The 576,716-nt window shown below is 43.5% G+C and overlaps 1 protein-coding gene across 2 annotated transcripts; it reads left to right on the plus strand.

Annotated features, from left to right (window-relative positions):
• The first annotated feature begins 19,531 nt into the window (after positions 1-19,531).
• Positions 19,532-482,020, plus strand: LOC126202910 (serine/threonine-protein kinase NLK). Of its 2 annotated transcripts, none has more exons than XR_007540200.1 (10): positions 19,532-20,427; positions 278,919-279,048; positions 319,120-319,175; positions 410,690-410,796; positions 432,517-432,602; positions 432,684-432,893; positions 436,978-437,166; positions 467,629-467,830; positions 475,120-475,334; positions 475,740-482,020. XR_007540200.1 is itself a non-coding variant. In XM_049936993.1 (10 exons), the coding sequence occupies exons 1-10, from the start codon at positions 20,198-20,200 to the stop codon at positions 475,792-475,794; spliced, it is 1,359 nt and encodes a 452-aa protein (XP_049792950.1). In that variant the 5' UTR covers positions 19,532-20,197; the 3' UTR covers positions 475,795-482,020. The 2 variants fall into 2 exon arrangements, 1 of the variants encoding a protein (XP_049792950.1); XM_049936993.1 differs by having other exon boundaries at positions 475,120-475,213.
• Positions 482,021-576,716: the final 94,696 nt, after the last annotated feature.

The following is a 576,716-nucleotide window of genomic DNA, read 5'->3' on the forward strand; positions in this document are numbered from 1 at the left end:
ACAATGTATTTACCTTAATAGTGTTCAAGGGTCATAATATATATAGCAGTTCATGACATCCAATAATACAAATTTACTCTCTCTGATGGACACACGTCCAGATCGTCCGCTTTCAAAAATCCGCCATCTCACTTCCCCACATCCACCACTGCTGGCGGCTCACCTCCAACAGCACAACGCTATGCGCTGTTAACAGCCAACTGCCCAACACTACAATGGCAGACAACAATGCAAACTAGCCACAGACTGCACACAGCACAGCCAGTGATTTTCGTACAGAGCGCTACGTGGCGTTACCAATAATAAAACGTAAACAGCCTACTTACATAGCCGCCATGCTCCCCACAAAAAGTTTTACAAATTGTTTTGGGCGCTGGCCAATACATATTTGTTAAAATGTTTTCACAATTACAATAACAAAGAAATCAAATGCACACACTTATTGATACAATGTTGGTCAAAAGCTAAATTTTTCTCACAGTCCATAAAGACAGTCCTGATCATCCATCATAGCAAAATTGCAGTTTTTTTTTCTCAAAGTCTGAGCAGTAAAAGAAAATGCACATGGAAGTAGTGGATTTCCAATCAGTCTTGAAGAAGTAGTGTTGTCCTTCCAACGGAAAGGCAGTGCTGACTCTTGACATGCAGACAGGTAATGGGCCATAACAGAGCAAACCCACAGCAGAGTCATTCGACGTTTTGAAGAATATTGGTAGGTAGGTCATCACAGAGCAGACCCACTGTAGTCCTGGTAGAGAGTATGGTATTGGTGGGCCACCAGAGGTGCAGAACAACTGCAGTCCTTGTAGAAATAGTGGTATTGGTGGATCATCAAAGGTGCAGACCCACTTCAGTCCTTGTAGAGACGGCCAGCAGCTATCTGTTGCGACTGTGCAGGTGCACAATCACCATCGAAGAGTCTTGCGGAGAATATTGCAAGTCCATAAACCACCACTTGTGCACTCACAAACCTTTTGGTATGTCCTTAGAACCAGCAATGCTGTTAACCAGTCCCTTGCTGAATTATTAACACACGAGCAAACACTAACAGTCCCAACTTCTCACATATTGTTCATTACTATGACCAACAGAAACGCGTGCAGTGAAATGTAACTTAATTTGAAGAACTGGTGTCTATACAATTATAAATTTACAACATAAGAATACAATTACAAAGCTACAAAATACATCATTAAAGAACATAATAGTACAGATAACATTTGTAGTAATACAGGCTTTACAAAAGAATAGAAATAAACATATACATCAGTGTTACATGAATTATGACATAAGTAAATATATAAAATAATGAGAATAGTTTTCGAAACATTAATTTCACACATGAGCATTGAAACAGAACAGAACTAATAATGTCTATACATCTTTATAAGGTAAAGAACATATTATTAATGCAAATTATATTTGAGGATAACAGTATTCCGCATCATAGTGAATGTAGCTTAGTAGTAGAAAAATTCTACAACATAAATCGTATTAGCTAAACACATAAAGACAGGAAAAACACAAATACACAAGAGTACACAAACACATAGCATAATAACACAGGAGGAAAGTCAGGGTTTGATTTCAGTGTAATATTTGGCACTGCAGTCCAACCCAAAACATCATTCCATAGATCTTTCGTCTTATTTCAACATTTGTCTCCACCAAAAACATCCTATCCAAGCATGCTTTCTGTATTTATATGTTCACATATTTCTTACATCATTATTTTCCATTATCTTACCTCATCATTTATTTCCAAGAAAATCCTACCTAAACCTGTTGTCCCTAAACCTGTTGTCCCTAAACCCTATTTTTTTGTTCATATCCTCTTTCAAAATACTTTTTTGGCCAAACCATTTTCTTATAGCTTCTCAATGCATTTCTACCAATTCATCACAACTCGTTCTCTTATATAGCCTACCCCATCTTAAGCTAACTTAAATCTACAGAGCTCAGATGCTAAACTAAGGGACGAGGCAATGCAGCAGCATAAAACAATTAACACAAACAGCAATGACAAAAAATGGAAATTGTCAAAGCAAGCAGCAGTAAATCTAAATTAACAGAGCAAATGCAAAATTACAACTAATATGAGCCAATGTGCAGCAACAAGAAAAATAAATCAGTAGTAAAATTGGCTTAACAGAGTAATACAAAGTGACATTCTGTAGCACTATGCCTGGCAAACAGCAGCAGCAAATGCTATAACTTGTACCTAAACATGACAAAGCTCAAGCAGAAAAAATACTACAGTAAAAATGGCCATGTTTAATACCTATGTCACATTTTAACACTAGAGTGATGCATCACGATAACTTACTCTAGCAGACAAGTTACCAAATCGTAAAAAATCATTTATGCAATTCCTGTGAAGGGCAATGTCTATTTGTGTTCCCTTTTTTTAAGAAAGTAGATCATAAAATTATTGTTTATGGGCTCCGGAAAGGCTCAAAATCATGAAAAGTTCAATTTTTACTTTTTTGCGTTTTCTGAATCTGCAGACTATTACCTTTTAATAGATATATAATTTATTCAATTCCGAAGACTACAACTATTTTTAAATTTTTTTTGAAATGTGTTCTACATGGGCGTGACCCACTGTGGCGCTGTTAAACTGCTGTCAAATGGTGTTATTATTAACGTCCGTGTTCATCAGGTACATTTTAGTGATGTGAGATAAAGTATAAAACCTATTTTCAGAGACTTAGCAGCACCGGAACTGTTGAAAAAGTGTATTCACAGAAAAACTCAAAACCCCAATGAAAGTGTAAATAGTGTTATATGGTCGAGAATCCCCAAGACTATATTTGTTGGAATAGAAACACTTCACTTTGGTGTGTATGATGCTGTTGCGACTTTCAATGATGGCAACATTGTAAGGTGCAAGGTATTTAGAAATATGGGAATGAAGATAGGTTCTAACATGGTATGAGCGATGCTTGCTTTAGACAAGGAACGCCTTCGGGCTGCAGACAGGGCTGTAAAGACTCTAGAAACACAAGCAAGAGTAAACAGTAGGAGGAACAAGAGGAAGCTGGAGGAGGAGTTTGCAGAGGATGAAGATAATCCATCCTATGGACCTGGAATGCACTAAAAAGTTAATCCAATCTTTGTCGCTCGATTCCCAAAACTTTTATTTTCTCATACTAATTACATGTTTTCTAAGGATCTTCCAAACATATTTGTTTCAGACTTTCAGTAAATGTTACACAGTACCTTCTGCATAATTTAACATAGCCTTTTTCCAAAAAACTGTATATTTTTGAATATATAAATAAAAAATTGCAAAAAAATGTTGTGAATTTTCATTACAATTGAAAAAAAATCATCTTTAATAACTGAACTAAAATTTTGTGAAATCCCTGTGTTAAGTTGTAGCCCATATTCCAATAAATAATCTGTAAAAAGTTCAACTTCCTACCTCAAATACTTTGTGAGGAAAGATGTAATTTATAAGCGTTATTTTAACATTGCAAGTATAGGGCGTTCCGGAGCCCCTTAATAGATCTGTAGACAGAAAATATTTACATTAGTACATCTATTAAATTTTATATTAACGAATGCTGCAGTGCAGCTAGACACTAGATATTAAACAAAATGAGCAATCTCTCAACTAGAAAGACAATAGATGTAAAATGTTTCTCATCATTTCATTAGGCATTTTAGTAAATATCATAAATTAACAGCTCCAAAGTGTAATCATATGTTTCCAAGTTTGAGCGTGTCGTATTTGCGATGCTTTCTACTAAAGAATGTCAATAGCGAGGATAATGATCTCTTTTTTTCCACCTGTGCCTCTGAAAGGCACACACTAATGCTTTTTCACGGCGACTGTTGCGCAGCTGGGTGCCCACGACGTGTTACATGAAGGTGGTCCCTTAACTTTCTTACCGAAATATTTACGACACCAGTTTGCACTTCAGTGACAGTCTCATATAAAAATTTCACAGGTTGAGAATTTGCGTTGCAAATCTGTAGAAACAAAAGCCTATAAATATAACAGTGTCCAAAAAATATTCGTCGCAATTGTGATACATTCACGCATTTACACACATTTCATAGCTCTTAAAGTACGATTCTTGGTTTCCAACATCCTTTTTCACAAGTCAGAGTCCCTAACCACTACTCATTATTCCTTAGCTTATTGCACATATACATATTCGTCGACACTTCTTCAATATTTCATCATAATAACTATGTAGCATATTCAAATTCCTCATATAGCATCAGCTTATTGATAATAAACATACCTCAACAGCATAATACACATTGTCATCATAATAATATCATCATAAAAACTCAGCCAAATCTCAAAAACGTCGTAGTTTTCTGCAATAATTTCAAAACCTAACGAAAATTCTCTGCTCATTTCAATAGTGTCATCTACCTCAAACGTACTTTAAAAATCATTATCCCATACCAAATACATCATTCAAAGCTCTCATGATATCACAATGGTTCCGAAAAAATAGGAACAGTTCACAAAGTACAGACAAAATACAATTTCATAAGTGTAAATTTATCCAACTGTGTAATTGCATAAACACGTGTCACTAACATAGTAAAAAAAATGTTTGTTTCTCTGTTAAATAGTCAGGTAGCTGTGTAATTCTGTGTTGGAGAAATATGGTACCAATGTGTAAAGTTGTATAAGCAAATACCATATTAGCTAGGGCTCCTTGTGCTTGCCAAACACATGGTACACAAAGTAAGCGTGTACCCCCCTGAGGATTAATTTAATTATACCCTCAGTTGTTACAGATTACAGCAATGGAATGAAATGTATCATGGAAAACTTTCTTTGTAATTAAAAAAATCTTTAAAAATAAATGTTTTAAGCACAAAATTAATCACTCAAATGCATGTCCTGTAGCGCTAAATGTGCGTCTTGCTGTAAGATAATTCTGTAGAAGTGTCGTAGTTATCGTCCTCTGTAAGCAAAGTTCTGCTGAAGTCAATGTACTCACCTCATCATAAACGAAAGTGAAATGCTTTGCGTATAGATATTGTAGTTATTACGTACCTTACCGTCATCAAGAAAGTACTTAATGAAACGTATTGTTGTGCTGCGGAAAAGGCTGTCACATTGTGGCTATACCACAAAAGTTACTACTAAAACATGTTTTACTTTCCAGAATAATACAGAAAACGGTGCAGATATAAAACAGAAACTCCACAAAAGCAACATTGTAAATTGTCACTCATTAGTAGCGTCCTGATAAAGTCGTGTAGCTGTCACATGAACTAACCACTGTGTCATCTGGTATCCCACAGAAAATACTTTAAATCCGGAATGTATTTTCAAGTAAACCAAAATGTTGCATTAAAATCTCATTGGCAGTACCAGTATATGTTCTAAGTATGTAAACCTTATAGTAGTTACGTAATCGTGCAACTAACAAGCAAGAATGTACACACAAAATAACACTGTGACGTCTGTTCACTATAACAATGCATTCGTAATTTCTGTTTAAATAAGTTCTCTTGGTTCTTGACTGGATATTTAATTTCAAACATTGTTGCATGTTAACAGATTCTAAGTCTGACAAAGCATACTAGTAATGTAAAGTGAAACATTTTATAGCAAAGACTAAGTTAAAAAGCAGATTATCTCTTAATAAACGGTTTTACATGTGAAATGTGGTGCAATCCTTTACTCTTCATAGTACTCAGAGTTTCAACTTGAACGCAATTGTCATGCGGTATACGTCGCTAAAGAATACTGGATTTTTTTTTTCAAGGTTAGCGTCTATGTTATTTTTCTCTGAGCCAGCCGGCGCGCGGCTGCCTACGGTGTGAGTCATTGTCTGCCTCTTTGTTGGCGCGCGTCGTTATTAGGATTAGGAGACCTAGCTTCTACAAATTCACCTTGTCGAGAGGGCCCCAGCCCTGTTTGAATCCCGCAAGTTCTGATGAAATTCAGGTCTGTCGTTATGATTATATCGTCTGTCGTCATGTCGGTAGTTCCTATAGTTTCTTTCTTTGTCGGTTAAGTGGTGGAGAATTTCTCCCTAAATTATCACTGTACGGTGGACCATTGCGTCTGAAGTTATTCTGTCTCCCGTGATAATAATTATTTTGGTTCCCATATTGTCTGTTTCTCTGATTGTCTCTGTGATAGCCATTATTGCGGAGAGGTGATCTTTCCCTGTAATTCTTACTACTGTGCCAACAGTTGTTATACGGGTGGTGTCTGTTTTGGTCAGGATTTACATTGTAAGAATAGCCTTGTCGTGTCCAGTTATTATTTCTTTCCTCTCGGAATTGTGACAGATGTGACCTGCAATTGTTGTGTTCCTGTTTTCGCATCTCGCGATTGTCAGTGTCGATTTCCAATTCTTGTAAGAGTCCCTGAAAAGCTTCAATGTCGTCTTTGCAACGTCCTGCCAAATAATATGTCGTAAATGTTCAGGTAATTTGATTAAGCAATTGCGGATGAGTTCTGAGGGGCTGTATGGGTTTGACAGGTACTGATTCTTGTGCAACATGTCTTCAAAATATTTCACAAGACTGAAAAATTCAGATTGTTCGAAATGTTTCATCATTATGGTGCTATCGTTTACTCGGTCTTGTGTAGCTTGAGATCAATATGCTGAGAGGAAGGCATGATAAAATTCTCCTTCACTGTGGCAATCGTGAATGACCGATCGCATTCTTACAGCTGGTTCATTCTCTAAATAGCCACACATAAATTCTAATCTGTGCTCTAATGACCAGTTGGGAGGAAAACAATGAGAGAATTGATGGAGCCACGCTTGTGGATGAATGTCGTTGCCGGAATTCTTAAATGTTTTGAATTTACGTGTAGTAATAAACAGCTTATAGTCAAAATCATCATGTCGGCGAGTCGCATATCGGTCATTGTTACTTCGTTTCGGCGGTTCGATCTCAAAATTCGGTATACCTTGCCAATTTCTTTCATAATTTCCGAAGTACCCCGTGTTGTTATTTTGTGGCTGTTCCGTATTTCTATGTCCCTCTTCCCGCATTGGAGCGCGAGTGTCCTCTGAAATACGTAATTCTTGTATTACCTGTGTCAACTAATCTTGTACTTCCCGGATTTCTCTTTGGCGTTGCGTATTAATTTGATTCTGATTTTGTTTGAATTTCCTAATTTGTTCGCACCCTTCTGTGTCATTAAAGACTGCCGGTTTTGTGTCATTCAGATTATCATCTACCTTCGTAGATAAATTATTTAGCTGATCCGAAAGTTCAACTACTTTCTCTGATAATGAACTAATTTCCTCCATGTGTCTTTCTGAACCTTTTTTCAGAGTATCTACTGTGTCCTTTAAGTTTTCCTGCGTTTTTGCAAGTTGCGTAACCGAATCGGTAGGTGCAACTGAGTCAATTTTAGGTTCCAAGGTCTCATGATTTTCATGAACAATAGTTTGCAGTTCTGTTATGGCTGCTTCGTGATTCTGTAATGCATTTTCATGCCGCGAAAAAATAGGTTGAAAATGCTCACAAATTTGTGTTTTTACGTCATTACAGACTTTTTGACATTTCGATTCAATGTTATGTAACTCAGTAGTTAAATCTTCACGTGTTTGTTCAAGTGTGGTGTCTAACTTCCGAAGATTTTGTTCCATTGTGTCTAACTTTTGAAGCTTTTGCTGTGTTGTCTCTGATTTTGTTCCATTTGTTGCATTAATTGCAATAATAATGTATTAGTGTCTGGAATCTGTTTCTCTATGCTTTTTGGCAGTGCATTTTCACCGGCAACATTCACATTTTGACAAGCAGAAAATGCGTCTTGACTCAACGGTGAGGACCCAAAACCTGAATCTACAGTATTTGCGAGATTGTGTCCTGTCATTTTTCACACGCCATTATTGTCACAATATTTCACACGATAACACAGAAAAGCACAATTTGAAGAGCAAAAATAAGAGAACACATTAACATAGCACTGAAAATAATATCTAGTTAATTGCAAGCGCAGCTGCGAAATAATTGGTGCAAATCTACATGCATGCCACAACTGTTTTACTGTACAACAATGAAAGACTGCAACTACAAAGGAGATTCTCTCTACAATTATGCGCTAGCAATAAACAAAAGCTACACTAATTACACAAACTACAAGAAAAAATCAGAAGATTCCAGTGAGGTATCCTCGGCTAAGGGTCGACATATGAAACGTCCCCTTAGAAAAATTTATGAATTACTGTGCTGATAAACCTCTTACATTATTTGATTTTCAAACAACTGAGCAAAACTGAACGTACTCAGACATTACTCTCTTTACTTATTCTGATCAACGCTAAACTGACACACAATATTTTTAGCGCAACGCAAAATGACTTTCAATAATCCCTACAAAATTATGCCCCTGACTAACATTAACTTATACCTTTCATGAATCACTTACCTCACAAAAAATCTTCGTTACTCGAACTACTGCAATACAGCGAGCGCCACTACTGCCAGCTAAAGAAAAGATTCAAACTACTGATAGGCATAGTTAGCAAATGAAAGATTTTGATAGAGAACAAACAATCTATTTACCTTAATAGTGTTCAAAGGTCATAATATATATAGCAGTTCATGACATCCAATAATACAAATTTACTCTTTCTGATGGACACACGTCCAGATCGTCCGCTTTCAAAAATCCGCCATCTCACTTCCCCACATCCACCACTGCTGGCGGCTCACCTCCAACTGCACAACGCTATGCGCTGTTAACAGCCAACTGCCCAACACTGCAATGGCAGACAACAATGCAAACTAGCCACAGACTGCACACAGCACAGCCAGTGATTTTCGTACAGAGCGCTACGTGGCGTTGCCAATAATAAAACCTAAACAGCCTACTTACAACACCAGGGAGGCGTACGTGAATGGACCGCAAGTAGAGGTGGTAAAGGGAAGGACTCCAGTTCGGAGAGAGATATGACCGCATGCGAACCGCAGTTGTTAGCCCCAATCTGGGCCGCCGATGCGGGAGATGGACTGCCACGGGCGGGAAAAGGAGACTGTAATTCGGATGCTCAGGGGCACTATGAATGTGTGCTGGGTAACTGGCGAGCAGTTGCGCACATCTGATCTGCAGTGGAGGGACACCAGCCTCTACCAGTACACCGGTCAATGGACTCGTTCTAAAAGCTAGAGTCGCTAATCGAACCCCATAGTGGTGCACTTGGTCGAGCAAATGCAATGCTGAAGGCATTGCCGAACCATAAACCGCACTCCCATAGTCAATTGAGGATTGCACAAGGGTTCTGTAGAGCTGCAGCAGCGTACAGCGATCTGCACCCCAATTGGTGTTGCTCAGGCAATGGAGGGCATTGAGGTGCTGCCAGCACTTCTGCTTAAGCTGACGAAGATGAGGGAGCCAAGTCAGTTGAGTGTCAAAAACCAGTCCTAGGAAATGGTATGTCTCCATTACAGTGAGTGGATCGTCATTGAGATAAAGTGTGGGTCCGGATGAACGGTAGGAGGCCGACAGAACTGCATGACACACGACTTTGCGACTGAAAACTGGAAGCCTTGGGCTAGAGCCCATGACTACGCCTTGTGGGTGGCTCCCTGGAGGCGCCGCTCAGCAGCTCAGCAACAACAATTCTGGAGCAGCAGTACGAAGTGCAGAAGTCATCTGCATACAGAGAAGGTGAGACGGACGGCCCGACAGCCACTGCTAGACCATTAATGGCCACTGAAACTACACAGAGACTCAATACAGACCCCTGTGGGACTCCATTCTCCTGGATATGGAAACTACTGAAACTACAGAGAGAAACTACAGAGAGACTCAATACAGACCCCTGTGGGACTCCATTCTCCTGGATATGGATGGAACTATGGGAGTCACCAACTTGGACACGGAACGTATGGAGTGACAGGAAGTTTTGGATAAAAATCGGGAGTAGTCCCCGTAGATCCCACTCGTACAATGTGTCAGGGATATGACTTCGCCAAGTCATGTTGTGTGATTTACTTAAGTCAAAAAAGACAGCTATCAGGTGTTGTCATCTGGAAAAGGCTGTTCTGGTGGCAGACTCAATGGACACAATATTATCAGTGGTAGAGCGACCCTGGCGGAAGCTGCCCTGACATGGAGCCAGCAAGCTACACTACTCCAGGACCTAACCCAAACGCCGACATACCATACGTTCCAGCAGCTTACAAAGAACGTTGGTGAGGCTAATGGGCCGGTAGCTGTCCACACCAACAAGCGGGTTTTTACGGTATTTGAGGACCGGAAGGATGGTGCTCTCCCGCCATCGCACCAGAACCGGTTGAAGATGACGCGAAGATGTCGCTTGTAGTCAGATGAGAGATGTTTAATCATCTGGTTGTGGATTCGATCAGGCCCAGGAGCTGTGTCGACGAAATGTGCAAGGGCACTGAGGAGCTCCCACGCTGTAAATGGGGAAGTTATAGTACTCACTGTGGCGCGAAGTGAATAAGAAGACGTTCCCTTCCAGCCGCCGTTTGAGTGTGCGAAAGGCTGCGAGTAATTCTTCGACGCAGAGGCTCGAGCAAAGTGCTCAACAAAGTGTTCGGCAATCGCGTTGCGTCGGTACATAACCGCCATTTATGGTAATACCGGGGACAGCTGTTGTGGCTTGGTACCCGAAAAGATGTTTGATCTTTGCCCAGACTTGGGAAGGTAACGTGTGGCACCCAGTGGTGGAGGAGTATCTCTCCCAACACTCCTCCTTCCGTTGTTTGATAAGGTAGTGAGCACGTGCACGCAGCCGTTTAAAGGCTGGGACGTGCTCCAGGGAAGGGTGCCTCTTATGACGCTGTAGAGCTCGCCGACACTCCGTAATTGGTTCAGCTACTTCCGACGACCACCAAGGGACTGCCTTACGTCTCACGCACCCTAAAGAGCGAGGGATCACGTTTTCTGCCGCACAAACAATGGTGCTAGTCACCTGCTCATCGATTTTACCATGTGGGGGAGATTCAGCGGTGAGAGCAGAGGTGAAGGTTCCCCAGTCCATCTTGTTTAAAGCCCATCTGGGCAGGTGTCCGCGTGCCTGACGCTGGGGCAGTGACAAAATGGTTCAAATGGCTCTGAGCACTATGGGACTTAACATCTATAGTCATCAGTCCCCTAGAACTTGAACTACTTAAACCTAACTAACCCAAGGACATCACGCAACACCCAGTCATCACGAGGCAGAGAAAATCCCTGACCCCACCAGGAATCGAACCCGGGAACCCGGGCGTGGGAGGGGCAGTGACAGGAAGATGGGGAAGTGGTCACTACCAGACTTGTCATCATGTGCTCTCCAATGGCTAGATGGGAGGAGTCCTGGCCTGCAAATTGATAAATCAATGGCCGAGTAACTACCATGAGCCACGTGTGGCGGCTCCAGTATTTAAGAGGCAGAGGTCGAATTGCGACTGTAAAGTTTCGACATCACTGCCTCGGCCAGTAAGCACGGTACCACCCCACACGGGGTTATGGGCATAAAATCTCTCAGAAGTAGGAAAGGTTTAGGGAGTTTATCAATCAGTGCAGCTAATACATTCAGGGGTACTGCACCATCTGGAGGAAGATATACATTGCAGACAGTTATTTCCTCAGTCGTCCTTATTCTGACAGCCACAGCTTCAAGAGGGGTTTGAAGGGGCACATGTTCACTACATACCGAGTTTAGGACATAAACGCAAACTCCACCTGCCACTCGCTTATAGTCGCTACGATTCCTGTAATATCCTTTATAGCAGTGGAGGGCAGGGGTCCGCATTGCTGGGAACCAGGTTTCCTGGAGGGCAATCCAGATAGCAGGTGTAAAGCTTAACAGTTGCTGTAGCTCAGCCAGGCGGTGGAAAAAACTGCCGCAGTTCCACTGGAGGATGACATCGTGAGAGTGGGAAGACAGCCTGGCAGTGGAAGAAAGCGCTGCAGTTCCACTGGAGGATACCATCGTGAGACTGGGAAGGCATGGAACATTCAGTGAGCCAGTTTACGCCTCAGAGTCACCTGCTGCCACCGATTTGTTGCCTGAGCAGTCTATATCCATGGTGTCTGAGGGTCTGGCGAGAATGTCCTCAGCGGACGCTAAAATACCCATCCCAACCTCAGCTGCAGAGTTTGTAGGTAGCGGTGGTGAGAGTGCCATCGCAATTTCCTTGGTCTTCGGGATTTTCGTTTTGGATTTCTCTCGCTGCTCCTTTGGTTTCCCTGGCTGGGAGGACTTCACTGAATCTGTCTCCGGGACTGAAGATGAGCGTGAAGCCCTACGAATAGCTGCTTTTGGGCTCTTCAGCCATTGGCAGATATTGTCTTTCCCACTAGACGAAACCTGGGAAGGGAGTGACCCAAGGGACCCCTTCCTAGCGAGAGAACCTGAAGAAGACTTACGCTTCTCCGGATTAGAAGTGGAGATGGATGTCCCTGATGGTTGCGGGGGTGTTGCTCCCAAAGTAGGTGGTGCAAGAGAAAGAGGGAGGGATATGCCCCCCCCCCCCCACCATCAAGGGGGCAGGTGTAGTCTTCCGGCTCTGAGAGGTGACTTGGGTTGGCGGAGCTGATGGTGCCAGAACTGTAAGACGGCGGTGTAAGACGATGTCATATGCACAGGATGCATTAGTTCAAATTTTCTCTTAGCCTCAGTGTAGTTCAGTCGGTCCAGGGCCTTGTACTCCATGATTTTCCTTTCTGTCTGGAAAATCCTGCAGTCAGGCGAGCAAGGCAAATGGTGCTATCCACAGTTGACACAGATGGGAGGCGGGGCATATGGAGTATTGGGATGTAATGGGCGTCTGCAGTCTCGGCATGTGATGCTGGAAGTACAGTGGGAAGACATATGGCGGAACTTCCAGCACTTAAAGCACCGCATTGGGCGAGGGATATTGGGCTTTACATCACACCGGTAGACCATCACCTTGACCTTCTCGGGCAATGTATCACCCTCAAAGGCCAAAATGAAGGCACCAGTAGCAACCTGACTATCCTTCGGACCCCCGTGGACACGCTGGACGAAATGTACACCTCGCAGCTTTAAATTGGAGCGCAGCTCATCGTCGGACTCCAAAAGAAGGTTTCTGTGAAATATGATACCCTGGACCATATTTAAGCTGATATGGGGCGTGGTGGCTGCGGAAACTTCCCCAGCTTGTCACAAGCGAGTAACTCCTGAACTGGGCAGAGGATGCTGTTTTTATCAAGACTGACAAAGATCTCATTTTGGACAAGCCCTCCACCTCCCTTAAGTTATCCTCTAAATGATCAACAAAAAACTGAGGCTTCATCGTCATGAAAGATTCCCAATCAGCTCTCGAACATACAAGGTACCAGGGTGAATAAGATATGCTGCCATCCTTAGCCTGATGTTCCTCCCACGGTGTGGCCAGGGAGGGGAACGATTTTGGGCCGTACTTCTGTGCGTTGAACTGACTTTGTGATCGCTTAGAGACTGCTGGTGTTTCACCACCAGCAAGAGATGGACTATACTTCATCACGTGTCATCTGCCCTGATGCCACCCAATCCGAACCAGGGGCTCTCCCCACAGACGCCACCCAGCTGCAGCAAAGGCCACCTGGCAGGATGGCCATTGCCGGGAGTCCCAATGCCCCAGGAGGATGGGTCTCTTCCCCTTGGCATACGTGGGGAGTTAATGGCGCAGGCATCAATAGAGCGATCCCTGTGTGGTCAGGGGGCTACAACCAACAGGGTACATGGCGGCCCTACAACAATGGACTAGCTACCGTGCTGGATATCAGGTGCAAAGAAGTCCATGGTCATTGTCGACCCAGAAATCGGCACTGCATAGTGCATGGTGGAAAGGAAGGTGCCCTCGCCCAAGAGATGGAGAATGGGTAGGACTGCAATGCGACGATGAGGAAGTGGGCTAAAGATCTCATTGCACGATGGACACGATGCACCTTGTAAGGCGCCCTTCCCCAGTTGGCTCGCTCTTCGGGAAAATTTTGAAGAATGGAGGTCAAACCCTACAGGGGACCTTTACATAAAGGCCGAAAAGTGTGAAAATCCTTTTAGTCGCCTCGTACGGCATGCAGGGATACCTCGGGCCTATTCTAAGCCCCGGACCTGCAGGGGGTTATGCATGACATTTGTACAATATTTACTTCTTGTGCAATGAATACTTGCAAGTGTTCCCGAACTTTATGTACAACCTGTATAATTGTGTCCGACCGTATAGCAATGGAAGCAACAGCTGTCATCATTGGCATAAGGAGCACAAGGCCTAAACTTTATTTACATGCAACATCCAACTGTTGTATTGCAATGTGCATGTGAAAAGTAGGCATTATGATAGTTGTTCACATGCAACATACACTGCAAATTTTCTTTTTTCGTAAGTTGTAACAAAACAGCTACATGTCAATCGTACTACATTACAAAATTAAATGCTGTAATATCTGAGATAAAATGGGAATGCACAGTATATTTCCGTGGTGTAATCAGGTTCAGGGATTTTAAACAACCACTTCTCCAGTCTGTTGTCTTATTGTATTAAGAGTATCATAGATGGTTGTATTGATATGGCTTACAAGCACAGTCAGGGGGGGGGGGGGGAGTCGTTGAGTCACTAAAATTGCCACTCTTTAACTAATATAACAGACCTAGTCTGTTTCGACAGATATCATGACACAAGGACTAAATTGTATAGGTTGGAAAACTACGTAGGACTTTCGGTATGTTTTGGAAGGCGACAGGCGACTGTGAGTATTACCCTGACAGAAAACACTAACTGTTAAGACTTCCACTTGACTACCTCACCCATGTGTCTGCTAAAATTGATTTTGCCCTTTGTGTTTCTTATTGACATTCTGCATTACAGATTATCACATTTATCAGAATCTACATGAACTTGGATGTTGTAATAATATTAATGAAGTGGTGGCCCTGTCATTATTTTAGTCAATTGTTGATGGTGATTAACATATTAACACGGACTAATCTTTTATAAAATTTATGGCATAAATTTATTGATTAAAAATAGGACAACAAACACCTGTTAAGCTTGACGACAGACAAACGTGAACTGGTGGCAATACAAATATGCCACAAACAGTCAACACTCACCTGGATGGCGGCTGACTTGCACAGAGCAAGGTTGAACTTTCTCCTTCGATCGAGACACGGATAATGCGGACTGAAATTATCTAACACTGAATAGGCTTTGATGGATTTATTCTGCACAGAAGTTGTACTACATTTGTGCAGCTGAAAACAAGTAGCGAGACTGTAGTATCCTCGTCGCCACTGTAGAGTATTGTACCTTAGGAAGCCAGGGACAGGGTGTTGTTTTGCGTCGCCAGTATCCTCTTTCTACAACACACATGCACACGTGGATTAATATGGCTCTTTATTTACATGAAGCTGCTGTTTAACTTTAGTACAGTCCATGTTCGTGGTACAAGCTCATCAGTAATTGTCCCCTTGCAGACAATATCGGTAATCCCGCTACAGTCACAATTCTGATGCTATGTACTGTCGTAGCCGGTGAGGTGAACTGAGCACGCACTGCAACTCACTGACAGACACCAACTGGAGTGTGAGGGCGGCGGTGGCGTGTGCCTCTGGCCTGTCACGTGATAGCCGCACTCGGTCCCGCACCTACTGTCGATCTTCGCGCTGCACATTTGCCGACTGGTGTGCTGCAAACAGCTTATGCCAACTCCGAGACTGTGACCCTGTTTGCCCTAACAAACTGGAGCAGCAGTACAGTACTCCTCTTCTCGATGTGCCACACTGTCTCAGGTGACGGTTGTGGTTCGAGCGTCTGCAGCGTGCTGACGTGCGGCACCTGTAATTCGCGACTGCAGGCACGAAATGCGCAAAGTAGCGAATGGCGATCGGTTAGGTGAATCGCAATTGCTCTCCAATGAAGTGCTGAAATCTCAGCAGATTCCATCATATGACACTCCTATTCACCGGCCATACCGTGAACCAATTTGACTCACTTCTATGGCAGTGTGCACAGTGAGATCAAATGTGAAGGCGGCAGACCTGTCGCGAATAAGATTGCCCTCGGCCTAGCGAGTTGTTCGAGAGGACTGAGGTCTAAACTGTCGGTACAGCGGAGTCACCACCACAAGCTCCTCCGACGAGACAAGTGCTACTGTAAAGTCACGGTCAGGACGTGTGTCCCGAGTGCAACCTACTCCTGACAAAAGTCGAGACCAGAATCCTCTCGAGACTAGAGTCTAAATCAAAGGACGAAGTTATTCCTCTCCTCACTTCCCATCAAACCTCGGTAAACTCTACAAAAGTATACGCACAACTGCCCCCACAAGAGTTTTGTACCAATCGAAAGACTCTGACAACTCCATTTCTCACCTCTAACACATCTACATCTACATTTATACTCCGCAAGCCACCCAACGGTGTGTGGCGGAGGGCACTTTACATGCCACTGTCATTACCTCCCTTTCCTGTTCCAGTCGCGTATGGTTCGCGGGAAGAACGACTGTCTGAAAGCCTCCGTGCGCGCTCGAATCTCTCTAATTTTACATTCGTGATCTCCTCGGGAGGTATAAGTACGGGGAAGCAATATATTCGATACCTCATCCAGAAACGCACCCTCTCGAAACCTGGACAGCGAGCTACACCGCGATGCAGAGTGCCTCTCTTGCTGAGTCTGCCACTTGAGTTTGCTAAACATCTCCGTAACGCTATCACGCTTACCAAATAACCCGGTGACGAAACGCGCCGCTCTTCTTTGGATCTTCTCTATCTCCTCTGTCAACCCGACCTGCTATGGATCCCACACTGACGAGCAATACACAAGTATAGGTCGAACCAGTATTTTGTTAGCCAGCTCCTTTGTTGATGGACTACATTTTCTAAGGACTCTCCCAATGAATCTCAACCTGGCACCCGCCTTACCAACAATTAATTTTATATGATAATTCCACTTCAAATCGTTCCGTACGCATACTCCCAGATATTTTACAGGAGTAACTGCTACCAGTGTTTGTTCCGCTATCATATAATCATACAATAAGGGATCCTTCTTTCTATGTATCCGCAATACATTACATTTGTCTATGTTAAGGGACAGTTGCCACTCCCTGCACCAAGTGCCTACCCGCTGCGGATCTTCCTGCATTTCGCTACAATTTTCTAATGCTGCAACTTCTCTGTATACTACAGCATCATCCGCGAAAAGCCGCATGGAACTTCCGACACTATCTACTAGGTCATTTATATATATTGTGAAAAGCAATGGTCCCATAACCCTCCCCTGTTGCAAGCCAGAGGTTACTTTAACGTCTATAGACGTCTCTCCATTGAGAACAACATGCTGTGTTCTGTTTGCTGGAAACTCATCAATCCAGCCACACAGCTGATCTGATATTCCGTAGGCTCTTACTTTGTTTATCAGGCGACTGTGCGGAACTGTATCGAACGCCTTCCGGAAGTCAAGGAAAATGGCATCTACCTGGGAGCCTGCATCTAATATTTTCTGAGTCTCATGAACAAATAAAGCGAGTTGGGACTCACACGATCGCTGTTTCCGGAATCCATGTTGATTCCTACAGAGTCGATTCTGGGTTTCCAGAAATGGCATGATACGCGAGCAAAAAACATGTTCTAAAATTCTACAATAGATCGATGTCAGATATATAGGCCTATAGTTTTGAGCATCTGCTCGACGACCCCTCTTGAAAACTGCAACTACCTGTGCTCTTTTCCAATCATTTGGAACCTTCCATTCCTCTAGAGACTTGCGGTACACGGTTTTAGAAGAGGGGCAAGTTCTTTCGCGTAGAATCGAATTGGTATCCCGTCAGGTCCAGTGGACTTGACTCTGCACTACTCCTTGGCCAATCGTAATCAAAGTTTACATGTTGTTCTCTTTTCAGGAGAAGCAGCCAAACCGTTACTCGCATATTGCAACGGTCACTTTAGGCAGTCTGTTTTGAGTTTCCGTATAGCTCTAAAGTAATCAACGCATTTTTCATGGAGATCATTATATGGACAGCCCGAATATTACCCCGTGTAAGCCCAGGGGACATAGCTAACGTAAGAGAAGTGTCCCAATACAGATCGTTTCAGAGTCGCCATAAATGTTACATTCCTTCTAAAATTGTTTTGATGGCCTGAGGCTTCCCAAAAAACTCTGCGGACAGAGGGACGACGCCACCTTATGGCTCCCCCATTAGCGTCCGGTCCACGGTGACTATACAAACACGGGAAATTTTAAGGCCGCCATCCCTCTTCAGAAAGGAAGTTTGCGACAATGTCATAATACGTTGGCCGGGCGACCTAGGATTACTCTCGCGCTCCTGCTGCTATGGCAAGGGGCGCCCAACATGGAGGTCTAGGTAGGCAGTTTTTCCGCCTCTTTGACCAAACGCATTGTCAGCACACCAGTGCGAGAAATTCTTGGGCCCAGCATTCTATCCCCTGAAAGTGCTTCGAGAGGATCCTTTCCCTAATAGCTGCACGTGGCTTTCAATCCCCAAACGCCAAATGCAAGATTTACTGTTAAATGACCAAACTGCCTGCTTGTTCTCATCTCTAGAAAATACTATTCGAAGGAGAGCCACCATAAAGATCCCGCATGCATTAACAATGTACATGCTCCCATCACTGCTTGCTCATGCTGGTAACTTCCAGTTGTCTTACAAAAATGATGTCTTGGGTGTAAAATCAACATTAAATGGTACCCTTGAATATGGAGCATAGTGAGAGAGTGACTAGTCCTCTCTCAAGGTGACACAAGGAAAGTATTACATCCCAGAAAACGGATAGTTATCCACCCACTTCTAGAGGTGTACTGGAATTCTGAGGGCGGGAGAGAGGGACAAGGTGTCCAATTCGCCCCCCCCCCCCTCCTTCCTACCCCGCCGCTACCGCATTTGCCTCCGTAGACGCCTATGCTTGCAGGATCTCTTTAGAAATCAAAGGCAGAATAGCTGTAAGGAATAGCAGTAAATCGGCTACGACAGCTTTCATCAGACATATTTTATTTTGCTAATATTTACATATATCAGATTGACCTTTATTTTTCCTGAATTCAGCATAGTGAGAAATATTCAGAGGCAATGTGTTATAGCAAAAGCGTGTTAGGGTCAATAATTCTGAAAAGGACTTTAATAATATTGTTTAAAATTAATTTTGCTCCTGAGTAAACTGCATAGTGCCCAGCAGTTTGTCGTCCTTGTGAAAGAGCGCAATTGTTCATCTTTAATACGAGTTAGAGCGACACTAAGTGAAGAGCTACAGTTAAAGCTTTAAGATAATTTTCAGATTAACTTCCGGTAACATGGATCCAAAACAAGAATGATATCGTTATCGTTGTCTTTGCCACAACTGGAACATAGTAATAATACTACAGCAATTTATGCAGAGTTCAGTGACGTGCTTTGAACTGCGGACCAGATTAATATTTAGTGATTGCAGTATATCAGGTATTTCCTGAAGAAAGAAAACTGCACATTACCCGTAAGTACGCTTTCCTCTGTGGATTTCAATTTGGCGCCGAAGCCGCTAGGAGCGCTAGTGCGCATGCGGAATCACGTGACTAGCTTTGTGCAGCTGTTTGTTCGCTTTGGCTTCGCTGCAGTCGTTGGATTCCCTTTGTCTGGAGGGACGCAGTGCTTGGGGAGGTTGCGTGTTGCTGCGAGTGTTGTGATGGTGCATTACTGACAAGTGTGTGATGGGTAGAAAGTTCTCAAAAACGATAACTTTTGCGACGTTACCCATATTAATGTGTGTATTTTTCGTTCTGGAGAGTTCTAACAATACGAGAGAAGATTCGCATGAATGAAGGACTCAGACATGAAAGCAAGGGCAAGACTTCGACGAATACCGTGTTAAAATTAATAGAGTAGTGAGTAGCAATATTTTGTGTCACGTATTGGTGAAATTAATGTTCGTGGTTTAACGACAGATGGAGTGAAGTGATATATATGTATATGAATTGAAAAAGCAAGACAGGAAAAGGAATGAGACAACGTGCAAAGAGGCTGCTGCAACACATGTTTCGTGCCGTTTACGTGGAATCGTACGTCTTTGTACTTCAGGAGACGACGTTGAGGACTCAGCGTATTATCCAGATGTGGCTGTGATATTGAAAATCTTTTCTCTCTTTCTCCGCCAGTTGACAACACCAAGAACAGAAAAATTCGTTCAAGAATTTAATTCTGAAGTTATTCGAGCGATTAAAGGATTTCATCGACGTACGAAGACAACCGACAAAAGACCATTCTCGGGACGGATGTTTCTGACCCGTGTTCGATAGCAACTTCATGGCTGTAGTTGGTCCCAGCAGACACTCCAGAGTGTCCATGTCCGTGTCGATGCCGCTCATGCCTGGCGGGGGAGGAGGGGGAGGACACCAACAAGCCATATTAGCAGCTGCCCAGCCTTATTACCACCCACAACATTCTCACCAAACGCCAGCAACGCCTGCACATTCTCACACACAGGATGTGCAACCGGATAGACCAATCGGTTATGGAGCTTTCGGAGTCGTTTGGTAAGTACATTTTACATAATGAGATTATTGACAATTGCTGCGATCAATTTCATTGCTTTCCCTTAATACTGTATTAATTATTCATGAGGAATCCATCCCTCTAAATATCTTTGGTGTGGTTGTTAAAGACATGGCTGTAAAAGCGGGCTGTGAGATGATGCAAAACATGACATTATTTGCATATGGTTCTCAAAATTTTGACATTTGATTTTAATAAGTTAATATTTGTGATGCATTTACGTTGTCTCTTAGCCAAAACCAATTGGCGGAATTTGTTTTTGCTTTTAATATTGATAGTAAACATGTCTCCCAGATCATGTATTGTTTAGATTAAAAACAAGACATTGAAATTGCTTGAATTAAGTTATTCGTTGAAAATAGAAATTTTAATTTTGTGCGTAGAGATTTGCTTCTAATTAAAGTGTAGAGTGAAAAAATGGCGTGTTATTTGTAAAGTTCGCTTTCTGTTTTTCTCATTCACCAAAATTACGTATAATGTTCAAACTATAGATGAATGGTCGTGGCTGTGCGACAATTTGCAAAATTGCAATTAACTGCAAATAACAAAGAGTTGGGCGTTGAAGATATGCTGTGTACATTTCTTTTGTCTAGTTGTGTAATTTCCTTAAGTAATGGAATTCTCTATAGCGAAATCAGATTATTCGCTTACGATATGTATAAAAACTTAACAAGGCTCCAATGACTTGTTAAGAAAGAAAGCAAGCCTTAGCGTTGAATGTCGTGCTCATTGTGGAAGCTGTAGTTAGGATACTATTACTCCCAACATACATAGAGTTAAGGATTTATTTGGAAATATGTTTATATCTCTAACCGAATTATCAGTAAACTTAACTACGATAAGTGTTTAGTGCCTTCGTTGATGTATTTGGTTGGATCTCATGAATAAGGTGCTTACGTTACTACATTATGATTGATATGTTTTACGACGGCAGTTTTGTTACTAACAAACATGTGCCAATTGCTCGGCATCATTCTTGTCAGAGAATTTTTACTTAGACTGTGACGTGTTTCAATTTGGGTGAACCATAATTAGTGCGTTGTTGGTAATTACTGAGATCTACTTTCGTTTGTTTACGTGGGCCTATCATGGGTGGCAAAGGTTGACTGGTTGCAGTTCGTCAGTAGAAGTTGGCTACAAAACTGACACTAGAATGTTGTGTATTTGTGTTCAGATATCGTAATTTCCTCGAGCGTTTACAGTTGTGTTTCTGGTCATTCTACTTCTGTGTAAGTCATGATCATTCTTTGATGTTTATTAGGTGCTCATTGGATGTCTTAGCAATGCAGCGAATTGTCATATTGCAGACTGAAGACCCATCTTATTTTCTTTTAGTGGCAGTTTTCCGCAACAACTATATAATTGTATCATTTAAAACGCTTTTTATGTGCTGTATACAATTCACATATAGGCCTAACTTTTCATGTAAAATGCAAGTGCGTTAATAGTTGGGTATGTCTCAGTGATGACTGAAATCCTTGTAACAGATTGAAAGTTGTACTTTTTCCATTGTTTTTCTTGATTTTAACATGTTTAAATCGGAAGTTGTGTATTGTGGTTGATACTATAGGGTCATGTACTTGTCACTGTCGTTGCCATCATATATTTGTTTCGTTTCTTCATTTGTTTCGTTAAGGGTGCCAGTGTTATCAAATTTATGTTCACTTTTCCGGCTCCATGTTTGCGTGTTTTATTATTATTATTATTATTATTATTAAGAAGAAGACGGATGGGGTTTGTGAGACTGTTAGGAATTTTATTTACTCTGCTGTTCTGTGAGTAACAACTGGTGAGCTGTTTGACAAGTTCACTTTAACATTTAAGAGTAATTTCTTCTCCGCCATTGTTTTGGAAATGATAGTTTTCTTGTAAAATTAGCATGTTTATTTTATTATTTGTTCCAATCATTTGAATGCCATTTTTATTGTTGGTCTGAGATTCATATCTCTTGAATGCCCTACAAATGTCACTTCGTTCATTCTGTATTTCCAAGCTGTGATATATTGGCTGTAGTTGAAGTTAACTTTACTGCTGCTTTGTCCCATGTACACCCTACCACATCTATTGCATTGTTATAGATATGTTCCTCCTTTCTGGTAGATGCCTTTGTTGTTGTTCTTAGTAGGCTTTGTATTTCTGCACAGTACTACCTGTGTGAAAGCCATGTTTTCTTGTCTTTTGAAAACGTCTGTTTTCTTTTATGCATGAGTTTGTTTCTGTATGTCATTGTGTACCACTGCAAGTCTTCCTTTTTGTTAGGAGTGCATTGTGCTGTTCTTTCCTTGTGTTAGCTTGTATGTGTTGTCATGTTGTGTTTTTATTTGTAAATGAGTGTGTTGTGTCATTAGTTCTAGTAAATTGAGTATTTCATTAATGTGTTTATTTGGAAGTTGGCTGTTGGAAATTAAAAAAAAAAACACCAGCAGGCAAAATTGTCCATGTCTTCTTCAGTCCACTTTCACCAGCCTTTCCTTGTTGCTTTGACTGTCATTTTGACTCCCGTGTGTAGTGATGGATCCAGGTTCCATCAGCAGTCACTACCTGCACAAAGAGTTGTGCCCGCTTCGTCTTCAGTGCTTATCCATCAATTTTCACTAAGCCAAAAAATGTTATTCAATAATGGTTCAGACTCTGCATGACCTTCATTCAATTCCGTTTTGATTTGTAAAGCAATCGAGTAATTCAAATGAAAATGTATAGTAACATGCAACATTTGGTTTTCTCCATTCTCAACACTGACTAGTTCACATGGTTCTCAGCAGTGAACTATATGCTGTACATTGTTGAAATTCTTTATACGATGCCACAGCAAAAATGTTCCAATCTCTCATGGAAATTCACCAGATGTATTTCTATGTAGAATGACAAAAGGGTAGCTGTATCTGGAATTTTTACATCTTTTATGAGTTTTATTAACTGTGTGGTTTCCTTTATAGTTCTGTCATATTCTGCTTTATAGTTTTTCAAACAGTGATTCTAAAATGGGTTCTGTAAAAGTTTGTTAGTGGGACTTTGGGAGAAGTTTACAATGGGTCCTGACAGAAATGTTCTGATTACGGAGTTTCGGTTGGCATCAGAGGATGGCTGCAGTGGGATTTTTTATTTTTTTATTAATTTCCTTTTTTCGCTGTCCTCTAGTGTGATTTTGTGGTCTGATTGTTGGGTCTGATTCTGTTTTGATAATATTTTGTGAAATTACTTTCTTGTGTTATGTCAATGTGTTCATAAAACTACTGTAATTCCTTTCCCTGCTTTTGACAATGTTTTCAGTTTAGTCTCTCCTGCTGAGTTGTGTTGTTATGGTCTTAAATCCAGAGACCGGTTTGATGCAGCTCTCCATGCTACCCTATCCTGTGAATGCTTCTTTATCTCCAAGTAACTACTGCAACCTACATACCTCTGAATCTGCTTAGTATATTCATCTCTTGTTCTCCCTCTATGATTTGTACCTTCCACGTGTCCCTCGAGTACTAAATTAGTGATCTGTTCATGTCTCAGTATGTGTACTACCAATCGATCCCTTCTTTTCGTCAGGTTGTACCACAAATTCCTCTTCTCCACAATGCTATTCAGTACCTCCTCCTCATTTGTCATGTGATCCACCCATCTATTCTTCACCATTCTTCTGTAGCACCACATTTCGAAAGCTTCTATTCTCCTCCTGTCTAAACTATTTATCATCCATGTTTTGCTTCCATTCATGGCTGCACTCCATACAAATACTTTCAGAAAAGACTTCCTGACACTTCAATCTACACATGATGTTAGCAAATTTCTCTTCTTCAGAAAGTCTTTCCTTGCCGTAGCCAGTCTACATTTTATATTCTCACTACTTCGACAGTTGTCAGCCGTGGTGGCTGAGCAGTTGTAGGCGCTTCAGTCCAGAACCACATGGCTGCTACGGTCGCAGGTTCGAATCCTGCCTCGGGCATGGGTGTGTGTGCCATCCTTAGGGTAGTTAGGTTTAAGTAATTCTAAGTTCTAGGGGACTGATGACCTCAGATATTACGTCCCATAGTGCTCAATGCCATTTGAACAATTTTTACTTCGACAATCTCAGTTATTTTGCTCCCCAAATAGCAAAACTCATCTACTTTAAGTATCTCATTTCCTAATCTAACACCCTCAGCATCACCTGATTTAATTCGAATACATCCCATTATCTTTGTTTTGCCTTTGTTGATGTTCTTCATCTTATATCCTCCTTTCAAGACGAATGTCCATTCTGTGCAACTGCTCTTCCTGGTCCTCTGCTGCCTGTGACAGAATTAAAGTGTCATCGGTGAACCTCAAAGTTTTTATTTCTTCTCCATGCATTTTAATTCCTGCTCTGAATTTTTCTTTTGTTTCCTGTACTGCTTGCTCGATATATAGATTGAATAACATCGGGGAGAGGCTACAGCCCTGTCTCACTCCCTTCCCAACCACTGCTTCCCTTTCATGTCCCTCGACTCATAACTGCCATCTGGTTTCTGAACAAATTGTAAATAGCCTTTTGCTCCCAGTATTTTACCCCCTGCCACCTTCAGAATTTGAAAGAGAGTATTCCGGTCAACATTGTCAAAAGCTTTCTGTAAGTCTACAAATGCTAGAAATGTAAGTTTGCCTTTCCTTAACCTATATTCTAAGATATGTCGTAGAGTCAGTATTGCGTCACCTGTTCCAATATTTCTACAGAATCCAAACTGATCTTCCCCGAGGTCTGCTTCTACCAGTTTTTTCATTCGCCTCTCAAGAATTCACATAGTGTTTTGCAACTGTGACTTTTTAAACTGCTGGTTTGGTAATTTTTACACTTGTCAACGCCTTCTTTCTGTAGCATTGGAATAATTATATTCTTCTTGAAGTCTGAGGGTATTTCGCCTGTATCATACATCTTGCTCAGCAGATGGTAGACTTTTGTCAGGGCTGGCTCCACCAAGGCTGTCAGTAGTTCTAATAGAATGTTATCTACTCCCAGGACTTTTTTTCGACTTAGGTCTTTCAGTGCTCTGTCAAACTCTTCACGCAGTTTCGTATCTCCTATTTCATCTTCATCTACGTCCTCTTCCATTTCCATAATTTTGGCCTCAAATGTATCGCCCTTGTATAGCCTCTATATATTCCTTCCATCTTTCTGCTTTCCCTTCTTTGCGTATGAATGGTTTTCCATCTGAGCTCTTGATATTCTAACAGGAGGTTCTCTTTTCTCCAAAGGTCTTTAACATACCTATAGGCAGTGTCTGTCTAACCCCTAGTGATATATGCCTCTCCATCCTTATATTCCTCCTTGCTTAGCCATTTTGCACTTCCAGTTGATCTCATTTTTGAGACATTTGTATTCCTTTTTGCCTGCATCATTTACTGCATTTTTATATTTTCTCCTTTCATAAATTAAATTCAGTATCTCTTCTGTTGCCCAAGGATTTCTGCTAGCTCTTATCTTTTTACCTGCTTGATCCTCTGCTGCCTTCACCATTCCTAATCTCTCAAAGTTTCCCATTCTTTTTCCACTGTATTTCTTTTCCCCATTCTTGCCAGTCGTTCCCTAATGCTCTTTCTGAAACTCTCTCAAATCTTTTGTTCATTCAGTTTATCCAGGTCTCATCTCCTTAAATTCCTACCTGTTTTCAGTTTCTTCAGTTTTAATGTACAATTCACCAATAAATTGTGGTCAGAGTCCACATCTGCCCCTGGAAATGCCTTACAATTTAAAACCTGGTGTCTAAATCTCTGTATGACCATGATATATATTTTTAAAAAATCTCCTAGTGTCTGCAGGCATCTTCCACGTATACAACCTCCTTTCACGATTCTTAAATCAAGTTTTAGCGATGATTAAATTATGCTCTGTGCAGAATTCTACCAGGCAGCTTTCTCTTTCGCTCCTTACTCCCAGTCCATATTCGCCTACTACTTTTCCTTCTCTTCCATTTCCTACTATTGAATTCTAGTCCCCCATGACTATTATCTGAATAATTTCTTTTATCGTATCATACATTTCTTCAGTCTCTTCTTCATCTGTGGAGTTAGTTGGCATATGAACTATTACTACTGTCGTAGCTGTGGGTTTCGTGTCCATCTCGGCTACAATAATGCTTTCACTATGCTGTTCGTAGTAGCTTATCTGCACTCCTATTTTTTTATTCAGTATTAAACCTATTCCTGCATTACTCCTATTTTGATATCTGTATCACTGAGGCACGCAAGCCATCCTACCAACGTCATTGTCCACGATTCATGTGTGTACTGCTGAGTATTGTGTGTTATGTGTTCTGTCTTTGTTGTTGTCATTCAGCATTTTCATGTCTATTGTAATTTTGTTGTGTTATGTGTCACCAATTTAGTATTGGAGACTATTGAAATTTGGGATCTCTGATGTCATCACGGTGGTGGACGGCGCTACGTCACGCATATTCAGTATTGTGACCATGTCACTTATTACATCCCCAAAGATTAACAGTGTGTAGTATTTAACTCCTGCAGTAAAATGAAAGTAATGGCAAAACTGCTGGAGGTAGGGGATTTTGGGTGGGAACAAACTAAATATTACAGTAACAACCACAACAGGGTTGCGTACCAGTATTCACTCAAAAATGGTGTACACTAAATCATCAACGATCACCCGAATCTAAAAACGCGGACAACCACCCCATTCATAGCATAGATATCTCATGACCTATGTAACTCAAACAAAGACAGTGATACCGGCAACCCACAAACTCGATAGCACAAATTCACTTGACCTATTTAGCTCAAACTAAGCTCCACCATGACAACTCAAAACCATCAGAACTAAGTATTACTAAAACCTAACAAGACCAAAATAACAACAATACACTATATGATACCCACCACTATAAATGAATAAATGGGTAGTTCCATGTCAGTTTAACACAGAAAAGTAATATTTTCAACCTGACCATCTGATTTCTTTCAAATTTGTTGCATCCAATGATACAGATAGCGAGATTGACAGTTACAAATTTGCAGAGTATATGGCAATTGTGAAGTAAGTTACATGTCTGCAAAGTTTCGAAATTGTGTAGAATTTTATAAGATTTTTCATATTCAAGGTCATTGATCCGAAACTTTGATCTTGAATACCTCAAAACGTCTCACCTTCAATTTCTTTTAAAAACAATGTATTGTATTTTTACATTATGCTACTATATAGATGATAAATATCAAGATGGCACAGCAAGGGCATCATGCCCAAAAATTTGTCAAAAGTGCAAGAGGTAGCACATAATATGAAACAAGTTATTAAAAAATACTGTTCATAAGTGATGTGCAAAAATATTGTTTATATGATTATGTTGGTATTATGGTCCACTTACAGTGTAGCTTCAATTAAAAGGCTGTAAAATGGGGTTACATATTGTTTCAGATATCTCCAATTTGTTAGTGTTCAGTAGATCTTGTGGAGAGAGAGAGAGACTGTCCTTTGGCAGGTGTCACTGGACCCAGTATTTTAAGGACGTCATAGTCAGTTACGGCAGGAATAAGAAGTAATGGAGATGGTTCATACGGATTTAAGAAGTAGTGTACTTCATTTGTTTCTTCATTATTTTGTAAGTTTTGTGCAACTCACCAGTGTTATACATACAGGCAATAAATATATTTACATCTATTAAGAGCATTTCTACCACATAGCAATCACCGACTCCTCTTTGCTCACGAAAGAAGCAGAATATGTCTTTGTTTTTGGTATACTTTTGTTAATAGATATTACACAGTGAGTACTATAGATACCTGCCATTGTATTTGCATTCTTGAAATGTTTCTTGAGCTCGGCAGTGTCTTAATCATCATGGGAAACTGACTTACAACTGAAAACACATGAAGGAATAATAATAATAATTATTATTGTTATTATTATTATTCTATTGGGCAGCACATCCACCTGAAGAGTAGTAAAAAGGCTTTGGAATTGGAAAGCAAGTATTAATTTTATCTGTGTTGAGAAAAAGCTGAAATCATTAAAATTGATCAAAGCTCTTGACCCTGATGGAATACCTGTCAGATTCTATACTGAATTGGCCCCCCTTCTAACCACAATCTCTTGTAGAGCCCTGAACAAAGAACTGTACCCATTTCTTGGAAATATGCACAGGTCGCACCTGTCTACAAGAAGGGCAGTGGATGACATCAATTTGTAATAGAAGCTTCGAATGTACTCAAAGCTCAAACATAATGAAGTATTTCAAATGGAATGACTTCCTCCATGCCAGCCAGCATCGATCACGTGAAACCCAACTTGCACTTTTCCCGCATGGTGTACTGAAAGCTTTGGATCAAGGCAATCGGGCAGCTGCAGTATTTCTCGATTTCCGAAAAGCATTTGATTCAGTACCACACCTACGCTTATTGTCAAAAGTATGATCTTATGGGATATCAAGTGATATTTGTGACTGGATTGGGGGCTTTTCGGTGGGGAGGACACGGCACGTTATCTTGGACAGAGCGTCACTGTCAGTGTAGAAGTAACTTCGGTTGTGCCCCAGGGAAGAGTATTGGGACCCTTGGTGTTAAAGTTGTATGTTCATGACCTTGCAGGCAATATTAATAATATCCTTTTTTTTTTAATTTTTTTTGCAGACAATGCAGTAATCTGTAATGAATTACAATATGAAAGAAGCTGCATAAATATTCAGTCAGATCTTGATAAGATTTCAACATGGTGTGGACATGGCTACGTGCTCTAAATGTTCAGAAATTTAAAATTGTGCAGTTCACAGAACAAAACAGCTTATCCTGTGACTGTAGTACCAGTGAGCCACTGTTAGAATCGACCATCTCATACAAATACCCGAGTGTAACACTTTGCAGAGAGATGAAACGGAATGATCACATAGGTCAAGTTGTGGGTAAAGCAGGTGGTAGACTTCCATTTATTGGTAGAATGCTGGGGATGTACAATCAGTCTACAAAGGAGATTGTTCACAAATCACTCGTGCAAAAGGTTCTAGAATATTGCTCAAGTTTGTGGGACCTATATCAGATAGAAATTACACGGAGAAGGGCAGCGCGAATGGTCACAGGTTTTCTTATCCATGGAAGAGTGTCACAGGGATACTGAAGGAACTGGACTGGAAGACTCCTGAAGGTAAATGTAAACTATTCTGAGAAAGTCTATTAAGGGGCTCCGGAAAGGCTCAAAATCATGAAAAGTTCAATTTTTACTTTTTTGTCGTTTTCTGAATCTGCAGACTATTACCTTTTAATAGATATATAATTTATTCAATTCCGAAGACTACAACTATTTATAAATTTTTTTTGAAATGTGTTCTACATGGGCGTGACCCACTGTGACGCTGTTAAACTGCTGTCAAATGGTGTTATTATTAACGTCCGTGTTCATCAGGTACATTTTAGTGATGTGAGATAAAGTATGTGTTGTGGCTAACCTGTGATGGTTCAATATATATCGCTGGTGTGATTGTCGATTGTTTCATGTTTATTTACTCTGTCGTTATCTCGAAAATATTCGTAATTCTGTTTCTTGAGTCTCTGTTTTGTTGAAGTATAATAATGAGTAAAATTAAAGTTATTAGAAATCCTCTGAAGGCTTTTAAGAAAAGGAGAAATGTTGGAAAGCCAAAGGTATGTGTTATTATTGTAAACAATAAAGACGATAACCAAGTGAGTGAGCCTAACCTCTCAAGTACACCTGCCCATAGCAGTCAAAGTGGGAAAGAAAATACTTCACAGAAGAAGCTTGGTTCAATGAGTGAAAACTATGAATGTTTTATGGGCGAATCGGATGTGAATGAAATATTTGATATGTCGGTTCTCAAAGAAATTTTTTCAAACTGTGTAAGATGTATTCATTGTAGTGAAGTTGGTCTGGAACTCTCCATAATAAAGCACGTAGGACTTGCTAGTGAAATACAACTGAAATGTGATAAGTGTTCATACATGACCACCTTTTGGAACAGTGTTGCAGTAACTGCAACTGAAGAAAATGGTAGCAAAATCTACGAACACAACATTAGATTTGTTTATTCCTTGCGTTCAGTTGGTAAGGGTGCTACTGCAGGTGCAATTTTCTGTGGCATCATGAATCTTCCAAATCCCCCAACCAAGTTTACGACCTATAATAAATTAATAGGGTCTAAAGTAGAAGATGTCTGTATAGAATCTATGAAGAACGCTGTGGAAGAGGCAGTAATGGTAACAGAGATTTGACTGCAGCGTTCGATGGTACCTGGCATAAACGGGGACACACATCTCTTCATCGTGTAGTATCTGCCACCAGTATGTATACAGGGAAAGTTTTAGATGTAGCAGTAATATCAAAGTATTGTAGATGTCCACAAAAATATAAAGGTACACATGAAAATAATTGCAAAGCTAACTATAGTGGCAGTAGTGGAGGAATGGAAGTGGCTGGTGTTGCCAGTATATTCCAGCATTCTGAGGCGTGTGATAAAGTGTGAAATGTTAATTACCTTGGTGACTGTGATTCTTAAAGTTTCAAACATGTTCAAGGACTGAAGCCCTATGGTGATGATGTTGTAGTGCAGAAATTTGAGTGTATTGGACACGTACAGAAGCGAATGGGAACAAGACTTCGGCGACTGAAAGCTTCGTACAAAAAACAAAAACTCAGTGATGGTAAAGGGTTGGATGGGAAGGGAAGGTTAACTGACAGTGTAATTGACAAAATACAGAACTACTATGGAATGGCTATTAGGCAAAATACACAAAGTGTCGACGAAATGAAGAAGGCTGTTTGGGCTCTTTTTTTTTCACACTTCTTCAACCGATGAAAATCCCCAACATAGCTTGTGTCCCAAAGAAGAAGACAGTTGGTGTAAATATAACAGAGGATTGCTAACTGGTGAAGTGTACACTCATAAGCATAGTCTGCCTCGTGCAATAATGGAGGTGATGAAACCTATTTTCAGAGACTTAGCAGCACCTGAAGTGTTGGAAAAAAAAGTGTATTCATGGAAAAACTCAAAACCCCAATGAAAGTGTAAATAGTGTTATATGGTCGAGAATCCCCAAGACTGTATTTGTTGGAATAGAAACACTTCACTTTGGTGTGTATGATGCTGTTGCGACTTTCAATGATGGCAACATTGTAAGGTGCAAGGTATTTAGAAATATGGGAATGAAGATAGGTTCTAACATGGTACGAGCGATGCTCGCTTTAGACAAGGAACCCCTTCGGGCTGCAGACAGGGCTGTAAAGAGTCTAGAAATACAAGCAAGAGTAAACAGGAGGAGGAACAAGAGGAAGCTGGAGGAGGAGTTTGCAGAGGATGAAGATAATCCATCCTATGGACCTGGAATGCACTAAAAAGTTAATCCAATCTTTGTCGCTCGATTCCCAAAACTTTTATTTTCTCATGCTAATTACATGTTTTCTAAGGATCTTCCAAACATATTTGTTTCAAACTTCCAGTAAATGTTACACAGTACCTTCTGCATAATTTAACACAGCCTTTTTCCAAAAAACTGTTTATTTTTGAATATATAAATAAAAAATTGCAAAAAAATGTGAATTTTCATTACAATTGAAAAAAATTCATCTTTAATAACTGAACTAAAATTTTGTAAAATCCCTGTGTTAAGTTGTAGCCCATATTCCAATAAATAATCTGTAAAAAGTTCAACTTCCTACCTCAAATACTTTGTGAGGAAAGATGTAATTTATAAGCATTATTTTAACATTGCAAGTATAGGGCGTTCCGGAGCCCCTTAATAGAGTTTCAAGAACTAGCTTTAAATGGGATTGTGAGGATAAGGTTAGAATAATTACTGCATGCACAGAGGCGTTCAAATAATCATTCTTCCACGCTGCCAATGTGAATAGAACAGTAAGAAACCGTAACGGCTGGCATAGTGAGATGTACCGTCAACTGTCCTTGTCACTTTGGTTTTCAGAGTGTAGATGTAGAAAGTGACATTTTAAGAATTTGACGAAATTGTGCTGGAAAGAACATACACAGACTGTATCGTGCTGAAAGCAGGTATTTCCACGTAGGACACACGGTGCATTTCATTAGTATGTGTGTGTCTAGTAAGTTACGGATGGTGAATTGTAACCTGTGTATTATTCCAGTGAAATCTATAATTCATTCTGAAAGGTGAAGGAGTAATTTTCTCCAAAACAAAAACAAGATGTTCATTTACTTAGTCCTTCTTTAGTGATTTTAAAGATCTGGGATTCCTGAAGGGTGATACACGAGTGTGGCAGGAGCTGTTGTAAACTTGACGCAAACACGTCAGCGAAATTGTCCGTCAGTTGTTTTTTTTTAAAGTGTCTAGAACTACCTTGCATGTAATTAAAAATCACTCGTATGTAATTCCATTGGTGCAGTTCGTAACTATCAGTTAAAACAGATAGTCAGTCTGCCTTGGCAATGGACCTAAGAAACATGCTGAAGTGCAGATTGCGTGTATCAAATGCTGCACAGTGTGTTACGGTGGTAACGCTTGTTCTTTACACTTCATTAGTTCTTTCAGTTTGCACCCTTCAAACTGTGGTTTGAGATTCACGAACAGCACGGGTCACACTGGCGTAGGCAAGAACACCGTGCTTTGGCCACGTCAGACAAAATTTTGAGAGTCCTCTATTTACATCTGGTTATGTGTCTTTGAAATACTCATTGTACGATTGTGCAGCCGTAGCTGCTTCTGCTTATGTACTGCAATTCCTTTTTCTTTCAGAGACACAGAGTCGTCGCTTCCTGGAATGACACGGCTCACGTAACGATTGCAGTAGAATTCGTGTATACTTTGAACAGTTTTTGCATAACGTATCTTATTTGGATTTGGTGTCACCGGTGTACGATGTTCTACTGCTATAGGTTTTGATCTTAGTGTTGTGTAATCTGAAGTGAAAAATTCTTTCAACGTTTTCCTCGTACTCCAGCTCTTTGGAACTACTGCCAAATTTTGTGTTTTGTCACATATATATTTTGTATTGTGAAACTTATCTTTCAGCCGGCATTAAGATTTCTTTTTCTCCATTTCTTTTTCCATTTATGCTACTTAAGTTGCTCCAACACTGTGGCAGCCTTTTTCAATATATGCTTTGGGTAAGATTCCTCGTACTGTAGCCTCATTTTCCTTCACGCGAGATTAACCTAAAACCTGAAGGCTAGTATTTAAACAATCCAATATCAGATCTGATCCTGTTCGATTGTCACTTATCATCTCTACGAATACCTTACCGCAGCTGAGGCAACACCTGCAGGGGTTGATAGGTTTTGCGATATTTGCTTTCTGCATTTGCTGCAAATTTTCCCACCTAGCAATACGTGAGGACACTTGTTTACCTTCCACGTCCCGAACATTCCTCGAATTCTTCTGTACTCACGTGTGACCTCCTCCTTACAGTGGAACGGGTCGACAGAAGTGGCCGATCCCACGCGTCGGCTTTGACCCGTGACGTAAGGGTGTTGTCGTGTGTGACGTCATGACGGCGCAGAGTTTGGTTTGAGTGTGGCTGTCTCCAGTTCTGTTTTATCTTATTTTATTTACTTTTCTGATCTGTTCGTTCTATCTCGTGAGATTTTTTTTTTTAATTTTAAAAACACTTTTTACTTATTTTAATTATCTGTTTCCTCCAATTTCTGTTTTAGTTTATTATATTTATCTTTCTGATCTGTTCGTTCTATCCCGTGAGATTTTTTTAAAAAAAGACAAAAAACACCAATCAGCTACTGAAGCATCTTTATCTTCTATGGGTTGCAGGGGTTAAGACACCCCTGGGGAGGTGGGTGGGTATTCGTGCATGGCTGTCTTCACTTACACGTTGTAGCTACGCAAGGCGTCTAAATTTGTTTATATTTAGTTTGCCCCCCACCCAAAACACCCCATTTCCAGCGCTTCTCCCGTTAGTGTAATTAGGCTTCTTGTGGAGAGTGTGTGTGTTTGTTTTTTGTTTCCGCCATATTTGTGACGTCATGGGTCAAAGCAGAGGGGCGGGATCGGACGCTTCCGTATTTCCAGTGGAACACAACAGTACAATTTTGACTTTAAATCCATTATTTTTTTTTAAAAACTACTACCAAACACTACTTCACAGCACATGTACATTGCAGTTTGAATAAACAGTCAAATGATGGTTGGTTGAAATAAGTGTATCTGATTTTTCATTCCCATCAAGAAATTTTCACCAGATTACCAAACTGATAACACCTGTTATTGTCTGCTGTTCCAGATTTTAAAAACAAACTGGACACTTAGGTGCTTACTGCATTTTGTTAGTGTAGTGATGCAGATTAAATAAATGTTTGGTCATGATGCCTTTGGTGTGCCATCTTGATATTTACCATGTATATAGCAGCATGCTGTAGCAGTACTTTTTCAAAAAAGTTGAGCGCCCCACAAACTTACTATAGTCATAGTCATCGGTGACCTTGAATGTGAAAATTCTATGAAACCCACCACATTGCATATCGTTGTAAAGCTCTATTTATTAACTTTTCGGTGATGTACATTTCATTGCTGTGTCTGGATTAGGACTAGAATTATAGTTACTTATGTTTAGACAGATACATGTAAAAATTCACACAGTCTCCATAACTTTGGAGACCTGTATCTTTTTCCACAATTCTCGTATGCCTCTGCAAATATCATTTTGCTCAATAGATCATAATGATTTGGAAACGGTCATCACAAATTCACATCGCAAATTAATTTGTACATATGGTTACATTCTGAACATTTCTCTCTCTCTCTCTCTCTCTCTCTCTCTCTCTCTCTCCCCAAAAAGAAAAAAACAGTTTACAGATGTGAGTTACTAATTCCTACCAATCACCTTTTACACATTATAATAATAGAAATTCTTCTGCAGATTTGAAGGAGTTGTCAAGGAGAAACTTTCTCAGTTTGTTATCAAATTTTACTTTGCTGATAATCATCGTATTGTGTTGCATTTCTTCATATGTCCATACTTGGTTCAAAAATGGACAAGGAATTCCGCCTTATGCAAGACATCTTTTTTTCTGTTTTGTTTCAACCAGACATGTTTCAACACTTTTTGTACTATCTTCAGTGGGTTATTTTTTATTTTCTAACGTAGATGATGCATTTATTTTGGTAGCTATTCTGCTACACAATCTACATCTTCCCACGGTTTTGATATTGTGGTGCTTTCTCATATGTTGTTTGGTGAAGTGAATGTGGTGATTTCGTAACACATCCACAACAACATGTAATGACGGCAAAAATTCTGCCTACGTTTTGAAAAATTGGAGAAGGTGCAGTGTTAAGCGACCATAGGTCACAAAATCGGCCTTTTCACTTTGCCAGCAACATATGAGAAAGCACCACAATAAGAAATCGGTGAGAAGTTGTAGAGTGTGTAGCAGAATAGCCACAAAATAAATGTCCAATAGCATCATGTAAGTTAGAAAATAAAAAATAACCCACTGAAGATAGCACAAAAAGTGCTGAAACATGACTGGGTGAAACAAAACAGAAAAAAAGGTGTCTTGCGTAAGGTATTTTGCTGTTTGTCAGACATTTTATCTCACTGGGTAAATAATCAAAAATTATTGCAACATTCTGCACAACTTTTTGTGCTAGAGACAACCTTAGTGTGTAGTAATGAATGTCATTTTTCCTTCTGTGTTGTAATTTTGTACCTCATCATTCCTCTTTAACTGTAGTGGATTATTTACAACAAACTTCATGAGGGAATAAATATACTGTGAAGCAGTAGTCGGAATGCCCAACTCCTTAAACAGGTGTCCACAAAACGCTATTCTCACAGCACATTTTTGCACAGTGGAAACTTTCTTGAAGACGAGTTACTGCAGAATGTTATTCTATATGGCATTATTGAAGGAAGATATGTCAACTCATTGATTTGTCTCTCCCCGAGATTTTCAATAATTCTAAATACAAATGTAGCTGAACTAAGTCATTTTAGGAGCTCCAAAATTTGTTTTCTCCAATTCAAATTCTCGTCTGTATGGACCCAGAGAATTTTGAAGTTTCCACTGTATTTACTCTTTCCTCATCATATGTTCCACTTTTCACTGGTGTAGTACCTCTAGATGTGCCGAACTGAATATGTCATGTCATTTAAAATTAGAGGATGAGACCATTCGCAAAAAATCAGTTGGTCGCACTTTTAAGAACTTTATCATTTCTTTTGTGTGTGTGTGTGTGTGTGTGTGTGTGTGTGTGTGTGTGTGTGTGTGTGTGTGTGCGCGCGCGCTCTGCAAAAAGAACTAATTCTGAAACTTTCTGGCGGATTAAAACTGTGTGCCGGACCAAGATACAAACTCGGGACCTTTGCCTTTTGCGGGCAAGTGCTCTACCATCTGAGCTAGCCAAGCACGACTCACGCCCCGTCCTCACAGCTTTATTTCTACCAGTATCTCGTCTCCTACCTTCCAAACTTCACAGGTGCTCTCCTGCGAACCTTGCAGAACTAGCACTCCCGGAAGAAAGGATATTGTGGAGCACTTGGGGAGTGCCAGTTCTGCAAGGTTCGCACTAGAGCACCTGTGAAGTTTGGAAGGTAGGAGACGAGATCTGGTAGAAATAAAGCTGTGAGGACTGGGCGTGAGTCGTGCTTGGGTAGCTCAGATGGTAGAGCACTTGCCCGCAAAAGGCAAAGGTCCAGAGGTAGAGTCTCAGTCCGGCACACAATTTTAATCTGCCAGGAAGTTTCATATCAGCGCACACTCTGCTGCAGAGTGAAGATCTGATTCTAGAACTAATTCTGTTTGTTGTATACTACATGGAAGAATAGTTTACATATATGAGGAACAGTAGTGGACCTAAGATTGATCCATGGGGGAGCCCCATACTTGATTTCTCCCCAGTCAGAATTATGACTCTGGACTATTTTTGCTTGAATTTCTAAGTATAACTTTCTGCTGTCTTTTGTTTAGGTATGATATTATCCATTGGTCGGCTATAAAATCAATCCCGTAAAATGTTAATTTATCTAGGAGAATACTGTGATTCCCACAGTCAGATGCCTTCGAGAGGTCGCAGAAAACACCAACCGGTGCTAATTTATTATTTAATGCTCGTTTGAGAAGCAGAGACATCTAACACACTGCGTCACGAGGCCATATAACAAGAGAAATTTAATTGTACCAGCCATGTCATCTTCCATAGCAGCAACCATCGAACGACTAATGAATTTCGTCGGAAGACCCATACCCAGTACCAAAGGAAAAACCAAAAAGTTAACTTTCAAACAGTTAACAGCACTATTAACAAAAAAATTCAAAACCGAAAGCAAACCAGCAGCCAATAACTCCAGTCCGTTTAAAATTGCTTGATAATTGACGTCTGTCACTTTGCTCTGCGGTGTCGTCACATCGATAACCGCTGTTAAAGGCGACAGACCATAAGTGCTTTCAGCTGTTGATGTAACGCGGAGCTGCTGCCGTCGTGTATGCTCTGTCCGCGGCTGATTTTCGCTGACTCGGTTGCGGCAGACAATGCGTTTTGTAGCCCCGAATACACTCCCGTACTAACCTAACTACCTCTTGATGTGCAATGTATCCGAGAAAGCGGCGGTCAGTAAACCTGCGGCAGAACTATTAATGACGCTCGCTTTGCTGACGGCGATCGAAGCTGACCTGTACGAGTAAAGTCGAGGCAGAAAACATTTCAGTTTTAACGCGGAAAACGAACTGCAACAAGGACTGATGCGGTACCGAGGGCTGAGCAGTCCTGGTTGGAACTCCTTTACAGTTTATAGGCGACACAGGCAGATTCCAAACGTTAAAAGGAACAAAAATAAGAGCAAATAAAAAAGTCAGTGTGATGAAAATGGTGCGACAAAAGATTAAAAATAAAAAAAATTGCATTGAAACCAGTTAATTGGAGATAATAGTAATGAGAATTTTTGACAAAAGATTGAAAAGCAAAATAGATAACCACTTGCAGCGATCATTTGCTCCCTTGAGAAGTTCGGTTTCACGCCATGTCGTACGAAGTTTACCTATTGTAAGCCGATCTCTGTGATGGTGATAATTGAATATGTGATGCCAAAAGGCGTTTGTCCGAAATAATCCAATAATCTGTGTGTCATTTTGTTCCCATCGTTTGGTGCGTTTTGTTTTGGGTGTGTTTATCGTGTGTGGTGAAATACGAAGTTAAAGGGGCCGGACTCGGGATTCGGTATCCAAACAGCAAGAAAGAAAGCCAGACAAGGAATTGGAAGTGAACTGACCTTTTGTTCAAGGTGGCAGTTTAGTTTCGGGCGCGACGCTGAGCCTCCAGACTGGAGACCAAAACGTGAAGTGGCAGCTATCAAGTAATTTTAATCAGACAAACTTTCAAAACACCGAGTAACACACAGGTGTAAGTCGAATGCTGCACTAACATCATTCACAAACAACGGAGACACACAAACATCCCATACTAGAGTGCGCCACCCGTTACTCCAACACGCCCTCTGAAAACACAATGTATTTCCAACATGCCGCGCCTGTGTTACATCACACAACACAGTAATGTCACGAGTCAAAGTCGTCTATTGGTATTACAGATTCCGATTGAGCTAAAAATTGTAAAGGGAGCCGAATATACGTGCAGTAAGAAGACTAGGACGTACGCTGCGGTACTTATTTGGAGATAAAGAGGCTCGCACAGGAGAGACCAACATGAATAGCTGCAGTAAACAGTTTACTGAACTGAAGACGATATATGCCCATAGAATTGAAGTCATGCATTTTAGAACTCACGATGACTGGGCATTTTGCTTCTTGTTCTTCTTGTTTTGTTCTCTCCTCACCCCATTGTCCATGTCAGTTTTCTTCTTCTGTCTTCTCGCAGTAGAAAAGCTTGCGATTGTAATACAGCGTTTGTGTGCAGTCTTCAACTACTTTTGTATTCACATTGTACGTACGTACCTCAATACTTTTCTAATAGCTCCCATTTTTTGTTGTTTAGTTGTGTGCTTGAGATTTATCGCTGTGGTTTAAAATTAGTGGTGTGTGAGGATTCGTTGTTTATGTTTTGTGTGCATGTATATGTTTGTTGTATTCGACGCATTTTTCTTCTGTTTCCCTCATGGCAGTGTATGTGTAGCTCTCGACCTTGTGAAACAGATAAGAAAGAAAAGAAAACAGTGTTATTGGCAAATTTTAGATGTGTTTTTACGTTGCTCAGCAAGTGAAGGGGTTCGGTATTAGACTTGACCACATTCTGTGCTGCTTTTTGACCACTGGTTTAGCTGTTTTTGTTCCTTACATCGATGTAGTTTGGTACGAGATCATCAGATTGACAAATATTGTCAGACAGTTTAACAGACGTTAACATTTAGTCGTTAGGAGGCCAGCAGCGAGTGACCAAAGTGGTGTTATAACAGGCATAGAATAACTCTTACACTATTTTAATAGCAGCCTGGTGGAGAAAATACAAATGACAAAATGTAGAGGAAAATATCTTCGCATTTTCCAGTAATTGAAAGGGAGCTACCGATTTTGGTGTAATAGTGCCGAATTATGTCTGAGTCTTGGCTACAGAACAATAGAAATTGTTTGGCCAAGGCACTATCTCCAAATTATGTTAAGTAGACACGGAGGTAATGAGTCTAAAAAAAACTCCACGGATTTATAAGTGTACACGGTAGAGAAGAAAGGAACGCACTCGATTTGGATATATGATTTTCTACCACCGCAAGCACAATCTACTAGAATTTCCGACCCGTCGTTGAGTGGACTCGTGCTCAGTGTTTCGCTGCACTGTGACACGACCGACCGAGCGTCCCACCTCCGTGTTTTCACGCGCCGCTTTACTTTATTGGCGCGATTACAGTGAATTATTACTTTTTGTTTTTATTTAATCGAATTGTTGTGTTTTTCACAAACTGCATCACGTCCTAAGCTTTTCACGCTAATTAAGGTCGTATACGTAGAGTTTTTTCCGAATGTACTTCGAACCAAAAAGCGATTATGGTAGCTGGAGTTCAAAATTTTTGTTAATCGTGCCTTTTGCGACTGTGCGGAGATATTTCCACAGCAATTGTGATCCCCTGACAAATATTTCTTTGTACCTAACCGAGAAGTGAAGTACAGATTTCCAAAACATTGGCTTTAAAAATTTTAATTCCGTACCGCTTTCATTAGGGGTTGAATTTCCAGAAACACTGAAGCACGTATGTTTTCGTTTCTAACCGAGAAGTCAAAAAAACTTGTCATAGACGTAGCCTTTAAAAATTCTTTAGTAGTTCTTTATTAATTATTTATTTTTGGAAAACTTTCACCCGCTATTTTACCCCTTTATTGATTGAATTTCCAAAACTGCTGAAACACGGTTTTTTTTTCCGACCGAGAAACGAAAGACCAATTTTCATAGGTGTAACTTCAAAATTGCTTTAATAGCGATATTAAAAATTTCACTCCCTTCGGGTTGGAATTTCGTAAAGTTCCTTCATAAACGTCGCCTACAGTATAAGATACACACCTCCGGGTTTCGAGTTTGTATCCTTAGCGGTTTGGGCTAGGCGATGATGGGTCAGTCAGGGGCCATTTATACATATTACTACGTTTATATAGACTATCTTCCGTTGCAGCATTCGACTTACGCATGACTGTTTTGCGCTGGTTGAAGACAGAGGAAACACACCGAAATTTTGTTTGCGTGAATGAAGTATAAAATAAAAAAAACTGGGTGGTACATTTTTTTTCAAGTAATTTATTTCCTAAGTCAAGGAACTCACCCACCGTCACAGTATATGACCTGATTTCAGATACAAGTTCCTGGCACAGGCCGCTTTCGCAGCGCGATGCGTGCTCGGGGGCGACGAACATCAAATACAATCCACTTATAACGTGACTGAGTGTGCCGTCCCCTAATCAATAAAAGTTTGAGTTTCACCATTTAACATGAATTTCGAGAAAGAGTTTAATTGCATTCGACATAAGTACCAAAACATCAAATTGGCTCTTGATGCAAAGTGGACGATCTCGGAATTAAATTTTTGCAACGTGCTGATTTAATTACGGGAGATAATTCTATTTACGGTAGAATATTTGTTTTGACATTTGTCTGGCTTTGAATTGCGTAGATAGCTTTATTGAAGTGCTTTGGATTTTTACGCCAGAGGAAGGTGAGATGTGTCGCGTTTATTCCGTGGACAGAGGAGAGAGCGCTTTTGCTTTATTCTGTTTTGTTGGGCGAAGACGTGTGCGTGAATCAATAATTCGTCTTGGTGATTTGTCCGTATTATTTCTAGGGAAAAGTGCTACATTGTGTACTTGGTACATTAATCCAGTTCTGTCGTGTGATAACCTCGATGAGAGTAGTTTAAAGTCACAGAGAGAACACAAATAACACTTCGGTATAGGACGCGCTCAGACGCATTGTGCGCGTTTGACCTTGCCGAATAAATTGAAAACACGCAGATTCTAATAGCCGCGCGATTGACAAAAGTGTGGTCCGTAAATAATTAGCGGCGATTTAAAGACTCACCCGTGCTAGGTATTAAAATATTGATTGCAGTTTTATTTCACAAGGATCAATACACCGCAGTTCGACATATTCAATGTTGTTCGATTTTCTCAACGTAAAACCAATCTTTTGAACCTCGAATGTCTGTACATTACATACCTGTCAGAATTTTGTCACGCTTACGGAAACTCTACGTGCCGTTCCTCCCTCGCTCCTTCCCTGAGACGACCTAGCCGGAAGACAAGACACGACGCCAAGCGGTTAATTGTGCACGGTGTTGACAGCAACGATTGGACAATGTCAACAACACATTACCATCATTGAAAGTAATGTATGCACTATTTTGGAACAACCTATGGTACGGAGGAAGAAAAGTGTCAGGCTGCATTTCATTAATAGAATTCTTAGGTAGAGTCAGCTTCCCAAAGAGACAAGTAGATTTAAAAAAGAGCTCAGATAGTGCTTTTCTGGGAAGTATCACATGTAGACGATAGACATTTCTTCAGAGTAAAACAAAACAGTTAAAAAAAGCTTAGTAAAAGTTACATTTCGTGTTACTGTCAAAGATGCGTTTTGTAAGTTAATATGTCCAATTTCCGACAGGTGCAATTGGTCTTTGTGTTTCAGCTGTCACCTTTAGGATACTCTCTGCTTAAAAAAAAAAAAAAAAAATCTGATTCCATAAGCAGCACATGCGCCATACTGTTCACTGAATTGCTTGCAATTGGGACAGTTCAACCAGGGGCTCCAGCTGATAGTCTCAGATTTGACTGAAATTCAGTACACTAATTCTACCATGAGTGGAACAGTCGCGTACAAAGTATTAGTTTCCCCTGCCAATTAGTTCCAGAATTATGACTTGTGAAAGAAGGTCGCGTGACCTGGAAATTGCAGCCCGCATCTGGCAATCTATCCTCAGACCCAACTTCAGGTCTTAATAACTGTGGAACTATTCCGCACAGTCCAGTGAAATTTTTACAACCCAGTGACATCCATTTAGAGAACACACTCCATGAATCAAAACACCAACAACATATTTCTGAGGGAAAATAAAAAATTCCAAACTGTGATTAAAAAAATGAAATACGTTAAAAGGTACATATTGTAGGTGCCCTCTATGCCAAATGTAATTCACTCAAAAAGGGTATAATTTTTTTTTTTTTGTGGTAAGCTTAATGTGGCCTAAACACACACAGAACTCATCATGCCCATATCATTCACAAAAACTGAGTTACATGCACACAAAAATACAAAAATTTGAAAAATTACCTGAAAAACATGGATTTTCAAAGTGTGGTAGCACAAAAGGGACAAGTGGTATCCAAGCCAAATTTCACACACTGCATAAGTAGACCATAATGCTATATAGGCCTATCTCAAAATTTAAGAATGTTATTGCAAGACATTTGTGTACAATGCAAGTTGACAGATGTATTTGGTGATGTGGCCATTGTTCCACAACATAATTTTGTAAAAACATATTGTAAACTGTTCTGCCTCTTCTTCTCCTCTCCCACAACTGTTTAACCACTAAGCAACAACATATAGACAAATTAACACAACCTATCATTGATGTTTACTGCACCTTAACTGCTAAAAACCAGTCGATCGTGCTTCGAACAGAAATTCTCCCACACTTTAGCTACTGTACTCTGTACATTGAGTGGCAAATTGTACTGTCTTCCTGACACTGTGGTAGGAACAGGAACAGTCATAAGAATGTGTCTAAAGGAATCCAACACCTGTCTGCCAAATGTGGCCAATGAAATAATCTTGCTGGTCCTGCTGGTGCCATGAAGTTCACCTGCTTCACAGCACTCTGCAACACATCCTAAGTACCATTTGTCATCATAAACATCAATAACATAGCAACCAGGTTGTATGTTGCAGCTTTTGCTTCTGAATCCTGAGTCAGACACACTGTGAACACACATGTTGTGCATGAACCCATAGTTATAACCGGACAGTCTGCTCATCTGCACATTGTCAGAGTCCGCTGGAGAGAAGTGATGATGGCTCCTCGTGCCTGCTACAGTTTTAACGTGTTCTAGTCTGCTTTTTAGCAACTCTTCGACTGATTTCACCTCATCTTTCGAAGCGTAGAATGATTGTATGCCAGAGATATTTTTCTGTACCAGGTAAATAATTGAAGAGGTGTTAGAATGTGACATTCTGTAGGGTGCTGCAGACTAGCTCGTGATGACGTGCACTTAATGGTAGCACCGATACCATCACATACATTTTTACCACGACTTGTGAAAAAATTCCATTCTGCATGAATCTGAAAATCGTGGTAATGAGTGCATAAATTTTTGAGATTGTTACAGTTTCTGTAGGCTACTGACTAGCTGCCCCATCACTGAAGTATTTCGCAAAATGTTCGTGAGGCAGCTTGTTTTTCACATATGCCGTGACAGTGCGAATGTGGGCATGAACTGCAATGGTATCACGAATTAAACAGTCACTAAAAATGCACAGGTTCGTGACAGACACATCACCTGATTCATCTCGATAGTAAATAGCAAATGGGTGGAGAGTTGCTTGACTGTTGTCCCAATAATATCCTTGGATGGCATCTTGAACTATAAATGCATAATTTTCAGAAAAGTCTAGTATTAGGCGTACTATAATTTCATCTTGTTTCAAATTATCCTTACAAAACTGGGGATAAGCTGATTGTGCTGTTGCTGTGAAGCTGTGTATGGTCCATTTGTCCATTTTTTGACAACACATTTCAATAAAATCTTCCACTGTACTTTGCTTTGTTTCAAGACTTGTGTGCAATCCATGTGTGTCCATCGTGCATTAGAAACAAGTTCATCATCATCCATAAGGAGTTCACCGTACAGTTTGTTGTTCATGTGTTCTGCAAGATTTGCCTTACCAGGACACTTTTCACACCTGTGTATAATGCACTGGTAGGAACTGATGTCACACACTAGCAGCTTCACTGCACCTTTGTAATCCAGACCAGAATCCTTTATAGCAGCAATCATCAGCCTAGCGTTTTGATGGGTCTCACATACACAAACATTGTGTGTGCCCCTTGCACTTACAGGCACAACCCATTTTGGCCGAAGATTGAAAAAAGGTGATAAACCTACTTTGGTATTGGGATACTTTCCCTTGAATTCTACATATAGTTCTGATATGTTGCATAGCAACAGTCTTTTTTGCATCTGTACACATACATTTCCCATTTTCACCGTTACATAGTCTTTTTTTTTTTTTTTTCAGGCATTATTTGGCTGTAGTCATTTTGGGTTGCTTTTATTTTCCTGGCTTGCTTCACCATATATGTAGGAACACTGAATTCCTTTGCAGTGTAGTCAACAGACCAGCTGGAAGGTGCAAGGGTAAGAATAGCTACTTTTTTTTCTGACGTGTGGATATGGCACATTTTTCTTCCAAATCGTGCCTCAATTTTGTCCAAATCACAGCATTTCTGGCATGAATCCTGTTCCTTTGGAGCAGATAGTTTTTCCTCTTCCTCCATTACTGTGTCACCTAATTTGTGTTAAATTCCATTTGAGCTTCTTGTAGTTTTCTTCTACCATAGCTAGGCCTGTTTCTCTTTCCCAGCTTTGTGTGTCTTCATGGGAGACAAACCGACAGCAGTCACTGAAGTATTTAATTGGTCATCCGCTGTGGTTGTAGGTGGCCGATACTCTTCGTCACTGTCATGTAAATTATCAGAATATTCTTCATTTTTTAGCAGTGTAACACACCTGGAACATAACTTTTGTCCTGGTTTCACGTTAAGTCCCATGCACTGATTCACTTTCAGTACTGATTTTATATCAATTACTCTGAGGCTACACTTCACTGTCTCCTTATGAATCCAAAATTGATCAAAACAACTTCTTTGTAGGAAAAAATACTTATCCAGAAACACTTTCGTATGATAATAACAAACACTAAAGTTTCCTGAACATCTTGCACCCACAGGGTGCCCGATTCATCCAGATCGTACAGTACAAAGCGAATGCCACATTTTGTTCCGTATGTTGTTTTATGGCATTCAGATGCTTGTGCTCTACCAATACTGCAACTTGTTTGAACTAAAGCACCACTAGTACACTGTTCTGCCTCCATACTGACTTTCATCTACATCTACATTTATACTCCGCAAGCCACCCAACGGTGTGTGGCGGAGGGCACTTTACGTGCCACTGTCATTACCTCCCTTTCCTGTTCCAGTCGCGTATGGTTCGCGGGAAGAAAGACTGTCTGAAAGCCTCCGTGCGTGCTCTAATCTCTCTAATTTTACATTCGTGATCTCTTCGGGAGGTATAAGTAGGGGGAAGCAATATATTCGATACCTCATCCAGAAACGCACCCTCTCGAAACCTGGCGAGCAAGCTACACCGCGATGCAGAGCCCCTCTCTTGCAGAGTCTGCCACTTGAGTTTGTTAAACATCTCCGTAACGCTATCACGGTTACCAAATAACCCTGTGACGAAACGCGCCGCTCTTCTTTGGATCTTCTCTACCTCCTCCGTCAACCCGATCTGGTACGGATCCCACACTGATGAGCAATACTCAAGTATAGGTCGAACGAGTGTTTTGTAAGCCACCTCCTTTGTTGATGGACTACATTTTCTAAGCACTCTCCCAATGAATCTCAACCTGGTACCCGCCTTACCAACAATTAATTTTATATGATCATTCCACTTCAAATCGTTCCGCACGCATACTCCCAGATATTTTACAGAAGTAACTGCTCCCAGTGCTTGTTCCTCTATCATATAATCATACAATAAAGGATCCTTCTTTCTATGTATCCGCAATACATTACATTTGTCTATGTTAAGGGACAGTTGCCACTCCCTGCACCAAGTGCCTATCCGCTGCAGATCTTCCTGCATTTCGCTACAATTTTCTAATGCTGCAACTTCTCTGTATACTACAGCATCATCCGCGAAAAGCCGCATGGAACTTCAGCCACTATCTACTAGGTCATTTATATATATTGTGAAAAGCAATGGTCCCATAACACTCCCCTGTGGCGCGCCAGAGGTTACTTTAACGTCTGTAGACGTCTCTCCATTGATAACAACATGCTGTGTTCTGTTTGCTAAAAACTCTTCAATCCAGCCACACAGCTGGTCTGATATTCCGTAGGCTCTTTGTTTATCAGGCGACAGTGCGGAACTGTATCGAACGCCTTCCGGAAGTCAAGGAAAATAGCATCTACCTGGGAGCCTGTATCTAATATTTTCTGGGTCTCATGAACAAATAAAGCGAGTTGGGTCTCACACGATCGCTTTTTCCGGAATCCATGTTGATTCCTACATAGTAGATTCTGGGTTTCCAAAAACGACATGATACTCGAGCAAAAAACATGTTCTAAAATTCTACAACAGATCGACGTCAGAGATATAGGTCTATAGTTTTGCGCATCTGCTCGACGACCCTTCTTGAATACTGGGACTTCCTGTGCTCTTTTCCAATCATTTGGAACCCTCCGTTCCTCTGGAGACTTGCGGTACACGGCTGTTAGAAGGGGGGCAAGTTCTTTCGCGTACTCTGTGCAGAATCGAATGGGTATCCCGTCAGGTCCAGTGGACTTTCCTCTGTTGAGTGATTCCAGTTGCTTTTCTATTCCTTGGACACTTATTTCGATGTCAGCCATTTTTTCGTTTGTGCGAGGATTTAGAGAAGGAACTGCAGTGCGGTCTTCCTATGTGAAACAGCTTTGGAAAAAGGTGTTTGGTATTTCAGCTTTACACGTGTCATCCTCTGTTTCAATGCCATCATCATCTCGGAGTGTCTGGATATGCCGTTTCGAGCCACTTACTGATTTAACGTAAGACCAGAACTTCCTAGGATTTTCTGTCAAGTCGGTACATAGAATTTTACTTTCGAATTCACTGAACGCTTCATGCATAGCCCTCCTTACGCTAACTTTGGCATCGTTTAGCTTCTGTTTGTCTGAGAGGTTTTGACTGCGTTTAAACTTGAGTGAAGCTCTCTTTGCTTTCGCAGTAGTTTCCTAACTTCGTTGTTGTATCACGGTGGGTTTTTCCCGTCCCTCACAGTTCTACTCGGCAAGTACCTGTCTAAAACGCATTTTACGATTGCCTTGAACTTTTTCCATAAACACTCAACATTGCCAGTGTCGGAACAAATTTTCGTTTTGATCTGTTAGGTAGTCTGAAATCTGCCTTCTATTACTCTTGCTAAACAGATAAACCTTCCTCCCTTTTTTTATATTCCTATTAACTTCCATATTCAGGGGTGCTGCAACGGCCTTATGATCACTGATTCCCTGTTCTGCACATACAGAGTCGAAAAGTTCAGGTCTGTTTGTTATCAGTAGGTCCAAGATGTTATCTCCACGAGTCGGTTCTCTGTTTAATTGCTCGAGGTAATTTTCGGATAGTGCACTCAGTATAATGTCACTCGATGCTCTGTCCCTACCACCCGTCCTAAACACCTGAGTGTCCCAGTCTATATCTGGTAAATTGAAATCTCCACCTAAGACTATAACATGCTGAGAAAATTTGTGTGAAATGTATTCCAAATTTTCTCTCAGTTGTTCTGCCACTAATGCTGCTGAGTCGGGAGGTCGGTAAAAGGAGCCAATTATTAACCTAGCTCGGTTGTTGAGTGTAACCTCCACCCATAATAATTCACAGGAACTATCCACTTCTACTTCACTACAGGATAAACTACTACTAACAGCGACGAACAATCCACCACCGGTTGCATGCAATCTATCCTTTCTAAACACCGTCTGTACCTTTGTAAAAATTTCGGCAGAATTTATCTCTGGCTTCAGCCAGCTTTCAGTACCTATAACGATTTCAGCTTCGGTGCTTTCTATCAGCGCTTGAAGTTCCGGTACTTTACCAACGCAGCTTCGACAGTTGACAATTACAATACCGATTGCTGCTTGGTCCCCGCATGTCCTGACTTTGCCCCGCACCCGTTGAGGCTGTTGCCCTTTCTGTACTTGCCCAAGGCCATCTAACCTAAAAAACCGCCCAGCCCACGCCACACAACCCCTGCTACCCGTGTAGCCGCTTGTTGCGTGTAGTACAACACAACAGTACTGACCAGTCTGAACTAGAACCTTAAAAACATGAGTAACCTGTAATTGTTGCTTGTTTCCTTTGTTGTTCCTGCCTAACAATGACTCATTCTGTCCCTGAAAACTACCATTGTTTAACTTTCTGTTGCCTAATGGTTCCCAACAATTGCTGCAGCTTTATCAGAAACAAGCTGTCTGCATTATCACTATTACTTGCTAAATCGTGTTAAAACAAACGTAACCAAATACACCCGCCACCTTTAATTTTACACAAATGCCTTGCAATAACAAGTTGCAATTTTGCCACATATTATATTATGGTCTACTTATGCAGCAGTGTTTGAAATTTGGCTTGGATATCACTTGTCCCTTTTGTGCTACCACACTTAGAAAATCCACGTTTTTCAGGTAATTTTTCAAATTTTTGTATTTCCTTGTGCATGTAACTCTATTTGTGTGACTGATATGGGCAAGATGAGTTCTGTGTGTGTTTAGGCCACATTAAGCTTACCACAATATATATATATATATATATATATATATATATATATATATATATATATATATATCCTTTTTGAGTGTATTATATTTGGCATAGAGGGCACCTACAATATGTACCTTCTAACGTATTACATTTTTTTAATCACATTTTGGAATTTTTTATTTTCCCCATCAGAAATGTGTTGTTGGTGTTTTGATTCATGGCGTGTGTTCTCTAAATGGATGTTACTGAGTTGTAAAAATTTCACTGGAGTGTGTGGAATAGTTCCAAAATTATTAAGACCTGAAGTTGGGTCTGAAGATAGATTGCTGATGCATTTAGGTTTTCCGTGATTTCCCTAAATCGTTTCAGGCAAATGCCGGGATGGTTCCTTTGAAAGGGCACGGCCGATTTCCTTCCCAATCCTTCCCTAACCCGAGCTTGCGCTCCGTCTCTAATGACCTCATTGTCGACGGGACGTTAAACATTAACCACCACCACCACCACCACCACAGAGTTGCAATTTCCGGGTCACGCGACCTTCTTTCACAAGTCATAATTCTGGAACTAATTGGCAGGGGAACTTTTTTTTGTACATGAGTGTTGCACTCTTGGTAGCTTTGGTGTGCTAAATTTCAGCCAAATGTTAGACTATCAGCTGGAACATCAACATTTTCTCAAATTGTTTGAATTGACATGGAAAGACACAATTACGAGAACAGCTCTAAGATCGTGTAAGTATAAATGGGCAGTGGTTTAAGTGAAAGAACGTTTGTAACCAGAATTAAAGTCAAACCACTAGTCTTTTTAAGTAGGTGAATAAACAAAATACAACTATTGTGACTATTATATACTGTTTTACGAATCTTTAGAGTTCTTCTGTAAACGTTGTACTTAAACTTTTATTTGTTGTTGTTTTCAGTCCTGAGACTGGTTTGATGCAGCTCTCCATGCTACTCTACCCAGTGAAAGCTTCATCATCTCCTAGTACCTACTGCAACCTACATCCTTCTGAATCTGATTATTGTATTCATCTCTTGGTCTCCCTGTACGATTTTTACCCTCCACGCTGCCCTCCAATGCTAAATTTGTGATCCATTGATGATGCCTCGGGACATGTCCTATCAATCGATCCCTTCTTCTAGTCAAGTTGTGCCACAAACTTCTCTTCTCCCCAATCCTATTCAATACCTCCTCATTAGTTATGTGATCTACCCATCTAATATTCAGCATTCTTCTGTAGCATTACATTTCGAAAGCTTCTATTCTCTTCTTGTCCAAACTAGGTATCGTCCATGTTTCACTTCCATACATGGCTACACTCCATACAAATACTTTCAGAAACGACTTCCTGACACTTAAATCTATACTCGATGTTAACAAATTTCTCTTCTTCAGAAACGCTTTCCTTGCCATTGCCAGTCTACATTTTATATCCTCTCTACTTTGACCATCATCAGTTCTTTCGCTCCCCAAATAGCAAAACTCATTTACTACTTTAAGCCTCTCATTTCCTAATCTAATTCCCACAGCATCACCCGATTTAATTCGACTACATTCCATTATCCTCGTTTTGCTTTTGTTGATGTTCATCTTATACCCTCCTTTCAAGACACTGTCCATTCCGTTCAGCTGCTTTTCCAGGTCTTCTGCTGTCTCTGACAGAACTACAATGTCATCGGCGAACCTAGTTTTTATTTCTTCTCCATGGATTTTAATACCTACTCCAAATTTTTCTTTTGTTTCCTTTACTGCTTGCTCAATATACAGATTGATTAACATCGGGGAGAGGCTACAACCCTGTCTCACTCTCTTCCCAACCCCTGCTTCCCTTTCATGCCCCTTGACTCTTATAACTGCAATCTGGTTTCTGCACAAACTGTAAATAGCCTTTCGCTCCCTGTATTTTACCCCTGCCACCTTCAGAATTTGAAACAGTATTCCAGTCAACATTGTCAAAAGCTTTCTCTAAGTCTACAAATGATAGAAATGTAGGTTTGCCTTTCCTTAATCTATTTCGTAAGTTAAGTCGTAGGGTCAGTATTGCCCCACGTGTTCCAACATTTCTACGGAATCCAAACTGATCTTCGCCGAGGTCGGCTTGTACTAGTTTATCCATTCGTCTGTAAAGAATACGCGTTATTATTTTCAGCCGTGACTTATTAAACTGATAGTTCGGTAATTTTCACATCTGTCAACACCTGCTTTCTTTGGGATTGGAATTATTATATTTTTCTTGAAGTCTGAGGGTATTTAGACTGTCTCAACATCTTGCTCACCAGATGGGAGAGTTTTGTCAGGACTGGATCTCCCAAGGTTCTCAGTAGTTCTAATGGAATGTTGTCTACTCCTGGGGCCTTGTTTCGACTCAGGTCTTTCAGTGCGTTGTCAAACTCGTCATGCAATATCATACCTCCCATTCCATCTACATCCTCTTCCATTTCCATAATATCGTCCTCAAGTACATCGCCCATGTATAGAGCCCCTATATACTCCTTCCACCTTTCTCCTTTCCCTTCTTTGCTTAGATCTGGGTTTCCATCTGAGCTCTTGATATTCATGCAAGTGGTTCTCTTTTCTCCATAGAATTTTCCTGTAGGCATTATCTGCGAGGGCTATCCACAAAGTACATTACGTTTTGGAATTAAAAATAAAGTATTGGAAATTTTTTTATTGTATACAGATGAAAGCCACACTTAAATACTACTTTTCTACATAGTTGCCATTTAAATTAAGGCACTTATCGTAGCGATGGGCGGGCTTGGAAATTCCTTCGTCGTAAAATTCGGCCGCCTGCGCCTTCAACCACGTGGTTACCTCTTCTTGAAGCTGTGCGTCGTCATTAAAACGCTGCATAGCCAACCATTTCTTCATTGCTGGGAATAAGTGGAAGTCGCTCGGTGCCAGGTCGGGACTGTATGGCGGATGAGGAAACAACTCCCACTTAAAAGATTCGAAACTTCACGAGTGGCATTTGCCGTGTGGGCCCGGGCGTTGTCGTGAATCGGCAAGATCTTTTGAGCCCAACTTTCCCCTGCGCTTGTTTTGTATTGCTCTTCTGAGGTTGTGCAGAGTTTGGCAATACGTTTGAGAGCTTATTGTAGTGCCTCTTTCTAGGAAATCCACAAAAATCACACCTTTTCTGTCCCAAAAGACAGTCGCCATCACCTTCCTTGCCGATATTGTCTGCATGCATTTCTTGGGTTTTTGGGGGGAATTTGTGTGCCCCCACTGCATTGACTGCATTTTTGGCTCGCAGTTCACTTGCTTAACCCATGTTTCGTCACCAGTAACGATGCGATCGAGTAATGAGTCGCCATCTTTCTCGTAAGCGTCCAAAAACGTTAACGCTGCAGCCATTCGCTGATTTTTGTGAATCTCACCTTGCACAAAACTTGTGGTAACCAAGCTTTTAGGTAATGATTTCGTGCAACAAACTTCGTGAAATTTGTCGAAAACTCAGTGTTCCGTTATTGTGAAATTACGGTTTTCACGGACCCCGCCATCGTCTTTTTTGACAAGTTCGGCAGTCACTATGCTGGGTCTTCCACTTCGCTCTTCGTCGTGAACGTTAGTTCGGCCATTTTTAAGTTTTATGACCCATTGACGCACTCCACCTTCAGTGATTATGTTGTCCCCATACACTTCACAAAGCTGCCGATAGATTTCTATCGGTGTACAGTTTTTTTGCAGTCACAAACCTTATTACAGCACGCACTTCACACTTCGCGGCATGTTCAATTAACGCTGACATTTCAAACTGTCACAGTACCTCAACGGAGTACAGCACGAACCTGTCACTAGCACGGCAGGATGCCGACTGAGCGGCGGAATGCCATGACACCAAGATGGCCGCGCTAGCTCCGCCCCTAACGGACACAAACGAAAACGTAATGTACTTCGTGGATAACCCTCGTATCTTACCCTAGTGAGATAAGCCTCTCCATCCTTACATTTGTGCTCTAGCCATCCGTGCTTAGCCATTTTGCACTTCTTGTCGATTTCAGTTTTGAGACGTTGATATTCCTTTTTGCCTGCTTGATTTACTGCATTTTTATATTTTCTCCTTTCATCAATTAAATTTAAAATATCTTCTGTTACCCGAGGATTTCTACTAGCCCTCGTCTTTTTACCTACTTGATCCTCTGGTGTCTTCACTACTTCATGCCACAAAGCTACCCATTCTTCTTCTACTGTATCTCTTTCCCCCATACCTGTCAATTGTTCCCAAATGCTCTCCCTGAAACTCGTTACACCCTCTAGTTCTGTCTGTTTAATCGGGTCCCATCTCCTCAAATTCCCACCTTTTTGCAGTTTCTTCAGTTTTAATCTACAGTTCATAACCAATAGATCGTGGTCAGTCCACATCTTCCCCTGGAAACGTCTTACAATTCAAAACCTGGTTCCTTAATCTCTGTCTTACCATTATATAATCTATCTGAAACCTGTCAGTATCCCCAGGCTTCTTCCATGTATACAATCTTCTTTTAAGATTCTTGAACGCCGGCCGAAGTGGCCGTGCGGTTGAAGGCGCTGCAGTCTGGAACCGCAAGACCGCTACAGTCGCAGGTTCGAATCCTGCCTCGGGCATGGATGTTTGTGATGTCCTTAGGTTAGTTAGGTTTAACTAGTTCTAAGTTCTAGGGGACTAATGACCTCAGCAGTTGAGTCCCATAGTGCTCAGAGCCATTTGAACCATTCTTGAACCAAGTGTTAGCTATGGTTAAGTTATGCTCTGTGCAAAATTCTACGAGGCAGCTTCCTCTTTCATTTCTTTCCCCCCAAACCATATTCACCTACTACGTTTCCTTCTGTCCCTTTTCCTACTATCGAATTCCAGTCACCCATGACTATTAAATTTTCATCTCCCTTCACTACCTGAATAATTTCTTTTATCTCATCATTCACTTCATCAATTTCTTCGTCATCTGCAGAGCTAGTTAGCATATAAACTTGTACTACTGTAGTAGATGTGGGCTTCGTGTCTATCTTGGCCATAATAATGCGTTCACTATGCTGTTTGTAGTAGCTTACCCGCACTCCTATTTTCCTATTCATTATTAAACCTACTCCTGCATTACCCCTATTTGCTTTTGTATTAATACCCTGTATTCACCTTGTTGCTCCTACCACCGAACTTCACTAATTGCCACTATATCTAACTATCCATTTCCCTTTTTAATTTTTTCTCGCTTACCTGCCCGATTAAGGGATCTGACACTCCACGCTCCGATCCGCAGAACGCCAGTTTTCTTTCTCCTGATAACGACGTCCTCTTGAGTAGTCCCCGCCCGGAGATCCGAATGGTGGACTATTTTACCTCTGGGATATTTTACCCAAGAGGACGCCATCATCATTAAACCATACAGTAAAGCTGCATGCCCTCGGGAAAAATTACGGCCGCAGTTTCCCCTTGCTTTCAGCCATTCGCAGTACCAGCACAGCAAGGCCTTTTTGGTTAGTGTTAAAAGGCCAGATCAGTCAATCATCCAGACTGTTGCCCCTGCAACTACTGAAAAGGCTGCTGCCCCTCTTCAGGAACCACACGTTTGTCTCTCCTCTCAACAGATACCCCTCCGTTGTGGTTGCACCTACGGTACGGCTATCTGTATCGCTAAGGCACGAAAGCCTCCCCACCAACGGCAAGGTCCATGGTTCATGGGGGGGGGGGGGCACTTTTATTTAATTTTGTAAGCAATCCATTTCGTAAGGTTGAAGGATAGCCCTTTTTTACTTTTCTTTATTTGCAGCCAGAGATCAGTGCGTGAGTGGAGCAGTTAAAGATCATTTTTCGCTTTCTCTGTTATCGTTCACGAAGTTTAGTCCGCGTGTCGTGTGTATTCTTCACTTGAATTCATTTGCAGCCCTTGTTTAATTCATTAGTACTAACGGATTATTAAATCCCTTTTAAGTATCATGTTCTCAGAGGTTTGCGTGGACTGCTGTTACAGACTTCTTGCGTGAATATCGTAACGTGTTTATTCGTTCCTTGGGTATAGTCTGAAGCGTCACTATTTTGAGTGTATTAGGGTTGCATGAATATTTAGCTTTATTACATATCGTTTATGCTTCATAGAATGCAACGGAGTGGAAAAAAATAGTGAAAAGAATAGTTTTGTTGTTGCAAATGAACTTAGGTCTTCTCGCGTACATTAGGCATCCCAAGGAATCAGTACCAAAAACTACAATAAAGATATAATCACAGTAGTGTGCATATTGTCGTATACTGGTGCCATCTCCAAAAATATTGCAAATGTACACTGAAGAGCCAAAGAAACTGGTACACCCGCTTAATATCGTGTAGGACCCCTGCGAGCACGCACGAGTGCCGCAACACGACGTGGCATGGACTCGACTAATGTCTGAAGTAGTGCTGGAGGGAACTGACACCATGCATCATGCAGGGATGTCCATCAATCCGCAAGAGCACGAGGGGGTGGAAATCTCTTCTGAGCAGCACGTTACAAGGCATCACAGATATGCTCAGTAATGTTCATGTCTGGGGAGTTTATTGGCCAGCGGAAGTGTTGGGGACTTACACACTTACACACCCGTGTAAGTGCCAGAGAAAACCCTTTTTCCCCATTTTGTGTTGCACGTTGTCTTCGGCTGTGTTTCTTGACGAGCACATGCTGTAAGGAGGGGGATGGAACACACACACACACACACACAAGAGAGAGAGAGAGAGTATTTTCATGTTTGATTCGATCAGTGTTTGGGATTCTGCGTTGTCCTGCTATAATTGCCCAAGTCCGTCGGAATGCACAATGGGCTTGAATGGTTGCACGTGATCAGGCAGGATGCTTACGTACGTGTCAACTGTCAGAGTCGTATCTAGACGTATCAGGGGTCCCATATCACCACAACTGCACACGCCTCACACTATTAGAGTCTCCGCCTGCTGACATGCAGGGTCCATAGATTCGTGAGGTTGTCTCCATACCTGTACACGTCCATCCGCTCGATACAATTTGAAAGGAGACTCGTCCGACCAGGCAACATGTTTCCAGTCATCAACAGTCAAATGTCTGTGTTGACGGGCCCAGGCGAGGCGTAAAGCTTCCTGTGATGCAGTCATGAAGGGTACATGAGTGGGCCTTCGGCTCCGAAAACCTTTTCCTTGAAAAGTTCGCACGCTGAAACTTGTTGATGCACCAGCATTGAAATCGCAATAATTTGCGGAAGGGTTGTACTTTTGTGACGTCGAACGATTCTCTGCAGTCGCCGTTGGTCCTGTTCTTGCATGATCTTTTTTGAGCGGCAGCGATGACGGAGATTTGATGTTTTGCTGGAATCCTGATATTGACGGTATACTCGTCAAATGATTGTACGGGAAAATCCCCATTTCATCGCTGCTTCGGATATGCTGTGTCCCATTGCTCGTGCGCCGACTAGAACACCACGTTCAAACTTCCTTAAATCTTGATAATCTGCCATTGCAGCGGCAGGCATCGATCGAACAACTGCGTCACACAATTGCCTTCCCGCGCGGGGCAGCCGCGTGGTCTCGGGCGCCTTGCCACGGTTCGCGCGGCTCCCTCCGTCGGAGGTTATAGTCCTTCCACAGTCGTGTGTGTGTGTGTGTGTGTGTGTGTGTGTGTGTGTGTGTGTGTGTGTGTGTGTGTGTGTTGTCCTTAACGTAAATTAGGTTAGATTAAATAGTTTGTAAGCCTAGGGACTGATGACCTCAGCAATTTGGGTTGTTCGGACGGCTCGTAACTTCAGAACCAGATTTAAGCAGCAGATAAATACGTCCTGAGCGAAGAAACATGGTCCAAAACATTCTGATCGATTTAGTAAACACAGTGTTAATAAGTTTCATTGACAAGCTTCAAAAGCGCACTGGTCCATAGTAGCTAGGTAATTGGCTCCAACTCACAAAAATATGCGTGCATTATAAAAAGATTTGAAAATTACATGAATTATTACATGGTTTATGTAAGAACAACATAAATATGTAAAAATCTAGATTGATAATACCAGTACCTCAATTAGCTATGTAATGTAATTATCGGTATTTAACTGTCACTAAAGCATCTTTAAACTTTAAAGAGGTCTTCCCATTTCTGCTGACACGGGACTGATTTTGTTGTAAAATTTTTCACTGTAGCGAAATCGTGTGCGTGAAAAATATGTGGTTTGCAGTTTAGACAGGAAGCCCTTTCACGTAACTTTATCACAGTCTACAATATTTCCAGTAAGTCCTTAAGAAGTTGGAAACCTCCACCACACACGCGCCATACAATTGGTTACGGAGCTTGATATGTAGATGAAGACGTAAACACAATAACAGTTTTAGTGGAAAGCAGTAGCTGCATCTGTCTGAAATCCAAAGCTTGATAAATCGCATCCGCCTCATGAAACAATGCAAGCTACCGAATCCTGTCGAGTATGTGCATGAAAAGTGTGAATGTCAAAGATAATGAACGAAACAAATTAACTTGAAGAGGGAATCCAATGTGGATTACGCAAGTCTAATTGGCTACCACAGTAGCACTGAATAGAGTCGTTGTCCAGAGGGACGGTTTCATGTAGTGTACCGAGAACACGACCTTTCTAAGAATACAATTCTTTGCTCGTGTATATCGCTCAATCCCCACAGTGACACCATTAAACGGCATAGAACACAACAGCGTCGAAGGACAGTGACTATTCGTCAATACGATACGGGGAGGAGGCGGCAAACCTCGCCTTCCATCAACTGCTTTAGCCTTCCATCTCGCTCGTGTCATTGTGAGGCTGAAAAAGATATTCAATCTGAACCTTCCGTACGCCAGTTGCGGACCTACACGGCTGTGCGCGTCGTGCACGGTACAAGGTGCGAAGTGTAAATCGATTATTAATGATTACATGCAGTATTTGCACAACTACTGTTACTTCTTGTATGTTAGGTTATCAGTTTCGGTATTCTTGCAGCGTTATTTTAAAATAACTCAGATTTCGAAGAAATCCATCGTTGGAACCGTTGACCGTGGCGTCGCACAAAAGTAAAGAAATTTCGAAATGCTGCCAGACCCGACGAGCAGAATTAAATAGAGCCCGCTGGCGGTCACATCTGGTGGTGACGACGGCGTCCCGGGTGACAGGTGGAGGCGTGTTGGTCGGCCCCTACCATCTGATTAAGGCATTAGGTGGTTTCCCTAAGTGAGTTGAGGTGGATTCCTTTGCAAAAGACGTAGCCGATTTTCTTTCCCACCCTTATACTATCCGAGCTTGCGGCAAGTTTATGCTGTCCACTTAAATACAATGTACCTCCTCAGCATTGGTTATGGATAGTCAACTAATGAGGATGGAAGAAATTGGCGAAAGCTGGAGGCTTTGATAACTGTGGGAAAGCAAATGGTGCTGTGGCTGCTTGAGATAATGTGGGCACAGCTAAAGCAAATGGTTTATGTAAATAGACGGTAGATTTTCTTAGTTTATTGAAATGTGAAACTAGCACACTAGTAACGTAGAGCAAGCATTAGTATTTTTTATATTGTTCAGTTTACCAGACCTCGATATCTAAGGGGTCTTTTATAATGTTAAGATGTTTTTGATTGTAAGGAATCCGACACGTAAATCAAGAGCTGTAAGTAGGCCTAACATTTAAATAAAGTATCCTAGAACGAACTAGTACAGACAGTATATAACGAAACGTACTACATTGGGAGCAATCAGTAATACAGAGATATAGTGAAATAATACACTGACGGCCAAAAAAATTCTAACAACAGGAAGGCTTTGTGCAGTATAGACAGCCTGAAGATTGTGTCTATTCAAATTTAGCGCCTGTCGCGGAAGAGTAGCGCTGATAGCGCCACTGTGAGGATGCAAATCAGGTTTGCTTTAAATACAGACTGTAACGATCGTGAGCGTTAGTTAGCTTTGAGATTCGATGTGAGCTGATGTTAGTCGAGAATGCTTTTAAGGCGACAAGGCGCCCGAGTTTGAACGAGGTCGTGTAATAGGGCTACGAGAAGCCGGATGCTCCTCGTGCGGCAGAATGCAGCCAGTGCTGGCAGGAGTGTGCGGTCACACGAAGACCGCGCTCCGGAGCCTCTAGCGAATCGTGCTGTATCTTCAGCAGCAACACTGACACAGCGAACTGTTACAAATCGCTCACTTCAGGGACAGCTCTGTAGCGTGTATTCCACTTATCCCAAACCACCGCGATGTGCGAGAGCTCATCGGAGGGCACGGTGGAGGTCTGTCGTGTTTTCTGATGAAAGCTGGTTGTGCCTCGGCGCCAGTGGGGTCTCGTGTTGTTTAGGAAGAGGGCAGTTGCGGGCCTCCAATCGACCTGTCTGCACGCTAGACACGCTGGAGCTTCGTCTGGGGTGCCATTTCGTATGACTGCACGAGTTCGTTGTTAACGCACGCACGCTCGCTGCAAATTTGTATGTCTGGCGATTCTGCCTGTTGTGCTATGACTCGTGATAAGATTTCCACGGTATGTTTTCCAACAGGATAACGCTCGCCCACATACCGCTGTTCTAACCCTGTTAGAGGCCTGCTCAGTCACCATATCTGTCTTCGAGCGAGCACATAATAGGACATCGTCGGACGACAACTCACAGCGTTAACCGCTCCTGTACTGACCGATCGATTGTAACAGGTGATGTGACTTCTTCTTAGTGGTGCGAGGATTAAATTTTGGCAATTCCCCTGGGTTTTTCTTTGTAAAGGAACATTTGAAAACCGAGTTAAGCATTTCAGTTTTCGCTTTGTTACCCTCGGTTTCACTTCCTGTCTCATTCTCTAGGGACTTAGATGAAAGCGGGCAGTAACGCCGACTCAACTTGCAGGTCTCAGTCAATGCTGTATTTACATGGGTATCAGCGGGCGGTGTGTTGTAGAGTGGCGCATGCACAGTAACAAACTAAACCTCCAGGGTCAGGTGGATCCTGGTATACACTTCTAGGGTTAAAGCTTCTGTATTAGGTGAGAGGCCAAAGTTTAAGTTTTGTTTTGGCGTGGCTTGTCTTGATCTTTCCCGTATTAGGTTATTGTTATGATTTAGGACAGATTTGTCTCGACAATTCGAAATTTTCTGCCTGGACTGTAATAGCAATGAAACTTTCTGTCTTCAGCAGGAGTTGGTAATTGATGTATGTGTTAGTGTCTGAGCTAGGACATTTGGTTGATGCAGTGCATTTCTTCGCGTCATCCACCGCCAGTACGTCCTCGACTATCAAAAAAATCTGCAGTCTAATGGGGCAAATTTTAAAATTTGGCAAACTTTTTTAAATCAGCATTCTGTGGGTGATCGTGTCCCAGCCTGCAGTCAGGCATATAAACACCGTTCCTGTAGTGTTCCATTCTTAACCGTAGATTACTAAGTCCTCGTAAAATTTTCGGGTCCAGTAGGCTACAAAGTAAGACATTTTGTACTTTATTTGGTATGCAACATATTTATGGATATCTGATAATTGTAACTGATTAATGCATTATGTATAAATTGTGACTTCTTTTGAATAAATTTGGAAAAGTACAATTTAGGATAGTTTAATAGCAATATAAAATCCCACCCGCCTCTTTTGTGTTCTAGTATGCTCTGCGCAAAATGAATTCAGACGTTATGACTTGTAGCTGTTACGCCCTTTAAATTCGGTTTAGTGTAGTGCTAAATTGCTCTGGATAGCTTTCGTTAGTTGATGTAGGTTCAGTCTTTCGAACAGCAATGATATGTATGGTCTATAATTCTTAGAATCATGTTGATTATTATCCGATTTCGAAAAGGGCGTTACTGAGACCAGATTTATGGTAATTTAACTGATTTAACCAAATCTTCCGATATGTTCAACTCGGATATCCTCTATTGCTTTAAGAGCCTGTATGTGAGAAGGTCTCGACAGGTCTCTTGTCTTTCATTTGCGCTGCCACTTTCGTTTCTCCCAATTTGGTAATCGGCATTGCATGTCGTTCTTGGGGAGTACCCGTACGATTTCATTACAGCTGACGTTTATTTGCATTGCTGCTTGGGTAAGCTCGTTCGCGAGGCGTTTCGTGAGTGCCCAAGTGTTTAGGCAGTAACTTACCTGTCCGTCAGTTTTTCCACAGTTCCTTCCCTAACTATGAAATACTACAGATAACATTCTGAGTTTTTATGACGGCTTCTTGTGGACGAAGGCATTTTATTCATAGTCATCATAGTATTTCTGTATGTGGGTCGCTAGCTGGTTTGGTAGTAAGAACTTGTATACTCCGTTGTGCGACTGGAACGCCTGGTCCAGCATTTTAATAAATTTCAGCTGGTGCGCTTTTTTGAAATCTCATCTCTGCCTGTACTTATCATTTTGGATAAGTGGGTGTAAAATTTGGCACCTAATTGGGCGGAGCTGTATAGTTTGGATCGATGTGCATACTCATTTACTTACACTGTTGTGCTAAGGTGGGTGTTGACTGTCAAAAAGGGTGTCCGGGTTACATCCCCAGTGGTTAGCACAGACTAACAACTTTTACATTCCTGTCATCCCTATACGACTGTGGTTGTCAAAGTCGCCGATGAACCCAAAATGTGTGTACGGAGGATTATATAAAAACGTTACCATCCACGTGCGGTACTGCTTGACTGAGCACGCTCTAACGTCCAGGTTTACGAAAGTTACACTTCCGTATACGATATGCGGTCTCAGCTACGAATTTCTTCGGCGGTATTGTGGGCACCGTTGCTGAGTCACGCTGTGCGTTGTTTGTATGCAGAACATTTGCTTCACCGACATAGATGACGCAGTTGTTCGTGGCACGATGAAAAACTTGATATAATGACAGAAATAATCGTCAGGACTGGTTCACTTTTGGCATACTGATGCAAATGACTTAATGAAGAAACTGAGTGAGGCCCCTGCGCTGTCTCTGCACTGACTGACCAGTGCCTTATCGTTTGCAGGGGACGCCCGGAAGCTGGTAGTTTGCGGAGGCTTCTCTGCACGTGCAAGCGATTTGAAAACACTTGTGCAAATGCTGGAAGCTCGTAGATACAACTTTCGGATACCGGACATCTCGTTCGACTTGTGAAGTAGTGATGTGTAACGCCAAATGTGCGCTGACAGACATAGAACAGACACTGTCGAATTTTATTTTACTTGTACATTATTTTAGGGTTGTAAGCCGTGGTGATGTGCAGCTTAGTCAGAGATCTAGATTAGTCGAGGAGGTGACAGTTGTCAGTTAACGAAGCCAGAATGTAACGTGAATAACTATTACCAGCTGTTTGGCGCTCATTTGATATATATTGGATTTCGATGTGTGGACGTGAGGGGGCACAGCTGACGGGTGGGAGCGGAAGACACAGGCAGGCGTGTGTGCCAGCAGAGTTGCAACGGCGGGTGTGCGCTGCGGTATTTGGGACCGGAAGCGATGTTGTCGGCCGTAGCGGCAACACGGCGCGCCGGGCCTCGCGGCTGCGGCCGCGGCCGTCGGCGGAAATCGCTTCCCAGCGTCGGACGCGACGGGAAACGCCGACACGAGCAGTGGGCGAGCTTTCTGCGTTTCCGTCGGCCGTCAGTGGAGCACTGTGTGTGCTTGTTCCCTCAATACGGAAAAAATCGCAAAGTTGCACCGACATTTCTGCTTAATAGACTCCAAATTATTGCTCCGATAGGATGGGACTATACAGTTAATGCCTTTGTCGGAGGGCGGACTCGACCGGTAATGGCAATGAAATTACACGTCTTGTGTGAACGGTAAGATATGCAAGTTGGGCAAACACATCGGCATGTAATACGTGACTTCCGATGTAGGTTTCGTGTGTTTCTATGTTGGCTGTAGCTATGTGTTGTCAGCCAAGTCTGCATCAAGTGAGGTGCCGATTAGGTTTACTACTGCTGTAGAATGCTGTGCCGTACATCAACATTTCCTGCGTCACATATCGTAATATTAACCTTCCTGCCACGAGGTAAATTTAAGGACGCATGTTACGAGGCCTTGTCGTACACGACACTTGGCTAAAAAGCTGTTTTCCCTCTTATAAATCGTGTTCGTCTGGTTTACGTACATATTACACACTAGCGCTGTTTTCCGTGCAAACCAAAAGGCGTGTCGGATCCGATACCACAGTGTGGTTGGGAAGTTAATTATAAATCGATCGCTAATGGAGGTCAGTAAGCTGCCAGGTAACGATCGCAACATGTTGCCAGCAACATCTCAAATGTTCAAATGTGTGTCAATTCCTAAGGGACCAAACTGCTGAGATCATCGGTCCCTAGACTTACACACTACTTCAACTAACTTAATCCAACTTTGTGCTGAGAAAACAAACACACACACACACACACACACACACACACACACACACCGATGCCCGAGGAAGGACTCGAAACTCCGGCGGGAGGAACAACGTAATTAGTGACATGGCGCCTCTAACCGCACGGCCAGCCACATCTCTTATTACAAATAATAGTAGCTTGCTTAGTACAATCTTGCTGTCAAGAGTCTCAAAAGCCTTAGACACATCTAAACATATGGCCTTGTCAAGAAAATAAAGTACCGCTTTTGTGAATTTTTAGTATGATTGTGCAGCTATACCACTTCTGAAATGCGACTGTGACACACTTATAAAGGTTGCCGTGACAACATATCTTCTCCACCGAATTCGCAGTACCTTTTACGTCTACTAACTTTACCAATAGAAATTTAAGACCTGATGATTACGTCCTGTAAATGCATACAGCTAGCGCGCGCGCGCCTTTGTGTGTGTGTGTGTGTGTGTGTGTGTGTGTGTGTGTGTGTGTGTTTTGATTTGAAAATGGAGGCAAAATCAGAGGCATGATAATCTTGTTGCTTCGCGGTTATGCAAAGAAGTAATTGCGCATCCGATTTCAGCAGTGCGACACATGTCGCTTGTTGCACAGTGGATAGAGTGCATCCTGCTTGGGGAAAGACTTTGCGACCGGCTGCCATGCTGGAGACAGTTCTGAAAAGTTAATAATCAGTTAATGTCACCACACTTGATTTCTACCCATGATACGTAGTTTTCATCATCGTATATGTGAAGAGTTTGAAAGAGCACTGAATGACCTAAGTCGAAACAAGGCCCCAGGAGTAGACAACATTCCGTCAGAGCTACTGATAGCCTTGGGAGAGCCAGCCCTGACAAGTCTCTACCATCTGGTGGGAAAGATGTAAGAGACAGGCGAAATATCCTCAGACTTCAAGAATAATATAATAATTCCAATCCCAAAGAAAGCAGGTGTCGACAGATGCGAAAATTACCGAACTATCAGTTTATTAAGTCACTACTGCAAAATAATAACGCGAATTCTTTACAGACGTCGGCTCTGTCTGTGCATCATGTAATATCTGTCATCGAATTCTTTGGACGGCGGGCGAAAACCGTATTTCTCTTCCCCGCCACCGACTTTGAAGTAAGAGTGGAAAGGGACACACACACCTCACCCCCTCTTTTCTCGGGTTTGTTCGCCGTCGGTTCTTGGTCAACTGCTAGGCCCCGCACCGTTCATTTGTTCCTCCGCAGGCATTGTTGGCTTGTAATGGATAACTGCATCATGTGCAAACAACCCAACGGAAATAGCAAATGTTGAAGGAAATTACACAAGAGTCTCGTATTTTTCGTTCCAGATGTAAAAAATGTTTCACCAAGAACAGAATTAACGTAAATTAGGTCTAGTCAGTCTAGTCAAAAACATTGTGTAAGCCGGGTACAAAACTTCATTCGGTTTCGTGTCTACGCGAGAGAAGTTTCAAAGCATCAGTGAAACAAGCGTAAAGAAAGTAATATTTGTAGTAGAGCAGATTATGCAATTAAGTCCTCGAGTCGTTGAGTGATCTTACTTGTTAGTCAACCATAAGGGCAGAGAAGTGTCGCGGTATTGCGTACGGGCTACTGAGGCCGGACCACCTGTCTTAAGGGATGCTACCTACCGTTCAAAGTAAATTACTCGAATGATAATTTACACTTTTCCCTGATAATCTTCAAGTCGTTAGTAACGATCGTTTAGAATAGTTCCTCCAAGACATGAAATACATCGTTACGATCGGCGTTTCCTTGACGCAGAAGTTGAACTTGTTAACTTGGGTATAGTCGCAACACTTGTGCAAGCCCGTAGACTGAGACAGAAGCAAGCGGCAGCGGTTCGACCAGTTGCTTGGCTGGTGTGCATACGAGCCACTCACACCGGCTATTTGCTATTTTTTGTAAATTTATGCGGGAAGAAACTCTAAATCAAATTCATTTAAAGGTGTATGCACCCAATATCGTTTTGGTGTTACACACAGTTTTCCCTATTGATGCTGCATAAACCTTTCTAACTGTAGCGTATTGCATTTTGTTCGTTTATTGTGTGTCAACCTCTCTAGCTCTTGTTAGTAGCAAAGGAAACAGAAAATACAAATATTTGTAGCGAAATTTGATCTATAATGAGATTTCTGTCAGTTATCTGTTAACGTTTACACGCTAGTATTGAGACCTAGGACTGACTTGGAACGGTGGTTTTATTATTTTCCGCCGCGCGGTCTGGGGCGTCTTGTCGAGGTTCGCGTGGCTCCCCCCGTCGGAGGTTTGAGTCCTCCCTCGGGCATGGGTGTGTGTGTGTTGTCCGTACCCTAAGTTAGTTTAAGTTAGATTACTTAGTGTGTAAGCTTTAGGGACCGATGACCTCAGCAGTTTCGTTCCATAGAACTTACTACAAATTTCCAAATTTCAATATTTTCCAACAGAAAAATTGAAAGAAAAGAAAGTAATTGCGCTACATAACCCACTTTTCATGTAATGTTGACTCACACATCCCCCCCCCCCCCCAAAAAAAAAAAAAAACATTGCTGATGCATGTAGGCAACTGATTTGTACGCCCTTGTCCAGCTTATTCTAACTGGCTGTCGCATGACGGCTAGTGTGCCACGCGGTGTCTTGTTGAGCGATAAAATATCAGACCGAGATACTTTTTCTTCCCCAGTCGCCTCCCGGGCCTTTCCGATATCAAACTTTTTGCAAAATTTGAGCAACCCTGTCGGATTTTTTTGCGGTTGATGCTGCCGGCGAGTGTGGCGGAGCGGTTCTAGGCGCTACAGTCTGGAATCGCGCGACCACTACGGTCGCAGGTTCGAATGCTGCCTCGGGCATGGATGTGTGTGTGATGTCCTTAGGTTAGTTAGGTTAAAATACTTCTAAGTTCTGGGGGGACGATTGATGATCTCAGATGTTAAGTCCCATAGTGCTCGGAGCCATTTCATATTTTGCTTTTTTTGCAGTCGATGTTATCGTTTGCTGTGTATTAAGGTCATCACACATGAGAACAAACTGCAAAGTAATTTGCACAAAATGTCTGTGTGGCTCGAGAAATGTCGGTTCGCCGTAAACAATAAAAAATGAAATCTTTCTCAAGAATACTGTGCAAGGTTTTTTTTCGGTTGTTTGGCGAATCTCGTGCAAATCTATGGATTGTAAATACTTATGGAATACAATTACGAACAACTTAAATTGCAACGATCACATAGAAAATATGGTGGGTAAGGCGAAACAAAGCGTTTTATTGGGCAAACACTAGAAGATGGAACAAATCTAATAAAGGAACTGCCTACACTACTCTCTCTTCCGTCGGAGTTAGGCTGCGTGGTATGGGTATCTTTAGCAGATAGGCCTGACGGAGGGCGTCAGAGAAATTCAAAGAAGGGCGCGAAATGGCGCGTGGGGGGGGGGGGGGGGGGGAGAGCGTCACACATACGACATGCGAGGCAACCATTAATACAAAGGCGTTCTTATTGCGATCACCGGCTTTCGCCTCCGAATGCGGAAATATTTTGCTGGTTCGCACGTGCATAGGGAGAAATGACGTTCGTAATAAACTAAGATAAATCTGAGCTGGCGGCGGGAAGTACTACGAAGTGCAGCGGGAAGAACTGAAACGCGCCGGAGGCTCGGAGCCGCCCGGTCCAGCGCGGCGGCTGGCCGGTCGATGCCGCCGCACCCCTCCCCTCCCCTCGCAACCCCGCTGCCACCCCCTACCCCAACACCCCCCCCCACCCTAGGCAGTCGATACACGCCCTACGTACGCGCTCTCAAAGCACACCATTCATGCCAGCCGCTCTACTCTCACACTCGTAATTGTAGTGTGGCGTTTTGTTTCGCGAGTATGTCATTAGCTAATGCTAAACTAAGGTGCGAAACTACGAAACTTGAAACTGGTTACTTCGCTTAGCGAGCTCAGTAAGTAAAATGTCGTAGCAAAAAAAGGAATGTAGGTGTCCGAATTTGTACAAACGCCAGTGCGTGGGCGTAACGCGGTTATCACTGTATTGCGGTTTCAGCTTTCTTAGCATTAGTCCGAAACTTCACACTTACTTCGATTGCTGCTTTTCGATGGCTTCTCCACGACTGAGCACCGCAGAACACTAATTACAAACGACCAACTCTTTGTTATTAGCAACCGGAGACGCTTAACGTTAGAGATTGTTTCGCATCTCAGTAGCTGCTATATCTCAGAGTTTCTGATGTCTGCCGCTAATGTAAGGAGCACTTCAAGGAATTAATTTGAGCACGTATAAGCAAGATGATAAAACTGGATTTATGAAACGTACAAACCACTTGTCGCATAGGCTACTCGATAAAATCTGCTATATAGTTTATTAGGGCAGTCAGTGTTAGCCCGTGTAAACAATTTTGATCATAAAAAGGCTTTAACGTAACAGTGATAAATTTATCGTCTTTCTCACTGGCTGCAAGGAAGGGAAAGAAAACCAATGTGCATCAGCAATTTTCTATCAACCAATCGCTTAACTTCTACATGTGTGATGTGCGTCTCTCAGATTCCAGAATAACGTACGATATCTAGATTCTTCTATCGGCAACATTAAATTCTCTTCGGACCATTCCATCGTTCACACAGCTCGTGTCGACAACAGTAGTAGACGAGATAAGAGACGCGAGCCGTGTGCAGTGCCAGGGCTCGAGCAGAGACGACGCGCACTGCCTCTGGCGGTTTGCTAAAAGACCGACAACCAGCGGCACACGAGCGAATGCCCTCTGCTCACGCGCGCCTACCTTTTACGCCAGAGACGTCCCTTGTTCGCTGTTGCAGGTTCAGTTGTCTTCACTTCGGCGTAAAGGGTCCATTAGAATTCGCCATTAAAACTGACTGTATTTTTGTAGTAATGTCTTTGCAGGAAATAATACTATCGGTAGAGTGCGGTTTTCTTGCAGTGGCAGGCTTTAATAGTAATAAAGATCGAGCAGGGTTAGTGTCTGACTTTTGTCTGTTTTGCGAAGCAGCCTCAGTGTCAGTCACACGCGATCATGTCGACTTAAGTCTTGTACTGTTGCAGGAGAGTTGTAAAGGTGGTGTCGGATCAAAAAAGTATCTCGACAACCCGAAGTAACGCGGAATTGATCGCAAGAAGTCGGGAGAGGCGGACCGCCAACATGATAGGGGGCGGGGAGTGTAGAGTTGTAAGCAGATAAGAAGTGAGGCTGAGGAGAGCTCAGTGACTTGGGCTGGTCGTCGGATGTCACCTGAGCATCAGAGACGATTCAGTCCCGTGCTGCTGTCACTGATGTAAACGCTAAGGAACAACCACAGCTGAAGGAAGACCTCGTGGACTGACGGACAGGGCCGTCTGATGTTGCGAAGGACAACAAATAAGTCTGAATAACGAGCATCAAAACCGGTGAATATTGTAATCCCCAAATCCTCGAAAAATAAGCGAAACTGTACCTATTCAAAAAAGCAGATAAAAAGTCACTTGACGCCGTCCTGAGAGACAATCTCCACTCATTCCAAATTAATAATATAAGTGTAGACCAGATGTCGCTTAAATTCAAAGAAATAGTATCGGCAGCAATAAGAGAGATTTATACCAAATAAATCAACAAAAGACGGAGCTGATCCTCCTTAGGACACAAAACTGGTTAGAAAAAATGTTCAAATTGCTCTGAGGCCATCAGTCCCCTATAACTTAGAACTACTTAAACCTAATTAACCTAAGGACATCACACACGTCCATGCCCGAGGCAGGATTCGAACCTGCGACCGTAGCGGTCGCGTAGTTCCAGACTGTAGCGCCAAGAACCGCTCGGCCACCCAGGCCGGCACGGATTAGAACACTGTTGCAGAAACAACGAAACAATCATGCCAAATTTAAACTGACGCAAAATCACCTAGTTTGGCGATATTATACAGAAGTTCGAAATTTTGCGCAGACTTCAGTGCGAGATATTTGTAATAGTTTCCACAACGAAACTTTGTCTCGAAGAAACCTGGCATAAAATCCGATGAGATTCCGGTCGTATGTGAATTACAGGGTGAGGCAGTGAAACGGCACGATTTCGATAGTGGAGGGGGGTTGCGAGAGTGGGGGAAGTGACCTTGGGCGTCTAGAGTGGTGGAAGTTTCAGTAGCCATGGAGCGTTGGTCGAGTGCGCAACGTGCATATGCCGTAAAGGCATATTACAAAAACGCGGATAGTGTCGTTGGTGCTCAACGCGCCTTTCGTCGTGAATTCAACCTGCCGCCACGGGCTCCCGTGCCATCAAGGAAAGCCATTCTCCTTTGGGTTAAAACCTTTGAAGCTACTGCTAGCACAACAAAGAAAAGAGGCGGCAGCACAAAAACAATCCGGACACCCGAGAACATTAATCGTGTGCGCGAAGCGTTGGGACGAAGTCCGCGAAAATCCGCGAGACGGCACAGCGCAGAACTTGGTCTCAGCAATCGATCAGTAAGACGGATTTTGAAGAGTGACCTTCACTATCATCCATACAAAATTCAGGTAGTGCAAGCCCTTAAACCTAATGACTACAATAACCGTATACGCTTTTGCCAGTCAATGCTTAACGTTATTGAACGAAATGAAGAAAGAGTGCATAACTTATGGATGAGTGATGAAGCCCACTTTCATCTTAGTGGGTACGTAAATAAGCAAAACTTCAGATATTGGTCCTCAGATAACCCGCACGAACTTCATGAAAAACCTCTCCATTCTGAAAAAGTAACAGTCTGGTGCGCAATGTCATCTCGTGGAATCGTGGGGCCCTATTTTTTTGAAGATGAAGATGGCAACACAGTGACGGTAAACTCTGGACGTTATGCTGACATGTTGACCATTTTTGGTCTGCCTGGAATTGATCGACATGATCCAGATGCTGAAACACTCTTCCAGCAAGATGGTGCAACAAGCCATACTGCTAATGTCTCAATGGAATTGCTCAGACTTGCATTTCCAGGACGTCTAATCAGCAGGAATGGCGATTTCCCCTGGCCTGCCCGTTCACCAGATCTGACGGCACCAGACTTTTTTCTTTGGGGCTACCTCAAGTGCAAAGTCTTCCAGGAAAATCCACCAAGAACAAAAGAAGACCTGAAGGAGCGAATTCGACAGGAAATTAACAACATTCCAGTACAGATGCTACGAAACGTCATGGGTCAATTTCATCTCAGGCTTAGACAATGTGTGCAAAACCAAGGACGACACCTCACTGACACCATATTTAAAAAATGATTGTTTTTAAGTTAAATCTTTAATTTCCACTCTTGTACTTGAGATCCATGTTCAACTATTATGATTTTACTTGTAAATAAATCTTTGGTGGTTTTACAAAATCGTGCCGTTTCACTGCCTCACCCTGTATATTTAGCGGCAAGAAACAGTCAATGCCTTCGGTGCGCGATAGCAATGGAGATACTATCGAAGACAGTTCTGCCAAATTACAGTTTACTAAAGAAAGCCTTCCGAAATGCCTTCACAGAAGACGAAGTAAATATTCCAGAATTCGAATCGAGAACAGCTGCCAACATGAGTAACGTAGAAGTAAATATCTTCGGAGTAGTGAAGCAACTTAAATCACTTAATAAAAGCAAGTCTTCTGATCCAGACTGTATACCAATTAGGTTCCTTTCAGAGTATGCTGATGCAATAGCTCCATACTTAAGTCATATACAACCGTTCGCTCGACGAAAGATCCGTGCCCAAAGACTGGAAAGTTGCACGGGTCACACCAATATTCAAGAAAGGAAGTAGGAGTAATCCACTAAATTACAGGCCCACACCGTTAACGTCGATATGCAGCAGGATTTTAGAACATATATTGTGTTCTAAGATTATGAATTACCTCGAAGAAAACGGTCTGTTGACACACAGTCAACATGGGTTTAGAAAACATCGTTCCTGTGAAACACAACTCAGCTCGTAGTGAAATTGAGTGCTTATGGAATATCGTCTGAGTTATGTGACTGGATTTGTGATTTCCTGTTAGAGAGGTCACAGTTCGTAGTAATTGATGGAAAGTCATCGAATAAAACAGAAGTGATTTCCGGCGTTCGCCAAGGTAGTGTTATAGGCCCTTTGCTGTTCCTTATCTATACAAACGATTTGGGAGACAATCTGAGCAGCCCATCTTCGGTTGTTTGCGTATTACGATGTCGTTTATCGACTAATAAAGTCATGCGTTTTATTGGCAGGACACTTAGAAAATGTAACAGACCTACTAAGAAGACTGCCTACACTACGCTTGTCCGTCCTCTTTTAGAATACTGCTGCGCGGTGTGGGATCCTTACCAGATAGGACTGACGGAGTACATCGAAAAGCTTCAAAGAAGAGCAGCACGTTTTGTGTCATCGCGAAATACGGGAGAGAGAGTCACAGAAATGATACAGGATTTGGGCTGGACATAATTAAAAGAAAGGCGTTTTTCGTTGCAACAGAATCTTCTCACGAAATTCGAATCACCAACTTTCTCCTCTGAATGCGAAAATATTTTGTTGACACCGACCTACATAGGGAGGAACGATCACCAGGTTAAAATAAGGGAAATCAGAGCTCGTACGGAAAGATGTAGGTGTTTGTTCTATCCGCGCTCTATATGAGATTTGAATGATAGAGGATTGTGAAGGTGGTTCGAAGAACCCTCTGCCAGGCACTTAAATGTGATTTGCCGAGTATCGATGTAGATGTAGATGGTGTGAAGGGCGATGTCAGTGGACAGAGGGTGACTAAGTGGAAACGAATGATTTGGCGTGATGTATCGTCCTATACCGTGTGGCAGTCCGACGGAACAGTTTGGTTGTGACGAATGCCTGTGGAACGATTCTTGCCATCATGTGTCGTGTACGGAGGAGTTGGCGGTAGAGGTGGGGGTGCCTTCCGTTGTATACACTTCATTTGATAATGTTGGTCTCAAGCAACATGGTTTTTCTTATTGTCTCGTGGACGGCCTTCACGAATACGCGCTACTTCTTGTCAGTGTTAACACTGCCTGCACGTTGTTGTTCTAATTGCTCGCTGAGAGGCGAGCAGAAATCGTTTGTAACGGTTAGCTGTGACTAACCTGTATCGTTCTTGTGATTCTTATATGGTTCACGCTGTAGAACTTTGAAAAGATAAGTCTATCTGCAATTTATCTGTAGAAAAATGTTATTGTAATGTGAGGTGTCATTTCTGGTTTATAAGCAAAACTGTAGGAAGGGAAATGACAAAATATACCCATTGCTTCAGAGCAACATTGCCAGTAAAAGTACTTGAAAAATAACGTCACGGCTAATAGGTACGTTTGTTTGCAGCCAAAAAGAATATGAATCCAGTGGGTTTTTATGGAAAAAGGAAGTGTAAAGCCACCATATTTCCTCCTCTGCACTCTTTGCTCTCTGACTGCGATAATTCGAGTTCGGAATTAGATACTCTAGCGGACAATTCTGATGAAGATGCGGATTTCTAGCCTGAAATTTAACAAAGTAATCCCCTGATAGTCGTAGCAGAAACTGATTCTGAAGATGATGAAGTAACAACAGACGAAGTAGTACTACATCACCGTGGCACACCAGGACCCTCCACCTTCACCAAGAGTAAAGCTCCCCCATAAAGCCAGTTCAATTGGGTGAAGCAAGATTTTATGTGTGTGTGTTAAGATCTGTCTCATGAATTACGTGAATCGTTTAGTGAAACTTCTTTACAATACTTCAGAAAACTATTTGACTCTTGAGATAATGATAGTTATTGTTGATCAGACAAACCTATATTCTGTGCAACAGACATCGTCGTCACAGAATACAAATGTAAATGAAATGGAGCAATTAATTGGCACGCTAATTTGCCTACATATACCGATTACATGGCTCAGTCTACTAATATAGAAAAAATCTCCAGTGGTAAGAGTTTGAAGAGTCTTCAGAAACTCCCCAGATACCTTCACTTCTCGAATAATGAGAATTCTGCCAGTTCTAGCGACAGGTTTGTGAAAAGTTAGACCCGCTCTGGATGCCGTAGTAATCAAGTGTCGAAACCTTGCTGCATAAAATGAATATTCAGTATGAAATTACGGTTCCGTATAAAGGTACCATGACTGGCAATCTACGGCAGTATATTCAGAACAAACCCCACAAATGGGTCTTCAAGATTTTTGTACGAGGAGGAGTGTCTGGAATTGTATGCGATTATATTCGATATATCGATAAAGGTACGATTACGAACTTCAGAAAATGAAAAGAAATTTTGAAAATGTGGCAGAGTTGTAATGAATGAAAGATAATAGCTCAGCCGCTCAACTCGAGAGTGTACTTTGACGACTTCTTTTCCACACTTAAACTGTTCATTTTCCTGAAGAATAATCGAACATAGATTCTCCGGGAATAGTGCGTGGGAATCGTATAAAAGATTGCCCACTAGAACCAGCGAAGTCACTACCGAAGCGAGGTCGGGGAAGCTACGATTATAGGTCTGAAGAAAATTCAGGAATCATCATAGTTAGGTGGACAGATAACAAGATAGTGTGTTTAGCAGTTCATTTTGTGGAATAGGACCAGTGGAGGCTGTAAAACGTTGGAATACTATTCAAAAACGAAAGAAAGATGTCCCACGACCGAACGTAGTCAGTTTCTACAATAAGCGTATGGGCGGTGTAACATGGCGGGAATGCTTATCGAGTAGTGCCTCACAAGTTAAAGCGCTGGTAGCTAACAATTTTTGCCTGCCAGTGCACGGTGACAATTGTGATATGAAAATTCCAAGGAAGTCATTTCGATTATACGAGGGCGGTTCAGAAAGTAACCTCCGACTGGTCACAGTGCGGGTTGTGGGGGGAGTAGCGACGCCATCTGTGCGTTCACGCACTCAACAGGTCAGTCGGCATCAAGCCGTGGTCGAGTGAACGTCGTACCTGCGCTAGTTTAGTGTTTGTGGCAGTTTGAAATGTGTGCTGCAATAGAAAACCCCGCCAAATGTGAAGTGCGTGCTGTCATAAGGTTTTTTACAGCCAAAGGATATTCTGCAGCAGCTATTCATCGTGAGCTTTGTGCCGTGTACGGACCGAGAGTTATGAGTGAAGGAGTTGTCCGTGAATGGGTACGTTTATTTAAAAGTGGACGAGAAAACGTTCATGATGAAGAGAGGAGTGGTAGACCATCATTGGTGACTGACGAACTCGTTCAGACAGTTGATGCAAAAGTTCGTGAAAATCGACGTTTCTCAATGTCGGAGTTGTCTACTGGTTTTCCACAGATTTCTAAGACTCTCTTGTACGAGACAGTGACAGCAAGATTGGGTTACCGTAAGTTCTGTGCACGATGGGTGCCCAAAATTCTTACCGACCACCACAAAACTCAAAGAATGGCCTCTGCATTAGACTTTGTCACGTTATGAGGACGAAGGTGAACCATTGTTAAACAGAATCGTGACCGGTGACGAAACCTGGATTAAGTACGTGAACCCTGAGACAAAAGAACAATCAAAGATGTGGGCACATTCAAATTCGCCTACCAAACCAAGAAAAGCCTCGCAAGATTGCCGGCCGAAGTGGCCGTGCGGTTAAAGGCGCTGCAGTCTGGAACCGCAAGACCGCTACGGTCGCAGGTTCGAATCCTGCCTCGGGCATGGATGTTTGTGATGTCCTTAGGTTAGTTAGGTTTAACTAGTTCTAAGTTCTAGGGGACTAATGACCTCAGCAGTTGAGTCCCATAGTGCTCAGAGCCATTTGAACCTCGCAAGATTTTTCTGCCAGAAAACTGATGGCAACGGTGTTTTGGGATGCCAAAGGGGTGTTGTTGGTTGAATTCATGGAACGTGGTACGACCATTAATCAAGACGTGTACTGTGAAACAATAAAAAAGTTACGACGGGCCATACAGAACAAACGCCGTGGTATGCTGACTTCCGGTATCGTTTTTTTTTTTTTTTTTTTTTTTTTTTTCTTTTTTTTCACGATAACGCCCGTCCTCACTCTGCTCGCAGAACAACGGCCCTTCTTGAGTCCTTCAAGTGGGACGTTATCAACCATCCACCTTACAGCCCAGACCTGGCGCCAAGTGATTATCACCTCTTCATGCATTTGAAGAAATGGCTCGGGTCACAGCGGTTTGATGACGACGTAGAGCTCAAAGATGCGGTCACAGGCTGGCTCCAGGCACAAGCGGGTGATTTTTATGCAGAAGGAATTTCAAAGCTTGTGAAGAGATACGATAAGTGCCTCATCGCTATGGAGACTATGTAGAAAAATAGTGCAAAGATGTAGTTGTAAGATGTATATATTAAAATATTTTTATTTAACTTGGTGTATTTTTTTAAATCAACCGGAGGTTACTTTCTGAACGGCCCTCGTACATTGCTAATGCTTTGATGGGTGCAAACAAAAAGAAAGCAGGAAGGTCTAGTAAGGAACACCACCTCCCGAGAAGAGAGCAAACGTTCCAGTGCCTGTTCAAGACGTTAGGTTCGATGGCCTTGACCACTGGCCTATTTATGGATCAAAGGGTCGATGTCGTTATTGCCCAAGATGTTACTCCACAGTTGCGTTTTCTAAGTGCAGTATAGTTCTGATTTGTGCGTTGAAGTTGTTTTAAAGCTTTACATATAAAATGTAATAGATATGTGAAATTATCCAGTGCAGTATAGTTCTGATTTGTGCCTTGAAGAAATTGTTTTAAAGCTTTACATATAAAATGTAATAGATATGTGAAATTATCCATCATTGGTAATCTTCGTTTTCAAATGTTGTGTGTAACAGGAGACTGATATTTTCGTGTATGAAGACAATAATTTGGTTGTGGACACATTTATCACAAATGAACTGAAGTGAACAGAAAGTAATTAGGCATTTTTTTGTGTAATGAATAAATATTACAATTAAAACTTTTGTCTTAATTATAAGTCTATTATCAGGATAAACATGGAAAAAATTCTCTCTACAACTTTTATATTTGCCTAATAAAGGGTTAAGATAATGTCCATTTATTGCGCTAAGAAAAGGTGCGTATGAACACATTTTCACAGCTCTGTAGTACTGCATACCGTAGAGGAACAGTTGGATACGGTGATTGTACCAGCACGACAATGTACCCTGTCATAACACACCATTTACGAGGCAGCTGTTTGTAGACAGTAACGTTACTACCCTGAAACGGGCTGGCCTGCCCGCAGTTCCGACTTGAAACCAGTGGAACATGTTCAGGAAGAGTTCCAACGTCCAACATGACAAATTCCTCCACACACTGAGTCGCCAAGCAGAGTTGAAGCCGCGAGAAAGGTGCAGAGTGGACACACAGCACACACCCGTATTATACATATATTAGCCTGTGTGCCAGTGCTCTGAGAAACTAGTGGGCACGTTCCGTGTTTTGCCACACTTCTCACACTTCGCAGTTTTGTTACCAGTGAAGATGGCATACTGGGTGATCGCCGGTATTCCTTCGTGTGTGGCTTATCGGGAGTCGAATATTCAATGGTGTTATACTTTCTGTGTAACCTTGCGCTTTCTCCATCCTGGACGCGCAAGGAAAATTATGACCGTTCTAGGTGCGATCAACGGCAATTGAGGCCAAACACAGATACCCCAGTTATGTGCAATGGTAATTTTAATTAATGGCCCTAGCTAAAATGTTCGTCTGACTGCGTTAAAATTAACTGCACATGATCTCAAGTTTTTGCACTATTCGTGATTACTTCTGCTTCGGATACTATTAAATACAGTCGGAACCGGTTATGACGACATCGAGTGTATCGACGTTGGCGCATAGCTTGAAAGGTAAGCCCCAGCCCGCGTGGTATAAAGCGAATGGCGGCAGTTACTCTGTCCCGCTGCCTGCCGCGCTGTCTGTTCGCACGGCCCGTCCCCTCAACCCCTCTTTCTTCTCTTCTCGTAGGTACGCGTACTTGTAATTGCAAACTGACCAGTTACCAGCGGGCGGCGAATTCCGTCGCTGTGTTGCATCACCACTGTTCCGATTGACTGAAACCAAGGCGTCCAATTCCTGCTTGCGCCGCTCTCTCTCTCTCTCTCTCTCTCTCTCTCTCTCTCTCTCTCTCTCTGTGTGTGTGTGTGTGTGTGTGTGTGTGTGTGTGTGTAATTCACTCGGATCCTGTGTGGCACTCAGTTCAACACTCAGCTGACGGATTGCTGTATATCAATTTATCAATTTTTTTTCACGTCTTAGGATATACATCTTTTGTGGCTGAAAGACGGTGTATATCCCTGTCTTACGAGAGGTCAAATCTTATCAGAGGCAATAATTACAATAATTATTCTTTTCTGTTGTACACCTTATATGACTACGCTCTCGCTTCGCAGACACTTAATCCAGCATATACTTCTAGAGTCCGTAAGATACAATCAGTGTATTGCGGCGGTTCACTGGGAAGTCCAGACTCGAAAAGTAGAAGTATTTTTTACCACGCAGCTTTTCTTTTTTCTCACCCTTGGCAGTATTAATGTAGAAAATGCTAGTGTCCACTGAATTGGAGTCCACGTCAAACAGGCGAGATAAATTGTCGAAAGGCATACGCATGGTCTCTGTAATCTGTTAAAAATACGGGGGTGCGGAACATACACTCATGCTCATAAATTAAGGATAATTGCAGAATGTGGTGCCACACAACGTGGCACAGCTCAACACACACGACACCGACCCACGGTATTGGTGATAAGTTGAGAAAACCGTCCCGAAACACATGGGCTACAAAACGCCACTGTTTCCTGCGCATGTACCCCGACATCAATATGGGATGTGATCACCATGCACACGTACACAGGGCGCACAACGGGTTGGCCTACTCTGGATCAGGTGGTCGAGCAGCTGCTGGGGTGTAGCCTCCCATTCTTGCACCAGTGCCTGTCGGAGCTCCAGAAGTGTCCTAGGCGTTTGAAGACGTGCAGCGATACGTCGACCGAAAGCATCCCAGACGTGCTCGATGGGGTTTAGGTCTGGAGAACAGGCAGGTCACTCCATTCGCCTGATATCTTCTGTTTCAAGGTACTCCTCCACGATGGCAAAAATGGTTCAAATGGCTCTGAGCACTATGGGACTCAACTGCTGAGGTCATTAGTCCCCTAGAACTTAGAACTACTTAAACCTAACTAACCTAAGGACATCACACACATCCATGCCCGAGGCAGGATTCGAACCTGCGACCGTAGCGGTCGCGCGTTTCCAGACTGTAGCGCCAGAACCGCTCGGCCACCAGCGGCCGGCTCCACGATGGCAGCTCGGTGGGGCCGTGCGTTATCATCCACCTGGGACCACTGTTCCAATGACCATGTACTGTGTTCTTGACACCAGGCTTTACGGGCTCTCCTGTCACCAGAGATCAGTGGATTGCACTTTTCAGGCCTCTGAGCGAATAAACCATGTCTGTTCAGTCGTCTGTAGACTCTGTCTGGAGACAACTGTTCCAGTGGCTGCGGTTAGGTCCCGAGCAAGGCTACCTGCAGTACTCGGTGGCCGTCTGCAGGCACTGATGGTCTTCTGGTGGTGTTGTACACTGCGGACGTCCCGTACTGTAGCGCCTGGACAGGTTTCCTGTCTGCTGGAATCGTTGCCATAATCTTGAGATCACACTCTGTGGCACACAGAGGGCCCGTGCTACGACCTGCTGTGTTTGACCAGCCTCCAGTCTCCCTAGTATTCTACCCCTCATAACATCATCAATACGGGTTCTTTGAGCCATTTTCAACACACAGTCACCATTAGCACGTCTGAAAACGTTTGCACACTTACTCGCTGCACCGTACTCAGACATGCACCAACACATCTCTGCGTATGTGGACTGCTGCCAGCACCACCGTGCGACGACCGCAGGTCAAATGCACCGCATAGTCATCATACCCCGAGGTGATTTAAACCCGCAAACCGCCCTCCAGATCACCATGTATCGGCATTATCCTTAATTTATGAGCATGAGTGTAGTTGCCACGTCTCGCACAGAACACGTTCCATTCAACGCACCTATACTTGCAAACTATTCTGTGTCGGGATATCAATTTCTTCTCGAAGAGCTATCCTGTGTTTTAATTTTACTCTTGTTTGCGGCTATAATAATTTAGAACGATATAAGGACAGTTCACGAAAATGCATTTCCTGACGACGTTACTGAATTTTCCACATGCTGCAACCTTTTTTGTTATTGAATTTAGCTGAACACACTATGCAAACGGAATCTTAAGAATAGATTTGAAATTCATCTGCTGCAAACTGAAACTCCAAGATGTGATAATCTGAGTGCGAGAGAGCTGCCTGTGTAAAATTCGCACTCTCGCGACAAGCCGTCATAGTCTTTATATTATACACGCTCGTACTCATAGGACGTAATTCTTAGTCGTAATTTCTAAGTTTTAAGTTACCGTTGCGGTCTTCAGTCCGAAGACTGATTTCCTGCAGCTCTCAAAGTTAGTGAGTCGTGTGAGAGCTTCTTCAATTCCCCATAATTACTTAAACCTGCGCCCAGCTGAACTTGGTTACTTCATACGTACATAAAAGTATGTGGCTGAAAAGTCCCACTGTGTTTATAATATCTTCACTTAAAATATCTTCATCGTACGGGACAATTCGTGAGACAAATTAGCTTTTGCGAAATAGGTAGCCTCTAAACTTCTTATAGACTGGAACTTGAATCATATCGCGTTAACCCACACGTGTTAAAATATTCCGGTCTACTATGCCGTGTTAAAATATTCCGGTCTACTATGCCGTGCTAGGGCGAATTCTTAGTTGAAGCGCAACGCTTCGTCCCCGCCTACGGAGGACGTCGTCAAGAGGTGACTTGGCTTTTTCCAAGCCCCTACGCACACACTCGCTGTCAGTCGGTGACGAGAGAAGGGGTTGCATCGGACGTTCCAAAAAACTACACCTCTCGAAGACGTCCTCCACAGACGGCGACGAAACGTTGCGCTTCAACTAGGAATTCGCCCTACCACGCATAATAGCCCGGAATATTTTGTAACGAGTGTGACGCTTTATTTATTATCGTGCGGGTAGTGTATAATCAACAAAAGGAAATTGACCGTCGACATCAGTTTATACATTGGTTACCACAAATTGGCCACGTCCAGTGCATTGTGTCGCTCTCATGAGGTCTCGAGATGCATGTGGCTGGAGATCCACTCTGTAGTAGATGGTGGTGATTCTGCCAGCACCACGCATGTAAAAAAAACTGACTCTACAGGAAAGGCCCATTTCTTTAGGCTGATCTTGGCATCTCGTGGTACAAGAGCGTAGTCTGACGAGAGCCACCCACGTGGTGCACTTTTCTGAATCACCGAGAGGGAGCTCTTCCAGCCCATTTCTGCAAATGTTGAGCAAGCAGTACGGGAAACAAAAGAAAAATACGGAGTGGGAATTAAAAACCATGGAGAAGAAATAAAAACTTTGAAGTTTGCCGATGACATTGTAATGCTGTCAGAGACAGCAAAGGATCTGGAAGAGCAGCTGAACGGATTGGGCAGTGTCTTAAAAGGAGGATATAAGATGAACATCAACAAAAGCGAAACGAGGATAATGGAATGTAGTCGAATTAAATCGGGTGATGCTGAGGGAATTAGATTAGGAAATGAGAGACTTGAAGTAGTAGATGAGTTTTGCTATTTGGGGAACGAAAGAACTGATGATGGTCGAAGTAGAGAGGATGTAAAATGTATGTTGGCAATGCCAAGGAAAGCGTTTATGAAGAGAATTTTGTTAACATCGAGTGTAGAATTGTCAGGAAGTCGTTTCTGAAAGTATTTGTATGGAGTGTAGCCATGTACGGAAGTGAAACATGGACGATAAATAGTTTGGACAAGAAGAGAATAGAAGCTTTCGAAATGTGGCGCTACAGAAGAATGCTGAATATTAGATGGGTAGATCACATAACTAATGAGGAGGTACTGAATATGATTGGGGAGGGGTTTGTGGCACAACTTGACTAGAAGAAGGGATCGGTTGGTAGGACATGTTCTGAGGCATCAAGAGATCACCAATTTAGTATTGGAGGGCAGCGTGGAGGGTAAAAATCGTAGAGGGAGACCAAGAGATGAATACACTAAGCAGATTCAGAAGGATGTAGGTTGCTGTAGGTACTGGGAGATGATGAAGCTTGCACGGGATAGGGTAGCATGGTGAACTGCATCAAACCAGTCACAGGACTGAAGACCACAACAACAATACAAAACTAAATAAAGTAACTTTATTTTTTTACAAGAATAGGTTGTATGTGAAGATAAGTTTTGAAAAAAAAAATGTTACAACAACGAATCAAAACATATACACGCGAGTCTGCGGTGACACGAGGAATGTTAAGTCTGATTACATTTTCCATCCAGGTCCGCTGCAACATGTTCGAAGGAATGGTGTCAGTGACTTCCACAGTCCGAGTATGGAGGTCTTGAATGTCCGGCACTGCAGTAGGGAACACCCTATCCTTGACGTAGCCCCACAGAAAAAAAATCCAACGGTGTGATGTTAGGAGAATGTGGACGCAAATTAACGCCGCCCCTCGTCCAATCCAGGGTCCTGGAAATGTTGCATTAAGAGGTTCTCGAACATCCAGCGACCAGTGAGGTGGAGCATCATCTTGCTGAATCCAAACCTGGGGAAATAAATAGTTTAGATACGTCGTTCCCGTGACAGTTGTCACAGATGAGACCACACCAAACGTTCACTTTAGGGCCATCTCGTACTTTTTCCCTGACACTTTGTGGAATCTGCGACCCCCAAATTAGAACGTTATGCTTTTTCACAGTTCCAGAGACCTGGAATGTGGCGTCGGCAGAAAACATTGCACTTGACAGGAACGCAGGATTCCGGTCGATTCGGTTAAGCATTCCACTTGCAAATTCGTTTCGTCGCTGCTTGCCGTCAGGCTTTACGGCCTACAGTATCTGCACCTTGTATGAATACAGACGCAACCGCTTTCTGAGGACTTTACGAACAGTTGCTCGAGGCATCTGAAGTTCCCTTGAAGCTTGAACATATTTTCGTGGACTTATTTGGAATGTTGTGCGGATATTCTGAACTTGTTGCTCAGAGGCGCGCCGACCTCCTCCATACCCTTTTGCAATGTTGCCAGTTTTCATAAACTGAATGTACCATGCTTTTGTGCTCTGGCGTCTGGTGCTGCTTTCCTGTAAACACCCCGAACTGCCTTTGCACCATAACAATGGATTTAAACTCTGCCTACCAAGGCACAGTTTTTGACTTCTCCTGAAATGACACCATTCCGCTTCTACGGACAATAATTTAACAACGAAAGTGCGCCATGTGTTGGAAATAATTTATCCAGCAACTTTAAGTTCTTCTGCACCCAACGGACAAGTCAGACATTAAACAAAAAAGATTTACTATTTTTAAATTGTCTCACAAAATAGGTGTAACGCGCTGCCATTTTTAATTTGCCGAAAAGAATATAGTTAAGCTTATAACAGTGCTTTTTACCGATAATTGCAGGCTGTAGGAGATTGCCAGTGATAGAAATTCTGAAGAAATACGAAACAAAGCTGATTGATGACTCGCGGTATATTTTCTTTTTAAATTGAATTTAGATCTTAATTCTCCGTCGGGCGCAATCGGCCCGACAGGCACAGACGAAGTGTTTTTCTTCGCTTCTCCCCAGTTAGTCAGCGTGGGATTTCCCCGCCATTAGTACCTTCCCATCTTCAGGCGCTGTTTACAACCCCCCCCCCCCACCACCACCACCACCACACCACACCACACCACCACCACCACCACTAGCACTAGTTTTCGCGCGACGTTTGTGGAGAGCAAATGTCACGTTAGTGGCCTCTCAAGCTCATTGCGCCTGAATATGTCTCCCTTACGGAAGTGTGCATTTTCGGTTCTTTTTCATCAGAGTTGTTATATTGCTTAGTTGGTGAATGAGTAATGTGAATTCTGTGAATATTTTGTAAAAATATATAGTACAGTGATCTCGACTTTCCAGGCACATTGCGCCTGAATACGTCATTATCCGGCTGTTCTTTCTCCAGATTCTCCGCAGATATGACTCGGAATTTTTACAAGTTGTCTACCCACGTCATCTCGAAAACATACGGGTTTGGCTGATGTGAAATGGCGAGGAAGACCCCATGCTCTCTCAGGATCTTGGTGATGAGAGTGACATTAATTCACAGGACGACGTGGAAGAACGCGAAGGCGATTCTGCAACCGAGCAAGTTGGTGAGGATACTGCTGAAGATGAAGAAGGAAGAGACAACAAAACAAGGAACTTTTATTTCGGAAGAGATAACACTACCGTGTAGGTCAAAAAGCCATCTGGAAAAGACATCGTATGGGATGTCACAACATCGTGACTCGCCTTCCATGGAGTCAGAGGAAATGCTAAGAACGCTAAAAGTGCAGTTGAATGTTGGGGTAACTTATTTACTGACGACATCCTTGACACCGTCGTCAAATACATAAATCAACACGTTAACACAGTCAAGCATCGTTCCTCCAGAGAGACATCAGGTGCATATAGAGGGAATCGTCATAATCTGGAGGAGCTAAAGGCGACGGCGTTGAAAAATGCAACCTCGTGATGACTCTCAAACGGTTTAAGAGTCTGACACGTTGCCTCCGTTTTGACGACCGAACTACCGAAGCCCAATCGAAAGAGTTTGACCAGTTGGGAATAACATCACAATAGTCATATGTCCTGGTTTTCGTTCAAATGGTTGAAATGGCTCTGAGCACTATGGGAATTAACATCTGAGGTCATCAGTCCCCTAGAACTTAGAACTACTTAAATCTAACCAACATAAGGACATCACACACATCCATGCCCGAGGCGGGATTCGCCCCTGCGACCGTATAAGTCGCGCGGTTCCAGACTGAAGCGCCTAGAACCGCTCACCCTCTGCGGCCGGCTCCTGGTTTTCGTGATAGATGTGTTTTTCAGCAGTACATACCCTCATAACTGTATAATTATGGAATTAAATATTTTCCTCTTGTCGATGCTATGCACAGAGAACATAGAGATCTACGTTGGGCTACAGCAAGCGGGTCCTTTCTGTGTCAGCGACAAACCAACCGAAGTTGTAAGAGAATGTATTTGGATCCGGTCGAAATATCACTGCTGAATACTGGTTTTCTGATTTAGACGTCATGGAGTATTTAAAGACAAAAAAGCTGTCAGAAAAAATAAGACAGTTACCATAAGATTTTGTTGATCTAGAAGGGAAGACACAATACAGCAGTATGTTTGGCTTTAATGATGAGAAGGTTTTGGTTTCATACATACCGCGCCAGAACAGAAGTGTAATTCTTGTATCTTCGCTTCACAATGGCAATGCCATTGATTCTCATTTTTGCAATTCAGCAAAAGGTGGCGTAGATACCGCAGATCAAATGTGTGCTGCTTACAGTGTGAGCAGAAACACAAAGCACTGGCCAGTGATAATTTCCTCCACAATACTGAATGTGTGTGATGTCAAGTCGCAGGTTATTTACGTTGGAAATCAACTGGAGAAAAAATCTCTAGCACTTCAGCTTGTCCTTGGAGAGCTACGCAGAAAAAGTACGAAGAAGATTGGAATCCTCTCCAGCTTGCGAAGTCCACTCAAAAAATTTAACCGCTCAGAAGACAGATAGAAATCAGTAGCTCTTCGACATCACAAAAGGCGCATGTACAGAAATGGGTCGCAGAAAGATGTCAAACCAGGAACGTAAAAACGGCCACAACGCGATCTGCTTATCCCATGCAAGTATGGGCTGCCAACTTTGCTTCTGTGTCCGCCAGTGCATTTCTGCTGGCAATTCTGAATGAGTGTCAAAGATACCAGCACCAAAAAGTAGTCACTTAAAAGGGGAGTTTTTTGCATAAATTTACTGTTTGGTAAAGTTTATGTACTGAAAACTGTAACTCTTTAGTGGTTGATTCAAAATTTCTGTCATTCATATTTTATTTCGTTTGTTACATAATTTTTTTAGCATCCGTTTTCACATAATCTGTTTCTACACGTTCCCATGAAAGCCACTGATTACGTTCAGGTTACTAAACTTGAAACTATGAGATAATACCCGATTTCAAAATCTGTGCCTGACAGGCTCATTGCGTCCGAACGAGGGAGTCCCAGACGTGCGCCGGACGGAAGATTAAGAATACTAATTTTCATCTGCTCCAACCTCACTCAGCTCTGTCGGGGATGTGCCTGTTGAGGGAATTTATCTTATCGGTTTGGAAGAAAGAAGTATAGTGATACACACTACACGAATTCATTATTGCATCAGTTATAATGGGAACAGAGGGATGGTTTTTTTTATGTTATTAAGAGAGAGTTCCCGAAGTGAAGTGAACGTTTCTTATTTATTGTCATATCTTTGTTAAAATACGGTGCTGCTTTGTTGGACCGGACACATCAAACATCCATCTGAATCTGCGTGCAACGAACGATGCTACAAGACAGCAAGGCAGCTGAAACTGCGGTATAGTGCAAGCGGCCAGCGTAGTGACGCGGCCGCTACGGGTCTGAACGTAAGCCTCACTGCGCCACGTGCTTCGGAGCTGTCAGTACAGGGTGATCAAAAATCAGTGTAAATTTGAAAACTTAATAAACCACCGAATAATGTAGATAGAGAAGTAAAAATTGACACACATGCTTGGAATGACATGAGGTTTTATTAGAACCGACAAAAAACAAAGTTCACAAAATGTCAGACAGATGGCGCTGGACAGCAAAACTGCTACCGTGAGGGGTGAGAGGTACGCCGATATGTTTACGGAATCGCATCATCCCCAGCCTGGCTGATAAACACCTGCTGGAACGTACGATGTTTATGCAGGATGGCGCTCCACCACGTATTGCTAGACGCGTGAAAGATCTCTTGCGCGCGTCGTTTGGTGATGATAGTGTGCTCAGCCACCACTTTCGTCATTCTTGGCCTCCCAGGTCCCCAGACCTCAGTCCGTGCGATTATTGGCTTTGGGGTTACCTGAAGTCGCAAGTGTATCGTGATCGACCGACATCTCTAGGGATGCTGAAAGACAACATCCGACGCCAATGCTTCACCGTAACGCCGGACATGCTTTACGGTGCTGTTCACAACATTATTCCTCGACTGCAGCTATTGTTGAGGAATGGTGGTGGACATATTGAGAATTTCCTGTAAAGAACATCATCTTTGCTTTGTCTTACTTTGTTATGCTAATTATTGCTATTATGATCAGATAAAGCGCCATCTGTTGCACATTTTTTGAACGTTTGTACTTTTTCGGTTCCAATAAATCCCCATGTCATTCCAAGCATGTGTGTCAATTTGTACCTCTCTATCCACGCTATTCCGTGATTTATTCAGTTTTCAAATTTGTACGGGCTTTATGATCACCCGGTACATTAGTCGGCTTGCTGAGAGAAAGGGCAGTGATGAGAAGAGCGTTCAGAATTAAGCGAGGGACAGGGACGAAGCGGTAAGTCAGCGGTGTACGTAGTGGAACGAAACGCGTCTCTGGCGGGTCATTTTGCGAACGTGTGTGCCCGTGAACGCTCCCACTGGGATAACGCACCTCGTACCTGTCTGTACCTCTCGCGGACTAAAGCTGCATCAGCAGTATCAGAGGGATATACGAAAGTTGCAGCCAGCTGGAAACTACCTGTTCGCTACGTCACGGCCTACCTGCGCCCCGAGTCTTCGCCCGCGGCGGGGCAGTGGGGTGGTGCGCGTCCCTACCCCAGCCGCACCTACACCGGCAGGCAGGTGACACGCGTCCTACTGTCGGAGGAACAGCAACAGCGCCACAAATTGACGGCACAACGGCCTACTGTATTCCCTCTGACATTGCTATATTCACAGTAAGTACCTGCAGCAAGTCCTAATGTGTATGAATTCCTAAGGTTCAAATGGCTCTGAGCAGTATGGGACTCAACTGCTGAGGCCATAAGTCCCGTAGAACTTAGAACTACTTAAACCTAACTAACCTAAGGACAACACACACATCCATGCCCGAGGCAGGATTCGAACCTGCGACCGTAGCGGTCGCGCGGTTCCAGACTGAAGCGCCTAGAAGCGCTCGGCCACAGCGGCGGGTCCACCTTCACACTATTTATCTACTGTTCCACTCCCGAACAGCGCGGGTAACACGAACACCAATGTCAAATTCTTGTCGGGTTTCCAGCCGGACCAAACTGTCATCTGAGCACAATATTTCAGCGGTCCATCTGCCCACAATCATCAGGTGAGAAAAGCTACGCTCTTATCGGCCAGGTGGACCGCAGAAATATTGTGATCAGATGAGTTTGGTCCGGCTGGAAACCCGACAAGAATTTGATATAGCTAATACGCCGACAAAGTCTACATAGTCACGAACACCAATGTTTTTCTGGACGATCTATGATTTCTGTTATTGTATTACGATGATTATTTCTCCCTATGTACGTCTGTCCTCCGTCAGTCCCATCTGGTAAGAACCCCGTGCATCACAGCAGCAATACTCTTAACAGGGGACGGAGAGTCTCTGTAGTAGATCTGTCGTGGCAGTAAAACAGTGTTGTGGGGAAAGCAAACCAAAGACTATCTGTTTGATCGTAGCTATTAAAGTAGTTCGTTACTTTTTTCCGTAGATACTTAGTTGAAAGGACAGCCTTTGGATTTTCGCGATTTACCGTGTATCCCAAAATTTAACGAATTGCTTTTAGTACTCACGGGGATGACCTAACACTTTTCCTTATTTAGAGTCCGTTGCCACTTGTGGCGCCATGCCGATACTTCGTCCACATCATTTTTCAATTTGTTGTGCTATTATGATGACTGTACTACTCGATAAACGACAGCATCGTCAGCAAACAATTTAAGAGAGCTGCAGAGATTGTCACGTAAATCGATAATAAAGATAAGGGACAGCAGAAGGCCTATAACATTTCTTTGGGGTTGTTGTTGTTGTGGTCTTCAGTCCTGCAGCTCTCCATGCTACTCTATCCTGTGCAAGCTTCTTCATCTCCCAGTACCTACTGCTACCTACATCCTTCTGAATCTGCTTAGTGTATTGATCTCTTGGTCTCCCTCTACGATTTTTACCCTCCACGCTGACCTCCAATGCTAAATTTGTGATCCCTTGATGCCTCAAATCATGTCCTACCAACCGGTCCCTTCTTCTAGTCAAGTTGTGCCACAAACTTCTCTTCTCCCCAACCCTATTCAATACCTCCTCATTAGTTACGTGATCTACCCACCTTATCTTCAGCATTCTTCTGTAGCGCCACATTTCGAAAGCTTCTATTCTCTTCTTGTCCACACTAGTTATCGTCCATGTTTCACATCCATACATGGCTACACTCCATACAAATACTTTCAGAAACGACTTCCTGACACTTAAATCTATACTCGATGTTAACAAATTTCTCTTCTTCAGAAACGATTTCCTTGCCATTGTCAGTCTACATTTTATATCCTCTCTACTTCGACCATCATCAGTTATTTTGCTCCCTAAATAGCAAAACTCCTTTACTACTTTAAGTGTCTCATTTCCTAATCTAATCCCCTCAGCATCACCCGATTTAATTCGACTACATTCCATTATCCTCGTTTGGCTTTTGTTGATGTTCATCTTATACCCAACTTTCAAGACACTGTCCATTCCGTTCAACTGCTCTTCCAAGTCCTTTGCTGTCTCTGACAGAATTACAATGTCATCGGCGAACCTCGAAGTTTTTACTTCTTCTCCATGAATTTTAATACCTACTCCGAATTTTTCTTTTGTTTCCTTTACTGCTTGCTCAATATACAGATTGAATAACATCGGGGAGAGGCTACAACCCTGTCTCACTCCTTTCCCAACCACTGCTTCCCTTTCATGCCCCTCGACTCTTATAACTGCCATCTGGTTTCTGTACAAATTGTAAATAGCCTTTCGCTCCCTGTATTTTACCCCTGCCACCTTCAGAATTTGAAAGAGAGTATTCCAGTTAACGTTGTCAAAAGCTTTCTCTAAGTCTACAAATGCTAGAAACGTAGGTTTGCCTTTTCTTAATCTTTCTTCTAAGATAAGTCGTAAGGTTAGTATTGCCTCACGTGTTCTGACATTTCTACGGAATCCAAACTGATCTTCCCCGAGGTCCGCTTCTACCAGTTTTTCCATTCGTCTGTAAAGAACTCGCATTAGTATTTTGCAGCTGTAACTTATTAAACTGATAGTTCGGTAATTTTCACATCTGTCAACACGTGCTTTCTTTGGGATTGGAATTATTATATTCTTCTTGAAGTCTGTGGGTATTTCGCCTGTCTCATACATCTTGCTCACCAGATGGTAGAGTTTTGTCATGACTGGCTCTCCCAAGGCCATCAGTAGTTCTAATGGATTGTTGTCTACTCCCAGGGCCTTGTTTCGACTAAGGTGTTTCAGTGCTCTGTCAAACTCTTCACGCAGTATCTTATCTCCCATTTCATCTTCATTTACATCCTCTTCCATTTCCATAATATTGTCCTCAAGTACTTCGCCCTTGTATAAACCCTCTATATACTCCTTCCACCTTTCTGTCTTCCCTTCTTTGCTTAGAACTGGGTTGCCATCTGAGCTCTTGATATTCATACAAGTGGTTCTCTGCTCTCCAAAGGTCTCTTTAATTTTCCTGTAGGCAGTATCTATCTTACCCCTAGTGAGACAAGCCTCTACATCCTTACATTTGTCCTCTAGCCATGCCTGCTTAGCCATTTTGCACTTCCTGTCGATCTCATTTTTGAGACGTTTGTATTCCTTTTTGCCTGCTTCATTTACTGCATTTTTATATTTTCTCCTTTCATCAATTAAATTCAATATTTCTTCTGTTACCCAAGGATTTCTATTAGCCCTCGTCTTTTTACCTACTTGATCCTCTGCTGCCTTCACTACTTGGTCCCTCAGAGCTACCCATTGTTCTTCTACTGTAATTCTTTCCCCCATTCCTGTCAATTGTTCCCTTATGCTCTCCCTGAAACTCTGTACAACCTCTGGTTCTTTCAGTTTATCCAGGTCCCATCTCCTTAAATTCCCACCTTTTTGCAGTTTCTTCAGTTTCAATTTGCAGTTCATAACCAATAGATTGTGGTCAGAATCCACATCTGCACCTGGAAATGTCTTACAATTTAAAACCTGGTTCCTAAATCTCTGTCTTACCATTATATAATCTATCTGATACCTATTAGTATCTCCAGGATTCTTCCAGGTATACAACCTTCTTTTATGATTCTTGAACCAAGTGTTAGCTATGATTAAGTTATGCTCTGTGCAAAATTCTACAAGGCGGCTTCCTCTTTCATTTCTTCCCCCCAATCCATATTCACCTACTATGTTTCCTTCTCTCCCTTTTCCTACTGACGAATTCCAGTCACCCATGACTATTAAATTTTCGTCTCCCTTCACTACCTGAATAATTTCTTTTATCTCGCCATACATTTCATCAATTTCTTCATCTGCAGAGCTAGTTGGCATATAAACTTGTACTACTGTAGTAGGCATGGGCTTTGTGTCTATCTTGGCCACAATAATGCGTTCACTATGCTGTTTGTAGTAGCTTACCCGCACTCCTATTTGTTTATTCATTATTAAACCTACTCCTACATTACCCCTATTTGATTTTGTATTTATAACCCTGTATTCACCTGACCAAAAGTCTTGTTCCTCCTGCCACCGAACTTAATTCCCACTATATCTAACTTTAACCTATCCATTTCCCTTCTTAAATTTTCTAACCTACCTGCCCGATTAAGGGATCTGACATTCCACGCTCCGATCCGTAGAATGCCAGTTTTCTTTCTCCTGATAACGACGTCCTCTTGAGTAGTCCCCACCCGGAGATCCGAATGGGGGACTATTTTGCCTCCGGAATATTTTACCCAAGAGGACGCCATCATCATTTAGTCATACAGTAAAGCTGCATGTCCCCTTGCTTTCAGCCGTTCGCAGTACCAGCACAGCAAGGCCGGTTTGGTTAATGTTACAAGGCCAGATCAGTCAATCATCCAGACTGTTGCCCCTGCAACTACTGAAAAGGCTGCTGCCCCTCTTCAGGAACCACATGTTTGTCTGGCCTCTCAACAGATACCCCTCCGTTGTGGTTGCACCTGCGGTATGGCCATCTGTATCGCTGAGGCACGCAAGCCTCCCCACCAACTGCAAGGTCCATGGTTCTGCGTCAGTTGCTGCGACCTTTCTGACAATCACGAATTCAGTCGCTCAACTGAGACGATACGCCGAAGGTACGCAGTTTAATTAGACAGTATCAAATCCTTCTAGAATCGATTTGATCTCCACTGTCGATAGTAATCAGTAATTGATGCGAACATGAGCTAGTTGTGTTTCACATAAAAAATATATTTTCTGAATCCGTGCTGTGTGTCAATGGATCATTTTCTTGGAGGTAATCCAGTATGTTCGAACACAGTATAATTATTTTCGAAAATCGTACTGTAAATCGACGTCCGTGGCATAGGATTACTCCTGTTTCCTTCCTTGAGTATTAGTGCTATCTGCATGTAGCTTTCCCATACGGATCTTTCGTCGAGCGACTTGTTGTATATGATCGCTAAATGTGGAGCTATTAGATTGGCGCACGTAATTCGTATGCAGTTTCACGTTGGCAGCAGTTACTAAGTTAAAAGTACTAGTAGCGTTACATGATGAATCTGGGAATATGCTACAGCGCCCTACGGTGACTGTCGGTCCGTAATGATAGGGAGGACAGTATAGATCAATTACAGCGTCCACTGAGGCGTTTAACCAGTTATTCCTTCCGCGTTCCATACGTGGATGGAGCGTTAAGAAACCTAAATAACTGGTACATTGGCAGTACCGTCTGCTATGCACTTCCCAGTGGTTTGGACAGTATAGGTGTAGATGTAGAATTATTGTTATAAAGAAAACTGTCTTTATGTTTTCAATTCACATACAGAGGACGCGCTTACACTGCGCTAGGAGTGGGAGAAGAAGCTACGTACAACGTGACACCCATGCAGGATGAACCAGAACTCCTGCGACAAAATTTGAGAGATTGTCCAGGGAGTGTACGGCCGCGTGGTCTCTGGAGGCTAGTTACAAAACAGCAATGTCATTATGAGTAACAGGTTTTATTACAATAATTGTCTTTGTGTGAAAATACTGTCACAACAGTGAAAAAATGCTGTAGGCTAATATGCTGTCACCAAAACTTACTGACATGAACGGATCCGGTTATTCGTAGGCGCCTGTCTACAGATGCGTAAGTGCTGTTCTGGGGGAAAACAGCTGAGCGTACTGTCTGTCTGTCGGTTGTCGTCGTCGTCGTGCCGCCTTTCCATTGCGTTCGAGTGAACTCACGAGACGCATATCTGCCGAAACCCATCACTTGCTAACGTACACCTAACACTTCCGCAAAAGCAACACGACACGGTGCACAACAGTACTGAGGACCGAGAGTTAGTAGGTCAGCGGAGTGTACAGTCAGCGAACGGGACAAGACACACAGCGCACACCGACGGCGCTAGTGCCGTACAGGGGTAGACAAGCCGAATCGAGTGTAATTACTCTGCAATGAGAGAACTGGAGAGCACCGGTCTCTCGTACCCAAATACTCGGTAAAATATCTCTCTACAACCTCCGAAATTTGGTCGTCGTAGTTCTAGTTGACTGTGTATACGTGCAAAATATCCATTTCGTTGGATTGTCAACGGATCTTAAGCGCATTAAATACACAACATGCCGATTTACTGGTGTAGCCTGTAATTTATTATACTGTATGCTTTGTCGAGTAGAGGAAATACGATATTTGAAATCCGTGTCTGTAATTCGTTGTTAATGTATTTTCTTGAAAATCTGGTCGTACGTTGAAAAATTTTATTGGGTCCGACAGAAAATAAAAAGTTATAACGACTTGAGATTGTAAAAATTTAGGCGCTACAGTTGTTGCTCGAGCATCTCCAGCTCCCGCCATCAGCGCGCCCCGCACGTAAGGGCGCAGCAGGGTGGGCGCTCGCTCCTTGTACCTGGCGGGCAGGTCGCGGGGGATTAGTGGACCCTTCCTGGACCTTTTCTCCGTGCAAATTTCACTGGGCGCATTGTACAGGACGGCAGGGCTTTGTGCTGGGGGAGGAAGCTCGGCTACCTGTGGCGGCGATGTTGGGTGCGGGTGCGGGGTGCAGGCCGCGGCCGCCGCGCTCACGCTTCTCCACGATGACAGAGCCGAGGCGCACGGCCTGCGCTCTTCTAAAACCATTCTACGGCCACTATTCCATTCAAAAGAATGTTTGCTTACAGCTTTATGCGCCACGTTCAAGTCGATGTGCCCATCATTTCGTTAATGGTCAGTCATTATGATGTTTGCACGTAAATAAGACACTGCGTCAAGTCAGAAAAAGCTCGCAATAAAAAATAGTTGCCGCTATCATTTTGCGCTTGATACATATTACGTAATCCATTAACGCGTATGACATTTAACTAAGGTTTTGAATTTTTTTTCAGACTTGGGTGGAGGACACTGTCTCTCACCAGTCTCGAGAAAACTGACCTGACGTAGCACACATTTTCGATCGCGCCGCGCCAGCGATAATGCCACAGTGAAGTGTACGCAGCATTCCTTGTTGTTGTTGTTGTTGTTGTTGTGGTCTTCAGTCCTGAGACTGTTTTATGCAGCTCTCCATTGTACTCTATCCTGTGCAATCTTCATCTCCCGTTACCTACTGCAGCCTACATCTGCTTAGTGTATTCATCTCTTGGTCTCCCTCTACGATTTTTACCCCCCACGCTGCCCTCCAGTACTAAACTGGTGATCCCTTGATGCCTCAGAACATGTCCTACCAACCGATCCCTTCTTCTACTCAAGTTGTGCCACAAACCCCTCCCCAATCCTATTGAGTACCTCATTAGTTATGTGATCTACCCATCTAATCTTCAGCATTCTTCGGTAGCGCCACATTTCGAAAGCTTCTATTCTCTTCTTGTCCAAACTACTTATCGTCCATGTTTCACTTCCGTACATGGCTACACTCCATACAAATACTTTCAGAAACGACTTCCTGACACTTAAATCTATACTCGATGTTAACAAATTTCTCTTCTTCAGAAACGATTTCCTTGCCATTGTCAGTCTACATTTTATATCCTCTCTACTTCGACCATCATCAGTTATTTTGCTCCCTCAATAGCAAAACTCCTTTACTACTTTAAGTGTCTCATTTCCTAATCTAATCCCCTCAGCATCACCCGATTTAATTCGACTACATTCCATTATCCTCGTTTTGCTTTTGTTGATGTTCATCTTATACCCTCCTTTCAAGACACTGTCCATTCCGTTCAACTGCTCTTCCAAGTCCGTTGCTGTCTCTGACAGAATTACAATGTCATCGGCGAACCTCAGAGTTTTTATTTCTTCTCCATGGATTTTAATATGTACTCCGAACTTTTCTTTCATTTCCTTTACTGCTTGCTCGATATACAGATTGAATAGCATCGGGGAGAGGCTACAACCCCGTCTCACTCCCTTCCCAACCGCTGCATCCCTTTCATGTCCCTCGACTCTTATAACTGCCATCTGGTTTCTGTACAAATTGTAAATAGCCTTTCGCTCCCTGTATTTTACCCCTGCCACCTTTAGAATTTGAAAGAGAGTATTCCAGTCAACATTGTCAAAAGCTTTCTCTAAGTCTACAAATGCTAGAAATATAGATTCGCCTTTCCTTAACCTATATTCTAAGATACGTCATAAAGTCACTATTGCGTCACCTGTTCAAACATTTCTACGGAATCCAAACTGATCTTCCCCGAGGTCGGCTTCTACCAGTTTTTCCATTCGTTTGTAAAGAATTCGCGTTAGTAATGGAATGTTGTCTACTCCCGGGGCCGTGTTTCGACTCAGGTATTTCAGTGCTCTGTCAAACTCTTCACGCAGTATCATATCTCCCATTTGATCTTCATCTACCTCCTCTTCCATTTCCATAACATTGTCCTCAAGAACATCGCCCTTGTATAGACCCTCCATATACTCCTTCCACCTTTCTGCTTTCCCTTCTTTGCTTAGAACTGGGTTTTCATCTGAGCTCTTGATATTCATGCAAGTGGTTCTCTTTTCTCCGAAGGTCTCTTTAATTTTTCTGTAGGTATTCCTTATAATTCACAAACGGTTTGAGATATTTTGGCAAACAATAGCACACAATGAGGAGAGTATTTGCCATGTGGTTGGTACGCAGAACTTCATTCACTACCGTGTTATTCAGTTAACTGCAGCCTTTTCCGGTGAACAATGTAATAACTGCCATCGATAGTTGGTGAAACGAGAAATGTTTTTTTTGGAACAACATAAGTGAAGTCGTTACACGTTTATTTTTGTACAGAGGATGTACCTCTACCATCAGCTATTGACCATCGTCAAATACATAAATCAACACGTTAACACTGTCAAGCATCGTTCCTCCAGAGAGACATCAGGTGCATATAGAGGGAATCGTCATAATCTGGAGGAGCTAAAGGCGACGGCGTTGAAAAATTCAACCTCGTGATGACTCGCAAACGGTTTAAGAGTCTGACACGTTGCCTCCGTTTTGACGACCGAACTACCGGAGCCCAATCGAAAGAATTTGACCAGTTGGGAATAACATCACAATAGTCATATGTCCTGGTTTTCGTTCAAATGGTTGAAATGGCTCTGAGCACTATGGGAATTAACATCTGAAGTCATCAGTCCCCTAGCACTTAGTCCTACTTAAACCTAACTAACATAAGGACATCACACACATCCATGCCGAACCTTCGAACGTAGCAGCAGCGCGGTTCCGGACCGAAGCGCCTAGAACCGCTCGACCACAACGGCCGGTGGAAAAGAAGCCAGTTTTAACACGGCAATGACATAAATGTATAGGTTTGACTAAAAATTCCCCACTCGTGACGCTTCTCTCAAAGCTACAAATTGGTTAACGACGTATTTTGCCCCTTTTTTTGCATTTTCAGTTGAATTCTTTTTAGATGCTAAACAAAGCGGAGGCGACATTAGATCGTTTGGAATAGTCACCGTGCAAGTGTCGGCGTGGAGGGGCTGCACTTATTACTTGTAGAAAATGTGAGCGTAGGCTTCAGTTTCGAGCGGCCTTCCCCTGTAGCGCTCGTCATTTCCCTGCAGCCCCCGCCACCGGCCAGTTTGTTCTGCGCGCAGTTTACAGTAGGCAGCTCATACGAAAACATTCCTGTGCGCCGGTTTGGCGCACGTGTGAGAGATAAAGATATGCTGTTACCTTCTCGGGTGAATGTGTGCGTAACTGCAAGCCACGGGCATTAGTTTTCACACACTTTGGTGCCTGCATTGCGTGTCTGCAGTGTCCATACCTGTGCTCCTCTAAATCGGCAGAAAGCGCCGTCCGCCTGCGGATCTGTGCTAGGCCACCGTTGCCCGCTGCTAGTTACAGTTGACAAGGGGACGTTACGGGCCTGACCCCTCTTACTTCATACTTAAAGGACTTGGAGGTTGTTCAGTACATGGTGCTCGCTGTTTCAGCCAGTGGGACGGAAAGCTATTTTCCGTATGGGTCCCCAACATTACAGGAATGCAGGATTTACGTTGTTCTCGTTGTTAGTGTCACGGGACGGCGACGCAGGAGGAACTCGGACGCAGAGGACCAGGGACATGCAGCGGGAACGGCTTGCACGTCAGCCTCATCTGCAAATCACAGCAGAGGGTTCGTCGAACCACCTTCACAGCAGTTGTCTGTTATTCCAATCTCGAACAGCCCGCGAGAAAAAACGTATGTAGGTCGGGGTCTACAAAGTATTTTCGCATTCGGAAGAGAAAGTTGGTGATTGAAGTTTCGTGAGAAGATTGCGCCGCAGCGAAAAGCGCCTTTTTGTTAATGATGTCCACATTCAATCGTTTATCTTGTCGTGACACACTCTCCCCTATTTGAGGGTAATACAAGACGTGCTGCTCTTCTTTGACTTTCTCGATGTACTCCGTTAATCCTCCAAAAGAGAACGGACAAGCGAACTGTAGGCAGTTTGTCTAGTAGATCTGTCGCATGTTCTGTCAAGCCAAGTGTAGGCAGTCTCTCTAGTAGATCTGTTACAATTTCTGCCAATAAAACGCCGTATTTGGTTCGCCTTCTCCGCAACATCCTGTCTGTTCTTTCCTCTGTACATTGTTTGTAATTATAAATTCTAGGTATTTACTTGAATTTGCGGCCTTTAGATTTGATTGATTTATCGTGTAACCCAAGTTCAACAGATTCATTTTAGCACTAATTGTGGATGACCTCACACTTTTCGTTATGTAGAATGAATCATCAATTTTCGCACCACAGAGATATCTTTTCAAAATCGTTTTGCAATTTGTTTTGATCTTCTGATGACTTCACTAGACGATAAACAACAGCGTCATCTGCAAACAACCTGTGACGGATGCTCAGATCGTCTCCTAAATCGTTTATATGGATAAGGAACAACAGAGGCCCTTGGGGAACGCCAGATATCACCTCTGTTTTACTCGATGACTTTCCGTACGAAATGTGACCTCTCTGATGATAGGAAATCGAGAATCCAGTCGCATAACTGAGACGATATTCCATAAGCGCGGAATTTGATCACGAGCCTCGTGAGGCACGGTATCGAAAGCCTATTGTAAATCTAGAAATATAGGATATAGGATCAGTTTGAAATCCCTTGTCAATAGCACTCAACACCTCGTGTGAGTAAAGAGCTGGTTGTCATTTTTTTCTGTTTTCCGTCTTTCTCTTAGTTCCTTTAAATTCGTGGAGGTATGTGCCGTCTATCCGACTAATTGAAGGCAGTTTGTTTATTGCCATAGGCGTTTCTCTTCATTTATTTGGGAAGCATCATCAGTGGCCTGTAATACATTTTCCTTTTATACATATGTATTTATATATGTATTATGTGGTAGATATAATATGCTGCTATTACGTTTTGTCGTGTCACGATTTCCAGCGCTGTTAACTCATGTGTGTGGTCCTGGAGATGTATTCGTTAATTTCCATACTCCAGCTGGTCGATTTCTGGCGTTCTTTCACCCACATTTGTGACATCGCATGTATCACTTCCACTTTCCATTTTTGTGATCAGCATATGTGTGTTTACGGTGTGTAGTGTTGCCAACTGTTGTGTGTGTGTTTGTGTTTGTGTTGTGGTTTGATATTTCTCATTTGCTGTGTGTGTGTGTGTGTGTGTGTGTGTGTGTGTGTGTGTGTGTGTTTGTATTTTGATGTGTGTAAATGTTCTTTTTTAATACATATATAATTATTTATGTGTGTTTGGGGGGGGGGGGCGGAGGGAGGAAAGAGATTCAGTAATTATTTATCCTGGTTACATTTCGGTTTGTTATTGTTTTGGTGACTAGCATGATCAGAGTGTTAATGCTTATATGGATTTGGTCGTTGAGTACCTTCTTTTTCGTTGCAGTGGCTGTTTGTATGGAGTTTTCTTGCAGTGTCAGGAGCTTTTTGGTGTGATTATTCACTCTGATAACTGTCATGTCACATTCCATGTTGTATGGTTCATGTCCATGTTTTTTCAGGTGTACGGCGAAGGTGGAATGGCTATTTTCATATTTCCAGCTTCTTACACGTTCTTTATAGCTAGTTTCGAAGTTCATGCTTGCCATCCCTAGATATACTGATTTACATTCTTGGCACTCTAGCTGGTATACAGGGCGAGTCACCTAACGTTACCGCTGGATATATTTCGTAAACCATATCAAATACTGACGAATCGATTCCACAGACCGAACGTGAGGAGAGGGGCTAGTGTATTTGGTTAATACAAACCATAAAAAAACGCACGGAAGTATGTTTTTAACACAAACCTACGGTTTTTTAAATGGAACCCCGTTAGTTTTGTTAGCACATCTGAACATATAAACAAATACGTAATCAGTGCCGTTTGTTGCATTGTAAAATGTTAATTACATCAGGAGATATTGTAACCTAAAGTTGATGCTTGAGTACCACTCCTCCGCTGTTCGATCGTGTGTATCGGAGAGCACCGAATTACGTAGGGATCCGAAGGGAACGGTGATGGACCTTAGGTACAGATGAGACTGGAACAGCACATTACGTCCACATGCTAACACCTTTTCATTGGTCTTTTTCACTGACGCACATGTACATTACCATGAGGGGTGAAGTACACGTACACACGTGGTTTCCGTTTTCAATTACGGAGTGGAATAGAGTGTGTCCCGACATGTCAAGCCAATAGATGTTCGATGTGGTGCCCATCATTTGCTGCACACAATTGCAATCTCTGGCGTAATGAATGTCGTACACGCCGCAGTACATCTGGTGTAATGTCGCCGCAGGCTGCCACAATACGTTGTTTCACATCCTCTGGGGTTGTAGGCACATCACGGTACACATTCTCCTTTAACGTACCCCACAGAAAGAAGTCCAGAGGTGTAAGATCAGGAGAACGGGCTGGCCAATTTATGCGTCCTCCACGTCCTATGAAACGCCCGTCGAACGTGTACCTCACCCCTCATGGTAATGTACATGTGCGTCAGTGAAAAAGACCAATAAAAAGGTGTTAGCAAGTGGACGTAACGTGCTGTTCCAGTCTCTTTTGTACCTAAGGTCCATCACCGTTCCCTTCGGATCCCTACGTAATTCGGTGCTCTCCGATACACACGACCGAACAGCGGTGGAGTGGTACTCAAGCGTCAACTTTAGGTTACAGTATCTCCGGATGTAATTAACATTTTACAATGCAACAAACGGCACTGATTACGTATTTGTTTATATGTCCAGATGTGCTAACAAAACTAACGGGGTTCCATTTAAAAAAAACGTAGGTTTGTGTTAAAAAACATACTTCCGTGCATTTTTTTATCGTTTGTATTAACCAATTACACTAGCCACTCTTCTCACGTTCGGTCTGTGGAATCGATTCGTCAGTATTTGATGTGGTTTACCAAATATATCCAGCGGTAACGTTAGGTGACTCACCCTGTATACCTGCTCCTTGGTCTTCATCTGGTTTGTGTGTTTGTAAATGTGATGGGAGTGTGTTCCTTGTTCTGGAAACTATGTAATACCAGTTTCTCTAGTATATTTGCTATCTTTTGTGTTACTTTGTGTTTGTAAGGGTGCACAATTTTTTTTCTGTTATTCGTGTCATGAGTGTTATTGTTTTGTGTTTCCGTTGTGTTTGGCAGTTATAATATTTTCTAAATCCGTGTTGACTGTGTATCAATATACCAGTCTCTGGGGTTATTCATAATGACCGAGCGCAGTATATGTTCCATAATCCTTCTGCATATGGACTTAAATGATGTGAGCCTTCAATTTTGTGGATTACTCCTGTTGCATTTCTTGAATATTGGTGTCCCTTTGCATCTTTCAAGTCTTTGGATACGGATCTTTCGTCTAGCGAGCGGCTATATGTGATTGTTAGGTATGGAGCATAGCCTGAAAGGAACCTAATTGGTATTACAGTCTGGACCGGAAGACTTGCTTTTGTTAAGAGATGTGAGTTGCTTCACTTCTCCGATGATATTTACTTCTAGCAGCTGCTCTTGATTCGATTTCTGGAATATTTACGTTGTCTCCTTTGGCAAAGGAATTTCAGAAGGCTGTATTTAGTAACTCTGTGTTAGCAGCACCGTCGTTGATAGTATTTCCAGTGCTATCGCGCGAAGAAGGCTTTGATTTTTCTATCGTTATTATACTTGGACATTTTGCGCTCTCAATTTGGCATGCTTTTTTCGTTGTTTCTGCAATAGTGTTCTGACCTGTTTGTGTACCATGGCGGATCAGCTCCGTAGTTTGTTAATTTATTTGCTATAAATCTCTCAGTTGCTGTCGATAGTATTTCTGTGAATTCATGCCTCATCTGATCTACACTTACAGCGTTAATTTCGAAGGATTGGAGATTATGTTTCAGTGAATTTGTATCTGCGTTTTTGAATAGGTATGTGTGTATTCTTTTTTAGGATTTTTGAGTTACGGTATTCAGTCTGCTACAACCGTGTGTTCACTACTCCCTGCACCCGTTTGGATGCTCGTTATTAGCTCTTGATTATTTGTCGCTAAGAGGTCAAACGTGTTTTCACGACCGTTTACTATTCCAATGGCCTGATAAGAAAATTTCTCAAAATAATTTTCAGAGAATGCGTTTATCACAATTTCGGATGATATTTTATGCGTACTTACGAATTTAAACATATATTTGGGCAACATATCGAGGGTATATCGAAGTCACCACCAACTACAATTGTATGAGTCGAATGTATGTTTGAACTAAGACTCAAGTTTTCTTTGAACCTTTCGGCAATTGTATGATCTGAGTTGCGATTTCGGTAAAAGAATGGAGAACTACCTCACACTGATCTTTAGGTCACTTGTTTACTTCGTAACACTTTTGAAGAAAACCGAATTAGTGGCCTGTCGTTCTAAATTACTTGGTCACCAAGATAACTAGATTTGAATGCGTATGATTTCTGGCCGTGAGGATACCTGAAGAACAATGTTTAGCAACGGGACACTGACATACACTGGAGGTTGAAGATGAGCATTAGGAGGGAAGTAGTAAACATCTTACCTGAGATGCTTCAGGCAACAGCAAAGCCATCTCTTGTGCGGTCCCTGGCTGTCGTGGATGCAGATGGTCGTCATATTGAGCAACGTTTGTAACCTGGCACGTAAGCTTGGTATGCTGTTAACAAATGTGGAAATTAAAATGTTTCTCTCAATGGTTTATACGTTATTTATCTGCCGCTTATACTTAAAAATGTTTCCACAAAATTTCATTGTCCTAAGATAACTGACTTTTCACGGGGGCCCTCCCAAGTAGCGATAGTTTAATTATAACCACCCTCTACACAACTTCTATAGTTTACTAACGTTGCCGTCACTACAAACCTGCCAGCGTTTACGGTTTATTCGTAAAATTGCAGCATTGTACGGTTTTACGGCTGGGCGGTGTCATTTTATGACATCGCAGAAAAAATTTGAAACATTAACATTCGATAATAACCCCACTTCTGTACAATAGATTGTTTGCGTGGGTCGAAGGCAAGTCCACGATAGTCGAAATGTCGTTCTCTGATGTGAACGGTACTTTTAACAGTGTGATGTTTGTGTCGTCATTGGAAATGAACTTAAAGCTGGGGTAATAGTTCTTGCACATGAATCTTACGTGTCGGAAGGCTCTGCTCCGCAAATCCTTTGTTCCGCTCCGTTCAGCCTGTTGTGATTTAAGCCATATTCTTTGGCCTCGTCGGGACTAATTGCATTCGTTGCACGCCTGTGTGTTTTTTCCCATGTGTATATGCTTTGTTCACGATGTTGGGGTCGTGTTCATTTAATGGGTTAAGGCTTCGTGTTTGCTTTTAACATATTTCAATGATTTGTTTGACTGCCTTCAGTGTTTGTTATAATTTTATGTGACGGTCACTGATCTAGGTTGATTTCGATGTTTCAGTACAAGTCGAGACATTCTTGTGGGACATTTTCATACGCTATATTCCTATTGTAGGATTCGTGAATAAACCCAACAAGACACAGTACTTACAGACATTTAAAGAATCATATTCTGTTTAACTTCCGTACATACTAAAATCAAGAAAGAAAGAAAAATTTGCCTAATGCACGGTATGATGGAAGAAGCAATTTAAGTAATCATGCTAAGTGCGATAAACACGTAAATTATGTTAAATCGAAGCAGATCTACACGTTTCTTAGCAAAGTCCGGCGACGTCGGCAGTGACGTAATTAGGGCCGGGAACCTGTTTACTTACGTTTTGCTGGAACACAACGTGCCCTCAAGTGCGGCTTATCATGCTGGTGTTTTATTTAACCCTGTCAGACCTGGTGGTCACAGTTGTGTACATAAAGTTTGTTCACTAATATTTCGCTGACAAGAAATGTCAGGTGCATCAAAACTCTCTTTGCACATTTGTGTAGGTTTATTTTAGCCATGCTCCAGCAGCTGCTGCTCTCTTGTGAGCAGTCAGTGAACTATGTAGTCAAATGTACTCTCTGGTGTTGTGTCTCTGTGGGAAGCCATTACTCGTTGACTTTATTGCTGTAATAGTCACATTGTGGGTTTTGTTAATGACTTTTTTGTGTGGTTTCCTTCTGTTGGAAGCATTAGACTTTCTTTCAGTGGAATTTTCAGCAATTTCATTCAGTTCATATTTGTTATGTATCAGGTAAACTTAATGTACACAACAGTGCGTTAATGGTGTAAAATAGGAAACGTAACCCTAAAATTTGCCTCAGATGTATTTGCATGGCGATGGTAGTTATGTGTGGTATTTTTTCAGTAATTTCAGTACCAGCAGCAAGGAGGAGAATAACTGACCAGTACATATGATTTTATTTTATATTTCTGGCATCTGACTTACAAATATGGATAAGGAATATCTTTCTGTGGAGAAAGATTGGGACTTGATTATGGACATAATTGAAAATGGTGACGTTTCTGACATTAGTTTGAGTGGAGATGAGGATGACAGTGTACCACTTATTGAAAGGCAAGCTCCACAAATAGTGAAACGTTTTGGAGCAGATAAAGTGGGCGTGAATGATGTGTGTAGAAACACCATATCTGAAGATGAAGATGACGGAGACGTGGTGCATGCTGAAATGAACTTTTTATGCAATGAAAACAACCCAGGATTAAATAACCTGTGTGGCAATATAATGGTGACACCTAAAGAATCCATAAACTGGAAACGCAAGCCTCTAAGTACCATGGCAGAAACATACAAAGCTCCAAATCTGTCTTGTGTTCTCCAATACAATACTTCAAAAGATATATACCAGATGATTTGTTCACTAGCATGACAGCACATACTAATATTTATGCATTACAACAAGGCAAATCCTCATTCAAGCAGACAACTCAAGAACTAGAGGTGCTATTTGGTTTGCATATACTGACTGGCGCTTTGAAATTTCCCAGATTACGAATGTATTGGGATACAAGCCTGAAGGTAAATGTGTTTTGGGAAAACATGTCACGAGACAGATTTTTAGAATTGCAAACAAATTTACACGCGGTGAACAATCTCAAGAAGCCACCTGAAAATAAAGATAAATTTTACAAAGTCAGGCCAGTTTACACAGCCATTCGAAAACGCTGCAGTGAACGTCCTATAGAAGAGAATGTTTGTGTGGACGAAGGAATTATTCCTTTCACTGGGAAGTTTTCTGCAAAGCAGTATGTCAAGGGGAAACCAAGTCCATGGGGAATCAGTCTTCATGTTGTGTGGCAAGAGTGGAATAGTGCATGATTTCCTTTTTTATCAAGATGCTACAACTGAACTAGATACCACATGCTGTAAAAAAATTTGGATTAGATCCTGCTGTTTATTTAGTATTTTCTGTTCCACTCTCAAAAGGTAAAGGTCATAAATTATACTTTGACAACTTCTTTTCATCTGATCATATGTTTCAAGTTCTGAAATCTCAAGGCATCAATGCAGCAGGTACTGTCTGTCAAATCAGATTTGGAAAGAACTTGCCTTTTTCAGATGATAAAACAATAATGAAACAAACCAGAGGCTACTGTGAGGAAATGACTAGTGCTGTTGACATTACCATGTGTAAGTGGTTAGACAATAGGCCAGTTGTATTGTGTTCAAACTTTGTTGGTAAAGGCTCAGTGGATGAAGTCAAGTGTTTGGACCAAAAGCACCATAAATATGTGAAAGTAGAAAGACCTGAAATAGTGAAAAGATATAATCATGCAATGGGTGGTGTGGATCTATTTGATCAATTGATAAGCTACTACAGAGTTTTCATCAGATCTCGAACATGGCCTTTGCGTATGATTTTCCACGCTGTTGACTTTGCCATCGTGCAAAGTTGGTTGGAACACAGACGAGATGCAGACAACCTGTCTATCGCAAAGAAGCAGCAAATGGACCTTCTTTCCTTTCGTATCAGGGTAGCAGATGGAGTGACACTGTGCCAAAAGAAAGTGACTGGAAAGAAGAGGGGGCGTCCGTATGATGGACTGGCTTCAGACATGAGTCATACCGAGAAAAATAGAATTACGACCAACTACAGAGACACAGTTTGATTCCATTGACCATTTGCCTTTGCATGATGTAGGAGCTCCAAGTCGCTGCAAATTTCCAAAATGTACAGGGCGTTGAAGTGCAGACAATGTAAAGTACATTTGTGTCTCCAAAAGGACAGAAATTGTTTTTTGCAGTTTCATACTAAACATTAAAATCAGGTGTTGACCATTGTTGTTTAAACAAGAATGTAATATGGAATAATTTTTGTTTCCTCTGTTTTAAAGTGAAATAAAGAGTGGCATAATTGATCCATACTGTTAACCTCCTTAATGTATGACATGAAGCTCGAGACCTGATGAACACATTTGTGTACATTAAATATCTAGAAAAGTAGAGATGATACGAAATTTTTTCTTAGAAAAATGTTGTCAGGAGACTCACCGGAATGCAAAAATTATGTCAGACGTTTTTTCTAGAAGTAAATAAATAATCGGGTCTGAAAGGGTTAAGATATTTTCCACGCCAGAAGTTGTAAAGAAATTCAGCTGTGGTCGCACGAAAACGGCATACATTGTAAATAAAGTGGCAAGAAATGCATCATATCTACATCTACATGCATACTCTGCAAATCACATTTAAGAGCCTGGCAGAGGGTTCATTGAACAACCTTCACAATTCTCTATTAATCCAATCACATATAGCACATGGAAAGAACGAACACCTATATCTTTCTGTGAATGCTCCGATTTCCCTTATTTTGTCGTGGTGATAGATTCTCCCTGTGTCAACAACATATTTTTGAAATTGGGAGGAGAAAGTTGGTGATTGGAATTTCGTGAGAAGATTCCGTCGCAACGAAAAACGCATTTCTTTTAGTGATGTCCAGCCCACATCCTGTATCATTTCAGTAACACTCTCTCCCATATTTTCTGATAATACAAAATGTGATGCCCTGCCTTCTTTGAACTTTTTTGATGTACTCGTGTCAGTTCTATCTGGTAAGGATCCCACACCACACAACGGTATACTAAACAACGACGGTGTAATGTAGGCAGTCTCCTTAGTAGATGTTACATTTTCTAAATGTCCTGCCAATAAAACGCAGTCTTTGGTTAGTCTTCCACACAACATTTTCTATGTGTTCCTTTCAATTTAAATTGTTCGTAATTGTAATTCCTAGGTATTTAGTTGAATTTATGGTCTTTATATTTATCTGTTGAGAGGCCAGACAAACGTGTGGTTACTGAAGAGGGGCAGCAGCCTTTTCAGTAGTTGCAGAGGCAACAGTCTGGATGATTGACTGATCTGTCCTTGTAACACTAACCAAAACAGTCTTGTGCTGGTACTGTGAACGACTGAAAGCAAGGGGAAACTAGAGCCGTAATTTTTCCCGAGGGCATGCAGTTTTAATGTATGGTTAAATGATGATGGTGTCCTCTTGGGTAAAATATTCCGGAGGTAAAATAGTCCCCCATTTGGATCTCCGGGCGGGGACTACTCAGGAGCATATTATTATCAGGAGAAAGAAAACTGGTGTTCTATGGATCAGAGCGTGGAATATCAGATCCCTTAATCAGGCAGGTAGGTTAGAAAATTTAAAAAGGGAAATGGATAGGTTAAAGTTAGATATAGTGGAAATTAGTGAAGTTTGATGGCATGAGGAACAAGATTTCCGGTCAGGTGAACACAGGTTTATAAATACAAAGTCAAATTGGGATAACGCAGGAGTAGGTTTAATAATGAATAGGAAAATAGGAATGCAGGTAAGCACGTACAAACAGCATAGTGAATGCATTATTGTGGCCAAGATAGATATGAAGCCCACGCCTACCACACTAGTACAAATTTATATGCCAACTAGCTCTGCATATGATAAAGAAATTATTCAGATAGTGAAGGGAGACAAAAATGTAATAGTTATGGGTGACTAGAACTCGATAGTAGGAAAAGGAAGAGAAGGAAACGTAGTAGTTGAATACGGAATGGGGTTAAGGAATGAAAGAGGAAGCCGCTTGGTAGAATTTAGCACAGAGCATAACTTAATCATAGCTAACACTTGGTTCAAGAATAATAAAAGAAGGTTGTATACATGGAAGAAGCCTGGAGATACTGGAAGGTCTCAGATTATATAATGGTAAGACAGAGATTCAGGAACCAGTTTTAAATTGGAAGACATTTCCAGGCGCAGATGTGGACTCTGACCACAATCTATTGGTTATGAACTGTAAATTGAAACTGAATAAACTGTAAAAAGGTGGGAATTTGAGAAGATGGGAAGTTGTTAAGTGCCTTCGAAGCGAACCATTTTATTTGTCAACGGATGGAAGCAGTGATACGAAAGCCAAAAGTTGTACCCCGCTGTTAACATTCTGTGATATTCCGCGGGAAAAAGTGGTGACCATTGTGCTATTCGTGCCAGCGTTAAACGGGGACTCAGCATTGCGCAACGTAGGTAACCTGATGTTGTCACAGCTGAAGTCTCACAACATACCTACTGAAAACCGTGTAGCTTCCTACTGCGGCAAAGTTCAACTAGCTGTTGCCTTCGTAGGTTGCATTTGCCACCAGGTTAATGTAGCAGCTGAAAAAGGTGCTGGAAAATTGACACTTAAAGTGGATGAGATCCTTCTTGATATATTTTATTTCTCAGAGAAAAGTGTCAAGAGAAAAGAACGGTGTCAGAATTTTCAGAACTTCCGTAATAAAGAGGCAAAGAAAATTCTGAAGCATATATGTACTTGTTTACTAGGCAGATGTATTGATAGACTACTAGACCGGTGGGATCCGCTTTTTTCTTTCTTCAAGGAGGAAGTAATATTATGTACCCAAAACATTTCCACCGCCTTGACATGTTTCAGACTAGCTAGAGTTGAACAAAGTGGATCCAAAGAGTATCGCAAGAAGAGATTCCTTTATTCTGCTACTACACATGCCCCTAAAAGAGTAGAATATTCTTCCAAATGTGACAAAGCCATCGTAAAAAGTAAGACTTCTGCTATAATACGCGAGGGAGCATTGTTTATGTTGCTGTCCTCGGACTTGAACAAGACCTTTTGTACTTCGCTTCATGTGTGCTCGGCTTTGCTGTTCTTGTATTTGACAATTTGAATGTTGCTTCCCAACATTTTATTAGAACTTCTAATGGATTTGCTGAAGCAGTTGTTCACCAAGTTTGTTAAGCCCAAAATTGTCAAAATCTCCTTTTCGCCTGAATTGAGTACAATTTGATTGAAAATCAAAGAAGTGATGATAAGTTAGTTATTGGCATTCAGACTTGGAACATAGTGAATGATCTCCAGGATACAGAGAAATCCCTTTTCTTTTCATCAGTGATAAACCACTTTTGTACTGCATAGTTTTCTTACATTCGTTTTTCCTTGGAAAAGTTTCTTGTCATGTTATGGAAGGAAGAAGGTGGTGAATGAGCTTCAGAGGCAGTACATGACACTTTGCTTGCAAATCACGATGCTGCAGGTGATTCCAGTTGGACACAAGTACGTGGAGCCGGTGGACAGAATTTCTAGAGTAATGCTCTCTGTTCTCGTCCTACCCCATAGTGTACAATGTGAATGCGTTTTCATCCTTATGAAGAAAAATAGAATAGATTTCAGATTAGCCATATCCAGTGAATCTTTGGAGTCTTTCTATTGTGACGATCAGAGGTTCTGGTCCATGCTATCACAAAACTGTGAGTGTGAGTCGAACTAGAATGTGATGTGCAATGTGTATTGTATCATTTCTTGCCTCTGTTACGTTAAACAAGATTTATTGTGTAAAGCGTTTTTCAGCGATTGCATACTGCTTAATTTATCAAGGAAGTCCTGTTATGTACGCTCCAAACTAATATTCACCGCGCCTGCTGCTGTTTAACATGGATTTCTTCGTGTCATGGTCATCTACAGATCATTGGCCTATAATGTAAGTAGATGTGAGTTTATTGAAGCATTTGAAGTATATTATATTCGTCAAGCCGGCGTATGTCGAAAATCATTAGATTTTCATGTCGCGCGTGAAATTTTCGGATAGCTGTTTTCAAAAGCTGGCAGATGTGGTCTCAAGCTAAGTGCACAGCGTAATAGCCTTGTAATCAAGTCACTGGTTCGAACATCGCTGGTAAAAACTATCATTTAAATTCCAACGTTATTAACATACGGAAATCTCAACGTTGTAGTTGTTGCGTGGGGGTATTCAGTCCAGAGACTGGTCTGATGCATCTCTGCATGCTACTCTTATCATGTGCAAGCTTCTTCATCTCCGAGTAACTACTGCAACCTATATCTTATGAATCTGCTTAGTGTATTCATCTCTTGGTCTCCCTATACGATTTTTACTTTCCACGCTTCCCTCCAATACTAAATTGGTGATCCCTTGATGCCCCAGAACGTGTCCTACCAACCGATCCCTTCTTTTAGTGAGGTTATGCTACAAATTCCTCTTCTCCCCAATTCTATTCAGTACCTCCTCATTATGGAGTAATAATTTAAAGAAAAACATCTTTTTAATTACTGGTCATATGAAAAGAAAATAAAAATTTGATACAAACGTGCGAAATTCCATTTTGTTTAGTGTGAAAAGTATGTACATCAATAATACTGTTCAGTTTCTGGAAAGAAGTGTTATTCTTTATTCGATGCTTCGCATTTTCGTAGCAAATTAGAATTCATTGTGGATACTGAAATTTTTATTCGAATAGTAATCTAGTATATATCCAATAGCAGCGGACAAACCCGGCGTTGCCCGGATATTTATTTGTAGCCCGTGCCACGCAGCGTCTGGCCTTGCGTCTATGCATTGTTCTCAAAATGTGTTGCGAATGGAGTTAGCAGCAACCGAACCATGCGCGATGCGGCAGTTCCTCACGCGTCTCATTGTTTATGACGCCATATTACCTGAACTCAGCGTCGCATAATGATGCTATTTTGCAACTACTTTCAGTAGCATATGTGCATGCTCTCTAAAATGTTTGCGGGAAAGTGCTGGTCGATAAACACTTCCCCTTTCATTATTTTTTGAGTGTTGTTAGCGAGAAAAAATTTAATAGAGATTTGAAATTATGTGTAAAATTTGTTGCAAGTTGCTAAGAGCTCTCGTTCTCAAATACTGGATTAATACAGTCTGGAATTACACGCGGCCTAGGCTGTGCTTCTTTTTCACACCCATCCCGACACCTTTGATACGCAGTTGGTTCTTAACGCCACAGTGAGTGTCGCCTGACAGTAAGGTATGTGTGTACAAAGTTTGCTTAAAATCGGTCGTGTGGTTTCACACACAGCCAGGTAGTTGCAGCTGGAGCTCAAGTCTAGAAACGTCACAGTGTAATAATAAAGAACGTAGTCAGTGCTGCAGGCATTGGGAAACATCCACCACCGACAACACAAAAACCAAAAGTCAGTGCCTAGGTTCAGCAGACCCCAACAAAGCGTCACACATAATAGCACTGTCCCCGGTTGGACAGAGCTTAAATGGTGAACAGTTTCAAAAATAGTGCAGCTTTTGGTTTACCTGAGCCATCAGTTGCCGATATTATGTTACGGAAACTGTCATTTAGGTTGACCTAAGTGACTCATATAAAGCGAATGGTCCTGCGAACTGGACAATAAATGAATTCCTTCGCTATCGTATCCCTAACGAAGCTCATGCAGCACACAATCTTCTGAGGTACTTGAATAATGGTTTGTCTTTCAGAGTCATGAGGAATGTCGAGAAACAACGAAGGATATTTTAGCATATTCTCGAAGCAAAGCTAGTTATTGTGTCGCTTGTTTATTGTTGAGTGGAGTCTCACAATTTGCAAAATCGAACGAGGGATTTAATGACTGCAAAAACGATTAGTCCCGATTAACTGCTAACGAAAATTCAGCTGAATATAGGAAATGTGTGTTAACTTTAAAAGCTAGAGGACAAATCGCGGGGAGATTAGACAGACAAGAAACTAACATCTCAAGACAGGGGTAAATTATTGGAGGTATGTGTTAAAACGAGTTGGTTCTTTGGTCAGTACTTTTCCATACAAGACCTATCCTTTCACCAGACCTTTGGGTTTGCGTCAACACGTGGCGAAAAACTTCGAGGCGGCACTACAATTTTTATAGCTTCAAAAAACTTTATAGCTTAAAAAAACTTTATACCTCAAAAGGAAAAGGGAACTGATGATATCTTCTTTTTCAAGTATGTGAACGGTATATCAGTTCTGGCAAAGTATGTTGAAGAGAAGGAAACTGAATGTAATCCATCATACGAGACACCTCCGGCGTGCAGCTCACTCCCGTGACATAGCAAGGTAGTGTGCAGCAGAGTGTTCCGCTTGAGCGGCTTGATTTCTTCCCTTTGTTGCAATGAATTTACACTTTCGTCTCTGCTTCGACGAGCCGCTGGGATATTTTACAGTCAGAATTAGTCTATTCTCCTGAAAAAGGGCTTTAGAAACACGCTGGTCAGGGCGTCAACATGCCTGGTATAATCGCAGTGCCAATATCACATCGGAAGTTATTCGGGATGATGAAACTCAAAAGGCTTCTACGATGCGAGGCGATGGGAATGATGAGCAGTCTTCAGAGTCTGGAAACTTCCGATATTAAAGAGATTTAATGCTCGAAATGAATTGTTGCGAAGTGTTTATACCAATATTGTGACTGCAGTAAAGTTGTTTGCTTGAATACGTTCGAGAGAATCGCTCTACGTACGACACAAGTGAGAACGCTCGTAACGAAAAGAGTAAGGTTAAGGTAAATCGTACAAGAGAGCCACGGAAAGGAAACCGTCATAAAACTGAAAGTAGACGATACAACCGAGATTTCTCTGGAAAATACTTCTCCGCCTATTATAGGCAGAATGATATTTGAATTGAAGAAAATAGAAAAAAAAAACACTGGAAGAGTTTTATAACAATTTTGAGCTCCCAAGTAATTTTCCTCGGCGAGACAACTGTGAACTGTTGAAACTTGCTATAAAACTGCAACAGCCTTACAAAGACGAATCGCAAGAATTTTTGAGTGATAAGGTTATGAGTTTTAAATCGTTAGTGAAGAGAAACGAAATAAAATAGCTTTTCTCTGAGTACTTTGTATAAAGTGTTGCGTGAAAACCAGTTCGAGAACTGTTGCGTAATTCGGAGATTGCACTACGAATATTTTTGTCAACCTGTTGTTTTGTGGAGCGCACTTTGTCACGCCTCAAAAGACACGAGAATTATTTGCGGTTGTCATTGTCGCAGGATCAAGTCAACAGTCTTGCCGTCCTCTCCGCGAATTGTAACACAACACAGCAACTACACTGTGAAGATATGTACGACGACTTTGCTGCAAAGAAAGCGCGCCGTAAACAGCCTCATTCGAGTGTGTCGAGTTCAATACGCATGTATTTATAATACTAACAAGCAAGCAGAGGTCTTATTTTAAGGTACGTACAGACAGATGTAAGTTACATTTATGTCGAAACGAGGGGACGAAGTATAATTATCTGCCTAGTGGCGTCCCTGCCTGTAAGTAGATATTGGCAGGTGTTGTCCAGTGCATCGACCACCTCGTGAGAATCAGCACTAGAGCGAGCCAGTAATTTTACTAGTGTGCCTCGGGCCCAGTGCTAAAGTCGCACGGTGTGACAGTCCTTCATCTCGGAAGGACAGTGTTACTGGCAGAGTTGCGTAGAATTCAGATGACACTCGAAGGCGTAATTCGCTGAACACACAGATGAAATATGTCAAATGTATGTGAGAAAGACGTGCGACATACGCGTATCCGAGCGAAGCCGCGGTGAAAAAGATAGTTAAGAGAAAAACGTTATTTTTCTTTATTAACAATTACAATTCAGTATGTGTTGGCAATATTTCCTTTGTTTGTTAAATGTAAAATTTACGTAATAGGTGAAGAAATATTGTGCTAGCAAGGTTCGAAACACGGACTTTACATTTACAATGCCGTTAGGGTGCACATTCAGCTGCCAGCGAATACGCTGATAAGCCAGTGATCGGAAACTGCACCGTATAGCTAAGTGGTAGAAGTTTGTAGCAGTCCCAGGGAAGTTGCCATCGGTCTACAGTGGCTGTGCTGGGGACACGTGACCGTCCGTGTGGACGACGGTGCCGGCAGCGTTTCTGTGAGAAAAGTGTCTTCTCGCTTCGTTCCGAGCGTGCGTGCCGTCACAATCTGGCAGTGATTAAACTCGAGATAGATTCTACACAGGGACAGCACGCTAGCCGATACTACGTGCACCGTCCGTGTGGCATTACACCGTTTTTCAGTGACCGCGGAGAACGGATGCCTGCGGTGTTAGCGTGCAGGCTTGGCACACTGAACAGAATCTACGTACATGTAATGTCGGTGAGCTATCCCGTGTTAGTGAAGCAGACTGGTGCGGCCAGCTGCGCCTGCGCTTGCGCCTGCGCCTGCGCTCTGCCCCTCTGGCCGCACCTGCGCCACCGGGCACGCCCGCCAGCCGCTGTTCTGCCGGCACCTCGGCCCGTGTGAGCGGCGCGGCGCGACGTGAGCGCGGCGCGGTCCGGCCACTCTGCCCGTCCCGGGTGCGAGATTGCGATACGCGAGAAATAATCATTTTCCGATTTCCCTGCTGCAAGAAATGCCGTATGTTGACGAAGAAACGCTGCATCAACTCCTCGAGTAGAGTCTCCTTTTCGTTTAAAAAATTAAACACCACTAATGTCCGTTTTGCCCCTTTTATTCACTATATAACACTTCTCCTTCGATTCTTATAAATTCACATCACAGCTTGACGATGAAGTCTCTATCTCGGTATTATTCGTAGTTATTGTGATAATTTCTCGACAAACTGTAGCATAAAATTTGAAGGATTAGCAGTGAAACATGTGGTCGCTGGCTACTTAACGTTTGGGTTTATTTTATGTGATGCACTGCTGCGTACGAAACGTAGCTAACATATCGAAATAGTTTTTAAACGTGAAACGAAACGAAAGCCATATCTCACTACAGTAAGGAGAAAACACAAGTTGAAGTACGAGCGCACCACGTACAAGTAGCCTGCATCTCAGTCATCAAGTTTCCGCTGTGAGCAGCACAGTACATTCGCTGTGGACACAACGAAACAAGCTTTCAACGGGAATCTTTTAGCTGATCAAATGCTGAACAAGCGACAAAGAAGTGAAACTAATGCTATATATTTAGAAAAGCATATTCTGGAGATTTTCACAGTTGAAGAATTGAAATGTCAATCTTCGCCATTCAAGGAGTACGCCTGAATGCTACCTAAAACGATTGATTATATCGTGGACCGTATAAAACCTGTTGTGCTGCGACCTATCTCTGTTGAAGAACGGTTGATTGTGACTTTGAGGTAAGAGAACAGATAAATAGGAAATCATTTATTTATTCCCATAACAATTCACATGTATGTACTTACTCTTCTACAGTTCTTAAAGTTTACAAAGGTCTGAATGATCATGCTGCGGCTCTTGTGGTGTATTTCTTTCTGCTTTCTTAAGTGTTTATTTAACGGTGGTAATCTTCTCGTGAATGGTAATGTCGACTTGAACAAAGGTCGTCTTCGTCACTGATATCTTTTTGATCTTATAACTTTGCCCCTAATCGCAGAACTGCGTGTAGCCCGTCTCTCACTGCTCGGGAGATCTGCTTGTTCAGCTCCGTGACCCTGAAGTTGAGGCTAATCAGCAGTAGTGCCAGTGACAGTCCCAAAACTTGCCCAGCTGAGAGGCATTCTGTGTGTCCGGAGCAGCAGCACATGTCGAGGCCAGGACATCGCAAGGCTCATCTCGTTCAATCTTCTCTCTCTCTCCTCCCCCCCCCCCCATTTTTCCACTCTTAAAATTTTTTAAAAAATAGCTTGGAATCAAAATGTGGCAAAGTGCCTGTATATAACAGTTCACTGTCAGCGTCAGATCCAGAACGAAGTTTTGGTGTTTTTTTTTTTTTTTTTTTTCAAATTCTTCTGTGAACGTGTCCCTTAAAATTTTCCCTTTTTTTTCTTGTCGTGTGTTCCGCAATAAAAATGCAGTACCTACTGCAACCTACATCCTTCTGCATCTGCTTAGTGTATTCATCTCTTGGTCTCCCTCTACGATTTTTACCCTCCACGTTGCCCTCCAATACCAAATTGGTGATCCCTTGATGCCTCAGAACACGTCATACCAGCCGATCCCTTCTTCTAGTCAAGTTATGCCACAAACCCCTCCCCAATCATATTCAGTACCTCCTCATTAGTTATGTGATCTACCCATCTAATATTCAGCATTCTTCTGTAGCGCCACATTTCGAAAGCTTCTATTCTCTTCTTGTCCACACTAGTATTCGTCCATGTTTCACTTCATACATGGCTACACTCCATACAAATACTTTCAGAAACGACTTCCTGACACTTAAATCTATACTCGATGTTAACAAGTTTCTCTTCTTCAGAAACGATTTCCTTGCCATTGCCAGTCTACATTTTATATCCTCTCTTCTTCGACCATCATCAGTTATTTTCTCCTTTACTACTTTAAGTGTCTCATTTCCTAATCTAATTCCCTCAGCATCACCCAACTTAATTTGACTACATTCCATTATCCTCGTTTTGCTTTTGTTGATGTTCATCTTATATCCTCCTTTCAAGACACTGTCCATTCCGTTCAACTGCTCTTCCAAGTATTTTGCTGTCTCTGACAGAATTACAATGTCATCGGCGAACCTCCAAGTTTTTACTTCTTCTCCATGAATTTTAATACCTACTCCGAATTTTTCTTTTGTTTCCTTTACTGCTTGCTCAATATACAGATTGAATAACATCGGGGAGAGGCTACAACCCTGTCTCACTCCTTTCCCAACCACTGCTTCCCTTTCATGCCCCTCGACTCTTATAACTGCCATCTGGTTTCTGTACAAATTGTAAATAGCCTTTCGCTCCCTGTATTTTACCCCTGCCACCTTCAGAATTTGAAAGAGAGTATTCCAGTTAACATTGTCAAAAGCTTTCTCTAAGTCTACAAATGTTAGAAACGTAGGTTTGCCTTTTCTTAATCTTTCTTCTAAGATAAGTCGTAAGGTTAGTATTGCCTCACGTGTTCCAACATTTCTACGGAATCCAAACTGATCTTCCCCGAGGTCCGCTTCTACCAGTTTTTCCATTCGTCTGTAAAGAATTCGCGTTAGTATTTTGCAGCTGTGACTTATTAAACTGATTGTTCGGTAATTTTCACATGTGCCAACACCTGCTTTCTTTGGGAATGGAATTATTATATTCTTCTTGAAGTCTGAGGGTATTTCGCCCGTCTCATACATCTTGCTCACCAGATGGTAGAGTTTTGTCAGGACTGGCTCTCCCAAGGCCATCAGTAGTTCTAATGGAATGTTGTCTACTCCCGGGGCCGTGTTTCGACTCAGGTATTTCAGTGCTCTGTCAAACTCTTCACGCAGTATCTTATCTCCCATTTCGTCTTCATCTACATCCTCTTCCATTTCCATAATATTGTCCTCAAGTACTTCGCCCTTGTATAAACCCTCTATATACTCCTTCCACCTTTCTGTCTTCCCTTCTTTGCTTAGAACTGGGTTGCCATCTGAGCTCTTGATATTCATACAAGTAGTTCTCCTCTCTCCAAAGGTCTCTTTAATTTTCCTGTAGGCAGTATCTATCTTACCCCTAGTGAGACAAGCCTCTACATCCTTACCTTTGTCCTCTAGCCATCCCTGCTTAGCCATTTTGCACTTCCTGTCGATCTCATTTTTGAGACGTTTGTATTCCTTTTTGCCTGCTTCATTTACTGCATTTTTATATTTTCTCCTTTCATCAATTAAATTCAATATTTCTTCTGTTACCCAAGCATTTCTATTAGCCCTCGTCTTTTTACCTACTTGATCCTCTACTGCCTTCACTACTTGGTCCCTCAGAGCTACCCATTCTTCTTCTACTGTATTTCTTTCCCCCATTCCTGTCAATTGTTCCCTTATGCTCTCCCTGAAACTCTGTACAACCTCTGGTTCTTTCAGTTTATCCAGGTCCCATCTCCTTAAATTCCCACCTTTTTGCAGTTTCTTCAGTTTCAATCTGCAGTTCATAACCAATAGATTGTGATCAGAATCCACATCTGCCCCTGGAAATGTCTTACAATTTAAAACCTGGTTCCTAAATCTCTGTCTTACCATTATATAATCTATCTGATACCTATTAGTATCTCCAGGATTCTTCCAGGTATACAACCTTCTTTTATGATTCTTGAACCAAGTGTTAGCTATGATTAAGTTATGCTCTGTGCAAAATTCTACAAGGCGGCTTCCTCTTTCATTTCTTCCCCCCAATCCATATTCACCTACTATGTTTCCTTCTCTCCCTTTTCCTACTGACGAATTCCAGTCACCCATGACTATTAAATTTTTGTCTCCCTTCACTACCTGAGTAATATCTTTTATCTCGTCATACATTTCATCAATTTCTTCATCATCTGCAGAGCTATTCGGCATATAAACTTGTACTACTGTAGTAGGCATGGGCTTTGTGTCTATCTTGGCCACAATAATGCGTTCACTATGCTGTTTGTAGTAGCTTACCCGCACTCCTATTTTTTTATTCATTATTAAACCTACTCCTGCATTACCCCTATTTGATTTTGTATTTATAACCCTGTTAGAAACATAACAATAATAAAAGTAATTGCGTGTATCTTTAACAATTCTCCATTCAGTGTCGAACTCTGCAAATTGTTGATTCATTGTTTCGAATTAATGACGGACGGTATATTCCCGATCAGTGAAAATGGAACGCTGTTCATATGCCGCACCGTACGAGCTGAGCGTGCAGGAGATAAAATTAGCATAAAACTATACGTGCTGTTGATACGTCCTTGGAAAATAAAACGGCTGTTTAACGGTACAATAACTGATGACGTGCTGCATAGCATCATTCTGCCATTAGCCGCGTCCTTCGTGCATATTTGATCTATCGTATTTATTGTCGCGTTTCCAGCGAATCACAGTCCGTCACTCCGAATGACTGCTCGTTGACGCTCTATTTCAACAGATAACGGCAGGATGTCGCTCTGAATACTAACGTGACTGTAATTCCGAGCTCGTTGGATTATTATCACCAAATGTGAGAGACAGGTTATAGAAATAATGATTTCTTTTTTGACTTTGGATACATAGCATGAAGTACAACAGAAACGTTGTTCAGTTTAGAAGCTGTTGGTTTTTCGAAGCTTATTGAAAACAATAAGAAGAAATTAATACCCGTTTTCATTCATTCCAGGTATTTAGCCACGGATGTACAGTTCCACCGACTCGCTTTTTCTGTCAAAATTTAAAAGTTTCAAGAACGGCTTTTTCCACAATCTTAAAAAGTGAGCGGTCATTGCCCCCCTTGCGATATGCAAAGGAAATTAGAAGACTAAAGATACGTAAAGAAGAATTTTTGCCAGTATGCACTATCAGGTGCCCACGTTTCTTCGTAGGGGATGCAACATTTCCTCTAAAGGAATGTTTAATGAGGCCTTTTCCAGAAAGGAGAAAGGTTTTGGGCTAGATGACGCCAAATACAGATACAGCTATCGCGTATTTCGGGCAAGAATGGTTGCAGAATATTCATTTGGTTATATAACAGCGAAATTTAGAATTCTGTAAGAAGCTAGAGCTAGCAGTGTAGAAAATGCCGTATATTTTGTGAAGGCTATAACTTTATTGAAGTTAAAATCTTCTGGGTTATTAGGCCGCGTCATGTTTCTTCTAAAATGATCGACGTTTCGAGCCCTCTGTTGGGATCTCCCTCAGGATATTCTGCTGTCCACTACTGCTAGAACACCAGTAGTGGACACCAGAAGATCCTGTGGAATGAGGAAGATCCCAGCAGAGGGGTCGAAACGTCGATCATTTTAGAAGAAACATGACGCGGCCTAATAACCCAGAAGATTTTAACTTCAGTGACAACGGCCACGAAAGCCTGCAGACTTACATATAACTTTATTGTACGACGTCATCCATTATCTCAAGCGAATAAATGAGGCTGAGGCAATTTTCCAGGATGTGTACCGAAGTATACCTAAAACAGCACATGACAACTGATAGAAGAAATATAATGCTTCATCGCGAGCAGCTGTGCTAAAGTTGTATTTCGAACATAATCCTATACAAAGAATGTAAACCGTGCTACTTAATAAATGTGTTAACTGTACTTACTTGTAGTACCCGTTATTTTGGCAAGTGGGGGCAAATTTTAAATTTGCGTTCCTAACAAAACCCTGTATAAAGAACGCAGACAACAATGCTTAACAGCTGTGTGGTGTGCAGAAACTCCTTCCGGTTTACGATACGGTACGGTACTAAACGGTTATCGTAATTGGTAAGATTTCAGACATTACTCCGTAACAGGTGATTGCATCGTGCGCCAATACCCGGAGATTAGTGTTAATATTATTTGCAACGTCTTAAATGTACTACACGAACACCAAAATTCCCAGCACACTACCCTGGGTCACACCTACAATTGTCGATGACCGTCCACCCAACAGGACCATCTGTGTTCTCCCTTGCAAAAAATCCCCAGTCCAGTCACAAATTTCGCTCGATGATATTCGTCTACAGCTATTGACATTTGTCACGTTATGCTATAGAGCTGTGTGGAAACGTTGATATGTAGTAGTTTAGTAATCTTTGTATATGTATCGTGTGATGCGAGAACTCTTTAATATATGCCATACGATAAATAACAAATGCAGATGCGCTGTACTTCTGCGGGATTGCACACGCTTCCAAACGCCCCCTCGGTTTTTAATGTCTGGCTTCCCTAGCCTTTATCAATATACGTTGCAGATTTCAACCCGCCCAGACGCATATTGCTAATGCAGTAATCGTGCAACTTCTCATTTTGGTTGTGTATAAGCGAATTACGTAGCACGTGTATATATTTAGGTGAAGAGTCCGTAACAGATTCTTTCGAATGCAGACATTTTCTTAGTTTGAAGTGATTCCTTCTACACATCTACACCTATACTCAGCAATGCACTGCGACTTGCTTGGCAGAGGATACGTGCTCCTGTACCAGTTATTGGAGTTTTTTTTTCTCCATTCCTTTCACGTATGGAGCGCAGAAAGAATGTTTGAATGCCTCCTTGCGTACTGCAGTTGATCTAGTCTCGAAACTTCCTGAGAGATTAAAACTGTGAGGAGGACCGAGACTCGAACAGGGAACGTTTGCATTTCGCGGGCAAGTGCTGTATCGACTGAGCTACCCGAGCACGACTCACGGCCCGCCCTCACAGCTTCAGTTCCGCTAGTACCTCTCTCCTTACCTTCCAAACTTGACAATCTGGAGACACCCAGCGGGCTGTGGCTAACCCGTGTCCCCGCAGTATCCTTTCTTCCGGGACTGCTAGTCTCGCGAGTTTCGCCGGAGAACTGGTGTGAAGTTTGGAAGGTAGGAGATGGCTTACTGGTGGAAGTGAAGCTGTGAGCCGATGAAGCACTCGGCTGCGAAAGGCGAGGCTCCCAATTCCGAGTCTCGGTTCGCGACACAGTTTATATCTGCGAGGAAGTTCCGGTGCGGAGTGAGATTGCCATTCTGTAATGTGATCTTGTCCTCACGACTCGCATATTGTCGCGAGGCGTCTGGTGAGGTGCTGTCCCAGTCCGACGTACTGCTCCGTAGACTTCCTCTCGAACGTCTGCAAGCGGCCGTGGCTGACTGCTAGGCTCTGCTCCACCTACATCCGTTTTTGTGTACCACTATTCAGTGGCCCAAAGCCATCTGGTTACCTTCGGAAACTGTAAGTCCGACCACTGGGTTGGCAACGATCACTGCAACCAGTCATAGTCGGCGACCGGATTAGACAACACAGGAACACGGTGTCAGAATCAAAGAGGGCCAAGGCATACACGAGAACTACATTTCAGATTTCTGTGGACCAAAACGCAGTTCATTCTTCTTGTAATAATCATCGCCAAGTCCGCTTCGTTCTCTACACAACCAGTTGCTCCATACTCTGTTACGTGACTCGTTAGTTAACTTCATCACCAATCTCGAAAACCAGCACTAGATTGCGACATTTCCTACGCAAGCCTCCCTGACTACTGTTTCCACCGCCACCTCGACGACAGAGGACTGAACTCACCTCCTGCTCCCTCCCAGTGCCACCGACCGACTCCTCGATTTCCAGCTGCTCACAGATCCACGACATTCCTTTTCACTTGCAGACGTTTCGCAGACTCATCCTCCAGGGCAGAAAGTAGGCCCTGCGATTTGCCCTCGCCTCCTCACAGTCGTACTGTAAAGTGAGACGTGCCTGCCGACACTCTCAAGAGGTTCTGCCCGAAGGATACCAGGAAACGCCATTCTGTAGGGAACACACTCGCATTGGTAGACCACACAGTTGGGCCAGACCACCACCCGCTAGCCGGCGTACGAGAAGCCAAACCTTTTATCTCCGGGCTGGAGAATTGCCACAGTCCCGCGGACACTGGCACTCAATAATAGCGACAGGCATTCGCCGACCGTCGCGGCCCGCCTTTCATCCGATACAGTTGTAGTACACCGAGCAGACAAAAGCCATGGAATGGCGATAGGGTCTCGTACTCGTGTTATAAAAGGGCAATGCGTTGGCGGAGCTGTCATTTGTAACCAAATACACGACGGCCGATGACACGACCAACCATCCGCCGCCCCGCACCAATCTCCCTCCGTCGGACAGGTCACGTGTGTTAACCCGACTTCACTGCTGCTGCGCCCCGACTGCACTGCTGGTCCGTCTCCAACTGACTGCCTGACACACGACGACCCGGAAATACTATCGGTCGCTCCAGAGATGGTACGACAGTGCACATATCGATACGCGCTGCTGCTGCCGCTCACGGGAAGTAAGGCAGGAAGTTAGTGACGCAAGTAAATGGAATAAGAAAACGAGGTGGCCATACTGTAATAGAAGATGACAAACAATAAATGGGATGAACTGGAGCCGTGCGCGGCTCAGTGTTACTGTAAAGGTCTCGAGAGAGACACGTCCGGGCCGAGCGTGGGACGAGTGACGGCCGCGCTGCGGTCCGTTCCTGCAGGGGCCACACACGACCGGGCAGCGTCCCACGTTCTGTTGTTCCTTGTAGCGACTCGGACGCGGTCATCTGTGTTTCTGTTTGTGAAAGCTGTAAAATATGTTCACTAATTTTCGTAATGGTGAAGTAGGACTTATAGAGACGAAGAGGAAAAAGAACGAAGGCAAACAGGAAGAAGAAAATTGTGGATCCACAGTGCCTGGAAAACAAGACCACTACAGGGAGAGTTTCGAACATTATCATCTCATAGATGAGGAGACTAAGTTTTATGAATATTTTAGGATGACGCAGCTCACCTTCTGTGAACTTTTAAAGGAACTAGAACCAAGACTCAGAAGATACGACACTTTCTGGAGAGTATCAGTTTCACCCCAAGAGCGACTGGCTGTTTTTTAAGGTAGGTTAAAGAAAAGTACACAGAACACACATAAATATGAAGTTTTAAGGACAGCGTTTTTATTTTATTACTTAAGTAATTGAAAGATAAATACATAAGTTAGTAAATAATACAGTTAAATTTCTACTACCCTAAGAAAAACAAATGAGGAATATTCAGTGAATTAGTTTCTGAAGCTGACGAGAATGCAGGGGAACTTGGAGGATGATCGCTTTGGTTATTTATATAAGAATTGTGGGAATCCCTTTGCAGATCCAAAAGCTGCTGTGTAGGTTCTCTTGACTCGTTTTCCACAGGTGAAGGATATGGTGTTGAAACAGATTTTGCTGAGGAATTGGAGGATGATGGAGTGAATTGATGGACTGATACGTCATTCATGAGTTGCTTCAGTTCAACGTCTTGTAAAATTGAAAAAATCCTGTTTTAGCTTGATGAAAAACTCTGTCTTTGTACTCGATATTCCTGTAGTTTTCACTTCCCTGGTCGTAAAGAACAGGAAACTTATGAACTTGTTCTATTAGTCGTTCCACATCCGTGTTTTGTACACAGAACAGTCTTGCGCAGTTGCTCAGCTCACGAGACAATTCTACCGTCAGGCCGTGTCCGTCACGTGACAAATTAGACACGCCGAATCCCGCCCGGCCCGTTGACGTTCCCCGTGCACGGCCCGGCCAAGTGGGGCCCGCCACGCTACATTTGTTTTAATGGTGTATTTCGTTGTCCGGGTGACGGCCGATACTCTGACGTGTCACGGCCCGGACATGTGTGTCCCGACCTTAAGTGTCGCTCGGCGGTAACAGTGCGCCATGAGGTGCAGTAGTAACGGACGCTACACAACACGAAATACCGCGACGCGTAAGTGAAAGCCGACTGGAGGGGGGGGGGGGGAATAAAAATAATAAAAAAATATCGGACTTAGTGGTACGCGAACCTGCAACTTTTGGCATTGCAGCTCGTTGCCATACCCGCTTTGCTACTACTACTTTCATGCTGCGAGTGCTTGTTTCTCGGTAATTATAATCGAGAGACACGCAGACTGACTTCGTTGGTAGCCTTATGATGCGGGCGTAAGCCGTAAATGCGTGAAATTTTGAAAGATTTCTATTGTCGGGCTCCACAAAATTCCTTTTCATTTGTTCAAGTGGCTCTGAGAACTATGCGACTTAACTTGTGAGGTCATCAGTCGCCTAGAACGTAGAACTAATTAAATCCAACTAACCTAAGGACATCACACACATCCATGCCCGTGGCAGGATTCGAACCTGCGACCGTAGCGGTCGCTTGGCTCCAGACTGTTGCGCCTAAAACATCACGGCCACTCCGGCCGGCTCCTTTTCATTGTTAAAAGCGTTTCGATAATTAATAAGTAACCCTTTTGTGGAAATAAGTAGGTGAAGTCACTAGTAATTTCATGTGATATACGTAAGCAGAACCGACGTTTTGAAATTTGATAATTTTTAAACACTTAATTACGTAAAAATAACAGGCATTTAGTGAGAATATTGACCGAAAAATGTTTTTTTTTTCTAATGTTATAATCATTCACAGTAACAACAGGAGAAACTGTATTTCTAAGAAAGGAAAACTGTTATGAACTCCCTTTCAGCTCGGATGCGTCTTTGTGATTCTTAAGTAAAACATAATCAGTAAATCCGAACTAAAACCTCTTAATAATTCTAAAAAAAACCTGTGGCTGTAATCAGATCGCACCGAATCGAACGAGTGGCCATAAAGAAACGTAACCACCTCTCGTTACTGTTGACGGAAAATCTGCGGCAGGACCGATAGGTAACAGGTCTCAGAAGCTTACAGAATAGCAACTTCGGATAAAGAACCGAAAATGCCGTCACTAACGAGGATAACAGACTACACCGACCGATGTGAACGATACTCAATAGGGATCCTGGACAGGGATAAGATGGGGAGTCTCGAGACGTACGGTTCTAACGTTGCGGTGTGTTTGGCTAGCGTAGGCTGAGCCACACTGGGTGCGGATAAGAGTGCTAGTTTTCCCGCTTACGTGTAGCATTGTAAAATTACTAGTCTCCCTGTGGTTATCTGGTTTCTCCGTATCCTGACAGGAACACGTAGACATACTTTTATTATCTTCTCTGTTATCGTTAATTCATTGCCTTAAATTATTTTAGGATTAAAACCTGAGCGTGTAAGAACACGAGACAAGGCAGGAAACCAGTTAGAGAATTCGCCACGTGTGTCGGCGTCGCCTGGTCGGAGAATTGCAGGTAACGGCGTGCAGGTAGTGCCTGCCTGGAAATGTTGCAGGATCCATCGGACATGTCCGTGGCCCGTCGCGAAAATGCGGTCGTACGTGGCCGGGTGGTGGCAGGCAGGCAGGGGAGGACAGGAACAGCAACAGCAGGCACGGCAGGATGTGCCAGGGCGGGGGCCGCAGCGACGCAGCCTTCTGCAAGAGCACGGCAAAACCTAAACTTGATGCAGAAGCTACCAGGTACACCGACCCGGCAAAAGTGACAGTCAAAATATCTGCATGACCACACACGCAAAGCGCAGAACACACTAGAGGCATTTCCTAATAAGCGCGGCTGAGATCAGTCCACGGAGCTGTGTAAAACGATGACAACAAATTACCATTTATCATCAGGTACAACCCTCTGCAGTGACATAACTAAAACAATGGTCAACCTCAATTGAGGTTGACGCGTACCTTAGTGCCAAAATTTTTTTATATTGTACTATTTATTTGTTTTTACCACAGGTATGTCTCATGGTAAAAACAAATAAATAGTACAATATAAAAAAATTGGCACTAACGTATGCGTTTTGTTTTTTATATTGTACTATTTATTTGTTTTTACCACAGGTATGTCTGATGCAAACCCCCCCCCATGAATCATGGACCTTGCCGTTGGTGGGGAGGCTTACATGCCTCAGCGATACAGATAGCCGTACCGTAGGTGCAACCACAACGGAGGGGTATCTGTTGAGAGGCCAGACAAACGTGTGGTTCCTGAAGAGGGGCAGCAGCCTTTTCAGTAGTTGCAGGGGCAACAGTCTCGATGATTGACTGATCTGGCCTTGCTGTGCTGGTACTGCGAACGGCTGAAAGCAAGGGGAAACTACAGCCGTAATTTTTCCAGAGGGCATGCAGCTTTACTGTATGGAGTAGCATGGAGAGCTGCTTCAAACCGGTCTCAGGACTGAAGACAACAACAACAACAACAACGTCTCATGGCGACGTGTGGAAACGCGTCACTAGATTAATTTGCTACCCAGACTGTTCACAAAACATTGCGTGCCAATGCTGAACGGAACGGCCGTGTGCCTCGTAGTTGGAAGCACTTCTCCACGAAGTGAAGAAAATGTGCAAATACCGACAAACGGCGTGTAAAAGGAACCTGCCAACGCTCTCCAAGCAATAGGGCGAAGACTTCTTAAAACACTACTGGAGGCCAATGGATTTCACGTTGCAGGCAGAGGCGTTACGGAAATGATGAAATTAATTTCTGTCACACACTACACATCATTATTCTGTACGAAAGCGATTTATTTGCAAGAGATTTGTTGCGCCACCGACGAAACTTGTTACGAAGAGGAGAGGGAGAATGCCGTACTTCCAAAAATATTTGCAATTGCTATGTTTGTACCCATCGCTCTGCATGCTGTAAAGTGCAGTTAATTACAGTACGGGAGAACAAAACAGAAAAGTTTAGGGCGGACGTAATTGCAGCACATGGAACGTCACCTAACACCCGCAAGCCGTGAACGAACTGTAGCTATCCAGCACGACTTGTGGAGCAGCAAAGCGAGAGGGGCGGGCGTAGCTGCCAGTGTACGCAGGCCACACTCCCCACTCTGCACGTGGTCACGAGCGTGTGCTGCCGTCCGGTCTGCTTGCTTGTCCACGACAACAATATCCGCCGGGTTTGCCCACTGCAAAGCCGGCAGCCGGACGGTACGCCAGGTTCTCTGTTGGACATGTCGGAACATGGCTGCGTGTCCACGAGCCGGCAGCTGCGCCGGGAGAGTTTAGTCGCGCCTGGAGCCGTCATTCGTGCTACCTGTTGAGTTTCAAGATGAATGCTGAACTGAACATTGATTGTGAAGTTTTGATTGCGTTCGTGGAGGAACGACCAGTCCCGTGGCATAAGACAACCGAAGAATATAACGATAGACGACTGACTTTGGAAGCGTGGAAGGATGTGTGTACATAACTTAAAGAAGATTTTAAAACGCTCGGAGATAGGAAAGAAATGATATAGGTATGTAGTTTAACTTCATCTCAAATTTATTTTGTTTCATTTTCATTACACACCATATTCCTTGTCTCTTTACTATTGTTTGTTCCACATAAAATATGAATACATTAGGTGAACCTACCTTCCCACGGAATTTTCCCATTTTCAGAAACAAGGTAATTAACGAACTGATTTCTGATGGTGTTCGCTGACACGCCACCTCGTACTGCTTGTGTACGTGGCAGTTCTCACAGGTCAGGGTCCACATCTGTAGTCGTATCTGCACGCAGACCATTAAGACTCTCTTCTTTATTCGTGAAATTTTGTAGGACAGTACAAGCAAGCCTTTACTATGTCAGTCGCAAAAGCAGTGGAGACATTTAAAGGTTGGTGAAAAATCCTCCATTTAGTGGCCATTATGCCAAAGGCACACTCTACAAATTGTCTTGCTTTGCTTAAACGATAGTTAAAAATACTCTTAATGATATCAAGATCTCGCCCACCACAGGGACGAAGTAAATTATTATGCAATGCAAACGCATCATCTGCAACGAAAACATTAGGCAATTCCCCTGGATTATTTTGGTTTACCCTAGGATGAGGTAGGTTCAGTGTGTTTGTCTGCAACTTTTTCCATAAAGAAGTTTTGAAAGAAACACTTGAGTCACAATCTACACCATAATCACAGACATCCACATAAATAAAATTATAATTTATATCCACTACCGCCATCATGACTAACGAATATAATAGCCTTTATAATTGGAAAAACATTGATCCACTTTCTTGTGGTTTGATAACTCTGATATGCTGGCCATCAATGGCCCCTACGCAGTTTGGAAATTTTGCAGTATTTTCAAACTGACGCGGTATATTCAGCCAGTCATTTTCCTCCAGAATGGGCGTATATGTGTTATGCAATAACAACCACAACTTTATACAAACCTCACGTACAATTCTAGTAATTGTTATTATTCCCAGTCTGAAACTGTAATGGAGATCGGTGAAACTATTTTCTGTTGCAAGGTACCTGAAATGAGAAAAAACATATGGCTTTGATTCACTCCGGCTTTGTGTGCATTTTTTTTTTCGTGAAAGATGGTAGTAAAAAAATAGGCAAACATAAGAGATAATTGGATGAAATGCCACAGGAAATTAAACGAAGGAAATAAGAGCGGTTCTGGAGCAAGCAAGAAGCGGAAATACGTCTTTTATGAGCAGTTTCATTTTCTTAAAAAAAAAGAAAAAAAGCAGACAGGCGAGAAACTTCATCAAATATGCCGGATAATAGTGACGACGTAAACCCCGCTGACAAGTTAAAGAAAAGCCGCAGAAAAACTAAACAGCTACAAATGAGTTGAACAGAAACATGATGACTATCATTGACGCCTCTATTGAGCAAGGCCACAGTAGAAGTATGTCTTATTTTAGGGGGATTGCCCCAACTGTAGATAAATTTAACGATGGTGGTATCGTAGACTACCAGTACGAAGCCATGAAACTTATAAAAGGAATTAGGTCGAAACCACAATACAGAAACATGCATCAGCAATCTGCCCAAGATTCGTGGAACTATGCCTCGCAGGAACACCAAACTTTTGGTGGTACATCATCGTACCATACACCAAGGTCAATTCAAGATAGCAACTATCGGCGTACACCTCTGCAGAACACTGGTTGGTTGGTTTTGGGGAAGGAGACCAGACAGCGTGGTCATCGGTCTCATCGGATTAGGGAAGGATGGGGAAGGAAGTCGGCCGTGCCCTTTCAGAGGAACCATCCCGGCATTTGCCTGGAGTGATTTAGGGAAATCACGGAAAACCTAAATCAGGATGGACGGACGCGGGATTGACCCGTCGTCCGCCCGAATGCGAGTCCAGTGTCTAACCACTGAGCCACCCCGCTCGGTGCAGAACACTATCAAGTATCAACTTGTACAAGGCCACCTAATGAAGACATGTCATTTCCGAGACATTTGATTTTTGAAACTAATTCTAAATCGAACATTGTTTCTTTCATCTTAATGGAAATAAGAAAACCCTATTCACTGTCATTGTACTTCGTTTATCAAGAGCGTTTTTGAATTATGTTAATTTTTGATACAGCAAATTAATAGTTTCTAATAAGTAAATTTCAATTGTGTACTTACCTCAGTGTCACTGCAAGCATTTCGGTAGCAGATATGAAGTTTCGCATTTTGGTGTCTTCATGTTGCCAAATGAATTTGTAAAATTGACAGTAATTTGTCAAACGTTGTTTTTGACATCCTGTAAAAATTAAAGTGCTTAGAGTCGTCCTGTCGTAGTTTTTCATGTAGCGTACTGAAGGCACCAAATTTAAATCGATCTTGCTGCACAGGATGCACCCAATACTTCCTACGACGACGCTGTTTCTTTTTGTAACAATAATATAGCCCAACGAGAGTGCAAAGGTCGCTGTTATCCATCCTACTGCTGCGTTGCACACAACTCGACTCCGGCGCCGTCTCCGTGGACAAGGGAGAAACGCCGGTCCGGCGAATATTCTTGTCGTGGACAAGGGGCCTAAGGGCGCGTACGCCATAGCCCAACCCATACAGGCTGTGGATTTGGCCGACCAGATTGTTGGTCGGCAGCGCATTGACGTTCAGCTGTCATCCTCACCAAACCGAAGGGCTGAGATCGCAGTTGGCTCTGATAACTTGTCGATGTCCCATTTTGTTAGAGTTTTAATAACAGATTCGCCAGCCGATGTTATGAGGGAAGAAGAGGATTTAGCGGTCGTCGCATGTACAGCATTTATTTTGCTGCAAGCGCCTGATCAGCAAAAAAAGTAGAAGAAGAAACGACGTAGAGAGCAGTGTGGTGGGACAAAATTAATGTGTGACCTTAAAGCGTAATTCGAATATGGATTATTTCATCATTTCCTATTTTTTTTATTTTGTATTTATTTATTGCGAATGACAGCTACAGATTTCGAATTATTATTGAATTATGCAAGCTCTAAAATTGCCAAAGATAACATCTCTTTTAGGAGAACTGTACCAGCAGTGAAAAGATTTTCATAAGTTTTTTTTTCCCACATCGTGCACATTATTTTCTAACAACTAACTTATTTCCCTCGAAGCGGTGTTTTTTTTCAATCGCTGTTCGTAGGGTCCCATAAACATTGCCGTTCACGATAAAATCTCAGCTTCTATGCTCTCTGTGTTCCTCTCACTACGCCCAATTTTTTAGACGATAGATGCATACCCGTTCAACAGACGCAGCAAATCGCTACTGAACCAATGCACTTCCTACCTGTGGTCCACACTAAGAGGTGGATCCCAGGCCCGAATCACCGTTCCATGTTACCGCCGGCAGTCCGAACCGACCGACGCCAACACCTTCGTTGGTTCCAGCTGGCGCCTGTACAAATTTCGGCCAACGAAGCGATTGGTTGAACTTTGTTGGCCTAGTCCATCGCGTCCTCCTCTGAAACAGTAATTATTTCATCCCCTCCACCACCTACTTTCCGTTTCTTCCTCAGCACGTCTCGGAGCCAAAACGGACCACGATATCAATTTAAATCTCTCATTTTTGCGACTATGAGTTTCAGTTATTATTTCTTTACTTTCTAAGACGTTAAGTCTGGTTAAAAATGGAAAGTGACGCGGACCTTGATCAAGCGTCACTTCCTTTCTGTACGGTATATGTTATATTGCATTTAGGAACTTTCGGGTAATTGAACATGTATCAATAATTACAGATTTCTGTAGTTGTATATATAAGTTTGGATGTAGCTGTATTGCATTGATGTACTGGTGGATATTGTGTGGTATGACTACTGTAGTTGATAGTATAATTGGTATAATGTCAACTTTATCCTGATGCCACATGTCTTTGACTTCCTCAGCCAGTTGGATGTATTTTTCAATTTTTTCTCCTGTTTTCTTTTGTATATTTGTTGTATTGGGTATGGATATTTCGATTAGTTGTGTTAATTTCTTCTTTTTATTGGTGAGTATGATGTCAGGTTTGTTATGTGGCGTTGTTTTATCTGTTATAATGGTTCTGTTCCAGTATAATTTGTATTCATCATTCTCCAGTACATTTTGTGGTGCATACTTGTATGTAGGAACTTGTTGTTTTAAAAGTTTATGTTGTAAGGCAAGCTGTTGATGTATTATTTTTGCGACATTGTCATGTCTTCTGGGGTATTCTGTATTTGCTAGTATTGTACATCCGCTTGTGATGTGATCTACTGTTTCTATTTGTTGTTTACAAAGTCTGCATTTATCTGTTGTGGTGTTAGGATCTTTAATAATATGCTTGCTGTAATACCTGGTGTTTATTGTTTGATCCTGTATTGCAATCATGAATCCTTCTGTCTGACTGTATATATTGCCTTTTCTTAGCCATGTGTTGGATGCGTCTTGATCGATGTGTGGCTGTGTTAGATGATACGGGTGCTTGCCATGTAGTGCCTTCCCCTTCCAATTTACTTTCTTCGTATTTGTTGATGTTATGTGATCTAAAGGGTTGTAGAAGTGGTTATGAAATTGCAGTGGAGTAGCCGATGTATTTATATGAGTGATTGCTTTGTGTATTTTGCTAGTTTCTGCTCGTTCTAGAAAGAATTTTCTTAAATTGTCTACCTGTCCATAATGTAGGTTTTTTATGTCGATGAATCCCCTTCCTCCTTCCTTTCTGCTTAATGTGAACCTTTCTGTTGCTGAATGTATGTGATGTATTCTATATTTGTGGCATTGTGAATGTGTAAGTGTATTTAGTGCTTCTAGGTCTGTGTTACTCCATTTCACTACTCCAAATGAGTAGGTCAATATTGGTATAGCATAAGTATTTATAGCTTTTGTCTTGTTTCTTGCTGTCAATTCTGTTTTCAGTATTTTTGTTAGTCTTTGTCTATATTTTTCTTTTAGTTCTTCTTTAATATTTGTATTATCTATTCCTATCTTTTGTCTGTATCCTAGGTATTTATAGGCATCTGTTTTTTCCATCGCTTCTATGGAGTCACTGTGGTTATTCAATATGTAATCTTCTTGTTTAGTGTGTTTTCCCTTGACTATGCTATTTTTCTTACATTTTTCTGTTCCAAAAGCCATATTTATATCATTGCTGAATACTTCTGTTATCTTTAGTAATTGGTTGAGTTGTTGATTGGTTGCTGCCAGTAGTTTTAGATCATCCATGTATAGCAAATGTGTGATTTTGTGTGGGTATGTTCCAGTAATATTATATCCATAATTTGTATTATTTAGCATGTTGGATAGTGGGTTCAGAGCAAGACAGAACCAGAAAGGACTTAATGACTCTCCTTGGTATATTCCACGCTTAATCTGTATTGGCTGTGATGTGATATTATCTGAATTTGTTTGGATATTAAGTGTGGTTTTCCAGTTTTTCATTACTATGTTTAGAAACTGTATCAATTTAGGATCTACTTTGTATATTTCCAATATTTGTAGTAACCATGAGTGGGGTACACTATCAAAAGCTATTCGGTAATCAATGTATGCATAGTGTAGCGACCTTTGTTTGGTTTTAGCTTGATATGTCACCTCTGCATCTATTATCAGTTGTTCTTTACATCCTCGTGCTCCTTTGCAACAGCCGTTTTGTTCTTCATTTATAATTTTGTTCTGTGTTGTATGTGTCATTAACTTCTGCGTAATGACTGAAGTTAATATTTTGTATATTGTTGGTAGGCATGTTATGGGGCGATATTTAGCTGGGTTTGCTGTGTCTGCTTGATCTTTAGGTTTCAGATAAGTTATTCCATGTGTAAGTGTATCAGGGAATATGTATGGGTCTGCAATGTAACAGTTAAATAATTTAGTTAGATGTGAATGTGTTGAGGTGAACTTCTTTAGCCAGAAATTTGCTATTTTATCATTTCCAGGGGCTTTCCAATTGTGAGTAGAATTAATTGCTCGGGTGACTTCATGTTGCAAAATTATCACTTCAGGCATTTGTGGTATCATCTTGTATGAGTCTGTTTCTGCTTGTATCCACCGTGCATGCCTGTTATGTTGTACCGGGTTTGACCATATGTTGCTCCAGAAGTGTTCCATGTCTGTTATGTTTGGTGGATTGTCTATTTTTATGTGTGTGTTATCTATTGTTTGGTAAAATTTCTTTTGGTTTGTGTTGAATGTTTGGTTTTGTTTCCTTCTATTTTCACTTTGTTTGTGTCTTCTAAGTCGTTTGGCCAATGCTTGTAATTTCTGCTTCTTTTCATCTAATTGCTCTATTGCTTCTTGTTGTGAGATTTTACCTAACCTTTTTCGTTTTTTGTCTGATATTTCATTTCTTATAAATTGTGTTAGCTGTCCGATGTCTTTTCTCAGTTTTTCTATTCTGATCTGTAGCCTGTGTTGCCATGCTGGTTTTGTGGGTTTCTTCTGTGTGTTGGTTGGTTCTGATCTCTGCCTAGTGTGTATATTTAGTGTAGTGAGTGCTCCTACATAAACCAGTAGTTGTAACTCTTCCATAGTTGTGTATTTATTTATTTTGTTGTGTATGATTGTGTTGATAGTTTTTATTGTTGTTTCGACTTGTGGGCTATTTGGTGGTCTATGCAAGAATGGTCTAATGTCTGTATTTGTGTCTTTGTATTCTATATATGTCAACTGAAATTTTTCTTCTATATCTAACATATGTGTCACTTCATGTTCTATTTGTGCTTGTGCTGGTGGCTGTCTTAAGATTTCGTTTTCCCCTGATTGTTTAATTGATGCGTGTTGTTCTTTGTTTGTTTGCTCTGGGATGTTTGAGTCCATTACTGTATTTTCTTCTTCTTCTAATTGCACATTATTTTGTTCCAGTATTTGTTGTACTTGTTGTTTGATGTTTTCTAATTCTGACTGGGGTATCCCGTTATTTTTTATTATTACACGGATCTGATCAGCTAGTCGCTGTTCTGTTAAAAATTTTAATTCCGGGTATCTGGTAATAAATGTTGTGTATACTTGTGATCTGTATCCAGTTGTGTTGGTTCCTAGGTTTGTTGCTTGGTAATAACAGAATATGAGGTGTCGATTAACTTCATCTGACCATCTCATCCTCTGTCTTTGTTTTCCTTCTAGGGTGGTTGCAGGAAGCATATCCTGCAAAACACCTCTATTTGGATTTAAATCATTTTCCAGTTGGCTAGCAGTGTCGTTACCATTGTGGGCGGGCATAGGGTTCAAGCGTCGTCCCCGACCGTGACAGCGCTTGTCCGAGGCTTCTTTAGTTCTGTCCTGAACCAAGTAATCACACTAAAAGGGGGGTTAGCCCTATTAGTAGTGGTTTGTTCTTTTCGTCGCCTTTTACGACTGGCAGAACATACCGCAGGCCTATTCTTTTCCCGGGCCTCCACGGGGTTATTATTATTATTATTATTATTATTGCTCTTCAAGCACATCACAGTTCAACTTTTTTTTTAATTATCATATCCTTGCTATTATCCAAAGACGGTGAAATTCAACAATTGCAAATAGTTTACATATAACCACGGCTGTGTGTGTCTGCAGTTATTGAACTGGGAAAATATGTATATTTTTCCACATTTTTTGTTTGTTTGTTTTTTACAAATTAGTTCACCAGTTAGTTACTTGGAAGTTTCAATTTTTCCATCTACATTGCTTCTAAATCATTAAGACACTTTTAATACGTGAAATTTCACGAGGTACAAATGATTAGAGGACAATATTGAACCTTTTAATGCGGATTTAAAAACTAATTTTTAGACTGATAATCCAAAAGGAAATAAACAAGAGTAAAAATGCACGTGTTTCAAAATTCGGAAATTTTATGACATTTACTCATTTGGCCTGACGTGCGTGCTTGTACTTTGACGAAAACAGATGCAGTCTTTGTTGGATCTTCGAAACCGACACTCGCAGATCATCTGCCACATGCTGTCGAAACCTCTCGGTTAACGCCACTGCCGAAAATGTTATGCGAAGGGCAATAACACGTCCACTACGGTTCTTGATAAATTAGGCCAATCATTCCGAGACCGCACTCAGATATTTTCAAGAGACTTCGATTTTAAATCATTTCGAAATGTACTGTCACTTGACAGTTATATTAGCTCCTCACATTTTTGGATGCAGTCGTTATTAGTTGAAGGTTCTGGAAATTTGTCCTCTAATTGTTCGGGATGTACTACATCCATTTTACAGATTTTTACCTACATCCAACTCATTTTCCTTCACGAAATTGTCCAGGCAAAGTAACAACTCGCAGCTCCATCTCCGTTTTTCAAAGTCAGTCTTTCCTTAAACGCAAGCACTTTTTCCCTTAGAAAGATGTTACTATTTCGGCCTTGAAATGATAAGTTACGATCATTGAATTTCTGAAAAACATCTGCCAAATAGTACAATATTAGAAACCAATTTTCGTTCAGAATCAGAGCAGTGAGTGTGGGACTGCTGTTCAGTAGGAAAACACGAAGTTCATTCTTCAGATCAACAAAGCGACGAAGAATTACCGCGAGACAAGCAACGTACATCCGTGTGCAATAGAAGCGAATCGTGAGTAGAAGCCATGTACTCGCAAAAACGGAAAATCAGCCACCGTTTAAAGCTCGTGCTTTCACAAAATTTACTACACCGACTGTAGCGATCAGCACTTTATTGAATTCCGATTGTACGACTTTATATGCCAGTGCCTCGTTTCGTATCATACATTGCGTGAATTTTACGATACAGCACACACTCACTCGAGCACCTTTTTAGCTCCAATAAATGCTATGATGTCGCCGCATTGATACGTGTACCAATACAATTTATCCACGACAGTTTATTGTCAACGAAAAAGGGATTGACAAGAGATAAAACATCTTCGCCTAAAGTCTCCCCTTCCAGAGGTTTACTGGATAGACAGCGCTCGTGCATTTAATTTTCCTTAAAAACAACAACAACAACTGGGCAAGATTTCCTATATCGGTACTGTTGTGAAGCTGCAGGGCGAATTTTCAGCTGTTATGAAGGCGTGGTACCAGTTAACTGGCCATGTCAGGCGCTATTGTATCAATACGGCGGCCACGGTATCACCTGAGAGCGGTGTCGACTGCGGAATCTCGCCAAGTATTTCTTAGTGCAGTTTGACGGCTGCGGTAAGAAGTAATTTCTGACGAGGGTGCTTGAATGCTCGTAGGGCTTCATTAGGAACTGATACCTATTGTTTGAGGGAGCTGACATTTTCTCTTCATTGTTGCTCATGATGCTAAAAAAGTTCTATGGGTTTACTCACTTTGTCTGAATGTTTTGCCTCCAGGTATCTCTTTCAGGCTAAAATCAAAAGAACACTACTGATGTCAGACGATCAACTTCATATTCACACACTTTCGTTTTGCATTTAGAACTGACGTTGGTGATAAGAAGAGAGCAAGACGTAGAAGGAGAATGGGCATTAATTAAACTCGAATATCTTTCCTCTTTAGAACTGCGTACCTTGGATGAATGGCTACCATGGGATGTCTTGTTAGCACTGAGGAGCTGCCATTTATTCGTGACAGCTGTGCCACTTGCTTCACTTTATTATAAATACGGTTGTATACTTCCACATGCACTAGGGTTCAACTTCTAGTTAGACTTCGGAAGCGTGACTCAAATCGAATGAACAGTGACAATGGCGGTGATGAACACTCACGCTGCACGTTGTCAAGCGCCTGCTTATTGTAGTAGCTGACCCTGAGGTTTCCTGCTGGTCAGAAAGACAGCTTCCTAACTTGTTTACGGAAATGACAGTGTGACGCTAGCAGTATTTGTCTTTTCCTCGCATAATATGAAATGTAAGTATTCCCCCGCCCCCGTTACTCTCTGCGCCCGCCGCTTTGAGGACGGCCGGTCTAGTGTGCAAATGTTCTACTGTCGTCTCGAATAGACAACTGTTGCACTTAACCTATCACATTTTAAATGTAAAGATAATCGTACAGGTAAAAAAAGACCCAATTTTCGTTCAGTATGAAATAACACTTAATTACAGTATTACAAAAACTGTTACATATGACGATGTTTGTGTGGAAGCGAGAGTGGGACAAAAAGACAATGAAGAGAGGAGAGCACGAGCAGTAGAGGGGACAAGAGGGCAGCAAAACACGAGGTCTAATTGGAAATGAAAATATTTGTAATGAGAGGAAACTGAAGACAGAGCAAGGTGGAGACATTTGAAAAGAAAAGCCAGAGGGACTGAGAGGCACGGGCGGGGCTAGGAAAACGCGGACGTAAATCTCGTGAAGAAAACGGTACGGGTTAGAGGTATTCAAAGCCGTCTTTATTCCGAAGAATAACACGTACATGAGATACAGATAAATAGGTGTACATACCACGCCGTACCTCCACCGGAGTGAAGGCTTACAAGGGCGCAACACTTCAATGTATAGAGATAGAATAATAAACATAACTTTAATAACAAAACAAAACACAGAAACAAGAAGAGAAGGAATAAAGACAGGTTATTGCTCCTGTGAAATACCCCAGGAGTCAGGGTAGAAGAGAACCAGCGCTCTATCCAACGCCAGAGGTAGCATATAATAGGCTCAATCGTCCGCCGTGTTTTCCCCAACTCAGAATTTCGTCGATGTTTGCGTTAACCTATTGACGCAATTCTTACCAATATTTCTTGTAAAATATTTGATATGGATGTATCATGTGTGCCGAACAGTAAGTAATATGTGTCGAGGTATTTGGAATACCGTTTTCATATAGCAGAAGAATTGAAAGGTAACATTACACAGCCGTAGAAATGTGGACTCGGCGCTTTTGTGATAGTTCGTATATACTAAATGTAATGAGTTAAGAAATCGATACCAATGTCTTCAAAAATGGCTGTTATGCGGTAACGATCTGTGCCTATTTATTAATTTTTGCCCGTATATGGGCACTTGCGAAGCTGATCTTTATTTATAAACGGTGGGTAGGTACTTTAAGAAATGTGGCATTTTTATCGTACAGGAGGGTTGTTGGTTGTTGAGTTGTAGTCATAACTTTATTCTTCGAAGGTTACTTTACTTTCGCAGGTTCTCTCGCAATGACCAATCCTCTATAAAATATCTTAATTGTCAATCGTACTGCCATACCTGTGCAAGAAATGAGGTTAAGTATTATTCAGTTCGTGTATGATAACGAGTTTTAAGTACGGCACAATAAATATACCTCTTCACTTTGCCACTTACGAAAATGTCTCAAGAATCGAACATTTATGACACAAACTGCTTCAGTATAGTTTTCGACTGTGAGTTTAATGCAACTGTATACAGCTGATTTCGTGTTCATAAGTAGTCAGTGGAGCACCATGTCACTATCTTTTATCTTTGCGGCAATTTATGGCCCATATTTTTCTTCGTTCGAGGTCGCTTGGAAGTCTACACATGCGGTTATTGGTGCAGCCGAGCAGCCGTCCAGGAAACGTGGCGGACAGTGGAACCCGGGTTATAAGAGTCTCAGACGCAGACGAAGGCTAGCATGGGGCTTTACTGTCAGCAGAGTAGCTGCGGTCGCTGCCTTTCTTGTCAGATACTCGTCTGACGCGACATGTCAGTCCATTAACCACAAGTTAATACGTTTTTGCGTTTCGCCAGGTACACCACTTCACGTTAAGAGTTAGTTGTCATTTCTTGCGCCGCACCGATAATCGTATTTTGTGTAGGTCCGTCCGCACACAACAATTTTTGGCGGTCTTTTGCTAATAGTTTACGCGTGAGACTGATTTTGTATTCGTTATTTAATGACTGTATAACGCGAGAAATAAAATATCCGTTTCCTGAAGCACATCCGAAATGAATGGCGTATCTGCGAATGTTCCTCCGTCCTATCTGTCAAAAAGTTGTCGCGCAGTTTAATGCGCGGCTGTATATCCCGCAGAACGTACTTTATTCAGTAGGTTTCGGTGTGTTGTAGTACTGAAAACAAGGAGTATAGAACATCTAAGGAGAAGTTACCAATAGCGCCACGCGTCTTATGTTAGTGTGTGTGTGTGTGTGTGTGTGTGTGTGTGTGTGTGTGTGACAAGGCGGGCGGCCGACTACAGCGGCTGGGAAGCTTCCGTCTGATAGAGGGGCGGAGTGTTAGGGCGAGCAGTCGTCTCTAGCCGAGCACGGGCGAGCACCGAGGTGGTGACGCCAGTGGCCACACCGGTACAACGGGCTGAATGTCGCGGAACTCAAACCGCCACACCAGAGTGCGACAGCGATTAAGAAATATTTTCCCAAAAATACGTAAGCTGCACGAAGCGGATGAAAGTGTCTGTGCTTCCACAGCCCACAGCCTCTCCAGCACGGTAGCAGAGCGCAGTATGTTGCATCGACGGGGAACGCCGTCCTGCGTAAATCGACGTCGAGGCTATTAGTGACGGCGAGCCACCTCGGGAATAGGAGGAGGATTGCGAAGCAGATCGGCGAGAGAAACCTTTCTGACATCCGAACAAAGAGTGCAACTCCCTTGTGAAGTGGTGTGAGAGCCGAGCGGTTGTCCTCCGGCCGCCACGTCGCGCGCCGTCGCTAGGCCTCGCTTTCCCCGGGCACACTTGTTTTGTCTTTTGCGCGTGCTGATGAGAGCCCTTGTTCCCGTACCTTGCGCACGAAGGGGATTTCGCTTTTGTTCCGCGATGCGGGAAAAATTTAAGACATCCGACGACGCCGTTCGAAAGTAAGTTTCTGTGACGAGCGTGTAGCTCGAGCTGCGTCAGTCGCCAAAGTTTCTGTAGTAGAAACACCCGCAGTCAAAATCCCACAAACATACGAACGCTATTCACTAACGCGTGTTAATGAAGAAGGAAACGTTCTGTTACGTGATTTAGATGTGTCTGGAGTTAGCTTTTACCGCTTATCCACACCCATCATTGTGATTTCAAATAAAAGAAATGGGCATACCTTTACCTACATTTTGAATGAAGTAATGAGTCATCAATAACTTAAAGACGATAAATAATCAGATGTTGACACACCTCCCCCCCAAAAAAAATCACGAAGTGCCAAAGAAACTGGTATGGACATGCATATTCAAATACAGAGATATGTAAACAGGCAGAACACGGCGCTGCGGTCGCCAACGCATATATAAAATAAGTGTCTGGCGCAGTTGTTAGATCGGTTATCAAGATTTAGGTGAGTTTGAACGTAATGTTATAGTCGGCGCACGAGCGATAGGACACAGCATCTCCGAGGTAGCGATGAAGTGGGGATTTTCCCGTACGATCATTGCGCGAATGTACCGCGAATATCAGGAATCTGGTAAAACATCAATCTCCGACATCGCTGCGGCCAGAAAAAGTTCCTACAAGAACGGGACCAGCGAAGACTGAAGAGAAGTCCAACCCTTCCGCAAATTGCTGCAGATTTTAATGCTGGGCCATTGACAAAAGTCACCGTGCGAACCATTCAATGAAACATCATGGATATCGGCTCGGAGCTGAAGGCCCTCTCGAGTACCATTGATGATAGCACAGCACAAAGCTTCTCTCCTCGCCTGGGCCCATCGACACCGACATTGGACTGTTGATGACTGGAAACATGTTGCCTGGTTGCGTTTCAAATTGTATCGAGTGGATGGACGTGTACAAGTATGGAGACTACGACACAAATCTGTGGACCCCACATGACAGCAGGGGACTGCTCAAACTGGCGGAGGCTCTTTAATAGTGTGGGGCGAGTACAGTTGAAGTGATACAGGACCCCAATATGTCTAGATACGACAAGTGACAGGTACGTAAGTATCGTCTCTGATCACGTGCATTCATTCGTGTCCATTGTGCATTCCGACGGACTTAGGCAATTCCAGCAGGACAGTGTGACACCCCATACATCCAGAATTGCTACAGAGTGGCTCCAGAAAAACTCTTCAAACACTTCCACTGGCCAATAAACTCCCCAGACACGAACATTGTTGAGCACATCTGGGATGCCTTGCAATGTGCTGTTCATATGAGATCTCCACCTCCTCGTATTCTTACGGTTTTATGGACAGCCCTGCAGGATTTGTGGTGTTAATTTCCTCCAACACTACTTCAGACATTAGTCAAGTCCATGCCACATTCCGTTGCAGTACTTCTGCATGCTCACTGGTGCCTATGCAATATTAGGTGTACCCGTTTCTTTGTGTGTGTGTGTGTGTGTGTGTGTGTGTGTGTGTGTGTGTGTGTGTGCGCGCGCGCGCGCTGAGATAGGAAAACCACGTTTTTTCAGCTCCTGACATATAGGCTGCCCTGCACGACAGGCATGTTGTGCTGGAGTTGTATCGACCTGCTTTGTATGGCTGTCTACCTGTCAGGAGCAAAAAATTGTCTTAAAGTTCATAACAGTAGGCTGTCCTGCACAACTGGACATGTGCGTGTGGGTGTGGTATCAGGCTGCTTCATAGGAGCTACATGTGTGGTTAGCTATATCTGGGGAAGCTTCAGACAGATAGAGGAAGCGATGGAAAATGAGAGGAGGATGGAAGGGAGTGGACAGATATTGGGTGGAAGGAGTGAGGAACAGAAAGAGGGGTGAGGGGAGATGGAGAAGGACAGGGAGGAGGATGAATAGGGAATGAATAAGTTGAAAAGGGGGGCAAGAGTTAGGGAGAGGTAGGCCGGAGGAGATGGGCACAGAGAGGGGGGAGGAAATTATGGAGACGGGGGGAAGAAGGGAATAGGGGGAAGGAGGAAATGGCCAGAGAGGTGGGAAGGAGATGGGTAGAGAGGGAGGCGAGAGGAAGGGGGCGAGGTTGCGATGGGTAGAGGCGGGAGAAGGAGAAGATGGGTACAGAGAGGGAGGAGGTGGTGTACTCTATTTGTCGATCACACATCTGGGCGAAGCTGGGGAGAAAAGCGGAACTTTGTCAATACAAATTAGTGCCACTTTTCCCTGATTCGACAGCATGTTAAGTCTTAGTGCACATGCTTGACTAATGGCGAGGTTTCTCAGTGACAGTAAGTAGTTTGGAAGATAATGGATTGTTTTCACATTTAAAGTAAACAGACTTTACAAAAATGATCGTTTTTTTGTGTGTGGCGAAAGGAACGTTACGGCAAGTGAGAGAAGTAGAAATTCCTCTTTTTCATATGAAAATGTCAGTTTATAAGGGAATCGAAATAGAGAAGTAGGTACATCTTACTCATATTTGCTACAAAATATTTTTCAAGTAATTCACTTGCTGCTACAAGAAGATGTCGCCCGAATCGGACGAAGAAAACAGATTTGAATTTCATCGGCCGCCGTCCAATGCCGGAAACGTGAAGCGATAAAAGCAGTGTGCCTGGACACTTACCAACGGGTTTGGTAAAATCTGCTGTGTTTGATAGGTGTCCATCGTCGGCCGGAATCAGCAGACGTTTAACGTCCTGCTGACGACTGGGTAACAGTGGGGTAGGAAATCGCCCGTTTCTTTTTAAAGCAGCCATCCCGACATTCGTCTAGGCAACCGCTGAAATTGACGAAATACGAAGCACCGCTAAAGTTGTCCAGGTCTCACAGAGCGCATCTCGTTCTGTGCCTGCGGCGTGTCTTCTTCGAGCTGCGCAGTACGGAGTCAGCCAGCCAACACAGGCTCAGTCTGCCCACCCAGATTTAGATTTCACGTGGTTTTCCAGAATCCCTTCAGATACGTGCCAGTGTGGCTACTTTAGAAAGCCGCGTTGCCATGATCCGACAGCAAGTTAAATCTTAAAGGAGGAAAAACGAGCTGGGAATGATTGTCGGTAGTAGTTTGTTTCCGCCGGTAAGCAGTTATAACGAGATAAATAAAGTAGACCTCTGATAGCTGTGAAAGTGAGCCTCTAGGTAGTGGTGGAAGAATTGATTGACCTGACCTCGGAGCTAGGTACGTGCAGCTAGAGGAAGTTTTCGACAGACGTGAGGACTGCCGTGGGTTCACGTTTTTGTATCCCGGCTGCCAGCAAATATCAGGCACAAGATTATTTTTTTTAAGTTTTTGGGCACTGACAAAGTAAAAATTTAACACCAATGCTCATATTAAACAGGTTTGTAAATTTTCTAGTTCTTTGACAGCTATTAGCTGCTAAGTGACATCAATGCTTCACTCGGAATATCACAGCAGCCGTGTACAATACGAAAAAGGATAGTGGATTTTTTTTTTTGGTGTAGTGCTGCGTGTACACAGAGTAACCTAGAAGTGACAGTGTGAGCAGTGGCGCCAGCTTTTTCTGCCTCGGGCTACGTTCTTCCACATTCCTTTACACCGGGGGCACGGCAGTGTGGCCTCCCGTGGCCAGCCGACGCTCCTTTGCTATATTCGGTACTCGGTACGCGCCCCTCCCCGTCTTACCCCGCTCCAGTTGCCGGCCGCCTACTTTTGTCGCGCCACGCTTTCTACACTTGGCAGCACAAAAAATGTCCTTGCCTGAAATTTGAGCTACCCGCCGTTTTACACAGGAACCGGACAGACTGGGAGATCTGCTCATAAAAGTAAAGAAATGCTTGTAATTGTGAGCGTAGTTGAAGGATGAACACCTTTTTGACGTGACTACATCTTTTGTATGTTTTTCTGCGGCTACAAATTTTATTATCCATTGTAATCATAGTGCACGTGAGCCGCTTTTTTATATTTTTCTTTTGCATTTTTTATTTTTCTATTTATTGCTCGTTTGCAAATGGTACGCCGTAAGATCGTAAATGCTGTTTTTCAAATAACGATCTTTTTGCGTACTGCAAGTGAGACGTGCTAGAAACCGGTAGCAAAAAATAACAAAAATGAAAAATGCAGCTCTGATGAACTATCATTACAGCGCATTTCTACCTTTTAGACACTAACAGGGGGAGACCTGTTAATCACAGATTTTGATTAGTCTCAGGTATATTGTGGAGGGCCGGTCCAGAGTACGTGACATTATGTCAGACAGAAGTAGTAAATTTAATTCCTCAATTCCAGAGAGGTCATTCTCTACAATCTTTCACAACTTTTGTGAGAGAGTAGCTGCATATCGTCGGAAGCTTTCATAAACAACAAATTGTTGAATGAGAAGAATTATCTGTTGTAGCGGGAAATAAATTCACGTGCATCTATTCAGTTAACATGTGCTATATCTATAGATAATACCAGCACATTACATTTGCGGAAAATAATTTTGTGCCTTCGTGGAACAGATCTGGATGTGAAGGAAGATTCCGCAGAGGCTCGTGTGGGCTGTTAAACAAGCTGCAGACATTCACCACCACCACCACCACCACCACCATCAGAAAGGCCTCCCGTAGACTTCTAAATGCGTTCCGGTCTTCAGTGCTATTGCTCCGTGTTATCCTCCCATATTTTCTGAAGCCGTCAACTCACGTACTATTGCACGGTTGTCTCCGTCTTGTAACTTCCCCAGACGCTTCCGTGCATTGCTCTGCAAGGAACCCTCACACCATTCTCACACGTATATCTGGTATTTTTGCAGAGCATCCTTGCGGTGTCTTCAGATTGTGTGCAACCATTACTTTCCAGGAAAATAAACTGTCCCTCGGAGAGTTGTAATTGTAAAATTACGAAAACTGTTAAAAAGAGGGCGTTCTGGGATGGCATAGTTGGTAACGCAGTGATTCCGACAGTCAGGCGAATATGACGATCTCAGGTAGGCACACAATTTTAACTCGCCGGCAGATAATCTGCTCGCAGTGAAATAAGTAATCGTAAATTAGACGCTGTCGGCGCTCGTCTTTTCACAGTGAGACACTCATTCGCTATCGCTGACAAGTGACAGCTAGGAAAAAACGGTGTGTGCACGATTATACGAGATGGATGTTGTGAGACTGTATTTACTATTTGCGTAGAAGGGATAATCATTTATCGCCGGATTGCCCCGCACAGATGAGGCAACTTAGACAGACGACGGAGGAAAGCACAGCACAGCACAGCGTGTTTACTTAGCTGTTTTAGTAGTGCTATTTATTTTGTTGTAAGAATTTGCGTATTTTTTCGTCGTTGGTGTTGAGCGACTTGCACTTGCCGTATTAAAGTATTACGTTACCTGATTGTGAGCTGTGGTAGCCGCCCGGCCACTGCGAGTACGCCACCTGAGGCGGGCGAGTGCCCTGCAGTCCACAGCGCCCTCAGACTCACGTCCTGGCCGATCGCCGCTTACCTGTCGCTCACTGGCCGACAATGGCAGAGGAAGGCCCGACAATGGCTGTACGTATCAGCCAGCTGGAACTGTGCCCAATCCTCCTCAAGGGCCCGGACGAGTGCAGAGGGTGCGAATGGTGGAGCACGTCTTACGAATAAGGGCAAGTCGGGATAGAAGGCCAATGTCCGTTCTGTTCGCCTGTCGGGGGCGTCTCGTCCGAAATGTGGAGGAAGCTCTCGATTGAGCGCTCTGGATGCACCCGGCTGCAAATCGTGGTCCGCCGGGGTGGAACCGGAGCTGTCCTCTGATTTGGAGCCAAGTGGAAGATACAAACCAGAGGCTCGGACGGTTCTGCGACGGCATCGGATTCAAATTTCTCCACCTTCGTCCGCTATCGGGTGAAAATGTGTCGTCGTCGTTCCCGCTGCACTACACGTAGGAAGCGGCAACTGGGCCACTACAGTAGCCAACGTCTGGCCTGCACGTATCGTTGTGTTAGATAGGGCAATCCCTCCATAGGCATTCCAGACAGTGTAGCATCCGTCACAGAATCCGGAGAAAGAAAATGTTATTATTTAACTGCAGGAGCGTCTGTGGACAAGTCCAGTCATACAGTGCGAGACTCAAGTGATTAGAACGGGCAATAGTGACGGGGAATCGTGTGAAATTGTTTTAAATGTCTCATCAGAAAATTAGCTTGAGCAGTTTACCAGAGAACCAACTCGTGAAGGTAACGTCCTAGATCTGCTGGTAACGATCATAAGGCCACTACACCATCACTGAACACGGATATAAATAGGAAACAGAGGCAGAAAGACCTATCTGCTTAGCAAAAAGCAAAGAGAGACAGATTTCTGATTGCCTAAGCTATCTTCATGAAAATTTCATCTCCACCACCAACAACGTTCACTATCAATGGACAAAGTTCAAGAGTATTGTACAATGCGCTGAACACAGGTATGGCCGAGCAGAACTTTGTGAGGGATGGAAAATACCCGCTGTACACACAGCCATGTTATAAAGCTGCTGCGGGAACAGAGAGATTTACTGCAAACACAGACAAACAAACACAGCTGGGACAGCCATGCGTGAAGCGTATAATTCTGTCTAGCGACGGGTGTACGTCCTCGGTATCTGAACCCATTATTATAAAAATGGCGTGCTGTTTTGACTTTCATTAAATATACACACTTCAAAAAAGGTTTTGCATCACCTCGGAACCTGCACAGATCAACATAAAAGCCGGCTGTTGTGGCCGAGCGGTTCTAGGCACTTCAGTCTGGAACTGCACGACCGCTACGGTCGCAGGTTCGAATCCTGCCTCGGGCATGGATGTGTGTGATGTCCTAAGGTTAGTTAGGTTTAAGTAGTTCTAAGTCCTAGGGGACTGATGACCTCAGAAGTTAAGTCCCATAGTGCTCAGAGCCATTTGAACCATCAACATAAAAATCATTTCCGCCCTTTTTATTGCTCATGAAAACCACCCATTCCTTGTACCACTATACATTTCTGTACACACTGTTACCTCTGATACCCAGCTGTATTCGTCGAGCCATACTAACCACTGTTGGTCCAGATCGTCCCACTACTCAACGGCGACTCGATGTAGAACCTTCAGAATGGTTGATGGGTCACGTCGGCTATAAACAGCCCTTTTCAATCCATCCTAGGCATGTTAGACAGTATTCATATCCGGAGAACATGCTGGTCACTCTAGTCCAGCGATGTAGTTATCCTGAAGGAAGTCATTCACAACATGTGCACGACGGAGGCGCGAATTGGCGTCCATGGAGACGAATGCCTCGCCAATATGCTGCTGATATGGTTGCACTATCGGTCGGAGGGTGGCATTCACCTATCGTACAGCCTTTACGGCGCCTTCCATGACCACCAGCGGCGTACGTCGGTCCCACATAATGCCACCCAAAACAGCACAGAACGTCCACCTCGCTGCTCGCTGGAAAGTGTGTCTAAGGCGTTCAGCCTGGCTGGGTTGCCTCCAAACACGTCTCCGACGATTGTCTGGTTGAAGGCATATGCGACATTCATCGGTGAGGACAACATGATGCCTATCCTGAGCGGTCCATTCGGCATGTTGTCGGGCCATCTGTAACGCGCTGCATGGTGTCGAAGTTGCAAAGATGGACGTCGGGACAGTAGTTGCGCATCATGCAGCCTATTGCGCACACTTGGAGTCGTAACACGGCGTCCTGTGGCTGCACGAAAAGCATTATTCAACATGGTGGCGCTGCTGTCAGGGTTCCTCCGTGCCCATAATCCGTAGGTAGCGGTCATCCACTGCAGTAGTAGCCCTTGGGTGGTCTGAGCGTGGCATGTCATCGACAGTTCCTTTCTTTCTGTATCTCCTCCATGTCCGAACAACATCGCTTTGGTTCACTCCGAGGCGCCTGGATACTTCCCTTGTTGAGTGTCCTTCCTGTCACAAAGTAACAATACGGACGCGATCGAACCGCGGTATTGACTGTCTAGGCATGGTTGAACTACAGACAACAAGAGCCGTGTACCTCCTTCCTGGTTGCATGGGTTGTTTGCATCTTTGGACGGGTTTAGTGACATCTCTGAACAGTCAAATGGTCTGTTTCTGTGATTAAATATCCACAGTCACCGTGTATCTTCAGGAGTTCGGGAACCGAGGTGATGCAATAGTTTTTTTTCATGTGTGTACCTTAACGTGTCTCATTTAGCTACCTATATTCGTCATTGGTTTGAAGCTGAAGTGGGGTGAAATGACATACTTGGCGCCTCTGCGTCAAATTATCCCAACAAGCAAGGCCTATATAAAACTGTAGTTCCACTTTGCCGCTTTGCTTAAGACCAGTAATACGTCGATAATTGTGAGTGTTAATTTTGCAGAGATAGGCGTAACAAAAAAAAAAAGTATTTTAGCGTAACAGGAAAGGGCTTACCTCTTAGAAACTACAGATCAGATATTAGAAGAAACAAAACACACACTTTTGCTTCTTATGCCGACAGAGGGCCAGTGACGGTTGCCGCATTGTGTATGGTTATTTGCGCACCTGACCACCAGATTGCCGCACCTATCAGATAAAAACTAGCTCTCACAGTTGAAGATATGTTGACATGCGTCATCTTACCCGCTGTGTGACAAATTGCCCAACACCTGTACTTAAAGTTTATTCATTTAAATAATAAACCTTAAATACTCGAAAATGCTGTTTTTGTAGGTTATTTATGAGGCAGTTTCCCCTGGCAGGGCCCGGCTAGCTCGTGCTACTGTGAACACGGGGAGTTTGCCATGTAACACCGACAGTTCGTGTAGTTGTTTGATATGTGGCAACAGCGCCGTATCGAGTAGAGAGACGTCGATAGTGGACATCTACACTGGTACTCCGTAAGCCGAGGCTGCCCAGGTACCCTTCTGTATCCGCCAGAATTCGTTTAATTTGGACTCTGTGGTGGTTACACGGTGCACGAAAGGGCTGGAGCCGCGTGCGTTCGGATTTGATTGTACTCGTAGAGTTGTCGACGTGGCTCTCTCTCTCCACTGTGTACGTCCGCTTGTAACGTCACCCACTGCAGCACCGCATAAACGTACCCGTGACGGATCGTGCAGCCCTTCTCTGAAAGAATTTTATGTTTCTTCTATTACTCTAAACATGGTAAGGGTCAGAGATCGACAAAGGAAACTGAAAAATGTGTCGGAGGGGAAGCCTCGTAACGAACCACGTCTGCGCGGAATTGCAGTCTGTTAGGGTCCTGCTAGTAACTTTGTGGGGCTGACATTTGCGTTCCCCGCAGCCAGGCGTATACTGTTCGTTCCATGTTGACACTCGCTTCTGGGGCCCCCGTAGCCGTAGTGTAACGATACCGGTGTTTTACGTCTACTTCGGCTCGCCTGCGGATGCCCTCCTCGACTTTATCCAAAAAGTCGTTCCTGTGTAACGTGGTGGAGAGCAGGGAAGGTATTTTGAGGAGAGGGTGGGTAAGGTAAGGTAAGAGCAGCGCCCCTGTCGATCGTCGGCCATTGCCACTCGGCGCACGTGTGCCGTGCAGCGGACAGAGTCACGTCCACAGGCCGGTATCACGGCAGCTACCGACAGTCGGAAATATTCGACAACCCCTGTTGATTAAAATCGTTACAGCATGCCGGCGCTGTTCGCTGTGTCCCGGCGGGGGTTAGAGTCCTCCCTCGGGCATGGGTGTGTGCGTGTGTAAGCTTAGGGACTGGTGACGTTAGCAGTTAAGTCGCATAAGATTTCACACACATCTGTCAGCTGTGGACTACAAGAGCTCCTTAACTTCACATCGACCATCGGTGTCCGATCGTGTGCGTTGGTCGCGTGAATAACCGTAAACATCGTTGCGAGATTGATTTGGGCATATCGCAAGACGTCCATAATTCGTGGTGTGTGTGTAGGCGAAAATTCTATAGGAATCCAAATTACTTTTAAAAATTCGTTCTTGTTGTAACTGTTTCGTTAGACCCTAGTTAAAACTTAGTTAAAACTAAGCATTAATTTGTCAAAATATAAGTCGAACAGCCTCCTACGAAACTTGTTGTCAGGCATGCACGTGTGTACGTGAGCATCCGCCAGTGGTGGCAGTATGTTTGCTGAGACGACGCTCTGTACACAGGTGGAAGCGGGTTGCAACTCACACGTCAGCCGAGGCGGCGTACCATGGTCAGAAGAACGCGGAGTAATGCGAGGGGGCGATTCTTGCCTGCTAGACGGAATGTTGGAGATAGATAATGAAGATCCGAGTGGAAGCAAGCTCTCAATAACAGTCGCGGGCAGTGTCAAATCAGTAACAGAGCATCGAGCAGTAGAGCACTGGAGTGTCGGAAGAGCCGGCAGTATTGAGGGCAGCCGCTATTGATGGAGAGCAGTAGGAAAACAGGGCGATGAAAACTGATGGATGAGCTGGATAGTCTTGCAACAGAGATAGCCTTTTTTCGTGTCTAATAGCAGTGTGTCGGATTTCATTTGCTATTAGGAGCAAGTACCTGCATAGTCCTTTCTCCTCTGAATTGGGCCCAGGGGCCATTGATTAGTACTGGGGCCGAGTAGAAAGCACATCAAGTGGCAACGCTTGCACCTGTCCCTGAGCTAGGCACCCTAGGTACTGCATTTAATAGTGCTAGGTGGGTCTCGTCTCTTGATAGCGGGAAGCCGATGTGTAACAGGTGAAAGGAGTTTCAACAGTAAAAGTGAGGCTAATGGATGTATGTTTAGGGATTTGTTGGTCAGGCACCTTGCATATAAATATGTTCAGCGGTAAATAAACGTGTTGAAACAGTGCACATCGTATTGCTAATCCTCTTCCGCTCCCCCGACACCAACCCTAAAAAACATCCCTCCCGATTAGGGGGGAACACAACGGAACAATATCGTTGGTAACGTGCTGACAGCACCACACTGGTCGCACCAACTCTATACTAGTAGCAGCGCCGGGACGCGACAAATGTGGGACGTTAGCGGCGGTAGCCACAGCTGGTGTCAAGCAGGCTGTTTGGAATTGTTTCCGGAGCACGTTACGTGTACTCGGCCCATTACTTTCGCTCTGTCGATATCTAGACGCGAAGATGGTTCCCTGTTGTCGGCGCGCAACACCTTTATTGCAAGCGTGGGTCTCGTTTTGAACGGTTTGCAAGAAGAAGGATCACCTGTGGTCTCTTCAGAGGGATAGTGTACCTGAAATGACTCGTGGCGGAAGTAAACTGTCGGCAGTCTGCGACAAGCTTCAGGCAGCATTAGACACGGGAGGACCAGGTTTCAGATCTCCGGAGAGCCATCCAAATTTAGGGTCGCAGTAGACAAATGTGAGGCCGCCTCGGCCAGTTGTCTGAGTCTCTGGTGACACGCGGGCAGTCGCGCCTCTGCTGCCACCACGTCTCCGTCAACACTGCGGCAATATTGCCGGTGTTGTACGAGGACAATACCTGTCTCTTGACACTGTCTGTAAATGCTTTCTTGTAGCTGTCACTTTTGTTTCCCTCTTTCTCACCAACAGCGCTGCAATCACATGTCAGAACGAAAATAATACCGTTTCGCTGTTGTCGCGTGCTTATATCTAGACACGTGTTCTATCGTCGTTTGCTGCCGTGAATTTGTTGTGTACAGCAGTGGAAAAAATGTGCAAACGAGAGAACTAGAACCAGAGCTGTGGAACGTCGAAAGTAAGGGCGGGCGAGCGCGCTCGTAAAATTCCCAAGTCTTCGAACCTAAGCCAAGTGAGAGGCGAAAAAAAGTGCATAGGAAGAGTGGAAGAGCACGTGCCTCTTCATCCACAAGGTGTGCGTTTTATGCAGTGAATTTCATACTGTTTCGAAATGTACCTGAAGCAGGAATTAAGTGTGTAGGTGAAGGAAATAAATAAAAATAAAAATTGTATTCTTATTTCAAACTTCCCGTAATGAAATCTTTCAGCCCTTCTACCAAAGCATTGCATATTTCTTGCAACATGAGGTTCATTGGTGATTAGTGAACTTTAAAGCGGTACATCAAACTTGTGTCCGAATCAGCAGTAGCTAAAAGCCGAAGCTGTTGCTTGTGAGAGTTACTCGAAATCTCGTTTCGACGTTCTAGTGAAATAAGATATTACAGTAACTGCGCTATTCTGAATTACGATGCGAAGTTCCTTCGGACGTGCGTTCGTGTCCAAAGGAACAGGTACTGCGGCGACTACAGCCGTTTTGAAATATATTAAATGCATTCGCAGACGCGAATACGGACAACCGTCCGCTGTGGAATGGAATGACGACAGTGGAAACAGGTGCCGTACCCGGCTTTCCCTCTTATCGCAGCGCTGGCCTCGCCTCACCGTTACGCTATTCGTGCGCGACTCACTGCAAGACGCCAGCTTCCACAACCTGCAGTTATACGTCATTTCATTGTCGTCGTTCCATTCCACATCGCATGGTCGTCCGTATTCGCAGTTGCGAATACATCTGATGCATTGTGTTCTGGTAAAATTCCGGAACAGGTGTGCCTCCAGCACCAGTCCTCAAGTTAAATTTTCTGAAGCATTGTGCATAACTAAAACAGAACGCTTTGACAGAGCTCTGTTTCTCTTGTTCGCAGTAAGTAGAGTCCTTCTGCCGGCCGGTGTGGCCGAGCGGTTCTAGGCGCTTCAGTCTGGAATCGCGCCACCGCTACGGTCGCAGGTTCGAATCCTGCCTCGGGCATGGATGTGTGTGATGTCCTTAGGTTAGTTAGGTTTAAGTAGTTGTAAGTTCTAGGGGTATCTGCTGACCTCAGATGTAAGTCCCATAGTGCTTAGAGCCATTAAAACCATTTGATAGAAAAAGCGGTGGCAGAAATAAAGGTTCAGGGATGGGATTAAAGTTCAGTGTGAAAGAATATCACTGAAAAGATTCGCTGATGACATTGACATCCTCAGTGAAAGTGAAGAGGAATTAGAGGACCTGTTGAACGGAATGAACAGTTCTAGAGCACTTGCCCGCGAAAGGCAAAGGTCCCGACTTCGAGTCTCGGTCCAGCACACAGTTTTAATCTGCCAGGAAGTTTCAGCGTTTGACACCATTAGAAAGGAGCGCTGAATCTTGCCGAGAATCAGACAAAAGAAACGTAGTTAGTCGTTGCAGATTATGTACCGAAGTTGATGGTTGTCGAATTTACTCTGCTGCAATGAAACCAGAGATTCGGTTTACAGTATTTGAAAGTATTCTGCTGTCAATAAAAGTGTCTGAAAGAACAGTGTCCTGGTGTTTTATTTAACCTGTCCAGTGTATAAAAAGTGCATAGTGCTGTAGAAACTTTATTTCATACTTCCCGCTATATGTTCCTTTTATCATAAGCTTCAGAATTCCATCTTCTACAATGTCTCAAATTCTTAGAACGCCCCTCTGTCACAACCTTTACGTCAGCGGGCTGCGCACAGCATCGCACTCCACACAAGCAGCTCTGCTTGAAATGGATCGCATTCCGTGACACTTCTCCAGCGATGCGCTCTATGGTCGTCAGTCGGTCCTCTTCGTGACGCGCGCAGTCATTGTCTCGCCCTCCCCTCATTAAGAGTTCATCGAGTATGGGTGTCGCACTTGCCCAGGTTTTCAAGTCCGTGACAAATCACGTAGCTTTTCTGTTCAGTTTTCCCTTCCAGTTAATCCTGTCTGGCAAGCATCACAATAGAGCAACAGTACTCGAGATTTGACTGAATTAAAGGTTTCAAGTATTCCTCTGTACATAAACTTTACAGGCATTCTTCCGATGAATCTGAATCTAACGTCGTCTCGCCAGAAGTCGCGATGAATCTACGGGTTCTGTAGGCAAAGCGAGTCGCTAGGGATACGTGTGTGTCGCTACGTTCGGTTACAGTCAGTCAGCTGTGACAGTATTTATACCGTGTGCACACGTTTCTGCATTTCGCAATTTTTTTTCCGGTGTCGTCGTATAGCGTCGTTATTGAGGTTACAAGCTGGCGGTTTTGCGGTGCCGTGTGAGTCACAGTAACAAACACGCGCCGAGAAAGGAATCCGCTTTGCAAGCTAGCCGCAGTGGCGCGGCTGTAATACTGTTAGCGGGACGAAACCCGGGGCTTAGACAGGACGCCGAGTAATTGTGTTCCGCGTCAGAGAGGGAGAGAGACAGGAGGGTTACTGTCGCTCGTTCTGAGCCTTCAATAACAAACTTACAGTGCGGTGCGTTACTTGTATTAATGACTATCCGCGGTCAGCCATATCAGTAACGCAGCGAGACGAGCCACTTTACATGCTATACAGAAAAATGATCGGTTTCCATGTGAATTCCCACGTCTCCCAAAGATTCACGTCGTCCTGTGGCAAGCGTTTTTAAATTCTGCTAAGAGTCTTGATTTGTTTTACTCCAGCCTCTAGAGACGGAGAAATCTTAAATCATTGACGAGTAACGAACCAGTTCTATCCTGTCTTACACACTCTCGAATGTTACAATGTTCTCTCTTGCTTGCTGTCAAAGGAACCAGTTGTGTTGTCTCGAACCTACAAAGCGCTGACTTCTCCATATTGTTAACAGACTCTTTTATTTGAAATTCGCTGTAATCGGAAGACATTACATTCAGAATTCCACGTCTGTTGCGCCCTACAGGAATTTAAACAAATTCTTACTGGGTGTACAGTCACGTTGTCATATATAATACTTACGAGTATTACAAAACTAAAGTAAAAGACGTCTCATCCGTGCTTCGGTGAAGAACAATGTCGTGTTTGGTATTTTATTTGATGGCGCGGCGGAATACTTCGTACTGGGCCTGAATTGGCACCTAGTTTGTTGAGCGTTTCTGGCAACAAGAACTAAAATGCAGGTCCAGCAGTTAACATCGAAGGCACAAGAGATCTCACCGCTTTTATAGACAATTTCCCTTAATTTCGCTATGACGGAACAACGAATCATCGAAGAAAATTCTACGTAGCGATTTAGTTTAGGTTTTGAGATGCGATGTCACGTAACAGGTAATGCAATAATGGTTCCTACTTGAGAATAACAGCTAAGCGGTATTAACTCGAACGCGACACAGGCTTGTGAGATAAGGAACACTTTTGGACGTCAAAGTAGAGAGCGAGTAATAGCATCGCGATTGACAGAAGCCGACAGTTCACTAGAAGACTGACTGGCTGCTTCCCAGGAAAGTTTGGATGAAGGGCAACAGGCAGATTCCGAAAAGTGTTTGACACCGTGGCCCATTGCGGGCTTTTACAGAAGGTACGAGCATATGGGATAGGTTTACATGTATGTGAGTGGTTCGAAGACTTCTTAAGTAATAGAACCCTGTATGTTGTCCTAGACGGCGAGTGTGCCGCAGGGAAACGTGATACAACTGCTGCTGTTCTCTGTATACGTATATGATTTGGCGGACAGGGTGGGCAGCAATCTGCCGCTGTTTCCTGATGATGTCGTGGTGCAAGGTAAAGAGTTGAAGGTGAGCGACTGAAGGAAGATACAACACTGATTAGACAAAATTTTCAGTTGGTGTGATGAATGGCAGGTGCCTCTAACTGTAGGAAAATGTAAGTTAATGCGGATGAGTTTAAATAACTGGGCGTAACAGGGGTATATGAAATATATGAGAATTGTGTTAGTAAAGGCGAATGGTCGACCTCTGTTTATTGGGAGATTTTAGGAAAGTACGGTTCATTCGTAGAGGAGACGGCATACAACACGCTAGTGCGACCTGTTGTCTAGTACTGCTGGATTGTTTGGACTCCGCAACAGGTCGAATTAAAGGAAGACGTCGAAGCAGTTCAGAGGCAGGCTGCTAGGTTTGTTACTGGTAAGTTCGAACAACACGTAAATGTTAGGGGGATGCTTCGGGAGCCCTAATGGGAATCGGTAGAGGAAAGACGACGTTCTTTTCGAGGAACGCTTTTCAGAAAATTTAGGGAACCGGCATTTGGAGCTGACTGCACAACGGTTCTGTTGTCTCCAACTTACATTGCGCGTAAGGACGACGAAGGTAAGATACGAGAAATTAGGCGTCATATGGAGGCCTGTAGGGAGTCGTTTATCCCTCGTTCCTTTTGCGATTGGAACAGGAGAGGAATGACTAGTTGTGGTACGGGATACCCTCTGCCGTGCGGCGAATTGTGGGGTATAGACGTACGTGTAGATCTAAATGTAGACATTCGAACGATCTACTAGTTCCATACACCACAGTGCAGTAGTATTTTAAGGGGAATTGGCTTATCGCGACAATGACTAGGGCGACTAAGAATGTTTTGTACCATGTTAACCCTAAGATCACATTTGGAACACAGCGTCTCGTGTAAATGTTTAGGGGTAACAAAGGGATACAAGATGAAATGGAACGAGCGCATAAAGTTATGGGGAATGGAATACTGGAGATTTTTGGAAAAATTTGGGAAATTGCCACTGCAAAGGAAATAATGGCACGAAAGACGTCAACCGAATAATTCCAGAATTGCAGTATTTATCGGCTAGGTATGACAATAGCCGCCATAGGGACGGTAATAGCTGCGTGTAGACCGTACGGAAACGAACGTCTCTGGAGTCGATAGTTGGTGGGTGTGGCACCGGGGGGGGGGGGGGGGGGGCGCTGTTCTCGCGGGTAAACGTGCAGCAGCTGTGCGGTCGCAGCAAGGACCGTCAGAATAACGTGAAGGAGGGAGGCCGGAGAGCGCAGGGTGACAGTAAGAGCGGACGGGTTGAAATTATCGATGGCTACGTTTCCGGCCTTGCAGCAGACGTCGATGCGCCGGCCACGTGCGCATTGCCACCTAAATTTAGCGCCGCCTGTAAGCTGGGCGCCAGGGGTTAGTGCTCGCTCGCCGGGCTGCCCGTGTGTGCTTGTGTGTGTGTGTGCGCGCGCGCGGCGCCTCAAGTTCAAGGCGCGTGACCGCTGAGTGGCGCCATTTCAAACGATTACGACGAAATGTAAATTTGACCTCAAGGTTTTCGTTTGAATATTGTTGTTATTACGAGGACAAATCAAAAGGTGAGCTATACTTCCAAGTTAGGTCATTTATTAAACCACATACACGTAGGCAACATGGCTATGACAACATACAATGTGTTCACTTTTCCACACAGTTCCGAATAGACTGTAAACTTTTCTTGGAATAGGAAACGAATTTCTCGATTCCTGATATGTAGAAATCAGCTCTAGTGCTATGTAACCACCCGGCTTTCACTCGTCTCCACCGAGATCCTCTTTCAACGTGATAATCGCATGGCGCTGGGTCTGGACAGTTTGGAGGATGTTGCCATACGTCCCACTTCGGCAGTTTTGACTTTTGGCGGGCCGAGCGTGGTGTTGCATTATCGTGCAGTAAAGTTAAGCGGGCGCTGAGTTTTCACCTCACTTTTCTTTAATTGCCTTACGCAACCGGTGCAACGTTTCTCAGTGCGAAGCACAGATGATTGTCGTGCCTTTCGACATAAATTTCACGTGCACCACATCCTCTATCTAAAAGAACACTGTAGCCGTCACCTTTCGTGCTAAAAGTTGGACCTCGGCCTTCTTTCGTTGTTGTGATGTGGTGTGGTGTGTGTGTACCCATTCCTCGTTTCGAGGTTGAAGTGCTGGACACACGGTTCAGTGCCCGTGGTGGTTCGCCGCAGAAATTCGTTGCCGTTACAGACATGCCAGTGACGATTGGAAACGCCGGTGAGCAGTTGTGGGGCCCATCTGGCACACAGTTTGCGATGCTGGTGAACAAGAGAGAACACCCTGCCAACTCGAAATATTCAGCGTGTTCGAAATTTCCTGCAGTTTTATGTGGCGATCCTGTCTAATGATCGCATCTACGCGGCCAACGTCTGCAACGATACTGGACATTGCGGGCCTCCCCTCGCCGCGATATTCGTCGACGAGATCCGTGCGTCCGGCGTAAAATTGCTTACATCACTTTACAGTACCTAGGCGAGAGATTGCACGCTCACCAAATACAGTAGTGATTTGACGACGAATGTCCGTGCAACTGATACGTTTAGCCCACAGAAATGTGATCGATGAACTCACCTCCGGTTTGGAGCAAACATCCACTTGAGCGTGTCGGACAGACACATTTGCCGCAGTGACTGTGGTTCTGAAGGTTGGTTTTCCTTTTGAGGCTGTCTGAAAACTAGTCGTCGTGTTGGTTCCTCGAAGCTTACAAGATTTTTGAAGTATTGTGCTAGTAACTCACAGTCGTCTTTGTCGTTGGTAATCAGGTTATCTGTCGAATCTTTGTAGTGTAGACTCATCGGCTTGTAACTTATTTCTTCTTTGAAAACTTTTCACAAGTCCCAAGTGGTGTTCTGTCTGAAATTTGCATCTATTTTCTGTAATCGTTTTTGTGATATTTCCGTTTCTCTATTCGAATAATTTTTTATGTCTATTTCTGAACTCATTTAATTGGTACCAGTTCCTTTCCTTTTTGCACGAGTTCCATTTTTCAAAGCAGACGCTCTGTGGCTTCATCACATATTTTATTCCACCACCGATATTTCCTTCTTCGTGGTTGTTCTAGTTGTTTCACCATTTCTGTCATCTCTTCTCTGATTTCATCCCAGTTTCTCATCGTCTTTGTGTGAAGCTTTTTAATGAATTCGTTCCTGTTATCTAACAGAAATTTTTTGTCAACTTTTTTTTACGTCTTTTATTTTCGGGCTTGGTTTTTAAGTTGAAATTTGGCTTCGATTTCTGTTAAAAAGTGGTCCGAATCTATGTCTAGTCCTCTTGTGACACGTACGTTCGTAACTTCACTATTTTGTTTGGTTATTGCCACATGATGCAGTCGATATGAGCCTAAATGTGTGTTAGAAGAAGACCAGGGCTTTTGCTCGGTAATTTCGTGAAAAAGGTTGACATTAGTTTTAAGTCAAATTGTCTGCAGAAGTTGATGAGCCTTTCTCCATTGTTACTGTGCGTTTGTGTCCGGGAAAATTTCCTACTATTGATTTGTATTTTCTCTGCATTACATTAATAAAACAAACACACTGGAGGGACGGACGAAAAAGACAGTACGAACATGTGCCCGAAAATGAACTGGGTGCGTGCAACGGCAACAGATCGTCTCCGAACACAGAATAAAGTTGCCGTGGCATCCACGTCAGAACAGATGTTGAAAGTGGCCACGGGATTAGAACCCGGTCCTCCAAATCTGGCGTACGCACTTTCCGCTTCTCCCTGCACGTTCGTCTGTCTAGCAAATGCAAATGTTGTGCGATGTGGTCAGCGTCCGCGAGGCTACTCGTTCCGTTGTAGCCGTGCTGCCCCTCGACCGTTTCCATCTGATCGGCCGTGAATACCGGGCCATTGTGCTGCTGTCTGTGACACAGCCTGCAGCACACACGTGGTCAGAGAAACTGTAAGTCGTCAGCGCCGTCTACCGTGGTAAATGGAAGTGAGCGGTTGGCGTCATTGGCCGGGGCGGGTCCGGCCGCCTCGGTGCAGGTCTTATTACATTCGATGCCACATTGGGCAACCTGCGCGCCGGATAGGGATAAAATGACGATGAAGACAGGACGGCAGTCCATCACGCTGACCATTCAGCTATCGGGGCAGACATCTACCGTAGTAACGATGCGTCTCCGGACAGATGTTCGTAGGATCCTTTTTCCTCCATTTCTGTCAGGAATCCGCCTGTGCAGTTTGTCGGTTTTATTAACCCTTTGAGTGCTGCGGCTGGCCGTGGCCGTGTCAAGCCTGCCCTCGGGGCCCCTCCTAACCTGTGTACCTGCGCTGGCAGCCACTTCCGCGCACTGCTGTGTGTGCCTGAGCTCCCCACTCGGCCGTCCTCGCCGGTCGTCACAGTCTTGCATTAGTGCGATCGCCGACGTTACCAGTAAACGCAGGGTATCTGGATTGGATACTTATTTCATAGCTTTGAATCTGGAGATGAATTGCTCGACAGACCTAATGTACACTGAAACTGCTTACGCTGCTAACATGTAACTCCTCATCAGAGGCTTCCTTTCATTTGCAATTAGTTCTTGAGAATCGTTGTAATGTCTCAGTATACATCTGTGTTTTATTTGGCATACTGATATTTAATTATCAGATTTTTGCACGCATCCGGCTGTTGTGGCCGAGCGGTTCTAGGCGCTTCAGTCCGGAACCACGCGGCTGCTACGGTCGCAGGTTCGAATCCTGCCTCGGGCATGGATGTGTGTGATGTGCTTAGGTTAGTTAGGGTTAAGTAGTTCTAAGTTCTATGGGACTGATGACAGATGTTAAGTCCCATAGTGCCTAGAGGCTTTTGTGTGTGTGTGTGTGTGTGTGTGTGTGTGTGTGTGTGTGTGTGTGTACGCAACGAGAGCATTAACCCAATAAATTATCGCCAAGGAAACTTCAAAATCAGAAATTCAATTCTGAATTCTTTTTATATGGGACGCAGGTCTTATTGTACAGTAGAAATAAACTATGATTTATAACTTCAGTTTAAGAATTATAAAAGGAAATACTCAAGTTTTTAAACTACCTAATTAAATGTGAAATTTAATTCCTAATGACGTTTTCTGCTTCAGAAACAGGCGAGTGTGTACAACTGACCAACGTGTGCCGAGACGCCCTTTCCAAGTGTAGGCCTAGAATTTTTTCACAAATCCAGCGTCCTGGAAAAATAGGACAGTAATCCGTTACTGAATACTACTAGAAAATTGTAGCCTGGGTTGCGATAAAAGATATTTATTTAAGCGGCTACTAATTTCGGGCGAAGCCCATTTTCAAACAACCGTGTCAAAAACGAATGTGATAAACACATTATAGCTGTTAATAAAACCATAGAATATCGATAGCTATCCATCTTCTATGGTTTTATTAACAGCTATAATGTGGTTGTCACAGTCTTTATTTTACATGGTGGTTTGAAAATAGGGTTTGCTCGGAACTAGTCGCCGCTTAAATAAATATCTTTTACCACAACCCAGGCTACAATTTTGTAGTTATAATAATGCTAGAATTTTTTCTTTAATTAATGATATTTACACTAAGTTTAAGGTTTAACTTCTACCAAGAAGTTATGGAAGAAGCCATAAATTTGTACTAAGTTTTTATTTTTGCACCTTCCGTTTGAACATGTGAAGCATCCAGTCTGTGTTTGTCAGTACAGACTGGATGTTTCACATGTTCGTACATAAGGTGTTTGTTAGCAAATTATTTCATCTGGAGAGGCTCTTCAAGTTCAGATAATTCGCTGATATATATAATTTCTTTGTGGACAGTTGTATTTCCCATCCTTCTTTCTCATCCGGGCTTTGGACCGGCAATGGCGAAGTTAAAAATATTTTTCTTTAATTTTTGTGATTATTTTAATTTTTTAATTTCTAAGTAATTTTTTCAGAAGTAAGGGCTTCTTTTCATCTTCCAGCTGTAGCAACTTGGCTAAAAGTTCTTCTTTGTGTGGCATGTTTCAAAACATGGGTCAACGCACAAATGTACATTGCATGTTTTGCATTCATATTTCGTTTCTCGACGCACATTATGTTTCGACGGGACTGCACATCTACGCCTTAGTCCGCGTTTCGTGGACTGGTCGCGTGGAATGACATGTGGAAAGTGTCTCCCAGTAAAGCGAAGAGGATTCTCGTCATCACAGCGTCTTCCTTTCCTCTCCCTTCTCCGTTCTGTAGCCAATTTTTCCACAAGTTCTCGTACCAGACATAAATGAAAATCTGCTAATGATATTTTGCTCCCGGTCACCTATCTGTGAAGAGTGTGAGCATTCAGTACACAAAACATGTCGGAGTGGTCTACTGCTGCCATGTTTGCATTGTAATCAACAAACACATTGCGGCTTCATTACTTTTTCGCCAATCGTCCTGTTTGTCTTTCTCGTGTCACGCCTTTCTGTAGTGTTGCAGGTAGTCAGAATGAACACTTCTCTCTTGTCGCACCACTTGATGGCAAGCATTGCGTCAGTTGACATAACTTCTCGCTTCAGTTTCTTTTGTAGCTTCGGAAAGTTGCGTCTGTTCCCACGTACAGAACCGCATGCTGCAGTTCTGTGGTTGTGAAGCCAGAGGAGCAAGGCTGGACTTAAAATACCAATTGTCGACATACAGAGTATGTCCACGTTCAAGGTATGGCTTCATTAGTGTTGCCACAATATCCCCGTATTATGGACTTTTAGTTTGTGTTGTTGTGCCTGTGTATACAGTGAAATCCAAGACATATCCAGTTTTACAGTCGCACAACACGAATGTTTAGATTCCAAATCTACTTCGTCTCGAATGAATGTATTGTTTAAAAGATAAGCGACCTTCGAACAATAATAGGCTTCCATTGACACAGAGTTTTCTGTATGGATTAAATGCACTGCGGAACTCCACACGAACTGTATCAGTTATTTTCCTAATTTTAAACAAACTGTCATATCCACGATTGGTCGAGTTGTCACTAAAATGCAACATTCTCAAAAGTAACATAAAGCGGTCACGGGACATAACTTCACCAAAAATAGGAGTACTCAGAAGTACATCTCTGGACCAACATTCCTTTATTCTCAACTTTTTAACACGAGCCATGAGAAGCCAAATACCAATGAAGCTATAAATTTGCTCAAAACCTGTAACTTTCCAGGTGGGTAGTAGAGAACGAAGTGATTCCGACGTATTTGCCATGGTAAAAGTAAAAAATGGGTTCGTTTCAAGTGCTGTAAATTTCAACAGATCTGATAGAAATAGCATTAAAAAGGACAGAACGTTTGAATCAGGCGCTAGCTGGGAATGATGTCCTGAAGATGAGTCATCAAATGCATGAACTGCTGGACTGAAATCTCGTTTTTGCTAACCAAATTTCTCATTCTCACTATGGCGTGGCCTTTTACGTATCGATTCGTCTTCACTTTCAGAATCTGAAGAACTGTCCTGGCGAGCTCTACTAGGTGAAGTACGTGGAGGTGTATTGCTACGAGATTCTTCTGATGAATCTTCATCTTCACTACATTAATTGAAGATGCCACACTGACTGTCACTGTCACTTCTTGTCAGTATCTCTTCGTCAGTGCAACGACGCCGATGTGCCATTTGTCTGTGGAACTCAAAAGTGACAGCACTCTAAAAATCCTGATGTACAGCAGATAGCTAAACGACACCACACAAGCAGTATGCAGAAGATCACACGAACCAGCTAGCACGAATGTTGAGCTGAGCTTTTCCCAGATAGCAGGGCCAGCGGCACACAGCAGTAAGTAGTGAACATCCATCCCAGGGAGTGCACGGGACAAAAGAACTTGCGACGGGCCGGCATGCATCCGTGAGCGGCTATTGACGTCCGCAGACCCACAGGCAGTGGAACCGGCTGCGGTATAAGCCGTCATTAGGACTCGAGTACCGGCCAGACCGCGCGGCGAATGCCGTCTGCAGGGCCCACGGGAAAGCCCACTTCAGCAGGCCCCGCGGTAAGGTGGAGCGCCGCGGCATATCACGTCTGCAGTACTCAAAGGGTTAATGTTCACACGTAGACAATTGTCGCTCACGTGATCGAATTAAGAGATAGGACGTGCAGCGTCATTGTCTTCAGACAGGTGCACGATGAAGCGGAAACCGATGCCCAGTGGGGGAGGACGCATCCAGCGCTGGTACCGTTGTCTGTTGCGGGACGGAATAGCCGCTGTGGAGCGCTTACGGTTCCTTCTGATAACCACACGGGAAACGCGAGCAGTGGAAAAGCAGAAGCGGTCACAAAGTACTTTCTACGGCTGAGAAAGCTGAAATCGAAACAGTTTTACCACGAATTCTGTGCCGGCCGGGGTGACCGAGCGGTTCTAGGCGCTACTGTCTGGAACCGCGCGACCGCTACGGTCGCAGGTTCGAATCCTGCCTCGGGCATGGACGTGTGTGATGTCCTTAGGTTTAAGTAGTTCTAAGTTCTAGGGGACTGATGACCTCAGCAGTTAAGTCCATAGTGCTCAGAGCCATTTTTGAACGAATTCTGTCGCGTCGAAGGAATGCGATATTGCCGCAACGTAAGTCAAGAGCGCTTTCTTCTAACCTTAATCCTGTAGTACCTGAATAAATTTCTAGATAAAAGGTAAAAATCAGAATCGTTGTGCTTCAGAGGTACCCGAAAAACACTGGAGGATGCAGCAATTGTGAGAAGCGGCAGTAGCTTCACGCAGAATCGGCACTTACCGGCACTGGCGCTCAAAAACAGTTAAGATTCTAATTATTAGGACAGCGTCGGTACGATGCGATTTCGCGACACTGGGCATTAAGGGATTATGTAAAGAATTTGCGCAGAAACACAAAAATAGAGCGCCTCAGGTGGTGCCGCAGCAAATTCCACTCGCAAAGGTAGCTCTTTCCGGCTGCCTTACAGTTCCAGAACTAATGCTCGTACTTTTTGTAGCCTGCGTGTAGAGACGTGGTGGAAGCGAATGAGAAGGCGACGATCCAGGATGGAAATCTATCGCTGCGACTAGAGCATTATGTCGAGTTGACGGTACTCTGCCGCTGCCTCGTCTCCTTCGGTACGAATCTTGCGGGAGCCCCTCGCCCTTCAGCTACCTTACCCGCCGACTCACGAGAGCTCGGTGCAGCTCGCCATCTTCATACCAAACTCAATGCTAAGCCGGCAATAACCCAACCAACAAACGTTGCCACGTAAATGGACGAGCTTTCTGCCGTGCTCCCATGGTCGGATTAAAAAGCTCAGGTGCAATACAGCACCAAACGCCGTATTGACATATTACGATATATTGATAATTTTTCACTTATGAACCGTCTGACAGCAACTGAACAAAACACAATTTTAGTGCCATACGCGTTTCGCCACACACGCACACGCACACGCACACGCACACACACGCACACGCACAAATGCATACACGAACAGATGACAGATACTTCAACAATTACACTCGAAAGTTTGGCAATAACATTTGATCTTTGGATGAAACATCTGACAGTCGGCAACAGAAACCAAAACATCGCACCGAAACATCAGTTCATAGTGCTGTGAAATGTGGGGAAAAGCCTCAAATTGACATTTATAAGAAGAAGAACAGCACCAAAAATTCAACAGGAGCGTAATATGTAGGAAATCGTTCACGCAACCTGTAAGTACAGTTCAAAACATTACTACCTAGTAGGAAATACGAACCACCAGAACTGTTTATAACCTATAGTACAGTGACCAAAATGTAAATTAAATAGCACTGATGATGCCTTGCAGAAAATAAAGGCGAAACGCGTATGACACTAAAATTGTGTTTTATTCAGTTGCTGTCAGACGGCCATAAGTAAAAATTATCACTATACCGTAATACCACACGCAGCTGAGGAAGACATGACTACAAAAGTTGAAATCGTATTGACATAGTTCCTTTTCCGTCCAGCTATATAGAAACTGAACAGAAAACAAGGGTAGCGTCGCAACTTACATGTACCACTCTGAATGAATGCTCAATCCATCAAAGGATTTCCCATCTAGCAATCACTGTACACTTTCTTTTACGTGTTACGGCGCTCTTAACCATTCTTGTAATGTCACACACAGCAGGAAGAGCGCCAAGCATTATTATTATTATTATTATTATTATTATTATTATTATTATTATTTCGAGTTGTAACCGCAACCTTTGCCTTAGTTTACGAAATTTTCCTGCCGCGTTTTGTGAGATGTTTATAATCTATGTAAATTAATTAATAAACTTGTTTAAGTAGTACGATTAAATAGATTTCGATTTTGTAATATTATCTACAATCTACGACAAAATGTAGTGAAATTGTAGTCTCGTATATTTGAGTGTAAAATTCGCGTACCCTGTGAAGCTGGAATTGACATTGATTTTGTTATTTGTTTCAGGTAAGTGTCGACACCAGCAGGCCACTATCTTGAGCTCAGTAAGTAGGCAGTGCGTGCTGGCGTGCAGGCGGCGAGTATCGCTTGGGTGTGCACGAGAAGTGTCGTGTGTGTGTGTGTGTGTGTGTGTGTGTGTGTGTGTGCGCGCGCAGCAGCAGCGGAGCATCAAACACGTGTCGCACGGGAAGCTGCAGCGTCGTTTACCGGAGAGCAAACGGCAGATGTGGGTGGCAGCGCGTCGTGGGATGCCGGCGCTCCACACACACAATTTACGTGCCGTCACCGATTCGTGTGGCACAAGCCCATCGGAAGTCGTCGTGACTTTCTCGCAGCTCGCCTTGCCGATAAAGACGCTTTTCATTCCGTTTCCGTTCGTGACGCGTTTTGACCGAGGTGTCACATGAACGCAGTCCAACTATCAGCTTAGTAAAATAAAGTTGCCCTCAACCCGATGATGATGATTTACGATGCTCGGTCCTGTTGCAGTAGCCTATTTTACTGTATTCAAAATATGGTTCGCATTGTTGTTGTTCTAATTAATTATAATACTCGGATAACATTCATGGTCAATATTCTCAAACAATATGTTATTTTTATGTAATTAAAGCTTAAAAATCATTAAATATCGAGATTTGGTCACGTGATGGAAAACGCTCTGCTATTGGTTGAAGCCCCGGTGACGTCACATACTCAGAGTAAGGTGAAGTTTACGTGTGCTGTAGGAGTTTTTACGTACTTTTTTCGCAAACGGTTTAGCTGTTTTAGTGATGGAAAACGCAAGTACAACTTTTAAGTAACAATACGAGGTGCACTCAAGTTCTAAAGGCCTCCGATTTTTTTTCTAATTAACTACTCACCCGAAATCGATGAAGCTGGCGTTACTTCTCGACGTAATCGCCCTGCAGACGTACACATTTTTCACAACGCTGACGCCATGTTTCCATGGCAGCGGCGAAGGTTTCTTTAGGAGTCTGTTTTGACCACTGGAAAATCGCTGAGGCAATAGCAGCACGGCTGGTCAGTGTGCGGCCACAGAGAGTGTCTTTCATTGTTGGAAAAAGCCAAAAGTCACTAGGAGCCAGGTCAGGTGAGTAGGGAGCATGAGGAATCACTTCAAAGTTATCACGAAGAAACTGTTGCGTAACGTGCGGGTGCGTTGTCTTGGTGAAACAGCACACGCGCAGCCCTTCCCGGACGTTTTTGTTGCAGTGCAGGAAGGAATTTGTTCTTCAAAACGTTTTCGTAGGATGCACCTGTTACCGTAGTGCCATTTGGAACGCAATGGGTAAGGATTACGCCCTCGCTCTCCCAAAACATGGACACCATCATTTTTTCAGCACTGGCGGTTTCCCGAAATTTTTTTGGTGGCGGTGAATCTGTGTGCTTCCATTGAGCTGACTGGCGCTTTGTTTCTGGATTGAAAAATGGCATCCACGTCTCATCCATTGTCACAACCGACGAAAAGAAAGTCCCATTCATGCTATCGTTGCGCGTGAACATTGCTTGGCAACATGCCACACGGGCAGCCGTGTGGTCGTCCGTCAGCATTCGTGGCACCCACTTGGATGACCCTTTTCGCATTTTCAGGTCGTCATGCAGGATTGTGTGCACAGAAATGCCAACTCTGGAGGCGATCTGTTCAACAGCCATTCGGCGATCCCCCCAAACAATTCTCTCCACTTTCCCGATCATATCGTCAGACCGGCTTGTGCGAGCCCGAGGTTGTTTTGGTTTGTTGTCACACGATGTTCTGCCTTCATTAAACTGTCCCACCCATGAATGCACTTTCGACACATCTATAACTCCATCACCACATGTCTCCTTCAACTGTCGATGAATTTCAATTGGTTTCACACCACGCAAATCCAGGAAACGAATGATTGCACGCTGTTCAAGTAAGAAAAATGTCGCCATTTTAAGTATTTAAAACAGTTCTCATTCTCGCCGCTGGCGGTAAAATTCCATCAGCCGTACGGTGCTGCCATCTCTGGGACGTATTGACAACGAACGCTGCCTCATTTTAAAACAATGCGCATGTTTCTATCTCTTTCCAGTCCGGAGAAAAAAAAAATCGGAGGCCTTAGAACTTGAATGCACCTCGTACAGAGGAATTTTTGTGAACACTGACAGTGGAGACCTTGCGAAAGTTGATGCATCTATGCTGCACTCATTTAGAGCGGCGATATATGCAACGATAGACTTCCTTTTCCTTCCTACATCATTCGGCCCTCTCAAAATGGGGGAATTGTAGAAATTTTGCAAATGAGACCGTATATTCTAACTAGATTGTCGGCCATTAGTCACGAGCTACTACCCAAAGTATAATAAAGTTATTCTAAGCAGATCTTAGTGCCGATTGCGGCTCTACAAGACACTCGGCTTAGGTACTTGGTGGCGCAAGGGATAGCGCTACTGACCACACATACAGAGATCACACGTTCGGATACTGGAACAGTTACATATTTTTAAACGTTTTTTGCAAGACCTGATTGTAGCAGTTGTTTGTGTGGTGGGATGTATTACATATAGCTCCACATTAATCTTAGTGTGAGAAATGCACAAGAGGATAAATGCACTTAACCCGCGAACAAACAGTTTACTTTTTTGGAAAGTATTCCTCATAGTGAAGATACCACCATACGCACACGGTAAAACGAGATGTAGGACGAGGTGGTTTTGTATTCGCAGAGATACAAAGCATGTACAACAAGCAGGTAACACAAACGTAAGGACTGTGATGTTTGTGAGCGGAAACTCACGTCAGTTTCTGGAGCAGGCTTACTTAATCTTTATGTAAGATGATGAAACTTCAAGAAGTCTAGCTGGACAGTGCGAAGATAAAAAAAGTTTCTAATAAAGTAAAAAGTGTGGGAGGTTCCATTTACTAGAAAATATATTTTATACGTGACGTGTGTGAACAGCGATTGAACACGTAAGCGCGTGTAAACGCCAAGGAAAACACAATAATACTCTGTTTCGGTATGGTGAAATCTTGTAGTTATGACTTGATTTTCATTTTAGAGGAGTGTCGAGTCGTTTTTCAAACATTTAAATATTCTTTTTGACTTGTTTGAGCCAGCGTTCTATCACTGTACCGCTCTAACACCTCAGCTACCGAGTAATTTGCGCGTGGTTCGGTAAAACGAAAATTTCATTAAATGACGCTACTGTGGTTTGTAACAGGGGGAAGGCACATCTCGCAGGTAAATTAATGTTAACTTCAGAGTGCGAGATATTTTTAATTGACTTAGTGAACTTGTACGAGGATGAGGTTGCACTTTTCCGGTACAGTGCAACCATTGTTTGCGAATCTTCTCAACCTCTGTAACACTCAAAAAAAATTTTTTCAGGGGTTTTTACATATGTTTGTACAGTGTGGTACTACATACCATTTGTAACTCATTTTCCGTAACGTTAATTCCAAAACAAGGCACCAGTGTAAATTAGCTTTGTGGTAGTAGGGGCAACGAGATAGCCAGTGAAGTCACAAGCATCACATCACTCGAATGGAGCGTTTTAGCCGGATTTAAAATTACTTGAATTTCATTTACGTTTTTATAAAAGATTACTGAAATCAAAGAGGAAAACAAGCGTGGTAGGAGCATAAAATGACATAATTAATCATTTAAGACAAGTTCCAGAAAACAGTAAAATACCCTATTGCTACGGCCTTGGCTTCCTTTGACGCTTGACCGGATCTGCACATCTTCACGGCCGACTATAGAGGGACAAAACACGGTTCAACTTAGTACTTTTAGCCTTAACAAGTGATTGCCTCAGGTGAAAGAATTGATAGATCACAGAGAAAACTCACAGCACGTAGGCACGTGTACTTATTCCTGATTGTTAAAACAAACCGTACTGCAACTACCAGTAGGGAACAATCTGATACGAAGAGCTTATTCCTGATTGTTAAAACAAACCGTACTGCAACTACCAGTAGGGAACAATCTGATACGAAGAGACTAAAATGCCTCTTACCGGTAGTATTGCCGAATTGGTGGCCAGAGCATAATTCTTGTTTCATCATGGAGAAGAAAAACAGCAACAGCCCTTACCCTTGTTCAGATTTCGTCAAACGAGGATACAAAGTACAAGTCATATTGGTTGAAAAGTAAATGAACTTTCGTATGTATAATGTAGGAAAAATTTTACACTACTGGCCATTAAAATTGCTACACCAAGAAGAAATGCAGATGATAAACGGGTATTCATTGGACAATATATTATACTAGAACTGACATGTGATTACATTTTCACGCAATTTGGGTGCATAGATCCTGAGAAATCAGTACCCAGAACAACCACCTCTGGCCGTAATAACGGACTTGATACGTGTGGGCATTGAGTCAAACAGAACTTGGATGGCGTGTACAGGTACAGCTGCTCATGCAGCTTCAACACGATACCACAGTTCATCAAGAGTAGTGACTGGCGTATTGTGACGAGCCAGTTGCTCGGCCACCATTGACCAGACGTTTTCAGTTGGTGAGAGATCTGGAGAGTGTGCTGGCCAGGGCAGCAGTCGAACATTTTCTGTATACAGAAAGGCCCGTACAGGTCCTGCAACATGCGGTCGTACATTATCCTGCTGAAATGTAGGATTTCGCAGGGATCGAAGCCACGGGTCGTAACACATCTGAAATGTAACGTCCACCGTTGAAAGTGCCGTCAATGCGAACAAGAGGTGATCGAGACTTGTAACCAATGGCACCCCAAACCATCACGCCGGGTGATACGCCAGTATGGCGATAACGAATACACGCTTCCAATGTCCGTTCACCGCGATGTCGCCAAACACGGATGCGACCATGATGATGCTGTAAAGAGAAACTGGATTCATCCGAAAAAATGACGTTTTGCCATTCGTGCACCCAGGTTCGTCTTTGAGTACACCACCGCAGGCGCTCCTGTCTGTGATGCAGCGTCAGGGGTAACCGCAGCCGTGGTCTCAGAGCTGATAGTCTATGTTGCTGCAAACGTCGTCGAACTGTTCGTGCAGATTGTTGTTTTCTTGCAAACGTCCCCACCTGTTGACTCAGGGATCGAGACGTGGCTACACGATCCGTTACAGCCGTGCGGATGAGTGTCATCTCGACTGGTAGTGATACGAGGCCGTCGGGATCCAGCACGGCGTTCCGTATTACCCTCCTGAACCCACCGATTCCATATTCTCCTAACAGTCATTGGATCTCGACCAACGCGAGCAGCAATGTCGCGATACGATAAACCGCAATCGCGATAGGCTGCAATCCGACCTTTATCAAAGTCGGAAACGTGATGGTACGCATTTCTCCTCATTACACGAGGCATCACAACAACGTTTCAGGAGGTGTATGAGAAATCGGTTGGAAACTTTCCTCATGTCAGCACGTTGTAGGTGTCGCCACCGGCGCCAACTTTGTATGAATGCTCTGAAGTGCTAATCATTTGCATACCACAGCATCTTCTCCCTGTCGGTTAAATTTCGCGTCTGGAACACGTAATCTTCGTGGTGTAGCAATTTTAATGGCCGGTAGTGTATATCTCGTCAATGGTATGCCATTGCGTTCATGGATAGTTAGCTCTGTCCCACGAGTACTGTGACGTTCCATGCAGGACCTCTTTTTTTTAAAAAAAGAGACAAATCTCCCAACTTCAGGAACTGAAGTATGGCTTTCGGTGCAAGTTTTTCTGTGTCGCTCAGTTTATTACTCCATAGAAGCCACTTGGAAAATGGATCGTAAGCGAAGTTACACAAACCGATAGTGTTCAGTGACTGCTAGCGTTACAAGAGGAGCGATGTGTACGGGAACTTGTAAAACTTTTCCGGCGATGTAACAGGAAGATTTATATGAAGACGCGGAGCAATTGATTGAGCACGAGTCGGTATACAGTTTTTAAATACTTTTATTATGATATACTAAGTAGAGGCAATGTAAAGAAAAGTGTAAGTACTGCTAGACTCGAACAGACTGATGCATCAGAATGAGTACCCGAGCTGATATAAAAGCACATAAACTGGTGACCATTGATATAGCAGATCTGAAGGATGTCTCAACATAAGCTTTCTCAGTAACGAAGAAAACAATGCACTTGTAGCAGAAACTTAATCATTAACTGACATTAACAAGAAACTAGGCAATAGGCCACGAAATTACTCACTTCTCATATCAGCATTAAACTCACAAGCATGACTAATAGATTTAAAGAAACCTTTGAAACACAGCAATCCGCAGAGTGAAAAGCTAATAATTCTAGTCAGTGCATTAGAAAGACTCTGTAAAGAGAATCGTGGCGTCGAGCACTCAGCAAGTTAGTCTTAGCCAAATGACTGTACATTCAAATGGCTCTGAGCACTATGGGACTCAACATCTTAGGTCATAAGTCCCCTAGAACTTAGAACTACTTAAACCTAACTAACCTAAGGACATCACACACACCCATGCCCGAGGCAGGATTCGAACCTGCGACCGTAGCAGTCCCGCGGTTCCGGACTGCAGCGCCAGAACCGCTAGACCACCGCGGCCGGCTGACTGTACATTCCGGCGGACACTTTGAAGTGCACTACTTTCAACATTCATGACAGGTAAGTGAAACGGGTGCCCCGAGTACTTCACGAATTGGACCTAACAGAATGGGTATACACTAAAGCAGTACCCGAAGGCTTAAAAGACACAACATATCGTCCCTTATTCTCTGCGTGGTGACAAGAGTCAGATATTCGCACCAGTCGTGTCTCACGAAAGTTCACAGCTGCCGACACGTCTTAACTTTTCCAATATGACGTGCGTCCACCACTTGCAAGTCTGTAGGCCGATACAGTGCCCCACCGGTCGGGGGCTAATGCACGCCTCACCGCCACACACGGCTCTCGTAGCTGTTCCCTACGGACGGGTTGGGGCGTGTGATTCCGGAGACCGGCAGCAGGACGGGCCCACCGCGCCGAACACTGTCCGCTCGAGTTCGCTGCCACCCGCCTCAGCGCCGGCGCACACCGCCAACTCCATCCTCACAGGAGGAAGACACGGCACTGTGGCCGCCTGAAGTCTTCTCTAATTTGCCTTCCCTAATTGTTACACGTAAGGGCACTGTAACTTCTTTTTTTCGTACTTAAGTTGTCGCATTCGTGTATTCTAATGTCATTTCGGATGTACGTGTGCAATTACGAGGCCGGAAAAGGAAACAAAATCCGCGTCGCCACTTCTCGCTGATATCACCCACCCAGAACGTGACGAGAGGCTGGGGCGTGCACGTACCAGCCGGAGCTGGATTTGGTGGAGTTCTTGTAATCGGCCGACAGCGGGAGCCTGTGTAAGGCTGCGTTCACAGTGGCATCGACAACGGTCGTCAGACATCGTCCGATAACAATGGCAGACACCCTGGTGGTCGTAGCGCGTCCGTTCTCCTTCAAGTTTTTCACAGGGCCAAGGAGGTTGCTTTAGTTTAAGTTAGCTCAGAATCTATTCCACGTATGAAGGTAGGTTGACCCCTTATCGTGGGGTGGATACCACGACGCCTATGTGTTTGAAGACGAGCGGCTTCTGCTTTTAGAGAGACGCCGAATGCATGCGAATCAGCTTTCCTGTCTCGCGAAAAAACGTGGCGAGTACTTACACTCTGTCCTTAGTTACGGGAAACGGTCTGTAACATACTCGATATAATTCGTGGTGGCCTTCAAAAGCAAGTTATAAACACTCTGTTTCGCTATATTTTAGCACTCGAGTGAAAGATAAGTATGAAGTGTAGCATAAGACACTTTGAAAACCTAGAACACTTTAAAGTGGAAATATGTACCGTACACTACATTTGCAAACCAGTTGATATTAACAAAATCACTACCCTACTGGCATAAAACGCCAGTAAGCAGTCACAATAATTTGTAGACGACAAATGACAACCTACCATAAAAAAGATCCAGTACAGTAGCTATAAGCATATAAGATACGCCACCCTTTTGACTAGAACAAATTAATTTTTGAGGTTATAATCTATGCCTAAAATTTCCAATAAAGATTTTCCCTATTTGAGGTTTCTAACAAACCTGCGGCTTCAGTCCACCAGATCCTGATTACGATATTTTCATATTCAGGATGTCGCAAACTCGCTCTTCCTCTGATTAAACTTATTTGCGAGAACGTCCGTCAATTTGACCGCAGAAAGCAAACTGATTTGAATTTCACCGATTGTCGTCCGCAGTCCATACGTTTGGGGGATAATTGGGCTATAGTGTGACCGCGCACATGGTGGCGTGCTCATTTGACGAGTGTGCGGCGTCTTCGGCTGTTGTCAGTCGGCGGTAGAATCCACCGCGACTGCCGGCCGACTCTGATGCTGCAACGACGGCGGAGGTTTGGCCCGCGGCCGTCGCCCGCCTGCCGCTTCTATCGATTGCCGGCGCCGCCGGCTCGTGACGTAGCCCTGCCTCTAATGATGAGCCCCAGCGCGCCGTGGAGCCGCGGTGTCCACTGTGCCCTTCTTTTCGTCGTTCGTCCTTTACTTCTCTATAACGTGTGTGTGTGTTGTGTGATTTGCTGTGCATCGCCCAGTGGATAATGGTGCCCTGCCGTAACTCGCATGCAGCCAGTCCCACAGTTGTTATTCGATGAACGGTTCCTAGTATCGGAAAGAGAATTTCGCCACAGGACAGTTTGCAGACAGGTGCGGAACCCTGCTACTCTTCATTCGCGTCGACGGAGATATTGATTTTTTAAAAATGGAATAGTTAGTATACCTTTTTAATGAACGAACGTTCTCAAAAAGACGTTTGCATTGGTATGAAATTATTAGTGTTGGCGTTCGCACGCGAGAAATGAGACGAAATTGAGAGGTGAAGCGGCCGGAGCGAACTGCACGTTTCTTCTCGCCTCTAGTCTGTACGGGGGCCTCTTGAAGCTGTTATGGAGGTCATCCACACTGTGACGAGGTCCGCTGCAGTATGGCGGTCGCAACCAACAAGGCTGGGTTTGCTTCTCACGCATTCAGTAGAGCTTCTACGTGCCGGTTTCAGCGTACGCGAAATTCAGTTACATCCGAGTTACTGGCTTCAATTTAGCAGGGGTGTTAGGCATTACACGAAAGACGGTCTAGTCTCTGTCAAGTTTACTTGTCCTACTGTGGTAGCCGTAAAGCTATATGCGTGAGGTGCACCTATCAGAATCGAGGACATAGTGCAGACAGGCTGGTTTCTTAAAAAAAAAAAAAAAACAAAAAAAAAACAAAAAAAAAGGTTTTCCATGTCACCTGCATTTCCTTTTGATTGACAGGCACTTCACCTTCTGCTCCCCATGCGCCCTTCCCCTACCCCATCCCCCATCGCTGCTACAGGCACACTTTCAGGTCTAAGTTATTGGGATAGGCCCCCTCTCACTCTTATCAGTTTGATTAACTACTTAATTAAATTGATCAGTTAATTAACCTCTGGTGGGAAATGCCACAGCCCCCTGGCCAGAAGTTCAAATTCCAACAGGACAATGCAACCTCTACTAACCTAAGAAAATGGCGGGGACTTAAGTCATCCAATCGCCACCTCTTCCTAGGAATTGGCAGGAAAAAGATTCAGTTGATCGATCATTTGGAGGGTATTCGATTTTAGTGTATGGAATATTGTTTAAACAATTCAGACATTGTGTGGAATATATGGAAAGGGTATATTGTTTATTTATAAAAAATTCAGTTTGTGGGGGGGGGGGGTTGATTTCTCTTGCTCATCATTCTCTGCTGTTTGGGAATATCTAGGTCTTGCAAGAAGCAATTACATGGGGCAAACCTAATGTTCGGCACTGCACTCTGGGTGTCTTAACCTAATGTTTGGCCCTTTGTCTGCACTTAACCTATTGTTCTGTTGAGTGGTTTTCCATGTCACTGCACTTAAACTATTGTTCCGCCATTGATACGAAGTTAAGTAATTAGTAATGTCCCCTCACCATTTTCTGGTACACCCTTCGAATTTCACATGCTTTTCAGTGCCATTCTTCATTGTCACCCACAACCTTAAATTATTGTACTGCATTTTACATAAAAATTATTCAAATCAACTTAGTGTTCTGCACTTAACCTGCTGTTATGCTCCATGTCACCCACCCACGCACTCCCTCCCATTAACTACTGTAATGCTAACATTTGTTGATATAAAAAACCACTGTATTTCTGAAAAGAAAAGAAAAGTAACTTCTTGTGCCTCGTACGTGCAATTACATTTATCCACTATTACGATTCGCAGAACGCGGGCTAAGTATCGTGTCCCTGTTACTCCTCATTGATGCTCTCGAAGTCTGCGACCGACCAGAGATGGGCGGCTGTGACAGCGGGCGCTGGAGATGTGGCGCTGCCCGCTCTTTCCGTTGTCGCGAGGATCAGCGCTTTCTTTATGCCGTTCCGCGACTCTTCGCCGGTTGGTGTGTAGTCGATGCTTTAGGACTGCAGTTTCAAAATGCGGACGCTTGTCTCTTCTCGCGAGCGAAAAGGTCAACAATCTGTAGAGGTATTAGTGTACAATAGAAGTTATGAAGGTTAAGTAATCTAAAGACTACTTAGGCCCAAGCCGCTGACGAAACAAAACCGTGTTTGACCAGCAGATTCGCAAGACTCGTATATGAGGTATTACTTGTCTGAAGCAATGCTAACACGTGCAGTACCTACAGGATTAATTCCCAGAATACGAGTTACTGTGTTGTACGTTCACAGTATCCAGACTTGCCAAGGGAAATACCTGGACACTGCAGTCGTCCAATATCAAAAATATCAGTGATTCGTTGAGGTGATGCAACAAGAGTGTCCGCCGCTGACATGTTAGCTGTGTATCTCGGCGCAGAAGGTTAATTCAGGTGAGGAAATATCGACCGTGAACGTGACGTGCGGTTCGTCAGTTTGCGGGTTACAAAAGTGCAAGACGTTTGGCATAGAGTTTGCACTGCGGAAGCAAATGTCGAGAGGTTGGCAGTGTCTATCCTTGTTGGGGCTGCAGGCTTCGCGAAGTAATGGACCTCTGTAACGAACGTCTTCACAGAGGACTCGACGTTAAAATCTTTCATGTACTCTAGCCATTTTTCAACGTTAACACGTTTTAGCATGGATGTGCTGCTAGTATAAAGTTGAAGAGAACGATAGTCCATTGAAAAGAGAATTACCTAGTCAGAATACCACACGTGTTCTTTCCTTTTGGTTAATCTGTAACGAACATGTTCACATCTGCCGACAGTGTTTTTGTTTTGTTGATAATACTATGATCTTGTTTAATCTCTTTGCGAGCCACGACTGTTTTAAAATACGTGGGCGTAATATTATATTCTTCTTTAAAAGTGCGAAGAAACAATTTCTCTTCCACGTTCCCGCTGTGACTGATACAGTGTCCTTAGCTATGGCAAAATGCGGTCTTACAGACTCTTCTTACGACTACAGATTTGGTGTTTTGTTTCCTTCCAAATTAGAGTCTTTGCTGTTGTGCATCACGTAATCTAAAATTAGTGTGCAGTTGGACTTCAACGAACGGTTTGTAAAGAAGCTGGAGGCGCGGAAGTTGTTTGAATAGTAGTTCCTTCAAAAATGTTAGAAACACTCTGCCGTCATACTCACCGTGCTAATCTCTCGTGCTGTGTCTGTATAGATTTCTGTCAAAAGTTCCCCTAGTAATTTTGGTCGATTCGTACAGCACGAATGCAAAAGGTCCATCATGTAGTGCAGTTAAATCGTCATTAAGCGGTGTGTATACTCGTCGTATGTGACGTAACGGTCGGTTGCATTCCGCCCCCGGCTGTCGGTCTCGCCGGGTGAGTGCCTTGCCGGCAGCCTGTGGTGTTTCCCGCCTACGGTGAAAGCTGCAGCGACCTCGTCGGCTCGTTTGCCCTCCGGACGGCTCGCAGAACGCGTCCCGCGCTAATTCTTTCCCACGCTGGCCGCTCACGCCTTTCCAAAGCGCTCTGCGCCTAGTCGCCCTTGTCTAGGTTTTTCGCCGAATTATCTTTGGGCCAAGGAAATCGCATCAGCAAAGCGGTATACCGCTGAAACTGTGCAGTGCCAGGTGAGCGGCCACCAGCTCTGCACGTGAGCCCGCCTTGCGCGAGGCTATCTTTACCTCCACTCTTCCCTCCATTGCCATGTATTGACGATTCCCCGAGGCTGTCACATGCAACCAATCTCCCCTTACATTCAACTTGTGCCACCAATCTTGTTTTCTCTGATTCCATTCAGCACCTGCTCATTAGTTACGCGACGATCCCATCATCTTCAGCATTCACATTTCACTTCCATACAAGGCTACACTGCAGACAAATCTCTTCAGAAAAAACTACTTAACAATTAAATCTATACTCGATGTTAACTTCTCTTTATCAGAAAGGCTTTCCTTCCCATTGCACGTCTACGTCTTGTCTCCTCCCTGCTTCGCCCGTCGACGTTTATTTTTCTGCCCAAATAAAAGAACTCATCTGCTACTTAAAGTGTATCGTTCCCTAGTCTAATTCCCTCAGTATCACTTGATTTAATTCGACTACAGTACATTATCCTTGTTTTACGTTTATTGATGTTCACATTATAACCTCTTTTGAAAACGCTATATACTCCCTTTTCAGCTCTTCTTCAAAGTCCTTTGCCGTCTCTCACAGAACTACAATGCCATCGACGAGCCTAATATTGTATTTCTTCTTCTTCCTTAAATTTAATTGCCTTTCTAAATTTCTCCGTGGTTTCCTTCGACTATTTATAACTGCAGTATCGTTTCTGTATAGGTTATATTTTATCCCGGCTACCTTCCGAATTTCAAAGAGTGTATTCCAGTCAACACAGTCGAAAACTTTGCCTACGTCAACAGGCTTTATGGATAGCTTGTAAGATAAGTCGTAAGCTCGGAATTGCTTCGTGTTTCCACATCTCTCAAGAATCCCAACTGATCTTCCCCTATATTGGTTTCGACCAGTTATACATCTACATCTACATTTATACTCCGCAAGCCACCCAACGGTGTGTGGCGGAGGCCACTTTACGTGCCACTGTCATTACCTCCCTTTTCTGTTCCAGTCGCGTATGGTCCGCGGGAAGAACGACTGCCGGAAAGCCTCCGTGCGCGCTCTAATCTCTCTAATTTTACATTCGTGATCTCTTCGGGAGGTATAAGTAGGGGGAAGCAATATATTCGATAAGTCATCCAGAAACGCACCCTCTCGAAACCTGGCGAGCAAGCTACACCGCGATGCAGAGCGCCTCTCTTGCAGAGTCTGCCACTTGAGTTTGCTAAACATCTCCGTAACGCTATCGCGGTTACCAAATAACCCTGTTTCCATTACTCTGTTTAATAACTCTTGTTAGTATTCTGCAACTTTATTACATTCTTCTTAAAGTCTTGAAGGTATTCCGCCTATCTTCGTATATCTTGCATACAAGATGGTTGACTCTCGCAAGTATCTCATTAATTCCGGTGGGACGTCATGTGTTCTAAGCGACATTTTTCCATTTGCGTCTTTCAGTGCTCTGTCAAACTCTTCCCGCAATATTATATCTCTCCTCTCGTCTTCATTTACTTCCTTTTGTGGTTTTATAATATTGTAGCTCTTTTCTTCCCTTGTGCAGCGCTTATATATATTCCTTCTACCTTTCAGCTGTCCCTTCTTCGTTCAGTACTGGCTTGCCACCTGACCTCTAGATATTCATCCTGCAGCTTCTCTTTGTTTTTACAACAGGCTGTCTTTAGTGTAATGCTGCATTCTTCTACAACTTTGTATATTGTCTACTGATTTCCGCTTTGCCTTTTCATATTTTCCGTCAATCTAATCTTGCAGAGGTCAGCATTTCTGTGTTTCCTCCTACTCAGTTTACAACTCAATCAAAACGATGTGACTCCTCATAAACTGTGTCTGTCAATTATGACGACTCTGATACATTGATTAGTAGCTAACTTTCACACAAATTAAAATTAACACATTGAAAAAAAGTTTGTGAAGTCGAGACAAGTCTTGACAAATACTTATTCACATTTAAATTGCAAATCAGCTGTGAAATACCAGAAAAATCGAGTTGCAGTGCGACGGTACTTGCCAGTGGAAACATTTTGCAGCTGCGAATGTTCTGTAGACGTTGACTGCTCGTTATTACACGTTTCTACCGATATCGAAATAAATGCCCTGCACTCCTTTCTCAACAAATGCATTAATCACTGATAAAAAAACTGTAGTAGCATTTGGTTGCGTCACCGCCACTATAGTCTGGCGATGCATGTCCCTAGACCGAATCTGTGATTAGATATCATCATCTTAGCATTGCTGACTCCCGTTCCGCGGGCCTGGAAGATGGTGCGGTTCTTAAAAAGCGGTTTTGTGCAACATCATTTTGGTCTCTCGGGTCAGATACGCTCGACAGTATTGCTGTAAGGCAGTGAATGGGATGAGATCTCTCTTCCAACCATATTTAACTGATTTCAGTGTGCGAATCCAAGAATAATAAAGATTCACGTGACAACGCGGCCGTCAAATGGCGATGTTTTGACGCTGGACGGAACGCTAGCGTAACGTGTCGCCGCTGAGGCTGAGCAGTGAAAATAGTCCTACAAAAATCCTCGGTGTGGTATCAGCTAGCAAGGACTAGCGGTGGGAGCGCGGGTATCAACGGCAAAAGCGAAATCCGTGACGCACGTTCTTCACAAAAGACGGACGGTAAGTTGAAACATTACAGTCTGCGGAAGGAAAAATGCCGAGTCGCCGTGCAACCTTTGCAAACCAATGAAATAAAGGGGAGACGAGCGGCGCTCAATAGCTAAGGATGCGAGAACAGAATAGTCTGCGCCGGTGTGTGGGGGAGCTGGATTACGAACATACATTGTCAAGGATCGTTTTAATATTACGGTTTCAATATTATATCGCGTCGTGCTGTTTCCAAATAAAAGATATCTCGACACATTCGCGAAAAGAGACGTTTTATGACGAAAGTTTTATTCCGTACGGTGCTAAAATTTGTGATGACGATCTGCCTGTGTTGTGAGTGCGTCTTGCTGTGGGCCGTATTATCTCGGCCGCGGACTGAGTGGGGGCGCTCGGCTCAACACTGGGCCGCCATCCAGTCCTGGCGAGTCCTCCACTGTCCACTGAGAGAGCTGGCCAGCGGCGCTTCGTAATCGTAATTACAGCAAACGTCTGCGTATCACAGTTGCTACCTCTTTGCCCTAAATTATTTTTCTGTTACTGTAGATTGTACTGCATTGTCCCGACACCAAACCGTTTATTATTATCATGTACTGTCGTGGTATTACGGTTTGAAGAAAGTCCATTCCCCTTATGGCGTGGACATTTGTTACCGCAAAAACGGAAACATACACTACTGGCCATTAAAATTGCTACACCAAGAAGAAATACAGATGATAAATAACAAACATATTATACTAGAACTGACATGTGATTACATTTTCAGGCAATTTCCGTGCATACATCCTGAGAAAATAACGGCCTTGATACGCCTGGGCATTGAGCCAAACAGAGCTTGGATGGCGTGTACAGGTACAGCTGCCCATGTAGCTTCAACACGATACCACAGTTCATCAAGTGAGTGGCGTATTGTGACGAGCCAGTTGCTCGGCCACCATTGACCAGACGTTTTCAGTTGATGAGAGATCTCGAGAATGTGCTGGCCAGGGCAGTAGTCGAACATTTTCTGCGCCCAGAAAGGCCCGTACATGGCCTGCAACATGCGGTCGTGCATTATCCCGCTGAAATGTTGGGTTTCGCAGGGATCGAATGAAGGGTAGAGCCACGGGTCGTAACACATGTGTAATGTAACGTCGACTGTTCAAAGTGCCGTCGATGCGAACAAGAGGTGACCGAGGCGTGTAACCAATGGCTCCCCATACCACCACGCCGGGTAATACGCCAGTATGGCTATGACGAAAACGCGCTTCCAATGTCCGTTCACCGCGATGTCGCCAAACACGGATGCGACATCATGATGCTGTAAACACAACCTGGATTCATCCGAAAAAATGACGTTTTGCCATTCGTGCACTCAGGTTTGGCGTTGAGTGCACCATCGCAGGAGCTCCTGTCTGTGATGCAGCGTCAAGGGTAACCGCAGCCGTGGTCTCAGAGCTGATAGTCTATGTTGCTGCAAACGTCGTCGAACTGTTCGTGCAGATTGTTGTTTTCTTGCAAACGTCCCGATCTGTTGACTCAGGGATCGAGACGTTGACTGCACGATCCGTTACAGCCGTGCGGATGAGTGTCATCTCGACTGCTAGTGATACGAGGCCGTTGGGATCCAGCACGGATTTCCGTATTACCCTCCAGAACCCACCGATTCCATATTCTGCTAACAGTCATTGGATCTCGACCAACGGGAGCAGCAATGTCGGGATACGATAAACCGCAATCGCGATAGGCTACAATCCGTCCTTTATCAAAGTCGGAAACGTGATGGTACGCATTTCTCCTCATTACACGAGGCATCACAACAACGTTTCACCAGGCAACGCCGGTCAACTGCTGTTTGTGTATGAGAAATCGATTGGAAACTTTCCTCATATCAGCACGTTGTAGGTGCCGCCACCGGCGCCAACCTTGTGTGAATGCTGTGAGAAGCTAATCATTTGCATATCATAGCATCTTCTTCCTGTCGGTTAAATTTCACGTGTGTAGCACGTCATCTTCGTCATGTAGCAATTTTAATGGCCAGTAGTGTATTTTGTGTTTTGCAGAGGGCCCAGGCTATACAGGATGAGTCAAGAAGGACTTTGCAACTTTGGAACGATATAGACATTTATTGCGATAGCTTAGAGAATCTGTAGAGGCGTCATTTTGTGGCGATTGTGGCGAAGAACCGCAAGTTTGATTCACGTAGTGCATCAGTACACCATTCTGCCACCAGGAGCGCCAGCGTAGTGCACGGTTGAAATAGTTGCTTTCACTGGTGCAGACCGTGCTCGCTTTGTGTTTGGGTTTCATGAAATGAACTCTACAACAACTGTTTGGAGTAAATTTTGCCCAGAATACGATAAGGAACCTCGGAGAAGGCCTAGAATTTACTCTTGGCACAAGAAATTTATTGAGACAGGTTGTGCCCTTAGCAAATTCAGAGTGTACAGACCTTGCTTCTTCGTGGAGAAAACTGTCACTGATAATGTGTATCTGGATATGCTTGAAAATGTTTCAATTGCACAGAGCGATGGTTTACCACTAGCAAGGCGGTGCACCACCTTATTTCCTCCATAATCGTTCGTTTTCCAGGTCAGCGGATTAGTCGTGAAGGGCCAATCGCATGGCGACCACGCTGCCCAGACAGACTTGACGCTGCTGGATTCCTTCCTGTGGGGTTTCATTGAAGACCTTTTGTATGTTCCTCCCATTCCAAACAACTTAGCCGACCTCAAAAATCGAATCTACGTTGCCGTTGCACAAGATACGCTCGATTCTACGCCACGAGTGTGGGAAGATACTGATTAGCGGTGTCAGGTTTTGCCACATCACAAACTGTAGTCAGATCGAACCAAAATGACACTGTAGCATTGCCGGCCGGTGTGGCTGAGCGGTTCTAGGCGCTTCAGTCCGGAACGCGCTGCTGCTACGGTCGCAGGTTCGAATCCTGTCTCGGACTTGGATGAGTGTGATGTCCTCAGTTAGTTAGGTTAAAGTAGATCTAAGTCTAGAGGATTGCTGACCTCAGATGTTTACCTAGCGAGGTGGCGCAGCCGGCCGAAGTGGCCGTGCGGTTAAAGGCGCTGCAGTCTGGAACCGCAAGACCGCTACGGTCGCAGGTTCGAATCCTGCCTCGGGCATGGATGTTTGTGATGTCCTTAGGTTAGTTAGGTTTAACTAGTTCTAAGTTCTAGGGGACTAATGACCTCAGCAGTTGAGTCCCATAGTGGTCAGAACCATTTGAACTATATGATTTAACAGTTCCGCAGTACTTTTTGACTCACAGTGTATAATGTGTCTGTTGTGCTTTACCAAACTAAAGAGCGAGCGTGCTTAGACAGCAGCAGTTGCTCATAGGATTAGCATTAGATTGAGCGTTACTGCGCGGCCTACGACCGACACGGCACAGTGGGGGCACCGAGGCATCCGCCGAGCCGCTGTTGACGCAGCGCTCGCTCGCCGGCTGATAAGTGGGGGCCAAGGCCTCTCTCGGAATCGAAGCTCGTGCCGCACTGCTGCGACACACTCTAAAGACACACCACTCACTGTCTTTTGTTTGTGCGTCTGCGTTTGTGGAACGAAAATAACGGGATTAGAAAAGCCAATTTATCTTTGCGCTCGCAGGAAAATAAATTCACTTCTCTAAGGACATCGGCGATAAAAATTTCCAGACCCTTTGTAAAGATGCCCGTCCCATATGTGCCTTAGAGGGCTGTTCGAAACGCAGTTGCGTGAAATTAAAACGAAAAATTGCGCTGTTGGTAAAACGTGAGAAGAGTGCGCCTGCGCCGGCTGGGGCCGCAGGTTGGCGTGCCGCTGCCGTAGAGCGACGTGGCCGCTAGGTGCACAGGCGCCGTAGGGCGAGTGCTCCACACTGGCACGTGACCATCAGAAAAGATCCACTCTCACCGCTGCTTCGGTTAGTATCTAAAAAGAATTCAACGAGAGGGGCAAAATGTGTCCGTTCTCAGAGAAGCGTCACGAGTGGCGAATTCTGAGTAAAACTTATCTCGTTGCCAGGTTAAAATTTGCATCTTCTACTAAAACACAGCGGAGTTTACGCGATGTCGTCTCACTAACACGTTGGGCAGGAAGCAATTGTGAGAGAATTGTGAAGCAGTGGTTTAGTAAGTGACGAACCGAGGAACAGGAAGGTCAGTAGCTTACGATAAGAGCACATCCTCGGTACAAAAATAAACGTATAACGACTTCACTTATGTTGTTCCAAAACTCATCGCATTTCTCGTTTCAGCAGCTATCGATGGCACTTAAAAATTACATTGTCCACCGAAAAAGGCTGCAGTTAAAGGAATAATCACGCTAGCGAATGAAGTTTTGCATACCAACCACATGGCAAATACTCTCCTCATCGTGTGCTATCGTTTGCCAAAATATCTCAACAGTTTGTGAATCGTAAGGAATGCTGCGTATACTTCACTGTGCCATTATCGCCGGCGCGGCGCTATCGCAAATGTGTGCTACGTCAGGTCAGTTTTCTCGAGACTGGTGAGAGACAGTGTCCTCCACCCAAGCCTGAAGAAAAATTCAAAACCTTAGCTAAATGCCATACGCATTACTGGATTACGTAATATGCAGCAAGCGCAAAATGATAGCGACAACTATTTCTTATTGCAAACTTTTTCGGTCTTGACTTATTTACGTGCAAACTTCAAAATGGCTGTGACCATTAACGAAATGATAGGCGCATCGACTTGAAGCTGACGTATAAAGCTATAAGTAACGCAAAAATGATTTTTTTAATCGAATAGTGGCCGTAAAATGATTCTAGAAAGAGCGCGTGGCGCGCCCCTCGACTCTGTCATCGGCGACCGGTGGAAAGGGGGCGGAACACTGCCGGGTTGTGGCAGCGTGTGCTGTGCTTTGCGGCTACCGTAGTCGTGCGGCGTAGCCTACTTATTTTGTTTGCGTGTCGCTTGCGCGCTGGCATTCAGTCTACGGCCAGTGCTACCCAGATCGCGAAGAAAAGTGCAATTCCAGGAACTGATTACAGAGTTACTGATTACTCTCCACGTTCATTTGAAGACAGATGTAGCTTATTTATATGCATTCGACATTTTTTAATAGCAAACGTCGCGCTGCATCACTCGTTTCCGAGCACAAAGGCCTCGTGGTATCCATCCCACCTTTGGAGGTTAAAATCTAATGTAGAATAGGCCTGACCACCTCGACCCTGCTACAAACTGACGGAGGATATCGGACACACTGCGACCGAGCTGTCGGGCGGCCTCTGGCGACGGCGTCTGACGATCGTTTTCTGTGGCCCAGAGAACGCAGCCTTAGCAGGGCAGCGGCCTACAGCAGAACTGACACATCGCTACAGGGACCGCCGATCTCTTCTGCTGGTGTAAGGGCGGTAATCGAAATCTGTCGTGGACCAGGATTGGTCGCTTCACTTCTTTCTTTCTTTCTTTTTTTTTTTTTTTCAAAATAAGAAGAGGAAAGAACGAGAAACGCGCAGCACGATGCATTCGGTGACGGTTGCCGCGCAGTCGCTTGTCGGCGTTAGCGGGGTGTCGGTACGGCGTAGTTCAGGCCCGGTCTCTAGCGGCGTTACATGCGACCACAGTTGAGAACACCCGCCGCCTAATTTGCCGTGTCAAAAAGTGTCCACGTTATACCATCTCTCGAGCTTTAGCTGACAAACAAACGTACACGTTTCTTTGTTGTAAATTGCTAGGTGCCACGGCGAAGTACTACTACGTGTATTTCAACCGTGCACAGTCTGCATGGCCCCAGATCAATGAACGCATTGTTGCCTCGGTATACTTCTTATTTTACTAACAGGTTCTTACGCAATTTATCTTTCCAAATTGGGCTTCGCCATATGACGTTTAATACCAATAACTGAAACTTGGTTGCATTCTCGGTATTTATATGCAGAGAAAAAGCTGTGTCAAGTCCTTCTGAGAAAATAGTTCATCCGGATACAATTCACTGTAAAATAGAGTCTGTCAAGAAGCCTCGCATTTTCGCATGTCAGGCAGATTTCGCATCTATTGCGCATTATCGCAAAACGCGAATTTTTCCACACCCTACCTATCTGGTAACGGCGTCACAGCACAGTGCAGCAGTACTGTAGCTGAGGACGGCCAAGCGGAGCGCACTCTCTTTAGTACACCTGAGTGTTGTCAACAAAACGCCTTCCGTTTACTTGAACTGTCAGCCTTTAGATATATGTGCGATTTATCGTCTAACTTAAATTTAAAGGATTTGTTTTGGTACTCACGTGGATGACGTCACAATTCCTTTCAGAGTCTACTGCATCTTTTCCCACTATATACATATCTTGTTTAAATCGTTTAGCAGTTGGATGCGATCATCTGATGTTTTTACAGAACGGTAAATGTAAGCATCATCTGCAAATAATCAAAGCGGGCTGTTCAGAACGTCTCCTAAATCGTACATGTAGAGCAAGAACAGCAGAGGATCTAGAAATCTTCCTTTTGGGACGCCAGGTACTACCACTGTTTTACTCGATGACTTTCCGTCGGTTGGTATGAACTATGACCTTTCTGACAGGAAATTACGAATCCAGGGGCGCAATTGAGACTATACTCCATAGGCACGCAGTTTGATTAGACGGTGGTTGTGGAGGACATCTGGAAATACAAAAATATGGAGCAAACACCCCCGGTCGATAATATTAATTACTTTGTGAGAATAAAGAGCTGACTGTGTTTCAAAAATTTTCTGAATCCCTACTGACTGTGTGTTGGTAAAGCTTTTCCTTAGAGGTAAAGTATAATGTTCCAATTGTGTATATTTTCCAAAACCCTACTGCAAATGGACGTTGGCGGTATAGGTCTGTAATTCTGCAGATTACTCTTATTTTCCTTCTTTGGTATTGGTGTGACGTGTGCAACATTTCAGTCTTTAGTTACGGATCTTTCGATGACCGAGCGGTTGTATACTATACTTGCTAAGTACGGAGCTATTGTACCAGCGTACACTCTACTGCGCAGTGAAGACGTCTTGCCTGTGGACATATGACCATATTCTCTTCGGGTTTGTCAGATTTCTAGACAGAGTTTCGTTATGGAACTGTTAAAAACATTTCGCATTGAAGTCCGAGCTCAATTTCGAGCGTAAGTAAAACATCACCAGTACTGGAGATTTTGCGCTCTTGTAAATTTGGCAAACTTTTTTTTTTCATTTTTCCTGCAATAGTATTCTGACCTCTTTCGTGTCCAGTGGGACATCAGGACCATCTCTTATTAATTAACCAGCTACCAAACCCAGTATTTCCCGCAGATTCATTTTCTGTTAGAAACGAAAACAAAAAATTAACTGTGTGTAGTGTGATATCGAAGAAATTTAATTCCCATACATTCGTGGAAGCATCTTTCAAACTATGAAAGTGTCGTACAAATAAATATGCACAATATACAAGTGTATGAGTACGGTGTCCCGGTCAGTTTCTCTGCGCTGGACGCAGCTGCTTCGCGTGTCCACAGCGCCATTTTGTGAACGTCTCTTTGTCGACGCCCCTTCGCCGCTCTGTAGACGGCCATTGTTTGCGCTTACAACCGTTTGCCCTTCACAGTTGAAAGCTGTCGTAAGGGCTGCCAGATATCAGGGATTTCCTTAACTTGACTGTAGGAGTGTGTTAGTAGTAAAGAATAAATGTGTTAAAACTTAATGCGTTTTTTCACGCGTCTTAGTGTTAACCCTAGGACGCCCAAGCCTTTTTTTCTAACTTGGATGCCTGGGGGGGGGGGGTTTGGCGAGCCCACAGGTATTAAATAAGTTTACTGACGAAAAATTACAACTTTCAAAATGGTTTATGTATTTTAACTAAGGCATCGGTTTATAAATGTTGTTAATTGTTATAAATATTGGATTGAGTGAATAAAAAATTTGCATATTGCAAATACAAAATACAGATATGTTCATAGACAATAGACTACTCTGAGTACTCAACTTCAGGACAAGAGACACACTCCACAATTTTTTCTGAATGTGTTTTTTTCTGAATGTGTGTACACTCTGTGCACGATACTGTTTTGGTTTACTTAGATTGTTGTACTTCTGCTTCTTTGTTTTAGCTTTTCCCACACAAATATGGCACCGACCTTTCCCTGCAGGAGGCTGACGTTCTTCTGTTGTCACTTCTTTGATTTTCTTTTGTAGAATAGTCTCCATTGATTGAACAATTTGGTTAGATAACCCTCTTGCATTGGCACTTCTTTCTTCACTAGTTGTATCCCAGCTTGCAAAAGATAAAGTTTCCGTTTGTTGTGTTTCTTTTCATTCCATCTTGGATGTTGCTGGATGTATGTGGTGGTTGAATTGATAGCGCAGATGTCGATGAGAGAGTAAAATACAGATAGAGGCCATCTCTTTGTTCCCCTCTTGCAGGTGTACATACGCGCCATTTGATCAATGGTATCAATTCCACTTTTAGTGGAATTATAATATGCATTTATCTCGGTTTTATTCTTCTCTCCTGCAACAGTGCCTTTTATCTTGGTGCACTGTTGCCAAACATCAGTAAGTTTTCACTTGGTTTCGTTTTTGCTGTGTAGGACACCAACGTTACTGGAGGCCTGCGTGTTGGGAACTGCACTAACTCACTGCAAGTTTACAAGATAAATAACAGCTGACGACATCAACAATCACTTCCTCTGAAAGTAAACCGATTGTTGTGAATATCAAGAATACCAACCAACAAGAAACTAACTTGCATTGTTGTAGAGATGATAAATACGAAATCCTACTAAGGGAAATTTTCTATAGCATGGAAGCCTAGGGGGGGGGGGGTTGTTGGACCCATAATAAGTTTATTTTTTCTTTCAAAGTAGGAATTTTCTGTAAAGTATATTGACACTAACGTTTCATAAAATAACCAACAAACAATAACTCAGAGGGAATATGTAGTATGAAAGTTACTTGGGCAAAAGCAGGGGACATGAAAAAAATTGTGGGTTCAACGAACCCCCCTCCCCCCCTTAGGCGTCCTAGGGTTAATAATATCTCGTGAACTCCTTAGGCGTCCTAGGGTTCATAATATCTCGTGAACTATGTATGGTACCATGTAGGCGCATTTAGCGGCATATGTCAATGCTGTCTGCGAAATTTATTGCCAGACCCACAAAAAAGATAAATTTAACCGTCTTGCTAGCGGCAGTTTTTCACATCGTATCTCCTGAATTATGATATGTAAGTGGCTTGTAACTTCCCCCTCCCAGCTCCCAGCGATTGTATATGTGTACCAAGTTTGGCTGAAATCGGCCCAACAATTTAGGAGTAGATGTCGAAAACACATACATGTTACGTATGTATACAGGGTGAATCACCTTAAACTACCACCGCAGATATCTCGGATATAGAAAGTACTACTGAGTGCGACTTTCACAGAGTGGATTGATAGTCAGGGGCTCGTATTGTTGGCCAATCAACTGATTGTAATAATGCTTAGAAAGTCTTGTGAAAACATACACTTTCTTAAATGGAACAATAAACAATAACAAACTCAAAATAGGGTAAATCAGAATGGCGGTGGTGTTTGTTTCTGAAATATCGTATTTTGAAAAGTTTCCACACAGACACTGCTGTATGCCGTTCAACCTGCGGAGTTGCTAGGTACGATGTTGTTATGTTTGCTTACAGTGTGCTTGCGTGTTGCTTGAGGAGGGCAGTGCGACTTCCTAGTCAGTTGTGTATGGCACTCCAGGCAACAGGTCGTGAGTTGACGATGGGATTTACCAATGCGGAAGAAGCCGAAGTGCTGAGAGTGTAGGAAGAACACAGATCGTTCATGTATGATGTATGTGATAAGATATTCCAATAGACAGGAACCGTCTTCGCTCTTATTTATGGCTCTGAGCACTGTGGGACTTATCATCTGAGGCCTTCACTCCCCTAGACTTACAACTACTTAAACGTAACTAACCTAAGGACATCACACACATCGATGCCCGAGGCAGGGTTCGAACCTGCGACCGTAGCAGCAGCGCGGTTCCAGACTGAAGCGCCTAGAACCGCTCGGCCACAGCGGCCGGCACTTATAAATCAAGCGCTTCTTCAGTTACAGGAAAATGGCAATGTAGCACCTGCACAATGAAACGGAAGGCAACAACTGACGACACAAGTCAGGGAAATTGATGTTCTTGCTGCAGCTGCAGTTGATCTGCGCGTTAGCCCCCGGATAATCGCAGGAGAAAAGAACACGAATTAGGCAGCTGTCCTACTAATTCTCCATCGGTATAGATTCCAGACCTACCACGTTTCTCTCCATCAAGAGCTGCACGGAAACAATTAAGAGATCGCGTGGGTATTAAGACAGAATACTTCAGATGTATCATGGACATTGTTTAGTGGTGGTGCCACATTTACGAATCGTGGCCATGTAAACAGCCGAAATACACTTTGTGGTCAAAAGTATCCGGACATTCCAAAAAACACAAGTTTTTTATATTAGGTGCATTGTGCTGCTAGCTACTGCCAGGTACTCCATATTAGCGACCTCCGTAGTCATTAGAGAGCAGAGTAGGCCGCTCCGCGGAACTCACGGGCTTCGAGCGTGGTCAGGTGATTCGGTGTGACTTAATTCATGCGTCTGTACGCGAGATTTCCACACTCCTAAACATCCCTAGCTCCACTGTTTCCCATGTGACAGTGAAGTGGAAACGTGAAGGGACACGTACAGCACAGAAGCGTACAGGCCGACCTCGTCTGTTGACTGACACCGACTGCCGACGGTTGAAGAGGGTCGTAATGTGTAATAGGCAGACATCTATCCAGACCATCACACAGGAATTCCAAACTGTGTCATGATCCGCTACAAGTACTTTGACAGTTAGGCGGGAGGTGAGAAAACTTGGATTTCATGGTCGAGCGGCTGCTCATAAGCCACACATCACGCCGTTAAATGCCAAACGACGCCTCGCTTGGTGTAAGTAGCGTAAACATAGGACGATTGAACAGTGGAGAAACGTTGTGTGGAGTGACGAATCACGGTACACAATGTGGCGATCCGACGGCAGGGTGTGGGTATGGCGGAAACCCGGTGAACGTCATCTGCCAGCGTGTGTAGTGCCAACAATAAAATCCGGAGGCGGTAGTGTCATGGTGTGGTCGTGTTTTTTATGGAGGGGGCTTGCACCCCTTGTAGTTTTGCGTGGCACTATCAGAGCACAGGCCTACATTGATGTTTTAAGCTTCCCTCTGTTGAAGAGCAGTTCGGGGATGGCAATTGCATCTTTCAGCACGATCGAGCACCTGTTCACAATGCACGGCCTATGGCGGAGACAATAACATCCCTGTAATGGACTGGCCTGAATAGAGTCCTGACCTGAATCTTATAGAACACCTTTGGGATATTTTGGAGCGCCGACTTCGTACCAGGCCTCACCTACCCACATCGATACTTCTCCCCAGTGTAGCAGTCCGTGAAGAGTGGGCTGCCATTCCCCAAGAAACCTTCCAGCACCTGTTGGAAGGTATGCCTGCGAGAGTGGAAGCTGTAATCAAGGCTAAGGGTGGGCCAACACCATTACCGATGAGTGCGCCACGAACTTGTAAGTCATTTTCAGCCAGTTGTCCGGATACTTTTGATCACATGGTGGAATGTTATCGTTCATAGAGTGTAAACGTGTGAGTGGGATAATGAACCATCAGCTCAAGGGCCCATTTTTCGTAGACGAAACACTGAACGCTCAGAAGTATCGCAGCCTCGTAACAGACCTCCTTCCACGGATGCTAGAAAACGTTCCTCTGCAGGTTAGGAGCAACCTGTGTTACCAACATGATAGCAGTCCAGGCATGTCTTTCCAAACCGCTGGATTGGACGCAGAAAACCTGTACTTTGTCCGGTCAGTTCACCGGATTTGTCGCCTGTAGACTTTTATCTGTGGGGTAAGCTGAAAGATGCTGTCTTCAAGGACATACCAACTGCAGCCTATAATATGCAACGACGTATTACTGCAACCTGTTCGGACATCCCCGCTGAAATGCTAGCACGTGTGAGCAGTCGCTGGAACACAACCTGTGAGGGGCAGCTGTCGGGACACACGAGATAATCCACATAACTAGTGTATGCACATGTGTTGTTCTTCAGCGTGTGCGAACACTGTACAAGTGTCAGTGTGGGAACTTTTCAAAGTGCAATATCTCGTAAACGACTCACTAGAATTCTGCAATGAACACCGCTAAGATTCTAACTTATCCTAAGCTTAGGTTTTTAGTACCAATAGGCATTGTTGCATTTAAAAAACTGTAATAATACTTACAAAGTGTATTTCTTGCGTAACAAATAATCTGTTGATTGGCTAACATTACGAGCCTCTGACTACCAGGGCAAGGGTTAGGACACACACACACACACACACACACACACACACACACACACACAGATTGGTATCTGTTCTAGCTTCCAGCGGCTAGTGGGCAGCGTCTGTTTACCAAGTTGGTGCGGCTGCTACAAATATGTTTTGATCTCAACAGTCACGTCTTTAACATTTGTGATCTCCAAAAGAGATCACCACGACCATCTTCAACTGAAAAAAGTCATGAGGGAACAACAGGCAAAACCAACCCAGTAAATATACTGGACTTTCCTGGTTCGGATTCTGAGGGACTGAACATCATGAGAAGGAGAACCATCGGAGCTTTTCGAAACGTCTTCGCAAACACTACACTGGCACGCTCAACACAAGTAGGCAAGGAAACAGCTTACGTCTATTCTGGAAAAATTCGCATCAAAATCTTTGCGATTCAACAGACGCGTTTCAGAGACGAAAATCACTTCAACACAGTAAACTACAGGATATGCAAAGAACAACATCGACAACGCTTGGCACACCATTTGCAATTCACAAATAGTCATAGACAACACCAAGACTTCTATCCAATATCAGAAAGAATCTCTACAACAACCTTCAAATCAGGAAACAAAAGATACATAATCATCAATGAACATACACCGACAAACGATCTCAATAGAAAGAAATCACGACAAGTCGAAAACTTTCGGGATGACACGGAAGAAATAAATAAAATGCCAGAAAGACATGTTAAAATTGTAGTATGAGACTTCAGTGCACAACTAGGCAAGAAGAAGGCGTACAAGCAAATCACAGGCCCTTACACAGCACACAAACGCACCAACAAGAACGGAGAACATCTCACGCTTTACTGTCACAATTTTAGCGTAAAAATAATGTCAAAGCAATTTCAAAAGCAATTTCAAAAGCCAAAACAAAAACTGACAAGATGGAAGACGCCCAGAAATGTATGGGTAGAACTTCAAATCGCGTAGCCCACACAAGCAAAAATAAAAGGGAAATTCTGAATGTGGACACACGCAAAGGATTCTTGAGTCCGACCATCACGTGATACAAGTGAAAATTAGGCCAGTCCCAAGAAACACAAAGACAACACAGATAAAATTATAAGACCGAACCCAGAATACTTCAAGATAAACAAAGACAAAATCATTGAAGAGGTTAGTCAAAGGTCAGCAAGAAATTGGACGGACCTCGCGAAGACAATTCAGGATGCTATGGGTTGGGGCACTGAACGTAGAATCCAGGCGTGCAAAACAGAACAAATGAGACACATTAAGATTTTCACGAAGTCCAGAAACAAGCCTGGAAAGATATTAGAATAGGGAAGGACTTACGACAAGAGTAGACTAAATTAAATCTAGGACTTCAAGAAAATAACACGAGAAATTTCTACAGAATTTTCAGGGAAAAAAACTCTCCACGAAAACAATACCAAAGCCAGTTTCAAAGCTGCCTTCAATAACAGACAGAATAAATTATAAATCAACTGAAAAACAACTCGAAAGAATAAACCACAGCAAAGAAAATCCGTGAAATTGTTACAGAAATATGGAATGTAGAGAACATTCTACAGTAATGGTAGTGTGAGTTGATTCACCCACGCCACAAAAAGAGTGACAAGATAGACCGAGGTATCTCAGTATTAACGGTCACTAGAAAATTCTCTCAAAGGAGTTACTCAGCAGAGTAGAACCACAAGCTGATAAAAAGATTAGTGAATACCTAGGAATCTTCTTGTATTGAACAAATTTGGAACGTGTGAAAGCTCACAAAGGTGAGACAGACGAACAGCACCGGAGTACATTCGTGGACTTTAAGAAGGCCTACGACTCCACAGACAGACAATGGAATAGACTGGAAAATTTGGACAGTACATAAATGAAGTTTCTGCAAAAACACGTCTACAGATATCGTATGAGAAGGCGCAATACTTAGAAAGAAAGAACAACAAAGCCATGTTCAAAAAATACGGAAAGGTTAACATAGTGGAAAAATTCAAATACACTCCTGGAAATTGAAATAAGAACACCGTGAATTCATTGTCCCAGGAAGGGGAAACTTTATTGACACATTCCTGGGGTCAGATACATCACATGATCACACTGACAGAACCACAGGCACATAGACACAGGCAACAGAGCATGCACAATGTCGGCACTAGTACAGTGTATATCCACCTTTCGCAGCAATGCAGGCTGCTATTCTCCCATGGAGACGATCGTAGAGATGCTGGATGTAGTCCTGTGGAACGGCTTGCCATGCCATTTCCACCTGGCGCCTCGGTTGGACCAGCGTTCGTGCTGGACGTGCAGACCGCGTGAGACGACGCTTCATCCAGTCCCAAACATGCTCAATGGGGGACAGATCCGGAGATCTTGCTGGCCAGGGTAGTTGACTTACACCTTCTAGAGCACGTTGGGTGGCACGGGATACATGCGGACGTGCATTGTCCTGTTGGAACAGCAAGTTCCCTTGCCGGTCTAGGAATGGTAGAACGATGGGTTCGATGACGGTTTGGATGTACCGTGCACTATTCAGTGTCCCCTCGAAGATCACCAGTGGTGTACGGCCAGTGTAGGAGATCGCTCCCCACACCATGATGCCGGGTGTTGGCCCTGTGTGCCTCGGTCGTATGCAGTCCTGATTGTGGCGCTCACCTGCACGGCGCCAAACACGCATACGACCATCATTGGCACCAAGGCAGAAGCGACTCTCATCGCTGAAGACGACACGTCTCCATTCGTCCCTCCATTCACGCCTGTCGCGACACCACTGGAGGCGGGCTGCACGATGTTGGGGCGTGAGCGGAAGACGGCCTAACGGTGTGCGGGACCGTAGCCCAGCTTCATGGAGACGGTTGCGAATGGTCCTCGCCGATACCCCAGGAGCAACAGTGTCCCTAATTTGCTGGGAAGTGGCGGTGCGGTCCCCTACGGCACTGCGTAGGATCCTACGGTCTTGGCGTGCATCCGTGCGTCGCTGCGGTCCGGTCCCAGGTCGACGGGCACGTGCACCTTCCGGCGACCACTGGCGACAACATCGATGTACTGTGGAGACCTCACGCCCCACGTGTTGAGCAATTCGGCGGTACGTCCACCCGGCCTCCCGCATGCCCACTATACGCCTTCGCTCAAAGTCCGTCAACTGCACATACGGTTCACGTCCACGCTGTCGCGGCATGCTACCAGTGTTAAAGACTGCGATGGAGCTCCGTATGCCACGGCAAACTGGCTGACACTGACGGCGGCGGTGCACAAATGCTGCGCAGCTAGCGCCATTCGACGGCCAACACCGCGGTTCCTGGTGTGTCCGCTGTGCCGTGCGTGTGATCGATCATTGCTTGTACAGCCCTCTCGCAGTGTCCGGAGCAAGTATGGTGGGTCTGACACACCGGTGTCAATGTGTTCTTTTTTCCATTTCCAGGAGTGTATATTGGGAATAGGCCTCTATATAAAAATAAGAGGATCAGGCAAGGCCAATGTAAAGAATAGAAAAACTTCTGAATGCGTGCAAACTGACATGGACGCACCAAAATTAAGGAAATATTTAAAGAAAGGTGAACTCAGGTACTACAGTATAGTTGTACTATCAGAAGCACTCTACACATCAGAAACGACCACAATCAGAGCATCAGGCATGACAGAGACACAACAAATAGAACATAAAATCCTCAGAAAATTTTTAGAGCAGTACACAGAGATGGTATATGGATGAAGAGACCTAACAAAGAATTATATGAACATACAGACAGGCTCACAGACATGATCAGAAAACGCCGACTAACATTCTATGTTCACATGTCTAGAATGAAAAACAGGAGACTCACAAAGAGGATTTTTTTGATGTAGTAAATAGTTAAATAAAAAAAACCAATTGCTTTCAAGAAATAGAAGAAGATTTAAAACCAGCGGGGATCAGTATAGAAATGATAAATGAAAGAGAGAAATTCAGAAACAAAGAACACGAAATTTGAAGTAAAATAAAGGAAGAAATCAGGCAAAATGTGGACAAAGCAAAGGAAACAGGAACACAGCGAAAGAATGAAGAGGTTTTGGGAAGAGTGAAAGAAGGAATCAAGAAAAAATGAATAATCGTGTAACATTCTGGTTAATCGCTGTCCTGGAGCAAAATTGTGTAGTAATAATACTCAAGTGACAAAAGTCACAGGTTATCTCCTAATATCGCATTTCGAAGCTCCTTTTATACAGTGTAGGGCCGCAACTCGCCGTATCGTGGACTGAGCAATTCGTTGGATGTCCGCTGCTTCTATAGCCCTCCACAACTGCGAAAGTGTTGGCCGGTGCTGGATTTTGTGCACTAAATGGCCTCCCTTAGATGTTGGCCGATCTGGGTGGCCATATCATTCGCTCGAATTGTTCCTCAAACCAGTCGCGAACAATTCCGGCCCGGTGACACGAGGCGTTTCATCCGTAACAATTGTATCGTTGTTTGGTCTCCAGGTAGCAGAACCTAACCATATCCAGTGAATTATGTGTTCAGTTTTACCAGAGGACCCAGTATATTCCGTGCAAACATAGCCCACACTATTATGGAGACACCACCAGCTTTCACAGTGCCTTCTTGGAAATTTGGGTCATGGCTTTGTGCCACCATACCGTCGGCTCTTACCAACTAAAATCGTTGCTCGACTGGCCAGGCCACGTCGAGGGTCCAGCCGGGAGAGGCGCTGCAGGCGATGTCGCTAAGGCACTCGCGTCGATCGTATGTTGCGGCAGCGCCTCCTAACAGATACGGTTATCTTACGTCCCACATAGATCTCTGCGGTTATTTGACGCAATATTGCTTGTCTTTCAACACAGACAACGCCATCCAAACGCTGCCGGTCTCCGTCGTTAAGTGAAGGCCGTCGGCCACAGCTTTGCCCGTGGTGAGAGAGAACCCCTGAAATTTGATATTCTCGGCACACTCTTGACACTGTAGATCTCGGAACATTGAATTCGCTAACGATTCCCGAAAAGGAATCTCCCATGGGTCTAGCTCCAACTACCGTTCCGCGTTCAGGGTCTGTCAATTGCTGTGGTGGGGCCATAATCATGTTGGAGACTTCTTCACATCAATCACCTGAGCGAACTGTAGTTGAATAATTTCAAATGAGGCTCAAGTTTTCTTTGAACCACAGGAACTGAGTCATCTGAGCCGGAACTAATTACTAATGCATCCTGGTTGTCAAGTAAACGGCCGGCCGCGGTGGTCTCGCGGTTCTAGGCGCGCAGTCTGGAACCGTGCGACTGCTACAGTCGCAGGTTCGAATCCTGCCTCGGGCATGGATGTGTGTGATGTCCTTGGGTTATTTAGGTTTAAGTAGTTCTAAGTTCTAGGGGACTGATAACCACACCAGTTGAGTCCCATAGTGCTCAGAGCCATTTGAACCATTTTTTTGTCAAGTAAAACCTCTACCCATACTAACTGCCAGGAACTATCCGCTTCTATTTCACTACAAGGTAAACTACTTCGAACAGTAATAAACACTCCAACACCAGCTGTGTTCAATCTGTCCTTCCTGAACACCGTTGGGTCCTTTGTAAAAATTTCGTCATTCGCCAGGTTTCAGTATCTGTAACAAGCTGAACTTGAGTGCTTTCATCAGTGCTCGATTCTGTCCCAAATGCCGCAAGTCGAGGAATCTGCAGCTCCGTGCTGTCGACGATGCTACAGATGGAGGGCTCTGCGTTCACCTCGCAAGCGAGACTGGCTGTCTTGGCGAATCCAGCCTGCCGCCCAAACCCAGCCAAAGCGACACACACCCTCCGTACGGACAGGAGCCTCCACCTGCAGTTGAGTGCACCCTGTGCTCCTCATTTCACGCCACATCTTGAATGACTCCCTCCCTCCAATATGCTCACCTCCTTAGCAGTCGTATCCCGAAGGCGCTCAAACAGCACTTAGCACTGGTACTTCCAATGACTGCGGGCCGAGAGGCTCTCAAAGATAGCGAGGTTGCAGGGATAAGATACGGGGAGCAAAAGTTTATGTGCACTGTGTACAGAAAACGAGCATCGAATGCCGTCAGAGGGAAACAGTATTCAAGAACGGAATAATAACCCGATGTTAATTACATTTTTAGAAAATCTTTTCTGAACATATTTCGCTGGGGTGAAAACTGATACGGGAGTGCAGATGGGACGATAAAGAGTTCAAACAAATGGGAATGTAAGATTTTGAAGGTTGGAGTTACAAGAGAATGCTGAAGACAACTTAATAACTTATAAAGATTCTGAATGTAATGGACGAGAAAAATGCATGGCACAAGTTCATGAAGGAAGGGATGCTGGGACATTAAGCTGTAGACAACTCTGTAATGAAGGGAAGTGGGGGGAGGGGGGTTAAGATTTGTAGAAGAAGGCATGTTTACAGTAAGCAGCTTCTGACGAGTGCACACGTGATCAAAGAGAGTGCACAGGGTAGAACAGCGCGGAGAACTGGACGAGACGAGTCTCTGTACTGACAGCGACAGCACAAGTCCATAGCAGTGATGTCGTCAGGAGTGGTTCACAGCGTAACGGAAACATTGCTCGCGCACCGGTCTTGTCGATCGAGGTTATGCGAGTTGTGCTGAACAGTTTCATGTGGGTAGACTCACCTCGAGAGCGATACGCCACTGAAGATAACCGCACTAGTGTACGACTCGCCAAGAGAAGTGGCCTTCTAAAAGTTACAAGTGGTGACTAGATCTCGATTTGTGTTGTTAGACTTGGGCGTCGTATCCGTGCTGCGAGGCCGGGTGGAGCAGACAGCTGCGGCTCAGGTAACGAGGACGAGAAGGCGACGCTTCCGTCGGGTTTCCCATTTGTGCGACTGGAGAAATTTTGGCGACAGACATTTGCCACAGAGCAGCGAAACGCGTTTTCGAGTCCTTCGGACGATTTGAGCCTGTTACTGTGAGGAGGTAATGGAGTGCCCATTGAGCTGTGAGCTGCACGTGTGCGGCGCCGGGCTGGCCAGTGCGAGGGGGAGCACGGAGGCTAGAGCGACGCAGGCCCGCCACGGAGGCGCTCTCGTAAGCGCTCCAGGGGCAAAGAAAGTGAGGGGTCTGGCACACTGCCAAAGCTGGACGCGCAGGCTGTACAGACGCCTATGGGAGGGGTACGCGCACACCGAGCGCCGTGCTGTGCGGCAGCTCCAGCGTCGCCACATCACGTGTCACACTGTTCTTCGCCCTTATATTAAGCTGGAGTGAATAAAACTGGTGAGAGCTGCGGGTACTGTGCAGAAGTGCCCTAGTAGATTCCGTGTACGGCAATTTTGAGTTTGGTTTGCTCGCTCTCCTGGATGCTTTGTACCTCAGATCCTCATACTCATTCAGATGTTGCAACTGCGAGCAAAACTCTTAAACGCTTGTCTTTGTCGTCGTCATTGAGCTTCTGCACTAGCTCCAATTTGAATGGTTTCGTAGACAGATTCTGTCGCAGGACTTTCCACACTGTCATTGGAGCCATTTCGAGTTCGCGGGGTGCACTACGCACCGATTTCTTTCGACTCCTTATGAATGTCTCTCGTACGCGTTCCACATTCACTTCACTCACGCTGGGACGTCCGCTTTTCTTTGCCGGGCACAAGCAACCCGTCGTAACGAATTTGTTGTCAGTGGTAAATGGCGTTCCTTGTTGGTGGCCTCTTACGTTACTAGGTTCTAAACATCCGTTGAACAGCTGTAGTACACTTGTTTTGGTCGAACTCCCAACACACAGAAAACTCTCTTCGCTCGTGAACTCGTCATGTTTGCGACTAGCGCTGACTGTCGGTAAATTACCAAACTACGCTGTGGCGGTATACATAAAAAAAACTTTGAGGGTTTCTCTTCAAAATGACATGTATGATATCTGTACAGTGTTTGGTTCTTGTGCAATAATTGAAAGTGTTTCCGGATTTCTGTATACTCTCACAATACAACACCGTCGTAAATGGTTTTCAAGTTGTAAATGACACATCCTGGCTTAACACTCGAAAGATTTCTTTTCATTCCTGTCACTTTGCATCGAGAAATTCATTGTTTCTGAGACACTGTTGCGATTGTGACTAGTAGATGTGTTGAAACTACGCTGTGTCGCTTAGCATCTGAAATGATTTGTTGCAGGTAGTTTGACGAAAATTGTCACATAACTTCATCAGTAAAAATTACATGTTTCTAGCAGCTGACGTGAATGGAAAATGACTCGTTCGTATGTAATTAAATGGCTGCTACCTGTCAAGTGCGCTTTTAACTGGCCGTGGACGTACGGAGCTGTGAATACTTTTACAATGATTACTTGTGCAGAGGAATAAAGTGAGAATTTAATTATATTACGGGACTTTGCTCCTTCGGCGACTTTCTTTTCTGTCCGCCACGCCCTGAGTGAGTCGTAACTGCTGTACAGTGGTCTCGGTCAATTAGTGATCACACGAAGTGACCTAAACTTTATCAGACGATGGCATTGTAAGGCTTAGTTTTGTTTCAAATAATGCGCACATGCACAAGATTGGGTGCGTAGGTCATCCGCAACTGAGAGGCACGATAATTAATTTAGAGAGATCCGCTCCAGTTGTGGTGATAGTTATTTAAACCACGACCGGTTTCGGGATTTTTTTAAATTCCATCTTGAGTTGCAGAGTGGTACTGTATTTGGTAACACACAACGTGCAGTCTGGCCAGTGGGTGCAAGAGCCCTAGTCACTGGAGACAGCTGCCACGGTGCCTTCGATCACTGCCACAGGCCCCGCGGGAGCCCGACTTGTCGCTTATAACAGTGGATTTCCGCATTCGCTGTAACGCCTACCCCCTCGCCTCTGTTCTGGTTATAATTTTTTTTTGTCACCACGTCACGTGACCGCAACACTACGAGTGGCACCGTCATTGTATAGTCGTATGAAATGGGACGTTTTGTTCCCTGTACCGTACAGTACTTATTTTCAAAACATGCCCATTCCTTTTCAAAGTAAAACAAAGCGCAACTGCGCGACGAGCTCGGATCATTCGGCAGGTGGCTGGCAACCGGTCGGTAAGACGTCGCCGACGACTTGCTGCCGAATCGCGTCGTCTGCGGATCCCTAACCAGCGCCCGGGGCCGGCGCCGAGGGCCAGTCGCCGCCAGTATCCTCTTCTTGCAGAAAAAAATGTTCCGACGCGTCGTCAGTCTCTGGTAATAATTTCCTGTAAACCCCACACTCGGGCAAAACTAAATAATGTCGAACAAGCTGGAGGGAGCATAGGTATTTTCGAGTACGTGTGTACAAGGAGGGAATTGGTAAGGAAGTAAAGTTAACGTTTGGAGCATGGTTGCTCCAGTCAGCCGACAGGCTGCAAATCGCTGTAGAGTGCAAACTGCCCGTAGCGCATTTTTCGCGCCCCATTGACGGGATAACGCCTTCTGGTCCCACTCCCACCCCTGTTGTAACAGGGCGCACCGAGGAATGTTCCGTTGCGTGCTGCTCCCATTATTTCTTTTTAAGTTAGTGTTTTCCAGACGACTAAAACACCGCCTTCATTCGGCCCGCCGGCAGTACGGCATTGGAGGCGGAGCAGTCAGGTAGCCCTGCACAGCTGTCTTCTGCACGAGGCGGGTTGTGGAAGTTAGTTTTTTGTTATACGCTGTGTGCTGTTGCATTTAATTCACTGCACTGACTGGCGCCTCTACACATTTCAGTGTGGCGCATGGCACGTTCTCGGCCATAGATCTGTCGTTGTGCAGCCCAGGGCTTGTACCATCGGTCCACTGGAGAGTCCACGAGGACTTGTGTGTTAGTGACCATTTTCCCATCTTCCTTTCACTCCCACAGCGTCGCTCCCTTGAACGCTTGCCTAGATGGGCATTTAGCAAGGCAAACTGGGACACGTTCTCCTCTGCTGCCACTGTTGAATCTCTCCCCCACGGTAACATCGATGTGGCGGTTGAGACACTGACTGCAGCGATTGTTTCCGCTGCGGAACGTACTATTCCTCGTTCGTTAGGGTGCCCCCGGCGAAAGTCAGTGCCTTGGTGGTCTCCAGAGGTCGCTGCAGCCATTAAAGAACGTCGGCGGGCTCTTCAGCGACATAAGCGGCACCAGTCTATGGAGAACCTCATTTTATTCAAACGTCTCCGTGCTCAGGTCCGGAGGCTTATCAAACGGCGGAAACAGGAGTGCTGGGAGAGGTACGTTTCCAACATTGGTTCCCGTACTTCGCCCTCCCAGGTGTGGCTGAAGATTCGGCGCATCTTTGGACTGCAGCACTCTACAGGTGTCCCAGGGCTTACCATCAACGGGGCGATATCCACCGATGCCGATGCAATCGCCGAGCATTTCGCACGGCACTATGTTCGGGCCTCTGCGTCGGGGAATTACCCGCCTGCGTTTCGCGCGCTCAAACGCCGGGAGGAAGGCAAACGGCTTTCTTTTGCTTCTCGCCACCCTGAGGCATATAACGCCCCATTTATTTTGTGGGAACTCCAAAGCGCCCTGGCACAGTGCCCCGATACAGCCTCTGGGCCAGATGGCGCCCACAATCAGATGCTCAAACACCTGTCCCCGGACTGTCAGCGATGTGTTCTTGCCATCTTCAACCGCATATGGGGCGATGGTGTCTTTCCGTCGCAGTGGCGAGTAAGTACCATCATTCCGGTGCTGAAACCTCGTAAGGACCCGCTTCATGTGGATAGCTATCGGCCCATCAGCGTGACAAATACTCTGTGCAAGCTACTGGAACGTATGGTGAGTCGACGGCTGTGTTGGCTGCTCGAGTCTCGGGGTATTCTGGCTCCGTGCCAGAGCGGCTTCCGTCAGGGCCGTTCCACTGCCGATACTTTGGTCTTCCTTGAGTCTGCAATCCGCACTGCTTTTTCCAGGCGCCAACACGTCGTCTCCGTCTTTTTCGACCTCTCCAGAGCATATGACACGACGTGGCGGCACCATATTCTCGCCACGTTTCACGGGTGGGGTCTCCGGGGGCTCTCTCCCCATTTTTATTCAGAATTTTTTATCTGTTCCGACATCCCCGTTTTAATTGGCACATCCCATAGTTCACTTCATATCCAGGAGAACGGCGTTCCACAGGGCTCTGTATTGAGCGTGCCCCTTTTCCTTGTGGCCATTAATGGCCTTGCAGCAGCAGTAGGGTCGTCTGTCTCACCCACGTTATATGCTGACGATTTCTGCATCTTTTTCAGCTCCTCCACCATTGGTGTTGCAGAACGTAGTTTGCAGGGAGCCATACGCAAGGCGCAGGCGTGGGCCCTAGCCCATGGGTTTCAATTTTCTCCTGCGAAGACTTGTGTTATGCACTTTTGTCGGCATCGAACTGTCCATACGCACCATGAGCTTTATCTTCAGGATGCCATGCTCAGGGTTGTTGACACTTACCGTTTTCTGGGATTGCTGTTCGATGCCCGGCTTACTTGGCTTCCACATATTCGTCAGCGCAAGCGTCAGTGCTGGCAGCATCTGAATGCCCTCCGCTGCCTCAGCAACACAACAGATCGTAAAACGCTGCTGCGGCTCTACAAAGTCTTCGTGCTGTCCCGACTCGACTATGGGAGTGTGGCTTATGGCTCAGCGTCGTCTTCAGCGTTGCAACTGCTGGACCCCATTCACCACTGTGGGGTTCGACAGGCTACAGGAGCATTCCGCACCAGTCCTGTTAATAGCCTACTTGCTGAGGCTGGGGTTCCTCCGCTCCACATTCGGCGTCTACAACTCTTAGCCAACTATGCTGCCCACGTTCGTTGTTCGCCTCGTCACCCTAACTACCGTCTCCTTTTCGCTAATGCGGCAGTCCATACCCGACACCGGCGGCCTCGATCGGGCCATAGCATTGGGATCCGTGTTGGGTCACTCCTTAGCGACCTCGAGTCTTTGCCTCTTCCATCTGCTTTTCAGGTCCACCCACATACCCCTTGGCGTATTCGTCGGCCGCAGCTTCGGCTGGACCTCTCACAATGGCAAAAGGATTTAGTTCCTCCTGCAGTCTTGCGCCGCCAATTTCTTGCTCTCCTAGACGCATCCCGTGACTCGGAGTTATCTATACCGATGTCTGTGTGGGGTACGCTTATGCGGACTATGTAGACCATCGCTCCTTGCCGGAAGGCTGCAGTGTTTACACCGCAGAGCTAACAGCCATTTTTCGTGCCCTTGAGCGTATTCGTACCAGCACTGGCGAGTCTTTTGTCATTTGCAGTGACTCTCTCAGTAGTCTACAGGCTCTTGACCAGTGTTACCCACGCCATCCCATTGTTGTTGCCATCCAGGAGTCCGTTCATGCTCTTGAAAAGCGTCAACGTTCAGTGGTGTTCATATGGACCCCGGGACACGTTGGGATAGCGGGAAACGAACACGCCGACAAGTTAGCTAAAGAAGCCACCCGCAAACTGCCGTTGGAGATCGGCCTCCCGGCAACTGATCTCCAATCGGTGTTACGCCGTCGGGTCTTTGGGTTGTGGGCAGACGAATGGCGCACTCTGTCTGTACCCAACAAGCTGCGGCGTGTAAAGGAGACCACGACTGTTTGGGGTTCCTCCATGCGGGCCTCTCGCAGGGATTCTGTTATTCTCTGTAGGCTCCGCATTGGTCACTCTTGGCTGACGCATGGTCATCTGCTGCGTCGAGAGGACCCCCCTCATTGTCGCTGTGGTGAAACCATGACGGTGGCCCATATATTGTTGGAATGTCCTCTTTTAACCGCCCTCAGGCGAACTTTTAATCTCCTGGGTGATTTATCATCTCTTTTAGGTGACGATGTCTCTATGGGAGATCGTGTTTTAAGTTTTATTCGAGCAAGTGGCTTTTATAGGTCCCTCTAATTTTATTGCTTCACCCTCTTTTGTGCTGTATCTTTTACTTAGTTTTGTGTTGTAATTCGACTCCACCTTAATCTTTTAGGCTGGAGGTTTTTACGTGTTGCAGAGTGGCTGGCTCATCCTATTATTTTCGTGATCAGCCAGCCACAGTCCTCTGCTGTGCAGTTTTAATTCCTTCTGCCTTTGTTCTCTATGTTGTTTTTGTTGCTGTGCTCCGTTTTCCGTGTTGTCTTACCATTGACCATGGGGCTTTTCTTCCCCCGGAATTTTTATTTTAGTGCTTCGCCTGACTGGTGGATGGTTTCTTTAAACCAACCAACCAACCTTCACTGCACTGACAATGCTACCATTGCCTTGTCAAGTTCAGACCCAAAGTACGGATTTGATTGAAAACTCTTCTCAGTGTCCGTGCTGTCAGAACACGAACTCATTAGTGCGTGACAGAACATAATGAAAATTATCAAAAGTGGTATAAAAACAAGCGCGCGATTCCATACTTCATTTTTTAGCTTTGTTAAACCTTTTAAAAGTATTAGTTTGAATGAGGCGTTTCTTTTGTGACGCGCCGGAACCTGGATTGGAGGTACAGTAGCAGGACAAGGCTCATTCGTCGACGGAACCATTAAAGTGCGAGGCGGCAGCGTCGACCCGGAAACTCGGCTAAAGTGGTTTACCGCGCAATATGCTTCGAGGAACGACGGCTAGGCAAAGCCCATATTGCAGAGACGAGGTGTGGTTGCTCCTTCACCGTTCTAGACTACGTGCTGTTTTAAAAATAAAAAATACTGTTTCTGCAGTAGTGACACCAAGAAATATTCGACCACTCTTATCACAGCCAATGTGTGGTAACTTGGGCGATTGCAATACTTTTTCGAAGGATAAAGTCTGAGAAAGATTGACTGAGGGACTCGAGGTGGCGCAGCAGTTGACGCTGCTCCGTGCGCGGATTCAGAATCCCGCCAGGCCGTCACATTACGGTTCTCCCTGACTTCCTTCCCTAAAAGAAGCCCAGTGGCGCGACGTTTCGTTTCGAAACGGCGAAGGCGATCACCTCTGTTACCCTCGCTTAGTCGGAACTTGTACCCGCGTGCTGTACCCGTGATCACGTCGTCGTCGACGCGACGAAGAGCACAGTCAGCGCACGTGCACCTGCTAGTGGGAAGGGAACTACATCAGTCTGCTGTCACTGCTGTGTTCGTACAGTTTTATTCTTCCGAGTCTTTTTCCAGTTCCTTTTTACAGTGCAACAGAGTTTGGTCCATAATCTAGGGTAAATCCAAGATGACATTTTCAACTTAATACATACATTAATAAAAGTTTTGCATCACCTCGGTTGTGAGAGTTCCGGAACCTCTACAGATAATTGGAGTAAAAATCAACATAAACATCGTTTCCGCCTTTTTTATTGCCCATGGAAACCACAAATTGCATGTTTGTACTACCATACAGCGAGACCTTCGGAGGTGGTGGTCCAGATTGCTGTACACACCGGTGCCCAGTAGCATGTCCTCTTGCATTGATGCGTGCCTGTATTCGTCGTGGCATACTATTCAGAAGTTCATCGAGGCACTGTTGGTCCAGATTGTCCTACTCCTCAACGACGATTCGGCGCAGATCCCTCACAGTGGTTGGTGGGTCACGTCGTCCATAAACAGCCATTTTCAATCTATCCCAGGCAAGTTCGATAGGATTCTTGTCTAGGGAACATGCTGGCCACTCGTCGAGCGATGGGTCACGTCGTCCATAAACAGCCATTTTCAATCTATCCCAGGCAGGTTCGATAGGATTCTTATCTAGGGAACATGCTGGCCACTCGTCGAGCGATGTCTTTATCCTGAAGGAAGTCATTCACAACATGTGCACGACGGGGGCGCGAATTGTCGTCCATGCAGACGAATGCCTCGCCAATATGCTGCCGGTATGATTGCACTGTCAGTCGGAGGGTGGCATTCACGTATCGTACAGCCTTTACGGCGCCTTCCATGACCACCAGCGGCGTCCGTCGGCCCCACATAATTCCACCCGAAAACAGCAGAGAACGTCCACCTTGAGGCACTCGCTGGACAGTGTGTCTAAATACTTCATCCTGACTGGGTTGCCTCCAAACAGGTCTCTGACAATTGTCTGGTTGAAGGCATATGCGACACTCATCGGTGTAGAGAACGTGATGCCAATCCTGAGCGGTCCATTCTGCATGTTTGTTGGGCCCATCTATACCGCGCTGCATGGTGTCGTGGTTGCAAAGATGAACCTCTCCACGGACATCGGGAGTGAAGTTGCGCACATGCAGCCTATTGAGCACACATTGAGTCCTAACACGACGTCCTGTGGCTGCACGAAAAGGGTTATTCAAAATGGTGGCGTTGTGTCAGGGTTTCTCCGAGCGATAATCCGTAGCTAGCCGTCATTCACTCCAGAAGTAGAACTTGGGAGGCCTGAGCGAGGCATGTCATCGACAGTTCCTGTCTCTCTGTATCTCCTCCATGTCCCAATAACATCGCTTTGGTTCTTTCCGACACGCCTGGATACTTCCCTTGTTGAGAGTCCTTCTTGCGGACGCTATTGAACCGCAGTTTTGACCGTCTAGGCACGGTTGAACTACAGACAACATGAGCCGTGTACCTCCTGCCTGGTGGAATGACAGGAAGTGATCAGCTGTCGAACTCCCTCCGCCTAATAGGCGCTGCCCATGCATGGTGGTTTACATCTTCGGGCAGGTTTGCTGTGACACATCTGAACAGTCAAGGGGACTGTGTCTGTGATACAGTATCCACAGTTAACGTCTGTCTTCAGGAGTTCTGGGAACCGCGGTGATGCGAAACTTTTTTTGATGTGTTTTTCGCAGACTTGGTTACATATAGCTAGTCCGTCGGTGATAGTTGCGTATGGAAGACAGACGAACAATAAAACTACAGGTCTGGACTTTTTTTGGACGTGACAAAGTAGTTCTTCCTGAAGGTAAGACCCAAAGAGCGACACTTACTGCGTTCTACGTTCCGTGCCGTGTGCTCAAATGGCTCTGAGCACTATGGGCCTTAACATCTGGGGTCGTAAGTCCCCTAGAACTTAGAACTACTTAACCGTAACTAACCTAAGGACATCACACACATCCATGCCCGAGGCAGGATTCGAACCTGCGACCGTAGCAGTCGCGCGATTTCGGACTGAAACGGCTAGAACCACTCGGCCACCGCGGCCGGCGTGCCGGGTGTACTGTGTAGCCATATTACCTCTGTAAACGACGTCTTTTGTTCATATTCACGCGTAGGACGAAAAAATAAGGTTAACTTGGTTGCCTGTACGCTTCGGCTACTGACGCGAACGCAGATGACCGTTCCTCTTGCGCCTTAGGGTGCCGCCACGAGAACGCTTCGGCGTCGACCAGCAGGTAGTCGAATGAAAGGAGAGGAGGAGTTAGTTGTCAGTTTTGTTGTATTTAGCCGTCCTGGTGGCTGGCAGTGCTCGGGGCTCCTTCCACTCCAGCGTGTGTCTTACGAAACAGTCGAACAGTGTGAGTGCCTCAGCGTACTCTTACAGTTCATTAGTGACTTTTCCTAGGCTGCACGAGGTGATTCAAAGTGATGGCGACCTCGCGGGAACTGCGTAATCCTGCGAACTGCGGCCCGCTGAGGCCATTTTCTCTGGTCGTGTTGCACATCCACGTGTCCGGTCGTCTGATTTGTGTTTTTGCAAATTTTGGGTTACCGTCAGTAGAGTGGGATGGAAGATTATCCGATTTTCAGAATTCAACAGCCGCCGTACTGATTATAAATGTAAGCCGGCGACTCACTGACTAAACACACTTTTCGCTACCGCACTCGGTTATTTGTTTGGTGTTGTAATTTCCTCTTAAACCACCTCACCTGATACGTACATCACTAGATTAATTCCATTTTTTTAATCTGTCGATGTAACCGTTCTCGCAGTAAGCTGCGGGAATACTTGGGTTCTGGTTTTTGATAATCAGTGCCATAAGCCACTATCGGAAGAAACAAAGTGCGGAGCCAGCTGTGTTCCTGTTAAACGTGACTCTGCGGCATTCCGAGGACGCCGAGAGATAGCCGCCGCTGGTGCGTTTATCGCCAGTTCCGACATCTGCTGGCCAGTGTGTCTGCGCGTCGCACGCGCCTCACGTGCTGCCGCCGACGTCATCACGTCATCCACGTTACGCCGCCCGTCTCGAAGACGAGAGGTTCAGTCGACGAAAAAGTACTAAACTGTAATATTTTAGTAAAGTCAAAATTTCTGATTTACACGGTAACCATCTTTTACGCAACGGCAGTATATGGAGAGGTTCCCTTACATATGCCTCTCACCATCAGAAGTACGAAAGCTGACGAGTATGCATCCGCATCCGAGAGAGTGCTAAAAGTAGGCATCTACAAGTCTGTCGGATAGTGCGGCACAGTGTGACATCTCTCGTCTGTTGGATAGTGCGGCACAGTGTGACATCTCTCTTGTGGCGCTGGTGGTACACATTTCTGGCAGCAGACCCAACATGCGACAGTAACTCCACCGACGTTTCCCAGAATTGCCGTTCTCATTTGTGGCCGACCATTAACCGGATGAGGAGTAGAAGTAAATGTCGGAAAAGAAAAGGTTCCACCCCGTGTTAATCGTGTCAACTCCCAAAACAGCTGCCTGCACTGAAACGACGCCCGTCGAAGGCGTGTGCTGCGCTTTCGTGTCACTTGCAGACCAGATACTACGATGTATACTTGTTTGATAGATGTGAGTGTCGACATGTTCGACGCACCAGCATATAAAGGTGTCTCAGCTGAAACGTTTAGCGAAACTGACGTACCTCAGCAAGAATGTCCACGGAGATTCGAAGAACTTCCTGTGTATCTCGTTGATTTAAAGGTTGAAAAAGGTGAATGTTGCACGTTTATAGGACTGCATACGGCACGAGAAAATTGTCGTCACAAATACACGGCAGTTTATGGAATCCGATACGATACGACGAGCCATACGCATACAGCAACGGTGTGAAAATGGCAGTCCTCTGGTTCCCGAGTCTCCCGGCGTTACATTGCTTTTACTTATCGACAGACTCAACTAGTGAGGCCCGTGAGTTTAACACTCAGCCCGAAGAATGAAGAAAGCATTCCCCCTTTCGCGTGGAAGGACCGTAAACCTGGGGTATGGGCTACAAGCTTTCCGAATTTGTAGCCCGTCAAGGAATTCAGCGGTCCCACTTTGTAACGGCGCGCCTCGTCGTTTCGTTGTATTATTAGGACTAGCTGTAGTAGTCCGTAGAAATGATGTAAAATTGTACTGCACGTGGAGAAAACGTGCTACGGCTGGGAAGACTGAGATTTTTCTCCGTAGCCGCTTGACGTCATTCTCACGGCGCAAAGTGCCTTATGCATAATTCACTGCGGCTGCGGAAGGGGACGGCTGAGCTGCCGTAGGTGAGCCGCGGCTCGGGCGGCCCGTGTCCGCACTGCAGGCTGTCTGCTGCTGTGGGTGCGGGTGAAAAGTTGCAGCCAGCGGCTGTGTTATCGATACGGGAGTGTCATACGATACGCTGCAGCTGATAAGCAGTAGGTTATCAGTGGGCTTTCTAGCCGAAATAACAGTCTTACCACGTCCGGTGTCGGGTTACAGGCTACAGCTCCTTGCAGACCGCCACTTTGCCCCCTTTCCCTCTCCCCTCCTCGGGAAACCCCCACACCTTAGGCAGTTCTACGATTTATGTTCGTATAGGTAAAGACTGGCGGCGCTACGCTTTCAACTATCTAGTTTCAACTACCCACTTCAACTATACAAAAGGCAACATAAAGATCATCGTACGTCGGAGACGTTTCAGATTTTTGGCAGGGTAGCGAATAACAACAAACATTCTTGTACAAAAACTTTTATTGATTTTGCATAAATCACCTTTCTTCATTCTTGTTTAGTATAGTTTTAATAACATCTGAATAAACCCGCATCCGAATCAGATCTTCCATTCTCTAGACAGTAGTTTGAGGCATACAAAGAAGGTATACTCTCGAATTCTACTACATACCTACGACGCGCATCTAGAAAGTAAGTTTCACGATATTGTTTCCTTTAAAGTAGACGTATTTAGCCGGGAAAATAGCACATGCGCAATAGATGAATGATGTGAGAATGAAATACCGCGGGACTGCTACGGTCGCAGGTTCGAATCCTGCCTCGGGCATGGGTGTGTGTGATGTCCTTAGGTTAGTTAGGTTTAAGTAGTTCTGAGTTCTAGGGGACTTACGACCTAAGATGTTGAGTCCCATAGTGCTCAGAGCCATTTGAACCATTTTGAGAATGAAATACCGGCCGAAGAGGTGCGCCCGGTGCAGCTGCGCCCTAAATGGCGCCTCTTATTCGTTCTCCCACCGGCTGCGAGATGCGGTCAGTGATAAGGTTCCGTAATGCACAAAACAACGCCCATCGAAATTCATTGGCGGGTCTACAGGCAGAACATCGTGAGCAAACAGATGGTGCGTCGGTGGTGTAGCCTTTTTTGGAAGGTCGTCAAAGCGTCCACGATGAAGAGCGCAGTGGGGCTTCACGATTACGGAGCTCAGCAGCCATTTTCCGCAGATACCGCGGTCCCTGTTGCACGAAATTGTTACTGAGAACCTGCTCTTCGGGAAATTGTGTGCCAGGTGGATGCAGAAAAACCAAAACCAAACTCATCGGAGCAGCAATGACATTTCTGCAGCGTTATCGTGGCGACTGGATCGTCACGTGCGATGAGACGTAAATTTCTCCCTTGACCCCGGAAACCGAGCAGCAGTCGATGCGTTGGCGTGACGGTGGATCTCCGGACGAGACGAAATTCAGACTGTGTCGGCGCAGAAAGCGATGTGGACGGTGTTCTGCTCATCGACTTCCTGTCGAGAGGTGAAACAGCCAACGCTGACCGTTACTGTAACACCGCGACGTGGGCCGCTTGTGTGTGCCGTGTTGCTCCGTGACAGTGCCCGTGGCCCTACCGCTCTGCGCACGGCAACTGTGTTTGCACAAGTTCGGCTGCGAGCTGTCTGATCATCCAGCGTATAGTCCTCACCTTGCTCCCAGCTCTTTTCATCTTTTCGTGCACCTCGAGAAATTCCTGTCCTCTGCCAGCATTTTGACGACGAAGAGCTGAAGACGACTGTCACACGCTGGTCCCATTCACAAGCGGCAGACCTCTAAGAGACTGGAAAACAGAACCTGATCCCTCGATATTACAAGTGTCTCAAATCTTTGGGTGACTGTGTCGAGAAATAGCTCAGTGCTGCACCAGTTGCCAATAAAATCTTTCATGTAACTATGTTATCTTTGGCTTTTTTATTTTTTTAATAGGAAAACTTAGTTTCATGCACCTCTCAAATATCTGCCTTACAGGGTTAACAGTTATCGCTGTTCCTTCCTACGGTTGCGCTACACTAGAGTGTTCGAGGGTCTCTCTTACTTCCTCCGTGACACTGCTGTAAAAGCCCTCCAAGACGAGTGTTCGGGGATGTCCCTTCCTCCGTGACACTGCTGTAAAAGCGCTCCACGTCATCTGTATGCTCGGAGCTCTTCTGCTACGCATTCTTGTGCAATTTCTGTATGGAATTGAAAGTTTACAATTTTGCAAACTAGTCTACACTGAGTGTAGACATTCCGTACGCAAAGAGCTGTTCTGATGTTGGAGCACAGAGTCAAGTTCACCACATTTATACACAATGTAACCATTTTTAAACCATCCAAATGGGAATGGAGATGTATAAAAAATTGTCGTGCATCTTCTAGTGTAGTAAACGTTCTCGAGTTCATTGTTTTTGGCCAGCACTCCAGCATTTCACCAGTTTCTATTGCTGATTACTGTAAATGTAGATATTTTATATTCCCAAGTTGTAGCGAGATTTCTCCATACACTATGTTTAAAGCAGTATGTAAAAAAAAAGATTGCTTGCACATGTGCAATAGCTACTTTTTGTCCAGCAGTAGTTTATATTATTCGTTTAGGACAGTTGTCTTCCCGATATACTCCAGTCTTCGTTTCTTGGTTTCGGTGCTCTCCCTTGCCAGTTTTCTTTTTCGTGCACAGAGGACAGTACTTACGGGAGTAGTTGTCTTAATAGAAAATGGTTTAAGTCTGTTCGACAATTGCTATTTTTCCTTAAGACTTGTGGAATAACACTGTTTGTGGGAACCAGACCTAATTCGACAATGTGTGTATTTGATGCAACTGTGGAGAGGAATGTGCTACACTTAGAAAAAACTGTTTCTCCTGTTTGATATTGTTTCTCCTGTTTTCATATAACACTTCTATCGACTTCTCTGGAGTCAGTATTAACAATCTTCACGTAGTTGACAGGTAGATAATTAAAACTATGCACACACGACATAACCTAGAAGGTTATAAGATCAATAAGAAACTGCAACAATGAAAATAGGCGTTGCAAACGATGGTACGGATTCCACAGAAAACTTTTTACCCATTTCTGTTGCTAACTTGCTCCACGCCAAGTTATCACAACTGCCTCCGAATATGACATCATAGTGTAATTGAATAGATACAAGCTTTTTCCGATAAGTTGGACGAAAAAGATCGTCTTCAAACAGTCCTCTTCTGTGAACGACGTCTTTCCAACTCGGAAGCACACACGTGTGTGGATGCCTCGGCTTGTATTGTATTAGCAGCGTACGAAGAAGAGAAACACGGGCCAGCTCCGCATAGCGCGGCGCGCGGTCCTAGCGTCGTGTGTGTGTGTGTGTGTGTGTGTGTGTGTGTGTGTGTGTGTGTGTGTGTGTGTGTGTGTCGGGGGAGGGGGGGGGAGGTCGTTGCAGAGTTACGGTTCTCCTTCCTGCGTTAAAAACAATTTCGATTTGTTAGCTGCATTTATGAGGCAGCAGTATATGCTCTAAATTGGACCGAACGTAACCTGGCTAGTGACTACAGTTTTCATCGCAAACTTTTCCAAATATGCACGGTGTTTTACTGGCAACAATAGTAAAAAGAAAACTAGTTCATTACCAAGCTGTGATATTACACTATACGATGGGAAAAAACTTTTTGAAGCCGAGTAATTTCCTCGAATGAGAGACTGCATTGCGGACAAAGCACATGAAACCCAAAACTGTGGTTTCTAACGTTTCGCGCTACGAACAGAAATTTTATTCAGAAAATAGCTACAGATACGGGTATAGCTTTGCTTAGTCTACGTAAAACAATTTTTTGACGGACTTGGGATGACTCGAAATATCCGTTCCAGTGTACTGGACGGTACGAGCTGCACGGACGTATCGCTGTGGTCACAGTGTGAACCGGCGGAGTCGCTTCCTTTATGTTTGGTGTGGGTTGCTCCTGCACGGCATCGCCTCGCTGTGGACCGCAACCCAACAGCCGGTGGACGGGTCTGCCGCGGCGCTCCGGAGCGCGCGCGGGCAACGGCCACCGGCGGAACCTTCCAGAGTATTCTGATATAATAGCTCCGTACTTAGTAATCACATACAACCACTCGCTCATCGAAAGATAGTTACCTAAAGACTGGAAAGTTTCACTAGTCACACCAGTACCCAACGCTGAATTACAGACCCATATCGCTAACGTCGTTTTGGAACATACACTGTATGCGAACGTTATAAACTACCTCTAAGGAAACGCGCTACAAAATCATAGTTAGTACTGATTCAGAAAACATCGTTCGTTTGAAACACAATGAGCTATTTATTCTGATAGAGTAATGAGTGTTATCGGCGGGGGATGTTAAGTTGATTCCATATTTCTGGATTTCCAGAGCGAAGTCTAATCAAATTGCGTGCATATAGCGTATCGTCTCAGTTGTGCGACTGGCTTCGTGATTTCTTGTTAGAAAGGTCACATAGTTCTTACTAACTGATGGGAAGTCATCGAGTAAAACAGTAGTAGTATCTGGAGTTCCAAAAGGAACTGTAATAGGTCCTCTGCTGTTCTTGATCTACGTGCACGGTTTAGGAGACAATCCGAGCAGCCCACTTAGATTGTTGACATTTACCGTTGTGTAAAGTCATCCGATAGTGACAGTGAATTGCAAAGTGATTTAGGCAGGATATCGGTATGCTGCGAAAAGCGGCAATTGACTCTAAAAAAATGAAGTGTGAAGTCAACCAACCACGTAAGTACTAATTAAAATGAAAAGGTACGTCGATGACACTTCCGTTGTGTGGAGCCATGGTGAAGAACAGCTCGGTGACTTCCTAAGACACTTGAACAGCCTCCATGCCAACATAAAATTTACCATGGAAGTAGAAAACGACAAAAAAAAAACTGCCATATCTAGATTTGCTGGTCACAAGGGACACAGCGTGTATCGAAAACTGACACACACGGACCTATAAGTGCACAAACTATCAAACCACCACCCGAGCCAGAACAGAGTCATGATTAATACGATCGTACCGCGAGCAGGACGAATATGTGAGCCGCAGCACCTCAGACGCGAAATGCAACATCTGGAAAAGTGTCCTGAGGAGCAATGGGTACTCCACAAGTTATATTAGAAGAGTAACAGAGCCAAACACTCGGAGAAGTATGGAATCATACGGTCATACATTCCCAGAGTGACGGACAGAATCGGCCGTATACTGCGCAAACACGGCGTAAAGACTATTTTCAAACCGACAAGGAAGATCAAATAGTGTCTTAGATCGGCAAAGGAGAAGAGAGACCCATTTGCAGTGTCTGGAATACACCGTATACCATGCATACGCGGAAAAGTTTATGACGATCAATCGACGCCGAGATCAAAGAACATAAGTGACATTGCAGGTTGGGGCAGGTGGAGAAGTCGGCCGTGGCAGAGTGAGACCGATCACGTAATGAAATTCGCCGACACGGAAGTTCTGGCTGTAGAGAAGCACGCGCTTGTTCAGAGAAGCTGTAGCAATACAAAAACACGCGAACAGTTTCAACAAGAAAGAGGAAAGCCTTAAGGTAAGCGGACGTTGCCGCTCCAGGTACATATAGTCTGCGGCCGCGAGTTCGGCTCCAGTTCACCACCGTCAATGGAGGGTGAAGCTTTGACAATGCCAGCCACTCGTGCTGGCGATACGTCAGTAGAATAATTAGATGAACGTCGGCCGAAGAACCCGAGACAGAAGCCAATAGGCTGTTTGTCAACAAGTGGCCACGAAAGCCTTAACAATTTTGTAAAATGAAAAGTGTGAAGTCAACCACACGAGTACTAAATGGATCCTTTAAATTTCGGTTACAGGATAAATCACACAAGTCTAAAGGCTGCCAATTCAACCAAATACTCTGACGAAAAAAATCGTAACACCAACAAGGAGTTGTGCGACATAAACAAAAGTCGGTAGCCGTGTTTCTACACTTCAAAGATGATATCTGTTCTCATTTAGGCCATTCGTATAAGAGTGGCGCTAGTAGTGCCACTGTGAGGATGCTTCAAATTGACGTTGGACGTGCTGTTGTGATGTAAGTCAAGAATGTCTTTAAGGCGACAAAGAGACACCGAGTTTGAACGAGATCGTGGCTATTAGAAGCTCGATGTTCCTTCTGCGATGCTGCAGAAAGACTCGGCAGAAATGAAGCCACATTACGTGGTTGCTGGCAGCTGTGGTCACGGGAATGTACGCTCGCACGGAAGCTGGGAACCGGACGGCCACGTGGCACTACCGAGAGGGAAGACAATCGTATTCGGCGAATGGGTCTGTCGCATCGTACTGTATCTGCAGCAGCAGTTGGCACTGCACTAACACAGGGAACTGCTACAAATCGGTTGCTTCGAGGACAGCTCCGACCCAGAAGCCGTGTATTGTGCGTCCAGTTACCCCAAGCTTCAGTGGTATGAAGCGAGACCTCATTGGACGTCAGGGTAGAGGCGTGTTGTGCTTCCTGATGAACGCTGGTTCTGTTTTGGTGCCAGTGATGACCGTGTGTCGGCCTGCGACCAACCTGTCTGTGTGCTAGGCACACTGGAGCTATTGTCTGAGGTGCAGGAGCATTCTCGTTGTTATCCCGTGCACCCTGACTGCAAAATTGTATTGTGCTGCCATTCGTGAAGAACATTCCGAGGGGTGTTTTCCCGAACAGGATAATGCTCGCCCACATACCGCTGTTGTAACCCAACATGCTCTACAGAGTGTCAACATGTTGCCATGGCCTGCTCGATTACCAGATCTGTCTCCAATCGAGCACGTACGGGACGTCGTCGTATGACAACTAGCGCCATCCACAAACAGCATTAACCGTCCCCATATTGACCGAGCAAGTACAACAGGCACGTAACTCCATCCCACAAACCGACACACGGCACCTGTGCAACACGATTCAACATTCTGGTGGTTACACCAGTTATTAATATACCAGCATTTCCATTTGCAATGACATATCTCGCGCTTATATTAACCTGTGATCTTGAAATGTCAACTTAAATACATTACCTAGACAAATGTATGCGCCGAAATTTCGTTACTCCAATTACTTTGTTTTGCGACTTGTTTTTCCCTTTAGTGTAGTCAGGGGTTACTATTAGGAATAACTTAAATTGGAACGATCACATGGAGAATGTTGTGGGGAAACGAAAGCAGAGACTGAGATTTATTGGAAGAACACTCAGAAAAGGCAAAAGGGATACCGTAGAACTTGCCTACATTACGCTTGTACGCCCTCTTCTGTAGTACCGCTGTGCGATATGGGATCCGGATCAGCTTGGGCTAGCATCGAAAAAGGTCGAAGATGGATAGCTCGTTTTGTGTTGTCTAGAAATACGGGAGAGAGTGCCACGGGTATCCTACCCAAATTGTGGTGGCAATTCGTTTTTCGTTGCGGCAGGATCTTCTCACGAGATTTCGATCACCAGCTTTCTCGTCAGTGTGGAGAATATTTTGTTGGTACCCTACCCTGCTACTTAGGGAGAAATGATCATCGTGATAAAAAGCAGAAAATCAGAGCGCGCCCAGAAAGTTTTGAGTGTTTCTTTCTCTTGCGCGCTCTTCGAGAGTGGAACGGTAGAACATTAGCGTGAAGGTGTTTTGATGAACCCTCTGGCAGGCGCTTAATTGTAATTGTCAACTGTAGAACAATCGTGTAGCTGTAGATTAAACTAAAAATGTAAGCATTGTCACGCAAAGACTGAATTGTACATTGCCACTAGTTAAAAAATCGCGTCTAGGCTAAGAAGGAGAATTTTTGCAGTAGGACACAACAAAATTGCAGAAGTATTTCATCGCAGCAGTATCTTCTTCTCTGTTAAAGGTAAGCACACGTGTCCACCATGTTGTTCGTAGTCTAGCACACGGTGTAACATGTCACAAATGATTGAAACAGATCAGAAAAAGATTTCCTGAATCGTTAATACTCCTTTTACAATACAGGCCAGAAAAGAGAAGTTAGTTGGAGAACCAGTCGTAGCTGTGCGACGACTGGTGTAGGCCTGAAACCGTATGCGGCGAAAGGAATCACTCACTCGAGAACAGTGTGGGTGACTGAACTTGAGCCGCGGAAGCAATCTGTGACATTAGACGAGGCGACTCGTCTTGATTTATGACAGAACGACGGTAGACACGCGCGAATAAATACGTGAGGCGATAACGGACGATTCGCGGAAGCTACTCTTTTACGTTACTTTTTCAAACATTTCCTGGTGTTTGTTAGACGACCCTACAGAAAACAGTCAGTCGCTGCAAGATTAGATTGTCTCGCTGGCCACGAGGTGTCACCGTATCGTGGGAGTAATCAATATGAGAAGTGGCATCTCAGTGGTTAGTGACTCGCGGACGATAGGCCTATAGCCCCATCTCGTCGAAACTTTATCGTGTTCAGACGTCAGTGCCCCCGCAGAGAAGGAATGAGGAAATTTCAACCATTGCGACATACAGCTCGGCGTCGACACTGACTGGCCAGTCGTTTCTGTTTTAAAAAAATAGCCCAACAGGTACAGTCAGCGGACCAGTAGGTGGGTGGTTGCGTCCGAGCAATATCGGAAATGAAAGTTACTCGTAAGAATTGTCAGAAACGCGTCATCCCCGTCGATGCCGTTCAGTGATGTTGCGCCTATGTACCTTGTCTCTCTCTAGCCACTTGCAGCTCGTAAGGATGAAACTGTAAATTCTGTTTCACAGTCAGCTGCCGAGACGGGGGAGGGTTTTGTAGTAGTTCCCTGCATTGGCGACGGACAGGTCGCTGTGGGCTTCGTTGCAGAGCTGCACGATCTCGTCGGACATTTTCCGGCTTTCGATATGACGCTTCAGGTCCCTTACGTCCCACGACAATGATTTAGCCACGCTAGTATCGTCCTTTTGTGTGGAATACGAAAATGACGGTCTCCGCTTACTCGTCACCCGTGCTTTCCCTCAGTTTCTACCCCATCATCTCAATATGCGCCTCCGAAAAAGCAGCTTGGACTTTGCGCCTGCGTACCAAACTGTTGCTCGTCCACGTTTCGAACGTCACTTCTCCAATAATCGACGACGACATTGCCATTTGGGATCGGCGAGCAGCGTGTGCTGTAATCACTCGGTGTCGGGCGTGCACAACCCCGTCCACGGTTACTGCAGGGCCCTAGTGTAATTTCAGATTTGTTGCAGTACAAGAGAGATTGCATTCCTGCATATGTTTTTAATGCGATATTTTTTTGTATTTTAAATGAGCACCACAACTGTAGCTGTCTTCCGGATGGTTCTAAAGAGGGGGGGACTCCGTTGGTTGCTGTGTTGTTTTCGTGTATCGTGTCCTCGAGACTTTTCTGTCTTCGACGCGGAATTGTAACCGATCTTGCGGGCACTGAAGCAGATGAGACGTTCTTCGAGTGCTAAATCTTTCCCTGTAGCGATTCTCTGAGTGTCTAGAACGCTTGCACGCAGCACGTAAAACAGTCCAGAATATCCAGCACGATCTCCTCCGACTCTAACGGCTGGGGAAGTAAGAGCCTTTCTGCTGGGTACCAGGGCACACGGGTCTTGCGAGGAACGAAAGGTCGGATGTAGCAACCGAGGAGGCGTGTCGTGATGGTCACTTATTTATGAGCGCCATCTCCTCGCGTTCAGGTACAGTGTGAGCGTCCGGAAGTGACAGAGAATACGCTGTGTCTCGTCAAGTCCACAACGCGGCCGTGGCGTACCTCTTTCCAGCCACGCAGGCGGGGCGAGGTCCTTCGTGCTCGTCTTCGCATACGCCACAGCCCTGTGACGCACGGCTTCCTCTTCTGACGCAACAACCCACCAGTGTGGGTGTTCGTGGCGGACAGATGACTGTGCGCCCCTTGTTACTAGACTGTGTTTCATTTTCGGGACACAGAGCAGCGGAAGATGTGCCCTCTATCTTAAATAACATTGAAACGAATCTGGTTAGAGTTTTAAGGGTCTCTCATCTGTCCAACTTGTTTCCGCAAATTTTAGGGAGATGGTCTTAATGTGTTCACAGGATGACTGGCACCTCCACTGGCTGGTTGGGGGGGGGGGGGGGCGCTAGTACTCACGGATGTACCTCTTTTTTAGTCTAATATCAGTGTCCAAAACTCACAAGATTCTCACAACAATAAATTAAATAATAATGTTACCATTTTTCACCAAAATATTCCGGGATTGAAGAATAAAGTAGATGAGCTACTGGTTTGTTTAGATGACATTGTGTCTGATATGGAAAAGGTAAATATCAGTGGTAGTAAACTAGCTGCACATATGAGTAGAGAGAATAAGGTGAGAGGAGGAGTTGCCATGTATGTCAAAAGTTATCACTCTGTAAAAAGCTTCGATACAAAAAATTTTTGTCTAGAACAATATATAGAAACATGTGCCTGTCAACTTAAACTGAAGGAGGGCTCTTCTGTAATTGTAACAGTATATAGGTCCCTTTCAGGAAACATTCATTTATTCCTGCAAAACTTGAATGCCTTGTTGCGCTGTCTGTCAGATAGGGGAAAGCAAATTATTATTTGTGGGAACTTCAGTGTTAATTCACTGGAAGAGTGTAATAGGAAGAATGACCTGGAAGTCTTCCTCGGTTCTTTCAATTTGACATCTGACATTAATTTTCCTACTCGGGCAGTAAAGGACAGCAGCACATTGATATGTAACACTTTCATAGACCAAGATAAGTTTAAGAACATAAATTCTTGTCCTGTTGAGAATGGCCTTTCTGATCGTGGTGCTCAGCTAGTTACAGTATATGACATAGCTCCATTCAGTAATTCAAAACTACCCTCCAAAGTTGTGCGTTCAGTTAATGACTCAACAATTAGAATTTTCAGGGGAAAATCTTCAGCAGGTAGACTGGTATGAGGTGTACAAGGAACCCGATGCTAATTTAAAATATAACTTATTTCATGATAAACTTGTAAGAGAATTTGAAAACTGTTTCCCCAGGGAAGTAGTTAAATCTAATTATAAGAAACCATGTAAAAACCCTTGGCTTACTAAAGTAATAAAAATATCTTGTAACCACAAAAGGGAACTTTATCTAACAACAAGAAAGAGTAATGACCCAGAAACAGCCAAATATTATACAAACTACTGTGCTACATTGAGAAAGGTTATTAAAAAGTCCAGAAGCATGTGCATCATGTCTGAGATTAATACCTCTGATAACAAAATCAAAAAAATTTGGAATATTATTACAAGGGAGACAGGGCAACCAAGAGTACAGGATGACTGCATTACCATCAAAGCGAATGGAAACTTGACAAACAACAAGCTGGAAGTCGAAAACATTTTGAATAATCATTTTTTAAATGTTGTAGAGAAAATAGGATGTAAATGTTCATTAAAAGAAGCAAGGCAGTTAATGGAAGAGGCCTCACCCACGCAATTTGAGCACAATTGAAATTCCACCCAACTCTCCTTCTGAAATTAGGAAGATAATAAATTCTCTCAAGAATAAAAGCTCACATGGAATTGATGGCATTTCCAGCAGGATAATAAAAGCTTGTTCCCAAGAGATAAGTGGGATTCTTAGCCACATACGTAATAGCTCTCTGAAACAGGGTATTTTCCCAGATAGACTGAAGTATGCCATTGTTAAACCACTGCATGAAAAAGGAGATACGTCTTATGTCACAAACTACCGCCCAATCTCTCTTCTGACTGCCTTATCAAAAAATCTTGAAAACGTAATGTATTGTACAGTAGCTTCACACCTTTGTAAAAATAAAGTTTTAACAAAATGGTTTTAGGTTCTTAGCATTATGGGACTTAACTTCTGTGGTCTTCAGCCCCTATAACTTAGAACAACTTAAACCTAACTAACCTATGGACATCACACACATCCATGCCCGAGGCAGGATTCGAATCTGCGACCGTTGGTCGCGCGGTTCCAGACTAGCTCCTATAACTTAACAAAATGCCAGTTTGGTTTCCAGAAAGGTTTTTCAACGGAAAATGCTATATATACCTTCACTAATAAGATATTAAATGCTCTGAGTAACCGGAAGTTACCCGTTGGGATTTTTTGTGATCTCTCAAAGGCTTTTGATTGTGTAAATCATGGAACACTTCTAGATAAGCTCAAGTACTATGGTATGAATGGGACAGCGCTCAAATGGTTTAAATCATACCTAACTGGAAGACTGCAGAAAGTTGAAATAAGCAGTTCACATAATATGCAAAAAAAAACTGGTGATTTCTCAAACTGAGGAACAAGCAAGGATGGAGTGCCGCAAGGTTAGGTCTTGGCTCCTCTGCTGTTCTTAATATATGTTAATGACTTGCCATTCTATATTCACGAGGATGCATAGCTGGTACTTTTTGCCGATGATACAAGTATAGCTATCACACCCAAGAGACAAGAATTAACTGATGAAATTGTAAACGACGTTTTTCTGAAAATCATTAAGTGGTTCTGTGCAAATGGGCTCTCATTAAACTTTGACAAAACACAGTATGTACAGTTCCATACAATAAATGGAATGACACCATTAATAAATATAGACTTCGATCAGAAATCGGTAGTTAAGGTAGAATATTGAAAATTTCCAGGTGTATGCATTGATGAGGGGTTGAACTGGAAAAAACACACTGAAGATATGCTGAAACGTTTGAGTTCAGCTACTTATGCTGTTAGGGTCACCGCAAATTTTGGCGATATACGTCTTAGTAAATTAGCTTACCACGCTTATTTTCATTCTCTGCTTTCGTATGGCATTTATATTCTGGGGTAACTCCTCACTGAGTAAAAGAGTGTTCATTGCACAAAAGCGTGTAATCAGAATAATTGCTGGAGCTGATCCAAGATCATCCAGCAGACACTTACTTAAAGAGCTAGGGATCTTCACTGTAGTCTCCCAATATATATATATTCACTTATTAACAATCCGAACGAATTCAAAAGTAATAGCAGTGTACATGGCTACGACACTAGGAGAAAGGATGATGTTCACTGTTCAAGGTTAAATCTAACTTTTGCTCAGAAGGGGGTAAATTATGCTGCCACGAAAGTCTTTGGTCACTTACCTAATAGCATCAAAAGTCTGACATAGCCATATACCATTTAAAAGGAAATTAAAAGAATTTCTGAATGGCGCCTCCTTCTACTCATTAGATGAAGTTTTGGATATAATAAGTGGGGATTTTCCCAACCCCCACAAAAAAAAATATTAAGTGTCATTTAATATTTTGTGCAATGTAATATGTTGTATAGACACCTTTTGTTAACCTGACACATCATAACGAAGTGTCGTGTCGTATTCATGATCTACGGAGCAAGTACTAATATAATCTCATCTTTCACATTCCCTGTGCCTTTCGTGTAGCCCTTCTGTGGTTATACTTCTGTTTGACTCCCACTTGTAGCACTTTTCGCTCTTGTGCCTCGTATTAAGGCCTTTGAGATAGTGATTGTCTGGGTTAACGCGAGTGAATGAGTGTCATTTCATACGTTTCCCCCTCACTATATAACAACAATAATAATCCTTTTACTCACATTCGTTTCTTTTAGTGTGTGTAAGGGGGTTGAACCCCCGTAAGCTCTCCACACACACACACACACACACACACACACACACACACACACACACACGAAATAACATTGTTGAATTGCATTTTTGGCAGCGTCTTAGGGTGTGCTCAGTTGGACCAGCTGGACGGGCGCTTGGCGTGGTGCGTGAGCTGCTGGAGGGAGGCGAGCGGCAGGTGTCTGGCGGCGAGCAGCTGGCAGCTGCAGCCGGCAGCTGGTGGCCGCAGCCGCAGCCGGCAGCTGCGCGGCGTGGGCCGCGGGCAGCTGTGCGGCCGGTCGATGAGCGTGCGACCAGCAACAAGTCACACTCAAACCAGTTAATCGTAATTGAAAGGCGAGACTGTTTAAGAAATAAAGCGCGACATTCTTCGTATGCAGGAATAATTTCCTTTTTTGAAGAAACTTGGTAATTAAGACCAGTATTGACCGGTTGAGCACACTGCCTCGGTCGTAGCCGTTTAGTCACGGTCAGAAATAAATTGCGACAAAGACGAACTTGGCCGGAGACGAAAAGTCAGAGTAGCCGTTCCGAAACGTGGCGCTCACGCTAGAAAATGTCGCTAACCGCGGAGCAAATTATTTTCTGTGTAATGGAAAAAGTAGTAACAGTATCGGACTAAACAGGAAATTACTCATTCGTTTATCGAAGATTAGAATGTTGTTCATCTGTATTGAATGGAGATAACTACACGCTTAAAAAAAAGAGGGAAAGCCTTATGCATACAAACAGTGGCAAGTTACGAACCACTCGCCAATTCTGTGCACAGGAACAGGGCTGTAGTCAGTGTGATGTGTTAGAGAAGTTTCGAAAATGATTCGGTATGCGGTACGGTAATGTTCTGCGAGGGAGCAGTTACCGCGTGTTCCCACAATACAATGACCTAGTTGATCAGTTTCGGACGCACATTAGCGTGAACGAGACTGTTTGACATATTTTCTTCAAACTTCCACCTTCTACTTCATATGCACTGAAATCTACATCTTATTACGAATTACAAAATTAAAGGTCCCCCTAATTTTACCGCGATGGCAAAATCGAAACAGCTGATTCCACGCAGATTGCACGCACGTAAATGAACGGACGCGGGTAAATAGATATTTGTTGTAGGTAACAAGGTACGTAGACCTAAGCTGTAAAAGTCTACGGCAGAAACGTGTGTTGGGAAACTGTTTTCCCGGTGCCGGGAGCCCGCACGCAGGTAGGCAGGACAGGGCAGGGCAGGTGTGCTAGGAGGAACAAAGAGCGCCGGCCTTGGCGGCACCTGTGGAATGCCTGCCAGCTAGGCAACCGGCGGCGCGCGCAGCCCGGACGGATTTTTTGCCGCCGCTTCGGCCCGGGGCGCGGGCCGCGGACAACGCACTGCTCCGGCCGCCGTTTCTGCTTCTCACTTCGTCCGTGAGGTCGCTTCCCAGCAGTTCGGCCGTTCTCTCGAGAGCGGTGCAGCTGGTTTCCTCCACGATCTCGGTGCGCCTCTCGTATTTCTCCCCTCTACTGCCCATTCGATGGTACTTTTATTGATACCGTGGTCGTCCCAAGTGTCCCTTTTGCGTCGAATTACCTTTAGGGCACAACTGGAAGGCCGTTAGGTTTTTCTGCTTCTCCGAGTGTCCGTGTTTCACATCCGCACAGCAGTACGTGCAAAACAAATGTCTAATCACTGTGCAGGAGACGGGGTTCCCCCACTTGGCAGACATCGTGACTTTACCCCCCCCCCCTCCCTTAGTCACCATAAAACACTAACTGTGAACATATGGCAATGGAACGAAGTGCGATATAGCAGGCACCGTGTGGGCTCTCCCGCGTATGTGTCTGTCGTCAGGACCCCGCCACGAAAGCCACAACAGCTCAGTGTCCTAGTTACAGATGGCGGTACTAAATATCACCGACCACAGATCGGATATCGGCATCTTTTGATGTCGTGGGCCCCAAACATAGCATCAGGTGGCGGCAAATTCCAGACTCACTTCCTGTCTCTCTCGCTCCCAAGAACCCACTCCGTGCTTGTTTGTGGGAGCCGACGTCCCCAGAATACTGAATTCCTATTGGCTAATGCTGGAGACAAAGGGAAAGCTGACGCAATTCCGATATCAAAAATAGTGAAATAATCTGTTTGCACTATCTTGTCAAATTAATTATTTAACAATTTACTGGAGGCTAATAAATCGCTTAAAACATTCACTTCACATTGCAGTGATCCTTCTTTGAAATAAAAACGTTTTCAACGTTTGAATGTCACACGCAAACAATTTGCAAATCAAGTAATGGAATTCGCGTCACTAATAGATCGTAGCGCTACATATATCCGAGGTCTTGCACACGCTTCCACTAAACATCTAAACATCTCTGGTGAAGAGAAATCCTGATGATCATACGAGTCGCGCGCCGGCTGCAAGGTGATCCCCGCCTGCACCGGCAGGGGGGGGGGGGGAGAGAGAGAGAGAGAGAGAGAGAGAGAGAGAGAGAGAGAGAGAGAGACCCATAGCCGCGTCGCGCCATGCTCATCTGAACCGAACGCGTGCGTGCACGCAATAAGGCTGTCGGAAACAATAAATTGATCAATCGGGAATTTAACGTCACCATTGGGTTTTTAAAGTACCGTAGCTATCCCAAATTGACTCTCTCTGTTACATTCGGCAGGCGAGAGGAAGTTCTACTGCGTGATGGAATAGAGACAGCAGCAAATACCACTGCGATGTATTGAGAAGCACTAAACACGATACACTTAAACTACGGTCCAGTCCGTAGCAGTAATCTGTCGGGACTAGATGTCGGAGACAGCTGGAAACACTCGCAGATCATTGCACGTACAGAGGTCAGTGAAAAAGTACCTCCGCGGCTGCAGTCGCACACGTGGACGCCACGTATGCCAGAGTGCAGCACCCCTGACCACGGACGGCATCCGGGGACGATTGGAGTGGTAGCAATTCCAGCGGGAATGTCAATCATTGTGAATCTTCTCTCACGTAACACGCACACGTCCGCTTCTGTCGCGGCCACCCAGCACGCTGGTCACTCCGCCAGCCCTCGCTGCCGCGGGCAAAATCGGGCAGCTGGCGCATACTTTGTACGCGCCAAAGGATGAGCTAATCCGGCCGCCTCCTCGTCACCGCCCTTGCAGGCAGCCGCGGTGCGCTGCCAAACACGCAGCTGCAGCTCGGACGTATACAAAACAATCCCACCCCCACATAGACCCGCCAATTTAAGCAATCTACTTTATCCAATCCGAGGCAGCGATATTGTTGACCATACACCTCGAATTTCTCAGGCGAAATGTAGATTCCTCCCGTTTATACGAGTCATTTTCGAAAATAGAAGAAATGGGTCAATACACTCGTTTCCACGACGCCGAAGTACAGTTACTTTTTTGTGAAAATCCTATATAGGACTGTGGCATAGGCTATATTCCTTCTAAGTATTCTTTCATCAAGTAGAAAAATATCCTTCCTTATCTGTCACGTCACGCATCACAGGACTAAAATGTGAAACTTGTTTTCAGCTGATGACGGAGTGCTAAGATCTGCCACTGTCACAGGACGCCCCCTCACTTTAGAACTTTCTCTTAAGGTAACCAAATGTCTCGCCACATGCGAAGTCTGTTTAGGTAACAGCACGGAGAAGTAGATATAAGCTTTATACTATGTATCACTTTATAAGTTCGGTAACACATCTGATTTTATTACGATAGTTTCTATCGCTGTATAGGTGGACGATTGAAATAGCGTTAAAAGATATCGGCGCAATGAAAAAAACACCAAGTGAAAAATCATATCCGTGTTGCCCTAGCCATCGCCTACATCCGCAGGCGACATGCCACTGATCTCAAATTGATAGACCAATTAATTAAATTGATCATGAGAGTCACTTGGCATGGCGAGTAATTTTTCTTTTTCAGTTGTCGGATTACACTCGCCAGATAGTTCAAATGGGAATCCTTGTAGGGAAGACGATGTTCTTTTCGAGGAACAATATTGACAACCGACATTTGAAGCTGACCATAGAAGGATTCTGCCACCGGCAACATACATTACACGTAAGGATCGCGCTATTAAAAACTCGATCACAATGACTATGTTACCGTCACCATGCATAAAAAGCGGTGTTGGTTCTACAGGCACACACAAGAATCGCTTATAGTGTAACGCTTTATGGTAGAAATGCTGTCAGCGATTTGGAATCAAGTATCTCCATTCAGCCAGATGCTTGCGACGGATCCTATGGAGACGTCTTTTAATGATTACAGCCACTGGCAAATAATATTCGTGTCCCTCTCATATCTCGTAACGAGTCACCTTTTTCGCACCTATCTGCTACAATTAGTCTGTATGCATTTTGTAACTGTTTCTCAGTCTCTGCCTCGCCATCGCTGCAGCTTTGCGCATGTGATTGTTCCAGTAAAGTCGGAACGCGTTACATCCACCACTTTCCGCAACCCGTGTAGAAACAGATTTAGCTGAGTTAATGCAACAGGACCGTGTTTTGAGCACTCGGTGGAATTGGAAGATGCTGTCGTAGCTCCGCCAGTTGTGTACGATGTGTAAGGTCAGCGTCAAAAGAGCCTGCTGCTGCCACACGGGGTAGTGCAAACACTTACAGTGGTGTTTCTTATCGGCTCGTACAGGCACTGCAGTCTGAAGCAGACACTCACACTACCATCGTTATTCTGTACCAACCAACAGAGAAAAGTTACTAACTATAAAAAGCTCTGCTAACTTCATCGGACAGAGAACTCGATAAGATTTTTAGGGTCCCTGTTTTGTTGTTTGATACATAGATTTTTTTCTGCTGTAACACACTATGTACACCGCCATACATTTTGTTTTCGCCACGACTGAAAGAGGTCTGTGTTATATTCTAAACTGACATAAACACTTTTCAATCCATTGGCTCCCACAGAAAACTGGACATCGCACGGTGTAAATCGTTTTGCTGGTGCTACCACAACACAAGCACACACGCTGGATGACTGAAATAAAAGACAGCCACAACATAGGGCGTTTCCAAACTGCTGTCCGAAGCTGATAGACGACCTCTACATTTAAACTCATAACGGACAGTTGATGGCTGGATGCTCCATTTCGATTGATTCCTCATATTGCAGCCATGTACGGGATCCCTGTTTCAGTGCTGGAATGTGTTGCCCCTCCACTCTTTCTCCATCTCAAACTAGGGATGTCATTCACTCGTTATGTGGTAATCAACAGTATACCAGTGGACGGATGGGATTGAGAAGACACAGTTGATAGTGCGATCAATTTTAGCAATTTTACCAAGTTTTTTACCCGACCAGTGACACGGCAGCACGCTTCCCAGTTTCTGAATCATTGCTAAAACGCCCCTCCTGTACTTTGCGAGTACCATTGCGAATGTAGATAGATAACTGGCAGTACGTCCGTTTATTGTTAAATCTCGGAACACATACATCGACGTATAGCGGACAGTGATCTACGTGTTTCAGGCGTGGTGCGTAATTTACGTTCTTTCTGTATGCGGAGGGGAGTCACAGGGCATTCTCGCATTCTTAGGATATCGCATTGTCTTCGACCGACCCTCGCTGCCGCACTGTCACCGATTTAATCCAGAGCCGGCTAAAAGTAGACCGCTACATTCCGCGTCTCGTGAAGGGGGAGAGCCGAGCCGGTAACTGCTCACACGGACGGCAGTTCAGTATTAACAGGTTCTGCCACATTCTTATGAACATGCTTCCTCTGTAATAGTTAATAAGGGGAAGTTAGCGTATTGAGGCGGAGAACACGAGGCGGTGCAGTCGGCGGCTGTTGGCGTGCGAATAACGCTGCGCCTACACGGGCTACCCCTTAAATTACTTCTGCGTCCGGCCTACCGAGAAATCCTCAGCCCAGTCGCCCCACTCGTAATCGTAATAAATGGCGCAGTGTTTCTGAGTCAGATACTTTTCGAAAGTCGTGAAACACTATCCGCAGGATCTACCCGCAGCGAAAAGCCGTGCGAAAAGAGCACAAGTCGGGTTAAACGTGGTCGCCTCTCGGAATCCGTGCCGCGTGACACGGAGGAGCTCATTCTCTTCTCTGTGTCCTACAACAGATGCACGTAGAATCTAATACGGATAACAGGAAGCCCTGGAGGGTTCTGTAGTTTTAGGAGTTTAGCTCTTTCTCAACGCCACTGACACTTACCTCAGTCATCTCTGCAGCGGTGCACCAAGTGTTTGGCAAGTGGTCTCAACTAGAGTCACAGTACTTCCACGCGATGCTGTCCACAGATAAATGGTTTGAAATCATCTTTGAGATGTCACAACTGCATCTCTGTGTAAAGAATAAAATATGTAAATCGTTTTGCTCGTTTTAGTTCCCCTCGGTACTTTGGTAATCATTGATGCTACAACTGCGTCGTGGTCACCGATAAGAGTGTGGGTGAGATCCTCAGAGACGTCGGATCTACGTGTTTGTTGGCAGTAGATATAATATATTTGCAGCACGAGTGGAATGTGCCCAATGTCACAGTGTGAGGACAGCTTCCAGAGGAGAAGCGCGAGACTCCAGGCGAGGCTCCTGCAGCGCAGCGTGCACGCCGAGTAGGGGCGTCGGCTGGCTGGCTGGCTGGCTGGCTGGCTGGCTGGCTGGCTGGCTGGCTGGCTGGCTGGCCGGCCGCTGGAGCTGCAGCGAGAGCCGGCCAAACTCGCCCCATCTGTCCACTTGGCTCCCGTTGCTTGTCTCACGTAATACGTTTAATGCAAGTAAATGCTTTGCAATACGAGCACTGGCCGTTTCCCTTTCTGTCGTGTAATTTCCAGCTTATTATGTAGACTTATTGAAAAACTGTGGCAGAAACAATGTGACTAGTATTGATTTGCTGACTTATGAACTGGGAGAAAATATTAGGAGATCTTATATCACCTTTTGCTGATGATGCAGTTATCTGTAATGAAGTACTCTCTGAAAGAAGTTGCACAGATATTCAGTCAGGTCTTGGTAAGATTGTCAACTTTAAAAATGTTCGGAAAGGTAAAATTGTGCACTACACAAAACGAAAGAACATAATATCCTACGACTGTAATATGAGTTAATCACTGTTGGAATCGCACAACTCGTACGAATACCTGGGTGTAACTGGTCGCTTCGACTCCACAAGCCACCACCTGGTTGTAACACTTCGTAGGGATACGAAATGGAATGAGGACGCGGGTTACGGCAGATGGTGGACTCGGGTTTAATGTCAGAATACTGGGGAAGGGCAGTCACTCCAAATTTCCTCGTGCGACAAGTTCTAGGATATTGCTAAAGTGTGTAGGACCCGTACCCACTAGAACTAACAGGGGATACTGAAGGGCAGCACGAATTGTAACAATTTGTTTCATCCGTGGGAGAGTGTTACAGTGATGCTAAAGAAACTGAACTGCAAGATTCTCGAAGGTAGACATAAACTATCGTGAGAAATTTCCAAGAGCCGGCTCTAAATGACTGGTCTAGGAATATACGACAGTTCTCTACGTATCGCTCACACAGGGACCGCGAGGATAAGATTAGAGCAATTGCGGCACGTACAGAGGAATCCGTACGTGAGTGGAACGGGAAGGAACCCTAATAACTGGTACGACGGGGAGTAGCCTCTGCGATGCACCTCACGTAGATGTAGATAGTCGCACTGCTGTTAAGGATTTCTGTCGAGGCAGCACGGCCCTAGTCTCGCGATACTCGAACCTCCTGCGGTGGGAATGCAGGTCGGCGTCGTGGACGTCTGTGCGGCGCGGCGCGGTGGGCCTGTCGGAGGCATTTCACTCGGCACGTGGCCCCCGCGAGTGACCAGATTCACACAAGAAATGTTTGCCGGAGTCTAGTCTCTGTGAGCTGCAGCCAGTGGCCGACTAGGTTTCCAACCAACTGCTCATTCTCTGTACAGGTGCGCTGTCGGCCTTCGCCTAGGGCAGTATTCTATGCTGACGTGTTTCTCGCCGACCGAACGCGTCACTGTCTGTCCGAAAATACGACCGTCATCTGGAAGCGTTGTTTAAGGCCGACAACAGAGACACTATCACAGCTCCCGTGCTCTCTCATAATTCGGGTGGCGCGACTCTCGCTCGGAAGGCGACGGTGCGTGGCAGAGAGTGCGGAGTGTCGGCCGACCGCGGCTGGCTGACAGGCCGACAGCCGGGAGAAGAGAAGGCACGGGTAAGCGAAACGTGGCAGTGGGCTGCCGCCGGCCGCGCCTCGTCTCCCAGCGGCGAAAACTTCGCACTCCGGTCATTGCGTACAGCAGTCAGCGGAAAAGACTTTTTCTTTTCTCTCACGAACACTGCGATGCCGTCCAAGCTGAGAAATTAATTCTCTCGTGTTGGTAACATTCGTGCAAGTCGTCTGGTTAAAATAATTCGCGGCGAAACGTAACTACAACTACTTCTATCGGTTCGCGCACCGGCCGCCTGGGCATTCTCTCCTTTCCGCTTCCATCTGTGGTAGTAAGTGCAAACAAACGTGTAGGCCGCAGTTGGAACGTACTCCCTTGCGACCCGTGTGAAGAAGACACCGTGGCTATAGCAAATATTCAATAGAGAGGTGGGGGGAGGGGGGGGGAGGCGGCTTACGAAGCACTGCACACAGTTCCGAAGTAGGTACATGTCGCCGGGCACAGCTGCCGGCTGGAGACCGGTGTAAGTGGGGTGACGCCGCCGCCCTGTGAGACGCGCCAGTTGACCCCGCTTTGTTACACGAATATCCGGCGTCGCCACCTCGCCTCTGCTCTCGGCTAACAGGGGGACCGTAGCGACTTCCCCTCGCCGGCAGGGTGTGTCAGGGACGACTAGGGCTTCAACACATGTAAACAAGAAGACGCAACCCTAGATCGCTTTGGAACTAAATCGAGTTTCAAAGTCTTAGGCGTGCTTTGTATTCAGGGAGTCGGCAGCTGCGCGAGTAGGCGCTCAGTTTGGTAATCGAAAAAACGATGCACACGGACAACTTGACTGCTTATTACACGTGTCGTATATCGTCTTACCTGTGTCTACGATCAGTATCGTCTCGATTCGTGCAGTCCTTCATATGTTATAGATTGTATTTTTCCAGATGTAGATACAATAATATACATAAATTGACTGCATCTATTTGAAAGTTCTCGTGTGTCCTTTTCGTATTTCCGGTCTCCGTCAGAATTTTCTTTCTTAATGTTTTAGGATAAAGAAAGGAAAAATAATACACGAATCTTCAAATTTTGATAATTTGCGCAGTCGTAATAAATATGTTGCTATAATTACGTGGGAATAAAAAACGAACTACCGGTAGCAAGTTTCGGCCCACAGACTTCGCGCTTATAAAACTCGGCTGCGGACTCGTAGAATACTCGCGATCCAACAAAGTAAATAAGCACGCGTAACATTTTCAAACTCGATTATCTCTCGAAAACGGTTGAGAGCTGCGTCTTCCTGATTACATACGTCGAAGTCGTATTCGCGCCCTACACACCCTGTCAGTACGGATCAAATCGGTGAGGGGAGGGTCGTGCGGTCTTGTCTGTTGTCAAAGTGTATGCACTGTAAACAGCAGATTTAGCGCTTATCGGTCACGTGTGTGCAACAGCTATCGCCTGCTGCTCGGCGGTTGCCTTTCGTAGTCGGTTACAAGGGACTTAGATAAGCGAGCGGGCGAGTCACTCTTAAGTCTCTCATTCGCGGATCCGACGAGCGTGGACGATCGTGAGTTCGCATCACCAGCAAATCGCCACTTTGGTACAGGACCTCCCCCTGTAACTCTCGAGGGACCTACCAACAATAACGTCCGAGAAGAATGTGACTCTGCAGAAAGTCTGAGGAACTGCCTTTGGTGCAGCAAGCACTGTGCAGATGATTTGACGCGAGCCCCTGTCTAGAGGAGAATTCCGCAATGGCGTCTTGAGTTCTGTTTTCTGTAGCCAGATAAATTTCCTGTGGAACGTCCTACAGTACCACCAAATACGGGACTGCTGTAAATGAATTTCATTTCTCTTAACACTGACTTTATGAAAGAAAAAAAAAGTAACGTAACCCATCGTTAAACTCACCTTCCTTTTCATTTTTGGGCAGGTGAGAGGTGCTGACGCAGCATGTGCAACACGCTATCTAACAGTTGTGTTCAGTTACTGTCTAAAGCAGCTGTACGTCGTACAGTTTCTGTTTTCCGACCTTAATACATGGGCGCACTAAAAGGGTGGTAATTGACGGACTCGTGCAGACTGGAATTTCTTTAGCATCACGATTTTAGGTAGCGCAGTATATAAATTGTGGACCCGCCAGGTTAGCCGAGGCTGCTAATGCGCTGCTTCCTGGACTCGGGCAGGCGCGCCGGCCCTGCATCGAATCCGCTGGTAGCTCCAGTATCGAGTATCGTGTACGTGCCGTTTAGTATTGAGAACAGGAGGACGCACAGATCACAGTGACGTCACGTCGTAAGGGAAGAAGGTGCCTCGTCCGCTCCTTATTTTGCGTCATTCATATTGTGGCCGGTTGGTCGAAGGCTGACAAGGATCACCAATGTATTTTTACAGCTATATTGCGTTAGGGAAAATTTTTAAACGTCGCCTACATTCCCGTGGACAAGCGATTGCATCAAATATCAACAAATAGTTAGTCGATTTGCGAGAGACACCATTTAATGAATTTTAACTCTCCGTTGGTAATGTATTTAAACTAGAAACGGCTGAGGTGGAACTGTGGCAGGCCGTGCTGCCGCCACCTGTACGTGCTTGCTGGCTCCAGAGGAGTCTTCCGTACTAGCCGTCGTCACGTGATGGCCGCTGTGACGTCACGTTTTGGTGCGTATTTTGAACTGGATTTCCGTGTAGCCTTACATGCTATCGACAGTAATCCCGCTGGTTTATGCAGAAAGTAATCTGTTAATCTCTGCGCGGGATTTAAAGTAGCTTTTAAAGTATTATTAACAACACGATATATGGAGACAAGTGCAGGACCTAGTTACGCTCCCGATTTTGAAGATGTGGAAAGTAAAGGGAATACGGAACAACATATTCCTCTCGTCCGTATCACTGTTGTGAACTTGGCTAATGAATTGAGGGACCCAGTGAATGTGATAAGATAGTGTGTGGCGGTCTTTTCGTTGAGGGACGTGATTTGAGAAATCGAGGCTTGCTATGAAAAGTATTTTATTAATCTTTAAGATATTCTGTTTGGCTTGCTACTCAGATGGATGAGCTAATTGTAAGGGATTAGGCGAAATTGGGTACGTAGATTTCGCTGGGAATCATTCCGTTGAATTTAGGGACAAAAAAAAAAAAAAAACAGGCCGTATCCGTGTGTCGCTCTGCCGTCGCACTCTACGAATGTAAAACACAGGCGACAATTGTGACGGAATTGTCACTTTCTCTCGCCCCGGCGAAAAAAAGTAAAGTTTGTGTTAACTGGCATTTTCTCTTCGCGGTAGACGCGCAGAGACACATTCTTATCTGTAATGAAGTTCGGATAGGAGTCAGTGTGTTATTTTTATGCGTTTTAAATTAAGATTTATTTCATGTTGTGAAATAGTTGTTAGCTACACGTGTGTTTTTCGGCCAAACGACTAGACCGTGGGCTGTGGTGTTGCGTGCTGTTACTGCCTGTACTACAGCGCGTCACCCTGAATCGCACCTCAGAACGTTACCTCGTATTTAGTTTCCGGTCGCCGTTCCGTTCTCGAACTTAATGTCTTTCGCGGTCCTGTTATGCAGTGCCGGGCGTGCCTCGTTGCGATGTGCGCGAACAGTGTCAACTCTTCTCTTCTTTACTCAGCTTCAGGCACATTAATGGGTGAACACATGTATCTGAGTTTGTAGCTCGTGACGGATTACAACACTGTGTGTATTCCTTTCTCACCACCATCTTTCGTCAGCCTGAGAGGAAAAGGGTGGAACACGTTATTTCGAAGAAGCCCATCTTACATTGCAGCTGTTAAAATGTATGCACGGGATCGGTGTGATATTTAAGTGAAGCAGTGTATAGTTGCTAGACCGATGACGTTTTGCCGGTACCCGCGCGGCAGTACTGGCACTCTTCTGGAAGAAGCTACGAGCGCTGCTCGCTGTTCGGTCTGCAGACTGACTAGTCGGAGGAGGAGGAGGAGGAGACGCAGGCCACCTCGTCTGCTGAGCGCGGCGCCACCCTCAGCTCACTACGCCCAGCTGGTTCCACTCTGTTACCGTTCAACTTGGTCGCTCGGCCTACAAGAAATCCGTGCCTTTCACCATCCCTAGGCGAGGGTGTAACGTGCAATTATCGCGGAACTAGGCACCCGCCCCGGCTTCGCTGTTACAGTCGGACCACTTGTCCGAAGCCCGATATCGAAAACATGCAGTGTTTCCCGAGAGTAGCCTTTACATATAGAAAGATAAACGCGGCGCCGGACTTGACGTAGAAACAGCTTTATAACGTATCACAAGGCAAAAAGATAACACATTACCGCGCCTAATACGGTGTAGCGAAACTGTAGGCATTCATAACAGCTTCCAGTCGTATGCAAACGGATGAGTTTAATTACAGGTCCTTCTTAATTTGGAAGTGCATGGCGATCACGTAATCTTCTCTGCAAAGTAGACCACAAGGGCTCAATAATGTTGCGATCTGGTGACTATCGTGGCCGGGGGAGATAATGGCAATTTGTCCTCGTGCTCGCAGAACGAGTCGTGGAGGATGCGAGCTCGGTGTCGTCTCGGAGCACGGCACCACGGTTGTACCGTGGGATGGACCCGGTCACCCAGTGCGCGGCACTAGTGCGACCTCGGAGAGTAACCGTGGAGCCCACGGAACACCACGATGTGGCTGCTCGAATCGCCATCGAAGCCCCGCCGTGTTCCACTCGTCCAGAAGCCCGAAACAGTGTGAAACGTTTGCAGTTCGCCCTGCAGTCCCGTGCCGACGGTCTGCCGCCGCGTTGTTTTGGTGCTGGCAGAGTTCGCGAGTGCGACCGTCAGTTTTGCAGTGACTTTTACAGTCGTCGTCGCCACAATCCTCTTACATCGCCGTCTGTGACGATCACTTGACACACACACACACACACACTTCCGTCCGCGTTGTGGCGTAGCGGATTATACTTTTCTACATTCCTCGTGTTATGACTTTCTTCCCACGCTGCGTGGTTCTTCAGTGGAGCGAGGAACAGATGCCGTTCACGAGCAGAGAATTCGGGTACTGATTGTTTGTGCATTTACATCAAATAGTAAAAATAATACCGAGCTTTGTTACTGTAGTTGCAGCGTGAGTTGCTAACAGTAGATTTCAGTATAGAAATATATCTGTAGATAGAAAATATTTATAAGTCTGTCGCCCTTCAGTACAATGTTTGTTCAGGTGGTGTCGAGCTCCGGTCACAATAAAAGCCTGTAAATGTTATTCAACTGGGAAAGAGAGAGAGAGAGCGGAGAGCGGGGGCGGGAGAGAGACTCTCGTCTGAGTGGCGGCGGTCTGGCCCACCCGGCGGCGCGCGATCTGTCAGTGCGGCCTCCCGGATAGCGACCGGTACCGCACCTCGTAAGCGGTGTAAACCTTCCGTGCGGTTCTCCTCGAAACGCCCAACACTCCGGCTCCCTCTGTTACGGAAGCGCCCACCACACGGGCACCGGCAGTTCGCCGACGTACGAATTACCCGAGTTCGGACGTAATGCAGCGCCCGCGACCACACAGAACGTTATTCGACTGACACTTCGAGCGCACAGCGCAGGTGCCGTTCCCGGTCGAATAAAGCGGCGCGACGTGTGCGGGCTCGGCTGGCATCGCCATTTTTGCTCGAGTACGCACTTCTCGCGGTGTTTGCGTATTTTTGTCCGTGCGCATTCAACTTAGTCGAACCAGTAATTGTCAGTATGCTGTTCTGCTTCATCCTTTGCCAGTCTGACATTTCCGAGCGCAAAACATTATCGGCCAGAGCACATAACGAGCGGATTAGGCGCGAAATTGAGACGTGCTTATTAACGGCGCGGGTTTACAGAGTGAACGAATTATGAAGTAAGCCAGGCCGGAGTCGGGGCGCATACGTGAGACGGTAGCCGAGCAGCGGCGTGGTAATCTGTCCAAATGATTCCCAGGGCGATAGAGCACTGAAAGGGTTAAACATTTTCACGATTAATTTCGAGGAAATGAAAACAAAATGTGATTAATTTGTTACACGTGCGCGGGAGAGACGCGTCGTGTGTCGAATGAAAGAGACACCACATAATTCTCTTGGATATCTAGTCGCTCCTCATTGGAAAAACAGACACAAAACAAAAAACCAGAGCTCCTTTCGAGGAACGTGTGCCCCAAACATTGATCGAGCGTTTTCCAACACGCAGCTTGGCTTAATCGATACGGCGGTGGCGGTGGTGAATCATATGCCACAGGATATCCCGCTGACCGAAGAATGGGCTGAATTTCACGATGACCATTGTGACCAGTGGGTTGCATCTTGTGTCTTCTCGCTACGAGTCTAGCAGCACGTAATGCAGCTAAGATAAAATGTAGCACGAGGTGGATACCGCAAGCACAACTCGGTTGAAGAGCACGATTTGATTTACCCAAGTATGTTCCAGTAAGGTGGAGAATTGTTCCGTTATGAAGTTAACGGTCAGTATAAGTATTACAGCACCTCGGTGAATCGCAGACCTCATTCGCGTACAGGCTGTTTCAAAATGAATATCGGAGTTTTAGGGCAAAAGCACTTCTCCTTCAGGCGACAAGTGGCCAACTGGACCATCCGACCGCCGTGAGAATGCGCGTAGGAGGGGCGTGCGGTCAGCTCACCGCTCTCCCGGTCGTTATGATTGTTTCCTTTGATCGGAGCCGCCACTATTCGGTCGGGTAGCACCTCAGTTGGCATCACGAGGCTGAGTGCACCCCGAAAAACGGCAACAGCTCGTGGCGGCCCCGATGGTCACCTATCCAAGTGCCGGCCACGCCGGACAGCGCTTAACTTCGGGGGATCCAACCAGTGTATCCACTGCGGTAAGGCCGTTGCAAGTACGCTAGAGAAAAAAACTTTTATTTTAGGCAGCGCATCGGATGCTAATTGCATTGCACCATCCAGAGAGTGGTTCTGCCTGTTTTCCAGTTACAGAGCAGACAGACAGAATCATTCTAGCGACAGAGAACATTTCTACATCAGCAGACCCGCTGTTAGGTCTCCTGCTCCAGGTCTGCCTGCGCAGGTCAGAACGTTCGACTTGCACAAAAAATATGCAGATCATGTAGTACAACATGGACGAACATATTTCGATCACACACAGGCAAGCAGTAAATGCTGTGTGCACGTTAAACACCCAGATACCCGAGACACAAAATGGATATTTTAGAACATAATACAACAGATGCTGGCAGAAATCGGGTGCTTACAAGAACAGTATCTTAGAAATTGGCTACTACTTTATGTCTACCAACACATGTTGCCATAATTACAGACCGAAATGACTCTACGGCTGCCACAGGAAATTTTAAATTCGACTTAGAGGGTGGAGCAGATAAAAATGGCCTGGAAACCAGAGGCTACAAAGAAACATAGTAGATGAAAGCAAATACAGCACTAACCTCACTGTATCTGATGTTGAACGTGACCACCATTCGCCTCCTGGCAGTTTTGGGCCTTGGTCAGCAAGTTGCTGAAGACGGATCGAAGCTGGGCCACAGGTATTGCTGCAGTTGTTGAAGAGTGTGAGGATTATTGCGATACGTCATACACTCGAGGGCTCCCCACACAAAGTAATCGCATACTGACAGATCGGGTGGCCGGGGTGGCCAGCTACGGCCACGACCAGATTGACCTCTGCTAATATGTCTGTTAGGCGTCAAGATTGTGTACATGTGCTCCAAGGTTCGGCCGGCTGTATGGGCAGTACCTCTATACTGTTGAAAGTTGCTGGAGGTCTTTTTCTCATCTGTTAATGCTGCCACAGATGGATTCAAAATGTTGGCAATGTAACGCCCCGAAGACAGCGTACGAAAAAAAGGAGACGGGACCGGCAATGCGGCGTGCGCCACTGCACACCAAACCTCAACCTCCAGGTCGTGCAACGGTGTTACGTGGAAGTTGTGCGGATTCTGTGATTCTGTGATTTGACGTAACTACTCAGGTAAATCCAGGCTATAAAGAATAGATCCACGGTCAAGCCATTCATTGTTATTTCAGTAAACAGCCACTCACAAAACTGGAGGCGCTGAGGAACATCTGCTGAGTTTAATGCACGAACAACAGAGATTCGGTAGGAATGCGTGTGCAGATCCCGGTTCTATGCCTGTCTCGTATGACGCGTCGGGTCGATTTGGCAAGACTGGAGCATTTTATGGTGAACTGTACCCACATTTTCTTGTGTGCGGCCACGTTTCGGAATATATTTTGACTCCGTCAAAACAGATCCTATCTGATGATATTTTCGGACTAAGCGTTGCATGGCTCTCTGTGACACGGTTAAACTTCTCAGCAGACAACTGACCACTCCGATTGCACGACTCTTCACAGCGAACACCCGCTGCTCCACTGCGAGCGTGACGGCGGCCTCCGCTCCGCTCCGTTCACACTGGCACAGCCCGCACTTGGCTGTCGACCGGTGTGGATCACGTGGTCTGCTTGTATACATACATTCGCTTCCAATCGTGTCAACTCGTCCAGCCATTAAGAAAACACAATTATACAATCAGCGTTGAGTGGGAACGCTACGTGGGCGATTGCATCCATGTACGGCCAGCACAGCCGTCAAGTACAACCTTACCGCAGATATATCAGAGGCCTAGCAGTGTGTGCCAGAGGCAAAAAATTAGTGATAAGTGCTGGCATTACTTGGACATTCACCCTCTGGAGATGATATAGGATGCATAACCATCTACCTAATACGTGAAACACAATTACATGTAACGAACGCAGCTGGAGGTATGCTAGCGTATGCAGAGTTTGATGGTACGACCAGTAATATCCACTTAGCGCTAGGAAATAATGCAGCAGTGGCATATGTAACAAACTACAACGTACATGACATTATAACCAGTAGTGACCACACTGTCATTGCATACACTAACACACACACTCAAAACGTAACTACTAAAACACAGATTAGACACTTACTGCTCCACAAAGCAGACTGGAACAAACTAACGGAAATAATCCAACGACACGACCTAGAAAACATCAATGGAGGTAACGGTTGCAGAGCACCCAAACTAACACACAACATGCTCAGAACACATCAATACCGACTGCAAAGAAGGCAAAACGCTCACCAGTATCGTGGACCAACGAACTCCAGAGATTCAAACAAGATGCCAGACGACGCGAAAATTGTATCAAAGGGTGACACTAGATAGAGACAAACCCATAAGACTTGAGCCTTATAGGCATGCACGAGACATACTGTATAAGGCAGCCCCTATGCAACACACGTAAGCGACAGTGGGAACGATTTATAACAACACAAACAGAGCAAAATACATGGGGCTAACCGTATAAAATACTGAAGAGAAGATAGAAACCCCACTAGTTCTGGGAACGCTAAGGCAAGATGACAAGGGGATGCAGGAATACAGCGGAGTTTGTGACGTCATCGGTGCAGGCAGTGTGTATCCTACAACGCTGAGAGAAGACCTACACACTCCATACGACACCGCAACTGTCACCCGTCCTTTCGCGCAAGACCAGGTTGCGCTAGCAATTCGATCTCAAAAACAAAGAAGCATCTGGACCTGATGGCATTCGCCCGGAAACATTGAGAAAAACTAGCACAGCAGATCAGCCTGTTCCTAACAACGTTACACGTGGGTAAGGTACCTGCAGTATGGAAAACCTCCAAAGCAGTCATTATTAAGAAACCGTAAGACAATTATACTTCAGATCCGAAGCCCTACAGGCGAATGTGCGTAATAAACTCTCTAGCAAAGATTCAGGAAAAGCAATTGTGTAACCGTTTGCAAACGCATGAGCCAACATCAGTTCGGCTTCAGAACCGGCAAATCCATGGGTGATGCAACAAACCGTGCACTACACATTGTTAATACTGCAACACAGAAACACGCCAAGACAGTAATGATTCACATTGCCGGGTATGGCCTGCAATGTTTCAGAAGTTAAGACATCGGTAGGTACAGCAATCACTGTACAGCAGTGGGTGCCCTTATGGCCAGACCTGGGACATAACAATCGAACCCTTCTTACTACTTCTAGTTGGGGGTGATAGGTCAGTCAGAATTGTTGCCTACGCGGATGACCTATAAGTTGTTGTAACCGCAAACAACAAAAACCAGTGAAATATTCAAACAATTACGCAGTGCTGTCACAACAACAAACACAGGATAGCTCAAAACAAAACAACATACATATTACTGAAAGGACCACTCCAAAGGAAAGCTTCAGTTAAAGTAAGAGACACAAATATCAAGCAAGTACATCTTGTGGTACACATCGTTGAGAAACTGAATTTCACGAACACACAAGGCAACAACAGTCACGGTGTTCAGGTTCGCAGCTAGCACGCTGGTCACCAGCAAAGCATCACTCAGACGAGGGCAGAGAAGTGTTCTATTTACGCTATAGGGAGCCTCAGGGGATGCACTGCGTGTGGTGCTGGGGGTATGGCCCGTAGATATAGAGCTGCAAGGAGACTTGGTAAAGTACACTCTACAACCGACACAGACTTGTCGCTTTAAAAGTTGGCGTTTCGGTACATGGCAGGGAGAGTGGGATGTAGTCGTAAGGTACGTAAACTGCACGACTTCTTCTTTGACACAATGGAGCGGCCGAGAATGAAACATATCGCCCAGCCGCGGTTAATAGGACACGGACCTTACCACGCGTACGTAAACTGCTCGATTCCGAGACAAACGCCTTCGTACACGTGCGGGAAGAAGGTTCTCCAGAACACACTGTCTTCTTCTGCGGGCAATACGCATACACTACACTTTCAGTGCTCAGAAACATACATACATATATGCATAGCAATAAGATACGAAGAACAATGGCCACTAATAAACGCAGTAACAAACAGTATTTCAAAAACAACACATGAAGAGTACCTGCGGACAGAACATCAGAGACGTTTCTGTATGCAACGTAACAATCTCCGCCGGAGGGTGGACAGTGACAATGAGGAGGATGAGGAGGAGGAAGAAGACACCTGGATCCATCAAGCAGGCATAACATATCATTCAAAAAATACAAAATTGTTAAGGCTTTCGTGGCCACTTGTTGACAAACTGCCTATTGGCTTCTGTCTCGGGTTCTTCGGCCGACGTTCATCTAATGATTTTTCTGACGTTTCGCCAGCACGAGTGGCTGGCATTGTCAAAGCTTCACCCTCCATTGCCGGTGGTGAACTGGAGGCGAGCTCGTGGCCGCAGACTATATGTACCTGGCGCGCCAACGTCCGAGGGCTTCTCCGCGGTCATTTCCGGTGCGGTTCTCCTCTTGCTACCTGCGACGGTCGTTCGCTGCAGTACGGGAAGCCAGGATCCGTTTACCTTAAGGCTTTCCTCTTTCTTGTTGAAACTGTTCGCGTGTTTTTGGATTTCTACAGCTTCTCTGAACAAGCGCGTGATAGTGCTTCTCTACAGCCAGAACTTCCGTGTCGGCGAATTTTATTACGTGGTCGGTCTCATTCAGTGCGTGCTCTGCCACGGCCGATTTCTCCACCTGCCCCAACCTGCAATGTCGCTTATGCTCTTTGATCCTGGTGTTAATGGATCGTCCAGTCATTCCGACATAAACTTTTCCGCATGTGCAAGGTATACGGTATATTCCCGACATTGCAAGTGGGTCTCTTTTCTCCTTCGCCGATCTAAGACACTCTTTGATCTTCCTTGTCGGTTTGAAAATCGTCTTTACGCCGTGTTTGCGCAATATACGGCCGATTCTGTCCGTCACTCTGGGAATGTATGGCAGAAAGGCCGTACCCGACATTTCTTTTTCTGGTTCCTTACTTCGCCGAGTGTTTAGCTCTGTTACACTTCGAATGTAATTTGTGGAGTACCCATTGCTCCTCAGAACAGTTTCCAGGTGTTGCATTTCTCGTTTGAGGTGTTGCGGCTCACATATTCGTCCTGCTCTCGTTACGAGCGTACTAATCATGCCTCTTTTCTGGCTCGGGTGGTGGTTTGACAGTTTGTGGAGGTATCGGTCCGTGTGTGTCGGTTTTCGATACACGCTGTGTCCCAGGTTTTCGCCGTCCCTTGTGACCAGCACATCTAGAAATGGCAGTTTCCTGTCCTTTTCTACCTCCATGGTAAATGTTATGTTGGCATGGAGGCTGTTCAAGTGTCTCAGGAATTCACCCAGCTGTTCTTCACCATGGCTCCACACCACGAAAGTATCATCGACGTACCTGTACCACACCTTAGGTTTGCAAGTCGCCGAGTCCAGTGCCTGTGCTTCGAATTGTTCCATGAAGAAGTTGGCCACCACTGGACTGAGAGGACTACCCATGGCGACGCCTTCCAGCTGTTCGTAGAAATCGCCATTCCACGTGAAATAGCTCGTGGTGAGACATGCATGGAAGAGCTTTTTGATGTCTTGCGGGAACATGGAACCGATGTGCTCCAGAGCGTCGCTGAGTGGCACTTTTGTAAATAACGAAAGAACATCAAAACTGACCAGGATGTCGTTTGGCGCAAGTTTCAGTTTCTTCAGCTTCTCAATGAAATGTCCTGAGTCCTTAATGTATGTGTCGGTCTTTCCCACGTGTGGCTGGAGCAGAGAGGCCAAGTGTTTCGCCAGTTTATACGTTGGTGAGCCAGGAGCGCTAACGATCGGTCTCAGTGAACATTGTTCTTATGGATCTTGGGTAATCCATACAGCCGAGGTGGTAGGGCTTCTGTGTTGCGCAGGTTTCTCTGTATGTCCGCCGGCAGAGAAGACGCCTTGATTAATCGATTCGTATTCCGAGTGATACGCTGCGTCGGATCTGCGCTTAGTTTTCGGTACGTCGTCGGATCTAATAGGTCTCGGATCTTTTGTTCATAATCTTCGGTCTTCATTACGACGGTCGCTTTCCCCTTATCGGCAGGCAGTACCAATATACTCTTGTCGGCGTTGAGATTCTTAATGGCTTGTACCTCTTCTTTCTTCAGGTTGCAAGCTGGTGGTTTTGCTCGGCGCGGTATCCTGGCTGTTTCAGTGCGTATTTCCTCTGCCCTTTCACAAGGAAGGGTCCGAATGGCTGCTTCGGTGTTGGCAATGATGTCCTCCATAGGTGCAGATGTCTATTCGAAAATTGATCGACTTTTTGTCGACTCCAATAAAAATCATCGAAATACATTATTTCAGTGACGCCTCAGCTGCACAATGACAAAATTCTAACAATTGTTATAATTTGTGTAGCCAGAAAAACTATTTAATCATCTATATGGAATAACACGTTTTTGGCACAACCAAGCAATTGCCTATTCTCGCAAGCTTACAAAGGCCATCAACAAATCAGTTATTGTCGCCAAAATATGTATTCAAGTTTTGCAACCAAAATATGCGCGACATCAAATTATGTAATATATAATGAACAAAAATAAGAAACAATATGGGGGAACGTCATCAATTTGCAGCATTTGACTCGAGCGTAATTCGTATCAGCAAAGTTTCCAATGACACAATAAACTTTGTTGCCGAGGTATCTAGCGAGGCCATGCTAAGTGTGGAGTTACTAGCTGACCGCTGCACTGCCTTTATGTAAGGTAACGAGTGCTGTGGCAACGGAACAAAAGAAGCACAGGCGAAAAACAACACTAAATCTTTCCATTCGAGTTGATTCCGGTTTTTTATTTATTTTTTTATTTGCTGAGTTCTCTGACGTCAACAAAGTATTTTCGCACTCGGAGAGAAAGTTGGCGATTGAAATTTTGTGAATAGATGGTGCCGCAACGAAATACGCCTTTGTTTTAATGACTGCCACGACAACTCGCGTACCGATCCGGGACGGCTGTTTGGCGAATGTACAAAGCGAGTTGCCCTTCAAGGCTTTTCGTTCTCCTCCGTCAGCCTATATGCAGAGGACCCCGTCCGGCGGAATAATACTCCAGAATAGGATGGACGGGCGTAGTTAAACTGTACGAAGTGTGATTATAAAGTAACGAGATTTTTTTTTATTTCGCGGCCTTTATTACATCCTATATTCATTTTATTTTTTTATTTTTTTATTTTATTATTATTTTTTAATCCTGTTGCTACACATTTTCCTGACGTACTTTTCCATGTTCAGCTGTTTTGAATCTTCAGTTTATTGTTGACTGTCAAAAAGGTTGTAAGTGTTTTCGGTTGCCCGGCGAATTTTTACGTGGGAAAAAGATGAATCGAAGGATTTGCATTAAATTTTGCTCGAAAAATGGAATAAAATTCAGACCACATTGGAAATGTTGACTGTGGCTTTTGGAGACTGTGCTATGAGCAAGCCGTGTCGACGTTTCAGAGACGACGGGCCTAGACGCCCCAGCATAGATGTCGCTCAGGGACCAAATTGTGCGCCGTTTGCGTGAAGCAGTCCGAAGAAAAGGATCAGAATTGTGGCAAAACTACTGGCGGAAACTGCATCACGATAATGCTTCCGGTCACACGCCAACGCTTGTTAGTGATTTTATGGCAAAAAACAAAATCTTTACGTTGCACTAGCCACCGTATTCTCCGGAATTGTTTCTAATCCCCAAGTGGAAGACGACGACGAAAGGACGTCGTTTTAGCACCACTGACCTGACGAAAACAAAAACGCTGAAGCTGACACCATAACGAACAGTGAGTTCCCGATGTGCTACCGAGAGTGAAAAAAGCGCTGGCACAACTGTGAAATATCTGCGGTGGAGTACTTCGAAGGGATCAAAGTCGAAGTTCACGAATAAATAACAATTCTTTAAGGGAAATAAAAAAAATTGGCGCTATTTTTCGGTCACAGCGCCGAGGTGAGCGGGTCGCGGCGAGCGCCGACTGCGCGCCGAGTTCCGCTCGCGGAAGTGTCGGCCGTGGGCCGCGAGCTCATTTTCGATAAAGAAAAGTTCCTACATATGAAGAAGAACGGTATCTGGTGCTGTGACATTACAGCACGACATGCCCAGAGTCACATCCCCACACTCAGTTGATCGTTAGCGTTTCGGACTTTGTACAAAGCTCGAAGCACTGGAGCGTCGTGCCGAAGTAGTAGAGCATTATCTGCTCTACGCCACTTTTGATGTCAAGTTGATATGTTAAATAATTAAACTGATCAACTAAACCACCCCTCCCCTTAAACTATTGTTCTACGTATCCCTTTTCTCTGGGAAAAGGGGCACTTGTTCGGTCCTGAGCCATTTTTCCCCCTCCTGGAAGGGATTCCCCTGACCTTCCCGACTTACCGTCCCCCTCCCTCATTTGCAAATTGACGGTAAAAGGACTCGGTCTGTCACGACGCGAAATTCAAATTGAATTCTTTATTTAATCAGTCTGCGGGAGACGGGGCTCCTCTCCGATGCGATTAGGTCAAAACCCGTCGGTTCCCCGGAAATATTGAAGCACTGTCGATTGATCGCTCACATATTTGGTAGGAACTATCTGATCAAATTGATCTACTGCACGGAATAAAGCAATTTGCGGGAAAAACACAGGTCGTATCCGAGGTCTCGTATGCACTGACGCACGATTACACGAGCACCCTGCTCTGTGGCCGGAGAAGACTGCCGGTCGCGTCTGCTGGGCTGCGTACCCCGGTGTTAGCGCCTTCACCGTACAGACACTGTCATTTTTGTCGCCAGTCTTCTGATTGGTTTGATGCAGCCCGCCACGAATTCCTCTCCTGTGCCAACCTCATCATCTCAGAATAGCACTTGCAACCTACGCCCTCAATTATCTTCTTCTACTGTTCTTGCCCTCTACGGCTCCCTGTAGTACCGACGAAGTTATTCCTGCTCCTTTCCACATATTCCTTTCCTGTCCGGTTCTGTGCAGAACCTCCTCATTGCCTACTTTATCGGTCCGTATGCGTACTGAGCTCCCAGAGAGCGCTACCTCCTGCGACAGGAGACGCGAGCTCCTTTTCTTGTGGTCACACCACATAGCCGCGGGCCTCACTGTTTGCCACGGCCTCCTATGCCGGGGAATTTCCACCTCGAGTGTCTACCTGCACCTCAAACCAGCAGACAGAGTTACTACTGAGCTCACAATTTGCAGGAGCAATTTTCGTATATTTAAACACTTGGCATCTCTCTCTGTAATTGATCGTGCAAATGGAATTAAATTCTGATCACGCACTCGAAATACTCGAAAAAATACTGAGCTACGCGGGGGTAGTTAGAATCTCCCCAGCATTACCTGTCTGTTTTGAGTAACTAAAACGGTAGCGTGTAGCAGATGACTAATTAAATAGATCACACATAATACAACACAGAGTTCACGGCACTGAATATACCGAAAGTCTTCAATTACAGAACGTTGCTGCACCAACAAGTCGTAAAAAATATATCGTGCACGAAAAATATTCGCGTATCGGAGCTACCCGTAAGCGTCACATCTGGACAGTGCAGCGATCGCAGAGTACAAGTCGCCTTCCTTAGATATTTGCTACCTGGGAAACCACCTCTCTTCTCTCACAAGTGGCTACTTCCTGTGTGTGCGTGAACCGACGTCTCCAAACACGGAGATGGACGTTTTCGTCCCTCCTCAGATTGCTGTGTTCTTATTGGGTAATGCAGGGAACAAAGGGAGAGCTTACGGAAATCCGACGTAAACATTGGCGATCAGTAGTCCATTTGCACTACCCTATCAACTTCATCTTTCAACAATTTACAGGAATCGAACAGATCGCTTAAAATACTCACCACCGTCTTACGATTATGCTGCTTATTTGCAGCGATTGAGAATCACATGCGAATATTGTACAAATCGAGGAATTAAATTTCCAGCACAATCCATCGTAGTGCCAAATATATCTCACATCTTGTATGCACTAACGTTTCAGAGCACAGGAAGCCACTACACGTATCTCGCGAGGAAAACCCTGGGATCGCGAAGCGCGCACCGTCCGCCAACTGCCGGAGAGCCGCACCACGCGCTCACAGGCGTCGGGCGCCTCCCAGTCAACCGGCCAGTCTACACTCGACGTATTGAATCTTCTCAAATTTCCACCTAGAACTCGGAGAATAGACGCATCACACGCAATTGCGAACTGTATGCAACACATACTGAATATTAGTTCGCTATTCAGCCGCCTGGACTGCGACGCGGGTAGGGCAACTGCACGCTCTTACCCTGCCTGTCCGGATCGGGAGGCTCAGTGGCAGGTCGTGCCTTAAGCTGCAAATGTCCATTCGTTCCGGCCACCAGCTACCTCTGCCACGCGCCGTTCTGGGAAACCGACCACATACTTATCACTGTAAGTACAATTAAATATTATCATTGCAGCGTCAATCTCGCGACATTCGGCAGTGGGAGAAGTGTCGGGCATACGTACCTCCTACTGACGACTGTGGCTCTGAAAATATCAAGTTCCCATGTAAATCTGTATCGTTCTTATGACTGGACATAATTTTCGACGTAAAATCTTTCGTGCCACTTACGGCTATCGGTGTGCGGAAATCACAGTTTTCCACGTCAAATCTGTACCTCCATTACGACCGGACATAATCGCACCCACATCATTTTCTTTTCACGTGTCGGCACACTGACTGCAGTAACTTAACACTCCAACAAATACACATTTCAGACGAGCAATGCAGTTATCTTTTATGTGTACAGCGTCCAAAAAAACTAAGGTATGTCCACACTCACATTGGCTAGGTGTCTTAATTCTCCTCAGGTCTAGGAAATTATTCCACATTTAAGTCTTCCAGCCAGTCAGTTTCGAGAATAGACTGCACGTATTTTCAATCAGTAAACAAGAGTTCTAAAGCACAGGCGTCTGGCATTGTTAATTAACAGCACTCCTAGGGACGAAAGGATTGGAAAGACGTCATCTTCACAGGTTTGTGTACTGTAATAAACATTGCAGTCGATAGTGCGACAAAGAACGTGTGAGGATCTGCTTGGGAGAGCCGATGAGACGACTTTCTGTGTAGCCGTCTAGCTGTATTGCTTCCCTTGTTGGTACGCTATTGCAGATCCAGTAGGACCTTTGCATTGCTATATCGTGCAGCTGTTTATAAAATGAGTGTACACTGAAGCGCCAGAGGAACTGGTATAGGCATGCATATTCAAATACAAAGATACGGCCGGCCGCGGTGGCCGAGCGGTTGTTGGCGGTTCAGTCCGGAACCACGCGGCTGCTATGGTCGCAGGTTCGAATCCTGCCTCGGGCATGGATGTGTGTGATGTCCTTACTTTAGTTAGGTTTAAGTAGTTCTAACTTCTAGCGGACTGATGACCTCAGATGCTGAGTCCCATAGTGCTTACAGCCATTTGAACCAATTTTACGAAGATACGTAAACAGACAGGTCGGCATCACCTATATAAAACAAGTGTCTGGTGCAGTTGTTAGTTCAGCTACTGCTGCTACAATCTCGGACATTACTGCGGCCAGAAAAAGATTTTGGAAGAACGAGACTAACGACGACTGAAGAGAATCGTTCAACGTGACAGAAGTGCAGCCCTTCCGCAAATTGCTGCAGATTTCAAGGCTAGGCCATCAACAAGTCTCAGCGTCCGATCCGTTCAACGAAACATCATGTTATCGGCTTTCGGAGCCGAAGGCCTACTCGTGTACCCTTCATATCTACACGACACAAAGCTTTACGCCTCGCCAGGGCCCGTCAACACCGACATTGGACTGTTGATAACTGTGAACATGTTGCCTGGTCGGACAAGTCTCATTTCAAATTATATCGAGAGGATGAACGTGTATGGGTATGGGGACACCTCATGAACCCATGGATCCTGCATGTCAGCAGGCAACTGTTTAATGTTCTGGAGCTTCTGTAATAGTGCGGGGCGTTTGCAGCTGGAGTGAACGGGACCCCTGATACTTCAGTGGTACAGAGTGGCCCTGGGAACACTCTTCTGAATTTAAACACTTCCGCTAGCTACCAACTCTCCTGACACGAACGTTATTGAGCATATATGGAGTCAGCACTACTTCAGACATTATACTTACATGGATATGCTGTCAGTTCTTTCGGACATGTCCGAAAGAACAGACACCATTGATGACCTGCAGCCGTCGAGAACGAAATTAGAATTAATTTAATACCTTCAGCTGCTGACGGGCGTTGATATACATCAAAGAGGACAGGTGAAAATGTGTGCCCCGACCGGGACTCGAACCCGGGATCTCCTGCTTACATGGCAGACACTATCCATCTGAGCCACCGAGGGCACGGAGGATAGCGCGACTGCAGGGACTATCTCGCACACGCCTCCCGCGAGGCCCACATTCTCACCCTGTATGTCCACAAACTACATTCGTAGTGTTCCTACCCAACACACTCATTACTCGTCATGTCCCGTAAGAGTTCGGGGAATGTGTGTGCATCTGCACAGGAGGAGGAGGTCATGGCCGGTATTGCCAGAACTATATACTTATATGGATGTGGTGTCTGTTCTTTCTGACATTTTACCTATTTTGTGTCATTCCTGCTCATGTGGACAGTTTGTTCCACACGTCCGATGTATACATGCTTTCTGCAGTACCTTTCCCACTGACACAGCAGTTATTGGCACCCGAGGTTTTTGTGCTGTGCCAGTCGGCCTACTTCGCTGGCCGTAGTGGGGGCCTTCGACGGTTCCTTCTGGCTCGCCTTGTACGCCGTCTAATATGTGTCAGCTCAGGTGTCCACAGCATCTTTTTTTAATGGTTTGATGGGAGCTTTGGAGATAGATTCGAGTTGCGCGTCTTATTTTATTTCTTGTAGAACTCGAGTCCCTAGATCTGTACTGCCTGTCATTCTGTTGACACAGGACACGTTTTCATGCAATTGCTCCAGTTTGATTTCTTAACTTTAAATTTTTGTGTAGTAACTTGATCGATATTGTGTTTGTCGTGAATTGTGACTGCAATTATGTTGCGATGGCTGCTGGTCAATCCTGAGTAGTGTGCATTCGAATACGTTGTTTAAAGCCGTTCTGTTTGTTAGAGCGCAGCTGCACGGGCTTTGTTGCGCTATGCCTCGGATTGCCCCGCGCGATTCGCCACTAACACATAAACCTCTTAATAAGATCTTTTGAATCGTACCGCCTGTGCGCCTGCTAACCCTGGGTACATGTGTTGCACTTGGGTCTGCTGTTATCGACACGTTTTCGCTGCGGTCGTAGCTGTCTGCTTGTCTGATTTTTTTTCATTTTTCAGTAAAGCTCCTGGATGCACATCAGGCTGTTTCCATGTCATTCTAAATGCACATCCTAATATATTGTTAAATAAAAGTGACCTAAATGAAAATTAATCTTGAAATTTAGAAACTGATTACTCTTCAAACTGATATTCTGGCTGCCTTCTTACAAAAACAATCACACCTTGACTGCGTCATCAACAATATGGGTACAATACAGCTTTCCCACGATACGATTGTGTAATGTTTTACAGGAAGTAATATAAAATATTACGTATGTCCCACATACACACTCTCATTCATGAACTTCATGCTACGAAATGCGAAATAATTTAAGTTTTTGAAAATTAAAATTCCAATTAAATGATTATACACATTGAGAACTTTGGTTATGATTTTAATTGATAACAAAAGACAAACGGTTATTGTTCTTAACTGAATTTTATACCCCAAGTGTCGGCTTTTTGGTTTTTAGGTAATTTTCTCAATCTCCGAAACTATAATAGTTCGAAAGCTGTAATTTTTATGAGATCTTGTACTGAAAAACAAAAAGTAGTATACCAAGTTTGAAAACAATTGGTTAATATTTACTCTGATTTATTTAGACTCGTAGGGGGTGTGAATATACGGTCGTACCAGGTGACACGGTAGCCCGTGCGCACGGCCACATACCGCCAGTTGCGCGGCGATTCATAGCTGAGGCGTTATCCTGCAGCTTCCTCACAGCCGCCGTATCTTTATAGGCCAGGCGCAAATTGAGACGCGTATAGCGCGCGTGGCGCGACGCAGTTTTGTAACTTCACAGGGTCAAATGGGACCGCGCAAATCGCCACATGGGACGTGACACGCGCCTGCGCCAGTCCACGCGGCGTTGTGGTCGGAGCACAGTTGTCGCCCCGCGCGCCGCTCGAGTACTGCTGGAGGAGGGACGGGCAAGGCGGGGAGCGGGAAGGCGGTCCTGTCTTGTGCTCACTTCGGCATGCCGCAGTGGAAGTACTGCCCGTCCGAGAAATATGGCCTTACTGTATACTGAATTTTGTTATCACTGAGTAATGTTTCGTTTTTCGCCGTTTAAACGCTCCATCTCTCTTCGTTTGCACATAATAATTTTCAGTTACATATATCCGTACAGCTCTTTTGTTCTGTTTATTCTTTTGTCAAGAACAATGCACAGCTCAATAACTGGGATTATATCTTCTGCCCCCACAATGTTTTCAGATCGTAGGAAGGGACAGAAGATTCATCGTGAAGCTAGAGAATAAGGAAGTAAGGAATATTATAAAATCACGTGATATAGGAGCAAAGCAACAAAGTAAAACAGGGTTATCTACTTGTTGCCTGTTATGCTGACGTATCTCTACGATCTGTTGCAAAAAGTCGAAAAGGCGTAATTTCCATAGTACTGACAGCCTTGGGAGGGCGCCAGTCCTGACAAAACTCTACCATCTGGTGAGCAAAATGTATGAGACAGGTGAAATACCCTCAGACTTCAAAAAGAATGTAATAATTCCAATCCCAAAGAATGCAGGTGTTCACAGATGTGAAAATTACCGAACTATCAGTTTAATAAGTCACTGCTGCAAAATACTAACGCGAATTCTTTACAGACGAATGGAAAAACTAGTAGAAGCTGACCTCGGGGAAGATCAGTTTGGATTCCGTAGAAATACTGGAACACATGAGGCAATACTGACCTTACGAGTTATCTTACAACAAAGATTAAGGAATGGCAAACCTACGTTTCAAGCATTTGTAGACTTAGAGAAAGCTTTTGACAATGTTGATTGGAATACTGTCTTTCAAATTCTGAAAGACGGTACAGGGAGCGAAAGGCTATTTACAATTTGTACAGGAACCAGGTATAAGAGTCGAGTGGCATGAAAGCAGGGCAGTGGCTGGGAAGGGAGTAAGACAGGGTTGTAGCCTCTCCCCGATGTTATTCAATCTGTATATTGGGCAAGAAGTAAAAGAAACAAAAGAAAAATTCGGAATAGGAATTAAAATCCATGGAGAAGAAATAAAAACTTCGAGGTTCGCCGATGACATTGTAATTCTGTCAGAGACAGCAAAAGACTTGGAAAAGAGTTCAACGGAATGAACAGTGTCTTGAAAGGAGGGTATAAGATGAACATCAACAAAAGCAAAACGAGGATAATGGAATGTAGTCGAATTAAATCGGGTGATGCTGTGGGAATTAGATTAGGAAATGAGAGGCTTAAAGTAGTAAATGAGTTTTGCTATTTGGGGAGCGAAAGAACTGATGATGGTCGAAGTAGAGAGGATATAAAATGTAGACTGGCAATGGCAAGGAAAGCGTTTCTGAAGAAGAGAAAATTGTTAACATGAGTATAGATTTGTCAGGAAGTCTTTTTCTGAAAGTATTTGTATGGGGTGTAACTATTTATGGAAGTGAAACATGGACGATAAATACTTCAGAGGAGAAGAGACTAGAAGCTATCGAAATGTGGTGCTATAGAAGAATGCTGAAGATTAGATGGGTAGATCACATAACTAAGGAGGAGGTATTGAATAGAATTTGGAGAGAAGAGGAGTTTGTGGCACAACTTGACTAGAAGAAGAGATCGGTTGGTAGGACATGTTCTGAGGCATCAAGGGATCACCAATTTAGTGTTGGAGGGCAAGTGGAGGGTAAAAATCGTAGAGGGAGACCAAGACGTGAATACACCAAGCAGATTCAGAAGGATGTGGGTTGCAGTAGGTACTGGGAGATGAAGGAGCTTGCACAGGATAGAGTAGCATCGAGACCTGCATCAAACCAGTCTCAGGACTGAAGACAACAACAACATGAGCCCTTTGTGCATCTGGAAAAAATCGTCAAAGGAATGAAGTACATAAGTGTGAGTGTCGTTACTTGGGTATCGATGTAATAAGAGACATTACATGTGGACATCACATTTCCACTGCAAGGCGCAAGCTAGAAACAGTCGAAAAGCACAAATAACAATGTTTAAATTGTCTCGCCGTGTTGAGAAAAAGCATTTCAATTGTTGCATACACATTATCAGCATTAATAAACTCATTACACAACAGGCTACACAAATGAAAATAAAATGTTCGAAATTATTACGAAAGTAGGCGTATCCTGAAAGAGTGTGGTAATTAGATATATTTAATTTGTTGAAATGTATTGCTGACAAAGGCAGCTCTACTTCCATGACAACGTTTTCCCTAGTCCCGCTCACAGGACACACATGGCTAGCTACCGCATTCCTTTCTCGCGCATTATGCTCAGCTGCTGACAATGCACTGACCACTATGTTGTGGGACAGATCAATTGTTTATTTTTCTCAGTAACAACTATTTAATTCGCGAATCACACAGTCAGTTTGGCAAGCCGCAGGTGAGAAACCAGCGTCTTGCGTATCATTCCACCTGAAGGGAATGGTCGTCGTTATTTTAATACTGCTCAGATCAGGAGAAGGAATAAAATGCTTTGGTAAGTTTCCATTCCATTCGTACAGTGTTAAAAACACGATGGTCACGGGGATTCCACCAAAATCACAACAGAATTGGCAGTTTACTTTTGTGTGAATTGCTAACCTTTTCTCACTCGAAGAAGCATCACCATTTATTAGTAGCCGGCCGAAGTGGCCGTGCGGTTAAAGGCGCTGCAGTCTGGAGCCGCAAGACCGCTACGGTCGCAGGTTCGAATCCTGCCTCGGGCATGGATGTTTGTGATGTCCTTAGGTTAGTTAGGTTTAACTAGCTCTAAGTTCTAGGGGACTAATGACCTCAGCAGTTGAGTCCCATAGTGCTCAGAGCCATTTGAACCATTTATGAGTAGCGGCCACATTTCTCTTGTTGACAGGTTTAATTGTACTTAGCCAAAACAAGTAATTGACGATCAAAATAGCTCAATAGCTTACGAAAAACCTCATACTGTCGGTTTGCAGTAACATAAGAGAAGAAATTTCATGTTTATTTTCATACTAGGAGACTCTTGTTTCACTAGCTGTCGATAACTCTTAAATTACAGTGACTGGAGTGAAAAAAATAAAAAGGAAAGTATAACTACTGGATAAGAAAGTTCCGTATGTTTACGAATTGGCGAAATACTCTCCTCCTTGTGTAGTATGATACGCAAAACTCTCGTTTGGATGTCTCTAGCGGTTTAGGAGATGTGAGAGATGTTGTGGATATTTCATCCTCGCTGGCGTCAGATCGGGAGTGAGCGCGCTACGTAGGATCCATTTTCTCGAGGTCGGAGGCAGATAGAGGCTTCCAGCCAAGTCTAAAGAAAAATTCAGTATGTTGGCTAAATTTCATACGCACCAACATATGGTATAATACGCACCAAACGCAAACTCATAGCGACCCCTATTTTTCATGCAAACATTTCGAATTTTGCGTAGCGTCTTACTAAAATGTGTATACCACAATAAGTATAACCATTAGCGAGATTGCCGGCCGTAGTGGCCGAGCGGTTCTAGGCGCTACAGTCTGGAACCGCGAGACCGCTACGGTCGCAGGTTCGAATCCTGCCTCGGGCATGGATGTGTGTGATGTCCTTAGGTTAGTTAGTTTCAAGTAGTTCTAAGTTCTAGTGAACTGATGACCTCAGAAGTTAAGTCCCATAGTGCTCAGAGCCATTTCAACCATTAGCGAGATAATGGGCACTTCGCCACGAAGCAAGGTAAAAATGAAATATTTGTACTGAATAGTTTCTGTAAAATCGTTTGAGAAAGATTACAGTATGCGCGCGCTTCGTTGCTGTCGGCCCCGAGCGTCGCCAACAGGCGCGTGCGAAGTTCGTGTACGCGTCTCAATATACATGCGTTGGACCCGCGCGACTCGTGCGTCGAGCTGTACTGTCTTCTCAACCTCACACGTGCTGTACGCGTCTCAATTTGCGCTTAACCTTACTGCAGTAAATGTTATGTCTTAATAACTTGCGACGTCACAGTGATGTACATGTACAGACAAACAGATGATTGCAATTCCAGAAAAAATGGATGGTTCGTACAAGCAGTTGCTCGGCTTGTGATTGAGGTGGTGGATGTTCTCGTACCAGATTCTGTTCAAGTGGCACGTTGGATCGTCAACATCCCGAGCTGGTTGGAGGGTCCTCCCCGTAATGCTCTACCTTACTGGCCACAGTAGGGTTTGGCGAGGACGAAGACGAGCAGCAGAATCTGTCGCTGTGTGCGGGCGGGCATTACCTTGCTGAAGTGTAAGCATAGGAACGGTAACAAACCGAGGCGTAGAATGTCGCAGACTTACCGCTGTGCTGCAAGGATACGAAATGAAATGGCACCTCAGACACATCTCCTGTTTGTCAGGTTGGTATCCTGGAGCTGTCTTCGGCCTCGAGTGGAACAGAATTGTCTTCAGTGATGAGCCAGAGACGCGCCGGACAGCCAACAGGCACACGACTGCTTGCTAGCCGGTAACCTTTACCTTGCGGCTGTCCATATCGCTTGTTAGCGAGATGCTTGGAGTGCGTGAAGTAAAAGCTACGCTGACGACAATAACGGTGGTTCGTTCGCACAAAAATTGTGGTAATTGACAACGAGAAAGCAGCCGACGTATCGATTCACCCCTTTAATATTGTAACAAAAAAAGAAACAGAGACGTTAGGTGAAGCAGTGGAATTAATTTCCTAACACTATTACACCTAATATTATCGCTCGTGAAGCAGTTACAATGATTTGTATGCTCAAGGTCCCAGAAAGCTGAGCGTCCCAAAACGGCTGAAGTGAGTGCCCGCTTAAAATCGCCACTTACAATTCCCGCAACTTTACAGTCCGAGTAGGGTGGTTTCGTCTATAGGATGCTGGAAAAATCCAGTCGTCTACAAAGGAGATTTGCTGGACCCGTACTATGTAACTCAGGTGTGAGGGCTCCATACCATATAAGACTTATCAGCGGACATTGAAAGTACGATGAGGGCGACGTCAGTCGTCGCACATTTACTTGAGTGTGGAAAAGAGTCGCGGAGATACAGAAAAACCAAAGGTGGAAGATGTCTTCGACGTTTCAAGTACCCTGTAGTTCAAATGTGTGTTAAATCTTATGGGACTTAAGCGCTAAGGCCATCAGTCCCTAAGCTTGCACACGACTTAACCTAAATTATCGCCGGCCGGAGTGGCCGAGCGGTTCTAGCCTCTACAGTCTGGAACCGCGCGACAGCTACGGTCGCAGGTTGGAATCCTGCCTCGGGCGTGGATGTGTGTGATGTCCTTAGGTTAGTTAGGTTTAAGTAGTTCTAAGTTCTAGGGGACTGATGACCTCAGAAGTTAGTCCCATAGTGCTCAGAGCCATTTGAACCTAAATTATCCTAAGGACAAACACACACACACAAACCCATCCCGAAAGAGGACTCGAACCTGCGCCGGGACCAGCCGCACAGTCCATGACTGCAGCGCCTTACACCGCTCGGCTAATCCGGGCGGCAACCTCGTAGTAAAAGTGTGGAATATGGGAGTATACCAAAGCTGGCTGCGTGCCGATCTGGCAGAGATTGATGTGTAAGTACCGCTTGCACAGTGATATTCCTTAATCATTGTTCCCGCGCTCCATAGCTTCATATGTGGTACAATGGGAACAATGGCATGTGTTAGTGTGCTACAGCAAACTGGAAATATCGCACTAAAATTGTGCCATTTCGCTTTGAATGCGAGCTGGAAATCGCACTAAAATTTCGTCATTTCTCTTTCAATGTGTGTGCTGGTATGGAAACAAGGTGTACAAAACATGTTTTGTAGCGGTCTCTCCGCAGTGTAGTGCTGAAATGTTCAGCTGCGCTACGAACAAGTTAGAGAAGGGACGCAGTTCGTTCTCGACAGCGCATGCGCTGATGTGACATCGTCCCTTCTGACACCCATATCGGTGTTTGTGTTTAGCTTGTTGTGCAAGCGTACAGTGACAGCTCTGAGGTCGAGTGGTTTTGTGCGTGGACTGGTAATTTGTCGGCCCGAGTTCGATTCCTGCTGTTAAAAACAGATTTTTTTGTTTTAATTTATCCCTAGCATTGTTATATCCTCGTAAGTCAAAACACTATAGGCAAAGGTGGTAAAAAAAAAGGTTAGTATATCAGGAAATTTAGCATGAAAACATTTTCTGTAGATGATCTGCAGTAGAGAGCAGAGGCCCTTTTCCAGTGGATCTTTGAAGAGGAAATCGAAATTTAAAGGGTTTGGCAGCTATAATCCTTTATTTTATTTTTATTTACTTCAAACTTAAATCATACAACAAAGAGGTTTGGGACAAGGGTCACCAATTTGGCGTATGTAACAATTAAAAATTAAAGTATTTGAAGTATTTTGATCAGCATCTTATCTGTCCACAACCAATCCATTAGCTCAAATATTCAAACACTCATGAAAAATCTAGAAGATTACCTGCAACAACCAAAGAAATTGAAGAAATTATTTAAACATTATCAAACTAATGGAGAAGGCTGTATTACAGCAGAACTTTTGAAATGGTCTCTGCGAAAAATAAAAAATGAGCTAAAGTTAACCAGGAAAGCAGAAAATTTCTTAGGAGAGTCGAAGGTTCCTTGATATATCCATTACATACGAAAGGCAGCAGGATGTTTAAGAACTGCAGAAAAATTTATTTGTAACCACTTGCATATAACAATTTTGTAAAGTAAACATAGTAGAAAGAACACTGAGAGTAATTTAGGTAAATACTAGGTGGTTTCGGGAGTGGCTGGCATTGTTCCGAACAATTATTTGATCTGTAGTCAATGATTTGCCACTGGTTACTGAATTGAAAAGATGTTCGTTGATTTCCAAGATGCCAGTGATTCCGTTGACAGAAACTAGAGGTAAGATAAACCTATAAGCAGGTTGATGCATCTCTCAAGTTTCCTACAATATTTCGTCTGAGTAGGCCGCCGTAATACACTCCTGGAAATTGAAATAAGAACACCGTGAATTCATTGTCCCAGGAAGGGGAAACTTTATTGACACATTCCTGGGGTCAGATACATCACATGATCACACTGACAGAACCACAGGCACATAGACACAGGCAACAGAGCATGCACAATGTCTGCACTAGTACAGTGTATATCCACCTTTCGCAGCAATGCAGGCTGCTATTCTCCCATGGAGACGATCGTAGAGATGCTGGATGTAGTCCTGTGGAACGGCTTGCCATGCCATTTCCACCTGGCGCCTCAGTTGGACCAGCGTTCGTGCTGGACGTGCAGACCGCGTGAGACGACGCTTCATCCAGTCCCAAACATGCTCAATGGGGGACAGATCCGGAGATCTTGCTGGCCAGGGTAGTTGACTTACACCTTCTAGAGCACGTTGGGTGGCACGGGATACATGCGGACGTGCATTGTCCTGTTGGAACAGCAAGTTCCCTTGCCGGTCTAGGAATGGTAGAACGATGGGTTCGATGACGGTTTGGATGTACCGTGCACTATTCAGTGTCCCCTCAACGATCACCAGTGGTGTACGGCCAGTGTAGGAGATCGCTCCCCACACCATGATGCCGGGTGTTGGCCCTGTGTGCCTCGGTCGTATGCAGTCCTGATTGTGGCGCTCACCTGCACGGCGCCAAACACGCATACGACCATCATTGGCACCAAGGCAGAAGCGACTCTCATCGCTGAAGACGACACGTCTCCATTCGTCCCTCCATTCACGCCTGTCGCGACACCACTGGAGGCGGGCTGCACGATGTTGGGGCGTGAGCGGAAGACGGCCTAACGGTGTGCGGGACCGTAGCCCAGCTTCATGGAGACGGTTGCGAATGGTCCTCGCCGATACCCCAGGAGCAACAGTGTCCCTAATTTGCTGGGAAGTGGCGGTGCGGTCCCCTACGGCACTGCGTAGGATCCTACGGTCTTGGCGTGCATCCGTGCGTCGCTGCGGTCCGGTCCCAGGTCGACGGGCCGAGCACCTTCCGCCGACCACTGGCGACAACATCGATGTACTGTGGAGACCTCACGCCCCACGTGTTGAGCAATTCGGCGGTACGTCCACCCGGCCTCCCGCATGCCCACTATACGCCCTCGCTCAAAGTCCGTCAACTGCACATACGGTTCACGTCCACGCTGTCGCGGCATGCTACCAGTGTTAATGACTGCGATGGAGCTCCGTATGCCACGGCAAACTGGCTGACACTGACGGCGGTGGTGCACAAATGCTGCGCAGCTAGCGCCATTCGACGGCCAACAGCGAGGTTCCTGGTGTGTCCGCTGTGCCGTGCGTGTGATCATTGCTTGTACAGCCCTCTCGCAGTGTCCGGAGCAAGTATGGTGGGTCTGACACACCGGTGTCAATGTGTTCTTTTTTCCATTTCCAGGAGTGTAGGTAAAAACATGCTTTCTAAAGACTTAACGTAAATTTAATAATTCAATTTAGTTTCCATTACTGCCCTTCTAATTCAAAGGGGTACGGCCCAGCGCCCTGTCGCGCATATCTAAAAGTTTGTTCGAGTCGCCGCCTTCTGCCATGGATTTCATAGTAGTGTGCAGATGTAGATGTACGCTGTGCGAGAAACCGCGCAGGTGGAATAGTAGACGTGACACTGACGGAGTGACCTCGGAGCAGGCAGCCACGTCTCAGGTTTCAGGACGCGCGGCGTGGGTCTCGCCGGGAAATGGACTCATTGCCTGTCGAGGACGGTAGCGTAGCGAGCGGCGATCGAGCCGAGAGTGTAAACGCACGCGCCAGCCGGCTGCGCTGCCGACTCACCTGTCACGTGTTGCAGTAACATGTGTCACGTGGCTTTCTCTCTGTTTTCCAACAGAGTGCCACCATCTTAACCACGAATATCACTGCACATGCCACGTAAACTGATCAGCCAGAACATTACGACCACCGACAAGCCTGGCGATAGCAGCGTCACCTGACGACGAACGACTGCTAGTCAGACGCACGCACCGAACATGTAGGCCTATCGGTGAGCGTGCCGTCCGTGTGAAGAATGGGGCAGGCGCGCAGATGTCGGACGTCGTAGGCTGGGCAGACGGGTAAAATAGGACTGGCGGCGATCTGTGGCGGAACTAAATCAGACTTTAATGCCGGGCACGGTACAAGTGTGTTGAGCGCACAGTGCACCCTACACTCGCAATGATGGTCCTCCGCTGTCGACGACGCAGGCACTGGACGTTGGTGCAGTGACAGAGCGTTACGTGGTGTGATGAATCCCGATAACCCTTCTCAACATGCCGGCCGAGGTGGCCGATCGGTTCTAGGCGCTACACTCCGGAACCGCGCTGCTGCTACGGTCGCAGGTTCGAATCCTGCCTCGGGCATGGATGTGTGTGATGTCCTTAGGTTAGTTAGGTTTAAGTAGTTCTAAGTTCTAGGGGACTGATGACCTCAGATGTTGAATCCCATAGTGCTCGTAGTCATCTGAACCCTGTTTTCATGACTCCGATCGGAGGGCGCGAATGTGTCGTGTCCCGTGGGAACAGCTCGTTGACACCTGTGCAGTGGGACGGTGGGGGCTGCATTGTGCTCCGGGGAACATTGACGTGGGCACGCAGCCACGGGTCCAGCAGATCTCGCGCGAGGCGCCTTCACTGCTTGTAGTCCACGTACACCCCTTCGAGACGATCACGTTTATCGCCGGCAGTGGTATTTTTCCACAAGATAATGCGCCGTGTCATAAGGCCAGCAGTGTGATGGAGTGGTTGGAAAAACTCAGTGACGAGTTGCAGTTGATGTGCTGGCCCCCCAACTCGCCAGCTCTGACCTCGATGAAAGACGTCCGGGGTGTGACCGAACGTGGTGTCAGAGCTCACCACCCTCCTGCGCGGAATCAGGCGACTTGTGTGTGCGTATGCGGAGGCAACTTCCTCTAGCGATCTATCGAGGTCGCCGCTGTTGTCCGTGCCAATACCGGCTGCTAGGCAGGTGGTCATAATGTTGTGGGTAATGCGTGCAGTGTATTTACAGTTTTCATCGCAGGTGTTTCCTCGGAAGTATAAAAAAGTTCGGTAGACACGAAGCCAGCATTAATTTTGCGATGAAACCACAAACACGGGACGTTGCAGCAGTAGCGTATTTTGCATTGGATAATCCGCGACCCGCCCGAACAGCGAGCCCGACAAGACTGAACGCAGTGGAGCTTCCGTCCTGCTCTCTTGTGTTGCGGCGTCCTCGAGAGTCGCCTGTCGGTACGTTAGTGGACAACTCCTTTTTGTTGGAAGGGCGCTAGCGGAATAATTGGCCTCGTGTCATTCGTAAAAGCGCAGCGGGGGTCGGTGCTAGCCGGCTGGCAGTGTGGCGCGACAGCCGGCAGCGGCGTCTCTGGCGGTGGGGACGCGTCCGTGACAGGCTAAGAGGACAATTTGCTATCGTGGAGAAGGATAATTTTACGCAAGGGGCACCACCCTCGTATTCGTGCACGACCACGCAGTCGGTTCTGTTTAAGTTCAAATAGGGATTCCGGCGCCACCCTCCCGTCTTTCTGTGGTTGTCCCACACTGCTATGTTGACAGAGCAGAGATTTTTCTGCAAGCCTTTTGTCTCACATAACTCGTCTCTCTGTTTGTATCGTTTTATTGATATTAATTATCTTTAAGTGGGGACGTAACGAGGAAAAGGGACTAACATTGGGAAAAACTTCTTATCGGATCTTCATTTACTACACGGTATCGAAATATAATTTCCGGAATATTAAATTCCAGTTTCACTCCTAAGTATGATGATAATAAACAACAGCTTGCACGGGGCCACGTCCCTTTGTTGTGCCGAATGTCCTCATATTATCTATTCCAGTTTTACGCCATCACAATGTGGAGAATATTACGGTATGTAGCAGACCCAGAACTTCTACAAAAGTGCGTGCAGGGAAGAACTAAAATTCTTAATCAAAACTACCACCGTGCGTCGAGACGACACTTGTTTCCACAACTGCTGGGGGGACGTTGCAGCGTATGATGCTCGTTTGATTTTTAACTGTGCTAATCCTGGCACACTGCGGACTATACAGACACTAGGACTTGATCCAGCAGCTTCAACTCAGTCGATACTGAATGAAAGCCATAATCGGAGAATTGATGTTACTGAAATTACTCTTACTCAGTTTGAAAAACAGGTTAACCTAAAAGGACGAACAAAGAAAGGATGAAGAGGAGAATGCGTACGGTGTGTACTAGTTCAGCCACATAAGATAAGGCCTAGTACAAATAACGTCAAATCTCTGATTCATGTTTCCCACCACCTACATTTTTGCAACTTTATTTACCTTTTCCTCACAAACCACTGACATTATAGTGCCACAAATCAAATGTGTGAGAGTTCTTAAGGGACCAAACTGCAGAGGTCATCGATCCCTAGACTTACGCACTACTTAAACTAATTTAAACTAACTTATGATAAGAACACCACACACACACACACACACACACACACACACACACACCACACACACACACACACACACACACACACACACACATGCTCGAGGGAGGACTCGAACCTCCGGCGGGAGGGGCCGCGCGGTCAGTGACATATAGTACCACAAATTTGGCGTATATACTGTAGAAACATTCTGTGGGACTGAAACACTCTGGCGGACGAATGTTCGTCTACTGTCACACTAAGACATTTATGTAAGACAAAAGGGCTAACATCTGGTATCCCTTTTTTCTACAGAAAATTGGAGAGCTGAAAAATCTAGCAAAGGAAGATATCAGTATTCTGTTCCACGGATACTTGGAATAATGGTACATCAATCTGTGTACAAAAATAAATTAATTTCTTTCTTTTACTGACTTTACTTTTGTCTTGACCACACTTATATTTTTCAACAACCATACGCGTTTCGGCTTTCCGTCATTTTCAAAGGCAATGTTATTTCAGTCGTATTAAATCACTATTTACATTCTGCAAACTCGTGCTGCCGGCCGTTGTGGCCGAGCGGTTCTAGGCGTTTCAGTACGGAACCGCGCTGCTGCTACTGTCAGAGGTTCGAATCTTGCCTCGGGCATGGATGTGTGTGATGTCCTTAGGTTAGTTAGGTTTAAGTAGTTCTAAGTTCTAGGGGACTGACGACCTCAGATGTTGTCCCATAGTGCTCAGAGGCATTTGAAACTCGTGCTCGAGAATGCTAACGTGATACAGCAGTTTACCTATATGACTGACAACACTGCGTTTGAAAATAAGAGACAGGTAAAGTTATTAAAAGTACATATAAACGGCCGCTTCGTCTCACATCATTTTCATGCAAATTGCAGCTAATTTCGTTCTGACAGTTTTTTCTAAAAAGGAAAATCTGTACGCGTGAAAAATTTCAACTGTTTATAAATAAAAACGTATAACTTCGGTAAGCATTAAAATATATGTGTATATCCGTATAACATTCCTTAACAACAGTGCCGAATTCATTTGGGTTGAAAACTTTGAACTGTAGAATGTGTTCTTTGAAAGTATTGCAACTTCACACACGCTCGAGTATTCTCTATTCATTTTTTTTTAAACGAATTGGTACGTGCGATGCTACTGCCTGAAACATGCCCGGGCGAACATTGGCTGACATGTCAGATGTTACTGCTTCCGGTTCACCCACGCTTAGCACACTCCCAGAGAAGAAGAAAATTGCAAGGCGTTAAATCGGCGCTGCGGGCAGGCCATTCGTTGTGCACCACGTTTGGCAGTCCGACGATCTGGGAAATTGGGCAGGCATGGTGTGATACGACACCGTACTCCCTACTTTCCGACCCCCTGTGCTTTTTAAACATACTCGTGTGGGTTTTCGGGTGCCCAGTAATAGCAGTTATGCCATCCTCCAATGTGGAGAAGTGCTGCATCAGTCCACAGAATGTTCCGCAATAGTTCAGTCCAGTCATCATTCCAACCCAATAAAATTATCTTTTCACAAAAGATTGCCTGTGATAATTAAATTATCATCAACGGCAGCTGAAGATGGTGAAGAACAGCTCGGTGACTTCCTAAGACACTTGAACAGCCTCCATGCCAACATAACATTTACCATGGAAGTAGAAAAGGACAAGAAACTGCCATTTCTATATGTGCTGGTGACAAGGGACGGCGAAAACCTGGGACACAGCGTGTATCGAAAACCGACACACACGGACCGATACCTGCACAAACTGTCAAACCACCACCCGAGCCAGAAAAGAGGCATGATTAGTACACTCGTAACGAGAGCAGGACGAATATGTGAGCCGCAACACCACAAACGAGAAATGCAACACCTGGAAACTGTCCTTAGGAGCAATGGGTACTCCACAAATCATATTAGAAGTGTAACAGAGCCAAACACTCGGCGAAGTAAGGAACCAGAAAAAGAAATGTCGGGTACGGCCTTTCTGCCATACATTCCCAGAGTGACGGACAGAATCGGCCGTATATTGCGCAAACATGGCATAAAGACGATTTTGAAACCGACAAGGAAGATCAAAGAGTGTCTTAGATCGGCGAAGGAGAAAAGAGACCCACTTGCAATGTCGGTAATATACCGTATACCATGCACATGCGGAAAAGTTTATGTCGGAATGACTGGACGATCAATTAACAAAAAATGGTTCAAATGGCTCTGAGCACTATGGGACTCAACTTAGAACTACTTAAACCTAACTAACCTAAGGACAGCACACAACACCCAGCCATCACGAGGCAGAGAAAATCCCTGACCCCGCCGGGAATCGAACCCGGGAACCCGGGCGGGGGAAGCAAGAACATCAATTAACACCAGGATCAAAGAGCATAAGCGACATTGCAAGTTGGGGCAGGTGGAGAAATCGGCGGAGAAATCGGCCGTGGCAGAGCACGCACTGAATGAGACCGACCACATAATAAAATTCGCCGACACGGAAGTTCTGGCTGTAGAGAAGCGCTATCACACGCGCTTGTTCAGAGAAGCTGTAGAAATACAAAAACACGCGAATAGTTTCAACAAGAAAGAGGAAAGCCTTAAGGTAAACGGATCCTGGCTTCCCGTACTACAGCGAACGACCGTCGCAGGTAGCAAGAGGAGAACCGCACCGGAAATGACCGCGGAGAAGCCCTCGGACGTTGGCGCGCCAGGTACATATAGTCTGCGCCCGCGAGCTCGGCTCCAGTTCACCACCGGCAATGGAGGGTGAAGCTTTGACAATGCCAGCCACTCGTGCTGGCGAAACGTCAGAAAAATCATTAGATGAACGTCGGCCGAAGAACCCGAGACAGAAGCCAACAGGCAGTTTGTCAATAACAGGATTGATGAATGTAAGGATATGCTGTATTTTACAAACGAGTCAAAAACGTAAGCATGTAAAATACAAACAACAGAGCAATCCCTGAAATTAAAATGAGTCAAGCCATATCCGAGGAAAATAAACATTAAAATAAATTAATACGAAGGAAATGCAATTTTTAGGAGTGAAGAAAAATACAAAAGGAATGTAGAGTATGTAAAATGTAAGAGATCTAAACTTTAATGCTTATGCCATAATGTAACCTTTCTTTGTGAAGAAAGATGGTATAGTCCAAACTGTTACGCATTGTTTACAAGAATATGGTATCCAGTGTGTACGGAATCACAAAATGTAATTGAAATTTCATTTATCATACTGATAAAAATTAATAGAGGGATATGGTACGAACCCACACTTTAACACATTGGTTAATCAACATTACTACAGTGTCATAAGAGAAAATAAAAAACACCAGTTAGCTTATAGGCCAAAATCAATAAAGGAAGAACAATACTGAATTATGAAATCAAATACAGGGAAATAAATAATCATATCACAATAAAAATTTTTAATTGACAGAACCAAGGATACATGGCAAGAAATAAGAGGGGCTTTTAACCCTGACTGTAAACACGTTGCAAAAGTAATATAACTGTGAAAATAATAAAATATTGTGTGGCTGTGTGTTTCGAACGATTTAACGGTTTTTTCTGTTTTTTGTTTCGTTTGCCATTGTCACATTGTCCACTTTTGTATGTTGTCCAGCTACCGTAACCGGTAGGAGAATAAACAGCATTACCACAGGCAGCAGAGTGTTACGCATTTTGTAAAATTTGTGCATGCCGTTGGCTAACGCCTATGTTCGTTTCTTCTGTCACAGTCATCAGGAAGCAGTTGCTACACATAATGCGGCCTCCACGGCGTAAAAGAGAGGTCGCAACTGTGTAACGGGTTAGACCACTTTCACGAAATCCTTTACGCTGTGATTTCTCAGGGATTCTGATCTTGTTGCCTCCTCCTGTTTTTAGTAATTTGGGATGGCGGTTTTTAACTTTCTTTTGCATCCGGTGTTGCACGGAAACCTCGTTAAGCCCTGTATCACCTCTGTACTGCTGTTTTGGCCCTCCACAACGCAGCGGCATTTCCTTCTGGAGCAGAAGAAGAAATGATGTTAAGCACAGTATCAAGGAGTGCTGTTTCTAAAAAAATTTGTTCTAAGAAAATTGGTTTATAAGTAAAGAAATTACAGCGGCTTATAAATAAGGAGTGACTAATCGGACAGCCTGTATAATGGTCGCTAACCTCTGCCTTTAAAGGAAAGCAGTGGGAGGTAAATGTAGCTGCTTTAACCAACACTGGTCGCGTGACGACGACGACGACGACGCGTTTGCTGTTTGTCAGGGGACATGTCACTCGTACAGTGTAAAGTAAGCGGCGGGCGGAAACAGCTGCTTCCACAAATCTCACCTGCCGCGTTTCTTACATTCTTGTCGATTTACAGAATGTTTGCTTCAGTGTTACCACAAACTGAACCCGCCGCACTCTAATTACAAATAGGAATGGCGAGAAGGATTAATACAATGCGTCGATAAAATAAAGTACGGTATTGAACACATTACTTACAGCTAGAGGACCCATCACGTAAAAGTAAATATATTATGCAACGAGAGTCGATGTGCCAATTGTGACAGGAATTGTGAGCAGGTATTCACGTTGTGTTGCAGGAAACACACTCAGAGTTCCACGGAGTGCAGCTTCAGTGAACGGGGCGACATTAATGCAGATAACACGAGAGACCACTTCGGAAGGTCTCGTACTGACCTGCTTCGGGCACGTCCTGATAAGAGCCGAGCGGAAGACCTTACGGCTGGTAGAGGATGAGGTGGACTGATGGCATCACAGAAGTAATGGAATCTCACCTGAAAATTGTTCGGACGGTAGTGCAGGGCGTAAGAAATAAGCGTACTTGAGTTCACGGCTCGGCGGGGAAAAGCCGTACAGCCTGCCTTCCCTGCGGCGCTTCGCTTTGCTCTGGCTCTCGTCAGCGACGCAAATCTCCGCCGCCGGTGACTAGCTCCTAGACACTGTCAAAATGGCATTAAATGTTAACAACTGTGGTCGTAGCTTTCGTACTTCTGTGACTAATTTTCCTAATACATGCTCCGAAATTCTGTTTTTCGCCGACAATGACGCACAAATATCTGCATTCTACGAAGAGAGACGCCGTGTAAGTGGGTTTTTTTCACTGCCTTAGGAGATATAATCCGTATCTAATGCATCTAATTTTGAATTCAAGTTTCGAAATGCATGTGTCACGTAGGCGATTAGGGTCTGTCACCGGATTGTAACGGCATCCACACGTGTGAGAGACAATTACTTAAGTATGACGACGCGTTTGGCGCCTGGCGCCCAATTTTGTGTCGTCCTGTGCCGGCGTGATGACCAGGGTGTCTCTTAAGACGTCCGGTTGGCAAACCCAGCCACCGTTACAGAGAAATTGGAAAGATGTGCGCGTGTCGAAGGCCTAGGCACTAGCTACCATTTCAGCGGAGATGTCCGAGCAGGCTGCAGTAATATGTCGTCGGGTATAGTCGGTATGTACTTGTAGACGACATATTTCAGCTTATTCCCCTAGAAAAAAGTGTACAGGCGTCAAATCCGGGGAACGGGCCGGCAAGGTACAGATCCCCTGTGTCCTGTCCGACGATTTGGAAAGAATTCGTGAAGACTTGGTGCACCATGGGCTGGACTACCATCATGTTGATACCACAGGTTGCTCCTAATCTGGAGAGGAACGTCTTCTAGCATCCGTCGAAGATGGTTTGTAAGGAGGATGCGATACTTCCGAGCGTTCTTTATTTCGTCTATCAAAAATAGGCGTATGAGATGACGGTTCACTACCGCACGTCACACGTTTACACTCTATGGACGATGGCGTTCCATCTGACGAACCCATCGAGGATTGTCAATAGACCAATAGTCCAGTAGTGCATGTTTCGGCTGTTTGCCTGACCGTGATAAGTAAATCACCACGAAACAGTATCGTCATACATACACCTGGAGTATCCCATGTACACAAGTTAACACGACTCTTGTAATCGCTTCCATGCAGCCCTCGATGGAGAGAGACGTGATAGGTATGTGGATTGTATGTCGATGGAGAATGCGTGGGACAGTTGCCTGACTCCTGTCACTTCATCGTGCCGTTACGCAGGAGCTAACGTGCGGATCAACTGCAGCAAGTACATTAATTTCCCTGTCTTCTGTCGTCAGCTGTTTCCTTCTGTTACCGTGTCAAGGTGTTACACTAACATTGTCACATAACTAGTTGCAGAGGCTGATAATTAACCGCCGACATGATTGGCGTGGATAAGGACACACCGTACATTAACGATCTGTGTTCTTCCTACACTCTCGGTACGCCGTCAGCGTCTCAGCTTTTTCGGGATTGTTCTTTCTCGTCGTCCACTGGCGACCTACTGCGTGGACTGTCACAATGCACTTCAGAAAACATAAGCACACTATAAGCAAATATAACACCATGTCCCTCGCAGCTACGCAGGTTAAATGACAGAAACAAGTGTCGGTGTGGGAACGTTTAAAAATATATCTGGTAAACGACTCGCACTGAAATCCTGCAACAAACCCTCCCACATTCTAATTCATCCTGCCTTTAGTTTGTTGTCAGTAGGCACAGTTCCATTTAAAAAGTGTATGTCTCCATAGAGAATATACTTTCTAAATATCATTACAGTCTGTTTATTGGCTAACAGTACGAGCCACTGACTACCAATCGATTCTGTGGAAATCGATTCTGTGGAAATCGTGTATGAGAAGCAATTTCCATTTTTGCAATATTTGCGGTGCAAAGTTTAGGAGATTCACGCTGTGTAATTTCCTTGATGGTTTAGATGGTTTCATAGTATACCAGACGAAGCGAATAACTCGTGGAAAAGAGTAACGCCAAAGAAGCGTTGCTAATCCTTGGCTGTGTACAATAATAGTTTTTGACAGGTGGACATAAAGCTGGTTTTGTGGCGGAAAATGTAGACGTAGCGAGGAAGGTAAGCCGAGCCATCCTGTCCGAAGCAGCCAGTCCAACACGAAGGGCGAGTCGGCAGAGTACGTGCGCGACGACAGCTGTACCCGCGCAGCTGCCCGCCGAACTGTGGAACAGGTTCTCCGGGTGGAGGGATCGCTCGTCACGGGAGACGCAAAATGGCGTGCGGTATCGGCAGAGTTACTGCAGAGGCGAAACGACCGCAAGGCAGCGCCGACAAGTAAGTGGCAGGGTCGCGTGAGGCGGCAGCCAGCCAGCCAGCCAGCCAGCCAGCCAGCCAGCCAGCCAGCCAGCCAGCCAGCCTGCGGCATTGCCCACGTGAGTCAGCCAGTACTCGGCGGTAGGACATATATCGACGTACCGGCTGCACATTCTAAATACACAGCGCGTTTATAAATTAATATCGGGGTTTTAACACTTTATAATATTTATTACATTAAACTTATACTTCACTGTAGCCAAGCGCTGGATAGGCCGCAAGGGTCCCAGTGACAGGGCTTGCTTTGCATGGCCTCCACGCTCACCGACCATGCGATTTTTTCCTTTGGGGCTTCACCAAGGATCGTGTGTACGTGCCTCCGCTGCCAGCAGACCTCCCTGACTTAAGAACCCGGATTGAAGCAGCTGTTGCTACAATCACTGAAGACACACTTACCAACGTTTGGGAAGAACTCGGCTATAGACCTGATGTGTGCCGTGTGACAAATGGTGCCCACATTGAACATTTATAAGGTTCTTGGTAAAACTGTTTGAGTTGCTCTTTCATTTGACGTATCAAATGGTTCAAATGGCTCTAAGCACTATGGGACTTAACTGCTGTGGTCATCAGTCCCCTAGACTTAGAACTACTTAAACTTAACTAACCTAAGGACATCACACACACAACCGTGCCCGAGGCAGGATTCGAACCTTCGACCGTAGCAGCCGCGTGGTTTTGACATATCATTTATAACTGTAAGTTTAATATAATAAATATTATAAAGCGTTAAAACGCCGATTTGAATTTGTAAACATCCTATACTGCCAGTTTCGGAGCTGTATATTTAAGTATTGGCTTATTATTAGATATTGTGTACAACAAGAAGCTAGCACGCTGTTACTCCGCCAGAAGGGCACGTTCGTCATTATTTTCATATTGCTTAGAGAAGGAAGAAAAAGCTTCGGTAAGTTTCCTTTCGAGATGTTCACTATTGAAAATTAGAAGGGTTACTGGAATTCTGCCAAAATTGCAACAGAATTGGCAGTTTACTTTTGTACGAATTGTTTACTTTCCCTCATTCGAAGAAAGATCGTTACTTATTAGTGTTACCTACATTTCTCTTATTCACAAGTCAAATTGTGCTTCTTGTGTCGAAACTAAGTATAACTTGCACAAACTCACCTTGTTGTAGCTATTGCGACAGAATCCGGAAACAGGGTGTCTCATTAAATAAGCAGTTCGCCAGCAGAGAGAGCGATAGCTTACGGAAAACTTTGTTTGGGTTTGCAGGAAGATAAGAGAAGAAATTTCGTGTTTATTTTCGTACTAGGAAATTCTCTTTACTCTAACCGTCGATAACTTTTAAAAAATTACAGTTGCGGTTGAAAGAAGCTATAGCTTCTTCTATATCGTCGCGACCGGTTTAGGAGATCTGAGGCATGTTACGAATATGTCATTCTAGCACACGTGCGGTCGGGAGTGAACGGCTACGTACGATTCGTTTTCACGAGATTGGAGTCAGGTAGAGACCGCCTCCCAAGTCTAAAGAAAAATTCGAAATATTGGCTAAATTTCGTACACGGCAACATACGGTGTAATATACAGGGCGTTTCAAAAAGAAAGAGCAGATTTCAAACATTTATTTCTCAAAAACTACAAATGATAGAAACACAATTCCAACGGTCCTTCACTCAATATGAGTACCAAATGTTACACAACAAATATCAAAACTGTACCTCAATATGAGCACCATTTGTTACACGACAAATATCAAACCGGTATCTCATTTCTTGCCACACACGACGCAACTGGTCTTTAGTTACCGAATTCACGGCCGCAACAATTCGATGTCGTACCTCTTGAAGAGTAGCGGGCATAGGTGGGACATAAACACAGTCCTTTATGTACCCCCACAAATAAAAATCGCAGGGTGTAAGGTCTGGTGACCTGGGAGGCCACAGACGATGACATTGATCTTGTGCTCCTGCTCTTCCAATCCACCGTCCTGGAATGGTGTTATTTAGGTACCGTCGTACAGGTTCAGAGAAGTGTGGTGGGGCGCCATCTTGCATGAAGATGAAGTGATTTGAATCTTCCTGAAGTTGAGGAAATAGCCAGTTTTCTAACATGTCCAGGTAAATGGTTCCTGTGATAGTTTTCTCCATGAAAAAGAAAGGTCCATAAACTTTGTTTACCGAAATTGCACAAAAGACGTTAACCTTTGGTGAGTCTCTTTCATGTTGAATAACGTCCCTCGGAGTTTCACTCGCCCAAATTCGTACGTTATGCCGATTAACTTTACCAGAAATGTGAAACGTTGATTCATCTGAAAAAATTAATCGTTCGGCAAAATTGTCCTCTTCCATGTCCTGTAGAATTGCAGTTGAAAATTCGAACCTTTTGTTGTGGTCGTCAGGACGCAATGCTTGCAATAACTGCAGTTTGTACGGCTTCATGTGCAGACGGTTACTCAGAACGCGCCATACCGTTGTTTTAGACATGTTTAGTTCGTGACTTGCCCGTGCCGTGGATTTTCTAGGGCTCCTTTCGTAAGCTGCACGGACACGCTCGACATTTTCATCCGATGTGCGTGGACGACCCGTGCTTTTTCGCTTGCAGATGCAACCATCTTCTACGAATCTGTGATGCCACTCATAAATTTGCTTATGACGAGGCGGCTGTTTGTTGAATTGACGGCGGAATGCACGTTGCACACCAACAATGGACTCTAACTTTGCAAATTGCAGCACACAAAATGATCGTTCCTGTGGTGTCGTCGCCATTTTCCTACAAACAAACGCCAGCGCCACTGCGGATTTGCATGGAACTTCTGCGCGGACCATTGAAAAACTTTGAACCTTTCTCTGACAAGAAACGTTTGAATTGTGTTTCTATCATTTGTAGTTTTTGAGAAATAAATGTTTGAAATCTGCTCTTTCTTTTTGAAACGCCCTGTATACCAAACTTAAAATCGTGGCGACCCGAATTTTCTAATTTTGCACAGTCTCGTACGTAAATGTGAATACCACAGTAAGTACGTCCGTAATGTGGAGCAGATTTGCGCGGTAGCCGCGGGCAGCGCTGCTGGGAGAGGCAGACTGCGACTGCGGGTGCGCCGAGGGCGGCCTTCGGCGGGCGACCGGTGCGGCCTGCAGCTCAGCGCCACGTCGCTGCACAGTCTGCCAGGGTCCCACGGCAAGGGGCTGTCCTCTCGGGTTTCAGTACCGGCCGCCACTTGCGCTGCTCAGATTCCGCATCGCTCTTCGTAAAACAGTAGCAGCCTAGAAATTTGCCGAATACTCGTTTACAGTGTCTTCACTGAACTCGCCGGGTGACTTTTTTTACGGTCTTGGTAAATTTTCGTTCTTCTGGGTCTGCAGTACCCTCTCTACAACACTGCGTCGAATCGCTTGCTTCAGCTTCTGGTAATCGGTCGCCTTCACAAAGAAGTGTTGGCAGTTGTTTCTCGGAGGTCGAACAAAAATGGTTGTACGGAGGAAACGTCCGCTTTTAAAGAGACGCGGCGTCTCGCAGCGCACTTGCCACCGACGTGACGCGCCCCTTCCAGTATAGCTGCACCGTCGGCAGCCGGCACACGGCGGCTCCACCGCCTCCACGTCGTCTTGCGCTCTCGACGCTCTACAGCGGCGGTTGTACACTTTATTTGCCTCGCGAACCGTACAGTTTGTTCACAAAAATGGACGCGCATACAATTCCTACGTTAGCTCTACGGATGCCAACATTTCCTTTGCTGACCGTACGCTAGTTATGTCGTTCTGTCTGTGATATACATAAATAAAAGGATTAATATCCGTGAACGTGTAGTAAGACAAAAACGAAAGATACGTGTCCACTCAGGAAAGACAGCGTGTTATAAAAGTTGCAAAACTCAAACAAATTTCATTAATTAAAATTCCCAGGCTGAATTGCCGCGGTCCATATATAAAGCGTCTCCTTCCTGACGTTTCGTTGCCTACTGCGGGCAACATCATCTGAGATGAGTCGGCGACTGGTTGCTAGGCGCTGGAGGTCCCGCTTATACAGAGCGCTTAGATGGCGCCACCACTCGTCACGTGCTTTCGACTTAAAAACTATCTCTGGCTAGTGCCATCTCTCTCGATTACAGGTAATCGATTGTCACTTCGTTGGTACAGAGTCGACCGCCATATCTTGTCTAGTTTTAATCCTTCTTCTTTTCTATTAAAATTATTTCCGTGCTTATAGATCTCTATAGCTTCTCTATACATGCGAGTATAATAATGTGAGGTCCTAGCTATCACGTTTGTCTCACTAAATTTTATTTCCTGATCACCGTCTTTGAAAACGTGTTCCGCTACAGCTGATTTGTCAATCTTTCCCAATCTACAGTTCCTTTTGTGTTCCGTTAGGCGGGTATTAACACTCCTTTTAGTTGTTCCTATATAAACCATGCCACAGCTACATGAAATTCAGCCCGGAAGTTTTAATTAATGAAGACGCCGGCCGTGAAAGCTTACATGTTATGATCAAACAAACTCCCTCCTGACAGACAGCGCACTCGTATGTATATAATGTCAGATACTACATAAATAATTTCTATTAATTTCATACGAAACTTCCACAACCTTCTAGAAAATACGAAGCTGAAAAAAATGTGGACAAAGCGTGTCGCGAATCCTGCCCCGGCCTCACCTCTGCGGCCCCGCCACGCCGCGATGCCCGAGCCGGGCAGATGCGCTGTGCTCGGACTCAGCTTTTCCTGTATTTTAATCATAGAAACGGTCTTCACAGGTGTTGTAATTAAATCTTAACAAGAGCGACACGTTTCCGTCAATCTTAAATGGGTCGTTGCCTTAAAACGACTTACTCTCAAAGCACACGAGTTATAACGCGAAAATAACTCGATACTAAAATTGTTTAACCACCAATAAGAAATTTCCCGTCATTTTATTCCTACAGATCGTACCGATAACGAGTGTAGCCGGCCGCGGTGGCCGAGCGGTTCTAGGCACTTCAGTCTGGAACCGCGCGACTGCTACGGTCGTAGGTTCGAATCCTGCCTCGGGCATGGATGTGTGTGATGTCCTTAGGTTAGTTAGGTTTAAGTAGTTCTACGTTCTAGGGGACTGATGACCTCAGATGTTAAGTCCCATACTGCTCAGAGCGATTTCAACCATTTGATAACGAGTGTCGTGACATTCGACGTCCTGTTCCTTATGAACAGCGTACATTCATAGGGTGTAACGTATAACATAAAACCTATCCAATATAGGCTTTTGCCAAACGTTAAGAATACAGTATGGCGTCTCGGTTTCTGCTTGTGACGTAGGCAGCTTTCTTGCTCCCTATTGGTTCTACTACACGGGGCACTTTGCCGAAATATCGCACAGGGAAGTGGATTCTCCGTGTCATTTACGCCCTTCAATTTCCACTGGGCTTATCGGGCGGTAACAGACCGGCAGTGGAGGTGCCTTTCGGTCGGCTACTTTCGACGAGCGTTTTCGGCGCGAGGCACCGGTTGTGTTTGCGGGGGCGGTACATCGCGCACCGAACCGGCATCCCTGCTCAGAGAGAGATTGCAGTGCCAGTGGCGGCGTCAGGCGCGGCCAGTACTCGAACGACGCCGGCACAGAGGTGCAGTCAGCGAGAGAGAAGGGTTGGGGGGGCAGTGTGGACGGCGGCCGCGACCGGTCAGAATCAGTAGTCAGCTGACGCGCTCTGGGCGGCTGTAGGGGCCGGCGACTCGTCGCGGAACTCTTACCGCAGTGCTTTCCTGTCTGTCTGTCTGCCCGACGCTTTAGTGATTACGAACAGGTCACCCTCAACTGAAGAGTGTCATCGAATGTTTCAAACAGACCCCTGAATGCGCTTGAGTAAAACAACGTACATATTGTAATTACCTTTCCAACAACAAACTCGAGTCACTTGCGGTTCTCTGCTTTCTGTCATACAAATATACTACCCCTGGTTGACCATAGAGAATGAATTAATAGTAGTAATTTAGAGTAACTCATGATTCTTGTTAAACTCTTCTGAAAACGAAACCCATCCGTCTCATTTATGTGTAAATATGAGTTCAAAACACACCTACGTCTTTATAAATTGTTCACCATAATTTTATTCTGGAGTATTTTCCGGTTGCCTCAAATAACCGAAGCGTTTACACTTTTTATTTGTTCTTTTAATCACAGACACTTGTTACGTAATTTAATTTAAAAGTTATGAAGAAACTGTACGGCAGTAGTGTTACAAACAAATGGATTTTCTTTTCAAACTTGAAAAATTCGAGATCTGCAGCTCTGATTAGATTTAAAATCTGAGACTTATTTTCCTTCAAATTAAGGGTTCGTCGAACTAATTTTTGGAGTAGCTGTTTCAAATTTGTGGAATGGGATGGTAATGAACTGTCATCACTTTCATACTACCTTTATTCTTATTATTTTCCGTGCAACAGGAAAATGAGTACTTGTCGGCGAAAGCTTCCAAATTCCTCGAAGATGGTGATCGATGACTAGACCAGATCATCGAGGGGGCGGGGCGTGGGTCACAGAGAACGTGTGCGCGACAGACGATACGGGACGAGTGCAGTCCGAAGGCACCTCTCATGACGCGCGCCCCTCTGCGCATCAGCAGCCGGGCGCGTCGCGAGTGGGTCTGCGACGTCAGCCGTCTGCGGCTCGTACCGCGTGTGGAGTGCTCGGGCGCAGACAGGCCGAGCTCACCTCAATTCTACAAATGAATTTTCTACTTTCGTGTCTTATTATTGTCTCATTTACTTTGTTTCCGTTTTTGCACTAGGTGTCGCTATTTTTCATACTAGTGTTGCGCAAGAGAGACGAAATATCTGAAAGCAAAAGAGTATTTACGTTTCACAGAGAACAATCTCTCACTATACAAGAACAAGAACCTATACAGCTAAACGTGTTTTAATGAAAATTACTTCAGCAGTGAAAAAGCCAATATTATTTGACGAGAAAAATGATTTCCAAGTTATTTGGCAGTTCGTAAAAAAACAAACAAAAACCAAGAACCTGACAATAAAGTAAATAGGAGCTATTTACTGCGTTCTAGACATTGGTTTTGATATCTATTGCGAATATAAATTTTCTCGGTCAAATTTATGTTTTAAAATGTATGGACGATATTTTTTCCAATTTTTTTCAATTCTCAGGGGTGTAAAGAATTTGTCACACGACGTTTGACACGAACATCCATTATGAATATTGTTGCGCTCATTAATAAACGCTGTTATCACCGCTTGTCCTACGTTTTGGTACCGTATTACGATTTTTTCCGTAAATAGTCCCTCATAACCTCACTCGTACAAACGCGCAGCAGACAGCATCTCTCCCGACACACGCAGTTTTGACACTGACGTGTAATCGAAAACTACCGCTCGAGAGAGATGAAACTCTGCAGGGATTGGCTTTAGGGGTAGTTGTGGCAGGTGTGTGACAGTGAGTGGAACTTTGCTGTACGAAGCGTTGTGAAGACGGCGACTCCGTGAATCTGCGTGGGACATTGACGACGACGACGACGACGACGACTCACCAAATAACCTGGCAGGTGGTTTGCTGCCGGCCCGTGCTAAGCTGCCGACTGTTTGGTTGCAGGGCGGTGACGGACCCGAGGGACGGGCGACGCGTCGCGCTCAAGAAGCTGCCCAACGTCTTCCAGTCGCTCGTCTCGTCCAAGCGCGTCTTCCGGGAGCTCAAGATGCTCTGCTTCTTCAAGCACGAGAACGTGAGTACCTGCTGCACAGCCCACAATAGCCAGATAAGCTGCACGCTCTTCAGTTGTTGCAGGAACATCACTCAGACTGAGGCACGAATGCACAACTGCAAGTGGCGCCAAAATTGCCATCTGCCGGTGGCAAGGAACTATTTAAATAACTACCCAGAAAAGTTGTTGAAAACCAATATACCAGATTACGGTGCAACTCCAGCGGATAGAATGCCGCAACACACCAACTGTGTACAAAAAGTGTGGTTAGTTGAGATTGCCATCCCAAGTGATTGCGGAATCGACGAGAAACAACTGAATAACTTTCCAGATACCGTGATTTGAAAACCGAACTACAGAGACCCTATCGTAGACCAGTGAAATTGGTGCCATTGGTTCTTGGCACACTACAAGCCGCGCAAAAAGATTTTGTGGGGCATTTGAGAACCAGACGCACTAGAAATAATAATAATAATAATAATACAACAAATACTGGAACAAAATAATGTGCAATTAGAAGAAGAAGAAAATACAGTAATGGACTCAAACATCCCAGAGCAAACAAACAAAGAACAACACGCACCAATTAAACAATCAGAGGAAAACGAAATCTTAAGACAGCCACCAGAACAAGCACAAATAGAACACGAAGTGACACAGATGCTAGATATAGAAGAAAAATTTCAGCTGACATGTATAGAATACAAAGACACAAATACAGACATTAGACGATTCTTGCATAGACCACCAAATAACCCACAAGTCGAAACAACAATAAAAACTATCAACACAATCATACACAACAAAATAAATGAAAACACAACTATGGAAGAGTTACAACTACTGGTTTATATAGGAGCACTCACTACACTAAATATACACACTAGACAGAGATCAGAACCAACCAACACACAGAAGAAACCCACAAAACCAGCATGGCAACACAGGCTACAGATCAGAATAGAAAAACTGAGAAAAGACATCGGACAGCTAACACAATTTATAAGAAATGAAATCTCGGAAAAAAAAACGAAAAAGGTTAGGTAAAATCTCACAACAAGAAGCGACAGAGCAATTATACGAAAAGAAGCAGAAATTACAAGCATTAGCCAAACGACTCAGAAGATACAAAAAAAAGTGAAAATAGAAGGAAACCAAACCAAACATTCAACACAAACCAAAAGAAATTTTACCAGACAATAGATAACACACACATTAAAATAAACAATCCACCAAACATAACAGACATGGAACACTTCTGGAGCAACATATGGTCAAACCCGGTACAACATAACAGGCATGCACGGTGGATACAAGCAGAAACAGACACATACAAGATGATACCACAAATGCCTGAAGTGATAATTTTGCAACATGAAGTCACCCAAGCAATTAATTCTACTCACAATTGGAAAGCCCCTGGAAATGATAAAATAGCAAAATTCTGGTTAAAGAAGTTCACCTCAACACATTCACATCTAACTAAATTATTTAACAGTTACATTGCAGACCCATACACATTCCCTGATACACTTACACATGGAATAACTTATCTGAAACCTAAAGATCAAGCAGACACAGCGAACCCAGCTAAATATCGCCCCATAACATGCCTACCAACAATATACAAAATATTAACTTCAATCATTAAACAGAAATTAATTACTAATACAACACAGAACAAAATTATAAATGAAGAGCAAAAAGGCTGTTGCAAAGGAGCACGAGGATGTAAAGAGCAACTGATAATAGATGCAGAGGTGACATATCAAGCTAAAACTAAACAAAGGTCGCTACACTACGCATACATTGATTACCAAAAAGCTTTTGATAGTGTACCCCACTCATGGTTACTACAAATATTGGAAATATACAAAGTAGATCCTAAATTGATACAGTTCATAAACATAGTAATGAAAAATTGGAAAACCACACTTAATATCCAAACAAATTCAAATAATACCACATCACAGCCAATACAGATTAAGCGTGGAATATACCAAGGAGACTCATTAAGTCCTTTCTGGTTCTGCCTTGCTCTGAACCCACTATCCAACATGCTAAATAATACAAATTATGGATACAATATTACTGGAACAAACCCACACAAAATCACACATTTGCTATACATGGATGATCTAAAACTACTGGCAGCAACAAATCAACAACTCAACCAATTACTAAAGATAACAGAAGTATTCAGCAATGATATAAGTATGGCTTTTGGAACAGACAAATGTAAGAAAAATAGCATAGTCAAGGGAAAACACACTAAACAAGAAGATTACATATTGGATAACCACAGCGACTGCATAGAAGCGATGGAAAAAACGGATGCCTATAAATATCTAGGATACAGACAAAAAATAGGAATAGATAATACAAATATTAAAGAAGAACTAAAAGAAAAATATAGACAAAGACTAACAAAAATACTGAAAACAGAATTGACAGCAAGAAACAAGACAAAAGCTATAAATACTTATGCCATACCAATATTGACCTACTCATTTGGAGTAGTGAAATGGAGTAACACAGACCTAGAAGCAGTCAATACACTGACACGATCACAATGCCACAAATATAGAATACATCACATACATTCAGCAACAGAAAGATTCACATTAAGCAGAAAGGAAGGAGGAAGGGGATTTATCGATATAAAAAACCTACATTATGGACAGGTAGACAATTTAAGAAAATTCTTTATAGAACGAGCAGAAACTAGCAAAATACATAAAGCAATCACTCATATAAATACATCGGCTACACCACTACAATTTCATAACCACCTCTACAACCCTTTAGACCACATAACATCAACAGATACGAAGAAAGTAAATTGAAAAAAGAAAACACTTCATGGCAAGCACCCGTATCATCTAACACAGCCACACATCAATCAAGACGCATCCAACACATGGCTAAGAAAAGGCAATATATACAGTGAGACAGAAGGATTCATGTTTGCAATACAGGATCAAACAATAAACACCAGGTATTACAGCAAGCATATTATTAAAGATCCCAATACCACAACAGATAAATGCAGACTTTGTAAACAACAAATAGAAACAGTAGATCACATCACAAGCGGATGTACAATACTAGCAAATACAGAATACCCCAGAAGACATGACAATGTCGCAAAAATAATACATCAACAGCTTGCCTTACAACATAAACTTTTAAAACAACAAGTTCCTACATACAAGTATGCACCACAAAATGTACTGGAGAATGATGAATACAAATTATACTGGAACAGAACCATTATAACAGATAAAACAACGCCACATAACAAACCTGACATCATACTCACCAATAAAAAGAAGAAATTAACACAACTAATCGAAATATCCATACCCAATACAACAAATATACAAAAGAAAACAGGAGAAAAAATTGAAAAATACATCCAACTGGCTGAGGAAGTCAAAGACATGTGGCATCAGGATAAAGTTGACATCATACCAATTATACTATCAACTACAGGAGTCATACCACACAATAACCACCAGTACATCAATGCAATACAGCTACATCCAAACATATATATACAACTACAGAAATCCGTAATTATTGATACATGTTCAATTACCCGAAAGTTCCTAAATGCAATATAACACATACCGTACAGTTAATAGGAAGTGACGCTTGATCAAGGTCCGCGTCACTTTCCATTCTCAACCAGACTTAACGTCTGAGAAAGTAAAGAAATAATAATAATAATAATAAACCCCGTGGAGGCCCGGGAAAAGAATAGGCCTTCGGTATGTTCTGCCAGTCGTAAAAGGCGACGAAAAGAACAAACCACTAATAAGGCTAATCCCCCTTTTAGTGTGATAAGTTGGTTCAGGACAGAACTAATGAAGCCTCGGACAAGCGCTGTCATGGTCGGGGATGACGCTTGAACCCTATGCCCGTCCACTATGGTAACGACACTGCTAGCACAATGGAAAATGATTTAAATCCAAATAGAGGTGTTTTACAGGATATGCTTCCTGCAATAACCCTAGAAGGAAAACAAAGACAGAGGATGAGATGGTCAGATGAAGTTAATCGACACCTCATGTTCTCTTATTACCAAGCAACAAACCTAGGAACCAACACAACATTTATTACCAGTTACCCAGAATTAAAAATTTTAACACAACGACGACTATCTGATCAGATCCGTGTAATAATCGAAAATAACAGGATACCCCAGTCAGAATTAGAAAAATCAAACAACAAGTACAAGAAATACTGGAACAAAATAATGTGCAATCAGAAGAAGAAAATACAGTAATGGACTCAAACATCCCAGAGCAAACAAACAAAGAACAACACGTATCAATTAGAGGAAAACGAAATCTTAAGACAGCCACCAGAACAAGCACATATAGAACACGAAGCGACACACATGTTAGATATAGAAGAAAAATTTCAGCTGACATGTATAGAATACAAAGACACAAATACAGACATTAGACCATTCTTGCATAGACCACCAAATAACCCACAAGTCGAAACAACAATAAAAACTATCAACACAATCATACACAACAAAATAAATGAAAACACAACTATGGAAGAGTTACAACTACTGGTTTATATAGGAGCACTCACTACACTAAATATACACACTAGACAGAGATCAGAACCAACCAACACACAGAAGAAACCCACAAAACCAGCATGGCAACACAGGCTACAGATCAGAATAGAAAAACTGAGAAAAGACATCGGACAGCTAACACAATTTATAAGAAATGAAATCTCGGGAAAAAAAACGAAAAAGGTTAGGTAAAATCTCACAACAAGAAGCGACAGAGCAATTATACGAAAAGAAGCAGAAATTACAAGCATTAGCCAAACGACTCAGAAGATACAAAAAAAAGTGAAAATAGAAGGAAACCAAACCAAACATTCAACACAAACCAAAAGAAATTTTACCAGACAATAGATAACACACACATTAAAATAAACAATCCACCAAACATAACAGACATGGAACACTTCTGGAGCAACATATGGTCAAACCCGGTACAACATAACAGGCATGCACGGTGGATACAAGCAGAAACAGACACATACAAGATGATACCACAAATGCCTGAAGTGATAATTTTGCAACATGAAGTCACCCAAGCAATTAATTCTACTCACAATTGGAAAGCCCCTGGAAATGATAAAATAGCAAATTTCTGGTTAAAGAAGTTCACCTCAACACATTCACATCTAACTAAATTATTTAACAGTTACATTGCAGACCCATACACATTCCCTGATACACTTACACATGGAATAACTTATCTGAAACCTAAAGATCAAGCAGACACAGCGAACCCAGCTAAATATCGCCCCATAACATGCCTACCAACAATATACAAAATATTAACTTCAATCATTAAACAGAAATTAATTACTAATACAACACAGAACAAAATTATAAATGAAGAGCAAAAAGGCTGTTGCAAAGGAGCACGAGGATGTAAAGAGCAACTGATAATAGATGCAGAGGTGACATATCAAGCTAAAACTAAACAAAGGTCGCTACACTACGCATACATTGATTACCAAAAAGCTTTTGATAGTGTACCCCACTCATGGTTACTACAAATATTGGAAATATACAAAGTAGATCCTAAATTGATACAGTTCATAAACATAGTAATGAAAAATTGGAAAACCACACTTAATATCCAAACAAATTCAAATAATATCACATCACAGCCAATACAGATTAAGCGTGGAATATACCAAGGAGACTCATTAAGTCCTTTCTGGTTCTGCCTTGCTCTGAACCCACTATCCAACATGCTAAATAATACAAATTATGGATACAATATTACTGGAACAAACCCACACAAAATCACACATTTGCTATACATGGATGATCTAAAACTACTGGCAGCAACAAATCAACAACTCAACCAATTACTAAAGATAACAGAAGTATTCAGCAATGATATAAGTATGGCTTTTGGAACAGACAAATGTAAGAAAAATAGCATAGTCAAGGGAAAACACACTAAACAAGAAGATTACATATTGGATAACCACAGCGACTGCATAGAAGCGATGGAAAAAACGGATGCCTATAAATATCTAGGATACAGACAAAAAATAGGAATAGATAATACAAATATTAAAGAAGAACTAAAAGAAAAATATAGACAAAGACTAACAAAAATACTGAAAACAGAATTGACAGCAAGAAACAAGACAAAAGCTATAAATACTTATGCCATACCAATATTGACCTACTCATTTGGAGTAGTGAAATGGAGTAACACAGACCTAGAAGCAGTCAATACACTGACACGATCACAATGCCACAAATATAGAATACATCACATACATTCAGCAACAGAAAGATTCACATTAAGCAGAAAGGAAGGAGGAAGGGGATTTATCGATATAAAAAACCTACATTATGGACAGGTAGACAATTTAAGAAAATTCTTTCTAGAACGAGCAGAAACTAGCAAAATACACAAAGCAATCACTCATATAAATACATCGGCTACACCACTACAATTTCATAACCACCTCTACAACCCTTTAGACCACATAACATCAACAGATACGAAGAAAGTAAATTGAAAAAAGAAAACACTTCATGGCAAGCACCCGTATCATCTAACACAGCCACACATCAATCAAGACGCATCCAACACATGGCTAAGAAAAGGCAATATATACAGTGAGACAGAAGGATTCATGTTTGCAATACAGGATCAAACAATAAACACCAGGTATTACAGCAAGCATATTATTAAAGATCCCAATACCACAACAGATAAATGCAGACTTTGTAAACAACAAATAGAAACAGTAGATCACATCACAAGCGGATGTACAATACTAGCAAATACAGAATACCCCAGAAGACATGACAATGTCGCAAAAATAATACATCAACAGCTTGCCTTACAACATAAACTTTTAAAACAACAAAATGGTTCAAATGGCTCTGAGCACTATGGGACTCAACTGCTGAGGTCATTAGTCCCCTAGAACTTAGAACTAGTTAAACCTAACTAACCTAAGGACATCACAAACATCCATGCCCGAGGCAGGATTCGAACCTGCGACCGTAGCAGTCTTGCAGTTCGAGACTGCAGCGCCTTTAACCGCACGGCCACTTCGGCCGGCCTTTAAAACAACAAGTTCCTACATACAAGTATGCACCACAAAATGTACTGGAGAATGATGAATACAAATTATACTGGAACAGAACCATTATAACAGATAAAACAACGCCACATAACAAACCTGACATCATACTCACCAATAAAAAGAAGAAATTAACACAACTAATCGAAATATCCATACCCAATACAACAAATATACAAAAGAAAACAGGAGAAAAAATTGAAAAATACATCCAACTGGCTGAGGAAGTCAAAGACATGTGGCATCAGGATAAAGTTGACATCATACCAATTATACTATCAACTACAGGAGTCATACCACACAATAACCACCAGTACATCAATGCAATACAGCTACATCCAAACATATATATACAACTACAGAAATCCGTAATTATTGATACATGTTCAATTACCCGAAAGTTCCTAAATGCAATATAACACATACCGTACAGTTAATAGGAAGTGACGCTTGATCAAGGTCCGCGTCACTTTCCATTCTCAACCAGACTTAACGTCTGAGAAAGTAAAGAAATAATAATAATAATAATAAACCCCGTGGAGGCCCGGGAAAAGAATAGGCCTTCGGTATGTTCTGCCAGTCGTAAAAGGCGACGAAAAGAACAAACCACTAATAAGGCTAATCCCCCTTTTAGTGTGATAAGTTGGTTCAGGACAGAACTAATGAAGCCTCGGACAAGCGCTGTCATGGTCGGGGATGACGCTTGAACCCTATGCCCGTCCACTATGGTAACGACACTGCTAGCACAATGGAAAATGATTTAAATCCAAATAGAGGTGTTTTACAGGATATGCTTCCTGCAATAACCCTAGAAGGAAAACAAAGACAGAGGATGAGATGGTCAGATGAAGTTAATCGACACCTCATGTTCTCTTATAACCAAGCAACAAACCTAGGAACCAACACAACATTTATTACCAGTTACCCAGAATTAAAAATTTTAACACAACGACGACTATCTGATCAGATCCGTGTAATAATCGAAAATAACAGGATACCCCAGTCAGAATTAGAAAAATCAAACAACAAGTACAAGAAATACTGGAACAAAATAATGTGCAATCAGAAGAAGAAAATACAGTAATGGACTCAAACATCCCAGAGCAAACAAACAAAGAACAACACGTATCAATTAGAGGAAAACGAAATCTTAAGACAGCCACCAGAACAAGCACATATAGAACACGAAGCGACACACATGTTAGATATAGAAGAAAAATTTCAGCTGACATGTATAGAATACAAAGACACAAATACAGACATTAGACCATTCTTGCATAGACCACCAAATAACCCACAAGTCGAAACAACAATAAAAACTATCAACACAATCATACACAACAAAATAAATGAAAACACAACTATGGAAGAGTTACAACTACTGGTTTATATTGGAGCACTCACTACACTAAATATACACACTAGGCAGACACCAGAACCAACCAACACACAGAAGAAACCCACAAAACCAGCATGGAAACACAGGCTACAGATCAGAATAGAAACACTGAGAAAAGACATCGGACAGCTAACACAATTTATAAGAAATGAAATGTCAGAAAAAAAGCGAAAAAGTTAGGTAAAATCTCACAACAAGAAGCGATAGAGCAATTAGATGAAAAGAAGCAGAAATTACAAGCATTGGACAAACGACTTAGAAGATACAAAAAAAGTGAAAATAGAAGGAAACAAAACCAAACATTCAACACAAACCAAAAGAAATTTTACCAGACAATAGATAACACACACATTAAAATAGACAATCCACCAAACATAACAGACATGGAACACTTCTGGAGCAAACCCGGTACAACATAAGAGGCATGCACGGTGGATACAAGCAGAAACAGACACAAACAAGATGATACCACAAATGCCTGAAGTGATAATTTTGCAACATGAAGTCACCCAAGCAATTAATTCTACTCACAATTGGAAAGAACGTGGAAAAGATAAAAATAGCAAATTTCTGGTTAAAGAAGTTCACCTCAACACATTCACATCTAACTAAATTATTTAACAGTTACATTGCAGACCCATACACATTCCCTGATACACTTACACATGGAATAACTTATCTGAAACCTAAAGATCAAGCAGACACAGGAAACCCAGCTAAATATCGCCCCATAACATGCCTACCAACAATATACAAAATATTAACTTCAGTCATTACACAGAAATTAATGACACATACAACACAGAACAAAATTATAAATGAAGAACAAAACGGCTGTTCCAAAGGAGCACGAGGATGTAAAGAACAACTGATAATAGATGCAGAGGTGACATATCAAGCTAAAACTAAACAAAGGTCGCTACACTATGCATACATTGATTACTGAAAAGCTTTTGATAGTGTACCCCACTCATGGTTACTACAAATATTGGAAATATACAAAGTAGATCCTAAATTGATACAGTTCCTAAATATAGTAATGAAAAATTGGAAAACCACACTTAATATCCAAACAAATTCAAATAATATCACATCACAGCCAATACAGATTAAGCGTGGAATATACCAAGGAGACTCATTAAGTCCTTTCTGGTTCTGCCTTGCTCTGAACCCACTATCCAACATGCTAAATAATACAATTTATGGATACAATATTACTGGAACAAACCCACACAAAATCACACATTTGCTATACATCTAAAACTACTGGCAGCAACAAATCAACAACTCAATCAATTACTAAAGATAACATAAGTATTCAGCAATGATATAAATATGGCTTTTGGAACAGAAAAATGTAAGAAAAATAGCATAGTCAAGGGAAAACACACTAAACAAGAAGATTACATATTGAATAACCACAGTGACTCCATAGAAGCGATGGAAAAAACAGATGCCTATAAATACCTAGGATACAGACAAAAGATAGGAATAGATAATACAAATATTAAAGAAGAACTAAAAGAAAAATATAGACAAAGAATAACAAAAATACTGAAAACAGAATTGACAGCAAGAAACAAGACAAAAGCTATAAATACTTATGCTATACCAATATTGACCTACTCATTTGGAGTAGTGAAATGGAGTAACACAGACCTAGAAGCACTCAATACACTTACACGATCACAATGCCACAAATGTAGAATATATCACATACATTCAGCAACAGAAAGATTCACATTAAGCAGAAAGGAAGGAGAAAGGGGATTTATCGATATAAAAAAAAACCTACATTAATGATAGGTAGAAAATTTAAGAAAATTCTTTCTAGAACGAGCAGAAACTAGCAAAATACATAAAGCAATCACTCATATAAATACATCGGCTACACCACTAAAATTTCATAACCACCTCTACAACCCTTTAGATCATATAACATCAACAGATACGAAGAAAGTAAATTGGAAAAAGAAAACGCTACATGGCAAGCACCTGTATCATCTAACACAGCTACACATCGATCTAGATGCATCCAACATATGGCTAAGAAAAGGCAATATATACAGTGAGACGGAAAGATTCATGATTGCAATACAGGATCAAACAATAAACACCAGATATTACAGTAAGCATATTATTAAAGATCCCAAGATAAATGCAGACTTTGCAAACAACAAATAGAAACAGTAGATCATATCACAAGCGGATGTACAATACTAGCAAATACAGAATACCCCAGAAGACACGACAATGTAGCAAAAATAATACATCAACAACTTGCCATACAACATAAACTAATAAACCAACACGTTCCCACATGCAAGTATGCACCACAAAATGTACTGGAGAATGATGAATACAAATTATACTGGAACAGAACCATTATAACAGATAAAACAACACCACATGACAAACCTGACAGCATACTCACCAATAAAAAGAAGAAATTACCACAACTAATCGAAATATCCATATGCAATACAACAAATATACAGAAGAAAACAGGAGAAAAAATTAAAAATACATCCAACTAGCTGAGGACGTCAAGGACATGTGGCATCAGGATAAAGTTGACATTATACCAATAATACTATCAACTAAAGGAGTCATACCACACAATATCCACCAGTACATCAATGCAATACAGCTACATCCAAACTTATACATACAACTACAGAAATCCGTAATTATTGATACCCGTAATTATTGATACATGTTCAATTACCCGAATGTTCCTAAATGCAATATAACATATACCGTACAGTTAAAAGGAAGTCACGCTTGATCAAGGTCCGCGTCACTTTCCATTTTTGACCAGACATAACGACTGAGAAAAGAAAGAAGCAATAATAATAATTAGAGTATGAATAATGTTGACGGGGTAGGTTAAATGATCTGTTCTGGCTTAACAGTCCACCATTCCTGGAAGTGAATGGCTTTGAACCAGTCGTTTGTACATTCGTTAAATTTGACCATCGCGGAGTAAAGTTATCATTGCCGGTGCACTTCTTGCGAAAACCTTAAGCGTATTCCAAATGCCCGTCATATCGTGTACGTAGCATAACAGTGATCGGTGTTTGAAATACGTGGCCTGTTGTAAAGATGGGTAAAACGAAGCACCCGCTCGCGCAATCTGCAGTGCGCTTGTGTGACTTGAGAGCGCGGCACGTGGCTGCAGGTGGTACAAGGAACGTCTCGAAGCACCACTGTGTTTGCAGTAGCTGTGACTCGAGCATATGTGTCGGGATCGTACGTTTCTCCTCACACGTGCTCATCAATTCCAATACCTGTTGCTTTGACCTTGATAAATGTTGTTGATCGATTCAGTCTTTCCAGCTGATTATAACACCTCGCATCTACTTACAGACAAATCGTGATTCAGGGAGTACAGTAAGAGGATAATGTTGGTCTCTCGTCCGTTTGTGATGGAGCTGTGGTCAACCTAGCGAGCCTTATAATGACACTTAGTCATAGGTCCACAAATACCTAAGTCAGCTGAGTAGATGATAGCAAGCAGGCATTACCAGTGCCTTCAGGGACGAGTGAGTTGGACTAATTGGTGCTAATAGGTGTCACATTGCTGGTCTTTACTGTTTGGTGTGAGTGAACGTGATGCTTCAGACCTCTTTCGTCAGATTATGATCTCTTTACTATCTGAACCAGTTAAAGAAAAGGCAGAGTCTGTTGTAACGAGCTAAGGATAATTTCTTCTTCTTATTCCATATAGGCCAACTAAGGAACACGCCATTCAACTATTGCGTTTGAAAAAAAAAAAAATGGTTCAAATGGCTCTGAGCACTATGGGACTCAACTTCTGAGGTCATCGGTCCCCTAGAACTTAGAACTACTTAAACCTAACTAACCTAAGGACATCACATACATCCATGCCCGAGGCAGGATTCGAACCTGCGACCGTAGCAGTCGCGCGGTTCAGGACTGAGCGCTTAGAACCGCTAGACCACCGCGGCCGGCTATTGCGTTTGAAGTGGGCTTTGACGTTTGCCCAGTAGTTACGCATCCTCAGGCTGTGTTGATCCTTCCTCTGTTGTTTCCAGAGGGCACCAGGCTTCTTTCTTGGTAGTCTGTCCTGGAACTTCTTCTGTCTAAGCTTCTTCCTGAGTATTTTCTGGTTCTTCAAGTTTCCTTCTCTTATTCCCAGTTCCTGAAGATCTTTCTCCACTTCCATCAACCTTGGTGGCTTTTGCCAGTAACAGAGAAGCTGGTTGGTCAATCTGTCACGCTGCATCTTGTAACCGTGTCCATAAAATGCTAGATGTCTTTTCGTAGTTACATCTGTAATTCTTTCACGGTACTCGTCGAGCTCTCGCTTGGGTCGCCTTTTATAACTGTCGCCTTCCTTGACTGACCCCAGTTATCTTCCTCATTATCTTTCTCTCCTGGAGTTCGAGCTCTTCAGTAAATCCCTTCCTATTATTACACATTCTGAAGCAAATAAGGCTGGTAGTGCTTCAGTTTAGTGTTACGGGAAATATAAGTATTCTTGGTCAGCTGGTATGCGAGCTCTAGCTTGTTGACTCGAGTTGATAGATAGATTAGGTTCCAGCCATTCTCCCAACTACTTAAACCTGTTGGTTTTCGTGATCTCTTCCTGGTGTAGATGCAGTGTACTAGAAGATTCACCTATGTACGTGATGTACTGCGTTTTTTCAAGTGATACATGAAGCCCAACCTTTGCCGCTTGCTGTCGGAGTACGCTGAGTTGTTTCACTGAACTTTCTATTGAATCTGATAGAAGTGCTAGGTCATGAGCAAATGTCAGGCAATCAACTTTGAGCCCATTGAACTTACGTCCCAGAGAGATAACCCTCTCGAGCTGACTCCTTCCGCCACTCTCTTATTACCTCTTCCAGGGCACAGTTGAAGAGGAGAGGGGACAGACCATCTCCCTATTTAACTCCCGATTTGATTTCGTAACTTTCTGACAGGGTTCCTCTGACCTTAACTCTGTGTTGTTTCAAGTCTGTTGGACAAAGCTGTCAGTCTTCTCATCTAGCCCTATTTCTTGCAGGATCTACATGAGAGTAGGTCTATCAGCTGATATGCCTTCTTGAACTCAACGAAGATGACGACGTACTTCTTTTCACCCATTTTTACTTGTCATAGCACTGACTTTATGTTCAGTATCTGTTCAGTACAAGAGCGACCTTTATTAAATCCTGCCTGGTATTCCCCAAGCTGTGGGTCCAGTTGAGTTTCGGCTCTGTTTAGTAAGGCCTTGGAGAAATCTTGTATGTGACAGATACCAATGAGATTCCTCGATAATTATTGATGACAGTCAAATCTTGTGTATGGGATGAATCAAGGCAGAGGTCCAGTCATTAGGTAATGTTCCGTTTAAAACTTCTGTAGACATTCCTGGTGGTGTTTTTCTTGAAGTCGTCATTCACAAGGGGAGGCCGCCAATTGTGAAATTCAGATTCGATTCATACTGCGCATAATAAAAGCTAGTGGCCAGAGGTGTAGTGTGGCAAAGCACCAAGATGCACTCCTCAGCCGTTATCGAGAAAATCGACAGTTAAAAGAAACCGTTGCGGTGAAATACTCTCTACGATTAATAATTTTTTACAGCGTCGTGGCGCAGCGGTAAGCGCTCGGGTTCGTAATCCGAAGGTCGCCGGTTCGAATCTCGCGCCATGCAACCTTTTTTTTTTGTATTTGTTTGTTGTAATTCAAATATATATATATATATATATATATATATATATATATATATATATATATATATATATATGGAAATTGAAATAAGAACACCGTGAATTCATTGTCCCAGGAAGGGGAAACTTTATTGACACATTCCTGGGGTCAGATACATCACATGATCACACTGACAGAACCACAGGCACATAGACACAGGCAACAGAGCATGCACAATGTCGGCACTAGTACAGTGTATATCCACCTTTCGCAGCAATGCAGGCTGCTATTCTCCCATGGAGACGATCGTAGAGATGCTGGATGTAGTCCTGTGGAACGGCTTGCCATGCCATTTCCACCTGGCGCCTCAGTTGGACCAGCGTTCGTGCTGGACGTGCAGACCGCGTGAGACGACGCTTCATCCAGTCCCAAACATGCTCAATGGGGGACAGATCCGTAGATCTTGCTGGCCAGGGTAGTTGACTTACACCTTCTAGAGCACGTTGGGTGGCACGGGATACATGCGGACGTGCATTGTCCTGTTGGAACAGCAAGTTCCCTTGCCGGTCTAGGAATGGTAGAACGATGGGTTCGATGACGGTTTGGATGTACCGTGCACTATTCAGTGTCCCCTCGACGATCACCAGTGGTGTACGGCCAGTGTAGGAGATCGCTCCCCACACCATGATGCCGGGTGTTGGCCCTGTGTGCCTCGGTCGTATGCAGTCCTGATTGTGGCGCTCACCTGCACGGCGCCAAACACGCATACGACCATCATTGGCACCAAGGCAGAAGCGACTCTCATCGCTGAAGACGACACGTCTCCATTCGTCCCTCCATTCACGCCTGTCGCGACACCACTGGAGGCGGGCTGCACGATGTTGGGGCGTGAGCGGAAGACGGCCTAACGGTGTGCGGGACCGTAGCCCAGCTTCATGGAGACGGTTGCGAATGGTCCTCGCCGATACCCCAGGAGCAACAGTGTCCCTAATTTGCTGGGAAGTGGCGGTGCGGTCCCCTACGGCACTGCGTAGGATCCTACGGTCTTGGCGTGCATCCGTGCGTCGCTGCGGTCCGGTCCCAGGTCGACGGGCCGTGCACCTTCCGCCGACCACTGGCGACAACATCGATGTACTGTGGAGACCTCACGCCCCACGTGTTGAGCAATTCGGCGGTACGTCCACCCGGCCTCCCGCATGCCCACTATACGCCCTCGCTCAAAGTCCGTCAACTGCACATACAGTTCACGTCCACGCTGTCGCGGCATGCTACCAGTGTTAATGACTGCGATGGAGCTCCGTATGCCACGGCAAACTGGCTGACACTGACGGCGGTGGTGCACAAATGCTGCGCAGCTAGCGCCATTCGACGGCCAACACCGCGGTTCCTGGTGTGTCCGCTGTGCCGTGCGTGTGATCATTGCTTGTACAGCCCTCTCGCAGTGTCCGGAGCAAGTATGGTGGGTCTGACACACCGGTGTCAATGTGTTCTTTTTTCCATTTCCAGGAGTATATATATATATATATATATATCTCCCGGCAATCAGTTGCAACAATTATGCATATAATAAGTTGTTGAAAGTCGTTTGTCGTGGAGAAACTGGCGACTTCGAACATCATTATGTTTTCCGCAAACAAAGTTGTGTTTCACAAATGTTGTTAATTGTCTTCATAATGTTAAGCACGTGTAGTTAACGGAAGACGTAGAAACGATATTCCGAAACGAATACGTATAGCGTAAGTCAAACGTTCGAATTAGAACAGAAACCCCACGAACACAAATTTGCTGTGGCAAGTATGAAATATAAACTCCGTTACCTGCTCGTTACACTTGAAGGACAGATGTTGAATGGGCCGAAACGAGCCGCCGCATAACAGCGTAGTTGCCTGCTAAGTTCGAAAGATGGTAGATGCGGTCCCTAGCGCAACTTATAACATCGCCGAAAATCAGTGCGGACGTGAGAGCTTTGGTACACCCAGTTAAACAAACGGAAAAATGGAGGCGGTACAATTGGAGAGCGATCCGCCTTCACCAACATGAATATATATATATATATATATATAAAATTTGAATTACAAAAAACTAATAATAAAAAAATGTTGCATGGTGCGAGATTCGATCCGGCGACCTTCGGATTACGAACCCGAGCGCTTACCGCTGCGCCACGACGCTGTAGAAAATTGTTAGTCGTAGAGAGTATTTCACCGTAACGGTTTCTTTTAACTGTCGATTTTCTCGACAACGGCTGAGAAGTGCATCTTGGTGCTTTACCACATTACACCTCTGGCCACGAGCTTTTATTATGTGCAGTATGAATCGAATCTGAATTTCACAATTGGCGGCCTCCCCTTGTCAGTCGTGTCAATTGGTCTCCTGTGAAGTGCCGTTTTACTTGTCTGATGGTTCTGGCAGTTAACTTTCGTTGTTCTATGAACTACCAGCCGAAGAAAATTACGGCAGGGATGAAACTGCTCGAGGGAACACTTAATGGATTATAAACTGTCGAGAAGAATACGAGGAAAACTACACCGAAAACTACAAAGTTGATCGGGAAGAGTTGTCTGGCAGACAGCGGAGGTGTGATACATAACGTTTTGCTGACGCTCGTCTCGTAATCACCCAGTCCATTCAACGGATCGTCCAAATCGTTTGCCGTCCGTGGCAGAATTACGACGTCATCGGTACTCCTCTGAGTTTTTGTTCCTTTTGCTCGAACTGCTTGCTCGGTGTACAGATTAACATCGGGGAGAGGCTACAGGCCTGTCTCACTGCCTTCTCAGCTGCTGCTGCTGCCGCCCTCTCCGTCTGCTTTCCGTACGGGGTAGAAAAACTTCCGTTTCCTGTTTTTTATTCCTGCTACCTTCAGAATCACGCAAAGTATATTCCAGTCAATATTGTCAAAAGCGTTCCGCTATGAATCTAGGTTTGCCAGTCTTCAATCTATCTTCTAGGAAAAAGTCGAAGGGCCAGTACGGCTCTGCGTGTCCCTACATATTTCGCTGTAATCCCCGAGACCGCCTTCTAGCAGTCTGCCTTCTTATTTTATCTACGACCGTATTTTTATTCTAGGTAAGAAGGGATTCGATTAATAACAAGAGGAGGATAGACATTGGTCGTTGAAGTATATGTCTTTATTTCTGTCGCAAATTTGAATCGGAGCGTGGCCGTCGCCAATTGTAGTATTACAGCCGTGTAGATTACGAGCAGTGAAACCGCAGTATCTACACGTATCAATGAAGAGCACCCAACAGGCGGGCCGAAGGCACGGGCGGCTGAGTCGCGCTCGGAACCTGCCTTCGGTGCTGTGACGAGTACGCGTCACACAGGGCTCCGATACCGACACAGACGGCAGCCACACTGTGACTGAAATCGATCTGCAACAGGAATAAATATCTGTACTTCGGCGACCAATGCCGATGCTGCTCGCGTTATTCGTACCGTTGTGTTCGTGGTGTACCCAACTCCCGACGGTGTGTCCATTCAAAGCAGTGGATTTGATTCCCACACTTTTTCTTACTCCGTTTTGTTCGAGTAGGAGCCAGATTTTCTTATTTCGCCTCTCGCTGATCGCTGTGGATATCTGCTACTATATGTTCGCTGGGCCTGTGCTTGTACGTGCTGCCCGAGAAACTGTCCGAGGCGAGTGGGCGCGACGGCAGGCGCTGCGCTGCTCTGCACTGCACTGCCGTGGCGTCGGCTCCGTGGCAGCGCTGAGCGCGCAGACTGGCGCGGGCGGTGACCGCCCACCGCCGACCGCCGCCTCACTGCCTCTTTACGAAACACTTACCAAATTCAGCTCGCTCTTCTTGCGGTTTTCTGCTTCGCGGTCCCCACACACTCGGTATCCCCCCTCTCGAAAGTATTTTTATAAGCTCCCTTCTTAACATATGCAAGCCAGTTTCTTTTCCTTCGAGTCTCGAGATAGGCGGTTTTAATCTGCCAGTAAGTTCTACATCAGCGCACATACCGCTGCAGAGTGAAAATTCATTCTGGTATGTGTCGACTTCTTAAAATGGAGAATGCGCTATGCAGGAAAAATGTTATTACACATTATTTCGTCGAAGACATTAAAACTGAACATGTGTAAGATGGATTAAAAGATTTTGCAGCGTGCTACGCGATTTAAAAAGCTTTTGAAATGTGTGGCGCGACGTTTGTACCGTCTGAAAGCGTCACGAATATGCTGAAAAAACTGAACTGGCAGAAGACTGAAAATAGATGCTAATCGTCTACTTAAAAGTTTCAACGACCAGCTCTAAGTGAGGAATCAGAAAGATATTGAACGGATCGCTCCCGTGGTCAACACAGAGACAAGATTAGCCTGTTTTGTTAAAGCGCCCAAGCAGTCAATCTTTCCGCGCTGCATCCGTAAATGGAACGGGAACAATCCCTGAAGCAAAGTACCCTGTCCAGTGAACACGGCTGGTTAACACTGGCGCACCACCCGTTTAAATAGTATGTCGGCCCACCTTCGGAAAGAACAACTGATTCCGCGTGCCTCGGATTGGACGAGGTCAGTCACGGCCCGGTGGCTTGTGGGTGCAGAGTAGGCGTCCGGTCGCGTCCCACATTGTGCGCCGTCGCCACGGAGTTCATTGTTGTGCTCCTCGAGCCAGTGCGTTACGAGTGTGGCAGTTATCCTGCCGGAACTTGCATCGGTTTCGGCGAAGGCGGGATGCTGGTGATCGGCAGTAATGTTGGTGTCTCGGATTACTGTCGCGGGTCCCGTGGAAGCGGAGTCGTAACACTGCCCGTATGGCGGCGCGTGCGGACGCGACCGTCGACCTGGAGGGTGCAACGAGACCAGCGACGCATTTCCGTCGATCCGCGGCGCAGCCTCCGTGATCCCGTGCCCGCTGCAATCGCGGCTGACGATGTCGCCAAACACAGCTTTTTTCTTTAGGCACGTGGAGAACCTCGTTCTTCTGTGACTCGACACGACGCACGCAGCTGTTGCTCGTGTGTCTTAAGCCAGGTGAAACCTCCGCTCGCCTCAATTTCCGGATTAAGTTTTCGTGTGTGGTTTATTTTCCATCTACCTTGTACCTTCTGAAAGTAACTGCAGCAACTACAACAACTGTAGGATTCCCATTGCCCAACTTTTCGACCCAAACGTCAATAATATCACACAATAATAGCAGGTTAATTGACAGTTTCCGGTGAGGCTGTTGCTGTGTTTAGTCTGAGGCCACCTGCTGTGCCTCCCGTCAGAAACGTGGCCCACTGTTGAGAGTCTCAGCAAGCGCTCCCCCTGATGGCCCGCTCGCTGAAGAGTGGCTGGACCAGCGCCGTCTAGAGTGTGGGCGGGCCGCTGCAGGCGACGTATCCACCCTTTCTTCCGCAGTTTGCTGTCTCTTCACTTTCGCTGACCCGTTGTCAGGATAACAAGGAGAGGCCAGACCCCGGGCCCCCTTAGCGGGCGATACTGGATAGTGCTGCAGAGTACGTACAATGGTGTGGACAGACGAAAAGAAGGAAAGCTTAACTCTACACGTCATGCCCACGGAGAACACGAACAACTCGCGACTGCAGATGTACGTGAGGTGGACAGGCACTGTTTCTTGCAATATTTGTTCCCCCCCTTTATCAGCAGAAACGAAAGCGGTCGCGAAACATATATTCTTATGATGCGAGAAGTGATCGGCCTGCGTGCCTGTCAATGTGTTTCATTCTTTTCGCCTTCTGTTTATTTATCACAAAAAGCTTTGCTTGTATTACATAGCATGAAGATTCAGATTATACATAGACACCTGTTGCTGATGTAGTAAGGCTTAAAGTTTGTCGGCTTGAATTAAATTACTGTGAACACGCACCATCTCTCATTCTTAACACCGACCGTCCGTGTGTTCTATGACGATCGTGTCTACATAGTTCGCAGAAAGGTAAGTGTTGGGCGCTTTTTCGTCGTCAGATATCCTTAAAAAACCGTACAGGCTGCACAGAAGACGAACACATACCGTCCAAATTCATAGGCACGTACGCTAATCGCGTTCTTGTTTACTGTTCAGAGTGGGATTTATTTAAATGAGAATACACTAACTTTGCGGCAGCTTCAATTCTCGACCCAAATGGAAACCTTTCAGACGTCGATTATTTGGCAGACGGAAGCGTGCCTTCCGCAGGGGCGGCCGACTACAGAGTTGCCTGTCGCTCGCGGGAAGATTGCAGGGTGCGGTTCGAGAGGCGGACACACAGTAGTCCAGCGAGGGCGTCGAGTTTCGGCGTCGGGCGTTCGCCGCGGGACGACATCCAGTCGAGGAATGCCAGTGTTAGCTGTCCAGAACTCGTACGTTCACAGTGTAACTGCGCGGCTTACGCAGAACGCCACCTCGTGCTGAAGGAAACTTGCCAAGTCTAAATCCGCTAGAATAGCGTTATACTGAATGACCGGTTTCCGACAGAGCTGTGCTTTCATCGTCGGATCTTACGTATTAAAATTTTTACAACGTATTGTCCGTCAGTGTTGCGGTGGATAGTATGTTGTTAAAATTAAAGCGTAAAATCCGATGACGAAAGCGTAGCTGTGTCGAAACCGGTCATCCAGTATAATGCTACTCTAGCGGAGCTCGACTTGCGAAGCTCTGTTCAGTTGCCACACACGGCAGACCGCCCGCAAACTCACATCGACCGAGGCGGCGCAGTGGTCAGCGCACTCAACTCGTATTCGGCACGACGGCGGTTCAGCCATCCTAATTTAGGTTTTCCTGGATTTCACTAAATCGCTTCATGCAAATGCTGGGATGGTTCCCTTGAAAGGGCACGGCCGACTTCCTCCTTTCCTCTTCCTTCTCTAGTCCGATGGAACCGATGACGTCGCTTTCTGGTCCACTTCCCCAAATCGACCGACCGACCGACCGACAAACTGACAGTGTCAGGAATGTGTATTGTGGTTCCGCTGGTGCAACCCCCGTGTTGTTTGGTGGGCAGCAGCTGGAAAGCGGCAAGTGTTTGCCCGTATTGCGGTGTCACCCGGTGCGATGTTTCGAGGCGCGGACTCGTTTACAGAAGACTACCGTCCGCTAGCGTGGCCCGCGCCCAATGTTTACGACGACAGCCTGGCTGCCCCCTTTTCACCTTGCAACTTATTTAATAGTTTCGCTAAGGCATCACTGTTTTTCAGGTTTTTTAATATCGACTCGGATGTTGTTGTATTTTTAATTCACGGCTGTTGCCCTGACGTTCTTCGCCTTTCTGGTGTTTTTATAAATACTGCATAATATTAATTACTGTGTTGTTATTAGAAACGTTGAAAAGAAAAGGGAGACGTCCTGCTGAAAGGACGACGCAGCCGTGCCGCTTCTCTCGGTCTCTGTGGCCGTGGGTAACACTGAAGCACGGCAGAGGCGCCGTCGGCAGAAGCAGCAGGGCGGCTTCGCGCCGTGTGGCTGCCGCGGATGTTACGTCGATTCTGCGGGCCTCCACAAAGCGGGCCGGGTTTGGAGCGCCGTGCGAAAATATGGACTCGGTCTGTTCAAAAATGCCGGAATTTGTCCACAAAATTTTTCTACGCTTACCTCTTATTTACTATGCACGGCCTCCTCCGAAACATTCTCCTCCACAACTGCTACACCGCTCCCGACGCTGTTCCCACTTCCTGAAGCAGTCCCGGTACGCTTCTCGCTGGATCGCGAGGAGCGCTGCATCCGAATTTTCTTTTACCTCACCCGTCGTTGCAAATCTGTCCTGTCGACGGGATCGTAACTTTGAAGATAGAGTCCACAGGGACCAGGTCTGGAGAGTACGGAGGCTCAGGCTGCATAGTGACTTCGTTTCTCGTGCAGTAGCCACGCACCGACAGGGAGGTGCGCTATCGTGATGCGAGAGCCACGAGCTGTCTCGCCACATCCCGGGCCGTTTTCGTCTCAGATTTCCTCGCAGGCGCCGCCACAAGTCCCCATTGGCAGTTTGTCCCTGTGGCACCAGTTTGTCACGAACTAATCCTTCAAAGTCAAACAAAACTATCGGCACGGTTTTCACATTTTACCTGACCTCACCTGCTTAGCTTTCTTGGATCTTGGAGAACCTTTCCCGACCCTTTGCCAAAATTGAACCTTTGTCTCAATTTCATAACCGTAGATCCACGTCTCATAACTAGTTACGATTCTCTTAAGAACATCTCGTTCTCATTTGCGCGATCCAAAATCTCTTCTGAGATTGCGAGGCGAACGTCTTTCTGATCTTTATTCGTGAGCCGTGCGACGAACATGGCGGCAATACGACGCATTCCGAGATGCTGCGTCAGGATTTCGTGACACGATTCAGTTGAAATGTTACATTCTTCTGCAGCGTCTCTGACAGTCAGTGTTTGATTGGCAGTCAGTTTCAGTGACATTCCTGACGCCCAAGGAGCTCCGGAACGAGGGTCGTCTTTAACTTGCTCCCGGCCATCTCTAAACCGTGTGAACCGTTCGTAACGGCCAGTACGGCTTCAGCGCTGACCACCGTACGCTTGGCCTGCTGCATCATCTGGTGAGACGTGCCTCTGTAAGGGTTTTCTCGAGTTTCACGCAAACTTTAATGGAGACGCATTGCCGCTCTAACTCTGCCATCTCAAAATTTGCAAACTTCCTTTGTGATAAATAATACTTCCACTACCAAAAAAATTTTGAACTGACCGATTTTGAAAGTCGGTGAAAAGGGACACGGACATTGCCCCGCACACGTTAGCTGGTATAGGTACCGGGGAAAACATCAGACAACGGCCGAAGGCCAATGCTTTGAGTACGTGGAAGTTGTGGTGAGTACGAGCAGGCATCGTTTCTCTAATAAAAGCCTTTTTTTACGTTTAAAATTGTACAACTTTACTGACTTCATTTTAAAGAAGTAAGTGAACATTAGTTATCATGAACAACAAGATCCTTAGTATAGTTCGTCAGTGAAAGTTCCTGAAGTATTATTTTTAACAGATCAAAGAACAGCTCTCAGAATCAATTTACAACGCTTAAAACTCAAAATCCCTTTTTAAGCAAAGGAAAAAAATACAAATTGCATAGTGCAAGGTTAAATAAAAGATTGTGACTCCACATGGCAATACCAAAATTTTCGTAGATATCACCTGTGATCTCTAAAGGCAATAAAATATTGATAACAAAATTTTAATTAAAAGAAGTTTAATGTAATAAAATGTGATTACTATCAACGCACACTAAAACCCCGTATCACAAATTACTTTCCTTCCTTTTAAACACTGTACACCATAAACCTCCCTACATGTGATGCGTACTACACCCAACCAATTACAATTAAGCATAGATGTTATAATTAACCAGGTATGTAATTTTTTTCCTTTCAAAATAAATAAAAACACACAAATCAACTCTGAATCTCGGTGATATAAAAATATACATATCATTCGGTTTCGTCGTGGTCATGCGTTGTTGTGCACATTTCTGTCCTTGAGCATCACACGCGGCACGGGAAAGATTTTCTACGCTACGCAAAACGTTAACAGCGCGCAGTCAACTTCCATAAATCGCATACCGGTACTGGGATTATGCGTCGATGTGGATGCGGCTCGCAAATCTTAACACAGGCGAGAGAGTAGATGCGGTACTACTGTACACTTCGACTATATCGCAACGCACCAAACAGCAGTACGGTGGGGCAGACAAGAGACTAATCAACAACTGTTGCAGGGAAACCTCAGCAAAGCAGTAAGAAAATATTTGGGACTTTAAACTCGTGGGAGGGCCACTCCAAACCACAGAATGACGTCCCAAGCTAAATTACGAAAATAATATCGGCGATTTCGCCACGACAAGTAACACCGTAAAATACCATAAGAAGTGAACTGCAAAATAAGACGATTCATAAGCGTCCGACTCAAAAGTTCCACAGTCACTCCAAAACAGTCATTTACGCTAAAGCAGCTAAATAGATGTGCGGATATCAACGCCACCAACGTGCACCTTTTTAGAATTCTTGTGAACACCAAACGTGCCGTAATTCTTCGTCGGAATCCAAGGGCAGAACCAAGAAATCACGTTTCAGCCCTTGAATGACGATAGGATGACCGCCGTCAGGACAACACGGGCCCTGGAGCCCACGGCGTCCCGCCCCCACCGACCGGGCGGCCTCGCCCTCCAGCACCCCACGCACAGTCCAGAGCTCACCCACAGCGACTCCCTTCTTCCTTCTCCCTCGCTGTGCAGCCTCGCGGCGCGCGGGAAGCCAACTCGCCAGAGATACTTATGCGCCGACCAGAGACTCCGAACCGAGAAGGCGGGTAGTTTTAGAAAACAAACAAAAAATCTAAATAGCGAGCCGTACCGGCTCACCAACCTAACTGGATTCATGTCTTCGTGTGAACCTAGGATTATCAGAGTAAAATTTTTCGTTTTACAATGATTGTATCAGAATATAAATTATATAAAAACTATAAACAATCAGTACCAAAACTTATTTATCGGGAGAGACAGTGAAAAACATGAAATATCGCATACGAGTTTTGAACGGAACATTTGAAGGTGGCCGTGACATACTAAACAGCAACGTTTTCTACATACTATGAAGTTTTCCCAGACATATGCGTCCCACTACATACAAATTGTGTACAAACCAGCAAAAAAATGGCTCTGAGCACTATGGGACTCAACATCTTAGGTCATAAGTCCCCTAGAACTTAGAACTACTTAAACCTAACTAACCTAAGGACATCACACACACCCATGCCCGAGGCAGGATTCGAACCTGCGACCGTAGCAGTCCCGCGGTTCCGGACTGCAGCGCCAGAACCGCTAGACCACCGCGGCCGGCTACAAACCAGCAGAATCACTAAGTTGTGTTGTAGTGTTTCAAAACTTAGTTACTTCAGACATTTTTGGATTGGAGAAAAGTGTGATTTGATCTGATCTTCGTGAAACGGGCGCACTGTGCAGCCTATAAACACACGCAGCCCCACTCGGTCGCACATATATCCGCCCCGTAGTCTGTAGCACCCCGCTACATGCTAGCAGTAGGAAGACGTGAGATACACGTGTCCTGATGTTCAAAACTCCGTATTACCTAGTGCGCCATACGCACCCCATCAACCACGCAAAGGTTTCGGCGGGGCAGCAGTTATGAAGACTCGAACGTGGGGGCGATTGCTGAGTACGAGTGTGACGGGAAGCAAGGGCGTCAGTGGAAGGGGCACGCCGCGCCCCATTCCTCTAGCTCTCGTCGAAGGGAAAAAAATTAATGTACTCAGGTTTTTTCTTTCGAGAAAACGATTGGAAGTAAGTATTACAAGGTTTTGAAAATACGCCTTACTCCAGGTCTAACTGCACCCGCCTCCCGTACAAATTACCGTAGGGGCACCGTTGATCGGAAGTAGTCGTCATGAGAGCTTAAGAATAAACCTTTCTTACAAGGGAACTGTCCAGTCCGACATGTCGAAACCTACGCTGAAATTTTTCTGTAGTAGACAGTGCGTGCGCCACACGGCAGGCACCAAGTTTGTGCTTTTAGAACGACGATTTTACGAACTGCGGCTTTGTATCGCGATGTCATTGCGCTAACGCAGGCAAGTAACACAAAATGTTGACTGCTTTTCATAGACTTCCATAAGGCATTTGATTAAATTAATCACAAATACCTGATAGAGACAATGCGCCGAATGGACTTCCTGCCAAAAACCATCGACATCATCAAGAACGTGGCAATGGGTGTTACTGCAAAAATCTCCGTTAACTGTCAACCCACAAACAAATTGAAATAAAAAGGGGTGTTACCCAAGGAAGCCCCTTATCCATGCTGCTGTTTATTATATCGCTGGAACCTTTCCTGAGACAGCTACAGCACGGGCTGACACGCATTACCATTCAAGGATCAAAGGCCGTGGTAGGTGCTTACCCGGACGATGTAGACGTAATCATCAGAGACCAAGCAGATGTCACACGACTAGACATGGTACTTGGAAAATATTGTTCCGCATCAGGTGCGTAGGTAAATGAAAATAAATGTTTAAATATAAAGCGGCTTGCTAACTTGCGCATTGAGTGGGCAAACCGTGTTAAGGTACACAAAGCTCTTGGAATAGCATTGACAGCTTCCCTTTTAAAAATGATAGCAATAAATTGGCGAGAGGTGGCAAGAAAAATCGAGGGAGCTTTGATTGAAAACTGTCAACGTAGCATAGACCATGTCCAGAGAATACTGTTTATCAACACGTATATTTTATCCAAGGCCTACTACATAGCACAGGTTCTCCCCATTCCATCAGTGGTGGCGAAGACGATCATGTCCACCTTAGCAAAGTTTTCGTGGAAAGGGGTATTGTTTAGTGTGCCGGTGAAGACAGCAGTTTTGGATCCAAGGAATAGAGGAATAGGACTAACCGACATCAAGTCTAAAGCGATGGCACTGTATGTCAAACGAACATGGAGCACAATGTGTAACGATCCAGGGTGCAACAGAGCAAACATATACGTCATTGTTAGGCCAGGGACTGTAGTGCCGTCGATAAATATATATTAGAGAGTAAGTATTATCTTGAACTAAGCTATCTCAGCAAAAAGCTTTTAAGCTCCAAAAACGTTACAGCAAAGGCGATTTCAAGTGGAAGACGGAAACATGAAAGGAAAACTAACATAGAAACTAAATATGCTGGAATAGAATGGAATGTGATGTGGAAAAAGATCAGTAGTGATGTTGTTTCGTCTGACGTGAGAACAGCGTGGTACAAGGTAGTCAATAACATCATCTGCACTAATGAGCGTCTCTTTGCCATCGGTTTAAGTGACACAAACCTCTGCAGCAAATGCTACCTCGTTGATAGTGTGCCTCATAGTTACACACGTGGAGATCGGATTATAATTATTAATTGGAGGTGAACCAGGGAGAAAATTGCCCACACAACTTCAGCAAACAATGTACCGACTAACTTTTCTTCAGACCAGAAGAAAGTTACTACCTGAGAACCCCTGCTATACCTGTAGGACAAGACAGGACAGATAGTTTTAATTTGTGGAAAGGGGCCAAAATGAGTGGCTGTCAGTTGCACTCGAACATACTACTACTTTATTCATTTGACAAACATTACAATAGTAAAGAAAACATTAAAAACAGAGCAAGCCAAACATTAATTTTGGAATTAAATTCCCGGCTAAATGCGCCATTCAATCTCACGCCTCAAGGACAAAACAACTTTAATTTAAAAACAGGCTGAAGGCCAATCACTTGAGACTCAAAATCAAGAATTTGAATTTTAAAAGGCAGAAGGCCTCATCTTAAAACATTTCATCTGTCGGTAAAGTGAAGAGCGAGAGAGCGAGTCGCCACTCTCTGTAGGCGGTTTAAATCTGTGGCCATGCCGTGTACAGATACGCCTCGGCTGCGTTCATTTTTAGACAAATGTATTGAGACCATAAGGAAACACAATATTATAGAGTAAATAATATTAAGTCAGGATTCTACTACAAACATAGAACCGAATGCCTGTTCATGTGAATGTATTTTATGTTTATGTTCCTCTATTGCTATTCGTAAAACGAACCGCATATAATGCAATCAATCTGTAGAATTTGAGCCTTGTTCTTACTTTGAAGGAGTGCATTGAAACTTAACAATTTTTGCAAGACGAAGAGTGTTTAAAAAGTAAGCAGAAATTTATAATTTTGCGTGTTGTATTAGTCCGATTTGCACTACTTTTTGTCACTGTCTTCCTAAACATGTCTCAAAAATGTGTATACAATGATATGCATATTGGGTATTTACTCTGTTCTCAGCTGTCAAAAAGGTTACATGTGTTTTGGTAGCATCAACGATTATTTGTTTTGTATAAAAATAGATTAGAGAATCTGTATTAAATTTTGTTATAGGAATGGAATGAAATGTATGAAATTTTTAGAAATGCTAAATATTGCTTTTGGTGAACTTGGTGACCCTGTTATAAGTGAACCAAGAGCATACAAGTAGTATAAACATTTCAAAGCAGGCCTTAAAGGACAGCGGTTTTACAAGCATGGATGAGATTAAAAAGGCACAGTTAAGAGGCCTATAAACTACCCCGAAGAAACAGTTCCTAAAGACTTTCGGAAATTGGAAAAAGCAATGGCACAAATGTATAGTATGTAATGGGGAATAACATTGCTGTAGATTAGTTATTACCAAAAAAAAAATAAAAATTAATACGTGAACGCATCTCGTATGTCAAGCTTTTCGCTTAGAAGTCCAGAATCCACGTACATGTTTCGAAGAAAATTTCAGCAGTCTTTAGAATAGCTATTGCGCACAAATTTCAGGCAATATGTCTCAGAATCAGGTGAATAGTGACCGAGATAGAGATTTAGTGTTCGATAAGCATCAAAGGTTTCACGTGATTTAGAAACTGTCTATAATGATCGGTTTCCTCCCAAGATTATTAGTTTTCCTTCGTGGCAATTCCACTAAACCATGCGGCTTATTTTCGCGTTCCTTCCTTATGCGTCCTATTGGACGAGGCAGTCCTTTGATTGGGACTGGTAATATTAGCCAACAGTTCTTTTTGGGTCGCCTCTTTAATACACGATTTAATAACATTAGAGACGATCGAACGCAAATACCTCCGCTTCCTCGTATTCTGCACATTTTCTTGCAATGCTAGACTATTATCCGTCACTTTCGGATATCGAAGTATATCGGTAAGTACACGAAGTTAACTCACTGACACTGACAACTGAGATCCCACGAACATGAATGACGTATATCACTGCACGCCGATCTACACCTCTAGACAGGTAACGGGCAACAGATTTTGGGTGCCCCTGTAGGCCGGTGGCAGCGTTCTTCAGGGAAAGGCCACTTCCCCCACCAAAAGCGCTGCTCGCTCTTGAGTTTACAGACTGACTATGCATCTACATCCATAATCCGCAAGCCATCTGACGGTGTGTGGCGGAGGCAAAGTACCCTCTTTCTTTCCACGAACAATACGAGACTGGAATAGAAGGGAGAACCGATAGAGGTACTCACTCTATCGGTTCTCCCTTCTATTCCAGTCTCGTATTGTTCGTGGAAAGAAAGATTGTCGGTATGACTCTGTGTGGGCTCTAATCTCTCTGATTTTATCCTCGTGGTCCTTCGCGAGGTATACGTAGGAGGGAGCAATATACTGCTTGACTCCTCGGTGGAGATATGTTCTCGAAACTTCAACAAAAGCCCGTACCGAGCTACTGAACGTCTCTCTTTCGGAGTCTTCCACTGGAGTTTATCATCTCCGTAACGCTTTCCGCGATTACTAAATGATCCTGTGACGAAGGGCGCAGCTCTCCGTTGGATCTTCTCTATCAACCCCACCTCGTACGGATCCCACACTAGTGAGCAATATTCAAGCAGTGGGCGAACAAGTGTACTGTAACCTACTTCCTTTGTTTTCGGATTGCATTTCCTTTAAGATTCTTCCAATGAACCTGTCTGGCATCTGCTTTACCGGCGATCAACTTTATATGATCATTTCATTTTAAATCACTCCTAATGCCTACTCCCAGATAATTTATGGAATTAACTCCTTGCAGTTGCTGACCTGCTATATTGTAGCTAATTGATAAAGGATCTTTCTTTCTGTATATTCGTAGCACATTACACTTATCTACATTGAGATTCAATTGCCATTCCCTGCACCATGCGTCAATTCGTTGCAGATCCTCCTGCATTTCAGTACAATTTTCCATTGTTACAACCTCTCGATATACTACAGCATCATCCGCAAAAAGCCTCCGTGAACTTCCGATGTTATCCACAAGGTCATTTATGTATATTGTGAATAGCAACGGTCCTACGACACTCCCCTGCGGCACAGCTGAAATCACTCTTACTTCAGAAGACTTCTCTCCATTGAGAATGGCATGCTGCTCTCTTCAATCCAATCACACAATTGGTCTGATAGTCCATACGCTCTTACTTTGTTCCTTAAACGACTGTGGGGAACTGTATCGAACGCCTTGCGGAAGTCAAGAAACACTGCATCTACCTGTGAAACCGTGTCTATGGCCCTCTGAGTCTCGTGGACGAATAGCGCGAGCTGAGTTTCACACGATCGTATTTTTCGAAACCCATGCTGATTCCTACAGAGTAGATTTCAAGTCTCCAGAAAAGTTATTATACTCGAACGTAATACGTGTTCCAAAATTTCACAACTGATCGACGTTAGAGATATAGGTCTATAGTTCTGCACATCTGTTCGACGTCCCTTCTTGAAAACGGGATTGACCTGTGCCCTTTTCCAATCCTTTGGAACCCTACGCTCTTCTAGAGACGTACTGTGCACCGCTGAAAGAAGGGGGGCAAGTTCCTTCGCGTACTCTGTGTAAAATGGAACTGGTATCCCATCATGTCCAGCGGCCTTTCCTCTTTTGAGCGATTTTAATTGTTTCTCTATCCCTCTGTCGTCTATTTCGATATCTACCATTTCGTCATCTGTGCGACAATCTAGAGAAGGAACTACAGTGCAGTCTTCCTCTGTGAAACAGCTTTGTAAAAATACATTTAGTATTTCGCCCTTTAGTCTGTCATCCTCTGTTTCAGTACCATTTTCGTCACATAGTGTCTGGACATTTTGTTTTGATCCACCTACCGCTTTGACATAGACCAAAATTTCTTAGAATCTTCTGCCAAGGCAGTATACAGAACTTTACTTTCGGATTCATTGAACGCGTCTCGCATAGCCCTCCTCACACTACATTTCGCTTCGCGTAATTTTTTGTTTGTCTGCAAGGCTTTGGCTATGTTTATGTTTGCTGTGAAGTTCCCTTTGCTTCCGCAGCTGTTATCTAACTCGGTTGTTGTACCACGGTGGTTCTTTTCCATCTCTTGCGATCTTGCTTGGCACGTACTCATCTAATGCATATTGTTCGATGGTTTTGAACTTTGTTCACTGATCCTCAACACTATCTGTACTTCAGACAATTTTGTGTTGAGCCGTCAGGTACTCTGAAATCTGCTGTTTGTCACTTTCGTTAAACAGAAAAATCTTCCTACCTTTTATAATATTTGTATTTACGGCTGAAATCATCGATGCAGTAACCGCTTTATGATCGCTGATTTCCTGTTCTGCGTTAACTGTTCCTAATAGTTCGGGTCTGTTTGTCACCAGGAGATCTAATATGTTATCGCCAGGAGTCGGTTCTCTGTTTAACTGCTCAAAGTATACTCGAAATATTTTCCAAATTTCCCTTCAGGTGCTCTGCCACAACAGCTGCTGATCCAGGGGGCATATAGAGACATCCAATTACCATATTTGAACCTGCTTTAACTGTGACCTTCACCCAAACTATTTCACATTTCGGATCTCGGTCAATTTCCTTCGATACTATTGCACTTTTTATCGCCTCCCTCTTCACTGTCCAGCGTGTCTCTGCGATATACAATCCAATCTGAGTTTAGAATTTCATTATTGTTTACACCTGGTTTCAGCCAATTTTCTGTCCCTAATACTATGTGGGAATTGTGACCGTTTATTAATGAGAGCAGTCCTGGGACCCTTCTATAGACGCTCCTACAGTTTACTATTACCACATTAGTATTGTTATTCCCTGTTGCGTTTTGCCTACTACTACTACTACTACCTTGTCGCGTCTCTGGAGGCGTGTTGTCGGGCCTAGGGAGGAAATTCTCTAACGTAAAAAACCCACATGTGCACTCCACACGTACTCCGCTACCCTTGTAGGCGCTTCCTGCGTGTAGTGCACGCCTGACCTATTCAGGGGGAGCCTACATTTCTCCACCCGATAGCGGAGATCGAGACATTTGGACCCCAGATCTCCGCAGAATCGTCTGAGCCTCTGGTGTAAGCCTTCCACTTGGGTCCAAACCAGAGGACCGCGATCGGTTCTGGAAACGATACTACAAATAGTTAGCTCTGGTTCCACCCCGCGAGCGCGGCTTTCCGCCTTCACCAATTCCGCCTTCACCAATTCCGCCAACCGCCTGTACGAACTGGGGATGACCTCTGAACCCAGACGGCAGGAGTCATTGGTACCGATATGAGCAACAATTTGCAGTCGGGTGCACCCAGTGCTCTCTATCGCCGCCGGCAGGGCCTCCTCCACATCTCGGATGAGACCCCCCGGCAAGCAGACAGAGTGAACACTGGCCTTCTTCCCCGACCTTTCAGCTATTTCCCTAAGGGGCTCCATCACCCGCCTAACGTTGGAGCTTCCAATCACTAATAAGCCCCTCTCCACGTGTGCCTGCTCGGACCCTGCTGAAGGAGCGGCCACATGTCCACTCACGGCAGAGCGGGCGATGCCACACGGCCAGTCTCCACATTGACCCTCCGCCTCGTGCGCCGCGAACACCGCTGAACCCGCCACTCCCTTTGGGGAGAGGATGGCCCGACCGCGCCCGGTACCCGCGAAGATGTCTCGACAGCAGGGACCGTGGGTGAAGCATGTAACACCTGGGGTGAACCATGCGACGCACCGGACTCCCCACTGCCGCTCGCTACACTCCGAGGCAGCAGCCTGAAGACGGGTGACCGCGACCATCAGCACGTTCAGCTGTTCGCGAACAGTGGCCAGCTCCTCCTACGTCCGTACACAGCAGTCACACATCCCATCCATCCTGAGAAATCAACAATTTACTGTAGAGAGTTAATCAACTTTTAACTAGACTGCTAATTCATTAAAGGCGGCTGATAGCTGACTAATTTAGGCTGACGGCTCAAACAATCTCATGCCCTAAGGGCAAAACAACTTTAACCTAAAATCAGCGCCGGCCGAAGTGGCCGTGCGGTTAAAGGCGCTGCAGTCTGGAACCGCAGGACCGCTACGGTCGCAGGTTCGAATCCTGCCTCGGGCATGGATGTTTGTGATGTCCTTAGGTTAGTTAGGTTTAACTAGTTCTAACTTCTAGGGGACGAATGACCTCAGCAGTTGAGTCCCATAGTGCTCAGAGCCATTTTGAACCTAAAATCAGCTCAAGGTCAATAACTTAAGGCTCAAAACAGGAATTTGAATTTTAAAAGGCAGAAGGCATTATCCTAAAATTTCTTTAAGTCCGGCTGAAGGTCCAAACAATCTTACACCTTAAGGGCAAAACAACTTTAATTTAAAATCGGCTAGAAGCTATACATAAACAGCAAGGACAAATAAGAAATGGCAGGACATCAAACGGCGCTCAAGAAGTTCCCAAGGGTCGGCCTGGAATTCAAACACTAACGCTCTCTTAGGCAGAGACAGGCAGTCGGCCCAACAATTCTCAATCCGACGGCAACCCAACCGACAGTCAGTCAACGGACCAAGCGACAGGATAACTTATGCTACGTCCGACCAGCACACAGCAGGGAGTTCAACGGAACAACGCAGAAGGTATCGGCGCTCACAACGAATTACACTTTCAGCTGTCAAGCTACACGCCGTGGTCCGTGGTGGACAGCCACAACACGACGAGGATAATACACTGCCTGAATTTACGTCAACGCCCGGGGCTGGTAACCGGAACGTTAACGGCCACGAGGCAGAAGATACCGCTGGTGCACTTCAATTCAAAAATAATCAAGTTAAACTCTACAGCAGGGCGGCTATAATTTCGCCAACTTGAAAACACACGTTGTTGCTCGTGGGAATGTCCCAACAGCCCACAACGAAATTCAAACGACACAGTGTGAACAATTGGGGCTGGCTGGCAGATTAAGTCCGGGATCAGTGAGCCACGGACCCCGTACCATTGGGAATAGCCGCTGACACTGGACCGCGTGTGCACGCCGCCAGCGGCGCCGGCCCGGCCGGAGGCGCGCCAACCGACCAACTGCTCGCTCGCGGCACAGCCGGAAACTATAAGCGCGAGGCCGAAGACAGTACAAGGGTGTGAATATCGACACACGCTGCTGCTGCTGCTGCTGCGACTCGCGGAGAGAGGGGATAACAGCATAATCGCGTCCGCCCCCGGTAGCTGAGTGGCCAGCGCGACAGAATGTCAATCCCAAGGGACTGGGACTGGGTGTTGTGTTGTCCTAATCATCATTATTTCATCCCCATCGACGCGCAAGTCGCCGAAGTGGCGTCAAATGGAAAGACTTGCACCAAGCGAACGGTCTACCCGACGGGAGGCCCTAGTCACACGACATTTATTTATTTATTTATGTTTAGCATAATCGCGATAACCACAGGATACTAATCACAGAATAGCAACCAAGGTTTAATGCAAAGCGTAACACGAGCCAGCCACGGCTTACTACCCTCAGGCAAAAAATAACGCAGTGATTTGGTTAATGGGCAAATATACAAGTTAACATTTTTAACAATATTGGGAGGGATGGACATATTGAATACAAGATATATATGGAAAATGAATTCGAAAAACACTTAAGTATCAGAATCACAATAAGAAATATGTTAACATGCTCCGAATTGTATTCAACAGAATGGGTATAGGTTAGGAACTGGATTCCTCGTGGAGAGGGCATGGGTTGTGTCACGTTCCCGACCCTAACCTCACCAGCAAGTCACACGTGACAAATAAATCAGTAGTACAGCATATACAAGAATATGACGGCAAACATCTGGTGTCTGTTATAAAGGAAGATCTTGAACTCCCTAAGGATACGTTTAGAAGGCTGGACCTGGCAAAAAATAAAAAGACAGTGAAGGACTTGGTAATGTCGCTGTTCGGGACTGCTCTTCTGTCCATGTAATTTACCCTGGAAGGAACATACATCAAAGATTTACCGAATGATTAATTTGAGTCTGGGAAATGATGATGAGGAACCTCAGGCTGTAGAAGAAGAAAACGTGCGTGCTGATCTGTCACCAGTTGAAGGAGACAGTGAAGGTGGTATGTGTGTGCTGCTGCTAAAGACTGAATATCATCCCTTTTCTTTGAATGCTGTAATTTATGACTGCAATTATCTGTCACCTTATTTATGTCACTTAATTGTAAGCTAGCCATTTTTGTAACTGTTTTTGTGGAATAAAAGAAAGTGAGGGGGCAATTAGAACTATGTATTTTAGTTAGACTAAACTTTTTGCTGAACTTATCCATGCTGGGCTGTCGTACAAGCACGACCGTCAGTTCGATTAATACCCACACGTAGCGTTTGGCACGTTTGTCAGCGACAGTTAATCATAATTTTTCTAGAGATTAAATACCAGTGATAATGGGCCTACAGGAATGGGACTTGGCAGTTCTCATAAAAACGGCGTTGGCAACAGGACTGTCGAGCGTTGTGTTGGCGCCCGCCTGGCGCCCTACACGCGGCGTGTTGACAGATTTAAGTGCTGCGCTTCAGTTAATATTGGCGGTGACGGCAGTGTGCAAGACGCTTTCGTGAAAATTAGCCACCATTGCTCGTGCAGGTACACTGTATTGTTTTATTAGAGGTAGGTTACAAAATTTTAAAAAAATAATTTAGTACCACTACTTTCACTGTAATTTGAAGATTTTCTTATTACTGTAAACACGTCTTTTAGTAGGTACTTCAATTATCTATTTCCAGGATAATGTTGGGTTTTCCACGTAAATTTGGTGGAAGGATGCGATCTGAAAAACGTAAACGCGATGAAAAGTTCGCGAAAGAGCTAGAGAAAGTTGAAAAAACCAATAGGTAGCTATTTTGTGCCAAAAGATACTCCATCGTCAATTGTAAGTAACACTTTAACATAAGCAGAAACGGAAACTTGCTCTGAGCAAACACCTAAACTAACAGCATGTGATGCCGCCTGATGAAGGAGAGGTAAGCACGTAGGGAGTGTGACTGGAATCCAACTGTTCCTGGGCAATTGCCAGCGGTATTTCAACAGTTGTAGACGAACAAAATACAAAATTTACCAGGCATCACTTAGATTACAAGCACATTTGAAGTAAAGAGGCATTGGTGAGTGTAGAGTGAACAGCAGGAAAAGCTCTCCTGTTGGCCACGCTTTCAGAACTATCCCAAAAAGCTTGTCGCATCTAGGTTAGCTAAATTGCATGAAAGATTTGACGACAGGAAAACGACTTGGAAAGAACTATATTCTTCTTGAACATGAAAATAATGATTTAGCAAAGCCTAATAGGTAGCAGTGCACATTCCATGTTCCATAAACTATTCCTGTAAGAAAGATTATTCTTACGTGAGCTGTTAAAAATAATTATGATTGTTCCTATATATTGGGACTCACGAATTTTGCTTTTTAGGGGAAGTAGCCATCATTTAGGAAAGCCGGATAACGGTAACTTCTTGGTGTTAATTCAGCTATTGATTAAATATGACCCATTTTTCGCCGGCAGGTGTGGCCGTGTGGTTCTAGGCACTTCAGTCTCGAACCGCGTGACCGCTACGGTCGCAGGTTCGAATTCTGCCTCGGGCACGGGTGTGTGTGATGTCCTTACGTTAGTTAGGTTTAATTAGTTCTAGGCGACTGATGACCTCAGAAGTTAAGTCGCATAGTGCTCAAAGCCATTTTGAGCCCATTTTCAGAGAATATACATTTTATGTTAAAAACTGTCAACAGAGACACGAAGCGCTCTATTTATATCGGAGAGCACAGAATCAGCTTTTACCTTTGTGTGGAGGTAATATATTAAAGAAAATGTTAAAAGAAAGGTAAGAAGCTCTGTTTTTTCCCGATACATCTCCGATCCTACTGCAGTAGTTTCTAAGACCAACAGAATATTCTGATTTTAAGGTATTTTTTTAACAAAGAGCAAAATAAATGGTAAGTTCATAACAGGTTGTGGAATGTTTTAATTTGCAGAAAAAGACAGGTGATGCAATTAGTAATGCTACCACAAATGAATTTAACAAGCTTCAACTTGATTTTCAGCCCAGTGCTTTGATAATGGATCAAACATTTCCTAGCAAATAAAATTTTTGCTTGTAAAAATTAGACACATTTATCCGCTGGCAAAATTTTCTCCGTGTGCAGCTCACTCTGTACTTAGTAGCATTACATGCTACAAGAAGTAATGGAGGAGTCGGTACCTTCTTCAGGTGTCTGAACCAGCTGTACGATTTCTTCAGTGCAAGCCCACAGGGATAAGAAGGGTTGTTAAAATAAACTGGCGGTCGATTTCTTCAAGGCGTGCCTTGAAACAAGATGGCGCACAAGAAGAGAAGCCTGCAGCAGAAAAATTACCAGAAGTAACAGAAGTTTTAAAATACCCAAAAAGTCAAAGTAATTTGCCTCGTGATGCGGCTGATCAGTTATTTCTCCAAGATTCTCTGGAATGTTTGACGGACATTTTAAACCATATATATGTAGGAAGTTTGATTCTACAGTCAAAATATGTTTCTGTTGATACTGAAAGGAAAAATATTTAAATCTTACTGTTGACATAGATGACAATGTAAGAGCTCTCTAGCCTGAACTCTTAAGCGGAGCTGAAAAAATGGCTATGGAATTGAGACTGAGGCAGTTTTTTTTTCCGAAAAAGAGGGGAAGGAGGAAAGTGGCGAATCTGATTGGGATAGTAGTTGAGCACCTGACACACACTCAGATGAAGTGAAGAACAATAATTCCAAAGAGAGGCATTTGACATAATCATACACAAGTTTGTTTCACAGGCGGAATTTCGCTATGAAGAAATGGGAAATATTTTTTGCAACTTTTGAAGCTATTATCAGAATAAATACAAATTTGCATTTAATTTTATGCATTGATTGGCGACTCCATAGAGTGCTGTGTGCACAACGACCATATGATAAATAAAATTAGAAGGAAGGTCAGCGTTGGCGTTTTGAAAATAACACGCCAGTTTATGTTGGCAACATGTGCATTTCCCCCTTCCTTTTTGCTATGTGTTTTTAATGTACAATTTTAAATATTCAAATAATGATTTGCACGTGCACATTTGGTATTTTGTGGGAATCTCTTGCCGAATAAAGTAAATTAAGTCTTCACGTGACACATGTCACATAGAGGGCGTTCCAAGCCCCTGTCTTCTGTATATGTGAATGTAAACAGCGGCATCAGTTATTGTGATCGTTTCGTAGCTTCTGTTACTGCTAATAACTAGACACCAGTGCCTATGAGCTTTAATTTGTACGCTAAAGGTCTGTTCTTACCAACAGTTGGTTTATACTCAGGTGTACTTGTGGTCTTTTGTTTCTTATTCACTGATCACTATGTGAAAATTCTCAACTGAAAATAATCATTATGTGATAGAAAATCGATTTTGCTGTTGATAAATCATGAAAATTACGGCCAACGCTGACCTTCCTTCTAATTTTATCTGTATTTTGCAGCTTCAATTTACTGGAGATATGAATTTAAAAAATCCTTCAGTCACAAGTTTTCGTGTTTTTTATTAGGTACACGATGCTTTTCGGACCCTGTGGGGCCCTCAGCAGGTGGAATTTGTTTTAAGACATGATTTATTTTTTCTCTTGATTGGGTTGCATATTCCTGTCACGAAAAGGTCTGATGTTAGGGTGTGGATTTCATAAGTCAAAAGCGGAACCACTGTTCATCTTTTCCACTATTTCGGACATATTTTCCGCTTTTGCCTTAAGAAATTCATAACCTAACACCAGACCCTTTCGTGACAGGAATATGCATTTCACTTCATTCAAGAGAAAAATAAAGCATATATTAAGACAGATTACACCTGATGATGGAGGTACAGGGTCCGAAATGCATCGTGTACGTAATAAAACACTAAAAGTTGTGACTGAAGGCCTTTTTGTAATTCATACCTCCAGCACAAATTTGGATGATAGTGATACGACTAAGAAATTATTTAGAACTTATCCTGACGACCTGAGTAACAATCTTGTCAAAGAAATATTAATGTTAAGTCAGTCAGTGCCGCTACGTTTCCAGATTTGACAAAACAGAAAACAAAGGACTCCTTCTAAATGAAATTTATAAGTTGAAGTTGCAATCCGTATTTCTCGAACTCGGGATTTTTATTACCCTACCAGTGACTTGCTTGTGGTGAGAGAGGATTAATTCATCTAGCACTGTTATCAATATAGCATTAATTTACATCTAAAATGAGCTTCAGCGATGTAGTGGATAACTTCATCCGTTGCAGGAGTAGATGATTCCATCTACAGCTGATATTGAAAGTTTGAACGAGACTTTTTAAATCAACGAAGTATGCTGCAAACGTTTCCAAGCTGTAAAGATTTCTTACTAAAAGTTAGGTTTGTTTATTTGAGTAACTATTATTAATTTGTTATTAATTGTGTGAGCTAATGTTTGTATCTATTCAAATACAGTACGTTATTGACAGTTGAGGCAGCATTTATTTAAAGCTGACGTTTAAAACAAGGTTCAGAAGAATCAATATTTGTCGTAATTGACTACTGTGGGCTGAGAAGGCCTTGGTGCCCTTACAAAAAAGTTTGTCCAGCGGTGGCCCTGCAGGCGCGTACCTTCGATTGACGGCGCATTGGTAAACAGATAACGCGGAACAGCGCGATCGTAATTTGAAAGCCAATTGCACTTGATGGTTTGTCTGACACAGTTGTTAGTTGTTAACAGTTACTATTCGCTCGAATTTGCAGCTCATTTAATATCCATAATGATTAAATTAAAGCTCCGATTGACGGAAAACATCCGTGGAGTGACATCATACACTCGCTCGATTTTGTTTTCTCTGTAAGTCACTTATGTTTCAGTTAAAACTTGAGCAGTTCAGCTGATTATGTAAACTGCGCAAGTTATTCAAAAAGTTAATGATTTGATACATTTTTGGTACGGTGTAAGTTCTTAAAACTCGCCGATTCGCGGCTAGGAAGGAAGGGTAGTACGAACCGCTGTTATAAGCGGTTCTTCGTGAGACAAAAATAATAACTGTAACATTTTTTTTAAAAATATTTGCAATGTGCTTTGGCAGCTAAAATTTTGATAGTGCATTTCTTTCTGTGTATTCTTCCTGTGTGAAGAAGGCACCATTCGTTTGCCAGAAAGGACGTAGTTGTGGCAGTGGGGCCTGGCCGCTTTGTACTGTACTGTGCTGTGCTGATGCCGCCTTTTGTTGGCTTGTTGCAGGTGCTGTCCGCGTTGGACATCCTCCAGCCGCCGCACCTGGACTTCTTCCAGGAAATGTATCCTTTGCAATGGCTGCGCCTGCAGCCGCGGTGAGTAGCCGCGGGCTGTGTTCCTGCACCGCGACGGCTTCCCGGTTGCTTCCCCGACGCGGATTGCGTAGTCCACTGCTCGTCCTCTGGCGCTGACACTTTGATCGATACACTGTCCGCCGGCAGCAGTTGGCGAGTAGAGAAATTTGATTTGGAGTGTCGCTAGACGTTCCATGCTTCCGGCGGCAGTACTCTGGTAAAAGCGGGCCCACCGTTCTGCGAAGCAGGTGCCGCCTTTTCTTTGCTGCCTAGCTTTCCGCTAAACGTGTGTGTCGTTGCAGCCAGCCGTGTCTCGTCGCAAAGGGACGGTCGTAACGATAAACGTTGGTACGACAGGCCTTAAATGTGCAAGTCGATGGGCGTGACAGCTGTTTGATGAAAAAGTTGTACTGCGGATGCACAGTCGACGTCCCAACTCCTACGGTAATCGGGGAGTTAATGCGTAGGGGTCGTTGGTGCGGAGAGCGAGAAGTTGGGAGTTTTGGTCTGGCGGAAAACGTGTCAGGCAGACGGTCGAGGCAGCCGTTGTGGGAAAGCGGAGCACCCGGGTTAGAGTCGCGTTCCTGCACAAATTTTCAGCTCTGACCGTCGCACAGCTTCAGTGCCTCGTGCGCCTGCAAGTATCTATTTCCCTCCGGCCTCTTTTCCAACCTGTTTCCTTTCCTATCCTTTCACCCCAATTATTCACCTAATGAGAAACATAGTCGTGCAATCGTCACGTGGTATAATCTGCCTTCTACAACTAATAGTGATACCTGTGCCCTTACATTGCGATTTATACTTCCATAGTCAGCTTAAAAAATTCGAAGCGATTGCAGAATGATTGTTCATTGTTGCATGTCAGGAACTTTCCACTACTGTTCGGTGTCAGGTACTGCATCTGTTGACAGTTCTAGTGGTCGTACCTGTGTTAGAAGCACGGGTTGCGTAAGTGTCTATGTACAGCAGTTGTTTGTCAGTGTTAATGTGGTGTGTGCGTGTGGTTTTTTTTCCCGCCATACTGATAAAGCCAAACAAGTCCGTCTGAAAATGGCCTGACCCAAGTTCGTGGTATGGTTTTCGTGCTTTTTTTCATAGACCACAAAGGTAATGCAATCGGCTTTCCACTGAGAAAGCCGGCGGCACTGCGATAACCTTTGAATACGCCCGTGAATGTATCCACAAATGTTCATTTAATCACGATTTCTTATTATAACGCGATTCATCTGCCAACAGATACATAAGGATGATTATCATTATATTATTGATATCGTAGACTTTCGGCATTTGGACCCGGCAGTACACCCGAGAACGATGGAAGCATAATTACTGTTGTCTTTCCGGAGAAAAACCTTCCGTTATAGCGATACAAGTAGTTTCCGGAATACCGGCCGGAGGAGGGTATATAGCTTATAGTTGCATTTACGTTGCTTCTCGCCAGCTGCCGCTCCAACGTCGTGTTCGTCACACTCGATAAAATTTTGAACGTCGGGAAGAGCGAAGTTACAGAGCAGCGTATGTTATCCGAAAGTACCTTCTATGATCATGGAAAGCTCAACAAAATCGCTGGCCCGGTGGATGGATGCTACAATCGTGAGTCCAAGTGGAAGGACGTCAATTTCTCAGTTTATTTACTCGCTGTGAAACCCGGCATTGCCCGCGTATTTGTTTATTCCAGTCTCCTGTTAGCCCATCTGCTCCTCCGCCCCCTCTCTGTCCACGTCCACGTCCTGCTTCCGCTTCTCATTTCGTCTCCTCCTCCCCTTCCTTGTCCTTTCTGTGTCCGTCTCGAACTCTCGCCTCCCTGTCGATATTCTGCTCTTTTTTTCTGCCCATTTGCTCCTGCCTCTCCGTCTGTTCATCTCTTTCTCCACATCTCTCCGCCATGTCCCTTCTTTCCTCTCTCTCTCTGGTTCCTCCTCCTCGTCCTACCTGTGCCTGTCTCTTTCTTCCCATCTCTTCGTCCTGCCTTCTCTCTCCACGTCACCACAATCGCCCAGTAAGATATTTCTTTCTAGATTGTAACCAACATGTGTACCAAATTTGATTGAAATAGTTGCAGAGGTTTAGTATGAGGTTTTTGCCAGTGGCTTTTCTCACATACAGACATGTGAAATATATTTAACACATTTCACGCGTTTTTGTACACTCATTTCGCCTGTATGTCTAGGAAATTTTGACCTGCAGTTTCATTTCCACGCAGCTTAATATTTATGACATTGCACCTCCTGAACTGTGTACTGAACAATGATATAATTTTGCAGATAAATCAGTCGTATATGTGCCCACTGTCTGCGAAATGTGTTGTGAGTTAGTTGTAAAAAAAAATAATACATCAGAACGTCACGGACGATGCGGCAGCGTCTCACGCGGAACGGAGAATGTTGATACTGTCTGCGAAATGCGTTGCGAATAGCCTGTTACTAAAGAAGTAATATGCTTTTTTATTCCAGTTTCCGATCACAAATGAATTGTTTAGACGATGACCGGTTTCAGTCTGTAATGAGCATCCTCAGATCTTTTTCACACCATGTCCATGCCAACTCAATAATTGGCAATAATCACTATGTGGCCTATTGTACACCATATTTTAAATCTGTGTGACGATGCTATGCGGATTATATTTATATGTTTTGACGATGCCATTATGGCCGTATCACTTTAGGAGGATTGGCATTACAGACTGAAATCGGTCATCGTCTAAAGAATTCATTTGTGATCAGAGACTGGAATAAAAAAGCATTTTACAGTATTAGATCACTGTTTGTATACGCGATTATGTCGCAGTTGGTGAAAGAAGTGATAAATTAAAACTTCAAGCTGCATGTGGCAGTTTTACTGCACGAAAAGCGAAAATCCAGTAAGCGACGAGGTCTGTTTTTCCTTCGATTGTTTTGAGATGTCGTCAGCGAGAAAGTTTCATAAAGATTTGAAATTATGTGTAAAGTCTGTTGGGAGTCTTATAGTGCTCTCAATGTCAAATACTGGATAACTGAAGCGTAGGTATTTTCGTCGTGGGCAACACTGCTTTCTCGTTGTTCTTACCTGAGACGCAGTTGTTCCGACAGTTCATGGTACGTTTACCAAGCTCGGGTGAAATTGCCCAGTGGTTTAGGAGAAGATGTGGAACATACTTAAAGTACATCCGTTTTTATAATTTGTACGGATTTATTTTTGTAGGGTTTAACCCTGCGCTTCAAACGTTTGTCGAAGGTAAAGTGCGCGTGTTAGCAGAAAGGAAACGAGTTTTCGAAATTCGGCTTTATCGATCGTCGGCTGCAGTGGCTCGGAGATGAGCCGCGGTCAGCATCACCACCAGGCAGTACCGGCGTCACAAGCACGAACGGCGAGCACGCTGTCCCCGTGTAGGAGCAGTGCTGTGGTGAGTGTGGCGAGACCGAGGTGAAACCACGGCCGACCGTACCTTATTGCAAATGTCGGACGTCGCAGCCTGGGCAGACGGGTAAAACAGGACAGGCGGCGGACTGTGGCGGGCACAGTACAAGTGTTCTGAACACACGGTGCGCCGAACATTCGTAACATCTGGCAATGTTAACACCACGACGTCGGCAACTGTGACTGACACGGTCACGTGACCGTCGGCCCTGGACGTTGGCGCAGTGGCAGAGCGTTGCACGGTCTGATGGAGCCGATATAGTTCAGCTCCACGATACCTGTCTGCACTGTGCTCTGGGGAGCAATCACGTGGGCACCCGTCGGTCCAGTACAGCTCGCGCAAGACACCGTCACTGGTTGTAGTCCACGTGACAGCCATGTTTCCGACGGCAGTGATATTTTTCCACAAGGCAGTGCGACGTGTCACACGGCCAGCAGTGTGATGGAGTGATTTGAGGAACTCAGTCACGAGTTCCAGTTGACGTGCTGGCCCCCCCACTCGTCAGAGCTCGTCGCCCTCCTCCCCGGAATTGACGAGAATTAGGTGAGTTGTGTTTGCAGATGTGGCGCCAACTCCCTTCAGAAACCTAGCAAGGCCAAGTAGATTCCGTGCCCCGGCGCGTCGTCGCTGTTATTCGTGCCAAAGTTGGACACGCCGGGTATTAGGTAGGTCGTGATAATATTCAGTTTTATCCGTGTATAGACGTACACTTGCTTTGAAGTTGTTTCTGCAGGAATGTCACGTGGAATGCGTAGCATTAGCTCACAGGTAACAATTTTCACGGTATCAATTTGTGATCAGCGCACTCATAATTTCAGAACCTACACTGACTCGAGTAACTGCAGTGCTGGCGTCAGTAGGATCTTGTGCAAATCTGCAGAGCCAAATGGTCGCGACTGGACGATTTAATCAGTCAGAGAGCTGCGGCCCGGTAACTACTACGTCGTCGTATTGGTAGTGCCTGCGCCAGTAGTCGAGTGAGGTTCACTGCCGAGCTAAGTAAAGTGGTAGTGCAGTGTACGGGGCGGCGGCAGTCTGTTCTGGTAGAGGATGGGGCTTCCTTCTCGTAAGACTGCTGATTTCCGTCCATAGCGGTACCACAGCACAGCCTTTTCATTTTCGATCACAGGACCATTTCAGAAGACCATTCGACTTGTTCACGTGCAGGATGTATACGTATTTGTCATCACATTCGCTGGAACGTGTGGGAGCCGGCGTGCGTATTACATGTACCGTGTGCACCACACAAATCATCATACGTGGAACGACCTGTCAGTTGCGATAGGGAATATGCACTCACCGCCGTCTTCTTCATTCTGCGAGTCGTTCGTACAATGTGCCCGAGGAAAAAAATGGTTCAAATGGCTCTGAGCACTATGGGACTTAACTTCTGAGGTCATCAGTCCCCTAGAACTTAGAACTACTTAAACCTAACGACACGACACACATCCATGCCCGAGGCAGGATTGGAACCTGCGACCGTAGCGGTCGTGCGGTTCCAGAACGCAGCGCCTAGAACCGCTCGGCCACTCCGGCAGGCGTGGCAGAGGACCCCTAACATCTATTTCGTGTTCGTGTCGTCGCTACGATACAATAATGTTTCAGTCAGCTTGTACGTGAAACTTCGAGTCTTTGAACAAAGTAGTGAGCTATTAACACATAGTAGTGAGCTATTAGCTAACACGCTCTCCATACCGATTTGGAATTTCAGTATGTAACCTTGTCTCGTTTCGCCTCTTCGCTTGGGGACGAATCTTTGTGGTGGCCAGTGGTGGTGCAGTAATTAATAAGTTTGAGAAGCGTTTGAAGCCGATACTGGTGCGGACGCAGACGTGTGTCTGAGAAAGCTCCAGGTTTGTGTGGTGTGGCCCCCGCAGCTGGGGAAATTTCGTGCCGCGGAAGCGGGTTGTCCGTGCCACTTCCGGGAATTCCGTCCCGGAAATTGGTTGAACCGGTTTGGCGAAACATCGCAACATATGAGTGTATTTGGTGAGACCTCGGAAGACCTGAGTCTGTGCGACAGGGCGGAGATGGGACGGGCCTCGTGCAGCGCTGTGGAGCACGATGACTGGGAAGAAGGCACGCGACATTTTCTCGGTCCGTCGACACGGGAGTGTCTCTGGGACCCGAGCTACGCCGCTGCTGCAGCCCTCGGAGGAAACCTTCAGCCGTGATCCGGATTCGTGGTTCGTCGGTGACTGACGTTTTCCGAGGAGCTTTTTATGTTGTTGACGAGGCGTCCGACCCTCGAGAACGACGAAGGAAGTTACGTTTTGGACGCAAACTAAGAGGAGATGTGTGTGGCACTCTGCAGAGTTCGGATACGTGTTATACCCATCATTTGTTTGGAGTGGAAACACTGATGCCAGAGGTATTCGAACCTGTAGATATCGCATCGTGTTTGTCTGTCGCGATACTGGCCGCGTAGAACGAGCACCAGAACGTTGTAGATTTTGAGGGTACATCGGCAACGATGAAACGGGGTTTGCGAGTTTCCGGGAAGAGATTGGTGTGCTAAACAGAATTTGGCATTTGGAAAACTGGTTTGGGTGGGGGAGTGGGGGCAGGAGGACGGAGTATTGGCAATCGAGCGCAGCAGCCGGCGGAAATGAAGCGCAGCGCAGGGCAGGGTAGGAGCAGGGCCCGTCTGGGAGCCGCCGCCGCAGCTGCTCCACAGCCGCCTCTCCTGCGCTCGCAACGTGACTCGTCTCCTCAGCTACTTGCGGAACGTTTCTCCGGGCTGGGATTTCGGGCGTATCGAGAACGCGGCTCGATGCTCCAGCACGATTTAGTTTACGTAATAGCCAAACGTCGTGTCGCGCCTTCATCGACAGGTCGGTGTTTTCGACGTTATACGGTATTTTCTATCGTAACACGTCGAGAAACGTGTTGCCGAGTAGCTGGAGCACGTATGGACTTGCGCGCTGTAGGCACGTACTGTCAGCACTGCAGGTACGAGAGAGGGGCTCGAAGGGCGGAAAACTGAACCGCTGTGCAGAGGGAAGAAGCTGGGAAGCGGCGCGTAAGGTGGTGCGGGCGGCGCCGCGCCGCGCCCGCCTCCAACCAGGAGCCGGCTCGGTCATCACCCCAGCTGTCTTTCAATTGACGTGACGATTTTACGTGGGTCGGATGAAACGTAGCAGTAACACCACGATAATTCGTACGAGACTCCAGTGTATTATAAGCCCTCATATAATCGCCCCGCACACGAGGAAGGCGCCGTACACAGTCAGTGCGCCCGTCCGTATAGATGTCTCGCGAGGACCGCCGTGTGCCACGGATGGTGTCGTCTGTCGTGGTCTGGCACGTGTCACGACCGAGGTCCTTCATTTTGGCCAACACGTCGTATTCGCATAGACTGGTATCGCGTGAATACTGTTCAGTTCCTCTATTTGCGATCGCCACGTACGCGGGAGCTTCTGCACGGCGAACACTGTACGCAATCGTGCCTTGTCACGCATTGCAGAAGGTGCCGTCGTTTTCTTCTCTTTGCGAGCCGGAGGTGCCGTGAGCACGTGCCTCTGCGGTACAAAGTGTTGCACGGCCAAGCCGCGGATATGCCGTCACTGTGGTTTAGTTTGATACCAGCCGGTTCACTAAGCACGGTTTCCGGGCGAGGAGAAGCACGACGTTTCATTTCGTTGCCCGGGCCCGAATGACACCCGTGCCATCCCGAAGCACTGTGGCATTCCACCGCGGTACGATGTCACCACACGTCTCACGCAGTCCCTGAGAACACTCGGGTCACGTGCCACACCAGTCTCGACCAAACACGGCGTCAGGGCGCTCGGACTGACCTCCCTCACTTTTAGACGACTGCACCGCCGTCGCCTGCATCGGGCGCGCACGCCACTGGGCACACACCCTTCAGCTTACGACAGTGTTGCCACTACTTCTTACCCACCTGTAGTCGGAGCCGATAAACGGCCGCGCCGTCCTTATTTAGCGAGTGGGCAAGTAGCCTGATCGACTGGAGCTGCTGAATCGGTTGCCTCTAGTCTGCGTAAAGCGTGCTGCGGGGCAGTAATGGTGGGAATCGGCGGAAGTAGGTGGCAGTCTCCAGAGGCGGCGGGCGGCTGGTCAGCTGTTCGCCGTGCGCCCAGCGCTACAGTCACTCTGGCACTACAGTGACGGGCGTGCAATTCTCACTAGTCGTTTACCGGTTTACGGCCCTTATTACACGGTGTAGGCAGGATCTGGCGGTCATTTTCAGAGGTGGAGTGTCACTCGGTAGGATGTAATTGAAGCTGATAATCTGGATTTACCGAGCCAGGTGGCGCAGTGGTTAGCACACTCGACTCGCATTCGGCAGGACCACGGTTCGAACCCACGTCCGGCCCTCCTGATTTAGGTTTTCCGCGATTTTTCGAAATCGCTTCGTGCAAATTCGGGGACGGTTCCTTTCGAGGGGCACGGCCGACTTCCTTATCCATCCTCCCGTAATCCGTCTCTAATGACGTCGTTGTCGACGGGACGTTAGACACTAATCTCCTCCTCCTCGTGCACTTGTTCCGTGCAGACTGGCAACTTTGGCCTTCCGTCTACACCCCCAGCTCGTGTCGTCCGTATCTCATCTCGTCGTCGGTGGCACTTCCGACCCAGACGGCTCTCGCCTTACTCCCTTCCCTCCTTCCAGGCACGAACCCTAATAAACCAGAATTGGGGCACGCAGTATCGAGCCCATTGCCATCGACCGGTTGTTAGATGACACAGAGCACCTACTGCCGAATTTTCGTCACGTTGTTGCAGTCAGTCACTCTCCGTCGAGAGTGCGCTCGCAAGTGTGGCCCGACGTACGGAGTGTCGGCGCGGGCACGTGGCTGCAGAGGAGGCCGTGCTTACCGTCAGTACGGACGCAACACTGGCTCTTTCTTCTTTTCTTTGGGGCGGGGACACGCCACGCCACGCCACGCCGGCTGTCGCGTCCCGCGCCCCAGCTGTGCACGGCGTCGGCAGCGCGGCGCGGCAGAGTATTGATCAAGTAGGGCTCCGGCGACGCCGCCCCCGCCCCGAGTCCGGCCGGAGGCTGAGAGGCTGAGGCTGCCCCCTCCGTGTCAGTAGTGGTGGCACACTACCCAAATCCTCGCATTGCTCCAAGCTGTACTAGTCATACAGTACGTAGTGCAACATCTGGACGGCAACCTTCGCAACTGAGATTCAGTGGAACCGCAACAAAAAGCGCATTTGTTTTGATGATTTCCACCACAACGACCGTATCGTCCCCTTCGCTATTTCGTGATAATACAAAAGGAAGCTCCCACCCGTCAGTGCGATCCGGGAAGGCTCCCATACCGCGCAGCGTTGCCTCTTCAGTACAGTTGTCCCGTCTTCAGTAAAACGCACTCTTCTGGTTCGCCGTCCCCACGGTATTTTCTGCGTCATCGTTCCACTATTAGTTGCTCCCAGTCCAACTCTCCAGGTATTTGCTTCAATCGACAATGTTAAACCTTTAAATTTGCCATCTGACGGTAATAAACTCATTTTGTCTGTTAGTATTCGTGAGGAAGAACCCACGTATATAGAGTGAGGTGTCAAAAAGTGGCGGGCTGCGTCCCATTATCGTGCCGGACCTCCTTCGGTGCAGCACCTCGGCACGGCGTGGGCTCGGCAAGTCGTCGGAACTCCCCTGCAGAAATGCCGCACCATTCTTCCTCCACAGTCGTTCGTAATCGCGAAACCGCTGCCGGTGCGCCAAGTGACGTCTCCATTATGTCGCATAAATATTAGATGGCATTCACGTCGGGCGGTCATTCACTCGACTTGTCCAAAATGTTCTTGAAACCAGTCGCAATCATTTCTGGCTCGGTGACGTGGGACTTGGTCATCCACGAAAATCCCACCATTTTGTCGTCTACAAAAAGCTTAACGTAACCATTTCCAGTCAATGATAGGTTCACTTGGACCAAAGCAGCCACCCCGTTTCGTGTCAACACGGCAGCACCCACCAGCTTGCACAGTGCCTCGTTCACGGCTTCTGCGCCATACTCGAACCCTACCGTCAACTGAAACTGGGTGTCGTGTGACCGCGCCACGTTTTTCTGGTCGCCTTGGGACCGACCGACACGGGCGCTACAGGCCATGTGCTGTTGGCAAACGCAACCTGCTCCCGTACTCCATTAACGCCCAATTTCGCCGCGCTGTCCTAACGGGTACGCTCGTCGTACCTTCCACATTGATTTCTGCTGTCATTTCGAGCACTGTCCTGTCGCTTGTCTGTTAGCACTGACATAAGCAAACGCCGCTGCTCCGGGTCGTTGACTCGAGGCTGTCGGCCGCTGCGTTGCCTGTGCTGAGGGGTAATGCCTGACATTTGCTAGTGTCGTCACACACTCGACCACGTGGATCGCGGAATGTTGAATCCCTATTGATTCCCGAAAAGGAATGGCCCATTCCGCGCTCTTTTATAGTTGTGCACTCGATGCTACCGCCACCTGAATCTGTGCGCATCACCAATCCACGACTTTTGTCACTTCATTGTATGTAATAGTGATGACAGCAGTCCCAGGTGTGTTATCATCATTACGTACACTCATCCGGCCTATTCTGTCGATAACGGCACTGGCAGCAGCGGTGTTGTGTTTCCTGTAGGGAGACGTCCAACAAGATTGATCATTTAAGATCAGATCGATGATGAAGACACTTATCAGTCGTCAATCAGCGAAATTTGAAATTGGAAAGAAAAAAATAACAGTACGCTGGCAGTATACGCAGACTACTGGCATAATAGCGCCAATTTCAGAGCGATTAGGTGGAAGCACGAGAGAGTTAAACTTGTTTTATACAACGTTCTACAATGTGTTTTGGGATAACAATGTTACAAAAATGAATCGGTACACAAACAGTGATCAGTGAAAACAGAAGCAAGAAAACTGATGAGACATGAATCAGTGTCAATTCTAATGAAACTGAAATATGCTTTGCATTAGTCATAATAATGGCTCAAGTAAAATAAAAAAAAAAAAATCAGGTGAACTAGTCTAAAACAGCCATCATAGAAACACCGATATTTAAGAAAACTGTGCCTCCGGAAATACTTTTGCAAATCACTAGGTTTTTCCATTTTGCAAATAAGAATATAGCTGACGAAATGGATAATTAAGTAAAGTCACGTCTGTGGTAAACTATTTTAATAAAAAATTCAAAGAAGAAACTGTAATAGAAGAGAACATCGCGATGGTTAATGAAATTAAAGGGACACGTGTCGTGTAAACAATTTAAAGTATAAAATTTTATAAACTGAGCGAATCAGCATCGTGCTAGTGCTCTAATTTTAAAATATATTCACAAAACGATTAAACATCTTCATTACAATGCACCTGAAACTATTGTACTGGAGTTATCGAAGTCAGTGTTAAATAAATGACACTACCTGTATATGGATAATTGCTTTTATTCACCGAAACTGTTCGTAATTTGAATTGGAAATGGAACGAATGCGGTTGGGACAGTATGTTCAGCATTGAAGTGGAAAGATGAATAGGTATCGATGTTATTTCTACAAAGCGAGGAAGTGTACACATGACTGAAGGAAACGGAAGTCAGCAAAAGCGTACTTTCAAAGCGAAGTGCATTGATGATGACCACAGGGAAGCGATCGGTATTGACTGACGAGTTCAGATATCAGCGGGTTTCCCTGTTACGTGCAAGCATTTCAAAGGGTGCCGGAAAATCTTTGTTTACGTATTTGATATGGCACTTTATAATTCATATTTTCTTTATAACTAAAATAATATGAAAAAGAAACGCAATTATACTGAGCATTGAGTTCAAATAGCGGAAGCATTATTGCAAATCGTCCGCCACGAGATTAAAAAAGACAACGACCACTATCGACCGGAGATATGCCAATGGCACTGAAACTAAGTATTCATTTACAAATTGTTACTGATACATTGTCCAGATGTAAATAATGAATCGTTTTTGTTCACTGCTGGATTGATTATATTTCCTTCATTTATTTCCTAAAATTATTCGCTGCCGTTTGTGAAAAGTGCAACACCCAGAAGGAATCATCCGAATAGCGGCACAGTTGGCGGAAGTGGCGACGGGTGTGCAGGCGATATGTGATACGTTTTGCAGCGAGATGGGGTACACGTAGGCTGAGCAGAGCCCTATCGTGTAGGCCCGACAGGGTCGGCGTTGGGCCGCGTGTAGTCGGTGCAGAGCTGTCACACAAGGTGAAAACAGTACAGTGACTGCCAGTATGTCTCGTCGACGTCAAAGGGAGCCATATCGGCGTGTGACGAAAGGGGCAGAATGATCGGTCTCCGGGAAACGAGGCTGTCATACCGTGACATTTCGGCTCACACAGGCCGTGCTGCTACGACAGTGATGCGTGTGTGGAAGCAGTGGATAGAGGAAGGTCGTACGCAGCATCGAGCGGGAACTGGACCACGGAAGATGACTACAGCACGGGATGACCGCCACCTCGTCCGCACGGCCGTTACGGACCGTACAGCGTCATCCACGGTGTTGGCTCGTCACAGGCGTGAACTTGTCTGCATCGTCGGTTCGTCGCCGTCTGCTGCTGGTTGGACTGATTGCACCCATGCCATTACTTCGGCTTCCATTGTCCGGAAACCACGAGCTCCTCCGACTGCAATGGGCACGTGAACACCGCCACTGGGGTACCGAGTGGCGACATGTAATCTTTTCGGACGAGTCCCGTTTCTACGAGTCCTGCAGTGGTGGGCGCATGTGTGTCCGGCGGTACCGTGGTGAACGCAACCTGGAGGGCTGCATTGTGGAGCGGCATAGCGGACAAACAGCAGGTGTCACGGTTTGTGGCGCCATTGGGTACAACAACCGATCTCGCCTTGTACGTGTTACGGACACTTTGAACGGCAACCCGTACGTAACGGAGGTTGTGGAGTCTGAGGTGCTCCTCTGCTTGAGGCATCTTCACACGCCACAAAATGGTTCAAATGGCTCTGAGCACTATGGGACTTAACATCGGAGGTCATCAGTGCCCTAGAATCTAGAACTACTTAAACGTAAGCGTAGCGGTTGCGGACTGAAGCGCCTAGAACCGCTGGGCCAACGCCGCCGGCTTCACAGGCCACATTTCAAAAGGACAGTGGCCCGCCACATATTGCGAGGAATGTACAGGTCTTCTTCGAAGAGCGACGCGTACCATTGCTTCCTGGCGTGCACGTTCACATGTCGCCCGTAGAACATACTGAATAGTAGGGCTTGTTACTTGTCATGTACCTAACCTGTGGTATTAAATTAATTGAATTCGTGCGTTTCCTTCTTGGTGTTGCAATTTCCACAAACGTTAGTGTATTTCACAACACATTTCGTTGCGCCGATGTGTACGTGTTACACGACGCACGGGTTTACACCGGTGGCTGGTTAACACGACGAAAGAGCTCGGTGGCTGGAGGCGGGAGCGACCCGTTTGCTCGCCACGACCTCAGCGATCGGTCGACAGCGGGCAGGCTGACACCGTGTGCTGCTCGTATCTAAGTGTTACGCACAGCTGCCACGCCACACGGCAAACGTCGGCGTTCTTGCCGCCGCCCCACCACTCGATCGTCGCAATCGGGATCCATTACTGCAAAAGGAAGTACAGGTACATTGAAGGTTTGAATGTACTGGCATTATTAGCTACACATTATGAACGGAACAAAATAATACAAGGAAAAACTATTTGTGTAGGCTGCCTAGAACCACAACATAGGGGAGTGTTGTTTTTCTCGGCACAAGTGCAACAAGTACCCGCATTCGCGGCCGAGGTAGCTCCCTACCTTCGAGCCGTCGATGCGCGGCTTTTATTTATTTTTCTCCCTTTTACACAGTATTTGTTGTTTTTTGAAAAATATACGGATGACATCTGTTCCACGTAATTTCGTAATAATAGTAAAAATTACTACAAAAATCAAAATAAATAAACAGCAACAAAGGCGTGCAGTTGTGTGGATTCCTGTGTGTGCCACTTTCGTGTGCCTCCCACTAGACAAGGAGAGGAGAAGCGGCGGCGACAAGTTCCTCATCACTACACTTTGCGGCTGTGTCCGGGATTCAATTCCGGGCCTCTCCGCAGTGGGTGGTGAAGTGAGGGCGTGGTGATCCGCCCCCGTCGGCACTGTTCGCGAGGAGCGGGCCGCGTGCCGGCACTGTGCGGCTTACACACGCACACGCAGACACAGAATACATACATGTAGATATTATAATTGAGCGGCTCCACCATAACCATTACTTTTGTCTTTTGGATAAATTTTGTGTTGACGGACACTAAGATTCAGTTGTCGGTTCGGTCAGCAATACTTGCGCGAAATGTGGTCATTAAGTAGCTATCACATTATTCCACGTATTGTTTAGGCTTTTCGCATTGCGCTAGAGGACAGTACATGGTAAATTCGTACCTTGACGAGTAGATTCGGAAAGTTCTCGGACGGGTATGTTTGCGGGTATTTTGTACTGCATTTAGAGTCTTACGATCCGTAATCTTTCGCCACGAAGTCTCGATAGTCTTATATCCGACTGCGAAGTGGAACCGGCTGGTTATTTTATGACACAATGGAATGGTATCATTTACGGCTCAAGTAGAGTTTACTAATAATAGTTGTAATTGCAGACGGGTAGTGATTTTGCCAAGACGAGCCGGCAGATCCGTTATACAGATGGGGCTTGTCGGGTACATGTTGGACTGTCCACTAGCGAGTGGGTGGTTCTGGGAACGAACTGGCGGTCTGCGCACGCTGGCGTCGGCCCCGCCCGCTCACGCCTGCCACTGCAGGACAATAGGACTAAGACTTTGTCAAGACGTGGCACTGAACCGTGCCGAAACACAGACACCTCCTGAGATATTAAAGCTCTCGATTTACGTGATGCAAACGAAAACTGGACAAAGTGGTATCAGAATTCTGCAAGGCTATACGTGTTACAGCGTCTTACCTGCTGATATCAGTGGTTTTATTATTTACTTTTTATCGTCACTTTTTCGTGAAATAATTTAGCTAAAGGAACTGACATAAGTCAGGGAGCTAACTGTTTACACATAATCGCAAAAATTAAGTCTACGAAACTATTTTTGGGAACAGAATAGCCAGCCTTCACGCACAGTTTACACCTGGGTGTTCGAGAACAGTGATACGGACATTAAAATCCTGCTAAGCGAATATACACTGCCGGAAAAAAAAAAATTGTGCAGCTGGAAAGACGTCGACTATGATACGATGACAGCACGTGCTACGTAGGGAGGGGGGGGGGATAGTAGACTTAGTAATAATGGCGTTGTGTCTGCCCTGTAGCAGGGAAGCCTGACTATGCCGCCCAGGCGCGCCCGCCCTTCCTGCGGCTAACGGAGCGAGGTGGAAAGGCGTCAGATTGCGGCCTCCCGAGTGGAAGGATGGTCCCTCCGGAGTTGGACAAGCTGCGTCAGTTGTGCAACGAGAACTTCCTCACACCCTTAGGCCGCTTTCACACTATACGGTTTTGACCGTACGGCAAAAAGCCGTACGAGTTTTAGCCGTGCCTGTGTTGCTTTCACATTACACGGCTTTTTGACGTGACCAGTTGTTGGTGTCTATTCAGTTTGCTTAATGTGTGTATCAAGATGAACCGTAAACGAGTTGTTGCTTTGTGGTTGCTTCATCGTCGCCGCAAAAGAAAAGGTCGTCTTTTGTGGGTACACCCCATTAACCAGAGAAGAGACGAAGTGGGTTTATTTTATACACTCTTTGAAGATTTGAGGAACGACGGAAATAAATTCTTTAACTATTTCCGAATGTCTATTACCTCGTTTGACGAATTACATAGAAAACTAAAGGATGTGTTACAACGACAAAACACACAATTCCGCAATTGCATCCAACCTGTTCAAATGCTGGCTATCACGTTAAGGTAATTTAATACATAAAAACTAGTTCTGTTTATTTACTTATTTATTTGTGTTTTACATTTTTATTACGCTCAGATTATGAAGTAGAAAAGTCAATATCAATATCAGCAGTTGAAACCAAAGAGTTTGTAGCAGGACTGACTGTACTGTCACTTTGTGGCGACAGGCTCTCTGCAAAAACGTTGTAGAACTGCGTTGTTGATGGTGGGCCTTCATGGCTACTTGTGGAAGGCGAAGGGTATGGTGGTGGCACTTTATTAATTCGTTGATAAGAACTGCGACCTTGAGAAGTCTGTAATGGTTGTTCGAGAAAAGTAGTTGGGTTTGGTGCAGCTGGAGGAGGACGAATCTGATGCGTATGGTAAGAGGATATTGGAGCAGCATTTTCCATAGGTGAATAAGAATAAGCTTGAAATCTATTATTATAGGGCATGGGAGGTGTGTAATGGGTAAATGGAGGAGGTTGAGCTGTCAATATATTTCTCCTTTCATATATATTTTCTATAACTTTGAGGACTCCCATCTGAAACTGAAGATAATCCTGTTCATCAAATTTTTCCAGATGAGGCTTCAGACTAAGTAAAAATGACATTTTGCTGCAAGGTTTGTCTTCTTCCAGAGCTCGTAATATTTTCATTTCGATTGCATCAGGTTTTCTATGTTTTCTGTTTGTATGGCACTCGCTTTTGGATGTTTGTTGTGTGGGTGCTGTATCAAATGGCCCAGAAACATTCTCAGTATTTTCGACGGAGCCCTGCGTTTCTATATCTTCTTCCAGTCTGGCGGTGCGTTCCGATTGAAAACTGTCCTCCGTCTCTCGAGCATCATACAGCTTTTTTAGAAACTGCAGCTGATCAGAATATACATACTTTTTCATTTTCTTTGCTGCTGAGCCACTTTTTTTCGCAGCTTGAATTTTTATGTTTGACTTCACAAAGGAGTCTCGTAGATTGGTCCACCTCCGTATTACTTCTATACCTACATCAAAAGAAAACAAAACTGTATGAAAACATTTTAATTTTGTATAGAAAAAAGCAAAACTGTAACAAAAAATGTCCACTGCAAACTAAATGTCACTGATTTTTTTTCGTTTTGTTCAGGTATCTGGCAAGCGGTTGTTCCTTCACTGACTTACATTTCCAGTACAGAATTGGGATTTCTACAGCAAGTAAAGTGGTTAATGATGTATGCACAGCAATTTGGTCATCACTGCGGGAAGAATGTATACAAAGACCGACCAAAGAGGTATGGGAATCAATAGCGGCTGGATTTGAACGTACTGCTAATTTCCCCCACTGCTTAGGAGCGGTGGATGGAAAACATATCCGTCTTACTGCCCCATTTAATAGCGGATCAATGTACTTCAATTACAAAGAATACTTTTCTGTGGTTCTGATGGCTGTAGCGGATTCCAACTACAGGTTCATTTATGTCGACGTAGGAAGTTATGGCAAAGACTGTGACTCTTCAGTGTTCAGACGGTCCAGTTTATGGAAGTCAATAGAAAGTAATTCCCTGGAATTTCCAGACGTCCAATGTCTGCCTGGTACGGAAGGTCCAAAAGTACCCTACTTCTTCGTGGGAGACGCAGCATTTGGCCTACACACGCATTTGCTCCGGCCTTTTGGGGGAACAAACTTGACAGTTGAGAAACGTGTATTTAATTACCGTTTGTGCAGAGCAAGGAGGTATGTGGAATGTGCTTTTGGCATCCTCACCAATAAGTGGCGGTTGTTTCACCGACCTTTAAATGTTCATCCAGATTTTGCAGTAAAAATGGTTAAAGCTTGCATTGTTTTACACAATTTTGTACGTCAGAGAGATGGATTTATAATTGAAGACACCACATCCTTCACTGGTTTGGAAGACTTAGCCCAAGATGCCAACATAAGAGGAGGACTGACAGCCAACGCCATAAGGAACACTCTTTGTAAATATTTTATGACAAATGCTGGAAGCGTGTCATGGCAGATGTCAAAGATATAAATTAACAAGCCTTTTCCTTTTTGTAGATTGTTTGTGAAAGCCTGCGACTGTATAGTAAATAGTTTTCTTTATAAATAAATTACTGCTACCACTCACGTTTTTAATCGTTTTGTTTATATTTTGTACGACGCGTTTCGGGAAATAATTCCGATCTTCAAGTGCGTTTTTTTCTCTAAGTTTTCATTATGTGTAGTGTTTTTTTATTTGTGAGGTCTTGTGCGTGTTTCTCTTATAAATTACAGTAAAGAAAACAGAATGCAAGACCTGACACATAAAAAGACACCACACATGATGAAAACTTAGAGAAAAACGCACTTAAGGATGGGAATTATTTCCCGAAACGCGTCGTGCAAAATATAAACAAAACAAAAAAAACGTGACTGGTAGCAGTAATTTACTTATAAACAAACGATTTACTTTTAGAATAAAATTTATAACGTTAAATAAAAACTGTTTAAAACGTATTAAATGTAATATTAATATATTAAATAAATACTTACCAAACGCATTTTTATCTTTGTCTTCCATCTCATCAAAATCTTGCTTCAGTGCTACGCAAACTTCCCGCCAAGCATTCTTTGTAGCAATACGATCTCTATACGCATCTAGAGTTTTGTCCCACAGAACAGGTCTTACTTCCACCAAGGTTATCAAAAGTTCAGTATCAATTTCATCCATTCTTCTACACTTTTCAGTAAACAAGAATAAACACAAATGAATAAAACGACACTACAACGAACTAGTCGACGCCGTACGGCTCAAAACCGTCCAGTGTGAAAGCATGCACTTAGTCACGTAGGCCACTGTTGTCGAACTTGCCGTACGGCGACCGTCTGTTGTAGTGGCAAGACACGGCTGCAGCACGGCACGGCAGCGGCATTTTGCCGTCGCCGTATAATGTGAAAGGCGCCATACATTTCTTCACACCTACAGCCGTACGGCTTTTTGCCGTACGGTCAAAACCGTATAGTGTGAAAGCGGCGTTACCCGAGGTTCTGCGTGTCGGCGCAGCACAGAAGCCAGCCAGGGCAGCAGTGGCAGATGGCACGGATAAGAGGAGAGGGCAGGGCTCCTGAGCGCAGACGCGTCACCTCCAACTGTTGCGGCAGTATCGGCACTCGCGCCTTCTGCCCCTCTTCCGAGCACTGGTGCCGTCAGGGGATCACTTGGAAGACGGAGTGATATTCCGTGGCCTTCAGCGACCACAGCCGATTCTGCCTGCACGCGAGTCACGGTCGTTTCCGCGTACGGCGCATAACCGATAAGCGCTATCTCGTAGAGTCCGTTCGTCCGAGAGGCACTGGCCCCACCCCAGCTTATGCTGTGCTGCCGCTTTAAGCTACAAACTCCCGTTCACATTTCGCGTTTGTGGACGCTGACCGGCGCTCGGTAGCTGCAGAACACAGTTGGAAAGTGACGCGTTGTTCCAGCAGGGCGTGCCGTGCGAGACGTGCTGCAACATCCGTGGCCAGCACGATCTCCCGACCTGACTCCAGTCGAACACGTCGGACGAGAACTGACTCGTGCTGCTCGTCAACCGACAACTCTTACACGTGGAGCAAGCGCGTTCACCGTCGGTACTACCGACTCCCAGCCAGAGTCGGCGTCTGCCTTCGCCCGTGGAGGCTACGAACTAATACGGGTCTATACCTGGTACCTCAGAACCGACTGTGCTATTGATCTGTAAATGTAATCGTTTCATGTACTCCATATGCTTTTACCAACAGAAAGTCTTAAGTGAATTCGAAATCTCTAACCGGGTGTACTAATTTTTATGTAAATGTTCGTTGGTTCAAAATCGTGTATCTCACCGATTGCATTCAAGGTTTCACACAACGTCGCATTCGAATACGAGCATGTTCTTACGCACCTACTGGAGCGCCAAATGGTGTAAATGCACTAATGGAAAAAAAACGCCAAAATAAATAATGAGTGTAGAATAATGAAGTTTCGGAAATATATTTGTCTAACAAACATATTTAAGTGGTTAATATTGCAAGATCAAAGGGTTAATGGAAGCGCGAGGTAAGCCATTGCAAATGCGAGATGCTGATCATTAATAACGGGTGTAACTGCCAGAATGCTGAATGCAAACGTGATGCATTGTGTTGTACAGGTGCCGGATATCGGTTCGTGGGTTGGAATTACACGTCTGTTGCATTTGGTCGGTCAGTACAGGGACGTTTAATGCTGACGCCGTAGTTATCACCCGACCGTGTCCCGTATGTGCTCGACTGGAGACAGATCTGGCGTTCGAGCAGGCCGAGGCAGCACGGCGACACTCGGTGGAGCCTGCGGTGTGTGGGCGAGCGCGTCCCGTTGGAAAACACTTGCTGGAATACCGTTCGCGAACGGCGTGCAGATTTGCAGCCAGCGTGAATGGGATAACGAGGAGAGTGCTCCTGCTGTCGACCCCAGACTGTAAGCTCAGCTGTAGGTCCATCGTGTGCAGCACGCACGAGGATCGCCACAGGCCCTCGACTGGTCTCCTAAGCAACACAGGATCGTCAGTGGCAGCGACGCAGAACCGTCTTTCATCGGAAAACTCAACAGAGCTCCACCCTGGACGCCTCTGAAGTCGCAGATCGAGTTGCTTTGGGGTGAGTCAAATGCACGGTACGCCTGGCTCGGAGCTCTCCTTGAAGTAACCGATCTGTAACAGTTGGTCGTGTCATTGTGGTAGCAACTGCTGCTCCAGATGCAGTACCGTGCGACAGAGCCATAAGCCGAATACGATGGTGGTAGTGGCGGGTGGCTGTCGTTGCCCGGTCTACATCACTCAAATCTCCTCCTGCAGTATCGCATATCGACGGGATAGATCAATTTTTTTAAACGGCATTTAATAGAATGTGGAATGAGAAGTTAAACCGAGACTAATTTGCTGGTATGTCATAAGATGTAATTTGCTAAGTATCTACAGCTATTAATTATTTCCTTTGGTAAGTAACAAACGTTTTTTTCTTTATCCAGTGTACTCTATTGGTTCAAGACGCATTTCGCCTTTTACTTTAAGGCAACTTCGGTGGAATCTAGAATGATTCAGTTTTGTTTTGATATGTGATACATGAAGATTATAAAACAGTTCACATCTTTTTTTTACGTGAATAACTGATTACTTACAGTGAATCGGGTTTTTGCCGGACATCTGCGTTTCCCCTCACCTGGTCACATGCTGGAGGTTGAACTGAAACTTACTTTATGGAACTTAAGCACATTTTCGTACCGGCCGGAGTGGCCGTGCGGTTCTAGGCGCTACAGTCTGGAACCGAGCGACCGCTATGGTCACAGGTTCGAATCCTGCCTCGGGCATGGATGTGTGTGATGTCCTTAGGTTTAATTAGTTGTAAGTTCTAGGCTACTAATGACCTCAGAAGTTAAGTCGCATAGTGCTCAGAGCCATTGGAACCACATTTTCGTGTTCGCTCTTTTTTCTTCTCACTAGCTGTAGACATTTTACCGAAAACACTGATCTGAAGTCGTAAATACAGTGTGTTCACCTCGTGTCCCTTCCTGTTTGGTTTGTTGCCAACCTAAAGAATTATATCGTGAGAACTAATGTTTGTTCATTTCTGTTCTCCTTATATCTGTATGTGTGTGTGTGTGTGTGTGTGTGTGTGTGTGTGTGTGTGTGTGTGTGGCTAGCCAGTGATAGTTATAGAGAGTTGAAAGTGAATGCAGTAGTTGTCAGACAGTGGTTGAAAGATTTGGTGTTCAGCTGATTTCAGTTTTGGTTTAAATGTTTTGTGGAGGAGTGCATGGAAGAGTAAATTCACTGCTTACATTAATAGATAAAATAGTAGAATAGCATTTCAACAGATGATTATCAGATTACTATCACGCAACCGCTTTGCCCTCACTCTTGGACGCCTCATAATATGTCCTGTAAACTTACCCCTCTTGTAGTCAAAGCTGTGCCGTAATTTCCTCTTCCTCGTCTATTTAATTCGGTACCTCTTCTTTAGTTACACGATCCTCATACCTCATTCTTATTGATCACCACGTTTTGAAAGCGTCCATTGTCTTTATGAGAGAAGTGTTCATCGCCCACGTTTCACTTACATACAAAGCTGCACTCCACACAAATACTGCACTCCACACAAATACCTTTGTAAAATAGTACCCAATCATTAGAATTTGTATTCGATATGAACAAATTTTCTTTTTCAGAACGCTTTTCTTGCTATTCAGTCTTCATTTTATATCCTCTCTACTCTTGCCTTCTCAATTACTGCTTCGCTTTAAAGTCATTGAAGTCTTAGAAATGCAGTTTGGTTTCTGTACAAGTTGTAGATAATCTTGTGGCCCTGTGTTTTATCGATGACATCTCCAGAGCTTCAAAGAGTGTTTTAATTAAGATTGTCAAAACCTTTCTCTAAACTTGCAAATGCTGTAAACACAGTTTTGCAGTTCTTCAGTGTGTCTACTTAGCTAAGTGGTAGGATCAGTATTGCCTTGCGTGTTCAGACATCTCACAGGAATCTACCATTGTGCTTATGTTAGTTTGTACAACCCCTCCACCTATCCTCTACATATTCCTTCCACTTTCTAGCCTTCTCTTATTTGTTTAGTTCTGGCTTGCCAAATGAGTTCTTGACAGTTGCTTGTCCTTTGAGCAAAGTTTTCTTTGTTCTTTCTCATTTTCATTCCCCTATGTTTTCAAAGTGCAAAATCGCGTTGCACTTTCTGTCCACGTCATATTTAGACATTTCTATTTCCCATGGCCTACTTTATTTGCTGCATTTTTATATTTTTTCCTCTTGTCAAATTTAATATATCACGTTTCATCTAACGATTTCTACTGTACCTTCTTCCCGTTCACATACTCTGCTGCATTCACCACTTCTTCTCTCAAAAATATCCATTCGTATTCTAGCACATTCCTTCCTCTGTTTCAGTCAGTCGTTGTACTACGGTAATTTAAGATTATAAAAAAACTGTGGGTCTTGACTTATTCCAGTTCCATTTTCTTAATTTGCTACCGTTTACTGTCTCTGTAGTTGCAAACTGCAGCTCGTAACCAATAAATTAATGTAGGTTTGCGTCTACACCGGGAAATGTCTTATAATTTAAAATCTGGTTTCGAAAACTTTGTTCCAAACATGTATTATTCTTTCATGATTCTTAAGCAAGGTGCTGGCGATGATTACATTATGCTCTGTGCGAAATTCTATCAGGTGGCTCCCACTTTCATCCCTTCCCTCAAGCCTTTGTGTTCTTACTGTTTTCGTGTACCTGCTACCGTATTACATTGTAAATTTTTGTCTCGCTTAACTATCTGAATAATCTCTTTTGTCGTACATTGTTTCAATGTGTTAGGAGATAGTGAACAATCAAGAACGGTAGTCATGAAATCTGTTTATGGTGAAATGAGAAAACATGAATAATGAAATATGTGAAAGAGTACATTGTACAGAAAATGAAAAATAGGTATGTCTTCACCCAACTTCGTCTTTCCTTCATGTAGGTGTAAGATATAGTTAATCAAACGCACCGGGCGTTTCAGTGGTTCTCACCCCGCACCTTAGTGGCTGTCCATTAGCTACCGCTTGCGTCTGCCGCTTCCAGATGTGTACGCCAATTCCGCGAGCCGCCGCGTCAAAGCAGAAAACGCTTTCCGTTGCCGCACGACGCGCTGCCGCGCTCTAGTGGGAACCGGCCCAGACGTTGAAACACGCTCTCAACTTTTGTTTATGTTGCACAAATACTCCTTCGTGTTGAGATTTGTTTCCCGTCCATGTATTAAGGGTAGATGTTGTTAGCAAAAATCTCATGTTCATTTGTACAAAATCGTAAATCTCCGAATGTTCTTCACGTATTCCTTTGAAGTTTTGACAGAACATGGGATCCGAATACGCGCGTGTTTTTATACACCGCTGGATTGCCATGTGGTGTATATATATACACCATACGGCAGTCCAGTAGGTAAAATGTTCAAAACAATCGGTGAAGAACTTGAGATACACGATTTTGTACAAACGAATATACAAGCTATATATATAAAAAATGAAAAATCTTCGTTTGTCCGAAATCGCAATTCTACGAAAGTTCTTCGCCAATTGCTTCGAAATTTTGACGCAACGTTGCACTCGAATACGGACGTGGTTTTATAGACCTACTGGAGCGCGCCGCATGTAGTATACAAATACACGAGAGTATGTAATAACTACGGGGGGAAATGTATGTAAAAATGTAAATGTTCCTTTGTTAAATGTCTTAAGTCTACAAAAGTTCTTCACCGATTGCTTCGAAGTTTTGACACAACGTTGCATTTGAATACACGCATGTTTCTGTGAATCTATTTTAATGTGTATATTTTTACGCAATACTCCAATGAACACACGGACAGCATGGGCTATATATTTTCAGTATAAATAATATATAATTGTATGTGTAATATGTGAAGGGGAATTACTGTAACCAAAAATCTCAAATATGTATTTATAATACCAAGACGTTGTTAGCGAACAGAAAAGTTGTATTTATGGCTTATCAGTTTACGATTAGAATGCCATTGCATAACCTGAACTTGAAATAACAATAAACAACAACAGACACGAAGATGGACTCTCGCCATTACTGTTTAACTCTGTTTTGGAAAAGGCAATGACAGAATGGCGAGACCAAAAGTCGAGTGAAAATATAGATCGCCGGCCGAAGTGGCCGTGCGGTTAAAGGCGCTGCAGTCTGGAACCGCAAGACCGCTACGGTCGCAGGTTCGAATCCTGCCTCGGGCATGGATGTTTGTGATGTCCTTAGGTTAGTTAGGTTTAACTAGTTCTAAGTTCTAGGGGACTAATGACCTCAGCAGTTGAGTCCCGTAGTGCTCAGAGCCATTTGAACCATTTTTTTGAAAATATAGATCAATCAATGAAGTTAGGCAGAAGTAATATTAGATTGTCTCGCCTTTTCAGATGATCTGGCAATTTTAACTAGGGATATTACCACAGCTCGAGAACAAATTTAAATTCTTAAAGAAGTTGCGGAAAAAGTAGGGCTACAGAAATCATTCGAATAAACGGAATATGTGACGTGCAACAAACAAGCACCAAAGTTTTTGAACACAAAATACGGAAAAATAAAAAGGGTATCTCAGTTTAAATACTTGTGGGAAACCATACAAGAAAACTGTCTGGAAAAAGCTGCAAACGAAGATCGTTGTGAAAAAATGGCAACTGCATTCAGATTAACACAAAATATGTTCAATAAAAATCCCTTTCTAAATTCAGTAAAATTGTGCATTACAGCACTGTAATCAAACCTGAATGTCTTTATGGAGCAGAAACTTTAATTTTAAATATACGAGTATAGCGGAAATTCAAAAGAAAGATACAAAGATTGTTAGGAAAATGTTAAGCCCCAAGTTTACTGATGGAGAAGTAATAGGGAAAGAGAAGAATACACAGATATGAGAAAACGAAGACTTAAATTTTACGGGCACATTAAAGGAATGGCGCCCACTAGGTTGACAAAACAAATAGTATAATTCTACGAAAACAGAAGTAAAGGCCAAAACTGAGGCAATTAAATGGATCCTACGCTTAAGGAGGACCTCGAAGTAGCCAGTATAACCCGGGCAGATGTTATAGCTAGAAAAACATTCGAGCGAAAGATATGTGCTTGTAAAGTTGATCAGAGGGAAATTAAAAAACGGACTGGAACACAGTGGTCTTCATTCTGAAAGGATGAAACAAATTTTAACACAAAGGAAGGCCAACCATCAAAAAGTGACATTGATGGATGTACTGTACTGGGGCATACGTGTATAATAATAATAATAATAAACAAGGCTGAAGGTCAGAGAGAGGAGCTGGACAAAGAGATGGGAGTAAACTGACACAGAGAACGGAAAGAAGGGGATGGGTGGAGAGAGGGGGCAAGAGGAAATGACGAGGGATGGACGGAGGGTAGGGGGGGGGGGGGAAGAGAAGGAGATGAGGACGTATATCCAGTTCGTGTAGAAATCAGAACCGTGTGCCGCCGCTTTTATTTCTCTCCCATTCCGCCGAACTGAAGCACAGCGACCCGTGGCCGGGAGCAGCTAGTAAGATGATAGAAATGGAGCTGGTGCAGGATAACTTGAGCTGGTCTCCTTTTGCAACTGCGGAGTGCGGGGGCAGGTTGGGGAAGCCAGCGGCCGAGCGCTGCGGGTGAGGCCGCGGCGTTAGCACGTGGCCCGTGTTCGTTTATCGTGGCGTCGTCGGTTTCATGTTTAATGGGCAGGCGTGTTGCACTTCGGCTGATTCGTGCCGCTACGAGCTCGGCCCGTTGTGCCCTAACCTAGTGGCCATCGCTGATGAGTTTGCGTGCTGGCCGGCCGGAGTGGCCGCGCGGTTCTAGGCGCTACAGTCTGGAGCCGAGCGACCGCTACGGTCGCTGCCTCGGGCATGGATGTGTGTGATGTCCTTAGGTTAGTTAGGTTTAATTAGTTCTAAGTTCTAGCCGACTGATGACCGCAGATGTTATGTCCCATACTGCTCAGATCCGTTTCAACCATTCTATAAACAGTTGAAATTTGTTGAACCAGGTGAATACAAATGTCCCTTTTTTTGCAAAATCTGTCAGAATGAATGTAATGTACACAGTTTGATGTACTATTATTACAAGTATCTGTGGAACAGAATATTGATATCTTCTTTTGCTACATTTTTACAGCTCTCTAAATTTCTGCCGAAGAAAAGTGTACCAAATCTTAGCGCTTTTCTCTTATATAAATGGTAGTAGATGAACATTCGTCCCACAGAATGTTTCACTACAGTATTGAGTGATTTCACGCCAAATTTAGGGCGTTCAAAAAGTTTTGCACATTCGTCTCTAATTTTTTTTAATTTTTTGCAGGAGGAGAACGAAATTTTTTCGTGGACATACTTGGAACATTTAGCAATACATTGAGCCTACTCAATGTAGCCTCCATCAGCTTTGACGCATCTGGCCGAACGTTCTTCCCATGATCTTTCTCACTATCAAATGTGTTACCGCGCAGGTGGGCCTTCAGACGAACAAAGAGGTAGAAAATGAGACGGAGCCAAGTCCGGTCTGTAGGGAGGGTGAGGAACAATTTTCCAACCCATTTTCCTGATTTTCTCAGTCTGATGAGCTGACCCTGAAGCTGTGGTCTGTGGGTCTTGATGGCACGCCGCAGCTTCTCAATGACAAACAGTAACGGTCGCAGTTGATTGTGGAGCTAGGTTCCAAAAAGTCAATGAAAATGATACCACACTGATCCGAGGAGGCGGCCATCACGTTTCGGCCTGCTGTTCGTGAAAGTCTTGGTTTCTTCTTCCGAGGGGAACCCTGATGATGCCACTCCATGGATTGGATTCTGCTCTCAGGTTCGGACAAAAACGACCATGTTTTATCCTGGTAATGACGCAATCAAAACTCTGTTTCCACTCTTCAGTAAATGTCTTCATGAGACCCTCGCTCACATTCTTCCTCATCGTTTTCATTTCTCTTGTCAATAATCTAGACATCCAACGTGCACAGATTTTTCTATACCTTAGTGACTGTACCAGTGATACGACACTACCCAATGACAAACGAGTCATTTCAGCAAGCCGTCGTGTCATCACACATCTGTCATTTTTGATGATTTGAGAAGAAGAAGAACTGCACCGGAAGATGATTTATGGTCTCCTTATTCACACCGCTCACTGCCGTCGACGGTCGACCGCCTCGTGCATTGTCCAGTAGAGAGAAATGTCGTTCTTTAAACCCCTGCAACCGCCGCTGGATACTGCTGCGACCCACTGTGTCCTCCCCATAAACAGGGAGCAACTTCCTGTGATCGATGTGGCAGAGTCAGTGCCGGTCTTGAAGAGGAACTCCATCACCGACCGTTGTCGCAACCTGACATCTACTTCACGGTACATTATGGCTCACTTGTAAATAAAAGAAAATACTTTTATATTCCAACTTATAGCTAAGTGTTCCAAGTATGTTCATAAAAAATTTCATTCTCCTCCTGCAAAAAATAAAACAATTAGAGACGACTGTGCAAAACCTTTTGAACGCCCTTTGTACTACAATGTCATTGATTTGCGAGGAAGAGGTATATAAAGTTGCAAAAACGTAAGTTGTGGGAAACCTAAATCAATGATTGACATTACTTGTATTAGGCCTTACCTTAAGTGGCTGAAATACTACACACGTACGCATTATCCTCTCCATCCTCTAGCAGACCTTTTTTCTTTCCTTGGCCTCTTAGGTTAACCTTAATATTGTGAGCTACATCAGTTCTCCTACTGTCGATTTCGTAGAGTATAGACAGAACGAAAGCTCCTGGACCAAAGCCTAGCGTGTGGAGAGTCCGCAGTTTGCCAGGATTCGCACAGTAAAAACCAAACAATCAAGTGTCGGCTCCGAGGCACGGTGTAGCTTTAATTAAGAAATTGAATTTTTCCCTGCACACATTTTCGTTCAAGTTATAGATCTGCTACACACACCGAAATATTCTCCATATAGTGACGGCATAAAACTGGAATAGATAATACGAGGAAACGCAGAATAACGAATGGACGCGGCGCCGTGCAAGCTGTTGTTAATTGCTGTTTTTATCACAAATGGCTCTGAGCGCTATGGGACTTAACATCTCAGGTCATCAGTCCCCTAGAACTTGTTAAACCTAAGCTAAGGACATCACAAACATCCATGCCCGAGGCAGGATTCGAACGTGCGACCGTAGCGGTCCTGCGGTTCCAGACTGCAGCGCCTTTAACCGCACGGCCACTTCGGCCGGCGAACTTAATATTCGGGAATTGTAATTTCGATTCCGTGTAGTACATGAAGATCCAGTGAAAAGTTTTTCACAATTTTTGTCGCTTTCACGTGTGTCCTCCCTTAAAGGAAGGAATGAGATTTGCAGTAGGTGAGAAGGAAGAACTAGGCGAGGGGAAATTAGGAAAAGGGAGGAGGTGCATGGCAGGGCGGAAGATGCATCTCGCAAGAGGCCGACGTGGTTGTACAATTGGTCTGGTGGTCGGCGTCACCTGGCAGGGGTGGGGATAGGAGGGGGCCGAGCAGCCGGAGCCCTCCGTCACACAGTGTGTGCTTCCTAGTAAACAGGCGTTGCTGTAGATCTGCTGTGCTCGGTGCTCGCGAGTGACGCAACTGGTGACGGAAGCGCTGTGGCCAGGCCGGGCAGGGCGTCTGCTCTGTGTGTGTGTGTCACCCCGCGCTGCGATGCAGTGAGTCAGTGGCGTGCTGCGCTGACGTGGCCTCCTGCTCCTGCTCCCCCCTCTCGCCCTGCGTAGCCATCGTGTTGCAAGCTACGACGCCCTGCCCCTATTTGACTCGTGGAACGATTTATGTTCCCTTCTGTACTCCTAAGGGGCACACGTGCCTAGGAGGGCTGTGGACCGGGCGGACCACGAACGGCAACGTGTACGTCGTGTGGCGCGCTCGCCAGTGGAAGGCGCCAACGGCCGGGGATACAACGGTAGCAAATGCTGCCCGTAGTCCTGGCGCTCACCACTGCAATCGAGTGCACTGTTTTGACTACACTGCGCGCGGTATTGCGATTGCCGGTGTCGGGAGGTCGAAGCGGACGCCCGCATCGGGCTCTCTACACCCGCAGTCGATACGAGCTCCTCGAGGAGACGCAGCCGGGGAAGGTTGGGCGGAAAGCGCCGTAGCACTCCTGTCGTTACACGAACTCCGACAGGACGGCGAAGACGAGCGCGGGATAAGGACTCTGCGTGTCGCGCGTAGCCCGGCCGAATGCGGCGGTCGAGCGTCCGGAAAGCGTGCCGTCGCCGGCGGCCAGTTTCCCGCCCACTCAGCCCCAGCTGGAGGCCGTTCCCACTTTGTTCCCGTACATGTACTAATGTCTGCTGTCCGACTACATTACTCGCCTTATCTAATGGCAGTTAACGTGGACACACAACGTAAGTGCTTACGCTTCCGCGACGGCGCTGAGGTGCTTAAAATTCTGTCGGTTTTGCACGAGGTCACGGTATAAAGTATTGTTACAGTGGCCTTCCTCAGAGCGCGACTGGATTTGCAGGAGGACAGGTGCCCCTATTTAACGCAAACACTCGGCGCCAGTACCTCGCGTTGTGGCACCTTGTCGGTCCTAGACTATAACAAACTGCTTGTGGCGAGAGGGACGGCATAGAAAGGGCGCTGTTCGTCGACCGTCCGCCTTGTTGATGGGCGCGTATTTTTCCTACCTCATTTCCTGCCATTCCGCCAGTGGAACGTCAGTGGGGGGGCCGACGCGACGCAGCCAGTCGCAGCTGCGCAGCTGCCGAGCGGGCGGCCGCTCTGCGCGGAAAACGATGCCGACTGGCCGCCCTGCGGTTGCCTCGGCCTTGCCTCCAGTCGGTGCTGCGCCACGACGGACGGACAGTCCACCCATAGCCCACTTCGTGCCGCTCCAGGACCGACAAAGTGTGACGCACTGATGCACAATGTTTGCGGCAAATTGCCTCGCCTTTCCTCCTGTAAAACCAGTCTTCCTCTGAGAAAGGCGGATGTAATACGATCGACACGTCACTTAAATAGCTAATATTTGTAAGTATTTTATACTGTGGCGTGGTGCAACATCACAAGAACTGTCGACAGAAAAGCTTAAGAAATACAGGCTGTGCAGACCGTGTGGAGTTCTTACGTCGGTAACGGTACACAGTGACGCCGCTCGGCAACCACCTTCTCGTCACCGTCGGCATAATCGTCCTCGTCCGCTGCTCTGTGTCATCCGTACATAGCTTTGATACATACGGTGAGTAATCTGAGAATTCACATTATGCGTTAAGGTACGACTGTTGGTCACGTGGGCTTGTGAACTCGGCCGAAAAGTACGATCTTTGGGCCCGGTAATACGCAGAGTACTTTACCATTATCCCGCTTCCGTTTTACCGTTGCACATATCCTCAGCGCAACTGTCAGGTAGAGTACGCAACATAGCTACACACTCACTCGAAAAAACTGGGATGGAGAAACGAAAAGAAAAGCTGCGCACGTGGAGGGGATATCGGCAGCAGCCAGGCCGTGCGACAGGCTTCCCTGCAGCAACAAGTAAAGTACCGACCGCTTAGACGGGTCCGTTCTGATAGTGCGGATCACGAAGATCTCGTAGTACGGAGAAAATCCTATGCCGGCATCAACTCTCATGGTCAGCATTATTTCACACACAGGGCCGAGACCTCGGTTTATGTTACCGTCACGACTGTGAAACAGAACTCGTACTAGGTAAATTAACAGAAAACAGTTTACGGAATCGAGAATATTCACGCACACGACGAATTCAAATGGAACTAAAAAAAAGAATATTCCTCAAAACAAAAACCAGATATTTCGTTCGAATTTTCGTTAAATCTCTGTGTACTGGAAACTGACATCTTGTCAAGGTAAACAAAGATAGTTTGACGAGCAGATCGTGCTCCTACAAGCAACGTAGCCTGTCGGCTCGGCCGCTCTGAAGCGGGTAATGCGTGAGAAAGCCAGGTGACCCGTTGCCGACCCGCCACGAAATGTTCGTCAGGAAATCACTACCGACGCTTTTCACTGCTGCAGTTGGTACAGGTTGGGCGGTGAACAGTGTGACGTCCGTGAAATGCCACAGTCTACATGCAACATCACGTGCGGCAGCATGCCTGAATACCTGCTCTGCCTTCACAGAGTCACGTAAGGAAACATATATTTTGTCAAGTACAGCTGTGAAATGTGTAGCGAAACTTGAGCAGCTGAATATCTGCCGTTTTGTGTTTCCTTTCTTCTGTTTTAAAGAGCGAGCTGAAGTGATGGCATCCCTCAGCAGAATCTATCGCCGGTTTTGCAAATTTCGTGTTACAGTTCTGTCTCGAGACTGCGTGTAGTAGTTTGCTGGTGTTTCACCGTCCTCTGCTTCTTTTATTACAGTCTCAAGATTCTTCGCTTTTTATGCCATCTCCTTCTTCCCCATAATCTGTTTCCTTCTTATCCTCCAGGATTTAATCTAGGTTTCCAGTATGCAGTTCTTCGGTCTCTTGTCTCCATTACATCTAAATTTAATTAATTAAAAATTTAATTAGTTAAAAAAAGTTGTTAACTGTAGGTGGTATACCTCGTAAAAGTTTGCAGATCTTCTGCGTTTCACCTTTACATTTCCTTTGATTATCTGACGTGTCAGCTTATTTAATTTCTGAGCTTTTTTTTTTTAAAAAAACTTCGTCCGTTCTTTTTAAATTCATCGGAGAGGTTACCAATGCCTTAAACCCGTCTGCCTTTTTTCCCTTCATAAGTTACATTTGGCTGTAGTATCTTTCGGTACCGTTTTTAACTATCACACGCTATTCTGAAATTGTAGTGACCAAGCCGTGTGTTGTGAGTTGTCGGAGTTCTACCGATTGCTCTGTGTCCGCAGTCGTCTCCCCGCGACCGAGTCGTCCTACAGTCGTAGTGCAGTCGCCAGAGCCAGTGGGACTAAAGTAGAGTCGTATATATATCAGTATATTTTTTGTGCTTATTACTTTCTGTGATTGTCGCAAGCGCTTGAAGTACCACGAGTTGTCACATTGCAAATATCCTGTAATTTGTGGGGCTTATTCATTGCTAACACTGCTCTGCATTCTCGAGCCCCCAAGTCTTCTTACTGTAGTGGCTCTTGTGTATGAATCGTTTTCTCGGTGATTTCTTCGATAAGTAATCTTATCTGCGTTTGAGTCCTCTCCTGAACAGTGTTCATCGAAAACGAGACTCGGACGACGTTGAAGGTGATCCAACTTTGTTACTGATGGCTAGCGGCGACTATAAATAGCATCCCATTTCGCTTTTATTTCTCCATGTGTTTGCTTCGTGAAAGCTAAAAATGCCTGAACTACGAGTATAGACTGCACTTTACCTTTTCTGCGAATCGCCGACGCTTGTGTCGCCTTGTACGGCTCTGATCTCGCAGCCGCAGACTTGAGGACTGTCGAGGCCAGCTCACACTGGCCGTCTCCTCGAGGTGCAGCCACAGCGGCCGTCACGCCGCGCCACGGCACGGCAAGTCACGTCATCTCGACTCGCAAGGCTGGCCTCGACTTATTTATTTATTCATTTTTGGGAACTGCGATCTTCGCAAGATGATTTTCAACTGTTTTTATGCCCCAAGTGTACGTACACAATGCTGTAGCTTATATACGTGGATGCCAGAGTGCAAATTTGTACGGAAATGACATTTATTGGACTCGGGCGGTTTGCAGCGTGTAGGGATAGCTTGTATATTAGAGAAGGAAGACAGAAGTAGGAAACGACACAAAAAGGAGTGTGAATCCGAAAAATTTCATTTCGTGATACTGAAGGGAAATTTCACACACTATATAAGGAGCTCGAGAAAGAGGAGTGTGCATTTTATATTTTAGAGTGTCGAAGCATCAATTTTTTTCATTTGTTAAGTCAGTCAGATTGCACCCAAATTACTAAAATGAACACAGTGTTACGAGCTGATACCACATCCAGTACAAAATTGCTGTATTTGAAGTTTAGTGTAGTTGCGCAGTAGTCGTGTCTCCCTCAGTAGCTTTCCCTTCAAGTTTTATAGGTTTTCTCTACATCTCGTATTTGGCTTTTAGTAGTTCGAGTGCCTTATTTGTACTAGGGTTTGCTAGTAAAACCACGTAAATATTGACCACTGATGTTTACAAAACTGTTTCACAAACAATCCGAAGAGCTACTTAACGGGCAGTGCATTTCTTTACGAATGGTACGATGGTAAAATAAATTGAACCTACTAATCAGTCGATCCACAGTACCTTTTTCACTTCACAATTTGTAGCGATATTGCAATCCATTTCATTGCAAAATATTACATAGCGATATGTATGAAAGTCCACTTTATAAATGTAGTGGACGGAACGTAATGTAGTTCGCCCGTGTCGTACAATTCAGACTGCTACTTCACCACTTCAATTAATTTTCAGCATTTAATGGAAGTTTAACAAAGGAAATAACGAAACGAAACAATTCATAAGAAATAACGAACAACAAACTACTTGTATCAGCTACGAAAATCACGACGTAACAAAATATGGAGGTGTGCGCACGGCCGTATACCGGGAGCAAATGAGCTTAGGGGTGACGTGGTCGACAGTCGCCAAAACTTCCTTGCCGAGGAACGTCGACGCTCCCGTGGCGGAACGGTACGGCCGGTATGGATGACGGCGCCATTTGAGGTGCTCTGCAGAATGTTTTGACGAGACGCGGTTTGGCGTCGCGTTACCACCACTGTGAATTGGCCCTCGCTGGCCAAAGTAGCGCGCGACTCTGTGCAGTTTCCGTTTTGTGTGCGCGCGCCGCCGCCTTGCCCTTGCCGTGGCGGAAGCACCTTGCCCGCCTGCCACCGTGTGGCAGGATACACGAGGTTCATTCAAATGCAGACGTGGCCAGCCCGTCTACCTTCGCCTTACACGTAAGGTGGCACCAAGTAACTGCGGGGATGGTGGCGCCGTCAATTGTTAGACAGACTGACGGCTGCGCACCGGTCGATGTTGCACAGCGCCAGTGTGGTTTCGCACCGAAGAGAAGGTGGTCACTCAAGTTATAGTCCACTACCGAACATGCAGGCGAGTAAGCGAGAGCAACGAGGAGTGCTTCGATTTTTGGCGGCGGAGGGAGTTGGAGGCCGTGAAATGTATCGACGGATGAAGGCTGTGTACACGTGTACTGTCTGAGTCGTTCACGTGCAGCGGAATGGCGCAAACGATTCCTCGAGGGGCGCGAGTCACTGGAAAACGATGCTCGTCCTCGTGTCGTCACACCGGAAATGGTTACGGACAACCGCAGAATCACCGTGGACGATATCCGTCGGTTGCTGGGTATTAGCGTGGCCACCGCCTACGCCGTAATGCATCGACAATCAAACTTTCGAAAAATCTGTGCGCAGTGGGTTCCCCACCAACTGACCGCCGAACAGCGCAATACTCGAATAGCGCTGTCTTTATCTGTAACGTTATCCTGAGGAGGAATACGGCTTTCTGTCGCCTGTTGTCACAGGTGACGCAAACGTGGTGTCACTGTTTTGAGTTGAAAATCAAGCGTCAGAGCAAGCAGTGGAAACGTGCGACTTCGCCACCTCCGCAGAAATCAAAGGCCGCACACACCAGTTCCGGTGAGGTCGTGGTGTCCTTTTTTGGCCGCAAGTCCCTGGAACGGGGAACCACAATCGATGGCCAGCGTTACCGAGCCTCTTTACAGAAGACGACCCGTCGAGTCGAGACGCCGAGGCATCTCGCCTAATGGCGTTACCGTCCTGCCCGCCCACATACGGCCACTGCGGCGAAGACGACACTGCAGCAGTTTCGGTGAGAAACGCTTGAACTCCCGACCTTTCACCGTTTGACTTTCATGCATTTGCAGCTCTAAAAGCTATTCGCGTACATGGATTCGCAACGGACGACGAGGTGTGTGAGTGGGTCCAGGCCCTGATCCGACAGCAGCCTACTGGATTCTTCGAGATGGAATCGACCGGTTAGTGTCGCAATGGGATAAATGTGCCAACGGTTTTGACGGCTATTTTTGACTAGGTATACTGTGCATAACTACATTTTGAGTTAATAAAATCGTTACCGTGACATTACACTAGTGACCAGGTTTCGTTTGAATGCTCCTTACACAGCGTGTCCCAAAAGTCTTTCCATGATTACAAGAATTGATAACTCAGGCTAGAATTAAGATAGAAATATGAAACTGGTGTCTAATTGTTTACAAACTATCAAAGTGTTTTTCACACACCAGGCGATATTCAATTTCCGTCCACACATTAGTCAACATCACTGGAGGGATCGATTCAACGACTGTGGTTATCCGTTGCCGCAGGGTTTCGAGATCTGGTACACGTGTTCGGTAGACCTCGTCGTTGACATAACCCCATAAAAAGAAGTGTAATGGGGTTGTCAGGAGAGCATAGAGGCCAAACCGTTGGCCCATCACGACTAATCCATCGCCCGGGAAAGGTCTTATCGAGATAGTCACGGACGTCCAAACCCCAATGAGGCGGTGCACCGTCTTGCTGAAACAAGACATAGGGGTGATACTGAAGCAGCTGAGGAACAGCATACAGTTGGAACATGTCCAGATACACTGCAGATGTGATGGTAGCCTCAGCGAAGAAGAATGGCCCGATAATTCGATCGTGCAATAGTGCGCACCAAACATTCACCTTTGGACTGCCTCTGGTGCACTCGGTGACCTCGCCAGGGGGTTGTGAACCCCAAATACGCACATTATGGCGATTCACTACTCCACTGACGAAAAAGGTCGCTCCGTCGGAAAAGGCAATTCGTCTGAGATAACCATCATCGTCATCAATACGTGATAGCATTTCGACCGCAAAGTCATATCGACGTGTACTGTCATTGGGCAACAAGGCCTGAACGATTTGCTCTTTGTATGCACGAAACAATAAACGCTTGTGTAAAATGTTGCGGAGAGAGCTTTTTGGCATCTGTAATTCACGTGAGGCCCTGCGCGCCGATTTCTTCGGACTTTGCAGAAAAGACTGCCTTACAGCTTCCACCCCGTCTGCTGAGGTTCTCGGTCGACCAGACGTCGGAAGGTCAGCAACCGATCCTGCGTTCTCGAGCTTCTCATACCGGGCTTTAATGGTGGATTCCTTCCAAATGTCTGGAAGTGTCTCTGCACTGTGGTTGGTGAACGTGTCTCATGCTACCACAGGGCACTGTGGCTTCTCCTCATTGGTTAACTTGGCTTCTTGGGCGAACCTAAAACAGAAAAAAGACTTTGACAGTTGTAAACAATTCGACACAAGTTTCATATTTGTATCTTACTTCTAGCCTGAGTTATCAATTTATGTAATCGGGGAAAAACTTTTGGGACACCCTGTATATTGGCCGTGCGGTCGGTGCGTGGCTTCCCGGCCGGAGGTCGCGATGCGCCGACACGGGCGGGCTGCTGGGCTGCTGTGCGAGAGCGGCCGGGGGGCGGGCAGGAAGCGCGCCCGCGGGATGTGGGGCGGGGGCGACGCCGTTGCCAGCTCGCCGCAGCCGCCCCAGCTGCCCCCACACGTACAGTACAACAGCCGTTATAAAGAAACTCTTAGTCACTGCCAAATAAATAAATGCGCCTAGGTCCTCCGTAATGCTCAAACAACTAAGGTGGTAAAAAACTTCAAACCCCTTGGTGAGACTCGCATTCGGGAGGACGACGGTTCAATCCCGCGTCCGGCCATCTTGATTTAGGTTTTCCGTGATTTCCCTAGATCACACCAGGCAAATGCCGGGATGGTTCCTTTGAAAGGGCACGGCCGACTTCCTTCCCCATCCTTCCCTAATCCGAGCTTGTGCTCCGTCTCTAATGACCTCGTTGTCGACGGGACGTTAAACACCAATATCCTCCTCCTCCTTGGTGAGACTATTACGTGGAATACTAGTGAAAGATCACCGACAGATAGGAGAACAGTAAAACTACGATGAGCACAGAGCACTACGGCGCCGATTTACAAAAAACTACTGTTTCGATGAAGGCTAAACTTCGGCATTATTCCTCCGTCCTTAAACCAGAGCCAACAGATGAAGTGAAGCATTATTTAAACTAAACAGTCAAGCAACAACCGATAAATTGCAGAAAAAGTTGATTGGAGAATACTTCGAACCATTATTTTTTTTTAAGAAAAAAAATTTGAAACCACGAAGTTATTTGCCAGTGGAGACACTTACCCAGTAAGACAAACAAACAACTGATTTAGAGAAGTAAAAATGGATCCAAATGAATTGAACATTAACAAACATCAAACTGACTTCGAGAAGAGAAACTGCTTATGAAAAACAAATACATACGACTGTCGCTGAGTACATCACAACGGAACAAGTACGTCATATCTGCAGAAGAGCGAGCCGCCAAATCACTGCGAATGAAATAGTTTTCCGAAAGGAAGAAGTTGTCGAGTGCTAAGATCTAAACTTATTCGTTCTTGGCTCTGTTGTATAATATCATATTTTTGTTCTCCACTATGGGCGTAAACTGTATAAATAAATGAGTAAATAATAAGTCTCGCTGCCTGTCTAACAAACAGATGTCACAAAAATCGCTGAGGGCGTCACGTCCAAATAGAAAAATTCTTCACAGATCCTACTGCAACTTCATCCCACATGCAAATTCATCCTCGAGCACACAACAGCCAAATCCTCCACAATTACTCTCACTAGACCAGATTCGAGTCCAGGACTTTGATCGGGGGAGGCAGCTGAGCTGTCAGCTTCTTACATAACAAGAGACAGCTGTAGTTCTCCTCCCCCTAGACAGTATCAGATCTAGGGAATGGCCAAATCGTCCTGGTTTGACACACAACGAGGTAACACTTCCTGCGTATTTTTTTTTAAAAAAAACGTCAATTTCCTATCCACAAATTTCAGACAGAAGGAATGAGCCGTCAACAGTGACACCCCCACTGCCCCACCCACCCACCATATACTGCGGGTCTCGCCACACTGACTTATCCTACGAACCACGTTGCCGTCTTCACTCGCGCCAGAGGCAGAGCTAAGAGCCGTCCTCACTAGTCCTAGAGGATACTTAAACAATAAACGCGTGTAGACAAACTCCAACCATGAATCGGATAATTCGATGGACCAAGTAGGCCTGAAAATCAAGTACAATATAACTAAAATACTCTGTAACCGACTTACTGAAAAGAAAATATTCTAATTAACTCTGAACTAATGGAAATAACTCTCTCGCTCTCTCTCTCGCTCTCTCGCTCTCTCTCTCTCTCTCTCTCTCTCTCTCTCTCTCTCTCTCTCTCTCTCTCACACACACACACACACACACACACACCTGTAGCACTCCATGAGGGTTCCTTTTCCGGCTAGGACGCGGCATTGGGACGCCGACTAGACACAGAAGTGCCTTCAGTTCTTATCTGTAAACAGCCGCTGACGAGAGGGGTCGTTGGGGTGGAGAGGCGAATACCGGACATTTGCCACGCCGGACATTTGCCACAATTACCCCTTCGCCAGGTAACTTGAGTAGCGATCCCTCAGGTAAGGGACGCCCTTCCCCGCACTACCTCTGTCCGCTTTCAAACCGCCGTCTCCACATCTTACTCGATACAACCAGTACGTAAGGGATCGTCGTCTTCGACATCTTGGCCAAATACAGAGCTTCTTTTCCGAAATCGAAATATTTATATCTTGTGGGAAACGAAAGCAATGCCGACGATTATGTCAGCATGTAATTAGTTCTGCCAAGTATAAATATAGATTCCTCTGTCTGTACGGTAGCTTTCTTTCACGCTTACTGATTGGGATAGAAATAGTCCATCGGCTTGGGAGCAACAAGAAAAGAACAATGTAACGTGAATGCGAATGTACGCTAATCATTTCTTTTTGATCACTACATTTGTGCCTACTTTAATTACTACAACTGCATACCCAGAAAACACTAGGGAAAGAATAAATGGGTTTGTGAATGTTTGAAAAGAAGAACGACATACTCCATATTAATTTACTCTCTAAAAACATTAGTTAATAAGTGTAGTGGGACAATGTTCAAAACAAATGAAAACACGTTCACTAAATAGAGATAAGAACATCCATGATTGACATCTCATCTAAAGTCGACTTACAATTTTGAAATGTTAGAAATGAGGAAATGAAGTAATACAGAATGCTACGCTTGTAACGTACGTTGTTGTTCTACATTGTTTAGCTCTGGTATTTACAGGGTACACAGAGAAAGCATCTTAGGTTCTGGAGGGAAAAGCCGTAATTGTAATTATCTGCACTACAACAGAAACAAGGAGGACAACTTAAGGAAAAATAATGTGAGCTCACTATCGACTTTGAAGCAAATAGTTCCTGTGACTTAGTATGGGCAGAGGTTATACTCGACAACCGGAATAAATTAATAACTGGCTCCTTTTACCGACCCCCTGTCGCAGATGAAACAGTTGCTGAACAGTTCAAAGAAAAGAAAACTTGAGTCTCATCACAAATAGGTACCCTACCCATACAATTATAGTTGGCAGTTACTTCAATCTACCTTCCCCATGTTGACAAAAATACATTTTCATACCCTATTGTAAATAGAAAACAACTTCCGTAATTGTTCTAAATGCTTTTTTAAAAATTATTTTTAACAAGTAGTTGATGAGGCCATTCAAATTGTAAATGGTTACGAAAACACACTTGACCTCTTAGCCACAAATAATCCTGAGCATCACGACGGATACAGGGATTAGTGAACACGCAGTCGTGGAGAGGCTCACTTCCGTAACAAAGAAATTCACCAAAACTAAACGCGAAATATAGCTGTTTATAAAAGCAGCAAAAAATTCAGGTGACGTCTTTCTAAGAGATAGTCTCCAATCCTTCCACACTATGTAAATGGAGACTATATGTGGCTTAAGTTCAAAGAAATAGTATCAACAGCACTCGAGAGATTCATACCAAATAAATTAACAAGAGACGGAACTGATCCTCCATGGTACACAAAACACGACAGAAAGCTGTTGCAGGAGCACCGCAAAAGGCACGTATAATTTAGACGAACGCAAAATCTCCAAGATTGGTGAAGTTTTACTGAGGCTCGAAGTTTGGTGCGGCTTTCAATCCGAGATGCATTTAATAGTTTCCACAACAAAACTCGCTCTAGAAATGTGGCGGGAAATCCAAAGAGATACTGGTCCCATGTTAAGTAAACCTGTGGAAAGGCCCAGTAAGTACCTTTACTGCGCGACAGCGACGGTAATGTTACTGATGACAGTGCCACTAAAGTGGAGTTAGTAAATGCATTTTCCGAAATTCCTCCACCAAAGAAGACGAAGTAAATATTCCAGAATTCGAAATGAGAACAGCTGCAAACATAATTAAGAAGTAGATATCCCTGGTGTTGCAAAGCAACTGAAATTACACTGTCAGTGACAGAGGAAATGATCAAAAAGTCTCTAATGTATAAGTGAAGTAGGTCTAATACATTTGTTTTGATGTTCTTTAGTAACAATTAATTTTCAGTAGTAAGCTCCTTGCTTTTACAGACCTGTTTAAAGATAATCAACAATTTAGTAAGAAATTTTAATTTTTAAAGGACTATATCTAAATGTACTTAAGTAGATTTACATCTACTATAAATGTTTGCAGCTAAACTTAAATAAAAAATATTTGAGGTGCCAAAATGTCTACCTTAGCATCAGATCAATTTTGGGATGTCAATTTTAGGTGCAATTCAAAGGTTTAGTTCCCTTTTTCTTTTACGAAAGCGTATACTATCAGCTTAACAAACCATGATATTTTAGGTGATAGTTGCGATTCTGAAGTTTCATAAAATTATTTTAGAACTCACAATTATTTAATAGTATGGCCATAATAGTGGAAGGCAGAAAAAAGTTATCTTAACGTGACAACAATAGGGATACTTTTGTGAGGCTTGAAACACTTTCTAATTTTCACATTAAAGGCTGATTCGCATCACACTTTGCACAGGCTTTGGACCGTGAAAATGATAAATGACCATCTACCATTCTGGCGTGTGTAAAATCAGCCTAAACACGCTGAACTAATGTACACCCTATCTACAATTACAACTTAATATTAGCTCCGATAATGCTGCTTCAATGTTTTAATAATTTTATGTCAGTAACCTGCGAGGACTCGGTGGTCTTCATAGTTTTTAATACATTATTTTTAACGTATTTTAGTCCAGATTCTGAATATGGGCAATGGCTTTCAAGCAAGGCCTAATGTTGCCAGTCTCTTCATAATTCTTTATGATTCTCTCTATCCTGTCGTCCAGCTTCAAGTACTTCTTCTTCCTCTTCTTACCTTCAAGATTCATTTCCAATTTCATGTACATACCGTTTGTGAGCTGTGCTTCCTTTTTCAAGCACTCCAGCAAATAGTTGATTTTAGGGTGAGGGTTTCCAATAATACTATTTATTTTGTTGTGCCGCCCTTCAACAGCATTCGCCGTTCGGTGCCTTTTTCCGTAACAGTCCCACATTTCTATTGCGATATCCTCATTCTCTAGCCAGTTATCCACAAAGCAGTCAAAAAATTGAGAGAACCTTCCGTTATCAGGAGCTTCTGCATGAATCTCAATCCTTCCATTGCTTACGTCCTCCAGTTTTACAACTGCCAGCGCTGCACACATGCTGACGTGAAGTCTTAAATCCTCGTTCTAGCGGTACTCCTCAGTTAGACCGAGAACTCGAGTTCTTCTCCATAAACTCTTCTTCATATAAAACAGAACCCATTTATTTCAGTTGTGGGAAAAACTTGACGAATGGCCGATATCGCAGCTGCCTCAAAGTCCATCTTTACTTGTTCAGGACACCACTCAGAGACTGCCTGTTTTATCAGACGAAACAGACGAACAGATGTGTCTTTCTTCTTATTAGGGAGCACTGCAAATACAGTAGGAAGAATGTTTGTTTCTTTAATCGGGCCTCCTAAGTCTACGTGTATGGTGTAGATCTGTGCAAACTGCTTGCTGCATCTCTTAAATGTTCCATCCATAAAAAAATGGGAACATGTTTTTAAACTTTCTTTTCCTTTGCTTCCACTAAAAATCATTATTCTCACCTCTAATCTATCGTCTTCCAGAAGAAAACTACTGCCATCCCCCATTTTTAATAGATCTTCATGAAGATCAATTTCATAAGAGTTCTTAGGCTCTTGTTGGTTCCCCCACTCTTGACTCCATCGACGACGCATGGTTCTCTTCATAGATTCTGAATTAGGCACCACTGTAACAAAGTCATAAACTGAATTATGTAGATTTCCCATTTCATCCGCGTATATCTCCGATAACTGTGTAGTTTCTTCTCGAGACCTTCTCTTCGCTCTTTCCACTTCCTGAGCTGCATCGTCAGGTGGTCCACAGAGATGTTCTAATACGCTCAACACTTCTCCGTTCCTCGAAAGCAGCTTTCCCTTGCAATGATCCGCTTTTCGACGTAAGCACATCCATGTAACAACACCTTCTTTACATTCCCTCTGTTTGAGATACGCGTAACCTTTCTAATGAGCTGGAGGCCTGCCCTTGTTCGTTGTAATAACTTCCATACTGATGGTCACGTTAGGAACTTCGAACGCTAACTGGGCGGGCGGGTGAGCAGGAAGAGGAGGAGGGGGGTGGGGTGGGGGGAGACAAGGGACCGAACCCTTCGAAGCAGGTAAAACCGCGGCAAATATCCGGACACCGGAGAGGCAGCATCTCGGCGACACCCCCCCTCCCCCCCATCCCTCCTTGTTCTGTGATGTCTAGACAGTGGCCGTGCAGCAGTATAGCGACGGATAATTTCTTGGCGTAAATACCCACACTGTTACTGCTTCCATGTGCAACTAGGACGGAAATTGTCCCTGATTGTAGCGCACTAACTCTTCCAACAGTGTGAAATATACGTATCAGTACTACAGTCCTAGACAATCACGTGCGTCGTATTCACAATGGGAAGTCGCCGTGTGGAGAATTCTTTAAAGGAATAGTCTTCGTGTCCTTTAATGCAGCCTTTTGTGGACAAAAGACATCGCCAATGTACAAAAATTCCGAAATGTCTAAGAGATATTTGTAATCCTCGACTTTCAGACGACAGAGGAGAGAGAGAGAGAGAGAGAGAGAGTGAGAGTAACTTTTATATGTTTGTAATGTGCCGTTAACTTCCATCGGAGTTTGAAATAAATTGAGGTTCGTGCTGCACTTGCCCGGATACTTCGCGTCACAATGTAACCTACTCAATCAGTCGAAGATGCAACATAGTTATTGGTCGATCTTAATATCGTGAAATTAGTAGTTCAGGCACTACTTAGCTAAACCATCTTCTTTCTTTTGAATCGGTTTGCAATTTGCTGGTTACATAGATCCAGATCTTACAAACAGAGTACCCTCGTACAGATGGATACCAAGTGCAGTGTCCTCTCAGGACGCCTGACATATATCGCACGATATCCTTGGGGGTCGAAACTGGCCATCAGTTCAAATAAAAAGATGTAATATGGGTTCACAGCTTCTATGATTTTTTTAAATGAAGTTACTTGCTTTCAGCTGTTAGTGTTTTATGTTACCGTTGCAATTTCGAAATTGTCGTTTTCGAGCATAAGATTTTGGCATTTATTTTTACCATAGGCGGAGATAACATCCCTCTGATAGGACAGGACACCATTACAAGACCCTTTTGACCAGAACACAAGTGATACCGACGTAAGCACCCTTTACCCGAATTCGAGAGAAGTGGGGTTTGCATCCGAATCTGGCTAAACATTTTTAGGTTTTCCTTGGCTCCCTGAAACAAGTCAATTCCTTTTGAAAAGGACGCACCGTGTTTTCATTGTCCAATGCGAGAATGTACAGGGACATAGCAAGTGTCAAAGGATAGTCGGCACAGATGGCGTAGGTGTGTTGTATGCGCAGCACACGGTTGTAGTTGTGTAGGAGACCGTCTGAGAAGTGGTTGTGCAAGTGATTTGTGTAACATGGAGCGGCGTCGTGAGCTGACGGGACACGGTGATCGGTGCCCGACGGATGGGAATTTCGATTTCGGCAGTGGTGCAGGAATTCGGCTTCACAGGTTCAGCTATATCCAAGGTGTTTCGTGTATCCACATCAGACGATGTACCGACCGTCCAACCACCCTCGATGACCGTGACTGATGACATTTGAGACGGACCGTCAGTAGTGACAGAAGATCAACAGTGCAACAAATTACGGCCCAATTCGACACAGGTGCACTCCATGCCGCGTGAACGCAGGTGCACTGTTAACCCAGCGTTATCGGGTAGAACGGCTTGCATTTGTCGCCAGTCACCAGGGATGAACACTGGAAAAATTGTGCAACGTGATATAGTCGGACTAACAATGATTTCAACTGCACCGAGTGTGGCGCGACCACACGATTCGATGGATGTTGCCTGCCAAGAAGGCACGGTCCAAGGCGACGGTGTTTCTATTACGGTCTGGGATGCATTTTCGTGATGTGTAATGGACCCCCAGTTGTTCTGGAATGGACTCTGAATGATCTGCTGTGTGTTGAGGTGCCAGGGGACCATCTCCACCCTGACGGTTCTGCAGTGTTTCAAGATGATAACGTCCCCCCAGCGGGTCCACAACTCTGTTGTGGATATGTGTGTAGCGAGCACGGGACCCCGAGCTAATGTGGCATTCCTTCCTTTCCGGGCTGCATACCTTCCCTTTCCGCATCCTTCCCCATCCCCCATCTTCGCCCCCCCCCCCTCACCTCCGCCTCTTTCCTTCCCTTCCTCCCCCTCTGGGAGTATGTTTTGTGCCTACGTCCGGAGACGGACGGGAACTGTAACAAATTCTTTGCTTTCTCCGCTTGCAAGTCTTCGTCCTTCCTTTGTCCTTCTCTTTTCCTTACCTCTTTTCTTTGCCCTTATCTCCGCTGCAGCGTTTGAGACCTCTCTTCCTTCCTTTCTCTTTGTTTTTTCCCCTTTCTCTTTTTTCCTCCCTGTGCGTGTCTGAAGGCCGACCGACGCATTTTCGTGCGTAGCCGGTGACGGGGTAACGCGTAATTCCCCGCCCCGGGTAGACAGGTAGGACACGTACGTACCCCCTGGTAACGGCCAGGCCCAGGGAGGGGTGATTACCCGAGTTGATACCTTCCGAAAGTGCCGATTGGTCCCTCCGTCCGTTTGTGGGAAGGTGTGACCTGAGGTGTGAACAATCACCTAAGGCGGGAGTGCCCTCAGAGAGGGCCCCCACAAGGAAGGAGCACGCCATCGGACACGCCGGTAATCATGGGGGGTACTTTCGCAATGGTTTCCTCTTCTTCTACTATGTCTGCTCACAAGCGTAAGTTCAATGAGTCTCAGCCACAGACAGTCCTTCCATCGTTGCCACAGTTCCTTGCTGTTTCTCGGTCTGACGAAGGTCACAATTTCTCCACGGTCAACCCTTTCATTATTCAGAAAGGTGTCGACGCAATTGCAGGTCCTGTAAAGTCTTGTTCCAGATTACGAAATGGCACCTTGTTGTTAGAATCAGTCACTGCGCTCCATGCACAAAAATTGCTGTGTACTTCACTGCTACACACCTTCCCTGTCCGGGTGGAACCGCACAGTACTTTAAATTCATCACGTGGGGTCGTTTATACACGCTCCCTCAACGGATTGTCTGACGAGGAAATTCAACACTACCTGTCTCACCAGGGCGTAATGGCTGTTCATAGAGTCATGAAAAGGGTTGACACGAACATCATTCCAACCCTTACTGTCTTCTTGACATTTGACAAAGTTCATCTGCCATCGAAAATCAAAGCAGGCTATGAGATAATTTCCGTTCGCCCTTACATCCCAAACCCTACGTGTTGCTGTCGGTGTCAGCGGTTCAATCACACCAGCCAGTCCTGTTCCAATCTGGCCAAATGTGTTACGTGTGGCAAGGATGCCCATGAGGTTGCTTGTCCACCTCCATCCCCTCGTTGCATCAACTGTGTGGGTGACCACGCTGCTTCCTCTCGAGATTGCCCTATTTCTAAAGACGAAAAGCTCATTCAGAAAATCAGAGTGAAGGAAAAGGTGTCGACCTTTGCTGCTCGAAAATTATTCGCCAGTCGACAGCCCACCGTGCCTCCGACTGTCGTTGCTTATCCTCGGCCAACAAAGGAGGCGGCCACGCAGACTTGTGACCTCACCTTTAGTGCCACGGTCGTCAGAAAGGCCAGCGCAAAGATCGCCCGTTCAACCTCACCACTTGCGCCTGCCCACTCTATGGTTCACCGTTCATCGGGTTCTGCTAAATCTCGAGCCCAAAAGCCAGACACCAAGACTTCGAAAAAAGAGCATACTCGTGAAGATTTTTTACGTACCCCAACTTCACAACCAGCGATTCCTCCTTTATCTAAACATCATGTTTCCAAGAAGGCTAATAAGAAACCCAGTTCAGCTCCTTCTCCGCCAAGGCGTGTCTCATCTACAGCACCACCTGGCGGAAATCGCCCTCGGCCGTCTTCTGTGTCGCCGAGGCGCACTGCTGGCGGCAGATCAACCGGCCGATCGCTGGTGGCAGGAGCTGCTCCTGAACAACCTATGGATCAGGATCTTCTGCCTTCGGCTGACTGCCATTCCATGCTGTCGGTCGCAAGCTCTGAGCTGTCACTGAGTTGACGGCAACCTTGGTCACATTCCTCCATTTTCTGTTCACCCTATGTCCATTATCCACTGGAATATCCGCGGCATTCGAGCCAGTCGGGATGAATTGTCGATCCTCTTCCGATCCTACTCGCCGGTCATCTTCTGTCTTCAGGAAAGAAAGCTGCGTCCCTATGACTGCTTTGTTCTCCCCCAATTTCAGTCCGTCAGATTTGATCTCCCCTCTGTTGAAGGCACTCCAGCACATGGAGGACTCATGATTCTTCTCCATGATACTCTCCATTATCACCCAATCCCCTTAAACACTTCCTTCCAAGCTGTCGCTGTCCGTCTTGCCCTTTCTGGATATAACTTTTCTCTTTGTACTGTGTACATTCCATCGTCCACACCAATGGCACGAGCTGATCTCCTTCATCTTTTTGGTCAGCTTCCACCCCCCTATTTGCTGGTTGGGGACTTCAATGCCCACCACCCGCTTTGGGGATCTCCACATCCTTGTCCGCGTGGCTTACTATTGCTAGACGTCTTCCACCAAGCGGATCTAGTTTGCCTCAACACTGGGGTCCCTACATTTTTGTCTGTCTCCACGACAAATTTCTCTCATTTGGACCTTTCAGTCGGCACTGTTCCGCTAGCTCGGCGCTTCGAATGGTTCGCCCTTGATGATACACACTCGAGTGACCACTTTCCATGTGTTCTTAGACTGCGGCCTCAACTGCCATATATGCGCCCGCGACGCTGGAAGTTTTCCCAAGCCGATTGGACACTTTTTTCGTCTGTAGCGACATTCGATGACCGTCACTTTCCTAGCGTCGACGATGAGGTCACACATATTACAGACGTTATTCTTACAGCTGCGGACCGTTCAATACCACGCACCTCTGAAATGCCCCGGTGCCCCTCAGTTCCTTGGTGGAACGAGGCATGCCGTGACGCAATACGTGAGCGGCGACGTGCTCTTCGCGTTTTCCGCCACCATCCTACTTTGGCCAACTGTATCCGCTATAAGCAGTTCCGTGCGCGATGCCGTCGCGTCATCCGCGATAGCAAGAAGGCAAGCTGGAAATTCTTTATTAGCTCATTTAACACCTTCACTCCCTCCTCGGAAGTTTGTAGTCGGATTCGACGGTTATCTGGCCCGCCTAGTTTCTCCCTGGTCTCTGGGCTCACTGTCGCGCATGATACATTAGTGGACCCCGTCGCAATTTCTTTCTAACTCATTGGGTCAACACTTTGCTGAGGTTTCGAGCTCTTCAAATTACCCGCCAGCGTTTCTCCCGAAGAAACGTACAGCGGAAGTGCAACCTCTTGCTTTCTCCTCTCAAAATCGCGAAAGCTATAATACGGTTTTCTCCATGCGGGAACTCCAACATGCACTCTCTTCTTCTCGCTCCTCCGCCCCAGGACCGGATGGTATCCACATCCAAATGTTGCTGCATTTATCAACCCATAGTCTGCGCTACCTCCTTCGCCTTTATAATCGAATTTGGACCGATAGTACTTTTCCCAGACCATGGCAGGAAGCTATCGTCGTTCCTGTTCCGAAACCTGGAAAGGACAAACATCTCCCCTCTAGCTATCGCCCCGTTTCTCTCACAAGTAGTGTATGTAAGGTTTTGGAGCGTATGGTGAATTGCCGTTTAGCTTGGTGTCTGGAGTCCCGCAGTCTTTTAACACCTGCCCAATGCGGTTTCCAAAAGCATCGTTCTGCAGTTGACCATCTTGTTGCTCTCTCCACTTATATCATGAATAATTTTCTCCGGAAACGCCAAACAGTAGCGATATTTTTTGATCTGGAGCGAGCATACGATACCTGTTGGAGGACAGGGCAGCCTCCGCACACTGTTCTCTTGGGGCTTTCGAGGGCGGCTGCCCCTTTTTCTCCACGAATTTATGGCAGAGCGCACATTTAAAGTGCGGGTGAACACCACTCCCTCCCGTACTTTCTCCCAAGAAAACGGGGTACCCCAGGGCTCCGTGCTGAGTGTTGTACTGTTTGCCATTGCCATAAATCCAATTATGGACCAGCCTTCTTGAACGTGTCTTCAAGGATGTCTCGATCGCCTCCACTCTTGGAGCATCGAAACCGGCTTCCGTTTTTCTCCCAGAAAGACCGTTTGTGTTAATTTTTGGCGACGTAAGGAGTTTCTTCCACCCTCCTTACATCTAGGACCTGAGAACCTTCCGTTTTCGGACGTCGCTAAATTCTTGGGTCTTATGTTTGACAGAAAACTGTGCTGGTCCTCCCACGTTTCCTATCTTTCGGTTCGCTGTCTGCGATCCCTCAACACCCTCCGTGTCCTGAATGGTACCTCCTGGGGAGCGGACCGAGTGGTCCTTCTCCGCCTCTATCGCGCCTTAGTGCGCTCGAAATTGGACTATGGAAGCATAGTCTACTCCTCTGCTCGGCCGTCTATTCGTCGGCGTCTCGACTCTATCCACCGCCGTGGATTACGTTTAGTGTCTGGCGCTTTTTACACCAGCCCTGTGGAAAGCCTTTATGATGAGACTGCTGAACCTCCGCTGTCCAATCGGCGAGCAGTCCTTCTGAGTCGTTATTCTAGCCATCTGTCTTCCATGCCTGCTAATCCAGCCCATGATATTTTTTTCGACGCCTCCTTAGATGTAGGATATGCAGGCCGCCCTTCCTCCCTACTACCACCGGGAGTCCGCTTCCGTCAACTGCTCCATTCTCTTTCCTTCCGCTTTCCTAAAACCTTCTTGACAACTTGGGGTACAGCACCGCCTTGGCTCCATCCCCGGATCTGCCTGCTCCGTGACCTTTGTCGATTTCCCAAGGATGGTACCCCTTCACTTGTTTATCGTCGGGCATTTGCTGCTCTATGTGCACAAATGAAGGAAGCCACATTTATTTACACTGATGGCTCCAAAACGTCGTTAGGTGTAGGGAGTGCCTATATTGTTGGCGACACCCCAAATCGATTTCGGCTTCCCGACCAGTGTTCGGTGTATACTGCGGAGCTTTACGCTGTTCTCCAGGCTGTCCACTACATCCGCCGCCATCAGCGGATACAGTATGTTAACTGTTCAAATTCTCTCAGCTCTCTCCTCCAAGCTCTCTACCCTGTCCACCCTCTGGTCCACCGGATTCAGGACTGCCTGCGCTTGCTCCACCTGGGGGCGTCTCGGTGGCGTTCCTCTGGCTCCCAGGACACGTTGGTATCTGTGGAAATGAGGCGGCCGATATAGCGGCCAAGGCTGCAGTCTCTCTTCTTCGGCCAGCTATTCGATCGATTCCCTTCGCCGATCTACGGAACGTTTTATGTCGTCGTGTTGTTCTTTTGTGGCACGCACATTGGTCGACACTTCCCCATAATAAATTGCGGGACGTGAAAGCTCTTCCGTGTGCTTGGACCTCTTCCTCCCGAACGCGTCGTCGGGAGGAGGTAATTTTAACTAGATTTCGGATAGGGCACTGTCTTTTTAGCCATCGACATCTTTTAAGCGGGGATCCTCCCCCACTCTGTCCCCACTGCACTCAGCTGTGGACGGTAAGACACCTTTTAATTGAGTGGCCCTGTTTTACTCCGTTACGCGCCCGTCTACAGCTGTCGCCTGATATATCGTCCATTTTAGCAGATGACACGCGCTCGGCGGATCGCGTTCTCGAGTTTATTAGTGCCAGTGATATGACGTCAGTATTTGAAGCTTGTTTTTTTTTTGGGGGGGGGGGAGACAACCAACCCCTTTATGTAGTGGATTTGTAAGCTTTCCTTCTGCTTTTAGTTTCTCCAATTTTTTGAGTTTCGTTCCCATTGCTGCTGGTTTCCATTTTCGTTTTTTACCGTTTCGTAAGTCACAGACCGGGCGCTAATGACCATAGCAGTTTTGCGCCCCAAAACCAAAACAAAAAAAAACAAAAAACAGATGATAACGTGGCGCCACATGACTCCCGCGTCGCCCGGCAATGGTTCTAGGGACATTTAGGGGAGGTCCAAAGACTTAGGTGGCCTCCGCAGAGTCCAGACCTAGAAGGGTGTCACGGAATACAAAGCCCATACTCGTGCACCCACAAACAGAATTGGCTGCCACTCTGCAAGCGATCTGGTGTCGGCTGCTTCCAGGCGGTAACAGGGACTTGCCGACTCACTCCGAGACACCGGACTGCAGTGCGCAGGGCCAGAGGCAGAGGGCCAGAGGCAGGTGCCTGTCCCGTGACTTTTTGTTGTATAGGGTTCTGATCCGAGAGTCATTACACCACATTACATAACATTCTAGTAGTTCAAAAGGGCTAGGTGATAAGTCGTGCTATTCGAACCACGGAGCATTCAGTATTGTGGTCAATGCCTTGTTCTGAACGTCCGGAAATTGTGTCGTGGCATGTTCCCAAATGGGGCAGGCATGCAACTGACAGGTCGTAGTACCGATTGTTTTTCCTGTTTTAGAGGAGACTTTCTGATTCTTAAGGGATGCAAGGCAGCTAAAACAGTTGTTCGCGACGTCGGTTATGTGTGTGTCTTAAAGGTAAGACGTTTATCGAGGTGAACTCAGAGATATTTGGCGGAGTCAGTAAACCATTTCTCAAGCTGTAGTAGAGCCCGCAGGCGTTTGTCACGAGTTTTCGGTACCTTGTGGTGAGTGTAAATCATCTGCGAAGGAAGTTATGTTGGCCGCTCGCAAGTGTAATATGTCACATAAATATATATTAAACTGTGTCGGACGCCACCGCTTTCTGGGTAGACGTTATTTTGTTAACTCGTGCAGCAAACCTACCGCAGGCTCGAGCAATGTCCGGGTATATATATGCCGTGGATTGAGCATCCTTATAACCACTTATAATTGCTTCCACTATCCATAGCAACTGTAGTGGAGCTGAATGTTTTGGACGAAATCTGAACTGCGTATTGGGGAGAAATGATTTGTCGTTGCGTGCTTGAGGGAGTCGAAGAAGTATGACCTGCCCTGCTACTTTTGAAATTGATGATAAGAGATTACTTGATCTGGAATTTTTTGGATTCCAGAAGTCTTTGGGAGGTTTGGGAATAGCAGTAACCTTCACGTGTTTCCACTGACTGCGAAAATGCTGTATTTTTAACACTGAATTAATAGCGATGACCTAAGTTTTGCGGGCATTGGGAGGCAAGTTTCGTGACACGATGTTGCTTATCGCATGAATACCAGGCAATTTTATGCTACTTTAGATGATCAGAACTTTGTTAATTTCTCACTTATTATTGAAATCGACGCGCTCATTTTCATCATCGATGAAATTGGTGACAGTAGGTTAACAGTAATTTGGGGTAAAGAATGATGCAGTTTCCTTTGCCAAAGCCTGCGTCTTTTCTCTCGGTGGTGGAGTTGCCACAGAACGGCCGTAATATGGTGGTGCAATAATTGACGGCTTGTGAAGAATTTTCTGAGCTACGGGAATTTGAACCTGGATTGATCCGTTTTAAGTCTATAGTGGCATGCGCCATTTTCTTGTTGCTTTACTTTTTTAACGAATTTCCTAATTAGCCTGCTTCAGATTTTACTGCCGGATGACGCGCCCGTCGCGCCGGGGCCGTGAAAACCTCGGTAAATAATACAGATTGGAGTTCCAGCTCTTACACAGTCTGTCTATGAAGGGCAACGTCAGTCATTGTTTCGAGTCGTTTCGTGGATAGTTCCCAGTTAATATTCCTCCACGGCTGAATTTTTTCTCTGCCCGGCGACGTATTTCTGACAGGTACAGCTAACGGGTTGCGGTTAGTATTTTGGATATAAAGAGTATCAGACGTTAGAAAGGTCTGTACATTTTTATAGAGAGCGACGCCCTGAACGTCTCGGAAGAACGCAGTATTCGTGGAGTAATAAGTTGGTTCATTTGTAAGAATCGCTAGACTGGAGGTATTATAATAGGTAAATAATATATTATCGTAGTTGTTGAAGGACTTGGAATACCACGTCGTGTGTTTAAAATTGACATCAGCCGCTATTGTTTGGGGTTGAGTAGGGCCGCCAGAGACACTGTTGACATCAGCCGGCGGCTGGTACACGTTGTCTTCACAGCTGCGGCTTCTCTGCCTGCGGCGAAACAGTTTCGCAGTGCCATATGTTTTGCCGGACGAGCACGCCGGTGCAACCGCTGCCGTGACGTCGTCCTGAGAGCACGTGTGCGCCTCGGTGCTGGGGACGATGGGGATCGGGCTCGTGGAAGACAACTTCCGGGAAGTCAGCTGGGTTATTTCTTCGATACCTGCCGTAGTTTTTTTACTCTTTGATAACGGATCACACGTGGGTCGTTGCGTGAAATATGTGAACGTCCTGGCACCGTGTTAGGAGACGCAGCTATAGTTCGTAGCACTAATATGGCACAGATACCGTGGATATGACAAGTAATTGAGTGAACACACTTCCGTGAAGGGACCAGCGATCGATTAACGGCTCTGCAGCCAACGACGTGCGCTGGACGGCTGCCAGGCCCCGAACGTAATTCGACACACGGGCTGGATTCAGTAACGGTTCGCTAGTTTACCGCGTCTACCCGTGCAGTGTTAAGTTCCGTAGAGGAGTAGACTCCAGGAAAAGAAAGACTTTCTAATTTTTGAACTACAATTCACGGGCTCAGGTGAGGGTAAACGTCATATAAGTCGCACTTATTTCATCGAAGCAGCTGTTCGACATCTTCAGGTGAGTGGGGTAGTTGCTGCGTCTTGCGGAGTAACTCGTAACCACGTAAAGCGGTTGAATAGAAATATGGCGGGACTTAACATGACGTTATCCGCGATATTCATCTTACATGTTGACAAATTTCTCTTTTTCCGAACACTTTTCTTTCTACGGCCAGTCTGATTCTAACATTCATCCTACTTTTCACCACCATCGTTTACTTTTCTACCCAAATTACACTTAGCAAAACTCACACGAGTTTCATTCCGTAATCTAGTTTCCTCAACATCAGCTGATTTAGTCCGACTACATTCCATTATCCTGTACGTGTTCGTGTTATAACCTATTTTCAAAACACAGTCCGGAATGTTGAGCTGATCTGTAGGTCCTCTGCCGTGTGACAGAATTAAGTAGCATCGCAGATGTTAATGTTATTCTTATAGGCAGACTTTAATTCCTCGTCCACATTTCGTGCCGACTTGCTGCGCTGCTCGACGCGGCGGGGGTGGGGGGAGCCGTGGAGACGCCGGCGCCAGCAGGCGAGCGTGCTTCGCCTAACCGTCGCCACCAATCGACCTCGCACGAGTAACGACGCCCTGCGCGCCGCGTCCACGTGTTTTGCGTCGCACGGCCGGAAAACGGGTGTGAAAGAGAAGACAGTGTGCCTCCGCGCGGCTGCCGGTGCTGCGGGCGTGGAAACGACGCCGTGGTCGGCGTGGTGCTACACAGCGATCACAGAACGAATGCGACGGCTACAAGTTGGTACCCGCTGTCCCGAGGAATTACGGCAGTCTTCCCCTTTGGCATCGTCGCATCGTTCGTTTCCCCCAAATTCCCTCTGTGTACGAGCAGAGTAGGCTCTTCCAAATTACCGCCTCGTATCCACGTCCTGATGTTACCACTCTGAGGACGGGTTATGGCGTGGCTTTTTGGAAAAAAATATACGCTCTGAAACATCAGGTCTACGATAGTCTTTAAGAAGTGGCGCTATACGTAGACACCTCACCACCAAAACGGCCACTGTTAGTTGAAAGTTGCGCCCCGAATTACTTTTGCGGACCCGACCGATTGCTGTCGAAATCCGAACGTTTCTTCCCCGGCAGATACGAGAAACCTTCGCTTTCCCTCTCCTCGAGTGATTTGCGCGCTGAACCAAATTATTGAGGTATGTAGTTCCGACTTGCAACTAAAAACTGCGCACTGAAGATTCCCAATCGCGTGGCATTTGACGTCCACTATTCCTCGCACTCGTTGAAGAGTCGCTGCTAGTGGTACTTGACGCGCGTACCTTCCCTCATTTTCTATTTCATTTGGTATTTGTGTTCCCGTGCTGCTGTTTCATCGTATTTAGACAGCGTATGGGTCACGGATACGTGGCTCATTTGTTCTGCAGATGCGGGATTATCCAGATTACGTGTACGAGCGAGTGTATAGTACCGTTACTAGTTGGTTTTCGCCAGTTATTGAGCATATCCTGCTAGAACAGTGTTCGTTTCTCACGAACAATTGTTGTAAAGAAGTGAAAGACCGCATAAAAGCACTGACGGGAGCGCAGCCTCTGTGAGCGTGTGGGGCCCGCTATCGCAGCCGCCCCAGATACTGGTGTTTACCCAGGTGTCCGTCCCCATACCCGCCGCTGTGCCTTCTGAAAGCACTCGGGGGGGGGCTGCAAAATACAGATTAGAACTGAAAGAGGAGAACTGAGCGATTAGTACCGGTCAGCTAATACCGTCACGGCGACCTGTCAGACAGTCGTAACATGTGTACATTTAGAGAACGCCTTCGATGCTTTTAACTGGGGGACGCTAAGAGTTGTGAAGGTAGCAGGAATATCTAGAACTTGGACAGAAACCAGACTGCAGTTGGACGCCTCGGAGGACACCGAGAGAAGGCAGTGGCTGAGAAGGGAGTGAGACGGACCCCTGTGTCGTTCGGCGTGTACATTTGGCAAGTTGTGAGCGAGACCGACGAGAAATTTGTGAAGCGAAATAAAGTTCAGGGAGAGTCAATATCAACTTGGACGTTAGCGGATGGATTGTGATTCTCACACGAACGGCAAAGGATCTGCAAGAGCGGTCGAACGGACACCGATCCGTGCCTGTAAACCAGAATTGTATGAATTGTCACAAGCTAGTCCTGACCTAGATGCGGACCACTTTCTGCCTCTGTGAGCACGTACCGCTTCCAGAGCTGAGCCAGCAATGAGGGCAGAACACTGTAGTACCGCAAAGGGGTCATAAAAAATAAATACAGTTTGGGGCCGATCCCTACAAATGAAAATATTTCTCTGAAGCTTCGCTGATTTCCAGTGACTCTTATACGCGCAGTAGTGAATTATATGAAAAAAATGTAAATTAGAAACTACGGCGTGCACACACTTGATTCGACATGTAAAATTCACTACAGTCATTCAGATTTAGGTAATGGCATCTTCAATACGCCTACCGTTATTGGCGATGATGTGGCGCAGACGAATAGCGTAATTCTGCACGATCCATTGATGTGTCGCAACATCGATGCTGTCTGTGACCTCCTGAAGGGCTGTTTCAGCTCAGCAATGGTTTTAGGGTTACTGCTGTGCACCTTGTCTTTAATACAGCCCCACAGAAAGGAGCCGCACGTGCTCAGATCCGGAGGCCCATGCCAGCGGCCTCTGTGTACCCCAGAGCCAGAATGCGGTCCCCAAGTGCTCCTCCAGGACATCACACATTCTCCTGCTTCGATGAGATCGATTCCATCGTGCATTAACCATGTCTTGTCGAAATCGAGGTCACTTTGGATAAACGGAATGAAATCATCCTCCAAAATCTTCACGTTACGTTCGGGAGTCACCGTGCTGTCAAGGAATATCGCACCGATTATTCCGTGGCTGGACATTGCACACCACACAGTTGAGGGTGAAGAGACTTTTCGATCGCGAAGTGCGGATTCTGAGTCCCCAAAAGCTCCAATTTTGCTTATTGACGGAACGGAACGATCCAGGTGAAAGTGGGCTTCGTCTCTAAACCAAACCGAACAATTCCTATCGGGTCCCGCCTCCAACCGCGCAGTTTGGACCTCCTAACGCAAACCGTGCAGAAGTAATGAGGAATAACTGTCACCCTGTACATATTACTGGGATGTGCTGTTTAGTCCAGTGAAACTGTCAGAAAAAAGCCTGTACCTTGCAAAAGATGGGGTAGAAGATTTTATTTTTTTAACTCGTTCATATTGTTGGAAAGGTTAGAAAACCAAATTTTACCAACAAAATTTGTCTTGGGAAAACTTTCTGCACTCAAAAAACTTCGAAAATTTCGGTCTTTTTTCAGTTTTTTCAAAATCTCAGTTTCATTTGCTCCTATCGCTTTGACGTCTATTTTCTTTTTTAAAGAGCACAAAATTCTCTACAAATTTGATTTTTACCATTTTTTTCTACTCCCAATATCTAAGGCGCTACAGCGCGTCAAAAAATACCAATTTTTCAAATTTCGACCAAAGTGGCAAATTACCCAATTTTTGAACACCGTTATTTCAGTTTCTATTTGTGTGGTATAAACATATTACTCATCATGTTATTCGTTGGAATTTACCATCTCACTCTGCTGCAGGGCCAGGACAAACAGCATCATATTCAGTAACTACGAACACATTCACGTCGGATTGCGTGAAGTTCATTTGTGTTACAATATGTAATACGATTGCATGCAGGTGCCGTACATTTTCTACAGTTGATTGACGTTAATGATCAGTTATAAGAAAAAGTATGTAGGAATTGTTCTTTAGCGGACAAAAGCGTATTTATTCTTTGGCGGGCGGAAGGCAATTATCTGTAGTGATTGTTCACAGCGCGCTGACAGCTATTAGCACACAACAATTAGGGTCCTACAGTTTGGAGTCGCTTCCATTCAGTATATGTTGTGGTGCTGAAAATGAGTATGTCTGACATGAATTTGTGTTTCATTTGCGAAAAAACTGTGGTGAGTGGTGGATGCAATGTGAAAAAAAAAGGACTGAACACACTTATCGATTGTAGTGCTAAACGTAGGGAGTCTGCTCACACTCGTTTTTTGAAAACGCTCAGTGAATTGATGGTGCATGAAGCATGCTACAAGAAGTACATTAATGAGAGAATGATAGCAGCTAGCCTTCGACATCCTCAGGAAGCAACAGGCGTGCTACGTCGGTCGCAGGAAAAAGGTCAGTTCAAGTTCAAGTTCAAAGAGAAATGCTACTTATGTGCAAAAGGGAATTCTGATGACTTTTTAACCAAGCAATTAAGACTGCCATATGCCAAACGAAATTTTGATGGAGGGTACCTTATCCACAAAGTGACTTGGACTCGACATGTTTGCTTCAAGCCAATAGCCCAATGCTATGTTTCTTACCTGCAACGTCAATTTGGATCTCAATTTGCTATTGTATTTGATGGATATCCATGTGATGGAGACAAATGTAGCACAAAGAGTGCTGAGAGGATTCGTAGGTCCAAAAAACATTCTTCGGTTGACGTTGTGGTTGAATCAGAGATGGTGAACAAAGTCCCTCAGGACAAGTTCTTGTACAACGAACGAAACAAGATGCCTTTGATCACACTTTTTAAAAAGGAATTTCTGGAGTGTAGCGTTGAAGTGCACCAGGCACAGGAAGATGCTGACGTTATGATTGTAACATCTGTCATTTCAAGAACCAAAGATTTTGCAAGTGTTGTCATTGTAGGAGAAGATGTTGACCTGCTTGTGCTCATGACCGGTTTGGGGCAAGGCATTGAAAACTTATTTTTCTTAAAGCCAGGAAGAGGAAATGCAGAAGACAAGTGGTTTTCCACTGCATCTTACAAGTTTGACAGTGAATATATTCTATTCACTCACGCCTTTAGCGGATGTGATACAACATCCGTTTTTTTTGGTCAAGGAAAAATTTAGTGCTGCAATATTTTTGCGAAAAATGAATACCTAACCTCAGCGCTTTGCACGTTCAATAAACCGCATGCTACCCGTGAAGAAATAATAACAGCAACAGAACAGGTTACTATCGCATTGTATAGTGGAGGTGTCAGCAGTTCCCACACACTAGACCATTTGCGGTCCTGCCACAAAAAGCAAACTGAATCTTGCACGATTGCCACCTACACTAGATGCTGCACAACATCATTCGTTGCGGACTTAGCAACAAGTCCAAAGTTGGATGGGAAACTGGCAACCTCCTGAGAAATGGGGCTGGAATCACAGTGACCACGGTCCAATACCCGTTATAATGAGCCAAGATCCAGCACCTGAAGCACTTCTTCACATTGTTTCATGCTCATGCAAGCTGGACTGTGGCGGAGCGTGCTCCTGCAGAAAAGCGGGTTTGAAATGTTCTTCAATTTGCAAGAAATGTATTGGGGTCAACTGTGAAAACGTGCCAAAATTTTTATACGAAGACAGTGAAGAAGATGTTATGGAGGATGTTGAGGAAACCGCTGACGAAATGAACGAACTTGCTGAGGCTGACTCGCTGTTTAAAGAAGAGGTCAATCTGGGATCAACTCTAGGTACAGACCCTGAATCCGTAACTCAAGGTATTTCCTGTGACACTGAGGAACCTGGCCCATCAAAACGTTGGAAGTGATGCTCATATCTGTCTCAAGTGCGCTAATGCGCGATATTACAAGTATTACACACCCAGAACTGTCAACATTTTTTAGTAACTGACAATGCATTTTAATTGTAATAAAGCTACTTATTTTTAATGTCAATTGTGTGACTTTTATACACAAGAATAATTACCTACCTAATTAGGTTGCCTATTGCAGCTAATAATAGTTCAGTTTCCTGAGACAATTTATTTTGTGTGTGTGTGTGTGTGTGTGTGTGTGTGTGTGTGTGTGTGTGTGTGTGTGTGTGTGTGTCTTAATGATGTATTTTTATATTTATAGTTTTACAAATACCAAGGATGAGGTGGCCCATAGTGAACTTCAGGTAGTGATGTAAGAATCACAATAGTTGGGTGCCCAGCAATCCTCATGTTGCATACAGAGATATTGAATACTTGAAAGTGAGGTGGTAAATTCCAACATATAACATGATGTATAATGTATTTATACTACACAAACAGAAACTGAAAAAATAGTGTTCAAAAATAAGGTATCTTGCCACTATGCATAAATATAAATTTAAAAAAAAGGGGGTAAGCGTGGGTGACTTTTGAAACACCTGCGATAAGGAGCAACAGATGCGATTCACACTGACGTGCTCGCTCGTTCTTAAATCTGCAGTGTGTTTATCGTGTGCTCTACTGGATGGTGCGTTACGTGTTTCCTGCAGCAGAACGGGCGGGGGAGGAGGAGGTGCTGGCGTGGCCCAACCCACCATTCTCGCACTGTTACGCAGTTTCTAGAAAATCGTCGTCTGCTTGTGACACGACATTACGGTGATTAATTGATGTTGCACAAGCAAAAATCAATGGCGAGGAGGCTGTTGTTTACTCCTCGTACAATCGGCCACTTTAAAAATAAGAGCACTACTTTATCAGATGGCGAATACCAGTACGAGCAAAGCCGCGGGCTAGCACCCAGAAATAAATGTAAACAAATTGCTTCGCCTTACGCTAAAGAATGGACATAAGGAATATGTAGCGACGGGTTGTTCTCTGCGTGGAAAACAGCGCAGTAATCGATTATCTTGCGGCCCTAATAAATTGTTCACGAGTAACTGATATTGAAAAAAATAATTTCGGTTTGTCTAAATGGGGTACCACTCGTTCTTTACCTTTTTTTCTATTTTATTTCATTTTATTTTTTGTATTAGCAGAATACGAGAAAGTCACGTTGTTATCCACTTTACGTATCACAAATAATTTATGTTCTTCATTTCACAGACGATAAGGAAATAATGAACTGCAAGTTTTTGCCTGATTACTATCAGACTAGCTGTGAGTTACGTGTCAAAAATTCCAGAGACGGCGGCAGAAGTAAATTCACTGTTTACTTTATCCAATTTTAATAACAGGAGCGTGTAGTTTTGGGGCGCTGCGTCCGAACACGGCAGCCAATCGTGGAGAAGGACCACAATTTAGGCGGTCTTCCTCTCGATGTACGTACCGAACAAACCATTTGTCACCGGTGCCTCACACCACATTAAATCTTCCCACCGCTGGTTTAAGAAGAGCTCCTTGTCACTAAATGTGGTGGCTGTAAAGCCAGGAATATTACAACCGCAGTTTATTTGCCTCTGACTCGGACCTTGCAGTTGCTCAAGCGTATGTCAGAGACGGAGTGTGAAGAGAGAAAAGAGTGCCAGTCGTGACAAGCCGGTTTGCTGATGGGATGATTTCAAAAACCTCCATTGGCAGGCAGGACAAAGGCCAGGACTGTTGTTCGGCCCCGTAGGGATAGCTCAGTAGCGTAAAGGTGCAATACGAAGGTATCTAACACGCCGCACAAGTGAGCGGTGTGAAGAGAACGGGTGCAGTGGGCAGCCCTCGGGAGAGCTGCTGTACGTTGACCGCTTTAACGCTTTCCTGCTGCAAGTCGGGGAGGGAGGGGGAGAGAGAGAGAGAGAGAGAGAGAGAGAGACTCGTACTGTGGACGGCAGCGCAGCGCAGCCGCGCAGTCTGCGCCTCGGCGGCCTTGCTCTCGGTGGGGCACCGGACGCCCAGAATAGCGAGCACAGGGAAGAGTCGCGTGCGTTGCCCCCGGCCGCTGCCTGCGCTGCACTTCCCCCTCCCCTCTCCCCACTCCCGCACCGCACGTCACCTGCAACCCCCCCCTCTCCCTCATACCCGTTCTTATTCCGCCGACGCCGGCAAATTGCGCTCCTGGAGTGGGTGCCACACGAGCGCAGCACGAGGCAGGCGCTCCACACGTTTGCGGCTCTGGAATTGCGCCGCTTGCCGCCCGCATCGGCCGCGACGACCAGCATTCAGAGCGGTGTGGCCAGCTGGTCGTATCCTCTGTAGCGCGCGCGTCTGTGTGTGTGTGTGTGGCCGGAAAGTGTCTTCCACAATGTGTCCTGCACGTAATGACAAAGTCGACACTCAAATTCTGATAATGGAGGACTGGAAGGGGCCTCGTGGTTTGAACTGTACGGAGTGTAACAAAAATGTACGGCACAAATTGCAGGAGACATTACTCAGACGCAGACGAAGAAATTGTGTTACGTGAACGTGGGTGTCGAAGCGCTTTGTTTCCGTGTTACAGCTCATTTTCACCGAGACCGCCGCAGCATATCGTATGTAATTCTTCGTCACAGCAGACGTTCAGAACGCCCTCCGCGGGCTTTGTAGTGTATCTCGGATGCGCTGACTGACGTATCCCTGCAGTAGTGCGTACGGTTTGGCAGGCTTCTGTAATTTGTGCACGGAGGCTGTGAACATCTTGTACTGGAGTTTCGTATACGAGACCTTTCAAATAGCCCCACAAATAAGACTCGAGTGGATTTAGGTCTCGAGAGCGTGGAGGCCGTGCAACTGTGTCCGTCTCCACCTAGCCATCTGTCACCGAATCTGTTATTCATAAACCGACGCACATTAAGACTAACATGAAGAGGTGCGCCACTGCGCATGAAGTACACGTTTTGTCGCTCAGCTAAGGGCGCACGTGTTAACGGACCAGACAGAACATTCTCTACGCAATTACAACAGCTTTTTCCGTTCCGGGTGGGAGAAACTGAGGCACTACCAGTCACCAAAAAATAGCAGAAAATCCTTGTTGATGACCTGCTTCAGCAGTTGTGAGAATTGACGTCCGCCCATAGATGCCGGTTGTGAAAATACACAATCTGATCTCGTCGAAACGACGCCTCATCTGTGAACAGCAGTGCTGTACCAAAATTAAGGTCGAATACATCATTAGTAGAAGAGTAACCGTGCCTGCACTCGCTGTAAATGGTACGGACACAGACAGTCCTCGGCAGGCGTCGCAGCTACGTGTCTTGTGGTGACACCAGGGTCGCCGTCAACTGCCGCCTCCCGTTGCGGTCTCCACATCCTCCCTGGTCGCCAGCGTCAGCCTCAAATGCCCTGTGTGACGGCGATCAGTGGTTTCAAAAGTTTTCCTGCCGGGGGCACGTTCGCCCCGGAAATGCCTGCCGGTGCAAACGCTGAGCGCGAGTGCCATTGCCGTCAAATGGGCATCTCCCACCTCTGTATTTGTGTCCACTGCCACCACACGAGCAGAGTCTCTGATTAACTCTACGTCGTAACCCGTGTACTGATCGCTGGAGCAGTGACGTATGCAGGGACACGTAAAACAAAACAGTGGCGGTGCGCAACGTAACGACACGTCGCCATGATTCTAACCTTGTGTTCTTGTTTCCCGTGGTAAATAGTTGGGGGAAACAATTTGCCAGATCCATATAACGTAATATCTTCGTCTACATGTGAGGAATGTGTCGTGCAATTTGTGCCGTACATTATAAGGATAGAACAAGAAAGGATACGGCATGACATGATGTTTGCTGTCAGTGACGCACAGCCAAATTGAGAGAGAGAATCCGTTGCTACTTCTTTTCACCTCTTCTTTATTATAGCAACACTCGGGGTTACACGATCAGACGGAATTGCAATAGAATTAGCAACATATTTTTATTTACAAATTTGTCAGAGTCACAGGTTTTGAGGAAATACATTTGTCTTATTGTCAGCATGTTACATTTGCTTCTTCTCACACGCTCTAGCAAAAATATTAATTCTTTTGCAATTATTATCGAATCGAATAACTAGCTTAAAAAATAGAACTAAGGGAAAGGCAGATAAAAAATTTACGAAAGTTCGCAATGATGTGATTTCTGAGGTATTCATCGACGGTTGGATACTGGGAAACATGACTAATCTACCTATTGCTAGTATAAAGATAAGTATATTGTTTGTTAATTATTTTGTTGTAAACGTGCACAACAAATGCAATGAATGGGTGTTAAGAATGAAACGTGGCTGGCAGTATACATCAGTTTCTTACACGAGGTGGCAAGGGATACTGTCCCCAATATCGGTTCGTGAAGTATGGGCGATAATGGTATCGATTCCTTTGCGTCACATGATCGCCTTGGACAATTAAAGTATTGGAGAGAGTGATACACAACTGAAAAAACGTTAAACATTCTACTTTCAATAAGCAGTGCGCTAAAACGGATTTCTGGATAGCGTGAGAGTGAGTCACCTTTAGCACATTGTTTCCTTATTACAACTCGGGCAAATTTACTGGTACGACTTCTGATTATAAATAATCTTATTCACAAAACTGCACGTATAAAGGAAACGGTGTATGACTGTCCTTATTCTATTATATGTAACATCAAATTTTGCTGTGTTGCCAAAATATTTTACCGGCCTTCTTTGCAAAGTAATTTGAAATTACAACCCTGATTATTATTGTTGACACGTCTGTTCTATCATCCAAGTTTGTGTAAGACTCAAATGCTTTCGCACTAAATGTGCCCTCAATTTAATGCCCATCTATCTCACATACGTAATAATACAGAACATAGCACGATTTTATTGTGCCAACAGCGAAATCGAATTTCACCCTCATTCATCGGTGGAACACGAGCCATTTGTTTGACAATATGACGAAGGAACATTTAGCGTACCTTCGATCCATTGACAAGCGGTAGTTGAGTTTTTTCCTTGTCCTCACGTGCAAAATCCTACCTCCATCTGTTCGTAGTACGTATTCTGAGCCCAAATGCTTCCTACCCATCAAACACAAATGGCGTAACCTTCTCACTGGCATTTGGTAAGCCAGAGCGCTCCAATAAAGAGAACGTTTTTTCGTTCAGGCAGTTCCGCAACATTTATTTCTTAAACACTCTTCCGTCTGAATCTTTTCCAAAAGAGTCAGCGTCGACAAAAACGAATCTGTAATCTTAGGCGGCCACTTCTGGAAGAACAATGTTACTCATCTTTGGCTTCACCAACCGCATGTGTCTACCATCGCCCGCATCTCGTGGTCGTGCGGTAGCGTTCTCGCTTCCCACGCCCGGGTTCCCGGGTTCGATTCCCGGCGGGGTCAGGGATTTTCTCTGCCTCGTGATGGCTGGGTGTTGTGTGATGTCCTTAGGTTAGTTAGGTTTAAGTAGTTCTAAGTTCTAGGGGACTGATGACCATAGTGCTCAGAGCCATTTTTTTGTCTACCATCGATTTCCCCTACGCAGTTCGGGACATTCCCGCGAGTGGATTTTGTATTCCGTTTGCAAAGTTCCTCCACTCCTCCTCTATCGCCTGAGTCAGGTACTTTGTTCCCACCACGTACCGACTGTTGACTTGCAATTCTCAGCGAGCAGTGCAGCTCAACTAAGTAACAGCAAGTAGAGAAATACCTAAAACAAAAAAGATACATATATAATTATTAGTCATTATTTAATGACGTTAAAGACTCCGAAGTTGATCTTAATATTGATGTAGACCAGTAGGCTCAAGATACGTCGCAAATATACAAAGAAAGTGAAGATACCTGGTTCAGGAGCAGTGAAAAATTGAAGTACGTCTTTGTTGAGTAACTGGGGTACTTGTCACTTGTTTAGAAACGAGAGATTGAGTCTCAAGTTAACAGGGAGACGGAATAAGGTCGTGGTACGGCTTTTAGAATTCCCTGTGGCAGAAGCCGACACCGACAGTGAAGCTTAAACGCGTGAGCGAACTCTAGTAGGGTCATCAGTTCTACAAAGGTACACGACCGCCAGAAGTAGGAAACCTGACCTCGAAACTAAGTGACACAAATTTCTGGATAGATTTTCAAGCCCTTCTCCTTCCCCAGCAGACGAAGATAAATCGGTTTTCAGTTCGTCGGTGCCCACTTTGCGTAAGTTTGGTACGGAACGCGGATGTGGGAATGTTTATTTCTAGCTGTAAAATAAAAGTACCCCTTACTGCAATATTGAGTGGAAGTGTGAGTGTAACAGAGAGACGAGGTACTGTTGCACTGCACACGGCGAGCGGCGGCCACTGGGCTTTAGCGTACTCTGGCTACACGCGTCTGTCGTTTATTCGCTACTGGAAGAGCGTTAAAGGCAGCTACATTTGGTACGCAGGGCAGCACTGCGTGCTCCAAAATGCTCCGAAAGTAAACTGGCCAGCGACGATATTTTCCAGTGCAAACATTTCAAAATAAGCGCTGTGTTTTACTTCCCGTGGACCCACCGCAATAATCATGGGCAGTAACGAAAAGAGAGCCAGTTCATTATCGAGAATGTAAGTTGCGAAAAAAACAAATTTATTGTATGTAATAGTTTCCTCGCAGTCTAATGAGAAACATTGCGTAGAGCACAACGCACGCAAATCCGTAAACATTTTTTTTCATTTTTACGCGAAAAGTAAAAGTTTTATTTAACAGGTGTACCTTCATTCCTTCTACACAAAACAATTACTCGAGAGACGCTGGCCGCCAGTCGTGCATCCGTGCCGGAACACGAGGCGGGACGGACGTATTCTTTCTACGTGAGCAGCGTGCCGTTACCCCAGCTCGTAGAATGCGTTCTGTCAGAAGACTGCAGCAGTAGGTGACAGCGCGAATTGGAGAAACGTTAAGCACCATGTTTCGTCGGCGTACCAGTCCAGTCCAGTACGTGGACCCTGCAGTCGCGTCCGCTTCGTCGCGTGTTGTTGTTCGCGCGTGCTGTGCCGTATGCTACTGTTTACTACGAGTACTTGGTTACGGTCCTAGCAAGTTTCCCTGTGTTCGCCGTGGCCGGGAAGTGCGAGTGCAAAGTAATCAGTAAAATAGTGGGCACTTTTTTTAGGTTACAGAGTATTGAATGAAATTAGAGCAGTACAAGACCATGTAACAGTTTCCAGAAAAATAAAATTACTTTGTTTCATCAGAACATTAGAGGGTTGAAAAACGCTATCTACATCTAAATCTACATGGATACTCTGCAAACCACATTTAAGTGCCTGGAAGAGGGTTCATCGAACCACCTTCACAATTCTCTACTATTCCAATCTCGTAAAGCGCGCGGAAAGAACGAACATCTACATCTTTCCGTACGAGTTCTGATTTCCCTTATTTTATCGTGGTGATCGTTTCTCCCTATGTAGGTCGGTATCAACAAAATATTTTCGCATTCGGAGGAGAAAGTTGGTGATTCGAATTTCGTGAGAAGATTCCGTTGCAACGAAAAACGCCTTTCTTTTAACGATGTCCAGCCCAAATCCTGTATCATTTCTGCGACTCTCTCTCCCGTATTTCGCGATGATACAAAACGTGCTGCTCTTCTTTGAACCTTTTCTATGTACTCCGTCAGTCCTACCTGGTAAGGATCCCACACCGCGCACCGGTATTCTAAAAGAGGACGGACAAGCGTAGTGTAGGCAGTCTTCTTAGTAGGTCTGTTACATTTTCTAAGTGTCCTGCCAATAAAACGCAGTCTTTGGTTAGCCTTCCCCACAACATTCTTTATGTCTTCCTTCCAATTTAAATTGTTCGTAATTGTAATACCTATGTATTTAGTTGAATTTACAGCTTTTAGATTAGACTGATTTATCGTGTAACCTAACTTTAACGAGTTCCTTTTAGCACTCATGTGGATGACCTCACACGTTTCGTTAGTTAGGGTCAACTGCCACTGTTTGCGCCATTCCGACATTTCTTCTAAATCGTTTTGCAGTTTGTTTTGATCTTCTGATGACTTTTAGTCGATAAACGACAGCGTCATCTGCATACAACCGAAGACGGCTGCTCAGATTGTCTCCCGAACCGTTTATATAGATAAGGAACAGCAAAGGGCGTATATCACTACCTTGGAGAACGCCAGAAATCACTTCTGTTTTACTCCATGGCATTCCATCAATTACTACGAACTGTGACCTCTCTGACAGGAAATCACAAATCCAGTCACATAACTCAGACGATATTCCATAAGCACTCAATTTCACTACGAGCCGCTTGTGTGGTACTGTGTCAAAAGCCTTCCGGAAATCCAGAAATACGGAGCTACTTGTGTTTCACAGGAACGATGTTTTCTAAACCCATGTTGACTGTGTGCCAATAGACCGTTTTCTTCGAGGTAATTCATAATCTTAGAACACAATATATGTTCTAAAATCCTACTGCATATCGACGTTAACGATATGGGCCCGTATTTAGTGGATTACTCCTACTTCCTTCCAGGAATATTGGTGTGACCTGTGCAACTTTTTTTCCAGTCTTTGGGTACGGATCTTTCGTCGGGCGAACGGTTGTATATGATTAAGTATGGAGCTAGTGCATCAGCATACTCCGAAAGGAACCTAATTGGTATACAGTCTGGACCAGTAGACTTGCTTTTATTAAGTGATTTAAGTTGCTTCACTACTCCGAGGATATTTACTTCTACGTTACTCATGTTGGCAGCCGTTCTCGATTCGAATTCTGGAATATTTACTTCGTCTTGTTTTTTGAAGGCATTTCGGAAGGCTGTGTTTAGTAACTGTGCTTTGGCAGCACTGTCTTCGATAGTGTCTCCATTGCTATCGCGCAGAGAAGGCATTGATTGTTTCCTGCCGCTAACATACATCACATACGACCAGAATCTCTTTGGATTTTCTGCCAGGTTTGGAGACAAAAGTTTCGTTGTGGTAACTGTTATAACAATCTCGCACTGAAGTCCGCGCTAAATTTCGAGCTTCTGTAAAAGATCGCCAACCTCGGGGATTTTGCGTCTGTTTAAATTTGGCATGATTGTTTCGTTGTTTCTGCAACAGTGTTCTAACCCGTTTTGTGTAGCAACGAGGATCAGCTGTGTCTTTTGTTGATGTATTTGGTATAAATCTCTGAATTGCTCCCGATACTATTTCTTTGAATTTAAACCACATCTGGTCTACATTTATATTATTAATTTGGAATGAGTGGAGATTGTCTCTCAGGAAGGCGTCAAGTGAATTTTTATCTGCTTTTTTGAATAGGTATACTTTTCGCCTGTTTTTCGAGGATTTGGGGATTACAATACTCAATCTCGCTACGACAACCCTGTGTTCACTAATCCCTGAATCGGCTTTGATGCTCTTCCCCGCACTCAGCTGCGTTTTGTTTTCTTAGCTCAGATTGGCCCATTCTCATCATGACCAGGGGTAAGGATTCCGTAAATCTTTTCCAACCTGGAGGGTCGGATGTTTCAGCCTTCCGTCGTTCCAGGCTGTCTTTTTAATCAGTGGTTGTTGGGTTCTCCAATGTTATGAGGAAACTTTTCCTTGACCTTAGTCAATGTGTGTAGGGTTGTTGCCCATCAAGGGATGCATTTTTTCCATTTTCGTACTATCCCTGTTTGCTGCTATTTATCTTCGAAGAGCAGGTGGAGCAATTCCTGCAAGGTGGTAGGGCCAGCCGACCGGAGTTGACTTCAAGCAGCCTATTATAATTCAGCATGCGTCGTTTAGGGCAATATCCACCTGTTTCGTATGTGTTGACTTATGTCCAATAGGACAGGCATATTCTGCAGTGGAGTAGCATAATGCCATTGCAGAAGTTCGGGTGGTTTCAGCTTGGCTGCCCCACAGTGTTCAAATGGAACCGCTGACCATTCTGCATTTAACTTGCGGGGAGTTTCCCTATTTCTCAGATGGAAAGCACACACTTGTGTCTCTGATGGGTTTGGTTTGAGCTGGTTTAGCCTGCAGTGTTTTCACAGATCTTCGAGAGCGCACTTTAGGGTGATTTCCATTGAATCGGAGTGTGTGTTTTGGGTTGCCGGAGCTAGATCATCAGCGTACAAGAAGCCCCTGGGTTGGTCATCAGTATACCTACTGGACAGAACTGTAGCCAACACTCATCCGTGGCTTCCATCGGCCGCGCTGTCCTTGGAGGCCAAAGAGCAACGTAGGGTTCTGCAGAAGACTGGCGATGAGCTCGCTGAGGTGAGGTGGTTGCAGATCTTGTGTAGTAGCAGTTGGTGAGTGCGCTGCTGTCAAGTCGACGAATACCACTCCTGTCACCGTAGCCATCTTCTATAAACTGCGTTAAGTCACAGAGCAATTGCCCTGTGTAGGTTTCACCGAGGCGGAGTCCAGCTCACTCTCTCTAGCAGTTTGTAGAGGTTACATAGTAGTGCGATTGCTCAAAAATTCTTTGGACCGTTTCCTTCTTTAACAGGTTTCAGTCTAGCAGTTACTCGGCTCGTTCGCCATAGCTTTGGAATTTGACATATCTAATCACGTTTATTGAAGATTTGGAGAATCCATTTCTTGTTGCTAATCCAAAGTGCTTCATTTGCTCAGCCCGTACATCCGAGCCATCTGATTTACCAGGTTTATTTTGTTTGATAGCCTTTTGTAATTCATCCATCGTGAATGGGAGTGAAAAGTTGTTATTCTCCTCTTGCCCATTTCTTTGTAGTTTTGGATTTTGGATTTATGGCCGGGCTTCCCATTTAGCAGTAGCTCGTGTGCTGTTTGATTGGCGGTGATATTTTGGTGTGTCACGGTCTCAGTTGCGCAGGGTCGCAGAGGTCTCCAGGCGTTGTGGCGCTCTCTTTTCAGATCCAGATTTTCTATTGTTTTAATTCTCTTTTCGCTTTTTGACACTCTTATGGAGCAAATGAGTTTGTTTCCTGTTTCTATAGGTGTTTCACTGAAAGGTATTCCATAAATAAGGTGCTATCTGTAAATAAGGCTGGCCGTGGATGTAAGATGTTGGACAGCCACGAGGTGTCTTACTGTTCTGGCGTCGGGTCTGTAGAAGACACTTCGGCATCCAGTAAATCTGCAAACCTTGACCAGTCAGCCTTTCTAAAGTTAAACCTCCACCGAAATGGGTTTTTGAGGTCTTAACAACAGCAGATAATTTGCAGATTATTGGTCTATGTTGTATATTTAATATTGGGGAACAGACTGACTTTATACACTCTTGACTAATACTGTTGGTGGTGAATATACAAGCCATTTTTAGGGCCACAGCTGAGCTCAATCGACGTAGAAGAATGCTATTTATACATTCACTCATCAAATAGTACCAGCCTTCAATAATAATATATCTCCAGTTGATATTTTTTGTGATCTCTTCGAGGCTTTCGATTGTGTAAATCGTGATACTGTCGTAGAAAAACTCAAATTTTGTGGAATTGATGGCTTTACACATAGCTAGTTCGAATTGTACTTGAAAAATTGCGCGTAAACGGTTGTGTTGAATAATTGAGACAATGTCGAAAAACGTAGAAAATTTTAGTGGCTGAGATAAAAATCAGGAAATGTGTACTACAGGGTTCCAATTTTGGGTCCACTCCTATTCCTTATGTAGGCGAATAACCTTCCACTTCACATTCAACAAGGAAAACTTGTACTTGTTGCAAACGATTTCTTTTTTTTTTTGTCATCAGTCTACTGACTGACTGGTTTGATGCGGCACGCCACGAATTCCTTTCCTGTGCTAACCTCTTCATCTCAGAGTAGCACTTGCAACCTACGTCCTCAATTATTTGCTTGACGTATTGCAATCTCTGTCTTCCTCTACAGTTTTTGCCCTCTACAGCTCCCTCTAGTACCATGGAAGTCATTCCCTCACGTCTTAGCAGATGTCCTATCATCCTGTCCCTTCGCCTTATCAGTGTTTTCCATATATTCCTTTCCTCTCCGATTCTGCGTAGAACCTCCTCATTCCTTACCTTATCAGTCCACCTAATTTTCAACATTCGTCTATAGCACCACATCTCAAATGCTTCGATTCTCTTCTGTTCCGGTTTTCCCACAGTCCATGTTTCACTACCATACAATACTGTACTCCAGACGTACATCCTCAGAAGTTTCTTCCTCAAATTAAGGCCGGTATTTGATATTAGTAGACTTCTCTTGGCCAGAAATGCCTTTTTTGCCATAGCGAGTCTGCTTTTGATGTCCTCCTTGCTCCGTCCGTCATTGGTTATTTTACTGCCTAGGTAGCAGAATTCCTTAACTTCATTGACTTTGTGACCATCAATCCTGATGTTAAGTTTCTCGCTGTTCTCATTTCTACTACTTCTCATTACCTTCGTCTTTCTCCGATTTACTCTCAAACCATACTGTGTACTCATTAGACTGTTCATTCCGTTCAGCAGATCATTTAATTCTTCTTCACTTTCACTCAGGATAGCAATGTCATCAGCGAATCGTATCATTGATATCCTTTCACCTTGTATTTTAATTCCACCCCTGAACCTTTCTTTTATTTCCATCATTGCTTCCTCGATGTACGGATTGAAGAGTAGGGGCGAAAGGCTACAGCCTTGTCTTACACCCTTCTTAATACGAGCACTTCGTTCTTGATCGTCCACTCTTATTATTCCCTCTTGGTTGTTGTACATATTGTATATGACCCGTCTCTCCCTATAGCTTACCCCTACTTTTTTCAGAATCTCGAACAGCTTGCACCATTATATATTGTCGGACGCTTTTTACAGGTCGACAAATCCTATGAAAGTGTCTTGATTTTTCTTTAGCCTTGCTTCCATTATTAGCCTTAACGTCAGAATTGCCTCTCTCGTTCCTTTACTTTTCCTAAAGCCAAACTGATCGTCACCGACGAGCTGCAAGCTCTTTACACCACTTACGAACATGCACTTGGCGGTAACATCCAACGGGAGCTCCATTCTCAACGGCTGCCAAGCCAAGACTGAGCGCCGCTTGCGCATGTTTACATATAGCGCGTGAATCTTCGTAAGAGTGTGACCCAACTGCCACACAGAGTTCTGTACTTATAAAAAAATAGGAGACGTTACTTTTGGGATTACCCTCGTAGTAATACGTAGTTCTCTGAGAATGAACTCTCCCTAAATTTTGAGAAAAAGAAAAAATTACATTCAGTTCTGCACGACATGAGCAGAGTCAGTGAGTAGGGTAGAACGCTCCAAATATTTAGGTGTACATATTGATGAAAAGTTGAACTGAAAGAAGCGTATTCCGAGCTTCTGAAACAGTTAAGTGTAGCTACTTTTGCTCTTCGTATTACTGCAAATGTTGGAAACAGACGTAACATTCTCCAGAGATTTTGCATATTTCCACTCACTAACGTCGTACGGTATAATTGTCTGGCATAACTCGCTACTTAGAAAGTATTGGTTGAAGTGAGGCGTCAGCATTTCAGCTGCATCGTCACAGTACATATTTTCGCTATTGAAATGCGTTATAATTAATTCCTCCAACACTAGGGGGAAAAATTACCTTTACTACCCATTGTTAAAGCTGTCAGTGGGTCAGAGAGGATTTCGATATGCAGAAATTATTTGATCCCTTGCCCAATATCAGGTAGCGAAGCAAGTTTTGAATCTAAGTTAAAATCCTTTCTCCTGGACGAGTCCTACTCCACTGATAACAAGTAAAAAATAAAAATTTGTTTTTAAATGTAGTTCCACGAGTACGAATAAAGTGATAACGTGCTCATTACTGTTAACGCTAATCATGTGTACGTATCCTGTAAACTGACTCGTTCCACATCATTTCGATAAAAGGATCGTTCAAATTGTCAGTGGTACATGTAATTAACCAACCGACCGTTTGCGAATGACACGTTGAGAATATTAACTGTAATATTTGTGAAATTGAGCCGACGTTAGAAACCGTGTAGTAAATAAGACAGGAAAAAAACTCGGTCTCCTGAGTAAATCGCCGTGACTCGAAAGTGGTGAGTGCGTATAGAATACCGTTTGAGGATCAAACAGCTACATTCGCATACGACTCTGTGACGTAGAGCAAGCGGCTCGGCTAGCTGCACTGCATTACTGATACGTTTCGAGACGAAAAGTTCTCAAATTCATAATTCGTGACGAATTTTACTGCGCCATTTGCTGGTTACTCAGTTATCTTGAAGAAATGTAATTTATTTAAGTAATCGTCCATTGTTCCTGTGACACTCGTATCTAGCCGATTCTCTTATTCGTTTATCCGGATAACCGTGTTGTACTTGTTTTTGCAAAGCTACTCCGCCAGTTATATGTTCAAAACGCGTGATATTGTGTTAATATCAGAGTTCTTTGCGCAGTAATGTCAATATTTACCCACTTTCTCGAAATAAATTATTACCACGCGTTTAAAAAAAAAAAAATCAGCCGCATCGTGATTTGTGCTCACTACTCCCGGATTTTCAGCGCAGTATTTGAGAAACGTCCCGAAATAAATGGTAACCCCACGTACACCGTGCCGACGTACGAAGCGAGCGTAAGGAGCACCAGAGAGGGCGCTGCTAGGCTCTGGGGGACGAACAGGCAGCGAAACGAAACTAAACGGTGTGCAAGTGGTCGCGCGAGCCGTGTGCCAGGCAGGCAGGCAGCGCTGTGCTGTGCTGTATAGCTGGCTGCTCGCTCGCTCGCTCCAGACGGACACGCAACAGCTTCGCCGATAGGCCTGAGGAGAACACCCCCCAGTAACTCAAGTATAGCTGCACAGCTGGCGACACACTGCCCTGCCAGGGACCCTCGTGTCGTGCAGCGTCTACAGTCGACAGCGACCCAATTCTGTCGCGGCTCCTCCGCATTACACGTTTTTCTGCTGTACGCTCTTCCCCTCTGTATCTGACTGGTCTAAGGCGGTTGGAGTGATTTGTTCTCTCCTTTTCGTGACTCACTCTGTGAGAGCACAGTGCAAATCCAGAAGTGCAGTGTTGGAACCTCACTGTGTGCTGCGATTTCTTATGCCGCCGGGTGCTTCTTTCGCATCTCGCGAATGTGGAAAACGGCGTCGCACCCTAGCTGCGTCTGCGACCGAGGTAGCTGCTACAGCACTACCGACCACACACCTCCGCGAACAAGCGAGAGAAGCCCAGCCGACTCCCGTTGTCACTGCCAGAACCTCTTGTGCCAAACAATCGTCGATCTCTACACGCATTCTGTATAATCAGATCGTTGCAGTAATGATCTTCAGGTTGGTACAATCTGTGTGCAGCGGAACGAGAGCAACGTTTGTTTAATTTGTTAAAGCTTTTGGACTTACAATTTCCGCTGTTGTGCATGTAAGTCACAAGCAGTTGTGTGACGTATGTATCGCCGAATCTGTTTTATGGCTAGACCTCGGACTTTTAGGTACTAAAAATTTTAAATTAGGTACGTAAAATAGGTTCTATCACTTACAAAAATAGATTATAAGAATTAGAAAATAGGTGACCAAAATCTGACATTTTACTGTCTGAAAAGAAGATAAATAAATTGACAAAAATCCACATTATATTATTGTCCATATCCGTAGTCACAGTCACAGTAAATAACTAACACTTTCTCCAGATTTTCCTTTGAGCAACTGCATCTCTTGTGTGTTAATAGCATCTTATGTGCCGAGAATGACCGCAGCATAGTTAAATGACGGTATTAGGCCAATGGGACGGCACACACATGTTCTGTTGATTCACATGTACTGTTGATTCACCCGATAAAGTGTCAGCCACTGTGCAGTCGCGTTTTTTTATAGCACGGCCTTCAGTTTCTCATTAACTTTCATACCAATCACTACCTCCTCCCGCAGTTTAAGAACAATGTTCTTAATGTCTTCCAAATGCTCGCTGTAATATTCCACGGCTTCTAACCACGTTCCTCGGCGAGTAAGTGTGGGTTCTGGTGGAAGGTGGTACGTTGAGAAGTTCCTCTCGGAATGACTGGATTCTTGTTGGTGCTTTTATGAAAACCTTTCTGATAGTTGAAACTAGCTTATTTACATGTGGAAATTCGAGACGTATCGTCTCAGATACACGAATAATGGCGTGGGCAAGACATATATGGAGCAAGGCTGGGTAAAATACTTTCAACAATTTAAGAGCACCAATCACGTATGCGGCTGCATCGGTGTAGAATACAAGTTTTGCAACTAGACTGTTGGGGAAAAGTAATTTGAGGCCTTCATTAACAAAGTGAGCAATTGTTTCCTGGTTAGTCTTTTTGAGCTCCTTGCTGCAGATCAGATGAGGTACAGAGCGAGTGTCAGGATCTGACTCCCCAACAATCAAACTAGCCACACATCTACGTTCTCTGTCAGCTGTCTCATGGACAGAGATCCACATGTATGAATCGCCTGTATCTTCACTTATCCTGCTCAATGTATTTTAATATAAAGTATCTAAATAGTCCTTTCTCAGTGTGGATTCTGATGGAATGCTGCGGTGACAGTATTCCTCTAGAAAACTTGACTTAAATGCGACATCTGTTCCAGAACGTACTTAAAACCAAAAAGAAATGAGACTTTGTGGAAGAATTTACGTACAAGATTTACTTAGCAAAATTAACCTACGTTATGGGTTTAGAAACAATATTTTTGCTTTCGCATGTGTCTGGTCCAAGTTAACTCGGGAAAAGCAATGGCATCACCGTTTTCTGAGTGCGCGCAGCAGATAAAAGGTTAACATTTTACTTAAGTCGTTGTTGCACGCAATGCAGTAGTAAATAATTCTTCTGTTTTATAGAGAAATTAGGAAATTCTTGTAAGCACTGATGAATAAGAGAGGATACTTTCGGCATGCTTCACTTTCCACAGATACACTGTCGCTGTGAAATATTTCACCACATCCAAGCAGCACGCTGACCGACTTAATGAAGACAGTGCAGGTGTTTTAAACAGGGCAGGAGGGCCACGAGGCTCCTACAGCACGTGGGGGCCTGCCGTCCCATTTGACGGTTCACAGCGAGCGACAACGCTCTGCTGCAACAGCCTGCTGGCCTATGCTGTCGTCGTCTCACTCACTATTGGCGTTCACGATGCAGACAAACCAGTTATCAGTCAGTTACTGTTTTCTAAGTAGATGGAAGACCAGAAGAGTAGTTTTAGACATAAAATTTTTTTAAAAAATTTGATACAGTCAGATTCTAACATGAATCTAAGGATTTTTAAAAATGAGGTAGTCAGGTTCTAACATGAAATCAGGTATGTTAGCTACTATAAAATTACAGTTTTCGATTAAATATTTGCGTAATTCTTAGCTGGGAAAAGCACGAGAGAATGTTAGTCATAAAAAATTTTATTTAATTGGACTTTTAAAATTTTGGTACATCAGGTCCTGACCTGAAATTACGTATTTTTAGGTGCTTCAAAACTAGCGTTTTTGATCATAAATTGGCGTACTTCGTGTATGTACAACTTGTATTGCCATTGTTTAATGAGGAACAAAATAGGTTTTTACCTGAAATCCGAGGTCTATTTATGACTTTTCGCTCACGCGCGCTGAACGGAGAAAGTGCCTAGTTGAGATAACTGTAACGTAAAGGCCCGGCCACAGAGATGGCGGTGTGGTGTGGCGGTGCGGTTCACGCCGCAGCGGTTTTTAACGGCGAGGCACGCCACACAGGAAGCGGTTCCCACACAGCCGCTGCTAGCGGTACACCAGCAAAGTGAGTTCTCCGAATTTCTTGCTGTAAAAAGTACTGTACGTACGTGAAGCAAAGCTACGTCATCTCCTTGAGATAGCTTTTCCATAGAGATTCTCTTCTTTTAAAAAATTAAAAACAACTATTGATTTTGTGCGTTTTCTGCACTGTAAAATACTTCTCACTGGATTCTGAGGATACTAAGTGACACAAAAAGTTGATTTTTGCGTTTCTTATAGCTTCACATTACAGTATGATGGTGAAGTGTCTATTTTGCCTATATTGGTGGTACCTATTTTCCAAGTACTGTGTAGGGTTTGCAGTGAAAAATGTGCCCGCTGGCTACTTTACGTTTCCTTTGTTTTGGGCGATACGTTGCTGTGAACTAAATGCAGCTAATATGTCGGCATTGTTTTTAAAGTTGAAGCGAAAACCGTATTTCATCACATCGCGGAGAAACCATTTTCAAACGTGGCGCGAATTATCGTTGTACCTACTACTGAAAAAAATATTATGAAGTAGACATTCTACTCAAACTGTTGGATAGTGTATCCTCCGTGCGTACAGAATTAGTCCAACCTCGTCCACACGATCCACATGGGAGCGATATGTAGAGAGCTGTAGTGTATTCCTAGAGTCACCGTTTAATGCCGGTTCTTCAGACTTTGTTGGTAGACTTGTAAACTGTTCCGAGAAAGAGTCTGCCAGTTCAGTTTCTCTAGCATCACTCTCCCGTGGATCAAATAAGCCTGTGAGCATTCGTGCTGCCCTTATCAGTATACGTTCAATATCTCCTGTTAGCCCTATTTGGTGCGAGTCCCACAGTATTCTAGAGTGGGTTGCACGTGTGATTTCTGAATGATCTCCTTTGTAGACTGACTGCCCCTCCCCAGTATTCTACCGATAAACCAGTCTACCACCTGCTTTACCCACCACTAAGCCTATGCTATCATTCCATTTCGAACGCCTGCAATCTATTACACCGAGGTGTTTGTAAGAATTGGCCGATTCCAACTGTGACTCGTTGATATTGCAGTCATAAGATACATTTTTTCGTTTTGTGAAGTCATACTTAGACATTTCTGAACATTTAGAGCAAGTTACCAATGTGTGCACCACAGTGAACTCGTAGTGGGCCGGCCACGGCGGCCGAGCGGTTCTAGGCGCTTCAGTCTGGAACCGCGCGACACCTACGGTCGCAGGTTCGAAACGTGCTCGGACATCGATGTGTGTGATGTCCTTAGGTTAGTTAGGTTTAACTAGTTGTAAGTTCTAGGGGACTGATGACCTCAGAAGTTAAGTCCCAGAGTGCCCCGAGCCATTTGAACTCGTAGTGGATGGCTATTAATATTGTCTGTAATGTCAAGCAAGACTGTCAACACAGTTCCTGGGGGCACACCCGAAGTTCCGTCAAAATCTGTTGGTGGCTCTCAATCCGAGATAGCTTGCTGCGGCTGCGTTCTAGCTAACAATAACTGCAGTCACAAATTTCGCTTGTGACCCTGTACGATCGTACTTTTGATCATAAGGATAGGCATGGTACTGGACATATGCCTTTTGGAAATCGAGGAACAGTACATCTGCCTGTCTGCCTTCAATACTTCCTGTGAGATAAGTGTTTCCACACGATCGATGTTTTCGAAATCCGTGCTGGTTGACATAGAGGAGGTCATTCCGTTCGAGAAACCTCTTTATGTCTGAGCAGAAAATGTGTTCTAAAAGACTACAACAAATATATGTGAAGGATATTGGACGGTAGTTTTGTGGATCACTTCTGATACCCTTCTTGTAGATTGATGTGACCTGTGTTTTCTTCCAGCTTCTGGTCACAGTTTTTGTTCGAGGGATGTATGACACTTTCTAGTTAACTGAGGGGCTGACGGAGGCGTAGTATAGAATTTGGTGGGGATGCCGTCAGTTTTAACGGGTAAGTAAACTCTTTACTGACTTCGTGTGTTAAGCATACAATTTCTCAAAAGAGAGGAGGTATTGGTCAAAATTGTATTATAAAAGAAGTATGTTGTTAGCGTTAGAAACAAGCACGGAAATAATTCGTCGACATCAGAAACACCAGGTGAGGCTAGACAATTAATTTTCGTTTGATTGAGACACAAAGAGGCGTGGATGAAGTTCGATTTTCTACCCGTTGTTTTCTGTTTGATAACACGGTTGCTTACATAATTGGTATAATAGCTTTCAGGTACATTAAGATGTGGTATACGTAACACACAGTAACTGATTTCCAGTTCTTAATACTATACTCTAATTCATTTGATGCAACATATTGCACGTATGAAAATTAAATTTTTTGTAGAAATATTTACCATTTTGAACCAGTTGAGCACCAACGTCAGTGCACGCTTCAGCCTTCTTCGAAATGCCCGTATCGCACGAGAAGCTGTACATCCTCACCTGTTTGATATGTTTTTCTGTTTGCGCGGTTTCCGCTGAGTCGACGCCCGCAGATACGACAGATCTGCCTCCTGCTGCCGTTGGCTGGTTAAAGCCCTCAGTGTGAGAACGAGGCAAAAAAAGAAGAAAAACTGCGGCTGCAGGCGCTCACAGCGGCGGCGAGTCTGTGTTTTGAGGCAGAGCGGCCGACGCGATTCAGCAGCGGCAGCACGTAGCAGAATATGTAAGCTGAGAATGTATGTGTATTTCAGGCCGCTGATGATGCCCTCATGAATCGAGGCGAAACAAGCCCGGCACAACGAATGCTAAGGATGTTAAGTAGCAGGTGACGATGTAGGCACGGCGTGGTGGGGCCCCGCCAAGGACGGCCCCCCGCCGCCTTTGTGTCGCCAGTGCAGTGGGTCGCCGCTGCCTACGGCCGGTATTACACTATCAAATTTCATTGTCAAAGATTTGATCAAAGATGTGATCAAATATTCCGTCAAAGATCTTTGACGTAGCGCTAGAAGGGGTATTACCGTGGAGGTATAAGGAGGGGAGATGGCACTATGGCCGTCTGCTGTACGTCTGTTTGAAGCCGGTGGGCCGCCATGTTTGATTGGTCAAAACAGTGACAGAGCTCTTGTTAGAATTGCGTGTTCTTCATATTTAACGTTATGTCTGCGAAATAATTTCAGTTGATGAGTGTTACAATGTTTACATGCATAACACAAAGTCAGAATAGCTTTTTCAGGTGTTTTCGTTTTGTTTTTAATGCGTTTTTGCCCCAGCAATACAACTGATTTGGTCTCGTTAAGTGTTTCTTTTGGATACGAACTTCGAATGATGAAAAATAACAGTGTACAAAGCTCTTTTCAAACTCAAATCACCTTTTACTGTATTTGTGTCGATGTAAACTGAAAGCAGAACCCGAAAGCTATGCTAGTTTACATACCGGATGATATTTCTTACTCGTTTACACACTTATACAAAATTTCATTTGTAAATACAAACATCGTTTGTGCTTTGTCAAGGAGAATAAGCATATGAACCCACAGAGCCCTACGAGCTTCATTGATCGGAAATCTGAAATAAAATAAGAAGAAAACAGTTTCACAAAACGTAAACAAGGCCGCACATCTCACGAATATAAACGACAATATTTTACGAACGGGGCCACTTACGCATGGAACGTGATTCCTTTTAACTTGGTAGCACTATTCCAACGGTTAGTACACTCGTAAACAACGCAAACCGGCATTTTAAAATGAAAAAACCCTCAGCAGCTCTAGACAGTAGCACAATCGGAAACGAGTCTTCTGACCAAACTGCAATGGCGGAGCTCGGTTTCTGTCGGCTTCAAGTTTGTGACGTCATGGCATCTCCCCTCCTTATACCTCCATGGGTATTACACTGTCATCAAATTTTTCGTCAAAGTTCAAGATGGCTGACAACAACTTGTTATTAACCTCAGCAGTTGCATGTACCGCAATTGCATTGTGTGCACATGCGGAAAAGAAGTGGGGGGGGGGGGGGGGGGAAGGAACCATACATATGAGGTTGACAGTCTTAAATTCCTGGGATTACAACTTGATAATAAATTTAGTTGGGAGGAGCACACCACAGAACTGCAGGAACGCTTTAACAAATCTGTATTTGCAATTAGAGTGTTAGCAGACATAGGCAACATAAAAATGAAAAAGCTTGCATACTTTGCCTACTTACATTCCATGTCATATGGTGTAATATTTTGGGGTAACTCTTTGAGTCAAACAAAAGTTTTCAGAGTCCAAAAGCGTGTAATATGTATTATTTGTGGAGTAAATTCACGGACGTCCTGCAGAAACCTCTTCAAAGAACTGGGTATACTAACTACTGACTCTCAGTATATTTACTCCTTAATGAAATTTGTACTAAATAATATATCTCTTTTTCCCAACAAACAACTCTGTTCATACATGCAATACCACGAACAAAATGATCTGCACAAGGACTTAAAAGCACTTACTTTAGTTTAAAAAGGGGTCCACTACTCAGGAACACTCATCTTCAATAATTTGCCAGAAAACATAAAAAATTTAGTTACAAATAAAGATCAGTATAAAAGGAGCCTGAAAGACTTACTAGTGGCCAACTCCTCCTCCATTGACGAAATTTTTAATAGAAACAAATGATGTATTGTATTTATTCATACTATTAGTATTTAGATTTTTGCGGTACATGCAACTGCTGAGGTTAATAACAAGTTGTTGTCAGCCATCTTGAACTTTTTGACGAAAAATTTGTTATTTCAGCTTAAAAGAAATTGACATGTTCCACATCCACGAGGATCTCCTCAGCGCGGATCTATGGAACGAAAAACTAATCTAATGTAGGTGAAGACGTGGGTTTTACGACGACACGATGTACTTAAGAATGGGTGAGCATACATTTCTGTATGTGCTCAGTGAAGTGTATCCTCATGTCACAAAGCACAATATTCACTTAAGGACTGCTGTATCTTCAGAAGACAGGCTCACTGTAACACTCAGATTCCTTGCTACAGGAGAGGGTTATTTTAGGTTACGTTAGGTTACATTAGGTCTCCAATCTTCTTAATCTATTTTTGTATTCAGGGTGCCTCACGTTGTAAAGCGCCCCATCGGCTTCATACATCTCTATTAATTTTGTAGTTGTCGGCACACACCAATTGTATTTACCGGCAATGTTTATAAAAACACTACAGGCGACAGAACGCTGCAGCGATGCTAGCGCTTCACGTGGTAACATGTCACATTGCAGTGAACAAAAGACAAGCGATTTCTTTGATCAAATCTACAGCGAGGCCCTAGATTTGATCAAATATTGGACGACATTTGACAAAGTTCCTATTACACCATCAAGTATCTATGACAAAGATTTTTGTCAAAGATATTTGATAGTGTAATACCGGCCTACTGCGGCGCGGATGCCACATTGGCGAACCTGGAGGATACGGACGGTGGCGCTAGGCAGGAGACGGGCAGGTGGCGTGACGAGATACTCCGCGCATTTGCGATACACACTGTGTCCGGGTGCCGCAGTGGTTAACGCAACTGCCTCGTGAGCAGGAGTGCCTGGGTTCGAGTCCCATTCTGGTACATATTTTCACTCGCCGCCGCCGATTCCGCATAAAGTTCCAGTGCAGCTGATATCATTAGTTTCTTTTCTTTCTCCCCGCGCCACTCTCAATTTACGTAATATGTATCATAGCTGCGGATTTTGTGTAGTGTCTGTTCTTTTGGACATCTCCGAAACAACAGACACCACACATACGTATAAGTAAAAGTAGTGTTTCACTCCTATGAAATTACTGTTTATAGTTAAGTATTCAGGGTACTTTCACGGCTTAATAGCATGTAAAAATTAACAGTATTTCTTTCAGGCACTGTTTATAATGTACATGTTTTACAGATTTTTTGTTTGTATTAGTGAATGCAGCATACTTTCTAAACAAATCAGAAGTATTTTGAATATTTTTGAACGTGCTTAGAGTTATTAAAAATTACAAAGAAATTGATGCAGTTTTTTCCAAAATGCTTCCTCAAATTACGATATCATTTAATTCAATGTTATACATTTGAGGGAGACCAAATTTTTACCAGATATGCATGACATGATAGCTCAGGTACTAGACCCACTTAATTCCACCTATTACGTATATTACAAGTATAAAAAATATCACATCTTACATTTTAATTTTTATAATTTTTTTCCTAGTAAAAATGTTTTTTTTTCTTTAATTTAGTTGATCCTGCAATAAAGTTTAGGTCTCTTACATAAGTATGGACTACTGCAAGTTTCAGAAAAAAAATTAGAGCAATGCTTTATAAGCTTTAGGAAATATTTGTACCTGAATTCCGAAAAGATACAACTTGGGGGAAATTGCGAATCAAGATATGAGTCCAATTAAACTGTGCCTCAGAACATTCCTGAAGCATAGCCTTCATCCTGCAGCATTTCTTTATTTTCGAGCGTCCTCTTGGCATCCCTGGTAGCACTTCTTGCTTCTTTGGTAACTTGAAACGCGAATCTTTCAACTTCATGCACCCGTTGTCTGTCACACGCAAGCAATTGATCTTCCATATTAGAGCCACATTTTATGTCTAAATTTCTCAGGACTTCCAACCTTCCTAGCACTCCATCATTGAAACATATTCCTGCATCTAGTACACCAACTTTTAATGTATTTATTTCTACAAAAACGTTCTTGGGTAATCTTTCCCATACGCAATGGCTGAAACTTTCATTTGTATTCTGAGTACCCCCATGAAGACATTCACTGAGCACAACAGGCTCACTCAGGTCGCTAGAAATTGGTTTTATTTCAGGCCAGGAAGAGAATGCTTATGGTGGTATATTTGTCCACTTTCTTTTGCTTTTTGGTAACCACACCAAGAATATGCTCCTTTAGAGCAAAGTCCGTGAGCAGGGTGGTCATCTGTGGACAACTTAGGAAAGTAGGTGGCCCATACGGCTTTTCTCATTGCTGTAACATCATTCAGAGGTGCAGTTCGGCTAATGGCCAGTCCATAATAACTCTGAAGGAGGTCTATTTCAGTTTCTGTCAGTCTGCCTCGGGCAGACAAATTTTCCATCAGATAGCAACTTCCCTATCATTTCTCTTTGTAGCTTCCTCAATCTAGCACCCATCCTCTTTTGCACATGTCCACAACACTCCAGCTTTGTTACCAAGGTATCACTATAAACGCTGAACTCATTAATTTTATTGGAAACTTTAGGGTCCCCGTATATCTAACGTTATAAACGTGCACCGACCTCTGAAATATTTTCAGAGCTCCATCACACTCCATACCTCCACTGTAACCATCACAATTCTTAGAACACTGACGTTCAGTATGTCCTTCAGTGTTACCATGGCAGGTGTGGCAGTACTTAGATAAGCACTCAACATCAACAACTTTTCCATTCTCCAGAGGAGTAGCACTTACAACACCGTGCAAGGAACGATGTCCTCGACGTTGCCATGTCCAATCAAGTGCAACAGCAATGTCCTAGGTTCCACGAATATTTACAGTTTCTTCTACTGCACGTTTCATAGATGCTTTTTTACACAACCGTCAAGGCACCTAAAAGTAGAACGAGATTTTCACTCTGCAGCGGCGTGTGCGCTGATATGAAACTTCCTGGCTGATTAAAACTGTTTGCCCGACCGAGACTAGAACTCGGGACCTTTGCCTTTCGCGGGCAAGTGCTCTCCCATCTGAGCTACCGAAGCACGACTCGCGCCCGGTCCTCACAGCTTTACTTCTGCCAGTAATTCGTCTCCTACCTTCCAAACTTTACAGAAGCTCTCCTGCGAACCTAGCAGAATTAGCACTCCTGAAAGAAAGGATACTGCGGAGACATGGCTTTGCCACAGCCTGGCTAAAAGTATTTTTATGCACTTGCTGAACATACTGGGTGGAGGATGAAGGTCCATCAAACCACAAAACTTTTGAGCAGCCTTTTTTCCTTTTCCTATTACATGCATTGCATACACTAACTTCAAATTCACATCATGTGAATTATGCACAATGTTTGAAGTCATTTTCGAGGTAGATTTATTGCAGGATTTACACAGATCAACTAATTTTGACGCTAAACCCTTCCTGATGCTTTGGTGTTCAGTTACTTCCAGACAGCCTTCGCCATCACATTGTTTACATTTCAGCACTTTCTTTATCAAAGAACGTGAGATGCCACATCAACAACAACAACAAATCCATTACAAACAGCGTCGTTGTTAACAGAAAAATTTGGATCACCAGGAGGCGTGCCATGTGGGAGTTTCTTCCCTGAAGAACTTACACATAGGTTACTTTCAATAGAGTGTTTCAACAGTTTGTTTCTGAACATGTTACCACGGAATTTCCTTTTATTGAATTTCTTGATGCATGGCATAGTTCGTATTTGTTGCACACTAAAGGTTATATACTTCGACAAATATATGTAGCACTTGGGCAACAAACATTCAGTAATACGTGAACAAATCGCTTCAGCGAAACAAAAGTAAATACTAGATAATCATTTACAGACATTAGAAACCTGCAATGTTACCAATATATACAATGTATGTTACGTATAATCGCTGGAAACAGCTAGTTCAGTTCTTTTCGAAATAATACTGGTTTCTGTAACAGGAATAAAGGGGGCGTGGCAGCATGCATGAGCATAACTTTAAAATTTGGTATATATAGGTCGTTTTTCATTTGAAACCCTATGATGTATACATGAATGTAATCAGGAAAGACTATAGAGTTTAAAAGAGTCATAAAAATTGTGATTTTTCCGCTGTTTATAAGTACCCTGGACTCCTTCAATGAAGTAGGTGAAGAACATACATAAAATGATTATACCACGTCGACCTGCAGTAGACTCCATTAGGAGGTAAATTGTGGTGTGATGGAGTGGAAATACAGGGTTGGAGGTGGGAAGTGTGGAGGAAGCTAGGTCGCTGGATTGCGGTCATCAGTTCCTTCCTTCGTAGGTCTGGAAAATGAAGAGCGAGCGGTCAGTTCCCCATTGTCTCTACCGCGGTACGTCACAGAGAGCAACAGCAGAGGGTTTTCACAAAGTTGTCACTGCCGACGCAGTGTGCAGGTATGGGCTGGTGTGTTTATTTTCCACAGAGTGCGTTGGGACGTCAAGGAATTCAGATACGTATTACCAATAATATGAACGCGTGTGTACAGAGTCTGGGTAAACCCGTGCACACTGTTCTCGAGCTGTGCGCCAGCTGCGGGGACTTCCCCCACAGGCTGACCACGCCTCCCCAGCATTCTCCTTTCTAGTTCTCTTGTGAGTAGACAAAATAACTTCACCGAGCTCGTGTTAATGTAGTGGAGTTACTTTCATTGTGTTTAACAAATATTTATTTGCAGTTGTTTAATGAGCTATTACGTAAAAAAGGTCAATAACTGGAGCAACCACACTGAACAACTTGCCACAAGTACGTATCCGGCAACGTCTATTTCATTGTATCCATTATCGATGCCCAGAACGCTTTACGCAGTTTGACGGTGTTACTTGCACCACCCCAACATCTGACAGAGCATTTCATATCAAGTCACACAGGTCTAGAGTGAATGTGACACACCACTAGTTCAAAGTTTGCTGGAAAAAAATATATATATATATATATGTATGTTGAAGTTGCACGTGATACCTCTCCAAAACTACGATATTTTGTTTTTCTGATGATTTATTTAAATGCTACACACCTCTCTTAATGAGAGTATATGCGAAACGTCGTAATGAAAGCGAAAATTGAAAATATTGTAATAAAGAAACAAAAAGTGATGGAGATTTAAATTTATTTTCAATGAATACTTTGTTCCCAATACTATGACACTTGATGAATACACTTCTGAGCCTTTTTTTCATTTTTTGGGAAAATAAACTATGAAAATTTGTAACTTTTTACGAATTTCAAAATTATTGCTGTTGTGGTCTTCGCATTGAATAACATCGGGTATAGGCAACAACCCTGTCTCACTCCTTTCTCAACCAATGCTTCTCTTTCGTGGCCCTTCACTCTTATAACTCCATCTGCTTTCTGTACAAACTGTAAATAGTCTTAAGCTCGCTGTATTTTACACCTGCCACCTTCAGAATTTGAAGGAGAGTATTTCAGTCGACATTGTCAAAAGCTTTCTACAAATGCTAGAAACGTAGGTTTGTCTTTCCTAAACCTGTCTTCCAAGACAATTCGTAAGATCAGTATTGCCTTGTGTGTTCCTAAATTTCTACGGAATCCTACCAGATCTTCTACCAGTTTTTCCATTCGTCTGTAAAGAATTCGTGTTAGAATTTTGCAGCCGTGTCTTATTAAACTGATAGGTTGGTAATTTTCACACCTGTCAACACCTGCGTTCTCTGAGATTGGAATTAGTATGTTCTTCTCGAAGTCTGATGGTATTTCGCATGTCTCATACATCTTGCTCATCAGATGGTAGAGTTTTGTCAAGGCTAGCTCTCCCAAGGCTATCAGTAGTTCTAATGGAATGTTGTCTACTCCCGGGACCATGTTTCGACTTAGGTCTTTCAGTGCTCTTTTAAATTCCTCACGCAGTATCATATCTCCGATTTGATCTTCATCTACGTCCTCTTCGATTTCCATAATATCGCCGTCAAGTACATCGCCCTTGTATAGACGCTCTATATACTCTTTCCACCTTTCTGCTTTCCCTTCTTTGCTTAGGACTGGTTTGCCACCCGACCTCTTGATATTCGTATAGATGGTTGTCTTTTCTGCAAATGTCCCTTTAGTTTTCATGTATACAGTATCTATCGTACCCCCTAGTCATATATGCCTCTGCATCCTTACATTTGTCCTCTTACCCATCCCTGCCAAGCAGTTTTGCACTTCCTGTCGATCCCATTTTTGAGATGTTTGTATTCATTTTTGCCTGCTTCATTTACTGCATTTCTATGTTTTCTCCTTTCATCAATTAAATTTAATATCTCTTCTGTTACCCAAGGGCAGGCCCGGTGGTCTAGCGGTTCTAGGCGCTCAGTCCGGAACCGCGGGACTGCTACGGTCGCAGGTTCGAATCCTGCCTCGGGCATGGATGTGTGTGATGTCCTTAGGTTAGTTAGTTTTAAGTAGTTCTAAGTTCTAGGGAACTGATGACCACAGATGTTAAGTCTCATAGTGCTCAGAGCCATTTGTTACCCAAGGATTTCTACTAGCCGTCGTATTTTTACATACTTGATCCTCTGCTGCCTTCACTATTTCATCTCTCAAAGCTACCCATTCTTCTTCTACTGTATTTCTTTCCCCTGTTCTTGTCAATCGTTCCCTAATGCTCTCTCTGAAACCCTCTACAATATCTGGTTATTTCAGTTTATGCAGGTCCCATCTCCTTAAATTCCCACTTTTTTGCAGTTTCTTCAGTTTTTATCTACAGTTGATAACCAATAAAATGTGGTCATAGTCCACATTTGCCCCTGGAAATGTCTCACAATTTAAAACCGGGTTCCTAAATCTCTGTCCTACCATTATACTCGTATAATCTATCTGAAACCTTCCAGTGTCTCCAGGCCTTTTCCACGTATACAACTTTCTTTCATGCTTCTTAAACCAAGTTTTAGCTATGATTAAGTTATGCTCTGTGCAAAATTCTACCAGGGCTTCCTCTTTCATTCCTCACCCCTCAGTCCATATTCACTTACTACTTTTCCTTCTCTTCCTTTTCCTGCTATCGAATTCCAGTCCCCCATTGCTATTAAATTTTTGTCTCCACTAACTATATGAATAATTTATTTTATCTCATCATACATTTCTTCAATCTCTTCGTCAGGTGCGGAGCTAGTTGGCATATAAACTTGTACTACTGTGGTAGGCGTGCGCTTCGTGTCTATCTTGGCTACAATAATGCGTTCACTATGCTGGTCGTAGTAGCTCATCCGCGCTCCTATTCTTTTATTCATTAATAAACCTATTTCTGCATTACCCTTAGTTGATTTTGTATTTATAACCGTGTATTCACCTATCAGAAGTCCTGTTCCACCTGCCACCGAACTTCACTAATTTCAACTATATCTAACTTCAACCTATCCATTTTCTATTTTAAATTTTCTAACCTACCTGTCCGATTAAGCGATCTGACATTCCACGCTCCGATCCTTAGAACGCCAGTTTTGTCTCTCTTGATAACGGCGTCCCCCCTAGTAGTCCCTGCTCAGAGATCCGAATGGGGGATTATTTTACCCAAGAGGACGCCATCATAGTTTACCTGTACAGTAAAGCTACATGCCCTCTGGAAAAATTATGGCTGTAGTTTCCCCTTGCTTTCAAACGTTCGCAGTACCAGCACAGCAAGGCCGTATTATGCTAATGTTACAAGGCCAGGTCAGTGAGTCAGACTATTGCCCATGCAACTACTGAAAAGCCTGCTGCCCCTGTTCAGCCTTATTTCAGCGCATTCCTGGCCCTAGCACTCATATTTGTCTGTGAATTCCCTCTTTGTAATCTAATGAACAAAACAAGTTACAACAGTGAGTCAGGCAGAATGCAGTTACTCAGTTACGTTCATTTCAGTGTTTGATTGAAGTGTGTCCGTGTGCAAAATTGTGCATTTCGGTTGTGTTTCGCGATGGGACCTATTGCTCGAACAACATTACAGAAAAGTTTGGAAGTTCTGTCCTCAATGTAAAGGGTGTACTTGCTGAAAGTGCGAAATTAATCCATAGTTAAGACATTAAAAAGCAAATAAAACACAAAAACACAGCGAATTTTCGGATCCTTCCGAAAGTTTTCTGCAACGGAAGCTTTCTTTTAAAAGAGAGACTAAAACAAATGCGAATACATTATCGGAAACAGGAATCTGCATGTTCGTTGCTGAAAACAGTTAATTTCTTTCGTGTGATCACATGTCAGAATTGTGTTAAAAAAAAAAAAAATTCAGGGGGCAAATGTGCGAGAGAAATACAGTTCCAGAGAACTGAGTGCAGAGAAATGTGTTAGCTGCACACTTTTTCGGAAATATTGCGTCAAGATATTGGTGAAAATGTATTCAGATTAATTTTAGATGAATCAACAGATATATCAGTTACGCTGTTTCAGCGTGTCAGTGCAAACATTGTGTGTACGTTCGTGGGTGTGCTGGAATTCGAATCTGGCACAGCTGAAGCCTGTGATAAGTTATATGTGTGTTATTTAGAACCAATAGTACAGGAAACGCAAAACATAACTGAAGCTTTTGAAATTGAGAACATTGACACTACAAAATTACTTGAGGATTTGAAAAACGTCAGCCGGCCGTTGTGGCCTTGCGGTTCTAGGCACTTCAGTCTGGAACCGCCTGACCGCTACGGTCGCAGGTTCGAATCCTGCCTCGGGCATGGATGTGTGTGCTGTCCTTAGGTTAGTTAGGTTTAAGTAATTCTAAGTTCTAGGGGACTGATTACAACAGATGTTAAGTCCCATAGTGCTCAGAGCCATTTGAAAAACGTCATGCAGTCAGTGAGTCGGAGAATTACAATACCTGCAGCGAAAATAATATCCAGACAGGTTATATTGATTCGTATGTAGATGCTAAACCGTATATACGGTATGAATTTGAGAAAATGATTTCAGAAGTTAAAGTCAGTCGCGAAACTGGAACCTCCTTCGTAAACGGTGCATACATTTGACAATAGCACTCAACCGGAGAACTAAGAAGTAGGCTTCCTAATGACATTCACACCCCGAAGAAAATTAGCGTATTTTCAGCAAACGAGGTTCTCGAGTCTCTTATAAAGAACCGATCACTGAATTGGCTGAAATATTTGGTTGTACTAAGCCCGACGTAATTGAATCAGTCGTTAGTGACGGAATATCAGTTTCATAAAATGGCGAACACTAGTTATAAAGTGGATTTTTCGGCTGAGTAGGTGATTGTAAAGATTCCACAGGCACGAATTTCGTTCAACAGTTACGGTGTGTCGCAATTAACAATGTTAAGGGTCCCGCATTGAAATGCAGTTACGAAGAGGGTCTTCAGTCAAATGAGCATTGTGAAATCAGAATTGCTCGATAGGATGAACTCTGTTCCAGCGCGTACAGACAGCTGACGAGGCCGCTGGCCGCATTCCCCTAGTCCTAGTCCTAGTCCTTCTCACACAGCTTCCGCGGCGTGGACGAAGCTGCAAACACTGTGCGACCCTTCTCTGTACAGTTACTTGCTGCAATAGCGTGCACGTAAGAGGCGCCATAGTAAATAAGGATTTAACTACACCTATTTGGATGGTGCAGTCTAGCAACTTCCAGAGATCGGACCACTACAGCAGAGAACGGCCGCCCAGCTGGCTCCTGCGGATTTGTGCCGGTAGTCTCCTGTACAGTGTGTAAACTTTTAGATGGCAGACCTCTCCGTAATCCTGAATTGGTAGAAGTCGGAAAACGTCGGGAGGCTTCGGTAGGCACGCAGTTTCTACTGCTGCCAACATTACGTACCTGACTGTGTTGTACGAGGTAGCCATTGTCGTCAGCTTCGTTATTGTTTTGCGCTGTACTGTTCTGCGTGTTTTTTATTGTGCAGTTGTGCTAAACATTATCAGAATGAGTGAAGAGGCATCGGCAGTCGCCGACAACCCCTACCGGTAGGCCTAGAAGGAAACCGGTATTACGTAGCGATGCTCGCAAAATTATATTGCGTGTGATTGAATACTGCGAAAGGGACATAGTGTTAGTAGTGAAGAAATAATAGAACAAAACGTCATACCTGATGCGGCACTTTTTCACGCATCTCAATGTTTACCACGTCATATCTCCTGAATTATAAGTCGTAAAGAGACATAGATTTGCCGGCGCATTTACTGATATATGTGGATACTGTATGCGAAATATGTTGCGATTAGAGTTAATAGTTACGAAATAATACATTAAAACGTCATGCCTACTGCGGCAGATTTACGGTATGTACTGAGAAAATGTAGTAACCGACAACCTTTTTTCCTTTCATTATTTTGTGGGGGTGTCAGCGAGAAAAATTTTCGTAAACGTTTGAAATTGTATGTAACGTTTGTTGCTAGTCGCTAAGTGCTCCCATTCTCAAATAGTGGATGCGCAAATCTGGGTATTTTCCCGCGGTGGCATCTCATTGTTTATGACGTCATATCTCCTCAAGAATGTGTTGTTTTTTTTTTTTTTTTTTTTTTTTTCGGCTAGGAACCTTCGTGGGCGTACGGAGAACAAATCACCAACATTCCATCGCTATCAGATGAATGGTTTGGGAACGCACAGAGGGCAGACATACATACATTCATTTTTATATATAGAGATTGACAGTTACGTTATACTATATGACCTGTTTCTGCGCTGTACCCGACTGACACTCGCTTCCCACGCACCCGAGTCAGCCCCAGCGAGTGACCTGTCGACGACGCTGCCGCGGCCGCCGCCGCTCTTTACTGCCTTCGTGCTTCCCCAGTCTGCCTCTCACATGTGTGGGATACCTGTAAGGGCAGCTGACGTGTGTTGTATTTGACATGTTTGTTGACAGCGGATGTATGGCTTTGTTTATCTGTTTGCACTGACGTCGATGTCGTACGAGTCCTTGACCGCCATTTCACAGCTACGTCATCACGGAGCTCCTGCAGAGTGATCTACACAAAATAATAGTATCTCCCCAGCACCTGTCCGCCGACCACATCAAAGTCTTCCTCTACCAGATCCTCAGAGGTAACAAATTAGCTTTAACTTGTTTTCTTATGAATTAAATTGGAAAAAAAATTGTATGTCTTAAAATTAATTGAATGTGTGAGTGGTGACGCAGTAAATACAGCAACTAGTCACTTTGTGACAGTGATTTTTGCCATGTCCACCCTCGTCTACAGTTCCTTACACAGTTTTTGCACGTTCGCTGCAACTTTAGAAATTGTGCAGCTGTTGGGGATGGTACGAGTATGTTTGCTGGGTGGAATGAAAAACTTTGGGACGCGTTCTTAAAGAAATTTAATTACACTGCACGCTAAACGTTAGACGTGCACTCGAAGCAATACAGCACAAACCAGCTCAAACATATAATCGTCACTAACTGACAGTTGCTGTCCTTACTGCACCACATGTTTCATAAAGTCACGGCGTTCTTCCGAGTAGTAGGATAAGGGGATTCCGAGGACAGTTTTGATATAAAATTGCTATACAAATTAATTAAATTGATCAATCAATTTTCCCCCCCATCAGGTGACGTCAAGTGTTTTCCCCAGCCGCGTCCCGTCACCATCCCCACCTCTCCCTCTCGCCTACCTCCGTATTGCCAGGAATCTCCAATTTTGCCGGGAACTTGCAAAATGGCAGCAATTTCTTTGTCCACGGCTGTTCCGACGTCCCACCCGACACTCCACCCGGGAATTGGTGGGAAATTCAAAATGGCGGGTGGCCTTTCTGGGAGTAGAATCCCGGGCCTTCTGAACGGAAAACCCAAGTCTACCTTCCAATACACGACTCCAGATGCAGGAGAGGATGGTTGGCTTAGTGTACTCTGTGTATTTTGGTTGGGAAACTGGAGTAAAAATTACTCAAAAATACGCATAGCGCTACGCAACTGGCTACTAAAATCACAATACAGGAAAAAAACTGTTGTTATCCTGCTGGGAAAAAATTTCACAGTATCATTCGAAACTAGTGCAGACGTACTAAAACTCTACCCTTCACCTACACGCTATCTTTATTTTTGTTGGAAATTTTGTTCAACTGACGAGAAGCTTGTGTTGGCCACTTATTACTCGAAGCATTCAGCTGGGCACTGAGCACTGTGTCTGTTTGACGTCACGCGGCACCCCCCCACCCCCCCCTTCACTGCTTGTCAGTCACCCTGCAGCCCAGGTAATCCAAGTTAAGGAAGCTAACACACGCGACCACAAACGATGGAAAATGCTTCAGTGTTCTAATTACGCATCGAAATTGTCGTGGAAAAAAGAAAACCAGCGCTCATAATGAACTGGCCATAATGCAACGCATGCGTTCTCATCGATGTGCAGTCACGAGCTAACCAACTCAGAGCCACTCTTAGCTCCCACTGGCCCGCCCTTCCTTGTCACTACAGAACATCGAGAGGTGAATGACGGTTACCTCGAGTGCGACTCGTTTGTCTAAAAGGCAGCTGTGCCACACTGTCACCCACTCCACCCGTATCCCTCCAGCAGCTCCACCCAGAAGCGCACGCCGTTCTGCGCTGGAGAACGTTTGTATTTAATGTAAACACACCATTTATAAGCGAATGTCTATTTAAAACACAATAGCTACAATAATGAATGTCTTGTTTCCATGAAAATAGGCGCAGCTCATTTCCTTTTAGTTTTGTGAGCAAAATCTGTATAAGTTTTACGTTCGACTCTAGCATATAATTCCCATATTTCTCCCTCTCTCTCTCTCTCTCTCTCTCTCTCTCTCTCTCTCTCTCTCTCCCTCCCCCCCCCCCTCTCCCCACTTCCCTTATATTCCCTTATATAGCACAACCATCGATTACAGATGACAAAACTGCAGATGTCGGTGCTATGTTACTGATATGAAGTATTATTAATCTCATTGACATGTCCTCCTGCGTAAAATCGAAACTGAAACTTCCACTATTTTGCTGCGAAAACTACCAATCACGGCAGAATGTCCTCATTATTTCGAAACTTTGATCAGAATAAAGAAAATGAGAGAATTTAAACTCTGAAGAATGTTAGTGTTAAGTGAAGAATGTTAAGTGATTTCTTTCAGTTTGAGGGACAAAAGCCGGCCGGAGTGGCCGATCGCTTCTAGGCTCTACAGTCTGGAACCGCGCGACCGCTACGGTCGCAGGTTCGAATCCTGCCTCGGACGTGGATGTGTGTGATGTCTTTAGGTTTAAGTAGTTCTAAGCTCTAGGGGACTAATGACCTCAGAAGTTGGAGTCCCATAGTGCTCAGAGCTTTTCTTTTTTATTTTTATTTTTTTTTTTTTTTTTAAATCATCACACAACAGCCTGCTTAGTGCGATCTACACACATGTTGGGTACAACAATATCCTCTCTAGGTTCCAAAAAGCTTACCGGCTATGTAGTATTAATTAACACAGAACTTGCGGTACCTCAGTATTGCGGTATTTTTAATCACACAGTCGTGGCGATAATAATAAAAAGTCATGATTCCGCAGTTGTTTTCTGTTAGTTTTATGAGCAAAATCAGTGATGTTTCAGAGCATCTCGTGTGTTCAAATTGGAACTTGTTATGCAGGAGGGCATTACATTCATTGCAGGTGTATGAAATACTGATACAGATCAGCATCTATACATTTAGTATGTTTGAGAACACTCGTCATCATTATTTTGTAACATCGACAGTAGGTAAAAAACTATGAACTAATACATCCAGAGTTTAACCAGTCATACCACTCTCTGTAAAAGAACCTCCTGTAAAATTTTATCGTGCCTTTTCTACCGCTATATCGAAAAGCAAATCCCACCTACGTGTTGAGCATATTACATATACATATATCGCTCCATTGGAGCAGAAGGCCTGTGATAAAAGTCTGCTTCACAGATCTATGGAAAGTTTTGTCACCTGCACTGGAGAAAGACCAGATCGCACAAACTATTAATCGCAAGACAAGTTTCCTGTTTTTTTTTCTTTCGTAAGCAGATGAATACATTATTTTACAGCTGTAACACATTCGAGCAGTGTATGACTACAGCTTTTTACACCACCATACATTTTGTTTTTCTACCATGACTTACAAGGTGTGTGTCAAGGGCTAAACTGACGTTAACATGCTTTGATCGTTGGCTTTCACAGAAAGCAGAACATCACATGGCGTAAACTATGCTGCTCTCACAACACAAGGGATGGTAGAAATAAAACACATAGTCGATGTTTCTCAATAACAAAAAAGTTGAAGACATCGCTACATGCAGAAACTGGAAGAGTCTGCGGCATTGTGAAGCGTTTCCAAACAAGCTGTCTGAAGGTGATGACCTATACAAGTAATCTCATCTTCCACAGTGACTGGGTAACAGACGCCTCGGTGTTCCATTCTTTTCTGATTTTGCAGCCGTGTACATGGTCACCGTTCGAGCGCAGACAATCGCCAGAAGAAGCTGTTCACAACATGCCCAGGATAGTAGCAATAAAGAGAGATACTGTTCTCTCATCGATGAGAAAAAGTATGGACAGCATCACAGAACATGGAAGTAGGACGAGTCTGAAGTTAATGACCTCGACATTTATTCCCATGCTCCACAGTGACAAGTGGCAGGTTCCGCCAATGCTTTCTACATCTCAAACAGTAGGTGGGTACTGTGCCCACTACGTTTCACATTTCATGAACGAACAAAGTGACCCGTGTGGATGTTCTATTGCAAGAGATGGTCTCACGATTTGTTTCGTAAACGCCAGTGCAGTATGGCATCACATTGGTGAAATGGGACCTATCACAGCGTGCAAAACAACAATGTCCTCAAGAATTATAGCTTGTTGTTGTCGAACGTAAAACGATCGTTTTTCATGCGACATGCGAGCAAATGGCATGAAACGCTGTATTCTGCAATGTTATTTCACGTGTCTGAAATGTTTTTAATACTCACGTGTGACACTGATTTGAACGCGAGGGATGCTCTGAAACCGTGCAATTTTTTCCGTCACGCAGAAAGAAATCGCATGACAGATATTTCACCTTCGAAGTTTCAAGTCTCTCTTTTTCTATACTGTGATGAATGTTTCGAAATAACGAGGACATTCTGCAGTGATCGGTAGTTTTCGCAGCAAAATAGTGGAAGTTTTTTTTCGGTTTTGCACAGATTGGAGATATACACGAGATGTGGAGCCCAACTTCTGTAATTTGCTCATCTGTAATTGGCGGCGGTGCTGTAGTTCTTTTTTTTTTCACTTCGAGGGGCCAGAGGGAGAGAGAGAGAGAGAGAGAGATGCAATTTGTATCCTTTGGTTCAACGTAAAGATTATACCGATTTTGCTCATAAAACTAAAAGGAAATGGACTGCGCCTATTTTCGTGGAAACAGGACATTTGTTATCGTCGCGATCACGTTTTCTTTTTTAATAGGTGCTCGCTTATAAGTGGTGTGTTGACATTAAATACAAGTGTTCTCAACGCAGAATGGCGTGCACTTGTGGGCGGAGCTGCTGGAGACATACGGGTGGGGAGGGTCACAATGCGGCACAGCTGCGCTTTGGAGAAACGAGTCGTCCTCGGGTTAGCCGTCATTTGTCACTTTGTTGTGTAGCCTGCCGGTGTTGCAGCCGGTTGTGTATGACAGCAGACTGCCTGGCCACATGCTCCCCCTGGGAGCCAACATAGGAGGCGCGCAGAAGCGGTAGCAGCTGTCTATTTGAAAAAGCGTTCTCCAGAATTTCTTGGTGTTCCAGTCTTTCCGGGAGGTCGAAGTTGTGCAGACTGGAGACAGTTTATCACTGCCACCACATGGATCTTTTCGTGGACATCAGTGACAAGATGAAACAGGCCTGTATCCCTAGCTACAGTGGGGGGGAGCGAGGGATAAGGAGAGGCAAGAGTAGCTGTAAGTTGGTTAGTTCGTGACTGCACACCGACGAGGAGCCAAGTGCAACTGCCATCCGACTCTCCTGGTGCAGTCTTTTAGGAAGACGATTTTCCCCAATCTCCAGTACGTGTGTTGCATTATCACCCGTTGATTACGAGTGCTATTTTTCTTTCTTTTTTTTCTGCACGACAATTTCAATGTGTAATTAGAACACTGAAGCATTCTCCATCAGTTGTGGTAGCTTGTATCAGCTTACCTGGGCTGCAGGGTGCAGCAGGAGCCGTGACGTCACACAGCGGCAGGCACAGTCCTGAGCAGTATGCTTACGGGCAATACACTCCTCTCTGCTGGACACCAGCACCTCTTCAGTTGAGCGAAATTCCCGACAAAAATTAAAATGATACCATCCACTCCAACGTTTTCCATCAGCTTGTGGGTGAAGGGTAGGATTTGAGTACGTGTGCTGCTAGTTTCGAGTTGTATTGTGAAATTTTTTTCCCAGTAGGATAACACCAATTTATGACATCGTCAGTTCTTGAGCTGTGCTCCTTGTTTGTGTTGCACTATGCATATTGTTGTGTAATTGGGACTGATCTTCACGATTAATTACATAATTATGACCGATTTTTACCTAAGTTTTCCAATCAAAATAAATAAAGTACACTAACGTAACCTTCTACGTGTGCATCTGGACGGTTTCCAGTGTTGGGAGTTGGACTCGGGTCTTCTGTACAACTCGCGCAAAGGGCACCCGCCCTTTCGAATTCCCGCGTGGGGGATTGGGTAGGACGTCAGCACAGCTGTGGCACAAAGAAATGGTCGCCATTTTTGAAATTCCCGCCATTTTTTTTAATTTCCCGCCATACGGTAGTATTGGGCGGGGAGAAGGGCAGGGGCTGGAGACCCGCGTGCCGGCTGGGTAAGAGCACGTGACGTCATCTGGGGGAATTAATTTGTATGTCAGTTTGATATCAGGTGTGCTCGGAACACCCTTGCCATACTCTGCCAATCCCTTATGCATAAAATAATAACAGGATATCAGTGCAGCAGTCGTACTTTTATTTGTTGCTTGTCATAGCTGTTGCATGAAAGTCAGTTGCCGTTTTATACGCTTATTGTACCTTTCAATATCAATATTTTGTTGACTACAACACTATCGTAGTGTTTTGCAATGGGTGTTTGGTTCCACGATGGGGAAGGATCTTCTGTTAACATTTTCATTTTTGCAATGTCGACACACAAATGATACTTAGTGTTTGTAGTTATTTTTTTATTAAAACAGGAGCCAGTGAGTCAATGAAACGTCTAGTACTTGTTACGCCTAACAACCTCTTTCATAGAATGGCGAAGCAGTTCTCGGTGCATCGCGATTGCTTCCTAAAATTTGTTCTCAGAGAAGAAAGTGCAGTAGCCTCGTTGAGGGTGAGCACTTGCGTCCTCTGTACCACTCCTCCCCTTAGCGGCACGTCCTGCACCCCCCCTACAGAACCAGCCAAGTTAGAATTGTCACTTGGCTGCTGCCCTGCTTACTTCTGAACTCGCAGATAATGGGAAACGTCAGGCTGTCAATGCTTTGTGACAGACCAGTGTCGGTAATAATAATAATAATAATAATAATAATTTAATAATAATAATAAAATTAATAATAAAAAAACATAATAGACATGGAACAATTCTGGACCAACATATGGTCAAACCCTGTACAACATAAGAGGCATGCACGGTGGATACAAGCAGAAACAGACACATACAAGATGATACCACAAATGCCTGAAGTGATAATTTTGCAACATGAAGTCACCCAAGCAATAAATTCTACTCACAATTGGAAAGCCCCTGGAAAAGATAAAATTGCAAATTTCTGGCTAAAGAAGTTCGCCTCAACACATTCACATCTAACTAAATCATTTAACAGTTACATTGCAGACCCATACACATTCCTTGATACACTTACACAAGGAATAACTTATCTGAAACCTAAAGATCAAGTAGACACAGCGAACTCAGCAAAATATCGCCCCATAACATGCCTACCAACAATATACAAAATATTAACTTCAGTCATTACACAGAAATTAATGACACATACAACACAGAACAAAATTATAATTGAAGAACAAAAAGGCTGCTGCAAAGGAGCACGAGGATGTAAAGAGCAACTGATAATAGATGCAGAGGTGACATATCAAGCTAAAACTAAACAAAGGTCGCTACACTATGCATACATTGATTACCGAAAAGCTTTTGATAGTGTACCCCACTCATGGTTACTACAAATATTGGAAATATACAAAGTAGATCCTAAATTGATACAGTTCCTAAACATAGTAATGAAAAATTGGAAAACCACACTTAATATCCAAACAAATTCAAATAATATCACATCACAACCAATACAGATTAAGCGTGGAATATACCAAGGAGACTCATTAAGTCCTTTCTGGTTCTGCCTTGCTCTGAACCCACTATCCAACATGCTAAATAATACAAATTATGGATACAATATTACTGGAACATACCCACACAAAATCACACATTTGCTATACATGGATGATCTAAAACTACTGGCAGCAACAAATCAACAACTCAACCAATTACTAAAGATAACAGAAGTATTCAGCAATGATATAAGTATGGCTTTTGGAACAGAAAAATGTAAGAAAAATAGCATAGTCAAGGGAAAACACACTAAACAAGAAGATTACATATTGGATAACCACAGCGACTGCATAGAAGCGATGGAAAAAACAGATGCCTATAAATATCTAGGATACAGACAAAAAATAGGAATAGATAATACAAATATTAAAGAAGAACTAAAAGAAAAATATAGACAAAGACTAACAAAAATACTGAAAACAGAATTGACAGCAAGAAACAAGACCAAAGCTATAAATACTTATGCCATACCAATATTGACCTACTCATTTGGAGTAGTGAAATGGAGTAACACAGACCTAGAAGCACTCAATACACTTACACGATCACAATGCCATAAATATAGAATATATCACATACATTCAGCAACAGAAAGATTCACATTAAGCAGAAAGGAAGGAGGAAGGGGATTTATCGATATAAAAAACCTACATTATGGACAGGTAGACAATTTAAGAAAATTCTTTCTAGAACGAGCAGAAACTAGCAAAATACACAAAGCAATCACTCATATAAATACATCGGCTACACCACTACAATTTCATAACCACCTCTACAACCCTTTAGACCACATAACATCAACAGATACGAAGAAAGTAAATTGGAAAAAGAAAACACTTCATGGCAAGCACCCGTATCATCTAACACAGCCACACATCGATCAAGACGCATCCAACACATGGCTAAGAAAAGGCAATATATACAGTGAGACAGAAGGATTCATGATTGCAATACAGGATCAAACAATAAACACCAGGTATTACAGCAAGCATATTATTAAAGATCCCAATACCACAACAGGTAAATGCAGACTTTGTAAACAACAAATAGAAACAGTAGATCACGTCACAAGCGGATGTACAATACTAGCAAATACAGAATACCCCAGAAGACATGACAATGTCGCAAAAATAATACATCAACAGCTTGCCTTACAACATAAACTTTTAAAACAACAAGTTCCTACATACAAGTATGCACCACAAAATGTACTGGAGAATGATGAATACAAATTATACTGGAACAGAACCATTATAACAGATAAAACAACGCCACATAACAAACCTGACATCATACTCACCAATAAAAAGAAGAAATTAACACAACTAATCGAAATATCCATACCCAATACAACAAATATACAAAAGAAAACAGGAGAAAAAATTGAAAAATACATCCAACTGGCTGAGGAAGTCAAAGACATGTGGCATCAGGATAAAGTTGACATCATACCAATTATAGTATCAACTACAGGAGTCATACCACACAATATCCACCAGTACATCAATGCAATACAGCTACATCCAAACACATATATACAACTACAGAAATCCGTAATTATTGATACATGTTCAATTACCCGAAAGTTCCAAAATGCAATATAACACATACCGTACAGTTAATAGGAAGTGACGCTTGATCAAGGTCCGCGTCACTTTCCATTCTCAACCAGACTTAACGTCTGAGAAAGTAAAGAAATAATAATAAAAGAAAACAGGAGAAAAAATTGAAAAATACATCCAACTGGCTGAGGAAGTCAAAGACATGTGGCATCAGGATAAAGTTGACATCATACCAATTATACTATCAACTACAGGAGTCATAATTTTAGTGACCGCCATTTGCAGCATCTTGATGCACATTCTGTAACTGTGGTGTTGGTTTTTATAAACCACGAACTGGTTTGGCCCTGAAGACCATTATGCTGTTTTGAGAGAACGCAGGACGACGCAATAATGATACTTACGAACTTACACTTGTGTTGTGCCAACAATTAGTTATTTCGTTTGTCGTTGCGAAGTCTATACTGAATCAATTTCCTGTCCATTGCGGGAACTACCAGCAGCTCGGAGAAGTCAAATATTTTCTTGATATATTTAAGCGTAATGATGTTTATGTTTCATTTGTTCAGTGGGAGGACTGTGTGAAAACTATCATTACAATTTCCTTTCACACAAGCTGTAAACTCCACCACATTGTCACCCTTTAATACTAGCATTTGAAAATAAAATGTAATGATTGGTGAGTTACGTAAAAAGTTTTACATTCTTTCGAAATAGTGTTAACAGTAATGAACTTAAGTTACAGGAGTGAAACACAATCCCACCTTTCTGTTATCCGTCAGAAAATTCGATTTTACCTTTCAGGCGGTAATCACCCGCGGAAGTGCAAGGCCCACATAGCGATACGGAGACGGAAAGCAATCGTAGCTCTCCGAATCGCGTGGCCGTGAACTTCCAGTCGATAAAATATGACACGATAGTTCTTATTCTTGCTTTACGAAATACAAATACTAGTTGATAATATTTTTCATTTATACTTTACGGCAGGTTTGGTATCTGGTTAAAGTATATTTGTTTGTAAAACCCAATATTTCAATTTCGACCGTATGGCTGTTATCGAGTGGAAATTATGTTCCTGATTACGATCTACTCGTGTGTATTGCACACTTTGAATCGCATTGTAAATAAGTTGCCCTTATTTAGCTCAGTTTTTGCTCTCATGCGTAATATTGGGTGGAGTAAATGTTGCCATTTCTGTTTTTGTTTTGTATGAAACAGAATCTGGTTTAGTCGGATGATACACTGTGGACACTTCTGTTGCTGCTTATCAGTCCGTGTGACTCCTCCACTTAAATGCATTGTAACTATTTTGCTCGCATTCTACGTTGTGTTTGTTTCTATCCGCTTTTTTTACTTTCGCATTTAATGGAGGCTACCGAAATTTTCATTGACTTGTACTAAAGTGTGCTGTTTGTAGTACCTGGTAACTTCCTATGAAAACCCCCCAGGGGGTCCACAACTCTTTTGTGGATACGTGTGTAGTTAGCACAGGACCCCGAGCTAATGTGGCCTTCCTTCCTTTCCGGGCTGCATACCTTCCCCATCCCCCATCTTCGCCCCCCCCCCCCTCACCACTGGCTCTTTCCTTCCCTTTCTCCCCCTCTTGGAGTATGGTTTGTGCCTACGTCCGGAGACGGACGCTCGAAACTGTAACAAATTCTTTGCTTTCTCCGCTTGCAAGTCTTCGTCCTTCCTCTGTCCTCCTCTTTTCCTTACCTCTTCTCTTTGCCCTTTTCTGCGCTGCGGCGTTTGAGACCTCTCTTCTTTCCTTTCCCTTTCTCTTTTTTCCTCCCTGTGTGTGTCTGAAGGCCGACCCACGCATTTTCATGCGTAGCGGGTGACGGGGTAACGCGTAATTCCCCGCCCCGGGTAGACAGGTAGGACACGTACGTACCCCCTGGTAACGGTCAAGCCCAGGGAGGTGTGATTACCCGAGCTGATACCTTCCGAAAGTGCCGATTGGTCCCTCCGTCCGTTTGTCGGGAGGTGTGACCTGAGGTGTGAACAATCACCTAAGGTGGAAGTGCCCTCAGAGAGGGACCCCACAAGGAAGGAGCGCGCCATCGGAGACGCCGGTAATCATGGGGGATACTTTCGCATTGGTTTCCTCATCATCTACTATGTCTGCTCACAAGCGTAAGTTCAATGAGTCTCAGCCACAGACAGTCCTTCCATCGTTGCCACAGTTCCTTGTTGTTTCTCGGTCTGACGAAGGTCACAACTTCTCCATGGTCAACCCTTTCATTATTCAGAAAGGTGTCGACGCAATTGCAGGTCCTGTAAAGTCTTGTTCCAGATTACGAAATGGCACCTTGTTGTTAGAATCAGTCACTGCGCTCAATGCACAAAAATTGCTGTGTACTTCACTGCTACACACCTTCCCTGTCCGGGTGGGGTCGTTTGTACTCGATCCCTTGACAGATTGTCCGACGAGGAAATTCAACACTACCTGTCTGACCAGGGCGTAATGGCTGTTCATAGAGTCATGAAAAGGGTTGACACGAACATCATTCCAACCCTTACTGTCTTCTTGACATTTGACAAAGTTCAACTCCCATCGAAAATCAAAGCAGGCTATGAGATAATTTCCGTTCGCCCTTACATCCCAAACCCTACGCGTTGCTATCGGTGTCAGCGGTTCAATCACACCAGCCAGTCCTGTTCCAATCTGGCCAAATGTGTTACGTGTGGCAAGGATGCCCATGAGGTTGCTTGTCCACCTCCATCCCCTCGTTGCATCAACTGTATGGGTGACCACGCTGCTTCTTCTCGAGATTTTTAAAGACGAAAAGCTCATTCAGGAAATCAGAGTGAAGGAAAAGGTGTCGACCTTTGCTGCTCGAAAATTATTCGCCAGTAGACAGCCCACCGTGCCTCAGACAGGAAAATACAGCACTGTCCTTGCTTGTCCTCAGCCAACAAAGGAGGCGGCCACGCAGACATGCGACCTCAGCTTTAGTGCCACGGTTTAGTGCCAGCACAAAGATCGCCCGTTCAACCTCCCCACTTACGCCTGCCCGCTCTATGGCTCACCCTTCATCGGGTTCTGCTAAATCTTGACCCCAAAAGTCAGACACCAAGACTTCGAAAAAAGAGCATACTCGTATTTTTTACGTACCCCAACTTCACAACTATCGGTTCCTCCTTGATCTAAACATCATGTTTCAAAGAAGGCTAGTAAGAAACCCAGTTCATCTCCTTCTCCGCCAAGGCGTGTCTCATCTACAGCACCACCTGGCGGAAATCGCCCTCGGCCGTCTTCTGTGTCGCCGAGGCGCACTGCTGGCGGCAGATCAACCGGCCGATCGCTGGTGGCAGGAGCTGCTCCTGAACAACCTATGGATCAGGATCTTCTGCCTTCGGCTGACTGCCATTCCATGCTGTCGGTCGCAAGCTCTGAGCTGTCACTGAGTTGACGGCAACCTTGGTCACATTCCTCCATTTTCTGTTCACCCTATGTCCATTATCCACTGGAATATCCGCGGCATTCGAGCAAATCGGGATGAATTGTCGATTATCTTACGATCCTACTCGCCGGTCATCTTCTGTCTTCAGGAAAGAAAGCTGTGTCCCCATGACCATTTTGTTCTCCCCCATTTTCAGTCTGTCCGATTTGATCTCCCCTCTGTTGAAGGCACTCCAGCACATAGAAGACTGATGATTCTTCTCCATGATACTCTCCATTATCACCCAATCCCCTTAAACACTTCCTTCCAAGCTGTCGCTGTCCGTCTTTCCCTTTCTGGATATAACTTTTCTCTTTGAACTGTATACATTCCATCGTCCACACCAATGGCACGAGCTGATCTCCTTCATCTTCTTGGTCAGCTTCCACCCCCCTATTTGCTGGTTGGGGACTTCAATGCCCACCACCCGCTTTGGGGATCTCCACATCCTTGTCCGCGTGGCTCACTATTCGCTAGACGTCTTCCACCAAGCGGATCTAGTTTGCCTCAACACTGGGGTCCCTACATTTTTGTCTGTCTCCACGACAAATTTCTCTCATTTGGACCTTTCAGTCGGCACTGTTCCGCTAGCTCGGCGCTTCGAATGGTTCGCCCTTGATGATACACACTCGAGTGACCACTTTCCATGTGTCCTTAGACTGCAGCCTCAACTGCCATATATGCGCCCGCGACGCTGGAAGTTTTCCCAAGCCGATTGGACACTTTTTTGGTATCTAGCGACATTCGATGACCGTCACTTTCCTAGCGTCGACGATGAGGTCACACATATTACAGACGTTATTCTTACAGCTGCGGACCGTTCAATACCACGCACCTCTGAAATGCCCCGGTGCCCCTCAGTTCCTTGGTGGAACGAGGCATGCCGTGACGCAATACGTGAGCGGCGACGTGCTCTTCGCGTTTTCCGCCACCACCCTACTTTGGCCAACTGTATCCGCTATAAGCAGTTCCGTGCGCGATGCCGTCGCGTCATCCGCGATAGCAAGAAGGCAAGCTGGAAATTCTTTATTAGCTCATTTAACACCTTCACTCCCTCCTCGGAAGTTTGTAGTCGGATTCGACGGTTATCTGGCCCGCCTAGTTTCTCCCCGGTCTCTGGGCTCACTGTCGCGCATGATACATTAGTGGACCCCGTCGCAATTTCTAACTCATTGGGTCAACACTTTGCTGAGATTTCGAGCTCTTCAAATTACCCGCCAGCGTTTCTCCCGAAGAAACGTACAGCGGAAGTGCAACCTCTTGCTTTCTCCTCTCAAAATCGCGAAAGCTATAATACTGTTTTCTCCATGCGGGAACTCCAACATGCACTCTCTTCTTCTCGCTCCTCCGCCCCAGGACCGGATGGTATCCACATCCAAATGTTGCTGCATTTATCAACCCATAGTCTGCGTTACCTCCTTCGCCTTTATAATCGAATTTGGACCGATAGTACTTTTCCCAGACCATGGCAGGAAGCTATCGTCGTTCCTGTTCCGAAACCTGGAAAGGACAAACATCTCCCCTCTAGCTATCGCCCCGTTTCTCTCACGAGTAGTGTATGTAAGGTTTTGGAGCGTATGGTGAATTGCCGTTTAGCTTGGTGTCTGGAGTCCCGCAGTCTTTTAACACCTGCCCAATGCGGTTTCCAAAAGCATCGTTCTGCAGTTGACCATCTTGTTGCTCTCTCCACTTATATCATGAATAATTTTCTCCGGAAACGCCAAACAGTAGCGATATTTTTTGATCTGGAGCGAGCATACGATACCTGTTGGAGGACAGGGCAGCCTCCGCACACTGTTCTCTTGGGGCTTTCGAGGGCGGCTGCCCCTTTTTCTCCACGAATTTATGGCAGAGCGCACATTTAAAGTGCGGGTGAACACCACTCCCTCACGTACTTTCTCCCAAGAAAACGGGGTACCCCAGGGCTCCGTGCTGAGTGTTGTACTGTTTGCCATTGCCATAAATCCAATTATGGACCAGCCTTGTTGAACGTGTCTTCAAGGATGTCTCGATCGCCTCCACTCTTGGAGCATCGAAACCGGCTTCCGTTTTTCTCCCAGAAAGACCGTTTGTGTTAATTTTTGGCGACGTAAGGAGTTTCTTCCACCCTCCTTACATCTAGGACCTGAGAACCTTCCGTTTTCGGACGTCGCTAAATTCTTGGGTCTTATGTTTGACAGAAAACTGTGCTGGTCCTCCCACGTTTCCTATCTTTCGGCTCGCTGTCTGCGATCCCTCAACACCCTCTGTGTCCTGAATGGTACCTCCTGGGGAGCGGACCGAGTGGTCCTTCTCCGCCTCTATCGCCGCCTTAGTGCGCTCGAAATTGGACTATGGAAGCATAGTCTACTCCTCTGCTCGGCCGTCTATTTGTCGGCGTCTCGACTCTATCCACCGCCGTGGATTACGTTTAGTGTCTGGCGCTTTTTACACCAGCCCTGTGGAAAGCCTTTATGCTGAGACAGCTGAACCTCCGCTGTCCAATCGGCGAGCAGTCCTTCTGAGTCGTTATTCTAGCCATCTGTCTTCCATGCCTGCTAATCCAGCCCATGACATTTTTTTCGACGCCTCCTTAGATGTAGGATATGCAGGCCGCCCTTCCTCCCTACTACCACCGGGAGTCCGCTTCCGTCAACTGCTCCATTCTCTTTCCTTCCGCTTTCCTAAAACCTTCTTGACAACTTGGGGTACAGCACCGCCTTGGCTCCATCCCCGGATCTGCCTGCTCCGTGACCTTTGTCGATTTCCCAAGGATGGTACCCCTTCACTTGTTTATCGTCGGGCATTTGCTGCTCTATGTGCACAAATGAAGGAAGCCACATTTAGTTACACTGATGGCTCCAAAACGTCGTTAGGTGTAGGGAGTGCCTATATTGTTGGCGACACCCCAAATCGATTTCGGCTTCCCGACCAGTGTTCGGTGTATACTGCGGAGCTTTACGCTGTTCTCCAGGCTGTCCACTACATCCGCCGCCATCAGCGGATACAGTATGTTAACTGTTCAAATTCTCTCAGCTCTCTCCTCCAAGCTCTCTACCCTGTCCACCCTCTGGTCCACCGGATTCAGGACTGCCTGCGCTTGCTCCACCTGGGGGCGTCTCGGTGGCGTTCCTCTGGCTCCCAGGACACGTTGGTATCTGTGGAAATGAGGCGGCCGATATAGCGGCCAAGGCTGCAGTCTCTCTTCTTCGGCCAGCTATTCGATCGATTCCCTTCGCCGATCTACGGAGCGTTTTATGTCGTCGTGTTGTTCTTTTATGGCACGCACATTGGTCGACACTTCCCCATAATAAATTGCGGGACGTGAAAGCTCTTCCCTGTGCTTGGACCTCTTCCTCCCGAACGCGTCGTCGGGAGGAGGTAATTTTAACTAGATTTCGGATAGGGCACTGTCTTTTTAGCCATCGACATCTTTTAAGCGGGGATCCTCCCCCACTCTGTCCCCACTGCACTCAGCTGTGGACGGTAAGACACCTTTTAATTGAGTGGCCCTGTTTTACTCCGTTACGCGCCCGTCTACAGCTGTCGCCTGATATATCGTCCATTTTAGCAGATGACACGCGCTCGGCCGATCGCGTTCTCGAGTTTATTAGTGCCAGTGATATGACGTCAGTATTTGAAGCTTGTTTTTTTTTGGGGGGGGGGGAGACAACCAACCCCTTTATGTAGTGGATTTGTAAGCTTTTCTTCTGCTTTTAGTTTCTCCAATTTTTTGAGTTTCGTTCCCGTTGCTGCTGGTTTCCATTTTCGTTTTTTACTGTTTCCTAAGTCACGGACCGGGCGCTAATTTAAAAAAAAATCAATGAAAACTTTTAAGTGGCTACTGTCGCATTTGTACATTCGCAAGGCAGAATGCTCTAGTCGACAGGATTACAAACCGTACTCATCCGCGCGCACAGTCTGCGAGTCAATGTCAGTGGCAAGATGCAATACCGTCCGGGATAGAATTACATACTCATTTCGTTCCGAGGTGTGATGAACTTGAATATCAATACTGTCAGAGCCTGCTAACACGGAGTTCTCCATTAAATACGAGAAACTACGGAGAACAGATGCAAACAAAAATAAAATAGAACGAAAGCAGTATACTTAACATGCATTTAAATCGAGCAGTTCACAGAAAGATTAGTAAATAGTAACAAATACACGAAAGTCCACATAGCAGCACATGACAAAGCCAGCTCTGTTTTGTATGAGATAAAATAAAATACGGAATAGTTTACCCCACCCAATATTACAGATGGGAGCGAAAATTAAGCAGAAAACGAGCGACTTATATACAATGCAGTTGAAGGTCTACGATACACACGAGAAGTCGGTATCAGCAGCACAGTGTTGTGAAACCAGCTTCTAATAACTACGAAACGGAAACATAGGGCCGGGCAAACTATAATCGCGTTGGAACGGGCCAGAGAGGGGCCTTTATGGCGCAACGTTCGATACTCGACTCCCCCAATCCCCTCCGATAAATGCGTGGAATACTCTCGTCTCCATTATATGCTCAAATCGAAGGTGACGCTGAGTTCGCCGAGTTACACGTTCGACATTCTCGTATACTTTCTCTCTCTGTTCGACCTCTGCTCGTGACGGTGCCACGTATACCTGGCGTTGCTCTGTCGTCGATTCGGATGAAGATAAACCTACGACTGAGGATCACAGCAGCTCACTCTCTGACCTACCTAACGATTCGTGGTGAATTCTGCCCCGTCACACCATTTTCTGTTACTGTCTGTATTATCTATATTAAATGAGCAGAATTCTTTCCCATTCACATCACTGCCCGCCCGCCCGCCACATAAAAGACGACTGTTTGCATTTCCCTTTTTCAGATTTTTTGGCTTTCCCACCATATTTAGAACTGATTCATTCCACGTTCCAATTCTTAGAATGTTACGCTTTCGTTAGTTGACAAATCTTTTTCTCACGATCACCTCCTCTTTGGCTGTGACCTACCGAGACACGAGTGGGAAACGAATGTGGAATCTTTGCCGATGGAGAGATAATCGAGGCATTGACCTACGGTTATACAGTATGTCTCTTTCGTGCAGTTGTTTCCCTTTTGCTTCTGCATCCTAGTGTCATCGGTCGTTGCCTATTCTTCCTCTGTGAGTCAGTTTCCCACCCCTGACGCTGCATCTGCTGCTCTGCCTTGTTTGAAAAGCCATTGGCACAACGAGGGTGACTCGTACTGATATTATTTGGGCGCAGTTGCTGATAAATGTTACTCGTAATCCAAGCAGTGTATTGAATGTTAACTGGAACCCAGGGGCCTTTGACAGTCAAATACGCTACTCCTAGAGCACGGTGAACGAATTAGGCACTCTGACTGTGCTCTGTCGTGAAGGACTGTGGCGCGCCCGTTGTCCCGTGTGGCCAGTTGTGGCTGCATCTGCCGATCACTCGGAACGTCTTCGATAACTTTACCCGCACCGGTGTGTCTGTCTACTGGATCGCGTCTGTAGAGCTCTGCTTCCGCTACTGTAAATTCTTTTGTCAAGATGAGAGGGAAAATAGCCCACCAGCTGACTGCTCCACATTGATTGGCTCGAAAAGCCTCATCATTGAGTGCTCCTAGCAATGCATTTTGCGATTTCTATTTCCTTATCTCCACTGCCCGATTTCTTCAAACAAAGATTTTGTTTTATTTCTCGCAATATTTAAAGCGAGTCGTGAGACTCGGTACTGTAAAATCTTCGAACGACGATAATATGTATCTCTACTCGTCGAGATCAGGAAATTATCAGTAAGTGTCGTACCTTGCCGTAGTCGGTGACCGACATTGTGAGGAGAGTTTCGTTCGTTAATTAATTCCTCCGTTCGAACCACGTTTTGTCGAGAGAGGTAACACCTTAAGAGACTGGCCACTTCGTCATTGATGACTTAACACTTTACACGTGTCAGAACGCGTCACCGGGTTCTGAAACTGACAGCTACGTGACAGAATTAACTTGATTATTAAAACTGAAGTCGTAATGTATACAAAATGATTTTTAAAATTCTCTCTCCCGTCTAAGTTGCAAACTGTGGAATAATTTGTGTATCTTTACTAATTTCCGTTGTCACAATGGAAGCACACACACTCTCGACATTTCGCAATCCGTTGTCACAATGGAAGCACACTCCCTCTTGAGGAAGTTTCGTAAGGTCATAGGTAACAGGTAGACCTAGTGTGTAGAATGACAGGTCCACTGACACAGTATTTGCCCTAATTTAAACTGCGCTATTTTCTCTAAATTTGACATTTCGCAAAAATTTGTTCTATTGTTATCTTGATATTTATAGAACCACACATTCTGCTGTTAGACGTAGCCAAATTAACTCTCTGTACTCTTTGAGTAACTGAAAAAAAAGTGTAGACAATACGTAAGCATGCAATACAGACATTGTACTCGAGCTGCAAAACTAAGATAAACGCATCGTGAAGATAAAGTATGTACAATTAAATCCCGTAAATTTCCAGATGGGCAGATATGTTAAATAAGGGAAAGGTAACCGATCACCTATAGTTGACCAATACATGGTGCACATCAACACCTAACAGAAAACATTAGCCTTTGAACTCTCGGTCTTTTTCTAAAAGGTGCACACATTCACATGCAACTGTACAAACATCCAAACGTGACCACCCACCAAAGTGGAGGAGCACGTTGTGCGGTGTGCTTTTACTGGAAAAGGACCGAGCCGAGATCTCAAAGCCTAATGTGAATATTGTTTTTTGTTACGTGTTTCTGTGTGCCACAGTTTGGTCTGCTATAGGCGGATGGCTGCCTTTCACTTGGTTTGTGTACCATTAAATTCCACCAGATATAACAGTGATGCACCTACCATTTCCACTGATGACATCGTCAGTGACCGTAAGGCAGTTGTACCAACAATGAAAACAAGTGTGACACCGTAATGGCCATCTAGATTTAACTTTTCTTAAGGTTTCCTCAGATAAGCATCCAAATGCCAACATGGTTCCACCACAGTATTTCTATCCAGTTTCCCTACCTCATCAATATCCATTTAAGCTAGTGCCTCATAGAAAGGAAAGCTCATTAAAGACATAGTACAAACTCGGATTGACACACACACACACACACACACACACACACACACACACACACACACACACACACACACACACACACGACTGCAGTCTCAGGCAACTGAAACCACAACACACAGTTGTGCGTACGAGTTGCGTTTGTGGGGAGAGAGAGAGAGAGAGAGAGAGAGAGAGAGAGTTGTTAACAAAGGCCATAATGACCAAAAGCTATAATTGTGAGAGTCTTTTTGTTGTGCGTATCTGTGACTCAGCATATCCGCTATATGGTGAGTAGCAACTTTCCTTCTCTAATATTGGAGAATGTACTTGATAAATATGCACTTAGAACCATTCTTGATGTGTGGAATACTCCATAGTGTAATTTCACTGCAAAGAAACTTCTGTAAAAAAAATGTGTGATACGTGTTAAAACAAAGCATGGGACTGTAGATAGGCACATGCTGAATGAAACAAAATTGGCTACCAAGAAGACAATGTGTGGAGCCTGCGAGGACTAGTATAGCAGAAATTCTGGTCATGTACAAAAGCTGTCGGTGGCACCAGAGTTAGTGCCCAGACATCCGAGGATGATGCTGAAGTTGAAACTGAGGGCAGAAAAGCAAAAGGAGAAATACTGAACAAAGAAAGAAGCAGGTGTACTGCCGTAGCATAATTCTTTCACCACTGAAAAGATGGGTGATATCGATGTTACTGTCAGCAGTGTGAACAAATGCCTAAAGTTGCTTAAACTTAACAGGCTCCATGACCTCACATACTACCTGTTAGATTCTGTACAGAATTTGTTGCTGAGTTAGCTTCCATTGTAATTATAATACACCAAAGGTCCCTTGAACAAAGAACAGAGCACAGTGATTGGAAAAAAAGCAAAGGCCATATTGATCAGTGAGAAGGTTAACTGAAGTTATCCACAAACCTACTGTCTAATCTCATCGACATTCCTCTGTTGTGGAGTCCTAGAATGTAGTGTGAACTAGAACATAATGAAGTATATCAAACAGAGCGACCTTCTCCGTACTGACCACCGTGGATTCCGAGGACGCAGATTGTGTGAAACTCAGTTTGTGCTTTCCCACAGGACACCTGGAAGCTATGGCTCAAAGCAATTAGGTAAATCGTTTCTGAAAAGCATTTGTTTCAGTACAGTGCCAATTTTTATTATCAAAACTACAATTCCATGTGGTATCAAATAAAATTTGGGGCTGGGTTGAATATTTTTCGGCAGGGAGGCTGGAGCATGTTATCTTGGACAGAGAACCAGTGAGAGATGGAAAAGTAACTTCAAGGAAGTTTGCTGGGGGCTTTGTTGATCGTGTTGTATGTTGGTGACGTGGCAGAGACTATTAATAGCAACCTCAGACTATTTGCAGATGATGAAGCTATCTATAATGAAGCATTGTGATAAAAATTGCAGGAATATTAAGTCAATTCTTGATAAGATTTCAAAGTTACCAAAAGATGGCAACTTGCATTAAATGTAAAATTATGCACTTTTCAAAAGGCAGGAATGTAGTATTATATTGGCTACATTATCATCATTCACAGTTAAAGACAGGCACTTCATGCAAATACCTGAGTGTAACATTTTGCAGGGATACAAAATGGAATGATCCATATGTACGGAAGGTGGCAGTCTTAAGTTCATTGGCAGAATACTCAGAAAATGTAGTCAGTACACAAATGCCATTGGTTACAAATCACTTGTGCATCCTGTTTTAGCATGTTGCTGAACTGTGTACAACTAACAGGGACATGGAATGTGTACAAAGAAGGGCAGCATGCACAGTCACAATTTGTCTGATTCACAGGATACTATCACTGAAATGCTAGAAAATCTTAACTGGCACACATTCAAAGATAGACGGAAAAACATATTTGCAGAATTTCAAGAATTTAGAGAGATTCTTCTGCCATTTAAATACCATAGCATAGCGATTCTGGAGATAAGATTATACTAATTACAGCATGCATAGAGGCATTTAAGTATCAGCCTTCCTGCACTCTATTTGTCGTTGGAACAAGAAGACACCATGATGCGCGGTACTGTACTAAGTACCCTTTGTTGTGTACTCCATCAGTTCAACACTGAACATCCATATTACACATTTAAAACGACACACACAGAGGTTTAGCACACTAATCGAGATCTGCTTTAGTTAGGTTCTAGCTGTGATTGCCCTAGTGCATTTGCCAGTTGTTACAGCCAACTAGTACTTGTGTAAACTGAGTGTGCCAAGTATGTAGCTTTATCTTTTCTTTCACACTATTTTTCAGCAGGGGAACAATAACTTAAGTCGAAATAGGTCTGATGAAATGTCTTGTTTACAAGCAACTGAATGAAGAGTTAATTATACTTTAATACAAAATTAAAGTACAATCTTGTTTTAAAACTGTGCACTCATATTTTCTTCGGTTTTGTTCGAAGGTCTGAAATACCTGCATTCTGCACGCATCTTGCACCGTGATATAAAACCGGGGAACCTACTTGTCAACAGCAATTGTGTCCTCAAGGTACGATCCTACTACTTTCCAGTTTACGTTCAGTTCCACTTTTCTGGTGTCGGAGTTTATTGACGTGTCACCTTTTGACAGATCTGCGACTTCGGGTTGGCACGCGTAGAGGAGCCAGACCAGTCGAAGCACATGACTCAGGAGGTGGTGACACAGTACTACCGGGCGCCTGAGATACTGATGGGCGCGCGGCACTACTCCGCTGCTGTAGACGTCTGGAGCGTCGGCTGCATCTTCGGGGAGCTTCTTGGGCGACGCATCCTCTTTCAAGCGCAGAGCCCAGTCCAACAGGTAAACCACTAGTGGTCTACGGTGTGCACTTCTCGCTCGATAACACCGAGGAGCTAACTCCAAATTGAATGACTCTAGATTACGTTCCCCCCAGGGGGCCCACAGTCCTTTTGTGGATACGTGTGTGGCGCGCACGGGGCCCCGAGCTATTGCAGACTCCTTTCCTTTCCTTTCCTTTCCTTTCCTTTACTTTGAAGGCTGCATTACCATCCCTGTTCCTCTTCCTCCCTCTCCTTTGTCCCTGCTCCCTCTTTTCCCTCTTAGTGGACTTCTTTTATGTCGACTTGGCAATCGTCCTAGCTTTTTTTTTGGTCTGTGCTATTGTTTAGCTTGCTGTTTCCATCTCCTTTTCAGCGTTTTTAGTCCCTTTGGGGTGTGACCTCCATTTCCAAAAATTTCCCATTTGGGGATGAACTCCCTACCTAGCTTCCGTGGTGCAGGTTCCTCTCCCTCTCCCCTCCCCTTTCTCTTTGCACCCTGGCCCACCTCCTGCTAGGTCACCAGCACAGTAGCCAGTCCGTAGGGCTGTTAAGTACCCACTTGGCTGAACTCCCTGAAACGACAGGGATCACACTCCTAGTACCTGAGCTGTTAACGCCTCGTGTATGCCCAGGGGCACCAGAACTCCCGGCAATGGCCGCCGTGCCAGATGGCCCTTGCTGTGGTTGGGTGGCGCCCACGGGGCGAGCCCCTGATCGGAACGGGTGGTACTAGGGTGGACACCTTGCGCATGAAGCGACAAAAGCTTCACCGTCCTGTCCATTCTGTGGCTGTCTCTAAGAGTGGTAGCAGACGTGACACTCCTTCTTCTGATCCTTCAGCCTTCCCCTCCTTGGCCACCCCCTGGGAGGAGGGACAAACTCGCCAGCTTGGGTTGAAACCTCTCCCTCGGTACCTGGTTTGTACCAGGAAGGATGGCGGTAGTTTTGCTGCGACCGAGCCTTTGTTTTTCGTGGAGACAATTGAAGATAGGTATGGCGAAGTTGAATCGATGAGTAAAATGGGGTCCGTTGCTTTGCTCATCGAGACATCTTCTGCTGCCCAATCTGATGCCCTGCGTGCTTGTGACCATCTCGGTGACGTCCCAGTCTCCGTCACGCCCCACCAGTCTTTGAACTCGGCACAGGGCATTATTTTTCACCGAGATCTTCTTCTGCAAACTGACGAGGAGCTCTGTGCTAACCTCGAGTGCCGAGAGGTTCGTTTCATCTGCCGTGTGCAGCGAGGCCCTCCAAACAATCGCATCGCTACGGGCGCCTTTATCCTGGCCCTTGAGGGGGATGTCCTCCCAGAGAAGGTCAAGGTAATGGTGTATTGGTGTGATGTAAAACCTCATAGTCCACCACCGATGAGATGTTTTAAATGCTTATAGTTCAGGTACATGTCTTCCCGCTGCACCACTGATCCCCTCTGTGGTGACTGTGGGCACCCCCCCTATGAGGGGAGTGCCTGTGCTCCCCCGCCAATGTGTGTAAATTGTAATGGGCAGCATTCTCCACACTCACCTACATGCCCGGTGTTTGTGAAAGAAAGAAAGTAGGATTCAAGAGTACAAAACAGATCGGCTCACCTACACTGAGGCTCCGGCTCCATCCCGTGTGTACGACTTACACTTTTGCTTCAGTTACGTCCATTCCCCCTCCCATCCCTCCTCTTCCCAGCCCCGTGCCTTCAGCCTCCTCCTCCCTCCCCCTCCCCCTCCCCCTCCTTCGGCAACCGCCGGTACCGGAGCTCCCTCCGAGGACTCCTCTTCCTCTTCCCGGCTCCCTCCTGAAAGGTGATCTACTGCTCCACGTCGGCAGTGTGATCTCTGCCCGGTGGGCGCCGAGATTGCCCGTTGTAATTCCGTGCCTGCCCTCGCTGAAGTCTGCCCTTCTCTTCCTTCCCGAGAGAAGGAGCAGAAACGCAGGAACGAGGGCGGGGCCCCTCTGGTACCTCCTGAGGTGCAACCTTCCCCTCCTACAGTCAATGAACCGACAGAGTCTGAACCCACCTATATGCATATTATCCCATCCTTATCGGTGACGGATAGCGACTCTGTGGCGCGACCGACTTCGGTCCGATCACTTCTACTTTGGACTCCGGCTCGAGAATCCTCCAGTGGAATTGTAACGGATATTTGCGTCACCTTCCAGAGTTGCAGCCCCTTCTTTCCTTCTACTCTGCTGCTTGTATTGTGCTCCAGGAGACCCATTTTGTCAATTCTTACTCACCGACCCTTCGTGGGTTCCACTCTTTTTGTCAGAACCGAATTGGCCCCTTGCGGGCTTTTGGTGGCGTTTGCACCTTGGTCCGCAAGGACGATGTTAGTAAATGGGTTCCCCTACGTACCACTCTGGAAGCCATTGCTGTCGGGGTCCATCTGGCCACTCCCATCACAATCTGTAATCTTTAGCTCCCACCTGGTAGGCCGCCCACATCCCGTGCCCTCACCACCCTTCTTCGACAACTCCCTTCTCCCTTCCTGTTATTAGGGGACTTCGATGCCCACAACCCTCTTTGGGGTAGTCATAGGACTACTGCCCTGGACAGGACAGTTGAAGCTGTTCTGGCAGAGCTTGACCTCTGTTTACTAAACACAGGCGCTCCCACACACTTTAGTGTGCCGCACGGAACTTTTTCAACCGTTGACCTCTCCATCTGCAGTGCCGGCCTTCTTCCCTTCATTGAGTGGGGGGTCTATAATGACTTATGTGACAGCGGCCATTACCCGATTGTTTTGACCTTCCTTCAGTGTCTCTCGCTCCGTCTCCCTCCCAGGTGGGCCCTATCTAACGCTGATTGGGGTGCCTTCTACTCTGCTCCTATCCCCCCTGTACTGCCACACGACAGCGTTGATGAATCTACTCAGACCTTGACTGCCTCCATCCTTTCAGCAGCTGTTTCGGCAATCCCTTCTTCTTCAGATTCCCCTCGCTGGAAGATGGTCCCTTGGTGGACACCAGAAATTGCTTCATAGAGTGGGTGTTGAACAGGGTTTCAAATCCCTTTCAAATAATGGTCAACAGAAACTAATTATTTTATGAGTGTCTAGTGTTCTAGTTTATTCATTGAATTAAACACACAGAGCAAGACTACTTTAAAAAGCTGTACAAACAAAACAATTCCACAGATTAAGTAGACAACTTGCTTATATAATTGTACAACATGCACTACTACAACATAAGTAAAATTTCATTCATACCAATGGCATCTCTGTATTTTGATAGTTTGTCTTTGTAAATAGAATTGTGTGCTGTGAGCGAAAAAGTACCAGTACACTACACAACAGCTGTATTTACTCTGCTCTGTCCTGTGTCACAACAATGATTACTTTGACATCTTGTAGTTTCTCTAGCACTAATGCACCTTTTGCATGCATAGAATGATGCAAAACAATGTTATGGTTTGTTGGGAATCTCCAACTTTTTTCAGAAATAGTACATACTTCTTTGAACACCAGTGCAGTTGTGCAAGTACAATAAACGTACATTCAAGAGAATAGATTCTAAACATCTGACAAAAAAGAAAATGAAAAAGCTATTTTGTGCATATAATCAAGAATAAACCATTTTGGCTGGTAGCATTTTGAATGATTATCTCAAGGCCTGTGAAGGCTAAAATATGTAGTGAAATGGAGGCTTTGTACTTAGATGTAGCTTTTTAACTACAGCAAACATTACAGTGATTTTAAAGTCAATGAAACCCAATTTTTGAGACAGGTATGCATTTTGAAATTCTACGAAAGTTTATTTCCAAATGTTTAAGAACCAACTGATAAAAATGTAGACTTTGCCCCCAGTCTAGCACATGAGAAACTGAATATGATTTTTACTTGTTCCTGCACCTTTTTTCTGGAGTGCATTGCATGGGATTATGTATTACCCTAAAGAAAACATAAATGACGATAGTTATTTAACTGTAATTTCCTATGCGACATGAGAGAGTAGAAAAATTTGAAGTTGGCTTTTGTGAAATGTAGTATGAAATTGATCCCTAAGCAAAAACTTTCTTAGTTAATCACCTATTTCTGATTGTGCGGTCAGATTTTGTTGCAGTGCAGATTAGATCACATAGTTAAAACATGATTATTTCTGTCTTTCAGCTGGAGTTAATAACGGAACTACTTGGCACACCGTCGCTGGAAGACATGCGGTACGCTTGTGACGGGGCACGAACCCACATGCTGCGACGTGCGCCTAAGCCGCCCTCCATGGCTGCCCTGTACACTCTCTCCTCACAGGCCACGCATGAGGCAGTGCACCTGCTGTGCCAGATGCTGGTTTTTGACCCTGTAAGTAACCACACATTGTGAAAAAAGTCTATTAAAGGGGAACTGCATTGTAGCAATTATTATCTCTTTATGATTCTAAATTGCCACACATACTCTGCATTGTAAACTATTTGTGTCAAAGTAATAAGACAAACCAAGCTGAAATCCAACCAAAGTAGGGTTCCGTCGACTTACCTAGTAGTAGTAAGATTTGGCGGAAAACTTTTTGCTGAACCATATGTTTTACAATTCTAAGCAGTTGAAAGAACTTGTCATTATATTATTATTGTTGTTGTTATAGTAAGAGCAGTAATAATTCATCATTAAACCCTGCCGCCGTTGGATAAGCAGCTGCAGCAGAAAGTCGTATACTCCTAGCTCACTCATTTGTTACATAGTTTCATTCTTAATTTCTTTGCGTGTTTTTGGTACTTGCATTGTTCAATTCATAAATTTTGGGCGTATTATAGTATTTGAGAGTTGTAGCATCGCGTTTTAGTACCTGAATAGTGTAAAATCCCGTAGTCTCCTTCCGCCGCCGAGCAGTGTGTCAGCAGTGCGCAAGTAGCAGCATTACTGCATTTACTAGGCAATCTCGTATTTTAATAACCGTTTAAATTTTGTCGATTTGTTTGCGCTCTCTGTAGATTGGTTCAGACGTTCTTTGCACAACAGTTTTTAGCATGGATAGGGACTGCAACTGCTGTGTTCAGATGCAGGCTGAGTTGGCATCCCTTCGCTCCCAGCTTCAGGCAGTGTTGGCTTCAGTCACACAGCTTGAGGCTGTTGCCAATGGGCATCACTGTGGGGGTCCGGATGGGGGTTTGTCGGGGACGGCCAGCTCGTCCCACGCATCCCCCGATCGGACTACGACTGTGGTTGCCCGGGATACTGCCCGCATTGAGGCTGATCCCTCACCTGTGGTAGAGTGGGGAGGTCGTCTCAAGGTGTGGCAGGGGGCCAAAGACATTCCGGAGGGCTGAACAGAAGGCCTCTCCAATTTGTCTGACAAACCGGTTTTAGGCTCTGTCTCAGGCTGATACTGACCTTCGGTCTGACATGGCTGCTTGTCCTGTTCCAGAGGTTGCCTCTCAGTCTGCAAGATCCGGGCGGTCGCAGAGGGTGGGCTTACTGGTAGTTGGGAGCTCCAACGTCAGGCGCGTAATGGGGCCCCTTAGGGAAATGGCAGCAAGAGAGGGGAAGAAAACCAATGTGCACTCCGTGTGCATACCGGGGGGAGTCATTCCAGATGTGGAAAGGGTCCTTCCGGATGCCATGAAGGGTACAGGGTGCACCCATCTGCAGGTGGTCGCTCATGTCGGCACCAATGATGTGTGTCGCTATGGATCGGAGGAAATCCTCTCTGGCTTCCGGCGGCTATCTGATTTGGTGAAGACTGCCAGTCTTGCTAGCGGGATGAAAGGCAGAGCTCACCATCTGCAGCATCGTCGACAGGACTGACTGCGGACCTTTGGTACAGAGCCGAGTGGAGGGTCTGAATCAGAGGCTGAGATGGTTCTGCGACCATGTGAGCTGCAGATTCCTCGACTTGCGCCGTAGGGTGGTGGGGTTTCGGGTTCCGCTGGATAGGTCAGGAGTCCACTACACGCAACAAGCGGCTACACGGGTAGCAGGGGTTTTGTGGCGTGGGCTGGGCGGTTTTTTAGGTTAGATGGCCTTGGGCAAGTACGGAAAGGGCAACAGCCTCAACGGGTGCGGGGCAAGGTCAGGACATGCGGGGACCAAGCAGCAATTGGTAATCATAATTGTCAACTGTCGAAGCTGCGTTGGTAAAGTACCGGAACGTCAAGCGCTGATAGAAAGCACCAAAGCTGAAATCGTTATAGGTACTGAAAGCTGGCTGAAGCCAGAGATAAATTCTGCCGAAATTTTTACAAAGGTACAGACGGTGTTTAGAAAGGATCGATTGCATGCAACCGGTGGTGGATTGTTCGTCGCTGTTAGTAGTAGTTTATTCTGTAGTGAAGTAGAAGTGGATAGTTCTTGTGAATTATTATGGGTGGAGGTTACACTCAACAACCGAGGTAGGTTAATAATTGGCTCCTTTTACCGACCTCCCGACTCAGCAGCATTAGTGGCAGAACAACTGAGAGAAAATTTGGAATACATTTCACATAAATTTTCTCAGCATGTTATAGTCTTAGGTGGAGACTTTAATTTACCACATATAGACTGGGACACTCAGATGTTTAGGACGGGTGGTAGGGACAGAGCATCGAGTGACATTATACTGAGTGCACTATCCGAAAATTACCTCGAGCAATTAAACAGAGAACCGACTCGTGGAGATAACATCTTGGACCTACTGATAACAAACAGACCCGAACTTTTCGACTCTGTATGTGCAGAACAGGGAATCAGTGATCATAAGGCCATTGCAGCATCCTTGAGTATGGAAGTTAATAGGAATATAAAAAAAGGGAGGAAGGTTTATCTGTTTAGCAAGAGTAATAGAAGGCAGATTTCAGACTACCTAACAGATCAAAACGAAAATTTCTGTTCCGACACTGACAATGTTGAGTGTTTATGGAAAAAGTTCAAGGCAATCGTAAAATGCGTTTGACAGGTACGTGCCAAGTAAAACTGTGAGGGACGGGAAAAACCCACCGTGGTACAAGAACAAAGTTAGGAAACTACTGCGAAAGCAAAGAGAGCTTCACTCAAGTTTAAACGCAGCCAAAACCTCTCAGACAAACAGAAGCTAAATGATGTCAAAGTTAGCATAAGGAGGGCTATGCGTGAAGCGTTCGGTGAATTCGAAAGTAAAATTCTATGTACCGACTTGACAGAAAATCCTAGGAAGTTCTGGTCTTACGTTAAATCAGTAAGTGGCTCGAAACAGCATATCCAGACACTCCGGGATGATGATGGCATTGTAACAGAGGATGACACGTGTAAAGCTGAAATACTAAACACCTTTTTCCAAAGCTGTTTCACATAGGAAGACCGCACTGCAGTTCCTTCTCTAAATCCTCGCTTAAACGAAAAAATGTCTGACATCGAAATAAGTGTCCAAGGAATAGAAAAGCAACTGAAATCACTCAACAGAGGAAAGTCCACTGGACCTGACGGGATACCAATTCGATTCTACACAGAGTACGCGAAAGAACTTGCCCCCCTTTCTAACAGCCGTGTACCGCAAGTCTCTAGAGGAATGGAGGGTTCCAAATGATTGGAAAAGAGCACAGGTAGTCCCAGTCTTCAAGAAGGGTCGTCGCGAAGATGCGCAAAACTATAGACCTATATCTCCGACGTCGATCTGTTGTAGAATTTTAGAACATGTTTTTTGCTTGAGTATTATGTCGTTTTTGGAAACCCAGAATCTACTATGTAGGAATCAACATGGATTCCGGAAACAGCGTTCGTGTGAGACCCAACTCCCTTTATTTGTTCATGAGACCCTGAAAATATTAGATACAGGCACCCAGGTAGATGCTATTTTTCTTGACTTCCGGAAGGCGTTCGATACAGTTCCGCACTGTCGCCTGATAAACAAAGTAAGAGCCTACGGAATATCAGACCAGCTGTGTGGCTGGATTGAAGAGTTTTTAGCAAACAGAACACAGCATGTTGTTATCAATGGAGAGACGTCTACAGACGTTAAAGTAACCTCTGGCGCGCCACAGGGGAGTGTTATGGGACCATTGCTTTTCACAATATATATAAATGACCTAGTAGATAGTGTCGGAAGTTCCATGCGGCTTTTCGCGGATAATGCTGTAGTATACAGAGAAGTTGCAGCATTAGAAAATTGTAGCGAAATGCAGGAAGATCTGCAGCGGATAGGCACTTGGTGCAGGGAGTGGCAACTGTCCCTTAACATAGACAAATGTAATGTATTGCGAATACATAGAAAGAAGGATCCTTTATTGTATGATTCAATGATAGAGGAACAAACACTGGTAGCAGTTACTTCTGTAAAATATCTGGGAGTATGCGTGCGGAACGATTTGAAGTGGAATGATCATATAAAATTAATTATTGGTAAGGCAGGTACGAGGTTGAGATTCATTGGGAGAGTGCTTAGAAAATGTAGTCCATCAACAAAGTAGGTGGCTTACAAAACACTCGTTCGACCTATACTTGAGTATTCCTCATCAGTGTGGGATCCGTACCAGATCGGGTTGACGGAGGAGATAGAGAAGATCCAAAGAAGAGCGGCACGTTTCGTCACAGGGTTATTTGGTAACCGTGATAGCGTTACGGAGATGTTTAATAAACTCAAGTGGCAGACTCTGCAAGAGAGGCGCTCTGCATCGCAGTGTAGCTTGCTCGCCAGGTTTCGAGAGGGTGCGTTTCTGGATGAGGTATCGAATATATTGCTTCCCCCTACTTATACCTCCCGAGGAGATTACGAATGTAAAATTAGAGAGATTCGAGCGCGCACGGAGGCTTTCCGGCAGTCGTTCTTCCCGCGAACCATACGCGACTGGAACAGGAAAGGGAGGTAATGACAGTGGCACGTAAAGTGCCCTCCGCCACACACCGTTGGGTGGCTTGCGGAATATAAATGTAGATGTAGATATAGATGAATGTGTCTGCTTCGAACACTAATTTTGAACAGGAAAGCAGATATTGAAAACAATGAGGCAAAAGAAAAGTCCTGCAAACAAATTGCATAGGTTAATCAGTTGTGACAAAACACAAACATTAAGAAACTTGGATTAAAATTTACAACTACACTGAGAAAATGAAACCATATGATTTGTCAAAATTATAAAACTTAACAAACAAAACAATTCATTTTAACACAATTTTACAATATTTTGCTTATGTATATAGACTGAAGCAGCGAGTGAAAATTTGTACCGAGGCTGGCAATCGAACCTGGTTCGCCTACTTAATAGGCAAGTGCATTAGCCACTAAGCCACCTCGGCATAGCAGTTCACACGACTGCACTGAGCACCTGGCAAACATCTTTACTTGATCCATATTCTCACTGCCACTCCAGTCTACTTTAAATTCCCCATTACACACAAACAGAATTGCTGAGGCTCTCAATATTCTGGAATAGCACCTCAGAATCGAATGTAAATGAGGCATCTGACCTGAAACACAGGTGCAGATACTGATACAAATGAAATGAAACAATTTCAGAGACATCACTAGTCTGTGTGAGATCAGTAAAATCTCTGAAAGTGTGTCATTTCATATTTAGCTTACTTTTTAAATTACAGTCAATTAAATTGTGCTTACATCTGTTAACCTTTGCAGTGAGTGGATATAGATGTAGCCATTACATGTTAACAGATTTTATGAGGTAAAATAGAGCAGATTTCTTAAGAAATTGTTTACACAACGAGCTCACAAGTGCAGTAACATTGAGAATCGAATGTCTGAAGGCAAGTTTTACCTTTTCTTAGACAAAGAGACACATTACATGTTGAACACATCCTCAGTGGTCTAACAGGAACAGAACGTGTGCTGCGTACTGCCTACCTTTTAGATATGGTCTGATTTGGCATTACCTTCCAGTCTAATTTATTTGTTCACATGTGGTTTACGTTTTTTGAGAGTTATGCTCTTCCATTTTTGACTTGCATCACTGCTGTGCACAGTAGCTTTGGCAAACAGTCCTTCATACAGTTTCCTTCAGACGTCTTTATTGTGAACTGCTCCATGTCAATTTCTTTGTGGATGATAAATGGATTCACTAGACACACATCATTCAAGTGAAAAAAAAAAGAAAAGAAAAGAAAAAAAAAGAACTTATACCACCATTTCTTACTTTTGCAATCACAACGATAAGTCTCCTTTTAGATGATCAAAATTGACAACAAAATTCATACTCCTGTTACAGTTTGTGAGTTGAAGGGGGCATGCCACCACAGTACGTGGCCCATCTTTTTGCTTCCTATTTACTCTTGTGGTGTCACTTGGCTCATGCATAGTGTAGATCAGGTTCACAGCAAGTTTGACCATCCACTTGTAAATTGATACCCCATGATTGCTGACTATTGTGTGAAAGATGCTTATTTCATCCTTTTATCTTCCTTAACTTTTGGGAGGAATTTACTTGTAGTGTTCACAGTTCCAACTGCAAACAATATCTGGGATTTTAGTAGGATGAAGAGATTATAAAAAGTGAAAACAATATGATTTTTACCATAGTTCTTCACATAAACTTGTCACTACTGATGCACCCAGTCCCATTTCAGACTTCCCTTTACTTATTTTTCCAGTATAAATTAGGAACTTCAAGTTGTGTGGAGATTCATCACACATCATCTACATTTTATAGCCTCTTTTCACAGGTTGTCCCTCACATACTGATTCATCGAGCTACAAGTGACGATTACATTTCATTATGTTGACATTTGATTCTTTACCATTTTCCTTGCAGCGTGATAATATTATGTTATCACTGTTTACAAGTAGTTCGTATGTAGGGTCACTAGCAGAGTGTTCAAACAAACTTATATCACCATCTGAGCCTGATGGAAAGTCCTCAATAAGAAGTTTTCAAATTTCATCATAATAAGACACCTCCTAGCCATACTAGTTGAAAGTTGTATATCTGTTGCATGGTAGTTAGCAGGTGCTAACCTAGATTAAACTAACAAAGGAATAAACTCGTTTCACGTAACTGTTGCTTAAGTTCGTTAGTGTGAACTAAAATTATCTATGGAAATTCTTACTTGAAAATAAAAGTAGTGTATATGTGGCAGATTTGATCTTCAAAATCTACACCTGCTAAATCAAGCAAAACTTCTGCAAACCAACAAACAGATTGTAACGCAGTGACAATAGGAAAGCAAAATGTATAGTATCCAGTTCCTTGCCATCTAGGGAGAACACGCTCGACTAACTTGCCCAGTTCAGCCAAAAGGTGTTGTCAAATAAGCGGTTGACATTGATAACCACCACTCTTTTAAGAGTTAAAAGAGAAAATGTTGAATTTTATGAAACCAGAAGTAAAGCAAAAACAGAACAACGTAACTGATTTTGGAAATTTTTCACTGGCACTTGGTCTGAACAAGCAAAAAAGCTCATAACAAAAGAATGATAGAAATATGGAAACAGAAGGAGGCCAACCAACATTTCTACACACTTGACCTATATCGACACAATTGAGTAAAAATTATTGTTATTAGTGGTGATGGCAGTGGTAGCGTTTGTAAAATGTTGGTGGGGATAAATTTTAGATAAGACTACTGGAGCGTGGCTTCACTGAGAGTTGTATGTAAAACTATATTACTCATACTATCTGACAGTCATCTTGTATAAAACACATGCAAAACTGTACAGAAATGGAATCTAATATGAGACCAAGAGAAATTTATTCATCTGCAACTGTTGAAAATGGAAGAGCAGATTTTTTTTACTAAGTACAATATTCCTGTTTATCCACATGAAAAATATGTACCAAGCTACCACGTGAAAAATCTATAAAAACTCAATATTGATACCCACTGCTTGCAGAGAAGCATCGTAGTTTCACTTATGGAGAGCTTGGAATCTGTGTAAATAACATCAAACTACTACGTCTAGTGACATGAATTTGTATTTAATTTCTGCCAGTGTTGAAAAGTAGAGATTTCTTGTGAACAAATTGGTATGCATTGCCTTATTAGAGCTTAAATAATATGGATAGTATGGAGCTGTTCCATAATTTTAATGTTAATTTTGCATGTACCTATGTTGTACTTCTGGTACAGATTCAGACTGATAATTTACATAAATACAAAGCAAAAGTTTAAATCCTCTCTACTAATACATTTTGAATAATTTTTACTGTAATAACTAAATCATATTGAGTTGTTGCTCGTGAAAAGGAGTGTTGAGCTATCGCCAGAAGGACTCGATTTTTCACAAAAACATAATAAAATTCAATACACTAGTTTCCTTGCCCCCATCTCCAAGCATTTTTTAAGGAAAGGTTCAGAAACTGACCGAATGTGGCTGATGACTAAATTGAGTTCATGTAACAATATGAAAGTGAAAGACAAGCAAAAATAAATGGAGCTAATGGATCTGCCATAGTAGCAAGTCCACAATAAAACTGTATTGTGAGATCAGATTATGACCTCAGAAGGCAGTTGCCTAGTACAAAATTGAAGAAGTTAAGGAGAAGAAGGAAACATTTAAATTACATAAAGTCATTGCTTAAATTACTGAATAAAGTAAAGTTTTCAGCCTGGGTTGTATGTCTTTGAGAAAGCTAATATACAGTTCCATCTTCTGTGAAAAAATATTGGAAGAACAGATTAAAACATTTATTTAAAGTTTTTAAGAGAATAATTAATTACATGATTTTATTATGTTTTCTTCTAGGCTTCTCAAAAAAGTATTTTATTGTTTGAGATATTGTGGACTATTCTGGGGGGGGGGGGGATGTTTTGTTGCAAGACAGCATTGGGTAAATCTGTTATGTTCATACAGGAAGAAGATACTTCTGGACCATTCATATATGCACAATTAAATACACAACAGATAAATGAAACATTGCCAAAGTTTTTGAATTTCAGGAGTTGCTGATGTTTCACACTAGTGTCCCCATTGCGACAAAATCTCAACAAATTGAATCTGTGGCTTGACTAGTCATTGATAGGATTCATATTGGTCAGCGGCATCGTGAGGTATCATATTTCAGTGTAGTGAAATTTCATGACTGTGGGCCTCCCTTCAAACAAAAGGAAATCTAAGCAATCTCATTCACCCAACCACATGCAGCTGTCAGCTCTCACCACTGGCATACAAAGAAAGTGGCAGAGTACACAGCAGAACAGTGGAAAATTCTACACAGTGAGTGACCCCTGAGTTCTTTAGGCAGTTCCTTGAACGATATTATTGACATTGTTCAGGGAAAAATCTTAGATGGCAAAACATTATATGAAGCTGAATTTTCTCCTTTGAGCCATTTCAGGTTAATACAGCTCTGTCAACAAATGTGCAAACTCAACTGAGACAGTGGGTTTCTGTTTTTTATAATAGTGAGATTGGGTCCAAGAAGTTCTGTTGGTTTTTGGCATACTACCTGACAAACCTGGCATTCACGGGTATTCATTTTGCCAATTTTCTGTTAAGAACAAAAATAAAAAATGAACTATGTTTGTAGTGAAGTACTAGTATTGAAAAAATTTCATTTCCATGTATTAGTGAGAACGCCTTTGAAATTATGAAACAGCTCCGTCAACACACATTGTTTTTGCCAACTGTTGTTTGTGCTTCCCAATAGTGCTGCTAGGTGTTAGGGATTTACTTAAATTGACTCGATTGTAGGAAGAACCAGTAGTAAAGAAGAAACATAAAACAGAGTGAAAATCTCATTCTGGAAACATAATAAAATTTCATATGTAATGCGGCATTTTTTTCACATATCTCGGTGCTTTATGACATGTACCTCCTGACGTGTGTTTCATACAGTGGTATTCCACAAACCAAACAAACATCATACAGTGATATTATTTTGTAGGTACATTCAGTGGCGTATGTGGATACTGTCAGCAAAATGTGTTACGAACAGAGTTAGTAAAAATGAAGTAATAAATTTAAAAGTCATGTACACTGCAGCAGTTAGTCACAAATCTCAGTGTTCATGATGTCTTCCCTCACGAACTAGGGTGCTACGATACAGACTTCTGTAGGTGTATTTCGCGGCATATGTGGATACTGCCTGCAAAATTTATTGTTAATGCAAAACTGATTTACGCTGGAAAAAAATTAGTTCCAATTTTGGCCACCAGCTGCAAATCTAGTGCTGTGAATGCAAGAAAGATGTAAAGAAACGTTTCCATTTGTAATGGATTATGAATGGAACGTGGACAGAAAAGGTCAAACGAGTGAGAAATGAATAATATCGATTTTTGTTACGAACTGTCAGTGAGATGCCGTATCTGTAAAACTATACGATTGACAGTCGCTTGAGGCAGTTGCGGTGGAATTGCGCAATGTGTTCCTACGTATTGGCCTTCGCATCAGTTAGAGACCAAATGTGTCCCTTATAAACCCGTTCTTTTACATATTCCCGGAGCCAAAAGTGTCACATACTCGAATCAGATGATCTTGCAGGCCGAGCATCTGGAAAACCTCCGGAGATAACACATTTGTGGACGGTTGCATTATGGAGGTCTTTCACTGCTGAGTGACATAAGATGTTGCCCCAACTTGCAAGAAAAGAGTCATTTTTACACAGTTGCTCTCATCCGAGGCAGAAATCACGTCTTGTACGAGGAGATGTTGATAACATGCAGACATACACAGTACACACGTTAGGCCTTCTGGGTGTTTTCTCTTCAAAGAAGAATGGACCGATAAGAAAGGTGCTCGTAAATACACACACCACACCACAGACTCAGATATGAGGTGTGCAGTGGCTCTTCGTGTACAACACGTGGTTCAACAGTGCCCCAAATTTCCCAATGTAGCATAAAATATGCCTCATCAGTCCATAGAATATTGCACATCCACATGTTATTAATTTCAATCTGTGCAAGAAACCTAAGAGCAGTTTCAGAACATCGCAGTGAATCGTGAAATGTCGTGTGCTGCAACATCTGTTTTTTGTACAGGTATCAGTGTAAAAGACTGCAAAACTTTCTGTACCATTGACCACGGGATTGACATTGCACGAGCACTAGCCCTGCTCAGGGTGTGTGCTGCACGCTCATTTACAGCAACAGCGACTCGTCAGTAACTTCTAGTGGGGTACGACGACTTCCTCTTCCAGATAACACACCAACAGCACTGTGATTGCTGCTGTTCACTAGCAGCACTCGGACACTCTTCTCGATAGTCGTATTGTTAGCTCGAGTTACAGTTTGTCAAATGACAGTGGGAACGGCATATTGTCGTACGAACAGCATATAGTGCCAGATTTGTACCTGGGGGCGAAAAGTGGAACTAATTTGTTTTGCAGTATAAATCGGTTCTGCGTTAACACAATAGCATATCTACCAAGTTTCACTGCCACTGATGATTATGGTCCGCACTGGACTCCGTGAGTAGGTACCCTTTAATTAAACCACTCAGTCAGGGGTAGATACAATGCGAGTTCGCTTGGTTTGCAGCTATTTCACAGGTACAAAAATAGTTTTTTTTTTCATCAGGTGTACATATACGTTTTAAAAAACCAGTTAAATCTGTATATTCTTGTGTATTTTGCTTTACCTGAAAGTGTTCTCTTCTATGTGTGTGATTACAGAGTGAATTCAAAGCCTGGTTGTATGTCATCTCATCTCACCACCTTACCATCTTCATCACTGTTTTTACCAATATCTTACATATTTGAAGTGAATTCCGTAACTCACTCGGTAGTAGAAGCCTCGAGTCAGCTACAGGCACACAAAAAAAGAGTGAAAACTTTGGCGGTCGTGTCACGCGTGGTGGATAGAGAGAGAGAAAGGAGGTTGGAGGGAGGATTGTAGAGGGGTGGCTGACAGCTCAGAGGGAAGCAGGAGGTGTGTGCCAGGCAAAGGTAGTAAGTTTAGAGGATAGTAATGAGGCACACACATTACTGACAAGTCGGTGCAGCTCCCGATGACGACGGCACAGAAAAAGCAGGTGCCGGCGAAATGGACCCGTACGACGCGTGTCGCCAAGCGGTCTCCGAACTCTAGCACGTCGTGTCGAGGAGTGTGTTCTGCCACTGCCGGTCAACTCCGCTCGCTGCCCCAGTTCGGTGGCGTCCGTCCGTTCGTTCTCGTGGACAGCAGATGCCCAAATAAAGTGCTATCTAGAATTTGCAACAGAGCTGGTATACGATGTGACTGCTTTCCCAGGTGGCTCTCCTCTGATTGGATTCAGTATTCGGGCAAATAGTGCACTCGTATCTTCCAGGAGGGTGTGACCCCTGCAACGAGGAGTTGGGAGTGGGAATACGTGTGGCCTAAGGATAGACCAGGATATTGTGTAGGTTGTGTGGGCAGCGTAACAGTATTCCCCTTCCCTCAGTATGCTGAAGGTCTTACAGGCCAGTTAAGCTCCAAACCCAGCTGATTCCTGTGCCGTATCCTCGCATGACTCCGATCCTCCTTCCACCTCTGAGAACCGACTGCAAAGCAGCATTCCTCTCATCGTACAGTATCGCCTTGTCCCTGCTGGAACAACCGAACCGTATCTTTGATGAGGGTTTCAGCTGTCTATCAATGTGCCCGGAAATGGGTTACATCTTATTCACAATCATTCACACGCTTCCTAAAGTCACGTTCTGCCATCAGTCTGATCTACACGACGTCCCGGTCTGTCCCTACTCCACTCTCGACCCCTCACCGTAGGGGTCGTATCCCGGCGGGACACTTGGGTACGAAACGTGCTTTATTTGCTCACCCGGCTCGTCCTACTCTAGTTGTGTCTCGGGCTTATCCTGTGCCACCAGAGGCAGAACCCCCTACGAGAGCAGCCACGTCGTGTACTGGCGCTGCTGAAATTTATGCACAGCATTTTATTTGGGCTCAACTACAACTGAATTTCCTCTTACGGCATACGGCCACGTAGTGGCAAAATGTGCTGCTGAGCACGGTGTGCTCGAGTTAAGTGGCTGCTACGTGACAAGCACCTTCTGGATCCTAATCTGGCACCAGCTTTGCTGAACTACATAGATGGGAAATATCTTCACAACATATCCTGTGCTCCCATAAGTCTCCTGGACGTAATCCCAACTAACCCGCTGCACCCTTACCGTCTACCGAACAGTCTCCCTTCTCCTGTGTAGGCTCTCGATCGAATTCTCCGTGTCGCGTCATCGTGAACTGCACAAATTCGTCAGTTGCCCGTGTGTCGCATCCCTGTTGGACTTACACCTGCTGCCTCTTCCTCCTGAATTCCTACCCCCGCGTGCCTATTGCCATCATCCTCCCTCCACTCCTCCCGTATCTTTTTTCACACCCCATCTGACACAACCGCTTGACACAGTCTAACTACCCCATTTTTTGTGTGTGTCTTTCTGGGCTCACGCTAGGGTCTTCCTCATTTTGCCCCAATTTTTTTCCCTTCAAAAATTGTTACACTAACACCATAAATGTTTTATATTTGGTTAGATGTACTCTAGAAAAAGATTTTGTCTCAATAAAATGACATCAAGCCGTGCCAGTTAGAGCGACAAATTTTTGTAGTGGTGCTTTAAGGTTTTATAGTTTTTAGCCAGTGGAACAGTTATTGATGATTGTGTAACATCAGAATTGAATACTTTTTAAATATAAGTACAGAAAACTGCTACCAGTCAGTTTTGTGGAATAGTTATTGATTTCATAAACCGGTTTTCAAACATTTTTGGGCTTATCTTGACGTGGTGCACAGGGGGTTTCATAAACATTTCACAGCGTAATTCTGTGACTGGAAGATTGAACGTGGACTGAAGCTTCGCCATGAGTATTAAATATATGGCAGTTTGGATACAGAAATGAATTTTGTACCTATTGCAACAGTATGGTGTTGTTAATATCCATCTATCATCTTCAATTGTGATGGACATTTGGTAACCGTCAATCATTTTTCACATCATTTGCATGTATACACACAATAGTTACTAAACTTTGCCAGCATCCAGCATGTGCTGTACAACTGTTACTTGATACAAAGATCTTCATATGAAATAATGCAGAGGCCTACGTTGTTCATTATTTGTTTTTGTTTGCATATAATAAAGTCGATATACAAAATCTTTAATCAAAACAGGCATTAACACAAATACCCAGAAATAAAATAATATAAAGTTATAGTATTTGCAGAGAATTGCAACTGTTTGTATGAGCACGAACTTTTATGTTTGAAGGCAATGAGAGCAAAACTTTAGATGAACTGACAAACTGCCTATTGGCTTCTGCCTCGGGTTCTTCGGCCGACGTTCATCTAATGATTTTTCTGACGTCTCATTGAGACCGACCACGTAATAAAATTCGCCGACACGGAAGTTCTGGCTGTAGAGAAGCACTATCACACGCGCTTGTTCAGAGAAGCTGTAGAAATACAAAAACACGCGAACAGTTTGAACAAGAAAGAGGAAAGCCTTAAGGTAAATGGATCCTGGCTTCCCGTACTGCAGCGAACGACCGTTGCAGGTAGCAAGAGGAGAACCGCACCGGAAATGACCGCGGAGAAGCCCTCGGACGTTGGCACACCAGGTACATATAGCCTGCGGCTGTGAGCTCGGCTCCAGTTCACCACCGGGAATGGAGGGTGAAGAAGCTTTGACAATGCCAGCCACTCGTGCTGGCGAAACGTCAGAAAAGTCATTAGATGAACGTCGGCCGAAGAACCCGAGACAGAAGCCAATAGGCAGTTTGTGAACAAGTGGCCACGAAAGCCTTAACAATTTAGATGAACTGATGACTTGTTTCTTGTCTTACATTAATATTATCTGGAGTATTTGTAAAGGCAACTGTTCATTGCAGGTAAAGGTAATATGTATATAAGTATTGATTTATTTTAACAATAGAAGTGTTGGACATAAAGGACAGGATTTATTCTGTGGTAGGGTATTCTCATTGACATCAATGTAGTTAGAATGTAAAGAGAGGGATAGAGGGGGCATGGGGGGGGGGGGGTGAGTTTGGCTGACTGATTAGCTGTTTTGAACTAGTTAGTCTTTGAAACTCTAAAGGAAAAATTTGTTACCCAGTTCAGTCTGGTCATTGATTACGTAGTCAGGTGCCGTATTTGTGTAGATAAAGATTCCGATTTCATCAGGATGGTAAAGTATTGTGCCTTTGTTCTCAAGATGAAGTACTTGGAGGTTCTGTTCTGTGCTGTTTTCAGAATTATTATATTGGGCTAGATGTGTGGCAAAGCTGGATTTGTTCAGGTTATTATCACATCCGTGTGCTCTTTAAATCTTGTTGTGAAGTTTCTACCAGGTTGTCCAGTTTGGAAGCTTGCTCTGTGTTGTACGTCTCTAAGAGTACGGTGTTCTGGCTACAATAACAGATCGATAATAACAAACACGACATTTTATTATTTCAAGAATACTGGTACGGGAAAACACTTGCCACGGAGTTCCGGGACACGTAGGCTGAATGTCAGCGAGGCTGATCGGGCGCGACTCCACGAGATGTTGGTCGGCTGGTAGAGTACACTAAGGTGAAGTGGCGCGCGCATCCGATAGTGGAGGCCTCTGCTTGTGCTGTCGTCTTGCATTTTCTGTGGCACGCTGCACAGCTGCATGTGCAGGTGTCGTGTGTGGAATGTTACGCAGGTCACTACACTTAGCAATACAGTGAAAATCCTCCCTAGAAGAGGCAGACTTACAAATGTGGTCTCCTTGTTTGTGGGTGGTTGTACAGTAATTGGTGAGTTTAATTTCATTGTAAGGATTAGTTTCTCTATTATAGCAGGATTCTACCATTGCTGAAAGCAATTGATTCACTAATCTCTTTTTCTTTACGTCTTTCACTTGTGTCCATTGCGATTTTGAGCATGCGATTAACCGTCGACCTTACGGATGTTTTTTTTTTTTTTTTTTTTTTTTTAAATGTTGACGTGGATGGCAAGAAAAGTTGTGTATGGTAGTATTGGTGGTAGTTAGCTTCCTGAAAATTTGTAAGTTATGCTTTTAAATTTTATTTGAGATAAAGCCTTTTGGTTTAATATTATACAGAGAACTGAATCTTATGGTGTAATTTATTAAGTTCTTTGGCTAGATTTTCTATTTCTTTTGTTGTTCCATTGGGCAGAATGAGAGTGTCATCAACATAGCATTTGTAGTAAAGATCTAAAATAGTTGTTTTCAACGTAATTAATATATATGTTTGCTGGCAAGTCTGTAAGACAACTACTCATTGCCAATCCATCTTCCTGAATGTGAAACTGGTTGAACTGGAAGTAGTTGTGTGATAATACAAGTTCCGAGATCTCTAGGAGTTCGTGGATTTCAGCTCTGCTCATTGTTCCGTGTTTTAGTATGTTATTTCATATTGTAATGATTGTTTGCTTGACACGTATGTCTGTATATTAGTTGACTGTGTCAAGAATGCAAATATAGCTGTGGCTGCGTGGGGGTATCTTGATGATGTTATGATCTCATAACTGTTTTGGACAGAGAAATGATATCCAAATACATATGCCTCACAGGTAGATTTTCTGCTGATTTTATAGCTCGGACTATTGATGGAATACATAATTGGATGTATTATACAATCTAGTTCATAGATCTTAGGTTGTGATCTAGATTTTGGTGCTGATAGGTTCATCACTGCACAATGCTTTGCTTCTATTGGTGTCAATAGAAGTTACAGTTTTTGAGTCACTCTTTAATTTTTTCTTGGAATTCGAGGTTAGGGTCATATGTTATTATTTCTGAAAACTTCATGAATTTTGTTAATGCAATCAGATTCGTATATGACAACAACTGTGTTGCCCTTGTCTGCTCTGACAACAAGGACCTTTTCAGTTGAAAATTTGTTGCTGTATCACGCACTTTTTGTTCTGATCTGTTTTTTTCATAGTAATGTCATTTGCCTTGTGGACTACTGCATTTTGTTCCTTGTACTTTAGTTTAGCAGTTTTTAATGCAATTTTTGTGCTCACTATTAACGTTTTAATACTGTTTTTACTTAGTGTGGGGGCAATATTGAGCTTAAGACCTTTCTTTAACAGTTTTAATTCATTACTGCTGAAGCATATTTCTGTATTCTTGACCTTCTTGAAAAATTCGAAATCTTTATCAGCACAAAGACAGCCACTGACTACCTATTCAATGACAAGGCTGAACTGAGAAACGAAATTTTTCCTTCAGAGTTTCAAAACCGACTACCTATTCAATGACAAGGCTGAACTGAGAAACGAAATTTTTCCTTCAGAGTTTCAAAACCTTAGTAATTCAAAACAGTTAATCAGTCGATGAATCTCCCCTCCACCCCCTGCCCCTTCCCCTCTATCCCTCTCTTTACGTCCTCATTATATTGATATCAATGTAAATATCCTACCACAGAACAAATCCTGTACTAAATCATAGGATGAAGGCTTTCACGACCCGATGACATAGCTGCCGGTAAACCTTTCGGGATGTGAGGTCGTGGTCAAAGAAACCCTTCTGTTCCTGGCATTTTGTTCAGGACTGCGCTAGACATCCTCCGATGTGCTCCTCCGATGGGGCTAGCCGAATGATCAGTCGGACGCCCGAGAGCTACATATATACTGTAGGAAAGGGGGCACGGTCAGAGTAACACGTGATGAGCAGATTTCGTATACTTGCTTCTATATTCGCGAAAATAAGTCAAGTACTCCAGTCTTCGAAGTCTGTCGACATGTGGTTTATACAAAATTCTGTGTACATGTGGTGAAGAAGTTTATATTGAAACTACCAAGGAGAGCGTAGATACACAGCTAAAAGAGCACAAAAGTCTTTGCTGACTTGGAAAAATAGAGAAATCAGCTGTAGCAGAGCATGCTCTTCAGTCAGGAACCACAAAGTAAAGTTTTCTGAAACAGAAATTTTATCTACAATGTCAAATTATTATCCACAACTATGTATAGAAGTCTTTATTTATAAGCATCAGGATAATTTTAATGGGAAAGGGTAGGCAATGAAATGTAGTGGCATATGGACAGTAGCTCTGCAGAATTGCTAGACAGTTTTGTTTTTGACAAGACAACAATCGATAGTTAAGTTTTTTAATCCCAACAAAGGATAAAATTGCACAATAACGTGCGGTCTAACAATATGCACTGCAATAGACACCACAAAAATGGCCCGGCAGTCGTCCAGTCAGTGACAAGTTGGCACAGGCTCGCGAGCCTGAGCATGTCGGACTAACCGGAGTGATGGACCATCTAAGGTCATATTAGAGGAGTTCTACTGTATTTCAAACTGTCTCTGATAAAATAGTGCATCTGAATACAATTCCCTATGAAATGTCGGCAGTGTTTATTAGTTAATATCGCACTTTTACATTTTGAGGCAGAATTTATATCTGTTTCGCATTTATCGCAAAATGCAGTTTTTTTTTCCAGACCGTGTGTGTGTGTGTGTGTGTGTGTGTGTGTGTGTGTGTGTGTGTGTGTGTGTGTGTGCGCGCGCGCGCCACATTCTCTCTCTCTCTCTCTCTCTCTCTCTCTCTCTCGCTAGCCCTCTAAGTTTGTGGTGTCATGGACAGCTCGGAGTAAGTCAGAATCTGGTAATGTTGGGTTAAAACTATTTTCAATTGCAATCATTGTCATTGTGAGACTTGAAGGGAGAAGTGCAAATGAGAGTTTGGAGTTTATTTAGTAGCTTGAAGTAGTCTTCGTGATCTGACATTTCAGTATCACCCAGCAAGGATTGAACTACAGAAGAAAAAGAAGTTGTACATGGTGTGGAACCGAGTAGCTGGACCACCAGAACAATTTCTAAAGGTGACCGTTCATTAGCAAGACTTATTAACAGTTAATTGACAGATCCAACGCAGTGAAAATGTATCACGGATAGACAGCAGCTGAAGCATGCGACTGAAAACTCATCTTTTTCACCATATGTGTTACATATTGTCACTCGCAATGGAAGCTGGTAGATGGATACAATATTAAGAACAAAGCCATCCATTCTGTCACCGTAAATACAAAATTCATTTTTGCATCCAAATCACCATATAAGCAGTACTCACAGTGGTGTGTTAAAGTGTGTTCCATCTTCTTATCACAAAGCCAAACCCAGCAGTATGCTCTGTAATAGTCGTGTAACCTCCTGTGCACAGTCTGAAGATGAGCTCGAAAAGATTCGAAAATTAATTAATGGAGAAAATGTTATTTCAGAAAAATAACTGGTTGCAGTTTTCTTTATTTATATTGCATAAACAGTCACAGGTTCTTAAACATCTGAAGTGGATAAGCTTAAATACTTTTTGTTTTTTGGCATACATTTAGTATTCTTGAGAATATTGTTTCTTGCAATCTGGTTGCAGTCTAAGATGTTCTTGAATACAACTCAGAACAACTATAAGTATAGCAGTGGTCAACAGGCTACGAAAATCGTGCTTTGATTTAACACACCTTACTGCAGAATCATCAACAGATTTTAACCCCTTAACTGCCCAGCTAGCAACTAAATATGAAGTGCCATGCACCGATGTCAAAGGACTTTGTTGAACAAAACTCATCTCCACAATATTCAGGCAAGAGAACAGACCCGTGCTCTTGCCTGACTCCAAGCTGACTAATGTTTTCTTTGATATGAAGATGAGATTAAATTAGACTCACTTTGAGTTGCAGACAAGCACAATGAAAAGGCTATTATAGATTGAACTTCCGAACGAAGCCTTCTTCAGAAAATAAAATGCGCTCACATTCACACGAGTGAGCGCACCTCGTGCACACGTGACTTCTATCTCTGGCCTCTGTGACCAGAATGCAGCTCCTACATTGAACGAAAGCAACAACCGGGAGAGGGACTGGGGAAGGAGGAGTGATAGCATGGCACGGGTGGGGAAAGGCAAGACTGCTGTCTGACAGAGCGTGCAGGAATGGTGTCCAAACAGGGCTGTCTGGTGCAGCGTCAGGAGGCTGTGTGAGAGGAAGTGGGGGAGCGGAAAAGGAGAGGAGCAGAGAAGGGGAAGAGATCAGTGGGTGTGTTGGCAGTGCACAATGAGGGTGAGTGGACCCGAATAGGGATGAGGCGATAGGACAGAGGAAGTGGAAACTGTTGGATGGAGGTTGTGGGGACAGCAGAGGATACCATAGATTGAGTTCAGGATCAAAGAATGTGTTGTAAGGGTAACTGCTATCTGGGCTCAGGGCCCTGACACCCTATCCTCATTCCTTCACAACCTCAACACCTCTTCTCCCATCAGCACCCCCTTATCCTCTTCAACCCCAGCACGCCACCGTCTCTCGGATGTTGACCTTTTCTCTGATAGCTCCGTCTACACCTATGTCCCCATTAAACCCACCCACCAATCATCAACAGTACCCGTCTTTCGACAGCAGCCGTCCCTTCCCTCTCGTGCAGCCTAGCCACAAGGGATGACGTATCTGTAGTGACGGGAGCTCCCTTGCTCAGTATGCTGAAGGTATCACAAAGCTGTTCACAGACTGGCACTATCCCTCAGAGTCCACAAACAAATTTCCCGTGCCATATCCCACACACCTCCAACCACCCACCGTCCCCAAGGACCAGCTACAAAGGAGCGAGCATCCACTTCTTCACCCAGTATCGGCCCGAACTGGAACAGCTGAACCACATCCTTCACCCGGGCTTCGGTTATCTATTATTGTGCCCTGATATAGGGGACATCCTAACCGAGATACTTCCCACATTTCATAAAATTGTGTTCTGCCACCCACTCGACCTCCGTAACATCGTTCTTATGCCACTCACAATCCCAACCCCTTGACACAGAAATCATATCCATGTGGAAGACCCAGGTGAAAGACCTGCCAAGTCCACCCACTCAGCACTTCATATTATACCACCCCATCAGAGGCCAGATTATCTGTAAAAAAGCCATATCATATATCACCTCTGCTGCAGTCAATGCACAGCTTTTTATACTGGTACGACTACCAACCAGGATGAATGGCTAGTGTCAGACTGTGGCCTAGAGCGAAGTGGACCACCCTGTGGCACAACATGCAGCTGATGTTTGTTTTCAGTGTGCTTCACAACCCAGTTCATCTGGATCCTTCCCTCCACCACCAGCATTTCTGAACAGCAGAGATGAAAGTTATTCTTACAACACATTCTCCACTCTCGAACTTATCGCAGCCTCAATCTACACACCCTCCAACCGACAGTTTTTGTTCCCTCACCCCCTGTCCCATCACCGTCTTTCCTGTTCACGTTCCCCCACACTCGTGGTGCGCTCACTAATCTTTTCCCCCTTCTCTGCTTCTCTCCTTTTCTGCTCCCCATGCCTTACCTCCCCTGACACTGCATCTGGCAGCCTTATTCTGCTGCCATCTTGGCCCTGCACTCTTCCCCACCCCATACCCTGCTATTCCTCCCCATTTCCTGCCCCATTCCCTATCACTGCTGTAATTTGTGCAACACGTATGTTCTATCTGCGGTGGATAGCAGTCGTGTATCGATGGGATTTGATTGCTCGTGTGAATGTGTGTGTTCTCCTTCCTGAAGAGGCCTTTGGCTGAAGGCTCAATGTGTAACAGTCTTCCGTTGTGCCTGTCTGCAATGCAGGATGTAATCTATACATGTGTACCAATCTATCCTTTCCATAATATTGTTGATATTCGGTGTGTATATGCCCCAGGACAGCTGGGAAATCTTAAGTAAAGTGTGAGAAATTTTTGTCTAGGGAAAACGTGGGGATTTTGTAGACTTGTGGAAATTTTTCATTGTTTTAGTTTTCAGTTAGATTTTTGTAATTTTGACTGGTAAGGACTGATACACTAACAAATAATTTTTATTTAGCCGCTACTGCAGAATAATATTAGAGCGATATACAGTAAAATAATACCAAAATAAAACTTTTTAAATTTGATAGATAAAAAATATACTCACCAAGCGGCAGCAGAACACGCACTTAAGACTGTTGTAATAAGCTTTCAGAGCCAGTGGTTCCTTCTTCAGGCAGAAGGGTTGAAGAGGAAGAACATTTTCTGGCAAAAAAAGGTTGATTCTATTTTTGTGTTAACAGATGGTGTTTTGTTTACTGTCAACCTAACCTCACTTTCCGTTTCCTGTACATGTGCTCACTACAATGTCTAATTGTGGTTGTAAAAACTCTGCTGACAGGTTTTGTTATATATGTGGTGAATTTGTGATTAAAAACACCAAAGAAACATTACAGACTTTGTGAAAAAGGTTTATCACCACATAAGATATATTATGTGTGTGTTGAAGATCTGAGAAAATGGTCGAAAAAGGAGAAAAAAAGCCTTTAGATTTGCTGTTCCTATGTTATGGAGGAAGCCAAGAAATCATTCTGATGATTGCTACCTTTACAGTGTTGATATTACTGGTCCTAATTCGAAAAACAAGAAGGTAGTAAGCTACCCTAACCTACCGTCTACCATCCGACCAGTAGAGTATGGAGTGGATTTGCTGGTTCCTGAACCACCAGATGATTTAAGTTCTATTCCAACGGATGTATTTTCTGATGTACAATCGGATTTACATGAACCAGATGATGAATTCCACTGTAATACAGAAAGTCTAGAGCCCAAATTGTTTACTCAGACTGAGCTTAACGATTTGGTAAGGGATCTGGGTTTAACGAAAGGAAATACTGAATTGCTTGGCTCTAGAGTGAAAGAAAAGAACTTATTGGCAGTTGGAACCAGCATATACGTGTATAGAAAGAGAGAGCAGCAATTTTCCTAGTTTTTTCAACAAGGTGATTTAGTGTACTGCTCAGGCATTCCCAGTCTGGTGAAAAAGGAAGACTGGTGGCTGTTTATTGATTTATCCAAAATTAGTTTAAAGGCTGTTTTATTACACAATGATAACATGTATGCATCTATACCTGTTGGACATTCTGTACATATGAAAGAAAGCTATGGAAATCTAGAAGTAGTGCTAAATAAAATTGGCTATTCTGCTCATGGTTGGATGATATGTGGCGATCTAAAAGTAACATGCATGCTCCGTGGTCAGCAAGGTGGCTTTACCAAATTTCCGTGTCTCTTGTGTGAATGCGACAACAGTAGGGCTAGGGATCAACACTGGTGCAGAAAGAACTGGCCTGTGAGGGAGTCCTTAAACTCTGGTGAGAAGAATATTCTATGCAAAAACCTTGTAGATCCAAAAAACATACTCCTACCACCTCTAGGCCTGATGAAACAGTTTGTAAAGGCTTTGCCTAAAGATGGGCCATGTTTTAAGTATCTCTGCCAGAAGTTTACACACCTTTCAGAAGCTAAACTAAAAAAAGGTGTCTTTGTCGGACCTGACATTAGAAAATTGATGTTTGATGTTAACTTCGAATCTACAATGACCTTAAATGAGAAAGAAGCATGGGTATCATTCAAGCAAGTCGTTACAAAGTTCTTAGGACATGAAAAAGACCCAGAATATGTTTCTATTATAGCTATACTTCCCAGACAATATGGGAGATGTTAGTGAGAGCAAGGAGAGTGTTTGTGCCAGGACATTAAAGTGATGGAAAAAAGCTACCAAGGCTGCTGGAACACCATGATGGAGGGACTACTGTTGGTCACTTCACCGAGAAGTTCAGCAAGCAACTCATTGTTGAAAAAGCTATACAAGAAGCTTCAAAGAAAAAAGAGAAAGAATACAAAAACAATTCCGGCTGACAAGTGAATCCTCTATTAACACATATCATTGTTTTAAGTAGCTTACTGTAAATACAAACATGCTTATGTTGTAACAAAGTGTTTCATTAATTTCCCCGTTTACCGTATAGTATAGAATTTTTGTACTATATAATAAAAAGCTTATTGCTCGGGAAACCATTGGTGATACTAAAAAACTAAGGCTAGATTTGGATTCAGCTCATATAATCTATAACAGGGTGTATACAACCCGGGACTACTGGGAGATCCTGGAAAAACCCAGGAATTGTTTAGAATTCCGGGAATTTTTCATTGTTGTGGTTTTCAGTTAAATTTTTGTGATTTTTGCCTGGTAAGAACCGATACTCTAACAAAGGATATTACTGTATCCCGCTACTGCAGAATAATACTGCAGCAACAAAACATGAACGAGAGAAAAAAAGAAAACAGAAATGAAACCGAAGTTGCAAAGGAAATGCGCCATATACAACAACAAAACACAGTGCACAGACGAGCGTCTACCAACAGCAAAGTGTGTCAAGGGCTTTAGAAAGACTACGCAATGTTTCATAACAACAAATTGCCTCAGACTAACATGACGTGACAACTGTTTAAATTATATTCGTTTGAGCAGTTGCGGGCGGGCTCCTGAGCATGCGCAGGGTACAAAAGTGTGGCTGGGTACCACTATCTAGTATTGTCCCGGTTCGGAAATATCGTAGATCCGGGGCTGATGCACGGAGCAGTCTGAGTTGTGGTGGGGAGGTGGGTTGTCACCACGTAACCTGTGTTTACGTTCAGTGGTTTTGTTGTGTTCTCCTTGTTTCTTGCTCTCACGTTAAATGAAAACAAAACGGATTTTTGTGGCCTGGAGCTAGCAAATGAATTAAAACACGTTCGCATAATTACGGAAGGCAAAAATGTTATTAGTTTCAGATTTTATTTTCACCTTTCTGACAGTCAAGCATTAATCGCCTTGCAGAACAGTGAAGTTATTTTTGTCGGTTTGCTAAAGAGATTTGGCTTTTATTAAATCTTTTCCGCTGCTGCAGTCAATTTATTTGAAACAAAGTGTTAAATTTCACACTTTTGGCTAGTTTCAACTGTTCGCTGCATTTCAAGTGCACGTATGGCATCATGCCATAATAAAGAGCCAAACATGAGATAATACAGTACCGGTACTCCAAGGAAATTTGTATCCGAATCTGGACATACGAATGTGCACTTTAAGTCGAATTATGCATTTTAGTATGGTTCACGAAATTCCGATGCTCTTGGAGTATCCTCTGATGTCTTGTTTCATTTATGTCATAATGTAAGATCTTTTATTTAATGTTTTACACGTAGGAACATCGGGTTTCCTGCGTCATCGTAGCTGCGCAAGCGCGGTGACGGCTGTTATCGGGCACTATCTGGCAACTGCTGAAACGAACCTATTTCTAACAGGTCGCGGGAAAATGTTGCGATTGGTGGTTTGAAAAGCGTTACATTCAAAGTAAATTTCCGTTTACGCAAGATGAACTGTGTGTGAGAATGTACGATGAATTTCTTAAATCACAAAGCGTTTGACTCTCATTTAAAAATCAACTCTTTGAGGACGACCGTTTAGAAGAATTTCGAGCCCAGAAGACATTTACATCATCGTTAAAAATTTATTGGCACATTTGTGTGATGTATCTTAAAGTGTAACATGTGCAAAAAAGATCAACATTATGTGTGGAAGCTTAGTTTCTCTTCCAGCTTATTAATCTTTCTATGTGAATTCTATGTATATTAATTCAAACCAATAACTTTCCTTATTTGTGTGTTCGCGCTAGTTAAGAGTGATCTTGCTATTGGCTTACTACATCACGTGTCTTATGCTGTCATCAGCTGGCGAAATGACGTGAAATGAGCTATGACTGGCTTACAAAAGCACATCGCAGTCTCGATTTCATTGCTTCAGAAAGTGACATGCGGTGTTTGTTGGAATTCAGATTTATACCTTCGTAATACGAAAATATGCAGCGCACATGTATTGCTTCAGAAAGTGACATTCGGTGTTTGTTGGAATTCGGATTTATACCTTCGTAATACGAAAATATGCAGCGTACATGTTGCTGCACATCAAAGGTCTTTCAAAACGTGTATTTTCCCTCTGAGTTTAGTTTTCTAAAGTGCCGGAAAATTCTATGTCGGTATATAAAACCATAAACATTCAAAAGATTGGTGAGTTTTACAGTGCCGAGTGTCACTTACCACTGAAAAAGTGTATTTTCACCCGGGAGAAAGTATATTTTTATCCGGGGAAAATCGGGAATTTTTTTTCCTTGTCCACGTATACACCATGTATAAAGATCAGCACTCTAACTTAAAAAAAATCTCAAAAACAATTTTCGTTGGCCTTTGTAATTGATTGTTTTCAGTGGTAAAATAAAACTTTTCTTGAAAATAAAATGTGCTATTAATAGCAACAAAACATGGTGTGCACACAAGCATCTTCCAACAGCAAAATGTGTCAAATGTTTTAGGTCGAAGACAATGCAATACTTGATAACAACAAACTGCTTTTGATGTGTGTGATGTCGCAACTGTTTACATTTCTGCCAGGTCATAGAAAATATTGTAATTGGTAGTATGAGGAGTATTACTTTCAAAATAAATTTCCTTTTGTTCAAATTTCCTTGTATTGTATTATGTGTTATGAATTTCGTAAATCATCGAGTGTTAGACTACCATTCAAAATTTAACACTTCAAGGATGTATCACTTAGAAAAAATTCAGTCCCAGAAGACCAGCCATTTGTGCCATTGTTCAAAATTTTACTGGCACATTTGTGTTTGAGGTCTCTGAAAGCATAACACACGGTAAAAAGACCAAACTTCAATGTTAATTCTTCAGATTTATTTTATAGTTCTTTTATAGATTATTAATTATGCAGTAATGATGGCAAAAAGTATAATTGCATTTTTAAGAAAAGAACGAAGTGAGTTCTTGAGAAATTTCACACATAATTGGCTTTTCTCTGGGAAAGTCAAAGTACTCAATGGAACATGTATCCAGCTAGGTAACACACGAAATATTTGGGGGGAGGGAGGGGGGGAGGAGCATTGACAACCAATATTATATGTAAAAACTTGCCTTTTCTTGTATTAAGATGGGTGCAATTCAGCAACCATTTGCAACAGAAGGTAGTTTTATTCAACTTTTGATCATAGTTTCAACAGATGTACCCATCTTCTTTTTAGAAATACATGTAATCTGTTTTGACTATTTTCTTTTTGATGCCCACATCTTTGGAAGCAGCCTTGGATACCTTCACAATCAAAAACTTCACTATTTTGAACATGGTTGGAATTCAGCAATGACCAGAGATCTGTAAACGAGTCCAAAGTATCCAACCAGTTGCACCAAAATGTGGTTTTATTCAGCCTTTGACCATGATATTGCTGGATGTGAACCCATCTTCTTTACAACTACATGTAACTCTTTTTGACTACTTTCTATTTGATGTTCATATCTTTAGAAGCAGCCATAGATACCGTGGCAGGGAAAAACTTCAACATTTTGAACATGGCTGCACTTCAGCCATGGTTAGAGATCTGTAAATTAATCCAGAGTAGCCAACCGATTGCAACAAGAGGTTGCTTGTAAATACATGGACATAGAATTGAAAATAGTCAAAACAGGTTCCATGTATTTCTGAAGAAGATGGGTTTACACTGTCAACCACGACCAAAAGTTGAATAAAATCACCTTTTGCTGCAACTAGTTGGCTACTTTGGATTCATTTACCATTAAGTTTACCTGTTTGTGTGTTTGCACTAACAATGATGTTGCTACTGGCTGAATACACCGTGTACTGTGCTCTGAATATCCGCTATTATACGTAGGCCAGTGAGGTCGGGTGACATTAGCTTTGACTGGCCGACAAAAGCAAATCATGCTGTCGCTCTCAATTTCAGTGCTTCGGAAGCTGCTATGCTGGATTTGGTGGAACTCATGTTCATACTTAGGCAGTATGAAAATATGCAGATCAAAGATCTTTCCAAAACCTATTGTTTTTTGCTGGGTTTCGTTTTCTAAAGTTCTGGGAAGTTTTATGCTAGTGTGGACCAATAAATAAATACAATATAAAACCTTCACCTTTCAAAGGATTGATAAGTTATACAACTCTGAGGGAAAGAGTATTGTCACTTAATATGGGTATAGAGTATTTTCACTCTGGAAAAACTGTATTTTCAGCTGAAAAAAAGTGTCTTTTTTTAGATTAGAGATTCAGAAAAATAGCAGGACTTTTTTTCTTGCCTACACACACATCATGGTATTCGAAACTGGACTTGACATTGCTTGAGCTTGAATTAGAATATGTAAATTAACGAATTAAAACTAGTAATAAATGGTAATCAGAATAATATTAAATGTACTGTTATGGACCATCCACTTATATGTGAAAAGGAATATAACTCTTTTCCATTTGTAGATCCTCTCTGTCCAAATTTCCAACCATTTTTGATTTGAGTTTGTACATCTACTTAGTCATCAAAGAGTGATAAGGCAGAGAACTGTTACAATAAGTACCACAAATAATGACTAAATTTCCTTATAGCCATTCTTAAAATTTTGGAATCTATTCTTTCATATGATTTTATATCTTTTGAGAAGCAGGGATCCAGATGAGGAGTGTTTACAGTTCCACTGCACTGAAACTGCGGTTTGATAAACATGGAAAATGGCAGAAAGACACCTCCCAATCCATTTTTGTTTTCAATGGATAGTTCAAGGAGTCATCTTAGCTGAAACATTTTTAATGTGACCCCCACCCCCACCCCCCCCCCACTCCAAGTCGCCCCCCAAAGGTTCACACCAATCATCTCTCACTGATGATTTATCTGATTCACATTCATAAAAGTCTTTAACATTTGCAGTCGCGTGCGTGCGTGCGTGCGTGCGTGCGTGCGTGCGTGCGTGTCGTCTATTTTTGATGAAGGTCTCACCGGCAGAAAGCTTTATTTGTGAGAGTCTTTTCATTGTACCTGTCTGGGACTCAGCACCTCTGCTATATAGTGAGTGGCAACTTTCCTTTTCATAATATTGTTACATTCCATCTCGGATTTTCCATTGTTACATTTTTTAATTTATATTTTTGTAACTAGTCTGGCATGTTTCGCCTTGTGCAGCAGCTGTCTTTACAGCATTCGTGCCCCTTTCAATGAGCCTTACAAACAATGACTGGAAAACATACCAGTTGTCAACATATGCTATATGACCATTGTCCTAATACGATTGCGTGAGGTCCATAACAACAGCTTCACTAATCGGGATTTCTTTATTGCTTGGCTCAGGATTTTTCTCTGTACAAATATCAAATCCTGAACAGTGACATTAGTTGACTTAAAAATTTTGAAGAACTTTATCTAATATTTGCCCTTTTTTGGGTATTGAATTGGATGTAGCAGAGTCTACCTCTGAATTTCATGAGGCTTTGATTAGTTGCAATATCTTCTTCAGGATAACAAACACATCGGAAATTTTGTTTGGGATGGTCAAAATAGATTGATTAACAAAATGAAGGAACCTAGAAATATACAAGAATATTCTATATGGTGTGACGTCAGAAAAGAAAGAAGTGGAAATGATTTTTATTGACCAACATGATTGAAGTGTTGGCTTCGAACACCCCATGCATCTGCTGTTACACAGCATAGCACAGATTTATATTATTGGTTGGTTCACAACATCCCACAGTGCTTGAAGTTGACAATATGTCAAAATTGCAGTCACAATAAATAATATTCTAACAGCCAAAAGCGATAATGATTTCATTTAAAGATGTTGCCCATCTATTTGTTTCTACAGCTACATCCCCCCAAAAAGACACATGAACCATTTTTCTGCACATATCTAAGGGGATTAGTTGTTGAGAGAGATGTCTTTTAACCCCAGGACTGATGCCACTAGAACCAGAAAATGAAATATTGGAAGATTTATCGTGATTTATTCCCAGTTTCCATGATTTTACCTTCTGTTTTTTAGAAAACACTTGCACCAGTTGCTGCAAAATCTGTCGCTCTGTTTCATTTGTGTCACTGTCATCACTAGTACCATTTACATTACATGTCTTCATTAGCAGAAATATCACTTTCAGGAGCATCTCTGTCACTTTTATTCAATAATAATATTAGAAAAGGAAAGTTGTTGCTCACCATATAGCAGAGGGAGCACCATTGCATGATGGGAATGGCAACTGTGTGGGAGTAAGGAGGAGGTTGGGTTGCGGAGGGGGAGGGATAGTATGGTGGGGGTGGCAGACAGTGAAGTGCTGCAGTTTAGACAGAGGGCAGTAGAGGAGGTGGTGAGGGGAGGAGGGGGGGGGTAAGTAACGGAAAGGAGAGAAATAAAAAGAAATCAAAGGATTGGGTGTGGTGGTGAAATGACGGGTATGTAGTGCTGGAATGGGAACAGGGAGGGGGCTGGATTGGTGACAACAGTGACTAACGAAGGTTGAGGTCACATAGGATGTATTGCAGGGAAAGTTCCCACCTGCGCAATTCAGAAAAGCTGGTGTTGGTGGAAAGGATTGAGATGAGGGGTATCATGTTGGGCAGCGTGTTCAGCGGCAGGGTGGTCCACTCGTTTTTTGGCCACAGTTTGTCGGTGGCCGTTCGTGCGGACAGACAGCTTGTTGGTTGTCATGCTTACATAGAATGAAGCACAGTGGTTGCAGCTTAGCTTGTAAATCACATGACTGGTTTCACAGATAGCCCTGCCTTTGATGGGATAGGTGATGTTAGTGACCAGATTGGATTTAGGTGGTGGTGGGAGTATGTATGGGACAGGTCTTGCATCTAGGTCTATTACAGGAGTATGAGCCATGAGTTTAAGGGATTGGGAGCAGGGGTTGTGTAAGGATGGACGAGTATATTGTGTAGGTTCGGTGGATGGCGGAATACCAGTGTAGGAGAGGTGGAAAGTATAGTGGGCAGGACCTTTCTCATTTCAGGGCACGACGAGTGGTAATCGAAACTCTGGCAGAGAATGTAATTCAGTTGGCCCAGTCCCGGATCACACTGAATTACGAGGGGACTGCTCCTCTGTGGCTGTGCACTTTGCAAATCCGAACACTAAAGTTTTGTGCTGAGCAAAGCTAAATTAAACCTGTCTAGAAGGGAACGTGTTACCTGGATGTCGAAAAAATTTTGTGGGGTTGCTTCCAGTTGTGGTAATAAAGTGTGGAAGATAAACAAATTTGTATCAGCTGGACTGGTTTTAGGCACTCTGCTGATTTTACCTTTCTTGTTACTGAAATGTGGAAAGTAGCTGACAAATCAGATACTGATTTTGTCATGGCAGTAATTCATTATTTTCTTGTTTTTTGTTACCAGGACAAACGAATAACAGTTGGTGATGCTCTGGCTCACCCGTACTTGGACGAGGGCCGCTTAAGATACCACTCCTGCATGTGCAAGTGTTGCTACACGACTCCGGGAGGCCTCAGGCAGTACACACCGGACTTCGAGCCTGTCGCACCCCACAGCTTTGATGATCTGTGGGAGAAGAAGCTGACTTCTGTTCAGCAGGTCAAAGGTTAGTAAATTAATATATAAACATATTGTCATTAATTGAATTTTGCAATACTAATGTTCATGACACAGGTAAATACTAACAAATTTATTATAATTTCTGTAAAAGTACACAAAATTGTGAAGAATAGTTCACCTTATCTGTAGGCATTAACATCACCAGTTACAATAACCGAGTAACTGCTGTGATGCGCTTGTTAAGTATTTTTGTGACTAGTGTGCTATTTTATCTTGTTGGAGAGATGGACAGGTCATGAAGGAGTGGCATTTCCAATGTTAGAAGTTAAAACTGGCTTTTATTTGTACTGTAGAAGTTGTTGAACATACTTTCTTGAAGAATACATTTCAGAATTTTTACCGAACACAAGTAGAACATTTCACATTATGCAACTGTGTTTGTTTGCTGTTTCTCAGCTTGATCACTCACTTAGTCACATGCAGTTGAGTGTACCACGTTTTTTAGAGATAGGAGTAAATAAACATTTTTACGAAAGTAATAACCCACATCGAAGCATCATTTTCAGTTTTCTGTTGAAAACTGTCATTATGTGGTGTACTTTCTGCTTAAGACTGTAAGATACACTGCTTTCACTAAGGACATTAGCACTAGCCCACTCACCAAATGGTGGTTTGCTCTGCAACTGCTACAATCTGCATGTATTCAGTTCTTGTGCTGACCTGGTTATCAGTGTGATTTGAATGACATTGTATTGTGGTACAAAACAACTAATTTAAGAGAGAAATACTCTTGATAAAGAAGTTTCCTTAGATAAGCATCTAAATGCCAACATGGTTCCACCACGGTATTTGTAGCCAGTTTCCCTACCTCATCAATATCCAGTTAAGCTAGTGCCTCATAGAATGGAAAGCTCATTAAAGACATAGTACAAACTCGGACTGACACACACACACACACACACACACACACACACACACACACACACACACACACACACACACACACACGTGTGCCTATGCCTTTACATGGACTCAAAGTGCCAGTGCTCCAGTTCGGTATGTGGACAAGGTTGGGGTGGGGTTTGTGTCAAGTGGGGGTAGAGGGAGAGATAGATGGGAGGCAGGAAGAGGGGTGGAGACGGGTGGCTAGCAGCTCAGATAGAGGCAGCTCGTTCACCAGCTAGGAAAGTGGGAAGGAGGGATGGTAAGTGATGTATAGGTGTTGGAACAGATGTACACTGTAGGTTAACGTGGGGAAGTGAATAGGTAGGAGTGATGGGATGGAGGAAGGGGATATTGTTGGGTCGAGGTTGTGGGAACATTGGGTTACCAGAGAAGCTGCTGGTGAAGGGAAGGATCCAAATGGCCTGGGTTGTAGAGCAGCCACTGAAATTAAAGCACATTATGCTCAGTTGCATGTCGTGCCTCTGGGTGGTCAACTTTGTTCTTGACAACAGTTTGGTGGTGGTCATTCGTGCTGTCGGACAACTGGTTAGTAGTCACACCGATGTAGAAAGCTGTATAGTGTTCATATGCGAGTAAAGAGAGAAGTGTCTCCGTGAATTATTACTGGAAACTACTCCAGTGTTCACTTGGAATGACTAGTGAAAACCAAAATCTGGATGGGTGGGTCTTGAATCTGCTTTACATGAACAGAATTCCCTATTTCTCAATTAATTTGCATCTATAATAACAGTCAGTGAAGCCTAAAGTGCTCCTGCAAGAACAATATTGTCTGCTATTCCATTCATTTGTGAATTGCATCAGTATCACACTATTAAGAGAACCCAAGTTTATTCCTTCAGTGAATAGTAATAATTTGCCAAAATTGCCTTTCATTTGTCATTAACAACCTTCAACAGCTACATAACCATAACAAAAATATACTGATGAGCTGAAATGTTACGACCACTGCCCACCGAATGCTGCTCCGTAGAGTCGCAGCCACGTGGCGTGCTAAGGAATGTACAGAAGCAGAGAGTCCTAGTGATGATACCTGGGCTGCAAATGGGGAAATCGACTGATATAAGAGACTCTAACAGAGAATGCCGAATATTTGTATTTAGGGTTTGAGATTTCCCATTTCTCGAAGCAGTCTCATAATTTATACTGCAGCCTGTTGTCTTATGCCTTTCCAAATATAGGAACATCAGTCTTGAGTCTTCCAATATTTTTACATTATTTGCCCAAGTACAAAATAAGATCAGTAGTTATCCTTTTTGTTTTTCTTTTTTTCCTGAGATTCTGCAATAAATTCAAACCTCTTTTTCCAGAAATATTTCAAAGATATTTAGATAGAGTGTAATAAAGTGAACTGCCTATTATCGTGGTAATAAAGTTAACCCTCATATAATCAGTACACTTGATCCTTTTTCCTGTTTCCTTCTTTAAATAGTGGTGTTTAATTCTCATTCCCAGTTTTCTCTTCACATCACTCCTAGGATTCTAAGCTGTACTTAGTGTGCTCCATAGGTCCCTGCTGCTGCCTTTATTGCTTTTGCAGTTACCTGATCATCTCCAGGAGACTTCCTTCCTTTCATTTATTTCAGGGCATTTTCTGCTTCTGTCCAGGTAATTGATAGCACTTGTTGCATGTCATTTCTCATTCTCCACATTCAGTAACTTTTTCAAATAAATCTTCTTCTCTTCTGTTATTCCTTTTACAGTGTGCATTCAAGTTATAACAGCTCCAGAAATCCCCCCCCCCCCCCCCCCCTGCCCCGTATGAACTAAACACGCAAAAACTGTGGAACTTGTCACTTCCAGTGTAATCTCCCTGAGTATACACATTTTTCACAGTGCCAAAGCAACAACCACAGAGAGTGTCCTCCATCATTAGAAAGAACTGCAAGTCCACATTGTATCACACAAATGGAGAAACAAATGACTATATATCCTGTTCTCGCAATGAAAATGTCGCCATTCTAAGTATCAAAACCAGTCCTCCCTCTTGCCACTGCCACTAGAATTCTGTGTGTCGTACAGCGTAGCTGTCTCTGTCACACATTCACAGTGAATGCAAGTGTATTTTAAAACGTACTTCATTTTTCTGTTTATTTACTGTTCTGAGAAACAAAATTGGAGGTGTTGTATCTTGAATGCACCTCGTGTGCCTGTGATGACAATGATTCCTTTCTCTGTTTAGATTGCCTTTACCTCCTCACTTTTTGATTTCATACTTTTCTGTATGCTGTAAGTATTTTCTGATTTCTTCTAGTGCATATTTCAAATTCCTGGCTGATGGTGCCACAACTTTTCTGTTTTTCTCCCACAACTCCTTTTACTTGGAATTTCTTATCTCTGTGTTTCTTTATATCTGGGTGGCTACATACTTTGATGACATAATTGACTATTGATGTTTTGAATAAATTCCATTCCTCAACATTTCCAGGACCATTCTTTGGAACATTTTGTCTTACCAAATTTTAAATGGCTCTCTTATTCTCATCTTCTTTCAACTTCTTTTTCTTTATCCTAGGCATTCTTCATCATTTAATTTAGATCTGATACTAGAAACTTTTGGTCACTTATAAACATTCCCTTGGAATGATGCATGTGTGTCTTTCTTTTTCTCCCAAAAGTTTTGTATGTTAGTTCATAGTCGAAAAGTGTTTTGGATCACAGTTACGTCTAGTGATCTTGTGAGTACAAATTGGGAATGAGATGGCAGCAAAAAGCACAGTTGGAAGGGGAGTCGGGCAAGGCTGCTGCCTCTCTACAGTATTGTTAAACATATGTTTGGAGCATATCATTCGGAAATGTTTGAGGAATGTAGGCTGCTGGTAGGAGGACAGAATGTATTCGACTTGCGGGTGATATAGTGGTATTGGCAGAGAACGAAAAAACTATGACTGGAATGTTAAAAAATTTAATTGAGACCTTTGAGGAATTCAGAATGAGAATTTATAAGAAAAGGACAAAATGTATTGCAATAAGTGCAAGAAAAGTAAGAACAACTATAAAGATAAAGAACAAGTTACTGCTTTCAAATGTCTGGTAAGCATTATTAGGGATGACACGAGACGTAATAAGGTGGGAACCCGTATAGCAGTTTCCAGTTGCAGTTAGGGAGAGGGTACATAAACAGGGACCTGAGAACGAGACAGGTGAGGTGCTTCATGTAACGTGTCATTATATGGAGCAGGGGCATGGGCACTGAGAGAAGAAGAAGAAAGAAGAATAGAAACGTTTGAGATGTGGATATGGAGGAGGATGGGAGGGATAAAATGAGTGGAGAAATGAGGAGGTGTTGAGAAGAAAGGGAGAAGAGAGAGAAATTTTAAAGATGATCAGAAGAAGATAATGCAGTTGGCTTGGACATTGGATGAGAAGATATTGTTTACTGATGGATGCTGTGGAAAGAATTGTGAGTGGAAGAAAAAGAATAGGACGCAGAAAATACCAGATGGTAAATAGTATAAGAGTAGGAAACTATTATGAGAAAACAAAGAATGACAGGACTGCAAGGAGAGCTACAAGTGGATCACAAAAATATTTCTGACACAAAAATGTAGGAAACTTGCTGCTTCAGTATTCCTAGTTCCATGGGCTCCCCATCACTATCTCACCACCAGACCTGTTTGTTCCATCTTCTGCATTCAAATTGGTACATCATCATGACATCATCCTGTTGTAGCTTTGTCTCATCGTTCCAGCCTTGTTGAGGTGCATATATTTGAATTACTGTGAAGTTGGTGTTCCTAGTTGTTATTGTAGACTTGATTATTTTGGCACTTATAGAAGTAACATCAGTGGCAGTAGCGATATTCGTGTGGAGTACCACGCCTACTCCATTTTGAGCCTCCTTTCTTTGGCCGTACTAGTAGAACTTAAAGTAGCCCTCAACAAATTTGTACTAGTATATTTTCACTTTGTTTCAGTGGACCTAAATGTATGAATCTTCCTCCTCTGTGTTAAATCCAGTATCTTCTGTCTATCTGCAAAGATTGTCACATTATTTTTATGTTCATACCGAGTGTTGTTTCTTGTAGTTCTCGCAATTTCCGGATATCTATCAGACTCGAGAGGTTTATTATTCTTTCCTGGCACAAGTTGTTGGGTTCTTTTTATATCTGAGGCTCACTCTGTGGTTGAAGGCAATACAAATAGTTATTCTTCAGCTGTTCTTGTAAGGCTAATGCATCAGAGTATTTTCTGTCTGGGTTGATTCCCTTGGCCTACAAACATCCCACTATGCCACAAAGCCCTGATTCTTTTCTTCATTAGTTCACAGTATGGTCGAAAAATGTCGAAGTTGCTTGTTTTTGCTGCTTATAGCTGCAGTTTTCACAGTCTTTCCAGCCTAGCTGCATATCAGCATCTGTGGCAAGAGAGTGTAGCACCGCATGCCACAAAAATCCCAGGTTACACATATGTGAATTCTGATAGCTATATTATACCAAAAATGTCATGTCTAATTAATTTTTGAACAACGTGCTGTTCATGTCGACAGCTAAACTGTTGCGGATGTAATTCTTACGAAGATGACCAGCAGAGAGAAAAAAATGAAGATGGTATTTGATGTTAACATTACAAATAAAATCTGTCGGTTGGTACCTTAATTTGTTGAAACGAAATATTTCTTGCACGTAGATAATTTTATAAGAATTGCTGTAGCATAGTCCTCACGATAATTCTCGAATAATATGTTTCAGTAACGGTGTAACAATTCCTTGTTTGCTCCCTGTAGTCATCCCAAAAATGTGAAATGTCTGTTGAAGGATGAAAACAAACATTTTACTTCGATAGGGGCATACCTGATAGAAGAACAATTGGTGCTTTCAAGCACTTCACAGTACTTGTTTGATTTAGACAGAACTGGGACGGAATAAGAAACTGTCCCAGCTGTCGTACTGTGTACAAGGTATACTCGACAGTTTGCGAAATGTAGTGATGCAACTGATAATTCATAAACGATTGAAGTTTAAGGATACTATGCCACTGATAAAACCTGTAATGGTAGAGGCTTATAGGAAATTATATTGTCTGGTAGTTTTCTGAAAAATGCTTTCTACTGACAAAAAAATAAAGAGATTGAATCACATTAGTAGTTCCAGGTGAAACCCGAAGTATATCGACAGTCTTTTCACCGTCCTCAAAGACCGAGGTGTCGTCATGTCCAGACCGAGAATCCCCCAAAGGCAATGAATTATATTCTACAACTTGTAGGAAGACATTTTGAATATAATGTTAGAATTTATTCTTTCCAATTTTTCCAGATTTTGATAGTGGTTGCAAGATTTTCACAGCTAAACAGTCCTTTTTTTCTTTAATTTTTGGACCTAATTTGCCTTGAGGTTCCTAAAGCTGCAAAAGTTCCTAAGACTGCAAAAACAATAATCCCCTGATACTTACCATTGACATTATTGTATAAAAATGTCATAAAGCTATAGTAGGGGTGTACATTTCTCCAGCCATGTGGCCATTGTCGTAAAAAAAAAAAAAAACCTTGCAGCGCATCCTAACAGCTAAAGTTTTTACATTGTATTTCTTTACTCTCGTGTAAACTTATTTGCAGTTAGCCATATCTTTCACACAAAAAATAATAGGTTATTTAAATAACTTTTGAGGTAAGATTGTACGAAAAATAAGTTGGGCAGTCAGAAATGCCTATTTTCTGGATGTGATGGGGAAATTTTGTGGTGTGGAACCACATCCTTATCGTTGGTGACGGATATTAATTTTCAGTCTTTTAGGGGAGCTGGTTGCATTTTGTTGTACCGGTGGGTGTTAGGAGGCCAGTGCAGACGAGGGTTTCGTGGGTGGTGGGTCGGGTCTCTGGAATTGAGTGAGTGTAAGGCTGAGGTTAGTGAAAATTGTGGCTGCAGGTATTTCCAGATCTGCACTCACCTACTTCCATCCCATTTCGAGTCCTCTGTCGTCGTCTTCGTTGTGACAATTTTATTCTGTTTGTATTTCACTCTGTGATGTTTCCTCCCCCGTATCACAATTTGCTGCTGCCTACATCGTGGCAATCTGTCTTTGGCACCGTGTTCCTCTCCCCCTCCCTCTTACAGCCCTCGCAACACCCTCCCTTCTTGTTCCCACATCCTCGTTCACCTCAGATTGCTCCATCCTAATATTGCTCTCTACCCAGTTCTCAGCATCTTATTCCGTTATTTGTTTATAGTTGTATTATATTGTTCTGTAACTGTGCTGTAACAGATGCTGTTTATCAGAAGGAAATGTAGGCTTGCTGTGAGCTTTTTCTTTTATGTGGTATTAGTGTATGCATTATTTCTTTAGCTAAGTGTTGAAAATATATATGATTTACTTATCTTTCAGAATATATTTAATTATTGTCAACTAATACCTTTTTTTCTTTTTTATTTACAGAGGAAATGCACAAGTTTATTGCAGAACAACTGAATACCAGTAGAGTCCCGTTGTGCATTAATCCTCAATCTGCAGCTTTCAAGAGTTTTGCCAGGTAAGGCTGCAACCACAGCCACAAGAGGCAAACATCTGGAGGGCCTTCTCTTCTCCTACTTCATCCCTTCCCCGATAATGATCGATAAAGCTCTATGTCGTACTCCGGACATGCTGAGAGGGTACAGTCCACACCTTCCTGTACTTACTATACGTTATTCACGTGCAGGCAATGCTCGATCAGCTCCCGACGACACTCGCTCGCGAGTATTTGTCCTCGGTTTGGCAGAATACTTCTTGTCTTCTTCTTTGTTTGAAAGTTTACTGCTAGGGCAAAGAGAAAAAAAGTTTATTCTGTGTTCCTTTCTGAAAGTTGAATCGAGGGTTGGCTGAGCTGTAAGTTTGTGTTAAGAGATATGTTGTAAACTGCAGATAATGCAGCATGTGCTTATAAAATGAACTATAGATTAATATGTTAGAAAGACTAGAACATTTTGTGAGCTTAGTCACGAAATGGAATGTTCATTAACCTAAATGGTGTGTGGTTGTAAAAATTTAACATTTTGGTTTCTCTCTCTCTTTTTTAGCTCTACAGTTGCCCACCCGTCTGAACTACCTCCCTCGCCCCATCAATGGGAGTGACGCTATCCTCATCCTAGCATCCAATTGTGAAAATGTCTAGAATATTCTCGTTCTCGCCCGGTTGTTGGGTTGCTTCTCTTCCACATGTGGCAGCCGAGTGGGGTATGGTTTGCACCTAATGCAAATTAATAACTTAACATACCTGAATTTTGATTCCAGACTAATCTTCACGAACTAACGTTTCTAAACGTGGTGGTGAAGTGTGTAGGAGTGTGGCTGTCGGGAGAGTAAGGACACATCACGATGGCAACCGTCAAAAATAAAAGATTTCGTATTGTTGGTAAATACTAATAAACAAATTGGGAAGTGTAAATAGTGAACTGTGCCTCTGTATATACCGAGATGTGATTGTATTAATGATGCCATTACATGCAATCAGTGCAGTGTTAATGAACAAGTGAAATGTGTGTGACAGTCATTTGATATTTGCTTGAAAATGTGGTATTAACTCTGACAGGCCTGTTCAGAGAGTAACCGAGTCGTGGCAAAAGAAGTGTGTGTCCATTAGTACTGATTGAACACTGTATTCAAACTGTGTGTGTGTGTGTGTGTGTGTGTGTGTGTGTGTGTGGGCGTGCGTGCACACATGTGCGCCAGTGGATTTGTACACAAAATAATGGTATCTGCCTAGTATCTGGAAGGCAGTTTCATGGTAAACCAGTGCATTTGATACAAAATTTATTTGACTGTTAATTTATCTACTTAATAAGGCATGTATCTTTATTTATGTATTGTAAAAATATTAGTGGTGAGTTATCATATATATCTGAGACTGCAGTGCATTCAAATTTTCTGGTGTTTAAATAGTGAGATCTGAAATTGGTTTCTTTCAGTTACTGCATTGCTTCTTCCTTATCTGTGTTCTAACTCATAAAACACTTTCTTGATATGTCTGTAGTTCCAGTTGGCTAACACATTTCCTTGTCTTATTTCTCCTTCATTATAGTTGTAGCATAAATTTAAGTGCTGCTTAAGTTCTGGGCATAGCAAGATGCATAGTAACTGTTAGTGTAGGAGACTAAGTTAACTGGTGGGGAAATATCTGATACTGATGTTCATAAAGTAGTGACACATCATTATTTTTTAATATAGGAAAGAGGTTTGCTAATTGTAATTTTTGTGTGTTTCATCTGTTGTGTGAGGACATTGCGATGTGAAGATGTATAGTAGCTATTAACAGTATGTTATGTTTTTAATTATTATTTTTAGCTATGAAGCAGAATAAAACAATCTCATGGCTCTGTTAACTGCTGTTTTGTGTTGGGCTTACATTTATGTTTGCATTTAATATTTTCAACAGCATTAGAAATAATGTGTTACATAGTAAGATTTCTCTCTCTCTCTCTCTCTCTCTCTCTCTCTCTCTCTGTGTGTGTGTGTGTGTGTGTGTGTGTGTGTGTGTGTGTGTGTGTGTGTGTGTGTGTTAGACTCGTGTCTCAAACGGCATAAAATTTGTAGGCCTCTGTAGACCACCGCTTGCCTTCAGGTTGTGTGTTATCATTATTACTCTTGTGTTCTTGCTTGTACATAAGATAAGGAGAGCCAGTCATTGTGACTGACTTGTTTTATTATTAATGTTTAGCTGTAATACATCCTGCTATGCCCTATTTTAAAGCTCTTAATGCAATACACTGCGGAACATTTTGTTTGCAATTGTATCCACCGATCTCATAACACCAATTAGTCAGATTTTTATCAGTTTATTTCTTAGAGCATTGTTGCTTAGTTGATGTATTTGAACTCTCTTAATGAATGTTTCCTATTATTTTAGTTACTAGGGTACGAGAGGATTGATTTTGTGTTCCTCTGGTCAATATTTTAAAGTGTGAGCATTGTGAGGCTTGAGTGTGAGAGCTTTGTATTACTTTCAGATTTATTGAAAATGACTTCTTAAACTAGGCGATAAAATGTTTCCCTAGTGAACTGACTTGTGTGCATTTAATGTATTACTACATTTTATGGTAGCAGCTGACCACCAAATTAAAAAAAATTAACATTTGTAACTGATGTACTGCATTACAATATGTCTAAAAGGATTACTTCAGAATAGCAGACTTTTGATGAGGAAAATCACTATATACACACATAAATTGTAATTTGAAAAGGTAAAGAAGAATTTTAAAAATAGGAAATGTATGTATTTGTGTGTTGTATTAAGATACAAAGCTTTGTGAACATTTTTTAATTATTTTACATCCTGTCTTCCACAAATTACTGAATTAGCTTGTATAGAAAAAGTTGCTTACATAATGAGTCATTTCCTTTTCTTTGCTCATGCAGAAAGATATAGTTTTAAGAAACATGTTACAGTGAAAGCATTGTAATTGCTTTAGGTAAAAAAATGTTCACTATTGCTACATTGGTACAGAAAATGTATGTGTGTAGCTCTGAGTTGTTTTAGAGCTCATATTAATATTCTCAGTAAAATCTTACAGTACATCATATGTTGAGATTTATGTTAATCCCACAAACTGAGGCCTTACCAAATACTGTCAGTATAGTATATACAGTAGGTAACAAATGGACTTGTGTGATTTCCTGTGTGTATATGTCACGATTACTCAATGTCTGGAATGAAAAAGAAAGACTTTTCATCTGGGTGTTTATTATTATCGCCAAAGTGTGAGTAAGAAAATATTCAGCTTATCTTATTTATGTGTTTTAGAAGGTGTATGGAACTTTGCCCTTTTTCCCCCTTCATGGATGTAGGTATGTGCAAATGTTGTATTTACTTTAATTTTCCACCAGTCACTGCCATTTGTATCTGGTCTATGGGTCATATTTCCAATTGCTGGAACAGAGTTGTTCCTGTATGGAGGGAATGAATCATTCCTTATATACAATATAATTAGCATATAAGTGAAACCTTAATGGAGGTTTCCCAGCAATTTCTGTTGCTGTGTGGCTTGGGATCAATCTTTAATAGCTCACAGCATTTCTCTGCTTCTCATTTAACAAGTGTGCATCATATGAACATTGCATTATATCATTACAGTTAAAGTACACTGGAGACGTTTTACTTCTTATGAGTGCAGTGTTAATGACAATTATTGTACAGTGCACTATTTCATTAATGAGGAGGATTTTATAAGTAAAGTTGAGTAGATAAACTGCAAAAGAATGTAGATTCACTGTTCCATAATTGTAGCTTCAAATAACACCTCGAAAAGTTTAAAAAAGGAGCCTTATATAAAACACTTGCTTTCCTGTATGTCCATTTTTACTTCAGTATGTGTCGGTTTGACATAGTGACAAATATCGTGAAATAAAATGTACATAATACTATAGATTTAAAAAAAAAATAAAAATTTTAAATCATTATAGTAGGGATGAAAATCAGGAAAGAATAAGTAAAGTAGATGAGTTTATTTTAACTAACAATTCTCAGTGTTTAAGTAGCCATATTATAAGACAGTTATGTCAGGGAAGTTGCTCATGTCATTACTGAAATGTTGACGATTGTAGTTTTTGTGGTGTAATACTTTTGCTCATCTCTGTAATTGTCACATTTCACCAATTGTATATCAGGAGTGGTTATGTAGTGGACAGCACCAGTCTCTTCCTTAATGTAAATATTGTAAAATACATTGTCATTATATGTTATGTGTGTAGGGTGAAGGTTTTTGCAACTTTGCTCTATAAGAATCATCTCACTTAAGTAATGTTGTACTCTATTTATTCTGTGTTCATGGGATGGTTCTTACAGACATATTTTTTTAATACTTTAGATTGACTCTAATATATGGCTACCATTGCTGTAGTAAAAGATGTTGCCGAATTTTGGTAGTGACTTGAATTTGAAAGGCCAGTTATTTCATTAGCTTTGCCTGCAAACTGATAAATGTAATTTGACAGCTGACAAAGTACTAGGAGAACACAGCCCTCCAGTCGTATGCAACAAGTGACAATCTGGAAGCTTTGCTGAATCCTGTAAAAATATCTGTATGTTTACAATTAACAAACCTGTGCCAGGATGCACATATGGAAAATTTTTGTAACATGAAAATTCCGTTTAATGGAAATACATATTTGATAAACCTATTTACAGTGTTGTGATATTCATTGGAGGAACATTTATTGGTCACTAATTTAATTATGACAGAGAATGACTAGATGTGTAATACCTTAAGCATTATTTACGGGATGGAACTTGAATATCTTTTGGAACCTTCTCCTACCATATGAACCTGTAATCATAGTCTTTTAATATGTGTTAGATTTGTGCTGCATCAAGTATATTTTGTGAGGACTACAAAGTGATAGGAAGTAGATTATGCAGGTTATCATGCCACTATATACAGTGAGAGTTCTCAATTATGCTCAAGAGTTTAGTAGACAGAAGGTTTGAAAGTAAACTTGAAAGGTAATTGTGAATATGTCAAATAACTTTCCTCGTAGGATATGTGTCCTTCTCACTGTAGGCATTGGGGGTCTGTGGGCACGTAATAAAATATATGCTCTGTGTGAATGGGAAATATTGTGGAACCTGAAGACATATTTATGTAAACTGTAAATAAAATAATTATTGTTTTCAGGAGTTCAAGAAATTGTTCTGAAACGATATAAATAACTTAGAAAAGGGATAAAGATGATACTCTGACGCGTACTTAGTGTGTGGAATGCAGTTTACAGTAACCTGTATTTACTTATTATTGAAAGGAGATTTGACTAGGAATTACGTTAAAAATTTATTTAAGAAAAATTTGCGCAATATTTTCATAATTTCCCTGTATTATACTGCAAGGGATTTAGATTCTTTAAAGTAGATATAGTCTTAATGTGAATAGTTATGGTTCACAGTGAACAAAAACAGGAGAAGTGATTCAACATATTAGACTTACTGACACATACATAAATAAAGACACCATCTTCAGTCATTCCTGTTTATTTACAATGTTAGAACTAAGATAAATAGAGTATTCTTTGTTTGAGAGGTGCAGTAAAGTGAACGTAGTATTGTATCAAAGCTCCCAGTTCATCACTTGTAAGGAGGGAACACAATTTTGAGACACTAGTTTGACTGAAGAGCAACATAGTTTTCTATAACGGCTAGTATTAACTGTTTTGCTGACAATATTTGTGTAAAATTAAAGAAAATCATATATGCAGGTTTACTTGCACTCTGTATGCATTTCAAGCTGCAGCATGTACAATTGTAGTTGTACGAATTGTTTGTTTTTGCACTCATGGTGTAAATCAGCAGAGACACTGACAGTCATTAACTTTGTTATTCCAGAATTAATTTTAAACTACATGCTCATCCGCACACACGCACAGGCGCGCACACACTCTCTCTCTCTCTCTCTCTCTCTCTCTCTCTCTCTCTCTCTCACACACACACACACACACACACACACACACACACAAAGCAGTAAACCAGTTATATGCTAAGTTGGAGAAACATTAGTGGATATTGCTGTACAGCTGGCCACTGGTCTGGAGGGATAAGGTACATTATTTTAGTAAGGATTGTGTGTGTGTGTGTGTGTGTGTGTGTGTGTGTGTGTGTGTGTGTGTACTGCCTGGCAGATCAAAAATGTACTGCAAGCTGATGTTCTCACCAATGTAATTTCAGTTTCGTTGTTCAGTTTTAGCTGTGATCATTGTTTGTTTAGCTGTTTTACGTAGTGTAATTCCACCATTTTAATTAAATTTGTCATTTGTACATGGTACTTGATACTGGTCATCACTTTTTCATTTGTCTTGTAGCTAAATGAATATTGCACGTGCCTTGAAAGTAAAAATTTGAAAATACATCATCACAAAGAGCAAGTTATTTGCCATGTTCTTCTTCAAGACTTGGTAAAAAAAATTTGTCATATTTTTTAAAGGTATTTTGTGTAAAGATGTGATGTGCTTGTTCTCTGTGGCTGGTTTTTAGATGCTGATCAGTTTGAAATGGCTGCTTGATTGGTAGTCATAAAAGAGCTGAGTTTTCTGCTGTTAGTTATACTAATTAAAAAGAAATACCGTCCAACATTATTGTCAAATCCAGAAGTGTTTTATGAATGCTGTCATGCTGTTCATATGTCTCTGTCTGATTTATCAACTGACCAACTGATGTGTTTTACCCTCCATAAGGATCTGACTGTGTAAAATATAAACCAATAATAGAACACCAGAAGCTCTGATTGTGTTGTACTGACACATGTAGTCTGTGTTTCATAATGAGTTGTGACGTGTGTGGGCTTAAATAAATATTTAAATAAGACTTAGTAGATTAAAAGACTGGTGTCTTTGTTATACCTCATTAATTCTGTGTAATCTTTCAGAAAAAGCACAAGAAAATTTCAGTGTTTACTGCCAAGTAGGGAGAAAATATAAAAAGAAAATAAACACTTTTGTCTTTGTGTATACATTTGTTTTTCTGATAATTATTAAATCTCCTGCATCTGATTAGACTCAGTGTGGAACATGGCGCGTTTACTTGAAACTGAATGCAGACATCCAGTTCGTCTAGAGTGAAAATTCCAGTTTAAAGTTCCATTATAGACTGTCAGTGAATTTTTGTTCATTTCCTCCACGCTTTTATCGTTCACAGGAACAAAATAGATTTTTTCACTGGGTCTTAATTTGTTAAAATTTTCTGCTTATGTAAATATTCAGTCTATTACACCCTGGGATAACTCAGAAATCCGGGGAATCCAAGGAAAAACCCGAGAATTTTTTCATCCGGGAGACAAATGGGAAAGATTGAGGACTTTTTTAGAATTCAGGAATTTTTTTAGTTAAATTTTTGTAATTTTGACTGGTAAGATCTGATACTCTTACTAAGAATTTTACTTTAGCCTGCTACTGCAGAATAATACTGCAGCAATAAAACATAAATGAGACATTTACAACAACAAAACACAGTGCGCATGCAAGCATCTGCAGACGGTAAAGTGTGTCGTAGGTTTGTTTGAGCAGTTGCCAGGAGGCTCGTGCACAAGCGCAGAGATGAAGTCGTGTTTGAGCAGTGCCTTCCCCCACTACTGGACACTTGAAGCGTTGCTATTAGTCATATAAGCAGTAGCAGCAAGCAACTGGATGCTATTCACCTAAGCTGCCAGGTTTGCGCATGCACAGAACAATCTGAGTTGTAATGGGTGTTGATAGTCTTCCTGTGAACCATTATTACATTTCATGATTCTGCTATTTTTGTTTACAGCTCTCATGTCAAATGAAAATGAAATGGATTTCTGTGGCTGGGAGCTATCGAGTGAATTCACATAAAGACTGAAGACTAAAATATGCTGTTAGTATCAGTTTTCTGATTTTATTTCCACGTTATTGGCAATTGAGCATTAATCACCTTGCAGAACAATGGAGTTATGTTTGTCGGTCTGCTAAAGAAATTTGGCTTTATTAATCTTTTCCACAGAGACAGTTAATTTATGTGAAATGAAGTGTTTCATTCCACCTGTAGACTGGTTTCAACTATTTACTGAATTTTAATTGCACATTTTCACCTTCCGGCACATGTAGCATTATGCTGTAATAAAGAACCAAGCCTGAGATAATACAATACTGGTACTCCAAGAAAATTGGCATAGTGAAAACCACATTGAAATGCTTTAATACCAGGTAGAGCCTGACTTCAGTGTGAATCTGGACATATGAAAGTGCACTTTAAGGAGAATTACGTATTTTAGTATGGCTTACAGAATTCTGATGCTCTTGAAGTACTCTGTGATGTCCTACTTATTTTATGACGTAATGTACAATCTCTTAATCCTATATACATACAAACATATGTAAACCATCACTTGAAGATGAATAAGCAGGCAAATTTGGTTAGTATTGAATATAGGGTTTTGTTTCAAATATATTGACAGCTCTAGCGGAATTTTACATATCTGCCTTTTGTGAAACACAATATTTTTTTGATCACAAGACATGTTTCAAGATTTGTATGATACCTGCTCTCGGCATGACATTATTTTTTAATTTGTGTTTTTATGTCTTACATTTACGGAATGCCATTATCTGGCAAATTGTCGACTGGCAGCATGCTGTGTTTTTGTCATTGTAACTCCTCATATGGCTTTATATTTACTTCTGAAGTAGAACATAAATTGCCAGTTATAGAGTTCTTGGCTTCACAAATAACCTTGTTAATTTCTCATACAGTGTGAAAAAGTAATGAAAGATGGGTTGTTTTGAGTTCTTGTGTATCTAAAAAAAAAAGTTTTTATTTTATTTTTGCAAGATATTTGTTTTCCTTCTTACAAGCTTTTTGCAGTGCTCGGTGGATGTAAATGTGACTGGTAAGGCTGCTAAAAAGTATTGCTGAGTATAAATAAAAAAAAATGTTTTGTTAAAATCACCACATAGCAAAAGATTAGGGTGCTTAGATCTGTAGAGTCTAGTTTTGAAGTAAATATTGTGGCAAGGACTGCTTTCTTATTTTGAATTCCTTATCTGTATAGGATATGGTAAAACAATTGCCCTAAGTACAATAATTCCACATGTCCTCTCAGAACAACACACAGTCCAAACAGAAATGTGACGGAAGGCGCATGAGCAGAGCAAACACCAAGCACGGACCTCCCACTTCGTCATAGCTGCACATGCGCAGTAACGCTTGTTTCCTTGTGCTCTCTGGCAAATGCTCAAGTGAACCTAACAGTTCATGAGAAAATACTGTGAATGGTGGTGTGAGAAGCTTTACTTTCAAAGTAAATTTCCTTTCACACAAGATTAATTATGTTACAGGTGAGAATGTGCGATGAATTTTTTAAATCACAGAGCATTTGATTCTCACCTAAGACTTAACACTTTGAGGATGAGCCACTTCAAAAAATTTTGGGCCAAAAAGACTAGACATTTATGTCATTATTTAAAATTTTACTGGCATATTTGTGTTTGATATATCTTAAAGGGCAACATCAAAAAAGACTGATATTGTATGTGAAAGCTTATCTTCTGTTGTAGCTATAGTCAGTGTATATTAATGTAAACCATTAAAGTTTCCTACTTGTGTGATTGTGCTGCTTGACAGTGATGTTGCTATTGGCTGACCACATCACATGTCTTATGCTCTGAATATCTGCTGTCTTTGGCTGGTGAGATCATGTACACGAGCCTTGATTGGCTGAAAAATATAAATCATAATCTCCATTTAAATGCTTTGGAAGCTAAAGTGCTGTGTTTGGTGTAATTTGTATTTATACTTTTGTAATACGAAAATATGCAATGTACATGTTGCTGAGCACCAAAGATGTTTCCAAAGCGCATTGTTTCATTTGCTGGGTTTCGCTTCCTAAAGTGTCAGGAAGTTCTACTCTAGTGTATAAAACCTTTACCGTGGAAAGGATTGATAACTTTTACAGTTCCAAGGGAAACGTGTATTTTCACCAGGGAAAAAGCATATTTTTAACTGGGAAATTTGGGTAAAATCTGAGAATTATTTTCTTTGTCTCTTGTACATATATTCGATTAAACTACCGGACAGAGTACCGAGCGAGGTGGCGCAGTGGTTAGACACTGGACTCGCATTCGGGAGGACGACGGTTCAATCCCGCGTCCGGCCATCCAGATTTAGGTTTTCCGTGATTTCCCTAAATCACTCCAGGTAAATGCCGGGATGGTTCCTCTGAAAGGGCACGGCCGACTTCCTTCCCCATCCTTCCCTAATCCGATGAGACCGATGACCACGCTGTCTGGTCTCCTTCCCCAAACCAACCAACCAACCAACCGGACAGAGTAATTATGAATAACTTAAATGAACATTTGCTTTTAAAGAATCATTCCCACATATACCATCATTCATTACAAATTCAGAAGTTAACAATCTGATGATTCATTTCCACTTCTGATTTAAATATTTGATGATAACTTGGAAAACTGTTGCATTGTACCAATGAACTGGATTGTAGTAATACAGCATCATTTCAAAGCCCTTTATATTCAACTGAAACAGATAGTATCATACTCTGTTTCAGTGACTTTCTCCTCAATGAGGTTGATTCTTGCTGGCATTCTCATTCAGTGCTAGTGAATCCACTATGTTTTAAAAAAGTATTTTGTTTCTTTTAGTATGTATATCTGTTGAAGCAATACATTATTGGAATACAGGGACAAAGGAATTCGTGGAAGCAAAAGTTATTCCTCGCCTCACAATGATCTGTGAAGTTGGTGTAACTCAGGCCTGTAAGCCTATGTGGAATGAAGTGAAAACTGCACAGTAGAACAAAATGGATACATGAAGTATTGGATTTAATCAAATGCTGATTGCAGAATATAAATGAATGTTTCCATGAGAGTTGTCACTACTTGTGTCTTAAAAAATTTGTATCGATACCCGTAATCCACTCCAGTATTTAGTTTGTTAATGACAAATACTATTACTGATGAATTACTTTTCTTACGACTTAATTTTTGAGGTATTCACCTCATCTTTAATTGTAAATATATAAGAAAAATAGTCCATAGTCCTCTACCAAGATGATTCTTGGCAAACAAGATACCAAAACGTGCTGCTTCCTAAGGTGCAATTCACACTGAGGTGATAAGGTATGTGATGTGGTACACGATGCAACCTGATTTGTGACAAATGACAAGACAGCACAAATCACATTTCTGGCTTAGCTGCAATTGTGTTCTCTTCTGAAGAGGACGTTATTGTGGCTAATAAATATTTTGAAGCTCAAGCAACTGAAAAACAAGAGGAAGTGCTGGATGCACTTGTGCAGTGCTATTGAGATCAAATACAGTTAAGCTGTAGTTTCTCCTGAGCGCTCAGCACAATCACAGATTCTACAGATTGAGTCCAGATGCTTTTCACTTTGTGGTGCATTTTCGATTTGTTATTTCTTGTGATGAAAAGCTACCCATTATAATAAGATCAGTTGGTGAAAGTTTGTCAATTACATAAAGCATGGCCACTATGAAAAGACCACGTAATGTGATACTTTATTCTTACTCTGTCATGGCATCCAATGATTAAACTAGAACAGTAGCCCCATCTGTTCATCGAAGTAACTGTAGAAAATTTTCATTCAAAGCTGTATGTTGAGATGTTCTGAAACAGGGGCTTGCTCAATTTGTATACCTGCAGTTGATATTTCCAGCACCTTAAACAGGGGCTCCATTTTCAGTTTCGTATCAAGTAATTTTTAGAATATGACACATTTTACAACCATCAACCAAAGTTGCAGTTTGTAAGCTTCAAGGTAATGAGTTGAAAACAATGGTACGGTTTCCACAATTGTTACCTGTTTCTTTCATTTCCATTGCTATCTTCCTGTGTGTCAAGCTGGTGACATCTTCCCTCGAATATCATGTCATGGTATAATCCCGCAGACAAAGGCCTTTCTCAACAAGCTGAATGAAAGATAGTCCTCTTGTATGAACAACTTGTTGACTATATGTAGCACAGAAAGAAATGCACAGGTCAAGACATGTTTCCAGGCACATGTGTGAGTGATTGCTTTGGCTTTTACATGTAGCAACATGAGACAGCTCTGCATAGTTTGGCGTGTGGTCATAGCATTGAGTGTGGTGTGTTGTAGCTAGTCACAGCCAAACGTCAAAAATGCATCACATTTTTACTTGTGAATGGAAGGAGATACGGCTTTTATTTCAATTTTAAAAATTTAGATACATTAGGTGCATTTCTTACACAGCAATAAATGCTGTAAACTGGCCAGCGACCACATTTTTCACTGCAAACTTTTCAAAATATCCACAGACTGTATTTTACTTTGAGGTATCACAATAACAATGGAAAATAATGAAAAGAAAACCAGCCCATGGAAAAATATTGTTTTATCAAAAATTTTTCCTTGAAATCAATTGAGAAAGACTGCACAGTGGAGCACATGCGCAGATCCCAATAACAGCAGTTTTTATTTTTTATGTGAATAGTAAAAGCATTACTAATAAACAAACTACAGAGGTGGACGTAGCTTTGCTTCATCTACGTAAAATATTTTTTAGGCAAACCGGATAACATGAAATTTCACTTCCAGTGTTCTGTATGACACAAGTTGTGTGGAGCGACTAGTACTCCATGTTGCACCGGGCAATACATTAGAGGTACGTATCAGTGTCATATCGCTGTCATCCACTGTGAACCAGTTAAATTGCTTCTGTTATGTTTCTGTGTGCTCCGTCAAAGAGGATTGCTTCTGCATCGTATTGCATATTGTATCGTCACAGTGTGAACTGCACCTGCAATCCACCAACTTGTTATGTGCTGTTACTCATATTACACTTCACATTTATTTTTTACACTACTGGCTTATCTGTGTTGTTTACAGTTTATTATTTTATTCTGTAGTATCACTGTAACAGTGAATCATCATTATGCAATTAGTCACTAAAGTGAACTAAGTAAATACATTGAATGTCACTGTTATCTTTATTTCTCATATTATTGCATTGTTGCAAGCAGTCTAGTGCATCCCAGATTACTTCCAGCTGCCTCAGGCACCTACCTTCAAGAGTCTGCCAGTTCAGGTATTTTAACATTTTCCTGATCCTCATTTGATACAAAAAACTTGTGACCATTTGTCCTGTCCTTCTTTGTACACATTCAGTGTTTCCTGTTAGGCCTATTTAGTGTGGGTCGCATACACTGAAGCAGTATTCTAGGATGGTTCACCGAGTGTTTAACAAGAAATTCCCTATGTAGACTATCGCTGTTCTTCAGTATTCCATCAGTGAACGGTAGTCTGCCACCTGCTTTAACTATGTCTAAACCTACTTGATCTTTCCATTTCGTATCTCTACAAATTGTTACATCCAGGCATTTGTATGAGTCAGCTGATTCCAGTTGTGAGTCACTGATGTTGTCATAGCATTGACTGGATATTTGTGTGTAATTTTTCAAGTAGAATTTATATTTCATTATAAGTAACTGCAGCATCTGCAAATAGGTCTAAGGTTACTCTTAATATAGCCTGCGAGACCATCAACGTACAACATGAGCAGCAAAGATACCGACACACCCTTGTTACGTGCACTGGTTGGCATGAAGGAGGCCATTCTATTAGACACACCTCATGATGTTTAATCTCGGTAATTGTTCTAAATTTGTACAGCAGGTGATTGGATGACACTTTTGTGGAATATTTCTACTACCCCTCTTGTAGATTGGGATGACCTGTGTGTTATTCCGTTCATTGTGCACTTTTCTGTAAAAGGCATTGGTGATAGAAAATGTCTTGTGTTAAACCACAGGAACTAATCCAGTTGTCTTAATTTTGTTCTTGGAGCAGAGTTCAGTTATCAATATGAATTTTACCCTCTTGTAGTATTCTTGAAACAACTTTTCTTTCCCTGTGTTTTTTTAGCCGTTTCATTGTTTTGCTCTATACTGCAGTACTTGGGGGTCTCCCCAGATTCTAAATTTCTAATATTTGGTGCTGTGGAAACACATTTATCCAGATAATCCAGAAAGAAATAAATGTAATAACATTGATTAAATGTTGATATTGGTGAAACACACGCATGTTTATTTGCAAGGAAAGATACTAGTTATACATCATTTACATGTAAATGTTGATGATATATGGAGAAAAAGAAAAAAACTGTTTCATACACTGAAGTTTCTTCTGAGCCAGAGTCTTATGTCATTTATTTGCAGCATGATCAGGTAAGCATTTCACCAACAATAGTTCAGCCAGTGTTGTATCCCCTGGCATTCCAAATAAACCATTACTTAGTCCAATTGTGTTGTTACCTCTGTCTTCAGATTTTGTGCCAGTTTTGCCAGCTAATCCAGCGACACTGTCATCATCATGTGCTGACAAACGAACTGATAATTTTATCATCAGGAATCGCATCATAGCCAGCCCATTGTAATTTCACAGCCAATCAATTATATGACTAACACCTATGTCTTAGCATACTGGAATCGTTGTGAAGGCTTCAGTACCAATTTGAGCAGCAACATTTTTTGATAATTCTTTATCCATCATATCCAATGCATATAAATTTTTGTCTGTGGGCCCAGTATCACCATTTTCTTTGATTACATTTTACAGTCGAACCAAAAGGGGACAGTAAAATATTGTACAGTTCAATGGTAACATGTTAACCAATAACTTGCCAGGATCTACATATGGGGGTTGGCCAAATTCAAATTTAATGATTCTCGTTGTAAATTGTTGCTGCTATTACATACGGATTACCATATACTGTAATGAGGGCCAGATGTGTTTTTGTCTGAGTGAATGTCCTCTGTTTCCACAAGTTTTCCTCTAAGCATGCCTAGATTTTCATATTCCACTTCCAAACTGCATGCAGATGTCATCACTAAATGTTAATAAAGAAGAAAGAAGAAAGTGACAATTTTCTGGTCTGTGTGGATCTCATAGCCACAAGAATATCTGCTTAGTTCTCTGGAAGGAGGAATCAGACATATGAAAAGTAAGAATGGAGGCAAAGAATCACCCGGAACCTTTTTTAAGCCTCATAATTTGTGGTATAAATGATTTTATACAGGCTGCCCCAGGAGGCACAGTTAGTACTCAGGGACATGACAGGAATGATCACTCGAAGCAAAGAAGAAATATGAGCTCTAAAATGCTTCTCTTAAGAGGGATGAGCATTTGTTCATATTTGCTAATGTGAACCACATCTCTTCTATTGAAAAATCCTCATAGCTCTTAACCCTTTAGCCGCTGTGGATAAGTTAACTTGTCATGCTCCACCACTCCACAGTTGCCAAGGATGTGTTTAAAAAAGGGCATTTCTAAAAGGGATTACAATGATTCACAGACCTAATTGAGCATTCACACTCAGCTGTTGATATAAGCACTAGTGTTTGAAGCATAAAGCAGTGGCTGTAGATCATGAAGCTTTCTTTCCGTTGTTCTGTGTTCCTTGCACTCCCTGAAAGCTCTTGCAATTTTCCTGTTATCTGAGATTCTAAATTATTTGCAGAGATGAACTACACTTTCATCTACATACTTATATATGTCTTCTTGGCCCATTCAGAAGGACTTAACACTGCTAGATTACAGAGGGTATCATTATAGCTACTACTATTTTGCAAATTGTGTGTCATTCCACACTAAGAAGACTAGAATTAAGATAGTTAATTACTCAAATTGCCAGCAAAACTATTGTAAAACTGTCATGCATGAATGATTTATATTGAGTGGCTCTTGAGACAGGCACAGATTTGAATTTACTTAATTTAGTCATTGTTTTAGCTACTTTCACATAACGATCAGAATTTTGCTGCAGTGACTGAAATACCCTAATAGTTCTTTTTTACAGTTTATCTGCTGATGGCAGTGTCACTTCCCTCTTTTGAAAATCACATGAAAGATCTAATTCTATCAATGCAGCCAATATTATTACTAAATTTTCTACAACTCAGTACTTTCTAAATTTTTCCGTGCACCATAATATTTGGCTATTTTTTCTGGTCTCTTGTAATATTCTCAGCTATTTCAGAATGGAAATATAAACTCCAAGTTTTCCCGTACAGCTTGTAGAGTTCTTTTAATTCATAATACCCACTGGACTGTGAAAATTTTACCAATTTGGAACATTTGTCCCCACCAAAGCTTGTGCACACATATCTAGTTTCCTTTGGTGCTTAGGAGATTACATCGTAAAACACTCAGGTAAAAAAGCTGGAAAAATATCAGTTGTCTTCAAATTCAGAACAAGTACTGACACACATCTGTACGTCTATGATGTAGCCTTAAAAACACAGGTTTATCAGGGCAAAGATTTGAAGTATGTACAGAAAATTGTACTTAACTTAAATTGTTTTTCATCTAATAGCTGTGACAGTGATATATTATGAAATAATAATTTACAAGAATCTTTTATGGCAAGAACCCACTATTTAATTACCATTTATCATCCCAAAATCTCATACATAATACTGAATATGATGATGTTAAGGTTTTTATATTAAGACCATGTGTTAGTCTCCATCAATGCTATTAAAGATAAAACATATTTTCTATGGAATCAAACATTTTGAGCATACGTAATGGCATATCATATCATTACACAAATCGTTTGAATTGCAGTACAAGAATGAATACAAAACTGTTCATCAGGTTAAAATCAATAATGGTTTTGAAGTTTGTCAAAACTGCTTTTATATCTAAAGTCCCAACAATCTTATGATTAAATGACAACCAAACAGAAGTTTCACATTTTCATAGGCTGTTACAGTATGTGAAAATTCAGTAGTTTTCAGTCCTTTCATGTGAAATTCAAACGAATTTTAAGCTGTGAGAAAACACTCTGTATTTATAAAATGAGCATTCAAAGGATTCAGGCATTATATTTAGGCTTGAATGTGTATTTTTACATAGCTTCAGTCACAACAAAGACCAGCAGTTCCAATAATTACCATTTGGGACTGGAGGACTAAGCAAATGGAACAACTACATACAAGTGTTATAGTAATATAATGAGATATACATATAAAAATCATAGCACTACACTTCTTCATCCTTTGTATACAAGGGTTATCATATACTTTATTGGGTGCAGGCATATTGTGTTTAAAATTTCTAACTAAAGTTAACTTTCAGCAAATACTGAATGTTTACCTGCCCAACATCATACACAATGTATCTGAAAAATTGTTAAGAAAGTAAGAATTTTTAACAACAGTCCAAATCATAACATATAGTACACATCCTGACAGGCGAAATACCCTCAGACTTCAAGAAGAATGTAATAATTCCAATCCCAAAGAAAGCAGGTGTTGACAGATGTGAGAATTACCGAACAATCAGTTTAATAAGCCACAGCTGCAAAATACTAACACGAATTCTTTACAGACGAATGGAAAAACTAGTAGAAGCCGACCTCGGGGAAGATCAGTTTGGATTCCGTAGAAGTACTGGAACACATGAGGCAATACTGACCTTACGACTTATCTTAGAAGAAAGATTAAGGAAAGGCAAACCTACGTTTCTAGCATTTTTAGACTTGGAGAAAGCTTTTGACAATGTTGACTGGAATACTCTCTTTTAAATTCTGAAGGTGGCAGGGGTAAAATACAGGGAGCGAAAAGCTATTTACAATTTGTACAGAAACCAGATGGCAGTTATAAGAGTCGAGGGACATGAAAGGGAAGCAGTGGTTGGGAAGGGAGTGAGACAGGGTTGTAGCCTATCCCCGATGTTATTCAATCTGTATATTGAGCAAGCTGTAAAGGAAACAAAACAAAAATTCGGAGTAGGTATTAAAATCCATGGAAAAGGTTTGCCAGTGACATTGTAATTCTGTCAGAGACAGCAAAGGACTTGGAAGAGCAGTTGAACGGAATGGATAGTGTCTTGAAAGGAGGGTATAAGATGAACATCAACAGAAGCAAAACGAGGATAATGGAATGTAGTCAAATTAAATTGGGTCATGCTGAGGGAATTAGGTTAGGAATTGAGGCACTTAAAGTAGTAAAGGAGTTTTGCTATTTGGGGAGCAAAATAACTGATGATGGTCGAAGTAGAGAGGATATAAAATATAGACTGGCAATGGCAAGGAAAGCATTTCTGAAGAGAAATTTGTTAACATCGAGTATAGGTTTAAGTGTGAGGAAGTCGTTTCTGAAAGTATTTGTATGGAAGTGAAACATGGACGATAAATAGTTTAGACAAGAAGAGAATAGAAGCTTTCGAAATGTGGTGCTACAGAAGAATGCTGAAGATTAGATGGGTAGATCACATAACTAATGAGGAGGTATTGAATAGGATTGGGGAGAAGAGAAGTTTGTGGCACAACTTGACTAGAAGAAGGGATCGGTTGGTAGGACATCTTCTGAGGCATCAAGGGATCACAAATTTAGTATTGGAGGGCAGCGTGGAGGGTAAAAATCGTAGAGGGAGACCAACAGATGAATACACTAAGCAGATTCAGAAGGATGTAGGTAGCAGTAGGTACTGTGAGATGAAGAAGCTTGCACAGGATAGAGTAGCATGGAGAGCTGCATCAAACCAGTCTCAGGACTGAAGACCACAACAACAACAAGAGCAGTACACATTCTTGTAACACATTGCTGGAAATGGCAGTTCACCTGTGCACTAATAATACTGATTTACTACCATCTCGTTTTTAAGTTTAGTCTCAAACCATACAAGCCATTTCCCAAACGATGGGCTGGGGACAGTTATTGCAACAGAGATGACATCAAAACCTATTCTTCAGGATACATTTTTCTTTCCTCAGAGGATTATCAGTTGTCACACACCCTCCTGACAGATTAGAAGTGTCTGCTGTGTTAGGACACAAACCTACACTCTTTCATAGAACTCCAATTGAATTTCGAAAGTTGAGATACCCTATGTGATCAAAAGTATCCGGACACCTGGCTGAAAATGACTTAAAAGTTCGTGGCGCCCTCCATCGGTAATACTGGAATTCAATATGGTATTGGCCAACCATTAGCCTTGATGACAGCTTCCACTCTAGCAGGCATACATTCAATCAGCTGCTGGAAGGTTTCTTGGGGAATGGCAACCCATTCTTCATGCAATGCCGCACTAAGGAGAGGTATTGATGATGTTGGTCAGTGAGTCCTGGCACGAAGTCGGCGTTCCAAAACATCCCAAAGGTGTTCTTTAGGATTCAGGTCAGGACTCTGTGCAGTCCAGTACATTACAGGGATGTTGTTGTGTAACCACTCCGCCACAGGCCGTGCATTATGAACAGGTGCTCGATCGTGTTGACACATACGATAGCCATCTCCGATCTGCTCTTCAGCAGTAGGAAGCAAGAAGGTGCTTAAAACATTAATGTAGGCCTGTGCTGTGATAAAGGGGTGCAAGCCCCTTCCATTAAAACACGACCACACCCTAACACCACCACCTCGGAATTTTGCTGCTGGCACTACACACGCTGGCAGATGATGTTGACCGGGCATTCCCCGTACCCACACCCTGCCATTGGATTGCCACATTGTGTACCGTGACTCGCCACTTCACACGTTTTTTCACTGTTCAGTTGTCCTTCCACGAAATAGGGGTGTTTGGCATTTACCTGTGTGATGTGTGGCTTATGAGCAGCTGCTCGACCATGAAATCCAAGTTTTCTCACCTCGTGCCTAACTCTCGTAGTACTTGCAGTGGATCCTGATGCAGTTTGGAATTCCTGTATGATGCTCTGGATAGATGTCTTCCTATTACACATTATGACTTCCTTCAGCTGTTGACGGTCCCTGTCAGTCAGCAGACCATGTTGGCCTGTACCCTTTTGTGCTGTACGTGTCCCTCCACGGTTCCACTTCACTATCACATCGGAAACAGAGGACCTGGGGAAGTTTAGGAGTGTGGAAATCTCACATACATACGTATGACCCAAGTGACACCCAATCATCTGACCACATTTGGAGTCTGCAAGTTTTGCTCTCTCACAATGTCTAATGACTGAGGTCGCTGATATGGAGTACCTGGCAGTAAGTGACAACACAATGCACCTAATATGAAAAAGTATGTTTTTGGGGGTGTCCAGGTACTTTTGATCACATAGTGTAGGTATTGACAGACTGAAGCAGTGATGTAGGTAACGACGCATGCCTGAGAAGGCTGTGAAGTAAGAGGTTCATCCGTAAAATGGCTTTGAGGCTCCTTCAGAACTGACAGAAATGGTTAACAAATGTTTTAAGAGACATGGCTTGAAATTCTTTTTGGCATCTGTTTTTGTCATACATTTCTAATTAATTTCTTTATGAATTTTCTTTTCTTTGTGTGCAGTCTACATGTGGCGCACAAGCTGCCTGGGCATCATTTCCCTAAATTGTTATGGGATGTTTGGTACGGTCAAGATTCTGGCACTATATATTACAAGGGGGTTTGAAAAAAATGGACACAAATTAGAATGTATAAAACATCCTACCGTATAGGATTTATGAACTTTCCAGCCAAGTTAATGCACCAGACTAGACAACCATAAAAGAAATATGTTGTATAATATAACATTAAAGATTAAAAAATGAGCACAGCACTGGGGTACATTTAGTGACTTTTCTCTGCCAAATAATAATACTCTGTATTTTGTCAAACAAACAATTGAAATCAATCAATGAAGACCAGTCAAAACTCCTTTGTGAGAGAAGTGATCTCTTCATCAATTCCACTCAGTACAGTGGCCCTTTTAGCCAGTATCCATGACTTTTTGGCCTGCAGTTCTTTAACTTGCTGTACGATGGATCTCTTTAATCTTCTTCATGTTGCTTCTCTTTTCAAGCCTCACCGTACCGATCTTGAGCATTGCGATATTCCAGAACTATTCTCTTCTTAACGCCAGTCTTGAATACACGGCCAGCTGATTTCAGGCCATCATATACTTGACATATACCCACCAATGCCTTGGCTTCTTGGCTATCATACACTCTTTATTGATGGAAAAACCCTGCTCTACAAAGGCTTGACCATGGCTCAGATTGAGAACCCTTTGAGGAAATCTATATGAATACTGGCAGGTGGTATCACCATCCAATAATTTTCTCCAAAAGTGATCAATTCTCGTCTCAGTCCTCCTGTACTTTGCACAGATATCCAAAAATACCTCCTTACCGAGAAGTTGCAAGAATTCTTTCTCAATGTTATCATGGTCCTTAACACTTATCCAAATCTGTGAAGAGAATTTCTGCTAGGGATTCAAGGTTCTAGCCTTGCTAGTTGTTGGGGTGCTATTTATCACAACTGGATCAACCTGCACTCAGACCTGAAAGGTAAAATATCTATGGCAGGCACTTTTATTTTTCTGAGCTCAGACTGTACGGCGTGACCTAAGTTTATGTCAGGAATAAGACTAGGCTTTATTATCAAGTTTTATATCACACACTGATTTCGTGGCAGTGAATGCTTCAACCTTAACAACCAAGGACAGCAAGTAGAGATGACAAAATACTGTAAAGGAAACGTGCCATGGGGGCACATTGTTTCGGGGCAGGACACGCCCTTGCGGGCGTGATGACCTGCCCTAAAACAAAGTTAAAATAAGCCGTCAGCAGAGGATCTTTGAGCTACTTCAACATCGTTCACCAGCTCTAAGTATCGGTTTTAATCTTGTGCTCCTTTACTTTGTCTGCATAAGTCTTTAGAAAGGAGATGATTTCTTAACCTCAGTCAGCTGCATCCTTGTTTTCCAGCCAGCGCACAGAGCAAATTTTTTTGGGGGGATGGCGGGTTTTCGGGTTTACTAAATCATTTATAATCAGCTGTTCTTACAGTTTCATTCTCCAACACAGTATAAATCAATCTCAGAATAGGTACAACGCCCCAGTTAGTCTTTAAACTGCATTCTGGAAACTCTGATGAATTGTATGAAGACCACAAGATACCATATGAACAGAAGCTGACGCACCGTCCCCATGAATACTCTTCAGATCAAGATGCAAGCCCTTCAGCAATGCCCAGTTGACATCCACTGGTGCCTGAAGCATGTTGGTAATATTCAGATCACATGCTTCTATCTTAAAATCACCCAACATATCGGTAGCAGTGGTACGGCCTAAAAACACAGATGAAAAATGGTGCATTTCAACTTGTTTGTTAATTTTTTGCCAATATCTGAGAGCAATATCCATTTGTTGCAACTCGGCCACATTATTTGGCTCTCGTCAAATACGATTACAAAAGGAATGTCCCCTTCAAGATCTTCGAGAACAGTTTTGCTAAAGTGCGAAGCTTACCTGTGAACAATACTGTACGATGTTTTGGTCCACCCAAACTGCATCTTACTAGCTACATTATCGTTAGGGAACATGACCGGAAGCGCAAACAAAGCGGTCTGACACGTGATTTTCGACAACTTGCAAGTCCATAATATTTCCAATGTTGTACCACCATCCTGAGTCAGGTACTTTGAAATATGACTGTTAGACAATGCAGCATTCGTGGCAGTGGTGGAGGTGACGCTGGGAGGTCAACAAATCAATGTCATCTGCAAGCTTCACCAGTCAGTGCGATCTTACCAAGCATCAAGCGAGCGTTTTTATTATGCCCAGTTGTCTCGCCAGACGACAGGGAGTGTGATACGGATGTACCGCCACCCTGATGATCAAATATCCAAATATATAATGACGTGACCCTTGTGATACTACATGCCTGCCAACCTTTAAAATCGGGAAATGCAGTTTCAAAAATTACAAAAATTGTCGCTTGCTTTCGGTATAGTCCCAAGACGACTATGTGAGTTAAAAAGCTACATAATTTATGTAATGTAATTTTCTGAATTAATCACTGAATGATTACAGCCTCCACCAACGATTACAGTATGACTATGTAGCATAAAAGATATCTCTTTGTAAGTTTAAGAAATGTATACCTATTTTAGATAAGAATTAGAAAGACTACAAATGATTATGGTGCACATCACGTAATAAATATAGCAACTGACAAGTAAGAAATGAAAGATTTAGCAACTGCTATAACTGGAAAAATGTTCTTGATAGCAGAATGCGTGGGCATCAGCTGGATTTCTGTAATACTTCCCACAATGATGCACATATATGTTATGAACAAAAGATTTTCAGTTGCTTACTTTTCATTTATTTTTATTTTATTTCCTATAGTATCAGATATAAAACTGAAATAGACAGTCGACAAACTTTTCCTTGTTTGAACTTTTCCTGGAGCTGTCTCATCAAATTCTCGACCACATTGCACTCGGTCATGTTAGCTATTTTTCTGCAGTCCTCAGTGTTAACGCATATGGGCAGATGGTTGGGCTGCCAGTGGATAAAATTTGCTGTTCTTCAGCCACATGAGAGTAAAAATTTTAAAAACATGATATAAAAGCCGTGCATGGCGGATGACAAAAATAAACATTTTGAACAGTAAAAAGACAGATTGTCAGTTACATAAGTCAAAATATAAAAGGTTGATTTATTGATTAATTAAAATTACACCCAGAAGAATGGAACATGCATGGCATACATGAATATACAAAAACATATCTAAAACAAAGATGATGTAACTTACCAAACGAAAGTGCTGGCATGTTGATAGACACACAAACATACACACAAAATTCAAGCTTTCGCCACCAACGGTTGCTTCATCAGGAAAGAGGGAAGGAGAGGGAAACACGAAAGGATGTGGGTTTTAAGGAAGAAGGGTAAGGAGTCATTCCAATCCCTGGAGCGGAAAGACTTACCTTAGGGGGAAAAAAGGACAGGTATACACACACACACACACACACACACACTAACATATATATTTATCCATCCGCACATACACAGACACAAGCTGACATTTGTAAACGCAAAGAGTTTGGGCAGAGATGTCAGTCGAGGCGGAAGTACAGAGGAAAAGATGTTGTTGAATGACAGGTGCGGTATGAGAGGCGGCAACTCGAAATTAACAGAGGTTGAGGCCTGGTGGATAACAGGAAGAGAGTATATACTGAAGGGCAAATTCCCATCTCCGGAGTTCTGACAGGTTGGTGTTAGTGGGAAGTATCCAGATAACCCAGACGGTGTAACACTGTGCCGAGATATGCTGGCCATGCACCAAGGCATGTTAAGCCACGGGGTGATCCTCATTACCAACAAACACTGTCGGCCTGTGTCCATTCATGCGAATGGACAGTTTGTTGCTTCACAGTGTACGCAGGTCAGTTGGTAAATCACCTGGGTGCTTTCACACGTGGCTCTGCCTTTGATCGTGTACACATTCTGGGTTACAGGACTGGAGTAGGTGGTGGTGGGAGGGTGCATGGGACGGGTTTTACACCGGGGGCGGTTACAAGGTTAGGAGCCAGAGGGTAGGGAGGTGGTTTGGGGATTTCATAGGGATGAACCAAGAGGTTATGAAGGTTAGGTGGACGGCGGAAAGACACTCTTGGTGGAGTGGGGAGGATTTCATGAAGGATGGATCTCATTTCAGGGCAGCATTTGAGGAAGTCGTATCCCTGCTGGAGAGCCACATTCAGAATGTGATCCAGTCCCGGAAAGTATCCTGTCACAAGTGGGGCACTTTTGTGGATCTTCTGTGGGAGGTTCTGGGTTTGAGGGGATGAAGAAGTGGCTCCAGTAATTTGCTTCTGTACCAGGTTGGGAGGGTAGTTGTGGGATGCAAAAGCTGTTTTCAGGTTGTTGGTGTAATAGTTCAGGGATTCCGGACTGGAGCGGATTCATTTGCCATGAAGACCTAGGCTGTAGGGAAGGGACCATTGGATGTGGAATGGGTGGCAGCTGTCATAATGGAGGTACTGTTGCTTGTTGGTGGGTTTGATGTGGACGGATGTGTGAAGCTGGACATTGGACAGATGGAGGGCAACGTCAAGGGAAGTGGCATGCGATTTGGAGTAGGACCAGGTGAATCTGATGGAACCAAAGGAGTTGAGGTTGGAGAGGAAATTCTGGAGTTCTTCACTGTGAGTCCAGATCATGAAGATGTCATCAATAAATCTGTACCAAACTTTGGGTTGGCAGGCCTGGGTAACCAAGAAGGCTTCCTCTAAGCGACCTAAAAATAGGTTGGCGTACGAGGGGGCCATCCTGGTACCCATGGCTGTTCCCTTTAATTGTTGGTATGTCTGGCCTTTGAAGAAGTTGTGAGTCAGTATGAAGCTGGCTAAGGTAATGAGGAAAGAGGTTTTAGGTAGGGTGGCAGGTGATCGGCGTGATAGGAAGTGCTCCATCGTAGCGAGGCTCTGGACGTGCGGAATATTTGTGTATAAGGAAGTGGCATCAATGTTTACAAGGATGGTTTCCGGGAGTAACAGATTGGGTAAGGATTCCAGGTGTTCGAGAAAGTGGTTGGTGTCTTTGATGAAGGATGGGAGACTGCATATAATGGGTTGAAGGTGTTGATCTACATAGGCAGAGATACGTTCTGTCGGGGCTTGGTAACCAGCTACAATGGGGCGGCCAGGATGATTGGGTTCGTGAATTTTAGGAAGTAGGTAGAAGGTAGGGGTGCGGGGTGTCGGTGGGGTCAGGAGGTTGATGGAGTCAGGTGAAAGGTTTTGTAGGGGGCCTAAGGTTCTGAGGATTCCTTGAAGCTCCGCCTGGACATCAGGAATGGGATTACCTTGGCAAACTTTGTATGTAGTGTTGTCTGAAAGCTGACGCAGCCCCTCAGCCACATACTCTCGACGATAAAGTACCACGGTCATGGAACCCTTGTCCGCCGGAAGAATGACGATGGATCGGTCAGCCTTCAGATCACGGATAGCCTGGGCTTCAGCAGTGGTGATGTTGGGAGTAGAATTAAGGTTTTTTAGGAAGGATTGTGAGGCAAGGCTGGAAGTGAGAAATTCCTGGAAGGTTTGGAGAGGGTGGTTTTGAGGTAGAGGAGGTGGGTCCCGTTGTGACGGAGGACGGAACTGTTCCAGGCAGGGTTTAATTTGGATAGTGTCTTGGAGAGTTGGATCATTAGGAGTAGGATTAGGATCATTTTTCTTCGTGGCAAAGTGATATTTCCAGTAGAGAGTACGAGTGTAGGACAGTAAATCTTTGACGAGGGCTGTTTGGTTGAATCTGGAAGTAGGGCTGAAGGTGAGGCCTTTCGATAGGACAGAGGTTTCGGATTGGGAGAGAGGTTTGGAGGAAAGGTTAGCAACTGAATTAGGATGTTGTGGTTCCAGATTGTGTTGATTAGAATTTTGAGATTTTGGGGGGAGTGGAGCTGGAAGTGGGAGATTGAGTAGATGGGAGAGACTGGGTCAGCCACCCTACCACCCTACCTAAAACCTCTTTCCTCATTACCTTAGCCAGCTTCATACTGACTCACAACTTCTTCACTTTAGAAGGCCAGACATACCAACAATTAAAGGGAACAGCCATGGGTACCAGGATGGCCTCCTCATACGCCAACCAACCTATTTATGGGTCGCTTAGAGGAAGCCTTCTTGGTTACCCAGGCCTGCCAACCCAAAGTTTGGTACAGATTTATTGATGACATCTTCATGATCTGGACTCACAGTGAAGAAGAACTCCAGAATTTCCTCTCCAACCTCAACTCCTTTGGTTCCATCAGATTCACCTGGTCCTACTCCAAATCCCATGCCACTTTCCTTGACGTTGACCTCCATCTGTCCAATGGCCAGCTTCACACGTCCGTCCACATCAAACCCACCAACAAGCAACAGTACCTCCATTATGACAGCTGCCACCCATTCCACATCAAACAGTCCCTTCCCTACAGCCTAGGTCTTCGTGAGAAACTAATCTGCTCCGGTCCGGAATCCCTGAACCATTACACCAACAACCTGAAAACAGCTTTCGCATCCCGCAACTACCCTCCCAACCTGGTACAGAAGCAAATAACCAGAGCGACTTCCTCATCTCCACAAACCCAGAACCTCCCACAGAAGAACCACAAAAGTGCCCCACTTGTAACAGGATACTTTCCGGTACTGGATCAGACTCTGAATGTGGCTCTCCAGCAGGGATATGACTTCCTCAAATCCTGCCCTGATATGAGATCCATCCTTCATGAAATCCTCCCCACTCCACCAAGAGTGTCTTTCCGCCGTCCACCTAACCTTCATAACCTCTTGGTTCATCCCTATGAAATCCCCAAACCACCTCCCTACCCTCTGGCTCCTACCCTTGTAACCGCCCCCAGTGTAAAACCCGTCCCATGCACCCTCCCACCACCACCTACTCCAGTCCTGTAACCCGGAAGGTGTACACGATCAAAGGCCGAGCCACGTGTGAAAGCCCCCACGTGATTTACCTACTGACCTGCCTACACTGTGAAGCTTTCTATGTTGGAATGACCAGCAACAAACTGTCCATTCGCATGAATGGACACAGGCCGACAGTGTTTGTTGGTAATGAGGATCACCCTGTGGCTAAACATGCCTTGGTGCACGGCCAGCACATCTTGGCACAGTGTTACACCGTCCGGGTTATCTGGATACTTCCCACTAACACCAACCTGTCAGAACTCCGGAGATGGGAATTTGCCCTTCAGTATATCCTCTCTTCCCGTTACCCGCCAGGCCTCAATCTCCGCTCATTTCAAGTTGCCACTGCTCATACTTCACCTGTCATTCAACAACATCTTTGCCTCTGTACTTCCGCCTTGACTGACATCTCTGCCCAAACTCTTTGCCTTTACAAATGTCAGCTTGTGTCTGTGTATGTGCGGAAGGATATATATATATGTTTGTGTGTGTGTATACCTGTCCTTTTTCCCCCTAAGGTAAGTCTTTCCGCTCCCGGGATTGGAATGACTCCTTACCCTCTCCCTTAAAACCGACATCCTTTCGTCTTTCCCTCTCCTTCCCTCTTTCCTGATGAAGCAACCGTTGATTGCGAAAGCTTGAATTTTGTGTGTATGTTTGTGTTTGTTTGTGTGGCTATCAACATGCCAGCGCTTTCGTTTGGTAAGTTACATCATCTTTGGTTTTAGATATATTTTTCCCACGTGGAATGTTTCCCTCTATAATATACCAAAACAGATAGACAGTTGCACAAGAAAAAACGGGAAGGCTGATATGTTGACGTATTAAAATAGATACATTGTTCGGTGAAGATACTAGTGGATGTAGACTTCCAGGGATAAGGGTATCATGGGAATGTAACATTTAAAGGTAGTGCAATTCTCACTCCAGTGACATTTCTACTTTATGCCTACAATCCTTGATCGCCAGAACAAATGTTTCAAATCTGTTATTATGTGCAGGACTGTTACGCAAAGTCTTTGGTCATCTACAGCACTTATTTTTGGGTATTTGTACACATAAAGGCAAGAACCTTCTAGCTCAAAAAATTGCTTTTTTCTTTTTACAGTGGCGAATCTCATATGCTTTCATATGTAACATGAAGGAAAAGAGTCATGTTTTTTCGAAATCCAAATGTTTGTGAAATGCTCCATTCTTGGTTGGATAGAATGTTTTGCAGAACAGATTAGACATCTCGGTTATAAACACAAAGTCATATAGGGGTAATGCAGGAGTAGGTTTAATAATGAATAGGAAAATAGGAATGTGGGTAAGCTACTACAAACAGAATAGTGAACGCATTATTGTGGCCAAGATAGATACGAAGCCCACACCTACTACAGTAGTGCAAGTTTATATGCCAACTAGCTCTGCAGATGACGAAGAAATTGAAGAAATGTATGAGGAAATAAAAGAAATTATTCAGATAGTGAAGGGAGACGAAAATGTAATAGTCATGGGTGACTGTAATTCGAGTGTAGGAAAAGGGAGAGAAGGAAACGTAGTAGGTGAATATGGATTGGGGCTAAGAAATGAAAGAGGAAGCCGCCTGGTAGAATTTTGCACAGAGCATGACTTAATCATAGCTAACACTTGGTTTAAGACTCATGATAGAAGGTTGTATACATGGAAGAACCCTGGAGATACTAAAAGGTATCAGATAGATTATATAATGGTAAGACAGAGATTTAGGAACCAGGTTTTAAATTGAAAGACATTTCCAGGGGCAGATGTGGACTCTGACCACAATCTATTGGTTATGACCTGTAGATTAAAACTGAAGAAACTGCAAAAAGGTGGGAATTTAAGGAGATGGGACCTGGATAAACTGAAAGAACCAGAGGTTGTACAGAGTTTCAGGGAGAGCATAAGGGAACAACTGACAGGAATGGGGGAAAGAAATACAGTAGAAGAAGAATGGGTTGCTTTGAGGGATGAAGTAGTGAAGGCAGCAGAGGATCAAGTAGGTAAAAAGACGAGGGGTAGTAGAAATCCTTGGGTAACAGAAGAAATATTGAATTTAATTAATGAAAGGAGAAAATATAAAAATGCAGTAAATGAAGCAGGCAAAAAGGAATACAAATGTCTCAAAAATGAGATCGACAGGAAGTGCAAAATGGCTAAGCAGGGATGGCTAGAGGACAAATGTAGGGATGTAGAGGCTTATCTCACTAGGGGTAAGATAGATACTGCCTACAGGAAAATTAAAGAGACCTTTGGAGATAAGAGAACCACTTGTATGAACATCAAGAGTTCAGATGGAAACCCAGTTCTAAGCAAACAAGGGAAAGCAGAAAAGTGGAAGGAGTATATAGAGGGTTTATACAAGGGCGATGTACTTGAGGACAATATTATGGAAATGGAAGAGGATGTAGATGAAGATGAAATGGGAGATACGATACTGCGTGAAGAGTTTGACAGAGCACTGAAAGACCTGAGTCAAAACAAGGCCCCTGGAGTAGACAACATTCCATTGGAACTACTGACGGCCTTGGGAGAGCCAGTCCTGACAAAACTCTACCATCTGGTGAGCAAGATGTATGAAACAGGCGAAATACCCTCAGACTTCAAGAAGAATATAATAATTCCAATCCCAAATAAAGCAGGTGTTGACAGATGTGAGAATTACCGAACAATCAATTTAATAAGCCACAGCTGCAAAATACTAACACGAATTCTTTACAGACGAATGGAAAAACTAGTAGAAGCCGACCTCGGGGAAGATCAGTTTGGATCCCGTAGAAGTACTGGAACACATGAGGCAATACTGACCTTACGACTTATCTTAGAAGAAAGATTAAGGAAAGGCAAACCTACGTTTGTAGCATTTGTGGACTTGGAGAAAGCTTTTGACAATGTTGACTGGAATACTCTCTTTCAAATTCTAAAGGTGGCAGGGGTAAAATACAGGGAGCGAAAGGCTACTTACAATTTGTACAGAAACCAGATGGCAGTTATAAGAGTCAAGGGACATGAAAGGGAAGCAGTGGTTGGGAAGGGAGTAAGACAGGGTTGTAGCCTCTCCCGATGTTGTTCAATCTGTATATTGAGCAAGCAGTAAAGGAAACAAAAGAAAAATTCGGAGTAGGTATTAAAATCCATGGAGAAGAAATAAAAACTTTGAGTTTCGCCGATGACATTGTAATTCTGTCAGAGACAGCAAAGGACTTGGAAGAGTAGTTGAACGGAATGGATGGTGTCTTGAAGGGAGAATATAAGATGAACATCAACAAAAGCCAAACGAGGATAATGGAATGTAGTCGAATTAAATCGGGTGATGTTGAGGGTATTAGATTAGGAAATGAGACGCTTAAAGCAGTAAAGGAGTTTTGCTATTTGGGGAGCAAAATAACTGACTATGGTCGAAGTAGAGAGGATATAAAATGTAGACTGGCAATGGCAAGGAAAGCGTTTCTGAAGAAGAGAAATTTGTTAACATCGAGTATAGATTTAAGTGTCAGGAAGTCATTTCTGAAAGAATTTGTATGGAGTGTAGCCATGTATGGAAGTGAAACATGGACGGTAAATAGTTTGGACAAGAAGAGAATAGAAGCTTTCGAAATGTGGTGCTACAGAAGAATGCTGAAGGTTAGATGGGTAGATCACATAACTAATGAGGAGGTACTGAATAGGATTGCGGAGAAGAGGAGTTTGTGGCACAACTTGACCAGAAGAAGGGATCGGTTGGTAGGACATGTTCTGAGGCATCAAGGGATCACCAATTTAGTACTGGAGGGCAGTGTGGAGGGTAAAAATCGTAGGGGGAGACCAAGAGATGAATACACTAAGCAGATTCAGAAGGATGTAGGTTGCAGTAGGTACTGGGAGATGAAGAAGCTTGCACAGGATAGAGTAGCATGGAGAGCTGCATCAAACCAGTCTCAGGACTGAAGACCACAACAACAACAAATATATATATATATATATATATATATATATATATATAATGACAATATAAAAGCTAGTGGTAGCAAACCCAGATGCTTCTGAACCCATTATGGGCGGCTTTGTGGTTAGGTCTGTTCCCCAAGTTAGTATTGGGGCAACCTATGTTCTGGCCCAAAGTACCAAGATGGCAAAGATGACGTCATCCAAGAAGGCAGCCATGACGTATCCAAAATGGCAGCCGTGACTTCATCCAAGATGGCGGTTTTTTAGGAAGGTAGGGCAATTGGGCTACCTCCACTAACCTAACCCCCCCTCTCCTCCCCTCCCCCAGAAAAATGGCGGGAAGTTCAAATTCCAAAAGGATAATGCATCACACCATGGTTATCTCTAGTAACACAAGAAAATCGTGGGGAAATAGGTCATTTGGGCTACCTCCACTAACCTAATTTATCCGACTGCCGCCTCTTCCTAGGATTTGCCTGGGAAAGGACTCAGCCTGTGCTGGCCTGCTGGGGAGAGGAAGGAGTGTACTTTATTTATTTTGGAACAATTTACTTAGGAACAGAGTATATCTATTACACTGATACAAATCACATGCTCTGACATGCTTGTGGTCACACCACACAGCCTACAGACATGCAGACCACTAAAAGAGTCTGCAAACGTGCCTACTAATCATCAACTGTCGAAATTTAACAATTTGAGCCATCACCGCCATCCAGTGTGTTCGCCGCGAGGTCCAGAGCCCAAATGACCTAGTACACAGTGCCACAACCAGAGGGTGCTGTCGTCCATTCCGTGAAATAATCCAAGATGCTGGGGGCAAATGATGGGAAACAGTGTGGTTGCTATGGGGTCCAGAGTCCAACTAACCTAGTACACAGTACTGCCACCAGAGGGCGCTGTCATCAATTCCTTGACGCGAACTAAGATGGTGGCTTGGGGTGGGGGAAAATGGTGGGTAAACGACTCTGCCTGTGCTGGATATAAGTTTTTATTTTGCAGCCAGTGTCTCCACCACAAGATCTAGACTCCATCTGACCTAGCACACAATACTGCCACCAGAGGGTGCTGTCATCCCACCTGTGATGTAATCCAATATGGTTGTCTGGAATGGGCAAAATGGCGCGAAAATGAGTCAGCCTACGCTGGGATGCTAGAGAGAGTACGTAAGGAGTGTACTTTACTTATCTTGGAACTATTTATTTAGAGATAGAGTATATTTATTACACTGATACAAAACACATGCTTGGGGTCACGCCACACAGCCCACAGACCTGTAAACTACTCCTAAATAACGCTCTGCAGACACGCAAATAACTCGTAACTTACTGAAATAATTTCAGTACAGTCCTGCAAACTGCTCCTAAATAATGCAGCACAGTGATGTGTAGACACACTCAGTACTCGTAAACTGTCCAAATAATGCATAGCACAGCCTACAGACCTGCTCGCAAAATGATACAACAGAAACGACTCAATGCTCGCAAGCACTGTCAGCCACCTCCTGTCCAGCAGTCTGCACAGGACGCTACCTGCAGTCCTGCGAAGTGACGCGGCCGTCAGCTGTCGAACCACGCACAGGTGCCCTCACGCATGAGCTGGCAACATCTCTTTAATAGTTGCTACCTGAGAAATTCCATTCAAAATATGTGTTCACCCAGGCACCGTTGCCGATGTGACCGTACGGGAACGTAGACACGCGAGGGCCGCACGCACCGACACAGCAGTGAGCTACCGCAGGTTGCGAGCCAGCGCGACCCGTTGCTCTCACACCGCTGCAGGTGAAAGTTGCTTCTATTTTCCAGTATACAGTCAGCATTATACTGACGTCACAGATCTCTAAGAGAGACCTGTTTACTGTCAGAGTAGCACAGTGTGCATTGTTCCTAGCTGGACATGCGAGCTGCGTCTAACTGTGCTTTTAACTGCCCAGCGTGACTGACGCAATGCCAAGAAGTGCGTGCACATAGCTACAAACCGTTGCAAGTACATCTAACAAGGTTCTCAATCTTGTGCTGATGTCACATGGCTATGCAAAATCAGAACCCAGTCGACCTCTCGGAAATTGTATAGTGTCCCAGAAATAGTTAACGCTCGGTTTCTTGATGTGTGAGCTTGTATGCACGGAAATTCTTGCCCTAACAGAACCTGTTTACGAAAATAGCGCAGAATAACATCGAATGCAGTCTTCCTAGCGGTCTTAACGTGATACCTCGTCCATCACGTGTTACCCTTCCTGCTTCAAACATACACAAACATTCCCTCTGCTGTATAGAGATTCCTCTAACCCAGCACAATGGATGTCTTGTGAATGAATGTGGGATTATGATTGGCTCATATCGAATTTACCCTCCGAATAACTGATGCGACTGGTGTGGAAGCACCATCCGCCTTTTCTTTCTTTCTGCAGACGAGACTTTCAGCGGGAAAAAAACATATTTTACACAGATAGGCATATTGCACCGACAATTAAACCGTGTAAAGTGCACCTACATATGGTCAAATACGGAAAGACTCCTACTCAGTTACACTGCTCTCCCAGTGAGGACAGGAGATTGAATATTAGAGCGTCAAACGAACTCCAACTCAGCAATATATCACCGCATACTGTGTCGATGTAGTAAACATCCAAATCGCCCCTTTCACAACATTCGTACATATACTGCGAAGACAGACAGCGTAGTATGTACACTCGTGGCACTAGGGCATCCGCACCCGGCGAGTGGCCACAGCTCCCTCAGCTGACCAAAGTCACTCTCAGAACTGTTCTACAAATTTGGGCTCGCTTCCCCTTGGCACAAACGCATTACTGTTTCTGGTCCGGACCTTTTCTACAGCCATCTCCAGACTCTGGGATTACAAGAACACTATCATTTTCGCATGGTTTGTCAAAATATTATACAATTTTCGCGGTACTTCTCGATATCAAGCTCACAGCAGTAGTCTAGCGATCGCTCACGCAACATAATTCCGAAGATATAGACTGGAAATTATTTCTCTACAAAGCGAAAACTTTAGCGCTCATCCTTTCTGCGCAGACCTTTAGGTGAGAACTCGAAACAAATAGAGGAAAATGATACTTCCACTCACGAATACCGATGTCAGTGATCTAACAGATTACAAATCATATCTATGATTTACAAAGTCAACTAAGGTGGTGCTCATGTTTAGAGAACAAGCAAACGTCCGTTTCACCTGCTAGATGAACACACCACTATCGATGCTTCCTCAACCAAATAAAGGCGCGAAATGTGCAGAAGCAGTCAACTGAACAGTTTACATGGGAGGGAATAATGGTCCAGCACAAACACTCCTCCATATTCAATCTTCTCAAATTTCTACGCGGTCACGAAAGCTTCCCAACACATACTAAATATTAGTTCACTATTGTGCCCTCTAGAGGACGGCAAAGTTAACTCAGATACATTCCTGCATTCCAACAGGCCTTTGCATTCGGACGGCTGCTGCAATTAACGGGAAACGGGAATCATTCCCGCACAGGTCACCCGTGCTGCAGGCCAAACATATATACACAGAACGACCCTACGAATTCGTTCACATATAGATGTTTTATCCCTGTACTTACAATAAATGTTACCATTGCTGTCTTAGATGAATGACATTCATCAATGAGCTGTGGCTCTGGAAATAGAAAGCCCGCATCTCGTGGTCGTGCGGTAGCGTTCTCGCTTCCCACGCCCGGGTTCCCGGGTTCGATATTGGTACTGTGGGGCGGCGCTTTTTAAATTGAAAATTAATCGTTTGCTGTATAAAAGTTTGCATGTTGAATCAGTTTCTGGCTATTAGAATGTTGTTAATGCTGTCTTTCGCCGTTCTCAACACTGGCTCTCTATTTACTTTATAGGCACCCAGAAAGTGATTTAACAAAACGTGAAGCCTGTAATTAGAGTTCCTAGTGCCCACTTCATCTGAGAATCCCATTATAGCTGCAGCTTATAGCTCTGAGGAATTAGGAGATTGTCTGGGATTTCTAATCAAAAACGATTTTCCAAAATAGTTGAGTATATTCTCAAAGTCACAAATAAAAACACACAAGTATCCCTACAACCTAACTAACAGCGCAGATCAGAGTCTAATGCGCTGATGCAACTACAAATGTCCGAATTAAATGTTGAAATGAATGCTCGGCATAATTTGATGAGAGTATTTCATCAAACGCCACGCTAAATAATTGGTAGAATGTCTGTCCCGCGACGGCACGTGAAAATACGACAATACGCACACTGAAGCTAGATAATGAAAATCATCCCAGAATTAACACTTCACTTGAAATGATTTCATGGTTACGCGCATCTCGAGTAACTGAATACGGCATCCGAGGCTGTTAGTAGCAGTGATACCGACGCGACGCGACTGCCGACACAGATAGCGTGTCAATCAGCGTCTGGAGAGAACTGGGGCCTTGCTTCCTCCCGCAGCGCTCTTATATATAAAGCCGCGGTGCGGACGGCTAAGGGAACGCCTGATCAAATCGGCTCTCCCGACTAGCCGCTGGGCTAGTAACGCACCACTTCAAGTTACAAAATAAATTATAGCTTCTTTTGCTGATGGCCGAATAAGCTCTTAATTTAACTGTGCATTCAGCACGCAGGTAAGTATTGATAATAAAATTTTGACGTGGCTAAGTTAAGTATCTTGGGCGAGAGAATTAATTTAATTACCCTGCACGCAGCAGATGAGCTCTGAACTGTCCCTTTTGAGATCCGCTATCGCTATAATTTTATAGGTATTCAAAAGAAACTTTTCACATCTTCATAGTCATAGCGGACCTCCAACCTATTTAAATCTAAACATCCTAGCCTTATTTATTAGCATACTTAATCTATCTTGCTTCCTTCAGTTTTGAGACGAAAACCAGAAAATCATGAATTTCCACTAAAATCTTAATTTGTGAAATCCAAAGTACTGTTTTTATTAAATCTTTATGAAATACGAATCTAAATATAAATTTTGAAGTCTCTAGCTCTTTTCTGTTGCGCCAATGATTTTTTCAGAAAAACGTCCAAATCTCAGAAATGGCTGAAGTTATCGAACTGATATTTAACACATATTAATTTAGTGTTACTTCTGACATGCTAGAAAAGTTTTAGTTTCTTTGCTTGATTTTTAAAGTATTGCGCAACATTTTTGACGTCAGAGCTAGTTACAGCAGACTGACTGGCACACAATGGAAACTGATGTGAATTTATTACGGCGTGAGTAGGCTGCTTCCCTACAGTACCTATTCTTATGACTTGACATACTCTTCCCATGCTATCACAGTATTTGCACATGTCGGAATACAAACACATACCTTATAAGCCTGATGCTCAAGGTGAACCTATCATGCATCCCCTACTACTACTACTACTACTACTACTAAGTGTAGTACTTCGTCAATAAATGATCGCTGGCGATACGAAATAATACTGAGAGAAAATCAACCATGGGTGGGCATGTCTCTTATGTTTTTCTTGCGAGTGCTCGACTGTGTCTTAGAAAGAGAGACGTAATCGGCCAGATGTTTAAAAAAACCCGATCGCTACAACTACTGTATATTACTGTCACAAGCACTCTTGGTTCTACAGGTGCACAGAAGTATCCATGTTAAAAGCTACACTAGCTTTATAAATCGAGGTACGACATTACCTCTGAATGAGGTGGTTTTTCCGAACAAATACCGAGACGGTGATCATAGGATAGGGTGTCCATTCGTCCCGTTTTTCCCGGGACAGTCCCGTTTTTTACCAAAATGTCTCGCTGTCCCGAAAGTTTTTTTGGGGACGCTCAAATGTCCCATTTTTTTATGATTCTGCTTGGCTAGAGTATTTTACGCTACTGGTTGATTGACTTGCTATTAATGACTTTCAGCATATCCCAAACATGTACCGAACTGTCAAAAATCGCAAGTAATTTTAAACGCACTACAGGTTACGAATAACAATGACGATTCTTCTCTTCTAAATCGATCCACTGAATCCGTCCTTTCGGTCCAGAGATACTCTACACCACTGATACTTGCTCTCTGGCTTTCGTCACCACACTGTTAATGTTTTGCACTGTGCAATCACTGTTTCATTATGCCAAAACGAAAGTGTAATTTTAACAGCAATATAAAAAGCGAGTTTCCTTTTATCACTGGTAGTGGAGAAACTGTAGAATGTACGTTGTGCAAATCAAAATAAGCTATTGGCCATGGTGGAAGGTCTGACATTTTGAACCACATTAAGATGAAAAAACATCGCATGAGTGATCAAACGAAAAGAGCAAATAAATGCGTGAGTGACTACTATGTAAACCAGTAGCAGAAATGGATGGGCAGTTGGCAGCACAAGAAGCTACGTTTGCATACCACAGTGCATTGCATAACCATAGCTTTAAGTCAATGAACTGTACTACAGCAGTTGTTAAAAAAAAACATGTGGACACACAAAATGTAACGCAATCATTTCAAATGTTATTGCACCGTATGCAGCTCAGCAGGTTTTAAATTAACTGAAAAGTGCTCGATTCATTTCTGTAATGATTGATACATCGAATCATCAGGATTTGAAGTTGGTTTCTCTCCTTATCAGATATTTTCACCCTGAAAATGGCATCATGGTGAAAGTGGTCGAATTGGTTAATTTAGCTGGAGAAACTTCAGATTTATTTCAGAATTATGTGCTGGAGGTTTTAAAGAAATATGAGCTTGAGGGAAAGGTGACTGCAGTTTCTGCAGACACACTAACATCAATTTTGTTGGTAAGCAGAGGAAAGGAAAAAACAATTTGACCTATAAACAGCAACAGAACACAGTGAATAATATAGTAGGTGTTGGCTGTCCAGCACATGTGCTGCCCAATTCCTTACAAGCTGGCTGAGATTGCCTACCCATCGACTGCCAACTAATATTAAACAAAATCTACCAGCATTTCCACATATATACAGTAAGGGTTGAATCTCTGAAGTCATTCTGTAAGTTTACTGAAACTGAATACAAAACTGTACTTGGGCACAGCAAGACAAGGGGCTATCTCTGCTACCAGCATTGGAAAGAATTCTAGAGATGTTTCCTGCTTTGAAATCATATTTCAGTTTTCTTGTTAAGTGTCCTGTTATCCTTAAACAATTCTTTGATAACCCTGTGTCTATTGTTCTTCTAATTTTTTTTGTTAGCCAGCTAAAATGATTCTCCACAACAATTAAATGTATTGAGAAACAAGAAATCACAATAGTGGAAGTTTATCAAGAAATAAACAAATTACTGGGCAAATTACAATGTAGAAAGTCTGAAAGGTTTCTCACATCCTTTATACATGAGACTCTAAGGAAGCTGTAAGAACTGAAATTACTGTAGAACAATTTCATATTTATGTTGACATCTTCTATGACTCTTGCATTGAGTATATTAAAGAATGGTATTTACCATTTCTCACACCTTTTAAAGCATTTGAGGGGGTTAATACTGAAAAGGAGCTGCTACAGTAGAAGGATATTCAGGACTGTTGTGTTTTTGTTAAAAGTATTGTACCAAGTTTTCCTGTTGATGAAGACAAATCAATTTTCATGTGCGCAGAACTTCATAAAAAGTGAAGGAGGAGACAAAGAAAGTGTTAATGCAACGTGGTGTAAAATATTTGCTTATTTCAAAAGTAAAAACATTAACATGAAAAACATGATTCATTTGGTGGAGTTTTGTTTAGCAATTCCTGGGTCATATGCTACTGTGGAACGTGTGTTTTCGTTAGTGAATTCTTTGTGGTCAGATGAAAAAAAAAGAATGAAAGTTGAAACAGTGAGGGCCTTGCTCATTGTCAAAACATACTTTAATGGTGTATCGTGTACTGACTTTTCTGATACAATTTCAAACGAAAATGCACTTCTTGATCAAGTACATAAAAGTGAAAAGTACTGTGATAGTGTGGCAGAATAATTGTAAAAAGTGATTTGGGATCATCTGAGTGCATGTTGTAAAGGTAAACTTGTATGTTTATTTAATTTAGTCAATACAATATTTATGTCCTGTTTGTTTTTCATTGTCCCAGGTTTTTCTCTACTTTATTTTACATGTCCCCTTTTTCAATGAAAATGAAATGGACACCCTATCATAAGAATGTGTATTATCAGACCAGCACTTCGGTTATACATAGCCCACGATACAACCTCGTTGCAAAATCGCTGAATTTTGAGGGTGATTTGACTAAGGAACGTGGTATGTAAGCGGTATTTGCAACTCGCTCACACCGCTCTAGCTAGATATTTCTATAGTACTTGCAACTTATTCTGTCTCGATACCATGTCAGAGGTTCTGCAATATATCCACTGAGCTATAGGCGATGACTGATTGAGAAGGACCACAAACAGTAGCAGTAGATGATGTGCTGATTGAGGTAATAAGAAATGTACACTAGCTTTTCAGATCTCTAGTGTTATGCTATACACTGTGATTTGGAATTAAGCCTTCCATTCAACCACATACCTGTGTTGGATCGCAGCCACAAGTGAATCATATTTCTAGCACTCTCATATCTCAAAACGAGTCACCATTCTTGAATGTATCTGCTACAGTAAATTTCCAAGGTGGTTTTAGTCAGTCCCTGTGCATCCTGAAACTGCCCCCATTTCTACAGCTTTGTGCACGTGATCATTCCGATTTAAGTCGGAACTGAGCAGAAGTTGGAGAAAGCCGTATCCAGCACCTGCAGCGGAGTGCAGAGTGAAACTCTCATTCTGGAAACATCCCCCAGGCTGTGGCTAAGCCATGTCTCCGCAATATCCTTTCTTTCAGGAGTGCTAGATCTGCACGGTTTGCAGGAGAGCTTCTGTTAAGTTTGGAAGGTAGGAGACGAGCTACTGGCAGAAGTAAAGCTGTGAGGACGGGGCGTGAGTCGTGCTTGGGTAGCTCAGTTGGTAGAGCACTTGCCCGCGCAAGGCAAAGGTCCCGAGTTCGAGTCTCGGTTCGGCACACAGTTTTAATCTGCCAGGAAGTTTCATATCGGCGCACTCTCCGCTGCAGAGTCAAAATCTCATTCTGGAAACATCCTTGACACTGATTTGTTGTAGAATCTTAGAACATACTCTGAGCTCAAACATGAGGTGTTTCAAACAAAATGACCACCTCCATGCAAACCAGCATGTGAAACACAACTCGGACTTTTCTCACATGACTTACTGCAAGCTTTGGAACAAGTCAGTCAGCTAGATGCATTATTTCTTGATTTCTGAAAAGCATTTTACTCAGCACAACAGCTACACTTATTGTCAAAAGTATGATCATTTGAGGTATCAAGAGAAATTTGTGACAGGATAAAGGACTTTTTGGTAGGGAGGATGCAGAATGTTACTTTGAATGTGGAGTCATTGTTAGATGTAGAACGTAGAAGTAACTACGGGTGTGCCTCAGGGGACCTGTAACTGCCCTGTTAAAATTGTTAGAAAGTTACTCAACCAGTGTCGTAAGTTTGAAATGAGAGTTAGTATGAATGTTGTGTAATAAATATTTTGCATGAAGGGCCGTTGAGACACAGGCAGAGGTCAATTGTGGAAACTAAGCCAATGAATACTAAAAGTAGTGTTGTCAAGGAATACACCCGCCTGATACACAAAATAAGAGCGCACGTAAGAGGGGCGTTTGAAAAGTTCGTGCAAAAATAAAAAATACTTACGTGTTTGGGGTAAAAAGTTTTAATTTTTCGGCATAGTCTCCATTTAGACTTATACACTTCGTCCAACGCTATTCACATTTGCCGGCTGCGGTGGTCTAGCGGTTCTGGCGCTGCAGTCCGGAACCGCAGGACTGCTACGGTCGCAGGTTCGAATCCTGCCTCGGGCATGGGTGTGTGATGTCCTTAGGTTAGTTAGGTTTAAGTAGTTCTAAGTTCTAGGGGACTTATGACCTAAGATGTTGAGTCCCATAGTGCTCAGAGCCATTTGAACCATTTTTATTCACATTTGTTGATCCCTTCCAAATAATAGGAATTGTCCAAGTCTGCAAAATAGCTATTAGTTGCTGTAATCACCTCCTCAGTTGAATAAAATCTTTGTCCTGCCAGCCATTTCTTGAAATTGGGGAACAAATAGTAGTCCGAGGGAGCCAAGTCTGAAGAATAGGCGGGATGTGAAACGAGTTGAAATCTTATTTCCATTATTTTTGCAACCACAACTGCTGAGGTGTGTGCTGGTGCATTGTCTTGATGGAAAAGGACTTTTTTTCGGTCCGATCATCGGCGTTTGTCTTGCAGCTCGGTTTTCAAACGGTCCAATAACGATGAATAATTTGCACCTGTAATATTTTTATCCTTTTTCGGATAGTCGATGAGGATTATCCCTTGCGGATCCCAAAAGACAGTCGGCATAACCTTTTCGGCCGAAGGAATGGTCTTCGCCTTTTTTTATGCAGATTCTCCCTTGGTAACCCATTGTTTACATTGTCGTTTGGTCTCAGGAGTGTAGAAATGTATCCGTTTCATCCACAGTGATAAAACGACGCTTAAAGTCCTGCGGATTCTTTCTGAACAGCTGCGACCAATCCTTCCAACACTTCACACGATTCTGTTTTTGGCCAAGTGCGAGCAATCGCGGAACCCATCTTGCGGATAGCTTTCTCACGTCCAAATGTTTATGCAAAATATTATGTACCCATTCATTCTAGATGCCCACAGCACTAGCAATCTCACGCACCTTAGCTCTTCTGTCATCCATCACCATATCACGGACTTTATCAATGATTTCTGGAGTCGTAACCTCTACAGGGCGTCCAGAACGTTCAGCATCACTTGTGCCCATATGGCCACTCCGAAAATTTTGAAGCCACTTATAAACTATTCTAATCGAAGGTACAGAGTGACTGTAACGTTTATCAAGCTTCTCTTTAGTCTCCTGAGGCGTTTTGCCTTTCATACAGTAATGTTTAATCACCACACGAAATCCTTTTTCGTCCATTTTTTGACCATCACTCGACTTCCTTGATTCACGCGAATGCCAAGCAAAGAAATAGACCAATATGGCGGAAACTTGGTGTCAGTGATCTCTATACTAAGGAGATCACTGCTTGGTGTGCATTCTTTCCAAAGATGCTCCTAACTAAACATGAGTCACGGTGCCGGTGGTGCCATCTCTCGGACTTTAGACGTACTTTTCAAACTCCCCTCGTACATTCGTGAGTGAGTTAATTAATACTGTAAAGGAAACAGTCAGAAGTATAGTTACGTCGGAACACACATTTGTATGCGAATGTACGTCTGGGATAGAGGCACGTACATTCTAAGTACTGTCATTCCACGTGGCCTAGGTAAAAAGAATTGTGGTTAAAATGCATTTATTCACCTGAAAAAGAAAATAGTCGGACTTCGTAATTAAATGAAAAAAAAAAAGATTGCAGGTACTGAATGTCGCGGCAAGTATGACCTAAATACTGAAATTGACATTGGTGGCCACGACTGGAAAGTGGTGAGCACATTCACGTACCTCTGTTGTTGAGAAGCGCCGTCGTGAAGATCGTCGCCTCCATCAAGATTCTCCATACAAAATTAAAATAATAAAAATCTTCCAGAGTTACAGGAGCTGAGGAAGTCGTTCTGTTTCGGAAGTTGCTTTCATTATTTAGCACAATTTCACTAGTAACTACACAGCGCGTCTTATCACCAGGGCCGGCCGGTATGACCGAGTGGTTCTAGGCGCTTCAGTCTGGAACCGCGCGACCGCTACGACCGCAGGTTCCAATGCTGCCTTGGGCATGGATGTGTGTGATGTCCTTAGGTTAGTTAGGTTTAAGTAGTTCTAAGTTCTGGGGGACTGATGACCTCAGATGTTAAGTCCATAGTGCTCAGAGCCATTTGAATTTATCACCAGGACATGAGAAGAACGAAAGGTCACTAATACTAAAATTAATAAACAAAGAGCGTAAAGCTTCTTTTGTCAGTCAGTGTTAAATACTTTTCAAGTGGATCTTTGATGTGAGAGCCGAATAATTATCTATACATTTATCAGTACATAAGAAAAAATTATTAAGTTCCTTTATATCCCCCCCTTGGGCGAATTGCCCGAAGAAATGTCAAATTTCGGGCAATGAGCCCAACCACTTGACACACGTACTTGAATTGCACTGTTCGTCTGTTTAGGGATTTCTCTTCACCACTTTGCTTATATAGTTCTGGTGCCGGCCCTGGCACTTCGCAATGAAAACAAAACATATAAACTGGAGTACACAAAATATACATTAACTTACATACTAAGCACAAAAATTACTGCATCGTCCTTTACAATCAAATACATGAATATTACATTACATTTTATACAAGTGCAGAGTTCAGTTCTTTATGATGGTTTGCAGCATCATTGTTCCTGCGAACAAATAAGATTTTCAATAGCACGCTGGCAACGAAATGACTCTACAATTACATTTTTCCTGAAAATAAAAAAGTTTCACAAGAAGTCGTATATTTCGGTGTGCCGATCCAGGCTGTAGGGTTAGCAAGGGTATCTGGAGTGGTAAGTGTGATAAATTCTTCCTTACAGTTGCTTATGGTTTCTACTTGCTCCCTCCTTTATACCGGGATCTATTCGATAACGTCCCAGTATATCTCCTTCTGGGTTTCGTAGTTGTCTCATCATGGGCAAGATAAACATGTAACAAATAAAATTCACAGCAATTAGTACTTAGTCTGACTTAACACTAAATATACATAAACGTAGGTGCTGATCTGCCCTAAGTTCAATGAACATGGGTGTCGTTTTTATTTCGTAACGTGCTACGTAAATCATGAGCTGTAGTGGCGAGACTTTATTTAGTGGGTCAGGAAATCGTGTCTCTACATCTCTTTGCACTGTGGTGAGTGCTCATTTGAAGGTAGACTTTGCTTTCCATCACGCCGTCAGTTACAAGTAACCGCACACGCAACATTAGTCTTGCAGCACGCTACGCGCCGTTCGGAGTGCAGTAGCCGGGCTGCCGCGATGCCGCGCGTGCCGCTCAATGCGTCTTCATGAAGTGTTTTGTGCAGCGTTCGCAGCCTTTACGAAACTGTTGCACCTGCTTCGACTCGTCGTAGACCTTGGCTGTAAGAAGGGACCACTGCACGTTATTGTTTACCTGGCCAACGGCACACTGTCGTGCTATCGTGCAGTAGCAGGTAGGCTTCCTCGATTCACCAGCTCTCATTTATTTCCAAGTAGAAGGCTCGTGGTGTAAAACTTATCCTCACTTGCCTGTAGGTGTATAACCAACATGTCACTGAATAAATCACTGTCCCTGAATAACTCACTGCCATTGTGTAACTATTTTTACCGTTCGAAAATTTGTAGTTCGTGAGACCACTGGCTAGTGTTTAGTAGTTTGTGTCCACGTTCGTTATTTGCTCCTGTATCCTCTTTCAAAACTTTATCTGCCTACATACTGCTCAAAATATTTCATTACACAAGTTGGAAGTTGAATCTGTTCGCAGAAAATACGTGCCTCTAGCACTACAGTTCGCGGTTCGATACTATCTTACATCTCACATGGCATAAGACAACACGTTTTCGAGAAAAACAGCGCTTCCCTAACTTCAGATCGTGCTGCAAATGCACTTATACACCGAAACGATTATACAAAAAATGAATGCTCCAAAGTGGTTATAGAAATTGTCTCCCAATGAGGCGAAATCTGTGCATTAACTACCCGCGCGTTACTGTGGGGGGCATTTCATTCATCTTTACGTCAACCCAACATTGTAACAACGCATGGTACACACATCAAAAACAATTAGAATGAAATAAAAACACATAAATAAACAAATGACCAACTTAAATTCACACACAAATAGAAAATTAAAATGCTAGGTAATACGAACAACAGACTGGTAATGAAGCTTTGCTGCTGTACTCAATACTGCATCCTAAGTCTCTGTGTCTGTGTTTGTACATGTTTTCGTGTCCGTGTGTTCATATTGTATCACTGGTATGGGCACAATTTTATTTTATTTTTATTTTTTTATATTGAACGTGACCTTCGTCACTCCTTACTTTACTTCTTCCACAAAATACTTCAACACAGATTGGATAAAATATTATGAACGTAAGAGAAAATTTGTGTATGTATTCCTCTAAAGTCAACATAGATTCTTAGTACTTTCATGCCGAAGAAAAGACAAATTATTAAAAATCTCTGGTGTACTTCTCAGTGATCTTGGTAATATTTTCTGAAGTCGATCGTAAATCGTAGTGACATGGTGTAACTTAGTTGCGTCTCATCGCCAGTTGAAGTCTCGTAGCATCTCGATGAACGCACCTGTAAAGAATTATGTTTGTTTTGGCATTACTTAATTTCTCTGCCGGTCAATTTCCTGTAACTTACGTTGTACATATTATTATTATTATTATTATAAGAGACATTATTAAGTTTGCCTCAGATAACGTTTACGAATCGTACCTCAACAGTGTATTTGCACTTTACCGTTGTATGAAGTCGAAAAATTATTTGTATTTCAGTAAGATCACACTAGTTTTTATTCATAGGTTATATCTTTAGATGCACTTTATTTAGATTAGGTTGTCATGCGTATGGTATATACCACACTAAACTTTCATTAGCAACAAGAAATCATTTCATCATTGCAGCACACCAAAAATTAATGCCGTTTTGCTCGATACATTCGTATATAATGCCTAGTGGTGTGGATGCGTCAGAAAAAAAATTCTCTCTGCAACATGACATGTAATCGCGTGACCATGTACTTATGCAGTACCTTAGGGAGTCTATGATTTTCTGTAACTTACCCTGTACCTCTTAACCTTGATGCACAAGTGGCATAAAAGAAAACTTACAGCTTGTTTGTTCCGAGGTCTGTGCTAATTGTTCGCTCCAGAATCCTTCGTACATAAACTTAATACTAAAATACCACTGTGATCATAAACTATTTAGTCAGACTTCCCAAGTACACCCTGTGCTAACATTGCTAGTCATCAATTGATGTGTATCCCCTAGCTTGGTGGTGAAATGCCTGATTCACATAGGCATACTTACTTTACCCTGTGGAAGTCGCCAGAAGAACATCTGTCAATGGGCGCTGATGACCCCGCTGTTTAGCGCCCGTAAACCTCAAACACACACACACACACACACACACACACACACACACACACAACATCTGTCAAACGCAGCATTATTCCGTGGCAACGAGCGCACGGACAATCCGCTTTACTATTTGATTTTTGTAAGCATTCTTTGTATTGACTTACGTTCTTCAGTTGATTGGCGTTCGAGCTTGAGTAAATAAAAACTTATTGCTTGACTACTACGCTGTATCTCTTGAGCAGACGGAGATACGCTGTAGATGAACAAAACCCTAATCGTATCCCTTCTTTTTACCATAGGTTACTTATTTCACTCTTATGCATACACAGCTGTGAAATGTGATACTTAAAACATGGTACAATTTCCTCAAGCCTCTGTGTGCCAAGAGTCCTGTGATTTTACCATTGTGATGCGTAATATGTACAATAATCTGCGGACCAGTATACCTTATTTGCCACTTAGCGTTTTTATTGGCGAACAGAGAAGATTTCACATGGGCAATACTTTTTCTCTAACCAGAAATCTGATAACACCGTGTAGCTGTTTGTCAAAGTGTTGAGCTTGTTCTGTAATAGAGATCAATACATGTCTTACCGTTTCGTTTCAATCTACAGGTTGTCTCGGAACAGATAGGATGGGGTTCACCCATTCATTGTTTCTTTCCTATTGTGTATTGAATCCTACGGTATAACTGTTGTATCCTAAATCGGAAGATTATTTACCACCTGTTCAAATACGTTTAAGTATTCAATCCATTTAGACTGTTTGTTGGCTACATACGTCCGCATAAACCTATTCAATTCACGAAACATTCTTGCTATTGGGTTGGATTGAGGGCTATATTTCGATATAAAAATTTGTTTGACCTGTTGCTCATTTAGGAATTGTTTCCAAGCATGGCATGAAAAATTGGTTCTATTATCTGATGAGATCGCCTGAGGTTTCCCAACTGACGGAAAGTAGTCATTTAACATACAACTAATAACAGGCTTAGCTGCGGTTGTTTTTGTGGCATACAGTTTCACATATTTTGAAAATACATCACATACCTATTATATATTTGACGCCGCCTCGTGCAGAGGGTAAAGGTCCCACAGCATCTATACATACCAGCTCCAGGGGTGTTTTAGGTAAAATAGGACGTAACTCTGTTTCGCAATTCAGACTGACAGGGTTAGCCTTCTGACAATACATCTTTTCAAAATTTGTTGTGTGCATCGAAGCATACTGGCAAAATAACAGTAGTTATTCAACTTCTTACAGCACTTGCGAGCACCGTAGTGACCCCAAGTTAAGTGAGTATGCCAAATTAAACTTTTCTCACACACTTCAAGTATACAAACGCACCATATATCGCTGCTTGGGTTTCTCCTATGGAATAATACATCTTTATACAACTGGTAATGCCGATGTACAGGTGCAGGTGGGTTATTGTTTAATTGAAATCTGATTTTCCTCCAACGCTCATCTTTCTCCTGCAATTTCGCCATGTTGTCACACATATCCAAAAAATATTTGCTAAATTTAGCTTCCGTAATGAGCATAACCTTAAATTCTGTGTTTTCTTCTATGAACTCTTCAAACTCAGGCAATCCTTGGGGTAACCGTGAAGCTGCTTGCACATTACACGATTTCGCCCGCACGGGAAAATTTTCTTAGTCGACTGCTGAAGAGCTTGAGACCTTTCACATTGTACGGTTACAACACGGGCTCGACTTTTAGTCGTGTTGCAAGCGTCTACTGCCACTGCCGCCACACAGCACCGTGCCGTGCTTCAAAATGTTCAAATGTGTGCGAAATCTTATGGGACTTAACTGCTAAGGTCATCAGTCCCGAAGCTTACACACTACTTAACCTAAATTATCCGAAGGACGAACACCCACAGTCATGCCCGAGGGAGGACCCGAACCTCCGCCCGGACCAGGGGCACAGTCCACGACTGTAGCGCCTGAGAACGCTCGGCTAATCCCGCGCGGCCGTGCCGTACTGTCGGCTCAGCGGCCCACGTGACCAAGTGCACGCTTTCACACTACACGGTTTCAGTTAGTGATGGGCTAAACTGCGATTTTCCGATATCAGTGATTTCTGTGGATGCTACTTTTCAGTATCTGTTATTCTTAACTGCGATTTGTCGCAGTTAAGAGTCGCAGTTAAGGAACATAGGTCGTGTATCCCTCCGCCACTGCTATTTCTGCGATTTCTGCTACTTCCGCGATTTCTGCGACTTCTGCTACTTCTGTGACTTCTGCGATTTCTGCTACTTCTGTGACTTCTGCGATTTCTGCTACTTCTGCGATTTCTGTGACTTCTGCTACTTCTGCGATTTCTGTGACTCCTGCGATATCTGCGACTTACCACTGTATGAAAAAGTTACATCTGTCAACACAGAAAATTGCATCGCAACAAACCTGTCATTGGCAAGTATGTTTTACGTTTTTTCTTCCGTTGGCTTTAATTTTGTATTAAAGAAACAACTGTGAAAATATTAATAGTGTAATTAATATGTAAGTAGCCGTACAGTACCGTAATAGTTCGTATTTAGAAAATGAATTCTAACATATTGTTATGTTCACAGGTACCTGAACTACATTTCAGTCACTCAGTAAAGTGATAAGACTTATGACCTCAGCAGTTGAGTCCCATAGTGCTCAGAGCCAACCAGTAAAGTGATAACTCAAAATATCATTGTCAACAGATCTGAAGAAATTGCCACTGCATCTTTAAACCGTTTTCGTCAGACGAGAGGTTAGTTTCTAAGCGTTTCGATGGACTTAATTACTTCAGTGAGATCGCAAATGTGATATTCATTATAGCAAATATTAGCAATCTACTCTGTCAATTATATTGCTAGTAATTATTGACAGCAAAAATTGTTTAATAATCCTTGTGTTTTTGCAGACACAGTTCTGACTCTGATTACTGGTTGCTGTACGTATCTATCCATATCAAGGCTGTTGGGAGAGACTCGTGAAGATTCAAGACAGCTCTTAGAGGATTTGCAGTTTAAAAGTGAAATAATTGTGAAATAAGTGTGTGAATGATTAAACTGTGTTTTATTGAAGTTGTTGTGCGATTTTAAAGGAATAATAAATGTAAAATACAGTGAGTGAATAATAAAAATCTCATTTTCCACATGTTTAAGCCGTCCTATACCCATAATTTTCCGCCACTTACTTATTGGTAAACACTTGTTGGAGAGCGACATGCCGCCCCCCCCCCCCCCCTTTCTCCACAATCTTGGTGTGACACTGACCTGTAACATATCCCGAAGTCTACAATATGCATTTTGAGGCTGTTGATATGAAAGTGGGAAGTACAGATCTTCCAGTTAAATCAGGAATAGCTTAAGTGCATTACTTGAAAGTAACACAGGAAAAGCTTACTTATGTAGGTGGTAGTAGTGTCGGCAAAAAGTTCTTGTGTGTGAAGTTGCCATGTAGAACACCAGGTGTAAAACTTTTCTCCCGAGTCTTGAACTGTGTCGGAACAAACGTGAGGCATTCATATGACTGTTTTCATTTCTCTACACTTATACAGATGTCTGAGTTCTGCTGTGTTAACATTGCAAAGTCCTGTAGGCATGTGGAGTATTAACCAAAACTGTCATATTGGAAGCAGAATCAAACACATTTGTTACGTTACTTGATATTTTCAGGAGAAAAGGGCAATGTTGCTTCTTATTAATATAATACATTCAGAGTCACAGCAGTATTTGACCAACCATAACTGATGCTGAATGTGCATGTCGTCATATAATATGAAAGGCTTATTTCAATAGTGGTACAAGTCCATTACCTCCACTTTTCTGTCTATAATGCTTCTGAAATTAGTGATCCCAACAAACATAAATAAAGGTTCATCTCTAACAAGAAGCCATATGCTTGAATATTTCTGGTATCTCAACTGCAGATTTTTCAGTGCTCATTTAACTTTACGACTCTGTATCTCAAAATGAACAAAAATGGACTTGTATCACTATTGAAATAAGCCCTTCATATGCACACACAGCACATCGATCTTGTGAGGCACAAGGCTCTCATAACGAAGTACGTACGTCGGTCAACAGATGACACTAGGAAAAGTATGTTAACTGCGCTTTTTAGTTGCTACTTGCGACTCTTAGTTGCGATTTGTCACGGAAATCGCAGTTGGACTCAATAGTGTAGCGCAGAGATGGGCGTAGTACGAACTTTGACCCACAGATGGCACTGTTAACCGCGCTTTCTAGTTGCTACTTGCGACTCTTAGTTGCGACTTGTCACGGAAATCGCAGTTGGACTCCATAGCGTACCGCAGAGATGGACGTAGTACGAACTTTGGCCAACAGATGCCACTGTTAACCGCGCTTTTTAGATGCTACTTACGACTCTTAGTTGCGACTTGTCACTGAAATCGCAGAAAGCAGTGCTAAATTCGACCAATAGATGGCTCACGTCTTTGAATGTGAAATACTTATTACGACTGCTAACTGTGACTGAAATCGCAGTTAGATTCTGTAAAGTTGCTACTGTGATATCTGTGACTTCTCAGTCACTGTGATTTCTAACAGATACGCGATTTCCTGCCCACCACTAGTTTCAGTCGTACGGGAGCTGTCCCCAGTGTTATTTCTACTGCGTTCATTTCGGTTTCAGGTTGCGACTTTCCGTGTTTTCAGTTTGTGTGTGTCGCTGGCTTATTTTCACATTACGGAATGAATTGACACTGAAATTTTGATATCGCTAGATGAATCAAAATTTTTACTATGGGACAAAAGTTTAGATATTTGTAAGGATAGAAACGCAACAAGGAAAGCCCGGGAAGAGGTATGTTCAGCACTCAACCCAGATTATGAGAGCATTAGTGATACAGAAAAAAAATGCATTTGGTAAGTACTACGTATTAATCAAAGTAAATACTTATTTGTAAATACTTAGTTGTATTATAGCTGAATAACATTTTACTTTTCCTTGTAAGGCATTCCGGCCGTGTGAAGTTGGTCTACCCAGAATTTTACCATCTAGTCTTTAGTTCCGTAAATTTTGTTAAGTAAATAAACATGGGGTATTTATTCTCTCAATATAAGGTGGTCGAGGTAAAACTAGGCTAACTAAATAAAATAATATTGAAAGTTTAAAAAAGCAATTTATTTCACGAAGGCTACAGAACACTGCAGAAGAGACACTTCATATAATGTTCTGTTTCACATTTGACAAATTATATTTTAGACATTTGCCAGTGTACACTTCCGACTTCTGATACAAAATATCTGCTATCACAATTTTGATATTGTCTGCTGCCAAGCCTCGTCTTGTAGTATTTTCCTCTGACAAATCTTCCACGCCTGTGGTTGTCGTTGTGTCCTCAACAATACATCCGTCTCTGTCGCGTACATAGTTGTGCAATACGATGCAAGCATAGGCAATGAGCACTTCAAAATGTGGCTGCACATTGCTAGGCCGATGGAAGACGCGCCATTTATTATTAAGAATGCCAAATGCACATTCCACATATCTTCGTGCTCTGCACAATCGATAGTTAAATATTATTTTCTCAACTGTTAAGTGTTTTCCTCCAAACAGTCTCAATAGCTGTTTGTCTAAGCCAAACGCTTCGTCTCCAACAAAGAAGAATGGTATTTTAGGACTCTCCATCCTGAAATAATGATTGAGAACCACTATCTATTGATCTCCACAATTTGGACCTCTTAAATATTAATGAGTCACATTCTTTACCATAGCTCCCTACACCAACGTAAACAAATCTGTACTTTGCGTCTGCTACAACCACAAGCACAATATAAAAGTAATGTTTGTAATTGTAATACATTCGTCCCGAGTCAAACGGACAAGTCAGTCCTATATGCTTACCGTCGACAGCGCCAAGACAGTGCGGCAAATTAGCGATACTTTCAAAAGTCAGAAGCGATTGACATCCACGTATCGCAAGCTGGTGTTGGAATACACTCTTCTCGCATTACTGACCAAATCGCTGCACATACTTCTTCAACAATTTTTCTAGCCTTTGAAATTCCAACCCTGTATCTATAATGCAAATCCGTAAAAGTACAGCCACTAGCCAAACATCTAAAAAAATTGAATATTAATTATTACATAACTCAACAATACTGAAAAAAGCTTTCATAAAACAATACTCAGATAATACATTTGTATTTATGGAAGAAAGAAAGTAATCCGAAAGTGGACCAACCTCCGAGACTGTTTTGTATAATCTAAAAAATGAGAAAGCTGCCAAACAAAGTGGATCTGGGGCCAAAAAACGTAAGAAATACCTGTTTTCAGACCAACTTCAATTTTTAAACAAGATCTACACCGAAAAGGATACGGTAAACAGCCTGAACCCAGAAATTGGGCCAGGAACACTTGACGAAGACAGGGAGCCTGAAGGTGCCGGTGCTAAAACTCCGATTTCTACTAACGTAAACCCACCACACACTCTTACAGGAGGAAGAAAATATATGAAACCAGACGAGGCTGAGATGAAAATACTCAGAGCTCTGGAACCTAAAATGCCCTGCAGTAAGATGTCATTCCTTCAGAGTTTAATGCCTCATTTGACGAACTATTCTGGCAGTGAATTCCTTCAATTTCAAATGTGAGTGTTAAATGTAATTGATAACATAAAGAAAATTAAGCAAACAGTTCCTCATCCTCAACCAAGATACTCCTCACCCATGCCATCTTATCCGCCATTCCCTCAGTGTATACCTCAGCCATCTGCAGTTATCCAACCGCAACTATTTTTAAACATTCAACAACCTCCACTTCCACCTCAACAATGGAGGGCCTAGGTTTTCCAGTCAGATTACAACTAGGGTAGAAGAACATTCCTTGTATCAGCATAGGCCTATAGGTGGAGTGCAAAATCATTCAAAAGAAGCACACCATTTAACGCCTCTCCAAAAAAGTACACAATCCAAACCAGAAACACAGACAACATCACATGACCTGCACGAAATTGTTCACAGTGACTCTCCAAAAAGCGAAAATGTAGCAAGTCCGTCTATTTCTTCTTGAGGTAATTCCTCATATTCCGATTTCTTCATTTCATATCTTCAGTTTGTTTTAGGAACGTCACAAATAATCTGCCAAAACAATAAACCCAATGAAATCTATAATTTGATCAGAAACCTACAATGTTTGTGTTTTACGAATTTCATATTTGTTCATAGTTGCATTTTTATTGATAACATACTCTCAAATCAAGCCTAGTAAATAAAATCGATTATTTTACATGTGTTTTATTGGTTTGCCTACTACTAAAATATCACCTTACTGCATAACCATTTTTCCTGTTTGTATGGTACTTTGGTAAATAGAAATATAATAAAAGAATAATATATGTAGAATTTGGAAACATACAGCAATAAGAGTTTGTACATGTATATTTAGCTTAAATGGCATTTTGTTCAAACACCAGTAATAACAAAGCTGAGCATGGATTTCGAAAAAGACGATCGTGTGAAACCCAGCTCGCGCTATTCGTCCACGAGACTCAGAGGGCCATAGACACGGGTTCCCAGGTACATGCCGTGTTTCTTGACTTCCGCAAGGCGTTCGATACAGTTCCCCACAGTCGTTTAATGAACAAAGTAAGAGCATATGGACTATCAGACCAATTGTGTGATTGGATTGAAGAGCGCAGCATGCCATTCTCAATGGAGAGAAGTCTTCTGAAGTAAGAGTGATTGCAGGTGTGCCGCAGGGTAGTGTCGTAGGACCGTTGCTGTTCACAAGATACATAAATGACCTTTTGGATAACATCGGAAGTTCACTGAACCTTTTTGCGGATGATGCTGTGGTATATCGAGAGGTTGTAACAATGGAAAATTGTACTGAAATGCAGGATGATATGCAGTGAATTGACGCATGGTGCAGGGAATGGCAATTGAATCTCAATGTAGACAAGTGTAATGTGCTGCGAATACATAGAAAGAAAGATCCTTTATCATTTAGCTACAATATAGCAGGTCAACAACTGGAAGCAGTTAATTCCATAAATTATCTGGGAGTAGGCATTAGGAGTGATTTAAAATGGAATGATCATATAAAGTTGGTCGTCGGTAAAGCAGATTCCAGACTGAGATTCATTGGAAGAGTCCTAAGGAAATGCACGCCGAAAACAAAGGAAGTAGGTTACAGTACGCTTGTTCGCCCACTGCTTGAGTATTGCTCACCATTGTGGGATCCGTGCCAGATAGGGTTGATAGAAGAGATAGAGAAGATCCAATGGAGAGCAGTGTGCTTCATTACAGGATCATTTAGTAATCACGAAAGTGTTACAGAGATGATAGATAAACGCCAGTGGAAGACTGCAGGAGAGATGCTCAGTAGCTCGGTACGGGATTTTGTTGAAGTTTCGAGAACATACCTTCACCGAGGAGTCAAGCAGTATATTGCGCCCTCCTACGTATATCTCACGAAGAGACAATGAGGATAAAATCAGAGAGATTAGAGCCCACACAGAGGCATACCGACAATCTTTCTTTCCACGAACAATACGAGACTTGGAATAGAAGGGAGAACCGATAGAGGTACTCAAGGTACTCTCCGCCACACACCGCTAGGTGGCTTGCGGAGTATGGATGTAGATGTATTTAAAAGCTTACCTGTATACAGTGTCTGAATTGCGTGTTTTGGCGTTGCAGAATATTCTTCGGTTTCCCGTGCAATTCATCGAAGGAGCCAACTGACACACGAAAATAGTTAAAAAACTTTAGGTCGTCGTTTGTGAGATGTGCAAGTGATATGTAGGAAACGCCGACTTCCTCACGTCTCACATCAATTGCATGAACCCAGTGAAGGCGATCGCGGCTTCGTCTTCTCTGATGCCAATACAGTATCCATAACGCAGTGATTTGTTTAACGTTTAAAAATCGTTCAATGTGAAAATCAACCGACTACGATTTGAACCCGTACGGTTTTTTCCCGTACGGGCGAAATCGTGTAATGTGCAAGCAGGCTGACAGTGCATCGGCGATAACCGTGTCTTTGCCATTCACATGTATGATTTCAAAATCATAGAACTGCAAAAGTAAAATCCTCCGTGCAAGGCGATTATGTAGGCTAACAGCTTACAAGTGAGTGGTCACTGTAGACTCATCCGTGCCTCCCAAATAGATAATAATTAATTTTCTTAAATGTCCACACAATAGAAAGGGATTCTAACTCTGTTGTGGAATACCTGCGTTCACATTCTGCTAGTGTGCGGCTAGCAAAACTAATTACTTTAACATTGTCGGTGCCCCCGCCTTCGTGCAGCTGAAACAGACAGGCTCCTAGTCCCGAAAATGAAGCATCTGCCACTATACAAAAGTCTTTGCTCATGTCAGGATGTCCTATAATATTTGAATTTACCAGAGCGTGTTTTATGTCATCAAAATCAGGTTGGCACTGTTGCGTTCAGATCCACTGTCTGTCTAATAGACCTGATAATGCAATGCTATTAAGTTATTGGTTCGGCACGAACCGACGGAAAAAGGAACACACTCTTACGAATGCCTTTAGCTGTCGTTTTGTGCAACGTGCTGGAAAATTCTTTATCGCCTATCTAAAAGCTCTAGATGTTCATTCCAAGTAGGGGTTGCTATTAATATGTCGTCTATATGTGCTGTGAGTTTGTATAGGTCAGGCCCTAACACAGTTTCGAGTGCTGTAATGAAAACACCAGCACTCACGTTTAACCCGAAACGCAAATCTCAATACTGGTAAGACCAACGTGCAAATATGAATGCTGTATATTTCCTACTTTCAGGTGATAAAGCAATCTGCGGTATGAACTACGCAAGTCGTCAACTAGTTCAGTATTGTGCTCCACGAAACCGCTGTTCTAGGTTTTCAGGTCGGATGTTTACTGGGACAATAATTTATTGATCTCCCTGGCATCGAGAACAAGTCTCACCGAATTATCTGCTTTCTTTACTGCAAGTAGCGGACTGCAATATGGCGATAATATTCCATGCGAGCATCCTTTTTATCTCCTGGGCTACCGCCTCTCTCTGCGACCACGGTGCGGAACGAGCGTTTTTACAGAACGTATCGTGGGGCCGGACATGTATCCGGTATTGATACGTTCTAAAAATTCCAGGTTTCTTGTCGAGCACGCTTACATAACGTAACAATACACTTCTAAGTTCGTTCTTTTGTTGCTGAGAGATTTCTGTGCTTTCCGATATTTTATTTTGAAATTCGTCCTGCTCCACAGTTTGTTCGAGGCAGGGCATCGAAATGTATTGACTTTTAACGTCTGGATGTGTATAGCTTGACAAGGCTTGCCGTTCCTACTCTTGACTTTTATCAAATCTACAAAACAGTTCTTTCCATTAATAAACAGGTGACACTTCCCAGTTTCTAGGTCAATTTATGCACATTTTGCCCTTAAGAAATCCGTGCCGAAAATACACCGTTCCGTCAGCCCTTCCACTACTAGAAAAACTGGCTGAAAAACGGTATCTTCAATTCGTATTTCGACCAAGGTTTGTAACTTAATTAGTTTAGATTTTCCACCTACGGCTTCTAATATCCTGCAGTTCTGCACTGGATATATCGGCAAAGCTGTGTGGCTGTCAGTCTCTTTGAACAATGCTTTCGACATCACGCTAATTTTTGCACCAGTATCCACAAGGTTATGACTGGGTATTTTTCCTACTATAGCCTGTAAACTAGCTTGCACTAGACCATCCTCTTCATACAAATTGGGTTCTTCCTCATTGGTCAACAAATCACGCACGTCCGCTACTTCTGATACCTTAGCAAATTACTACCGTGGTAGCGTGGATCGCCCCCACGACTATCCATGACCAACATTGGGGGGGAAGGGGGGGGGCACGTTTAGTTGAACGCCCCATTACTAGGTGTTTGGTTTGTCACTTCTGTAATATTCACTCCCGACGTGTTGTTCCTCTGTTGCGCATTCCGATCACGATTCTGCCCCGAGCTTACCTGTATAGGCGTAATGTTACTTTGAGCTTGGGACTGATGGGGCTGATTACTAACCGGGTACTGCTACTGCACGTTTCGTGGGTCAGCCGTGTCGTTGTTGCTAAACTGAGGCTGAAAACCACTGTATGTGTTATCCCACTGGTTCCCGTTATCGTTTCTATTCCAGTTTCGTTTCCGGTTACTGGAGTAGCCACAGTAGTTTCTGTCACAATTTTTTCTATTCCTTTTATACCCCAGTTATAGTTATTACTAAAATTGCCTCCCGAACTCGGGCCTGACATATGCGCTGCTGCCGGCCGCGGTGGTCTCGCGGTTCTAGGCGCGCAGTCCGGAACCGTGCCACTGCTACGGTCGCAGGTTCGAATCCTGCCTCGGGCATGGATGTGTGTGATGTCCTTAGGTTAGTTAGGTTTAAGTAGTTCTAAGTTCTAGGGGACTGATGACCACAGCAGTTGAGTCCCATAGTGCTCAGAGCCATTTATGCGCTGCTGGTGCGGGTTCGACAAAAGCCGGTCGTGACACAGCAGTGCACGCTGCGAAGGCTGGTTGCCACCACTGCTTAGGTTTTTTACTTTTACTTGCCCGTGGCTTGGGCCTTAATGACCGTATGTCTGCTCCACACTCATCCATCGTTCCCGGTTGCGAGCGTCCTGCCACCACTCGCCTGCTCCTAGTCCCATGTCCTCGGCGTCCAGAAACACATCCTCCCTTCGTTCGTACTTGCTACATGTCCAGCCCAGGTCAACCTTCTTCTTCGTATTTTTTTTATAGTGTCAGGCTGTGCGTAAAGCTCTTTTAATTCTTGGTTTTTTCGAAATCTATCACAGGGCCATATATTTTTCGGAGGATTTTTCGTTCGAAAATAAGTAGTTTCTTTTCATCTGTTCTCCTATAGGTGAGACTTCCACAACCGCACATCACCAGTGACATAATCAAACTTTGGTACAGTCTGATCTTAAAACTTCTTGACAGGGATCTTTCCTTCAGCACATCCTGAAAGTATTTGACCCTTTGAATCGGAGACTGTCCACCGTGAGCGGGTCCCCATCTGTCGCTGACTTGCTCGGGACCGTGTATTCTGTCTCATCTTCACTGACTTGCAGGCCTGCCCTACTGGCAATCTTGCAGTACGAGCCTGCCATTCTTCAGAGCTCTTCTCTAATACCGCTGATTAGGATTATATCATCTGCGTATGCCAGTCGAGTCATTGACATGTTATCTAGGGTTATTCCAATGGGGTCAGTTTTCGTAAATACCTGGTCTATTTTTTCTAGCACAAGGTTGAATAATATAGGAGCGAGGGCGTCGAACTTCGTACTGTTCTGATAGACCAGTACTTGTCTGCACTTTACAGTGTGTTTCTTCTAGACATATTGCCACCAAGTGGATTATTTTAGATGGAAACTGAAATTCCTGTAGTACTCTGATTATAGTACCCATGAGTGCGCTGTTTATAGGCTTTTTTCAAGTCAATGAAGAGACAGTGCATGTCTGTATTATATTCCCAGCATTTCTCCATTGTTCGACGTAGGGTAAATAGTTGGTCCACTGTTGATTTGTTGTGTCTAAACCCACATTGGTAGTCTCCTACAGCTTCTTCAGCAAATGGTAGTATCCTATAAAGGAGGCATAGAGATAGTATTTTACAGGTGACTTCTAGCAGAGATATTCCCCTATAATTGGCACATACCAGGGAGTCATTCTATTTCAGTAATGGACAGATGATGACCATTTTCCAATCTTCTGGGAGACTTTCCTGTTCCCAGACCTTCCATATGAGGCTTGTCATCGTTCTTACGAGGTCAGGTCCCCCATTTTTTATGAGCTTTGCAGCCATTTGGTCTTCCTCGGCCACTTTGTTGTTTTTTAATTTTTTGAGTATTTGTGTAGTTTCATATTCAGTGGGAGTGTCCACAGTTTGTGGAGACTCAAAATGAAGAAGATCTGTGGGGTCTTCGCAATTTAGGAGTTGGGAGAAATATTCTGCCCATCTTTGCCCTATCTCTTTTCCATTCACTAGAATTCTTCCCATTTCATCTTTAATCAACTGTTCTTTCTTTACCTACTTTTTGATACATTTCTTCACGTTTTGATACATTTGACTAGTCCTGTGGTGAGTAAGATCCTCCTCCACCTCGTTAAGTATGTCATTGTAATATTTCTTTTTTTCCTGTCTAAGAACTGTTGATGTTTCTTTCCTTAATAGAGTAAAGTTATCTTTTAGTTGTATATTGTTCATGTTTTCTAGCGGCTCCTTTCTAGCTCTACTTCTTTCCTCAATTTTTCTTTCGCATGTCTTCAGTTTTTAAAGCTTGTAAGAGTATAACTTTATCACCAAAGCCAACCGACGAGGCTTCTATGTTTGAAGGAGCGCACAGATGGATGGGATTTGTTGCAAGATTTTCGTTGGCATTGAGTGTCCAAGGAACTGGTAACGGATGGCTTACTATAGCCTTTGTACGTACTAGTGACCCTAAGAAGAGTTCTTTGGATTCTTTCCCTACAAGAGACGTTATTGCCTGGAAGACTTTCAACATAGTGCATCAGTCAAACAGTTCTTATGGAGGCAGTTATCTTTCAAGTGATGAACCTTTAGTTTTAAGAAGTCGTGTATGTCGGAAACTTTTGCGGCTGCTTCATTCAGGGTGGTTTTGATTTTTATCCAGTCTTCATTTATGTTATTGTGACCAGACTCCATTTGCTCCACATTTGTTATCTTCCCAGCTAGTTCTGTCACAAACTGTTCCTTTCTTTCTGGCTCCTTTAACATATTTACATTATAGATTACCCTTTTGGTCATTGTCTTTGTGACTTTCTTAAATTTTACTTTCACCACTGCTGCGGAAATTATTTTCGCTGGTGTGGCTCTGTCTAGGATCTTCATTAATTAAGTCAATAGAGTCCAAGACAGATAGAAAACACTCCAAATTGCTTTGGGGTACTTGTACCAGCTTTTCGCGAATATTAAGCGGTGGTTTAGCTTTCAGAATGCGTAGGACGTCAAGGTGTGTGTCACTGGCTCGTCCCAGAAGCTCGTCTTATTTAAATATTTCTCAAAATACTTTCGCATTGATCCAAATTTTGGATTATATTGTTCAGGGTTGAATAGGGCTTTTCTTAATCTCTCTTGAACGTGTTGTGACCAGTACTTTGAGAGAAACGCGTTTTCATACTGTCCTCATGTCTGACAAGTTTCTGACATTTCCATCGACCATCACGCTCCATCGCCTTGGATGTAACCCGTGACATATTGTATCTTTTGCTGTTCCGATCACGTTTAGGCAATACATTTTTGAATTACTTTATGAAAATTACCGGATGCACAGACAAGAAGTCTGAATTGAAATTGCTGGTGTTTTATAAGACTCTCTTCTAACAAAACTGATGACAAAGTGGGTTCAGCTATCAGCTGTTTCTTTCTTTCATCACGGTGTCGTTGGCTACCGTACACCTCATAATTTGGTGAACTCACATATACATTCGGGGTAGGATTGTCACTATCGCTCTTACCTGTGGGTATTGTTGTCAAGCTCTTTCATCTGCGTCTTTCATTGTACTTATTGCTCGACTATTTGATTTTGCCAGCTTGGTAAGTCCTGTGTCAATGTTCTTTGTACCTGGCCTATGTCTGTTTGCAGTTCAACAACGGCAGTGTTTTGTGCAGTGTATACTTGTTCCATTGTGTTACTTATATTGCTATTTTGTCTAAAACTTACATAGTAAGATTATGGCTGTCGACTTATTGCTTTTTGTAACTCCATTTCTAGAGTACGGTTTATATGTGTGTTTTTTTCTTCTAGAAAGTCCTCAAACTGCTGTTTTGTCATGTCCTCAACTCAGTGGCGGCTCGTGACCAAAGAAGATGGTGGTGCACTTTGTTCACGAAGGAAAACATCAACAAAACAGAGAATATCAGTACAATGCTCGTGTTTTTCTAATGCCTGATATAAACAGACCGCTCGCTCGAGTCACTCTTGCATCTACTCATAATAAAACCAAAAGTTGTACACAGAAAAAAGTATTACTTTTGCAGAATAAAAGGAATTAAAATCAACTGCAGTTGTATTACTCAAAAAGTGGTAGGCATGCCTTACTAACCTTTCCCAGCAGGACTGATGTTAACGCGATTCGATTTTATTTCTGAATTTGGTTGTGGTGGTGATCACTTGTTCAGGAACTCTATTCTTCTTTCCTTCATATTTGCAAATCTTGCAATCACTCTTTGATTGAAGTCTGCAGTTCCTAAAACGAGGTCTCTTTCAATAGAGAGCATCGCGAGTGCTGTAGTCTTTCTTGGTCCACAGTATTCCGCAAGAAGGTTTTGATGCGTTTCAGCGAAGAAAAACAACGTTCTGCTTCTGACGTGGTCATTGGAATTGTAATTATCGCTTTCTTGAGCTTCACAGATTCGCTCAGTGTATCACAAAGATTGTTGTCTGTTATGTAATACAGCTCAAAGCTCCACACCTCTCTTCCATAAATAACAGAGAGTTCTGTTCGAAGTTTCTTTGCTTCCAAAAAACAGTAGCAATCAATAGCAGCTCTGAAAGAAGTTCCTGGAAAACTGGAAGAGTAAGTAGCGAATTTCTCTGGTAGAAAGAGAGAGGGTGCAACTAGGTGTCCAGTTTCTTTTGCCTCGTAACTTCCGGCATCACATACTTCTTTTGCCTCCCGCAGTAGATTACACACCGCTGCGCCATCTTCAGTTCTCACTCTTTTATGGTACTCGTGTAAACCTGTTGAATTTTCACTCACTCCTTCGTCCCAAACGTTCGCAATTTCACGCTCAAAAGCTGTCAGCTGATTTTGTGCATAAGTTGGGTCAATATCCCTTTTTTGTATCTGGTTATACAAAATATCCACATGGATCATGATTTTATGAAAAAAATAGTTAATGATGTACCTACATTCTATAACCATCAGGAAAACACAGGCTACGTCACTGCTTTCGTCAGCTATTACGCCCAAAAAGTCAGCACCCTTAATTTGCTTTCTAATTTCCTCTTGGCAAATTTGAAGCATGCACTGGAGGAGTTCATTCTGGATGCTCTTTGAGGTTCCTTTGAAAACTGTGCCTTTCTCTAAATGCAATTTTAATACAGTCTAATTCTGCACTAAAATTAATCAAGGGATTGGAAGATGATTCACTCTCATCATGTCCCCTAAGGGCAAGTTCCAATGCACCACAGAAATGAATACAGTTAAAAATTACATTCAATATGTACCTATTATCGGTAACTTTTAGGTTGTGTAATGTCACGGACCTTCTGTACCCACTGTCTAATTGGGTAGCTATATTTACATTGCCTAGACTTGCCATATTCACAACGTTATTTACGTGGACTGAAGAAAGTTCGAGTTTTCTAATTTTGTCATGGAGATGGTGAATGTCACAGACTCCATATTTAGACCATGAAAGATCTCTTCCAAATAATAAACAAGGAAAACGAAGTAAGGCATTTTTCATGTCACAACCACACAGCCATTCATGCTTGTTGTACAATTCAGAGTTAAATTTCCTATTGAATTGGCGATTTTTCGTTTTAACAGTCTGCGAAATTGTTAAAGCAGGAGTTGGCCTACCTAGGCTCTTGATTTCTAATTTTTCTTCAAACTTGCGTGAATTGAAGGGTTCAGAGAGCAATGAAATTACCTCATTCATTATTTCACGTATTCACTTGTCACTCGAGCCTCAAAATTCACTGTAGCACACGCTAAAATAACTAACACAATGCACAGGAAATAGTTCGCTCGCAGCTACACCTGAACTGGTAAGGTGGCGCGAGAATCCCGCTTGTTCGAAGATCCGATACTTCCCTTTCCTTTCGGAAGAGTTCGGTCCCTCTTCCTGCGGCTGGCAGGGTGGTCCGGGTGAAGTGTTCATACACACAGGGGAAAACTTCGTTTCACCCGAACGAGCTAAGGAAGTGACGTCAAAATGACGTAGCCCAGCGTTCGCGAAGTATGTCGATACGTCGATCGCCGAACTACAAATAACTAATTACATTTATTTTTAACGCAGCCAAAGGATATAAATGGAATACATCTATGTAACAATTATGTAATTATGTTACATCTGTACACAAAAACGAATTAGGAACATTTTCACTTACGTTTAGCAGCACTTGAAGGGGGCTGGCGATAATATGCACTTATTTTAACTGAGTATGCGTAGCCATGGACGCGCAGGTTGCTCAGAAGTTGGGCAACATCCTCTTCTGTCTCTCAAAATCCATGGATGTCGTCTTCTCTGTCAATACATACATCTTTCAACGATGAACGCATTAACCTCTCAAACAGATCTACTTCCCGGTCTTCAACACGGTCAGTAGACATAGTCGCGTAAGTGCCCGAAACAGAAGTTTGCGACATACCGCAGTAGCAGAACTCTACAGCACTGACCAGTAAACACACGACTCTCCCGCCACTTTTACGTCAGCTCGATTTTTCAACCGCCACTACGTCAGTTCGATTTGTAGTCGCCGATCGATATACTTTGCGAACGCTGGACTACGCCAGCTTGACGCCACTTCCTTAGTTCGTTCGGGTGAAACGAAGGAAGCTCTCTCTATGGGAGTTGTTGCGAATGGTCGTTTCCGCCATACTGGTGACGTCAATGGTCAAAGCTGACGGGTGGAATCGGACGTATCCGTTAACCCGCCAATTGCAATGAGCAATGAGCTACCTTCTTCACAACTGAAGAAAAGAGAAACATATTAAATCTCCAACCACAAGAAACTCACGGCACTAATATTTCGAAACATAAAAATGTAAGCACCAGCCAAAATGTGCAAATTTAAAGTAACTCACTAAAAAGCCAGCACAAATTCTTTCAATAGCAACCTTAAACATTCAATTCATGTCAAACAACTCACTAACAAACATCCAGATCAAGAGAGCGCCACCAAATATTACAACACACAATCTACAACCACAAAGACTTAAAAACATCAAGGCTCACCATGACATCACGGGTCAAAGCAGATGGGTGTAGCATCAGCACCTGACGTTGTGCGAATAACCTCACGTTAGCCTCAGGTAGTGATGAGGCAATGACTGCCAATTGGCACGAAAACAGGACTAAATTATCAAGAATGAAACTTAATTGCTGTTGCACATTTGTTCAGAATTTGCACCTTGTTGTGTAAAACTCAAAAAAGTCAGTACTGCCAGCTTTACACTTAGGAGATCTTTCTCACTGTACTGGCCCACAAACAGGACTGACAGCGTCCTACAGCATTTTATTTCTAAGCAGCGCAGCTATGATCTAAAAACTGTCCATTCTAACATTGAAATTATAATACTTACATCCCACACCATTTACTCCCTCATGGTACTTATGATTAATAATAAAGATAGAATTTACTAGACACTGATTTTCTTTCCGAATTTTACCTGCTATTTCAGAATCTTGTTTTGCAAGTGGAAATTTCCCACAGTATCTCCACTTTTGTTGCGTTGCTCTTCCTGTTTTTAGCGAGTTTCATCGCTACATACTTCAGTGACTAAAAATAAAGTTCAACAACTCGATTACTTAACATCTCAACATGTTTAAACGACAGTTACCTTTGAAGAAGCCTTCCAACAGCCACTACAACAGTACTAAGTTGCATACAACATAGCTATGGAACTAAATCTGCCGTTTATAACGCTCATGAGTACAACACTACACGTGCAGCATGAGTACATACGTCACAGTATACACTTATATTCTATGGGAAAATACGATATTCTAACCACAATAATTTTAACGGAGGAGCTTATTTGCTTCCCAGAATGCGAATGTATATTACTTCCTGTTTTCTCCCCAAGAGTTTTGCGTTCCGCCTTTCGTCTCATAGAAATCACAATAGCACAAAGCCTATTGCTGAGATAACTACAACAGTTGCATGCAGCATTTACCATCACGACGAAAACAATAACTAAAACAGATCTTTCTACTCGCCAAAAATTTCGTCTTGGAAGATAATACTCGCAACGCGTTCAACTTGATATGGTAACTTTCTGCGAACTACGACACTTCCCGTGTTTCGCTGTCGCTAGAGTCTTGTAACACACTCACAGGGTCCTGTCGTCCTTCAATATTGGGAGATGAAAGCTTCTTAAAGTATCGCCAGTTTTAGATGTTTACTACAGAAGGTTCATCCAGTAATTTTTATAGGAGCGTTCCATAACATACTGCCGCTTAGCTGGACCGAATAACACAAAATAACTACATAGTATGACTGACCCAAGGAGATGGACTACTCTGGGCAGCGAATGTAGCAGAACGTTGTCAAAAACATGATCAGTTTGAACAAGACTTTCTAGACAAATTTCCGGTGGGAAGTGTTAGACTTGCAACCGTTCAACACTAAAAAAGAGGGTTGCAAAAATATTTCGAGGCATATATAAATAAAACGAGATAACTGGAGCAAATCTCCCACCTATGCGTGTCAAAAATTTTAAAAGGTAAGTTGTCGCCAAACATGGGCGAAAAATTAGTAACAATACCAGAAACAGAGCTTTAATATTTTCTCTCTGTGTTTGACTCCACTGACTTACGGTAATTTATGAAGAAGCAAACGATCCACTCGAGCACACAGTCAAATTTACAGGACATTGAAACACTCAATCCAGTAAGAAAAACGACGACGACGACAACAATTTCCATGGCTGGTATACTTATGCGGCACCATAAGACAATAGACCTAGAGACTCTACATATCAATGAATTGACCATCATCAAAAGAAAGGAGATCGTAGATACAAACCTGGATACCAGGACACTCGCAGTCATGACAACAAGGGTTGATACGACAACTGCAGGCAACTCCAGACAATAGATACGTAAACAATGAGGCATGTAATAAGCATAGGGCAATGAATGCTGGTCCAATACAAAACAAAGTGGTCAGATCAAGGTTTCCACAGTAATCAGGATACTGAGGACATACGGTGCGCATAGCTGAAGTGGTGGAAATAGCGATACTACTCTGCCGGCGACACGGAAAACACCAGGTCTCCACTACAACCAATGGGAATAGTCAGTGCACACAAAGTGATGAAACTGTACAATTGTAAATATTAATTTTAAATTTAGATTAATGGACTAATAAGGAAAAAGTGAACTATTATATACAAAAATCCGAAATGCACAATATTACGAACCAATTAAACGTATGCGATTTACATATACCTGTAAATAGCAACTCCAACAACTCAAGATGCTATAGCTAAACGCAAAGTTGATATGGGGTGGTGTCAGTAACCATTATGAGACATAACAGAACATATTACTATTATGAAGCACTTCCAAAGTAATTCAGCAAGCAAAATCCTCAAAATATAAGTTTTACTGGCGACAAAGGCAACAAGATGTGCAACACAAGAGTTAATATGTGAACTCACTTGCATGAGATACACCAGGATAAGTTTAATTTTGATGCAGGTACACTTCTCAACTAGTAGAGAAGGATATGTATAAATACAGTGGTAGTAACCATAAGGATCTCACAGTTACAGTCATTACTTTGAATGTAAAAGTAACAATAAATGTAAAGTAAGAGCTGAAAATCTGCGCTGTGTGTCCTGACACGTATAGTGGGTCATGGAAGAATGACTAAAGAATCTAGCTCAACACTATCAGATAGTGTATGTTTTCGCCGACTAACGTAAAAACATTTAGCAACATAAAAAAAGCAAAGCTATCCTTTCGCCTCCCCCTCCCACTCAGGATGTAACGATTTGCATTTTACATGTATTTACTGCCGAATCATTCATAGATGTTAAAATGCTTCCATAAAATACATTTTTCGAACCGGTCACAATACCTATGCTAGGCAGACTGTTCCTTTGCTATCTCATGAAGACAGAACATTAGTAGATTTATCACGCATTTCTGTCTAAGAATGTGAAAGAAATATGGATTACTACGACGTGATGCGCAGGAGAACGAGATAACTTATGTAACATTACTTATAATTATAAGAACTACTGATGGAAAAATGACCGAAGCTAGGTATATACATGTATCACTACTAAAAAGGTAAAATGAGAATTACAATGATGAGCGTATATACACTCCTGGAAATGGAAAAAACAACACATTGACACCGGTGTGTCAGACCCACCATACTTGCTCCGGACACTGCGAGAGGGCTGTACAAGCAATGATCACACGCACGGCACAGCGGACAAACCAGGAACCGCGGTGTTGGCCGTCGAATGGCGCTAGCTGCACAGCATTTGTGCACCGCCGCCGTCAGTGTCAGCCAGTTTGCCGTGGCATACGGAGCTCCATCGCAGTCTTTAACACTGGTAGCATGCCGCGACAGCGTGGACGTGAACCGTATGTGCAGTTTACGCACTTTGAGCGAGGGCGTATAGTGGGCATGCGGGAGGCCGGGTGGACGTACCGCCGAATTGCTCAACACGTGGGGCGTGAGGTCTCCACAGTACATCGATGTTGTCGCCAGTGGTCGGCGGAAGGTGCACGTGCCCGTCGACCTGGGACCGGACCGCAGCGACGCACGGATGCACGCCAAGACTGTAGGATCCTACGCAGTGCCGTAGGGGACCGCACCGCCACTTCCCAGCAAATTAGGGACACTGTTGCTCCTGGGGTATCGGCGAGGACCATTCGCAACCGTCTCCATGAAGCTGGGCTACGGTCCCGCACACCGTTAGGCCGTCTTCCGCTCACGCCCCAACATCGTGCAGCCCGCCTCCAGTGGTGACGCGACAGGCGTGAATGGAGGGACGAATGGAGACGTGTCGTCTTCAGCGATGAGAGTCGCTTCTGCCTTGGTGCCAATGATGGTCGTATGCGTGTTTGGCGCCGTGCAGGTGAGCGCCACAATCAGGACTGCATACGACCGAGGCACACAGGGCCAACACCCGGCATCATGGTGTGGGGAGCGATCTCCTACACTGGCCGTACACCACTGGTGATCGTCGAGGGGACACTGAATAGTGCACGGTACATCCAAACCGTCATCGAACCCATCGTTCTACCATTCCTAGACCGGCAAGGGAACTTGCTGTTCCAACAGGACAATGCACGTCCGCATGTATCCCGTGCCACCCAACGTGCTCTAGAAAGTGCAAGTCAACTACCCTGGCCAGCAAGATCTCCGGATCTGTCCCCCATTGAGCATGTTTGGGACTGGATGAAGCGTCGTCTCACGCGGTCTGCACGTCCAGCACGAACGCTGGTCCAACTGAGGCGCTAGGTGGAAATGGCATGGCAAGCCGTTCCACAGGACTACATCCAGCATCTCTACGATCGTCTCCATGGGAGAATAGCAGCCTGCATTGCTGCGAAAGGTGGATATACACTGTACTAGTGCCGACATTGTGCATGCTCTGTTGCCTGTGTCTATGTGCCTGTGGTTCTGTCAGTGTGATCATGTGATGTATCTGACGCCAGGAATGTGTCAATAAAGTTTCCCCTTCCTGGGACAATGAATTCACGGTGTTCTTATTTCAATTTCCAGGAGTGTATGCACATGTATAAAAGGTACTGAAGATGGCTAGCATGCAGCGTAACTTGCTGTGACAGTGCGAGAGAGAGAGAGAGAGAGAGAGAGAGAGAGAGAGAGAGAGAGAGAGAGAGAGAAGAGAGAGAGACAAAGATATTGTTTATTACTCTGTGTCTGTCAGCGCTCACATAATTATTCTTAGGAGATAGAGCTTTCGTTCTTCCTAAGAGTAAAATTTGACTAGAAGAGAGCCATTCTTGTGATGTAAAAATCATCGCCATTGCGAGTTTTTGATTCACATTGTAATATACGAGGGCGGTTCAGAAAGTAACCTCCGACTGGTCACAGTGCGGGTTGTGGGGGGAGTAGCGACGCCATCTGTGCGTTCACGCACTCAACAGGTCAGTCGGCATCAAGCCGTGGTCGAGTGAACGTCGTACCTGCGCTAGTTTAGTTTTTGTGGCAGTTTGAAATGTGTGCTGCGATAGAAAACCCCGCCAAATGTGAAGTGCGTGCTGTCATAAGGTTTTTTACAGCCAAAGGATATTCTGCAGCAGCTATTCATCGTGAGCTTTGTGCCGTGTACGGACCAAGAGTTATGAGTGAAGGAGTTGTCCGTGAATGGGTACGTTTATTTAAAAGTGGACGAGAAAACGTTCATGATGAAGAGAGGAGTGGTAGACCATCATTGGTGACTGACGAACTCGTTCAGACAGTTGATGCAAAAGTTCGTGAAAATCGACGTTTCTCAATGTCGGAGTTGTCTACTGGTTTTCCACAGATTTCTAAGACTCTCTTGTACGGTTTGATGACCACGAAGAGCTCAAAGATGCGGTCACAGGCTGGCTCCAGGCACAAGCGGGTGATTTTTATGCAGAAGGAATTTCAAAGCTTGTGAAGAGATACGATAAGTGCCTCAATCGCTATGGAGACTATGTAGAACAATAGTGCAAAGATGTAGTTGTAAGATGTATATATTAAAATATTTTTATTTAGCTTGGTGTATTTTTTTAAATCAACCGGAGGTTACTTTCTGAACGGCCCTCGTATATGTGTATATGGAAGGAAATCAGTTAATAGAACAATAAAATATTGTTAATTTCAAGAAGGTACGTGTTATTATACACCCAGTGTATACTTCTATTGTGATATAATAATAAATACCAGCTTGAGAACAGTTCCGACGGGAGCGTTCAGTTCTAGTGAAATAGTTCGATGTTTTCTTCGGAAAAGAAGCCACTTCATGGATCATTCAAATTCACAATAGTACCCGGACATTTCTCAGAACTGAAAGCAATCTGATTGCTATGCAACAGAGCCCCGAGGAATATTTCTCCGTACTTTGGTTACCACTTTCAGCTCAACACGGTATCTGCAGCATCTGGAGCAGATTTCTACAACAGCGGAAGCGTGTAATCGCCATCAGTTTCACACATCGCCCTGTGTACGCTGTATGTATTTACCCACAACAGTGAACATACAGTTACTCACACACATAGAAAGACAATACAAGGTTGTGTGGGAAACATTTCAGTATAAAGGTCCTGTAGAGCTAAACAGTAATTAGCCTAGTAGTAGTAGTAGTAAACAAATTTTTTTTTTTCAAAGGAGCCTTTATACTAGGTCAGACAGCACAATCAATACGAATATGAAATAACGTTTTTACACAATACAGTTTCATCTCGGATTTGTTGTCATATGTTTAAATGTAGCTTGGTCATATCTTTTCCGTTTGTATGATATATATACATTATGTTGAGTCTTATCTTAATTTCTACAATTTTCTAAGAAGAAACAGTCGTAAACCCTTCCTTATATGCTATTGAATCTAGCTGAAGGTGTGTAGAGAATAGATTTTCGGTTAAGATTTTCCGATAGCCGACGTGGAGGTGATACCACGCAATGTGTTAATTTACCTACAAAATGCGGAACCTCGAATTAACCTACCGTCCCTTGAGTAAATTACTCGATATATTATTTTACGAATTAATAGCCCATATGAAAAGACTAAGTAGGTAACAGAAGAGAATGATATGATGCAAATGCTGTATAGGAAAAATTTGTACAAATGCATGCCTTCTCAGAGATACCGAAGTGGTTAAGTGCCAGCAAGCTTTTGTCAGAGATCTCCTCTGCCACTATCAATTGGTTGACTTTGGTGCGAATGCCGCTGCAGTGCTTACATAGCTGCGCCGGCCCCACTGACGTCTCTGGTGCCCAATCACACATCATATGTGGTAATGTTTTGCTGACATGACCACCATCTTTAGTGGACTTTTCATTGAATGAAAAATGTAAAAAAAAACTGATCTTTAATGTACCTTTATATGTAAAGAGCAGTGTAAAAATATTTATGCATGGCGAACTTAAATGCGACTGTTACCACAGCACTGAGGGAGCAATAAATGAGAGTTAGATGATGCAAAGTTTGTACAAAGTGAAAAAAATGATATGATTTTACAATAAATGGTTTCAATTAAGGTGATAAAGAGACCTGTGCTGTGAAGTGTAGGCTTCAAAGCAGGATTTCAATTACGAATGAAGTTGAACGTGTGGCGTACACCGGTAGGACAGCAACCATCACTGTAAGATGTATTACATCAACACAACTCACAATTATGTGACAACCTTACAGAACTGATATCTTGGCTGTATATATCACATCTTGTGCCATCCTCGGTTTTCACCAGTCACAGCTGAACCGTTGTATAATGTTGGAGGCATGAAGGCACAAGCCAAATACCGGTGTACGGTCTAGTGTACCTGTGCCGCCCACTGGTAGTGGAGCTAGGCTGGCGCTAGTGCATTTTGTTAGTGCAGTTTCCCTACACCAGCGGCAGGTATACACTCAGGGGCAACTTTATTGTCCTCCTTTGACTGACAGGTACTTAACCTACTGTTCTCCTTTAATGGACAGGTACTTAATCTATTGTTCTGTTACGTGGTTTTCCACATCACCAACACTTGCTTTTGATTGACAGGCATTTGTCCTATTGTCCCCCCGCCCCTCCCCATCCCCCAACCCCCCTCGCTGCTACAGGTAAGCTTCCAGGTCTGAGTTATTAGAATAGCTCCTCTGGCTCTTATCAATTTGATTGACAACTTAATTAAATTGATCAATTAATTAATCTCTCACCTACTGGTAAATCCCCTTCCCCCTCATCCCCCAGATAATGGCGGGAAGTTCAAATTCTATCAGGATAATGCAGCCTCTACTAACCTAATAAAATTGGGGGAAAGTAGGTCAATTGGACTACATCCACTAACCTAAGTCATCCGACTGCCACCTCTTCCTAGGCATTGGCAGAAAGTTTGAAATTTGGTGGTAAAGAAAGGTCACTTGGGCTCTCTATACTAACCTAAGAAATTGGTGGGAAAGAAAGGACACTTGGGCTGTCTCCACTAACTTAAGTAACCCGACAGCCGGCTCATCCTGTGAACTGGTGGGAAGTTTGAATTTTGGCCAGAAGATAGGTCAATTCACGTATCTCTACTAATCTAAGAGAATGGCAGGAAAGAAAGGGCACTAAGTCATCCGACTGTCACATCGTCCTATGAACTGGCAGGAAGTTTGAAGTTGGGCAGGAAAATAGGTCATTTGTGGAATCTCTACTAGCCTAAGAAAATGGTGTGAAAGGAAGGGCACTTGGGCTACCTCCACTAACCTACGTCACCCAACCGCCACCTCGTCCTAGGAAATGGCGGGAAGAGGACTCGACCTGTGTTGGACAAAAGTCTTTATTATTTTGCATGCACTATTTAGTTAAATACTTATAGGCACTACCACAATCCAGTGTAGCTGCCATGGGGTCCGGACCTCAACTGACCTAGTACACAGTATTGCCACCAGAGAGGCCTCTCATCCATGACGTAATCCAAGGTGGCCACAATGATGTCAGCCGCTGATGCAAGTACTATTATCCAAGACGGTGGGAAACAGTGTGTTCACCATAAGGTCTGGACCTAGTACATAGTACCACCACCAGAGACCACTTTTGTCCATTCTGTGACATAATCCAAGATGGTGGGGGGAAATGGTGGGAAACAGTGTGGTTGCTATGTGGTCCAGAGTACAACTGACCCTAGTACACAGTACTGCCACCAGAGGGCGCTATCCAAATAACACATAGCGCAGCCCACAGACCCACTCGCAAAATAATACAGCAGACATGCAAACAACATGTGCAGACACCGCCCACTGTGCCCTGTCCATTGGACCGCATAGGAGGCCATCGCACACACTCCCAGAAGTCGGGATGCACTGACACCTCCCACGAAGAGATGCACAGATGCCCGTTTGGGTCCCGCACGCCTGAGGCGGCGACATCCCTATCGTACTTGGTATCTCAGAAATTTCTCTCGAAGTACGTGTTCACTGTAGCAGACAGGTTCGAGAAAGGTGACTCGTTTCAAGACATGAGGGTGCCAGAAATATGATTCACTTGTGGCTGTACTCATTAAATGACTGCTCCATAGGATCGAACGCAGGTATATGGTTGAATGGAAAGACTGGATTCCATTAGCACACCATCTACTGTTTGTGATCCTTCTCTATCAACCATCGCCTATAGCCCCACGGATATATCACCGAACCTCTGACATGGGATCGAGACAGAATGTGCTACAAATACTGTAGAAATATCTAGCTGTGGGAGCGTGAGGGATTTGCAAATACTGGCTTCATGCCAAGTTCTTGAGCCAAATCACTTTCTAAATTTTCTCTCAGTATTATTTCGTATCATCAACGATCAGTTATTTACAAAGTATTATACTTAGTAGTAGAGGGTGCATGATAGGTTCGCATTTCAGCATCAGCCTTATAAAGTATGTGTTTGTGTTCCGACATGTTCAAAGGAAATGACTATGTCCAGTCGTAAGGAAGTATGGATTTGACATGGAGTATTGTGATAGCAAGGGGAAGAGTAAGTCATGTCATGAGAATAGGTACTGATATTTCTATTTCCAGAGCCACAGCTGTCAGCAGTGTGTATTTCCGATACTTCGCTCATTGACGAGTGTCATTCAACTCAGACCGCAATGGTAACATTTAGTTGTAGGTACAGGGATAAAATATATATGTGAACAATTTCGTAGGATAATTCTGTCGATGCGTGCTTGGCCTGCAGTGTCAGTGACCTGTGCAGGAATGATTCATCTGTACCATTAACGGCAGCAGCCATCCGAATGCAAAGACCTGTTGGAATGTAGCTGAGATAATTTGTAGTTCTCTAGCGGCAGAATAGTGCACCAATACTTAGTATGTGTTGCGCAGGTTTCATGATCGTGTGGAAATTTGAGAAGATTGAATATGGAGGTGTGCTTGTGCTGGACTGTTATTCCCTCCCATGTTGACTGCTTCTGCACATTTCGCGCCTTTATTTAGCTGAGTGAACATCGATTGTGATGTGCGCTTCTAGCAGGTGAAAGAGACGTTTGCTTGTTCTCTAGACATGAGAACACCTTAGTTGACTCTGTAAAGTATAGGGATGATTTGGAAGCTGTTGCATCACCGACAGCGGTATTCGCAAGTGGAAACATCATTTTCATATATTTGTTTCGAGTTCTCACCTAAAGGTCTGCGCAGACGGGATAAGCGCTAAAGTTTTGGGTTTGTAAAGAAATAATTTCCAGTCTACATCTTCGGAATTATGCTGCGCGAGCGATCGGTAGGCTACTGCTGTGTGCAAACCGTGCGAAAATACATGTGTTCTTGCAATCCCAGAGTCTGGATATGTGTGTCGAAAACAGCAAGCAAGCAAGCAATCAGGTCTGAACCGGAAATAGTAACGCATTTGTGCCGATGGGAAACGAGCTCGATTTTGTAGAACAGTTCTGAGAGTGACTTCAGTCCACGGAGGGTGCTCTGGTCACCCATTGGGGGTGGATGGACGCCAACCTCACAGGGGAACATCTAGTGCTGCGAGGAGTATATACGGGTCTGTCTGTCTTCGTGGTATATGTACGAATGATGTAAAAGGGGCGATTTTGTATGTTTACTACATCGACACAGTACACAGTGATATATTGCTGGGTTGGAGAGTGGTTTCACGCTGTAATATTCAAGCTCCTCTACTCTGTGGGAGAGCAGTGTATTTGAGTAGGAGTCGTTCCGTTTTTGACGATATGTAGGGGCACTTTGTACGGCTTACTTGGCGGTGCAGTATGGCCGTGGCGATCTGTGTAAAATAACCGCTGAAAGTCTCGTCTGCAGAAAGAAAGATAAGGCAGACAGTGCTTCGATACCGGCGTCATCAAATTCGGAGGGTAAATTCGATGGTAATAGCCAATCGTAATGCTCGATTCATTCTTTGAGCTGGGATGTGAGAGTCTCTACGTAATGGTGAGAACGTTTGCGTATGTTGAAAGCAGGAAGGGGAACACGTGAGGACCGCGAGGAAGAACGCATTCGACGTTATTATACGCTATTTTCGTAAATAGGTTCTGTTAGGGCAAGAATTTCCATGCATACAAGCCGAGACATCACGAAAACTCTTAAAAAACCGAGCCTTAACTATTTCTGGGACACTATACAATTTCCTAGGGTTCGACTTGGTTCTTATTTTTACATAGCCATGTGATATCAGAATAAGATTGAGAACCTGTTATATGCGCTTGCGATTGTTTGTAGCTACGCACGCGCACTTCGCGGCGTTGCATCAGTTGCGCTGTGCAGTTGAGCACGGTTAGAGGCGTGTCGCACGTCACGCTAAGAACAGTGCACCCTGTGCTATTCGGTGACGTCAGTATTCCTAGGTATGGCATCAGCAGTGGTAAAACACACGTGCTGCCCAGAGGTGATTAACATATGGGACCTGCGTGAGCTCGCGTTGGAGTCCTGTGGCGTCAGTATAGCGCTCGAAGAACTCTAACTGTATACCTGAAAACAGAAGCAACTTTACCTGCTCGCTGCAGGCAGAAGCGGAGTGAGAGTGAAGGCTCACGCTGGCTTGCATCCGGCGGTGGCTTGTGGCGGCATCGGCTCACTCTGCAAATAGGTCTTTGCTCCCGTCCGGTCGCGTCAGCAACGGTGCCTAGGTGAACACGTATTTCGAGAGGAACAGGGACCGACGGGCGGTGTTTGCATACGCTGTTTGTGTGTCTGTGGTATTATTTTGCGACCAGATCTGTGGGCTTCGCTATGCGTTGCTTGGACAGTTTACTAGTTGATTTTCTGTCTGCACATCAGCCTACTGCAAGATTTAGGAGGAGTTTGCAAGTCTGTACTGAAATTATTTCGGTAATTTAGGAGTTTTTTGCGTGTCTGCAGAGCGTTATTTAGGAGTAGTTTACAGATCTGTGGGCTGTGTGGCTTGACCTCACGCGTGTGACAAAGTGTGTTTTGTATCAGTGTGATAAATATACCATTCCCCAAAATCCATTCCTAAATAAATGCCGGCCGAAGTGGCCGTGCGATTCTAAGCGCTGCAGTCTGGATCCGCGACACCGCTACGGTCGCAGGTTCGAATCCTGCCTCGGGCATGGATGTGTGTGATGTCCTTAGGTTAGTTAGGTTTAACTAGTTCTAAGTTCTAGGGGACTAATGGCCTCAGAAGTTGAGTCCCATAGTGCTCAGAGCCATTTGAACCATCTGAACCTAAATAAATTGTTCCAAAATAAATAAGGGACACTCCACCTTTACTCTCTCCAGCAACCTGGCGCAAGCTGAGTCATTTTCGCACCATTTTCCCCCTCCACACCACCACCTTGGATTACATCACAGGAGGGATGACAGCACCCTCCACTGTGTACTAGGTCAGTTGGAGTCTAGATCTCGTAGTGGAGACACTGCCTGTAAAATAAAGACTTATGTCCAGCACAGGCAGAGTCGTTTTCCCGCTATTTTGCCCCACCCCAGACTGCCATCTTGGGTTACATCACGGAATGGACGACAGCGTTCTCTGGTGGTGGTAACTCGTGGTGAACACACTGTTTCCCGCCATCTTGGATAATGGTACTTGCATCATCATCTGACGTCATGGCAGCTATGTTGGATTACGTCACGGATGAAAGCACTCTCTGGTGGCAATACTGTATACTAAATCAGTTGAGGTCCGGACTAGATGTGCCTGCACTGGATGGTCGTAGTGCCTACAAGTGTTTAACTAAATAGTGCATGCAAAATAATAAAGACTTATGTCCACCAAAGGTCGAGTCCTCTTCCCGCCATTTCCTAGGATGAGGTGGTGGTCAGGTGTCTTTGGTTAGTGGAGGTAGCCCAAGTGTCCTTTCTTTCCTGCCATTTCCTTAGGTTGGTGGAGATACCCCAATTGACCTATTTTCCTGCTAAAATTTAAAGTTCCTGCCAGTTCGTAGCACAAAGTGGCGGTCGGATGACTTAGTACCCTTTGTTTCCCGCCATTGTCTTAGATTGGTAGAGATACGTGAATTGACCTATCTTCTGGCCAAAATTCAAACTTCATAGGATGACCTGGTGGTCGGGTGACTTAGGTTAGTGGAGGTAGCCCAAGTGTCCTTTCTTTCCCACCATTTTCTTAGGTCAGTAGAGATAGCCCAAGTGACCTCTCTTTACCGCCAATATTCAAAGTTTCTGCCAACCCCTAGGAAGAGGTGGCAGTCGGATGACTTAGGTTAGTGGAGGTAGCCCAAGTGGCCTATTTTACCGCCATTTTATTAGGTTAGTAGAAGCTGCATTATCCTGATGGAATTTGAACTTCCCACCATTATCTGGGGGAGGAGTGGGGAGGGGATTTACCAGTGGGCGAGGGGTTAATTAATTGATCAATTTAATTAAAAAGTCTATAAAATTGATTAGAGTGAGAGGAGCTATTCCAATAACTCAGACCTGAAAGTTTACCTGTAGCAGCGAGGGGTGTTGGGGGTGGGGAGGGGTTGGGGGGACAATTGGATAAATGCCTGTCAATCAAAAGCAAGTGGGGGTGACATGCAAAACCAATTAACAGAACAACAGGTTAAGTACCTGTCAAGTAGAGGAGAACAATAGGTTACGTACCTATCAATGAAAAGAGGACAATAGGTTTGCCCCTGAGTGAATACCTGCACCTGATGTGTGCAAACCGCATTAACAAAATGCACCGGCGCGGGCCTAGCTCCAGTCTCCTGCTCACTCACGTGACCTGAAGTACAGACATCACTGTGCTTTCCAGTGTTCAGTCCAAAACAGTGCAACTGTAATGCTGGATGTACAATGTGGATTGATGCGAGATGAAAATCTATGAAGTTGCTCCTAAGAAATACTAAAACTCATTTTTATAGGAAATACTCTCCTATAAAGCATTAAGCAAGACATTATTCATAAACAATTACATTTAAGTATTTATACTTAGTCTCAAGTGTTTAGTATTAAATATTTTTATTTATGTAAATCTTGTGTTTCGGTAGAATTTAGGTTTTTGTTTACATTATGTGTAGGCATGTGAGCATAACAATGGAAAGGTATAAAACAATTCCTGACACTCCAGTACCAATCCTTTGTCCAATAATAAACGAATTATATCTCCAGACTATGATCTTAATCCAACGGTATTCCAGGATTAAGAAAGTAAAAATCGTGCCATGCAGATATAAACTTGAAATCTATGTCAGTGTTTTATGGCGATGTGATTGTACATGCAAAATTTGTAATTTTATTTGTTCAATGAGCTAGACAACTACTGTCTGCTATCATTAACAAGTAATGAGGTTTTTGCTTCCAGTAAACACTGGGGGCATATGGGATGTAACGTATGCACGACAAAAATGAGACGGTAATGTTTAATAAGTAATGGTACAAGGACTGATGATGAAAACAAATTTTTATTGACAGTCTGTCATTACGTTTTGTAAAGACGTTCTGGAAAGTCAAGATATAATATCGCTGAAGAGGTCAAATGAGTCTTAATTAAAATGAGTATTTTCAGTCTTCTATCATCTGTATCTGTATCTGTTCTCGCATGAGCTGCACATTAAGCAATGCTTTGTGGGGCGGCTGGTAGAAAATTTACTGTTGTATAAATGTTTGAATGTAGAAATATTTCACGGCCGATTAACCATTTGTGGGGCGACGGTGGATTTTGTTGTTTATATAAAATTTTGTAGAATGTAGAAACATTTCCCGTTATTTATGCTGTCTTTTGCCGTTCTTAACACTGGCTCTCTAACTACAATATTGGCAACCAGAAAGTGATTAGCAAAACGTGAAGCCTGTAATTAGAATTCCTAGTGCCCACTTCATCTGAGAAATACACTTATAGCTACAGCTTATAGCTCTGAGGAATTAGGAGATTGTCTGGGATTCATAATCAAAAACTATCGTGAAAAAAAACGTTCACTATATTCTGAAAGTCACAGATGAAAAAAAGAAAGAATCCACACAATCTGACTAACAGAGCAGTTCAGAGTCTAATGCGCTGATGCAACTATAACTGTCCAAATTAGATGTTTAAGTGAATGCTCGCCATAATTTGATGATAATGCTCATCAAACGCCACGCTAAATAATGGTAGAATGTCTGTCCCGCGACGGCACGTGAAAAAACGACATACGCAAACTGAAGATAGATAATTAAAGTCATCCCAGAATTAACACTTCACTCGACAACGATTTCATGGTTACGCGTATCCCGAGTAACTTAATACGGCATCCGAGGCTGTTTATAGCAATGATACCGCCGCGACGCGACTCCCGACACAGGTGGTGTGCTATTCAGCGTCTGGAGAGAACTGGGGCCTTTTTCCTCGCGCAGCGTTCTTATATATAAAGCCGCGGTGCGGACGGCTAAGGGAACGCCTGATCAAATCGGCTCTCCCGACTAGCCGCTGGGCTAGTAATGCACCACATTAAGTTATTGAATAATCATTGCTTCCTTTGCTGATGGCCGATGAAGCTCTCAATTTAAATGTGCATTCAGCATACAGGTAAGTAATCATAATAAAAGTTTGACGTGGCTAAGTTAAATATTTTGGGCGAGAGAATTAATTTAATTACACTACACGCAGTAGACGAGCTCAGAACTTGCCCTTTGGAGATACGCTATCGCTATAGTTTTATAGTTATTCAGTTGAAACTTCTCACATCTTTATGATTATAGCGGATCTCCATTCTACTTAAATATAAACATCCTAGCCTTATTTATTAGCCTACTTAATCTATCTTGCTTCCTTAATTTTTAAGACAAAAACCAGAAAATCATGAATTTCAACTAAAATCTTCATTTGTGAGATCCAAAGTACTGTTTCTATTAAATTATTATGAAAAAGGAATCTAAATATAAATTTTTAAGTCTCTAGCTCTTTTCTGTTGCGCCAATGATTTTTACAGAAAAATGTCCAAATTTCGAAAATGGTTAAAGTTATCGAACTGATATTCAACACATATTAATTTAGTATTACTCCTGACATGCTAGAACCGTTTCAGGTTATTTGCTTGATTTTTAAAGTATTGCGCTACATTTATGACGTCAGAGCTAGTTACAGCGGACTGGCTGGCACACAATGGAAAGACTGATGTGAATTTACTAGGGCGTGAGTAGGCTGCTTCCCTACAGCTTGTCTGAATAATGTATAACAACATTTGTATGCTATATTGAAATATACTTCAAGAACGTTTATTTAAAAACCAGCAAGCAAATATTAACCAGCAACAGAACAGATGAAAGCACAGTTAAAAAGGGCAATTGCCTTCCACAAGAAATGCACACGGCATAAAATCATTATTAGAGCGGCAAACTATACCATCTCCAGAGAAAATAAAAAAAAACAGTTATAATACAGTAAGGAGTGTTAAATCCAAATTCAAAAACAATCGAAAAAAATTATTTTATTTTCTTATAATATTAATCTTTCTGTGAGGAAAGCCGTTTCTTTCTTTCTACACATAGTAACATAAATATTTCATGGTCTCCATGCCTATTTGTCTCTCTGTTCTTACGCTATTTATGTGGCACTCCACTTTTTAGCTAAGTAGTTGTCACAGAAGGCAAGGTGATGTGCACAGTAAGTGTGGTGTCACCGCCAGACACCACACTTGCTAGGTGGTAGCCTTTAAATCGGCCGCGGTCCATTAGTATACGTCGGACCCGCGTGTCGCCACTGTCAGTGATAGCAGACCGAGCGCCACCACTCGGCAGGTCTAGAGAGACGTCCTGGCACTCGCCCCAGTTGTACAGCCGACGTTCATAGCCATGGTTCACTGACAATTACGCTCTCATTTGCCGAGACGATAGTTAGCATAGCCTTCAGCTACGTCATTTGCTTCGACCTAGCAAGGCGCCATAGCATTTGATAATTAATATTGTGAAGCATGTACAGTAACGAGAGATTTACACCAGTTGTGGATTAAAGTTAAGTATTACATCAACTACGTACTTTATTTGCTACTATACATTCCTTGTAATGTTCCAGACCTCACGCCAGCCTGCGTGAGCTAAACTCGTGCCTTTCGGCTACCTTACAGTGGCTTGGCTGTCTGGCCAAGTCACTACAGTAAGTGTCTTGAAAGCATTACTATCCCTTTCGAACAGTCTCCAAGATGTAATTACAATTAGCATTGTCCACTGAGTCAGATCTGGCCACAAGTGCCGTAATGCTGAAAATAGCCGCCTGTTTTTAACAACTACACCTCGATAACTGAAATACGAACGTTGTTATAGCCTAGAGGGGTATTAATGTGAAACAACGTGTAGAATGTGCCAACTGCGAGATACTGGAACTGAAAGATTCCGTTCTACACTCATCTAGGGGGGGGGGGGGGGGGTAACATCATCTTGTTACTTTACTCCCTCTCTGTCTGTCTCCGACAATTGAAAAGCTTATTTATCAAGCGCTTTTCGCTCTTATTGTCAAAGCATCACAAGCATTTTTACTGAAATCGTTCAGACTCCAATTCTCTACAGATCGGCAAGTTTATTTTTTATCTTTTTCTGTGTTTTCTTTGTACTGACTTTATTTAATTTCGTGTGTGCTTTTGTCTTTAAGATGCTTAATCTCTTGTTTTTGTAAGTGTAAATTCATTCACCATGAAGTGGAGTAGTTGCTCACCGAATAGCCAGCTACGTAGTTCATTAACGCATCAGCGTCCATTGGGACATATCAGGTGAGTAGCAAGTTCCATATCTAGGATTCTATCTGCTTTTATAGTTATTCCTTCAGTTGGGCTTGCTAGGATGGTTAGGACGAGTGTGTGCTGTGTGCGAATGCAGGAGCTGCTAACCGCAGTTCGCGAAGAGCCGAAGATGGCTTTGGCTACGGTCAGTCACCCACAGGCTCGGGGTGTAGCGGTGGCGCCTCAGGACATCTCAGGTGTCTCTTGTTTTGCCCGTGGGCTCCGCTTCCCAGGCATCTCCTAGTGGACATGACCACAAGACGCAGTGGGCGAGTGGCGGGTGGTATCTCGTTCGCGTCGCTCGAGGTGGAGGGCCAATGTGGGGACTGGCCGCCTCGGGCGCTACTTTGTATCTTTCGACAGCTCTGACGATCGGATCGGTAGGCGAGTGCTCCGATCGGCGTTGTTTCTGACAGAGGGCCACAACATTATTGTGTAAGCATTTCAGAAGCGATGCTGAACAGTTCTAGCGAACCGAGACGCTGTTGTCAGTTCTCCTAGCGCCGACCAATCAAAAGCAATCTGCCTCATTCTTCACAGTTGCGAAAAGTGTGGTTAGAGTACGTAATACTGTTTCAATTTCGCTGACGATGTGCTTCCATCAATGCGTGATAACTATAGGATATTGACTGTATTCTAGAAACTGTCATAAATGTCACATTGTGTAATTTTATTCTCACTCACATCGAGTTTTTTCCCTTTTGCAATATGAGTTAGGAATGGAGTGTAGCACCACATTGTACAAATACATCTATAGAAACAACCGAGAAATTCGTCATTTTTTCTGTTTTCCGTCGTCCCTTAAGTGCTTCAAAATTCATGGGGGTACATTCAGTCTATGCAACTAATTGAAGGCAGTTTGTTTATTGCCATACGCCTTTCGCTTTTTTTATTTGTGAAGAAACTGCCTTCAGTTAGTTGCATAGACGGAGCATACCTCCAGGAACCCGAAAAATTGTTTAAGAGATTTGCAAAGAGTAAGAAGATGCGTAGAATGTGGTTGTAACTCTCTCCTAGAGATCCAAATGGTGAAGTAGCCTACTTGCCTATATGATACATCAACGATTTGGTTCTTAAAAACGAAATTTAAAAAAACATATTTTCGAGAGCACGTGGCGAGCGTAGCTACTGAAGTTCGTTGTAGTTTATAACATGCATCTGATGAATCAAAATGTTTCAAATATGTGGATATAGTCTGAAAATATTGTGGCAGGAACCTTTCACCTCTGTCTACTGTTGTTAAGGATTAGATCGCAGATAAATGCTTGTGACAAGCTAGAGTATAAAGACGACTGCTGCTAGTTTCATCCGCAGTAATTTAAATTGTGCTCTTAAATTCCTGTCCGACCACATACTAGGAATTGGTACGTATTCAGAAAAAAAATGGTGATTTATTTGTGACAAGAAAAAATATAAATGTCACTGTCAGTTATTTCACGCACAGCAATTTCATCTTTCATGTCTTAAACATATAAGTCACCAAATCGAAGATACTCATTATTAAGAAAGCGTCCTCTTATGTGTAAACAACAACGAATAGTTCAGAAAAATATTTAACTTTGACGATTAACGAAGTCTCAGAATATATTTCACACACAAAGAGGAAAAAAATATTTTCGTACCCAGCGGTAAGCGAACCTACGACCTTAGCCGCTTGGCTACAAGTCGCATGTCCTTAGGGCTTTATTCCACATAATTTCAGCCAAGAGATACACAGGCTGACTGTTGCCGAATGATGCGGGCGTAAGACATAAATGCACGAAATTTTGGAAGGTTTCCTCTATCGAGCTTCACAAAATTCCTTCCCATTGTTACTTAAAAGTTTTAAACACATTTCGATAATTAATAAGTAAACCGTTTTTGGGAAAAAGTATGTGAAGTCATTATTAATTTCAGCTAAAACTTATGTGATATCTGTAAGAGGAGCCGACCTTTCGAAATTTAACGATTTTTTAAACTCTTAACTAAGTATTTTGTGACAATATTGACCAAAACTGTTTTTTAACGTTATAATCATTCACAGTTACAACAATACAAACCATATTTCTAACAAAGGAAAACGAAAACTCTATTATGAACTCACTTTTCACCCACATATGTCCTTACCTGTGTCCAGGAACACAGTCACTAAATCCGAAGCTCAAACTGCTCAATATGTCTAAAATAACAAATTCTAGTTGTAAATAAATCACACAAACTGAACGTGTGGGCAATACCGAAACCTAAAATCTCTCGGTATAGTTGTCGAAAAATCGGCAGAAGGGCCGATCGATAACAGATATAAGAAGCTTACAGAATAGCAACTTCAGATAAAGAACCGATCGGTACGAGTGATACAGAACAGGGCCCCTGGCCTCGCCCATTCACGCTGTGACTGGACAGGTGGCTGCTCCTTCAGCAGGGTCCGAGCAGGCACACGGGGAGAGGGGCTTACTTATTGGGATCTGGAACGTTAGGCGTGTTACGAGCCCCTTACGCAGATAGCATCCGGGCCCGGAAGTCGAGCAAATGTGCACTCAGTACGGCTGCCAGGGGCCTCGAGACGGCCTCGCCTGCGGCTATCGAGCATGCGGGGTGAAGTCGCCTGCGAGTTGTGGCTCGTGTCGGCATCAGTGGCGCCTGTTGCGCGGGTTCTGAGGCCGTCCTTACTTAGTACAGGCAGCTGGCAGAGATGGTGAAGACTGGTGGCATCAAGTGTGGAGTGCAAGCAGAGTTCACAATTTGCAGCGCTGTTCCCAGAGTCGATCGGGGTCCTTCGGTTTGGAGCTGACTCGATAATCTTAACGGAAGGATTTGTCGACTCTATGACAGTCTCGGCTGCATATTTCTAGACCGGCGTTATCGAGTGGGGATTTGTAGGATTCCCCTCGATAGGTCAGGGATGCACTTCACAAAGGAAGCAGCTACAAGGATAGCAGATTACTTGTGGAATGCACACGAGTTTTGTTTTTTAAAGATAGACGGTAGTTGGAGGTGCTCTGATGAAAATACTCCAGTCAATACGCAGCAAGGAAAGTCATATGGTGTTCAGAATAAAGACACTTCGACTGTAAAAATTTTATTAGTAAACTGTCGAAGTATTTGTGATAAATTCCCAGAAAAGTTCTCACGCTCAAATTACTCTTGGGACCCAGAGTTGGATGAAACCTGAGGTGGAAAGCTCTGAGAGATTTAGCTAGTCATGGAACGTATACCGAAAAGACAGATTAGAGGCCATAGGGAGTGGAGTGCCGGTCGCAGTTGACAAAAATACTGTCTCTACTAAGATCGAAGTTGAATGTGACAATGAATTTATCTGGAAGCGTATAACGGGTGTAGGCGAAACTAAGTTAATTGTTGGATGTTTTTACTGGCCACCCGATTCCCCTGTGACAGTGCTAGAGTCATTCGAAGAAAGTCATGGACAGTAGCGCGTAAATAGCCAGATCACGCAATACTAGTTGGAAGTGACTTTGACCTGCCAAGTGGGGTGTCTATGGATTCATTGCAGGGGGTACAGTCAGTCAGTGAGTCATGCAAAATACTTTGGAACACGTTTTCTGACAACTGTCTTGTGCAGCTTGCTCGGTAGCTACAAATAGGCTGGACTTGCTTTTCCACTCTCGGTTCAGAAGAGAACGCACAAATAATAATAATAATAATAATAATAATAATGTCGTGTGACGAGGGCCTCCCGTCGGGTAGACCGTTCGCCTGGTGCAAGTCTTTCGAGTTGACGCCACTTCGGCGACTTGCGCGTCGATGGGGATGAAATGATGATGATGATTAGCACAACACAACACCCAGTCCCTGAGCGGAGAAAATCTCCGACCCAGTCGGGAATCGAACCCGGGCCCTTTGGATTGGTTCACTCAGTTTTTTTTATTACAGAGGGTAGCTAACCCTCTGACCGAGCACGCTGAGCTACCGTGCCGGCTATCAGTCAGCTACTGGGGTCGGACAAATGACGACAAGCGAAGGTCAGTAGAGATTAGTGCATCTGCTAAAAGATCTAAGAGCGAAGCGTACAACAGCTACCACCGTCACCACAAATGATCTGGCAGAGAATCCGAGAAAATTCTGGTCCTATGCAAAATCGCTAAGCGGGTCAAAGTCCCTTGCTGACCAGTTTGGTCAAAAAAAAAGAAAAGAAAAAAAAACTCAAGTTTTAAATTTCACGTTCAAGAAATCGATTACACAGGAGATTCGTGCAAACATACCATCATTTAAACACTGGATCCACTCCTGTAAGGACGACATTAATGAGCATCCCTGGTGTGGAGAAAGAACTTAAAGATTTGAAAGCAAATAAATCACCAGGTCTGGAACTACGGCATTGGCTCCTGTCGTGAATCTCTCGCCCAACGCAAAATCCCAAGTGACTGGAAAAAAGCGCAGGTGACTCCAGTATACAAGAAGAGTATAAGAAAGGACCTGCAAAATTATAGACCAATATCATCCCTAATTCGGTTCACTGCAGAGCCCTTTAACATTTTCTCAATTCGAAAATATTAAACTTTCTTAAGGCTGAGAAGCTTACATCTACGTATCAGCATGGCTGTAGAAAGGATCGAGGACAGCAGGCAGAGTCCATATTTCTAGATTTCCGGAAAGCATTTGACATGGTGCCCCATTGCAGGCTGTTAACGAAGGTACGAGCATACGGTAAAAGTTCACAGACATGTGAGTGGCTCGAAGGCTTCTAAAATAGTAGAACCCAGTATTCTGTCCTCGACAGCGAGTGTTCAGCAGAAGCAGGGGTAACGTCAGAAGTGCCCCAGGGGAGTTCTGTATACATAAATGATTATGCGGGCAGGGTGGGCAGCAATCTGCGGCTGTTTGCTGATGATGCTGTGGTGCACGTTGAGAAGTCCAAGTTGAGTGACTGTCGAAAGATACAAAACATCTTAAACAAAATACAGGATGACTTAGACAAAAGTTCCAGTTGGTGTGATGAATGGCAGCTAGCTCTAAATGTGGAAGATAAGGAGGAAGGACAAACCTGTAATAATCGGATACAGTATTTTGGCGTCCTGGTTGACACTGTCAAGTAGTTTATATATCTGGGCATAACGATATGAAATGTGGCACAGAAGGCGAATAGATGACTTCGGTTTATTGGGTGAATTTTAGGAAAGAGTGATTCACCCGTAAAAGAGACTGCATAAGGGACGCTGGTGCGACCTATTCTTGAGTAATGCTAGAGTGTTTGGGGTCTGTACCAGGTTGGATAGAAGGAAGACTTCGAGGCAACTCAGAAGCGGGATGCTACGTTTGTTACCGGTACGTTTGAACAATACGCAGGTGTTACAGTGATAGTTCAGGAACTCCAATGAGAATTCCTGGACGGAAGGCGACATTCTTTTCGAGAAACACTATCGAGAAGGTATAGAGAACAGTCATTTGAAGCTCACCGCCAAACGATTCTACTGCCGCCAACATACATTGCGCGTGAGGATCGCAAAGATAAGATACGAGAAATTAGGGCTCATACGGAGACATATAGACAGTCGTTTTTCCCTCGCTCTGTTTGCGAGTGGAACTGGAAAGGAGATGAGTAGTAGCGGTACAGGGTACCCTCTGCCACACTCCGTAAGGGGGCTTGCGGAGTATCTATGTACGTAGATGTAGATATCGTTAGGGGAGAGTGGGGAAATAGCGTGCACGTAAGCCATTTTTCAAATATTTCATATTTTTCGAACTCAATTGAAATGCTGAACACCTTTTTCTGGGCAAGAAATCAATACTCCACACGTTTATGGCTTCCTATTTGCTATATTAAATCGATTTACGTTCCTACAGCTGTTTTACAAAAGTGTTACGTTGCACGGTATTACCCCGAGGGGTAATGTATCTTATGATACAGCATAGCAAATAAAATGATAAAAATTCTGTAAAAATAAATCAAATTAAGAAATTCGAAATTCAGAATTTATTTAGAATTGAAAAACATACATTTTACAACTTATTAAAGTTTCTAAAGACAGAAACTCCTTTTACTGGGAAAACACAATTATTGGATTATGGTGTCAACTTGTCTCCGAACACATTTATCCCCTGTTTTAAAGGCAGTAGTTGCAAACATAGTTTTCAGCTGTGTCACATGCACTACACTCTGAATGAACCCATCCACTGCAAATCACACATCGAAGCCACAGCTCCCTGTTTTTCCCTAACTCTCCGCAAAGCATGCAAACAGACTCGTCGTCCCTAAGAGTTCCATTCTTGCTCGTAGGCGTAACACTAGTTTCTCGGAAAGGGTCAACGTCATCCATCTCATCATCACTATAAAGTTTGTGCAATGGTACGTCCAAATCATCATCTGATGAAGAATCAAAAGAAAGATTCCGTAAACATTTCTTTGTTTCAAATTTTTGAAGACTTATCTTTGAAGCAAACTTTTTGAACTTGCTTTTCCCCTTAGGCTTTAGCACTGATTTTCTTTCTCTATTTATTAATTTTGCTTTTTTGCTCTCTGCTGCTTTTTGTAAACTAGCTTTGTTAGGAGTCAAAGTAAAAATTGAGGAATGATGTTGTCTGGCAGTTTTCTTCAGTTTAAGAGGTCCTGATAAGGGAGAAATATCTTTGAATTGTAGCCCAACTTCGGGCTGAACGTGTAGGCCTAAGACTTTGACTCTATCATCGAGGACGCCAGTTGCTGTCTCTGAAGAACAGAGCACACCTGTGTCACTACTTTCATCACTATTAGCGCTGCAATCCCCAACAATTGGTAAAGCTAGGCGTATTTCTTCGTCTGAGTACACACGCATAAAATCTTCGTCATTAAATGTGGTAGGATTTAGAGGGTCTAGCGTTAAAAGGTTTTTTGGCTTTTTGCATTTAACCAAATATAACATTGATGATGATAATTCATGGCAATGTTTGCCGACAAGATAAAGAATGCAACCTTTTAACACTAGATTGCGTACTCACGGCAGTTCCCCTTAGCCGTTTTTTGGTACGACTTGGAAAGAGAGAGAAATTAATGAATGATCGACGATGCGTCCGTTCTCGATTGTGTTTAGGAGACGTACGGATTGATTGCGTGAAAATAGTTTCTCAAATGACCTCTTAACCCGGATTGCTTTCACGCAATCAGACTCTTCAATGAAATTACCTAAGGGACCTATTTGAATAATAAAAAAAAATGCAAAACAGGGAAATTTTGTAAAAAAAAGTTGTCAGATCGGAAATTGAACACATTAATGGTCTCCCAAATACAATCGAGACACCGCGATAAAGAGCGAACCTGTAACAAAGTTCATTTAAACATAAACATTATTTGTGGTCAATTTAAAGAAAAGAATAAGCATAGATTTTCTGTACAGTGAAACATCAATATATTCTCAAAGAACAAAGGCGTTAAACTATAAACATTAACAAATTTACAATGAATACAAAACTTACATTTTTATGTCTTTCTCATACATGGAGCAAGAATTTCCATTGTTGTGTATTTTAGTGAATCACAATGGCCGCTATCTGTACCAGTTTCAGTGCTCTATAAGTGTTTTTCATTTATTTTATCACTCCCGTTGCCATATTGGCATTTTCGTGTGTCAGAGTTTCAATTTTTTTTATAACGCGCAAGCAATATCTGAGAAATCAGGACGCGAAATCCTTGGCGCACCTGACAAGTGAAAATCATAATTTAAAAAAAAAAAATATCTTTTTTAGCTCGTGCAGTGTAACTACTTTAAATTTACGATGGCTGATGAGCAACCAAGGCAACTTAGACCGCGCGCGGGTGTAAACAAACCTGAATCTCGTAGTGGGGGAACAACAGACGACGAAGCGACACGTGAGCTGTCGGCGCCACTGACCGCGTCGCAGTCACGTGAATGCTCGCTGTCAGATATACTAAAATTGTTTGCTGATATGAAAACCGGTTTTGAAGCAAACATGGCACAGCTTACAAACAAGAGTGATAACATTGAAGCTCACATGGGTAATCTTGACACTCGAATGGCACGGTTAACAAACCAAAGTGACAATCTTGGAACGCAAATCAGTCAGTTAGCAAATCAAAGTGACAATATTGAAACGCAAATCAGTCAGTTAGCAAATCAAAGTGACAGCAGGTTCAACAGTTTAGAATCAAGGATAGAGGACACTCAAGTGCGAATGAACAATATAGATTCTGTTATTACCGACATCCAAGCACAAATCAAAAATTCGAATGACACCATGGAGGAAAAAATTAAAGCCATTACCACTGCTTACGCAAGCGAGCTAAACGCAAGCGTACACGCAAAAATTGATAGTGTTCTTTCGATGGTGGAATCCGCCGAGACCAATATTGGTAGCAAGTTCATAGATATGCAGGCCCAAATAGATGTGTGTAAATCAACTGCGAGTGACTCTTTGAAACATTACAGTGATGTTTCAAAGAGAGTAAGCCAATTGACAGAAAGTGTCAACCACGTTGGCGAGCGAGTCGAAGACCTTGCTCAGCAAATATCCGATGTCAATATTGACAAAAAGATCGCAGATGTCAACACCGGTATAAGCAATACACTTAATAGGGAATTTGAAGAGTGGATGCAATCCAAAGAACAGTACATTGTCAGCAAGGTACACGCTGAACTAAAGGGTACGGTTAAATCTGCTACAGCAGAAATCTTAACCGCTCCCGGTACTTCTGGTGACACTTTAACCAGTGAATTAGGTGAAATCAGACGAGCATTTAGCCACGATCTTCCGGAATGGAAACGTCAGCTAAGCAATGATATAGATCAACTGAAACGACAAGTTACTGAATTGCAAGGTGACAATCAAAGTGAGTATTCGCTACCGCCAGAACACGATAATCGTCAATATCCCGAGTGTCAGGTACAATTCTCACCAACAGTAAACAATACGCGTGACGAAACTTCCACATCACGTAGTCATGCCGATCAACTAACACTCGTTGAACTAATGCGAGACGAGAGTGTGCTAAAACACAGGGTTTTTCAGCCTTTTATACCTGAAAAACGAAATATACATCCCATGGTATTTCTAAAATCATTCACAGGCGCTTTTCCGGAATCATGGAACGACAGGCAGCGGATACAGTTCATCTTAGGCTATGTACACGGTGAAGGATCAATTTGAGGTACAGAAATAATAGACAAATGTCACACCTATGCAGATTTTGAAAAGCATTTTTTGAATAAATTCTGGAGTTCAGGTATACAACAAAGACTCCGAAAGGAGGTTTACAACACCGAACCTTTCAACACCAAAGGAGGAGGGTTGAGACGTTATTTTGAAAAATATCTACGTAAAATTCAGTATTGGGACACGCCCATTTCAACCAAAGATGTAATCATGATCTTAAAGTCAAAACTTCCTGTGTCAATAAGAGAAAAACTAGTTAATGTGAGTGAAGAAGACCTAGAAGCCTTTCTTTCTGTTCTTGACAATTTGGATATGATCTATGAGGATGTGCGTGCGAGTGCGCGGAATAATTATAATAATGGGCCGCCCGCTCCGCAGCAGCACATAACAAATTGCGTCAATGGAATGTCGTACCAACATAACACGGGACAACCAAACGCTCAGCCTTACGGCAATCATAACAGTATCAACCGCCGTAATGGAAAACAATATAACAAATATCCACACCAGAATAGATACAATCCGATTTATCAAAACACACAGCAACAATACGGTAATTCACCGATAAATCACAACGGTAATTACCAGTACCAGAACAACAAGACGAATAATGGAAATCGTCACAAGGGAAAGAAATGGAACAATTATAACGGACCACAACAGTACAGTCAGCCGAGTCACTTCACTCCCTCTCACCAAATGAATTTTTCACAGCCGAAAAATGCGACATTTTCACACCAACCCAACCAACAGTTCAGGAACAATAGTCAAGACAATTCGTCGCATGCTTTTCCTAACTCCGCCGGTCATAATAGCCAAGGAAATCCGACCATTTTCTACACACAGGCGAACCAAGCACCAAACGCGATGTCAAATAACACGCAATCAAGTGATGCACAAGTCGTATGGGATACAAACGCGAATTTTCGACCTGGTAGGTCGCAAAATACTAGTCAAGTAAAAATAACTGACATTTCAGCTCCACCCCAGTCGGAAAACCATTAGCAGCTTCTTTAGGCCTCCACGGGGGAGCTGCGGAACCAATGGGGGGCAACTTCATTAAAAGACATATCAACGTAATTAGATACGAAGACGACAGAGACTTATGGGACGAACTATTAGACGAAAAGAACACCTACGAAAACAACGACCTTTGGGAAAACCAAGTACAAGCGTCAACTCTGATTCACATTTATGATATACCAATCATTGCCATCATCGACACAGGTGCAAATATTAATGCTATGTCTATGTGTGTATATAAAAAGGTATGCTCTGTAACAAAAATTCCTTCACTTCCTGTACAAGGATGTACTGTATCCGGAGCAGTAGGCTCCCTAGTACAGAAGGTTAGCTTGCAAGTACAAGCAACAATACAATTTAAATCCGACTGTATACAGTGCACACTTTTAGTAGTAAAGAACCTGTCAATGCCATGCTTGTTAGGAATGGACTTTCTACGAAGAAATCGTGCCAACATTGATTTAGCTGAAGGTAAGTGCACGTTAAGACTAGATGATAGGACACTGGTCATTCATCTAATGAGAACCAAAGTCAGGATAACCAACCTGGAACGTAAAGTGAAAATACGTAGACTTTCTGACAGGCAACATTACCACCGTGCGGTTGACGAGTTCAGTGACGTCAACAATGACCCTGACTTATTACCAACTGCCGACGAGTTAAGCATAAAAATTGTGGAAACAGACGGACTCGACGACAGACAGAAGTATGAACTACACGACCTATTAGCAACATTTGTGAACATTTTTTCCAGAAAACCAGGTATCATAGCAGACTATGAATTTAACATGAGAGTGAAACCCCATGATACTTTTTGCAAAACAACCTACTCAGTTCCGCAGTCCCGTAAAGAAGCCGTCAAACAAGAAATACGTAAAATGCTTAAGTGGAAAATCATAGAACCGTCCGACTCTCCCTACAGTAGCCCGTTGTTATCAGTTTTCAAAAATGATGGAAGCGTCAGACTTGTCTTAGACGCAAGGAATATTAATAAAATCATCATTCCAGTATGCACAAGACCAGAACCACTGGAGGAACAACTACAAAAATTCCATAGTGTGAGGTTCTTATCCTCAATAGACCTCCGAAGTAGCTATTGGCAGGTTAAACTATCATCATCATCGAGGAAGTACACAGCCTTTATCTTTGCCGGCAGGTCCTATCATTTTCGTGTAGTACCTTTCGGTCTCAACATTAGTTCTGGTGTTTTTATTGCAGCACTTGATTATGTGCTAGGACCAGAATTACTTGACCAAGTCACCGTCTATGTTGATGATTTACTGATCGCAACGACTTCCTGGGAAGAACATTTAACTCTCCTACAAAAGATCTTTCAAAGATTCTCTGATTTTGGTGTTACCGCAAATTTACAAAAATCCAAATTTGCCAAGAAAGAAGTCAAGTTTTTAGGACATATAATTTCTTCGGAAGGAATCTCACCTGATCCCAGTAAGTTAACAGCAATAGAAAATTTCCCTGTGCCTTGCACTAAAAGGCAACTAAAAGGTTTCATTGGATTAGCTTCATTCTTCCGTCGCTTCATTCCGAATCAATCAATGAACAATCCCGCATTGTTAAATTTGCTCAAGAAAAACGTCCACTGGATGTGGACTTTTGAATGCCAAAAAGCCTTTGACAAGATCAAAGAAGCTCTTCTAAAGAGTAACATTTTAAGTCATCCAAACATGAGTTTAGATTTCTGCATTTCTTGCGATGCATCGTTTCAAGGATTAGGTGCATGTTTATTTCAAATAGACAAAACTGATGGGCAGGAGGAAGTCAAAATAATCAGTTTTGCCAGTCGGGTCTTAACCGAATGTGAGAGATCATATTCGGTAACCGAATTAGAGGGATTAGCCGTTGTGTGGGCTTTTCGCCGCTTTAATTACTATATTTATGGTCATAAAATCAGAGTATACTCAGATCATCAAGCACTGAGCTTCTTGCTCTCTTGCAAACTGTATCATCCTCGGCTTACTCGATGGTGTTTATTTCTACAAGAGTATGATTTTGAAATTATTTACGTAAAGGGCAAGAATAACATCATTGCTGATGCATTGTCACGTATGCCGGAAGGATTGCCGGAGCCTACTGAATTAATAGAACAGATTTCTAATCACAAAATTCTTCTTATGAAAGATCCTCTACACCGGAGTTACTTTCTGCGTCTTTGCCGTCAAATGAATACTCTTCAAGACACAGATCGCAATTGACTAGAAATTAAACAGCTTCTTCAAAACAACCCTGATCACTCGTTGTCAAAATTTTATAAAGTACACAATGGAGTTTTGTTTCACCGAACTTCTCTGTTGACAGGAAGGTGGTGTGTCTGCATTCCTAAAGATTATGTTGAACATCTCATTTGGTACACTCACCTCTCCTGGGGTCACTATGGCCCAGAAAAATGCAAACGCAAGATTTCAACATACTGCTATGTACCTAATCTTCACAAGAAGGTGCACCAATTATTAAGAAATTGTTCCATTTGCCAAAAGGCGAAACCTTTCAACTTGTCAAATGCCTTACCTTTAAACCCGATACGTACAGAAAGACCAAACCAAATCGTCAGTTTGGATTATGCAGGTCCACTTCCTCAGGGAAGAGGAGGTGTGAAGTATCTGGTCGTATTGTTAGATCTTTTTACCAAACACGTGAGACTCTATGCAATGAAGTCATCTAATATACTTCCACTAATTAGACGTATTGAGAAAGACTATTTTCCTCGCTTTGGTAAGCCTGAAGCCATGTTATCTGATAACGCATCAACTTTCGTGGGGAAACGATGGAGAAATTTCCTTGCAACCAACGACATCAGACAAATTTTGATATCCCAGTATCGACCGCAAAGTAATCCCACAGAAAGAGTATTCAAAGAGTTCAATCGTTTCATACGAACGTATATTCCAAACCAGCAGACACGGTGGATTGATTTCGTCACACCCTTTGAAGAGATTGTTAATAATTTACCTCACACATCAACTGGTTTCACACCATCAGAACTACTCTCTAAACGACTAGAAAGAAATGAATGGGTAGACCCTATCCCAAAATTACAACAGCCTGAAGTAACATTAGACGACAAGTTAAGACAAGCTCTCATATCTTTAACCACTCATGCCAACCTAAGAAAAAAGGCGCATGACAAACACATTAGCAAAGTCTTATCGTATCGTATAAATGAACGAGTGCTATTAAAGACCCACTTCAAACCATCTTTGATTCATCATAAGAATCGCAAGTGGCAGCACTTGTATGAAGGACCATATATTATATTAAGAAAGCCGCACATTGGTTGCTATCTACTAGCTGACCCTGTATCTGGACGAATAAAAGGGTTGTTTCATCACGCAGACTTGAAGAAATACCGAGTCAACCTTTGAAAATATCTGTTAAGCTGCTAAAATAAAATATACACACACTATAAATTGTCATACTATGTGTGAAGTACCAACGTATGTAAGAGTAATGCACAGGACTAACACCCTGTCGACCTGCCACAACAAGATAAGTAATTTATATGAGCACCTTAAGTAAAACACATTTATTGTAGGAGAGCAAGATTTGCCTTAGATATAAGTTAGTTTTAAGTTAATTGAGCCATGAACGGCCACAGCCGAAAGAGCTGACAAATAAATATTATAGTAGGGACGTGCTAAGTGCCACCTGCTATCACTAGTTTTAAGTATAGCAAAGCTCTCTCCTCTTGAATGAAATAAATTAAAATGATCATTCAGACCAGAATGATTGCTCGTAGAAAAAAAAATTGATTAAGGTCGCTTACTCTAATGAGGTAAATGTTATGTTATGCATAAGGAGTGTGTGACAACAAATTTTATGAGACCACCTATGAAACGCAGCAGCGAAAAAGCAGCAGCTTAGCATATAAGAATCAAGTAAGTCAATAACGATCCAGGTAGCAGGAAAGAAGTGCGCTACTCAATTATTTTATTATAATACGAAGAAAACCGTATACGTTCATAACAATTGTACGGCACAGTGCAGCTGAAATACTTACAAAGATCATTTATAAATAAACTAATTTAGTACTAGAAATATCTATTTCAGGTCCTCGAGATACGACGATTTTTTTTTTTTTAGAAAACCAATTTTACGATACATGGAACGGAAGATAGTTAACGGACACAGTTCACTGCTAATGCATGGTTTAAGTAATTTTAGATATGCATATAAAATTGTTTAGAGAGCTGGATCAGACGACACTGAAACTACTGTATCGATTTAATTATACTATTTGTCATTAAAAACTAAGGTGATAATAATTTATGTTAAGCTCATCATATCATACGTCATTAACACTGTGTCTTCAAAGCTCTTCACTCCATAAAAGTCTTTTGTGTTTTCCTCTAACCAGTATCCTTACCATCCTACCTTATCCAGTAGAGAAGTGAATTTTACGAGCTGGTTGCATGATTGATACATACAGGCTATACGAATGGATAGTCGTGACACATTGGTTGTCGACGGGCTATGCTTATTCTCCGCAAATTGCGAGTTCAGTTAAGATTTGTTATGTGCAATTGCACGACAGGGAACACCAAGCTTCCTAATTTCCCTAATGTTAGTTTGAACACGAACTGTTCATCACGTAAACGAAGCCACATTGACTATGTCTTCAAACTAACGACGTAATAGAGAGAAAATAAAAGAGCTGAACTTCAGAAAAGAGTAACTAATGTGAAAAGAAAAGAATAACAAGATTTCGAACAAAGTGTAAACCTAAAGTGCCTTGGAAGCACAAACTACGAACAAGAGACACGCTTTTCGTCAGGCCTTGTAGTGACAGAGACTAAATATTTCTTTGTAAATAATTTTTAGACATGATATATATACTAAATGTTAACTGTACTTTGTAGTAATAATGCAGTCAGTAATAAATGGACACGTATATGCTGCTGCGTGTGAACCGACTATAGACAAGTAATTAATGGACACGTATAAAAGTGGTGCGTGTGAACCTTAACATGACGACCAAATAAATGTGAACACGAATTAATAATAACGTGTGAACTGAAAAGGTGATAATTCCAAGGACATGTGTGAAATACCGCGTGTGAAGTAATGTTATAAGTACTTGTACCACGAAACCACGATTTAGAAAGCCGAAGAGTGAAAGTGAATAAGTGTTGTACTTACCACAAACGGTACTGTACGCCTTTCCACGGACACATTCTTCGAAACAGCTGCGGGAGTCGCCGCATCTGGCTGCTTCCGTAATCCAGAGTCGATGAAAAACTGTAAAAACTCACACCACGGCTAGTAGACACCAAACGCTCTGCTTCTCGCAGAATACTGCTGCTAGCGTTGTGGGACTGTCAAGTTATTATCACGTGATTGTGACCAACGGACTTAACACTGTGTACGCTGAGCGCTCAACAATCGAATTTCTTTGCACAACGAGCGCGGATGCCAAATGTGTTTGAAATGCATTCAAAATAAAATATGATAAAGCAATGAATTAAGCACTCATGTGAAATTATTGTGAAATTATAAAGACACTAATCGGAAGAGTCTTTAGCTCGATTTTGACAATTGCTACCGAATTTACTGACCAGGCCGAGTAACGACGAAGACGTGTCGAACCAAATAAAACCATAAAAATAGATAAATATGAGAACTAAGCGTTCCTAAGAGAATGAGATCTTATGTACATAAACAATTGTTATCCTTAACTAATCCAATTTTCTTTTAGACTAAGCACATTCTAATACAGATTTTTTTTGTATTTTTCATGTACGAAAACATAAATGGAAGCACGGACATGTGTCAAGTGAAATAGAGACCGCCACCATACGGCTCAACATGTTGCAGAACCAGTCTTCCAGTTCCTGACCCACGACGTATTTCCAACGCAACATCACACCCCGACAACTACTCCAACTTCCACAGTGAAAGTGATGCCCTACTTTTCCTCCACTGTGAAAGTGTAATCAATTTCCCCACTCAAGTGCAGTGCTATCATTTATACCTGAAGTTCTCCCACTCCCAGTGCAACTCAAGTGTAGTGAAACATTTTTTTTGGAGGTCATGAAAGCCACAAATAAGTAAAGTGCTACGTATTTACTGCAAGAAATCTTCGACGAAACAACGACAAAAATATTCCTGTAATATGTCATTGTAAAAGAAGAATGTCAATTTTTTGTAACATATTTTTTCCACGAGTGCACACAGCACCCAGACTTCCTGCGAAGTCAAGTAATTTATTTCTTTGTTATTTTTTAATATTTATTATGCCATGTATAATGTATCTATGTATGTGTATCTTTATCTTAATTTCACTATCTTTTACCGAGATATGAACATTTGTTATCCTTGTACAATACATTAGAAAGAGCACAGTTCAATTGTCATGTCGTTACCCTATGGACAAGTTACTATCAATTTCAGTTGTACGAATATACTTACCTGATACTCTGTATGTTAACCACTTTGCCTGATGTAGCGTGTAAAACCTATTGTAAAGAATTTTTGCAAGTAATACTAAGTTGTTTCACGAAAGCAATAATATCACGACTACGCGTGAGTCGCGATAATCCTGACGGAGTCATCGCTCCTCACGCGGGAAGCAATGTGATATTATTGGATTTCAGACATTTTGCATGTGAGAAAAGGACAGCCATCGAGCTGTAGTTTGTAATGATACTAAGCATGACAACACGAGAGTAAAGAAACGAAATCTGTTTATAACGTGCGCCTATACCAAGACGCGCGGCCAGCGTTTAAAAGGTACTTTTAAACACTATGACTCGCTGGGCGCAGATATTTAAAATCATTGCCGCAGCGCTTGATAGCAAGAAGCTGCGAAACAGAAGAAAGAACAATTTATCATTTGTTAGGAAAATTCTAGAGTCTTTATAGTTAGTTGTACTTCTGGTCGCTGATATGTTAACATGTACTTCATTACCTTTGATGTTTGGTTGCCGACTTGTTAAGACGTGTTGTGTAGCACCGCTACAAGTTATATTTCATTTAGTGTGAAAAACCACGTTATCATCAAGAAAGTAAACGCTTTTGTAAACCTTGTGACGATAAAAAATACTTACGCGCACGCCAGGACATTTAATTTTTTACAAATTATCACACATACAAAAGCAGCGATTGTTGGACTGCTCCATGTATGAGAAAGACATAAAAATGTAAGTTTTGTATTCATTGTAAATGTGTTAATGTTTATAGTTTAACGCCTTTGTTCTTTGAGAATATATTGATGTTTCACTGTACAGAAAATCTATGCTTATTCTTTTCTTTAAATTGACATTATTTGTGGTCAATTTAAAGAAAAGAATAAGCATAGATTTTCTGTACAGTGAAACATCAATATATTCTCAAAGAACAAAGGCGTTAAACTATAAACATTAACAAATTTACAATGAATACAAAACTTACATTTTTATGTCTTTCTCATACATGGAGCAGTCCAACAATCGCTGCTTTTGTATGTGTGATAATTTGTAAAAAATTAAATGTCCTGGCGTGCGCGTAAGTATTTTTTATCGTCACAAGGTTTACAAAAGCGTTTACTTTCTTGATGATAACGTGGTTTTTCACACTAAATGAAATATAACTTGTAGCGGTGCTACACAACACGTCTTAACAAGTCGGCAACCAAACATCAAAGGTAATGAAGTACATGTTAACATATCAGCGACCAGAAGTACAACTAACTATAAAGACTCTAGAATTTTCCTAACAAATGATAAATTGTTCTTTCTTCTGTTTCGCAGCTTCTTGCTATCAAGCGCTGCGGCAATGATTTTAAATATCTGCGCCCAGCGAGTCATAGTGTTTAAAAGTACCTTTTAAACGCTGGCCGCGCGTCTTGGTATAGGCGCACGTTATAAACAGATTTCGTTTCTTTACTCTCGTGTTGTCATGCTTAGTATCATTACAAACTACAGCTCGATGGCTGTCCTTTTCTCACATGCAAAATGTCTGAAATCCAATAATATCACATTGCTTCCCGCGTGAGGAGCGATGACTCCGTCAGGATTATCGCGACTCACGCGTAGTCGTGATATTATTGCTTTCGTGAAACAACTTAGTATTACTCGCAAAAATTCTTTACAATAGGTTTTACACGCTACATCAGGCAAAGTGGTTAACATACAGAGTATCAGGTAAGTATATTCGTACAACTGAAATTGATAGTAACTTGTCCATAGGGTAACGACATGACAATTGAACTGTGCTCTTTCTAATGTATTGTACAAGGATAACAAATGTTCATATCTCGGTAAAAGATAGTGAAATTAAGATAAAGATACACATACATAGATACATTATACATGGCATAATAAATATTAAAAAATAACAAAGAAATAAATTACTTGACTTCGCAGGAAGTCTGGGTGCTGTGTGCACTCGTGGAAAAAATATGTTACAAAAAATTGACATTCTTCTTTTACAATGACATATTACAGGAATATTTTTGTCGTTGTTTCGTCGAAGATTTCTTGCAGTAAATACGTAGCACTTTACTTATTTGTGGCTTTCATGACCTCCAAAAAAAATGTTTCACTACACTTGAGTTGCACTGGGAGTGGGAGAACTTCAGGTATAAATGATAGCACTGCACTTGAGTGGGGAAATTGATTACACTTTCACAGTGGAGGAAAAGTAGGGCATCACTTTCACTGTGGAAGTTGGAGTAGTTGTCGGGGTGTGATGTTGCGTTGGAAATACGTCGTGGGTCAGGAACTGGAAGACTGGTTCTGCAACATGTTGAGCCGTATGGTGGCGGTCTCTATTTCACTTGACACATGTCCGTGCTTCCATTTATGTTTTCGTACATGAAAAATACAAAAAAAATCTGTATTAGAATGTGCTTAGTCTAAAAGAAAATTGGATTAGTTAAGGATAACAATTGTTTATGTACATAAGATCTCATTCTCTTAGGAACGCTTAGTTCTCATATTTATCTATTTTTATGGTTTTATTTGGTTCGACACGTCTTCGTCGTTACTCGGCCTGGTCAGTAAATTCGGTAGCAATTGTCAAAATCGAGCTAAAGACTCTTCCGATTAGTGTCTTTATAATTTCACAATAATTTCACATGAGTGCTTAATTCATTGCTTTATCATATTTTATTTTGAATGCATTTCAAACACATTTGGCATCCGCGCTCGTTGTGCAAAGAAATTCGATTGTTGAGCGCTCAGCGTACACAGTGTTAAGTCCGTTGGTCACAATCACGTGATAATAACTTGACAGTCCCACAACGCTAGCAGCAGTATTCTGCGAGAAGCAGAGCGTTTGGTGTCTACTAGCCGTGGTGTGAGTTTTTACAGTTTTTCATCGACTCTGGATTACGGAAGCAGCCAGATGCGGCGACTCCCGCAGCTGTTTCGAAGAATGTGTCCGTGGAAAGGCGTACAGTACCGTTTGTGGTAAGTACAACACTTATTCACTTTCACTCTTCGGCTTTCTAAATCGTGGTTTCGTGGTACAAGTACTTATAACATTACTTCACACGCGGTATTTCACACATGTCCTTGGAATTATCACCTTTTCAGTTCACACGTTATTATTAATTCGTGTTCACATTTATTTGGTCGTCATGTTAAGGTTCACACGCACCACTTTTATACGTGTCCATTAATTACTTGTCTATAGTCGGTTCACACGCAGCAGCATATACGTGTCCATTTATTACTGACTGCATTATTACTACAAAGTACAGTTAACATTTAGTATATATATCATGTCTAAAAATTATTTACAAAGAAATATTTAGTCTCTGTCACTACAAGGCCTGACGAAAAGCGTGTCTCTTGTTCGTAGTTTGTGCTTCCAAGGCACTTTAGGTTTACACTTTGTTCGAAATCT

Source organism: Schistocerca nitens, chromosome 1 (genome assembly GCF_023898315.1).
Source record: "Schistocerca nitens isolate TAMUIC-IGC-003100 chromosome 1, iqSchNite1.1, whole genome shotgun sequence".
In the NCBI taxonomy this organism is placed as follows: Eukaryota; Metazoa; Arthropoda; class Insecta; order Orthoptera; family Acrididae; genus Schistocerca; species Schistocerca nitens.

Bases quoted from the DNA above. Each gene is read 5' to 3' on its own strand.
- LOC126202910 (XM_049936993.1), top strand. From the start codon at position 20,198: ATGGCTGTAGTTGGTCCCAGCAGACACTCCAGAGTGTCCATGTCCGTG. The intron at 432,603-432,683 runs GTACGATCCTAC...ACCTTTTGACAG, and splicing joins ACAGCAATTGTGTCCTCAAG to ATCTGCGACTTCGGGTTGGC. The intron at 475,214-475,739 runs GTAAGGCTGCAA...TCTCTTTTTTAG, and splicing joins GCTTTCAAGAGTTTTGCCAG to CTCTACAGTTGCCCACCCGT.